Source organism: Tympanuchus pallidicinctus, unplaced genomic scaffold (genome assembly GCF_026119805.1).
Source record: "Tympanuchus pallidicinctus isolate F22 unplaced genomic scaffold, pur_lepc_1.0 scaffold29, whole genome shotgun sequence".
Classification (NCBI taxonomy): domain Eukaryota; kingdom Metazoa; phylum Chordata; class Aves; order Galliformes; family Phasianidae; genus Tympanuchus; species Tympanuchus pallidicinctus.
This window is the reverse complement of record NW_026294746.1, coordinates 1,538,886-2,111,739: the sequence shown is the minus strand read 5'-3', so window position 1 is coordinate 2,111,739 and position 572,854 is coordinate 1,538,886. Positions and strand designations below refer to the sequence as shown.

General features: G+C 42.8%; 17 protein-coding genes and 3 long non-coding RNA genes across 53 annotated transcripts in view; 8 read left to right on the top strand and 12 right to left on the bottom strand.

Annotated features, from left to right (window-relative positions):
* The window catches only part of TMEM240 (transmembrane protein 240), a 6,936-nt gene extending 1,184 nt beyond the window's left edge, over positions 1-5,752 (bottom strand). Inside the window, exons 1-2 of one of the 4 annotated variants that reach the window (XM_052691930.1) lie at positions 5,627-5,752; positions 4,421-4,527 (exon numbers count right to left, since the gene is read on the bottom strand). In XM_052691930.1, coding sequence (XP_052547890.1) covers positions 4,421-4,512 — 92 coding nt within the window. In that variant the 5' untranslated portion in view covers positions 4,513-4,527; positions 5,627-5,752. Of the gene's footprint in view, positions 1-4,420; positions 4,683-4,786; positions 5,395-5,626 lie in introns of those variants that run through there. The other 3 variants (XM_052691929.1, XM_052691927.1, XM_052691926.1) reach the window with 3 other exon arrangements.
* A 2,249-nt stretch (positions 5,753-8,001) lies between these two features.
* Positions 8,002-30,194, bottom strand: SSU72 (SSU72 homolog, RNA polymerase II CTD phosphatase). The gene is made up of 5 exons (XM_052691534.1): positions 30,029-30,194; positions 24,031-24,174; positions 11,093-11,232; positions 10,046-10,164; positions 8,002-9,023 (listed from the first exon to the last, which is right to left on the bottom strand). Exons 1-5 carry the CDS (start codon positions 30,106-30,108, stop codon positions 8,922-8,924), a joined length of 585 nt encoding a protein of 194 aa, XP_052547494.1. The 5' UTR covers positions 30,109-30,194; the 3' UTR covers positions 8,002-8,921.
* Positions 30,195-30,262: 68 nt separating this feature from the next.
* Positions 30,263-30,711, top strand: LOC128084873 (uncharacterized). Its single transcript, XR_008208712.1, has 2 exons — positions 30,263-30,400; positions 30,503-30,711. It is a non-coding gene; the product is annotated as an uncharacterized LOC128084873 (long non-coding RNA).
* A 2,197-nt stretch (positions 30,712-32,908) lies between these two features.
* On the bottom strand, positions 32,909-36,872 carry FNDC10 (fibronectin type III domain containing 10). The gene has a single exon (XM_052691535.1). The coding sequence runs from the start codon at positions 35,487-35,489 to the stop codon at positions 34,848-34,850; it is 642 nt and encodes a 213-aa protein (XP_052547495.1). The 5' UTR covers positions 35,490-36,872; the 3' UTR covers positions 32,909-34,847.
* A 3,168-nt stretch (positions 36,873-40,040) lies between these two features.
* On the bottom strand, positions 40,041-62,594 carry LOC128085017 (Golgi integral membrane protein 4-like). Of its 2 annotated transcripts, none has more exons than XM_052691862.1 (14): positions 61,968-62,592; positions 56,577-56,651; positions 56,040-56,089; positions 55,400-55,453; positions 51,614-51,764; positions 49,301-49,383; positions 46,593-46,748; positions 46,204-46,482; positions 45,399-45,556; positions 43,605-43,807; positions 43,127-43,191; positions 41,958-42,122; positions 41,234-41,302; positions 40,041-40,582 (listed from the first exon to the last, which is right to left on the bottom strand). In XM_052691862.1, the coding sequence occupies exons 1-14, from the start codon at positions 62,152-62,154 to the stop codon at positions 40,472-40,474; spliced, it is 1,806 nt and encodes a 601-aa protein (XP_052547822.1). In that variant the 5' UTR covers positions 62,155-62,592; the 3' UTR covers positions 40,041-40,471. The 2 variants fall into 2 exon arrangements, with proteins under 2 accessions (XP_052547822.1, XP_052547823.1); XM_052691863.1 differs by having other exon boundaries at positions 40,460-40,582; positions 41,221-41,302; positions 61,968-62,594.
* Positions 62,595-70,301: 7,707 nt separating this feature from the next.
* Positions 70,302-101,663, top strand: MIB2 (MIB E3 ubiquitin protein ligase 2). The gene is made up of 19 exons (XM_052691906.1): positions 70,302-70,485; positions 79,057-79,407; positions 79,652-79,823; positions 85,205-85,311; positions 87,842-88,036; positions 88,780-88,922; positions 89,337-89,444; positions 90,493-90,597; positions 91,236-91,398; positions 91,514-91,647; positions 93,233-93,381; positions 93,862-94,018; positions 94,667-94,821; positions 96,079-96,205; positions 96,499-96,729; positions 97,663-97,841; positions 98,240-98,424; positions 99,152-99,217; positions 100,153-101,663. Exons 2-19 carry the CDS (start codon positions 79,161-79,163, stop codon positions 100,392-100,394), a joined length of 2,865 nt encoding a protein of 954 aa, XP_052547866.1. The 5' UTR covers positions 70,302-70,485; positions 79,057-79,160; the 3' UTR covers positions 100,395-101,663.
* A 6,007-nt stretch (positions 101,664-107,670) lies between these two features.
* On the top strand, positions 107,671-117,461 carry MMP23B (matrix metallopeptidase 23B). 2 transcript variants are annotated; one of them, XM_052691893.1, is made up of 8 exons: positions 107,671-108,602; positions 110,464-110,609; positions 110,807-110,946; positions 111,796-111,963; positions 112,949-113,113; positions 113,464-113,574; positions 114,299-114,425; positions 115,131-117,461. In XM_052691893.1, exons 1-8 carry the CDS (start codon positions 108,432-108,434, stop codon positions 115,303-115,305), a joined length of 1,203 nt encoding a protein of 400 aa, XP_052547853.1. In that variant the 5' UTR covers positions 107,671-108,431; the 3' UTR covers positions 115,306-117,461. The 2 variants fall into 2 exon arrangements, with proteins under 2 accessions (XP_052547853.1, XP_052547854.1); XM_052691894.1 differs by having other exon boundaries at positions 108,422-108,602; positions 110,468-110,609.
* Positions 111,395-131,376, bottom strand: LOC128085019 (cyclin-dependent kinase 11B). Of its 7 annotated transcripts, none has more exons than XM_052691873.1 (20): positions 130,788-131,079; positions 130,580-130,695; positions 129,762-129,886; positions 129,026-129,164; positions 128,767-128,897; positions 127,570-127,692; positions 126,469-126,564; positions 126,231-126,365; positions 125,411-125,476; positions 124,767-124,942; positions 124,404-124,494; positions 122,327-122,448; positions 122,016-122,121; positions 121,286-121,407; positions 120,738-120,845; positions 120,218-120,334; positions 119,784-119,932; positions 119,422-119,611; positions 118,803-118,934; positions 111,395-111,952 (listed from the first exon to the last, which is right to left on the bottom strand). In XM_052691873.1, exons 1-19 carry the CDS (start codon positions 130,914-130,916, stop codon positions 118,842-118,844), a joined length of 2,334 nt encoding a protein of 777 aa, XP_052547833.1. In that variant the 5' UTR covers positions 130,917-131,079; the 3' UTR covers positions 111,395-111,952; positions 118,803-118,841. The 7 variants fall into 7 exon arrangements, with proteins under 7 accessions (XP_052547833.1, XP_052547832.1, XP_052547838.1 ...); XM_052691872.1 differs by lacking the exon at positions 111,395-111,952 and adding an exon at positions 115,705-116,343; XM_052691878.1 differs by lacking the exon at positions 111,395-111,952 and adding an exon at positions 131,195-131,376 and having other exon boundaries at positions 118,512-118,934; positions 130,788-130,883.
* Positions 131,377-132,618: 1,242 nt separating this feature from the next.
* Positions 132,619-142,244, bottom strand: SLC35E2B (solute carrier family 35 member E2B). Of its 4 annotated transcripts, none has more exons than XM_052691891.1 (11): positions 142,019-142,244; positions 140,579-140,710; positions 139,969-140,217; positions 138,227-138,753; positions 137,463-137,598; positions 137,174-137,301; positions 136,777-136,897; positions 136,507-136,560; positions 136,054-136,126; positions 135,295-135,440; positions 132,619-134,479 (listed from the first exon to the last, which is right to left on the bottom strand). In XM_052691891.1, the coding sequence occupies exons 4-11, from the start codon at positions 138,549-138,551 to the stop codon at positions 134,233-134,235; spliced, it is 1,230 nt and encodes a 409-aa protein (XP_052547851.1). In that variant the 5' UTR covers positions 138,552-138,753; positions 139,969-140,217; positions 140,579-140,710; positions 142,019-142,244; the 3' UTR covers positions 132,619-134,232. The 4 variants fall into 4 exon arrangements, with proteins under 4 accessions (XP_052547851.1, XP_052547850.1, XP_052547849.1 ...); XM_052691890.1 differs by lacking the exon at positions 142,019-142,244 and adding an exon at positions 141,230-141,345; XM_052691889.1 differs by lacking the exon at positions 142,019-142,244 and adding an exon at positions 141,196-141,307.
* Positions 141,345-149,069, top strand: LOC128085026 (uncharacterized). Of its 2 annotated transcripts, XM_052691898.1 has the most exons (9): positions 141,346-141,477; positions 141,568-141,631; positions 142,571-142,724; positions 144,008-144,153; positions 145,440-145,616; positions 145,852-145,965; positions 146,501-146,587; positions 147,628-147,775; positions 148,198-149,069. In XM_052691898.1, exons 1-9 carry the CDS (start codon positions 141,458-141,460, stop codon positions 148,227-148,229), a joined length of 942 nt encoding a protein of 313 aa, XP_052547858.1. In that variant the 5' UTR covers positions 141,346-141,457; the 3' UTR covers positions 148,230-149,069. The 2 variants fall into 2 exon arrangements, with proteins under 2 accessions (XP_052547859.1, XP_052547858.1); XM_052691899.1 differs by lacking the exon at positions 145,440-145,616 and having other exon boundaries at positions 141,345-141,477.
* A 1,458-nt stretch (positions 149,070-150,527) lies between these two features.
* Positions 150,528-169,993, bottom strand: NADK (NAD kinase). 3 transcript variants are annotated; one of them, XM_052691885.1, is made up of 12 exons: positions 169,842-169,993; positions 165,236-165,449; positions 161,892-161,975; positions 158,852-158,981; positions 158,201-158,309; positions 157,895-157,980; positions 157,502-157,604; positions 156,579-156,730; positions 155,961-156,060; positions 155,178-155,335; positions 154,609-154,691; positions 150,528-153,764 (listed from the first exon to the last, which is right to left on the bottom strand). In XM_052691885.1, the coding sequence occupies exons 2-12, from the start codon at positions 165,406-165,408 to the stop codon at positions 153,617-153,619; spliced, it is 1,326 nt and encodes a 441-aa protein (XP_052547845.1). In that variant the 5' UTR covers positions 165,409-165,449; positions 169,842-169,993; the 3' UTR covers positions 150,528-153,616. The 3 variants fall into 3 exon arrangements, with proteins under 3 accessions (XP_052547845.1, XP_052547847.1, XP_052547848.1); XM_052691887.1 differs by lacking the exons at positions 165,236-165,449; positions 169,842-169,993 and adding an exon at positions 164,353-164,747; XM_052691888.1 differs by lacking the exons at positions 161,892-161,975; positions 165,236-165,449; positions 169,842-169,993 and adding an exon at positions 160,115-160,721.
* An 11,976-nt stretch (positions 169,994-181,969) lies between these two features.
* Positions 181,970-216,357, bottom strand: GNB1 (G protein subunit beta 1). 2 transcript variants are annotated; one of them, XM_052691895.1, is made up of 12 exons: positions 216,049-216,357; positions 201,848-201,899; positions 194,576-194,683; positions 191,900-191,938; positions 190,453-190,559; positions 189,343-189,406; positions 188,598-188,760; positions 187,955-188,021; positions 186,593-186,794; positions 186,008-186,224; positions 184,097-184,204; positions 181,970-183,729 (listed from the first exon to the last, which is right to left on the bottom strand). In XM_052691895.1, the coding sequence occupies exons 3-11, from the start codon at positions 194,630-194,632 to the stop codon at positions 184,098-184,100; spliced, it is 1,023 nt and encodes a 340-aa protein (XP_052547855.1). In that variant the 5' UTR covers positions 194,633-194,683; positions 201,848-201,899; positions 216,049-216,357; the 3' UTR covers positions 181,970-183,729; position 184,097. The 2 variants fall into 2 exon arrangements, with proteins under 2 accessions (XP_052547855.1, XP_052547857.1); XM_052691897.1 differs by having other exon boundaries at positions 183,687-183,702.
* Positions 216,358-231,278: 14,921 nt separating this feature from the next.
* Positions 231,279-237,689, bottom strand: TMEM52 (transmembrane protein 52). Its single transcript, XM_052691904.1, has 5 exons — positions 237,671-237,689; positions 237,383-237,426; positions 236,562-236,606; positions 234,908-235,077; positions 231,279-234,618 (listed from the first exon to the last, which is right to left on the bottom strand). The coding sequence occupies exons 3-5, from the start codon at positions 236,591-236,593 to the stop codon at positions 234,308-234,310; spliced, it is 513 nt and encodes a 170-aa protein (XP_052547864.1). The 5' UTR covers positions 236,594-236,606; positions 237,383-237,426; positions 237,671-237,689; the 3' UTR covers positions 231,279-234,307.
* Positions 237,690-240,507: 2,818 nt separating this feature from the next.
* Positions 240,508-276,249, bottom strand: CFAP74 (cilia and flagella associated protein 74). 5 transcript variants are annotated; one of them, XM_052691864.1, is made up of 38 exons: positions 276,135-276,249; positions 275,152-275,242; positions 273,757-273,903; positions 272,651-272,749; positions 270,734-270,838; positions 270,180-270,353; positions 269,541-269,651; positions 268,275-268,377; positions 267,355-267,512; positions 265,834-266,041; positions 264,728-264,913; positions 263,526-263,699; positions 263,006-263,124; positions 261,752-261,818; positions 261,578-261,667; positions 261,175-261,348; positions 260,837-260,999; positions 259,886-259,998; positions 258,736-258,858; positions 257,529-257,650; positions 255,283-255,411; positions 252,320-252,407; positions 251,217-251,390; positions 250,184-250,317; positions 249,340-249,616; positions 248,791-248,898; positions 248,130-248,284; positions 247,431-247,565; positions 246,916-247,025; positions 246,486-246,541; positions 246,057-246,176; positions 245,608-245,760; positions 245,060-245,189; positions 244,402-244,556; positions 243,293-243,431; positions 242,716-242,843; positions 242,096-242,230; positions 240,508-240,979 (listed from the first exon to the last, which is right to left on the bottom strand). In XM_052691864.1, exons 1-38 carry the CDS (start codon positions 276,247-276,249, stop codon positions 240,872-240,874), a joined length of 5,076 nt encoding a protein of 1,691 aa, XP_052547824.1. In that variant the 3' UTR covers positions 240,508-240,871. The 5 variants fall into 5 exon arrangements, with proteins under 5 accessions (XP_052547824.1, XP_052547829.1, XP_052547825.1 ...); XM_052691869.1 differs by lacking the exon at positions 247,431-247,565; XM_052691865.1 differs by lacking the exon at positions 248,791-248,898.
* Positions 276,198-298,689, top strand: GABRD (gamma-aminobutyric acid type A receptor subunit delta). 4 transcript variants are annotated; one of them, XR_008208773.1, is made up of 10 exons: positions 280,578-280,881; positions 286,515-286,627; positions 287,077-287,144; positions 287,974-288,194; positions 288,477-288,559; positions 290,108-290,245; positions 291,128-291,283; positions 291,876-292,087; positions 292,653-293,283; positions 294,249-298,689. XR_008208773.1 is itself a non-coding variant. In XM_052691884.1 (9 exons), the coding sequence occupies exons 1-9, from the start codon at positions 276,282-276,284 to the stop codon at positions 292,950-292,952; spliced, it is 1,311 nt and encodes a 436-aa protein (XP_052547844.1). In that variant the 5' UTR covers positions 276,198-276,281; the 3' UTR covers positions 292,953-293,555. The 4 variants fall into 4 exon arrangements, 3 of the variants coding, with proteins under 3 accessions (XP_052547844.1, XP_052547842.1, XP_052547843.1); XM_052691884.1 differs by lacking the exons at positions 280,578-280,881; positions 294,249-298,689 and adding an exon at positions 276,198-276,301 and having other exon boundaries at positions 292,653-293,555; XM_052691882.1 differs by lacking the exon at positions 294,249-298,689 and having other exon boundaries at positions 292,653-293,555.
* Positions 298,690-300,791: 2,102 nt separating this feature from the next.
* Positions 300,792-340,458, top strand: PRKCZ (protein kinase C zeta). Of its 3 annotated transcripts, XM_052691879.1 has the most exons (18): positions 300,792-301,220; positions 302,750-302,871; positions 305,279-305,368; positions 305,741-305,791; positions 318,995-319,080; positions 321,684-321,815; positions 322,939-323,020; positions 323,899-323,951; positions 325,594-325,782; positions 327,335-327,432; positions 327,943-328,029; positions 328,442-328,577; positions 328,936-329,023; positions 329,589-329,708; positions 330,285-330,364; positions 330,931-331,020; positions 338,491-338,606; positions 339,955-340,458. In XM_052691879.1, exons 1-18 carry the CDS (start codon positions 301,150-301,152, stop codon positions 340,040-340,042), a joined length of 1,779 nt encoding a protein of 592 aa, XP_052547839.1. In that variant the 5' UTR covers positions 300,792-301,149; the 3' UTR covers positions 340,043-340,458. The 3 variants fall into 3 exon arrangements, with proteins under 3 accessions (XP_052547839.1, XP_052547840.1, XP_052547841.1); XM_052691880.1 differs by lacking the exons at positions 300,792-301,220; positions 302,750-302,871 and adding an exon at positions 303,854-303,940; XM_052691881.1 differs by lacking the exons at positions 300,792-301,220; positions 302,750-302,871; positions 305,279-305,368; positions 305,741-305,791 and adding an exon at positions 309,965-310,123.
* A 1,745-nt stretch (positions 340,459-342,203) lies between these two features.
* On the bottom strand, positions 342,204-346,609 carry FAAP20 (FA core complex associated protein 20). 4 transcript variants are annotated; one of them, XM_052691900.1, is made up of 4 exons: positions 346,454-346,609; positions 344,842-344,989; positions 343,638-344,257; positions 342,204-343,172 (listed from the first exon to the last, which is right to left on the bottom strand). In XM_052691900.1, the coding sequence occupies exons 1-4, from the start codon at positions 346,525-346,527 to the stop codon at positions 343,100-343,102; spliced, it is 915 nt and encodes a 304-aa protein (XP_052547860.1). In that variant the 5' UTR covers positions 346,528-346,609; the 3' UTR covers positions 342,204-343,099. The 4 variants fall into 4 exon arrangements, with proteins under 4 accessions (XP_052547860.1, XP_052547862.1, XP_052547861.1 ...); XM_052691902.1 differs by having other exon boundaries at positions 343,638-344,318; positions 346,454-346,608; XM_052691901.1 differs by lacking the exon at positions 346,454-346,609 and adding an exon at positions 346,116-346,400.
* Positions 346,610-350,281: 3,672 nt separating this feature from the next.
* On the top strand, positions 350,282-354,575 carry LOC128085042 (uncharacterized). Its single transcript, XR_008208779.1, has 4 exons — positions 350,282-350,370; positions 352,550-352,689; positions 353,571-353,665; positions 354,526-354,575. It is a non-coding gene; the product is annotated as an uncharacterized LOC128085042 (long non-coding RNA).
* A 13,186-nt stretch (positions 354,576-367,761) lies between these two features.
* SKI (SKI proto-oncogene) lies at positions 367,762-464,888 on the top strand. 4 transcript variants are annotated; one of them, XM_052691478.1, is made up of 8 exons: positions 367,762-369,676; positions 392,862-392,972; positions 452,066-452,191; positions 452,687-452,802; positions 454,410-454,675; positions 455,591-455,892; positions 458,051-458,281; positions 460,039-464,888. In XM_052691478.1, exons 1-8 carry the CDS (start codon positions 368,765-368,767, stop codon positions 460,225-460,227), a joined length of 2,253 nt encoding a protein of 750 aa, XP_052547438.1. In that variant the 5' UTR covers positions 367,762-368,764; the 3' UTR covers positions 460,228-464,888. The 4 variants fall into 4 exon arrangements, with proteins under 4 accessions (XP_052547438.1, XP_052547439.1, XP_052547440.1 ...); XM_052691479.1 differs by having other exon boundaries at positions 367,766-369,676; positions 454,413-454,675; XM_052691480.1 differs by lacking the exon at positions 392,862-392,972 and having other exon boundaries at positions 367,768-369,676.
* A 107-nt stretch (positions 464,889-464,995) lies between these two features.
* LOC128084856 (uncharacterized) lies at positions 464,996-494,896 on the bottom strand. Its single transcript, XR_008208705.1, has 4 exons — positions 494,757-494,896; positions 477,784-477,933; positions 466,557-466,998; positions 464,996-465,424 (listed from the first exon to the last, which is right to left on the bottom strand). It is a non-coding gene; the product is annotated as an uncharacterized LOC128084856 (long non-coding RNA).
* Between the last annotated feature and the right edge of the window lie 77,958 nt (positions 494,897-572,854).

Here is a 572,854-nt window from a genome sequence, read left to right as displayed (position 1 = left end):
TTTCCATGGCCAGGGGCTCTGAAGCCCTACCGACACTGCTGGGCTCAAAACCAGGAATACAAAGAGCAAAGCACAGCACCCTGCAGCCCAGAGCTCATGTCGCATTGCTGACACAGGCTGCCCTTGCTTGAACTCATCATCTGTAATGCAATAAACAACATTCGGGGCTGCGGCGGTCGCTCCCTGAGTTCAGAGGTCAGCCATGCCTCTGAGGATGCACCAGTTGCATATTTGGGTTGCATATGCAGGTTGATGGAGAGAAAATGTCCAAATAGTGTCACGAGTGATGCTCCGCTCGCAGGATCCCAGTGAAAACAGCCCTTGTCTTCATGAGGGCCAAACAGAGACTCATGTGGGCTCAGTGTGTCCCAAAAAGGGCAAAGCCTGGGAGAGTTGTTGGCACTTTCCTGCTTTGGTTTGGCTTAGCAGTACAGAGTGGAGCCTCTGGGATGGGGTGGGAAAGAGGGGCTGCCCCCTGAAAGCCTTCTGGTGGCAGCTCAAGCCCTTGGGAACATGGCTGAAGAAATTTGGAGGCATCAGCACATCAGTATGGAGAATTATTAATAGAATGCAGAGGTCCTGGGTCCCCACTGCAGCCCTAGGGAACTGGAAATTGGAACGTGGCCTGAATGGCTCTGGGAGCCAGATCCAGGGAGGGAAGGCATCACCTCTGAGCCTCCATGCCAGAGGCCAAGCCTTGTGCCCAGAAACACAGCCACGTGCAGCCACTGGTGGTACCAAGCAGCAAAGAACTTGTGAGGTCCTGTTGGTGAGCACCAAGTCCTGCACCCCTGAAGCAAGCAGGGATTGCATTCACTGCTTTGTCCCCAGCAAGGCAGCACCAGCTGAGATGAGACAGTGGCACAACAGGCTCAAGCACTCCTGCCCCTTCCCAGCCCTGTGATGGGGACAGATCTCCCCCCCCCTTAGCAAACCATGCATGAAGCCCTGAGTGCAGCCGTGATGGAGCAGAGCTGTGGCCAGCACGCCTGGGATGCTCCCTACGGAGCTGCCCAAAGCGCTAATGTCCCTTCCAGTGACCTTGTGAGCCTGCTGGCTGCTGCAGCCCAGCCACAGCACCGGAGCCCTTCAAAAAGCACTGCTGTTTAGGATTTGGGAGAACAAAGCTTATCCTGTGCTGCTGGACAGCCCCAGGATGGGCACTGAGGTGCACCGATCCCAGGGGCTGCAGGAGGCGCAGAGCCTCTGTTCTGCATCTCTGCCTGACCTTGCAGCCTCTCCCCAAACGTGCCAAGCAGCTCAGCTCCTGGCACAGCCATGGCCAGCAAAGCTGGGCTGCAGCAACAGGGATGGCTCCATTGCAATGGTGAAAATGTCTTCCTGGGACCTTCCATGCTATAGCAGCTGCTGGGAGCCCAGGGAAGGCCTGGTGGTCTCCAGCACAGTGAGCATCCCTGGCCTCCCAGTGTGTTCACAGAGGGTATGGAGGCATGGAGGATTAAGGATTTGTTCAGAGTGTTAAAAAAGGAAGAAACGGAGCAAAAATGATGGGTTTTGGTGCTTGGCTTTTGCCACAGCATCTTTGCTTGGGAGGGACAAACTCACCCAAGGTCACCCAGAAGGTCGGTGCCAAGGAGAAGACCACAACCAGAGCTTCTGAGCTCCTCATCCTGTCCCAGGCAGGAAACTCCAGAGCCCCCGGGCTGTTTTGATGGGTCTGTGCTCCATGCAGGTGTCATCTGCTCTCCCCAGCTCACCCAGCCGCCACGGACGCCCTTTGGTGATTTTCCTTTGCATGACATCACCCAGCTCCTGATCTGCTGCCAGCCTGCTGCTTCCAGAGAGGACCCTTTCCTGGCTGGGACAGAGGCACCTGGAGTGGGGCAGTGCTTTGTTTCTGCAGCCCTACACAGCCCTGTGTCTCCTGCAGCAGGGACAGCCCAAGGAGGGGGACCAGAGGGGCTGTGGACAGCCTGGATAACTTCCATATTGGAGCCGGAGGGTGCCAGGGATCCAATCCAGCAGCAACATTCCTGCACTGCCATCAGCAGGAGCTCTCAGACGTAGCTCTCAGCCCTTCTACCTCCTGCAAGAAGGCAGATGCTGAGAGAGGAGCAGCCCACATCTCCAGGTGCCAGGGCCAACCCTGCTGCTCTGCTGATGCTGTCCCTCCATCCACCATCATTACACCAGCTTCCTTCCCACCCAACTGGCAGGACTCTGCCCTCTGCTCCCCCACCAAACAGCCATCAGTGCAATTCAGATATGGCCACCTGTCCCAGAAGAGAAAGGCCATGAAGCAGCCGTGGCAGTCACTGAATGCTTGGCACCACAAAACCTCTCTCTGACCTCCTGTGGCCACAGCTCCCTACTGACAAACAAACCTAAAAAGCACCCAGCATGGCCACATCACACTTCTCCCACTGCACTGCTACCTTGCTTCTGCCATCAAGTGCCAAGAGCTTTGGTCTGAAGCAGCCCTGCATAGTCAGGGTTCAGCAGCCCCTAGCAATGGGCCGCTTTGTTTCCCCAAAATTCTCAACCCTAGCAACTCTCCTTACTCACAGCCAGTGCTCAGGAACATGGAAACCAGAGCAGAGTCTTCAGCTGCAGGAGACAAGAGCTCCACAGGGCAAGCGTTAGCAGAAGGTGTTTTAGGAGACAGCAGGCAGAGCACGCTCCTTTCACCTGCCCTGGGACCTCCATGCAAGGCATGGGCCATCACAGAGAGGCACAGGGGTTGGCACATCCCTTCCCCACCAGCCATGCAACCATGAGACCCCAACGAGGCAACCCAGGACAGGGCAGCCAGGAGCTGAAGCCTGAGCTCTTCCCTTAGTCTTGCACGCTGAACTGCAGGCAGTTCCTCTCTCCAAGGCTCCCTTTTGTTACCAGCACAGTCAGAGCCTTTTGCCAGGACCAGATGCCACCTTTCATAGCTCCAGGGTATGCCCTGCCTGGGCCACAGCTGTGTGCACGGGGCTGAGCCCAGAAAGCAGCTGCAAAGAGCATGAGGCACATTTCATCATCCACCCCTTGAACCAGAGGGAGCGCAGGGCACAAAAACCCTCACTCAGGAGTGAAGGCAGCTTTGTGTTTTGTTGGCAAGATCCATCTCTTGCACGTACCTAAGGCAACCAGTGAACTTCCACCTTTCGCTCCCTGTCATCTTGACAGTTTGGAAGCTGTGCTGTACACTTTCTAAGAAATGACCTGACTCCATCTGAGGACAGAGCCATGGCCCATCCATCTGCAGCCCTGCCCCCTCCTTGGGCTTGGGCAGAAGGAACGCGGCCACTGACACCAGCAGGACCTGGCAGTGTTTAAGTACATTACCAACAGCTGATTTTCACCACCACTGCATGCAGGCATGGCAAGCAAAAACGGATTGAAGAGGCAGAGGACGATTCTTAAACAAGCAAAAAACATCAAGAAGTCTCCAAAAAAATTACCCAAGAGAAAGAATCCCTGACAAATAGAATGAAAGGCGCTATAGACGTTGCTTCCCAACTGGCAGTAGTGAAGTTGTGCCCAAGGAGCCAGGGTGTGGGGTCTGCTCTCAGATCGCTCTGGCCTGGCTCTGCTCAGCCCTGGAGGTACCTCCTTGCTGTTCTGCTACTGGAACCATAGGTCGAAGCAGGGTGGATGGGATGAGCAGTGGCTTTGGATAAGGTTTGCACACCCCAAGGTGTGAAGGTTTGCTCAGCTCCCATCCAGGGCCACCAGAGGAAAGCAGTGGTTGGGAGGACAGAGGAAGTGGACTGGGGTAGCAGTGGCCAGGGCTGCAGGACATGGATCATGGAGAAAAGCAAAATTCACCTCCACAGCCAAAGCTCAGTTCCTCAGCATCACCCATGGAACAAGGAGCTGCATTTGGGGGAACCGAGCGCTGCCCAACAGCCATGGCAGGAAACTGTGCAGCCCTAAACTTGCAAGCAGCAAAGACATCACCCAAAGTCCCCCAGCGCCAGGCCTGTGCTCCGTGCAGCACCATGATGGCTCCGGAGAAAAGCCACTGAGAATTGGAAGCTGACTGACAATCACAGAGCCTCAAAGTGACACCGTCCTCAGCAGCAGCAGCACTCCATCCTGGGTGCAGGGCTGCCCAGACCCCGACCCCTTCCATCCTCACCAGCATCCAGCCTACAACTCCCCCCCCCTTTCTCCCCAGGGAAAGCACACAGCCCAGTGTCTGCGAAGGCAAAACACGGAGTGTTGGAATTCAATCCAAGTTCCTTTCCTCCCCAGGGCTGCCGGATGCCTGCACACACGCATGCACACAAAGGAAAATGGACTTGCAGGCCCACGGCAAACTCTTCTCGCAGAAAAACAAACCTACCCTTCCCCCTCCCCCCCATGTTGATGCTGAGACACGGCCAGAATGCAGACAGGGCCTCCTCCAGCCAGGTGGGGTGGAAGGGGCTGGGTCAGGTGAGCCCGGCGTCGCAGGTTAACTCACCTGCCACAGTTGCAGTGACAAACTCGGTCTTCCCCTCTCAGATGCGGTAGGATGTAATTGTGAAATCTGTCCAGCAACGCATTCATGTCCATCAAGCAAGCTATTGCCTGTAAGAGCCCATAACCAAGGCATCTGGTCAACTCTGGATGATGGAATAAAACATTGACTCCAGTTTGATTGCCAAAGACTGAAGCGGTCATATAGAAGATAATCGCTGGTGTTCCCCGGGGCAGACACACCGTGCACACACACACACCGAGCACACAGGGACGCGCGGGGCCGGGGAAGGGAAAAAGGGGAGGTTGGGGGGGGGGGGGAAGGGGGGGAGGTGGAATGGAGGGGAGGGAAATAAGCAAAATCTCTTACCATAACGATAGAGGCGCCCAGGATCATGAAAATCATGGTGTTTGCATTCATGGACATCAACGGGGAATCGGTAGCGATCGGCTCCGGCCGCCCCCAGCCCGCGATCTGCGAGCGGCGGCCGCGCTATTGCGCAGCGCGGAGCCCGGAGCGCATCGCGCTGCGCTGCGGCGGGGGGCGGTGGGGCGGCGGGGCGCCCCCCGCGCTCACACCCGCACTGCCCCGTGCCGGGCGCCTCGGGCTGCCCGCTGGGGGAGGGTTATGTTGTTATTTTGTAGATAGATATTATTATTATTTTTTTTTTTCCTAAGACGAAGGTGACAGGTAAGGATAAAAATAATATATATATATCTCTTAAAAATGGGATGAATACTCTAAAAAATGCGTTCCCTTCAAGGCTGTCGGCCGATGGAGGTGCGCCACGGCGGCTCCGGGAGCGGGCACACGGCACAGCCCCGCATGCAGCAACTGGAGAGTGAGCCAGCCGAGGCCGGGGGGAGGCTGGGGGAGGAGGAGGCAAGCCACAAAAATCACCCAGTCCGGGGGAGCCTCATTGCATCCTCTCTCCCGACCCTCCCCAAAATCAACCTCTCCCGATCGGCACAAAAAAAAAAAAAAAAAAAAAAAAAAAAAAAATCCACCCAAAAAACAACACGCCTCCCCCCCCCGTCCTCCCCCTCCGCTGTTCCCCCCCTCCCCCCCTCCCGCCCCGGGGCAATGCCCGCAGCCCCTCGGGCTCCGGCTCCGGCTGGGCGGGCTGTGGGGGGCTGCTCCCCGCCGGGCCGGCCGCCCCCTCCCCTGCTCCCTCCCCTCCTTCCCTCCCTCCCATCCGCGGCCCTTTACCTAAGGCGGGGACGCGCTGCTCCGGGAGCGGCTCATCTCGAGCGGCAGCGCTGCAGACCTGCCCTTGCCGGGCTTCCCCCCGCCTGGCAGCCGCACGGTTTTCCCGAGCGGAGCCCCGGCAGCGGCGCTTGGCCGCATTTCCAGTCCCGCACCATCCCCACCCCGCCCTTCCTCCCTCCCGGGTCTTCCCCGCTCCCATCCCGGCCCGAACGCGGTCCCGATGCTCTCCCTGCCGCCCCGCAGCCGCGGGGGTCCCGGCCCGGCCCCGCATCTCCGCATTCCCACCCCGCGCCGATGCGGGTGAGCAGAAACGCCACGAAGTCCCACATCCTAGCATCTCTCGAGCCCACGATCCGAGGGAAGGTCGTGCTCTGGATTCTCGCATGGTTTTACATCGTCGAGCTGTGGGCCACGTTTGGGTTCGTCCTGCAAAAAAATAGCTCGGTGAACAGGTAACAACTTTTGTTTGGCTTGGTCGGTCGTGCCGTTAAACCATGCGATAGGGATGGGCAGCAGCCACAGCACATCACTCAAGGTTATCATCACCTTGTTGGCACTCGGGGCCACCGTTTGCTGCTTCGAGGGTTTGCATTCTTGCATCTTTTGTTTTCCTTCAGCTCCCCAGGCCACGATCAGCCTCCTTATGTAATGACTTGTGTTATATAAACTCCATTCTTCAAGGAACAGTCATTAACCTACTACTGGGCATTGGAAATACTAAAATACTGTCACACAATTAAAATCACTAAACGGTGCCCTCAAATTAGAGCACAGATTGCATTGCAGATGATTTTTTTTTTTTGTAATGAAACCACACATGTGAAGCATTTGCTAAGCCAGGCTCTCCATGCACAGACCCCATTACACCCAGCTTTGCTCCCACCCATGGTACAGAATCTCCCAAGGCTCAGCACCCAACAGTGGGAGATGGGACTCCAGGCATTCCCATTCCTTTCAGTGCTCCCATGCTGGTCCCAGCACTTGTTTTCCCAACACCTTCACCTCAGTTCCCACGTGCAATAGAAATAAAAGTTGGAGCTGGATAGTCTGCCTAGCTGGGCTGTAACTCATTGATCCTCAGCTTGGTGCATCCAGCAACACTGAGGGCTGAGGAAGGGCTGTCCTGCACCACACACAGCCCAACAGCATCACCTGGGTGAAAGAAAAGCAGAATCGACTCATAAAAATGGCTTGGGGTTGGATGGGACCTTAAAGATCATCCAGTTCCGACCCGATGGGAAAGCAGAGCAGAGCTGAAAGCTCTCTTTCAGAGTAGAAATCTCCTATCAACCAAACCAAGAAGCGCATTGTGCCCAGCAGGCACAACCCAAAGAGCTCTGTATAGAATGAGTTCAGCTGAAAATAGAGAACATTTACAGACACAGAAACAAAGAGCGAAGGCTTCAGTCCTGATGCCGCACAGAGAACTCTGCTCCAGACACTCAGCACCATGCTTGCTTGAAATACATCTTTAAAGGGATCAACTGAAGCAGTTCAGTCCCTACAGAACCCTTCTCCTCCCCGGGCTGTATGGATCCCCATGGCAACAAGCTGTGGCATCAGACAACGGAGCAGAAAAGCAGAGGAGGCTGAATGAAATCCTTCTCAGAGCCTCCTGAAACAAACCAGCACAGGACAAACCCATACAAACCCACCCTGCAAACTGTATGGGAGCTGCTGCTTCAACTCCCCATCCCAAAGCATTCTGCTCTCTTCATTCATTTTCTGCAGGATTTTTCCTCTTTCTTTTTTCATAGCTAAGAAAAGCAGCGCAAGTGTTTGAGGGATACAAAACATTCCTGCACCCCGTGCACGATGCTCTGACCCATTTGGGCACTGGCCAGAACGCTGAGTGAGCCAGCAGGTTGTGGCTTTCTCATAGGGTGGCTGAAAGGAATGGGCAGGGATGCCCAGGATCCCTTTGGGATCAACTGACTTTGAGACGAGCAACTTCAAAGAGCAGCATCACCCTAAAAATCAGAGCCAACCCCCAGCATTGGCTTCAGGCACAGGGAAATCAGCATCTTTCCAAAGCACTGAGCCTTCCCTTGAGCTGCCAGAGGGCAGTGAGAAGGCAGGCGTGAAGCCAGGAGCCCAAGCTCCATTTCATGCCACTTCACTTCTGGCACATTTAAGTTGTCTCCACTTCTCAAAGCACTAAAGAGCACACAGACTTCACTTGCTCCAAATCCTTCACGGCTTCCTTTAACAAAACAGCTTTTAAGATCTCCTCTTGCCTTTAAGCAACAGCGATTTACCACTCGCATTGGAAACGTCTATAATTTGGTCTGTCTTCACTTTTAAGCTGGTGCTTTTAATTCCTACCGGTTTGCACAAAGAGCTTTTGCTCTGCTCACATGTACATAGTCAGCATCTGGATTGCAGGCTGTGACAAACACGTTTATTATTGCTGTATGTGCAGAGAATATTTCCATTCAAAGACATTTCAGTTAACAAAGCTTCAAACCATTTCTATTAACAGCGGAGTTTGCAGTTTCTCCCCTTCCTCCTTATAGAAGACATATATACAGTTGGGCCCTGACAGCTACAGTTCCACCCTTATATTTCAGTCTCACATACAGTCATTCAAAAGCAATGAAGACCCGAAAAAGATTTAGTGGAGGTGCCCAAATTCACGTGGAGAAAGCAGTTGGGTTGGGTTCAACACAGGATCAACCACCAAGGGAATGTGCCCAAACACCAGTGCCTCCAAGCCAGGGCCAGAGCAGCTCTTCCAGCTCCCGTCCAGACCTTGCAGAGCACTCACAGCTTGCCTGGCTTCTATTTCAGAAACAGACAGACTTGCAGGTTTTTCATTTTTATTGGATGCTTCCAATCTTATATCTAATAATATACAGATAACTCATTTGTCATCGCTCCATTCATATCTTCACATAGTTCAGCCATTCTGTCACATTAAAATAATAAAAAAAAAAAGAAAGCACAACTGAAATAAAATAAACTTTTAAGCTGGAAAAATACATTATAAACTTATATTCAAGAAATACTCTCTTTATAATTAAAAGCCTACTCGTAACAATTGAAGTAGGATTTAAAGGAAATCTTGATTTTCATTTTTAAATAGGTGGCCTTTGTGCATACTTTGCATATGTACAATTCAACTGGTATCTCTGCCTGCCTGTGACAGAATACCTGAAACCAAAACAACCACTGAAGAGGAGTCTTGAACAAAACAAAACAAATCAATATTCATTTTCCAGGAAAATACAGTATAATCAGAACTTTAAACACATGCTTCTCTCATCTGTATTAAGGCCTAGGAGACAGATGTGCTTTAATAAAAGCAGACAGTATGAAGAAAAGTCCTTCCACTTTTCTCTTCAAATTCCTGTAACAGCTCATCTATTTCATTTTCCATGTCTTCTGTGTGCTGTATCTAAATGAGAAAAAAAAGAACACTAATTAACCAGGCTCCAAGGATACAATGCAGTTAAGAGAATGGTAACGACTCGACGTTTTTGGCTCACTGTGAAACCTAAATCAGCATGCAGCACCCAACTGTGCAGCACTGGGTGCTTTAATGAGATTCCCAACATTCCCAAACCCACACGTGCTCTGCATCGTGTTCATCTGCACAACCTTCCTTCTGCAACCCACTGAGCTGGCACTGAAGGAGCCCTTTGTTGAGTAGGCAACATCCATCCTCACTGGGTAACAAATGGAAGCTTCACAACAGCTACAAGCACTCTGAACAGATGGCTAAAATTTCAAGTCCCTTGGATTCTCTTAGGATTTTTGGATCTGGAAAGGATGCAAGTATTTGAGACCAGAATAGATCACAGAGGCAGGAGTAAAAAAATATATATATATGTGTTGCCACACCAGAATAGGTAACCAGGCTTGCATGTTGTGAAACAGAGCCTTTGTTCTCTTGATAGTTGCATCAACTGTTTCCAGCCTTCTTCCAACAGGCAGGGCCAAGAACATCGAAGGTGGAAGACAGGAGGCACCAGGTTTTCCACATCATACACACAACAGGGTGGCACTATGAAATACACCTACACAGGATGCTTTTCAAGCACACAGTGATTCAGAACGCAGCTCTGCTGTTTAAATCCCACATGTTACAACTGTCTCAGAAACAGACATTTTAGCCATGAACAAATGTTGTGAACATGGGCCCAACGAGTCCAGTGCTCTGAGATGCTGCTTTTTGTGGCAGCTAACACTGGTCTTGAACAAACGCACTGTTCACTTCACAAATCATCAGCTCCATCGCAATTCATCTGCTTGCCCAACAGCTCCAAAAATAACTGCAATGATTTGCTAAGTTAGGTCTCTTGACATAAATTTCACTTCATTTCTGCCATTTGCATCACTTTTAAGGAATACAACCCCCGACCCCTGTGCAGTCAGTCGGGTCACACGAACCCAAGGCAACGAGCCCTCTCTACTTACACACTGGCAGAGCTCACAGATAAGGAAGGCACCCAGCGTTGCCTCCTCATGGTTATCCTGAATGTCCACATTGATCACATGCACTGGCTGACATGTCTCTTGCTCTCTGGAATTTAAGTCTAGTTGAAAACAAAACACACAACAGCAAAATGTTGGGTGGAATGAAATCGAGCTTTACACAGTATTCATAAGAAAATGGTTTATTTAGCTTTTTTTAGATAGGAAAAAAAACAAACAACAAACACGGTCTTATTTCAAAAGAGGCAGATTTGGGAAATCAAAGAATTCAGATTGTGGAAGGCTCCTGACAGTTCAAGTTCCCAGTTTCTCTCCTAACCCTGTGCAGCTCAGCAGTGCCTGCTGAGGCTGCCATTTTGAGGTGCCGCCATTTTGAAGAGCCGCCATTTTGAGATGCTGCCATTTTGAAGAGCCGCCATTTTGAAGAGCCGCCTTTGCGTATCAGGCGCTTCCAAATGGCTCTTTAGATTTCTTCCTGCCACTGGTCAGTTACAAAGAGCATTATCGTAACATGAGAGGTTGGCGAGCGGTTGCTCTTCACCTATGCTCCTACCTCAGAGCACTGCCATAGAACAGCTGCTTTCCATTGGAGACGCTGATCTTAGCTGGAGATCCACCCCTACAATCCCATGTAACTTAAGGCACTTCCCATGTAACTCACCAATCCCTCTCAAACGCTACATTGAAGCACTCAGGACACTAAATTGCTCAGCTTGCAGCAGCACAAATGTTGGGCGCTCTACACTCATTGCAACATGATCAACAAGGACTGAGGAGACAGGCAGCAGTCACTGCGTGTACAATAGGGATGTAGTTGGGTGGCCTTCGAATGTAAAAGGCACCCCAAGCTCCAGTCTGCATCCAGCACTTCCAGTTGCCGCTTCCCTGGCACATGCCATCCATGTGAGCATTTCTCCATGCTGGTGCTCCAGCAAAGCAGATGTTCCCAGGCTTGTGAAGGATGCTGGCAGGGGTTCAAGGGAGACAAGCACTCAAAGTTAACCCCGTTTATCAGCTCAGGGTCCTTACCTTCTACTACTTGATCATAGACTCTTTCTTCACACGTTAGGATCAAATCAAAAACGTCTTTGCAGTTCTGGAACCTCTCCGGTCGTGGCTTGATTCTCTTATTTCTGTCCAACATATGTAAAATCCCATTCTGTGTGTATCTGAAGTTGCTTGAGTTAAGTACCTTTACTTTAAGAAAAGTCACGTTTCTGAGCAAATGATGAATACAAGTTAAAAAGCACGGTATCTTTAAAATACTTCTTTCCCCCCCCCCCTTGATTACAAGTACTAAGATTAATGACCACTAAACAGATTCCTAAAGGTGCAACAGCAAGGATAATTCACACAGCCACTGGGTTTAGGCCACTGTCGGTGTCCTTTGTGCAACAGTAAAGGCAGCTTTAAGAGGCCCTCATTAGATCTTTGTTCTTCGGGACTCCTTTCCTTGGGCAACTGCTCTTACCTGCATAATGCTTAGAGCACAGACTGACTCATTTGTTAATGGAATGTCCTGCAATCGCTTGAGTCACGGCCCACAGCACCACAGCCTTGGGGCTGAAGACACTCCACACTCCTCCTTCAGACAGCATGCACTAATCCCCACACACAGCATCCCCACCTTCTCAGCTCTCTGGGTTATGCAGTTTCATTTGGGGCACACCAGAGCTGACTGTCACACATCTGCTCAGTTCATTGAAACTCTTCAAAGACAAAATGTTACGGGTCCATTATAAATACCAAGGAAGGTCTGAACTAAAGAAATCTGGAAACTGATGCATCTCTTCCTTGCTTTGAAGCACCAGATATTTCCAGCCATCCAAGCACACATTTCTAAATTAAAACAGCATTAAGGATAACAGTTTATGATTTCTTGAGATAACAGAAGGATTCTGCAGAAATATATATATAATATATCCATCATTACTAGTATGTATGCAAGAGATTATCTTGGTTTATTTTCCTTTTAAAAGGTTGCATACTTAATAGGCATCTTCCCCCATCCCCTCACCTCTCCCTCAGAAATCACTCCTGATCTTTTGCAGCAAGAGACTACACACTGTTCACCTTCCTGCAGCCGCCCTCAAGTCCTAGTGCCCAAGGCAGCCAGATCCATAGCTGCTAAGTTGCACACTTCAGGATGTTCTTCAACAGCTTTCAAACAAACAGCCTCCAAAAGCACTAAATCCTCTCAAGTTTTTGAACAGTACTAAAAATTGAAGTCATCCTCGTACCCATGTAAGAGACTGCTTTATATGGAAAAAATGCTCAGCTCTTCTGTATCTACAGCATCCCACTAACTACTTGACTGAAGAAAAAAATCTGCTTTGAATTACAAATTCAATGACGCTTTCTCACAAATACATATCGTCAATTCTCTATCAGGGAACCAACTTCTGCTGCATTTCCTTTCTTCAGGTCACTCCCAAGCCTTCTGCCCTTCTTGTTTCCCAAAAGACTTCATCCTGTATAACTAAGGAATTGTGCTCCATAGCCGCAAGCTAAATCAAACAGCCCTTGTACACCAGCACCCACAGCTTCCTCACAGCACCTCTGTAAGTCTCCTTGGGTCTGTTATGCTTGGAAAAAAACCCCATCAGTGCAACTATTAGAGATGCCTGGTTATGTACAAAGCATGAAAATGAACTGTAACAGCCATTTTCAGGATACTTGCCAACATCTGGCTGCATCGCTCTGCCCACAGTTTGACTGTGCACCCTTCCTGGGTTCTCTAATCCTAATTTCTACATCATGTCATTGGAGGGGGAAAAAAACCAAAACCCCACAACATCCTACACACTTATCTCAGTTCTCTTTTTTTTTTTTTTTTCCTCCATTTCTAGGATAAGATTTTGCTGGCATCTGTCCCCCAGCTTTCCTGAGCATGGAGACAGAATTACGCATATCCAGAAAACCCACACAGCCAAGCTTTCTGCTTCACACAGTCGAGTTTTCCACTGCCAACTTACAGCTACTTGTCCCCCCAAAAGGGTTCAGCTGCCTATATAAGGAGATTGAAATAAGCAGTTAAGGTTGATGACACTTTCATTTTTGGTGGTCTGAAGCCTGTTTTCACCAGAAAAAGAAGGAAAAAAAAAACCCAACTAACAGCACAGCATCATTTCAGCAGGCAGGAGGACCTGATCTGACTGTTTTCAATGCACAATCATAACCCAGCTTCATTCTTGTCATGAGCTCAGGCAAACGTCAGCACATTATGTCTCGTTCACGGTGATTCAAACATCAGTGTTATCTCCCCATCTCTGCATGTGAACAACAACACTGATTCCTCTGTGCAGCCATCTTTGGTAGCAAGTTATTCCAAGCTCCATTTTGGAAGCTAACTATTTTTGGGGAGAAAATAAGATTGTTTTCAGAAATTTTTGTCTATCCATGAAGAACCAAAGGGAGTCAAGGCATTCTCTTCTTCACACCAAACAGCAGAACACAGACTTTCTCTGAAGGGTAGGCAGTACTTGAAAAAAAGAGTTGTTCCTGAATAAGAGATGGTATATTCCCTTAAGAACTACATACTGAGATTAATCCCCCTGATACATCAAAGTGGACTGTCAGCACCTGAGAGAGCAGTACATCATCTGCACTAAAATAACCTAACGCATCAGATCTGACTTCTCATAAGCAAGAAATTCCTTCCCTTCCTAAATATGAAGAGCCATCCACATGCCACACCTAACCCTGTGTCCAAACTCCCATCACTTCCAGCCATCGGTGTTTTATGTCAACTACACCTCCCAAGTAAAACCACAAGAGGACACTAAGAGGAAACAAACCTCAGAAGTAAGACAAGATTGCAAGGAAGTACTGGCTGTAAATTGAGCTTTTTTTAAACCACCAAACAAGCTTATAGAATGTTATGCAAAAAATGCGTTTTATTTGCATTAAATAAAAGCAGATACTTTTGTTAGAGCACAAAACATCGCAAAATACAGGGTACAGAAAGCAACTAGACTGCACAGAAATGATCATGGGTTACGTTTAGATAGCTCCTACTTGAGGTCGACAAAAAAAGCAACAGATTATCAAAGAAAAGAACAGGAGGCTTAGATAAATCCCAAGATCAAAGGCTGAAAGAGGTACACTATGCAACAGAAGACACGTGCAGTGTCTGCCACAGTGCAAGACTGCTGTTGCTTTTCTCAGAGCACTAAGAATTAAGAGTAGCTACCAGCCTTGAAGAGCCTAAATATTACTGGATTTTTTTCCCCCCAGAATCTATGATGATGAAGCCTCCTACTTAACAACTCAGTTTTGAGGTAAAACAAAGCCCCAGTATTTCAATTGAGAAATTCAGAAAAACAGGAAGGACTAAAGCAAAGGTGGATACAGCCATTAAGCTGTTGCTCCGTGGAGCTCAGCGTCCAGCTGGAATAAGAATGCTCCATTAACTCAGCAGGGAAGTTTCAATAGCTCAGCCTCATAGCCTGACATTCAGAGAAGGACAGACAGGAATGATCACCATCTCAGCCCACCTAACTCGCATGTTTATAAGCAATGTCTATCTCAGAACTCTGTAAAATATCACCTGCATACCAAGCAGCACCACGTAAGAAATGCAAACAGCAAAACAAAATTTAATGCCTATTTCTTTACACTAAGATGTTTCAAGACATGATGCTGAGTTTTAAGACTTAAGTTACTCACCACTGTTGCTGAACAGGGCTGAATTTTGTAGTGGCATTCATTGCACGTGAACAATGCATTTTCAGAAGTATTTTCCATACCTTAAAAGGAAGTTCAGAGGAATCCAACCATGCATGTTTTGAAGGTTCCAAGTGAATGTCTACATCCCAGTTCACTGAGGAAAGTCTTCCTTGACAGTCAGTGAAAAAGAACCCAGTGCACTTGCTGCCTAAGCTACCTTGTTTAAATTCTCCATTTAAAAAAAAACAAACATGATCTGAAACATCCCCTTCTTCCCCTTGGTGTGAGGGCAGCCAACAAGGTCGTATCAAGACATCTAGCAGATGACTTAGAAGAGAAAGCCAACACAGTGCCTAAAGTAAAAAATCTTTGGATAAAAACAAAACACAACCCATTGATGACTGACGTATCAATAAGTTTCACTGTTAACTTCTAGAAGAAGCTGATAAAGCAGCCCATCAGTAGCATAACCTGAAAATTTTGGAGTGCGTAATCAGTCACCCAAAACAGACCCAACTATTAAACATAACCAGGTAAATTCCATTTCATAAAACGTACACACACTTCTCAGGAAAAACTCTCTCTGAAGTAATGGCTGACAGCCAAAGCTTCTGCATCTTCCAACAAATCTGACATGTCGATTATTCACTTTCGTGCAGCTGTCATCATACTCAAAAACTGCAATTCTTCAGGAAGAAGAATAGCAGTGGAGCAGAAGTCTCAAACACTAGCTTGAATGGCAGTTGCAGGTCTTTCCCATATCAACTTATTTATTAAAATCTGTGTTAAGAAGGTGGAGCATTATGGTTCACCCTGCTTGGCAAAGTGCTTGCAGAGGGAACGACTACCCAACCTTCTTCCACCTGCAAAATCACTTTCTTTCACGGGGAACAAAAGAGCACCTGCACAACCATTTCTGCTTTCCAGGCAGCAGCGATTATCGCTGCAAGAACTGTCTACATTCTGTATCTGGAACATGCACTGCCTTTCATTTGGCAAGGAAACAGCATTTTTAGTACAGATGAGAGTGTGCTCATAAGCCTTTAGTGGTATTGTGCAACGCACAGTCCAAAAACTGAAACAAATTCTGATTTGGGTTAAATATTTCTGATAATGTTTGTGCCCACATTAACAACTTGCAGAGAAATGAGTAAGCAATGAAAAGCAAGTGACATTTCAAAGGTCAACATTTCTAAGTTGCACAGATAAAATCCCTCTGAGCAAGCTCACAGCAGCTGGTCTGTAACCACTAGCACCAAGCCCAATAACAACGTGCTGGCCATGCTGCTTTCCTCAAGTCTGGCTGAGTCCTGAAGCTGAGGGCTATGTGCCCACACATCTCTGGGAGAACTAAGACCTTACTTTGGCCTGGAGTACCAGACAGCAACTTACCAGCTCTGAACAGATGAAACTGTATCTGAGGTTGAAACTAGCTTTCAAAGGGGAAAAAGAAAGGAAGGATAAAATCCCAAGTGTGAAGGAGAGCTATGACAGACATCGCGAAGGGACTATCAGAACAAGAATATCAAAGGCAGACCTGACTTCAAAGATGTGGCCTGCTTGATGGCACAGTCAAACACCTGATTATGCACAGCATCCAACCAGCATTCCAAGTGGAGTTTGATTTCAATTGCTAGAACCTAAAAAAATGGTCTGTCATCTCAGCAAGGTACCTCCAACTACTGACAGAGCCACGAGGTGACGCGGATGTGGAACAAAGGGATAAAGAAGCCAAAATCAAGACCAGGAGGCAAGCAGGGGGAAAACAGAAGAGGGTGCTTAAGTAACACAGATTGCTTTTGGATGCTCCTCAGGTTTAGAAACTAATGCCAGGCTCCAAAAGATGAGCAGCAAGTGTCATGAGAGGAGCAGGCGGATGCAGGGGGAAAACCCTTGGAAATACCTGCACAGACAAGGTTTGTGAGAGAAATGAGTCGTTCTGGTGAACACCTGAGAGAAGCAGGGCCTGCAGCGACGTTTCTCAGATTGATTTACACGGCTGTACTGCTTTGTGCAGTATAATTCAACGTTTATTTTTGGCTAAATAGAGTGAAGAGCTGGAATTTACACCAGATAAAACAAAAGCATTACCAAATGTACATAAATTAAGCTATCTCATATATTTCATGTATTTGGGAAAGCCAAGACACAACTGATAAAGACAGCAGGACTACTTTTAAGAACAGTATGCTGAGCAAGATATGCAGGATGAGTTCTGCAGCAAGCGTTTGAGCACACTGATACAAGCAGGATACTGAAGTACAGAGGGATGTGCTTAACTGCACACACTAATTTTAGCAGAGCACTCTGCAAGGCAAAATGCTCAAAGAAGTCTGCACCTTTAGCTACAAAGGTGTCTGTAGCTTCTATCATGCCCTGGAACTTTAAAGGTAGAGGAAATTTGTTGTTTACATTTTTAATAAATTTCGTATATTTCCTTTTTTAATGTGGATGGAACCAAAATTAACAGCAGTCTCTTCACAAGCTGAGCTAGGAAATACCAAAAATGGCTTCCTTTGAAATGCCTGAGATTTTATGCAAAGTGTTCTCATCTGAAGATCCTCTGTGAAGAAAAAAGGATTGGAACTCAGCTTATGGTCAGAAGTGTATAGACTCACAAAAACACCTCTCAGCAGATTGTTCAAATCCAGTTTAAACACTGCATCCTCATCCTTACCCTCCAGTTCACTAAGTGTACCAAGGTACTTTGAAAGATGTGTAAGAAAGAAAATGAGCCTTACATTGCACTGCATTCAGGAGAAGTCTGCAGTGGTTTCAGTCACACAGGGATCCAGCAGCTGCTCCGCTGACCCCTGGAATGCCAGTTCAGAACAGCAGCTGACAAGTGCTCACCAGATCCAAATTCAGAAAGAAAAACAAATGAAAACAAAAGAGAAACACATGCATGAAGAGCTTACCTGGAGTGGCATTCGAGTAAGTTACTCTCGAAATAAGGAATCCTCAAGAGTGAGCTACACGGCCTCCCCGAGCGCGACGCAGATGCTCTGCAGAGCTCACTAGTCCTCCTGCGTGTCCATGCTGTGCTTTCTTTCCCCACTAAGCAACACACGGTGGCTTTGTACAGCCTCCAGGAAAGTGGTCCAACATAAATTCTCCATATATTAGGTAGGTTCACTGATCCAGAAATATCATCAATTATTGCTTAATTGTTATGCGTTCTAGAGTTTCAAGTGGCAAGACTTTCTGCAATGAATAAACGGTATTCAAAATAAAGCTGGCAAATGTTTTAGAGGAAAACATTTGTAACTTCTCTTCCAGCAGCTCTCCCCCATCAATACCAGCACAGCCACCATCTCAGTCCATGAATATTTGGGTACCAGTACCATGTTTCTTCACTACTTCATGATGAAGCATAAACAGCATGGCTGGCAAAAACAACTTAGTTACAGACATGTTAAAAATAAAAGAGAACCAAAATTTACTGAGTAAAGTCCCAGATCCTTTCAGTAAGTGATAACTCCAGTAGCAAGACCTGAAACTGATTCTGATGAAATACTGTACAAGAAAAAAAAATCACTGCTGCCTTCCCCACTCTGTGCTGCACCTTTTGTTTTCACTGCAAACTTCCTATAGCAGCTACAATCTGGTTCCAGTTGCTTTGTTAATAAGAAAACCAAGAAACAAAGTGATATGACCTCATTTCAAAGAAAAAGGATCTTATTTCTGGTACTGCTACACTATAATCATCTATTTCCTATATCACCTATTTCTTGAAAAAGCAGACATTAATTCGAGCTCTATTACAACACAAATAAATTCAGAACTTCCTGGGACATCCTCTATTTTATACCCACGTATCATGTAAATTGCACAATTATTTACAGGGTTCAAAACCAAGACCATGCTTGGTTTTCAGGGCGCAAGGGGGATATCAAACCACTGCAGGTATGAAAGAGCATCAACCTCAAGTGCACTGGCTACTTGGCACTGCCTAAGAACCACAAGTTTGCCTCCTATTTCTTCCAGTAGAGGCTGTCCTGCAGACAAGGCTGTGTGAGTCTCCTGACTGAGAGAACAAGGTTGGGCTCTATGATGCTTAACAAACTGAAAGAGGAAAACAAATCAAATAACACAGTAATTAACTAATTCCATCACTTCTTTATCAAGCAGTCAAATAGACATCCATCAGCCAAAATGAATAAGAACATACAGGTTTCCCAGACTTCCAAAGGAGCTCTTGAGTAGTTTGAGCAGTTCAGAGAGGAACCAAGCAGGAAAAATAATACAAAGTAACTGCAGAAAAACAGCCAATTAACTGTAATGCAATTGTCAGCCTCTTCAGAGAAGGAGTTGAATAAAAGAGGAAAATGGTTATCTAATGTCAGAAAAAGGTCACGGAATCATAAAGGTGGGAAAAATCACTACGATCATCTATCTAGACCAATGGTAAAAAAGTGACTGAAGATGAGACAGGACAAGTTACTCCAGGAAGAGTGGGTTTAAACTACGTGAATCTGAATTAGTCAAAGCCACAGATGTACACTGGAAAGGGTAGAAAAGTATCAATTGGGAAAACACAGCCAAGCAGTGAGATTCAAGGTATCCTGTGATACTGAAGCCCCAGAAAATAAAAGTCCAGATTGATTTGCAGTGCAGAAAAAAAATCTGCTTTATGTTTTCAATAAACTTTATCACAAGTCTAACAGCTGTTCTCTTACTTACCAGGCTAGGAAAGTAGAATGAAGCTGCTCCTTACTAACTAGCTTCTCCATACCAGCTTACTCCAGCATTAAGATGCATTGGAGCAAACTGATCATTTCAAGAGCAAGAATTCTCTACAACCTGGCTATACAAGTTGAGTATTCTAAAGGACTAAGGCCAAGGCTGGAACAGACCTACTGACTGCAACTGACTCAGAAAAGGTGGCAATGTAATCCTGGGCCAGTACATACTTACAGATCCTTCGTTCATCAGGTATCTTAAGACACTATTTTTCAATTTTACTTCTCAACTGAAGTAGGCTGAACAGAGAAACACAGCCCATTTATCTGTAAGGTGCTATGAACCTGGACCACTCAGCAATTTACTCCTTGCTCTGAACAGCCCCCAGCAACGCACCCACACTATGCATGCAGGATACAACACTGAGCTCAGCAGTTGTGACTGAGGCCAAATAACTTTCAATAGAGCTGCAATCATCTGCACGAGAAACTTACTGCCTTCTTCCATACTGCTATGAAGGGAGTACAGAGAAAGCCTTCCCAAAAATCTGGCTTCCAGTACTGGATTTCACTACACTCGACTCCAAGAGAGGAATGCAGATTTGTTTTTTTTGCCAGAGATGCCTCATACAGCAACATCTCACTATGACTGCAGTTTTAAAGCACTGCCCTTCATTACCTCTCTGCAGAGAGAAAAATGGTTCCTTGCTATATCCTCACCACTCCTGGATGCTCTCTTCTCAGCTGGACACAGCCCTCTGCCACTGTGCTTATTTCTCTCCACAGGCACTGGAGAACTGAACGTTTTGGGAAAGGCACAGAATCCTACACCTGTACAGTTCCAGAGCAGCACCAATTAGTTCAGTAATACAATTCCACTGGTATTCCTCACAGTCCAGCAGGAAACAGAGATTCCAGTTTTCTTCAGTTGCTCCCTGTGAAAATCTCATGCATACTTGAACCTGCTTCAGATTTTTTTCTGATTTTTCCCCAGTTCTGGAATTGCCTCTGCTTGCTTCAGAGCCCCCACATTCTCCTCCACTGATGTTCTTCTACAATGCACCTTAACAGCTGAGACAGCAAAGAGCAAAGCAGGCAGAAGACTGCAGGATAAAGCAGGGTTAAGGGTCGCTAAGTGGAGTCTACAGTGCTACGAATATTTGCTGGCAAAGCAGTTTGCATATGACAAGAGAAACTGTTTCCACTTGTTATGAATGGGAAGGCTACTATAAACCAAAGAAAACTCAGCAATAGCACAAGAAATACTGTATGGCCACCCCGATCATAGAGTTCAAAGAGAAAAATCTACATCCCATTCACCTGTAATACTAACAGTTTTGAATTTTTGGGTCAGAAAAGAATCCTATCTCTTTGACTGAGAGGCACCAAACCAGCTTTTGTGCTTGATTCCCAACATTTTTTCCAAGTATGTGTTTGGTTTGCTGTTTGTTGTTGTTGTTCTTTCTTTTTTTAAATCCCCTCCTGATTCGGTATTGCATTACAATGGAGAGAACTGGAATTCTATCTACAGTCAGGAAGTTGGTTAAATTAAAAGAGGACATTAGAAAAAAATGGGAAAGAGGAACAGGTCACATCATGCAAGCTGCCTAGAAATCCTAACAATATTAAAATAGGTATATATTAGGAAATAATTGCATTTCTTCTTAGTACTTAGAAAAAGGAAAAAAAAACAGTCAATCATGGAGTTAGTTAACACTAATAAAGGCCCCAGGAGCTACTGCTGCCAAATTTTGATCAAGTTCCCATTTGAATGGTTCCTACCCCTGGGCATAAAAGCAATTGCTGTTGCATGTTTATTTTGGCTTTTGGAAAGTTTCATCCTCTTGCTTCCCCTTGATGGCAAAGCTCATCAATTTTCCTCCATTTTCCTTTTGTCTTTCTAGTCACCATCACAACTATAAGTTCTAAAATCCCTTCACAGAGCTGTAATGGCAAGTAATCACACTGGCCTATCTGAGATGTCCAGTTACACAAGCAAATACAAGGCAGCACAACACTACCCACGCATAAACCAACGCATGTACCCCAGACAACGGTATCTCCTACCGATCAGCAGCAGAACCCTTCACTCTTTTCCCAAAATGAAGAGTATTAAGCATTCAAAAACTACTCAGAACAGCTCTGCACAGCTCTGCTGCAGCCCCCCCTTCCTGGGGTACAGGAAGTTTAAAACCAATGTTCTAAAAATGCAACGGTAGAACGGAACGCTTACTTTAACCGTAAGGTTCAACTGCCACATCTTAAAATGTTCTGGCCTGCTTCCATTCTATCTATATATAAATCAACCACCTACTCAACCGAACACGTATGCCTGGCTCCATTAATCCCTCATCCCCACGCTTCTGAACTCAGCACGTGCCTTGCCTTCTAGGTATGCAAGCTTGTGCTCCAGGTTTGACTCAGTGCTTTTACTCTCTACAGTGTGTTTTTGAGAGTTCTGCTCTCCCTCCTTTCCCCAAGTGACTAGTAAGAGTTCCAGTGATCTTTATTCACTCTTATCCATTCTTACTTTTGTTCTTTTTAAACCTTCCTCTGACTGATGTCCAGCACTGCAGAAGCTCATTCCTGGTTGAGATCAGAGCCTTCTGAAACAAGGGGCCATTTCCTTGTCTGGCCAACGTGCCAAGTTCCCTTGCAGCCACAATTTCACTGAGCATCTGGTGTCCTTAATGCTTTGGATCCCTGCTGGCCTACAGAACTGGAGGAAGGAAATCACTCCCAGATGAGGCAACACACAAATTCGTGCCCCATTATGGGAATATGGGAACAAGCTGGCAGAGACATAGCATTTCAAAACACATGGCAGGTTGGGGAACAGGGTGAACTAAGCTCTAGGAACGACACATTAGTCTTCCCGTATCAATTACGCCCCAAGCCCTTCAGAAGGGCAGGCCCTCCCCACCTACCGCAGCCTATGTGTGCATGCCTCTCAGCCCTATGATCCAGTGAGAACAAAAATCTACTTTAACTGAGAATCCATATGATACTTTCACAAAAAAACTACTCCACAGCTCTACGACAAGAATGTGCCTGGTCTGGGTTATTGTGGAAGTCTTTACCCCCTCAAAACCCACTTTTGGAAGTGCATGTGCTTCCTGCACTGACTGCCTTTGTTCTAAAAGCTTCATATTACAGCATCTGAGAAACGTGCAAAGATACAGAGGGAATTGTTTATGCCCTCTTTCAATGGTTGTTGTTTAAACTTGCTTCCTTTTCTCTTCAGAAAAGTTTTAAATGTAAGGCTGGGGAGCACAGCAATCATCTCCAGCACAGAGCCAAACAAATGTGGCAGCTCCAAAATATGCTGAATAGAGACCAGACTGGTTTTCTTACAGCAGTGCCATATTCAGACATTCAGTGCAGCAGCAGCAAAGAATGCAAGGAGGTGCTGAGAAAAATTATGGCTCAATTCAGGTACTTTTCTTTTGAAACAACTCATTTTTAATCAAGATGTGGCATACCTCTGTAAGATGCGTTTGCAAGATTTCCCTTGTATCAGCAGAGGGATACAAAAAATGCATATTATACACATGATGCATTGAGACTATGTCCTGCATTTGAAAATGATTATTATTCCTGTTACTTGGGAAAAAAAAGACATTTAAGAAAGTATTTCTTGAAAAAAGAGCCACTAAGTATTAGAGAAGCAATATTCCCTGCAATGGACATAATCTGTGTGGAGCACTATGGAGAAAGATATTCCAAGGTATAAACAGTACTCACTGTGCTGTACAGCTTTACCAAACAGCTCAACCTTTTTTAACAGGCATTTCTGAAGGTTCTATTTCTCCAGCAGAAATTCAGTGTGTGGATAGTTTCTCTATGGTAAGTTCCCTCTTTCATATTTAAAAAGTAATTTAAAAAACCCCAAACAGCTCCTTTGTTGAGAGAGGAAAAAAAAAAAAAAAGAGTACTTAGAACAAGTGTCCTGATTGTGCAAAGTAATCACATGGGCTTTCTTCTTGTAAAAAATAATAATAATAAAAAAAAAACCAACAAGTTTTAAAATCAAACTAAGTAGTGTGCATAACCCTGATCTCCTCTGCTCCCCAGGATTAAGTATGTTACTGTGCTTTCCTATGTCCATTCTTTAAAATATACTGTAGGAATCTTTGGTGCATAGATCATATCAAGTAGCTCTTGTTGAGAAGAGTGAGTTCTTTAATGACAAGTATCTTCTCTCCCACAGAAAGTATATTGTAAACCTTACCTGTCAGTTTGAACTAAACACTATTTTAATCTTGAGGCAGCAGCTCTTGGCGTGACCGTTACCAGGAACAGTTCCTGCACTGGGAAACACGACCCACAGTGCTGTGGAGTAATGGACAACCTGTGACAGATGAGTGTGCTTTCCTCCAGGAGGTAAACATGTTAACGTGCTACAAAAGAGCTCTGAATGAGTACATTGTAACTCAATTTAGAAGGGAGCATTAGAGGCCCTTCCAAAAAAACCTCCTACCAACTCAAAACATCTAAGCTTGTCAGTTAAGTAACTACATATTCCTGATGCATAATGCCAAATAATGAACTACACCTTTTGAGGAGAACCATATTGGATTTTTTTTTTTTTTTTTTAAGGCCATGCCATAGGGATACAGTTCTTTGTCTTTCCTAAGCAGATCATTGTACATCTGATCATATGTTGTTTTGAAATCATAAACATTTGGTTTGTCTGGTGCTGGTCCTGGCAGTTTCACGTGAGTTCCTGTTCCAAAGGATCGGACGCTGAATCCTCGTTTGCTGAAAGACAGTGAGGGAGGGGAGGGAAGCATTAATTAGACTGGATGAGTTTTAAACACTGAAGTACAGTCAATAGTCCAAATATATTTCAACATTTACAACTATGTTTACAACGTTCTTGGATTCACAACGCAGCAGAAAAGTGGGCAGAGGCCTGAAGAGAAGCAGCACACACAAAAATCCCATCTCAGTATCACTTGCACAGAACTTGAGTTAACCTACAACTGTTACCCAAAACCTATCTTACTCCAAAATAAAGAATGCTAATAGGAGCAACTCATTAATTTCTAGGCTTTTTTGTGTCTTTTCCTCCCCTCAAAAAACATGCACTAAAACAGAGACACAGGGCCATGAACAGTGACTAAAAGAAACCCCAGACATTCCTACAGGATTACAGCCAGAAGGAACAGAGCCTTCATACAGTTGAAGATCTTTAGCAAAGCCAGCTACACTCAGCTCTGCTACCAACCATCCTTGGAATGATTTGTGATTCAGCTGATAGAAGTCAGTTATCTCCAGACACACCTACCCCAACAAACACCTCTTTTATTCTCTTTCTGAACTTCATCATCTACACATGGAGGAAGATAATCCCATGGGATTGAGGTGTACTGCTTTAGTGTACAGGAAATAAACTCCCAACCCATGGAGGTTTTCCCTCCTCCCTGCTAATTGGTTTTATAGCTGAGAAAAGGGATCCAAGCACATTCCACCACTGTAGCACAGAATCAGTGCAAAAATTCATCAGTTCTTCAAAGCAAAAACAAATCAATAACCAGTGAAAGAAAAAAAAAAAGGGAGGCAGGGTTTCTAAGGTAACTTTGTGGTTATTTACTTACTTAACTCTATAATGCAAGTTTGTTTTTCCAGACACAGTATTGTTCTACTTTACCAGCAGATGTTATCTGCATCATGAGATCCAACACACAAGTCTTGCCTAAGCAAGTTCTTTCTAGTTATTGGAAAGTCTTGGGGGCAGAGACCCAAGACAAGCATTTCCTTGCAGTTACAATCAAGACTTGCACACCATTTCTCAAACAGTGGCCACATTTTGCAGTATTTTTTCTTAGAATTAATGCATACACCGTTTCACCTTTTATTTTTGTGTGTGCTTTCAGATATTTTAGATTGGCAACACATGAACTCTACTCGATTTTGGGCAGTAAGAAATAAACATTAGCAAATGGTAAATATTTACCTACTCTGCTAAAGCTGCTGACTTAGCCATGGTTCTTCTCTATTTTGCCAAACCTCTATTATACCTTAATTGGCTTCCTACAAACATTTCAGTATCTGGTGCATCTCTAAAGTGGACTGAGAAACACACTGTAATTACCTTTCAAAGTGGAACAGCTATTTTGCTGGCTTGCACCTAGAACTCTTGGCTAAGCCAGGCACAGCTTCATTCCATTCTTATGAAGAACTACATATTTAATAGCTAAAATTCAACAGAAAGAGCCAGGAATCTGCCTGTCTTGGAGGTAATGCCATAGTGTTGTGTTTTGTCGGGTTGTTTTTCCCCCAATTAGCCTAAATGCACCTAAGCAAACCACGTTAACATTAAGCAGCACTACAATCTGTTTTCTTGGATAATGGAGATGAGTTGTTCTATACGGCCCAACGGAGAAAATCACATGGCAGAACACTGTCACTACTGGCCAGAAGGCTGCAACTTCTGGCTTTAGACTTCTAAACCAGGTCAAGACCATGGCTTAACCTCTGTCATTTCAAGGATCACACCTAGAATTTCAGTGAATTAACAGACACCAAACACAGAGAAGGGTGTAAAAACCAACTAGGAAATCTGCAGTCTTCTTTCCTCCTAATTTTTCCTTAATATTAAGCTCTGAAATAGGTCTACTTTGGTCACACACATTACGAAGTTCACCTCCAACTGCCAGCAGTGCTCCTGAAGCTCACATCATCTCCTATCAATCAAAGCAAATCTTCATCGAGGCTTCAAGCATCCGAAGCTCAACACTGAGAGGTGGAATGCACACCTCACCTGGAATAACTCCATGCTACGTCACTGGCACTTGCCAGCACACAGCTTTTACATTAGTTATGCATTCAGTGGACTGTTACGACATATTTGGAGCAGGTTTCAACATTCTTCTTGCAACACAGGGGAGGGGAAGACGATGACGCTGCCTGCACTCACACATTACTCAACAGTCTGCTTTTGTTGAGCAGCTGCACAGATCTAGGTTAGGGAATCATCAAGTCTTTATTCTTCTGTTGCTCGGCCTTTTAACAATGATTACCTTCTACAAAACAGCAGTTGGTTTTGCTGTAGCAAAACTACCCAGGAAAAAAAAAGTGAAAAATAATGACTTTATTCAGTTTTACCAGAAGGAGAATAATTAGCAAGGGTCCTCCTCCTAAATCACTTGAAAAATACCTTGTGCCATTCAAGCAATTAAAAGAAATAAAAATCACACCATTACACAGCAGGAATGGAAGCACTGTTAACTGATTTTGATGACAAAAATCTTGAAAACATCAACAACTCGCTGTACTGCAACACCTACTTTACTGATCAGTGATAAGCTGTCAAATTCAAGTGCTGTGTTGAAGCACTTCCTCCCTCTGAAGGATTTAACGAGGCAATTCAAGACTCCTTCAATTAAATGACGCAAGTTCCAATACCCATTTGGCAGCACTTGGCTGCTGACAGGTTTCAGTGCAGGAGTTATGACTGACCTCCTTCACTGCACTGCAAGGGTGTAACTCAAGCTCTTCTACTTGGAAAATGCTGAACCATAAATCACATCACTAACATGAAATTTAAGTTCAGGCTGCTGGGGTTGCAACCTGTAGGAGTTTACTGAGATATTTCACACTCATATCCTTAGGTTCTTAGGGCACTTAGTTCCCAAAAAATAAGAGGACTGAAGTGCATACAAACACCCTACCAGCTTCCACTGCCAGAATAACAAAGAGAAACTGAAGCATGGAGACAGAGACAGGATATCTGTGCCATAAAGCCCTGCAACCACAAAGCTCTGGTAAGAGCACCTGCTATATGCTGAGGAGCCTGAAACGATGATTTCTTTTTCAAGGCCAACTCTGTGCAACCAAATATACACAAATGGAAATGCAGAAGTTGCCTAACAAGGCCTGCTGCTAAGTGTAACCCTTCTACCTTCCTCTTCAGAGTTAGAAGGAGAATCATGGCCTAAGCCTGTGTATTCTGTGGGGGAAAAGAGTCAAGCACAAGTCATATCTGTAAAAGCAAAACTCCCAGGATGAGTAAGAGCTGAACCATGGATTGATTATACACTGAAATCCAGTTTGACAGCTTTTAGGGAAGGATTCCATCTCCCTGCATAGCCCTTACTGTTCTGCCTCTCAGCTCAGTTTCAATGTCTCAACATTAAGCAGTGCTGATGGTAACTGTATTGACTTTAAAGACACCTGCTGAAAGATTAGAACAATAAAGTGTTTAAAAGCTGGTCTGTATTAAAAAAACCAAACAAACAAATAAAAGGAAATACCACCAAGCAAATGGGAGCTTGGGCTGAACCAAGGTTACCCCTGAAACTGGTGGATTACTCAGTGTGACAAAGATACATAAAGACATTTGCCTTTCAAAGGTACAAGCTATAGCACAGAGGTATTTAGTGCAGTAAGGATGAACACAAAATTCAATCTGAGAAGCCAGGGATATGGCAAACCCTCTGGGATGAACCACTGCAGCTGAGCAGAACAGTAAGTTTATATTAAAAAAAAAAAGTAATTCTTATTATATGGAATGGTGCTAAAAAAAGAACAAAGCACAAAGTTAAACTGCTGAGGTGTACAAAGCATGAAGGTTAATTATATTGTTTCGTTGAGCCCAATGAGAGAACAGCAGGACGTGCACACAGTTCTGAGATTGTTTCTGCTGTAAAAGCAAGTGCCAAACTGGTAGGTTCAAGTTCTAGTAAGCATTAGGCAGGCCTTACAGCTCACCTTGCCAACTGATACAGATGTTTTTTCTCTACAGATTGAATGTTGGAATAAGGACAATTACTCAGGTAACTTCTACCCCAAAAATGCGACTGAAAGAAAACACCGTAATTCATGAACACACTGAACTGGAGAAGTTAGTTCTGAATCCTAAATGTCTGCAGCAATGTAGGTCAGACTCACCGACCATGATGAACACCTCAAAAAATATTCTTTGTGGTACATTACCCAGCATAAATATTAATAAAAAAGAACACATAGGATAGTGCTGTGAGACCACGGGCCAACACTGAAGGCTGGACTCCAGACTTTGTTTTCAGCCACCTGTGGTTCTTCTGTATTTCTGTTCTTTCAAGTTTCCCAATTCCTCCACAAATTACCTTGAAGTTACAATAACAAACCTCCTTTGTTTTAAATACTCTTCCCAACTGTTCTTCCTCTTTTAGTCACGTGCTTTCTCAGAAGTGCAGTGCAACACACAGCAGCACTGAGAGACTGCCTTACATGCAAGAGATTGAGTTGGAGCCAATGCAAACTTTTCTTCTGAGGTTTAAAGGCAAATGACTGTTCTCACTGCACGACCAATTGTTTCTTTAGAACAAGATCAGCTGTTCAGCTGTTTTGCCCTTTATGCCTTTCTTGCTAATCCTAATTACATGAGATGTTACTGCTCATGAGCCTCCACAAAATGACGTTTTATTTTTCCTAATTACAATCTTAAAGGAGAAGATGCTTCCAAAAAGCATTTCCCTGCAGTATGTGCCACAAGATTATCAGTCACAACGGAAGGGACTCATTTTTTATGTAAAAACAGAGAGGAATAAAAAGGCTCAATATTAAAAATTAACTCTCCTGCACCTTGAGGACTTAGCTTTTGGTTAATATTCAATTCAGACAATGCAGTTAGAAGATTATCAACAGAAAAACCACCACCCGTTCCCCATTACTCATCAAAACACATTTTGGTCATGTTGTGTTTTCACTGAACTGCTTCAAGTAACACATGATGCAAGCACATACACTAACAGCGTCATATGCTCACAGTAAGATGGCTGTCAGACCAGGTATTTCCATTATTTATTCCTTCCATGGTTGTAAACGTACCACATAACTTACACTTCGTTGCTTGAGTGACTGTGCTAGTAAAAGGCACCTTATGTGAATACTAACTTTACATATCTTTAATAAAGAAAAAAAAGGCCTTAATCGTGTCCCTGTGTTGCACAGGAAAGGTTCAGAAACAGCTTGTGGCAGATCAGGTCTGCCCAACAGTCATCTCTGCCTCCCATCGCCCCCTTTTGAACTCAGCCAACCTGAAAGTCTTCTTCGTGCTAAATAAACAAACTCTTACAAACTCAGACGTCCAACATCCTGAATCAAATACTTCATGCAGTTTTCCTGCACAGGGCAAACACTCCCTTTCAGTATCTACTGTAGCTTCAGACTTCATACATATGGGGGGAGGGGGAATGCAATTAAGCTTCACGATGACGAGATACAGAAGCTGTTCCGTGCCCGTCTGTGCACCAGCTCAAGTTTGGCAGCTCTGGGTCCGACGATCCGCTGGCAGGTGCGGGCCCCATCGCTGGGACTGCTCCAGCGAACCCACCTGGAGGAGGGGCCGGAGAAAAGAGGACACAAACAAGAACGGAGTCCCCAGGCTGTGGGCCAGAGGGCTCTGGCACAGGCCCTCAGCACGGCCTTAAGCCGCAGCCGCTCCTCGCTGTCCCCAGAGCCTGAGGAAGGCCCCGAAGCCCCGATCGGAGGCCCTGATGCGGTGCCGAGGGGTAACCCGCGACTGAAGGCGGCCGACAAGGCTCGGGAGGCCGACGGCGGGGCCCGGCGACAGGCCAGGCCTCGCCGCCCCCGGCCTGAAGGAGGCGTTCGTGCAGGGCCTGGTTACCTGAGGATATTGTGTGCCTCCATGCTGCGGTTCTGGTTGCTCGAGCACACCACGGCCACACGGAGCGGCGAAGAAGGCATGGCGGCGCAGGGAAGAGCCCAGCTCGTTCCCCGCGGCTCCCAAGCCTGCGCTGCCCCGCCGGCGGCTCGTACAAAATGGCGGCCGCGGCGCGGCGGCGGGCGGAGCCGGGACGTGTCAGCAGGGCAGCGCCGCCCCGCAGCGGCCAACCGCGCAGCGGGCGACACCGCCCGCACCATAGAGAGGGGGCGGAGTGCTGTGCCAGAGCGCCGCCAACACCATAGAGAGGGGCTGGGGGTGCGGCGGCAGAGCGCCGCCAGGCACTGAGCTGTGGTCCGGCTGCGTACAGAGCTGGTAAACCAGGGATTAGGAAAGAGTTGCGGGAGTCAGCAACGTGATTGTCAGCATTGAGTTGCTCTGTGTAACGTGTCTCTCTTTTCTTTCTGTCTGATTCAGCTTCGCAGAAACATGGGGGCTCGTGAGTGGCAGCTGTGGCACCTCGGTTTCCACTGTTTCCAGTGTTTGCCTTTGCGGCCTTGAAAACAGGCTCACGAAAGATTTTCCAGCTGGGATGGAGAAACGTGTGGAGGATGTTGAGGTTTCATAACGTCAACCGGTCTTATTTGTAATTAATTTCAAGTCTGTCGTTTTTTGTTTTTTTTTTTTTCCTGAAAAGCAGAGGCTCCGGGCTCGCTTCTTTCCCAGCACTAGGTGGCAGCCCGATGTTGCGATGGATGCGAGGAGCTGGGCCGTGGGACGCAGACCCGCACAACGGGCCGCTGCCCCCTCAGCGCTCAGCTTCAGCCTTTCCTCCTTTCCTCCTTTCCTTTCCTCCTCGCAGTTCCCGCTCCTCCCCCAGCATTTCCCGGCTGAACCGCCCCCCCCTCAGCCCTTCCCCGTCCTTTTCCCATCCCGCCCTTCTCCACACGCCGCTTCCCGCCAAAATCTTTTTTCCTCTCTCTCTCTCCTCACAGCTTCCCCAGGACAAAAAACAAAACACCTTCGTTGAAGGAAGGTAAATCTGTGGTTTCTTTACACCTTTCCTTCTATGCTCAGAGCTCTGGATGGCCTTCAAACGGATACTGCTGAAAGCAATGCCAGCCGGGTTCTGTTTTGCTATTGCTCAGGCTGACTCCAAGAAAATGCACCCGAGCCATTGCTATAGCACTGAGCCTTCAACAGGAAACGTGACACAGTTACCTTGGTTTTTCCAGCTCCCTTCCTACAGCGAAACAGAGCAGCAAGCTGCAGTCTGGTAAGTTCAACTCCGAGTCTCCATGGAAGCAAAACACCAGCTTTCACTTGCACCTTCAAACAAAACCAAGCAGCCCTCCCCTTTTATGTACCACAAAAAGCATCCTAATGGAATTAAACAGATTCTTTGCCCGAGGCTCAGACTGCTCCTTCCAGAAGATTCAAAGCTGGGGTCAGGCTGAGCTTGAGCAGCTTCAATTTAAGCAGCTGTTTTCCTCACATTTAGCACAGGACAAGAAGGAAAAAAAAAAAACCAAAAACCTGTTAACAAGCATATTAACCTTCCATTTTAAATCCTGCTCAAATGGAGATGGCCTGATAGCTGTACTGGAAATTACCAGATAAATACAATAAAATACCAGCTAGGAAAGTACCATATGTATTTTTAATACCCAAGTCCTGTTATAGTAACAACAGGGAGACCGTGTTTGCCCACAGAAGTGGGGTTAGAAGTTATCCCCACGTTTTCCTGGAGCATTGGGGATGTAAGAGCCACAGCAGCTATAAATCAGCGTGCTGCTGCTGCTTTACTGCTGCCTGGACTGGACATTGATTACAGCTCCGTGTGATGCTCTGCATGCTTTGGGAATTGCTGCAAGTACTGGATAAAGCTTTCTTTAACTGTGCAATCAAAGAAGGCAAATTAATTTCGAGTCTATATGCGTGTAATCTTGGCCATTATTGCCAACAAGAAATTTCTACACTCGTGAGTAAAAAAAACCCAAACAACACAATAAACAAGCCTACCAGTTATTAATGAGTTGGCAGACATTTTACTTAATGCCACATAAAATGAAATAGGGAATACTCTGATTATCTGTTCCAGACACCGAGACGTGTCCAATTAAACCTTAATCCCCTGAAAATGAAAGAGAAGCTAGGAGATATTGTTTCCCATAACTCATCTGTAATGCATGGGGAGAAAAACGCTGATAAAAACAATCCTTTAGAGAATCACAGAATTTCTTCCAGCAGGATTTACGTTCTTGTTCTACGTCTTTTGCACTTGCCTGTCTACCCTCTGCCCAGCAGGCTGCTGCAATGCAATCCACAGAGGCAGATGCATCAAGATGTGAGATGACTACAAATAACTTCCCCGCAGGAGATACAAGAGGTGCTGTTTTAGCAGGTAGCTGCAGCCCATCAGTGAGTGGGAGATGTCTTAGGGAAAACAGACACACACAAATCCATCCATTAAATTCGGTCCTCGGTTTCCTTACATCAGCATTACAGCAACGAACAGCGCTGGCTGCACAAAATATCAAGTAGCTTGAATTGGCAAACTGAGAGGGATTTGGGAATGAGGGCAGCTCATGGAGAGGTCGAATAGAGATCACTCATAAAAAACAAAGACACGAGGCTGCCCCGATGAAAGCGTTTTTTGCTCGGTGAGTTTCCATGCATGACTTTGAACAGGAGGTTGAATTAGATGGCCCCCAGGGATTCCTTCTAGCCTGAATTATCCCATGATCCTGCAGTCTAAATCTCCAATAAACAGAAATCAAGTGTTATAACTGTTTTTGTTTCCCCATTTTCCAGCAGGCAGTGCAGTACCGTTACAACCAGGTCTGTTCACTTTGCGAATAAAGCAATTCTTGAACCATTAAATGCCATTTTTTCATTATTCTCTTCATTTATTAAGGTCAATGCCAACGTGGTACAAAGCCCATTCGTTATACAGTTAATTTTCACATCTGGCAAATGAAGACCAAAACGGTCAGGCTGGCTGACAGTGATGTACAAAATCAGTGCCACTCTGTGCAGAACTGGCTACAGAAAAGACTGACCTGAGACCTTGGAGCCAAATTCACTCTGTGTTTAAATTCACTGAGCTAAACCACTAGAAGCAATCAGTCTTAGTGCTCTTAAAATGGGATTGCCTTGTCTTTGAGCAGTCAGCTTCCTTAGGGACAACATAAATAAATAAATAAGTGGCACTGTCCTTCGGTGACAATGAAAGATGCTGTCCTTCCATTGCTGCCGTGCTGGATACAGTCAGGCTGCTTCTATCAAGTACACAGGCAAATAAATAGAGAGCAGTGTGAAATCTCAGCCGCGTGTGAGAAAGCAAACAGAGCAGGGATGACAAACAGGTATTTCTGCCTGGTGAAACACAGACCTTCAGCTTCCTGACCGCTCTCAAGTTTTCGAGGGGATTATGATTAGTGCCAAAACTGCGTTTTATCAGGGGTTGCATATACTTTCTATATTTACTCTCTAACAGCAAGTTTATACTCTGCAAACTATTCCACAAAAGAAAAGCCCGCGGGTGATTCGCCAGTGATGCACATCGACACAAACAGAGCACGCACGGAACCAAAGAATTTGGATTGCAATACCCCATCACAGAAGAGTTTTTCTACTTTTGCTTTCGGTATGTGTAAGTGCTATAAAGTCACCTTCTATCACATACAAACTAAATGAAAACTAAACACAACAGCTGGTAACAGAACTACTTCAGGTCTATATTGAAGTTCAAGTAATGAGCAGCAAAGTTTGCTTTCAGAAACAAAACAACACAGCAGTTTGAGACGAGACCAGCAGCAGAGCTGTGTGAGGACTACAGAAGAGATACACCGATAGAAACGGGACAGGATCTCAACACTAAGGCACAAGAGAATTCATACTTGAGTATGGCTAAAACCTTATTTACTACAGCATTGAGTGAGCAGTTCACAAGGAGTGTTCCTACGCTCTAAACACTCCGCTACGACATCAGTGAGTTTTGTGTCCCTTAGTGCAGCTCCACACAGCGTTCCTAAAACAAACAGGGGTGGGGGGGATTTCAGAGAGCAGCGACTCAAGATCAGTTCATGCTCTGCAACGAGGCGGAATTTTCCTACAAACTGTGTTTTATTTCTTTTTAGTGCAGCTCTCAGGGGGACGATGCTGCTGGGGCACCCTGTGCCACAACCCTGCTGCTCGAGGAGCACGAGGCAGCACCCATGGAAGATCTCAGTGCCTCTGGGTCACACGGCTGTGTGGCTGGCGGCTGCTCTGCGTCTGTCCTCGCAGGTTTCAATGGCGTTCCCCCCTCAGGGAAAAAACAAACAACAAAACCATGCACGCATCTAGAAGCAGAGAGCCATCGAACATCCCGAGCTGGATGGGATCCACGAGGATCGAGTCCAACTCATCCGGAGCAATGAGACTTAAGCACAAGCTTAAAGTAAGCACGTTCTTAAGTGCCTTCTAGCAGCCCCTCGGCCGGATCTGTCGCTTGCTTCTAAAATGGAAAATTTCCTGGCACTTGTGGATTTTTGCCACGATTCATTTTTAATCCACTGAGATCCTACGACTTCAGAAATCAGTATGGCTCAAGCTGAAAAGCCGCCCTATGTGACAAGAGCTCCAAATACACACACAGACAAAAAAAACCCAAACAACCCACAACCCAACTCCTGGAAGTCTGGAAAGGACGAACCCACAGCAACCGAAGCTCCCGACGACGCCCTGAGCAAACCCGCCCCGACCCCGCGCGGCTCCCCGGCCCCGAAGCGGCGGCCGCACGGCGGGGCAGAGCGGCGCCAGGAGGAGCGGAGCGGCGCTAGGCGCGGCGCGGCGCGGCGGGGCTCATCAGGTTCTCGGTGATGTAGGCCACCAGCAGGCAGATGAAGACGAGCATGACGCAGATGGAGCCCCCCACGGCCGTCATGGCTACGACGATGTCCCGCATGGCGGCCGGCTCCACGCGGAACTCCACGCAGTGGGCGGGCGGCGCGGGGCGCGGCGGCGCGTAGCGGGGCTGCAGGCAGAGGCGGTACCGCACGCCGCCGTGCGCCTCGGGCAGCAGGTAGTCGCGGCAGGCGGCGCCCAGCTCCACGCCGTCGCAGGGGAAGCGCGTGTAGGTGCCGTCCCAGGAGCAGTTGAGCGCGAAGCCGCGCAGGCCGTTGCCGGGACGCGGCGGCGCCCACTGCAGCAGCACGCTGCCGTTGCGCAGCACGTTGGCCACCAGCGCGCCGCCCGGGGAGCGGTGGGCGCGGCAGGAGCGCGCCGCGCACTGGAAGCCCAGGGCCGGTCTGCGGAAGCACAGCCGCCCGCTCGCCGAGCCCTCGGGCCGCACCTTGTAGGGGCACCACGGCTCATCCGGCTCCGGCTGCGCCGCGGCCTCGGCGAGCGGAGCCCTCGGGGCGGGCGGCGGCGGCCCGAAGCAGAGCAGGGCGAGCAGGGCCGGCAGCAGGCGGGGCATGCCGGCCGCCGCCGCATGGAGCCGAGCCGCGGTGCCGGCGGAGGGGCTGCGGCCGCCCCGCGCGCCCGTTATAAGCGCGGGCTCCGCAGCCGCTGCGCCGGCCGCCAATGGAGAGGCGGCTCCGGCGTTAACTCTCGCTGGGCTGCGGAGCGCTCGCCGCCGGGCAGCGGCGGGGCCGGGGGGAGCGCGGGCATCTCCAGCCGCCGCGCTCCGGGGGGCGGCAGGGCTCGGAGCTGGGCCGGGAGGCTGCCCCGGCTCGGAGGAAAGAGGAGGGGGGCAGGTTTGGATTTGTTGGCTTTAATTTTTTTTCCTCGGGTTTATTTTTTTAATCGGTTCTGTGTTCCAACTCGGAGATTGCTCAGCAAGGATGGGACACGAGGAAATGATGGCTTCCCCCTCCAGCACGGCACAGCCGCTAGCAGGGATAAATAGTGGGAAGGGGCACACAGCAGGCTGAGGCAGAAGGAAAGGGGCTCTTTGGCTCACCCTGTACAAGCCGTTTCCCAATGGTAGCACAACATCCCCAGCCCAGCCATCACATCGCTGCCAAGACGCTCACTGGGCAACCCAAAACATTCATATTGGAACCATAAACTTGTCTAAATGTAGAAACAAAAGTTCTCCAAGTAATAAAGGAATAAATACATTCTTAAACAGTTTTTATGCAGTCTTTAAACATGATAAAAACTGCATTAAGGCCTCGCTTTCCCACTTTGCAGCTTTCATTCCACACCAGCAACTGGGGGGAGATTTTCTTTGTGTTTTGCTCAGGTTTTATACAGTGTTCTAAGAACTCTCAAATAGCTCAGAAGACAGGAATTTTCACCCACTGAAAAAGCCTGTGGAAAGCCATAAATCCTGCTGGAGGACAGCATGGTTTGTGCTGTTAGTACAGAACGGTGTTTAGAACTCGCCTTTAGTCCTCACCCAATGACCAACCTCAACTATCTAACAACCAGCTGTGACCAACAGCATGGGAAGCGTTCCTTAATGAACAGGTTCTTTAATGAACAGGTAAACAGCTGGCAGCTCATTCAGTCCCCCCTTCCTGCCTCACAGATTCCAGCTTTTTGGAACAGCTCACTCTGCACCTTTAAATCTTCTGGCAAAAGCCTGCAGAATGGGAAGGTGGCTGGGTTGTGCCAGAGAGCAGCCTTTGGCTTTCCATGGATGAGACAAACAGCCTAAGTTGAGCACAGCTGTCCAGCACCTCTGCCTTCCTCCTGCACTGGTACAGTTCTCCTCTGTGAGCTGCTTGGGGTTGTGAAGTCCATAGACTGCTATGCTTTTTTTTTTTTAAAAAAAAAAAAAAGCCAAATTCAACGTTTGTTTTCTGCTACCCTGCCAAAAGTTGTTGGAAATCTCTTGTTAAAATGAAGAGCAGCACAGAAAAAGACAGCGATGGAAAGGACTCCTCGGCAGACACGAGGAGGTGCTGTGCTGCTGAAGGCGCTTCTCAGTGGCTGAGGCCAACTTACCTGGAAGCTCCGGCTGGGATGGGCAGATGAAGACCTGGCAGCTCTGCCTGAGAAGCGTGCGGGTGTTCAGGAGACACACGGAGCCAAACCACGCCAGCTTTGGCTCCCTGAGCCCTGCTAATAGCAGATGGCACTCCAGAGCTATCGCTGTTCCAGTGATCAATTAGATCCGGCACCAGGCTGCGATGGTGCTCGCTCGTGATTTGAAACACATTGAGTTCTTCTGTCGAGAGAGCCAACAGATGGGGCTGGGATTTGGTTTCTAACCAGTCCGTGTTAAAAACAAGTGTCATTCTCTTAAACAATTCACACACACACATATATGTAAGTGGGAAGATGCTCTTGGTTCAGGGAGGCGCAGACAGCTCACTCCTTCGTTATGCAGGCCTTGAGGGCATTTTCTCCTCCAACTACATTGGATGCCTTCAAGAAAACTCTTCATTAAAGCATTAGTCACATTTTAAGCCCTAAAAATGCCATGTAAATGAATAATGAGCCTAACAATTTAACTAATTGATAGGCATATGTTTTCCTAATCTGTGCCTTTATTTGTAAAGGCACAGAATGCACAATCAATTCTCATCATCTGACTAAGGATGTGGCCGAATCACTTTGTCATCATGTGAGCCCTGGAAATGCATTTCTTTACAGAAATCATCTCGATCACGTCGCTGGAATCCAAAGGCAAGTAGAGAGCAAAGCATCAAACAATCAGCAAGTGTGCCAGGTGAACTAGCCCTTATCCTGCACTGCATCCTTTGGCCTCGCACCACATTTCCAGGCAAAAGATCATTTTTTTATGTAAGACCAACAAAAACCATTTGCTTTGGCTTAGTCAGTCTGCCAGCACTGACCTCATGCGAATCCTCCATCTGGTTGTTTGCTTTCTCAGCTGTTCTCAGACCTTCCTCCATGCCTCAGTCTGCAATAGAAGCCAGCCAGGACTTCTCAGACACTGCCTCAACTGTTCACCACTTGGGCAAACACTGTTGTTTGCTTTAAGCAGTGAAGCCCCAGGCAGCGTATCAAAGTCAGTAACAGCCGTGGTGCTTTCTTCACCTTCAGACAGACCTGACACTGCAGGTTGGCTGCTTTTCTGGTTCTCCCCCACCGTGTTCGTTGTCTCCTGTTACAGGAAGCCCTGAACTTGTACTGAAATGGTGGCAACTTGCTAGAGGCCAGGCAAGGAAGCGCTCACCACCCCCAGCTAACAACTCATGCAGCACTGCACCAATTTTAGTCTTGCACACAGCTGTGGCAGGCAGTCCCTAGAGCAGAGCTGCTTTGCTCTCGGCTCAGGGCAGCGAGCAACATATGGTTACTAAAGCATTCTCCTAGCAGGGAGCTTCACATTTAGGATGAGTTACCATAGTTCCCTCGGAGTCAGCTTGGAGGATTACTCATCCCAGACACGCATAAGCAGAGATTTTGCCTCCTAATGTTGCTATCTCCTGCAGCCTCTGACTCAGCACGTGGTCTCCCTTCCATCAGGGTTCTATTTCCAGCACTTGATTCACTTGCAGTGAGGTCTGAACCTCTGCACTGACAGCCACGGGTTAGGAGAAGCACGGAGCAGGGGTGAACGTAGCTCAGCACACAGCTGCACTACGGCTCCCACTGGGGCAGCCTGGGCACTCAGACTTCAAATTCTTACCACAGATTGTGTTGGTCATTGATCCGTTGTGAAACAGTGAGATTCTGCCTGCCCAGCTGAGAACTGGGAGCATTTCTGATGAGGCTGCATCTGCACACATAGCAGCAGTTCCAGCTAATGCATCCTGAAGGTGCTATTTATAGCAGATGGGGGAGGCTGAGCAGCATTGCGTCACATTGCAAGGTTGACAGCATACAGCACTAACAGGGTGTTCATCATTGCAAGTCACTTTGGATATCTCACACCTCATTTCAGCTCTGCAGTGAACTCAGTTACGTGAGCAGCTATGGCACTGGGCTAACAGACCTTCTTCTGGACCCCCTGCACAGCCTCCAGCTGGGATACCAACCCATACAATGAGCATAAAGCCCCTACAGCAGCATTGGTCTTCTCCAATGGTCTGTGAGCTTTCTAAGTGAGGCGTGGGTGCAGAAAAAGCTTAGCAGCCAGGAGCTCTCAGCTCACGTCCTACCAAAAGCCTCATGCCTTCCCATGAGGAGGTCTGTTTTCTCACATGCTTTTGGAACAGAGATGCAAACTGCTGCACTGAGGTTCTCCTAGTGTCACTGCATGGCTACACCCTCCCAGTTTCAGAAAGCAGCAATCAGGTCCTTGAGGTCCCAACAAGATGCTTCCCCAAAGTTCCATCACAGCCAGCAGCACCCCCTGCTGCCCTGACTGCAGCTCTGGGGAAAGGGCAGCAGCTGGAAAAGCAGAGTTCTCCTTGCTTCCATGTAACACAAGCAGAGCCCAAGCACATGAACCACTCCAGATTACCCCAGAGTTTGACTTGCTCAGATTGCACTGGTAAAAAAGCAAGTAATATAAGAACAGAGCAACCAGAAAACCCTGACATGTTCATTTCAAGCTCCATTAGAAGCACTGTAAGAGGAAAAAAACAAAAAAAACATTGCCTGAATGAAAAAGACCAAATTCAGTGGGACATAAATGTTGTTTTCCCAACTGTCTGGAAGTATCACAAAACACTCCTCAAAACAAGGCTTTAAATTCCAATGCAAACAGGGAGCAAAGATCTCTCCTGTGAGCTTTATCATGATGCTCACCCACAAGCTGTTGGCTGCGTGTTGGTGTCCCACTCGGGGGTATCCACACCATCAAAATGCTGTATGAAGCAAAAGGACTGTGCAGGCAAACACAGGGACTGTGCCATCAAGTGCTTCTTCCACCCCAGCAGGGCAGCCACGGAAAAGAGAACTGCAGAAGGGGCGACAGGGAAGGATCCCTGTGCTAGGAGGAGGATCTCCTCCTTCGTATGCACATACACACTGTGTTAGCTGGCATGTGGTACTTTCTGCTGGTGCTCGTGGCCAGCCATCACTCTGACACTGCTCCAGACAATTCCTCTCCACCCTGCCCTGATGGGAGCAAAGGATGTTTTAAAGAAACACTACTGAAAAATATTTTATAAGACAGATTCCTTTGTATTAGCCATCAGTTGATTAACTCCAGGGATCAGCTCAGACACCCTCCTTTTGTAGTCCTGCACCCCTCCCCTGCCCAGCCAGCAAAAAAAACAACCAACTCTCAATCTAGGAGATGGATGAGGAAAACAAGAGGGTCAAGAACTTGATCAATCAACAGGTGCTTCTTTTAGAAGCAGCAGAATAAAGTCATTCAGACAGTCTGAGGGCACTTCCATGCCATGCACCAGAGAGGCGGCAGTGGCCCCACGCACGTAGATATGATGCATACCTGCAAACACCATGCTCAGTGCCTGCCAAGGCAGCCATCTCCTCCTGCCTTTGTTCTGGGCTGTGCACAGTACAGCATCCAGTTCCTGGGAGGAGTTCCTCTCCTCTCATTCCCACTGCATCCATCTTCAGCATCTCTCAGTAGTAGTCATCCTTCTTGCCATCAGCTCCCTGGATGCCTGCATGGTTCTTCTGCTCTTGGACAAGTTCGAGGTCATCATTGTCATCCACCTCACCGCCATGGTCCTCCTGGGTGCAAAGAGAACAGCCAGGAAGGAAAATCAGCAAGGTCCAGCTGGAAAAGAGACCCTAACAGACAGCATCATGCTGCTTCTGAATAAAGCTGTTCTGCCATAGCAGCCCAGCTTGGGAAACCCAGGAAAACAGGGAGGAATTCAGCTCTGCAGGGGACCTTTAGGTAACACTGGCAATGCACCAAAAAGTAGAATTAACAAGCCACGTTCATTTAATGAACACTGAATAAACTAGCACTGCAGTGCAATTTTAACACCTTGGCCTGTTGCATGAGAAGATACCCTACCCCCATCACTCTAAAACTAGCCTAACAAATTCCACCCACGATGTGCAGCAGGCAGCACAGCATCTCTAGGCACCTTTAGGTCCACATAGTGCACAAGCCTGGTTCTTACAAAGGACAAGGAGAGCTCCCCTTCTCTGGGGTCCCTAACACAAGGAAGACACGGAGCTGTTGGAAGCCATAGGTATGTGGGTGGAATCCAGGTTTGTTCTGGAGATTCACCCCATTGAGCAGAAACAAAACTGCAAGCAGTGCTCACATCTGCTTCCCGAAAAGCTGAGTTGTGTTCAACCCCTGGCTACCAGCACACTCAGGTAACAATTTCACTAGAGAAGCAAAGAAGGGAAACCTTGGTGTCATACAATTTCTTGCTCCTGATCTTGATAGTCATCCATTGGGTCCTCCTTGGGCTTGACAGGTCTTCCAGCATCCTGGGAAAAATAGAAGGTCAGACATTGTTAGCTCTCCTCCAATCCACTTCCATTCCCTGCAGGGAGAAGCTCTCTGGCAGTGGTGCTTCAGGTCTGGAAGACACCAGACTGCAGCTCAGAAATCAGGCAGTGAAACAACCCCATGTCCACTTGTGCTTTTCTTCCCACTGTAGAGGTCTTTGTTCTCCTCCTTGATTACATTGGCTTGGATTTATTGTTTTTAACTTCACTATTGATCATGATTTTAGAGCCTGACAGATAAAACACTCCTTTTTAAAACAAGCAATGCTCAGCTGCATGTCAAAACAAGCTAACATTTCCCTGATGCAGAGTCTGGCTTCAGATGGCAAGAAGCACTTTAAAGATAAATAGCTTCCACCTGCAAGCAGGCAAATAAGAAATCAGGACTCCTGCACCTTGTCACTGCTGTCAAGTTTGCTGCATGCCCAGGATCAACAAGGCTTTGACAAACAGAAACAACAGGGCCAGAACAAATTCTGGTACGACCCATTGATCCTTGGGAAAAGGTTTCTCCTGCTTGCCCCATCCTGCAATGGGATTATTAAGTTTCCCTTTGAGTCTTTAAGCTCCCTGCCTCCCCCCATTCACAGCTCAGTCTCTCCCTACCCCCTGCTGCTGCCCTCATGTCAGTCACCTTCAGTGGCTTCTCCTTGGACTCTTCTTTCGCACTGGGTTCCCTGAACTTCTCCAAACCTCCCACCTTCTCTTCAAAGTCAGGTCTCTCCAGCTCAGCTTCCTCAAACTCATCCTCACCCTGGTTATTGGGATCCTGGGCAGGATCTGCAGCATCATCTGGCATCTGGACAAGAAAAGGCTCTTGTGAGTACCAGACAAGATACCTACATGGGATGCAGAGGCCAAGATGAGCCCCCCCCTCACCATCTGGGAAAAGCTGTCAGCCAGAGCTGACACAGATTTCAGGAGGAAGGTCCATCATGACATGATTAAGAGAACAGGAATATCATTCATCCAGAAGAGAGCACTGGTTACTCTTAGCAGTATTCCCCTGCCTTTTCCCCTTTCTCTAGTCCTATCTCATCTTTCATCTGCTCTTTGCAGTTCAGGCTCTCTTCATTTGAGTGGTAATGAAGCTATATAGGAGGCACAGAAGGATCTTGCTGCAGGCTTCGTTTCTCTCTCTAGAGCTGGTTTCTCCTTGGGAGATCAATTCACTGTCAGCACAGAAAGCAAAATAGTTGCAGGGCTGTTTTGCAGCTGACTGCTTTCCCAGAAATATTAACAGTAGGTTCTCTCTTCTGTATTTGACAAGCTTTACAAACACCAAATTCACAAATTTGGATTCAGTGGTTCCCTTCCTATACTTCTCTCGAGCTTCAACCTCCTCCACCTTTCTGCCCATTCAGCTTGAATCCAAAACAGCTGCCCTCCCACCACACCATATGAAAGAGGTACGAGCCATCTAAAAAGTTTGGCACTGTCAGTTCACTGTGCCCATGTCAGTCATCAGCAAATTACCTTCAGTTTTACAGAGAAAATACTCAGCCAGCCATATTATTCCTGCTGCTAAAAGATTTGCATTTGCCTGCTTTTTTTGAAGTGGGGGAACTGAGATGAAGAAGCACATTGAAATCTAAGAAGACAGAGCCAGTGTTGGCTCAGCACTTCACCAGTTATACCTTTAATCAAGCAAATTAATGGTTTTAGCCCCAAAACCCTCCAGAAGCAGACAGAAGTTTGGAGCTACATGTCATAAAGACTTCTGGGAAAGCACCGATTAAAGTGGAACAGTGGATTTTTATTCAGAAGAAGGAATCCTGATAACAGCACGGCAGTATTTCTTACCATAGGCTCCTGAACAACAGTCTCTTTCTGAGAATGCAAGTTCTCCCTCTCAATCATTCCTGCATCTACGAAAAAGAGGGACAGTTATCAGCACAGTCTCTGGATTAAAGACAAAAAGAGAGCAGTGACACAGACTGATCTGCTAATCCTTACAATGCTTACAGGATGCAAGTCATTGTTTCCAGTAAGATTCTCACAGGAGCCTCAGTTCCCAGCTTCCCTCCCTTCTGCATTCAAGTCCTTTGAGCACAGCAGCACACCTCAGCAATATTCTCAGACTGGACTGCTGTACCCCAAAGCCCATTTGGCTCCCCACTGGCTGGGTAGCTGTAATATTTAATTGCTTTACCCAGACAATATCAAGATCTCTGTGGAAGCTACAAGTCTTCCTTCAAACACATGCAGAAAGCTTTTCTAGCTTCCAGCCTTGGCTGGCAATATATTAGTGCTGTACAGCAGAGGATTAGGGAAACCATACCCATTTCAAGCTCTTCGTTATCCATCCTTTCCCTCTCCCCTTCCTGATCACCCATTTGTTTCTCTGGCCCTCTCTTCTGACTGGATGTCTGTGAGCTTCCCTTCTGAGCCTCTTGCCCAGGCCTGGAGTTGAGGTGAAGGCTCTTGGGATAACTGTGCACATCATCCATCTGGGCATTCACTTTGCTGACTATGTCCTTCCAGCTGCAGCAAAGGCACAAAACAAAACAGACCTCACCTCAGCATATGCAGGAGATAACTTCAAAATGCCATTTAAAGACAGCAAACAACACCACGTAATGCACGCAGAAGTCTGTCCTCATGTAACGCCTCAGCTTTAGCAGCTTTTTGAACCCAGCATATTATCACCACACAAACCTGCAGTAAGAAGCCCAGCCTTTAGCTCAGGTTCCCCTGTTACAAAGCCATCAACACGCAGACTGGCCATCCAGAGTCTGTCTGGAATCTGCTGGTCTCAGCCGCCCTGTGCAAGGGTTCTTGGCACCAGCCACATGGCCTCTTCTGTGATTCAGTGTTACTCTTGGCATCCATACCTTCTGAGGAAGCTGGCTTATGCACTCATACCACAAATAACAGTGTAAACAACAGCCTCCAGCTGCTCAATAATTTCTTGATGATAGATCCAGGAAGGAAAAGCATACCATATTCTTTGCCTTTGAGATGTCATTTATCAAAACGTGGCCAATGTTTGCATGTTGTGCTTCACAGAACAGTGACAACATCCTTTCTAGACTTGGAGCAGCCAAAGAGAGGCCACTCGGCTGCCCCAGCTTCAGCATTTGCCCTCAGCTGAAGGCAACACAACATCTGTGCTGTCCCTGTGTGCTTGTGCAGATGCTGCCTACTAAAGCAGTGTGACATCACTCTGAGGAAACTTCTCCAGCCGTCTTCAGAGAACAATCTCTGACCTGAGAAGTCTGCAGGTTAAGTGAACAGAGATACAGGGCAGAGAAGACACTAGTGGAGTCTGGCTGATAGTTTGGAATGAAAACCAGAAGTTTCTCCTACAGATGAAACAGGAATTAAATTTTCTTTCTTTTTTTTTCCCCTCTCAAGTAAACTGAGCAGCTATTACCTGAACACACACAGAGGACAAATAAATCACACAAGGAAGCACTACTTTCAGAGTTGGTTTTTGGATTTTGGCCAGAATTCAATGAATTACAGCCTCAGAAAGACATTTTATTCCTTTTGCAAAGCAGCCTGGTCTTCTGTAAGTACTTCTGAGACAGAAAGCAGTTCCTCCTGTACCTGTTCAGCAAACAGTATGACAGGATCCTGAACCCTGCCTGCACTCCCATAACCTGCAGTAACACAAGAACTGTGGGAGTTGCCCATCTCAATACTGGCAGGACACCATCACACCCTCCTTTGAAAGCCCCTTCCAGGCAGCTGCCCTCCCCACAGCTTCCCTCCACATCTGTCCCAGGAGCAGGTCTGGAGAACACCTTATGCTCTGTGAGTAGGAGGAGAAACAGCCTCAAGGTACAGGGAACTTTAATACTGAGGGTTTTAGCTAGGCTCAGAAAATTCTAACAGGTCCCCAGACATGGTTAAACTGGTTTGCCTTCTCCAGATGAAGCTGAAGTTGATATCAACTACACCATCTCAAGAGCAACTATGCAGGAAAACGGGACAAAAGCCTGCATTTTCTGGGGGATTCTGTCTGTGTCTTCATTTCTGGCGTAAGCTTTTGCTTTTTAATCCCATTCCAAATACAGAAGTCTTAGGATCACAGGTCTTGGAGAGCAGAAGGGGGCTTTGCATCACCAACCTTTGCATTTGCACTGGTTTGCTCCCTGTTGAGTGGTGGTTGTCTGGCACCTGGGTTTTCTCAGCAGCAGAAGGTTGTTTCAGATCAGACAGCAACAATCCAGGAGCTTGGCTTTCCTCATGGCTGCTCACCTGAATGCGCATCACCATGTTCACGTCCTGCAGAGAGGGCACACAAATGCTTTCAGGATGTACCCAAGCTCTTAATCTTACTGTATTCCTGCAGACCTCTCCCCTTGCATTTGGGCCAGCAGATCTTTTTCTAGAGAACAGCAGACTCAGAAGTGGCCCAGAACAAATCGACAGCCCTGTCCAGCCACCCCCTGGTATGAGAGGTCGTTCCCCTTCCACACAGCCAAAAGGAAGTGATTTAAGTCCTATGAGATCTGGACTCCCCTCATCTCAAGTAGCCAAGACAAAAGGAACAGCAAAACCACCTCTTACAAAAAAAAAAATTGCAATTATAATAGCTAATGTCATTGTGATTTAACTATATGTTAATTATCACGTTGTCATTACTGTCCCTTGCTGTGCTCCCTAGCAGGGACCCACACAATTTACAGCAACTCCCAAGCATTCCCATGGCCCTTCACAGCCCTGAATTCACATGTGAACTCTTCCTATTTCAGTGCAGGCCACAGGAAGCAAGCAAGGTTCCCCAGTGAACTGGTTTCCTTTTTGGAGAGAAATGAAAGCTGTTCTTTTTTTATACAGGCTTGTGAAGTGAGACAAACTCAGCAGGCCTGCCCAGTGCACAGACCATAGAGCTCTCAGGGAAAAACAAACCCCAGGTCTGCAGAACATACTGGGCTTCCATTCGGCAGGCTGTTCACAGTTCGGGTGAATCGGATGATGCGAGCATCCCCGTGTCCTACTGGCCAGGCCGGCGGAGCCTCTGGTGGTGAATTGGCATCTTGCAGAGGGGCCGGGTGAGTGAGGGCCACGTTCACCTGGGACCTGAGGCCATCGTTGCTGTTGGAGCTCCGGCCCTGCAGCACAGGACCGTCTGCCTGCTTCCGAACCCCAGAGAGTTGTGATGCCAGCGAGCTCCCGGCAGGGCGATGCTCCGGATTGACTGGAAAAGCCTGCAGAGAAGAAAGGACAAGAGTGAGCTCCAGAGGAAAGGACTGCTCATCCCCCTTTCAAAAGCCCTAGATCATCTGGAGAGGCTCCCAGTTCCCCAGGACCATCACACCTTCTGCCTCGTGAGCTGCAGTTGGCTGTTGCCTGGATCCAGAGGCTGCTCCTTCAGCACCTGGAGCTGCTGCTGCCCCTTCCCTCCTCCTCCTCCTTTGAAGCTTGGCATCTTCTGCAGAGCTTCCTTGAGCTGTCTGAACTCTTCCATCTGGGTCTGAGGGAACAACAAATAAAGAGAAACCTTACATGACAATAACAGGGTTGAACAATTCCTTGCCAAGTTCTGAAGGCCTGTTGTGCAGCTCAGACACACTGCAAAAAAAACAAACAAACAACACAGCCACATGACTGATGATAATCCACAATCATCAATGGAAAACTAAAATTAGTCTTCAGCTTTCCTTCCAGATCTCACAGATATCCTGTATCCCCCTTTGCCAGTCTCGCATCTTATTCTACTGCATATTTTTACCTTAGAAACAGTGACACACAACAGCAATGCTTTCAGCAATGCTATTTACTGCACAAGCTGTTAATGTAATTCCTCCTTTTGCACAGTAAAACCTCATCATGGCTCTTGTAGGCTCCCTCTCCTGTTCTTCTCACGTACATTCACATCAGCTTTTTTTCCTTCTGTAGAGGCACCTCTCTGTAGATATTGTTAGCCCCTCCAAGACGAACACAATTGGCATAATTCCACTTGACAATTCAATTTACTTTGTGAGAAAAAAGAAAAATCAATTCTCTTGGACTCTTCAACAAACACAACCCTTTTTCTCTCTACTGCAGCACACTTCCAGCTCCAACCCTGAAAAGTAGGACTTGGAAAAGCTATTCAGGAAAAGCTCCCCATTCCTACCCCCCTTATTTATAGGGAAGCAAGGGGAGAGAGCTTTTCATGTGCTTGCCAAGGTACCTGGGAGTGGACCAGAATGGGGACTGGGTAGAGCAGGAAAAGGCAGCAAGGGAAGTTTAGCAGGAAATTAATTCCTGAGCAGGCTTTGTTGATTTCAGTTCTTCCCCCTGAAATTTGACCTTAAGGCAAACATTGAAACAAAATAAAAAGTCAATAAAAAGATCCACCAAAGCTAGAATAAAAAGAGTGAGGAAAAGACAAAAAGCAGAGAGCTGTTCAGGGGACGTAGCCATGGTAAGGGACTGCTTCCAGTCAGAACAACCAAATGGGAGCAAACCTGTGTCACAGGAAACTGAGCTGGAAGGCTGCTGGTATCCCATGCCAGCAAGCTGTGCTCCATTATCCTGTGCCACATTTTACCTTTGCACAACAACTGATGTGACAGCTATTGCAGGCTCAGTCCTCTGGGTAGGGCTTGTGGAACACATTTGCATCTCTGATGAACATATGTGGTATCTAGAGTGCAAATTGCTCCTCTGTAAGCCATTCCCTGCCTGAAGAGAGCCAGAGCAACAAGAGAACCTGGCACAGAGGGACCACAAGGACGCATGGCTGTGCTGGGAGAGGCTGCATGCCCGTGGGGCCCTTGATCCCGCATGTGGCACCCAGCCCCACCAAAGGCAATGTGATCCCTTTCACCTTGGTGTTTGAAGCACTGATGAAATGCCAGAAAGAAACGATCAGAAAACGGAACAGAAAACTGTAGGACTTAACAGTAGGCTCCTTATCGAAAAAGATCCAAAGTGTTTTCTGAACTCATTGGATCAAGCCCTACTGCTTCCCAAGGAAGCAGAAATAGCAGAGCAGACAGATGGCTGGAGCATGGCTTTGTAACACAACCGTCTGGTACCTTCAGAGCAAGGAGCTGAGCTCTGTCTCCCACTCCCTGGGCAAATCCTTTTACTCTTTGCTCACTTCCACTTTTGGCAAGTAATGACAGTGAGCTGTTTCTTGCAATCTGCTGTTCCCATTGGTCACAGTGCTGAAGGGGCCGTGCATTAAGGCTGGCAGCAAAGAAGCTGCCATCATGTTCTTCAGTCTGCAAGCACTCAGCTTGGCAGCCTTAATTACCTCCAGTCAAGTTTTCTTAAATACTACTCAGAGTATCTGCAAGTTTGCACACTTGATGTGCTGATTGCTTTCTCTAATGCAGCATGGTAATTTGGATTGGTCCTACCAGCTGTGCCCAATGCAATGGTACTCAGCAGGATTAAGCAGCACTGGGTGGGGCAGAACTTCTGCAGTGTGCTGGAAAGGCTGACACAACCTGCAGAGCACGAGCACAACACCATGCCAGGTGAACTCCATGCTCTTCTAACACTGCTTCCACCTGTGCCCCTGGCCTCCACATACAGAGCCTCACTCCAGCTCTTCCATTATGGAGCTGTGACATCTTATTTACAAAACTCTGATACTTTTCAAGGTCTGATGCTGTACTTCAAAAGCAGACACGGAAGGAGACCCTTCCTGTTTGTACTCCCAACAAGCTTGTTGAGGCACTTCTGCATTGGTGTATCACTCTGCAGTTAATTTTTTTTTACAAGCAGAAGCAATTTGTCATCATTTATGGTGAAAGAATTTGCGATGCAGATAAGTGATAGCAAGCATCCCAAGGTTGAGAATAAGATGGTTCACGCTCATCTATTTTCAGCTACTGGGACAGATTCCAGGTTGGAGAATTTTATTTGTCCAGAAACCCTCTACATGGCTCCTCTAGCACTGTCATAGGCAGCTTCCATGGAGGAATAAAGCTGCTAAGTAGGTTTATTATTTAGAGAGTGTTTCATGGTGCACAAAGGCCCCAGTGTACAGCTGTCCCATGTGGCCCTGGATGCCCCTGTGTCCATTACCTGGGCGTTAAGTAGTTGAGAGTGAACTTCTTGGTGGGCCTTGCGAAGAAGTTTGCTCTCCTCTCTGAGTTTAAAGACTGTATCTGCAAGAGAAGAACACATTTATCTGAGGAGCTGTTTCTGCAATCACAGAGTCTCTTCCTCACCATAAATTCCACTGAAACCTCAGAGCTCCAGAATCCACCCTGCAGATCCAATACAGAGCTTCCCTCCAGCTGCACAGAGAAGCTGAGCCTTGAAAGGCTAGTGTAAGCAAAACAAAACCATGCAGGCCACATACAGAAAGCAAACAGGACAACTTAGTCCCCAGGGATGCTCGTTCCCATCCTGTTAAGTAGCAAGATTGTGCCTTGCAGCTCCCAAACCTGAGTCCTTTCAAGCTCTTTGCATGCTTAGTGCTTCAGTGACAAGACACAATAAACTTCTGTTTCAGTGCCTTGCAGATAATTGTGTACCCTCTAATGAAAAGAAAAACAGCATCAAAAAATGTCAGCCTTATTTTGGAGCCTGAAGCTTTCTCAAAATATCACCATAACTGTGCACACAGTGATTGCTCTGCAAAAAGGCATTGCTGCATCTGCCCTGACAAGCAGGGAAGTTCTCCCCATAACAGGACAGAGCTGTAGGCCAAATCACGTGCTTGACTGCAGCTCAACAGTGGCTGAGCTGTTATTACAGTGGTATCTCTTTCTTAAACATCCATCCTTGGGACAGGACAGTGCCACTGAGGTTGTGTGCTGTGTCCTTCCCTTGTGGTGAAGGCTGTTAACAACAGCAGGAACAAAGAAGGCTCCAGGAGTGCTACTGCTAAGATCTCTGGCCATGGTGTAGACTTCCACCAGCCTTCAAGAGAACCAGAGGCTTCTCTGGTGTAGGAGAGATGAAGCAGTTTCACTGAGCTGATGTCTCAGTCACATCCGGGTCTTCAAAGCATGTTGAGAACCTGGAAATCAAAGCCTTCATGCCAAGATAAGAGGCAGAAATGTGAAGTCTTGCTCTGAATGACATCACCACAGCTTTTTAATCAATGGCTTCAGTAAGACAAAAGTTTCAATTGTGACAATGGGGTTATCTGTTATCTGTAACACAAGCTCAGCAGTGATCAAACCCAATCCTCTGCCTTCAGAACAGGTTGTGCAGGGAAAAGTGGAAAGTGCAAAATGAGAGTGGGGGAGCAGCAGAGGACAGGCTGTGCTGGAGTGTGAAACACAGCATAAATAGATGGCAATTTTTACAAAGTTGAGGAGAAAATAGATCATAATGCAGCAGGAAGGGGGAGATGCAAACAGGATTAAAAAGGCTCCTGTTAGCAACATCAGGAAGCTTCAGCAGGCTTGGCAAGAGCATATGTTAATATCTTGTCAATTAGTAATCAAAAACCACTTCCAGAAGGAGAGACTCAGAAGAATGGGGCACAAACAACCATTGGGTAGGATGGCACAAGAGCATCATCCCACAGCCTGCATCACGTGTGCATCGATAGCTTTGTCAGCAACATGAAAGCTACCCAAACCTCTGAAGCACGAGGTGACCACGAGGAGCTGCTAAACCTGGCTCCACTGCTGAAAACAGCCCCTCATGCTTCCCTGAGGACTTCTGCCTTCTTCCAGCACACCTGGGGCAAAGGTTTCCTTTTCATAACTGAACCTGGCACAAATCCCTCAGTTCCACTCTAACAACTTGGAGCAATGTCCTCTGCTCAGATCTTGCTCGTTCTTATTCTACCTGCCGACAAGGCACGTCTTCCATCACCTCTCCTTGGGACATATTATAAATAGAAAGCATTTATGGAACATAAGGAAAGAAAACGAGGTATTTGCAACGCTGCTAGTTCTGTGTCTGCCACCTCTCAGGAGACTTCCTTGCTCTTTTGTATGCCACAGTCATCTGTACTTTCTTTTATGGGAAAAGTTAGTAGCTTTTGAGCTTGAAGCGCAGAAAAGAGATAGGATGAAATAAACAGCTGCCCATTAAGGCAGGCAGAGAATATAAATATATCTCAGCCTTAAGCTGACCTTCCTGACTAGCTTCTGTCTTCACAATTGCTTTTCTGAGTGTTATTCTTTCCTGTGGCAGAATTCATTTTCTTAGTCCACTGGCAGCTGCTTATTTCAAGGAGAGGTTGAATCCCATGTACAGGTCTCCCATGCCTGTGCTCAGGGCTGGCACTGCATGCTCACTGTCTCACATAGGCTCTCCTACAGTGTTTGAACATCTATTGGGAGACCTGAAGAACAGTCATTGCCCTCTCCCTAGCTCTGACGTTTAGTCTTTTCCCTGCCCAGTGTTTTCTTGGATCTCCATCATACTCACCTTGCAGATTTGTGACTTCACTATCCTTCTCCTGCTGGAGTTGGGCATACTTCTGGCTATGGGCCTCCAGAGTCTTACGATGTTCAAGTTTCAAGCTATTGTGCTGTAGCTGCAGGTCAATCAGCTGCTTCTTGACATCTTCGTGCTGGTTCTGAATACAAAAAGCATCAAAGTCAGTACAACAAAGGAGGAGAAAAGTAATCTAACTGTTGTCAAGTGTTACTTAAGAGCTTGTTTAATGAGTTGCTTGGGGAGAAGAGGCAGAAGAGCCTCTGGTTCCTCCAATAAGGTAACCAAACATGCCAGAAAAAAAGTGTTCTTTTTGTAGTGTAGGAGGGATGTAAAATGCCAAATAAATTGAAGGGAGGTCTCCTCAGAAGCCACTAAAATGGAAGAGAAGCGTGTGAGCAAGTCCACTGCTTCATGGAAGAGAGATGGGGACTCTGGGACACAGCCAAGAACACTCCTACTCCTCCTCAGCACTCAGCTCTGCTGATATCACACCAAATACCACTGAAATGCTGCATAAGTCCCAGGTCCTTTCCAGAGTCCTGGAGATGCTGAAGGGCAGCATTACCTGCAAGGATGAATGTTTCTGTGCAGGTAGCACCATCTATATTGTGTTACAGGAGCTGAGCCACATCTCAGTGCAGATGTGGGCCCATGCTCCTCATGTTAACGTGGGGATCAGACACCAGGATAACAGGACCCTCACAAGACCACAGACCATATTTGAAGCAGGCCAGAACTCATCTGATAACAGCTTTCCAATGCACTTCTGTCTCCTCCTCTCACCTCTGCAGAGCCCAGTAACACAACACACTGAGATATCCTTCTGCTGAGACCCACTGAACCAGAATTCACCTCCTTTCAGGTTCCCATGGTAACCCATACACACTTCCACATGCAGTTTGTCAACACCAATTACATATGCAGATGGATTGGCTCACAGGTGAACCCTGGCCTCTCCACACAGCAGCTCCTCAGAACTCAGGCAGCAATTTCAATTGGCCTTTCCATGAAACAAATGTCTTTCTTCCTTTCTTTCCCTTTTTTTTTTTTTAATTTAGATGCTATCGATGCTGGCATTTATCCCCAGTGAAACAAAGTGTCTGTGTCCTGGGCATTCTCCCCTGGAGCAATTATCCTCAGCTAAAAGAAAAAACTATGCTCCAAAAATAAATGCAACACAGAAGAAAAAGCCTTCAGTAAGGAAGGGATCCAGAGAGAGAACAAAGAGGGTGTTGGGTTCATCAGATCACAGGATCAGGAAGAAAAATAGAGAATTAAAAAAAAAAAAAAAAAAAAAGAAAAAGATTCCTGCTCTTGCTTTCAGAGACTGTGGGTAAAGAGCAGCAAAGGGGAATCAGACCCCTGAAATCATTTGGATGCTAACCATCTCAGAGAAGCACCAGCACTAGCATGTGAGAATTGGTTTTAATACAGAACCCTAAGCAATTCAAGGAATCTTAAGCCTCATCAGCTCAGGTCAATTAATTTCTGGCCCATATTGTGTCTGATACGCATAATGTCTGTCCCCAGACTGCTCACGGCCCAGAAGAAGAGGGAATGAATATTCATCCTCTGATAGCAGCAGGAGACTGAGGAGAGAGAATTGCCTTGGCCGAGGTCACCCAGAGCACCTGGTCCTGGTCCAGCTTGTTAAGCACCCAGAGTATCTTCATTCCCACAAATTGTACTCATGTATGCACATTTCAGGCACCTAAAAATGCTAAGCTAGTTGGTAGCTGCAGGACAGCAGGTCTGGAACATGTTACGTGCCTGCTGTGCAAACACAGAGCCCGTGCACCATCACCTTTCACTGTGACCCTGCACATCACTGCCAGAAATCAGCTCATCTGTGTGAAACAGGGAACCCCTTGTCTCAACTGGATGGACTTTTGCCAGTGAGACTTTGCATCCCACATTCCCAATGGGGTTTGAGAAGATACAGCTGCTGCAATTCAGGCACAGCACCTCTCCACCATGCCTGGGGAAACAAGCACAGATGGGAGGAGAGAGAGAGAATGAAAACCTGAAAACCACACATTTCTGCTACAGTTTAGAAGGCAGCTTTGTGGGCTGCACCATACAAAAATAGGATCAGTGGTTGAATGCTTTGCCCACAAGCAAAGGAAGGGCACACCTCACTGCAAGTTTCCAGGTTCCTGCAGATTCAGGAAGCTCATGTGAACAATTCTTTGTTTAAAGCCACCCTCCTCCTTGCCTGCATATTCCGGGGGTGCTAGGAGGCATTCTGCAGAAAGATGTTAAAAAAAGAAAAAATTCCACCTCCATTCAGGAGGGTGAAAGAAGTTATAAGGAGATGAAATCTGGCCCCAGCAGGCAACTGCTCCAGCTGCTATTTTTGGACAGAGCCAAGCCCCTGAGATCAGTCTGTCTGTTGTAGACATTAATCAGACACAGGTACCTTCACTACAGATCAGAATGACAGCTCAGGAGTCAAGTAAACGTGATCCTTCTTCTCTAAGCAGCAAAAGGCAACTGGAGAGCTATCTGTGTTAGAGCTATCTAACAGAGCTACCTGTGGAGGCAAACCTCCACGTACAGCACAGTGGCCACAAACACAAAAGCCAGATATACTGATGTGGCTTCATGGAATTCTTTAGTCACATCTGGGACATTCACCTTAACAGGGCTAGATGCTTCTATTCAATGCTAAACATCCTCAGTCATCCATTTTCGCTTCCTCAATAATGATCAAGTTGGCAGCACTATTCCTTGTGAAGAGGATAATCTGTGTGGGAAGCATTTTTCACCTATACTCCAAAACCAAATATTATTCACAGCTCCATAGCTAGCTACAAGCTGAGCTGCATGCAGCATTTCCAGGGGAGAGGCTGCAATCCACCAGACCTCAGTCCCAAGGGCCCATCTTTCTTTCAGCAGCTGTAAATGCAGTTACACAAAATAGATGAAAAATTTATTCCAATAAAAGGAAGCAAGAGAAAGGGAGCCAGGATGAAGTGCTCTCACTGTCCCTGTGAGAAAAGCAAGCTGGACCACGCTGCTCATGTTGTAGTTACTGTGAAGACAAAAATGACTGAAGTGTTCCCAGAGTCTGCAGAGCTGGATAATGCCCAGGAGAGCTGTACTTCCCTCCTCTCAGGGCTGGGATCCAAAGGCAGGCAGCTGGGCGTCCAGCTCTGTTCAGTGGTGCACAATGCTGCTGGAAGTCAGCCTGCTCTCTGAGCCCCAGCACTAAGTCACCATTGGGCTGGGAACACTCCAACTTTAGACATCAAGAAAGTCACCAGCAACGAGAGACCACAGTGGCAGTGTGCTAACAAAACCCAACTTGAATGTTATGATACAGTTCAGGTAGAGCACATGATAAGATAAAAAATGCTATGAGCACTCCTACCTGAGCTGCTTATGTTGCCTCAAACATCCTCCTATCCTAAAAAGGCAAGCTGCAGCAAAGAGGCCCATTTTCATGCTAAGGAACACAGAAAAGAACAGCCTGAACAAAACTCCTGCGTGATAAGCTGCACAAAGACTGCCATTGAAATAAGTGTACACCAAGGCTGTAATCTGATGCAAAGTCCAACAGAACAAATAAGAGAACTCCCATCAACCTGAATAGGCAGGAAGGAACGTGAATCAACACCACAGTGCGGCCTCCTCCCTCTGGGCTGGCACTAGCTGCAGGAAGCCCATGGTCTGTCCCAGGCATCTGTGGTAAGGAACAGCCCACACCTGCCTTCCAGGGCACTTTCTAACTTGCAGCACACAGTGAGCATTGGAACCAGACCAAAATCTTACCTTCAGGATCTTGTGCTGGGAACTGAGGGCCCCATATCTGTTCATAGAGTCTTGCTAGGGAAAAATAAATAAGAGTCAATAGTGCCATTAGGTCTCAGAAAAGCCAAAAGCTCAGCAGAGTATGAACAGTACTGAGTACACTGCACATCCTGAACACTCCATTTCAACATTTTCCTGTCAACTTTGCCACTCACAGGCCAGTAGAAATCATTTGTCTAGCCCTGGAAAAGAAAATGGATAGGTTTGCTCATGGCCTTTGTTCTCCATGCTCCCTGCAGTATATATTGAATTCAGCTCCCCCGGGACTCTTCTGTACCATGAAATTCTCTTAGAAGAACTCTTATTGCCTGCAGCGCAGGACTCCCTGCCACACCAACAGCTGACAATCAAGCCTTCCACTGTGCCATCTCACAAGAGAATAAGCACAATAGCTCTGGCACAACAGTCTCTCCCGAAGGTGAAAGAGATCTTCCAACACCAACAGCCTTGCAAAATAAAGTCAGCCAAAGTTTTTCTTGCACTTGTCATGTTATCTTCAAGACAGCAGCCCCAGCCTTATAAGCATGGTAGTACTAAAAAACATTCTTTCACGTGTCCATGCAAATACACATGCATGCCCCGAGGAATAAACTGTACCTACCTTCTCCTTGTTGAGAGCTTCCTGAGCTTCTAATTTGTACACTAAAAAATCTGGAAATGGAAGAGAAGACAATTAAATGAGCAGGGATTTACAAGGACTTGCCTGTGAACGTTTAATCTTGTACATCAGCTTTAGAAGATGCATCAGTCCATAGTGTCCACATACCACTACGTGCAGGGATGCCAACATTGTTAACAAGCCCTTGTAGAGCTCAGCATCTTCTGATCACTTTTAAGAAGTTTACTATTTCCAAGGAAAAAGCAGTCTAATACCAGATATAGCCATCTCTTCTAGAGTGCTCAGACACCACATCGTGGGTGCCATCACTCACAGATTAGACTGAGAATATAGGCAGGGATATGAGAGAACAGAACCCACCCCCCAGCTCACAGGCAATAGACAAGTCAGCTCACTACTGCCTGGTGAGTGTTGAGTAACATACACACACACTGTGCTGAAGGCCTCTGGATGCCACACGTGCATCTGCCCACAGCTGGAAGGTCAGCTGGCTGCTGCTCCACCACTCTGCCAACTTACCTTCCTTTGTCTTCTTGTGCTCCCCTCGCTCCTTCTGCAGGGATCGCTCCAGTCGGGATCTGTGCTCATACACAACTGGGGAAGCAGAAACAGGCAGAGCATGAGCTAAACCCTGACATTTCTTCCCAGACATTATTCTGCAGGTCATGCACACAGGGGCACACCTGGCCCTCAAGTCCTCCCACAGATCAGGCCAGCAAGTGCCCAATCAATTAGATGTGAGCAACAGGCCTCTTTTGCTTCCAATGGGCTTCGCAGCTCTTCCTGTCTCTGCACTCAGGTTTCACTTAGGAACCCAAGCTGTGAGCTGGATGTAGTGGCCAGTGGCTGAACTATGTGTTTATGGGCCAAGTCCAATACTAGGACTAAGATAACCAGAGACTGCCAAGCTTTCTGCTCCACACCAGCAGCATGCAAGAGATGTTTTCTCTCTTTCTCCATTGCAACCATTAACTGGCCCTCAAGGACATGAAGGAAGAGTGTGCCAGCAGCTCTCTCTCCCATTAGATACAAAAGAGCATCTGTGCTCCGCACAGAGGAGCAAGAAGATAGAAGGACGAGACTGCTTTGTGCATTGGCCACATGACAAATGGAAGTGCCAGAGAAACCTCCTGATGGATGATGATTTTAATGCACTCTGATGTCTGAATGGTAACAAAGAGCAACCCTTGAGCCACAGCACTCAGCTGCAACCAGAAGCTGCTCCATCCCCTCTGTGCAGAGACTGCCACATAACAGCGTGGGGCTCCAAGCAATTCAGACACCGGGGCAGTAAAACCTCACCTCCAAAACCAAGGACACTGGGACAAATCACACCATGGGTGCTGCACAGTGAAAATGAACCAATGGGATTGATATCATCACACATGCTAGAAGTCAGGCCAGGACACTTTCATAAATAATACTACAGCTCAACCAGGAACTGCAAAGCCGAAGATCAAACTTAGATCAGAATAGTCCTCCCTACCTTACCACCTGCAGGTCTCACACCTTTGCAGACGCTGAAGGAAAACAAAAACCACCCAAAGAAAAGCATCTTGTTGCCACATCAATCTTTTCTCTCCAGGAAAGGAATTCTAGCCACCCATCTCCTCAGCTTCCACTTCTGCAAACAAGCAACTATGAAGTTCACAACTATTCACTGATAAATGGCAGCCCAGCACCAGTCACGTCTCATAACCATGTGTGGGTTTTAGCCTTCAGACTCCCTGCAAGCGAAGCAAAACCCAGATGTCAGAGTGAGTTGGCTGTTTCTCACTTTAAATAACTGCCAAGCCTTCAGCAAACCTGCCGGCAGAGCAAGGAGAGAGCAGAGACTGATCACAGCACAGCGACAGGAGCGCCAGGCGCACAAATCCAACACGGCATTGAATGAAGTGGTGGAAAGAAACACTCTCCAATATCTTGCACACTGACTTGCCTCTCTCACAGCCTGTGCTCCCACATCACTTCCTTCCAGAACTTTGGGGAGCTGCTGTTCTGAGTGTTCCGTTGGGTCACAAGAGATCCAAGTCCGGTGGCTTTACTAAAGAGACTCACAATGAATGATGTTTTCCTTCCCAGCTGGAAGTGCCTCTTGTGCCCAGAAAGAGAAACTCCAGCTGGTTTAACTCAGTGACTTTTAAGCTAAATCATGACACTGGCTGGGTCCAAGATTGGGATCTTTGCAACACTCTGGTTTACCAGCAACAGATCCGTTGCTATTTACAGTCATCTCCAGCAACAATTGAGAGCCTGAGCAAATTAGGGAAAGGGAAGAGGGATAATTTAAGCCAGGAATAATAAGGGGTTGGGACCTAATGATGTCGGTGATGATAATTCAGTAGTTCAGTTCTTTCCCAAGCCACCTGGAGGCAAAACTCAGCCAGGTAGGGCAGCAGCTGACACACTGAGGGCCCAGTTTCAAAGCACAGCTGAATCCAAATACCTCAGCATCCTACTGTCCCCCGTGGAGCAACCTCAGTACTTCCAGATGGTGACTTTTCCTGGACTGAAATCAAGCATCAGCAGTACAAGACAGACCAGCTGGCTCTTCCTGGAGTACACTTCTTTTAGATACTGCAGGGACGAGGACTTTCTTTCAGGCTTGCCAGCTTGGGCTCATGGTGAGACAAGCTCAGTTCAACCCCAGAGTGAGGAGCCATCCCCCAGACAGGCCATCACACCCAAGCAGTTGCAGTTGCCCCTGAGATAATTTCCAAGGAGCAGAAAAGGAGCTGTTATCTCCCCCACTATATCACCAGGCCTGCACAAACTAGAGAAGTAGGGCTGAGCTTTGCAGAGCTCAGCAGCTGCTGCATAAAGCTGTCTTCCTGCTCACCTCTGTAGTGGGACCCAGCAACAGCTCAGCACGCCAAAATGGCACTTATAGCTTCAGCAGACAGGAAGCCAGGAAGTCTTTAACAATTTGCAATCATAAGAGGGAATGGAGGGTGATTGGTGCCTAAGACTAGGCTGGAATCCAGCCAGAACTCAGCACTAAAGCACTGTCACCTGCTGACAAATGAGCTAAAAATGCAGAACTTGAACTGCTGAAACAATGAAATCCCACACAGCGTCCTGCCTTTGGGGAAGGAGAACAGGCCAGGCCTTCCACAGACATGTTCTCATTTTACGAGATCTCTGAGTGCTGGGTGACTCTGTGAAGGGGTTGTTAGCTCAGCTGTGCTGAGATAAACATCTGCCAGGGAGAGTTTAGGAGACCCATGACAGGAGGAGAGTGATTCCAGCTTCACAGGCAGTTCCAGCTAATCACCTAGAGAAAGCTCTCTTCTCAGTTACTCTCCTTGCTATAGGCACTGAATACTCCTGCCAGCCTCCATCCCATCACATCACAGCCGACAACTGAACTCCAGAATCACCCAGAGTTCTCCATGTCCCAGCACTTCCAGCAGTGCCCAGGACCTGGTAAGCAGCCTCCACGTGGTCTCAGACACATCCTCACCCTCACCCAGCAGGAACACCGGTGATACAGGGACAGAAAAGCCCAGCAGATTGCTCCTTGTTGCCATCTGGACTACACTGAGAAGGGAGGAGGTTTCTTTTTGCATGCTGTGTTTTACGCTACAGCAAGATCAGTAGCTTTGCTCTTATTCTGAGCAGGAGAAGATAAGGCCCATTCCCCAGGGACAGGCATGGCTGGTTCAAGACAGATCCAGATATTCAGCTCTGCTCCTTCCTCCACTCCTTTTCACTTTAGGCTGCCATCAGCCCAACCCATGCCCTTTCCAGCTTTATTTACAGAGGCAGAAGCATTAACTGCACTCAGGTGTATGAATAATAGTAAATACAATAAATAAATAGCACCAAAATCCACCTCATAACAACACATCTTCCTTTAGCAGAGCTGGAAAGATGAATCAGATGCAGAAGACAGTTGAAGCCATGCACCAAGGCAGCGTGGGGCACAAGAGCCCCCAGGGCACAGGCAGCCAGCTCCCAGCCACAGCCAGGCATGCAGTGTGCTCCTACCTGCCAAGCACCTCTCCCACATCATAAAAAAAAAGAATCTTTGACTCTTAAAATTGTTGGACAAGTGGCTTCTGAAAATACAAAGTGTATCCATGGCAACAACTGTATTTAGGAATCGGAGGACTTGCAGAGGGTTAGAAACCCCAGCAACAGGCGACAGCACTGCTATTCAAACATATTTTGAGAGGAAAAATACTATGAGCCTGTCTCAGCAGTTGGCTGCAGCCAACAGAAATGGGGTTCCCTGAGGCTGCTGCTGCTTAAGGAGCCAGCCCCTCTCCAGGGCAAGCAGCAAGAGATGCTGATGTACCAGAAAGGAATGTGGGCCAGCTCCTGCCCTGCTGGTATCTGCATCTCAAACACGGGATGCAGGAGGAGACTGCAGGGGCTGTGCAGCGCATCCAGAGCTGCAGGTGTCTGAATGCTTCATGGCAGAGCAAGAAGAAATGTAAGATAATTGCAGTAAACCCATATACTTGCTGGATTGATTCACAACATTGTCTCCCAAGGAAACATACTTTTGAAAAAACCCAACAAATCCAAAATAACACCAGCACACATCACATCTTCCTTCCTGAATTCACAGGTAGAAATGCACAGCCCTGAGCACAGAAAGCTTATGTTCAGCACTCATTTTGCATCACGACTCTGCACACAAAACCACCTGAAGAGGCTTAACCCAGAGCCCACCTATCTTGAGCCACAAATCTGGGGTATTTCCAACCATGCAGCTGATAGAAACAATGTCACTTTGTGTGTGAACAGAGGCCATAACAGATACCCTGCATTTGATTTTTGTCCCAGGAAGAGCTCTGGATTTAAATGCCATAATCTAATCCTGCTCACTCTGAGAAAAAAAGCCCTAAATGAGTCCCTGACCTCAGGGCACAGGCACCACATGCCAGCAGCATCGCATCCACATAAGAGCTGTGCTGTGAGCACTCCACAACAACCATCCTCCTGCACTACACACAACCACTGGCTACCAAAGAGTGGATTTCTACCCAGCCCCTCTGCAGTGAGTTCAGCAAAGCTATCTCCAGAGCCCAAGCCCAGCAAGAGGTGCTGGCAGTGTCGCTCTGGCATGGGCAGGAAGAATCAAGCATGCAGATCTGCAGAAGAAAAGAGTTCAGCAGTGGAACAGCATAACTCATCCTCAGCCTTCCCTACCGGAACATCTCCACAGCTACAGCATCATTCTCCCACAGGCAGACAGCTCTGAGCAAGGCAGACCAATGGGAATATATACAACATGCTTGCTTTCCAGCAGCTCTCATCAGAGGATTGAGTTTTCCTGCCCTCACTGCTCACCAGCCTGTACCTGGTAAGGGAGCTTGGAGAAGCCCATTCACCACCTGCCCTGTTTTCTGTGGATTTTTTTTTTTTCTTTTTTCAAGCATCCAATCAGCCCCAAACAGACTGACAAGAGCCACAAACCAATCTCTACAGAAGATGGCAATGGGTCTGTTTCCTTCCAAAGGAAACAGATGAGACGATATGATGACAACCTCTACTGATGGACCCCTTTTGCCTCTTCGTTCTCTTTTAGGGTCCAGAGAGCAGTCAGGACTCACAGCCTGCCTACACAGGTCCTGTTTGCATTTTTTCTGCTCCGCATTTAGAATGATGGAGGGTTATCCTTTATGGTCAAAGGGAACTATAGAGAGAAGCAAATGGGTGTGATGCTGCACTCCCCACTCCAGTAAAATGCTGTTCCCATCACTGCTGTTGCAGCAATTCAGCCTCGAGGCCGTTTAACTCCAGGATGCAAAGCTGGGGGGGGGAAGAAACAGGGGAAAGCATCATCTTAGAGCTCTTCAAAGCCAAAAGACAAACCTCACTCCACGAAGGCCCCCCACTCATCGCTGGGCTGTGCTGGAGCAAAGGAAGCTCAGCAGGCGCACGCAGCCGCTCACTCACCTTGGAGCTGGGCAGACAGTGCTTCCTGCTGCTGTTTGTATTTCTGGGCAAGGGCTTCGGCACTCCTCACCTTCTGCTGCAAGTGGTGGTACAGGAAAGCTCCCGAGCCCAGGCACGCCACGGCCAGCAGGCAAAACCCGGTCTGCAGGAGCCCCTTCTGCCTCCTCGAACACATGCCCGTGCCCATGGTGGGGCTGAAGCAAAGCGATGCAGCGCTGCCTCCCTGGCGCTGCTAAAGCATCTGATTCTTTTTTCTCCCTCAAACAGCTCCTTCGCTCCAGAAATCCACAGATCCCTCAGGTTACTCTCTGCAAGATTCGATCCAAGTCTCGCCTTCACTCCTCCCCAGCCCTCGGAGAAGCGGAAGATGCTCCAAAAGCGGTTTACTCCTCATCGCCCGGCGGAGCGCAGCGCAGCCCAACGCCGTTCGAGCCGCGCCGCATCCTTCAGCAGCGAACCTCGGCGGGGTCCGGACCGGGGGGACCCGGCAGAGGGAGACCAGGAGGAGGAGAAGCAGCAGCAGAGAAACTTTTGCTTCCCATGTGCTGCAGAAGGAGGAGGGGAGGGTTGTCCCACCTCCCCCTCTCCAGCACCGACCGGAAAAAATAAGCCGTGGGATGAGGAGCGCTGCTGCTCCCTCCCCTCTGCTTCCCTCCCCGCCTGCGGCTGCCGGGAGGAAGCGGAGGTCCCGAGGCTGGGAGAAAGTCCCGGGGCTGGGAGAGTGCCCCCGCTGCCCCCAAAGCCGGCACGGAGTCCTCGGCCCCTCCCGACCTCTCCCGGCCGCCTGCCGAGCCCACTGCGAGCAGTAAAGCAGACATCCCTGCTCCCACCCAGGAACAACTCAAACCAACTTCTCCCACGTGTTTGCTTTCCCCTCCCCTTTATAAACAAGCCGAGGAGCCCAAAGCCTACGTGGTGGGCACTTGTTGCTATCAGGAGGGACACTGGCATTAGTTAACAAGGGAAACAGCCTTGAAACCTTAAGGTTTTTAAGGGTAGGCTGGCCGGGGCTCTGGGCACCCTGATCTAACACTATGTGTCCCTGCTCATTGCAGGGAAGTTGGACTAGATGACCTTTAAATGTCCCTTCCAACTCAACTGGTTCTATGATTCTACATGGGCTGCTTCCTTCTGGCAGAATCCGACCTGTTTTACCCAGGCAGGTGATGATGCTCAGCTGGACAGGGGCAGGAGAGAACAGCCCTCCTGCACAGCACAGCTGTGTGCTGAGCTCAGCTGAAGCCCCCAGGTTTGTAATGAATCTTGCCTGCACCAGCAGCCCAGCTGCCAAGTTGGCTTGTCCCTTATCTGAGCTCAGAAGGACTCTTCCTCTGGAGTTCTGCCAAGTTCCATGTTTCAGGCATCTGGAGAATAAGCAAAAATCATAACAATTAATGCTTCAGCAGCAATTCCCATCTAAGAGTCAGGAACAGTTTTACAAATGTTAATCAAAGGAGCTTTGTGGTACTGCTGGGAAACAGCAGAATGTCTCCATAATCTGCAGATGGGGATACAGAGGCACAGCATCCTGGAAGGTTATGATTTATCCAAAACAACTATGTTTTTGAAGTTACTCTTCACAAGCTGTATAATCAATGGATAGTAAGATGCTATAATCACAAAAAAGAACAAGAGAGTTAGGTGAAGTAGACTATGATAATAAGGAGAACAAATGGAAGGTTTACCTGTATGCTAGGCTCACCTACAGAAAGCACCAGAAGAAAGGATCTCCAGAAGAGATCCTTCCCCACTGGTAGCCAGCTCTTAAATAGGTCTAGGACAGGTGAATTGCCTTCACCTGTGCTCCTCTGGCTGGCTCATGGCTCACCTCAGGTGATCAATCAGAGCTTCAGGCCGTGACGCAGCAGTTCCCATACACAAGCACTTTCAATGGAATTGATACATCTTTTGAGGTGAGTGCCAGCATGAGGGAAAAACAGCCTACAGGAAAGTGGGAGATTTGGAGAACCGTCCTCACTTGTGCACAGCTTCCAGAATAAAACACACTTTTTACAAAGGGAATTAACTGAGCATTCTGTATTGAAACACTCAAACACAAAATAGCTGAAATTTAGTGCTCAGGCCTTTCTGAAAAGCAGAACTCCTCTAATGTGATGCTCACTCACCCTATGCCTGCCAGATCATTTCACCATGGGATCTTGCTGCTGGTTCAGGTATCCACCTACACTGCACAGCCCCTGTGCATCAGCCAGCCTTCAGTCCAAATGCTCCTCTGCAGAAATCAGGAATGTCCCGTGGGGCTGATGGATGCTTCAGCATCTCCCCAGGCTGTTTGTCAGGAGCTGGAATGTCTTTTGTCTGCATCTTTAGGACTGAGAAGGCAGCCTGGGGAAAGAGGGATTTGAGTCTCAGCTTTGCATCTATTCAGCACATTCTTTTTTTTTTTCTTTTCCTTCCCTGCTCTCATTAATTACTTCCTCATGTGCTGGTTCCTGCCTGAGAAATGCTGGGGATTCTTGAGGTTTTGACAAAGAGGACTCTGGAAAAGGTTAAAATCCTGAATTAGGGAATGCCAATATGAGAACTTCCACTGATAAAGTCACTCCAATCTATCACTTTTAACTATTCTACCATTGTAAGAAACTCAGTTACAGTTTTAGTTCTGTATTTTTGCACCAGATACAGAGCCAGGGAAACTGCAGCCCAGCAGAGAGCAAAAGGGTTTGCTTCTCACTCGTGCTCTGTCAGTGTTTGTGCTGTTTGAGCTGTGCAGCCTGCTGTTGGAGTTCCAGCAGACTGTAAATAGAACCCGTATCCCCAGCAGCCAGAAATCCTTCCTTTTGGTCCTGTTCTTCCACATTACGTATAGAGAGATCTCGGGGCCCACAGCAGCAGTAGCTGTTCTTCTCTGTTCCTCTAGGATGTTTTCTAATTTTCAAGGAAAGCTAAACAAACCCAGCGAGATCAGGGTTTACCAGTAGGTCACCCATCATTTGAGAAGCCAGCTCAGAAGCTCCTTCCTTTCACAGACTGCTACAACACCCCACATTTCTTGAGGTGCACAGCTACTGAGTCTGAGTGTCCTATGAAAGTGCAGAGGAGAAGCACCCTGAGCTGTGAAAACTGACCACAGGTGACAGCGCTCTTGAAATCCGTATCAAAACCTTTTGTGCCTCAGGGATTATCTGATCATCTCCCTTTGCGTCCTCTAATCTGATGATGGCTTTCAAATAATAATCTGAACGAAACAGCACTTCCCATTGGAAAGCTCAAACTGTAGGTACTTGTGAAAAAAAAAAAACAAGCCACTTTTTTCCCCTGGAGAGCAAGCCATGCATATTAACCATCTGTACAGATATTACAGTCCTGGAATGGTCCATCACTTTAATCAGAGCTTTGGATTTCAGAGCAGGCATCTAATTGGCTGCAGGAGTGTTTTCAACCAGGTTATGTAAATGCTGCCAAGAATTGTCTGGAAAAAAATGCCTGTAAGAAATGTACCTTTGTGCTAGGAGGATACAGGGGGGAGGCTTTATTGTTTAGGGAGAGCAGTTTCACAGCTGTATTTATAAACCTACCTGTCAAACTGGCAACATCCACAACCCTTTTTATGCAACTAAGCAACTCTATAACCCTAAATCCTTTATGGGACTTGCAATTGACATCCAGGTAGACACACTCAAAGTATCAGTGCTCAAATATTGGAGGGCATAGGATGAACAGGTGTCCAGTATAAGAAATGAGGGGTACAAACATTTAGCAAATGAGAGCCTTAAATTAAACTGCTCTCAGGAGCAGCCTTCATCTCAGCCTCTCCAACAGTCAAGGGTGGGAAAGCTGAACCATTCCTTCCTTCCTGTAACAAGAAGTGACAGCTTCTAATTCGGATCCATTAGATTGTTCCATAGGGAACCAATGGGGCCATTTCTCATCATGTATTTTTCACACTTTTTGCCTCAGTATGGCATGCTGGCCCAGCTATCTTGGTTACCAAGCCTGCTTGGGGATAAGCTCCTCGAGGCCACGGCCATTCATACCTCAACTCTGGTTTAGTGTATGGAAGAGTTCCACAGCCAACAATCAAGCTGATATTAAACCAGTTACAGAAAGACCTCTAGATATCAGAACTGCTACCTGCCTGCATTTCCAGCTCTACTTGTCTGAGCAGCATAAAGGAATCAAAGTACTATTGCCTGTTTCTTCCCTGCACTAATAACAGAGGCCATATTTGGAGATAAAATCTGCACAAGTGCCTGTTAGTCTCATAGATCCTGTGGCTGTACACACAAACAGCCCATTTGGCATGCAGGCACTCGGCTCTCGCACGAAAATGCATGTTCTAGCCAGCACTGCCTGCAAGCCCAACCTCAAGAAGCAATTATAATCACATAAGCTCTCATTCTTATGTAACACCAAGTAACAAACCTCATGGAAAGCAGCTCTCCAAGCTCTGTTTGTATGATTTAGAAAAGGGAAAAACCCCTTTGGTGCATACAAGTTCAAGGCCCTCTTCTCGAGATGAAGGACTGTTAATGGTGGGTTCAAAAGAGCACTGCTGAGTGCCCAAGGAACACAGCATTGGACAATTAGGATGATACTCAAGCTTTTTACCTCTGAAAGCTTCCAGTTTGCTCCCATCTTTCCTCGCTCCTTGTTCATCTGCCTGCTCAGATGCTCCTGTAGCAAAGATGTAGTGTCCCTTCTGACAAGTTCCCCAGTGTCTGCACCAGCAATAGGATTTCATGGCTTGGTTTGCAGATGAGCAAAACTAATGTCTGCAGTGATCTCTAAACCTGGACCTGCAATGGGCTGCCTGCTTTTGTTAAGGATTGAAAGGGTGTGCTTGCTTTTCACGTGTTTACTTTTAGAAAGTGACAGAATTTTCCGAAAGGGTTTAATTCTCCTGCTGCAAATCTGCCTATTTCATACAAGGACTGTGTACACAGCATACTAAGTACAGCCAGACAAGCATAAAAACCTTGTTCTCCTTGCAGGGAGATTCAGTGCCAAATATTCATCTACAGCCATGCAGAACTTGATCACAGGTACACGAGTAAGTTGCTCAAGTAATTGCAGAAGCAGGAAAAATGGAAGATTAGCTTCCTTCTCTACTCTGTGGCTGAGAAAAGAAGGCAAAATCTTGATTAATCGCTGATGTAATCCCACTGACTTCACTGCAGTCACACTTGGGATCACTTTGGGATATTGAAGGCTATGTTGATGCTGCAGGATGCTGCACTCACAAGCTTTCTCGTGCATTAGCATTCTGATGTGGTAGAAATTCATGGCATAATACAGCACTGAGAATCTTAAGATAATAAGGAGGCAAAGCTGCCTGCTGTCACCATTGCTAGCTAATTATAGCAGCATGGACAGACTTCCATTGCAGAATTCCATATGCCACATTCATCCAGTGTGACAAATAAATGTTAAAAAGAGAAGACATTTCTGATTTTGGAATCCTCCAACTTTAAGGCTAGATTAAGTAACTGAACGACCATTTGCCTGTTTTAATCATGCAGCTTTCCCTCTTGCTTCTAAGTGTGCATCTGCTGAAATGGGTGGGGTGGAAGTCAGGGAAAGGGCTAACTTTCTTAAGGACCCTGTCATGTCCATCAGTTCATAGCAAAAGAACGAAGACACATTCCTTCCATCGTCTTTCAGCCTATATGGGATTAGAACGCTACGTGCTCCTCGGTACTATTTTGCACTTCATTTGTATTTGTGAAAATGACCGTGTAATAGCAAGACAGAATCTGGCACAGATGAGTCCTCATGTTGTCAACAGAAACAAGCAGTGCTGTTCCCAATTTTTGATGGTATTGCTCCTTATTTATGGGTAGAACGGTCCAACACACACAGCGCTAATATTTAATGCATGAATCAAAGTAAGCATGTCCTCTTCTGAACCAAAGAGGCGGCTTTCACCTTCCCTAGACATTCTTTTTAAACAAACGAATGCAGACAAGTTCCACAGTGTGCTGGGAACCCTTCCAATCACTTTTTCAAATACCCACTGCAAAATGTTAAAAACAATATCACTGCCTTGGTCTTCCTTGCCTGAATAATTTATTTAATGGTCAGAGGCCAATTATACTACATTAACTGTTAATTACACTATTTTAAAGCTGGAAAATCTCCACCAAATTCAAGAGTTATCAGATTTACACCCCTGCATGTCACACAGAGCTGGACTTGTGCTTTGCCTGTTATTTATCAGTTGCCTTATTTGCTTTTAGGTTTATTGGATACAGATGGCATCCCAGGATAGACACAGGCCTTTTAACATGTACACCTATTAGCTTTGAAAAGACTCTTGGTTTATTTAAAATCTCCTGTTGTTTAGACTAGTTCCCAAAAGGCCAAGGCTCAGGATTAAAGGAAATCATTCAGTTCTTAGAATCTCAAAGATTCAAACCCTGAAATCTGTATTGACCTGAAGTCATACTTTCTCCAGTAAGAAATGTGGTTTAAAGAAATCAGGATTGCTGTTTTTTAGTGCTAAAAGTTGTTGGCAAGGAACAAAGAGGGATTCCCCTTGGGTGTGGATTCTATTAGGCTGTGCTTCCATTTGCTTCAGAGGAGAGACCTAGATGTGGAATTGGACTTCCTCAGAGTTAATTCCCAAAGCTGAGAGTTGGATGTAGGTCAGTTTATGGCTTGTTCTGAGACTCAGCTGAGTTTGAAATACTGCAGTTCTCACTGAAGAGTGGAAGCCTCACATATCTTTTTTGTTCTATCCAGGTCATTGCCTCTGAAGGCATAAACACAAGGCGTAATCATAACCTGAGCACAGATTTGTAATATGTGAATCAGGGAAAGGTGCCATTTCCAGGCTTTGCTTTTAAGGAGATAATTCTGAGCCAGTCTTTCTGCATGCAAATTCAGATATTAAGCATGCAAAATAGGCAGAACATGGCTGCTGAGGAACGCGTCCTATATATGACCTGAAGACACATCTTGCACAGCCTGTTTTCCCCCCAGCAGCGTGTATTTTGTTCCAAAATCCTGTTCAATCATCTTCAGAAAACATCTCTAGATTTCTGCTGCTGGAATTGCCATCGTGTGGGCAAGGCAGGGCCCAAGACTCACATCACAGGCTCACGTGCACGTCAGCGAGCTGCAAAACGTGGAGTTATTTCCTAATAAAGGCTCGTTAACAGGGCTGAATCCATGCAGCTTGGATAGCCCTGCATGCCTGTAAGGTGAGGTGCCTGGGGCAGAAGCCTGCAGCCTGCGACTCTTTCTGTGTAACAGCGGCATCCAGTGGGCAAAAAGAGATTCCCTGCAACACGATTGGAAAATCGTTCATGAGAAGTTTGGCTTTGGGCAGGTCTTTATAATGGCAGCATCTGGGATGCTGTGGATTTTCCCTCAGATTTTTGGTCTTTTTGGTCTTTATAAGTTGTAAGCAGTGCCTGTTGTGCAGAGCCCTTTGGAGCTGCAGGGCTCTGGGTAGCATTCACGGGTGAGCAGGAAAAGGAATGGTGCTTTATGGTCATGCTGCCCTATTCCTGAGTGCACGCCGTTATCAACAAACTGATGAGTGTCAGTGTGAGAGAGCGTTTCTGCTCCAGGATCAGGAGATCCACGAGAGCACCTGCAGTGATCTTGCAGGAAAAGCCGTTCTGAGCACCTGCAGAGCCAATAGCACGCCAATGGTGGCGCCGAGTCCCCACATCACCCTTAAAGCGAGCTAACTCGCCCTAAAATCTAACACTTAATCGTTTAAATAAACGCAGCTTGGAGCAAATGCTGACACTCACCACAGACCAAAGCGCGTTCCCGCCCCGCGCAGTTCACCTCAGGCGAGGCGTTGGCGCGCACCCCGAGGCTTGGCGGGCCCGGCCCATGCCGCGGGGCTCCGCGCGCGCTGCCTGACGGGATTTGTAGTCAGCGGCGCCTCCCTGTCGCGGAGCAGCGCTCTCGGAGAACTACATATCCCAGCGTGCCCCGCGGCTGTCAGCGCGGCGGGAGAGGCCTGGGCGGGGCGCGCTGGGGGCCCCGGGGGAGCGGGGTAGAAGAGAGCCACCGCTGCAGCACCCGCGGGGTTGGCCTGGCTCTTCGGCCTGGTAAGAGGGGCGCTGGGAGGGAGCTGCCAGACTGGCAGAGGAGTTCCCTCGGCCGCTCCGCCTCCGGGCTTCGGGTTACCTCAGCGAGGTGTGCGGCTACCTCGCGGCCTGGGCGGCGCCGCGGCCCTGAGGAGCGGCGGAGGGGCTGTGCAGGGCCCGGGGCTGCGGGCGCCTGGCTCGGGGAGCGGGCACGGAGCGCCGCGGGGCTGCCAGGCTGCCGGGGAGGCTTGCGGCCCTATGGGAACCGGCAGCGGGTGCCGCGGATGTGGGGCCGGGGTCGGTGCCCGTCCTGGGCTGCCCTCAGGGTGTGCTGCTGCTGCCGCCTGAGCTCCCGTTTTCTTCTCTCCCCAGGCCGGCGGAGCGGGTCGGCGTCCAGCTCCTGCACCGAGAATGAATGCGGGAAGGGGGCACGAACGCGGCCGTCGATTAGGGACAGCGGCTGTCTGAAGGGCTCTCTGCATTTTGCTGTCTCTCCTCTCTGCCAGGTTTGTGGCCGTTAATTTTCTTCCTTTTTCTTGCACTGGGTTGGGGGTAGGTCAGCTCTCAGTGGCTGCTTTTCTTTCTGCTGCGTTCAGCTACGGCTGAGCCTGTCGTGGGATGGCTCTGCCTGCTCCTGCTGATTTTTTGCTGCTTTTCCTCTGGGTGACCAGTGCTAGCTGCCCCACTAATGTCCCACGCTGTGGACGTGACTGTTCCCTACTCTGAAGCAGGTACTGCAGCCGTGTCCTCACTTGCTACAGAGAAAACTGACTGAAACGTTGCAACTGATCCTGCTAGGCATTTTCTATTGCTGGGCCATATGCTGTGTTATGAATGTAACTCAGAACTGAAGCACATGTGGCTTTTTTTTTTTTTTTTTTTTTTACCCTTTGCATGTTTCTATGATATTTGTCATCTTTTCTGAACTGACAAAGACCAGTGACAGCAGAGGACAAACTTAAGGAGATGCTTCAGCTGTATTGTAAGCAATGTGTGCATTTGGTTTGATTTTCTTGCTGACACTCAACTCTAGAATTTGCTTTCTTGAGTAAGAATTAAATGAGGGCCTCGTTTACTGTAAATAATGCACATCTGTGTCATATTGATTGCAGAAATCTAAAAAAAAAAAAAGGTTTCAATAGCATTGGCAGAGCTAGTGAGCTGCATGCCTTTATGGGATTTGCTTTGTGCTCTGAGTTATAGCTGTCTGCTTTTGTGTCTAGTGCAGCTAACTCCTGCTGGGCCAATGACATTTCCCTTCATGAAGTTCTTCCTGAAGGTGGCCAATTAATATGGCAGTAGATGGCGTATCAGGTGACTCGCGTTGTAGTCCCATAGCTCCTGTTGTTGTGTATTTGGAGTGTAAAGGAACTGCTCTGCCTATTTTATTGTTTTGATTCTTATCAAAATTACTGCTCCATTAGTACTGGAGAGCTCTTCTGCTGCAGAAGGGGCTGGGTGTGTGTTTGTACTTCAGACAGGTAAATAACCAAGGCTGGAATGGGGAGAGGCAAAATCTGCTCAAAAGTGGGCAGATTCTGTTCCTTGGGAAACTTACGGAATTTAAATGTTTTTGTTCCCTCCGTAATGAGAGCTGTAGTTTTGTTTGAAATTTCCAGGAATAGAGAGTGAGTCTCCTAGCCTTTAGACCAGCTGTACGTGGGAAGAAGCAGCAGTGGAGTTGTATCTGTGCTATCAGGACGGTAAATAGCTTGATCTTGGACCTTGATCCACATTCTTCCTTATTTTTTTCTTTATTTGTTTTAATTTTTTTTTGCTTGTGTGACTAATATGGGCCAGATTCTGGAGAACAGAATGAGGATATATGTTCTATTGGCTCTGTCACCCATTCCATCCATAACCGTGGCTCCAGTTTCCATTTGTAAAGCTGTCCTGAGCTGAAAGATAACATCTGTGCTCTTAAAATGTGCAGAATTGTAAGGGAATTGGTGTATGTACTGACCCGCAAACCTTTATTGAGTACCAGGAAGGAAAGTAACAGCTTACTAGTCAATTCGTTCTGCTCCTACGCAGCTGATGTCTCTCTAGCCAAAGGCATGTCAGGATAGATTAGACTTAAACCTTTTGATCTGCTTCCAGTGCACAGAAAGGGCGAGTTGTAGGCTGGAAAATGGCAGGAGTGCAATGTTGACTGTTCTGAAAGCCTGAAGGGGAATCTGGAGGTTGGTAGGATGAGATATCAAGGCTCAGCAGAGGTTCAGATGGCTTTATGCTGCAGCTTGCTCTATGCAGGAAGGTTCTTTTCATTTTAAAACGTTGGAGGAAGTTTTGTTCTTAGGTGGTTTGTGATCCTGTTGAATCACCACTGAGGGCTCCTGAATCTAACAAACCTACAAATAATTATATCACAGAATCATAACAATGTGTTTTCTCCAAGTCACTGCTCAGCCCACTATTCAGCTCCATCAACTTGAGCTCAGTGCTTCCTCCTCCTCTTGATTCTTACTCATGCAGTAATGGCAGTGTTCTGGTTGTTAATGACTTTTTAGGGAGAATAACTGCCGTTCTGGACGGATGAGACAGTTGTGTAAGAAGATGAGAGGACTGTGAATTTTTAAGTTATTGAATCCTTGCTTTCATGGTAAAATAGGATTTGGCAGCTGGTGTGAAGGACATACAAACCTAACTGCTCAGCACCACCAGCTCTGGGCCAGATACTCTTGCCTCTGAGAAATATATCAGACCAATGACTGAGTGAGAGCATAAACAAGATGGGAAGAAAGGAGCGATTTCTGGACTTTGGGATATGTTTTTGTGTGGTTCTGCATTTTGAGGTGGTTGAAAATAGGGCTGGGAAGGAGTTTCATGAGGTGACTGAGCCCATGCTTTGCTACAAGGCACGGTTACATCTGAGCCATTCCTAATAGACGAGTTGAGCTTGTTCTGTAAGTAGTGGAGATTTTTCAGTTTCCCTGGATGAGTTGTATTTGGTTTTATGAAATATGCTATTGAGGAAAAAGCGGATTTTGCTCAGCTACTGAGCTTTTCAAGGCTTTAGGCAGCAATCTGCAAGCTGTCAGGTCCAATTAAAGCAAGTGGCTGGAGCTGATATGTTTTTCTCCCTCCTGGAGAGAGCACAGTTCATCAAAAGCCAGAAGGAAATTTCATCAGGCTCATGAGCAATTATCTTATGGGATGTAATAAGAGATGCACTAGATGCCCAGTGTGAACTTTCACTTATAATCACTCCTAATTCTCCAATGAGCAGATGAGCACTGATCCTACCAATTTGAAGCCTGAAGTTTTTGTGTTCAGTGGAGAGAAATTGTTTTGTGGAATTTAGCTGATGGTGACACACAGCTCTGAATGTCAGGCACGCCTGACTTGACAGAAGATCTTCCACCTCTCTGTGGTACACTGCAGCACCTATTGCGGGAAGCAGTGACAGCTGTTGATTTTTGGTTGACCTGTGGTGTCTCCTGGAGATTCTTTTCTCATTTGTAGGGGCTAAAGTAAATATTGACCTACTTGCAACTCTTGTTTCCATCAGTGTAGTATGTTAGTCAACATTGAGCTGATTCATTAAGAATACTGCTGTATATCTGCTGCTGGTGATAGGTGGTGTGGCTCACTCTGTCACTTTCTTTTTCACTCATTATTTCACACTAAGGAAATTGGATCCTTTTGGATTGAGGTGATGCAGATAAGTGCTTGGTTTTCAAGGCAAGGAGTCAAGCTTCCTTAGAAGGATTTGCACAAAATTACTGTTATTGAGCAAAACATTAACAAAGCTGCTGCTGCTTTTAAGCCAGTATCCTTTATCTGGCTGGAAGAATAAACAATAAATTGGCATGATGACCACAGAGAGCATTGCTCTTACAGCAGTGAAAGGAAAGGCAACGTTCTCATCTCACCATAACAGCTAGAATACAATCAGTATGAACTGAATGCAGAGTTCAGCTTAGACAGAAGGATCACCAGGCTGGTGTCTGTAAAGGACAAGTGTGGATTGCAGAGGTGAAATGCAGTCAGTGGGACTGTCCTTAAGCACATTGCCTAGCAAGTTATTTTTAGTGTTTCCTCGCCCTGTGTCCCAGTATTTCAGGATGCACGCTTGCTCTTCCACAAAACAATTACAGTGAAGTTGAAATGACAAGATGTTAATCCTTGAGCAAAGGCATATTAATGACCTGCTTTGTTCTGTTTATGTAATACAGTTAAATATACTTTGGGAGCAGGTGAGGCATGAGGTATGGAAATGGTTTGACCTCACTCGGGCTTTTTCATGGTTGATAGGTTTTAAAAAGCAGCTACCCTATTTTTAATTTTTCTTTCTGCTGAGAATAGCCTTTCAGTAAGGATGGCTTCATTTAGCTGATAGTGATACTTTACCCACGGAAGCATCATCTGCTCTTCTCTTCTGCTCTGTGCCAGCGATGCCATTTTGCAAAACTTGGATTAAACAGCAATGCTGTCAGCGCAAGGAAGAATATCCTGATCTGTGGTGAGCTGTGAAATGAGGTGTTGTCGAGGCCTTGTGGCTTAGCAGTGCGGTATTAAGCTGTGTGCTTCAGCCAGTTCTGCAAACCCTTTTGGTGGGCTAAGCAGGAATTTGATGAATTTAGTCTAGTTCCTGCTGGTTAAATTTGCTATGTAGCAGCTGAGATGGTGCCACGGTTCTAATCCAGAAGATCTGGTGGTGCTGGGGCAGCTCGCAGCTTGTGTCTCCTGAGCTGTGGTCAGGCACTGTGATATTTCTTGGCTCTCTCTGCCCTCTTTGTCTGAGCCACTGAAGATCAGGACTTGGAAACTGCCTTCTCAAAGTGGGGCTGCATTACACTTCAGTAACATACAGAGCAGTGTTGGGTGAGAGAGATGCAGCGTTCACTGCCTTCACCTCCAGCGTTGCCTCTGTTGCCTTAAGCTTTCTTTCATCTCCCAGGATATAAACAAAGCCAAATCCTTTGCAAACTGTATTTCAATTGGAGTGTGCTCACTGTCTTGGCCATCTGTTCACTGCCCTTACCAGTAGGGCTTGAAAAGTAGAAGAACCACTCTGTTACAGTGCAGGAAGAATATGCCTCGTGCTTTCTGTTGGTTCCTGGTAAGATGAGTGTGGTTTCAGCCTGCTCCATTGAAATTCTGCTTAGCTACCAATTTATGCTAGAGCATGGTTGTTCTGAGATCAGCCTATAGCAAAATTAAGCTGAATCAGATGGCTGACTTAAAGAGAAGCATTGCTATCAGGATTGAACCCATCCCTGTTTTTCTTTAGTCTGGTATCACTGATGTTTTTTTTATGACTTGGAAGTGGTTGGCTTTGATCTACTGAACTTTTTCTGTGATCTGCAAAATGTGCTTCCTGCAAACAGGGCAGTTCAACTCCTGCTTGCCGAACTTTGCAGCTCCGCCCCATCCTTTAGTCTCAGTGGATAAACAAGACCTGATCTGACAGTGCTGCTCTTTGTGCGAGTGTGAGCTGTGGAATGAGATCTGGAAAACAATAAACAATGACATGAGGCTGGCTGAGTGCTTTTCCACATCAAGAAGAGGGCCTGGTGCTGTGTTATAAGGCAGTGTTACAACCCAGTGTTTGTAAATTAATAAGGCATTGTAACAGCCATTCTGAAAGCAAAACATCTTTCTAATGTATTACAATTTAGTATTAGCCATTATACCAGAGATATACTTGTGGGTTATTAGGGTTTTATTTGACCCTGTCAGTAGTAGTATGGAAGCTGGTTGGAAACAAGAGACTGAGCTGAGATAGTAAATGTGGCTCTGAAGAAATGGGAGAGAATTAGAACATGTATTTCCATATGGGGCTCAGTATGAACAGACTGTGTAAGAGCAGAACTTTGCAGAAGGTAAAAAGAGAAGACCCAAAGAGAGTGACTTGCAAGTGGTAGAGCTGGGTATTGAACTGGTGTGAATTGAGGTTGTGTCAAATGAAATACCCTGGAAGAATCCAAAGTCTCTGACCAGAGATGGGAGCTGGAGAGCAGGGAGGTGAGGAGCCGGGGGCCAGGGCAGTCATTGCACAGTGCAGCACACCTGGGGCACTGCCACGGCTGCAGCAATGGGGCTGATGGCTGCTGGGCTCACCTGGGAGCTGGGAGGAGATGAAAGCTGTGAGGTGCTCTGTGTGCCCTGCTAAGCCATAAAGGGTCATTCCCACTGTGTTGGGAATAGATCCTTCTGGGCCTGGCCTGCATGCTGCTGTTCTTGCATAGAATCCCAGTGAAATGACTGAAGTTACAGTGTGCATCTCCTGGAGCCCTGTTGTTGAGTTGTCTCCTGAAGAATGGTCAGCACCATTTTGGTTACTTGCTTGTGCTGCAGTACAGTTACCTGGGATTGCTGCTGATGCAGGCAGTGTTGATGTGCTCTGTTCCAGGCTGTCTGTATTACATGTCTGTAAACATTTGGTGAGGTTTGCCCAGTCTGCACTGAGATGACGAAGGATAAAGCAAGTGACTTTTGTCTTGTCATCACAAAAATAACTGCAAGCCACTGAGGCCTGTCATGTGAACAGCATCTTTTCTTCCTGAGAGAGATGAGTTGAGGACCAAAAAGCAAAACACAAACTAAGCATTTGCTAATAAAACTCCCAGCTGCAATCTTGCTGGGACACTTTTGTTCCACTGGTTAAGGCCTTATCAGCACTGACCCAAAAGGGTCATTGTCCTATCAGTGCTCTGTAAATGTTTGCATATCTTTTCTCTGATTGCTGCCACTTGCAGCTATTGATTGTTATGACTCTGTTACACCTGTAATCATTTCAACTCTTTCTGATGCTTTTCAGTGGAGCAGCCCATCAGCATGAACTCACTGTGCTGCTGAGGCTCCTTCTGCCTGCTCTGTTTCACAGAGAGTGAAAGGCCATGGAGACAGCTGAGACACAAGTTCACTTCCAGTTGCTGCAAGCCGATTTGATAAACTCAAGCCCATGGTTAGTGGTTTTTGTTGCTGCTGTTTCACTCTTCTATGAGAACAGAACTCAGGGTGCTGTTATGGGCTTCAAAGCAGGATGTAAAACTCCTTGGATCCGCTTCTAATTAAAATAAGCTTCTTTACCCATCTCTTAGTTGTGCTGAGGATGCAAAAGCTTAAGTTTTCTTACACATTGCATGGTAAAAGGTTATGGGGAAGAGTGGGTCTGTGGCTATGTGGCACAGTGGCTCCATGAGCACAGTGCAAACAGATAGTGAGCTCTGGGCGGTGCTGATGTGCCTGGTTTTGTCAGGCAGAGGACAGACTGTTTTCTCCTGGTTATGTTATTTTATGGTATTTGATGTCCCTGACTGGATGAAATTTATGGATGAAACCTTGGCGCCTGCAGGAGCTGCCCAGGCCCCTGGGGTTCACCAAGGGGAGGATTTCACCCTCAACTGCTGAGCTCTGTGCCTGCTGTTCCCACATACCGTTGGAGCCCTCGTTTGGATGAAATAGGAAATGTTTGTCTTTTTTACCTTTTTTGTTCATCTCAGGTCTGAAGGAAGAAGAGATGGTACAAATCTCATGAGGCTTTAGTTTCATAAAAGCGATGAATACTGGTGTGCTTCAAACTCAGCAATATTGCATCCACCTCCACAAAGGGATTGGAGATGAAAGTGCTGCCCGAGGCGTCTGTTTGTAATGATTAGAACTGAAGATGCCACGAAGTTCACAAGGACATCTGCTTTTGGTGCTGCTTGCGTGAGAGGTGTTGGGATGTCACAGCGATGTGCAGCAGAAAAAGCCTGAAGCTAGAGAGATGCTATGGCTGAACAGAAATCAGGCTCTCTGCATGTTAGAAACTCGATTTTTGCATCAAATTACTCCTCCATACATTTAAAAGGGGATGTTTGGCTGGAGGAAGAGTTTATTTTTAGGCCTCAGTGGTTTCGCTTGCTTTATTGGTAGGCGGTAGTGTTAACTGCATGTCACATGGCACAGAGCTGCAGCTGCGTCTGAGTACATGTCCTAGCAGCTCATCAGCTGCTTGTCAGCCCGGGCTGAGCTGTCTCTGTGCTGTGGCACTTGCTGAGATTGGCTGCACGTTTGGAAGTGGCAAAGTTTGGCTCTTGGCACTCTGTGCTTCTGTTGCTTGCGAGTTTTGATTTTGTCGTTTGCTTTTTTTCATATTTCAGGAAACTGGGGATGTTACACGTGTCTTTGGGTCTTCCTGTCGAGCTAAAAGGTTGTTAGAGCAGATTGTTCCAGAAGTCTGAGCAGCAGCTCTGGCCTTCAATCTTGAAAGCTGTATTCTTCTGTTTTCTTCTAGTGAAGAGATCTGTGAAGCTATAAGCTGGGCTTTGACAATCAATTTGATTGACTTGAAAGTTGTGGATGTGCTGCATCCATGTGCTGTTCACCTCATTTACTGATTGTCATGGCAACAGTAGGAAAGGCTGTCCTGAGCTGCTACTGATCCCCGTCTGCAGTGCACATCTGCTGCCCCCCCTCTTGTTCCTGCTGTAGGTAGCGCTGGTAAATGGCAGCACAGGTGCTCATACCCCTCACACCCAGTGCTCTGCAATGAATCTTTGGCTTTTTATGCAGATGATTCTGTGCCTGAATGGTCTGAGTAGTTTACACATCCTTCCCATGTGTGTTAAAGCTGCAAGGTGCCTGTTAAAATAAAATGCAGATTTTTCTATTCAGCAGGTCAGACCTATTCTGGAGCCTGGGTCATTTGTGGGGCTGGGGGGGGGAATTTCTTGCATTTATGTATTGAATTACTTTTGCAGGGTTGGTGTTAAGTTTACCCTAATACTATGAAGAAGCATGACTTCTGATTTGCTCACCAAATGCAGCTGTCATTTTAAAATCACCAGCTGAACTGCAGTTAATATAAATGGAAGGTAGTCAGATGTATCTCAGTAATGTCATTTCTTTACTCTGCGTTTCTTTTGATGGTGATTACAGCAGGGTGGGGTGGATACTTCAAGGTGGGATTGGAGTTGTTTGCATTTAGGAAGTGGAATCTAGAAAACCTCCTGGCCTGCTAATTGAACTGCTAATGAGTTTGTGTACCGAGGGTAAGACCTGGAATAGCATCTGCTTGCCTTGGTACAGAAGTTGTTGCTGTGATGCATTGGATGACGTCACTTAATTTTGTGTTGTCTTTGTAGGTGTGCTAAAAATGCAGCAGATGATGCTGGGTGCGTTGCTGTTGATGCTGTCCATCTCCAAGGCCCCTTCCATGAAGGAGTTCTGAGGGTTGTTGTGCAGAGCAATGGACTTGGACCCCTATGCCAGCATGCAGGTTGGGATGCGGGTAGTTCGTGGAGTGGACTGGAAGTGGGGCAGCCAGGACAGCGGTGAAGGGAACGTTGGGACTGTGGTTGAGATTGGTCGGACAGGCAGCCCCACCACCCCGGATAAGACTGTGGTCGTGCAGTGGGATCAAGGCAACAGAACCAACTATCGGACTGGGTTTCAAGGAGCTTACGACCTTCTTCTGTATGATAACGCACAAATAGGTAAGTGTGGCACAGAAATGAGCACAAACTCTAGTGCTGTAAAGCCATCTGTAGCAGGTGTGTCACTTGCCTCACGTGCTAGCTGGCATGTGAGCTTTTTGCCACTGTTTGTGGACTGATGTTGAGCAGCAGTGAGATACAGAGCTTTTTTCCCCCTTAAAATATGCTCCTATGGTTCTAACAGCCCTTGTCAGCCTGGTTTCTGTGAAGTTCATGTCGAGTTACATTCCTTTTTGTGTGCTAGGCGTCCGCCATCCCAACATCATCTGTGACTGCTGCAAGAAGCATGGCATACGAGGGATGCGCTGGAAGTGCAAGATGTGCTTCGACTATGACCTGTGCACACAGTGTTACATGAACAACAAGCACGATCTGTCGCATGCCTTTGAGCGCTATGAGACGGCGCACTCGCAGCCGTAAGTGATGCTTTAGGGGGAGGCCCACTGGCTGGGTGGTGTGCTGTCTCTGGAGATAGTCTCTGAGCTTTAAGGCTTCTGTTTATCCACCAGATTAGGCCGTTTCCTGAGCTTGTGTTAATATCACAATCCAGGCAGATCCTATTGGGAAATGAGCGTCATGATTTCCACTGTGTGTTTAGTGGAAATATGAGTATATTTTTGACTCAGTATTATAGCTAACTCTAGGTGGTTGCACAGGGGTGTCTGTTTGCTTCTGCTGTTTGAGTTCTAAACTCAAGAAAATCTGTGAGGTGCTGCAACTTTGGGCTGAACAGTGTTTAGGGATGAACACCTCAGTGTACTATTGTAATTTAAAAAAAATTTTTTTAGAGAGGGAAATTGCTGGGCAAGTTTGCTAGGTGATTTTTTTTTTTCCTCAGAACTCATCCTTTGCTGAAATTATTTCATTTTCTGAGTAACTTGGATGGCAAAAGATGTAAATAAAACTTGAAAAGAAAATTTGCTTTGTATCTGACCTTATCCAGGATGCTGTTTAAATTAGGTAGTATGCTGCTTGCTGTCAGTGTGAGAAGAGAGTGTGGAAGGCTGCCAGTAAACTTGCCAGACCTAGTATTGTCCTGTGTGACTTGTCTGACTTTGCCAGTACACTGCAGCACCGCTCTGGAATATTGGCTGTGAATCATCTAAGCACTGCTGGGCTCTCTGGAGGTGATTTTTCACTAAAACATTGCTGTATGTTAGCAGGAACTATCAGGCAACTAATAAAAATAATTAAGAAAACAATCCCCAAAGCTACAAAACACATGGGGGACACAGTGTGAGCCTGTCAGATGCCAGAATGGGTTCTGGGAGACTTGGTGAAGGGGAGAGTAAAAAGCAGAGGTGGGTGTAACTCTGTTAGGTGACATCTTTCCTGACTTTCTAAGTGGCAGGTGTTGAGTGTAGCTGTGCTGGGGGGCAGAATTGAGAAATCCAGGATGAGGAAGCTTCTGTTTATGGAAAGCTGCAGTTTCAAAGATGAATGAAAGGTGCAGGTTGTTATTCTTGGCAGTCACTAAGCTTTTGGAGAAACTGTTTGGGCAGAAGTGCTCTTTGTTACACATATTTGACTGAGCTGGATGGTGGAACACTGCGCTGTAACTGCAATGCGTGTGGGCTTTGTGCAGGAGCTTTCATACAGGGAGCTCCTCCTAAACCAGTTTTACTCAGAAATTACTCTGTGTGGAAGCAGGAAGGAAGAACACCTTTGTTTTAATGCAGAAACAATTCTGTGATTTGTTGGTCAGGTGTTCATAGATTGCATTAGGAATTGAATGTTCTGGCTTAAAAAAATATGTATATACATGAAACGAACAGCAGTGCTGGTAGGGATGATCACACTTGAGCAATGCTGTGAGGTCTGAGCTGCAAAGACACATTGCCCTAGGCAGTGCAGCATCCTTTTCGAAGAACAAAAATTGCTTGCTTATGAATCACTGAGGCCTCAGTGTTGTGGAGAGACTATTGCTTAGATCATTCATCTCTTGGTTTTTTTTGCTCAATAAAGTAGAAGTGAGAGCCTTTGGCAGCTCCCCAAGGGCTTAAAAAAAAAAAAAGCTGCATATTTAAAAGCAAGGTAACTGCTGTATGAGTTTGGCTTTTCTTGTGGTGTTCTTGTCACCTGCAGTTGTTTGAATGACTCTGAAATACAGCAGAGAGATCTCTTAGATTTCAGTAACCATGATCTTATGGTTACTGAAATGAGGACATGAACAACCTCAAGCACAGTGATAGGAAGGCAAGAACTTTGGCAGAACAGCTGCAGGGATGGCAGTGTGATGGCCTTGTGCACTGAGCTGCTGCCACCTGCACTGTCACTGCCATCCCTACCACATGACACCTGTGCAGCTAAACATAGGCATGACCAACAAGTACCTGTTTGTAGCAGCTCACTAATCCTAGGATGTTAAGAGGCCTTAAGTCCAGACAGACACTGCAGAGCATTGCCAATTAGTTTTCTAAAGAGGTTTTGAAGACACTTTTACCTGAAAGCTATTTTGGGTCTTAAATGACCTACTTTGAACTGCTGGTGGCAGGAATTGGTTTTGTAGATTTTGCCATTTGAATTTCTTTTCCTGACGTCTGCCAATTGCTGGCATTCTTTATTGATCTTATTTGATTTGCAACTTATGACTGTTAATTCTGAGAGTGGCTCTCTTTCTCAATTTAAATGGCTGGATGACTCAATTTCACTGCTTTTTTTAAAAATGATCTTTTATCCACTTGCTGAATTTTATATGCTTAATAATTGGAAGGTAAGTCAGGCTCTGTAAGCAAGATAGCAAAACAAAACTCACCAGGTTTTGTCCTGTCTAGCTCACCACTTGGACTGCTAACTCAGACCCATTAAAAGAGCAAGTGTGTGCACTGAAGGCAGCTTTAGCAGCCCACTCTTCATTCCTTCTATGTTCATTTATAATGAAAGCCTGAGCTAATACTGGAGCTGAGTGACAGCTGTTGGGTATTTCATTACTAGACAGTCAAGGGGATGCATGTTTGTTTACTGTGGCAGCCTCTTCAAGGTGTGTTATTTATGCCGTGTCACAGAGGACAAGAAACTTTGGTGTGTAACATTCAGCTGAATCTGACCATTGCTTGGTCAGTTTGTTTCCTAATCTGTTTTTTAATGTTTAAGTATGATTTTATTTATATGAATTTATTTATAGTCTTATTAATGAATGAGTAGAATTTTAGCTTTAAAAAGAACATGATTTAGCAGATAAACAGAGGCCTCAGACTTGCAGCTAGTTTTGTGCAGACTGTGCCTTGAGGTGGCAATAGGATTGGAAATGGAAAATGGAAATTCTTGGTGAAGACAGTTCTTGAAATAGGTTTGTGTGATCCTGATCCCTCAGACAGCATCCTTGTCTTAGCCTGATTCATGCAGGAGCAGTCGGCACCCGTTTGCCATCTGTCAGAGCATCCTTTATCCTTTGCTGGAAGTGCTTCAGGAAAGCACTGTTAGGGAGGATTAGAGAATCTGCAATTTCCTATGCTGGTGTCAGTTTTACCTGTTGGTTCTGCAGGATCTTTATGCTTTTTTTATACAGTCTAGAGGAAGTGTGGGTGTGCACCCTCTCTTTCTCTGAAGATATGGGATGGTCCAATTAACACAGTACTAATGGCCTGCTACCTCACAAAGTAACCATAAGCTGAGCCTGGTAGGAAGCAGCTACAACTTCTGCAGGGTCTTAAATTGCTACTGCAGATTGAAAGCAGCCTGTTTAAATTTCTGTAAGTGAGTTGTTTAGGTCTTAAACTTCTATCTGTAAAGCCTGGATGATGCCATTTTCCTAGCATAGCTCTCAGTGATGTGGGAGGCTGTGTAAACACCTCAGTGGAAATTGAGCACAGGCAGAGTATCAGCAGGGGGTGGTTCCCAGCGAGCTGAAGAGATGAATAGCTTCATTCTGTACAGAGCACGTTCCCAAGTGTCTTCTGGACTCCACAGTAATTTAATATCATTGGAATTTGTAGGACAGAAATGACTGCAGACTTTGAATGGCTGTAATAATTAAAATTGTTATTAAAGGCAATATTGCAGTCATTAAATTTTGTCCCTTGGGTTTTTCTGCAACACGCTGATAACTTTGGCTCTTGTCCAGCATTTGGAGGAAAACATGCTGAATTTAATTAAAACTTAAGATGTGTTGGCTCAGGGCATCTGGACCTTGTATCATTCTTCTGAGCTGCTGGTCAGCAGCGTGGTTCAAGACACGGTCAGCATTGTAGTGGGACCAGGGGAGGCAGCAGTTATGGTGAGCTGCCTCTAACATTTATGTGGAATTGGGAGTGGAGCTTCTTACATGGAGATGGTGTTGCCCTGCTGTCATTTGTTTTAGAGAGCTTCAGGGTAGCTGGGTTAAAGCTGGGGATCTCTTAGCACAAAAGATAGGCCCTGCTCAGGCAAGCTGAGTAGAAGCAGAGAAAATGGAAGAGTTCTTGTCCCTGTTTCAGGACAGGGATGTAGAGGTATGGCATGATGTGGTCAAAGCTGGTGGCAGAACAGGAACTGCATTGAGCTCTTGTGCACTGGTATTTTCTCTCTTGCTTCCTACTGTCATTTCAAGGCAGTGAAAACAGCATGTTGTACCTCAGCTGTTTCAGTCGTAATACACAAATCCATGCTGGTTTTGAAACCAGTCTGTAGCAATTTATCCCTTCTTAAGGCGCAGACCTGACACAACCATTCAAAAAAATGGTCTTTATCTTCCCCATGTAGAGCTACAGTCTGGACAATGTAAAATAAATTACTGGAAGAACATGTGGATATAATCTCCCTCTTTTTAATTACACTAGGATGCAAAGGGTTGTAAAGCACAGGTAGGAGATATGTTAGCAAGTTAAGAAAGGTAAAAGACTTAGGCTTTTGATGGATAAGTAAACAACGAGTTCAAGCATAAGCTTTTTATCCTTCTGAGTCTCCACCTTCTCTCTGGAGGCATTAGATGGGAAATGAACACAGTATTCTGAGGCCAGCCCTATTCCTGGTAGGCTCCCCCCCTTGCCCTGCAGAGCAGCTGCTGTGGCTGGGAGTTGCTGGGAACCTGTCAGGACGAGATGGAGAGTGAAGGGTATGGATTGCAGCACCTCTGCAGTCACCTAGAAAAGCAGATTGTATCCTAGGAGACCGAACCAAGCAGGTCTGTGAGAGCTTTAGTGACTTGGTATCCTACAAAAAGCTTTCTGCTAAGGAACAGAAACTAGGAACAGCACGCAGAAAGACCAGCAGAGGAGTTGCTGTAACACTATGGGAATTGGAAGCTGCTTTAACAGGACGTCAGACCCCCTGTTTACTATCACGTAGGTAGTTCTGTTTTTTTCCTTAAGATCAGTGTGTATGCTTGAGATGCAGACTGCTGGGTAGATAAAGGTCTTTGTTATCCTGGAAACAAAACAGTCTAGCCATAACACTACTCTAATCTGCTCTGCTTTTCAGAAAGTGAATTAGGCTGTGCAGTCTGCAGCTTAAGTTATGAAATGTGCTGAAGTCCTCGCAACTGAGCTAAGAGACTGCTTGAGCCATTAAAGCTTTCATGCAGTGTACACTCTAGTAACACCCACAGACATTGCCCTAAAGTCACGGTGGGGCTTTCGGGCTGCTGAAACTCAGTTTATTGCTCACTGGTTGTCTTTCTGCTATCGATGCAACAGTACCTAAGAGTTCTGACCTTCCTGGTGAGACCAACTTGTAGCAAAGTCTCCATTATTTTTTTTAATTGCTTTCTTTCATGCTTTACATGTCTTTCAGAACTCAAGCTTTGTTGTAAGCATGGACCAGATCTTGATGAAGTCTAAGTAGTGATAATAAACTTGCTTTGTCTTATTTTGTTTTTCAGAGTCCTAGTGAGTCCTCGACAGAATCTGACTCGCATCACGTTAAAAGGGACTTTCCAGGGGGCTAAAGTAGTCCGTGGCCCAGACTGGGAATGGGGTAACCAGGATGGTAAGCTGCTTTTGAGATGTCCTATAAAAAGACTGTTAGACTTTTTTCCCCTTCTCTTTGTTTGTGCCATATTGCTAATTGAAAATGCGTGTGCTGAGCAGTAGCTCTTAGGGGAACTGTTCAGATGATGCAGGCCTCTGTTCTTTAGTAAATTAAATATTATTTATTGTATTTGTTTAGAAGTGCATCTGTGACATAGACTCTATGCATTCACGCAGGGTGTGGGAGGGAAGTTTTGCTGTTCCCATGTTATAGATGTGAATACTCATGGGATCCATCCTGGAAGATCTTATATAGAACTGTAAATGTACACCATGTTGCAAAGAAATAAAGACCTATCCTCTCCTGAAAAAGCTTCCACTCAGTGGGAATTAGGGTTTGTCTGACTTTGTGTATGGTGTTCCCTTTTCCCTTGGAAGGCTCTGGAATATTCTTATTTGGACACTACAGACTGTTTGTCGTCACTGTTCTGAAGTGTGATGTGGAGCACTAATGAAGAATTTCTGCTGTTGTTGCTGGAGAATGGTTTATATTTTTGTGTGTGAACTGTAACTTTGGGCTGAAAATGCTTGGTATAATGACTGTAACTCACTGATAGCAATTTCTGTGTAGTGCTTTAAGATTATGACAGTTGTACTGTGTGTTTCTGCTCTGAGTTTTGTACATACTGTCCTGTTGACAGCTTCTTTTTTCTCTTGATAATGAAGTTGTAAGTCCAAAGGTTCCGCTATTTATTGCAGCTCTGTGGTTCAGTGGAGGATGTGATTACTTGTGGAGTCTGAGAGCAAAAGAGGCTTATGCTCAGTCCAGCTTATCCATCATTTTGAGATCAGATCAACATTTACATGTCTGAGACTTGTGTTGGTTGCGATGGTCATGACCTGAAAGCAGTGCTGCGTGCAAAACAAGTGAGAGGAAATAGAAGGCCAGGTGCTCAACTGTTCTCCATTGATGCTGCCTCTTCTTTGACCTGTCCCCATCCACATGCTGTTTGCTGCTCAGAACTTAGCTTCCTGATAGCAGAGCAGTTTCCATTTAAGGAAGGAACATATAAGCAGTGATAATACGTGGCCTTGTAAACTCTAACACAGGGTCCTGCTAAGCATTTGTATTTATTACCATGGCCTTGTGTGTCTGTGCTAAAAACAGTAGCATCTAGTTGAGGACTCTGAATGAATGATCTTTTATTTGCATGTGGCTTTTAAATAATTCTGTTGCCTGAAGCTGATTGCTTTTTAGTGTTGACTGCGAAACTTGCCAAATGATGAGAATTTTTGCTCAGCTCTTCTCAAAGTGGACATTTGCAACTCTTCAGTCATTTCAGCCTTTTCCTTGCTGCCATCTGAATCCTAGCATCATGGAAATGGACGCTAGTGCTCTTAAGAAACAGCTGTACAGGGAAGGGGAGATCACAGTAAAGCCCATGAGTTTGTCTGTATTACCCTCTTTAGATCAGTGTGCAGTTAGATGGGGAAGGCAGCTCCTTTGAATGGACTCTGCAGACAATTAGAGGTAATTAGAACCTCACTGTCAACCCAGTGAGACATACAGATGTTGCTGACCCCATTTGGGGGACAGCACTGGACAAGTGCTGGGACTTGCCCAAGTTCACACAGTGCCTTGGCAGCAGAAGGAGGATGTGAATCTGCAAGTTTTGTTTGCCTGTCACTAGATTTGGTGTTGCTAACAAGTTGTCTCTCCTGGTTGAGGGAATGGCCACGTGCCTGGACAGATTTATTCTCTCACTTACCTATCTTCATGTTCTGAACTATTTCAGTGGTATTTTTTTCTGCTGTGCAGGTGAAGAGAAGCACCAGAACAAACTTCCTCCACCTCGCAAGTGCTTCGGAAGGATTAAAGTTTTTGGGCAGATCTTAGAGCATTGTGTTGTTGTTCTGCCACAGTGTGGTGCCACGATTCTGTGCTCCCTAGCTGGGCAGTGTTTCTGTAGGCCAAGAGAACAACATACACTTCTACAGGATTCAGCTTTTCCGTATTTGTATTCAAGAGCAAATGGCTGGCTGGCTTTCAGTGAGCTTCACATGGAGATTCTCGCAGTTGGTCAAACTGAGTAGGTCGAGTTCCTTAATTAAGAAGGTGTGCCTTCTGCAGATCAAGGTGGGACACACCAGGTATGAGGAAGGTGTGTGAGCTGCTGAACGAGTTCTTGTTGGTTGGTTGTCTTGTGAAGAACACTTGGTTGGAGGGCGCTGCTTCAGGCTGCAGGATGCTGCTGCTGATGCAGATCTGTGTGCTTCAGTTCATCATGCAGAACAGGTCAGTGGCAGTGCCCTACAGAAATCCTTCCTGGCAGCAACATCTGTCAGAATTTCATCCTCCCCAGCTACTGACTTTAGGCTTTGGGCTACTGCTCCATGGTGAGAAGTTAAAGAATGGACAGGTTTTCACCTTGCTGTTTTCTTAGGAAAAATGTAATTACATTTTATCTCAGGAAGCATCTCAGAGTCAGGTGTCTTTTGGTCTCTGGGAAAATTCAAGCTGGACACTTTTTTTCTCTTCTTCCCACCAGGTGGTGAAGGTAAAACTGGACGTGTGGTTGATATTCGTGGCTGGGATGTGGAGACTGGACGTAGTGTGGCCAGTGTCACATGGTCTGATGGTACCACAAATGTCTACCGAGTTGGACACAAGGGAAAAGTGGACCTGAAATGCACTGTGGAGGCATCCGGTGGCTTTTACTACAAAGAGCATCTCCCAAAACTAGGTGTGTGGGTGCGGGTCTTCTGTTGAGAAATTGTTACTTGCACTGCCATTTCCTGACAGTAAAACCCTTTTTGCATGGAAAACAGGACGTGAGCTTCTGGTTTTAGGAAACTTCTGCATAGTGTGTGCTTTAGAAAATATGCATTTGTTTTACTTCAGGGTGGTTAGCCAAGTTGTTTGTCCTCTCCATGGTAAGGTCACATAAGACCATCAGATGCCCAGAGCTGTATCCCACAGGGGAGCCCCAAAGGTCTTCTGTCAAGGCAGAGTCATGATAGTGAAGATTCATGAAATTCTTATGGGGATGTCAGCATCTGAGAGCAAAGAATTCGATTCAAATGTCAGCTTTTTCAATTCAAAGAGAAGAGAACTCATTTTGAGCTCTGTGTGAGTGCCCACTGAACAACAGTTTGGGTGACTGCGTTGCTGAGGACAGCCACTGATGTTTAACACAACAGGACAGGCATCATTCAAACACATTCTCTTCTGGGAAGGGAATAAATTGTCTTCTTAGAAGTACCTCATGTTTAATTCATACCATTATCAAGGAAGAACAAAGTCTTTGATCTGTCTACATCGTGCTGCCCCATAGAGTGTACAGTGTGCTCCACAAGTGGAGAAAGGGTTTTACATTACCTTACACCCATTAGACCTTATGTTAATGTGCAAACGATGTTACAAAGGCATGCAAGACAGAGTTTATGACTGCATCTGCACGTATGTGGGTGGTATCATTCTCTTTAGGAAAACCAGCTGAGCTGCAGAGGAAAGAAAGCACAGACAGGCATCCATTCCAGCATGGGGACAAAGTGAAATGCCTGCTGGACATCGACATCTTGCGGGAGATGCAGGAGGGCCATGGGGGCTGGAATCCTAAAATGGCTGAGGTATGCTACAGCTTGCTTTTATTTTCTCAGCACGTTATCAGTCACTGTCTCAGATTGCAGAAGTAACTGCTTGCTAGGAAGCAAGCAGAATATAGAAAGTCCCATGGTTCACAAATAGGAATTCTGTAGTGATAGGACACTGGAATCACTGTTAGATCTGAGCTTACATTCAAACAAAATGATAACAGCTTACTGAATAAATTTGCCAGTTACATTAATGGAGTATGCCTTGCTGGTGTCATACTGCACCATAGCAATCTTTCCCACCTTTATCACTTGCGAAGATGAGGGCAGTTTGTGCTGTATTCTGAAGCGTTTTTACCTTTTGCATTCTTACTGTCCTGCCTGCTTTCCTCACTGTTAAGCAGTGCAGTTTATGTAGGGATTTCCCTCTGTTTTTTTTCCCCTCCAAAGTTCATTGGCCAGACAGGGACTGTGCACAGAATCACGGACAGAGGAGATGTGAGGGTCCAGTTCAACAGTGAAACCCGCTGGACTTTCCATCCTGGAGCTCTGACGAAGGTACGTACTGCTAGGTGAGCTTGGCCAGAGTTAAATACTGCAGGGAATAGCTGTCAGCTTGTCCTGCTGTGTTAGGACACAGTGCATCTCAAGTGTCAAAGAGATATTCTGCTGTAATTTCCTTTGGTGAGAGTGGTAACAATTGATTTATGATAATTCAGCTTTCTGTAGCTACCTTTTTCATCTCAGATGAGCCTTTGTCCACTTCATTTCTATTTGATTTTTTTTTTTTCCCTTATATCTTCAGGTTGTTCTATTTTTTCCATCTTTTTTTCTCTTGCCTCTCTCTAATTGTTCTGGATGACCTGAGTCTTTTAATCTATCTCTTCTAATTTTGTATCTGCATTTCTAAAGCTGATAGGCCTGGCCTTCCCTGAGGGGAATGAGAGTTTGCAATGTGGATTGTTAGAAGCAAGGCTAATAAGTATGAAGGGAGCTTCTGGAAGAATACAAAATTGTGAAAGTCCTGAATGAGGTCACAGTACAAAAAAAAAACAAACATCAAGCAAAAAGCTGTGCTGATAGAAGATCCCATGTTGGACAGTTTCTGCAGAATTAGTCTGTGAGTTCTGACAGTGATCCCTTCTTAGTGAGCAGAGGCAGTGTCTGGGAAAGGATTGCTACAGAAAAGAGACAGCAGAGATTTTCTGTTTTAAACAACAGGTTGAACTTCTGTATTAAAGTCTCCTGTTGTGTCAGGTATGGTGAGGAATGGACCAAGGAAAGTTCCAAGTACTTCATTCTAGTATTATTTATAAATGCTTTGAAGAAGAGAATTGTTCTGTCCCAAAATATTTCCCTACTTCAGTGTGCACTTGGCTTAAAACAGAAATGCTCAAGCCCTTGGACTGTGTTTATTTTGCAGTGATTACAGATTTCTCGGTAGCTGTACTGAGGTTTTGAGATGCCTTATTTTGAAGTGGATGGACTTATAGTTCAGTAGGGATTTCTGGGAGTGGGGGCTGGTATATGTATCATATATATATATATTTATGTATACATATATTTTTTTTGTTTAATCTCCCTTAAGTTTGACTTTTTCTTGCAGCTCAACACCTTTTGGGTTGGTGATGTTGTCCGAGTGATTGATGATATGGAAACAGTGAAGCGATTCCAGCCTGGTCATGGGGAGTGGACAGACGAAATGGCACCTGTGAGTAGGCAGCCCTTCCAGGACAGTCCAGCAACTGCCTCAGTTTTTCTCAGCAGTTAGTAATGGTGACACTGCCCTGCAGTATTCCTGACCTTTCTGGGACAGAAATATTGCTGTTGGCTATTGGCAGTATAATCCTATCAAAAAGCCCAAAGCGGAGTGGGTAGATGGGGAATCTGACAAATGGTTTGGCTATCAATAAGTCAAATAAGAAGTTTCTTCAACCAAAATCCTCCTGAGCCCTTCCTGATTCTTGGGAATGAAGCAGTGCTTGAGTGTGGAAAATTGGTCAGAGCAGACCAGTATGGCTAAAGAACATGGATGTCCTCCAGGAGTAGTTAAAGGCACAGAGGAAACCTTTTCCTAATCCCAGTTTTATCAGTTCTTGGTTTGTTGTTTCATCAGCTTTTCCCAAACATTTGTAAAGTGTCTGGGAAACCCTGTTCAGTTACAGAGAAACTGCTGAGAACCTTGTGGTATCCTTGAAGTGGGAGCTGTCTGTGAGTGTTTGTTTAGTGTTTCTTTTCACACTGCAGGGGTTCTGCCTGCAAAACCTCTCTTAGAAGCATTGCGTTGGTTCTGAGATAAAAAGCATGCTGCATCTTTCCTTTTAAAAATCATTACTCTTTCAATTGCAGACCCTAGGGCACATTGGCAAAGTGATCAAAGTGTATGGGGATGGAGACCTGCGAGTGTCAGTTGGAGACCAGTCCTGGACGTTTAACCCAGCTTGCCTGACAGCCTATCAGAGAGATGAGGAAGCAAATCTCATGACAACAGAGAATGCAAAGGAATCAAAAAGTGAGACAGTGAGAATGGAGATGTCTGGATTGTCAGGGGTTGAGAAATGCAACACGAATATCCACACATACTCTTTGGTGCTGTTAAGCTGTGGCTGTTTCTTATTCCTACCCAGGCACTTTGATTACTGTGCTGGAGAAACTGTTGTCTCAGAAGACAGAATCAGACCATGCAGGGTGTTTGGTTATTTGGGCAGCACTCAACAATGCAGCCAAAGTTCGGGAGCTTCTTCAGAAGTACCCAGACAAGGCAAGTTTTGGAGGCATCCTGAATGTTTACTTTCTGATGTGCTTTAAAATGAGATCATAAAAATTTTGTATTTGTGTGAGGGGAGGAGCAGGAGAAAAATGATAGATTTCTCAGACCTTGTATTAAATTATTCAATACAGTGCTGCAATTTAGGATTAAAAATGTGCATGTTGTATGATGCCAGAGTGTGGTATTAAAGCAGAACTGGAGCTACATCCTTATAACATATTCTCAGGTGTCCTGTATGGATATTGCAGCTGTAGAATTAGTGCTTCATAAATATATATATGGAGACAATAGCAAGATGTCCAGGAATCTGACTCCTGTCTGAGAAGAAAGCAGCAGGTTGTGTGTGACTGAATGCATCTGTCCTTACATGACCTTGCTAAATAGAACTGTTGGAAACAGGAAAGAAAAGCTGCCCAGATTCTGATGCTGTGCATGTCTGTGCAGTGTCCTTATCTGGTGTCTGACTGGAGAAGGGAACTGGACTTGACTTGCTGGAACAATTCATATGCTTGCAGTGTGCCAAACTGTTAGGATCCATTTACTTACACAGCTGCTTTTCCAAGCTGTCTATTGGGAGGTTCCATCTCCATCCTTATTTTTGAGGTTAATGGGAGTTCTGGAGATAGGAGTAGCTGAACACCTGTGATTGTTTTCAGATAAGAAAGTGCCAAGAGTCAGGAATATTTTGTTAATTTCTGTTAAATTTCTATTTTATGTTCTATTTCTATTCTGATATTAATGTATTGTTATTTGTGTAAGAGACATGCAACAAGGAAAGGCTCACTTCATAGTGCAAGTTAGAATTGCTTGCCTAGGGCTTTCCAGTTTCAGTGTTGTCTTTCTTGTGTAAATGTAAGAATAACACAGTGGTCTCTAAAGCCTCCTTGTGGAGCAACTCACCCGTAGTCACCAGTGAATCAAGGGGAGCCTAGCCTGTCCTGCTCTCCTGATTGCTGCATAGAACCAGCTGCAAGGAAAAAGAAAGCTGTTCTGCTTGCCAGTCAGCTGAGGTTCTGCCAGCTCCTTCATCTCTTCTCTTTAGCCTCCTGCTGATCTCAGTAGCTCCCTTTCCTTTTTTTGTCTTGCCTTTCATACAGCCTCTTTTTATTCTTCAGTCCCTTTAATTTTTGAGAAATCTCATTGCAGCACCTCAACACTGATTTACCCTCCAGCACAGTGCCCACTAAAGTACCTGGAGTAACATTAAGCAATGGGGACTTGGCATTTTCAAAGCCAATTTGATCTCCTCGTGCATTTTCCAATTAGAAAAGGAATAGTTGGCTGCAATGTCAAGAAGTATTCCGCTTGCAGGCATAGAGGGATTTGGCATCGGTGCTGCAATCAGAGCCCTGGCTTCCAGCTCTGTTTGCTTATTTCTCCCTTCTTGACTAAATGTGCTATCCTTTTCTCCTTTAAGAATAGTTAGGGAGAAAGTCAGCCTGGTAGTTGATTACATAAAGCAGAGCCACCAGGACACAGATTCTGCTGAGTATTTGAGCACACCACTGTTCTGCAGTGACTGAACTCAAGGCATGGTCTTTCCTTGCTGTTTGCTATGTCTCTGTCTTTCCTGCAGGTTGACAACAAGAACCAGGGCAGAACTGCACTCCAGATTGCCTCCTATCAGGGGCATCTGGATGTTGTGAAGATTTTGCTGCAGGCACATGCCACTGTCAATCTGAGGGATGAAGAAGGGGATACAGCACTGCACTATGCAGCTTTTGGGTAGGAGATCTTTTCTTGCCCTCTTTGATACAAGACTGAAAGGGCTAAAAGAAAGGAAGCTCGTAGATAAACGTGAACCATCTGTGTGCAGTGTGTGAGAGAAGGTGAAGAGGGGAGACTTCTTTACGTCATTAGAAATTGGCACACGAGCTTCAGGACCACAGACACGCTAATTCAATCCACAGCTAAGTCAGTTTCTGTGCTACAAAACTTGTGAGGAATCAAAGCAAGTGATAAGGAGCTTTCAGTGATGTTTTCTGGGGTGTGAGGAAAAGTTGGTTGGGATTAGTTTGGTTTGCCTGTTGTAAGCCAAGAATTTACTATTGAGAGGGGGAGGTACTAGCTGATTTAAATCAGAGTGATTTAAGAGGAGATGGAGTGCTATTAAGAGGATGCAAATGCCAAGAAGGTTTGGCTTGCAAGAAGGGAGGATGTATGTTTGCACAGCATTGACTGTTTTACTCCTTGCCTTTAAATCAGAAACCAAGCTGATGTTGCCCGTGTGCTTATTGCTAAAGGAGCTGGTGCAGACCTGTTAAACAATGCCAAGTGCACAGCTTTGTATGTTGCTGTCAGTCAAGGCTTTACAGAAGTGGTGCAGGCCCTCTGTGAACTCAACTGTGATGTCAACCTCCCAGTAAGTTTCGGGTCCCTTTTGGTGTTCCTTGTGTGATGATGTTTTTTGTTTTGGGGGGAGAAATTGCTGCTTTTCTCTTCCATCATTTGTTGCTTAGAATTTGAAGACAGTTTTCTTTATAATACATTACTGTGTGCTGCACTGGGGAAGCATGCTTCTAAATTCACTGCTCAGAAATTCCAGTTTTGGGTCTATGTCTTTGTCATTTTAAATCTGCTTAGCTCAGACCAGTAGTACTCTCTGCTGTGCTCGCTTCCAGTGAGAGCTCATCTGCTCCTAATGTGTGATGTTGTGATTGTCCTGCTCTCAGGACTGATGAGGTTGTTAGAACTAACGCTGAGGAACTTGAAGGACAGTGGTGGTGAGTTGGATCCAGCCTGTTTTTTAGGGCTTGTTTCTATGCTCTTAGAACTGGACAGTGCTGGATCAGTCCCTCAAAGTCAGGAATATGAACATTTGTCTGCTGAGCTGCTGATATCAAGCCCTGAGAAACTGAGTTCACAAGAACTCTGAAACTGCTCAGCATGACAGTGCTTTTTGGTCTGGAGTTGATGTGACCTGGAAGACTGCATATGTTCCTGTCTTGCACAGTGTGCTTAATTGGACACTTCTAGGTAACCTGTATTCTGTTTTGGTATTCTTTTATAGGATTCTCATGGAGACACCCCCCTGCATTATGCTATCACTGCAGATTACAAAGTCATCATTGAGATTCTCACTGAGGTACCCAACATCGATTTCACTGTCCAGAACTGTCAAGGCTTCAATCTGCTCCACTATTCTGCTCTAAAAGGCAACAAGCTGTAAGTGAATGAACAATGGCATGCGTTCCTGGGAAAAACACACAGATTGGTTAGGCTCTGAGATTAGATGGTGATAAAATCTTGCCAAATGCTTATTGAGACAGCTGTGAACCCTAGCTGGGCAGCACCTAATTGAGGTGGAGGAACTGACTGCCTATCAGGGACTTCATGTAGTGAATTCTTTGATCTAGCAGTAATTCTTTGGATATAAGCAGAAGCTGTGTGCGTGTGGTGCCTGTGGTGGGGGGCAGGTGCCAGTTTTTGTGTACGCTGCCTGCTTTTGCAAAAAAAAGAATGATCACCCAAGAACCTGAGACTTCTCCTTTTCCTCCCTTCTTTACTTTGTAGTTGTTCTGGTAATATGTTAATTCTCTGCAGAAATGGTTTCTTGGCAAAGAAGGGCAAGGCTGAGATCATCTTACTTGCTGCACCCAACCGGAGATATTTTAATTGATACAAGTGCAGTATTCTGTCCATTAAATTCCAGCTTCCTGCACTCCTCTGTTGTGTTTCTTGAAGCTAACTCTGCATAGAGCCTTATAGATATTAAAGGCACATGAAACCAGAAACAGACTTAATGTTTCAAAAGAGTCAGACAAGAAATGAGCATTCCTCACTATTATCAGCATTGAAAGAAGATAACAGCAAGGTGTTTTGTTCTCTGCCCTCTGTGTAATGAGTAAGCTGTATCTCTGAACAGTGAAAAGCAACCCATGTAACTACACAGTTTTTGGCAGACCTCAGAAGAACTGGAAGATCTGTGCAGGTATCTGCAGCTTGGTTTTCTGGCAGTGGCAAACAGTCCAGCAGGCAGTGCCACTTCAATGCAGCAAGCTTCCTGGCAGTGCGTGCAACATCTGAAGGCAGCTGAGAAACCTAATGCTCTGCCTCATTAAAGCTGCTAGCAAAGACCTGTTATAAATAATCATCCAATACCTAAGAAAGACAAAGGCAGAATTTGCCCTGAAAATACGTGCAGGTGTAGCAGCACTAGAAAGGAGTGTGGTTCTCTGTGGTGATTGTGCTGATAAAAATGATCAATATACATATGTATTGTTTTATTCTTGTAACTGTCTGCAACATAGCAGGAGCGTTCTGCATCGCATCTGCTGGCACAGTTTTAACAAGCACAGTGCTGCTCGTTTAAATTTAAAGAACATTCATAACTGCTATCAGAAGAGGCAGGCCTGTTTCTTCTGCATTGTTTTCCTTCTTGATAAAGTACCTTCCATCTCTGGTTTACCTCCAACACTGCAGAGCCATAAAGAAGATTCTAGCAAGGGCTCGACAGTTGGTTGACTCCAAAAAAGAAGATGGCTTCACTGCCCTGCACCTTGCTGCTCTCAATAATCACAAAGAAGTGGCAGAAATTCTCATCAAAGAGGTAAGAAGCAAAACAAAACTGCCAACAAATTCTCTAGCTTTTCCACCCTCAAAATCCCATACTTTCTCCTAAGCAGTGCTGAGTTAATGCTGTGTGTGGTGTGGAGGTGTGTTGGTCATACGGCCAAGGTGCAGGGGCTGATTCACACAGCATTCTCTTGGAGTGCTTACATTTCTGCCCTGAAGATGGAGTTGAGAGTTGGGGCGTCAGCAAGCACACCTGCAGCACTCTTCTTCAGTCAAACTCAGCAGCAGCAACAACTCCTCTTGTTTGATGCAATTCTTCTCTTCAAGGGTCGCTGTGATGTCAATGTCAAGAACAGCCGGAACCAAACACCTCTGCACCTCGCTATCATCCAGGGACATGTAGGGCTGGTGCAGCTGCTGGTCAGTGAAGGCAGCGATGTAAATGCTGAAGATGAGGATGGGGACACAGCCATGCACATTGCCTTGGAACGGCAGCAGCTGATGTCAGTCCTGATGGAGAAGCGTGAAGGGGAGATGGGGTCGTCCCTCTTCTCCAAGGTGAGCTGGGAATAGGAGAAATTCCAGCACCAAGGGCAGGAGAATGCTTGATTGTGGAATGGACACTAAATGGGTGAAGGAAGGCAGTGAAATAGTGCAAAGTCTGTTCTGTTAAGGAGCATAGAAGCAAACAGTCTTGCTTATAAGAGAATAAATCTGTTGAGAGTATGCTCAGATTTGAAGCATGCAGCTTCCCATAGTCATGCACCAATTTTTCCTGTAACATGTTTTTGCTAGCATAGCGTGCTTCTTTCTTTGACATGGGAAAGGTCATGAATCTGCTCACAGAGCCAAGAGTCTTTGGGTTTCATTCGTGTCCCAGAACCACAGAAATTCATTTCTGTCTGATGGCATGGAAAATGAGAGGCTAGCTAACCACAAGCACCCAGTTGCTGCTCTTCATCTGCAGATACGCAAAAGATGAGACATACCAATATATGATGAAAGCTGTGTTGTTGTAAAGCCTGAACTGGACTTAATTACATTGCACCATATTCACGGATATATGAGGAATACTAGGCCATGTCCTTCATGTCAGCAGAAAATGGTTTTTGACTTCAGATGAGTTTGGATTGTGTGCACACAAGCTGTGTTTAAATAGCTGCCAGTTCAGGTTCCGTATGCCAGCTGCCCATCAGCTGATATGTGCTGTTCTTTCAGTATCCACTCTGTAATTCTTGTCTGCTGACTGAAGAAGTGAATACCCCTTACCATGGTTAGTAATGATTAGTGCCAGTTAGGACCAGTTTTATGCCTGCTTGTTCCTGGAACACAAGGTTTGAATCTGCTGTTTATACACTGAAGGATCATCTTGCATTTTGTGAATGCAAAACTGTGCTCTCAGATTGTCAGTGTGATGATTACAGTTTTAAATCTGATACAGCTACGTAACAGATTCCTCCTATTAACAGAGTGTTTCTCAATGCATTTTAGCTGCAGGCTTCTGGCTTTCTTGGAAACATAGAGCTGAATGTTGGAACTGCAATTGCATGTTACTTAGCACAGGAAGGAGCAGATATTAATTATGCAAACCATCGGGGAAAGTCTCCTTTAGACCTTATTACAGATGGAAGGATTGTCCAAATCATCAAAGACTTCTCACAGAAATTCAGGTAAACCATGCCCTCTGGAATAGCTACGGTGTCTAGATACACTGCTGTGGTATCACTGCATGAAGCTGCCATTCCAGGAAGGATGAAGCATCCCTAAAACACTGGCATTAGATGTCAATCTGAGCACTTCTTGTTTCACCTGGAGTTAGTTGCTGGCACTGTAAATGTTAGTCATGCCTGCTTTCTCCATTTCTTTGTAGAAAGATCAGTGCTAATCCCAACAGGAGGCTGAGTTGGTCTCGTTAGTGCAATGAAGATTGACAACTTTGTGCTACCTGAGCATCTGCATCTTTGTCCTCACATGGAATGTTTGCCAGGGATCAATACGATTTTATCAGGTCACTGAAGAAGGGCCTGGAGTATATGGCTCAAATTTGATTACGTGTTTTTGGTTGCAGGGAACAGCAGGTTTCTTCAGACTGCTCAGCCATCACCTGCAGCCTTCGCCGCGTGCATACCACTCCCAATACGATGACCAATCTTAGTGTCTCAAGTGTGGCAGTCCCCACAGAGTGCCTGGTCTGCTCAGAGCTGGCCTTGCTCATCCATTTCTTCCCATGCCAGCACAGTATTGTTTGTGAGGGTAAGTCCGTTCTGCTTTCCTTTCCTGTTCTGCCACATAGCCTCCCTGTCTGGACTCATAAATCAAGGTCTGTCGGGATGCAAAGCTGTATGTGACCTGGAGCAATCCCAGCATGATTTCAGCACTGTCACTGTAGATGGAGTGTCCAAGCTTTCTGTGGTAGGCTCGAAGTGATCTGAGCAGCTGCTGATAGGCAGCCCAGGCATGAGCTTACAGATGCTGTATGTAATTCAGAAGGCAGGTCAGATGTTTCAGTGGTAACTGGTGGTGCTTTCTCCATCAAAACCTCCTGAGAAAGATTTCCCCTTCTCTGGCTGTTGTGACCAATTTGTGTTTCAGATGTTTTAATGGCAGCTTGCTCAAACATAACAGCAAGCTTGTTACCTTGTTAAGGTGCCTTCATTCTGATCACGAGGAGTTTGGTAAGAACTGTATAAGGACTGCATCCTTCCAAAGAACAAAGAGCTGCACTGCACCCATAGCTCAGCAGTTCTGGCAGCACAGAGCATTGGGAAGTTGTGTTGTGTTTGCTACTGCATAGGAAAGACTGAAGCAGTGATAAGGGTGTAGCTCAAAAAAAAAATAAGGCAGTGTCCTCATTTCCATTTCTTAACCATCCAGGGAGTTCTCAGGCCATTTAAAAGCTGATGTTCTCAAGTCTATTTTCTCCCTATTGTTCTTGCACCACTGGGCTTAATTGTAATCACTCCTTCTATCGTTTTGGTAGAATGTTCCAGAAGAATGAAGAAGTGCATCAAATGTCAAGTGACAATAACCAAAAAACTCAAGCAAGGTATGTTTGTTGTGCCTACTGTTCAGTGCAGTGAACTGGGAAAGGTGCTTCACAGCATTTGTTCAGCAGCAGTCAGTGGTTCTCAGTGGGGGGAAAAAAACCAAAAACATAAGAAATAGGGGTAGCTTTTTTTTTTTTTTTTTTTGCAGGAAGAGTGAGGGAGAAAAGGGGATATGGTACCCATAGCATCATTCCAGAGTGGTGAGGAAAGGGACAACTAAATTGAAATGTTGAGCTATCTAATCAAAGAGTAAGGAGCAGAAGATTCAACAGCAGCTATGTTAAGCTGAAACTGGGAGGAGTGTTTCCCAAAGCTGGCAGTTGTTCAGTATCTGGGGTTCTTTCACTTCATCTGGTTAAGAGCCAAGGATCTCTGTAAGGTTCACAGAATTGTGTATGTTGTGTTGACTCTAGGACTCTGCTTTGTGTAGCTGTTGATGTAAGCGATGTCAAATGGTTTCTTGTTTTATACCCTGTGTGTCCTGAAAGACTTAAGAAATCCAGAGTGTAATCAAGGAGATTGAAAGAACATAGTACTGATAGCACAGTGAGGATTCCCAGACTGTATGGCAGAACATCACAACCAGCTTTGAAAGCTTATACTTAAAGGTAACACCAACATATTGCAAAGCAGCAAGGCAGGAAGTATCAGACAGCATGGTTTCTTCTTAGAAAAGAAACATGCAGACTGAAAGAGGGAAAAAAACAAACAAACAAAACAACAGTTGAGCAACAGAACAGAGGAAAGCACCACTGGCCAGTTCATAAAAAGCGTCGTCTTGGGCTTTGTGTTTGCAGAATCTCTGGATAAGGCTCACTGAAGTGACTTTAATCTGAACAAATTTCTCCTCTTTGAGTGACAGTCTGGTTAAGGAGACACTGCATGAGACAGAGCACAATAGCAACTGACTCTTCCTGCTCTCCCTCCCCTGCAGACAGCACCGAGGTGGAGTGCAGCCCAAGCTCTGAGTCCACAGATCAGAGGAAGCTGATGGAGGAGCTGCAGAACCGCTACCGGCAGATGGAGGAGCGCATCACCTGCCCTATTTGCATCGATGACCAAATCAAACTGGTCTTCCAGTGCGGACATGGCTCTTGCCCAGACTGCAGCACAGCTCTTACTGTGTGCCCCATCTGCCGGCAGGCTATCCGGGAGAGGATTCAGATCTTTGTCTAAGGAAACACTTGCTTCCCTTCCCGTTCCCACCTCCTTTACATCCTTTTTGTTTGCATTACAGATGAAAAGCGCTGCTCGGTCTGGCTTCCTGCAAAGCCAGTGTGAAAGAGGGGGGAAACGTGACTTGGGTGAAGGTGGAGGGGAGGGAGCGTCCTCCATTGCAGCGTCATAAGGGTGAGGAGCAGTGCTGGAGGGCAGCCACCTCACCTTGTGCTGCCTGTCCATTGGAAAGACACAAAGTAAAGAACACTGAACTGTCTGAAGGCAGAAGAGGCTTTCAGACCAGAGACTTCCACGTGCAGATGTTTGCAGAGGCCTCCTGCTTCAGTGACTGCATTGTGTCTGCTGCCCTGCAGTGTCAGATTTGCAGCCTTGCGATGCTGTAGAAGGATATATGTGGTACCTCAGCAGGCACAGCAAATGCTTGCACTTTGTGCAAGGAGATACCAGAGGAGATCAGTCGTGGCCATCAGTCCTTGGTGCCTGCCAGTGGTAGGGAGGTCATGTCCTAAGACAGCATGCTCTCTGAACTGGTGCTTCAAGGCTCAACGAGATTTGGACTGACAGACAAATCTGGATGTGATGAGATCTTAGAGACAGTGTGTGTGTGCCTTAGAGATAAAGTAGTGAACACTGATCGGAGAAAACACGTTGTTACAACAAAAACTTCTCTAAGTGACATTCTCCCATATTTTATTATTTGCACAACTGTGTTCAGAGACTCCTGAGCTTTCTAACCATAACGCCAAAGGCAGGTGTTAAATGCTCCAATCGAAGTGTAAAGAAAATAGAGTAATAATTAAGAAATGAGAAGGATTTCATTTTTCTTTGTTTTGCAGCAGAACTTAATAAAATAAAATTATATTTTCCTGAGCATTAAAATGAATGTACAAACAGTAGCTGAAATATGGATCTGGCTGTACTGTGTTTTCCAACTGTGTGACTGAAGAAATATTATCTGGTGAATCTGTCCTGTAAAGTAACTTGGCAGAAGTGGCATCCTGTAGGGCTAGTGTGCCATGTGTGTATGTATACGTCTGTGTGTGTGGTGTATCTCCTTACTGACACAATTATACACAAGTGATGCTGTTTGTTATACCTTGCAAGCACTATTTAAGAAAAAAACCAACACCAATACTGTGTTCCTCTGCTATCTTTTTTCACTCATAAAGAGATGGCAAATATTGGAATGAATGAAATCTTTGTGCAATATATGGTAGCTACAGATATGTCTGTTACTTCATCATGATTTCTTGGTGCTGTGAGAAAGCTTTGTCTCATTGTCTCTGGTTCATATGCTCTTTCTCCAAATACTCATTTATAAGGTGTTGTCATTCATGGTGTTTCTGACATAGAGCTACAAAAATGGTCAGATTTAGCCCTAAGTTGGGCAATGTTTAAGGCCCAAATAAGCTGGAGCTGAATTTCACAATCGGCTTTGGTGAAGTTTTGGTAAAGATCAGAGTTACAGCTGCTCACTGACTTCCTGCCTGGAAGTTGGTGCTGGAGTAACTTCCTCACAATTAAACAAGACCTGAAGTCTTTGCCGTGCTGTGGTGGGGTATCAAGGGAAGAGGAGGGTACCAAGGCTGTTTGCTGCAAGCATGAGACTGAACCATCACTGTAACATAAGAGCTCTGCCACTGTTTGCTACAGATGAATAATTTTCCAGAATGTGTATTGCACACCACGTGCCAAGTATTTTCTGAAATACAGTTCTTTTATAAGCCTCTACTCCACGTCCAAATGTGATTTAATGAAGGTGAAACCAACTGATGCTTTATTGTGTATGTTAAATGCATGTGTGTGTTCTGGCACTTCAGGAGGAGGGCACAGAGGTGGATGCTGTTCAGTGCTTGTTGTGTTATTCTCATCTATTACACTTCAGCTTATTCAGGAAAAAGCAGCAGGGAGCACTTCCTTGGGTTTGTTTTTTTGTTACTTCTTTGGAAAGCTGATGGAGTGTTTATTCCCCTTAAAAGAAAACTATCTTAGAATGGTTCCCCTGTTTGACCACCTTCAGGATAACAAAGCTTTTCCTAATGTGCAGTTTGAGCCTCCTCTGGCACAGCTCTGTAGGAAGACTGCAGATTCTTCCTAAGTTGCACAGCTGTTGCAGTAAATTGAGTTGCTTTCTGAGTCTCTGTATTGCTAAATAAGAGTTTTGCAAAGCACGCTATGCCTGCTGAAAGAATACAGAAATTGTTTGTAAACATAACTTTGAGGTTAGGATTATGTTCTTTTACTTTCCTGTTTTTGCTGTGATTGCTTTTGGTGCCCAAGGAGCAGAAGTTGAGCTGTTAAGCAACATTTTGACCCTTCCCTCCTTCTCACTAGGAAGATGAAATTGCTGCACCGCAACAGAGAAAAAGCAAGAGAGAAGCAGAAGGCAAACAGGTGCCTCCACGTGCCAGGTATGTGTTTTGTAATGGCAGGATCAGCCTGTGGGAGGCTGAGGGTCTGGAGGGCAGGAGGGGATGCTGCTGCTTTGTCTTTCCTTGTAAGCCTGGCTGTGTGTAGGGCCAGGATCAAAGTGATGTGTGGCCAGCTGAGTGCCAAGCTGGGAGAAATGGTTACTGGATTTATTGCTAACTTGTGTAATCTGTACCATAATCCCAGTCTGCAGAATAGTTCTGCTTCAGTACAGGCTTAAATCTGAGGCACAAGAGGAGAGATGTGTAGCAGGCAAGAAAGGAGCCAAGAATCTAGGCTGAGATGATGACAGAAGAGGGAAAGGGGCAAGATGGGAGAAGGCACTGCTGCCTTTTAGCCTCTTGCTACCAGTTGGTGTTGTTACTGGATGCAGGACAGCAATGGGTTGGGAAGAGGTGCGGAGATGGCACAGCAGTAGGTAAATGCTCCTTTAAAAAGTAAAAGGCAAGTAGAGCCATTAGCTATTCAGCACAGATGGCAAATAATTGTGTGTGATGTTTCTTATTAATTGGTCTCTCACAAATAAGACTGAAAGGTCTTTGGGAAATCAGATGTGGAGCTCCGTGTTTCCTGTGGGTCTTGTGCCACCTCCCAAAATGCAGCTCTGTTCCTCGCAGCAGGGCTGCTTTTGAAAGGGAAAGATTTTGCTTCTTTCTGGGATAAAACTTTAAACACGGGGCAGCAGCTGAGACAGGTTTATGCTAAAACTAATGGGCTTTATGTAATCCTCCTAACTGAAATGTCAGCTCGCATTTCTCAACTGACCTACAAAAGCAGGAGATGGTTTTTCTTTCCATTAAATGGGCTCTTCTGGTTGCAATTTTTCTGCAGTATTTATGGTTGCTGTGAATGCTTCTCATGACACTGAAACTGGTAACAGTATTCCTAGGATTACTTGAATCCATTGCAGCATTTGCTGACCAGTTCTGAGAGCTCTGGCTGTGAAAAGTACCAAATTTACAAAACGTTCTCTCACTTTGGGCAGTAGGGGAAAACTGTATGTTACAGTCCAGTACTTCTGACTGTCTCAGAGCAAGGCGTAATGAACGGATGCCCAAGGTTTTCCACCGCAGTGCTGCAGCAGACTGTGCTCAGTGTCTTTTTGCTTTGACTTGCACTCCTGGTGTGGACGCTTTATAGAAAATGTCTACTGGCTTATGCAGTCTTGGCCATTGTTTTCAAATGGACACAGTTTATTTCTTTGCTCTGGTCAGTCTCTAAATGAAGATGCTCTTTCTCGGTCAGTCTCCTGTTATAGAGGAATTTATTTGCTTCCTTTACAATACAAAGGAGTTGATGTGCTTCTCTCCCTCTTTATTCCGTTTTAGTAAAGCCTCAGGAAACACTTTGTAACAAATTTAACCACTTTGTTAGTTTTTTATGCATGCTGCCACTTAATTTTTTCCTGGCAGGTAGTGTGCTAATCCAGCTGGGAGACTGGTATTTGAGTTGGCAGCTGGTCTCATGAGCAGGCTTTTCATGCAGTTGGATTTTCATGGAAAATTGATTCTGTAAACCTGCCATTATTCTGGGCAAAGTAAGGACACGAGCTTGCAGGGAGCAGAAGCCCTTTACCCATTCTTAGGCCTTCTATAATCTGGAGGTTCTGCCCCATTTATCATCACTGCCGTGATACAGCCAAGCAGAGCTGTATTTGCAGCATTTCCTTAGGCATGGGTTTAGTGTGTTCTGAGTGAATACAAACAGCCACTGGGGACAGCTTCCATCTGAGCAGACAGAAGATTTATTCAGTGCAACTGGGTGACTTGGCTAAAACTGGAGCAAACTCTTAGTGCAGCCAGTGCTGGGGAACGCTTCCCATTTCATAAGTATTTTAATATCACCTTATTTTTGCAGTTAAAGGAAGATAGATGTATCCTTGCCATCCCTGAAATGAATTGCCCCTGGGTTATCCTGTCAAGCAGAACAGCGAGGTTTGCAATTGCTGCAGAAAAGAGCTCTGTTGTCCCTCAGAGGCTCCTTGCTGTGGCTGCGGTGGGCGTTAGGATGCCATGGAGGTGCTCTGCACTGCGTAAGGAATTCCACACCCCTCCCAGGGAGCTTCACAGAATGGAAAACTCATGGCATGGTCAGAAGGCTCCTTCTCTGGAAACGTCGTTAATATCTGCAGCACAATGTGAAGCACAGCATCTGAGCCTGGAAGACTGGATTCTCAGGCCTGTCTAGATAAGGAAAATTCCTTGCAGTAGAGCAAGGTTCTCTTTTTGGTCTTCAGTGTTCGTTAGCCTTCCTTTTGCAAAGTCTTCCTTTACCCATGAAATAACACTGCTTTATTTCTTTTTTTCTGGTACAGATGCTCTTTCCTCCTCTTAATGTCAAAACCAAACTCGGTTCTGTGGATTTATAGCCGTTTGGTTTTCTCAAGGCTGTTTGTTTTTAATTTATTTTTCCAATATGCTTTTCAGTCTTTGAGTGTCATTTTCACCCCCATCCAGGTTTTCATAGTATGCCCAGAGCTTTTTCCTCTGTTCCCTTCCCTGTACTGCTTCGGTATTGCAGTGCAGAAGTATCTCTTTCAGACAGAGTTTCTAAAGCACATCCTTTGGAAGCATGGCCAGAACTCCACATTTTACAGACAGCATGAGACTGTGGGAGTGGAGAGAGCTTGTCTAAAGTCAAGAAAATAATCCATCACTCCTTTGATTTTCTTCCCACTAGTCTGTTCTGTTCCCATGTTTTGAGGAAGATGGGTTCATCCACAAATGGATTACAACTGATGAACATAGCCTAGCAAAGGGCAACAAGAGAAATAGCCCAGAACCCAGGGAAGTGATTCTTATTCCTTAATGGACATATGCTATTATCTGTACATCAAGAAAAAATTCTCCTTCATTTCCTTCTTGAAGTCCTGATCACTGCCTGGCCAGGCGTGGGATGCTGAGCTCCTAGCTGGGGTCAGGACCACATCTCTTTGGTAACACGGGGTCAGGCCAGCAGAGGCAATTCTGTGAGCTGCAGCTTCAGATTGACACTTGAGCAAAGTATTCCATTTCCTTTGCCAGCTGGAGCAAGCCCTTGTTTTCAGCTCTTTTGCTATTCAGCAGACCATGGATTTTTCTAGGAATATCAGCTGATTGCAAGGGGCTGCACGATAGGAACAGGGTGAATATCTGGGGACTAGAAGGGCATTCTCATTCTCCTCCTCCCTGGGGAGCGTTGCTTCCTGGTGCAGCAGTCACAGCTCTTTTTAGCGTGTGACCTACTGAAAAAGTACAACTTCTAACTGCCATTCCCACAGGAACCACGCAGGAATTTCTTTTTCCGAGTTGTGAGATGAAGGGATAAATATTTAAGTTCTTTTTAAAATAAGAGCTATACGAGGATTTGCTAATTCTTTTCACATGGGCCACCAAGGAGCCAATATGTGGTAAATCACATTCAGCTGTGTGCATTCCCCCTCCCCTGCCTGTGGCCTGAGTTTGGACCCGTGCCCTGGAGATGAAACACTGCAGCTCTCAGTCCAAGTCACCAGACATGATAAGGTCCTTCTTTCTGTCTTCCCCACCCCTGTGTAGGAGCTCTCTGTTTAGGATGGGGGAAGCTGCTGGGAGCAGTTTGTTCCAATGCTGAATAATACGCACTATTGCAGGAATTAAGATTGAAAAGAGCAAACTGAGACTGCGGTGCCTTAACAAGGGAAGTGTGGTGTGTTGTGCAAATTATCTGCTCCTTTATGTTCCCCAGGGTCTCCTGCTGGCTGCTGTGGGTTTCGTGCAGCATTTGTTCCCTTCTGACAGCCATTTAGAAATAACTTCTTAGTGTGACATTCATTGCATGCAGAGATCTCAAGATAAGTCATCCCCGACTGCATAGAAAATCCCAGCTCTAAAAATGATATCCAGGTCCTTCTCACTGCTTCTGACAGCATGAAGATAAACCAAAGCCAGTTCTGCCCCTTGCCTTCCTCTCTTGTTCCCCATTACACCATATGGATTTCCTCACACTGTAATGTGTTCCACTGCATTTAGACACTGTGCAGAAAATAAAGCCAGGAATGTTTTTTCTGACCAAATATAGTCAGGCTGACAGTTCTTGCCTGTAGTCCAAACCAAATATCCACATTTGAGGACCTGGGACTAGCAAAATTCAGGAGAACTCTGAAGTCACAGCAGTGCTTTTCCGCTCTTGAACAAAAGCAGTCGTTTCGGGGGTCAGGCAGCCTGATAAATCAGAGTATTTTCAGCTATTGGAAGAGCCAAAGGTAAAGCTGCAGTTTGGACTCCCTTTGTGTGGAGCAGCAGTGGCTCCTAGGGAGCATCTGAAAGAGGCTTCAGAAACAGGACTCAAGAATGCACATCTATTACAGTTGTAGCTCCTAACTTCTGGGGGAGATCCAAACTGAGGCATCTACCTTTAAAAAATTCTGCTTCCTTTACAGTGAGACAAAGGAAATTCTTCGGTCCCTCAGGGCACTTGGTTGTGTGAGCTCTCAGTCTGGGTTTTAATCCCCAGGTGTGCCAGTCGTGTTCAGAAGCAGTAAGGCACTGACTGGGCGCTTGAGAGACCTGGCTTCGCATTCCAGCTCTGCAAGATTCCGTGCTTGAACTCAGGGAAGTCATCTTTCCTACACTGTGCTATGGTCTTAACCCATAAGATGCAGATAATAGCAGTATATAATAATAGCAGCATAATAATAATCTGCCCCCACTTCAAGGCAGATGTGAGGCAAAATGCTTGGACACTGGTGAGAGGAGAGGGCATATGGAACAGAACATAAGGTGAGATCACTTTCAATCAGCACTGACTCTTGCTAACCTTATGGAAGGCAGAGGCACTCACTGCGTGCTTCTGCAAGGGTCTGTCTGGGGTGCTGTAGCTGCGGTCCCCCAGATCAGCGTGATTCTGAAACCTGTGCCTGTCTCAGCATCATAACCCCTCGTTAGGTAGCTCCCAGGTACGTAAGGAATTTGCAGGAGTCAACTGCCAAGTTCCATGGATGGGGGAGTTGATGGTTGCTTTTATCTGAGTTTGTAAGCTCCATGACCAAAATTTCCTGACTGCAGAAAGCGTGCCTGCTCTTGCACAGCATCTCATTTTTCATTCTGCTGAGGACAGCCTCTGACAAATGACAGCTCCTCTACCATGAAGCATCCCTGATCAGGCATTCCATGGGCGTGATGCTGGCTTCTGGATTCCTTTCTCTGTCCCCCTCCCCCAATTTTTTCATTACATAAAGCTGACAACTGCAGATTTGTCCTCTGTTGATTATACAGTCAGTTAAAGAGGAGAGTTCATGGCCATCCCAGCTTGTTTCACTTTGCTGCTTTTCCTCTGCCAGCCCAACTTTCAGCTGCAGTAATCTGATACGGTTTGGCAGAGGCCGAGAGAATCTTTGGCACATTGGAAAGGAGCTTAATGTAAAGTCTGCTTTCTTTTTTTTTTTTTCTTCCCCCCCCTTTTTTTTTGAGAGGGAGAGAGCGAGAGCTTTTTGAAACCAGTGATTCTGCACAGCTTTGGCAGTGATTGCAGGACTCCTCAGAAATGCTCCAGATGCATCTGTGAGCAAAAGGATTACCAATGCATTCTGCGAAGGGAATGTCCGAGTATCTGTCTCACCTCCTCTAGAAAGTGTTAAAGAACAACATGGATCAAATAGAACAACTTGCTGCTGACAGAAAGAAGAGCTTTCTCTCAGAGGACAATAAAAAGAGCAATGGCTATAGAACCGTTGTGGGATTCCTATGCATATTCCCCGTGGTGGCTTTGCTGGCTATTGCAGGAGATCCAGCTGGAGCTGCAGTTCAGGAAAGTCAGGTAGGGAAAGGATCTGATTCTCAGGACAGCTTGGGAGGGGAGAGGGGATATCAAATGTGTGTGCATGTGTTCTTTTTACAAGAGTGGTAAATTCAGGAAGCAATCTAATCAATATGTAAGTAACTGTCAAGGCAACCAGATACATTTGTGTATGTTTGAGTCCATTTTTGCAAGGGATCCTAAGGGGTACTGACTCATCTAAGTAAAACTGGATGTGCACACAGCTTGCAGAGATCAGAGCCACAGCTATCCTGAGTACCTCTGCTTTCCCAGCTTGCTGTGATGTGGCATGCATAGATTCTGCTTTCTGTGGCAGCTGAGATTCCTAGGAACTCCATATGCTGGGCTTGTGGTTTAAGATCTCAACTGGGAGTTAATGCTGGACTTACAGAAACTGTTAGATGGCTGTGACTTTCGTTAAGATATACTGGGACAGACTGGAATTCAGGTTGGAACTGGGATGCTTGGAAGCTGATCTTAATTTTCACTTTATCTTCATTTTAGCTTTCAATTTTATAAAAAGAAAAAATATTCGTTTAAATGCTTTCACCCCTTCATGCTGTTTGTGTTTACGGTGATCCTGGCAAGCAGCATCCCTCGCTTGTATCACATATTCAGGGCTCTGTAAGTTGGTGCTAAGTCACAAAGTTACACTTCTGTTTAGTTTTGGAGGGGAACTGCATCAGAGAGAGAGAGAGAATTACATTTATTACAGTCAATGAAGTAAATTAATGGAGGCCTGACTGCACATGGTGAGTAGTTCAGAAGAGGGTTGCTGACTGTATCTGCCTGTGTGTGTCGGTGCTGTTGCAACTGTACAGCTCAGACGTGAGCAGAGGAGACTGGTTTCCTGTTGGAGTCTCCTGTTGGGATGCAGTCCCTCAGCCCTCTACCAGTCAGGACTGCAGTCATGGAGCACTTTGAGCAGCATCTGGCAGCTGTTGCTTCTTCTCCTTGCCATTGGTTTGCTGGGATGCTATTTTGCCTCTCAAAGCTTCAGCTGTTCCATCTGTGAAATGAAGACAACTTGCCTTCTGTAGAATATGCTGTGAGGCTGAGCTAACTCAGACTGGTGTTGCTTTTGTAACACTGCCACTGTACATCCTGCTTCGTGCTTGCCACGGTGCCTCTGGAGCAAAGATGAGCCAGAGACGGTAGGTGTTTTATTGCTGAAAGGGGGAAGCAGAATAGGTAAACTTCCAGAGGACCTTATTGGGTCCCATTCTTTTACCTCTGCTACTCAGGACTAACAGACTGGTATAGTTTGAGTCAGGCGTGTCACCAAATGTGATGGCTTTAAACACACTCCAGGGTTTCCAGAGCTCCAGTTTACTTTGAAGGCATTTCAGATTCACAGTCCAGCTCCATAAAGTGCTCTCAGCACAAAGAGTTGCCTGTTTGACGCATTTGTTCAGTATTTCATTTCTTCTGTGGTTAAGCTGGAGAGCAATAGCAAAGTGAAAAGGAAATGAGAGCTTTTCAGGAAGAGCTGCAGCTCTCGCTGTGGCCAGAAGCTGCCGAGGTCTCATTTCTGCTCTGCGCTCCAGGAGAGGAGTGGCAGCAGTGCCCCATGCTGGAGTTATGCAACAGCTCCAGGGAACCCACAGGCTGATCTCTGATCCAGCACTCAGCAATGCCCCAGGAGCTGCTCACAGTACTGCCCTGCTTTTGCTCCATCTCGATTTTGTTCAGCACACTCAGAGCAGGGATGCTTTGCGAAGTCTTCTGTCCTGGACATCTCTGAGGGAGGACTGGTTGTGCTCCCCTGCCCCCAAATGCCCCATATCGGTTGGTTTGACTGCTACATTCTTCAGTCCTGCAGTCTCCCCCACCTTTTTCAACCTCTTCTTTTTCTTTTAAGGAAGATGCCACATCACCTGGCCTCCGTGAAGTGAGTGCCTCTGCTTTGCACAGCCCAGCCTTTCCACCTCGGCCTCCAGCACGGAGAAAGCGATACACGATCACACCTGGACACTTGAAATGGGACCACTTCAACCTGACCTACAAGTATGGACTTGCATTGACTTTTTCTTGTTTTGTTGAGGGCATGGATATCAATCATGATATTGCCAATCCTTTCGTCAGTGACTGGGTAGCTCTTAAAACCATTTTACAGCGGGTGATAGTCTAATAAAGCCTAGAGAGCATCAGATGATGTTGGGGCAGGGACAGCATTTCCCTGATGTTATTCTGTGTTATTACAGAATCCTGTCCTTCCCAAGAAACCTCATAAATGCCAGGGACACACGCAGGGGACTGGCGGCTGCGTTCCGAATGTGGAGTGAAGTTTCACCATTCAGCTTCAGAGAAGTGCCACGCCACGTACCCAGTGATCTGAAAATAGGTGAGGCTGCTCGGCCTGCTGCACTGCAGGACTGCTGTGTGTGCTAGCTGGCTCCCTTCTGCTGGGTGGCTCAAGCACTGTCTTTTCTCCTCCTCTTCCTTTTGCCCTCCCCCATGACTGTACAGTAGTTACCTCCTGACTTTCTCAAGCCTAGAAATATGTTAGTGCTGAGGTCTTATCTGCTCAGTCTCAAACCCAGATGTAAATTCTTCCTGGGATTTATGGCCTGTGTGCAATAATTATTTCTTGTGCAGATGGCCACAGTATTGAAATAACGAGCAGATTTTCCATTGTTTCGCAATTTGCTCTTCAGTCTGCTGCTTTCAAGCACATGATGTGCCGTCAGGGGCTTCTCCTGCGGCCACTTGTGAGCTCCAGGTGGCCCCATTCCAGTGGCCGCAGTGTGAAGCTGTTGTGATGCTAGCAGAAGGACAGCAAGCAGCTGCAATTCTGTTGCTCTCCGTTTATTTGTGTTTAAAATTGATTGCATTCTGGGGTTAGCATCTCACTGTCCGATGATTATGCTCTGAGGTTATCATCTCAGGGTCCAACTTCACTCCAAAAACACCCCAAAGTTTCCTTGTGATGTTGCAAGAAGTGCTCAGTGTTCCTTTCTGCAAAGTAGATTAGTTTGTGTGCATTGAAGACAGCTCCAAATCTGAGGTCTTTGCAGAGTTGGCTCCAGTTTGCATCACAACCCTTGTTCCATACAATTGTTTTGCACTGATTTTTCCTGTTATGTGTGTAACTTGGAAAACATTTGGGATACAGCAAGAGATGTGTTAGTAAACCACAAGTTTACAGATGTCTGTCCTGCTAGAAAGACTAAATCTGCTTCTCTTTTTGCAGGCTTCTACTCCATCAATCACACAGACTGTCTGGAGTCTCTCATTCACCACTGCTTTGATGGAACAACAGGGGAACTTGCCCATGCCTTCTTCCCACCCAATGGGGAAATCCACTTTGATGACCATGAGTACTGGATATTAGGAAATACTCGGTTCAGCTGGAAGAAAGGTAAGACACGTCTCAGAGGGATCAGTAATAACGCCAGCAGCATTTACATCTTAGTCCCACGTGCCAGTTCTACCACAGATTCTTTCTTCATGGCAGTGTAACTCCATTCATTTACATGGAGATAGTTATGCAGTTGATTTGCATACAGTTCAGCCACCTCTGTAAAGCAGCAATAGCACTTCTGCCTTCAAAAGGCAGGTGAATGTAAGGCTGACTATTAATGCTTGTTAATAATGACTGCTTCTCTTCCCAAAGCTGAACTAGCTCAGCTATTGGCTTAAAGAAATTTGGAAACGAAGTACAACGGAAGTACTGTTCTTCCAAGTCACGTCAGTGAGGTTCAGCAGGACTCTGCAAGAGCCAAAAAACATCCACCAAGGATTCCTATTTAATGTACTGATAAATTAAGCACGTATGCAAGCCACCTCCTTCAGATGCTTTCTTCCCATACGCAGTTGGATTTAACAGAGGCATTGCGCAGTATTCCTATGGCCTATAGTTGTGCAAGATATCAGGGTAGGTGTCAGTAACAGCTCCTCTTGTGAGTCATCCTTCAGTTAAAACCCAGCTCTGCTGGAAGCAGGCTTCAGGGTGCTGCTGACAAACGTCAGTTCAACCCTGTAAGCAAAAGTCAATCAGAGGCTTTTTCAGACTGCAGCAATCTCACTCCCTGTCGTTTCCAGTCCCAGCTCAGGGCTGTGGGAACAAAGCAGCAGCAAGCTGCCCAGAGCGGGCATATTGCTCCATATTTCAATCACTGGTCTTTTGGAGCAGTCTTCTGAGTCTGGCAAGAGCTGCTGTTTGGAATTAGAAGCATGGATAAATAATTTCTTGACCGTTTACACCCAAATAGCTACAGGGAAGTTAAAACTGGCAACCTTTGATAAGACCACACCTTCCAAGTGCTAAAATTCTTCTTCTGGCTTTACACTGGGATTAGCAAATGTACTTCACTGCAGTTAGCTTTTTTCCATTTTTCTTCCAGGTGTCTGGCTTACAGATCTGGTGCACGTAGCAGCTCACGAAATAGGGCATGCCTTAGGACTCATGCACTCCCAAAACCCAAATGCTCTCATGCACATCAATGCTACTTTGACTGGGAAAAAGACCATCTCTCAAGATGAAGTCTGGGGAATTCACAGACTTTACGGTAAGGAAATGAGGGCTGTGCTCTGGGCTCCTCTTGATAAGGAACATTTGCCTGAAGTGCCAGTCAAATCCCACGGAGCTCTTTGTTAGGTACTCAGCATTTGCTGAGATGAGAGCTTGATGCCAGTGAGCCACACTCAGGAGGAATCTTATTCCTTTCTATGCAGGATATAAAGGTGCTCCTGCATGGAAGTAGCACAGTATGTAGCTCCCTGTTCTTCTAGTAATGGCATCCTATTATACTTCCAGTCCTAGGTTCCTTCTCGTCTTCGCACTACCATTTATGTTGAGCAATCTCAACTGGGTGAAATGTCAGTTTGTTTCTCAGAGGATTGTCTCCTTCTGTTTCAGGATGCAAGGACAGACTGTTTATGTGCCCCCTGTGGGCCCGAAAAGGTTTCTGTGAGAAACGTGAGAAGCTGATGAAAAAGCACTGTCCGTTCACCTGTGACTTCTGCTACGGTACCCAACTTTTCTTCTGGGATGTTGGTGGGTCTTGCAGGAGGGAGGAGGTAAAGCTAAGCAGCCTTTGCTGCAGGGATAGGCAGGATCTTAACTCTACACTAGAGGCCAGAGGCTGCAAGTGACTTGGCTGCACCCAGTTCTAAGGAGAAGTGTAGCACAGATATCCTCCTGTACATCTCAGCCAAATCAAAGGCCTGGCACTACAGTAGCTGCTGCAGTGATGGGACAAGAACTAGCCAAATGAAATCTCAGGCACAGCTGGACTCGAGCTGCTCCAAGAAAAGGAGGGATACAGTATGTTAAACACCTTACCTAGCCTCAGTTTTATGCATTCAGGTAAGGGACTGATGCATTATCACCTCAGATTACTGCAGCTGTGGAATTAAGCTTCAGATAAAAGCCTGCTGTCCTGATGCACCAGGTAACTAGTACTTCCCTCTCCAGAACAGAGGTATTTTTACAAAAATTTGCAGCTACAAGTACATGCATTGCAGGAGAATGTTCATAAACTGAACTGTTCCTCCATGCACATGAAGTGTGTTCATATGCAAATAGAACAGTGTTAAATGTGCATCCCAGAGCTGTTCAATTAGAGTCATTTTTTAACAAATAACCTTAAGATTACTTAGATTATAACATAATTCTGTGGAAGTGTTTTGGGATGACTCAAGCTTGATAATGAGATATGTTAACTATTGCACTTTCTTTTTCTGGTGGACAGAATTCCCATTTCCAACAGTTCCTCCTACTCTGCCACCTCCAAGGACAAAAACCAAGACTGTTTCTGAAGGCAGGAATGTCACCTTCCGCTGTGGACAGAAGATCATCCATAAAAAAGGCAAAGTTTAGTAAGTGCTCTGTCATTTATTCCAGTCTTTTAGAATACTCTGCAGCATAAATACCCCAAAGGAGAAAGAATAAGGAAGTATGGCAAAACAAAGTACATGAGAGTGCAGTTCAGCTTTTGGAACATGTGGCTGTCTTTGATTTGGCACTCCTGAGTAGAAGGAGGGGTGGCAGACTAACTGTGGGAAGGGAATGTGCAAATACTGTTTATAACACTGTGAAGCATTTATTTCAGAAGCAGATCTATCAGATGTAAGCTCAGCAGAAGAAAGATAAAATCCAATACACATATATAGCATAAGGATAATTCTTACCTCTGTCAAAGTCCCTGGGCTGTATTCTGCAAAAAAACCTACTGTCTTTACTAAGAATTAACCATGAATTGAATGGATAAAGTTATGAGCATGGATAAAGTTATGAGTTACTTCTAGATGCATCTAAACTTGAGAGAAATATGTCCAAGTCCAGGGGTTAGTTTAGACTCAGGAACCAAATTCCTACTTGTTTTCAGCAAGATTCAGGATAGTACACCATGTTATTACTGCCACCATCCAGGTGAAATCAATGAGGTTAAATCTTACTGTGCAAGTCCGTCCGTGCTGCAGTGCCTGCCTCAAGCACAGCTTAACAGCAAAGAGAAGGACAATGCACGTGCTGCATGTACTGAATATTTTATAGTTTAATTTCTATTATTTTTCTTACGACAGCTGGTATAAAGATAAGGAGCTTCTGGAATACTCATATCCAGGTTACTTATCCTTAAATGAGGATCACATGAGCATCATTGCAAATGCAATTAATGAAGGAACTTACACTTGTATAGTAAAGAAAAAAGAAAGAATCTTGACCACTTATTCCTGGAGGATCAGACTGAGACATTAACAAGGGCTCTGGCATGAGAGCTTCTCTATTTCAAATTCACAATCTGGCTTAAGCATTTTGTATTTAAACGCCAGTAGTGCAAATGAACTCCTAAATCAGCTGCTTCAATACCTCGAGCAAGAGAGACTCTGGGACTTTGTTACTGGATAAAACAACTCTTCCAAATTAGTTTTAAAGGTAAAGAATTCATCAAGCATGTGTTGTACAGAGAATTAAAAAAGAAATTTAAAAAAAAAAATCAAGTGTAAGATTTTGCAGTTAACCTGGATCAGTGGACTGCTGAAAAACGAGAACATAACCCTTCAGCAAACACATGGATGAACAGACTGATGGCTCAGCTATGTTGCAATGGAATCAGAGGTATTGTGGAAAGAGAATGACCAGTAAATGCGCTGTAAGTGGTTTTTTATCTTTTTTATATCACGACATGTAGGTGTATAAGAACGTTAAAAAAAGAATTACTTTTTCTTCTAGTGGGCAGAAGGAAAATATAGGGTCACAACAAACCCAAATTACTCCATTTCACACTTTGACATACTCAGTTCAGCTATGCACAGAATATCTCCCTTCCACCCCCCAACTACTTTCCTGTGGTGTGTATTTATTGTCTGTGTAATCTTAGCCCAGCATACTATCTACTTCCATCTGCAGCTCCTCATAACTCATCCTTTTGGTGTCTGATCAGTAAGCTTCTTGACCCCTTCAACAGAGGTAAGATCATTTCCATCATCACACCCAGTCATTAACAGGCGAGGTGGATGCACCACATCCAGAAGAGAAGCAGCATTTGTTTCCTGGGCAAAGCCCAGTGCACTCAAACATCTATCAGCTGGGAATTCAGATGTGCAGTTACAAACCCTGACAGTCATTGTATTTAATGGGTACCTGAAAGATCCTTATCCAGTATTAAGGCAGCCTACATCATTCTCTGCTTAGGTTCGTCCATTTTTAGTTGCTGTCTTAATCTCTTCAAACACGTTTCTTCCTACCTTAAGCATCTCATGTATTGCAGAATAGGTCAGCATTCTAGGAGGAGCTCTGTACCAGGACAGCAAAAGCACAAGGGAAAAGTAAGAAACTAATAAGAACAGTTTGGTACAATTGCAATAACAGTAATTTTACTGGCAGATATCTAGCATGAACTTAGCACATCTCCATTTAACAGAGCAGTGCAACACCACGTGGATCCAAGCATCTTAAAACAGCTCTGTCTTTTGGATTTGGAGAAACGAAACAAGAACAGTGAGCTGAGCCTTCAATAGCTCTCACAAGGGGATGTCAGCACTTCAACTGCAAGGATGCTCAATCCTAGGGCAGATCCAAAGTTCTTCATTTCACAACTTAACAGTTTTGTATACATACCATTTATGATAACTGACTTTTGTGCTGTTTCTCCAAATCCTGTTTACCTCCACCTGTGCTTGTGGCAGGCACTGTCCTTGCTGGAGATGCAGCTAAGGACCTGCTTTGCCCCACGAATGTCCTGTAAGGAGTCACCTTCCAAAACTGAGCTGACCTCAAGGCCAGTGGAAAAAGAAACCAAGGAAAAAAGTCACAGTTTAAGACAGCAGGCCATGAGACAGCTCTGCACTGCACCCAGTGTTCCATGACACAGATGGCACGGCCCAGCACTGCTGTGCACATCTGTTCTGGCTGCAATTTCAAACCAACAACATCTTCAAGGAACTCAGGAAAAAAAAAAAAGAGAAAGAGGAATTTCTGTAAAGAAGCCAACCAAAAAAAACCTCTCCATCTCCTGCCCAGGACCACGGCATGACAGCTTCCATTTGCTGGAAATTAGTATGGAAAACACCTGACAGATATGGTGATACCCTCAAGGTAAGCAACAAAACTCACTTTCTCTTGGCATACACTTTCATTTTATAAAAATAAAAATTGCAGTAAGCCAACAACAAAATAAATCCCTAACCTACAACAAGGCTGTGATTACCACACACTTATGCACTGGAACCTCCATGTTGTTTAAAAGATGAATCTTTGCAGATTTTCCCTGGTTGAAATCAGTTATTTAAGATGACACAATTTCAAAGTAATTGAGTTCCATAGTGCTGTTCCTGGTGAAACAGTCCTGGAAATGTTTTCACTTTACTTGCCTTTGCATAACTTGTTGTTTGATTAAAAGCAAATAACTCCTATTAGATTCAGAGGTCCAGATTTGTTAGCCCAGGTTGGAACAAATGCTTTCCAACGGGCAATGATGCACCTGTTCCAGTAAATATCTATCATTAGTATTTCAGCTTTTTTGTCCACTTTTCACTTCTCACATCCTTCAGTACAAATAAATAAGCTTCTGATCTTCACCCCTACCCAAACTTTGCTAAAACCATGCGTTGCTACGGTTAGTAAACCAGCAGAAAAACTGTTTCTCCATCAGAGCACCACAACCAGGCCTAATGAGAAAACAGTGCTTCATCAACACACACACAAAAAAACCAGCTCTGAAAATGTACAATTCTGGTAGCTCCCAAGAGCAGGTCCAAGGCCTTCACTCAATGAAAACAAAACCAGCACCACCACCACAAGTCTCTTCCAATGCAGTGGATGCTCATCACTACGCCTGTTAGTGGGACTGGTGCCCAGTTCTGACTGCATGAACACCCCAGTATTTTCCAAATCTTCCTGTTCCCAGAAAAGGATGATAGCATTGTAAATCAGAGACTCAGAAGACACTTATGAGGAAAGACTGGAATAGGGCAATTTACAACCAGTAAAATGAAATGTTGTTATTTTTGTGGAAAAAGGACATTTTTAAAAGAAGGTTCTCTAGAAAATAAAGCTTCAATATTAATTTTTTTTGAATTATAAAACAATATAGTACACTTTTTGCTCCAGTGCCATTGTAAATACATTTATACAACACATCAACCCAGTAGTTCACTCAAAAATGTCAGTGGGTGTTGAGCCCCACCCAGCTTAGCTTTCTCCAAGGTACACAACAGGAGAGAAGCAACTTAAACAATATGATTTCTTGACCAAGCAACTACACTCAGACACAAAGAACTTACTTAAAAAAAAAAGGAAAGTTCTTTTGCTGGACTGACAGCAACTACAACAACATCAGCACAGATGGGGGGAGGAAAGAGAAATTAAACAAAAAAATAAATCCTCACATTTCCACTCTAGAAGACTTAATGCCACCAACATCCACGTTTGCTGCATGTGAGGAAATGACATCCTTCACGCTGTTAAACAATCAAAAATGCATTTTAATTCTACAAATTTACAAGGAGAAAAGAACCAAAAAAAAAAGAAAAAAAAGGGGATCAAGGATTGTACTTCAAGTTTTCCTCTGTCAAATTTTATAACGATCCTTGGCTTTTCCTGTTAATTCCAGTCCTCTAATGGAATGCAGCAGTTAAACTCCACACCCAGAGAAAGTCTTTGAATCTGGGATGACATCTGACTTTACCCCGGTGAAAACCATCTAGTTTCCCTGATGTGAAGAACAGAACTGGGGCACTCAGAAATCCACTCACGTGAACGGTTCTCTTTTTTTCCCCCTCTTCTCACTGAGTTTAAAACTTGAGGCTGAACCCGGGCCCAGCAGCAGATGCTCCTTGATTCGTGGTGGTCAGATGAAAACCGGTGTCTTTCAGATCATCGTCGCCCTGTGGAAAACATACACAGTTCATCTGTCAGTGCCTGTGCACACACATTCACCTCTGCAACACAGAAATCATGCCTAAAACTGATTTTAAAAAAGTAGAAACAAAGAACAAAACAAAACATGAAGGAGCTGTAGGAGATGGTAAGTAAAGACTTGATTTAGTGGCACTGTAGCTGAGTTCAGTGCAGACTGTTATTCGTGCTCTTTCTGTTGGTACTGCAGCAGGCACAATAGCTGTGCAGTGTCAATTCACCTATGCTGAGACATGGAACTGTCAATAAAGAGCTGATAATAATTAAGGCACTTGAGATTGTACCACGTCCTACTTCTAAGCGGCTGTTTTTCGGCCAGCTTTTTCTTCAAAACTGGCAGTCCAATTCCCACACATGAAAGAACACCAGCCTCGTATGTGACAGATTCTTTTCCAAACACTGGAAAAGGAGCAGGTTTGGCTTTGTTTTAGGACAGGGGAAGTCAGTGATGCTCACCAACTGACTGTACCCAAGGCCTCCCTCGGGCGGGCGGGGGCTGGTGCCACGTTTCACCCTTTGTTGTTCACTTTTGGCCGGCCATGTAGGAAACATGGAGGGGTCAATAGGAAGGGGAGTCTCACGGAAATACTCGTGCTTCAAACCATCCTCAGCAGTAATTCTTCTGGCCGGGTAGTACGTCAAAAAGCTGAAAAGAATTCAGGCAGACAATGAATTAGAGGGAAGATAAGAGAGACGGCCGTGCAGAAAGAAGAAAAACGTTAGCCTAAAAGATATAAAATCTTCAGAAATCAGTCATGTTTTACAACAAGTGTAACAAACAACACAATTTCCCAAGGACTGCAGGAGCTGGCACTTACTTGTTCATCAGATCAAAGCCCTGATCAGAGAGGAGTGCTCCAAATCTCTTGCGTAGATTGTTGTAGGGATATTCTGTGAACGTCATCTTCTTTACAGCTGGCAGCTCATTGTAACCAGGCCAGATTTTTTCACTTGGAGTACCCAGATCCTATAGATTAAAATGTCTCCTTAATAAACCCATTCTAGAGTGCAGCCCTTCTGCTTATTCATTATTTAGCTACAGGAATTGATAGAAATCCAGAGAAAACAGACAATATACAATACATTATTTTAGCCTATCATTGATAATGTAAAACAGAAAATCAAAGTAGTGAGCCTTTTATTAAGGTTGAATATCTATCAAAGAGTAACAAGCATTTCTATTTTCTTACTGCTGTAATTTAACTGCCTCTAAAACCAGCCAGTTAGAATGGAAAGGTTTTATAAATGTTACCTTAAAAACTTTGTTAATCTGATCAATTTCTGACTTCCCTGGAAACAGCGGTTTCTGAGTCAGGAGTTCTCCAAAGATGCACCCCACTGACCACATGTCTATCGCTGTTGAATATTCCTGCAAAGAAAGAATATAAAGCCAGTGAAATAATTTAAGGAGGTATTGTAGCGATAGTGCAATGTTTTGGGGATTTTTTTGTGTGGTTCTTGGCAATGGAACTCCCAGAAGCCCAGTGATTTCAGTGACAGAACAGGTGACCAGAAGGGAACATTGACAGAAGGTTCACAGTCCTCTGTTCTGCTCTTTTTGTCAGAAATTTTAGACCCACCCATCCATCCTCTGAGGAAGACGAAACCTTTTTAGATTTGTTATTGGGAAAACTAAAATTGAAGTTTCAGAATTTCCACTGCTAAATCAGCATAAAGAATCAAGCACACTTCTATGAATTGTTCATGAATTATAAGATGAAGTTAGTCTGAAAAGTCAATCCTTTAGCTCCCAGAAGAATAGAGAGGCATACCTTGGCTCCAAGCAACAACTCCGGAGCCCTGTACCAAAGTGTCACCACCACTGGTGTGTAAGGCTTCAGAGGAGATCCATATTCTCGGGCCAATCCAAAATCTCCAACCTGGATGAAAATCAGTTATCAGTAATGTTATCAGCATTGAGCAAACCTATGGACAGCACCAGTACATGCTGGCCATTCTGGCTACTGCTGGCCTCTGGCATTCAAAAAACAGCCACACAGACGTTGATACAGACAAGGTTAATGGCACTGTCATGCATCAGTAGGAAGAGAACACCGTTCTGCCTTCCAATTGTGCCATAAGGAATTCAGCACTCACAGACCATGCTTATTAGTCACATTCTAGTATAAATCTCAAGAGCTGTGGCAAGGCAGTCTCCATCTATTACAACGTTCACTGTCTTACGACTGTATGTTTGAGGAACTTCATGCACTTCAAGATTAATGCAGAACATTCTGCCCAGCTCTTAACATCACTGTCATGCAGTGTAACTGCAATACTAAATTTCTCATAAGCGTGCTGTGTGTCACATAGTTCTTACTTTCAAAATTCCTGAATGACTGAGCAGCAGGTTGGAAGTTTTCAAGTCCCGGTGAAGAATCCAGTTGTCATGAAGATGCTTGACTCCTCGTAGTAACTGGATCATCAAGGTTTTCACTTCACCTGAAGCGATTAAAAAAAAAAGCCAAATACATTTAAAGTAAGAAATCTGCCTTCAGCTGTTGTTATTTCTAATTAGAGAACAAGGACGGAACTGGGGGGGAAAGAATGAGATGTCAAGTTAAAAACACACTAAGGAGTATGGTGTAAAAATGTGTCACAGAACAAAAACAGATCCAAAGAGCTGCCAGCATAGTAAAATGAATCTGGATAGCTGGAATGCACCCAAATAACGCTCAGAAATTAATGCTTCTCAACATAGGAACTGGCCAAAAATAAAACGCAGTGTTCACAGGGAAAACTCCCCTCTCCATTTCACATCTGAACCTCAGTCTCACCCTGAGCATGCCAGCTGGATTCATCAGCCTATCATCACTGTACGTACCAGCACTGCCAGCTGACCTTCCTCTCTTAACCTCTATCAGTAGAATCAAATTGGACAGAGAGAAAGCAGTCGTCTCCCTTCCAAAGAACACTCAGAGGACATTCCAAGGCAATGCACGTCATCATACAAGCCAGTCCACTGATGTCAGTGCAGCCCAAAGGGAATGGGGTCTTTCTAGGTCAGTTTTCCATTTCAGACAAGTAGGGGAGACTGTGGCAAACAGTACCTGGTAGAAATGGTTGCTTCATTGTTTCCATCAGACTCTTGAGATCATGTTCTACGTAGTTCATAACAATATAGATTTTATCCATATTACTACCTACAACGATTTCCTAAAACACAAAAACAAGTGATCAAAACACAGCTTATTTTTGCAAAACATCCAATTTTTAGAGACAAACACCGCCTGTTTATTTTATGGGTGGTATATTAACAAGCTCTGCTAGGAATGCTGATGTTTTTACAAGGCATTTTAAAAGCCAAGAGGCAACATTTCAGGAACAAAAATCTTTGGAAATGGAAGGTTGCTGGTCTTACTCTGACAGTGACGATATTTAGGTGCTGTGCTTTCAGAATAGTATTTATTTCTCTGAGAGAAGTAATGGGGAAGCCTTCCTTTTCCTTCTCCATCTTCAGTCGCTTCAGAGCCACGATTTCATCTGCAAGGAAAAGAGAATTTTTAGCCCATCACACAGCTAATAAAATACATGCCAAGAGGTCTCCCAGTGTACTCCTACTACTTTGATGTATCTGAATGAAAACCATTACTTGAGACATCAGCAGAATCAGTCTGCGTTAACAGAGTGAAAACCAAAGCAGACCAAAAAAATATTGCCAAGTTTAAGGAAAGATAAGAAAACCCACAGTAACAATTCAAAAACTGCATCAGGGGTTTTAGTGTATCCTAACATAACTCACCTGGAAAGACACTACAGATAAAGCTTATTCAACACTGATTTCCTCCCCTGAGTTTGGGAGATGGGATGGAAATGTCTCACACACACTTCACCTTTCCTTAAAGACCCAACTGAAACCCCAAGTGCTACTCAAAGCGTTACCCAAGCCATTTATTTCAATGCATCTGCTTCTGCATGTTACTGTAATGGCCATGTCAGCCTCAGGGCGGGCCTCAAGGAAGATGCAGAAGAGAAAAAGGAGCTGATGGCAGTTATCCAGTAAGTGAGTGATGTCAGAAAAACCACCCCAGAGGAGATCAAAAGGTCACGTAATTCTAAAACAAACAGAAACAGAGAGAACCAGAATTTAACCCCACTGCCAACATCACAGCTTGTCAGCTGGACCTGAGAATAACCACTGTTACTGTCCAAGTCTGCTCTGGAACACAGTTCTTGTCACAGGCTCTCCTCACCATCTGCCACCTCTATTTAAAATTGCAGATATTTAATTTACTGTGCCTCCGCTCCCTGTTGCAGCGACCAGCCTGCTGGACTGTAACACTGGGGGGGAAACTGAGGTCACAGCCAAAAGAACAGATTGTATCTCACATTATTTTTTTCCAAGGGACCAGGAAAGCTGCATTACTGTCACCATTTCTGCTACAGCATCCAACCAAGTATTTCTTCCACTTGAGCATGGACAACGAGAGACCCGCTGTTGGCTCCTGCACTCCTTCTAGGAAATGCAGTCACTTCCACAAGACACGTATCATTACAGACCAGATAAAAATATGAATCCACTTGTGTATATGACATTTCTTCCACAGCAACGTAGTGCTGCATGCCCTCATGGCACACAAACACTGCTTCTATGAATTCTCTCACCAGTGGCTGTGCTTAGAGGGGCACCTAGTGGCACACACTTCAAACCAACCGACCAATCCACGTTAGCTGCAGCAAAGCACAAACCAGAAATAATTGCCTAATGGACCAGCAACTGAAATCAAGTTAAGCAGTTCTACAGTGTCATGACCAATACAGAAATTAATTCTGAACTCAAACAGCTGCGAGCAAAACGCTTATGTCAAAATCCATATCCTATTAAATAGCAGACATTATTCCTGAAAAGGAACAAAGCATTTTAGAGATTCTGTCCATTAGTGTGAGATGCAGAACCACAATTTGCATACAACTGCAGATCTGAACCTATACATGTGACAAAAGCAGAAACTGGCTAGAAGAAAAATTATTTCAGCTTTCCCCTTTGTTAAGGCAGAAGAAGGCTGATACAGAACAGACATCAGTTTTGTACTTAAAATGCAACCTGTGTGACGAGAACCCCAAGCTGTACTTCTCACTCTACCCCAGACCTCCTTCTGCATTTCCTGTGAAGTTACTAAGACGTTTGTTGGAATTTGTAAAGCAACAGAATAGTCTGCAGAAGTGCACAACACACCAGATGCCACATGCATGCACACCACCTGAACATAACTGCTTCCACACAGCAAAATAATTAGGGCAGTACTGCAGAGGGCTGATTCTGCCGTTTCCAGAACATGCAAATAAGAAAGTTTACCAAATCACAGCTTCCAAAATTCAACCAATCCCCATGAGCAACAATAGCTGTCACAGTAACACAGATCCTCAGCGAGACGTTTCTCACACTAGATGCCATTTAGGACATAATACTTATTTAATGCCATGCAGATAATACGAACCAGTCTTTTTGTCTTTTGCTCTGTACACCACGCCGTATGTTCCCTCTTCAATCCTGTTCAAGCACTGAAACTCCTCCACACTGCGACACCCCTGAGAAAACAGTGAGAACATTCACTCCTCAACGCCTGCAGGAGCACTGCAATCGTTTGTTTAACAAGACTTAAGAAAAACCTACTTCACAGGTTTAGTTACAACTAACCAAGAGAAGTACATATTTCACACACAAGTGTGAGCAGTAATGAGTCAACAAGACACATTCAGCCCATCAACTCACGCATAAATGCTACTGCAAACACGTTTCCCATTTTAATGAAACCCATTTGCAGGGAACACTTCCAAGCATCCTTCAAGTGATCCCCTACCTGAAGGGCAGGAAGATATTTAGGAAGCTCCTGTTTCAGTTCAATAGGGGAAGAAGCAGGTGAGTCAGGAACATAGTCTCCTTCCGTCATGGCGTTGGACTGAGGGCTGCCCTCCCCCACCTCTTCTTCCTCAACCTCACTGCCTGCTGAATCGCGATCAAACCTCGACTCTGTAACTTTAAAAGTCAGAATCAGACATGGAAAGAGGGAGTCCTTTGGAACAGAGTTAAGTTCAGCACTGGACAAATAGGGAAGTGAAAAACATCGCTATGAGATAGAAGATATGCAACTTGAAGACCAATGAAAAGCCTGATTTCTCCTCTTGGTGGAGATGAAAACCCCAGGTTAATGTCAGGCACACACAATTTTCAAATGAACACAGCATGTCAGAAAAATAAGTCTTTACACTAAGAGAATAAAAAAAGAAGGGACCTAGTAAGTCTCATTAGACTGGGATCTCATTCCTACATACAGACCCTGGAACAGAGTTCTGATTCTGACATAACAGCTCTAAAATGCACGGTGCCTCACAACCATGGCGAAACTGCACCAACAAATCGATTTTAAACAGATTTAAAATACTTTCAGAACTAGATCTGACTGAAAAACAGAGTCAATTGATATATTCAGTATTTGCATTGTACCAACTGGGATGTGGTTTCCATTCTCTCGTTCTTCCTCTTCACTCATTTCTTCTTCGCTCACCTCTTCTGCAAGACAGAATCAAGTTCAGCTGAATCAACTCAACCCTTCTGTAGTTCCTTGCAATGCAGACCACTATCCACTTTCCTCATTCATCATGCCTTCTGCACCACTGTCCAGTTTAGTGACATCACATCTGCTGCTTCGTTTGGAAAACAAAAGCTTCTTCAAACTCAACAGCACCAGTTGGGAGACCACTGAATGTTTTGTGCTTGGTCATTCTGCTTCATTTTAAAGAAATACACCCAGCCAGAGCAGCCTGTTGTGACTTTTCCTTTACTAAATAATTGTAAGAATGGCTCTGAGAATTTTTAACTAACCCTTTTTTAGAAGTATGATTTGTTCAAATATTTGTAACAAGCGTGATAAAAAAAATCTGGTATTTGCAACTGAAACTATTCAAAATAGCAGAGAGATTTGTATTTCACCACCCCCACGCAGAGTGCTCTCTACAGAGTACTTGTTACTGTGCAACACAGGAATATTTAAACTGTTAGTGTTACACTACTTATGAAGACAAACATGGCTTTCAGTTTTCTAATCCGGCGTCTTAGACAAATAATTGGTATTACCTCTATATAAAAGGATAGAATATGACTTGTACTTGTTTTTTTCTTTATAGTTATCTTGACCTGTGAGGTCTCAGCCTATCCTAGACTAAGAGAAAAGGAAAACATTCAAATAAAACAACACAGAATGAGAAATAAAGTAAAGCCAGAAGACCCCACCGGCCCACGCTGGGACCTGTGTTCTGTTACTCACCTGCTGACTGCTCTGACACCTCCTCAGAATTGCTGCCTGTCTCCTCCTCCTCCTCCTCCTCTTCTTCTCCCTCTTCCTCAGATCCTTCACTGCTCGACTCTTCTTCCTCTTCTTCTGAGCCTGACCCAGACTCCGCTGAGGAACAGTAACACGTGGAACGAGATCAATGACATCTGCTATCTAATAACAGTGTTTCCTCAACAGACATCTGTACAATCTGCTAAATGCATTGAATTACCTGATGAAGACTCAGCTGAGCTTGTTTTTCTCTCACTGTCACTGATGTCTTGCAAGTCTGAAAGAGGGTCTCTTTCCTCTGGTTTTTCTTCTTTCACTGTTGAGACCATAAGAATCAAAACCAAGGTGCCAACTGAATTTCATTTTTATTTTTAAGCCTGAATACCCAGATATCTACATTCTCTAGCTATTAAATAGGTGCTGAATGCTCATATGCATATATATACTCTGAGCAACCATAACATTTCACAGTGTGCTCAAAAGCCAAACAGTTTCCCTGAACTGCAGTGATACCAGATCAACAGCCAAACATGTGCAATGCTGGCTTTTTAATTTAAAACATGACATGTGCCCACACCTCTCTGCAAGAAATGTATTAAAAAAGACAAGTGTAACATGATAACAAACATGACCACAACACAGAGTCCCACTAATGTACACTCACACAGCGCTTGCAATCAGTGTTTCTACTGCAGTCCATCATTGTGAAACAGCATGTGCAAATAAATGTGGATTGATCAGACCATAAGGCCAAAGGATCACTGCCTGCCTCTGCCTGGAATCTCAGCTGATTGCACTGCGCATTACAACAATTTTCACAGCTACACACTTTAACAAAGCAGACACAGAGCTTTTCTTCTTTAACCAATGACATTTTTATGCCAATTGTGCAGGCTCTCCACCACAGTTGGGACCTTCTTTGTACAGAAAGGACCATTTTCTACCTTAGAAAACAAAACTCACTAATTGGAACACTGCCTTAAGCACTGCTCTTCTTCTACAGTACAGCAATTAGTGACACTTAAACTAGATAGTTCCCTGTAAGGTGGCCCTTAAGGTAACTTATTTCCTAAGAACAAATCCAACTGGAGTTAGTACAAACAATCCCTTTTCAATCTGCAAAGGAATAAAACCAGCAATTGCTTTAGTAACAGTGCATGTGCCACCCTTCTCAACAATTCCAGAATTATGCCACCACAGCTGAAGCAGACAACACTTTCTGTATGGTTCCAGGGATGTAAACGTTTAATACTAAAAATTCAACTCTACCCCAGAACAGCTGCTAGCCCCCAGGCAAAGACACTGAGGTGGCAAATGCTACCTGGTTTCCTGCTATCTGCTTGCTCAGGCTTGTCTCTCTGCTGTCGTAATGGGCTGCGACTCCAGGGTCTCATTTTCACTTTGTCTCCATATTCTTCCCTCACTGTTCTATGGTGTGCAGAAACTAGTGAAAACAAAACCAAAACAAAAATCGTTAAATGTCCCTGCCCTAATTAGAATACTTCAGTCTACCACAACCACCTGCTCTGCATATTTTTTCCTTTTTCCTTACAGAACAAATGGTAATGGGGAGGGGCGAAAGCAGAACCTAACTGCGTCTAGGAGAGCAAAGGACTGTGATTTCCCTCATAGCAATGCTATGTGGGTTTGGACCAAACAGTATGGCAGGAAGGTGCTGCCATACTTAGCAAGCAGATGCAAGATGCCCCCTGTGCTACACACAGCACACAACCCAAACCTACAGTGTTAAGGCAAGAGAGAAGTGGACAAACCAGGGAGATGCACGAAGAAGTAAAAACAGCTAAGGGTTAGAAGAAGCTGACAGAACATTCAGAGCAATAAAGAGCTAAAACAGAAGGCTAGATTAATTGAGACCAAAACCAGTGTAAATATCAAGCACAAAAAGGAGCAGTTCAGCATAACTAGAACTAGAAAGAACAGCAACAAGTACAATGACTTCTGCTACCCTCGAGCAATCTTTGTAATTGAGCACAGATGCTGGGTCTGATTTTTACCTCTGACAGCCAGAACAAACAGAAGTCCTTTAAACAACAATGATCTGAACCCAGATGGCAAGAGATCGGCCTTATCCACAGCTGGAGGACTCACACCATCTATCCCCATCCCCATGCCACTTATTTCCCAGAACTTTACTACGCTTATGTTGAGACTTCAGTCTCTACCAGACTGGCTTAGACTCAGCCAAGGAGTGCAACTGCATTCATGACAAACATACACACACAAAGACTACAGCGATGACACAGATCTTGTTTCTGAAGGAAGCCAGGCAAACAAAGACTTACCGACCAGCCCAAAAGCCAGCACACTCCCGGCATCCGACGTTGTTTTATTTCCCTGTGTAGAACTTCAAAGATTTCTTTCCCAGATAGACATCCCACCCCATTTTATTATTTTTATAAGTTCTGGCATTGACCTAAGTGAAAAAGCTTTCTCTACCCCCAATTCCACCACTGCGGCAGATGGCAAATCCAAACATCTTTTAGACACCAATAATCACCTTCTCTTCTGGCTTCCCGCTCCTTACGCCTTTCTTCAGCTCTCCTTTCACGCTCTTTTTGCTCCCTTTGTTCTTTCTGCTGCTCTCTGATTTTTCTCTCTCGTTCTCTCTCAAGTTGCTCCAGGCGATCTCTAGAAAATAATTGGTTATTTTTTGTTAAGCTGCAGTTCAGTACAAACTTAACTTACAAAGTAGAAGAGAACTGTTTTTCTGTAGCTGAGTACAGGGCAATTCAATTTCGTTGCAGAGAACGATGTACCTCTCCCTCCTGGAATGCTCCCTCGCCATTTCTCTCCGTTTCTGCCTTTCCCACTCTCGTCGGGCCTTATCCTGCTCTTCTCTATGCCTCTTCCTACGCTCGTGCTCCCGTTCTTTCTCCTTCACTCTGGCATGTTTCCCTGAACAGGCAAAAATGAATTCTGCAGAGTTACCATTCAAAATATTTTGCACTCCTATTTTCAAATAAGTAGAAAGGACAACACCTATGACAGCATATTCCTATGCTCTCTGTTCTTTCCTTGATGGAAACATCCTGATCTGAAAGGGCATTAAACAAGTAATTGTAAGAGCTCAAACACTTGTGTTAAATCGGAAAGAAGATTGCAAGTAACAGGAAGACAAAGCGGATGTTTCTAAACTTTGTGCTCTCTTAGTTACATGGAAATGGTATTTGTTCTTTTCCGTTCAGCTACAAATACCACAGCTCATCTCCCTGACTCTGTGAGGCTGCAGTGAAGCATCACAGAGTTGCAAGAGTAAAAGCAAACTCTGTGTCCCTGTCCCAGAGAGGCTGCCGTCCTCTCAAGCATCTATCGCTCTTAAAGGGGCACTGGACACAATTAAAGAGGAAAAAAAAAGAAAGCAAATTTCACTTATTTTATCATATCCATCTGATATGTTTTCTCTGGTCTGCAATTCTTATTTCCTCTCTATACAGTGCCCATTCAGTGCAACCTTGAGAAGCTACCGGAAGTGTGAACAAGGTGTAACACCACCTTCTGCTGAATGACTGCGGTGTCTCCGTTTCTCTTTCCTCTTCTCATCTTTTCTATGGTGGGTTTTTTCTTTCCGTGACATTTGCTGTGGTGGTTTTATAGCCAAGGAATCATCTTCTTCTCCTCTACAATAAAGACACAAACTGATAAGCTCAGGGAGGTTAAATGCACCGGCCTCTTCTCCCAGGCAACAAACAGGACCCGAGGAAACGGCCGCAAGGTGAACTAGAGGAGGTTTAGATTAGACATAAGGAAGAATGCTTTCTCTCTGAGTGGTCAGGCACTGGAATGGCTGCACAGGGAGGTGGAGAGTCACTGTCCCTGGTAGTGTTCAAGAGGAGCCTGGATGAGGAGCTGCAAGATGTGGTTTAGTGCTTGTGGTAGCTGTGCTGATGGGAGGATGGTTTTGCACTAGACGATCTTACAGGTTGCTTCCAACCTTGTGATTCTATGATTTAACAGACTGAACACTACTTTCTCTTTTATCCCTTTTGAAAAAAAAAACAAAAACCCAACACTCATTTTCCTATTTTCCACAATACCCCTGAACTAAAGCATTAAGGCTATACTACAAACATCACCGAGTCGGGTGCTAAACCAGTACCTTAACCAAAACATCGTGTTACTGTGCAGTGGCCAAAACGGGCTCAGAATGCACTGTTATGCCTGAACCAAGAGCCTCCTGGCACTTGGCACAGCCAGGAGGGAACCTCAAACATCTCAGAAAGTTCTGCTTTCCCCTGTAGTGCTTCAGAGCACTCAGCACAGGGTTTTTAACCCCCAGGTGCACTCAGGGAGCATCGCACCGCAGGCAGTACCTGTCCTCCATGGAGTCCTCCCTGCGGTACGGTGAATTGCGGATCGTGATCTCCATGCGGTGATCTCTCAGCTCCCCCTCTTCAAGAGAATCCCGCTTTGAATCCCTATCATCCGACTGGGACAGGAACACACAAAGGGCAGGTAAACCAAACCACGCTCGTTCAGGCACGGCAGCACTGAGCAGCGCCGCCCCAGTCTGGCACTCACGTTTTTCATGCGCTTTATCTCTGCTTTCTCTTCTTGCTCCTTCCTTCGTTTCTTTTCCTGAAGGATTTCATCCAAGGTTTTCACTTTCCAAGAATCCTTTTCATCACCCATTGGAGTTCCAAAAACCATTAAAAAAAAAAAAAAAAAAAAAAAAAAGCTCTGGAAAAAAAAAAAAAAGGAAAAAAAAAAGAAAAGAAAAAGAAAAAAAAGAACGAGACGTTACGGAAACGCGGCGCTTCCTGCTTTAATCAACGCGCCGCACCAACTCCTTCCCCGCACACGGATCGCACACGGATCCCCCCGCAGCGCCCCGTCCGGCCCCGCCTCAACCCGACGCCCGCGGCCCCGCACCGCCGCCCGGCCCCGGCCTCCCCCCGCCCCGCACCGCGCCCCGCCGGCCCGCTCACCGCCGCCGCGACCGGACACCGACGGGCAGCGCCGCACAAAGCGTCACTTCCGCCGCCGGCTGATGACGTCACGCGCACTGCGCGGCGGTGCGGAGCCGTTCCCGGTGGTCGCCGTTCGGATCCGCGCCCCGTCGCCGGCACCGCGGCGATCCAACGGCTCGGCCTTAACGGCGTAGGAAAGAGCGCCGACCACAGCGAGCCGGTTTATTATTCGTTCCCGATGCGTGAGTGCAGAGCTGACGGCTGTCACGGCGCGGTGCCGGCAGCTGGAGCCCGACCCGTTCAGCGCTCGGGACTCAACCGCGACCGGAGCTCACGAGCCGCGTTACGAGCGCTACGTAGAGATACGGCGTCGTCCGTCCTTTTCGCCGGGAGCGGCGTTGTTCCAGCAGTGTTAAGCTCCTTCTGTCAACCAGTGCTGCCGGCTGGACATAAGCAGCAAAGCTCTGCCACGCTGTGCTCTGCTTCCCAAAGTGAAGTTTGCTCAGTGCTGAAATAACGCCAGCCTCGGAGGGCTGTGTGTCAAACCTGCAGGAATCCCAGTTATTAGCAGTGCCGTGTTAACGAAGTATTCAGGCACTGTGTGATGTGCCAGGGCAGAGCTGCACATCCATCCACCAAAGCAATGCCACTGCGTTGTGACTGTGGGTGCCCTCCACTGCGTGGATGGTGCCTTGCTCATGAAAACATGAAGTTTGCACTGTTTCCAACGAGGGATGAGAACTAGAGAGCTGGTTTTGAAGTTTCACCTGCTCAGGGCCTGCTTCTTAATCCAGGCAGCCCCAAAGTGGTGTGCAAAGCAGTCTGCTCCTTTTGGATGATGGGTGGGATCTATAGGCTCTGATACAGGTGCTTCTGGGGAGGAATTTTCCAGGACTTCAAACGCAAAAGCATTTAAAAGGCAGACAGCTCAAGCATAAGGCTGTAAGGAATGCTTAGCATGGAACAGAGTGGTCCTTGTTGGTTCAGTAGAAGGAAGAGCTAAGAAGAACGGCTGGAAGAAGAGCCAGATTTGCCCAGTCTGGTAAAAACAGAGACCAAAGAGTCTGCACTGAAAAGTACAGGAGGAAAGCAACAGTGCAAACAACCCCAGCACACCTAAACTGTCACACTGCCACAACAGGTAGGGCTCCAGCTGCTGCTAGTAACCAGGGGCACCTGGTAGGAGTTACAGTTCCCAAGTCCTTCCCAGCTGTGTAGCTCCACAGATGTTCTCCATTAATAGGAAACACAAAGTCTGCCAGCTTCCCAAGACAAAGCTGTGGTGGTGGAGGGCACTGCATGAAGGCTGTTAGGTGACCAGAGAGCCGCTCACATCTCAGCTCTCCCACAAGAGTAAAAACATGCTGCAAAACAACGTTTTGTGCCAAATACACAGATTCTTGAAAAGCATAAAGAAAAACTTGAAAAACAGTTCTCAGATCTCCATTTCACAGACCACAGCTTTTTGTTTTTGTTGTTTTTTTTTTGCAAGCAATATGAGCAGTGACAACGCACCAAAACCACGCAACAGAACAGACATCACACAATGATGAAAAAAATGGACATTTCCCTTCTGCTCAAAGCAAACATCCACAGCCAGGGATAAACCTGAGCTGCTGCTCAAACTGATCCTGAGGCCAGGCTCCCCCACACTGCCTGCCCTGGGGACACATTTGCCTTCCCCAGGAACTCAAGCTCATGGAATACCTCACATGGGAAGCGTGAGCAGGAGCTGAAATGTCCAAAGAACTCCGCATGCAACTTCCTATTAGAAATTGTATTTTACCCTAAAGAACGCTTAAATCCAGGCTCTTAACACCAAGCTACACTCTTTCAAAACAGGAAATTATTAAAAATCAGCTCATTTTGTTAATTTTGTTATCAAAAAGCCCACGTGATGGGTTCTGTAGGTACACGTGCTCGATTTGCAAAAACAAATGAATAAAATTTCAGGTTTCCTTAAAGGGAAGGCAAGAAGTTGGCTTTTAACCTCCAGTCAGCCACGAAATGTAACTTCTCCAAAAAAGGAAGAATTCTCAGATTAGCCTCAGCTCGTGGTCCCCTTCCAGCTTTGTCAGATACCCCCAAGATTCCTCACATAACTGGAAATGTCAGAAATATTTTGTACATAGGGTAATAACCCTGAGTTTCTGAAAGGCAGTGCTTTCATTGCAGTCCTACAAACAATGCTACAAAATAAAAGCTCAATTCCTCATTAAAAAATACATAACAAAATGCAGGAAATTCAGATATTAAAATGGTTTCTGATAGAAATACAGATATCCTGACTTATCACACCAAAATCACAGGTTTTGGTGATAATCTGCAAGCAACTGCAAATATGTACTTCAGCACTGTTTATACAGTACAGCTGTCTGTGCACTTGCATTTCAATACTGTAAATACATAACCAGGATGAAAGATTTCCCTTTTGAGTTTCAGCAAAAAAAAAAAAAAAAAAAAAAGACTATCTACTGCTAGTTTTGTAGTTGGAAATAGTGGCTCATTGTGCTTTGAGACATGGACTCATGTCTGTAATTTACTTTAACGAGGGCTTTACCAAAATAAGCCATTTGCTGAGACATGAGCTGGGGAAGGGAGGGGTTCCTTCTTCCAGCTCTGCAACACAAACAGATAATGGAGGATGCAGCATACAGTAATAACACTTTGAAATTTCATTCCACTGCAAGAAAGCCAAATACAGTGACGGGCCAAAGTTTTCACATTGTTTTCCTGGGCAAGGAGGAAGCAAGAATTTTCCTACAAGACACCAAAGTTCTTTCTCTAATATAGGCTTGTGTGGTTTTTTTTGCAGTCAAGAGATCAAAAAGCCCACGTTCACCACATTAAATAACACCAGGCCCTCTGCTATTTCAGTTTCTCAGAAAAATCAAGGCTTCCTGGGTTCTTGTCATCGTTCTCTTTCTGCTTCAAGTCCCAGGCCTGACTTGCTGTGAACCTCAAAGGAACCACATCAGCATCAACAGTCACAGAAACAGTCACTTCTGGCAGGAGTCCCTTTGAGTTGTACAATGTTGTACGAATAAGTGGTCATATCAATCATATGGTTTCAAATCCTTGGCAATCAGTGGCTCAGTATCTTCAGCTGTACTTGGTGCAGGCTGTGGGGCTGCAGCTGCCAGGCTGTGTATAGTTTCTTGCTGATGCTGCTTTGCCTTGTTGTAAAGCAGAACTCCCACCGTCACTAGAACAGTCCCAATGGCTGAGAGGCTTGTGATTTTGTTACCAAACACAATAATACTTAGCCAGATTGACAGTGCGTGCTTCACAGTACTGGCAACACTGGAAAGGAATTTCAGAAGTTAAGGCCAAAGAAATCTCTCCTGTATGGAGTGTAGGAACACACAATCATGTCCTCATTTAGGAGATCTCTTTTGCTAGCTTTTAAATACCAATCAGATTCCACTTTTCCTAGTTCAGTAATCCTCTAGCCACAGTGCTCGTCTACTGGCACTAATATCTTCAAAGACATTTTACTGTAGACTTAGTAAGTCACCTCAGAGTTTGGTTTCTTTGTTATTTTTAACCATGCATTTGCATGCTATTTGCATTAGCAGTTCATTTTTATCTAAAACAGACACTCAGACAATATCAACACAACACCACCAACATAAGTGCCATTTCTGATGTGCTGTTACTGCTCAGGTTATAGAGTATTCATCACAGCACCAGAATTGTGCAGGAGCCTAACGAAGCTGCCCATAACTGACAACAAAGGAGGAGCCATGTTCAAAAGACACAAGTATTACAGAAAGTGTAGCTTGTCGTGCTGGTGTCACGCCTCAGAAACAGTTGTACAGAGCTGACTGACCATTTTCTGTACTGCAATTAGCTATCTGTAGGTATTGCCTTATTATCACCACAGCAAATGTCAGCACCTGTTCCCAGCTTCAACAGCACGTGCCAAATGCTGCTCTTCTCACACTTTGAGCAACCAGTCCAAAAGCTTTTCATGATGCGGATGTGAAAAAATTTGTTCTAACATTTCACACATTTGTGCATTTACTCATTTCTTTGCACAGTACTCTTACTACTTGGTTTCTAAGCAGAAATATTGAGTGAGAAAAATAAACATAAGCACGGAAATGAAGTTTTACCTGAAAGTCACAGGAGAAATTTTTCCCATCAGGGCATAGGCTGTAACACTTTGCAGGTGGAACAAGACTCCATCTATTAAGAGAAGTACAACTACATCTTGGTTGTAGCTAAAACTCCTTCCACTTTTCCCAATCACTGGAACATCCTAAATGCAAAATAGAGGCTCTTAAGAGTTTAGCTTATAACCAAACCTAAAAACCAACATAGCCTTTATTATTATAACCAGATATTAGTTTTACATTTAAACATCAGCATAACAAGATCTGAAACATAAAGGACATTCACGTCCTCCAAAGTTTCCCCCCAAAAGATGAAGAAGCCCTCTTGGATCTGACTGCATTCAGACTGCCAGTGAGATCTTTCCAAGCACTGATGCAAGGCAATGAAATGTCAGAATGCACATTAGACTTACTTCAGCACAATTTTGCTTTCAGAGAGTTTGTATTCCTGCATGCCACATGAACATTGGCAAAAAGTCAGCAGATTCTTAAGATTCGTAGTTCAAGTCTTTAACTACAATTTTGAATGCATTTATGTAGACAGACAAAGTAATTTCTCTCTAAAACTCTGAAATAAACTCAGGCTTTCTGGGCCAGCTGCCATCTCACATCTCTGCTAAGCTATTGCTTTTACTGTTTCTCCAGGTCATGCAAACAAAAGACAAAGCTCTGGTGATGAAGTGCTTGAAGTAAAATGGGGCGAATTAAAAGCAAAGCTCACAAGTAACATATAAATTTGCACTAGCAAATTCAAATTACCATGAAAAATATCCAAGCTGGAATAAGCATAACCACTGCAGCAGCACTTGTATAGAACTGAAGCTCTGGGGCCCTACAAAAAGACAAACAAAAAATGGTTAAGAGTTCCTTATTTCACAGAGCTGAAGAGAGATGCATCAGATTTACATAAAAACCTCATTGTGGTATTGGTAGACATCAAGAAATGCTAACAAAAAGCAAACTACTAAGCTTTGCAGACAACAAACTCAGCAATCTCTTGCATTCTGTGTTCTGTGTTGGCCAAGCCAAACTGAAGATAAAAGGCCAAAGTTTTCAAGACCCAAACCAGCTGTAAAATCCTGCAGTAAAATTCACATTTACTGAGTTGATGAAGTTCACAGCAGCTTAGTCCAATATAATCACAAATGCATGGTTTTCTTATGCAGCCTAAAGTCAATCCATAATCCAACCTGAAATGTTTTAAATACTTACGAAAATCTGTATTTATCTCCACTGAGTAATTTTTTGGAAAAGACATTCTGCAGACTGGTAAAGAAACAAAAACACAATGTTTAAGCAAACTCACAGCAAAAAGGAATCCATGATCACTTGACTTAGTTTATTGTCTATGGAAATATCAAAATAAAAAACTTGTCATTTTCCTAGTTCCAAAGACAGAAAGAACTACAAGCAATGACTTTACTCAATCTATAAGAAACATAACTCCTTTATTCCACACACAGAACAGCTGCTAGGACTTACCAGTCCATTATATTAGTAGATAAAGCTGCCGAGAAACCTAGAATGTTGAAGCTTATTTCAGTAGCTGTACACAGAGCTAGCCCACCCATAACTGGAATGAGAGAGAGATTAACCAGCAATCCTGCAAATGGAAAGAAATAACAAATTAACTCCAATTACTATACTCCTAATGCCAAACATGAGACAACACAGCTTTAAGTTTTAGTTTCCCCACAACTCCTTTATTTCAAAGGAGAAATAATTTGATCAGATTTACTGTTCTATCAGAATGATTCTTCCAGCTGCTTGAAACTGTCTGCCATACGTCAGTGACATCTCCCTGCCCACAGCCCAACAAGTGACAGCATGACACAAAACAAGTATTTTTAAAAGGAAACATAAATACTGAAGTGCTCACCAGTGTATTCCCCCAATATCATCCGAGACATGATAACAGTAAAAATAGGTGCAGAACTTTTAACTGTCTCTGCAAATGAAACTGCCACATTTTTCAAGCTGACGAGCCCTAAGACCACTGTTGCAAATCTGAAATTGAAAAACACAAGAGATTAAGCAGAAGATACAACAAAGCTTTAACAGCTATGCTCTGTGAAAGCAAGAAAGAGAGGGAAGAGAGCATAAGAACAGTGCTTCTGACCAGAAAAATGCCATGAGCCAAAAGGATAGAACTCCAATTAAAGGTTTACCTCATCAGTCCAACAAACAGCATTATCATGATGAAATTGGGTGGGTAAGAGATGCGTGTTTTGTGCTGGTACAAGCAGCATGGAACAAACATTTTTATACAACCAATAAAGGTGGTTGAAAGCATTTGAACAGCACCTAGAGAGATGGGAAAAAATGTCAGGTGATGATGGGAACGCCACATAATAAGCAGCATGAGAGAATTTTGTAAACAAACTGGTCTGTAGTGACTCTAGGCTTGATGAATTCTCACAGCTCTTTACTTTTGCACCCACCAGCAAGGCAGCAGAATAAATCAGATAACTCAGTCCACAGATAGAATTTTTTAAGTTCTCTTATTAAAACAAATAAGGAAAAATAAGCCCAGTGAATAACAGATGTCACAGAGGGCAGCTTCTGCACTTTTACATAAAAACTGTTAATCAAACAAGTTAATCAGCACTAGAGACTGTCAACAACTGACTCAATTTTATTATATTTTTCAAGAGCCCACACTGCCCTCTGGCACAGAAAAGTGAACATTTAATTACATTTTTTGTTCTCTAAACACTCTCACAGCTCCTGTCCTCCATGTGGATAGATGAGAGGAGAGAAGGCAGGCTGTGATCACACACACAGGTTCTCAGCCCCAAGATCCACCCCCACATCTCCTAACTTGGTCCTTCTGAGGGAGCAAATTGTTCAGCTAAAGGGAACTTTACATGCAAGGATCTGATATAATCAAATATTTTACTGGAACTGAAGCATAAAAGAAAAGCAGGGTTACCTAGCATGCTGGGTTCTCCTTCCAGTAAGGAAAGGATGTATTTGTTAAGAAAAAGAGTGCAAAAGCTGAAGAAAAACCACAAAGTGAGGTAGATGAGAGCATGAGAGTTCCAGATGCCCAAGTCTGACTCGATGACCGTGGTCTCTGTGATAGTTATTTTCAGAACGTTCTCTTCTGGCACACTATCACTCCTAGCAATCACAAATTTTTCACTCCTGTTAGCAAAGAGCGAGCCCAAATTAAATAGTGATTTTCCCTTTGGCTTTTCTTCAAGGAGAGGAGGGTTGGGTTCCTCCGGCGTCTCAGCACTCGTCACAGTCGACATAGTGACACAACACAACTGCCTGTCCTTAACACAAAGCAACACTGACTTCGTAGGGAACAGCACGTGGAGAGAAGAAAAATATCATGTGATCAATCTTTCATCTCCAGTGGTCTCCAAAAGTGTATTTGGTCCTCCAAGTAACATCCTGTATGAAAATCAACTTTAGATGCCTCTTCATGTGCTCTATTCCATTTTTTTTTACCTAAGAATGGAAAAAAAAAAAAAGAGAAAGAAAGAAAACCAAATATAGCAGCACACATCAATCCAGTACTACAAAAATATCACATTCATTCTGAAAGATAAAAAAGACCTCACTACCCTCTCTTTCAGAATGCATTTTGTACTGCTAACTTGACAATGACCTTTACTTTTCTCAAGTTAAACAACCTTTGGCATCATAATGCTAATAATGTGCAAAGAAAGAAAGGGAACCTGAGAAGCTTAACTGCATTATTAAAACATATGATCAGAATTAAGTGCTTTCTATTTTACAGACTGTGTTTTATGAGCAAAAGCAATCAGAATTAATCAGATGATTCTAAAATGATGAGTCATCTTTTGTTCCTAGATAAGGAAGCAGTAGAAGAAATGAGAGCTGACAAATCCAAAAGCACATTTCTTGGATGGGCTGTATGGAAGGCCTTGCACAGTTAAAAAGCAATTACTGGGGGCAGCTGATCACTGAACAGCTTAGTAAAGCTCTCTGAAATAAGACTGTAATACCACAGTGAATCAAAGAATGGCAGCACAGGAAATAATTAATGGCAAGCAAAAATAGCAAGGTTCTAACAAGACCTTATGCACCTGCCCTGATTTTGCTAACATATGAACAGCATCCGTTTTTTTCTTCACGATTTTGTAATGTTTGATACAAAGATGTACTAAGAGTTAAATACATTGTGCCATTCATTCCCATATCCTGCTTTACACTGAAGTTTTCCACTCCTAGTGTAAGCTATTTCTCTTATTACAGCCACATAGGGACCATTTCCACCCCATCACCTTATCCTTTTCCGTTTTAGCAGGAAATCAAGCCAACACATTGAGGTACAATGCTTCTGCAAGCTTGTGCTCAACCATATATTCATGTTTACCCCACGTACAACAAAACCAGCCCACGTGAAATAAATAGGCTGTATGGGGATTTGTTCCAACAACCTGATCTTTGATTTCTCCTCTTCCAAGCTTTCATGAGAAACAAACAACAGAAGAATCACTATACATTCAGAACAGTTCATTACCAAAACTTAGCTTTTTTTTTTCCTATTTACATTGCTCAAGTAAAAACAAAAACAATTAAGCCCAACAAAACCCCCACCCTGGGCAGCACCACATTATCATATTTGATATCCCCAATTCCACTAGTGGAAGCAGAAAAGCAATAAGAAGAATAAAACCACACCTCTGAATTACTGACCTGCTGTCTTACATCAGCTGGAAAGCTTTAAATTGGCTGGAAGAGCTTTCCATCTGGAAGCAATTCAATCCTCCTCCCATAAGAGCAACCAGCAGCTGATGTTTACCAATAGATGAAAACGTGGCAGTAGCTGGTAGACTGTTTCTGTTGGATTACACACAACATGGAATCTTCCAGCTCACAAGAATGAACAGCATGCAGTGCATTTTAAACTCTTCCTTCTATCTTCTCCCATTTTAGACTACATTACTAATGAAAAAAAAAAAAGTGTTGTAGTAAAGGTGAAAAGATAACCTTTGAGAGCATCAAATTTTGACTGATGAGTAGCAGCTAATTGTTTAAAATATCTTCCCTTAGAACTGAAAAACTAAAATTATTTAAAGATAACACATACAGCGACAAGGAAAAATGCAGTAATGTGAGGAAACACAACTTAATGAGAGGAAATATGACCTTTTTCTTTTTTTAAAGCTGCACCTACTATGCCTGGATACAATTTATTGCAAACATGAAAGATAACATTTCCAGCACCACAGATGCTGGGGTGGCACACAGCCACGTGTTTGGATGCAGAACTCCTTGGTGATGCAGCTGCCCTCAGTGCAGGTACCTGTTAGTCAGAAGCTCTCGCTGTGCTGTCAGCAGTGGAGCACATTCTGCCCATCGCTGTTACACGTCACCCAGCAGCTCCCGATAGCGTTCGTTGGACGGGCAGAGCTTGGGGCTTCAGCACGACCAGCATCTGGCAGAAAGACAAGGCGTTAGGAAGGAGGGGTGGGAAGAACCGCGGCTTTGTCTGTGCATTAAGATGGATGTCTTCTTTTGTTGGTATCCACAAAAAAACGCGAGGAGCAGGAACGCTAGAAGCGGCCACTTCTGAAACCGAGCTTAGTCGGGCAGCGAGGAGAGGCCGGGATGCAGACACGCCCACGTGCCCTTGGCAGCTCAGCATCCGAGCGAGCAGCCGACGTTATTTCACTGAACGACAACAAAGCACAAAGGCGTACAGACCGCGAACACCATCTCAGAGCTACTAACGTCTCTCGCGCAAAGAAACGCTCACAAACAGCCGAACGTTTTCCCGCACACCAGCGGCACTCCGCCCGCCCCTCGCGACCCCCGCGGCCGCCCCGAGCAGGGAGCAGCAGCAGCGGCAGCCTCCCGCCTCCCTTCCGCCCGCCCTCATCCCAGAGGGTTCGAAATGAAAGGGAAGGAGGCTGCGCTCACTGCCGGCCGGTCAGCAGCGCTCCGCCCGCCGTACCGAGCCGCCCTCCCGCGTGCGGCACAGCCCGGGCGGCCGCCGCCCAAAGCCGCGGGCGGGAGCGGGCCGAGGGGCGGCCCCGCATAGAGCCCGGCACCCAGCCGTGCCCAGCCGCCCCGCGCCGTGCGGGAAGTGACGTCCCGCCGCCCCGGAAGGGCGGGCGCTGCGCGGCGCGGCTCAGCCGCCGCAGCCATGTAGCTGCCGTTAGCGGAGGGCGGCGCGGCCGGCATGGAGCCCGCCGAGGAGAGGTGAGAGGTAGCGGCGCGGCTGTGGGCGCGGAGCGGCGCGGCTGTGGTTGCGCCCCGCCGTGACGCCGCTTTGCTTCTCTCTCCCTACAGCGGCCCCGCGCTGCCCAACCTCACCCCGCGGCACCGGGAGCTCGTCCCCACGCCCTGCGGCCCCGTGAGTAGCCGGGCGGTTCGTGGCGGTCAGGTCCTTCCCGCAGGAGAAAATGTGTTAATTACAGTCGTTCGGTCAGACCCAGGGCTACCCGCGGTTCCTTCGCGTGTGGTTTGGCTGGAGCTCGTTCCTTGGCTGCTTTTCATAGCTGCTGCCGTGTGTTTATGGCTGCAGATCAAGCCCGGTACTAAACAAGCACTGCCCCCATTGAGTGAAGGCCAGCCTCGCTCCAAAGCAAGCAGCACTTTCTCAATTACTTTCAGTTGGTTTGGTTAAATTAAACCGTGTTATCAATGCGGTGCATGGAAAGACTTTGTGTATAAGGATGTTTTGTATAGCAGCAATGTGACTAATGTAAGATGGTAGCTCAGTAACAGTGCCATAGCTGACCTCTGCCTGCAGGTGACTCTCCAGGGCCATGTGCCACTGCCAAGGGAAATCCAAGTCGTTCTGAGCATGGTGCCATTCACCACCAGTTCATCTCTCTCCAGGATTTAGGCTGCACAGAAAAAAACAGCTCATTCAAATCTTTTGCATGCTTTCAAGTGTGACTGTTTCTCTATGATCTTCTAAAAGTAAAAATCTTAGCGTGGGTCCCCAGGAGGTTACTTGCTGAACGTTACTGCTTTGATAGGTTTATATCTGGGTATTGCAAGACTTGATTCTAGGAGACGAAATTAGAGTGCTGTGAGAAAAGCAGAATACAGTTTTGCAGGGATGAACCCGAAAAATCGAGGCTGAGATCACTCATCAGATGGAGTTGGAGTTCTCACTCCCTCAGCACTTTTGCAGTTTCAGTTCTATTGCAAAATGTTTCTCTTCCCCTTCTCCCAGGGGAACCCTGCCCTGGTTGTCCATCAGCCCATTTGCTTTAATGCATTTCTTAGGGACAGCAAATAGGTCAAACGGCATCACAAGTTTAAACGTTCTCTTCCTTTACAGATCAAGCCTTGTTCAGAGCTGTCATTTCCTGTGAAGATCTACTTCTGCGTGACTATTTTGTCTCTGCTCAGTGTTATAGGGCTGACCATAGAGACACTCGTTCGACAGACTGAGGAAGATTTCACCATTTCTCTTATACAGTTAGTTGGAGTTGGTAAGAAACACACTCACTGTGCTTTAAAACACAGCAGTGCCAAAGTAGGAACTAAGGAATGCAATGAGCACAGAGGGAGAATTGCACACCTGCCACACACCTCTGGTTTAGGTCAGCACAAACAGAGCACTAGAAAGTTAATTCAAGAGGTTGGATTTAATTTGTTAAACCTTCCCTTTTTGAAAACAAAGGGATGTCCTTTATTTGTCTCAGAAATGTTCCTGTGCCATCTCTGCAAACAGTGGTCAGGAAAATGTTTGTTTCCAAATTATTTGTACAGACTTCTGTTTTAGCAGGTGAACTTATAAAACAAGGAAATACTGTCTGACATCTTCAGGTCTTCCTGAGGTCATAAGCACACAAAAAAAAAATCACAAGATCCATTCTTTTATTTGCTGACCATTTTTTTCATCTCAATTACTATAATAATAGCAGAAAAGGAAGTAAACTTACCGTAAAGTTTGTTTGAGCAACTGAAGTTATTATGTTACTTTGAAAACTTTTATGACCCAGGTCCCAGGCTGACATTTTTATCCCATGTGCTGAGTCCAGGAAGTACAACTCTGGGAAAACAGAAAAAAACTGTTACTTTGTCTATGGTAAGAATGAGCTCATGTTTGCAGGAGTGACCTAGATAGGAACAGCCCGTCTTTGTGCAAGGAAAGCCTCTTCCTTATGTGTGTGGTGGTTGCAGAATAGAATACTAAGGTATGTAGCTTGATGTATTTCATAAGAACATCACCTCAGAACTTTCCTGAATCAGTTCCTTTCTGGACTATAGTTTGGTGGGTTAAAGCTTGTGCAGGGGGTCAGAGCCATGAAAACAATCCTGTGGAGGTATGTGTGTGAGCAGTACCTTCCTGACTAGTCACTGGAATTGCTGTCACTGGAAGGATTCTGTAATTTCAGTTCTTTAATAAAATACCGTTACTTAATTTCATTTGCATATACTCAACATATATGTTGAACAGTGTAGTTCTAATCCAATAAAGGATACCACAGCTGCTGGTTAGTTTGGATAGTTGCTATTTTCAAACCATTTCCTCAGAAGTGATTTAAAAGTCCAGTGAATTATTTCATTCTTTGTATGCTACACACAGGAGCACTCACAGCATCTGAAGAATCGGATGCAGGCTCCTTGTTGAGAATGAAGATATGCTTTTGATTAAGGAATCTAAGTTGCACAATCTTGATAATTCCACTTTGTCATCTGGATCACGTGCACTGACAAATAGCACCACTCTGTGCTCACCTGCTAACTGACTTCTCCTTCTCCTTCCCAGTGTTCTGTGTGTACTATGTCACTAGAGGAATCCTGCAGGAGAACCGCCAGGAGCTCATTGTCTTTGTTCTTTCCATCCTGCTAGTGATGTTTCGTTCCATTATCAATTTCACAGTTCTTCCTGCTGAGCAAAAGCCAAAACTCCTGGTTAGTCTCCTGGTTTTAATTAACTTTGCTTTACTCTAAATCTTGGATGTAAAAATCTTAGAAAGGCAAGGCACCTGTGGTAAGGGCACTGGAAACAGAAAATCAGGCCAAATTATTCCTACCACTGAATAACAAAATGCACATCTCCACAATGACAAATTGTACAGTTCTATGGGTTTCTTTATGCAAGTACCTGAAAGTAACATCAGTATCAAATGACATTACTTACACAGAATTACTGCAGAATGTGTTGCCATCGGTTTACTTACTCTGCATCAGATTTTCACCTATGAAATCACTGGCCCAAAGTCACATAAATTCGACTGAATGGAACTGGAATGTCAGGTCTGTATGCAAGGACACAGCCACTAGCAACTCCTAACATCCACAAAAGCAACATTGTGTTTTTAAGAGTGATAACCTGATGCAAGGAAACAAAAAGATAGTGTTAAGGCAGGTACTGCCCATCCAGGTGACTTGTTTGCCTTCCGTAACAAAATGTAAAGAAGGAATGTACCGTGTTACTACTTCAGTAGTTGAACTTTCCCCTGCCGTGCTTCCCTTTCATGTTTGCATACTTATCACAAATGTGAGGAGATTCCTTCTTCCCTGTAGTCATCTACAAATATTTTTTTATAGAAGAGATTACAGTCAAGATTACAGCAACGCAGAATTTTCCTGTTCAACTGCTGATCAATTAACAATTAGTTAAACGTCTTCAGCAGAGTTAATGGTCAATAAGAAACAGGCATTAGAGATGCAAATTACTTTTGAGGTATGTGTCCTAGCTTTCAGTTTATGTATTAAACAAGGATAAACAAGTAAACCAGCAAAATCTGGTCTAGAAGATGCACAGTTAAGGAGATTTTAGTAAAAGTAAGTGATTACTCTTCTGCTTGTAACAGTAACTTCTGCTTCCTGAGCAAAATTACTGAGCCAGAATAAAATAATGCTTACTAGTTTAAACATTCTCATATCAATGTAATTATGAAGGACATCTTACCACTTCAGCTGTCTTTCTCCTTGAGGGTAACGTAGGCCAAAACAACTGATGTGAGTTTACACTTAGTACCAGGTGCTTGCACCAAATGCTTGATCAGGCTACACTTTCTGCCACTTAACGGTGTGCAAACTGTCATGTTCAACTTTTTTATTTTAAATGCTATTAATAAGTAGTTCAGTTCTTCTTACCCTTTTATTCCTTCATTTGTAGTTAGAAGATTTAAAGATAGAACTATCACTGTTTCAGCATGACCAGTCACATGCTTATTTCTCTTTCTCATCAGGCCCGCTTCATTCTCATCCTCTTGGTTGGCTCCTTTGATGTCATCTGTGCCATCATCCTTATTCAGAGTCAAAGCATGATGGCCTTTCGAGTGGGTGGTGCTCTAGAAAGCCTACAGTCACAATACTTCATGCTGAATCTCTGTTTTTCCATGCTGACCTTTGATCTTCAGGCACAGGTATAGAACTCTTCTTCCAGGTTCCATTTTCTCATCCTGTTGAGAATATCTTAGAATTACAGCTAGCTGAACTGAACTGAGGGCTACCTAAAGCAATTCTGTCTGTATCTTACCTGCTAGGTAAGCTTAGCCTGATAATGGTAATTTTCCAGGTGTTTTTTGGTGTCAAGTATTTTGGTGAGATATACAGTCTCACGCTAAAAATGTCAGCAAATCTTTGCCTCTTCTCTTTCAGCTCTGCTTGTGTATTCTGCTGATAAGCCTCCACGAGATCACCCTTCTACATAACATCATTTCAGCAACAGGGATTCTCTGGGCTTGCCTGAAAGTGACCGTTAGCATCATCGCGGTAAGTGTGAAGCCAACAGCTATGCTATCCAGGATAATCAACTTCTGAATCTAGAAGTTCCTGCCCTCGAGCAGCAATCACAAGCTAGCAAGTGACAACTGTCCCTTTCTGCATAATATTGCTAAGTGGAAGGGATCTAGAATGGATCCCAATAGAGAACGAGAACACCAACAATACCAAGGTTTAATATAGATCTGTGTCTGTCCCCTGAGTGTGAAGGTGAACCACCTCAAGCTATCATTACTCCTTTCTGAGGGACATACTTTTATTTTCAGTCCTTGACATCTGTGGAACATACAGACAGGATGACAGTATCTTCAATATTTCTACCTCTATGACAAGGTTAATTGAAATTGTCAACTGTCCTCCAAATTACTGCAAAGATGGATATGCAGACACAGACTGCACAGACCTCAGATCCTTGGGAACAACACCAAAAAGAGGAGTGGTCCTTTACTGGGGCAACTTCTTTAAAGATGAATGAGAACTTTCAGTTTAATGTAAGGATTTGTATATATCTGGTCTTATTTTACAGATTTTAAAAGAACTGAAGCCTCTAGTGTGGATTTTTCTCTGTCAGAACGTACCTGAAGTAGTTTTTCTCATCTACCTGCTTTACACGGTAATCCATCAGACTTCCTTGCTTGATAACTGGGAACAAGGCTGGAAGCCTCTGCTTTGTTACTGGATCCTTGGGTGCAAAACATGGTGTCCCCTTCCTGAGCATACATCCTCATTGTAGCTCATTTTAGAATCAATGAGAGCAGCAGCCATGTCCAGCATCTTTGGAATGTACTTTCCAGACAGGAATCGTGTCAAATTGCTCCTGAACTACTTAGTTAAAGGGAGAGGCTTTGGAACTCACTGCAGCTGGCAAGGTATCTGGAATGATTAGAGAAAGACAAAAGAAAATCTTCCAACACAAGGTACATAGTTCTTCTGAAATACTTCCTCTCCCTCACAGTGGTACCACTGTTTGACCAGCTGCAGGGTCTGAAGTCATATTTTAAAGAATATCTTACATAGTATCCCAGATGCTGATCTACATGTAGGCAAAACAGGAGACACTGTAAGCTCAACAAAGCTCAGTGTTGAGCATTTTTTGGCACTATAATAGTGATAAAGCACTTATCACTGGAGCAGCCCAACAGCTCCCACAACACGTGGGAAAAGAGGCAAGGAAGAAGAAAGGGTAAAGCTGATTATCCATCATGGGAAGGGCCAAATGCTATTAGCAGCCAGTACTTTGTTTCTCATACTTCACTTCCAGACGCTGACAAAAGTCCATTGGCTGCAATCCTTGTGGTTTTATTAAAGGCTGAAGTCAAATCAGGTTCTTCCAATTATGTACAGACCTCTTTGATTTGGAAAAGCACAAAATGACCACACACTGACTTTGGTGGTTACGTTTGTATTGCAGTTAGGAATGAAAACACAGATAAGAATAACATAGCAATTTGAAAATAGCTAGATCTACTTATGGTTTTGCATAGCAATACCTAAGAGTGCCTAGCAAATGAGGGCACTGGCATACATAGTAAAACTCTATCAGATAAAGCTGTAATACAGTCACTTATCACATGACTTCTTCCAGAAACTTAGTGATCGATTGTATTTTATGAGTTCCAGGTTTTTGATTGTTGCATCTTTATTTTCCTACAGGTGATAAAAGAGTGGGGCAGAGGGAATTCTTACACTTTAGAGGCTGCTTTCATTACTGGCTCTTGCATTTCTGTTGCAATAAAATCTGTTTTGTTTTGGGCATTGATTCACGTCTACCGTGGCTTTGGGCAAGGACTAAGAGAAAGAAGTAAGTACTCAAAAAGGTTAACTTAACTAAGAAGTCTGTGGCCTGTTGGACTCACAATGAAGTAGAGAGCTTGCCAGGCCAGGAAAATAGTTAGGAATAGTCATGATAAAAGGCAGGTCTTTATTGCTGCAGCCATCAGCAGCTTGGATCAAATATGTGTGATATCTCCTTGAAGAAAATTGATATTTGTTAAATCCACACAAGAACTGCTGCCATCCAGAAAAACAGATCTGTGGGGAAAAAGTATCCTCTATACTAAATAGATGCAATTCTTCTTTATCATGCAGTGTAAATGTCTAAAATAAGAGGGATAAAGGGACCTAGATAGCCACCAGTCTGAAACTACCTATCTCTTATAAAAGGAGGACATAAATGCAGATGGGCGTTGTTTTTGACTGATCTGCCTCTTCCTTTCTTCCCAGTGTTTTCTTCCTATGGAAGGATCGACTCCTGAGCATCCCCTTTGCATCCTAACTGCAGCTCTTACAGAGTGAAAGCATAGCTGAGAAGTTCTGATCAAGTGCATGCATTTGGAACGTAAGATAATGGCTCTGTTTCACAAAGACAGAAGAAGTTTCTTTGAAAAGCATCTTCACATTTCTTAGATTGTTTCATGCTATGGGATTACAGCAGTGCAGCTGGTAACAGCTTATAAAGCAAAGTATGCTCATGAAAACAAGAATAATCCTCTCACGCTCAGTGGGTTCTGCTGACAGGACACTGCAGCTTTCACTCACGTTCCTGATGTTGCTTTGAGCTGCGGGAGGTTCACAACACACATGTGAGTGGGGCACATCGTTAATATAAATGCTCATTTTGATGATGCTCCAACATAAGAATTTGCACGCCAGTCTTTACTTAGTGAGGCTGGAAGTGGAGAGCCCTGCCTCCATTTCTCAGCTCAGACCTGTCACCGAGCAGAGGTCCTAAGAGCTCCACAGTACATGCTTTCTGTTCTGCAGCTCATGTATGACTTCCACGAGCTGTTTAGACAACAGCTGCATTCTCTGATATCCACTGTGTCTGTGTGACTGCTTATCCCCAACATGATAGCTAGAGCTCTTGTTCCTGCCCTGACTTACCAATACTTCATGATATTTTTTTAAATCTCAGCTCACATCAAATCTACACAAGGTCATTTCACGCCCTCTAACGTATCTAACCACTGTGCCATTTCACAACAACAGGTGACTGTTGTATTAAGTCTCTACTATTGCAATTTAAAAGTTTGGTATTTTACTGATTGCAACCTTTAGCTACTGGTTATGTATTTTTTAATAAAGTTTAAACACAGTTTGGGTATGGGTTATTTTTTCTTAAATTAATGCGATGAGCTCAATGGAAAGCTGCTTTACAAATGAAGATGGAAGAGCTTGAAACTGCGACTCCTGTGTGCTGTGAACCGCACTGGATGAAGTAGCTGAAATAGTCTGTTGTAGCTTTGTAGGGAAATTTGTAGGGAGGATCTCAAGACTTGTATAAAGAGCTGAGACTAGGATGGGAAAAATACTGGCAAAAAACACATTTTATAGGCAGCACAACGGAGACACGAAGAGGTTAATGGTCTATGGTCAGCCTGCACACAGCTGGCACTTTCAAGAGAAAGCACGAGAGTACCAGCTGATGGCTGTGACTTCATTCCACAAGTCCAAATGTGACTATGTATTGTTGCTGAAATGGAGGAAAACAATTAAGCATATTCAGTACTTTTCTAAAATAAGCCAGCATGCAGCAGGTCTTGCCCACAGCAGTAGCAATAAGGGAATACTTATTTTTTGCAGAAGGTCTTTACTTGGCCAAAACTACCTGAAAAAAGAAGGCTTGTACCATGCTTTTTTTTGTCCTCATTGCAAAATAATGGCACTGCTATTTCCCTGCCTCCTGCATAGGCAATAGAGTGCCATTGTCACAGAAATGGTGGCTTATCTTTTTGGCTATAGACTGGAAGAGCTTGTAGCTAGCCAAGCATAAGATGGAAAACTCTTGCTAAAGCACCTCAGATAGCAAATAAATTCCATTTAAAAGCTGCTATATTTACCTGTATATGATATCTCCATACGTTTGTCAATCATTTGGCCTGCATCAGTTGTTGGAATAGGTTACAGATTACATTATGAAATCATGAAAGAACATTTAATCATAATTGTCAGCCATAAGTTTTATGGAAAAAGTGTCTGGAACTTGATCACAGCATGCAAAGGAGAGGACAGAATGGGCATTTAAACTACAATTTCACTCAAGTTCATTATATATCCAGATATCTGAGATTATCTCAGATTATTGCCCATGTCTATTTCCTCACTCACTTTTCTACTTTTGGACCTTCATAAAATTAGTTAATGAAGCCCAATTAGCTGGAGGGAAGATTTTTTATTTTATTTATTTTTTAAACTTGCACAGCAAATCCGGAAGCTTTTATTTTGAAACTTTTGGGAAAAGTCTTGCATCAGACAGACACAATCACAGCAGCCTTACATACGTCTAGAAAACAGAAGCTACTGTGCCATGAGACAATGCACCAAAACCCCACACTGAATATTTGTCTTCCAAGCAAGTAATTGTGTGCACCTAACTTACTGTCCTCAGAAGTCAAAATTCTGTTAAACAAGTTCAACTTTACAAAAAGATTTTATTGAAAGGATTGAAAAATATTTGTTTTCAGCAATATTTAAAACAAGTTTCAAAGCATTAACAATATGTAACAGAATTTTTCCTCTTAAAAATTAAGTACACTCTGCTTTACACCGTACTACATTGGTTTTTAAAGTTTAATAGAGAGTGACTTCGTTGTTGTTCTTGTTTTTTAAACACATCAATTTCCAAGCTTCCATTTTGGCCCTTTGTAGTCTGGAAAGGGTTGATAGGTACAGTGATATTTCCAACCCCTCTATTAGAAATACCATTCATAATCAGCAAAACTCTGTTCTACTGTCACAGTTTAAACCAGTTCAGTAAGCTACTCTTATTGCCAATATTACCAAGTCTGCATTAGAGCTTTTAGCACATTCAGATGTAGTTAGAACACAACACCCACACTTGAAGCACTTAAATAATGCAAAATCCTTGAGTGCTGATCAAACTTTACTAGCCTGCTTGCAAATTGCTGGTTTGCAGATTAAGGGCCTTGAAAAGGGACTTTGTACAGTTAGATAATTTGTAACATATTAACACAATTTCTTTTGTGTTTTTATATGAAGCTAGCATAATTATAATCAAAGGTGTTTTCCTGAAGAAAAAGCAACAGACTGAAGCCATCTCATGACTTACTTTCCTGTGGTCAGTGACTGTAGCTCTACTAGGCTGAGCAGGGATCCAAGTAACATCGTTACCAAGCAGGAAAAGTTGTATAGCAAAACTGCAGAAGCCTCAAAGCCAGCAATTCCATTGCAGTATGTGATAAATTTAAGGACAACTCCAGCAGATCTAATTTAGAGAAAGTAGTTAGCTACGTTTTGTCTGCAGCTCATGAATGTGCACTCTGCAAATTAAAGTTCTGCAGTTTAATCAATGAAAGCTTTACTATTATAAAAGCATAAATAAAAAGTGCTGAATATAGTTTCATCTTCACAAAAAAAATAAGATAGATAAGGCTCATTAATTTTACCTCACCTTTACCAAATGATTTCCACCTTCCTCGTGTGCCTGGTATTCTGCTCATTTGTCATTAAACAATAGACTTTTATAGCCACTATACCCTGTGCCTCCTCTCAGTTATTGCATGATTAAATAAAAGAATAGTTTCAAAGCAAAAAGTTGGATGATTCCACAGCTCAAAAAGTAAACAGCTATTTAATAACTGAATACCCCACCTAGAAAACCCGTAAGCAGCATCAAAACAGTGATAAAACAATTACTGCAGATTCAAGTGAAAGATAAATGTCAAAAGCTAATCTTGACATTCTCCAGGTTATCACAAAATTCTTCTGTTTAGACCAAAGTAAACCAATATTCTATCCTACAAAATTTACAAACTGAATTTATATTAACATCATTTCATTGTGATTTTTCTCATTAACTAAAGGTTGCTCCTCTTTTATGGAAAAGTGCTCTCATCTCGATTAATAAAATTAGACAGACTAGGGCAGCATCCACAACATAAGAGACATTATTTGAACCATCAGAGCACAGCACGTTAGGCAGAGTTTGGGAATCAATACATTTCCCACTACCACTTTGGACCACGTGTACGACATAAAACAACCATGAAAAGTTATCATTGCTTCTCGCTCCACCTTCAAGGAAATCCCACCTCGTTCAGTAAGAAATTCCCTCTCCCACAGTGCAATGACACAGGCTTAAATTCAACTGATCACGTCCATTCCTTCAACGGCCAATGCAGCAACGACGCGAAAATGCTGAAGTTCAGATGTGTGACCATGAGACTGCACCACAGAGAACATAAATGTAAACATTATACGTGGGTTTGAGTTTTTCAGTTAAATTACAGTACAAACCCTTCTTTTTTTTTTTTCCCAAACTAGGTTGCTGTTGTTCTTTTTCATAAAAGCACATACAATAAAATATGTACATAGAGAAGTTAGAAACATTTGAAAGCATCTTAAAAAAGTACATACGAGACTTAGAATATCTTGAGTGTGCTGAAGGCACCATTGTTACTCTGCTGGGAATGTGTCCTCCCATTTATCAGCCTACCAATGCAGTATCCCTGACTGTATTACTGAGCACCCAGAACTGGAAAATACCTGTGGAATTTGAGGGCATTCAGGCCTAGTACAGGACACTGTTGTCTTCAAGACAACAGCAGCACTAGGCAATACAGTATTCCAGATTCCTCTCAAATATCTGGAGCTTTTTTCACTATTATTTTTTATCACTATCATTATACAGTCCCTAATGTTACCATTTGTTCCAGAGCATCAAACAAAAATAAGCACGCTAATGTTTCCCCCCAACAGGAACTGCAGAGCTACAAACAAGAGCTCAGCAAGAAAAGTGAAGATGACTGAAATAATCAACTCAGCCCAAGCTAAATGCTTGTCCATGCTGTTTGTTGGTGATATTTACGCAGTGCTGACAGCAAAGGGTCAAACACTGTTCAGACAAATGGGCACTGTGCGTATGCATGTGTTTGCACATGTGTTATTTACATATATAAATGTGTGGAGTTCTTTTCCCTAGTTCCATCTACTCAAAAAACATTCTTCTTGGACACAAGATAGATATCTATCTTATATAAACCTTTTTTTTCCCCTAGATTTGTCTATTAATAAAAACATTCGTGATAGGAGTTCCTTATTCACAGTTTTTGTCACACTTGCAAGAAAGAAGAAAGTATGTTAAGCACTGTTTTGATGGAGAGGTGTTCTGGGCAAGTTGTATCTAAGCCAGATAAAAGAGTAAAGCACTTCTTTTTTCAAGCCAATTTCTGTAGAGCCTTCATGTGCATAGAATTCTTAACAAATGGAATTACATACATACCAAAGTAAACAGACTATTTTAATGCCTCTTTCCTACTGCCATTTTTCTATTACATATCTACATACAGCCTACCACGTTAGTGGTAAGTTATATGTTACAATCACATCCAAGATGCAGTCCATACCAATCAGAAATAACCCATTTTCCAATTGCTCGTTTAAAGAAAATTCAAACTGGATTACAGCAATCATAACCTCACTTCTTCCATTCTATTCCTGCTGGATAGGAAGTAGCAAAACAATTTCCAACCATCAGCAGATCAGACTGATATAAAGTATAGCACTGCGTATGTGTCTGAGATGGCAACCACACCTGTCAGCAAAAACTTATAAAACAAAACAAATCAAGCATGTAGAAGGGATACTGCCACTTTCCATTCCCAGAGTCATTAGATGTAGACACTCAAAATTCTTCTTCTTCAACAGCAAAGTTATTTTGCTTCTTCCGAACATTCCAGTGTAAACACTCAGCCAAGCTCTCAAACCAGTCGCTCACAGGATCTCGGAAACAGATCGAAGGAAGGGGATAGCAAGAGGTAGTGATGCTAATACTGCAACAACACAGGAATACCTCAGGTCAGTCAGTGGCAACAAAGAGCATTTTAATCTCTCTCTCTCTTATTCACTAGCCAACCTAGTGCTACGTTCAGCAAACTGGGTGAAATCAGAAACCAATTTACATGCACATCTAAACAGAGTGTAAACAAGCAATAAAACAACAGCGTGGACAATAGTTTTTTGATACAGTGAGAACCCACTCCTTGACATCCTGCATGGCCTTCACACACGCAGCACTGAGGCAAGGGAACATTTAAGCCACCGCCTTGGCCTTGAAATTTCAAGTTTCAGCAATATGCAACATGACTATGAAGTCTTGCTTCTAACAAAGGACCAAATGCCAAATGTGATGCTTGAAGCCCCATCAGTCTCTTGATCTGTTCCACAGATCTTTCAATCAATTCAAGACAGTGTCAAACAGGAAGAGAAGAAATATCCCTACCTCTGTCACAGAGGCCTTAAATCACCTCCCTTTGCAACGAGTCACCACGTTTTTCACATAACAATTGCATTCTGCTCACTCAATATTAATAGAACTGCAAATGGCCACTGCCATTCACGAAGCTAACATGGCTTAAACCATACGGCATCGTTCAAAGCCACTGCTTATACCAACACTTGCTAGTTTACATCTTAAGCTAAGATCTTCTAGACAAATCTACAGAAATTTCTGAAGATGTCCATCCTCCTTGCCAAGTATTACATGCTTCAGTCTTACTAATTCATTTGCTTTCAAAGATTTAAAATAACAGAAGAAATTCAACAGTTCTGAGACAAGTGTATGAATCAGTACTTCTTGCACTTCTAAAGAAATGCTACAATCTAGGAAGATCTTACCTGTCTCCATGGCATATCTCCTGTCTCTTCCTTCCATCAAATGAAACCCATGCTGTATTCCTGGCATCCGGGGAGAGCATAATCTGAAAGAGAAAAACTGAACTTCAGCTCCCAAATCTATATTTCTGAGTACAGAATTTACATTAAGTCAACTCCATATTCAGGTTTTACAGGCTTTTTTTTCCCCCTCCTACATGACAGCCTTAACAAAAACAATCAGTGAGTATCTTTATTTACTCAAAATCTGAAATATTTGTTGTTGAAAGTAATTTCATTCAAATTCTATTGGGTTTAAATGCACTTTAGCAAAAATGATCTAGTATTTTCTTTGTCAGAATACAAACATACTTCAAATTTGCAGAAGCTTACACAAAAGAAAGCAAAGTGAAGTCTTCTCCTAGCAGGCATATTATTTTAAGCAAAGACCTATTCTTTCACCCAGACTTGATCTGGTCCAAATGAAAGAACACAGGAGATACACAGCAGTTCCTAAACTCGTCCATTTTGGCCAGGTTTGCACGGTTATTACAGAAGTTTTTAATTTGAAAAGAGAACTAATAAAAGCTAACCTTGAGTTCCACTCCAGCAGGAACAACAATAGGTCTGAAAGACAATGAGTGAGGGCAGATTGGGGTGATCATTATTGCAGGAACATTTGGGTGAATCATAGAAGCTCCTGCAGCAGCTGCGTATGCAGTGCTACCAGTCGGTGTGGAGACAATGACTCCTGTGAAAGAAGCAAAAAGTTCACTTAGTTTAACATCAGAACCAGTGCTGTTATATTGGGAAAAAAAAAATCTAAGAAACACCACTGTTAATGAAAATGAAGCAGAGACAACATCAGCTTGTATTAACCTGCAGCTCTTCTGTGAAGCACACAAATCAGAAACTCTTCTAATCCTGGCCTGGAATGTTTGTCCTATGAGCTCACATAAGTTGCATAAATTTCTAAATCCCAGGTTACACTTTTTTTGGTAACAGAAACATTCATTTGTCTGTAAGAATTACAGGTTAGCAGCTTTTAAGATGAACTTCTCTATTATATCTCTTACAAGATTTCAATCATTCAACAAATTCCAGATATCTTCTGAGCTATTTCTTATTCCTTCATCTAACATTATACCCAAAGAAGTTGCCACTTGCTTTCATGAGTCCACAAACAGAAAGCTTTCAACACTGAATGATTCCTTGATAACTTATGCATTCCACAATGCAAGACCTTCCTATTCTTTGCAACCTCAGTGGACTCAAGCTTGAGATTTAGTTTCCATGTGAAAAAAACAGCATTCAGTAATAATTACAGCAGTCTACAAATGAAGTGAGAAGCAGTTTAGCTCAAGAAGCAAACTCACCATCTCCTTGCACTGTTGTTATCAGGTGTCCATCTAGAAAGACATCTACATTGGAAAGGTAAGAAGAAGGACCACGATCCACCACAACTTCATTTAGGACCTGCCATAACATCAAATATCACCACTGTTGACTTGGGAATGGATTAAATGACAAGCAGAAACATGCTTTCCAGATCTTGGAAAAATTCACCCTGATTTAGTACCTGTCAAATTTTGTTGTCAGTTGAAGGATTTTTATTTATCTAATTATGGGATGTTAAGAATTCAGAGTATTACCAGAAGACAGTTACTAGTAATGTGTGGGGTTTTCCTTTCTGCTTATAAAGTCTTTAAGCTTTTCCGAGCTACATATTTATTTACAAAGTAGAAGTAAAATATCAATGTAGGAAATGACAATATTAGCACTGATGGCTGCAGAAAGTAACGAGGTGCATCATTTTCTCATGACTTAGTGCACGTGCTGTGTACTGTACCAACATGGTGTACGTAGCACATCTCTCCCACACTACTGGGCTACTGTAAGGAAATGGTAAAGTGATGACAAAGCACACATCCAGCAAATTACAGAGCATGTATCAGGGGTTTTTTTTGAGGTTCTGGCTTTTTTGGAACACTGACCTGATATTGCATAATTTGCTTGCCCACTTCTTTCTCTATATTTGTAGGCACGACTCCATTTTCTTCTATGCCATTCTGTACCGTCAGCTTCTCTCTGTGCTCTTTTACCACTTTCACTTTCAGCCTGCTTCGCAGAACAAGAGCTGCATTGCCTAGAATTGAGATACAGGAGAAAGTACACAAGAATGATATGCTACTATAGTAAACAAAAAGGAAATGACTACCAATCTGTATCAAATACCATCCACCTATCCCCTGTGCAATGATCCCAGCATCATTCACAAGAGCACTGTCTATATCTAGGCAAAGCTCGAAACAGATTTTCAGTATTCATGAGCAAAAATCAAATCAAATCTGAATCTTCCTCTCTTCCCTTACAATTTAAAAGAATGTTTAAGTTTCACATGGATATCATCAACATTAGAAAACACTTAGGCTCATGTGATCCTCACTGAGACTGTGGCTTAGTTTAGAGAAAGCAAGGGCATTACAAACACACTGAAAGAAAACATTCCAGTAGTGTGAGAATTTTATATATATTTTTCAGAAATTTACTTTGAATTTAAATCCATCTCCTATCAAAGAAACAAAACATTTCTTCAATTGTTTCAAGTGTTGCCTGACTTTTCACTCTTCAAGCACTGCACTGCTTAGAGGAACAAACTACCAAACACTTCCCAGCTGTCTTCTGTTACTTGCTTACTCCTCCTAGGACAAAGTTATTTCTTATCCATTTTTCTTTACAAAAGAGCACAGAGAGCAGAAATTGAAAGGGGCAACACAATGCTTTTGTTAGTTAAGTGTAAGTTGCTTGTGACTACGGGACTACCTAAATGAGTTGGTTAAGAAAATTAACCAGTCTTGGAAAAAGCTACAGAAAATGTAACAAGAAGAAACACCACACCTTGTCTCCTTAAATTTACCTTCTATAACCTGAGTGACTTGGGACTGAAAATTCTCAAAATTAAATGGAGTAAGAAATCCAAGGGATCCCAGATGAAAAGCCATAACTGGAGGTACACTACCCTATCAATAAAGAAAAGAATTTAAAAGCTACTGAATAAAAGCAATTCATACTTCAACTAATTGCCTGTAAATACTTTGACTATTAACATAACTTCAACTGTTCATAATAAAAACTAATAATTAAATTAAGCAGCTCATACGCGCTGTTTTCAGAAGGTACAGGGTAAAACATGCTTGATTAAAAAAAGGAATCAACAATGAAACAGTTTCTGACAACAACAGAAAAAATTATCTTCAAATATTTTAAAAAAGAAAAGAGGCCTTTAAGCCTATTTCTAAAATAGACCAACCTGGAAGAGCGAAGAAGCATAAAGCAAGGTCCCATCTCCTCCCAGGCATATGATAAAGTCTATTTGATTGGAGATATCATCATAATCTGGAAGATATATTTAAATACAAGTTCTGAATCATGTTCTGTCAAAGGTCAAATTCCAGATGTAAGATATGTGCACCATGCCAAAAAAACACTACAAGTTAAGATTAACAACAGTTTGCAAGAGACAGATTGGTTTCACAACCTTGATCCGGTACCAAGGAGACATTAAGACAAATAAAGGCTATGCCTCAACTTTATTTTCAAGGATTCGTTACCATACCTTCTCGAAAGGTACAAAATTTCTTCTTCACTGGTCCAAAATTATCATCATTTGCAATAGCAGGGTCTTCCAATACTTTTTTTTCTACATACACTATCATGTTGTTTTCCTAAAAGGAGGTAAGATCAGCTTGTTAACAACCTCTTAAGTATCGAAGTATTTGATTCCCTCCATAATTTGAATCAGTTAAAAACACAAAAACACATTATTTTTATTGAAGTGATCTGCATCTTTGGGTTGCAGGAGTTTCTTTCACTATTATTCTTAATACACCACATGTGGCTTAGCTCTAACCAGAAATGTGCAGCATACATAGGCCATCTGATACATAAAAATCAGCTCTGGAACTGGAATTACATGATACAGTAAACATTTCTGCTCACTCGAGGCTCTAAGTATTACATTTGCTGTCCTATGTCTCACAATTCAGATCTGCACACAGTATGAAGGAAACAGCTTTGACTTTCCCTGCAAGTACTGTTCCTCTGAAACAAGTTTTAATACTTCCAGTGCAATCCTGTTTGTGCTGATGATTTGTTTGCACTACGTAGCTCTACAGATTTCACATTTAACAGAATCAATAACTGAAAATAATTTAGATGTAAGATTTCTCATCATGGTTAAAAAAACCCCGAATTTAGATTCTGTTACCTCAGTAAGATACACACAGAGCTCCTTAAAAGGCTGCAGCAGACTGGCATCACGTATTTTTTTAATAACAAGGACACTCTTGGGAGGTTTGTTCCATGTCAACCGCTGGCTTGCTGGATCCTGAATGTGCCTAGAGAAGAGAACAGAATGTAACACAAACCTTCAGGATTGTTAGGTTAAAAACATCATCTTTTTAAATCAGAAAATGTCACTATAAAGGAAAAACAGAGGACAAAGCACTGAGTAACTGAAAGAAGGGGCAGAGATGCACTGCAGCGCCCGTAGATTTACAAAAATTTGTTACTACCTTTTGCTTTGACATCATTTTGGCCAGGTAAAAACATACATCTTATCCCACACACTGCTGAGACAATACAGAGAAGGATATAATTCTAATGATGCCTTCTCCCCTCGTGAAACCAATAAATACTTTCCTCCACCAAGATTTCACTGATTTCAGTATCCAGTCACGGTTTTCCCAGTACAGCCTGAAGTCTGCAGATGCAGAAACAAATTGCAATTTTTAAAAAATAAGAATGAATTCAAAACTACAGTATCCCCAGAAAAGGGCACATATTTCAATAATTAAGACACATATCTGTACTACATCCTCAAGGGAAGCCTCAACACTACAACAAAGTGTACATAACCTCTACTCTAGGAAGTCTGTAGCAGTTCTTCCTATCAGAAAAACTCACTCAGCTTCATGTTGCTCTGTAACACACACCATTATTTAGGAACACACAGATGTATTTTCCTTCTTCATTTGGATCCGCTGCTGAGCTACACAATTTTACTGCTATATTTTGCATACAATGAAATCTCATCCTTTTCCATAAGGTGCAGATATAATCCGTAAAGCAAAGTAGATTAGTATCCATGCTGAACAGCCAAATTTAGAGATTTGGATTTAGTACTTCAAGAGTTAATGCAAAACAGATGATGGTAACGGAGGTGGAATAACCTGCTCATTTTGCTGTTATGAAAAATGTTCACATTCTACATAGAGCAGAAACTGTAGACTAGCATAATTTTGTTCAGAAAACATTTTATAAGATCAAATTCCTCAAATCTAAATACTGCTCAAAGGCAAAAAACACGTGCATGGAAACCACGCCGAAAATACATTTCAGCACAATCAGACTGCCTTGTAAAAGCTGGCAGAGAACTAAAGATTGCAGCACTGCTTTTCACCTAATGAGCCCGGAACTAACAGATTTCCTTCCAACAAAAAGACAATCTGCCTACTTTAGCTGTACTCACCAATTCCATGTAGCTCTAACTGAAAAATTGTTCACAACATGCTTTAAGACCTTCATGTTCGTTTCCAGAAGTCAGGCAAAGACAACAGCTCCAAAAAAAACCAGGCTGTGCTGAGGTTTTTACTGATTCTTAAGAAACTTCTGCCTCAAAAAAAAAAAAAAAAAAAATCCCATCCAGCTAAATCTTCCCAACAGTCACAAGAAAAAGTTGAAGCTTCACATTTAGAAAATTCACTTCAGAAAATTCACAGCCTTCAGACAGCAGAGCTCAACACTGTGACTTAAAGAGACCCTGATTAACTGACGCCCTTACATAAAAAGATTTTCTGTTACATTTCCCTCCAGTGAAGAGTTTAATATTACCAGTGGCTGTAGAAAAGGAAAAAAACAACCAAAAAGGATACGGCTGTTTTTAGAAGCCATAAAACAAACAAACAAAACCTTTAAAGTAGTAAAAACAGTAATTTATAACTCGGTTTTCAAATAGTCCTTTCCTCTGACGACCTGAGGGTGCCCCAACCTCCACAGCTATTTGCACACTGCACAGCCTTGTCCCTGGCAGGCAGTGTGTTCAGTATCGCCTACAGCCTCTGTGCTCAACTGATCTTGACACTGCCATTATATGGTGCAAAGCTGGCTCAGCCCACAGGGAGGAGCATATGCAGCACAATCAGGTGGGTAAACATGCAATGCAGGCTGGGTTTGCAGGTGAACTGCTGCATACGAAGTCGCCAACTTCAGAAGAGGCAGAAAGAAGGAAGTTCAGATCCCCATGTACTGCAAGACTTCCGCCACACCTCTGCAGGAAACACTGCGCCACCACTGCTGTGTTTTGAGAAAATCACTGCGACTTAGGGAAAGATCTAAGCGAAGAAATACTGAATTCAAATACCTTAAGTTTAACTGAAAGCCAAATCAATAAAATAGAAATTTACAAAAGGACACAACTGTTTGCGTATCTGCTGAAAAAAGCCTTATTTCCACTGTAACTTTACCAGCAGAGACTAAAAATCCCTTGCCTTATATTCATACACTGAAAGCATCACAGACGAAATATTAAAATCCAAACCACTCATTCAAACAGAAAGCTTCCCTTGGATGAGACTGCATAGTGCACACAGCCATTCCTCCACCTTTTTTCACATTTTCCATAATAATTTCTGTCCTTCTGTAGCTGAGAAACAATTTTCTTTATGGAATAAAGAAAATGGTACCAGCAGCTTCTCAGCATCATAATTAGATTGCTATATGGGAGTTTGATACGTGGAATTTACTGTCAGCTGTGTTGGAAAGGCTTTGTTATTGTTGCCATTGTTGACCACATTTTAGGAACTGCAGATTATGCAAAATACATGTAAACAAAACCCCAGTACTTCAAACTATTTGCATGCTCTGTTCTATTTATTTTAAATACAAAATGCTTCATTTTTTTTCTTAAAATAGATCCGTTGTGCTGAGAAAAAACTCCATTTGAATCATCAGAACACTGCATGAATTAATAACGTTAAAAGGGCATTCATTCCACTGATTGATGTCTGTTGCCCTGTGAGAAGTATTCCAACTGGCAAAACTACTATAAAACCATAGAGAAATACTGATTATATCCTACCAGCCCTTTCAGCATGCAGATTAAGGCAACGTGCGATCTGAACTGCAAGTCAATTTTTGCAATACAGATCCCAGCACAACAACACTGAGTTGGGACGAGTAGCAGGAAATCAAGCTGATCTTCCTTCACGTGGAATAAGAATAACGGCAGTCGCTTGACAGGTACTTACATAATCGTTTTAGGATTTTGCAGCATACAGGCCTTTGGTCCAAACGTGGTCACTGGGCATGGTCCATGCAAGGAGCGTGTCCTCCTGAAGTTAAGAAATACATAAAGGTGATGGCAGCTAGGGATAATTAGCTCCCCAAGCACCAAAACCAAACCAAACATCTTTGAAAGAGCCGCAGTAGGCAATGAAGGACAAAGTCCATTTCTTAAACTTCCATTGGTGGGTGACTAGCCAATATAATTTTATACACATTAGCTCATACATTTCAAAGCTAAATTTTAACTCCTGTATCTCCCTCCTTGACAGAGACTTTATAATTGAAGCCACACTCGCAGTTCATGCCCTCCTGAGGCAAGCATGCTCTAAACCCAAGCACAGTACCAGTATCTATTTTTCTTGTATTCATTTAAACTTCACTGTGCACAAAGACCACAGCCTCAGATCAAGGTGGTTCTGTGAACTCATGTCAAACATGTCAAAGTTTCTGTTTAGTCACAAATCTCCTTGACATTACAGACCAGAACAGTATGTTGGCCTCTCATGGACACAAAAAAACCCTGTAGATAAATTCCAAATTATAAAAACAAACTATTTTCAAGGTCTCACTACAGCAAAAAGGAAAAATGCTACGTGAGAGATAACCAAAAATATTTTGTCTACACATTTAAGGTAGCACAGAAATTTACAAACAAGAAATCAATCGCTACTGACCAAATTTACCAAAGTCAACTATTAAGAAAGACCAGGCTCATAAGCTCAGCCATTTGAGCAGAGGAGTGCTCGCGAGGTTAATTGAATCCCCTGAAAGGTACAAAGACATCCCAACCTGAGACTAATGCGCTTTTTTAATCAAGAGAAAACAATGCCAGGAAGCACAGCTCAGGCATTTTTGGCTTCTATCGTTCAGAGGCACGCATGAATTCCATCACATAAAGAAACAGACCACATAGCAAGCTGGTGGAGCACACAGCCTGCGCTGCCAGTGGAAGCAGCACGCTGCTAACAGAGTGCGCTCAGCACACCTTGCTTTTATGATAGCACTTTGGGATTGCACAGTAACGTTACCTCTCCCAGTGTATATCAGAAATGCCAACTTGCTAACAAGGAAGTGCACCTTGATCACTCCCTAATGAGTGCCAAGGGGCATGTTTTGCAGTAGTCAGAATATTTTACAGTTTTCTTAAGCGCTGAACCTGAATTAGAAGCTCCAGCAATAGGGGAGAAGAGGAACAAACAGGAAGGTACAAAATGCCTGGTTTTCAAGTAATTTTCAAGTAATTTTCAAGAACCACCTACAAACTATGAGCCTTAGTGCCAATGGTGAAGCAAAGCAGAAATGCCACGACACATCCAAGATCTCGTTTCCAAGAGATCTCAAATTCCAGGGAAAAAGAGAAGACAAAACTTAAAGTTCATCAAATAAATTACAACACAAATCTACAAGATAACACCAAACCTTCTTAGAAACCAATGCCTCAGATCTTTAACAATTTCTTTGAGTATGGAGAAAAATCAGTATTTTTTCATGTATTTAATGACAGTTAATACAGTATTAATCTTTAAAGTGATTAGATCTGTAGGGTCATTTATCCTCAGACTTAAATGCCACCCAGAACACAGGACTGCTGCTGGCTGTAGGATGAGATGATGAGGAGCAAGTCAGAGCTGTTCTGCCTTACCCAGCTCCCTCCTCCTGCAGCAAATCTGTACATGGGAGTAAAACCCATTGCGTCATGTTGAAACGAGTAAATGCTATTAGAATTATTCCATTAAAATCAAGTGGGAAATATGCCTTTCCTGTGCTTAATTGAATTAACACAGGAACTGGTAATTAACCTATTCCTTGCTAGTAATAAATCACTGCTGCTCTGCCTATTATAGTGCATACTGTGCAGTAGCTCAGCCTGGCCTGATGACTCACTTGTGCTATGAAATCCCACACATCAGATTTCTACAGAAAATCAAAAACAGACGACAGATTCAAGTCATAATATTTTTTCCATGTCTAAGAAAACATGTTTGTGTAAGATTTTAATTATGATAATTAACGTTATTTAATGTCCCATAACAAATACATTAAAGTTTTGTTTAACTTACGTTCAAACATTTTTTCCAGACACATACAGCTGTTATTTAAGCATGTTAAAAGTTTACCTTATTTATATTAAAAGAGAAATATGTGAAAATATGCACGTTATTAGAGATATTTAATCTATTTAAGAACAGTTACATGTGAAATTAGGACAGTTAAACAATACTCTGGTAAAATCACCTGCCACATTTTGCTCCACTCCTCCACCACTAACTGCCTTTTTTGTCCTTTTTACCCAGAGGTACTTATTTCATGTCACTCTTTAGCTAAACTCCTGTCCTACAAAGAGGCATCAAATATCCACATCTGAAGATTTAAGCAGAGCAGGAAAAAGACATTCCACAGCAGAATTTTAATGTAAAGACTTACCTATTGGCTGTGACACATAACATAGCAGCTAGAACAGTACAGTCCTTTGTGAATATTTCCCAAATACAATGTATCAGCTGAGCTACTTATGCAAAGCAAGTATTTCTAAGTATTAATCTCTTGAGTGAAAGGCTTTTATTACACCTCCTTTCACCACAAAGCTTCCCCAGGATCTTCAGGTCTCACCCACATCACCGCTGCCTTGCAACAGCAGTCCTGCCAGCAAAGCAGTAACTCTGGAAGAGAATTTCATCTGTTGAGCAACTCCTTTGCGATTCTGTCCATGCTTCAACCTTAAGCTGGATCACAATACAAGTAAGGTAAAGTTCTGCTGCCATCAAGACTCACTGTTAGCACAGCACACCACCCAGCCTTTACAACAGGTCCAAAGATCACCAAATCAAAAGTTCCATCCAAGCTGTCCACATGACGAAGGGCATTGCAAATGCACCAGGAATTTGGCTCAGTGAAAAAATGGGCGTTTCTCAGTGTTGTGATTAGATTTGCAAGCACCTGCTTATTTGTGCTGCCTCATGTTACAATATAACCCTAATTCTCACACAGCCTTCAGTACACAGCACTACGGCTCCAGTCAGAGCATTTACAAAAAACTGCAGGTGTGCCTCTGCTATTTTTTTTGAGACTGCAAGCTCTGCAGATATCAGCTTGGACAGCTGTACCATTTTGATTACAGGTCTGATCTTGGTGTAGCCCCAGCCTTCCCCTTCCTGACTTCCCTTTGGACTAACAACATTTTGAAGTGCATTTTAAGGTTACCTTCAAAGCAAGACTGCAGGTATATAAAACCAAAAGTAAAAACTAAGATCTGGATATTGAAATTTCTTCCATTTTTCTTGCAACTGGGAAGAAACAGAAGCCATACCGGAATTCTTTGGTGCTTCCTAGGGCTGGGGAAGCAGACAAGCTTCGTGACTTGGCTCGCCCCCGGCTCGTACTGCTCCACTCCTCATCATCATGACACGCTGAGCAATGATACGCAGAATCCGAGCTCACATCAGCCTTACTGGTACACAGCTTCTCCCGATTCATCTCCATACTGGAAGTGAAAGAACCTCAGAGAGGGAAAAATTTAATTCCTGTGGAAAAACATCAGGGGAAAAGAGACAGGTAAGGGAGAGAAGAAAAATCCCAGTATTAACAAAGCTAGTGGAGCTCTTAGGCATGAATTGATGCTGTTTGGTGGACACTTCTCAACAAGATCTGGGCAGTTGAGAAGTTCTTTGAGGTCATCACAAGACACTGGAAGGAAAAACAGACCAGAGCTGAAACTCCAGTGCTCCTAGATTTACAAGAGTCTCCACGTAAAACTGTTGAGGACTATTAGTTCAAGACCATCACACTTCCAGCTACATCCAGAAAAACAGATATATGTTAAAGACTAAAGAGGCAGAAGGGCATTAAATATTTGCTAGGAATCAAGATTCAGAAAAGTCTACAAAATCTCCTATTAATCAATGCATATCTCAAAGAAACAACAAAAAATAAACTACATCAAGCTACAAAGGAAAAAAAATGTCACAGTGAAAAAATAATTGAACAGTGTAACTTTAATAAACTTCAGTCCTCCACAGAACTGAGATTAATACCAAGCTGAGAAGAGATAAAACCAAACCAGAGCAGAACACTGAAGATCTCGAACCATCTGTGACAAAGTGGAGAGATGGTCCAAACCAAAGAAAATGAAACCTGATAAGCACCAAATATTTCATCCCACAGCAGTCAGCACAAGGACAGGACAATGAACAGCTGGCAGACTCCAATTCTGCAGGAGTAAAAAGCAACACAACGCATGAATACTTCAGTATTACAAAAGTAATAGGAATCCCTTACTTAAGTTTGCATCGTTATTTGAACTAAGTAGAAAATTTCTCACAATAAAAGTAGAAGGCAACTTCCAGTGTATAAAGAAACACCGAACTGTGAACAAATCCCATCTCAGATGAAGCCTCCAGGAACAGTATGTTCCTCAAATTATTCAAGCCAGGGAAAAACATTGGCTCAGTAGACATTTGCAGATGTTTCTCAACCAGCTTTCGGCACACTGTATCATGTACAGAACAGTTACTGTAACTGTTAAAACAGACTTTGACAACAGAGAACACTCAGAATATTTGTCTGCAAGGTTAACACAAAAGGAGAAACATCAACAATTTAACAAGCACTGTGCTTCACAGTATCTCAACTTCTACGCAACAACAGCATCAAGAAGAGAAGAATCGCTTAGGAATACCGGCTGGTTACTGGATCAGACACAGTAATCACCTAATGGCAGCAGAGCACAGCACAGCTCTCGCAGCAGATCAGGTTCACCCCGAGACAACGTGGTCACCAGGAGCTGCAGTTAGACCCAACCAGTAATAATTGATAAGATCCTGCACTTGTAAAGATATCAGTGTTTGGTTGCTGGTTACACCTTGCTTGGCACCACCAGTGACCACGACTTGGGAAATGCCCCGTTCAACAGTTTTTATTTTAATTACTGAATTTCAGAGATTCAAGATAGAGATGAATGAGCCTTTTCTGATATTTCTTCCCCACAGACAACCAGGATTCTAATGAATACTTTTCACAGTCAAATAATGAACTAGATTCTAATCCTCCTTCTGTTTGTAGCACTCACATTTGCAGTGCACTTGCCATTTCAGGCCTATCAATCCAACACACCTAACAAAAAATCCAGTACCATAATTTGTACTTTTAACTCCCAGGACTATTCTTTATAGCCAGAAATCACTATAGCAAACAGATAACCCTTGTGTTCAGTGCATCTCATCACAGGGACCAAACAGGCTTCTCAAGCATCTTTACATACCCAGACTTCCACAGACATTGCTTCCTTACTGATTAGTAAGGAGTTACAGATCTCAGCAGTCTTTGCCAGCACACTACGCTTTTAGCTAATATAAACCATAACTAGTATGTTTATAGTGAGCCAAAGTTAATCCCTGTGAGTAAATACATTCAATTTCTTAGAACCAACAAAAATGCCAGAGATAATTCCTCATCCATGGCACAGATCTCCCCCACAAGAATAATCTGGATAGGAAAAAAAAAAAAAAAAAACAGCCACTGGAACTGGTAGAGGGGGAGAAAGCAAACAGATACCAACAAGCTATTTATTACCAAAATCAGCAATGAGGTATTTCCAAAAGAAACCCTGTCTGCACAGAATTAACCTAGATAATGATACTCAATAGCTAAGTTTAACTACATCTTTTGTTAGTTCTCAATGCCAGCTTCTCAGCTGTTCCAGAAATACTGAGTGCAAATCAGCAGTGAGCAATCTCTCATCGTCTCTTGCCAATCCCCTACAAATTTACCTCTCAAATTTACTCATACAGCTTCATCTACCTCAGGGATACTCACATAGCTCCATATCCTTGCAGCAAAGTATGTGGAAATTCAAAACCTGTGAAAGAAACTCATGCAAAGTTACTTTTTTTCTGTAACTGCAATTGCTGTGCATCCAGCCTGTGCCGGGATATCATCCTTAACTGAGAGACACAAAAAACAGCAGCGTATTTCAAAAGCCATAAATAAGGTCTGTTTGTTTGAAAAATCTTCATCTGACAGATGCCATCAGTAAAGAAAATAAAACTAGGAGTAAGACGTTGCACAGATCTACTGCTGCATGCAGCCTAAGAACTTGATATTCCTCCCATGTAATGCTTTCTGATTCAGAACGTTTTAAACTGCCTCTTACACCACGTTCTGTTTAATTAACATCCCCTCATAAGACCTTCATTAAATAAGCAATCTGACATAAGGGCAAACCCATCACAGACCAACTCCCAGGACTGGATCCAAAAACACAAAGCACGAGTCAACAAACTAGCAGAGAGGCTGCTCTGCTCAAAGTCATGCCCCAAATTAAGAAAAACAGAAAAGATTTAGGAGTTCAGCATTCTAGAATAAAAGACAATTGCAAGTTAACACTTCAATGTTTAAAATTGTGATATGCAATAGCAAGTTGAGTCACCTCTCTCTCAGTCTCCAGCTGTTTCTTTTTTAATGTCATGTATCTCACAAATGGTCACAAACCACAGCTTCAGAGAGGTTTTGTGAAACCAACTTCAGATGGGAGGAAAGAACAGCAGAACATCCCAGATGTTTTACTGCCCTGTTAGACTATTATTAAGGAATCACACTCCACATCTACTGCAAGAATCCTGGTTAAAAAACAAGTCTGAAGCAATTTTACTAAACCTCCATTCAGATGTAACCCACATCCTGTTGGCCAAGAGCTATGCAGACACATCTTAAACCGTGATCTTCTCTGCTGTTAGATAACAGGCAATAGCACACAAACATGCCTTTCCAAAGAGCTACAAGGAACGTAATACTGCAAATCACTGAGAACTTTCAACCTTTTGTTGAGCTTTGCTGGTCAGCGACTGTTTTGTGAGGAAGTTTCCCTCTGTCAAATGCACGGCCCTAAACCATCACAGCAGAGGGTTACCACAGGGCCCATCCCAACCAAACACTGCTTTTATAGGGCTCCAAGGCTGCAGCAATTCTGCTAGTTTCTTAGGGTTGCATCAGCTGTTGAAAACTCCTAACTATCAACATTTGTGTGATAGCAAGAAAGGACAACGCTGCATCCAAACACCACAGAATCACAGGGTTGGAAGGGACCTCGAGGATGATGAATCTCCAACCCCCTGCCACACTCAGGGCCACCAACCTCCACATTTAAAACCAGCCCAGGCTGCCCAGGGCCCCATTCAACCTGGCCCTGAACACCTCCAGGAACGGGGCATCACCACACTTGCTGTGCCTTGCTACTGATCCCCTCTCTGCTTAATGCTCTAATTCTGTAGATTAGGTTCTATAACGATGATGTTTTACTTCAGAAATCACTCCAATGGAGCTCACATGCATACAAGTCCATCTCTGAGGCACAAACCCTCCCGCCAGGCAGTGAAAGCAGGCAGCACTGCATGGAGCAGACAGCACTTCCATTTTTTCAGTCTCTGACAGAAAAAAATAAACAGCAGTGAAACTACCAAAAAAAAAAAAAAAAAAAAAAAAAAGAAAGAAAGAAAAAAGAAGAGATAGTACGACTGTCACGTGTCTCGCACCCGGGGCAAACAAGTTCGTCTGTTAACTCTTCGTTTTCGGACCCCGCGGCCCCACATACACCTCAGGCTCCAGGCTGCGCCCTCCCACCTGTTACCTTCGGGAAACTCCCGCCTCCTCACCGCTCGCGCTCAAAGCGGGGCGCACCCACCTCGCCCCGCTCGCACAACGCCGGGTTCTCGGGAGTTATCCGTACGCCTATCGCCCGCGGACGGCTTTCCGAGAGCCTCCCCTAAGGAGAACGGGCCCGGCAAGCGGGCGGGATGCGTGCACCGCGGTTCCCGAGCGGCCCGGCCCCGGCACGCAGCCCCGCGGGAGGCCGCGGCCCGCCTGTCCCCGGGGGCTCCCCCCGGCGCGGCCGCCCGTCCGCCTCAGCGCCCCGCACTCACCGCCCGCCCGGCTGCTTGCCCGCCCGCTGCTCCCTCAGAGGCCGAGGCGCCGACCGCGGCGGTGGGGGTGGTAACGGTGGTGGCGGCGGCAACGGCTGCCCCCAAGCACTGAGCGGGGCCGGCGGACCCTGCGCGCCTCCATCGTCCTCTCCCCGCCTCCTCAGCAGAGTCGGCCCCGGGGGCGGGGCGGGGCGGCGCGCATGCGCGGCGCGCGAGTTAGGCTGGGGCCGTGCGCCCGCGCACAGTGAGGGTGTCACCGCGCATGCGCACTAGGAGGCGGCATTGCCGCTGTACGGGGTGGCGAGGGCTTCCAGCGGGCACTTAATTAAATTAACTAAATTTAATTAACTCTGCGGCATTCAGCAAGGCTCGACGGCCTCGGCCGTCCACGGTCGCAGTTCTACAACCGAGCTGAGATCCTAATGCGAGCCGTGTTTCACATGGCACAAAGCTCACACAGATGGGGCAGGGAGAACTAATAACTTTTAGACTTGAAAACTATGTGGAACTGGAGTTACTCTTCACTAGAAGGCTGCTAAAAAAGGACAGAGTGACACTAACTTGTCCAGCAGCCTCCCCTCAGGTGGGGCTCGGCCCCAATGGCACAGACACTGCCACCCCAGCCTCTGCTGCTCACACGTCACCCACACCCATCCAGCACACAGCTGGCACACACTTGTGTCTGTTTCTTACCGCGGTGGTTAAAGATTCCTTCTGACAAAATCCCTGCATAAGAATGCACGTTCCCTTTTGACGCTAGAATCACTCAACCAGAGAGAGAAGCTCCTGAAAAGCAGGAAACCATTTTCCATTGTCCTTAATACAGAACCTGATTTTCAGCAAGGGAGAAATGAAACAAAAATCAACAAGTGATGATTGCAGTATTTACTCTGACCAGTTCCGTCAGCCCCAGCTGATGATCCTGAAGTCATCAGAACTTTGTCACAAACTTTATGCCAACATAAGCAATCCTTCACAGTCGCACACTGATACCTGTCTCTCACTAGAACGTAGATTGCAGCAAACTTAAAGTAAGAACAAATTATGCCCTGTGAGAATGCAGTAATTTGGGATTTTTCCCTCTTCCTTTTTTTTTTTTTTTCATAATGCATGTTTCCAGGAAAGCAGGGAGTTACAGAAGTGATAGTCAGTAAAGGAAGAAGCAATAGTCAGAAGGAAGAACTTGAAAAAGAGGAAGTAGTTGCTAGATAAGGGGAAATCCTACAGCACTTTTTAGGAAGTACGCTATTTTGAGTCAAATTTTCTCTTGACTCCTCCTTCTGAAGCACCTTAAGGGCCCCCTATGCAAGGAGTGGATGAAACAATACACAATTCTATGAAGTCAATATCTTGGAGACTCCAAAGCCTTCAGGTGCTTAAAAGGCATGTTCAAACTGCAAAGGAACAACTGAACGTGGTGCTAGGAAGGAATGCAGCACTAAGATCCATAGAGTCAAGACATTTATCTCAAACGCAGCAGCAGAATATGTTCCACCACACAGAACCGTGCTCAGCCACAGTGCCTTTGTTACCCATGCCTGTCCATACCCAATTAGTGACTCCAAAAGCTAATTGAAGAGTAAGTGAATTGGCTTTGGGGGTGAATTTGTCCAAATAAAGATGAAAGGACAAAAGCACCACGAGAACTGTTTCCCACAAACATACAGACTGAAATGCTTAACAGATAAAGTGGCAGGTTTTTTTCCCCTAAGAAGAGTAGCATCATGCAGGCGCTCAATATTTTGTAAGAGGCACAAACTCCAGACCTGATGAACACTTATCCTCATTAACCAGTGAAGATCAGATAAGAGCCCTAATCAGCTGAGCCTACCCTATTTACAAAAGAGCTACAGTTACAACAGCAGCTCCAAGCTGATCGGGTTCACCAGCAACTATGATAGCTCTACTTGCTGATCTGGATGGATATAAGAGAGAGATTGCTAACATCTCTTCCCTCCTATGCAGACCAAAGTGTCATGAGAAATAGAAGAGTCTTCTGTCACTTCTGAGCATGCTCTCCCTGAGAATGTGATCAGAATAGCACAGTTCACTCTGACAAAGTTGTTCTCACCTCTCAAACCTCAGAAGAAATAAAAAAATGTACCAGAAACGTTAAAATTCTGGTGAAAACAGTGCTGTATGAATGTGACAAATAAGCAGTTATCAATAGTGTGAAATTACGAAGCCATTGATATAAGTATAGAGAAATGCACGCCACAGCTTGGCATTCACTATTCGGGCTGATTACAAACATCTCCAATAGTTACGTAAGTGTCCTCATCCTCATTTTAAAGACTGGGAACTAGATTAATTGAATTGCACAAGGGCTGACAAATCTGTGCCATAGCTGAGATAAGCAATCAGGAATGCTGGCATGTAGCCCCACACTCAATCCACTTGACAATACAGACTGCCTTTGGTAACGCAAGGATAGAACTGAGAGCTGTTGGCAGCCAGTAAAGAAAGCTTAGGTAAAAGGGAGTGGAGAGATGTAGGAGAAATCTGACATGTAAAGAGCATGGCAACAGGGAAACATGCAAACTCTGAGTTGTGAAAGGTCAACATTTCAGCACTGTTGCTGTATACAGAAGTTAACTAGAAAAACAAAAAGACATACATGTTTGTTCTAAGTACACTGGCTCCAGTTAATAGAGATTACTGATTTCTTAAAGCTTTTGAAGACATTTAAGCCTTTTTTTTTTTTTTTTTTTCTTTCTAAAGCATTATTCAGTAGAAAATGTTCTTAAGGAAGTTTAAGGAGAAATTCGATGGCAGAACAAAAGTTATGTGAATGCATTTTGGATGGCCTGCTAACCATGTGACAAACTGACTGGGATGAGTTTGTAGCTAAAAGCATCTCCTCTGTGGAGACACATGTTCACAGTGGGTTGATTTAACCCACCTCTTTGGACTGCCCCTGAAATTTCCTACCAGCACTGAGCTGGCACAGTGTTGAGCAACATCCGAAACTGGAAGCTTTTTACTTAGTCTGATCAGTGAAGACAACTGTCCCATCTTAATAAGCAATGATTTGGCTTGAATTCTACGTGCCATCTGAATTATACCTGGGCTGGAAGTCATCAGTCCTGAGAAAACTGATGCAAAGTCCTTGATTTTGTATTCATCACCATTAAGAACTACCCCAAGCAAAGATTCTTCCACCTCCATATTGTTCTCCATATGAAAATAAAACAATGTAAACAATCATGCAATTCAATCTTGCTCTAGATGAAAACAGACACCCAGGACTTACCTCCTATCACACAAGATATAAAGGAACAAGAACTACAGAGAAAGGCTTGGATTACAACCTGGGGTTTTGGGAGGTGCTTCTGTCTGTCCCTGTGTGACTCAGTGTCTGTTTTTCCGCCTTCAGAGTAAACAGAACTACTTCCTTCTTTTTCAATCTCCTCAAGACTGTAATCTCACTGATACAGGAACTCTCTCTGCACGTGCCTGAGAAGCATTCAGTCCATGTAGAACTGGTGTGTTACCAAGATGTTGTTCCTCTAATACAAACATTTAATTAAAAAAAAAGAGATCTATTTATTACACCACATTTTACCGTTCACAGATCTGGGAAAGGCACAAAAGCTGCTGCAGTGCTAGTTGTCAAATTCCAGGCCCAGCCACTGTTAGATGGGCAGACCAGGCCACCACCTGTCCTACAAGATCCTTCCCAAGTCAAACATCACTTAAACCTTTGCTGAACTAGATTTTCACACTTGATAAAATTAATTCTGCAATTCCAACTGGAAAACTAATGGGAACTCTAGGGAAAAATTCCTCTGGTTTTCCATTAGATACTTTCACCCTGAGTGGTGACATCTAAGCAACATTCCTCCTTGAATGCAAACCACCAGTGCCTGCAACATTTGTAATAAGAACACAGGAGAGAAATCCTACCTCAGTAACTGCAGTATTTCAAGGAAACTGACTTGTTTGTATTACCTAAGCTACCCACTTAACAGAGCCCATCACTAAAGCAAACTGAAAGATTAGAAGTTCAATTTCATCTACCAGTTCACTCTTGAAAGTGGGGTGGTGCTGTTTGTTCTGAGTCCTTTACTTGTCAGGAACTATCCAAGTCAAACAAATAAGATAAACACGGTATGGCAATAATGGAAGAAGTTCATTTGAAGCTTGTGTAGCTGCCCAACCTTTGAGAAGAGTCACAAGCAGAAGGAAAGAAATAGAGTAAGATGATTCCTCTACATTCAGTTCCATTTTGTTGTCACGGATTACCAGTCACACTGACATATGGAGACCATTATGCAAGGCGCAAAGGCAAGACACAAAGCAAAATGGCCAAACCCTTTTCTTGTCACTACCAAAGGTCACCAAGTGAAAGCATTACACTGCAATTTTTTCTTGTCTAGGTACTATACATACAAGAGATGCTATGTGCTGTTTTTTCAAAAGAGAAGGTAACTGAAAGATTGTTATGGTTAGGTTGCTACAACAAAATCTGAACACACACTAACTAAAGTACTTAGCATTCATACAATGCACGGCAAACATGGGCATTCCTTACTGCATTACAGCTGATGCTCATTAATTCTTTACGAATTAAAACAAATGGTTTTCTTAGGTCCATCATCACCCAAGGTATGGATATCTTTTTACTACACATGACTCTCAAGTCTTTTGAAGTGAGCACTGCTTTGTAGCGGCTGGCTTATCAGACCACTTACAGAAGGCATTCCTGTACTACACACAGTTTAAAGGAGAAATAAAAAAGGAAGTCCCTTGAGTTAAATGGTAACTTGTCCTCTTTTTTTCTTGTAATCACTTTTCCTTGTTCCCTTAAGCTCTAGGTTTTGCTGTCCACCTAATAGCACAAGAAATCTATCTAGAGCCCTGGTATTGCTGTGATTTACCCCTCACCCCCAAGAACAGTTGATACAACTGGTGCAACACAGACGCAGGTGAAAAAAGTTTGGTATTCAAAAGCTTCAGTATAAGGTGGGGATTAATTCTGGATAGAAGCCTTACAATGCATCCTTCTGTCCAAAACAGAAATGAAAGCAGGCTAGCCTCTGCCAACTGCTGGATCATTTGCATTAGAATTCTCGACACCCCAGCATTATTAACATTCTTTTCATGTATTCAATTCCCTTCTATTTTGCAGATGCACAGATAACAGATGCATTTGAAAACCTTCCCATTCAAAACCTTTATTCTGCTTCTCAGAAAGGCACAGAGAGGTGAAAGCCGCCTTTTCCCCTCGCACAAAAGGAAAATGTATCTACAAAATACCCCATATTTAAAAACAAAACAAACAGGTGTGCAGGGAGCAGTGAATACTAAATCCCAGTAACCAGAAAGGAAGACGCAGTAAAAACTGCTCACTCTTGTAGTTAAAACACTGAACAAGCAGTGCCTCCTAGTGTTTACGAGATGGAGCAAAGGTCTCTAACATACAAATTAAGCTCAAAAATCTCAAGATTCAAGTTCAAAAGGTGAATTATTAAACTCAGTAACCCTGCTTACACAACCTCTGAGACAGCAGAGTGGTACTCAGACAGAGTGAGTGAGTTTTCTGGGTGTTTTTCCCCAGTTTCCTGGGGTTTATTTTAGGTCAGTCCAGTTCAGAACATGCAGAAGGTCGGCTTTGCTGTACTGTTACATGTTGGCTGTAGAGATGGACAGCACAGAATAAATGGTATCATCTCATTATACACCTGTGCAAGGACTAGCACTTTGTATTCTAGGTTCTACAAGACAGTGCTGTCTGTAACAGCATTATCTGATGGTAGCAGGGATCATGTATTCCCACATCGCTGCAAAACACAGGGCTCTCTAAAAGCATGCAGGGGGGTGCATTTCCTGGGGCAGACCTGCGTGTTCCTCAATGCTGTATTACACGTGTTCCCAGGTTGCTCATCACACCTTGGGTAGGGCATAAAAATATTTCATGAATTTACCTCACTGCAAAGCAAAGGCACGCACGTTCCCACGAGGCAATGCCACGAGTATGACCACATTGCAGTATTTCAAATCATCCCAAGCTGCCCCATGCACAGCACAGCAGCCTCCACAGCGCGGAACAGCAGCTGCCGTTCTGATTCCTTGGGCCACATCCTGACCTTGAGCGCCTTTCTCTCGCAAAGCATTATGGATGGTGAGACAAGTCCCCAGGCTAAGCCAGACATTAGCACCAGATGGCACTATAAACTGAGGTTTGATACTCTGAACCAGCAGACATCAGATTTACACAAAGCCTATTTCATTCTGTTGCTAGACCATCCTAGACGACACCATGGGTTTAGTGAGGATGGCTTTCACGCTCACGGTAGGAAGATATCTTGCAGAAGATGATGTGGAAGGAAATCCACCAGTTGGCCAGACTGTTCCCCAGTCTGTGTTCACTGGAGTGATTTGTGGAATAAGCCTCCTGATCTTCACGTCCAACCTGTGATTTTTTCCCCACATTTCAAGCTAACATTCTGCTAACAACCAGTTACGTGATATTAAATAATAATATTTTTTTTTTTGTGAAGCTACAAAGGGAATCAAGATATAGTTTTACTGGATTCTGCCTGTCAAAGCAATACAATGTGAACTTCATAGCTAAAAAACCCCTCCCCTAAGTCTCTTTGATTGAGAGTCTAATTCCCTTTTATCTGACATTCACTCCCTTTCATAAAATAAATCAGAAAATTTGTGCACATTCAAACATCATATTGAAACCAAAATTTCAATATAAGTGACCAAAAATCGAACTGCTTGGAAATAATTAACCTAGTAGTTAATTATACAGTTATGACTATCTGATCAGAAGTCAGATGTCATACAAGCCTAGGAAAAGCAGTATTTGAGGTTTACATACAGCATAATCCTCAATTTCCAGCAGCTGAAGAGTCTGAATTTGATCACTCATGCAAGCAAAGCCCCTAAATAATGCATGGCACTACCATGAATTAGTTCTTAATGCACATGCTTTCCAGCAGGATCACAAATCTTTTTATTTCAATCTGCTGCAGTTAAGATAATCTTTCTGAAAACAGAGAGGTACAAACTAGAATCGCTTGCAGAATATTTCACCAATGGATCCTAAATAGCAGGAGAGTAATGAAAGCTGCTGGCTTTGTGACATGGAAGGGGGAAGGAAGGAAAGATCTAAGCAACTTTCAGATGCAATGCAGCTGCCAAGTTACATAACCTTTCAGGAAGCCTGGACAACTGCTTTATGGGCTTGTCTTCCACCACAGAGCTGAATTTCCATGCTATAAAGTATTAAAAGTCTCTCAAACACCACCAAGGAAAACAGGGCTACCATCTGAGTTCCTCACCATTTTCTCAGCTCTTTGGCTCTGCTTTATAATTCAGCATCCTCACATACTTCAGACAATTCTTTGATGTTACTTCACAGCATGAATCTGGGACAAGTACCGTAAAGCTGTTCAGAATGGGTTAACTACACATCTGATGCTAGCAGTAGATGGAATATAGAATTATTCAATTAAATAATGCAGTCATTCTTGGAAAAGCTCCCAGATCTCTCATTAGTGCAAACTGGTGCCCATCACTCCCTGAGCTGTCACTCCTTTCATACTTATTATTTATTCAAGAGCTCAGACCCCCACTAGACAAAGAACAGCAGCTATTTAATGGTTACACAGTTCCTATGCACTGCAGAACAGTTGGAATGGCAAGAGGGAGAGTGGAACTGGCATCTCAGTGGGACTCACAGACTAACCTGATGATTTCTCCACTCACATACAAGAAACAAATGTGAAACAGTTAATGCTTAAACACAAAATACAAACCAGAAAATTTTCAATGGCTGGGGAAAATGGATGGCCTTGAGCACCTGCAAATGCCATGAACTTTTTAGTCTCATGTTGGCAGCAGGTGAACTTCATCTGTCTTTCTTCCTTCTGAAGAAAGTGAGATGAAAGATACCGTTTGAGGCTTTTCATTTCCAAGCTTTCCCTACATGATCTGAGTGCAGACTGATAGCCCCAGCTACAGATCATATTTAAAATAACCAGGCAAACTACACTACCTCTCATTACAGGTAGAGAAGCAGAATGTCTAGACCTTGAAGACACCATCAAAACAGGTAAGTGCATCAACAAGATTTGCACTTTCACAGAGAAGGGTCCACAGCTAAAGAACTCTTAATGCCTAAGAGCAGCGACGATTTTATCACTGTGTAAGACTACTTGTTTGTGACTGGTAAAACTTTAGAACCTCTTAGAAACATTTCTGCTAGCTTTCAGAAGGTATATAAAAATGAAAAGTGTATTGGTATATTACCTAAGAAGTACAATCCTGTGTGCAGAGGTAAACTATCTACGCCACTTCTATGTTTTCTAGATGCTATCAGGGTTTTCAGCATTTTCAACGTATGAAGAAAAAATAGCACTAAAACTTTCACTTATAGATTACTTAAGCTTTATATGTCATATAGTGCCTACCACTCACTCTAAATCCTGTCTGGTTCTTCTCACTGGATTATTCATTGGCAAAAAGCAAAAGCACCAGCTTCAGGGAGTCAGATATCAAGCATGATTATTCCTGTTGGTCCTTGTCTCCATTTTCTTTACAGTAGCACAGGAAGTACATCACTAAAAAAAGATAAGGAGCTACAGTCAAAGACAGTGAAAGTTTAGATAAATATATGTAGTTACATATTATCTCTGTATGACTCACTTCAAGTACCAACCAGTATAGAAAAGGATTTGCTGCTGCCTACTTGCTCTTCACTCAACACAGAATCCTTATTTTGCAAAGAGAAACAAAAGTCAAATATTACAGTTCTGTAGTTCTGTGGTTTTTTCCCCCCCTTAAACAAGGACTTGGAACTTAGGAGAGTTCCATCTGATATACAAACAACACACTTCCCAGTTTTCTTTTACAGCAGAAAGATGCTTCATTATGCTGCTAGAAATGGACATCATCTTAGCCCCACCTCAGCAAAAATACCTTGTCAATCACTATTTCTTCATTAGAAACTCCAGATCCCAAAACCTACCTAAAAGCAGAGGAGGAAAGCTGAAAAGAACAAGCACTTGGGAGTAGATCTGTGACAAGGGATGTCAAAAATGTTAAGCAGGTGCTAAGGAGTACACGGGGGAGGCAGGGGGGAAGCAGAAAATTACTGAGGCTCGTCATAATCTCCATCCATTATTTCTGAAATCGCAGTTGAAACCAAAGCTCGCTAGTAGACCCTGCCTGAATTAACATCAGACAATTTTAATTTCTCTACCTCTACCAAATGAACTTTTCACACAGAAAGAACAAAGCACCTATGAAGATAAAAATGAAAAGAGCCAATCTGACAGCATGCAAGCAGCTGTCATTTGGATGCAAGTTTGTCCATCATCAAACATATAGCAAACTTCCACGGGGCAGCACTTTTCAGAGCAGGAGTGACGTGGGAACAGGCCAAGCATCCCAGCTCTAGAACAATGCAACTGATATCATCTTTCTAAACTTCCTCCAGCTCTTCTTCCTCCCTTTCTCTCACAGGTCTGAAGCAGAAAAATTCAACCTATCACACTTCAGGATTATTATTACACCTTGGATTACAATACTTACACAAAATGACCACTGTAGTTCAGATCCAATGACTAGTTTGACATCTAAAGCAAAAGCAACCTTACTGAAGACTATAGAAAGGGGAGAAAAACAGAGCATTGCTACCTGAGAATTACTTACTGCTGTTCAGACTTGTTCATTACTTCATTTTTGTAGTCCCTTCAACCCATATCTGAATTCAGGACTGCACCTACCCTAAAAACAGCATTAACTGAGATACCATACACAATCCTGATTTCTTTCAGACCTAGTTACACAACTCAGCAAGGGTGACAAGTTTTGTTATTCTTTATTTACTCTGTCACTTCCCAGAAACCAGATCAATCTATCTTTAGCTCTTACAGAGCATGATTCAATCAGTAATTTTAAGAGTGATTCACAGCTGATTTTAAACATGCACTCCAAAGCACTTCACAATGGTCAACACTTCAACTGTACAACTCCAATCTACAAGCAACAGTTCCTCAGATCTTTCAAAATGCATCAATTCACTGACAAATTAAAGGCCCACTGGGAACACAGCATTCTGAACTCCAGCTACTGAGACTGCAAAACCTGACATCTCTTCCTCCATTTGACTTCTTGCCCTCAGCTGCCTGAGGTACACAGTTCCATGGATGCCCATTTCTACTGCATCATTCTTTCCAAGCCATGGCCAGACAACTGTGACTTTTCTCTGCATCTATTCATTACCCAAATACTCATTCATTGGTCCTGCTACCTTTGTCACCTAACATGCTTCTCACACCTTGTTAGTTTTACTCTCTATTTCACTGCAAAGCCACCATTCCACATCCCTTTGTGTTTCTTACATATTTTATTCATCCCCTTGTGTGGGCTCCAGAGCCCACAGTGAATAAGGAACTACAGAAGCTGTCACTGAGGCCAGGCAGAGATGAAGCATTTTCAAACACAATCCTCAACTTATAAAACCTTGCTCTAGGAATGTGCCAGCAGCAGCGTGATGCTACTCTTTTGGAACCATATCCCAGGATGATTTTTAAATTAAAATCTTTTCTCTTGAGTTACAGCTCTCTGAATTACTAAGCACAGAAAAAGACATCTAAGCAATACAGTGTAAAGCTTTGTGTTTAACAGATGCATTGCCTGTAATAAAGAAATCTTCACCTGCCAGCATTTCAAATCAATCACATGACATCAGCCTCCTGACACAGGATTGCTACCTCGATATCTTACTGCCAAGCAAAGGCATTACCAAGCAGGTAATAAACAGTAATTTAGTGTATGGATGGAGATTAAGCAAAGTAATACCGTAACATCTGCACTGATTTTATTACAGACTAGACAAACTCACATACAAAACATCAATTGTAACAAGAATATTCCATGTGAGTGGAAAGCCAGCTATACCATCTGAAGTTGGAAGAGACTCTTTGAATTGTAACATTTAAGCATTTCCAGCCATAAGCAACTTACCAGTGTTATACAGTCCCAAAACCCAAAGCTCATAGTTACGACTTGTAGTTAAGTAAAGCCACCAGCATTTCTTCCATACTTAAACTCTAATACTTCTCTATCAGGGCTGTGAATATCCATGTTTGGAATGAAATCAGGACTTCACATTGGAATTTGTCTTCGTTGGTGTGAAATGAATGAAAATCTGTTCTAATTTGAGTCAGATTATCAAAAGAAATTTTACCCACAAAAAAAAAAAAGAAAAAAAAAAAAAAAGGGGGGGGTCTTAAGTGGACCAATATCAAGTTGCTAAACCAACTGCATTTCAGCATCTCTAAAGAGTTGCTGCAGAACTTTACTTCTGTGGGTACAGAAAAAGAGTTTTCTAGATACGGTGCTGTTTTGTCCAGACTTTATTCTTACTGAGCATTAAAATGACAACTACTTACCCTTCTCAATACCTACAGTAAGGACAGCTAACACTGACAATACAGCTTATCTGGCCAGATCCTCACATGGCAGTAACATAAGATGTTCCACTCAATTCTTTTCCTATCAAAGGGCACAAAAGTTTAAGAAGTTACTAACCATTCTGCTCTCTGATTTCCTCCTTCAGGCATTACATTCAATATATATTCCACAGAACATTTTTGTGATGTATACCAATGCAAATCACATCAGCTGTTTTTCTTTGGAATCTGAGCTAAGGGAGTGCCAACTGTTTTAATTAAGCTCTTGAGAAGGCCTAGCAATAAGACCATCCTAAATAATTAAGAATGGAGGAAGAAAAATGCCTGTAGCCACTGAACTCCATACACATACTGTATCAGTAAATTCTGCATTGCCATGTATCACGTTCACATATATATTTTCAAATATTGCTGGCAACTTTTAGATACCATCTGTTAACCAAAAACACGGAGGTTTTAGTTCATCTTGCAACTGTTTTTAGCACTAAAAACACCAAAAACACCGAGTCCTGCATCTTTTTCACATGTATACAATTTAGACCTTTCAAACACAGCACATACATTACCTAATTAAAATACCGAGCAATTAAAGACATGTTTTGACCTCTCAGATTATATTCCATAACTCAAGTTCTTCTGCCAGAAGCAGTTTGGTACGTAGAACAATAAGCTGCAAAACAGATCAGTCAAAACTCATGTCAAACTGCTTTATTACATCTTAAATAACATTACATTTTAATATAGTATCTATCTTGCATCCAGCTTTCTTGAAGTACACTGACTTTAAAATTAAATACAAAAGGTGAAGAGGGATACAGGGTGTGGAAAAAGCTCTACAGAGTAGTTTCATGAAAGAGAGAAAGAAGGAATTCATCTTTTATGCCAAATCCAGGCCTAACGCACAATTACAGCACATTTTTGTACAGAATGTTGCAGAAAAAACAAAATGGAGAAAAGCTACTACTGCTGCTAGGAAGGAGCATTTCTGGATACAGTGAGAAGATAGGAAAGTTTAACAGAACAATCCGCTGTCCAAACACTGCTGCTTTTAACATTTTATTTGAAAAGAAAGCCAGGAAAACCTGCTTGTTACAAAAATGATTCTAATCAGATGCAAAGGACTCATCCTACAAGAGGAACTGGCTGTGAGGAACTGATTTTATAAAGAAGATGGTTTAGGTTCCCTCCTCCCACACCCCAAAATCTTTGACAGCGATTGTTTGAACAGGCTGTTTCTCTTTTCTTTTTGTTTTTTTAAAAAAAAAGTGACTTACCATGCTACTCCAAAACGTGCATAGCTTTTTACTTGAGTTCTTCATAGATTTATGCACAGAGTAGCAACAATAAATGAATACAGCAACAATGGTTACAGTTTTTAAACAGGTTATTTTTTCAAAGAAAAAAACATCTAAGGACTTAGTCCAATATGCACTTTTTAGCATTTCTACAGCATGCGATTCTAAGAGTAAACCCACCCAATATGGCAAACAATCAAAAAAGGTTTTTTTTTTGTTTAACTTAGAAAGTTCAAGATCATTATTTTCAAAACATTGATTTGTACATCATTTCATACACAAAGAATTGACTCAATACCCAAGTGTAGGATAGGTCTCTTTTGAAAACAGAGATTCCTGGTTGTTGAGACTACAGGATAGTGTTAGGATATATAAACTGCCCTTTCAAGTGGACAAAACCAAAACAGATTAAAAAAAAAAAATCAGTGTGGTGAAAAGAGGGGGTAGGAGGGACCAAGGATTGCATTTGTTATCCATAAAACGTGAAAGGATTCTTTAAACAAGCATTCATTACCTTGAACAGCATGTGCTTGGTTACCTTACTGCTTAACGTTATCCTATATATGCCAAGGTTTGTGCAACAATTATCTGTGATACTAGAAAATAAAATAAAAAAAGTAGGGACTAAATTTACATCGTTAACAACCCCCAGATGCTCTGGGCTAGGACTCCCTTGTTTTGCTCAATTAAATACATAAACAAATGTATTTAAAAAGGAAACTTGAAAAAAATCCCGCTACAAACATGACTTTAAAATTTGCAAGTGTGTGAGATAAAGTCCTTAACTTCAACTTGGAAACTACAGTGAAAGCTAACTGTTTCACAATTATGCTCAAGTTTATTTTCTGGTCATGCTTTTATGATAGTGTTTGATTTTTAAATTCTCAAGACAAAAAAAAAAAAGAAATGGTCCCAAAAGGAATGCACTATTTCATTTTGCTTACAACACAGAAATTCTTCTTGGAAAGGTAATTGTGCTCTTCAATTTCAGCAACAGGAGACGGAAAAGATCTTGCCCTTTGAAGTTGGGGAGGATGGGGGGTCCAAGTTAGTATAGTTGGATTGAATATGCTATCATTTTTAATTTTCAATCGTTGGAAACTTCTTCCAGTCACGGAGTCCGCCACTCTTCTAACACACAGAAAGATGGATTAGGAGCTGCACTTAGATTAATTGTAGTCAAGTTTCAAGTTTCGTTCTCACTACCCACTGATGCATTCAGCCATTATCTCACTGGTTTTAAGATTGCCATTTATTTGCCAACCCAGACTCTAAAGACCATACCAGTCATCCCTCCCAGAAAAGTAAGAGCAGTTTACCACAGAAACATTACTGCATACATTAAAGAAACAGCCTTCTAAAAACACACAAACAAGAAAACCCACAAGAAACTGTTTTTCCCCCCAGTGGCTTTCCTAACTTGAATTATATGCTTGCAGCATCAGTAGAAGAGTACTGTTTGGACCCGTGAAAAAGCACTGAGTACCACATAAAGACAGAGTTAATTAGTTTGATGCCTACTTACTTCAGTTCCAGATCTTGAGGAAGCTGTCCCATGATCCTGTTGCCACTGCCATACCATCATCAGTCACACCTAAGCAACTGACACGGTTATCATGACCAGCAAGGACACCTGGAAATAAGAATACGCAACAAACCTGTCACACTGCTCTGATGCTTCCTTATTTCTGCTCAGTAACAGTGAGGCTGCCACACCACAATTACTCAGTCTCTTCCTTCAAGAATTCTCAACACGTATGGTTTCGATTTTTGAATGCTTTTGCTTTCTGAAGCACAAACTTGTGTGGGTTCACAAGGAAGTAATGCAGAAAATGCTTGGCTCCAAAATTCTACTTGTATATTCCTCAAGTCATGACCTTACTGATTCAAGTTGTGATTTCACTGCTTTGAGAATCCTGTCAGCAGTGTCATAGTAATAAGTGCAACCATCGCTGCTAGCATTTCCTCTCCACAGTGATAAACATCCATTTGATTTTACAGAATTTTAACCCACAAAAAAGAAGCTGAAATATGTTCTGAAAACTGAAATGTTCTCCATCTATCTTTAACTGGCGATGTTTACAAGCACTTACAAGACTTCAACACCTACATAGCTTTTGCCAATACGGAGATCTGAATATCAATTATAGTACTATTAAAAAAATAACTGGGACACTAAATAGCAAAGATACAGAAGCCAACATTCTTCTCTGTTACATTTAACTTAACGGAACAACTATTTATGCTCAATCTCTACTCAGCCCACTGCACTGAGCTAAGATATTCCTGACAATATCAGGCAGTACAGAAGTAGAAGTTCTGCTCAGATCACTTCAACAAGCAGTAAACTTAAAGCAGTTTAAGTTCAGCAAACATGCCATGAGCACATGCACTGTATTTTCTATTTAACAAAAAACTACCATGAATTCTAGAAGAAAAAACTGAAATCTGTGTGATAAAACAAAGCTGACAGAGAGAAATCAAGAAATCCAACAAAAATTACTTGGGCATAGTCCAGAATCATGTATTTGTTTAGATCTTTAGTACATCCTCCTCTCAAAGCAACAATTCGCACCAAGTACCTGCAGCTAATCCTTCAGCTCCACGTGCAGAGGAATTCTGCTTGGCTGGTGTTTCCTGTTTGCTTTTAAAACGGACCTAGACATCTTAGGAACACCATACTCAATAGCAGAGTAGGTCATTGCAGAACAGGGGATGAGGACAAAGCATCAAATATTTGTGGCGTAACTCATACTTTTTCCTCCTTTTTTTCCCCCCTAAGAGAAGCCTTGTTCTTAAAGAACTCCAGTTAAATTGACTTAACTTTTGTATAGAAAGAAATCATATTTACTTTCTCAAAAGGTAATCTGCAAAATCGTTTTGTTTCCTGTTTGCTTCTGAAGTCTCTGCTTCAAATAAATTTCATGCAAGATCATTCTTTCACCTTAACAGCCACAGTAATGAGCAGCAGAATCTCTAACAAAGCAGTTACAGTGACTGACGTGGGAACATCTCTCATGATCCTTTTATCAGCACGTGCTGAGGGCTATTTTCCATTAATAGTTTAAAAACAACTTTAAAAGTTTACACATAATAACTAAGCAGTGGATTTTTAAAGAAAAACTTTTTAGAATGATTCCTTTACAAATCAGTGACCAGAAATTGCTGCTTAATTATAATATCATAAAAATCAATGCCACTGTTCAGTGAAATATGAAACATCAGACAGACTGTCAAACGCTGTCAACTTCCAGCTTGCAGTATTTCTATAAGCTACTGTGCCAATACTGATGTCAGGCAACTGTAAGCCCTCCACAGAGGAGGTGGACAGTATGTTGCATTGCTTTCTACAGATCACAAGCAAAACAATTTCTATGTCTAAAAAGACAGCTCCAATCCCCAAAACTCTGCTTTTCATATTTAAAAATATGTTTACCTGCTCTATCAGCTTTCAGCGTATCCCAAACATTGCAGTTGAAGTCATCATAACCAGCTAGGAGGAGACGACCGCTCTTGGAAAATGCTACAGAGGTGATGCCACAGATGATGTTATCATGTGAATAAACCATAAGTTCCTGATCAGCCCGAAGATCAAAAAGCCTGCATGTAGCATCATCCGAGCCTGTGGCAAACGCATTGCCATTGGGGAAGAACTTCAGCAGAGGGCAGAAAAGAATGGGGAAAAAAGAAAAAAGAAGCAAATTAATATAAAGAGTGGCTGATAAAACGGGCAAGTTACTCAAAAGCTGCAAAATACGTTATGCTGTGAAGTCAGAAAAGTTCCAAACATACAAAATGTTTTTCATCTGGCATTCCAGGCATAAAGCCCATTGTCTCAGGAGTATCCAAAAGCTGTACATCTGGAATAGAAGTTCACCCTTGCTCCCAAGCAGGACTTGATGCAGAAAACATTAAGAGAAAGCATTCCATAATATTACAGCATACAGTGCACGCTTAAAAGCTGAGACCAACATAACCAAACAAACTGAAATCCCCTGTCCTTGCTCGCGCTGACACTCACACAGATGGCGTTGATGTCCGACTCATGGCCAGTGAAGGTTTGCCGACACATTCCTTCTCTAACATCCCACAGTTTGGCAGAGGCATCGCAGGCACCGGAAACAAAACACCGAGCATCAGGAGCCAGAGACAAACTCATGACATCTCCAGTGTGCCCAGTAAAGGTAGTTGTCTGCTGACCAGTTTCTATGTCCCAGAGAGCGCTTGAAAGAATAATCAAAAGGTACAATTAAAAACCTATTTACAGTCCTGTCTTCTGTGCCCTTCTTATTGTCCAACACATAAAGCAGCAGTGGTAAATGACAGCAAAATTCAAGTCAGCTTTTCCCACTCTTAAAAACTCACTGAGGATGTGTGACTTTGTAAATTATGTCTAACATTTTAAAATTGCATTGCTTTCCCAACACAGCAAAATCACTGCTACTCTGACAATCAAGGAGTATAAAATGATGAAATAGCACTATCATCCCTTCACTTTTAACTTCCCAATAAAGCAGATCCCTCAGCAGCAGATCTGTACTACGCAAACAGAAGGTCACTGCACTTTGTCATTCTTCTCATAGCTTGGCTGATGCCAGGTGGACAAAGCATTATCCAAACAACTGTCAAGGAATTATGATAACTCCTGAGAACAGCTACATTGTCTCGTATGAGCCTTGTTTTAAGAGATCCTTTTTTTTCTTATAAATTACATTTAGGAACACTTTGATATAAAAACAAAATGTCTACATTCATTAGTTACTCAGAATCAGTGGACAAACAAATGGGTCTTCAAAGAGACTGACACTGTGTAGGAGAACTATTTATTAGACAACCTTTGCTGTAAGAACTGCTGCCTGGGAGATCTGTATTGATTTTAAGCAGCAGATATAATACAAAAACTAATGAAAAGAAGATTGAGGCCTTCTCTCATTCCAAAGCCAGTTTTTATTAAGACATACACCCACATCCACCTCAAGGAAAAAAGCTGTGCCTGCTGTCAGTGTAGAATATTTTCTAGGAGCTTTTCGTATTAAAAACATCTAAATATGACTTTGTAAAGAAAACTGTAATTAATACTGAATACTAAAGTGTTTTGAGAAAAGTCACTTATTTCTGAAAGGCAAATTATACAAAAAAAAGTCTACATATCATTTTATCACAAACAATTAGGTCAATTGAGAACACATGCTTAACTGAACAGCCAAAGGTTAAAGCCTTGAAAGCTCAAGTCTTCCATTACTAGCAAAAATGTGACTTACAAGCAATTACCAACCTTGTTCAAAATTCTGGATGACTACCACCTTTATGAAGAAGTTTATTTCAACAGACTTGAAGCCTAAGAAGTCATTACTAACAATCATGTCAGAGTTTTACTGCTTACCAAGTGGTGTCACCAGAGCTGGTAACAATTTGATTATCATCCAAGAAACGACAGCATGACAAGTATCCTGGAAGCAACACACAAAGCCAAAGAATAAAATCAGAGATCACTCTGCACGCTGCATACTGACTTACACACTTCCTCCTCCTCTTGGAAGATGCAGGAAGAACTACTACAGAAGCCTAAACTACAACAGAATTTTTATAGAGAAACCTCTGAAAATTTAGACAAAAATATTCTGGCTCTTTACTGACCGTGTCTAATTAAACCATTACAATAGCATAAGGATACATCAGTATCACAGCAAACTGATCTAAACACAGAAGAAATTTAGTGAAGTGTCTTAACCAAACCAGGATAGATTCTGCTTTGGGACTACCTTACTGAAGCTAGGGGAAGCTAGAAGCAAGAGGGAAAATTACGGAGCAGCTTTATTTACCATTATTTAGCTCCTAAATTACAAAAAAACCAAACAGAACAAAACATAGTAGAGGGATTCATGCAGAAAAGAGTTGAAACAATTAATTGTCACCCTACAGCAGGCAGTTAAGATGACCTTCCAACAAAACTAAATGCTATATGTTAAAAAAAAAAGATTTCACTGTGTGCCTCCCTAACTCAGGCCCTCTGGCTACGTACTCACCTGTATGCCCAGCTAGCTCACGGCTGACACGTACATTCCCTTCACGAGTTTTCAAGTTATAAATGGAACAGATGTTATCGAGACCACCACAAGCCACGTAGTTTCCAGAAGGCGCATATGCACAAGTCATGACCCAAGACGAACGCAGGGGAATAGCATGCACCTGAAACAAATGCATTCAGCACTTCATCTGCAGAACAACTCAATAATTCAGCATCAGCAGGTTTTCATCTCTCCCCCTTTCTAGCAGCACATCTTTTCATCAAAAGGACAAGAAAATACATAGCTTGCCAGATCAAGTAAACACGGAATTAAAACCTCAGGTTTGCCTTTCCTGAATTCAGCTTAATCAGCAATTTTGAGAAAAAATCAAATTATTTCAGTGCTCTGATTACTAATAGTTTGCAGTAGGTTCAGGAAAACATCGACTTCCACTTACAGGTCAGCAGAACTGCCAATTCCAGGCTTAGATGCTATGTTATGAATGAACTAGCGAGGAAATTGTTACTCTCAGAGCCACTTAAACCCTACTTTGAAGCCCACAGCAAACAAAGACTTAATATTTAACTAACTTCCTCTTTGTCTTCATCTGTTTGCAGTGCACGTTTTCACACACAAAACACTTAAGACAATGCTACATTTCTTACTGGAGAAATCAAGATTTAGGCTTATGTCCACATTGCTTTGGTTGACAGAGAGTACTTCTCTCCTTTGCATTAATTATCAACTTAACAGTTAACCTTACCTTGTTTGTAGTATAGCTGTCCCAAATTATAAGTTTGCCATCCTGGGAGGCACTAACTAGAAGCCTGAAAAGGAAACAAGTGGTAAATTCAGCCATTGAAGGAAGACAAGAAGGAATGTATTCCAATAGAATTGCCTATACTGTCAAAACTAAGGTACCATTTAAGTGCAGCATGTCATTACTCAATTCAAGCTACCAGCACTGAAGAAATTATTTTGGAATCATCCATTTTGAATGTGAAATATTATGGAAATATGTAGTAGATGATCAACGTGTCCACACATTCATAATTCAGAAAATCTCTAGATAGGTAACAAGCTTGAAAACTGAGGCAGAAAACTTGTGTGGAATCAGTGAGTTTGTGTTCTGTACATAGGCTTCAGATTCAATGAGTGACAATCTGCACCGTCTACTTGTTTTCTGTTTTCCTGTTTTTAGAACAGAAATTACAGTTCTAAGTCCCAAAAAACTGAATGGATGTCAGCACTGAAATACAATGGGGAAAAAAACAGAGCAAAGATGTCGCTCATGGAAAGGAGAACTTTAGGAAGAATTTTTTTTTTTTTTTTTTTTAAGTTTAAATCCACACTTTCCACTTAGAAATTGTTAGACACATAAGGCATTAGTTAACTGCTCAGAGCTCTTTTACGTACTTTTAGTATGCTCAAAGGTATATTGGAACACTGCCATAAAGCACCTCTCCTCAGTCTTTTCCTTTTACAAATAATTTCAGAGAAAATAGTTGAACAAGGTACTCAGATTTGTGCCATGACTCTTCCTCTGGCCAAACACAATGCACTCACTGAAGTGCTTTGTTGTCTTGGTGGTGTTTTATTGTTTTTTTTTTTTTTGCTTTTTTTTTTTTTTTTAAACCCAGCTTCTATCTTACAGTTGTCACAATGCACTTTTGCCAAACAGACCAAACCCCATTTTAAAAATAAATTTAGATTCTGATGACAAAACCACACATAGCAGGAAGAAAAGAAGTTACACTGAGTAGTTCCAAGTTCTCTCGGCTGCCTACACTCTTTTTGAACGAGTGGATCCTTGTGGCAGAACAGGAAAATAACAGTTGGATGCACCCAACTTCCCACAGCACAGTGAACCCACCTGGAATCAGTCCCCCAGTGCATTGCATAAATTTTGGCCAGGTGTCCCCGGAGCGTTCTCCTGGTGCGCATCTGAATTCTCCCCACCGGGTCAATATTGGCTGTGATCTGAAACAGGAATGGTACCATCCATTGAATCTTTCACTTCACAGCTCCACAGAACAAAACAAACCATCGTACACAGACATTTCCTTAAGCACCGCAATGCAAACCAAGAAGTCCTACTTCTTTTTTTTTTTTTTTTTTTTTAATATTGACCATTTTCTTTTTTAAATGTCTAAGAATAACTTCATTTGGAGCAGTACTTGCTTTCAAGAAACCATCATTTTGTTAGCTGTTTTTTTTTCCCCTCATAGACAGGAAATGGAGTGCACTATTTCAGCCTTTAGACAATGCCTCCGCTTTTGAAAGATGGATGAATAACTCAGTTCCAGATCCAGATGACCTTCTCTTCCAAATACTGGAAAACTAGAATCATATTATTCCTGTTTTATTTAACTTTTGGAAGATAAAAGCAGTCTCTGGAGTGAGTAAATAGCAACATAAGGAAGTAATTAGTTTAGCTGTCCTTATGCAGCTAAGTTTAATATCAATAATTTCTCCACTCTGAAGAAAAGTACTCGTTAAAAATAAAAACAATAAAAAACCCAGCTCAGCACACATTTCCAGTAATATAAGAACACATCTCAACAAATCCAAAAGTATGCAAGTTTGTTTTATGGATACTGTCTGCATATTTCTCATGTCTCCTTGTTACAGAATTATTTAGCAAGAACATTTGAGCAAGTGTCTGCTTCTTTTCAAAGGCCATCAGCGCTGTGAAAAGAGCACTTCCATGACACAAAAATCCTCATCATGGACACATTCCTTGCTAGTAATACAAAAATTTTTTGCTTTTGCTCCCTCCACATTTATTTATTTATTTATTTGCACGCTTTCATCCTGGAAAATATGCAGCACTGTGCCTAAAAATAAGATCACAAGATCAGTACATTCATATGTACCTACCACATCATCCCCAAGAGGTGACAGAATACAAGTTTCCCTCTCCCAAGTTCACAAAATAAAAACAGGACAGCACAGCAGAGGTATCAACCCAGGTTCTAAAGTATGGGCATCGATGCATAAGTAGGTAAACCTCAGAGGTCTCAGGGTTCTGAGAGTCCCAGTAACACAACTGTGCTGCTACCACATCTGCAGCAAAACATCAACAGCTCCCTTCAGCAGCGATCAGCCCTGAGTGATTTCTTCAAGAAAGTACTGCTCCAGGTTACTGCTCTCAGAAACTCAACATCAGTACCACATATGTTTCTTGAAAAAAACACCTGAAGGCAAAATTAAAAAAATAAATACAAAAAAATCCACTCAGATGTACCTTTTTACAGCACATTTTCTTTCTGTAAAGGGAACATGCTTTTGTAGTTCATGTTAAACTCTTGACTGCTTACCTGAGCCAAGGTGGCATCTGCACACGCTTTCCTAGCATCCTGCAATAGAACAGTTAGAGAACTCAGAAGAAGTTCTGTTCAATCTTGGCATTGTCAAGTTAATCAAGTTGTCACAAAATAATGTTTAGAAAGCATTTTGGTTTGTTATTCAGAAGGGACCCATCGTAACTGCAGCATGAACGTAACATGACAGGCTGCTGTCAAAACACGCTGAGCACTTGAAATTTCCTTGTCATGAAACATCACATCCGGCAAAAGATTCCAGCCGTAATGACAGGCAACTTCCACCACGTTCAGGACAAAGTAAGGCATGAGATGTGTTCATTAATCAAGCTAGTTACATACAAACTATTTTTCAGTTAACAAATTGTCCTACGCTAATACATTGTTTGGACAAAATCACTCAAAGGGACTCAGCTCCTTTAGTTACATGAAGATTTTCATTGCAGAGGTAAGAGAAGTACATGCAACTTCTAGGAGAAAACAAAACTACACCTAGTAGCTGAAAAACATGAAGATATGAAAAAAAAATTCTGACCATACAATTAAGTAGAAAGAACACAGCTTGGAAAACGAAAACATAAGCTAGAGAACTTAACTTTAGCTGTAAGAAATACTGGGTAATAGAACTATCTGCCAAAGGAAATATTTTAAGGCTTATCGTTGAGACTCAGTGGATTTTTTCCACCTTGGAAAACCAAATTTGGAGAATTATCCTGAGCTAGCAAGTAGGGAAAATAACTGGCCAAACCTTTTCAATTCACTCCTGTGAAGCACACACAGTTTACCCGTTATCAGTTAGTAGTACCTGGCTGAGCTTTGCTTAAAAAGCACAGGTAACCACGCAGCCTGTGTGGATGTGTGCGCCCACACGAGAGTGTAGGAGTTCTGGTAACAGAATTTAGTTTAAGATGTAACCAGTGTTCTGCTTAGTCCCTTGGAAAAAAAAAAAATTATACAAGCATTAAATGAAGACTAAAAGCACCAAAAGCCAACTGTCATACTAATAAATCTGTTTATGCTCATTCCAGCACAAACACTACTCTGTAACAGCCGCACTTCACACGCTTTCATGCAGTAGTACACTCTACTTTCTTTTTCTAGGCAGCTTTTATGTCTGAAGGGGCTGGAACAATATATCCAGACTAGCAAGTATCGTAACAGAGCGCACAGAGATTCCTTCTGTGGAGTTAGAGACTGGCAGTGTGCAGTAGTAGAGACAAATCTAAGCTTTACAGTCAGTTTAGGTATTTCCTGTGTGCTGGCTGGCCAGAAAGCTGTGAAAAAAACACAACTTCCTATACATTAAAAATGATAAATAATGCTTCAAACAGAGATGGAACAATGAAGACAAGTACTGTTAACTTAATCTGAGGCAGGCAAACCTTTACTTAGTTTTAACTCCCAGATTAAAAGACCACCTCTTCAGAATGAGGACAGAAGTAGAAAAACTTCACAGTGCCTCTTTTCAGGTCTGTGCAAAATTCAATCATTACCAAGTATGGCTGAATATTTAGAGAACAGGTGATGGAGACTAATGGAAGGAATACACAAGAAGGGATGGTAAAGCAAATGAAATGTAACTTTAGCCAGAGTCTACTAAACAAAATCCCTGTCACAGCCTGCGTTTCACAGAGTTTATCTTGAACATCTTAACTTATCGTGCACAAAAACAACCAATAGGTTTTTGTTTCACTTTCTAGAGGAGGTTTGTTGGCTGTTTTTTTTTAAGCTTACAAGATAGAAGGTTTTTTTGTCTTTAAAAAAAAATACAGGGAGACCAAATTGAATAAGACAGGGGAGTTTCAGCTGTTCTGTTCTGTCTTTGATGTCCTTCCTGCTAAAGCATAAGACCTCTGCAAAGTCCCTGTGAATCTCAGCATCAATGAACATTTAGAATAGGCCTGCATTAAAGTCATTTATAGTCACTGAATTCATCCTGAAAGAACAGATCAAACTGTGTTCTGCACATGTTACATTTCCCTCCACAAGGAATTACAATACTGACTACACTCCAGTTCACGTTGGGCTTCATAATACATTTTTTAAATTAAATCTAAAACAAATGTCATTTGGACTACATTCTATCCTTAAACAAACAGACTGCTCTCCTCCTTTTACTCAGTAACAGAAGAACAGACACGCCATTCATTCAGAACAACATACTGACTCCTATAGTCTTCACCTGAACACTGCCAATTCACAAAACAGTTCACAGATGCAGTTTATGTAAACCTTTAACCACACTCAGGAAGTTTTAATCATCTTCATTCCTTAGCCTGTTCTCTCAGAGTTACTGGAAACTAAACACATGTTTCTGAATTACCCCTTGACTACTTATTCAGTACAAGGTCATTATCTGGAACCAACTTAATGCCCCAAATATGTTCTCAGGCTCCTCAAAACTACACTTGAAAAGAGCAAGTGAAACACACACTGAAAGATAAATGGAAACACTGGCTCAGAAAAACTTCAGTAACCATTCATCTTGATCGAATCCAATCTTATCCATGTTGTGGATTTACTTGAGTAAAGGTGCATATACGTGAACTTCATTACGTTAACTCTGACACTGTGGAAAAAAGCATAATGCATCACATTTCTGTCCATCTTTGCCATCTTCAAGACACACACATCTTTTCTGTAAACTTCAAGACCCACTGGTGAAATACATACTCTGATTTGGTTTTTCAGTTGCTCAGCCTCCTGGCGTAACTGGTCGAGCTCACTCATTTTCCTGTGCTAAAGGTGTCCTCTGCTGCCACCTCTCAAACAACCAGAAATCTGAAAGACAAGCAGTAACAGAAGAATTAGCAGAAGTCATAGATTAAAATTAACTGAGCAGACAATCCGAGACTTGGACTTATTCCTTCTCCTCCAGGTCTCTTTTTTTGCACCTTTTCTTTCATTAGTGTTTTTTGGATTTAGTTTGTTTTTGTTTTTTTTTATAAACTCCAATTTCCCAAGAATGACTCTTCCAGCAATTCATATTAAGGTTAGACAGGAAAGCCAGAACACCTCCACAGGACATAAAATTAGAACTTAAAATATTTAGATACTGCCAGGCAAATGCAAAATGCTGTCAAAAGGCCCTTTATGAACTCTGTCTGAAACACAGCAGTTATGAAAAGTGTGTTCTATTATCTGGACAGAACATTCACAAGTGTTGTTGAGTTTTTTCTGGACAATTGTTAACGTGTCCCCTGAGATTTCCCAGAAAGGATTCCAGCATTGATATATATGTCAGAATAAAATTAACATTTTTTCAACATTAGGTTAAGAAAAGGAGTTCAAACAAGTGCTGCTAAAGCCATGTCTCCACTACAACACCTGGATTTCCAGCCATTAACACATCAATACAGTCACTGCACTCTGTGGCCAAAAATGAAGCCTCAGTGAAACAATTATCACCGAACGCCCTCCACCATTCTGCATACAGCTCCTCAACAAATGGGCTGTTCTCTATTATAATGACATATAGGTATTTGCCATCAAGCATATTGCTCATGATTAGAAGTCTGTTCTAGAAATATGCCGGCATTTCCACGCTGGCATTTTCACTAGCATGAAAGAAGTCGAGGTACAGCTGAATTTAACCAAAGAACTTCTGCATACAATGTAAATGTAAGATGCTAAAGAAACTCATTAACGAAGTTCGCCCTTTGCTGGAGAACAACATATTAGACTCATTTCCAAATACTATGTAAAGCACCTGCAGGTCATTAAAAACACACAGAACACACTACCGGTGGTTGAGAACACTTTATTTGCCAGAACTGACCCTTTATTATTAAATAATGCAAATGCTTTGCTACCAGCTTTACATATTATCTCATTAAGATTTAATCAGCTTATTTATCTTGGCAAGCATGAGGGGTTTGGCTTTGTTTTCCCCAGAGCTCTGAAGCAGCCCTTCCCAGGGGGAAAGACGAGGATAATTTCTGATGGTCTATAGAGCTTTGACACTCTAAAGAGAACAATTCCACATAACCAGACCCAACTCTATGCTCTCTCTTATTGTAATAGCTAGTATTCTAAACTGATGACCTCAAGGAACTTAAGTGTCTCATCTTGTCATGTCATCGCTTACAAGTTTATACCTGGTGTATTTTAAAGAAGGAATTTCACATAGTTTCTGACTCAAAATCTCCACTCATAACTTTAAAGCCCTCTTCTTCAGTGTGAAACCAGGTCTCTTTCTCTCTTCTGGCTCCAGGGTCATCTTTAAGCCCTTTAAGATTGCTTGTTCAGCTTAGCCCAAAATCCAGTTAAGAAAAGACCTGCCCAGACTTTCATTATCCTCTAACCACCTTTCCTTCCTTTCAGTGCTCTTCTCTTTCTCAAGATCTATTGTTCTTTCTACACGTAAGACAAATCACTCCACAGTTGGGTCTCCCTGCAATTTTTAAGCGCAGTCAGCAGTTTCTCCAGCTGCGGTCCGGTCAAACTATGCAGTAGTATGCACTACTCCCCAAGGAATTAAGAAACTCTCAAAAATGTTCTTAAAAATAAACTTCATTAAATTTTCAGATCTTTTAGCTTCTTAATATCTGATTCTATTTCCGCCCTTCTCTAAGTTAATATATAGCCCAATTCCCACTAAGCAAATACCAACCTCTCCAGGCAGAGTACAAGGAACTTCAGATGGTATCGCTTCTATTTCAGAGAAAGAAATTACAATCCAAACCTCAAATGTTCTGCTCAAGGACACAGCAACTCAACGATAGGATTAAGATAAAGATTTAGGACACCGAATTCCAGCTGCAGAGCTACAGGTAATTACACTGAAGATTTACATACAGCTTTATTTAAAAATATAATAGGGTGAATAATCTAATGTCAGTCAACGCAGGTATGTCATTGTGTAGCATACAGCTTAAAATAGTGCCCATTTATTCTTACCAGAACTTGTGTGACACAACAGAATTCTCTTGCATTTAAACGAAGCAGAACTTCTATGTATGGAATAAGAAGAGGCTGAAGGAGTGCGTTCAGAGAAGGGCAACGCAGCCAGTAAGGGGCCTGGAGCACAAGTCTTACAAGGAACACCTGAGGGAACGGGGATTATTCAGCGTGGAGAAGAGGAGGCAGCAGGGAGATCCTATTGCTTGCTATAACTCTCTGAAGGGATACTGTGGTGATCTGGGGGTCGGCCTCTTCAACGTAACTAGTGATAGGACTAAAGGGAACGGCCTCAAGTTGCAGCAGGGGAGATTCAGCTTGGATGTTAGGAGAAATTTCTTCTCCAAAAGGAGTGGTCACACACTGGAACAGGCTGCCCAGGTAGGCAGTGGATTCACCATCCCTGGAGGAGTTCAAGCAACATTTAGATGTTGTAGTGAGGGACATGCTTTGGTGGGAAATAGTGGTGATATGCAGATGGTTGGGCTGGGTGATCACAGAGGTCTTTTCCAACCTTAGCAAGTCCACAATTCTAAGAATACTACCGCTAGAAAAAGTCACATAAAAAATTCAATGCACAGAAACCAAACCTTGTAGTTTCATTCCTGCATGTATGCAAATGATCCAGAGTTTAAATCATACGAGCTCATTTCATGCTTGTGTTTTATAGCTTAAGATAGCTCATACTGGAAGGTGCTGCTGCAAATGACAAAGCCAGATGAAGCAGCACAACTGCATTAAGGTTTTTTGACCAGTGGTAACACAAGCAGCAACACTGATTCAGACATGTAAGAAGCTGCAAGGAAGTCGGTTGTTCTTCGGTTTACAGGGCACCATGGTAACTTCAGCAGAGACATGGCTCCCCTCACACAAGTACCACCCCCAGGAGACTGTCACAAGTCTCGTGCCATAACTCTCTGTTGCCCTGTTACTGAAGAGAAGCTCTATTCCCAACTCTCACATCAAACTGAAAATAGTGCTCTGCTTCAGCACTCTGCTTCAATTTCTTTCCAATTCCCACTTCACAGAAGGTGATAGAAGGGAAGAACAGCCCAAACATCTTCAAAAAGAATTAAAACTATGATCAGAACACAACCTTCAGTCTTTTCATGACTGCTTTTAGCCAGACATATGTATATAACACACAACATACTCTGTTTACTGCATACCTCAGCTCCTTAAACACTTTACTCATGAACTCCTTGCAAAAAGGCAGCCATTCACTTAGGTTTCAGGGACATCTTCCTTTTAATGAATAATCTCAAGATGATTTACCATCCCTACGAAGCCTTTACACCCACACACAAGATAAGTGTCCACTACTGCAGACAGCAGCGAGTCCAAGGAACAGAACTGTAACTATTAAGGCTTCTATGGAACTTGACTATCAATAGCTTGCCAGAACTCATGCTTCAGTATTTGCTGCATGAAAATCAATAGCTAAATGTTTATAACTCTCAGTGTCTTGCCAGCCTGTAATACCATATATACAGAAAAAAACAGAACAAAAATAAATACTTTTACACTTGGTGTTCCAAGTCAGCCCTTCTGCATTTCAAGCAAGTCCAAACTCTGAACCGCATTTCTGACACAGCATCAATGGGAATTGTTTAAACCACATTTCCACATTCCCTTTGTAGTCTTTGTTGCTTGAACATCAACAGGAAGTTCTGATTCCTGTCAACTTGACTGAACTCACTAACACTCAGGAAATGAAAATCCTAATGAAGCCAAGAGCTTCAAAATATAGGAGTGTTCTGAAAGATTTACGGGTCTGTAAAATATATGGGTTAACCAACCAGCTGACTCGGCTGTTTCCCTATTTCTTTTACATCAAGTCTTACGCAATTAATCCTGTGCCAAAAACATGAACCTGTGGGGAAAAAAAAACACCTTTCAGTAGCATCTGAACTTCTCAGCTGCACTGTAAGTAAGCAGAACTTACTGGTACTGCAACCAGCAAACCAAAAACAAAGAAACCAACATCACCGCAACACATCACACACTCTCATCAAGAACAAGAACAGCTAAGGCAAAGAAATTATACTGGACAGGAACTTGAAGTAGCAGAAACTTCAATATATTATATGTAGGCTCATCAGAAGCAAGCACAATTTAATATCATATAATAATACCTTTTTGTTCCTTGGCATGCTAAAAAGGCACTGAAGTACGTTCTAGGTTTCTAGGAAAAACTTCAAGTTTAATAAGGATAATACTTCTATTTCTGGTGTTTTGAAGCAAGTCATTTCATTTCTAAGTCAAAGTCACTAATCAAGCTCCACACTCCTTTCCTCAAATTACCAGCACAGCTGTGATGAAATAGGTAGCAGTCAAGCTCAAGCTTACCTCACTTCCCTGTGAATGTGTTACTGTGCTCCTGAAGGCAGCTTCTCAAGAATAACACGTTCACTTTGCTGAACTCACTCAAGACCTTTCCACAGGCTGATGTGCTTAAGTGCCACTGCTCTAAGCCTAATTCCCCCTAATCTTGTTGACAAGTATACCTTGTAGATAATACTCTTCTTGCTAGGGACAATAATACACCTACTTGCAAGGCAGTTGACTATTCTTCACTACTTCAAATGACCCAGGTCTCTAATCTCTTCTTACCAGTTACTCATAGAAGAATAAAACACTGTTTCCCTCTTTCCCAGCTAAGAAAAACAAGCACTGACAACAGCTAACTTGTTAATCTCCATATGTGATAGTTCTGCAATTAAACCATGTTAGAAGAATTTGTCATGTCACTCATCTTGACTTCCATTTTCATTTCCCTTTGTGCCACAGAAGACAGAGAAGATTTATGTCTAGGCAGACATTTATATATTAAACAACTCTACACAGAATCTTTGAAATATGAATAGAAAGTTTATGAAATCTATAAAACTTCCCAATACTTCCTGCAAATGCAAATGTACTCAGGATCCCAGTAGAGCAACCCTAATTTAAAGATGAAGCTCACAGCCTGGAAAACAGTGAAGGACAACAGTTAAAGTGCTAAGAACTCAAGTCCACCCATTTCAATACTAGATACTGAATATCCCTTCCAATGTTCAAACTCTCTATACAGTGAGGCCTAATTATTTGAACTCTCATTAATAACATCATTTCTGCATGTAGACTAATGCTTACCTATACTGAACTACAACAGACCTCATTCAAACATATCACTGAGCAATTTCAGCACGATTCTCTCATCTGACCAGAGCAATGAGGCAAAATTTAATAAATAATTCATTATTTCATTTTTCCATACAATTCTAGAGAAAAGATAAGAGCCTGCTTCTCTCCTAAACAGCCTGTGAATAACCTCCACAGCTTAAAGGAGAACACACACTTTTCAAGGCTCAGCCAAGTATTTGTAGAATGTTCTATCCCTCGATGGTGAAGTTTTGTTGCTGCTCTCCATAAGTAAAGTAATCCCATCAAGCCACTGGTGATGCTAAGTCAGGCAAACACAGAGAGCTTACATTCTTGTTGTTAAAATAACTCCTGAATGCAGCCATTTCACAAGCAGGTCAGCTAAATCACCTTTCTCCCAAATGAACAGACTATTCCCTATTTGTTCCCTCAATACCTTTCGTGGTAATACACATCATTCCAGTGTGTAAGGAACAGTCAGAAAAAAACAGGCATAATTTGCAAAAACAGGAGTCCAAAATGTACAGCTGTAAGAAAGGCTCCACATTATGCCTACCCAACAGTCTCATAGCAGGTCATCTGATTAAAAGAAGCTGTGCTAATCTATCAGATACTACAAATCCTATTAGTAACATGTACAGCAGCTCATACATTTTCACAATGACAAAGGAATTATACAGAATCCACTGGTAGTTCCAGTGTTTTTATATCATGCTGACTTTGGAAAGCTGCTTTTTCTTGTTACTTAAACAGAAGTGCACACTGATTCTTATTTGACTCTCAATAAGTAAGACTGTTAATTGCCTGCAGGACAAACTTGTGTGCTCTTCCCAAAAACACTTTAAAAAAAGGATTCGAAGGTGCCTCCAGATTGTGAAGCACACATCTACAGACACAAAGAATTTGAGGCCACCGATCACAGGAAGGTATACAGGGACACAACGTGAGAAATGGATGGGATTCTGTGAGAGAACCTTTATTTGAAGCGAAAAAACCATACTAAGACACGTGAGGAATAGCTCAAAGACTTACCTGCTTAATACACCGTGCTGGTTAAAACAGAACAACAGTTTACACAAAAAATAGGACAGAAAATACTGGCAACATCACAGCGATGCTGTCTAAAGCAATGATTTCTCTAGACCTGGAACACTGAGTTCAGTTCCAGCATCTGCACCTCCAAAAAAAAAGGAACACAGATGATATCTAGGGTTGACCAAGGCAAGTAATTGAGAACACCTCAGGAAATGCCTTTAGAGAAAGAGCATGGGGGATAGTTTGCTTTCTGCAAAAATAGCTAGTATATAGTAGGCAGAAATAACAAATTTAACTGAGAAAATGCTTCTCACACAACTAATCACATACTAACTGGCTTCACAAGAGGTAGAAACACTTCAAGTTAGAGCCTGGAAAGTAATAAAGTTTCACTTATCCAAAAAAATATTAGTGACAATTATGATTGCACAGAACATCTACTTAAATAATACCAAAAACACTGAAAGTGCAGCATGACGAGCTCCTCTGTGCACAGGAAACGTGGCCTCGTTTGTCCCAGCATGGCTGGGAAGTAATTTCTCATTCATGAGAATAACTCTCCTAATTTTTTTTTTTTTCCTTTTACTTCCCTGCCCCACTGAGATGAAACAGTTTCATCTATGGTCTCCCTCTGCTTCACGAGTTCCATTTCTGAAGGAAGGCAGGCACTAACATCTATTATTTAGCAAGTTCCCTGACCATTTTTAAATCCTTCCTGTTGACATACGAATCCAAATACTAAAGTAGAAAATCGGTATTTTAGACTTGCATTGACTAACACAACTAAAGCTGGTTAGCCACTTTTTAAAGTTAGCATTAGTTTCTCAAAAACTAGAAAAAAAGGAACTACCTCATTCTTCTACTTACATTTTCTCTCACTACAGTAGAAAGCCAACTTCTGCTGTCAAACATGAAAATTCTGGAAAGAGAAACATCAAAATCAATGTAATTATTAAGAAACAACATAAATTTTGTACCAAATTCAGCAGAAATTCAGCTACCAAAGCATAGACTTCTTTTGCTAACATAATGGGAACAACTGGTTTTTCTTCATGAAGGAGAGGGGCACTGCTTCAACAACATTGCTGACATCACCTGAAGACTTGCTCATCTCAACAAGTTTAACATTTGTTAAGAAAACTCTCGGAGCCCTCAGATCAGTTGTTCTCTCCCTAGCAACACCAAAATCCTGCAGAGCTCATGGTTAGAACAGAACGGTCTCACTCACAAGACTGGAATTTTCTGTGCTATACAGCACCCCTCAAAACATCTCCATTCTCTAAGCCCTGAAATTATTTCTGCTCAATAGTGTTTCTGATGTGCGCTTGCTTTCTAAGTACAGTTCAATATCAAGGTATCTATTTCATCAAAAGAAGTTACATAAACCTCCTACTAACAAGCTCCAGTGAGAGCACACCACTTTTCTTTCTAGAAGGGTTACAACTGATCACCACAGATACTAAGGACGTAAAAGGATTAAAAATGACAAATAACTCACACACTTCCATTCTGGAAAACGGTAATGATCTAACACACAGATGGACTTCACAACAAGTAGAAAAGACTTCAAGAAGTTTTACGACTTCCTATTTCTTTAACAGCACATAGTAATGATTATAATTCACTCCACGGTTTGAAATGCTCCTATTCTGACGTTCTGTGATCTGTCTCTACCTTACAGCACAACCTGGGCTATGAGTGATGCCAATGGACACCTGAATACACACCTTCAAAACCACTGCATCAAAACAGTGAAAGATTGCTCTAAGCATAAAGCAGGAATGTAACAAAGCCAAGCCAACTTAAATCACAACGTCAGCCTGCAGCTTCATATATTTTGAACTGCAGAGCTTAGATGAAATGCGAGTTTATGACTTTAGAGTTCTCTGTTAGCTGGAAAATTTTCAAACTACTTCAGTGTCTGGTATGGAGGTTAAGCTACTTAGGATATGGGTCATCCTCATCCAAGCCCATTTATAGATGAACCGTTTAGTGCTGCGATTATGAAACCACAGTGTAAGCAGTTTTGCTCATTAATGCCACAACACACTTTCGAACATAAAACAATAACTCACACTTAAAAGCCAAATTTCTCCTCCCTCCCCACACCCTTGAGGAAGCAAACACATCTGATATCACCATTATAAGGTCTGGGGAAAAAAAAAGAAACAGCAATGTTCAACATCCAGAGGTTGTGACAGAAAGATGTACCCACAGCGCAGACATCACGAAATGCAGTGAAATTCTGACAGAATTCCTTGAAAAGTCAACAAGTAAAATTACACTGGAATGCTAACCACACACAGAATACACAAGTGCAAAGGCTAGAACACACATCATTATTGCCCTGTGCTGCACCCTCATTAATGCAGGAGAGGTGCTGCAGAATTCTTATGCTTTCTGCAAAAAAGAAGAAGAAAAACAAAACAAAACCAAGTGTTTTAACCAGCCTGCAGGAAGAGTCATGAAGCATAACAGCAAACTTCTCTAGAAACTTCAGTTTGTTTCCAAAAGCAGGTTCCATTTTCAGCCAGGTGTGCTGGAAGCATCCTATGGTGCCTGCAGAATGCAAGCCTGGCACTGAGATAGCTTTGCTTCTGCATTACAGATGGAGCTTGTTTAGGAACAAAAGTAGACAAACCACTTAAGAAAGATTTGAATTGCCACAGTTTTCCATTTTTAGATAAAACGTAGCCTGGTAAAAGCAATATGAAAATTACAGGCCACTACATTCCTTCACAGTACTGGCTCAGCAAAAAATCCTTATTGTAATGAACTCAATACACACTCTGCCTTAATCAGCTCGTATAGCCCTGCTCAGCTGAGAGTTTGAGGTTCTCACCATCAAGAAGGGGGATTTCTAAAACAGGAGAGAACAGGAAGGACCACAGAATACTTGAAGCATGGCTCAAGTGGTTAAACCATGACACCAAAGCACCTGGAAGTCAGCCAGCCCTACCAACGGCTGTACAACCAGCGTCCCCATGCCCACAGCATTCTGCACCAATAAGGCATGGCAGCCCAGACTAAAAATACAAAATTACAGTAACTCTCCGAAGGCAAAAGCACCACCGCTTCCAGGTAAAGCTTCCCTACTACAAGCATGTGCTCTTACTGTTGTTGATCTAAGATGCTTCTGAATTGAATATATTAAGCAGTCATATTGAGGCAAAAACTTAACCTGAAACTTGATCTCAGCTCCAACACCCACCAGACTATAAGTCTCCATGCCTGAAGAACTTCTACAGAAGAAACTATGGTTGTTTTTCCTGAAGGTTGGTGAAAGCAGGAGAGAAGAGGGAAGGATGAAAGAAAACACCCCAGACCTCAATACAGTTACACGTTTAAGAACCACTATCAAGTATTTGCTACTTTGTCCAGTGTAAAACTGAGACGAAAATTAACCTCCTTGGCATTAGGAAGTTCAGAGCAGCACCTTCCACTTTCAACTTTCTGGAAAGCAACAGTCATCTGAAAGGGACAGATCCTACACTCAGCAAGGATGGCTGTATGCAGGCAGACATTTACTAGTTCAAGGTGCAGATGCTGTGTTCCAGCTACCAACCAACACTTAGCACCACACTAGACATCAAGGTACATGGCAGCTATAACATCAGCTGAACCAGGACTGGCAAGTTAGTTACCTTATAAAATTACTTCTAACAATTATTTCTTACAGCCTACAGACTGTTCTGCAGTAATAATCAGCTGTCTAAAAGCCCAAGGGATTACACAGCCTTCCCAAACCACTGCCAGTGACATGGAGTTCCAGCTATGCCACTGGGAAACAGTAATTAGAAGTCTGAAATTTGAAGCAGCGTTTCAGGGCTATTCTGTACATACAGAAATTATCCTCACAGTTTGACTGATCAGTCCTCACTTTCAACCTGAGCAGTTTTATCAGATAGCTAGAAACTCAAAGGAACAATAACACATCTTACAGAATACCCTTCAAGAGATCATTCTTTTAGTTCAGAACTCGGAGTACAAACCCGTATTTCAGAAGTTTAGAAGTTAACCTCATGTGCAAAATCCTGTGTGCCAGAGGCTATTATCACGCAGCAAGGCCACACAGAACATCTACTGAGCAATCACCCATCTCCAACTGGACCTGCTTTGCATAAACCACCAGCTTTTGCTTGCATACCCAGATTTTCTAATACCTGAGGACTCATCGTTCCCTATGTTTGAAAATAAACCTTTACGACAGTTTGCCATTCCCTGAAAATAGAATACTGCTCAGCAGAGAACAGCAATGAAATCACGGCAGGGACACTCAGAACACACAGCTCTGCAGCTCATGGCTGACTCCTTCTGCCCCCAACAGTGAATAAAAGCTGCCTTCATGGAAGACAGCATAGCATCCCTGCTGCCAAAGTACTCACATTTCCTGATGCTAATCCCGTGACCTACATTTAAAAAAAAAATCATACTGATGTAATATTTAAGCATAAAAGTCTGGGCTGTAACAGGTCACTTGATTAATCCTTCCCAAATTCCTCTGCAAGCTATGTGTATTACTAAAAATCTCAACTCTAGGAATAGCAGAGAATTCAATAAAAACAAGGGGACTATTGCAAGCACATCCTTCTTAAGAAAGGTTGAAGTAGTTAAAATATTAATAACTATTTGAACCTCAGGAATTCAAGTCAAAAAACTTTCTAATTGCAACTTTTCTGTCTCATTCACAAAGAAATTCACATTTAAAACACTTCAATGTGAATTTCTTGGTAAATTGCTGGAATAGGAAGTTAAATAATTCTAAGAACAAAAATGACAGTTTTCAATATTTTTTTAACTACGTCAAAAGCCAGTATGTTAGTTTCTACTGTTTTGTTCAATATTATCTGCATGCTATTCTTTCCAAAGAGCAACACATCGATCAGTGAACTGCACCAATTTTACCAAACTGGCCAGCTATCGCAGCTGAGTTCTGACCTGCCTACTTCATAGTTACAAATAACCACTGTAACTGCCACAACAACGTGGTAATTCACTTATGGATTGATACTGAGCCTGAGGAATGGATAAGTAGAGCATCATTGGAATGAAGTTATGCTACACCATGAAGGAAGAAAAGTATTTCAGTGGTCCTTAAAGCAACAAGAAGTATTTTATAGGTATTTTATGCATACAGCAGATAAAAGACAACACAGGGATTAAAATATGGCATGATTTCCTTAATCTTTTTTTTTTTTTTAAACAAAAATAGATTGAGCAATACGTTGTTCCCTAGCCCTGCAATCAACATAATCCATCTTTAGTCAATGTGCAAGCAGTTCCATTAGTTCTCATTGCAATAATTTATACCTCCTAGTGCTCATGGATTTCTCCCAGCAATTGCTGTGTTTTGATATGCACTGCTGATACGAAACCAGTTCAGATAAAGAGCAGGAAGACCAAAAACAAGGTTGATGGACTGGAAAGTAGAGTAACACAGGAGACCTCAGAGCCATCAGGCAGCGGAGGGGTATCTGAGACCAGACAATGCAACAATGCTTAATGTGACATGGAATGTAAACTTCAGTACAACCCAGTGACAGTACCACAAGAAAAAGCACAAAGGTACAACAGGAAATACTTGCTTTCACACTTGGACATTACTCGCTCTACAGCACCGCATTAACCCTCATAAAACCTCTGGCATTACTCTTTGTGTATCAGCTGTATTCCTCCTGACACATATCTGGTGATCAAAGTAAAGACAAAATACTCAAAAAAAAACCAAAACCAAAACACATTTATGTGGAGCCAGCCATCCAATACTACTGTTGTGCAGAACGATGTGGGTTTTTGGGTGGGGGGGATGATGGGGAAGGCATTTTTGAGTTTGTTTTTACAAAAGAAAACACATTAACTGTAACAGGCAACGTATCAATCACTGGGGTCCTTTAAAAACAGAAAAGGAGAGGCCTGTCTGAGGCCAGGCCCTATACAGAATATTAAGGACTGCCTTGCAAACAACAAAGCCGTAGTTGTTTCCAGCTCCAGCTTCCCTCTCCGCTTGCTTCTAAGTTCCGTCATCTTCCGTAAGAGCTGAGCTGCTCATTAACTAGGAGCTGATCTATCACAGTTTTACAGCACAGTGCCTGGCAGTAAACCATTTGCCATCCTGGTTTGCTTCACATGCAAGATTATGAACTGGCAAGGCAGCAGAACAGCGGATGTCTACGCTACCTTTTGCGACAGAGGGCAGCAATACCTGCCTTCCCCAGAGCGATCCCTTCCGACTTTAACTCACAACTGCAAGGATATAAAAGAAAAGAAACAAAAGATACTACTGGATAATTTAGACTGCGAAATCGGAACAAACTGAAGCAAGTTTGGAATTCCCCCAGGTAAGCATCCAGGTAAACACATCGACACTGCTAGCTTCGTGATGCAGCTTAATGCTTTGTGATCAATTCCCAGAGCAGCAAAGAAGTAACACTGCACAACCTAATTTATCATGAATTCTGCCATCTGAGTTAAGGGAAGAAGTCAGACTAAAAGCAAGTACGAGGATTACTGGGCTTCTTCTCATGACTAAAGGACTTTAATTAGATTTCCAAAACGTTCTGAAGAACTCTACCATACTTAAAATACGTCTTTTCTTTACTCCAGGCAATCACAGTAGAAGTCAATGACTATTACAGTTTGAAGATTTCTCTTTGAGTAACGCAGACTGTGGTCTCAATGTATACAATTAAAAATCAGTTCATTTGCTGTACAACTGAAAATTCTGTATTTCTTCATCGTTCATCCACAAAAATCTGACCATCCATTATAGGTTTGGATAAACAAGAAATGCAATTCTAAATCCAAGTTTTCAGGCACAGCAGACCAGTGCGCCACTAACCAGATAGCATCTTAGTCAACCTGCAGCCAAAGTGCAGGACTACACAACCTGGGGCACAATCAAATTACCTCAAGCACCAAGCGAATCGTTCCTGATCTCCATACAGACAACTCCCTCACGACACAGACAGTAACATATCTGCCTGCATCTTCAATGTTCTACCAATTCACAAAGAGCATGCGACAGGAATGCCAAACATATGTTCCAACAAAGAGAGTTCTTTAATTAGTACACTATAATCTTATTTGGAGTACCAAAGGTTGCAGCAGACTATCACGTCTACTTTGTTTTTCTAGACAAACAGAAAAAACCACCACCACCACCACTCTCCAAACACGTTTCTTTGGCTAACTGGAAAAGACAGTTCTAGGAACTGGAGAAATCCAGCAGGATCACAACCAGATTCCACCTCAGCACACACATACAGGCCTGCTTCATTGAGTGGTATTGTTTTATTTACTGAAAACAAAACCTGTGCTGAGTCTTGCATTACGCAGCTGTAAGTCATGACGTTTTACGTGCTACGTAACAGTTGACATAACTTATATTTTGAGATTCAAGTATTGCTGTGTTCAATATCCAGCACATACCTTGAATCATTTGGTGTTAACTCAGATGCATCAGCTCAACAATTAAACTTAAAAGGAGCAGAATTAATTCTATACATGGCAGAACACTCACTGCACTGATTTTCACTATGAAGACTCCACTAGAAATTAATATTATTATACACAGATTAGAAATAAATTTGAAGACTTCATGTTAATGCTATTCACGAAGTGAACATTTCTACTTACCTTTAATAGCAAAATTCACAAAGGCAACCAAGAACCAAAAAAAAGAAAAAAAAAAAAAAACAACCAACAAAAAAAGCACATTCAAACCATCTTCTGTCCATTTTCAACCGTGGGGCTTTGACTTGCATCCCAGCCCTCACTTGCTTCTCTACAACACATAAATACCTACAATAGCCCCAGCAGCTCCACTGAACACAAAGCATTCTGATTTTAAAACAGAACGTACTGGGGCAGCTCAATTCCTCCGCTTTCAGAAGCTGCATTCCCTGCCAGTTACAGAAGGACACCGATATTCAGGCAGCAGGTTGCAAGGCGTGACATCTGGATAGACACAAGCGTACTGCATAATCTCCCAAAACATTTATAGGCTTAACAGCCTGCTCAGCAAAGGAAGCCCAGTAACCGTACCCTGCGTTACCACAGACGTTCCGGTAAGAATGAGAAAGTCATGACAGTACCTTGCACACCGCTAACACCAGGTGCTTCTATTCCAGTTTCTACTCACGTAAAGAATTACAAGTTGTTCTTTCAGAAGAGTTGGAAATTGGTTTCAGAATTTCACAAAAATCAAACAGCTTTCAGCTTACGCTTTGCCCAAGGATGAACAAAGCCTTGTAACAAATGATACATGAGCTGGTAAAACATTGCATCCAAAATCAGTCTGAAAGACTGCATGCAGGAGTCTCCCAACCTCAGATTTTTTGTTTTTACCCTTTTTTCTAGAAGGAAGATTTAAAAAAAGCTGCAAATAGTGTCAGAATCCCATACGTAGCTTTTAATATTGTAATCCATCATATCAAACTACAAAAAATGATCTGATACCTCCAGTTATGGATAATCAATATTTTCTCTTTTTTGGGGAGAGCTGGCAGGCATTGCTGCAATCCCCAGGACGACAGTAAAATGATACTCTCACGTGAGAAAACACAATTAACATTGGCAAGAAGTTTTAAATGAACCTCCCTGTTTCTCTGGCCAGTACAGGAACATGCAGGAAAAAGCCAAAGTTTTTAGCTATCTAAAATTCAATTATTCTTTAAAACACATAAAGGGTATTTTTCTACTACATGGAGAACCTTTAGAAACTGCAATGATTTGGCAGCCTGAAATCCTAACTAATCAAATATAAACACAATTTTAATGAAGCAGTTTCAAGGAAACAACTTATAGCAATGAATAGTATTTCTCATTAAAACAGCAGTTACATTTTTAATCATTCTTTCCCTTCACTTTAGAACTAAAAATTCTAAATACCAACAATGAAAGCAATTTGAAGATGTAGTCATTCTTTACCATCATCACAGCCACAGAGCTACCTCATACCTCACATCCTTGAAGCTCCCCCAGATCACCTTCTTTAGGTCCTCAGACTCACTTCCATCAATACCTTAGGATTCCAAAACTGCCAAGACACAGATCACGTTTTGTCCCTCAATCCCACCAAATCAACAGACACTACAGTTCTTTTCTTTCTAAATCTGAGATAACAGACAAAAACATCATTTTCAACAATCCCCAAGCTAAAAACACTCAGAAAGAAAAGAATTTCAAAGCAAATTTACCTGAATATTCCAGTCAGTATGAAATCTCTGAGCTCTTGGTATCAACCAATACAGATTCAGCCTGCCCACAAGCAAAACAAGGTTCAAGCTTATGAGCACGTTCCCAATGCCAGCTGACCCACAGCAGCATTTATACGCACACTGTAAGACTACACTGACTTGGAGATACAGGGATTACTTCTGACCACCAACACGAAGGGCTGTGCTTATTTGCATAACCTTGCATTTCTCCTAGGGTTGCAGCCATGGATAATTACCACCGCTGGGCTTACAAGGCTAACCTACCTGTTAATCCATAGACAGGTCTTCTGGAAGGAAGGCTATTTTAAACTGGCTACAGTTACTTGCATCCACTTTCACAGGGCTTAAATCTTGCTACATAACTGAAGAATTTGCTCAACAGCTGCTTTCTCAAGCACTTTTCTCCTGTGTCCTCTTCTTTCCCACTCACCTTCCAATGAACTGTAATTTCAATAACCAGTCAGTGTGTAACATTTTGTGGCAGGGTCCTTATTTAATAACTAAATAACCTACGTTTAGGACAGCAATAAAAATCCCAGATAGAATTTAGAGTTACTTCCAAGACACACTACAGCTTACACTTCCATAGCATCCCTGTAGATGTACTTTTGCTTACACTTAATCTTCTGGGCAGTTGCATAGAGTATCCCAGTGATGCTGTGCAAAAGACACAGGTAGTGCACCAGGTCTTGGCTGCATCCAGATGGCAGATGAACATTCTGAAGTCATTACTCTCCAACTGGGCTCAAAGAAGAACCAGCCCTGGGTGCCTAAGACCACACTGGGGAGAGCAAACCTCTTCCTTTCCACCCAGTATGCTCAAGGTTTCAAATGCAGTCTTCCATGCAATCAGAAACATTGCATTGTATTTCAAGAATCTGACATCACAGCACATGCTGTGCCACTTCAGTAAACCTAATAGATAAATACATTCAATACAAATAAATAGATGCACAAGTTATTCATTGTAAAGAACAAAACTTAACAGGCCAACTGTTAAGAAAACATCAATAAAATATCTGATCTTAAAGTCCCCTTCCAAAGTATTTTTTTTAGAATGTGTGACTTCCTTAGAAGGCTTCAGCATCAAAAGATGGTTGAAGTCTTCTGGTGCTTCACTAAGAATGTGATATTCTGCTAGAAAACCTATTCTGGAACGTTGGCATTTTTGTCCTAAGAAGCCTTACTTAGAAACTCATGTTGATTGGGCATTTCAAGTAAAGGTGCTGCTAGCAGTCAGCCCAGTGCTTTTAAAAGCCCCTTAACATTCTGCTGAACTACCAGCTGGCTCAGTTGCCTATGGATTCTGTGTATGTTTCTGTTCAGTGAGAAACAAATCCAGGCACACAGATCCCTAGCACACAGACACCTTGGGAAGAAATAATACATTGAGATCCTGTGCTAAATAGAAGAATAGGGGCTTGGGGGTATTTTTGTTTTTTACGGTGACCTTGACTAATACAAACTACAACATGAGCAGTGGGAAGAAAAAGACATTTTGAATGTACAATGCACTCTTTCCATTCTGAGGTGGCACTTTGAGCAATCAAGAGACTCCCTTAAAAAATTCCATCTTATTTTCAATCATATTTAACATTTAAAATCTCATTCAAGGGTACAGATATTTTTTCCCAACATGAGCAGTAAAACACTGTAAAAAAACAAAACAAAACAAAAAAAACAACAATCCTACATACTGCCACGAACACAGGCATTAGAGACTCCAAAGAAGATTTGCCAAAGCATAATTCAACCACTTGAAAGCAGGATTTCTCTTTTCAACTTAGTGGTAACAAACCAGCGCTAAATGGACTTCTTGAAACAATACGGTCTGCCATATGGCTAAAAGTGGATATTAAAATTGAGAATATCAATTACCAATCCACTAATGCTGAGAGCCAAAATCCACGGACAGTAAGAATTTAATCCAATTCAGTGACTACAGCACGAGCCAAGCCTGACATACAGGAGACAAATCTACTGCTGTTCTCCCAGGCAGCGAGGAGCTCCACTTTCCTACTGCAGCAACTACAGAACTAAATAAATGCAATGCTTTCTCAGTGTTCCTAACTAAAGCAGTAGGCATAAGAATCTGCAAAAGCAGCATCAGTTCCATATGAACTGCATCTCATTTCACACTATGATTGAGAAACCACAACTCCTAAGAAGAAACAGTTAACACTGAGTTGTTTCCCACATGACCAAACCGAAGCCTCCAAGCACCACGACTTCCTGGTATGACGTACTGCAGTGACATCAGCCTGCTTCATTTCAAGAAAAAGCATCCTAAAAACACAAGAAATATATAGCTACTATAATTAAACGATCTCAGAAGTAATTGCATTAATTGAAACATTTTCTTATTCTCAAGATATTAGTTTTAATTGTTCCAGTTTCAAGTTTTAATAGCTGTAGAATGCTTATTGTTGGATGATATTAAGAATACAGCTACACAAAGTTCGACATTACTTCTTCATTAACCTGAAACTAAATTGTATTTGTTACTTACACATACAGATAAATTCTCATTAAGTCTAAATACAACATTTTCAGATTTTCATCTCCTAGGATTTACTGTGGAATCCTGGATTTGCACATTGTCAGAAATGCCATGGCAGGATGCCTGCTATGTACTGACCTAGCAGCTGTGCGAGGACCAAACTTGCATACATGTAATTTATCCTAAGATGAGATCTCACTTCCTTCTACCCTTTCCAATCCCATGCTGAAAGGCCAAAGTACTACTACCAAAAAAACCCACACAGTTTATTTCAAGTACATCAGCACCTTAGAAGTGCCAAGCAATGGAACTACCAGTCTACTGGAGAAGCATTCTGATTAATTTTTCATTCCTGACACACCACAGGAGCAATATGCATTTGGATGATTTCACCTTTCATTATTACCCCCTAACAAACACCACCACAAAGGAAACAACCACACAACCCCCAGCTGCAAAGTGGGCCTTCTTTCTGTATGAAGGACAGCAGAGCTACAGCTGTTCAGTAAAGTAATAAACCACTGGTTTATACATCAAGTCAAAGACAAACACTACTAGGAAGCTTGATGTTACCAAGGGTTTGGAGGTCATCTGAATCCAGGAGACAAAACAGACATTTCTTCTTTTTTCCTACTGGGTTCTGTATTATTTTAAGCCTGAGCCCAGTATATATATTCTTTGGGAAGCCTGGTCTGGTGGTTGGCAACCCTGCACATAGCAGGGGGGCTAAAACTAGATGATCATTCTGGTCCTTTTCAACCTAGGCCATTCTAGGATTCTATACCAAATACTAACCAAGCTATTTTATTTAGGTTGCCAAAGTTAAGAAGCTTGGAAGCATGCTGAAATCTCACCAAAATTATCAACTGCAAAACTATAATTTCATAAAGCTCTATAATATCTTACAATACAGTATCTCAGAGACACAGAATTGTTTTAGTATCTCTATAGCCTTTCTTGCTCTTAAGAATAAAAATAAGAACATACATACAGAAGTATGGCAACAAATTTGGGCCAAAAACAGCCTAAAAAGCCTCCACCCACCACGAGCACTGAGGGAGGTGGGAGATTTCTACGTTGCATGAAGGGAACCGCCTGCAGGAGACCTGGTTGTTACCTGGCCAGCAGGACTCAGCAGCAGCACACTGCCCTGGCAGGAAAGCCTTTGCATACCTGTCTTCTAGGTTTAAAATACCATTTTTTCAGCAACAGGCTTAGGAAAAATAAAGAACATTTTGATGGTATTAAGCAGGCACTGCAAGGTTAAAAACAAACAAACAAACACAACAGAACAACAAAAACCTCAAAATTGTGTCACCTCTTTGTCCACGAACAGCCGATGTGAACATTTCACTAAAACTATTTACTCCTCCCACCCAGTTCCTATCTGGAAAGGCTCACAAAAATGAAAAAAATAAAACAAAAACTCACCGATTTCTTGCAATAATCTCCCAAATGCACCTCCTACCCTCACCCCTCAAAAAAAAGAAGCAAACAAACCGAACGAGAAAGTAAATCTAAATACAATTACGAAATAAGATCGAGTTTGGCCAAGCTGTGGTGAGGAGGAGTTGAAAAATGAGAGCTGCCTTGCTGCAAACGCCATCTTGTTGCAGCTACTGGGCCCAGGCACAGAAAGATCCATTCATTCACGGCGAAAAGAAAATCAAACACACACCCTGGTTAATCGGCAGCCACCAAAACAACCACACTATTATCTTCCCTTCTCTTTCTCCTCTCCTAAGGCACACAGGGGGGAAAAGTCCTTTAAGATGTCATGTTTCAAACAAATTGAGAGCTGAAGAGCGTCTGCGTTTTCTGCATGCCTTTCACACACATCGGCAGCGTTTTGTCTCGATGCACACATCCTTGTGGCTGGCAGATCAGCTTAAAATACGGGATCAGTCTCACGATTAGGGGCAGTAAAACCTTTGATTTTCTGCTCTTCCATCGCCTCTCCCAGCTGAGCCACCAATTCCCCAGAGCTGTCCCCAGGACCCCTCGCATTCAATCCTTTTCTCCTATTTTCTGCTGTGGGGACAATGCATAATAACGTGGCATAAGGATGCCTTATTTTAAACCAGTCCCACCTCTGACTGGAGAATAATACGAAACATCACATTTGTTAATATTCCAGATCTCCTTTGGGAATAACAAATTGACATCTTTTATATCATTCTGATTTCCTTCTGGATAAGATTATTTCTTTAATTAAAACGGCTTTTTTTTTTTTTTTAAACGTACTTCACACCATCAGGAGAATTTCACACAAAGCTGTAGAAATAACAATCCTCTCATTTAAAAACCCTATTAGACGGGTTAAAAAGACGACGAAACAAATAAAGAATCAAAACCACCTCAATAATAATAAACCGGGAGCAGAAACGGCACTCTTAACATCTTCAAGGAGAAAAAGCTCCTTTTTCCTCTCGCAGGAAACACCCTCCATGATCTTCCTGACGGCTGCTAGAGGCACAGCGATATGCAGAGCGGGGGGACGACGACGTGCCAACAAAACGCATCCTCGTTCCCATTTTAACGGGAACAAAACGTTTTCTGCCCGTCCCCTCCCGTCCACCCCCCCCCCAAAGGACCCCACACGCAGGGCTGGAGCCGTCTCACCCCTCGTGTGCCTCACCCTCCTCTCTCCGTCAGCTTTCCACCATTACAGCAGCCACACCACAGCTCCTTTTTCTTCACTCTCTCTCCCAGCGTTCCTCCCTCCGGTTCGATTCCTCTGGAAACTCACCGTTCCCCACCTCCAGCCCCTCTAACACAAGGCGCTACGGCCCTAACGACCATTAAAAATGGAACCCCGCAAAAATCCCAAGCTCCCCTCCCTTGGTGCCACCCCCACCTTCCTTTTTTTTTTTTTTTTTTTTTTTCTCCTTTCTTTCTTTCTTTATTTTTTCCACCTCCTCCTCTCCCGGCTCCAAACACGCTTCTTTTTTAGGGGAGGCTCGAAGGGCGGTTGGGGGGGGGGGGGGGTCGATCCACCCCGCCATGCTGAGGGCGCCACGCCGCCCTTCCCGCCCAGAGCTGAGGAGACGGCAGAAGGGGCGAAGAGGAGAGGGGAGAGAGAGGCGGAAAACGGGAGGAAGGAGGGAAAAGAGAAGTGCGGCAGCAATGGGGAAGAACGGGGGGAGGGGAGCGGGGTGGAAGGGCGCAGCCACGCAGAGGAAGAAGGAACCAGGGATGGAGCGGAGCGCTGAGGGAAGATGGCCTCAGGGTGGGGCCGCGCTGAGGACGGGGGGCTCGGCGAGCCCTGCGGGGGAGAGAGGAACGCCAAAAGGCTGCTGTGCGGCCGTGCCGCCCCGCCCGCCGCCCTTTCTGCCCCCTCACACGGTTACCTGCCCTTCCGGCCGCTGCTCATCAACAGGGCCGCTCCGGCCGTCGCCCGCGGCTCCTGCCCGCGTCCCCGCCGGCCTGAGGTGGGGAAGGGGCGGCGGCGGCGGAGGGGAGGGGGAAGCCGCCCGCGCTGCGCTCCAGAGGCAGCGGCTCGGGCCGGGGCGTAGACTCGGAAGGAGCGACGGAGCGGGGCGGGGGTGCTAGCAGGTCTCGGCTCCTCCTCGTACACTCGGGCCCCGTTCAGCTCCCCGCAGCCATCGGGAAGCGAGAGCCTGGGCGCGGTTAACCTCCCCCCCCCTCCGCCCCGCCCGTGACTGCCCGGCCGGGAAACCCCGGCTCGGCTCGGCTCCCCGCTCCGCCCCGCTGCCGGCCCCCGGCCCCGCCCCGCTCCCCCACGGGCGGTGGCGATTAGGGTTGCTGCGCCCTGGGCCTCGCCGCCTCGACGGCGGCCGCCGCTGCTCGGGCGGGAAAGGCGCGCCTGCGCCTCTGAGGCGCGCGCTGCGATGCGGCGCTCAGTCGGGCAGCGCTCGGTCAGTCGGGCGGCGGCCGCGCGGAAGGCTCTACTGTCAGGAAGGGGCGATTCGAGCGACTGCCGGCCTCCTCCCGCCCGCCTCGCTCTGGTTCCTCCCCGCAGCGCGAACAAAGGGCGCGGGCGGGTTTCGCTTTCTGCCCCTCCGCGCCATGCTGCCGCGCCCAGGCCGCCCCTCACGGCTCCGCGTTTAGGAGCCGGCTTGAGGCAAACGGGGTGTGTAAACGGCGGGAAAACGGAGCAAAAACAGGGCTGTTTTTTGTTGTTTTTTTTTTTTAAGCGGAGAGAACAGGGTTTGAAGGAACGGCAGATACCGTTTTACTGCGGTTAAAAGGACATTGAGTGTAAGAATTGGCGGCTGTTAAGCATAATGGCAGGGGAAGGGGCTCGGAAAGGCGCCTGGGAAGCAGTGAACCCCCGTTGTGTCACAGTATTTCCCTCAGAGATTTCAGAATGTGGTACAGCACATTCAGCTTACAACTTCCTGGTTTTTATTATCTATTATTTATGAATTCATATCAGAAAGGTTTTTTTGCGTGGCTAAAATCCTCAGGGTTTGTTTCTTCCCCGATTTTCATATTCCTCCCACGAACGCCCATCTCTCTGTAAGGCATTGCAGAAAAGAGCAAGTAAAAAAAACCCAAAACCACCACAAAAACAAAACCAAAAAAATCCAATTTCTGTGTTACAGAGCAGACTTCCCCCAGCCTATGCAGGAGAGATGTTCACAAGATGGAATCACAACAGCACTCACGCATTTAAACTTCATTACTTATTGATGGAAAGTGAGTACACATTGCATCTTTTTTTTTTGTTTTTTTTTTCCTATCAAGCACATCTATATCTCTTTTTTCCCCCATATTTGTTTATACTTTGTAAAGTTGAGCAGAGAGGAGATAGCCTTGCTGCCTGAGCAAATTTGAACTTCTACTTGCCATCACGTTTTTGGGGAAGGCGGGTATGATTACCTGTAATTATTGAGAGGTTTGTCAATTAAACTGTAAGGAAGTGAGTGAGCTGTTATTCAGGGTGTCTGTTACGAATAACGGTCCAATCCTGGTGTGATTAAGCCTTTGTTTTATAATAATCAAATGCTGAAGTATGCCGTGTGCTGAGCAAAGGCTCTAGTTCTTTGCCCTGAGATCTACAAAAGAAGAAAAATACTGAAATTAGAATAAAGGGCTCTCCAACTATAGCCCCAAATTGATGCTGTTCTATCACCACAGGAATATAACTTCTAATATATCCCCACAAATAATGGTGCGCACGGTGGCCAAGAATTAGCCCCTCACAACCTGCATACCAGAGGTTCCATAGGTTTTATGTCTATAAATGTTCCTGAGACTGGATAGAGATTGGTTTAGCATTCTGCAAAATATGGATTGAATTTAACTGCTTAGAGAACGAGAAGTTACAGATGCTTTCAAAGTATTCTAGAGATTTCAAAAACAGTTATGCACCACCCTGCTATATTTAAGTTAAAAAAAAATGAAAGAAAGAAAGAAAAGAAGCATAATACATAAAGGATTCTTTAAAAGGCTTTATTTTACCAAGAAAGATTTATACGTCCTAGGAGAATTTGTGGAAATTTCAGGTAAAGCTGCGTGATCCAGAAGAAATCTGTGTAATGAGCAATAATGGAGTTCTGAAGTTCATAACTAAGAGTAAATCACATTTTCTGCCTTTGAGTGGTGACGTGGAAACGTTATTAACTATAACATAATAATGTATTTCTTTCCCCATTGCACATATGTTATCGTACAAACACTACTATTCTCCTTTATAATTCTCCTATATGCTTCTAGTAACGGCACAATTTGAATGCCTGTTTCCCTTTTTAAATTAAAATACATATCCAGATCATATCCTATCCTAGAAATCTAGTGATTTTTGCACTACACTTTTTATGCATTCTCTATCATGTCAGAGCTGAACAAAGTCTCTTGTCCCCAGGTTTGCACTATGCCAACTCTTTAAATCTGTGCAATTTGGGTAAGGAATTGTGAAAGGCCAAATGGGATTATACCTGCTGAGTGACAACTCGTTCTGTCACCACACCTATCCTTTGGTAAAAACACAGCTGTTGCAGTGGTGCCTGCTTCAGACCCAGAGATTTAATTATGTCTCATCTTCATGAAAACTTTGATTGACAACGCAGTTCTGCTACTGGTATGAAGAGAGCTTATGATGATTGGAAATGGTTGCTTACAGGGTGGAGGGTTGTTTGACACAGGGTGAATTTTTTATTTGGTTCTGTGGTTGGTTTCTTTTCCTGTAAATCCGACCAGACTGATCAGTTCTTCATTTTAAAGTTCCAGAAGAGAAACATTGCACAGCACAGTGTTTCATTCTGTTGTCTTCACACAGCCTTGTCCTGGATACCACTGTGCGTGCATTATATACGATTCAAAGTGAAAAAAAGTTTCAAATACTTATCAGTATTATTGAATGTGTGAATTTCTCTTTGGTATCACTTTAGCTACAAGCAGTATTTTTTACCTCTAAAATAAATTTAAAAAAAAGCTAAAATTGGCTGGTAATACATTGATGACCAAATACATGTAATCAGCCAAAGAAATCTGCTTTTTAGTGAATACAGCAAATTAAAATATCCAAAATAGGTGGGAACTGTAACTCACAAGTTCACAAAATAGCTCACTTCTCATAGGAGCTTCCTTACGTGCTAGGACTAGGCCTACTGAAGCAAAAATAGTGGTTTTCATTAAGAAACTTGATTTAGATCTAAAGAAAACCTCCTGTAAGCAGGTTGCTCCATAGTTGCAAACTGTCTTCCAGCTTTTTCTCAATCATTTTTATATTAACCCCTTTACTGAGAGCATGCCAAATTAGGTAAGTCTTTAGGAAGATTCACTACTTTGTATGTTTTTTTCAGTTGTTTCCAACAGAATGACAAAACTACTCATCTGTCATAGTTGGTGTGTCACCAGGACACCTGTTTTTGCAGACTGTTCTGTCATTCTAAACCTGCGTGTTTCAGCACACCACAGCACGCTGGTGAAGCCGTGAAAAATCATTGTTTCAAGCCATTTGTAGATCAGAAAAGAAGTAGTTAAAGTGTTCATCCCAGCACGTATTACTGAGAAACTTTCAGATGGAGAGCAATCGTGCCACACAGTTTCATATTTCTACCAATTCACAGGTTATCTGCTTACAGGATGTCTGCTTAAGGAGCTCCAGTATCTGCATACACATCAAACCTGCTTTCTGGCTTTCAGCCTCCAGGCTCTGCTTTCACTCTTACACGTATGCGACTGCTATCAACTGATAGAAACGAGGGTTACTGAGAGGCTTTAAAACATCAGTGAAATGCAGAGTTAGGAATCTTGACTGTCAAAAACCACCGTGTTTCTTCCCTGATCTAAGATGGTCTTGAAACACATAAGAAGGATGGAGAATTTCCAAGGAATGGGAGTCCTGGGATGTTTCTTACACGCTGTTCTTTTCACATCACAGTCATCAGATCTGTAAAACTCTGTCTTATGCCTGCAGGATGCTGCACCATGAAACGGGCCCAGGCAGCCGTGCGTCCTGCTCAGACATTCTGCTGCAGAGGTAATAACCTTGATTACGTACTTGACAGATTGTGTTAATGAAGTGCTTCAGGAGTCTCAGCTACACTCTGTCAAACATATGGCTCTGCCTTTAACACTAAAGAATTAGAAATAAAGAGCTGGAAGGGATAGCAGAGTTTTGAGTTCAGTAGATCACACGACAAGTAACCATACCGTGTGATGTCCCTTGGAAGATGTGGAAACTCCATCTTAAAGTTAGTTAGTTTCCCTTTGCTAATCAAGTCCTCTTGTAAAGTGATTTGCCTTGCAAATTCTTACTGCATTGTTTAAAAACAGTAAAGTTATGATTTAATAATGCCACAGTGCTTGGAAGAATTCAAACTGGGCATCGATCAGTGTGACAGTTAATAACAATTGCTTTCCCTACACTTCAGCAATAAGAAATCTTGTCCAAAAGCAGAAAGGACAGATATCACGTAGTCCTGAGAGATGTTCTTGTTAAACAAGAAGAGCAAGGATGTAACTCGGTCCCCAAAGTATTACTGAAGTACAAGTTTTATTTGCAAGTGAAATTGCCTTGCGTACTGTTTATAAATGTATTATATTCATGTTTTACTGAATATTTTGTCAGCATTTTTAGGAATTTCTTAGAATCTAACACAATTTTGCATTAAAACAGAATTGTTACTGCATTATTATAATCAGAACATACACATTGTATGAATAAACATACTGCGTGATTCTTAGAACTTCAGACACTTCTGGACTCTGAAAGTATAACCATCACCAATCAGCTATAAATTAGACTTTCTAGAGAAAGGCAAAAACTCAGCACCTATCAAAATTACAGAGCACCTCAGAGGGTATAAAAATACTTGAGAAGTGGTAAATATAGATATTTTTAGCCTACTTCTCCATTTGCTACTTCCTAGGTGAGTGTTTCTAATGGATTTACCCAAAATAACTCAGAAGAGCGCCTCATATTCCAGAATCACGCTATCTCCCATTCCAGGGTATTTTGCCTGCATTTGTGTCCTTTGATTTCAGAACCATGTAAAAAAAAAAAAAAAAAAAAAAAGCAGAGATTCATAGAAAATGAAATGAAGCTGATACAGTGTTTGCACTCACTCTGAAATCCTTTGGGAAAAAGAAAATCCATGTCTGTGAGCTAAGGAGAACAGCTGTGAAGGCCTGCACTATTCCTATAGATTTCATTCTGCTCCATCAGTGTGCATATTTATTATTGTGAATATAATAAACAAATCGATAGCAACAGTATATTCTAATTCTTGACAGAGCCAGAGTAAGTTACACGAGGCAGTACACACTGGTGAACATGTCCCAAAAGGCAGTATATGTTTTCTGGTTTTGTATTAATTCTGGTTGAGGCAGTTTTATTTCCAGCAGAAAACTCTGTTCAGTTCCTGTTGCCCTGTGACCCAATTAAGGTCAATGCTTTATGCATCTCTGACTTCAAGAATCATAAAAAATTATTGCCTACTTCCTGGAGGTGACTGTTACATGTAGCATATCTTTCAGCATTTCCTAAGGCCAAAATATGTCACTACTCTTGTTTTAGACATAGGAAATTGATGCATATCCATGTAAAATTACTTAGCTGCTACTACCCAGCAGTTTGCAGAATAAAGTGAGAATGGTAGTGCTGCTTGAACCTGGATCTAGCATTCCTTGCAGTCAGTGCCATAATTTTATACTGTGATACAATCTTTCAGTGCGATCCAAGTATGTAATTTTGCAACCTATATTTATACTTGTTCTACAAAGTAACAGAATTTGTCATCTGGGAGTAAGCTGTTCTGAATTTTCCTCTGCATTCAGCTTCCAACCTTGAAACATGTACGTGCGTCTCAAGGTTGGTCCAAACCCAGTTGTATACTTCCAAATTCCCTTCTTGTCTCTGCCCCTCTCTCCTTCCCCAGCCCCTTGCTGTTTGAACAAACCTATTTAGAGAGAGCAGAGAGAGCCAGAAGGATGGGGTAGGGTTTTTTGTGCTTGTTCTGTTTTTCATTCATATTCAAGTATGAATTATAAGGGGGTGGGGGGAAGCTAAACTGATATCTTTAAGCTTAGCAAGCCATAACTCAGTTTCTTAGAAGTCCTTTGGAGCTGGAGCATGTCAAAAAGTCTGTAGAGCTGCCCTACCTTGGCAGATGGATATTTTTCAGTATCCTTAATAGCATGAAACAAACATAGCTGGTGTTGCACTGGTTTGAAACACAGCAAATATTGCTAGGAACAAAAGAGACTATAGAAAATAAAACATATAGGATATATGAAAACAATTTTTTCCAAAAGTCTCTTGTCATATAACAAACACAGGCCCTTCAAAACTGAGGAAGATGTTAATTAGTAAGGGCACAGACATTAACAAACAAGTGAAATTGTGTTCCTGTATGGATCCCTCTCCTGCAGCTAAAATAGCCACAAAGGGCATTGTTATTATTCTGTTCAGATCAGGTTCTACAGTGTATCTATAGATATAAGCATACATGCAACCAACTCATCCCTCTGTGTCTTCCTTCACATAAATAATCTTTTCAGTGACATTTCGGTAGCATTAATGCAGATGAAGCAGTTTGAGTAAAAGCTTACAGCCTAGTATTTTCCCCTTTAAAGGGACTTTCCTCAAGGGAATAATTGTCTCATTGGGCAACTAGGAGAAAAACAACTGGTATCCTGGAGATGCTGGGGATTTAGAAACCACATTGAGAATTCAGCCTGGCTACTAAACTTTCCATGAGGTCAGATGCGTCAGATCTGCAGTGAAGTTTGCCTTTGGGAAATACCTTCAAGTACGAAAAAGAATTTGCTTATCTAGCTAACGTGTCAGATTCCTATAGAACATTCTTCTGTCCTTGACATAGCAGTTCCATAAAGTGGGCTCAGGTGTCACAGTGAAGCAGCTTATCAAAGACTGGAATTATTGATCAGGGTGTTGCTTCTTAGAGAGCTCTATACCTTTTTTTCCCATTGCTGCAGCTGCAGTAAAGCATCAGTGCTCCTGCAGACTCCAGAAAACAAAGCTGCATTCATAAGACAAAAATATTTGGAGTAAGGGACTTGTATTGCTGTCTTTGGAGAATCTATGCTTAGCCAAACAAAGCCTATCTGTGATACATGAAAGGGATAAGGCATGCTTAGAATTTCAGTAGTCATTCATTTAATTGCAAGAGATAATAAAATGAGTAGATTCAATAATGGTTACATCCTGTACTTCAAAAGTAAGCATTTATTTGGGAAAGGATGCTGGAATTGAGCAAATTACAGTCTGAAGAAGGAGGTAGGCTTCTATCATCCCTGTCAAGCAAAATTGGCAGCTGAGTTCCGCCAACCACTCAGTAAAAGATAAAAAATGTATGCAATCTTATTGTTTCAGAAACAGCTCCAGAAAAATCTGTGTGGATGTTATATAAGGTGTATAGAGCTTATTTATAGATTGCATGACAATTTGCCTGGCTGGCTGCTTACTGGCCCTAAGAGCTTTATGAACTGAAGATACAAAACAGGCAGGTCAGGAAATCAAGTTAGGAAAGAAGCAGTAAGAGTCACTGGTCATCAGGTCCCAAGGCACGTGGGTTTGGGTGCATGTACTGTGCTACAGCAGTCTTGGGCAGGAAAACAGTGCATGGAAAACACAGAAGGAAAAGTTCATACTGAGTATATCAAACCACAGGCTGAGCAGGCTCAGTGGTGTGTGATTCCAGGAGAAGTCCCTATTGCATTGCATTTCCTCACTCACTGGAGGAGAGAGAATTAGTATGAGAAATTCATGAAGATCACGGGAGGAGATGAAGCGGGGAAGCTAAAGGAGTTAAGTGTTATAATGCAGGACTCGTATCTACTGTGCTATTCAGCTGCTGCTAAGAAAGAAGATTTGAAACAAAGGCTGGCTTTCTTCTATCTCTAAAAAATAACCTCCTTTGTACATGAGTGTGAGCCTAACTTATAAAAAAAAGTAACTTTCTGCTGACCTCTAAATTCTGTTATAGTAAACATCCCAGATCTCAAACCAATCATCCAAACAAGATCCTGATTCTGCAAAACCTTTCCTTGTGAGCACCTGTTAGAGAAAGATGTGCTTATAAAATTCAGGTTTCCAAGCAACAAAACAAAACAAAACACACGTAAAGTGAAACATCTCTCAGGCCACTACCCAGGGGAACTGGTGGAAGCAGTTGCCTTATTAGTAAAGACTGATTTTCTGAAGCCAAGCGATGGTATGCCAAGGGTCCGGGAAAGATTCTGAGTTACTTGAACATACGACATGCCCTTTGTCTTAACACAGCCATTATTTCACTGTGCCTGCCTGAATGCTTGGGCTGGTTGTGAAAACAATCAAACATAGAAGCTCTTAACCTGTAGTACCAGAATAAATCCTGTTAAAGAGAAGAAAGATGGGCACACGCTGCAGCTGTACTGCCCATAAAGTGGGCAACTTCAGTTATTCAGTGCTGGATAAGAAGGAACATGCATAGTTTGTTTCTTCTTTAAAAAGGAAAAAAGTAAAGCAGTAACATGACTTTCTCCTTTCATTCCACCTTCTCCCCAGTATCCATTATTCAGCTAAATACAAAACCCTGTGTTGAAAACCATAGAAGAAAGAAAATCATTTTGAAGTCATGACTTGTACTTCTTAAAGAAATTACTCTTTTGACAACACTTGTAGTAAAGATGAGGGATGTTTTGCTTTTTATATACAACGTAGACCTTTCCACACTATGCATTTCACAAGCACTATCCTAGCCTTTCCTTTGTGCTGTTTACATATATATAACAGCAGAAGAACAATCTCAAGAATTGTTGGTGTTTCCAATTTTGAGGTTAAGCACCAAAGCCTCCAAGTAAGCAAAATCCCACCTGAACTTCAGTGAACCCTGAAGGGTTTAGAGCTAAAAAAAACCAGCAAACAAACCAGGAAAACAGCACTATAGAATGCTGACATATCAATATGGTATCCATCACCTAATGAAAAATACAAAAATAATATATGTTGACAATTTCAAATAAGTGAACTTCCTGCTTTGATTACCAGGTAGTATTTTAAAGAGTAGTTTTATTTTCTTTGATTTTAGTGTTTTAAAATAAGGGATGAAATTGTTTCATTTCTCAGTGTTTGTATCTTGGACTTAATTTCTTAGTCATGTGCATTATGGGCTACCATCACAGCACACCTAATAATAATTTAGCTTGCAAACTGTTTTAAAAGAGCACCCAAAAGGGGGAAAAAAAAAAAAGGACACCTTAAAAAAACAGCTTCAATCAGCAGCAGCTCATACTATTAGAAACCTAAAAAGCAAATGTATTTCACACCATTTCGAATGAGAGTTGATTTTTGCATTTCCATTTGTTGTTATCATTGGGTTAGCTGGTTCCACTTTTTCATCTCCCACAGTTCTATACTGGGGCTTTTAATCCTCACAGGAGTTCCCAAAACAAACAAGATCAAATGACAAATAGGTAAACAAACAACGAATGACACTTTGTGTTTTTGCACTGCCAAAATTAATGTTGGGGTCTAAGCTAAAAGCACGATGTTTACTGATGTGCACTGGTCAGCAAATGCACAGCTAAATAGAATATCACCCTTTGGCATTTGTTAGTGACCATACAGCTGCTTATTAATTATTAATCTGTTACTGTGAGTGTCTGGCTATGACTGAAGCTCAGTAGGTTCTCATACATATGCATGAGTAAGGGGGGGACATGGTATGGATTCTACATGGTCGCTGCTTCCCAAAACAGGCAATTGCATTTGGCACTGAGCTGAGTCCTCTGCTCATGCTTTCAGATTTCAGCTTTCTGCCGGTCTTGTGGAAGGCTGAGCATTGGTAACACATCTCATAAGAAGGCTGTCAGATATGATTTACATGCACTGTTCTACTTTATCTATATGGACTGCATTAGTTTATTTTCAATACCATGCTTGCTTAGCCTGAATAACAGCTGAAGTCAGGCCTGTGTGCTTGCTTCTGCCTGCATACATAAAGCATTTGCAGAACTGGAGAGAGGTCTTAGGAACAGAGATTCAGGCAGGGCTGTGTGGTGGTAAAAGAGCTACAGCTCTTCCTGTCCTCCTCCTCTTGTGTCTGCTAGGAACAGCCTGCGTCCTGGATCACATGATGAGCAATTAGTTGCTCAGGCCTCTCCCCATGCTCTCACTGCAGCTGTGCTGGTGTCTGCTCTCGCTATGCTAGCAAAAGGTACTGAAGCAGGTGCTGCTACTGTTCTTCTCCCCAGCACAATGTTGTGCTCTGGAAATCGGTTGGTGATAGAATAAGCCATGTTTGGTAGAGTTTATTCTATTCTGTAAATGCAGCATGCTGGGCTTTTTTTTTTTTTTTTTTTTTTTTTTAAATACTCAGAAATCATTCTTGTAGGGAATATATACAATGTATAAAGCACTGTAAAGCACGAGTAGCACAGCCTCACATCCCAGAGACAGCTCAATAGGCAGACTTTAGAACGGAAAGCATTGTGAGCTACATCAATGTACTGCTCTACTTGACCTAGCAATGCGTAAGTGCTTCATACCATGGCTGTATTACCTCTGTGATCCTAGCAGGGATCTTCACGTGCACACATACACCACAAGGTAGTGCCAGTTTGTACAGACCTAGCTCAGAGGTTTTTAATATTGCATCACACTTTCTGCATTGTCTTTCTCCTAGCATACTTAACGTGCACTTCCAGAACTCAGCCATAATCCTGTTCGGATTGTTGATGGGGTTTCTTTGTCGTGTCTGCTCTTTTTTGTACATTTTTGGTCTGAGGTTCAGACTGGCTGGGCCCTCAGCCTAGCAAGTTGATTTTAAAGGACACCAAAACTTAGGTAAAATCTAGGAGTTGAGATTAGCCTATTAAAAACAGTAACAGCTTCAGTTTTGACTGAAGGTTTGAAGGTTTGGTTTTCATCGTTTTTCTTCCTCTGTATTTGTGGTATGTTTCTATTACAGCTAAATACCCACTGTCATCACTAAGATTTTCATAGAAGTGGGACTGAAGGGCAAAAGTAGATGCTTTTACCACTCTTCTATATTGTTTCTTTTAAGGATGAGGCCCAGCTTTGTGGGCAGTTACAAAGTGCAAGTCAACCATCAGGAATATTTGTCATTCCTTGTCATTAAGAACCACTTTGTCTTCCATACTGCCTTTCTTCAGCACTGTATATGAAGGTGTTGGGTGTAAATGCAAACCATTCTACAGTCACTCAGTACAGGAAAGGCTCAGATATCTTCCCTGCAGCTCTGCATGTAAAAAGGTAGAGGAAGGAAATCTGGAGAGGAAGCTGAACTTCCTGTGCCAGAGTTTTTATACTGGAGCCGTCCCTGAATTCGAAACAATGCAAAAACAGCATAAAATATGAATCACTAGAACTGCAGACATGCAGTACTGGATTACTTGCCAGAAAGAAAGATCCTTGTGCATCCATGACTGCAAGCATGGATTTGTGTTCTTTGTAAATCCCTACCAGAAACAATCTGACTAGTTCTTGGACTTAGTAGTTGCCTCTTTCTTCTCCCACCCCACCTCCAGCTTTATAAGAAACTCCCTCTTTGTAGTTTCATTTCTCTCAATGTTGTTTCGGATTTGTGAAGCAACTAATTTGGTCTTCTGGATTAATCATGAGCACAAGCTGAGTTACAACAGAAATGGGCACCAAATGGCCAGCTTACAGAATCAATTCTGAGCAGACAATTAGGGGAGGGAAAAAGTAAGAAGAGCTGTGGAAAACAGAACTTTAAACTAAATGGCTATACATACACATTTGCATTTTATAATTACAAAGGGATAAAAGATATCACCAAATGAATCCCATGAGTTCTCAAGTTATCCTAATCTTGAGCCCTATTACTTCATTATTGATTTAATGTTACTTAGCATCTCACTGGTTTTTAATGTGATGGAAAGCACAACAGCAGAGAAGAAGGTTCTAGGCTGTAACAAGTGTGGGCTTGCTGAAATACAGCAGTCATGGGCACAGAAACAAAAGAAAAGAAAAGAAAAGAAGCTACTTACCTTCAGAAGACCTCAGGTATACAGGAGCCTCCACTAGGATCCCCTTATGTACACTGCCAACCCTTAAAGGAGAGCTGGGAAGGGGTGGATCCTGGCTCCAGCCGTTCTGATCACTCATACATTGCATGCACCTGAGCTCCCCTGGGCTGGCCCTGCCTTCCCACCAGGTGCTCCATCACTGGTGCAAGCTTGACTCAGCCTTTTTGCTATGCTGGTTAAAGCACAGAGATTTTGGATTTTAAGTTTCACACATAAAATAGAGAGATGCATTGGAAAAGAGAGAGGTAGGAATCAATAAGAAATTTAGGTTTATTTGTTTATTAATTAGGGCATGGCACCAAGCAATCATTTTCTGGTATTGCTAGCTATAATTCATGTAAGAAAATGAGGCCAATTTTTTTTTTTAAACCAAAAAGCAATCATTTTGCTTGAAAGCTGTGGGAACGAGGGCATGCTCTGATGAAACAGCTTTCTTGTTGACAATGAGAGAATCTAGAGAAAAGAAGTCTTCATTTTCAGAGCTAGAACAGTGTTATTCCTTATGTTCATTTTTAAATCCAGGTGATTTCCTGTATTTCTCTAACGTAATCTCCCACAGGAGGGAATACCTGCATAGCATCTTCTACCCAGAAGCACCATGCAAAGCAATAGGTGGATTGTATTTATTTTCCTGCTTTCAAGCAGCTCATCTATTTCTGATTAATCAGCTCACGTACAAGCATCTCCTCTGCTCCTTTTCTGATTTAGTTTTGCCTGTTTTCTCACCACTGGGGCACAAATCAGCAGCACACTGAGCTGACCACTCTAATTACAAGCCTGTGCTGAACTCTCACTGTATGAGATGATGCAATGTCAGTCTAAGTAGCACAGTGAAAAACATTGCATAGGTAGCATCAGCAGAGCATACAGCCTGCCAGCACAATGTGAGGGGTAAATAGGATGATTAGGAATATCACTCATGTGATGCTTCTCATGGTTTGCTTTATGCAACTGTTTATTCTAGGCCTACATTCAGCACAAATATATTTAATGTCACAGTTAAATTCAGGTGAAATTCGTGAATGATTGAGGATCCAGGCAAATTGGAAAGAAGATGTTATTAAATATTTTGATGATTAAAGGATTGAAGCATCTGACATAAAATGAGAGCATGAGCAAGCTGGGGTTATTTAGCCTCAGGAAGAGAAGACTCAGGAGAGATCTCATCAATGTGTATAAATACCAGATGGGAAAGCTTAAAAATAGGTGGACTTCTCAATAGGTACCCACTGACAGGGCAAGAAGCAGCAGCAAGAAACTGAAATGGAGGAAACTTCACTCAAACATTCAATATGCTGCTTTTACTGTAAGAGTGGTCAGACATTAGAACAGGTTGCTCAGAGAGGTTGTGTAATCTGTCCTTGGATAATTCAAAACCATATTAGACAAGCTCCAGAGCATGTTGACCCTGCTGTGAGCAGTGTTTGACTAGGTGGTGTTCAGAGTCCCTCCTAAACTCAGCTGTTCTGTAATTCCACAATTGCTCTCTATTTGACCAATGGAGAATAAAGGAAAGGACATTTTTTCTTCCAAATATTCTTAATTAAATTCTGTGAGGTCAAGCATCTGAAAAATTGACATGCACATAGGTCAGTTAGGCTCACTGATACCATCTGGTGGAAGAAGGCAGACTGCAGGCTAGGTGGAATAAGATGTGTGGGGACATTCCCCAGAGATGCATCCATCCTTAGGATAAAGGCCTGTCAATCTATCTCCTTCCCCTTCTCCTCGGGCCAAGTCACAGACACTATAGGATGGTGTAACAGAGATCACTGCACCTGCAGGAATTCCTGACCTACGTACTCCACACTCACTGCTTAATGCAGTAAAGCAGCCCTCAGGACAGCAAGATCTGTTTTATTGATTGGGAGCATAGCACATGCTGCATGGTGAACAAATGGTATTCGGAGGGCAGCAAGACAGACAAAGGCAAGTGCAAGGCAGAAAAAGAAATGGCTTTTCTGTCGTACTGCATCCAGACCCTATTGATGCTTTGCTCTGGATGCTGCTGCTTTACCACTTAATACTCTCTGAAGATTCTAATGCATTGATCATAAGAGCCACCATAGATGTACCACTTTACTTATATTGTTAACGAGCTTGGCTATAAAGGGATTTGCAGCCTGAATTTCAGCACAGAGCCAAGGTATAATTTGCTCTGGGCTATAAAGCCTATAAATTATTGAGGCAATTTACTTGCAAGCCTGAATTTTCTTTCTGAGCACAAGGGCTCATGGTGAGCGCATGTGTGTGCGAGAGGAGAAACAAGACTGCAAGCTGCTGCCAGTGATGTAAGCACTGCCTTGCTCCAACAGTGCATCTCCCCATCATGAGCTCTTGCACACAGCCAGCAAATAACAGAAAATAGCTGCCAAAGCAATTATTATGGACAAATGGGAGAAGAATTACATGTTGAACAGTGCCAGATGAGCACCAGATTCAATTCACAATAGATGTGCACTTCAGTTAATTACGGAGAGGAGCTTTTCCCTTAGAGATGTCACAAAGCTTCTGTGGATGTAATCAGAGTTTAGCAGATCTAGTAATGGTGTAAATGCTAGACTGACAAATCAGAATTCTTAAGTCCTCCATCCAGCTGAGCTTGTGGGACCCTCTGTGACCACATTTCCACTGTGGTAGGCACTGTGGGGAGGATTTCCCATTCCAAAGGATACATGCTTTAAACAGATCAACAGGAAAGGTGAAGAAAAAGAGACAGGAGAGAGGAAGTAGCTTTGTGGAGGTCACCCTGCAGGCTTCTAAACACGTCACAATAGCATACACACAGGCAGCTGCAGGTCGATTCCCTTGGCTGGGAATGGAAACCTTCAGCATTGCTGCAGCACTAGTAAACAGTATCCTTTATAATGTCTTGTTTTAAAGCTTCAGAATACTTTAAGAACTGGCTATAAGCTTGATGTACATAGACATCAATTGTCACTGAATTAATTCCCATGCACCCCCTTCTATTTTCTCTTTGATGGCTCTCAGAGAGCCAGACGTTGAGACATATCAAGGCTGTTTGGAAACAAGTGAGAAAGGACATGTGGTTAGACACGTGGTTAAGAGTAATAAAACCAAATGTAAGCTGGGCTCTTTTTCTGCAGCTGAGTTTTATTTTTTTCAAGTCGTGTAGAATGCAATTATAGAAGCAAGAAGTGCTTTCACTGACAAAACCAGGAACCCTGTCAACATACATAAGAACAATTACAGAACATCCTATCCATTGGATCCCCTTTACAACCTCGATAGGGTAGAAACAAAGAACACCACGCCTATGTAGGTTGGGAGCTTTTGAAGGTATCCTGTTTGAACCTCACTAAGTGGCATCAACCATCAACAGAGTTTTGTAGGATCATGAAGTCAGATCTCACACAGAGAGATAAACAGAGCTAGAAAGAACACAAAGCAAAGGTTAAAACGGAAATTTGTATGGAAAGCAGTGGAACAGTAATCTCAATTCTAAACTCCTAGATTTAATTAGTGAGTTTTAAAACATTAATCAAAGCTAAGTTCATTGTAACTTACCTCTCATTAAGGCTAAGAAATCTTACTATCCTTTTACAGGTGCATCACAAAAATGCAGGTTGAATAGAATCTCTCTCAAACCTATTTTTATAGCCATTAACAAGAAATCATCTTTCTCTGCTTTGCCTTTATTTATGATCTTTATATCTGGAGAGATATATTTCATGCAGTTCTCTTGAGCAAATGAAATGGGTTAAGTGGAGCTGCAAATAACACGCAGTTGTCAGGGGAATAATCTGCCTCCTTGCAGACAGGGGCGGGGGGAGCTTTGGTTATCAGCGGTGAGAATTCAGATCGAGGGCTCAGACATCACTACTGAAAACGTGAGGAGCAGACTGAGCTGCTTTTAATCTTTAAATACTAAATGTTTAAAGAAAATCCTGCGTTCCTGTGTGTTGATTGGGTCAAGGAAATAGTTTATTTTGAATTAATGAACCACATTGTCAGGCAAGAGTCTTACAATACCCTCCATGGGTATCTGGTGTTTTGATACTGTGCCTAGCAGCAAATATGAGCAAAGGGAATGGGTCTCCTTGCAGCATGGTAGGTAGTCTGTCAGGAATTTCTGAGAGCTCACATGACAGAAGCATTGTAAAAGCAAAAACATGCAGGGGAAGGAACTCAAACCCTTGTGATTTTATTCCCCTTTTTTCCTCTAGCAAACTCAATCCTTGCACTGCAAAGTAGCCTCTCTGCAGAGGTGGTCGGAGCCCAGGCTCGGAACCTTGCCTCTTGGCGCTACCGCTGAGCAGTTCCCAGTGATCACACACGGCAATTCACTGAAAAGCGAAGGACTGCCCTCTTGTGTCAGCCACCGTTTTTTCATTCACCTCATTTTATATTCTTGTCTACTAACAGCAAGAGTGCTCTGCCTTGTCTCTCTAGCAGTATTAGAGAGTTCAGTCTTTTAGCCCACTGATTGCTGTGCTGAGAAACAAAAAATGGGAAGTTAGAGTAATCCATACATATATTTACCACCGTGACAGACAGTACAGAACACAAGAAATATAGAGATAACATGTTGGCTAACCGCGAGCTAGGCAAAATTTGCTAAAGATCTTTGTGAGATAGAAATGTAATCTCTGTTAAAAATTAATTACATTTATTGTTTTACATACAAGATTTTTGGTTTTGACATTTCCCTCCTAGTCTCTCTCTCTAATTTCATGTCTGCTGAGTCTTTAGTGTGTCCTGGGTTTCCTCATAGCTATAATTAACATAGACACCATGCTACATTTCTTACATTAAGCTTTCAAAACATATTTGTTAGTGTGCACATAATGACTCAGAAGAGGAATTAGCCCTCTTCTGTGGTACAACCAGAAAGACAGATACAAACGTAATGTGGTGGCATAAAGAATTGCCTGTGAAGCCACTGTTAAATCTTGATTTTTACACATGAAAGGGTGACAAGAGGTATCTCATGGTTGCAAGACTGCTTTGAAATTCCCCAGGATTTTCCTGTTTAGTGCAAGCAAATGTTACCACGATGGGAAGAAATGTACTTGGGAGAGATTCGCACTGCAGAAAATAATTATGAACTTGATGCTGATATTTTCAGGCAATATAATTAGCTCTTTGTGGTCAGTTACAAGGTATCACAGTTTCTCCATAAACCTTAAACTGATGCTATGTGTGTTATCTTCTTATTTACTTCAGCCTTTAAAAATAAGGGAAAACTACCATGTAGTTAACTGCTTGTCAAGTTCACACTGATAATCCACCAGGTGAGACGTCACATGAGTTCTCATGATGGTAGTGTCATGTTCTTCTGAAATTATTATATAATTTCTGCATCTAAAACAATTGATATTTCCAATTCCTGCTGTATTTCAAACCCACTGTGCTCAATCAGCAAAGAACATGAATATTGGAACACATTACTAATACTCAACCAAGTATGGAAATCTCCTTGGGACTAATTTGTAGTGCAAGTGGCAGAAAGAAGTAGCAAAAAGATCCCACACGCAAGCCAGCTCATCTTGAAAATAGATTTAAAGAAAAAAACGACTCAAAACCAATCCCTTCAAGTCTTATGACCAACAAAAATAATCTCTCTTATCTGTTCCACTCCTTGTCTGTAGCTGTGAAACATAAAGTAACGCGTTTTCCTCCAAACACTTTCCTGTCCTTGTTTGCAGTCATTCTTCAGTTTAAGAACACATGTCATTATGTAGTGACAAATTTAGCACCCCGGCAGTTTGCTGAGCTAACTGAGTTAAAGTTCTCAAAATAAAAGAAACTGTAGAGAGACAGAGTATCACTGACTCTCTAGTGAGAGTTTGTAGGATTCTACTTTCAACTCCAGTTTGGGAAAGCTCTGTTCAGGAGCAACTTGCTTCTTGTACCGACTGTTTCCATGATGGCAATATCCCCGTGGTCTTCTGCTGGGCACAGGGAGTTGTTTTTTCTTAAACAGGAGATGAAGAAGCATCCATGTCCCACCTTTATAGGCGCTCTTAAACTGCTGCCCTTTATCACGATCTGTTAGGATAATCATCTTTCCATCATAACTTTGTCTTACAAGACCAAATTCTTCTTTTCCTCTTTAACTTTCATAGTCCTTCCATTTCTTTGCTCCCCATCCAAAATGAGCTAGAGCTGAGGCTGTTCTTGTGTTTCATCTTCTGAATTTGGCTGTGTTGCTAGATCTCTGTCAATTATGTCAGGTGAATTCTGGATGGGATTCTGCCCTCCTGACATCACCTGTCCTGGGATGTCGCTGAGTTTCTGGCTGACCAGTGCTACTTCAATGTGTTGTTTACCCATTTGGACGGCTTCATCATAAGAAGGTGGCAAATCCATTGCGTAGGGACTGTAAGCTGGAGGGGATACAGGGCTCCTATCCATACCCACAAATATTGAAGGGATAGGGGCACTCGGAGGGTACTGGAATGAGCTATATGCTGTGAAGAAAAGAAACGAAAGGAAAAAAGATCAACAATTGCATGGAACCCTGATATATAAAGGGCAAATCCCATTCTTCTCCAAGAAATTATAGTTTGCCTTTTGCTTGCAGAATAAATGCACACTACTAAAAGCTAGCACTATAGAATTATCCATGATGGAATCTATACATTCTCAAAAAAAAAAACAAAAACACAACACTGTCAGAAGAACAAATTCTGCACATATTGCCATCAGCTGCTGTTGTAAAGCTCCTGACAGAGCAGGTGTAACCCAGAGGATACCTACAGGTGATGGTGCTGTGAGCGGTGCTGTCGCTGTCGATAGCAACAACAGTCAGATCATAGGGGTGCCGAGGGAAGGGTTGAACTGGAGGCCTCTTCTTCCGGCAGCAGAACTTCTTGCAGCTTGCTGTGATCCCACAGAGCAGGAGCATGAACACAGTCAGCAAGATTAACCTTAGAGAGGGTGGAGAACACCGTAATGTCATCAGTTATGTTTTACTTCTTCCAGAGCCAGCTATAATTGCACAGTAAATGGTTGAAAGACAGGTCAAACCTCCTGGTCCTGGATCCAGAATTACAAAGTTGAATCACAATCAGAACTGGAAGCACTCTGACTACTGGTACCATCCTTTCTGGCTTACAGATTCTGTAACGTTAATGATCTTGGGTTGTATATTCAGCTTATTTGCAATGAAAGCCAAAAGGAAATGCAAGTATAACCTTGCAAAACCACTTTGCCTTGAAAATGCAACAATTGTCTCTAGATATGGTGCAACAAAGTAATATGAGTGGAGGCACACTTAAAATGGACCTAGAGGACCGTTTTTGCTGAGAAAGGAAAACTCTGAACTGAAATGAAGGAACACTGATTTTTGTACAAGATAGAAATTTTGAGGAAGTCCTGCACTCTGCGTCTTCTGGTGCTAAGAATGAGTACCTACAAGTCTGGAATAAAACCTCATTTTCTCTTATTACAGTCAGGAATGGAGGTAGACAGAAGAAACACACAGACCCTCTGAATACAGTGCAGGTGGCCTACAGGTCTTGGCTCTCCTGTGTGTGAGAAGTACACGCTGCCCTGCTGGAACTTTGCAGTGAAACATTCCTGCAGTGCAAGGAGTGTGACCTCATCTCTAGCCAGTGGGTATTGCCTCGCACTACCAGCCTTCACAGACTGCTTCCCTTGGAGGAAGGCTGAAATCGCCTCAGGAGAGGTATCCCAGCACAAGCTCATTAGCTTTCACAATTTTAACTCTGCCTAATTACAGAAGCCTTAAAATATTTTATGCAACCATATGTATTTTTAAACAGTCCTGTATCAGCATGTTCTAAGAACGCAAAGAATAGCAAATTAGCTCACACTGAATGATGATTAAAACTAATCAATTCAGTCTGTTACTATAAAAATTACTGTGTTAAGTGACAGAATACAAGCTGTAAAAATAACATTAGGATACATAGAGTGCATGTTTTAGGAAAGAAACAAACACTTGCGGCAAGACCGTTGCCTCTCACTTACTATTATTCTTTCATTCAGCTTGAGATCAGAATGAAAAATCAACACCATAAGCTCACAGCCTCTTGTCCCATAAAAGGGAGAGCACTGAGGACTGCACTTGAGGCAGTGCCAAGTCCTAACAAGTCCGTTCTGTGCAGCTGCCATTGTGTCCCAAGTTGTTTATTTAGGAAGAACAAACAAGGTCTACAGCTGAACTCTGGTGTACTCGGAATGGAAAGATGACAGACCCCCAGATGAATGCTGTGCTCTGCCTGACACCTTATCTCCTCTGCCATCCCATCTGCCATGCATTCCCCTGGCAGCTTTCCCTGAGCAGCCCTTTCCACCCATCCTGACTGAGAGGAGTGTTCCCTTTACCTTACTGCAACTCCTGCTCACTGTGTGTCGATTTACTGAGTGAGATTAATAATAAACTTACCAGACATACCACAGACTTGTCCAATTAGACATGTTCTGAGGGCATCTGTGAAGAAAGGTGATAATTCACTGATTTTAAAATCCGCACTCAAACGGCCAATACATGGCAGGGAATCAATTTCATGTGATTTCTGAGGTGTGAAAAGGGAAGCAATTAATAGGAATACGGAACAAAAATCCATCAGATCTCATTTCAGAGGACTGCTCTTCATAGCTGCAGCGTTACTCCAGCTAAGAACACGCAAACCCCACTGTAAAAGTGGGGCTCTGGGTGAACAAGTGCTTTCATGGAGAGACAGCTACACACGCTGGATTCCCAAGGCACTACAAAATAGTTCTTTCATGTTACCCTCCGTGAAGCAGCTGTCTGACAATCCCAGCCTAAGACAACTTCCCACTTCCCCCGCTTATTTTTAAATTGCTTTTTCATAGTTGCAGTACAACCAGGAATATCTTACTCAGATCTTCTCGCAGTACAAAAAAAACACAAGATAAGAAGCAGATCAGCTGTAACACATTTCAGACGCGGCAGTACTCCAAGTGGAGACTTGGAATGGATTTGATGCAGAGCGGTGCTTTTGGCCCCGGAGAGGAGCCTGTCGGCTGACTCCCAGCAGCTGACACTTCCGAGTCCTTAGGAAGAAGAGCGCTGTGCAGCTCCGTGCGTGTAGCAAGGGCAGCCAAGTCACGGCCCGGAGCCGGGAGACAAACCGGGCAGCAGCGCATGGCCGCGAGTAAATCTTCCTTCTGCCCCGGTACTGTCACTCGATCAGAAAGGGAACAGACTGGGAAACGGACATTTGAAAAATTTCGATTACTCACTGGTCAGAGTCCTTCCTGCTATCCCCAGAAGAGCAAAGCAGTGCCTACGAAAGGGGGGGGAAAAAAGGGATCAGGAAACCAGACGGACAGCCGCCGTGTCCCGCAGCAGGTGGCGGGCCGAGCGCCGCGGCGCTGCCCAAGGACGAGCGGCTCCGCGCCCAGGCCGCTGCGCTGCGGGGGGAACAACGCACGGATCGCCCCAGTGGAGCCGCCCCACCCCGCCCCGCGCAGCGCTGCGTACGAGCGGCCCCTCGGCACTCCGTCCCGCACCGCCGCCCGGCTCCGTACCGCTGCGAGCCGAGCCGAGCCGCCCGCCGCGGGGAGGAGCCGAGGCGGGGCCGAGCCAGCCGGGCCCCCGCAGCGCCGTGATTTCCTGCGGGGCTCCCCCAGAAGGGCCCCTCCGGGCTCCTCTTACGCGCTCCGGGGTTCCCGGGATGCCGGCGCCGCTCTTGCAGCCGCCGTGGGGCTGTGATTCGGGATGGCCGGGCACAAGGAAAGCCGTGAAGTTGGGAACGTGATACAAAAGGAGCCCGGCTGGAGACTCTTCGAAAGGGTTGATAACTGCAGGACAAGAGGAAACGGTTTGAAGTTGAGGGAGGGAAGGTTTACGTTGGATAAATTCTTTGCTATGAGAGTGGCGAGGTGCTGGAACAGCTGCCCACAGAAGCTGTGGATGCCCCGTCCATCCCTGGAGGTGTTCAAGGCCAGGTTGGACGGGGCCCTGGGCAGCCTAGGCTGGTGTGAAATGTGAGGATTGGTGGCCCTGTGTGTGGCAGGGGGTTGGAGATTCATCATCCTTGAGGTCCCTTCCTACCCTAGCCATTTTATTTTAGGTGGATCACACATACTCAGAGCATTAAGAAGCTCCCCTTGCTTGTTTCGCCATCATCAGGAAGGAAGAAAACATGCATCAAAAGACAACTGTACCCATATGAAGGAAGGAGTATTTCTGCATCAGAGCTGAAGGTGACTTAAAGTTGCCGTGGAAGCAGTGGTACAGCAGAGGTCAGTTGCATGGCAGAAAAGTGTAATGTGAGTGCTGGGGCATAAACCAGGCAGCAGCTGAGCACTGCTCAGCCTTTTTCTCCCTCCTCACCTCTCCCAGTGGGATGCAGGAGAGAACTGGGGAAAAAAAAAGGCAGAGTTGAGATGAAGAGTATATACTAAGAAAAGAAAGAGAGGAGTAACAGCAACAATAACAACATCTATACATATTTACAAATCAAGTGAAGCACAACACAGTTGCTCACTACTCACCAAGTGATGCCCGAGGAGCAGCTGACCCCCAGCCTGTTTCCCTCAGTTTTATAGTTTTTGGCGTGCTGTCATATGGCATGCAATATCCCTTGGGCCAGATGAGGTCAGCTGCCCTGGTTCCGGCTCCTCCCAACTCCTTGTGCCCCTGGCACCTCGTGGGCAGGACAGAACAGGATGCTGAAAAACTGAAATGTCTTTGGCTCTGTGCGGCGCCACTCAGCAACAACTGAATCATCAGTGTGTTATCAACACTGTTTCTTTAGAAGGCAAAACACAATCATACCAGACACTGAAGAAAACCAACTGTCCCAGCTGAAATCAGGACAACTAGCCACTATGCAGATGATCAGAACGAGGGTGGTCATAAGCCTGGGTAAGTAACAAAAAAAAATAACTACAAAAGTTAAAGTCCCTATAAAGCAGGGAAGCTAACTGGGTTGTGAAAGATTTCAACTGGAGAACAAAGGGGAAGAACAACTAAAAGAAGAACATCTTATTGAGAGCTCTGACAGGACTTATAGCATGACAAAATACAGGTGGTTTTTTTTTCCCTGAGATTTTACTGAAACAGGAGGAAATACATCTGGACTCCTGCAGGCAGAAGTTTCTTTTGTAAGAAGCAATAAAGAGCAACAGCAGACCTGATAGCATGGAAGTACCGAGTTGAGCAGCTTTCCCTCTTGCTGGCAGTCACTGGCTTTGCTCTATCAGTTATGTCATGTGCTGTTGACTGAAATATTTTCCTACAGGACCAACCAGGGTCATGGGACTGCAGCTCATTTAGAAAAAGCACCATTCATAAGTGTGGAGCAATCTCTGAAGTCACTGGATAAGAGAACACATACCCATGACACACACTTACTCTCTCACTTTCTATCTTAATGTAGCTTTTAAGGAATATAAAATGGATGTAAATGGCATTCTTTTAAATTCTATTAAACTACAGCTGGATTAGAACCAAGAAGTATATCTACATTTAGATCCAAACTTTTCTGAAAGTTCAAGAGTTCACATCTGGCGATCCAAGAGCAATCCACAGTTGCAACACTCAGTGTAAAAGCATGATGTTCAGGAGTACAGTTAGAGAAAGAGAAAACTTAAGCTTCTGGAAAACTCAGTGTATTTCTGACAACACATTTTTGTATCTTCCTCACAGTGCGGGCCCCATCCCTACTGAAGTCTTGTGAACTTACATTTCTGTTTTGATGTTACATGTGTAGCAGTTCCTGGCAATTTTAACACCCACGTACAGTAATTCTTGCTAACCTGCTTTGGAGGTAAAGTGTTGAACAGAATTATTTGTTTCTTCAAGAGATTTCAAGAGATAAGTTACATGAAGGCTAGAAGTGCCACGTCAAGCTCCTCGTAGTTGGGCAAACATGAGGTGTTTACCATAGTGACATTTACAAGTGATCTAGTTCTGTTTTCTTACTGCTAAGCTAAATGAGCAATTTTAACAACTACACAAGTGACACAGGGTTTTGGAGTAGTGGTCAGGAAGCTTTATCACAGGCTGTGATTCATGAAAGATAATGCAAGACTTAAGGGATTCCTATGCTCCAGATCTTTGCTGACTCCATGGTCTCTTGTTCCCTATCTTGAACTGGTTCTGTACTCTCCCCTGAACCAGATACCACTTCTTGACCCAAGTTAAACCTATGAGGCACTTCAGCTTCCCCAGTAACCAGCAGGAATCTGTTCTTAGTTAGAATTCAAATGAAAAACAATGTTGAAAATAAGATTCCTGGGCAGCCATGATCTGGTGTCTAATCATAGACAGCGATTAGTAGACAGTATGGTCACCATCTCTTCTTGATCATGAAGATTTCACGCTGTATTGTAGAAATGATTGCCCAAACTAGCAGGAGGAGGCTTAAAATAAAGTGCTTTATTCTGGTCTTAGTAGGAAAAACAAAAAAAGAAAACCACTTCAGCCATTCAAATGCATATGAAGTTTGAAGCAGACATTGTTTGAAACTCACCCATTTAGAGGTAAAAGATATTCCTGCCTTTGGGAGACACTGCAATTAACAGACATGTATCTACTTGGTGCCTCTCATTTATTCTTCCCTATACATACTACAATGTTAGCATCACCAGGTCAGTCTAATCCTTTCTGCTTTCCTCCTCCCCTCACATGTTTGCAACAGTTTCAGAATCTTCCCAGGTTCCAACTGAGATCCAGTGATTTCCCAAATATTAAATGTTCACTTTCCACATAGCTTCAGGCCCTCAGCCAGTGGGAGCAGATATAACTGTTGCCACAAAGAGGATTCGGTAAGATTCCTTTATGTCACCTTTTAAGTTCAGGAAGGCTGTCTCAACCAGGGGGGCACTGGCCTACAAAGAAAAAAAAACACACACAAAATCAGCCTATTTCTTTTGTAGATTTGAAAAGATGAGTCAATCAAATTCTAAACTGTTTTTCAGCTCAGGTGTAAGATGCACCCCTTATAGCCATAAGTCACCTCTTTTTCCTCTTGGTTGATTGCTTCCTGTCTTTGCACAACGTTCACACTGCAGTAAACAACGAAGACTAAGTGCTCTATCCACAGAGCACTACGGATGCTGCCACCACATTGCACCCATGACAACTGGGCAAGGCAGCAACAGAGCATGCTGCAGTGAGGGTTAGGAAAGAAGTGAACCCCGTTAGCCATGATTTAGCATTCAGTCTTGTGTAACAACTAGTGGTTGCCAAGAGGAACGATGTCAGCCTTGTATGTCGTGCCAGGATCTTTACTGCCTTCTTTCCAAGCAATGACAGCATCCCTTTAATTTTGGATTAGGCCGCTCATTCTGCCGTCCCACACACTGCTGACAACAAAAATTAGCAGAGTGGATTCTTTCAGTCTCCACAAGTACCCAAGGAGATTAATTTGAAAGGGCAGTTACAGCCTTAGGGCTGTTTTGAAATTGTACTAAGACTGCAATACAAAAAAAGCAGGAGATGCCAGGGAAACAAGGTTCATTAAGCAGTTCATAAAGCAGAAATGAAACAGGTCCCACTGACTTCTAGGAATATACCAAAAGAAAAGGTACCCAGGCTTTAAAAGAAATGTGAAACTGTGGCAGAATGATCCATGGAAACACAGTTGTCTATCAGCAGGACTGCTGGTTTCCTTAGAAAAGGAGCATTAAGAAAGTCACTTCATGGATGCGAACAAAGCAGTATCCTTTGGTGAACAGGAGCAGTATTTTGGCTCTGTACAATGCAGTGGTCTGTAAGAATTTATTTTAAGTCCTCTGAAGTGCCAGTGACTAATGCTTGGTCTCATCACACAGATGAATGGAAGTCAAAGATGAGACAGAAAGCCTTCAAATCATACGTATAGTTACTGGCTTTTGTTCCTGCATCTTAATGTGTCAAAGCAGCTTTTGTATTGATCCTTTAAGTCAGTGAAAACACAGCTGCAGTGCTGGCGGTTTAAGCAGCCATGTGCAACTGTTACTTACATCAAAGTCAGCAGGTGGCACCCAACAAACGCTGATGCGTTTTACATGACCACGATCAACTTTTCCCTTCACAGGTTCAATAGCAAATCCCTTCTTCTGGAGGTGTGACAGGTTATCAAAACTGAACTCCACATTCTGCAAGAAACACAACACGCCTCCATCACAGTCAACTCAATCTCTTTATACATAATAGCCATTTGTTCACTTAATTTGCCAGGATACTACATGGAGCCCCGCTGTTTGCCAAGCTACTTCTGCCATTTGAAACTGAAAACAGCCATCTTGTTCACTGTCACAAGAAATCATAAAACAATGATCCTCATTTTAGTACGAGGCTCAGAACTGCAATTCAGTTCTGTGCTCAAACTGTTGTATTTCAGAATTAGAGAAGTAAATTATTAAAAGTAACTAATTTAACCTGATAATGCTAATGCCTCTTATCAACCCCTGAAAATCCATCTTTTATTTTCTTTCACCAATGTTTTTGTGTAAAGTTTTTTAGAAAAATATGAGAGTCATTTTTAATTTGGAGAACGAGTTCTTGACAGAAGGCACTCATAACCACTTGCTCTCTACCAGTATTTTTAACAGCATCTCATATAAGACTGCATTTTCTTCACCTTCTTAGATGCAAACTGAGCTGTCTGTATAGCTCCAACTTTCAGTTCCGTCGCTGCTGGCAGTAGGGCATTCTCTCCCTCCACGTGCTCCAGAAGCAGGAGAATGGACTTCACTGGTTCTTGCAGCTCTAAAGAAACATGAATCATGTAAACTTTGAGAATAAGTTCAAACCCCTGAAAGCATGTCTATTCCATAGCAGCAGAATCAGGAAAATCCAGTATATGCTAACCACATGAAACAATTTTGTAAATATTTAGTGCATGCCAGAGAAGTGGCAGAAAAATCAATACAGCTTAGTTCTCTGTATTAGTATTAAATTACAGTAGATATTTACAAGGTAAGTTGCAAAGACATATGATCTTCATTAGGATTCAACTGCATTAGAATTCAGATAAAACCTGAAGAGAAAGTTTCAGACAGATTTGGAGGGGGGTTATGAATATAGGTTATACCATAAATCTTTCTTGTTCTCCCTGTGAAAAGGTTATCCTTAGCATACTTTCTCTCAAAAGACAAGGAACGTGCCTATGGCTTACAGCTCACTGTTCTGCAAAAAACGAAGTGGCAGCACACTACCTTCTTTTAGTGCTTTCTTTGATGACAGAGGTGATGTTACAGCCAAGGACTCAATGGGCACATCTAGTGGAATTCCACCTTCCACAAACATGGGATGATCTCTTGCTGCACCTTTAAGCTGGAGAACATGGGCAGTCTTCTATATGGGACAAGAATATTTTGGATACAGGTTACAGCTTAAGCACCAGTGTAACTGGAACACACAACAGCCTCAGTTGCTTAAGAACAGTATCATCTGCTTACCCTCAGTGCCAGGAGGCACCAGACACTAGCACAAGAATTCTGTACTTTCCCCTTGTCTTGTCTGCTCAAGCACTTTTGTTTTAAAGCTTTCATTCTTGGGCCGTGTGCCTCAGAAGGGACTGGAATAACTATTTACACTAAAGCCACTAAAAGAAGCAAAACTTATCTGCTGCCAAACTCAGCTTAAAGTTAGTAAAGTTGAACCAGCCTTTATTCATTTTATTCTGATTTTCTTTTTACCTGCAATTCCAAAATATAATCTACAAAACATGGAAGGAGAGAAACAGTACTTATTTAGTCACTATATTTCCACGCAGTTTGCAGTGCATGCTGATGGTCATTAGTGGTCACCCTTCCTTAACTTTTGGTTAGCCTCTTTTGGACCGTAGCATAAAGCTACCTGCCATGCTGCCAGCTTGTGTGTCCTGATTTGGGCTCCATCTAAGCTCAACTGCTGCTCTACAGATGGAAGCCTCATCCCTCATGCTGAGAGAATGCAGAAGCAGCTTCCTGGTACTTGGTGCACCTGCCAGTTTGCACTGTGCTGCATAGCTCTGCTCCCTTCTACAATTAACTACTACTTGCAGAGAGCCCAGCTGGAGCAGTGCTCAGCAGCATGGCAGCAAGCTAGCTCCCATCACCTCACAGTGCTCATGCTGAGCACAGGACTGAAGTTACAATTGTCATAAATGAGAAACTGAATATTTAAAACCTGGAGAAAGCCAGTGGGCCCCAAGCCTGCCATTTCCTATTTCTATCAGTTAATCTGATAAGGGCAGCGTTTCAGCCTATAAATCCTGTCCACTAGATACAATTATTTACAACCCCTACTAAGATCCGTACTGATAAAATCTTGGTGGCCTTACCTTGCCAAAGAGCACAACCTTGAGACACTCAGAGTAGTACAGACCTTCACGCTCAGGACTGAAAGTAACAGAAAAGTCCTGGCTTTCTCCAGCAAGAATTTCTCCTTCTGTAGGAAGGACACTGAACACGCTTAAACCATTGTAGTTCTGTGATCCTGGTAAATGAAAACCAGGACGTGTGTAAGATAGGAGGACAGTTCAGTTTTAGTTCTACATGTATTTTAAACCCATTTCATTTTTGTTATAAGAAAATGAAATCTGATAAATGGTTCTGCAGCAAAACAGAGCATTACAAATTCTAGATAAGTCCATTTATCAGTTTGATGCATTAATCTCCAGTGGAGCTGAAGAGGCATCATCAAACCCTTCCTATATCCTTCCACATCTTTCTTACAGGGAAGGACATCCCAGAATATGCTCTCTAATTTAAAAACACTCTATGGGCTTATTTAGATTCAAACACTGGTGCCTCCTTCTGAATATCTGCTCAGGCTGCATAGACTTACAGCTACCTACACTGACAGATTCAGTACAGCTCCTGTAGGGGAGACAAAACTGTGCCTTTAATTTCAGCCATGTGAGGCCCCAGGTTTTGACAGAGTTGTATAAGTCTAACATGACAAAGCATTGCTGCTATTAGATACTGTGTGAAAGTTACCAGCAATCTCTGCTCCTTGCAAAGAGGACATAAGAAAGGATGGAATCCTCTGCTGATGTTTCTCCCTTGTGGATGAAAATGAATCCAGATGAATGGAGCACTGCAGGGTCAGCGTGGAAGTGTTCTGTATCTGATAACATGAATTTATACAACAGCATTTTTATGAAGTAAATAGATTTCAGTCCTGTAGGAGCTGTATTTTGTAAACTGGCTGAATTTATGTTGCAGTGTTACTACAGTATTGTATACACTCTACGTACTGGCTAGATCTACAGAAGAGTTGAAACAGGCCCTTTCTCTTCTATAGAAGGTAGCACATCCCTATATATTACATAGGCAGAACCCTGCAGGCAGCACAGAACCAGCTAACACAGTCCTCTCTGCACAGTCCTGTTACCTTCAGCCCAACTCATTCTGCCAGATATGCCTTTAAAGCTCCGCTCTTTTGTCTATAGCTTGTGTTCCACCAGTCTGGGAACTATAGAACTCTTCATCCTACCTATAGAAACTGTTGATATGCTTCCTTGGTTCAGTACTGAGGGTTTTACCTGGAACGTGGACGTCGCCTTCTCTCCGGTTAGGACATAGCCCATATCAAGTACTTCTTCCACAGAGCAAACCATTGATGGCATCACCCCATAACCAGTGATCCGTAGTGGCAAGTTGTTTTTTACAGTCTGGACGTGCAGCATTTCAAAGAACTGCCAAGGAGATGTCTGTATCAGCCCGTTTGCTGAAGGAAACACCCCCACAACCCTCAGCAACACTGCCTGGCTTCCAGGTCAGCCTCCCCACCAGCCACCCCAACCCTCCTGCCCTGCACCCCCAGCGGCTGTTACTACAGAACTTCTGCATTTAGTGCACAACGATCCAGATGTTGAAAAGGGGCTGTGCACAGCCAGAGTTTTCTTATTATACAGACACGCCTAGTCAGCAGAACATATATATGATGTGGCCCTTCATGTCTCCCTCTTTTACCCCACATCTCCTTACTCACCAATTTGTCCTCATTTGGAGTAAAAGAGATGACGATGGTTCTGATTTCACCTGGCTCAAGCATCCTAACTGGTCTGACCAACAGGAAGGGACCACTGGGATTCAGAACTGAGAATCGTAGCTAAACAAGTGCAACTCAAGGAAAAAAGTTTATGAACAAGCAATGGGAAAAGAGAGAAGAGCAGCTTGTAAGCATTGTTCTGGCAAAAAAAAAAAGTGTAAACCATCCATCTCCAAACAAATGTGAGAGATCAATAATGAAGAGAAAAGAAGGATAAATTGGTTAAATATTCTTGGTAATGCACTTCTTGTGTCACCAGATTTCAGAGCGAGACTCGAGGAATCTCCTGCTTGAGTGCTGAACTGTTCCTACAGATAAGGCTCAAAATGAACAGCACCTGAATGACAGATTAACTCTGAAAAAGGATACTTCCAGCTTTTCTGGGGAGATATTTTGTAACGTAGTTTGCTTCAGTATTGTTTGGCCTGTCATGAATGAAAATGAAATTTAAAAGCATGATGAAGCTTACTCCCTACACAATCAATTCATTTCAGTCATGTTTCTACCCATGTCAAACATTCATTCCACTTCCATGGCTAACAAATAGAGTCCATTTAAAGCTTCAAATTTGGACAGTATTGCCCAGCTCCTGATTCCACATTTCAGTATCAAGTTAGCTTTTTCCATGCCTCAGAGGTCCAGATAGGCTCCTGATTTTCCACCTGATTACCTTTCACAGGGCTAATTTCTATACCGACATTCAAAAAAATCCACTAAGTATAAAAAGAAAATGCAAAACTACAGCCAGAAGAAATTAAAGACAGAAAAAAAGGTCAGTGTTTGAATTCAGATTTCATACCTACTGCCACATTACCAAAATCGACCGTGTTTCTTCCATTATCTGAAGTGACCACAACAGATGGTGCTACAGCTGGACAATGCAGCTCCAAATACAAGGTGTTATAAGGGCTGGGGAGACAGTAAAAGGATATTTGTTCTAAAATTATACAGACAAAAAAGCAATTATCAGAAATCTTTTCCTGTTCTGTTCACACAACAGTATCATTAAGCTGGTATTACAAAAGAAAACAATTTCTAGTGGCTGATTTTTGTGCGTGTTGCCTCCACAGAAAGATGGAGGACATCAAGCTATGACATTTTTCACACAATTGTTCTCTGAGCTGCTTTCCTACTTGCATGTTAGATTCTTACCCAACCAGCAGGCTGTGAGCATGCATTTCTACCACTGACCTATGAAGCAATTCTGAAAATAAACCAAAGGAATAAATTAACCTGCCTACCACTTCCCTGCAAACCTTCTGAAATAAGAAGTATTGCAAAGATCTCACTTCAGGTTGTGTGTGTGGGGAGTACCTGAAGCTTAGACTTTCCAAGCCTCTCTTCTCATCAATATCTCCACTTGCAACAAAGCATGGTATGGTGTATTTTTCAAACCTTCCTCTGAAATTCCTTGTCAGGAATGTCTGCGCTGCTATGTAAGCCTCTGAGCTAGAAAAGCCAGGAATAACAATAATCTTAGCAAGTCAGAGAGAAAGGAAGAGAAAAAAAATATCAAAAGATACCCACTGAACAGTTTGCACTTATATTTTCTTTGTTAGACATTCAAAATACAGCATAGCAGTGACACTAAATCACTCAGTACACCAGAATGGACAGCTTCCAGCTGGGCTGAATTCGTACAGCTCAGTCAGACCTGTTTAGAAAAGGTGCACTGTTCAGTCATTTCCACTGGCAGCAAGGTTCAGCTGCGGAGCTGCCCCTTAAAATGATACACTTGCATCCCCAGCCACATCTACCAGGGCAGCCACAGCTCGTGCTTTCTGATAGATTCTTTGAAGTCTTCTATTTCTCTGGTGCATATAAAAGGATTCTTTGCCTCACATGAGAGGTTACAGCTGCGTGGCGTAAAAGCAGTGCTAATTTTGGAAGCAGCATTTGCAATAGAACTGAAGTTATTTCTTCACTACAGTTTGGCTTTTTCTCCACATGTAGGTTCAGCAGATTTATAAAGAAAATTTGTTTAGTTAATAGAAGATGCTTTTGCTGACTTACTCAGACTTTATCTCTTTGGATTCTGGTTGCTCAGATTTATATGAAGAACTCAGGTATTTAGCACTCCCAGTCCTTACAACCTGTCTGGAAGACTGCCGTCTGGAAATGGGAATACTTAATCTTTTTCCCTCTCTCTTTTCATCCGTCTTCCTTTTCTGCAAACACACAGCAAACTTGCACACTAATACCAACCACATACAATGCGATCAAGGCATTCGTTTACAAATATTCAGTCCCTGGCCCAAGGATAATCTGAGAGGCAGCACCCTGCAGGGTATGAAGCAAGGTAACAGAATTGTGGTAACAGATCACAGATGCAGTAGTTGTTACAAACAGTTCTAATAACATTCAGATAAAATGGGCAATTTTAGCTATTGACCTCATAATCAAAGCAAACCACAGTGCTGACATAAGCTAACTGTTAATAAAACCCTATAAAAATGAAAATGTGGTAGTGAAGTAAAATTGATGTGCAGTCTGTTCACTGAGCAATAGGTGCAGCAGTGCCCTCCTGTACAGCAGTGCTGTAAGGCAGGTCTTACAGCAATCAGGAGTTTGGACTTCAACGTGGAAATAATTTTGTGATAAAAATACCATCTAGAGAAACAAATATCTGGAAGTAATAGACCAACAGCACGTGCTGCTTCTTAGCATTCCTTACTTGTATTTCTGCCCCTGTTGCAGCTGCTTCACAAAGCCTCAGAGCTGCCTCTTCTCTGATTAGCTGATCTGACAATGTTGGTCTGAAGGACACTTGAATCAAGCTTTTCTGGGAAAGAGGGAACATACACAAGAATGATAGGCAGAATTCATCCCTCATACATGTGTTATACCTACAGAGCTTGATAGGAGCATATATCTGACAGCAAAACATTTTTTCTCCCATAACGAGACAAACTTAATAAGGTCACTTTCAGCTTTTCTGAAGTCCACTGCATCCCAGTGGGCTGGTATTACATGGCCATCACTTTTGGTATCTAAACTTTCCTCAAATAAGTCATAGTGATAGCACTGGGGAAAGAACACTTGGTGACAGCTCCCACAAACTAGACTTGATGGTTAACCTTAAGTCCAATTATAACTATTTCAGGTGAAGTCTTCCAACTACGGTAATAATTTGTTTTCAACATCATTTGCAAGTGACAGAACTTGCAGGGATGTAGATGATCAAAAGATGTGTTTGAACACTTGACATTCAAAATGAACATACCTTCCCAGGCAACACAGTTCCAACAGAAGGCATGATTGTCACAGGACAGTCTTCTGGCACGTAGAATTCAAATGAAGTGGGTCCAACAGGGGCAATTTCCCCACTGCCAATTCTTGGGACTGCGTGAGTAAAGAGGTTGGCACTCACATGGGAATTCATCACATACAGTGTTGCTGTAGACACATCATTTAGAGCTGTTGCAGCAAACTGAACTAAGGAATGAGACAATTCAAGAGGTGGGTGGACTCCAACTGCTCTGCATGACAACTTGAATTGTCTAAAAATAAACACATGATAAATTGTTTCAGCATAAAATAGTCTCTTCATCAGCCCCAAAAATAGGAAACTGATCTTGTAGTCCCTATTTAAGAAGAATTTCTCAAGCTTACAATGGAAATTTCACATAAAGATGGAAAATAATACTGTTTTTAATGAACCATACTTGAATTCTTCCTCTATGAAGAAATACATCCAGTCTAATCATATTTTTTGTCATCATTATTTTAGTAGCATAGCTTAATGCATGAAGCATTTCTGACAAAAAAAAAAAGCCCTAATAATTAAGAAAAACTTCAGTAATTCTACTGAAAAAGCAAGCAAAACGTTGCAGGCTAACACCTGAAGCAAGCTAGCAGCTTGCAAATGAGACACAGACTAAGGATGAAACTGATGGCAACGAACAACTCTTGTCAGCTGAATCCATACCTGCCTCACAGCTCTATCCTAGCCTCACCTCTTCATAGTGAGGGGGATTTTGTTACTGGACAGGCTTACGTGAATGGTAGAAATTAAGTGTGATTATGACTTCTGAACTACATGTTGCTCAAGCAGTTTCTTCACATACCTATTAAGCTCTGACTTGCAGGTCAGTTCAAAGCTGTACTCTTTTGCCTTGTTGGCTTTAAAGACTACGTGCAATGTCAGACTTTCAAGAGGAAGAAGAACTCCAAATCCATCATTAGGCTGAATTTCAACAAACTTTAAAGTAGCAAGATAAGAAATAGTTGTTAGGATAATAAGTTATCAAATAAAGCTATATTACTTATTTAATTAAATTACTACAATAATAAATTCAGAAAGTTAGATACAAATGTTGTTATTAAATCCACAAATGTCAGGAAACCAAATCAAGAAGCTTTCATTTGAGTTACAGTGCCTAGGATCTGACTGACGTGTGCTTTATTATTCTTATGGTAGCTTGAAAAGCAGAAATTTAAACCCATGAACTCATATTTCAGCAGAATCTCTTCCCTTAGGTTGTTACCATCAATAGTAATCACCTTCCTCCAATGATGCTTATTTATTCTTTTCATGGATAACTGAATGAAGCATGATAAAAATCTCAACTGCTTCCCTCTGCACTTGAAGAGGGGATTCTTGTGTTGTGCAGGTACCATGATGACGAGGACACGAGTTCAGCATCTACATATGTGTATTGTTCTGTGTTTATGAGTCAGTAATGATTCAGGAACGTCTTCCCATCACAGTTTAATCGTGAAACACATCCTGAAAAGTGCAGCTGTATTTTAAAAAAGCCTTTTAAATATTCTAACTACTTGATTTTAATTGCTGAAACAGCAGAGAAAGGGACAACATTTAATAAAAAGTCACATTCCTTCTAGCTCCAACCCCAATATGCCAAGCTGTTCCCTATTACAGTCATCATGCTATTGTGAAGCTTAAACAACTTTCATTTACTCAAGAATTGAGAAGAAAAATCATCCAGTGGCCCCAGCCTTCAGAATTAATCAGGATTAATACTTCCACTGGTTTCCAGAAACCAGTTCTGATTTATTCATTCTTGCACTGAAATACAATTCCTAAATAATTAGATTTATTATAATACAAGAAGAGGTGCATTCAGGATAACAACCTACCTCTGGGAGTCTCAAAAATCCAAACTCCTGTGGCAAGATGGACTTGTTGGTTAGCGTGACATTTGTCCTTACAGCTTCATAGATGGTGCAGTACCCAAAATTGATTTCTGCTGGACTGATTTCCAAGTCAGAAGTAGTAACAATTGCATGGACAGTAAAATTAATTTGTTTAGTCTGAAACAAATCCAAAAGCAAAGGATATAAACCTCTATCCACAGCATCGTGTGGGAAGAATTTAAGTGAAACGTCATCAGAAAAGATAACCACAAAACAAGCTGCTCTACTATATTGTTTGAGAGCCACAAATGGAAACGTAACATATTTACCTTGAACTTCAGCCTCATCGTTCTTCAAAAATAAGCAATAATAAATAGCTCTTTAGGAAGCAAAATTGCCAAAAACCACCCTTTTAGTCATCTGAAATTCTGTATGTTATAATGGAATCACATCTGCATTTCCAGAAAACGTGGATTCTAAGAACACATTACAACAGTAGAAAGAAGAATGAAGAAATTGCACTGTGGAATGCAAGAGCTCTGCTACAGAAGAGACTAGAAGGTAATAAGTGAACACTAATTACAAAGGATTAAGTTGTCTGTGTTGTAAACATGCTGACAAGAAAAAAACATCATGGAATCTATATAATCACTGAGAACAGCTTTTGCTGTTACCATAGGACTTCAGTTGTAAAGCAAGGTTAGTTGTAACACTGCACTGTGATGAAAAGCACAGCAATGACAGCAGAGCAGCAAAATCTCATACAGCAGTAAATGTGGACTTGCTCAATTGCAACAGCCATGGGCACAGAAACAAAGGAAAAGAAGCTGCTTACCTTCCAAAGACCTCAAGCACACAGGATCTCCAGCAAAACCCCCTGACCTCCACTGCCAGCCCTTAAATGAGGGCTGGGAAAGGGTGGATCCTGGCTCCAGCCCTTCCAATCACTCAGTGCATTGCATGCACCTGAGCTCCCCTGGGCTGGCCCTGCCAGGTGCTCCATCACTGCCAGCCATGACTCAGCATTGCTGCTACAGTTAGGTATCACTGAGTGAACATAAGCTAAAATAATAGATCCACAGGACAAAAAACCCACAGCAACTAACATTATCTGCAATCTGTATCATCACTGGCGCTTCCAGAACACCTGTCTCTTCATTAAAACAGCTCCCTGCGTCTTCGGGGAGGGAGTGCCTGAAATTAAAAAAAGTTACATTCAGCTTCATAAAAATATTGTGACCCTTTTCGAGCTAAGGGGATTAATAAACTTTTGATGGATATGTTTCTGAACCAAAGGAAAAAACATATCTGTTACTTAAGGTCTAAAAGTTCATTCTTTACAGCTTTTACTTTTCACATCACATTTATGTTACAGAGTATTCACATACAGAGTTGGTTAAACATCAGCTCCAGTGCTTCCATGATGTTAGCTCTAACTAAAATATTGTAAGCCTTACATATACAAGTATCAGGGAGAATGGCAGAAGAAAATACCATCCAGAAATTACAGTGACCTATGAAATTCTGCCTTTAATCCAAAAAGATAAAATTTCACAAATGAGAAATGTTGTAGAGTTGTCACAGATTTCCTATAGGATGGCACACATCCAGGCAGCCTGCTCTGAGCAGGGGTGCATGGATTGCAGGGATGTCCAGCAATGAGGTTAGAATCAGTGACCGTGTTTATTAATGACAGATTCTTTTTATTTATTTGAAGATGGGATTTGGGGCACGCGGGAATTTAAGGGAGCTATTTACAGAAAACTGCAGCCATTTATGCTTTCTTATAAACACAGTCATTTACAACTCTGAACAATTTCAAGTTTACCTTCTAAGCATAATACCAGGCTTCAGCATCTTTGCTGCAGCCAGAGCACATAATCAACCCATCCTGGCCAGTCGTTTCCTTTTGACATCCATGCTAATTAATTACCAGTAAATTGAGGCAGTACCAGTTGGATCACACAGCACCAAGACATCAATAAGGTGAAACACACTTGGAGACCAGTGGTGTCTGATGATGTACCAGATTAGTCATTTACAAGTAACAGGCGTGTGCTCTGTTGCTGCAGCATCTTGCTATCGTAAGCTTAATTTCAGAGCGTCAAGCCAAGACAATACAAAAGCTAACATTTTTAGCTCTGCTGGTCTATTTATGGTGTCTTACAGCACCAGAGCGAGTTGCTTCCTGTTTTTAGGACTTCACAGTGATAATATTCCTACTACTACTATTGGAATTGCTTGCAATTTTTTAATGTATTATTAAAGGATAGTTAAAAAATAAATAGCACCCACTCACGATCATCATACTGATCTGAGATGTTGCTGGCTTTTATTTTGCAAGCCTGAGATGTGATTGCTAACTTGTTCAAAAATAGAACACAGAGATAAAAATAAAGTAGGAATAAAGTATCAGCTTCCACTTTGTCACAGGACATTAGAATAGCAGAAGGAATTCACGTGTTACAAAATGATCCTGGGGGAAAACATAATAATTGTCACCATAAGTACACAGTTCTAAAGTAGCTGTTGTGCCCTGGGGAAGAGACACTGAAATCCTTTGGACCGTTTTCTGAAAACAGCATCTTCGTGCTTTAAAGCCATTAAGGAAAAGCATGAGAGACCAATCAGATTTAGACTGCCAGCATCTGCAGGACTACTTCCAAATACAAAAAAAAAAGGAGAAGATGCTGTATTTGGGAATGCTGAAAGTCAGCAGATTAGAGAATTTGCCTTCAAATGAGCAGAAAATAGGTCTTTGCTTCTAGCACCCAGATAGTTATGTGAGCACTGTAACATCTGACCATGCATTTCAGTGTGCACGGAATACCTGGGGGAGCTTCCCAAGCCTTCAGTCATCTTATCTGCTCACTTAGCCTCGCTGAATGAGTGTTTCTTTTTACTTGTGTTGCTTTTAATAGAGCTCTTTTTTCTCCTGAGGAAACTGAGCTTAAGTCGATGAGCAGGCATTTACAGAAATGTGTCACTAGCTCAGTACTTAACATCAGCTTGGAGCAAGCTCATCTTCTGTCATACACACTCACCAGTGTGTTAGGCCTTTTAAAATGATCTATATACTGAAACAGCCAGATACTTATTTTGTGTGTCAGAAAAGCCTTAATCTCTTCAAATCTCCTTTCTGAAGCTTCCTCATTTTTCAAAAGGCAGATTAATTTTCTAAATCCAAGCTATGCTTCTATCCACTCAGTAAGTATAACAGTGCGTTGCAGCATCTGAAATTTAGGAATGGAAGAATGTCATGATAGTGGTTATTGTTACAGCGACCTGATAGGATTTGATATGTTGGAAGAAGTGTAAATACTTCTAGTTCCTTGAATGCTAAATAACCTGCTGAGGACTCTGATGCCAATGCTTAGTCTCTCGTTTTGGAATTGGGTCTGATTTACAGAGATGCTGAGCACATCAGTGAAAATCCAAATATATAACTATGAAAAAAATGGCATTCTTTGTTTCTGTGACTGAATTATGTTTATACACAGACATATTGTGAAGTAGAAAAGACAAAACTTGCTGGGATAAGGCTTTTAGCATCCCTGAAGATGTTATATGAATTCCTACATGAAATTCAAAATCATTGTGTTCACATTTTAGGGAAAATGTACCTGGGTAAGATATGTACAGGAAGTCCAGCCGTTCCTACCTTACCTACCAAGACAGGAGTGCTTGTCCAGAAATGATTTAATCACTGATCCGTGAAGTAGCCACCTGCCTAGAGAACTTCTCTTGTGTGTAAGAATAGCTTCCCCACAGAAATGGAAGCAGTCTAGCAGGAGTGCAACTGCTAGGATTTTGACACTGCTGCTGTCACTGCAGGAAAAGCACTTCCTAGTAGGTATGCGATCCAAGTTAATTTCCTCTTTGTGCATCTGGCATCTTTTAAAGAGGGAGAAGGGAGAGTAGGACTGAGCTGACACCAGCAGTGTGAAATCCAGCCTGCTACAGACATCAGGTGAAGGAAGGAAAAAATACTTGATTTGCTCAGATTTTGCACTGACAGCCTCCTACTGATGTTATTTAAATGGCAAAAATATTAATGCTGTTGGGTTACCTGGGCAGAAACTTCAACTGCACACTGAAGGATGACCGAGGTTGAATGTAACCTGTTTTTGGAAGCAGCTTCATGTGTTTGCTCAATTCTTTGCATACTTCAAACTTCAAATGCAGCGTAGTTTTTGCTCTGCAAACAGATCAGATGAGCTCAAGTGGCATCAAGGGCTACTGGTGCTGCCATCTCGGCAACATTTACTCTTGCAGTTTGTTCCTCCCTCCCCTTCTTGCATCTCTGCTCTACATTACAATTATAACTATTGCAAGCTTCCTTTGAAAATGAAGGGCAACTGAAACTGCTACAGCAAAATCACACACTTGCATTCTTTTAAGTTAAGTATAGAAAACAAGATTTTGGAATTACTGTAAGTAAACCCAGCTGTATTTCAGGCAAATGTACACAGCTGATTGGAACATAATTATCAAAGTGCAGCGCAGTGATAAGTCAGGTCAGTGGAAAGTCAAAGCCAAATTATTGTGAAATACCAGCTAATTATTTGCTGCTAAAATACATCCTCTCTATCTGAACCAGTAGAAATGACTCGTGCAGTGTTTGAGGCATCTGACTGGTGCTGACTGCAGCGCAGAGCCTGCTCAAGGAGAAGGCACAGTCCTCTGGTGAGGCAGGAACTCTGTTCAGTAACGACTGGCAGCAGGCAGAATGTAGCAATGAAAAACTTACTCTGCCTTCTGTCTGAGAAGCAGAAAAATGAAGACCAGCAACTGCTGCGTGGGGCCAAGAATATCTAAACACCGTGTGAGCATCTCCCTGTTTTCTGAATTCTGGCCACACTGCAATAGGGTGATAGCCACAAACCATACCCTGCTTTGGAATTTTATGCCTGCGTGTAGAATTGCCAATCAATTTACAAACATTTCTCTCGTCTTTTTCCTTCTCTTGGACTGGTTTACAAGCTGTCAGTCCAGATGGCCTGCTCTAAATCAACAATTGCAGCGTGAGGTGCTGGGAGCTTGGAAGGATTGCTGACTGTTGACAATCTAAGAGAACTACATAGTAGTTCTTTAAGTCAGTGCAGATTATAACTTGCCAGTGAAATTACTTGTCAAAGTGATTTATATCTGAGAGGATTCTGGTGAAATGCTTTCACCCTTTATGCTGCACATCTATGCTTCCCAATCACTGTATTCTATGTGACCAGAAAGAAAAAAGTTAATATTTAGTAATGCTACAGAGCTGGCTGGGAGAGCTCAAGTACCAGAGCTATTTACCTAACTTGAAAACTTTCTGATACAAGCAACAGAAAAACCGTAGTGGCCAGTGGAGGAAGAGATCTGCCAGGCACTGCATCTAACGGAATGATTCCATTTATTTACTTTGGCAGATTTTGAGACAGAACATTCTTGCGCGTGTGATACTTGAAATTTCAGCACTGGTGACTGTGTAACAGAGACAATTTTTCCTAACAAAGGAGGTGGGGGTGATAAATTGAAAACTTGATTTGCCAAGGTGCTAAAGACAGCATAATACATATGAAGTGCTTATAATTTAGGGGAAGTTGATAAAGTTTTCTCAGTTAAGAAATTTTGGCCTAAGCAATTTGACAGCTTCTATATTTGGAGCCCTTTGAAATCTTTAGTTTTCATTAGGATAGTTATTTTTCTTCTATGCTTGTAACTTTTATCCCTGGGTTATCTTCACCAAGTAAAACCCCTTACATAACTTGTGCTTCTCATATCTGTAGGCTGAATTTTTGAGATAACAGCTTTACTCATTTCTTTCCAACTGTGAAGAATCTGTGCAGTCTGTAGTTCTGGTAAGAGGTTTAGAATGGTTGCCTTCTCCAGAACCAGTCTCCCCCACCCTCCCACAAAACCACCCCAATCTTGTTTAAATAGAATCTAAGATATGCAGATTGGTGAAATAGGAATGCTAAGTGTTTCATAATGTTTGCATTAGGTAAAGATATCCAAGGTAGACCTGAAGGCAATTAGTAGAGTAAGAGTTCACATAATAGAACGTTAGAAGGTGTGTATTAACTCATACACTTCACAACTATTGCTGCTCTTGGGAATCCAGGATAGCAGCATACCCAAGTCTAATTTCCACAGTAGTGTAAACTGGGAAGGCTTGTAATCAGGATGTCCTACTGGAACACCAAGGCAAAATAAAAAGAGCAAAACTGTTCTTCAGCCTGCTGTGATACCCAGATGTCTCTGGTACAACAGACCCCGAGGTATCGCCTGGTGACTTAAGATCTCATCAGTCAGCTGTGGAAGGCAGCTCACCTGCTCTGGATGACAACGCAGTCCTGGTAAAGTCTGTCATACATACAGATTTTTAAATCAATGTTGGGATTGGGCACCCAAACTGGCACGTCAATAGAGACTCCAATGGCACTGAAGTACAGCTGTTAATACAAACCAAGAGTATACTTATTTTTGTTAGTCTCAAATTGTTTCTGATCTAAACAGCTATAACCTACAGCTAAAATATGTACTTGTTAAAGGTACCTTAATTAAACAAAGCTATAGAATTTATAAAATAAAACCTAGATCTTACTGTGTACCAGAACAGAAATGAATTATCTTTTAGTTTGGACTCCTTTCCAGAGAATGTGAAGGAATAATGTGCTGCCCAAGAAATTGGAAATAAGTAGTTGAAGAGTTAAGTGAATGTGCAAGCATTCAGAAAGCCAGGAGACTGCAGCATGTTTATACAAAAGGGCAGTGTGGTGCTATATTCCACATAATGACCTCGAGTCTAAATTTCAGCAGCTACATAGCTCAGATTTGGACAAAAATGATCCTTCCCTGCCAGAGCTGAAAGAAAGGGTACCCACAGGAATGTGCAGTATGCATCTGCAGTTTCTTTTGTAGACTATTCCATCTGTAGACTGTGGGGAGAGCCAAGACTGGCCTACTGAGCTTGGAAGATTTTCTTCCTTTTTCTTCCTTTTTCTTTTTTTCTTTTTTTTTTTTAATTTTTTTATTTTTGGCAAGCTTCTGTGAAGTGTTCCCAGGCAGAATTTGGCTTCCAATGAAATGCAGAATTAAAGTCTGCTGAAATGGTAACTGAAGTTGTCATCTGTCCCAGCCTTCACACATCAGTTTCACTACTTCGTGCTAAATAATTCCAGTGCTGATATATCAGAAAGAAAATAAACTGCATGGGTTGGGAACAGAAGAAAAGAATTTCAGGTTTATATACAGGACAATAGATGTTTTCCAGCAGGGTGTCTGATAAACAGCTGTGATATGAGAGAATCTACAGGTTTAACAACCACAGTCCATCAGAAAGAAGGGCCCTGATTTACAAGGCTTCTTACTGTTTATCATAGGTTACCTCATTGTTATTTCTTATGTCTGTAAACCTATTTGTCCTCTGCCCATTTCTCCTGCTTTTAGTGCAGGATTTGCGCTCTTGTAATTCTTGGTAGAAGCAGAAGGAGAGTTTCAACAGTCTTTGAAGCAAGTCTTACACAAAATCACTCACTGGTTTGCAGTCTGTGTTGTCAAACACAATCACAAACTCTGCCCGTACGTCCCCAGGGATGGATGGCATAAATATAACCTGAAGTTTGACTGAGCTGAAGGGTCCAATTTCACCTTCAGTAACCTAAACAGGAAGTAACACATTTTTAATCAGAACCTCTCTTAGTGTGGTTGGCTACAAAAATGTATGGAAGTGAAGCTGTATGTGCTCATAGTGTACAAGCACACCACTATGCCTAATTTCTCACTAGACTGAATGAACTATGACAGGGAAAAATGGATGAGTGGTCTTTACAAGGTTTGTTTTGGGGGAAAAAGCTTGGGATGGTGTGGTTTCACAGGCAGACATGGTCAGAATCTTATTGAGAGAGTTCCTTTTTACTGCAAGACTTTTCTGACAGGTAGATTACGTATTTTACCAAAGAGTTTCCATCATACTGGTGAATAATTCATATTGGTGTAACAAATACACCAAGAAGATGCTTTGTGCTACCATTCAAAGATCTGCACCACTGAATTCAGTGCTCTTTCACACACAGGTAGAAGCCATAAATACTAAGAACTACTCTCTGAACTCTTATCTCTGCATTATTTAATGTGGCACATTCTTCCTGCCCTGCCTTTCGTGTTGTCACTAGATGTTGCATAAAAAAAGGAATGACAGGAGAATAATCAATCTGACAAAAAGGAAAGTGAAATTGTGAGAAATGCAAGTCTCCTCCAGCTCACAGACCCTTTATGGACTGAAGGAAGAGGCAAATATATATTTCATTTTAAGGACATAAACTAAATGGTTTTAAACTAAAAGAGAGGAGATTTAGATTAGATGCTGGAGAAATTTTTCACTCAAAGAGTGGTGAGGTGCTGGAACAGGCTGCCCAGGTTGGATGGGCCCTGGGCAGCCTGACGTTAGGCTGATGTAGTGGTTGGCAACCCTGCCCACAGCAGTGCTGGTGGAACTAGATGATCTTTGAGATGCTTTCCAGCCCAAGACATTCTATGGTTCTTTGATTAACTGTAAAAACAGTGGATTCCACTAGGGTTGAAACTGATTATGTACTTCAACATTTGCCAGCAGAGTGAAAGCAATTCACTTGATGTAGGCGGCTTAGACTACTGAAAATCTTGTAGTATTTCAGGGCATTCATTACCTTTCCCAGCATAATTTCAATTGGTGTTTCTTCAGGTGAGCGTTCCGTTAAATGATGTGCATTGTTTGTGTCTTTATCTGAACTGAGATTGAATGCATCTTGAGCAAGTTGTTCTGAAAGAAAAAAACAACACTAACAGACCCACAAAATGCTGGATGTGTGCATCAAAAAGAGCAGCAAGCAAAAAAAAAGCCTGAAAATGGCTGAGGGTGGAAGAGACCTCTGGAGATGATGTGACCTAAATCCCCCTGCTCATCACACAGCGCTGTGAGCATGCAGGTTTTCAATAGCTCCAGAGGAGGTAACTCCACGACCTCTCTGGTCTGTAAACAGATTTAGAGATAAGTAATTCTATGGAGGCAGGTACAGTGATTCCATTAATCACTTTCACTCCAGAGATTCCAGGGGAAAAAAAAGAACCCACCACCTTGTCCAGAACGTTTGGTTTCCTGCCATGGAAATGATCGATATACACAAGAATATTCAACACGTATTTTGAAGAAGTGTTTCTTCTACAGTATTGGATCTTTTAAAGTACACAGTAAACACTAGGAATGAGAAGGAAGCCTTGTGAGGTTCATCTTTCTGTTTTCTTGTTACTAGAATTAAAGACTATAAAAATAAACCTGTCATGTGGATTTCTCTTTTGAGGGGTGGGAATTTGGTTGCTGAGACAAAAATGATAACATTTTTGCAGTCTCTGTAAGCTAGTTGGTTTCTCTATTCTTCTGAAGCTGAATTGTTGATCACTTATGAGGATCAAGATTCTCTGTTGATTTTGATATAATGGTGCCAGTACATTATTTTTAGTCTTTTTTTTTTTTTGAGCTCTGGAGGACTTGGAGTTGAGGCAGCATACAAAGAGATGTAACACTGCTACTAGCATGATGAACTACTTAATTTGGTTAAGTCTGGGAAGCTTGCACTTGCAGTTTCTCAGAATCAGCTCACCTGTAGAACTTGTCTCAGTCCTCTGCTGCTCCACCTGGGCTACACAGCAGGTTGGTTTTTCACTACCATCAGGACAAATTTGTTCTTTCTTTTCAAGCACAGATGTTACGGAACTATTGTTATCTTTCCTCTCAGGAGCAGAGTTACTGTATGGTTGAGTAACCTAATAAAAATATTTGGGAAAAAGTAATTTCTACTGATCTGATCACTTTGATTGATCACTGAGCTTGTATCCAGCTCCAACTTCATCAAGGAGCTGCAAATGAGATGTGTTTTCTTGTAACTGTTTCACGTTATAAATGGGATTGATTAATTTAGGGTGATGCTGTTGAACCTACTGTTCTGGTAGTAGAAGATCCTGCTGTTGCTCCACATCTACTGCTGTCACCTGCTGATGTCTGAACCTTGAATCTTGTTCCCAAAGCTCCAGTGTTTGTCAGGCTGACAGTTTGTGAAATTGTCTCTCCCACCACTTGAGTGCCAAAGTCAACAAGCACTTTATCTAGTGCCAGCTGTGAGAAGAGAAACCAATAATTACTACTGTCCTAGATAGTCAGTGATGTCCATCAAATGAGTGTGCACTTTTTCAAGAACAGGACTTTTAAGTTCTCAATTCAAAGACAGTGTCCAATAATTGCCAGCTGTGGGCGCTCTCCTGCCTACCTCTTGGTAAATATTTGCAATAACGTTTATGCTGTCTTGCATTTTCTGCTGTTACTCTGACTTTAAACAGTCACTTACAATGCACGTCTTGGCTGTACATTTCAGTGGAACTGAGAAGGATCCTGTTTGGGCCATAAACATGACTTCTCCTTCCAGATTTTCATTTACCTAAAAAACAAACACAATCCCCCCAGCCATGTCATTGGCAAAGATTCAGCCTATTTGACAAAGTTACCACTGAGGTGCACTTACCACAGGCTTAAAGGTTACCCCCACTTCACAGGACATTCCAGCAGACATTTTACCAGGCGGGTCAAACCTGTGTAGAGAAGCAGCATAAAACTCCCAGTTAAAGACGTGTGAATGTATGAAACCCCCTGTTCTGATTCTGGTAGGAACAGCAAAGAATATTTATATATTTTTCCATTTAGCTTAATTTATTTATCTGGAAAGTCAGAATGAGGGACAGATTAAGGAAAAGCCACAGAACCCCGGTGCAACTGTAAAACAACAAAGATTGATTTGTTGAGGTTTTATTCAGAAAGTCTTGTAAGAAAAGGATAGAATTCGTGTTCACAAACAAGGCAACTGGTGGAGCTGTGGCTCAATAACATGGTTAAAATGGAGCGGACCGATCACCTGTTCTAACACCTGGGAAGCAGTCTGCCATTGTCAGTTTTAACCATGGATCTGTAACATCCCACTATCCAAATAGAAACAAAGAGGAAAAAAGAAGGTTGCTGCAAGTGATCAGAGAACGTGCTGCTTGCTGCAGGCTGTATCAAAATCATCTTGAATAGAAAATGCCAGTCACTTCAATGCCTCATTTCATGGTGTCTGTGATGCAAACAAAATGCCCATCAGAAGACAAGAAGTCTCACAGCTGCACTCCAAATGAAATTACTGAGGCACAACTAGAGCCCTATTCTGCCTGACAAAAACAGGCTAGACAAAATACACAACTGAATGTTATTAGCCAGGGGGATACCTAGGAAGCCGGGCCCCACTGTAACACAGAACATGTGCATTAATCACAGTTTTATCAAAACAGAATTAAAAATCAACAAAGATGAAACATTTTCAAACTGAAATGGAGAAGGAAATACTTTTCAGAAAACACGAGCTCAGAATGCAAGTAGGCAAATGAGCTTCAGTACACTGAGCTTCAGAGCAGGTCACTGGCAGTTTCTCCTAAGAAGGGCCTGAAGGAATAGCTCCTATTTCCAGCAATACCTCAAAGAAGCACTGGCACTGTGTGCACGCTGCTTTTCCCATACTAGGGACTGGGCCCTTGCTACACCACTACATAAACCAATGATGTGCAGCTCAGCCTTCAAGTTTCTTTTCTGCTCTAAGACATTTTCTTTCCTCATTATAAAAGAATGCAATACAATAGTTCAGATGTATCTAATGAAAATTGTTTAGTTTTACTATAGAACTGAGTTATGTCTCCTGTTCTGATACAAATGTAAAGCAAGAAACTCATCTACAGATAGTTTTACATACTGAATGCTGATGAAGTCCTTCAGCCATTCACTGATTCCCACTGGTTTGCAGCAGTTAATGCTGTAGGATGCATTTATCAAAACTATCTTCTTTTTGTAGATTTTACCAACATCGAAATCCTTGAAATACCAAACATATCAGGAGGTGTCAATTACAGGAAGCAACATTTACACAAGTAACGACAGAACAAGCAGTTTTGGCACAGCAGTGTACTTTCTGACAGTGTGCTTGTTAATTACAACGCAGGGATAAACTGATAAGCTCACTTTCTTCCTAATGTAAGTATAATATTATAGTCATTTGCAGGCTGGAATCTTTACTGAAAATTTTCCTCCTCTCCTGCTACTTGGGAGCAGAGAGTGAGTGAGGGGTTCTGTGGCCCTTAGCTGTCTGTTAGTGCTAACCCACAGCAGCCAACAAGGATCTTTTCTGTGCCACAGCATTTTGATCAAGACATCAGTATATGAGTCTAGCAGAAACATCCATCATCTTTACAGATCTGTGTGCAGTGACCACTAACCTTGAAATGAACACAACTTGGTTTAGTATAGAAAGTTCGTCCTTGCTGTTCATGACCAGACACTGTTCCCTTATGAAAAATTCTAGTTTGGAATTCCTCCTTCTTTTCCTGTAAAATCTCTGTTTTCGTTGTCCTTGTAGCCAGATGCTTTGTATCCATTTCCTCTTTGGATATCTAACAGGGAACATCAATAAAAAACATGGTGGCAGTAAATCACTGTGATCACAGGATCTCCAGAACAAAGTAGAAATGCCTACGGATATAGAATAGAATCTCAGTCTCTGGCCAACCTTCATTATTCTCCAGATTAAACTCAGCCTCCCAACTTCTATGTGAACAAATCAGTTTGTTCTCTAGCCTACAACATCCAGCATTAGAAGATTCTGTTTTAATGGCAGTGAAGGGGTTATATTCCACTTCTTGAGCAACCATTTAGAGAAAATCAGCTAACTTCACTAACATTTGTTATGGTCCAGTGCTTCTTTCATACAGCACATGATATTTACTGACACACTGCTTTCTGACTGATTCTCAAGTCTGCTTTTAAAGGCCTACATCTGAAAAAAGTAGAGTATGGGAGCATGCTTTGGAATAGTGTGCACGATCTTAGCCATACAATTCCTAGGCACTATTTACTTCTTTACAGATTACAGAATATTTGATAAAAATTATGCTTCACTGTGTCTAGTTTGGGACAAAATAAAGCAATCCACATAAAGCAATCTGTGTTTCCAACACAACAAAAAGTCATGTTCAGCTTTCTCAGGGTTTTGTGTTTTTAACTCCAACAAACAAGTGAACACGATGCGATGTGTCTGCACATATCTCCAAACTACAATTGAAGTTTTGTTTTCTCCTGAAGAGAAAACACTGATGACAGAGTCAAACAACAATTACCCTCTGATATTCTCACATCTGAATCTCTGTATCTATGCAGTAATGACATGTTAACTGCAGAATAGATAATTGGTGATTTTAAGCTGCATTCACAGAACAGCACCTGCCAGTGTCATTTCTTCAGATACGTACAACTACTAGAGAGGGAACCGAAACTTTTCTAATCCATTTAGAGACTTCCATGAATAATTCCAGAACATTATAGACTTCAATGTAACAATAGGACAAATACACATATCCACATCTTTTTTTTTTTTTTTTTTTTTTTTTTTCCTATTTTTAAGAGGAATCATCACAGATTTTACCTTGTGCAAGTCACATTCCTGATTCAATAGTCCTGGGAGCTCTGGTTCTGCTGGGATCTCGTCCCTCTCCTCCTCATCCTCATCACTTTCACAGAGCACATCGTGGGGGACTTTTTCAGAACACTTTCCTACAGAAGCAGTTCTCTCACCAGCTGGGGAACAAACTGATGGAGAGCACCACGACTTCTGTGAGAGAAAATAAATTTGGAAATTTGAAATTACTGGAGGGCAGATGCATGAGCAGTTAACAGTTTCCAAGGATATCTTTTAATACAGAGTGACTGGTCTATAAAGCTGCAAGGCTGAAGATGACAGCTTAAGCCAATCCCTTCTTCAAATGACAACTCAGACAATATTGCAGTAATGAGCATCTATAGGATGATAACTGTACTCCATAGGAGGGTGGGCTTGTGAATAGTGACTGTGTACATTTTTGGGTTTTGTACATTTTTTTGTTATATCTACTGCATGATGACCAAGGACTTTCTTGCTTTGTTATGTTATGACTATTTGCACAAACCTTCTCTCCCTTTCTTTAAATACCTAAGGATTGCAGGCAGACACAGGCTTCCTCAAGGGATTCAGTTCATCCCACCTCTGCTTTCCAGGCAAGTACTGCCTGTAATATTGTGCAGATCAATTAAAACAAAACAAATACATGAAAGAAACCCAAACAAATCTGTTGTCATGAAAACACTGTGGTCTCCATTCTGATATGTTGAAAACATTTCTCTTGTGCTGACAGTCTGATCCGAATCCTTACTTGGGGGTGAAGGTAATTTTAGTGCTCTTGGGGTCAGTTGTGATTCATGTGTCTTACAATGTACATTACAATGTACACTTCTTACAAATACCCTTAAAAATACAAATGGAAACAAAAAAACATCCATACCAAGCAGCAACTGTCCTGAATGAAAGTACCAACCATCAAAAATAGGGAGACTAATGGTCATCAAGAGATCTGACGGGCTGATGGAGGTGTGACTCTCCACTAGCTGCACTATCTGGTGTTTGGCTGCAGCCCGTGCTGTTCAGAGGTACAGCCAAAATTCACTTTCCTACAGCTTCAGTAGAAAATAAACCTAGAGATGTTTCTGTTTGTTTACCTGTGGTGCCCCAGCTGGATGTTTGCAGGTCTTCTCAATGTAGCGCCATGTTTTCTTTCTCCACAGTAAAGAATCTGTACATTTACCACCACTCTTAATTGCCTCAGTACAGGACTGCTGATTTTTCTGCTTGAAAATGGAAGCTTTTTCTTGCAGAATTTTAGATACGATCTCAATTTTTCTTGATTTTTGCTGTTCTCTAAAAGCTCTGTAAGGAGATGTTATAAGAAACGTTAAACCAAGTTGTTCATTAATAACATTACAGTTCATTTTTTGAGCCTTTAAGCTCAACGTCAAGTCTTCAAATTGGGAGCAGCAGTAATTTGTGTCAAGACACAATGGGATTCAGAGGGCAAGTATATTTAGACTAAACATATTCCATTTGAGTGTTTTAGAAGTTGATGACAGTTGGCTATCTGAAATCAAGTAGGTTGTAATAAAGCAAAAAAGGATTAAAGGTAAGGCCACACGTAATGAACATGAAAGGTAATTCTACTCATAGGCAATGTACAAATTAAGTTAGAGGCTTTAATGACTAAAGAGTTAATTTTTTTGCAGGCAATTCATAAAGATTTATTCAGGCTAAAATGTGCTCTGAGAAAACAGAGAGTATCCCTTCATATAAAGGGAGAAAGGTAGAGCCCTGGGGGGTAATTCAGCAGTTCCTCAGGCGCCTGGTGGAGCGGTACTGAAATTAGAAAAGAACTGCTGTGAAAGTGCAGTCGTGTCCCAGCTAACATTAAGACTAACAAACTGCCTCCCTTGTGCCTGCAAAGGGAAACAGTGAGAGGGAGAAGGCAAGCAAGGAGAAAGAAAGAGGCAAAAAGGGTCAACTTCTAAAAGTTAGATATTTCCTGCAGATCTCTACCAACTAGTTATTCTATTAATGGGATTTTTAGAATGCTGTCAGTGATAGCTGTATTATGCAGCTATCAAGGGTGAAGCCTTATTTATCAAAACTGATTGAACCTTTGCTTATCAACTCTTTTAATATTCGCTATAGGTTAGAAGAGCCAGCATGCAGAAACTCATACCTCAACCGCCTTCCATTTAACACCTTGACTCAGATTCATCTTCGTACGTGGTTAGAAACAATAATTAACTCTGCACCAGAGTAGAGATACAGGCACACCTCTGTCCATATCAAAGCAGCAGGAAGGAGACTGCACTGTTGCTGCTGTAACTGCACTGCACAGAGAGTGCTGAGGAAATGCAGGAGCGCTGCTACTTCAAGCATTAGGTTTAGGTTTACTGAATTGCCCTCCTGGGGTGGTTTATCCTCCTTGCTGAAATCAGAACACAGGCTCCAAACTTTGGTTCTCTGAATAATACATAAGCTAGAATTTCAAGTCACTTAAAACTGGCTGTATGAATTTCACACTTCCAGAGTATAAGAATGAGGTCACTCTCTTGAGACAGCACCATATATGTTATGCTTTTGGAATCCAATGAAGAGATCCAAAATACTCCTGCATGAACACCAGTGAGCAATGAGAGCACAATATAAAAACAAATACTTACTCTTTCTCCTTTTCATGCTGCAGCAGACGTTTATGGAGTAAAATTTCCTTGGCAACATTGCCTCCTTCTGCCAGGATAGCCTCCCTCATTGTCATCTCCTGTTTCTTTGCCTCAGAGACCACTGCTTGGTTCCAAGCCTGGAGAGCCTGGAGTTTTTCCTATGGAGCCAAACAAACCACAGCTTCGTATTTGATTCATGCATTAAAGAAAATGGAAGAGGGACTCTGGTCTCCTTATCTAATTTGTGGTAGCTTTACCTGAAATACAGCTCACTGTCTTTAATATACACAACAGTCAAGCAAGTTGTCAGTAGTTTGTGTGTGCTGGAGATGCCGGAAGCTCTGACAATCAGCACTAATTCTTTCCCCTTCTAGTTTTTCTCCAAAATATTCTTCAGTGAAGCAATGTTTACAGAATATTTACAGCTCTCATCAGATCAGTATTAAATTAAAATCATTTCCTCATATTCTACAGAACACAAACGGATGAGGGAAGTAGCTTACCTCAGAAATTCTTACTTTACATTATGTAGACACTTAAGTAACTGCTTTTTTCTATGTGTTTTCTCCACATGAAGTATTTCTCATTTTGACATCTAAATAACTGGAAATACTTCAGCCATATTTTTGGAGGATTGCTTGTAGTGTGCACTGCTTTCAAGAAAGCTACCATGCCATAGCAGCTAGAATGTGCACAAAAAGCTCCTTAAGGAGAAGTGTCAAAAATCTGTCCATACAAATCTAATACCATTATGTCCTGTAGTTAGATTCTCCTCCATTTAAAAAGAGATTTGCTCTACGGAATGGCAGCATCACACACCCATTCTGCAGTGAAAACTGGAATTACTTTCACTAAAAGCTAGCAGTAGCAATCTAACAAGTCAATTTCTTCATTCCCCAGCTCAGCCACAGCAGCAGTACCCTATTGGAAGTTATGCTGTTTTTCAGGGAGAGCACAGCTTGTATCCTTCTCTCCATATGCTCCTGAGTTTTCGCTTCTTCCTTTGCATTCTTCTCATGAATTCTGCAAGCACAGTGAAATCTTTCAGCTTATATCCTGGAAAGCTTTTAGTATTAGAATGTTTAACCAGACAAACAGTAATTGTGTAAAGTCACCTAACATCTCCTGCGTGTCTCTGTTCACAATAATACTGGGTGGATGAGGTAGAACTGAGGTAGAACTTCTACATACAGTACCTCTGATTACATGTGTGCCCACAGCTTCCAACCAGTTTGCTCAACAACTTTCTTTTGTATGTTTTGAACTCAGAAATGCATTTCACATTATTTGTCTAGTTGCTAAAACAAAGTAAGAATTCAGATGTTGATCATGAAATTGATATCTAGACAATGACATATTGAACTTGAGACAAGCAAACCACACTGAAAACAAACGCCAGAAATTCAAAACCTTGAAATATGTTTGAGCATGAATCAAGTCTGTGAGTATCCCAGTTAATATAGTGGTGAACTGAAAAAAAAAGCCAGTAAGATACTGAGCAAAAAAGATCAACTGATTTGGTTCAGTTTGTTAATCTTAATTACTGTTAAGTTTGTACATGTTATCTAAGGAAAAACATAAAACACCATAAAAGCAGTACAATTATTTCAATCACTTTTTCAATTAAGTCCTAACATACAAGTAAAAGTAACAAATGCTCAGTTCCTTGAGTAACAAAATAATTTAATATCACAGTAATTGTATGAACATGGAGTTAGGAAGGCAATACTCATTTTACCACCCACCATAAGAAACAGGAGCACACAGAAATGCCCTCTTGAGTCACTGTCACCAGACAGCAAGAAGGCTGTTTTACTGCATCTCAGAGGTAATGCAGAAAGGCCAGTTTCCAACCTGGAATTCAGCTGTGCTGTCTCACACATATAGGGAAGAGCTGTAAAGGACTATCAGTGCCTACACGTGGTCAGAGCTCCGTGCAGCCCATCAAAGAATGGTCCCTTCAGCTGCAAGGAATCTGAAGACAGGAGGTGGATTTTCTTTTTTCATGCACTTTTGTGCCAAGTAAGATTTGAGAGCTTCAGAGCATTGGCATTGTAGCAGATTTCCAAGTGCAATACCAGGACATAATCTAGCAGAAAAATGATTACTTTTCAAAGAGTACAGAATAGAGCACTGCATACTGAGAATGTACAGTGCTGGGAAATAAAACAGGAGCTAATGATTACCTTGCCATGCTTTTTCTCAGGAAGTAGACTGCTTTTTTGTGGTTCCTTTTGGCATCTTCAAGCATTTTTTTACGCCTTTTTTCGTATCCTTTCTGGGCTTTCTCTTCTTTTCTGTGAAAGACAGGCAAGCCAACAGCACTAAGGAAATGATTATCTGTGGTTTAACTAAGGAAATGATATCGAATGGTGGGGAGGGAGTGTATCTGTATGTCTTGAAATGGGGACAGTATTTTCTCCCCCCCTGTACAGTCTCTTGTCTTCACAAAAGCTACAAACTGATAACCTGGGATCCTTTTTCTCTCCAAGTTTCAATGAGAAGATCCTAAGAATGTCCTGGCACCCAGCAGCAATGCAGACACGTGCACTTAGTCTGACCTGATACATTTAAATTCCTTAGACAAAAAGCATTCACAGTTTTTGTCTTTAGCAAGTTAATCATGTCAGAAATCCTCATCTGAACAGTGACAAGACTGGGGGAAATTCTTACTTTAATTCTATTTCCTCACACAAATATTTCAGAGCCAAAATCCAGCTCGGAAATACAATGCCATGATTACTTCCATTAGCTAATCTTCTCAACACAGGAAATAATGAATTGGCTACAAGTGACAGAGGGAAAGGAAACAGAGCCCCACTTACTTTTTTAAAGACAGCTGATTTTCTTCTGCTTTCAGTGCTGCTATTTTTTCCTTCCGAATCCGCACTTCTGCTTGGTCCTGGTATTGCATCTCTAGCTCCTCCTCATCTTTTTGAAGTTGTTTGTGGAGGATTTCATATTTTCCCTGCTGGGTTTCTATCTGCCACATCTCAAGCCTTTAAAACAAAGTATGAGTTGCTTTCACAACTGAGGCATAAATTAGAAGTATTTATGCTTATTCATTGCTATTGTAGATGGATCTACTCTAGTCCATCCTATTTTCCAATTAAACTGGGATTTAAATTTCATTTATTGGTGCAAAATTAACTCAGGATCTGAGCCACAGCAACCAATTTCCCAAGCAATTAATTGTTGAGGCTAAAAGTTACTCTCAAGATCCTTTGCTTTGCAGTAAACCATAGCAGTCCTCAAATTATGTAGTTCAATATTTACTAACGGTTTCCGCAGAGATTAACTTTGGGATCCATTAAACAGCACAGGAAGAAAATAATACAGACTGACTCCCATCACACAGTTTTCTCATTCCATCACTTACATGTTTTCTTTCAGTGTCAAAGCAATTTTCAGCTCCAAATTCTTCTCACCCTCCAGCTCAGTGCACAGTCGCCTATGCATTGCCTGTAGGCGGAACACGGCTGGGCTGGTACATAAAAAAGAGACAATTAGAAAGAAATTGGAACTAATTAATGTTAAAAAAAATCGAAAACTCCTTCCAAACAAAGTCAGCAACAATAAATAATAGTTTGGGGGGTGAGAGTTATGTGTTAGAATGACATCAATTTATACAGACTCTCTTATTCAGCTCCCTAAGTGTCCGTTTGTTGGTCAGCAGTGCAGCTTTCTATGAACTGCTACAAAGTTGTCAATACTTACACAGGAGTGTTTGCTTTCAAAGCACTGGCAGGTGGCTCCAAGTGATTATTTCTTACACTGATAAAAGAAGCATTAGTAAGTATAAGCAAACCTAGAGGACCTGCATTGATTTCACCTTTAGAATGGCACTACGATACCCCGTGCACTTTGGCTACAGCAGCAGTGTAACAGCGCAGCTCTTTATTTTCCTTGGGCTTCTCTACCCAGGAAAATGACTGCACAGCACACTGCAGAATCAATAGACAACAGATGGAATTTATTCAACATAAATTCCATCTTTGGAAGCGAACATTGGAAGTGGATCTTCTACCTGAAGTTATTACTTGGATTTCACAATTTTTGTAAGGCTTCAATACTGCTTGTGGCAGACAGTATTTTCATTATTGCTATAAAGTGATAAAGATTGAGCTTTGTAAGCCAGGAACTTATCAAGTCTTCACTATTAATTTGCTAAATATAATAGACTGTGAAAATTGCTATTTTCCACATTTCTAGACCTCACAATTTGACTTGTCATAAGTATAAAAACCTCACACAATGCCTTTCTGTCTTTGTTGGTTTTTCTTAATAAGAGTCTCTCTAAGATCCTGAACAGGGAGTCTAATACCTGCCACAGAACTCTGATTAGCATTAAACTCATTTTTGTTTAATCAGTTATTCTACTTTGGCAATTAACCCACCTGGGTTATTCTGTCATCTGCTGATGCACCAAGATTCTTCTTATCGAAGAATAACACAGGTCATAAAATGCAGCTGCAAAGTTTGTTCACAATGCATTGGCTCCTGGTACACAAGCCACCCACTTCTTTCTATTTAAACCAAATGTGAGGAGTACAGTAAATTGCCTCCCACTTCCTCACAAGTGTTTCAGAACAGCTCCTGCATGCAGAGCTGCTCCTGAAAGGCATTGGTGCATTTCACAACATAAAACAATTAATTAAAAAAAAAAAGCATACATATAAATCCTGGTTGTAATTGTTAGGAAAAAAGCATCACCTCCAAAACTGACATGGCACACCGGCGTTGGTTGATCATAATGAACAGAATTTACTGGGGGACTGATAAACATAACTGACAGCAGTGAGCTAGGCTGACTAATAACTTGTTGTTGCTGGATGCTCCTTTAGAAATATGCCTCTTTCCTATCCATTCCTAAGTCTCCACCTCCTTCTGCACTCTGATTTAACTGACAGAACCCCAGGCCTGAAAGCACAGAGGTCAGGGGTGTCCATGCTAACAAACCATTATTTATTTCAAGGGGAAAAGCTGTTGCTGAAAATCCCAAACCACGTGAAAAGCAACTGCAGCGTTAGCATTCACCAAGACAGAAACGAGAGCTTTGCTCTGAGCACGCAGAACAGCACTCCTGTCAGAACAGCCTTCCAAGCTATGGCTGTTCTCAGCTAAGATGTAACTCCATTGGGTTTCATTGACCTTTGAACATCTTCAATGCGTGTGCTGAAAAATTCTGCTCACTGTCAACAACACAGCAAGGTGAAAAAAGCAAACGCATTTATTACACCCAGATAAACACAGTGGATGCCTGTATCTTTGGCACCCAGAAATATTCTCTACCTACACATTGCCAGCCTCCTTCTCCTCCTCTGTCTCAATGTCTACGTTCTCCAGCTGCTTTTCTAGTGTTGCGATCCGCAGCTGGCAGGCACTCAGCTCATCTCTGAAACAAATAAACACATCATTTACATTTTAAGTTCCCTCAACCATGAAACTTTTCCTTCTGAAGGAGAAGATTGTTGGGATTCCTCAAACACCCCACCTCCCCACTGCTTTTTCTCTAAGACTTTACAATGAGGTTCTTGAGAAGCCCATGTTTATTTCGAGTATTTTCTCTAAAAATCCAGAAAAGTAACCATAGTTCAGTCTGACTTCATGTTATCAAAGAAAAAGAAAACAGCATTTTTAACATTATCGCTCTACAGATCCATCTTCTGCTAGAGAAAGTCCTTTTATCTGATGTATGGGAGCTGCTGAACTGATTGATCACCTGGGAGCACAGGTGCAGGCAATTCACCTGTGCTGCTGGAAGGGGTGGAGTCTGGCTGCATCTCTCCTCAACCCATTTAAGAGCTGACTAGCAGGGAGGAAGGGTTTCTTTCTGGAGATCCCTCCTTTGGAACTTTACAGTGAGCCCAGGACAAGGGTGAGCACTCTGTCTATTCCCTTTCTGGTGTAGTATTCTGCTTACTAAACTTTCTTGTTCATTTTGTAATTATAGCATCTGTGTGTTCATGGATTATGCACCTTAGCACAGCAAACTGCTCATAGCAGGTGCATGTTTTGAAGTTTGCAGCTGACTTCACTGACTGCAATGTAACATTTCCATTACAGTTAAGAAAATATTTATAATGAATTTTCCATTTAATTTTTCTAACTGATTGTTGAAGCAGCAGAACTGTGCCAATATAACAGAGAGGAGTTAGTGTCTAATTATTCCAGACCAGCACTCTATTCTTTAGCATTGTTATTAGTGTTTTAGCTTTCCATTTTTATCTGTAATCCTTTACAAGGGACTTGGAATGTATTGGATTCATCAAATCAAGCAAGTGTTAGCATCACATAACTCTCATGACAAATCCATACATGCTATAAACATGTAACAGGTACAGCATCCCAGTATTTGATGGTGCATTTATGGTGATGGCCTTTGTTTCCTTCAACACTGACCTGGTTTTCTGGACCACAAGTTCCTTTTCTTTGGCGATGTAGCTGAGCTCTTTTAGGTTCCTGGGTAAAGCAAATAAGCAAATTCTATCTGCAGACTTCAGAGCCTGACTGCTTGTAATGTTGTCCAGGCAATGTTCCAAACTGTCCCTTTGAATTGAAATAAATGATGAGCATGAAAACACAACAAGAAGTTGAAAAGCTCTGCAAAGTTTGCACAATCATTTATGCATTTGTGAGTGCATTTTGGTTTAACTCATTCCAGCAAAATGCTGTGAATGTGAGCAGTGTAAGTCAGGAAAAAGCAATGGTGATCTGTACAGAAATCTTAAGTACATGCATTTAAGCCAAGATTTTTAGTCTTAAGTATCTAATACTGAGTGTTCGTACTCACATTTATTGCTTCAATATCTCTACCAAATACCTTTGGTTTTAAATGTCTGAGCCTCTTGATCACACCCATGGTTTTCAGGTTTTACTTTTCCTGAACATTACTTTAAAACTGAAGGGAACATTCTAAACTAGTTTAAAACATTGTGTAGAACTGTTCATCTCGAGTGAGCTCTCACTTTTTTGTCTATTTAAACATACAGAGAGAAGAAATCAGAAGATGGGTGGGGGTGTTATTTGGTGATTTTTTTTTTTGTTGGCTTTTTTAATCACTTTGGTGTATTTTGAGTTTCTCTGCTGATAATGGTAACACTGTCAACATTTACTGGCAGCAGGCATATGTGCTATGCAACTTCCCACATACATATGTTAATAAACAGCATTCCAGCTTTTCATCATGCCTTGCAACCCTGTGTCAGGACACTGCAGGGCACAGATCAGCAGTCAAACAGGCCAAACTGTGCTTTCTCATTTGTGAAGAGAGAAGCAGCTACTTAAAGCCCCATTCAAACCACTGAATTATTTTCCATGCATGACCTTTGCTACATGCAAATTTATTTCTCCAGGAATAAATTCACTCTACCACCTACTTGTAAAACCAAAGTAGTACCAGGCTATCATCACACCAGTTCTGTGCTAATCGACTGTATGCAGTGGTACAAAACTCTGTTCAGAAACCTACAATCCAACACTGCTATTATTCCCTTCTTCCAGTAATTCCTGTTGCTCTGTAAGTACAGAGGGATTTGAATGTAACACAGCACATTATCACAGAGCATTGGCTGGCTTTGCTTGGTGTAGCACCACCCAGGCTAATAAATGCTCTTTTGAGGTCTGATAAGCCCATATGAATGTGGTGCAACCACGTGTTGTATGTATGCATATTGCCTAGGGCTCACCTGACAAAAAACGTGTAACTGAGTTAACCAAACCTCCTCTTGAAAAGGCAAATCACCACTACAAAGGAAGTCATTACTGGAGCTGCTAACAAAGCCATGAATTATTTACCTGCTATGTTCAGACTTGTCTCCAGCTTCTTCAGAAGTGACCTCGTTCCCCATCTTGCCACAGTCAGACAAATCTTCCTCAAGCTTGTATTCTAATAGAAATTAAAACTCCAGTTTACTGGAGAGACTTTGAGCTTCAAAATGCAGAGCACTAACTTACCTGCTGCCAAGTCAAAGTATGTGGAGGATCAGAGATTACATTTTATAGCATTACTGCAGTGTTTATTAAAAGTCAGCCACACAAGGCTGCTGCTGTACACCTGGAAACCAAAGCAGGAAAATGCCAACAGCCTGCAGTGTGTTCACATTACACTAACACCCTGCTCTACACCTCATTACTCCAGCCTGCAGTGAGGATGGAATCCTATAAGTATTCATTAAGCATTATTCAATATGAATTATGTATGCATTATTGTGTATTTGAGTAATAAGGAAAATGACAGTAAGAAAATAATCTAAGTACAGCTTTTTAATGCGGAGGTCAGTATTCAGCACTAAATGATGCATGGCAATGTTAAACAGTAGATCAGTTGATTCATGATGTAACTGAGCACGTGTTCTGACACAGAAGTCAGTCACCTGCTCATAGGCAGCTGGTGCCATGGGGGATCCAACATGGGGGTGGAAACCTGTGCCCCCCTGCAGGCACAGAGGCCTTCACCAAAGGTGAGCCCCCCCCTGGCAGCAGCTGCTGAGGTCTGAGAGGCTGAACTGAGTCCCTACAGTCAAACACTGGTTTTCACCATCATTAAGTCTGAGTCAAAATGCTGCACAGATTAAGTAGGGAATTCACTGCTAAAGAAAAAAGAATGGTTTAAGTTTGAAGTAGCTATACCTGTTACAGTGAAATGCTAAGAAGAAAACGACTGGGATCATTTCATTGGTTTGGAATATCACACTGCCCCTAGAACCATACTGTTCCATCATAGACAGGAAGTTAACCCCAGCATTCTGCAAGTTACGGCTGTGGTTTCTCACGTTCACCTTCCTCGTGTTCTTTCAGGTCAGAGCTCTGAGCTGCTGCACCGTTTCCTTCCTCTTCCAGAAATGAGATGAGAGTTGGTTCCTCTCCTCCACCCCCGTGCTCACTGCCTGCCATGCCGGCGGTTCCGTCACAGCAAGCGGGCTGACATGGAGACGGCTGAGAGTCGGTGAGTACACAGAGATCTCCAGGAAGCCTTCAAGTTGGTGCCTGTGTCAGGAGATAAATCGGCAGCGTTCGGTGAGCGCTTAAGGTATATGTAGCGACAGGGTGCAGCCACAAATTGAGCGTTAACTTCCACAGATCTCTTGTGGAGAAGTAAGGACGCTGCCAAAGCGTTTTTGTATGTACAGTAATTGGCTTATTAATAAAAGAAGCCCAGAAGAAAGCATTTTTATCTGGTTAGGGAACGAGAGGTACGCAGTGGAGTGCGAAGTATGGGATATACCGAGCTAAACCAGAGCCACCTTAAAGGCAAAGCGGAGCTGCACGAAGAACAAACCCCCCACACGAGCGGTGTGCCCGGAGCATCCCGAGCGCTGCCGAAGCCCCGCGGCCCGGGACGCGGCGGAAGGACCGACGGAAGGACGTCCGGCTGCTGCCCCGGCAACGGAGCGAACCACGCGGCGCCGGGGGAACGGAGGGACGGCGAGCCGCTGCCGCTGGAGGCGGTCAGCCCGCGTGGGATGCGCCGCGGTGGGTGTGCATGGCTGCTCCACGCTGCTCGGCTCATTTTCAGAGCGACGACATCCCAGGATCAGCCTCAGCAATCAATAAAGACAAGCGTGACCTCTAAGCTTCCTGTGAACGGAACCGGCTTGAGTCAAAAAATGACGGCTAATTGGTACCTTCGTATCAACTGTGAGTGCAGTGCGTGTTGGTGAACCTTTGTCACCAGGGCCAGCGTTCTGCCCTCACGTGCACGTGAGAGAAGCCATCGGCAGTCCCTGTGAAGGTGCCGAGTTACAGTTCCCCAGACAAGCTCCTCTCTCTCGATTCCCATTGCACCCACTGGGAATCTGGATCCACCCCCACTGCAAGCTCCAGGAGGTGTACAGAGGCACTCCCTGATGCCCAGGTCCCGTAGGCACAGTTGTGGGTGATAACGTGTGAGAAGTGAGCACGAATGAATTGAAATCCTACTGCTGAAGTCCCAAACTGAGAGGCGTTTTGGTGAAGTTCTGTAGCACCAACTGGGCACTGGAGTGCTGCTGGAGGGCTGGACGCTGCGTGGCTCCAAGCTGCTCTTCAGGCGGTCGGTTTTTCCTCCCGAACGTTTCCAAGGTGACAGCAGCTCCTCTATGGAGGTTTCTAGCTGTTTGGCAGCAAGACATGCCAATAATGCAATCTTATTTTTTTTCAGTGCGGCTCAGATTATGTAAAACGATTTCTCCATCTCTGCTCTACAACACAGAGCAATGTCTGAGTGTAAATATCAGCAGAATATCGATGGAAGCCTTACTGAGAGTAACTGTAATGCTGTGCTTGTCCAGTCCTTAAATACCAGCCGTGCATCTCAGAGCTGGGGCCGTGGGACATCCATCCAGTGCGAGGAATCATTTCTGTGCAACCTCTGAAAGAAGCTAAATATTCCCACCATATGATTGCTGCGGATATTTCCAAATCTCATTTATAAAAATAGGCATATGTGTGTAATTTGTGTTTCCAGAGACATTTGGCGACGTTGCCACAACAGTCTTCCACGAGCCGTTCATGTGGAATCGTGGGAGAATTCAGCTAATGATCTGTGGGGTGCATTTCTTGCCTGTAAGACTTCGGTATGGCGATGCAAGCTCTTGGCATGGCTGGCAGCAGAGCCAACCATCCCTGTCTGCACGTGGTGTGAAGGAGGCAGCGGCTGTGGCTGCAGCTCTGGGCCACCGTGAGGACGCTGATCCACCTGAGCTCCGTGTGTGAGGGCAGAAGGCAGAAGCACTCCCAGAAAAGCTGTGCCTGCAGCCATAAGGATGGAGGAGTGATGGCGAGTCAACAGAGTGACAAAAGGCTTAAGGAGAAATGGCTGTTGGGGCCTCTTTGTGAGACTATTTGACAGTTCTAAGCCAGTACCTAAAGGAAAGCTTCAATTATTTTCAAGAGGATTAGATGAGAAAGATTGAGGGGAGCTTACTTGTTTTGTTTTGATGCTTTAATAGCAATTTTAATTGTTTTTTAATCTCCCTCTTGAGCAATTTTAATCTGCCATTGACTCTAAAGAGTTTGGGATATTCTGCTATAATTGTAGGAAATTAAATATACGTATCATTATTATTTTATCCTCTTTTTCCTTTGGCTAATAGGAATTACTCCTGTTGAGTGGGGGTGTAAATCCATGTATTTCTCTATATGGCAGACTTTTATGCTGAAATTTCTATTTGACTGCAGAATCAACTGAAAACATGGCCCAGTGACCACGCATTGGTCTTCTGTGTAACAGAGCCGATCTAATTGTGGCCCATTGCATCAAATGTGGTGTGCTTGTTTGAAGGAAGTTCCACGTTTATTTTAGGGTTTTGTGCAAACAGGTCTTAGAACATCTCCATTTCTGAAGCACAGACATGCAGTGGTGGCTAATTGAGTCCTGTGGAAAGAACCCAGGACTTTGTTAAACCACTGCGCTGTGCTGCTGGGAGATTGGCCGTGTAGGTTCCTCTCATCCATCCAAGTCTCAGCATGAGGCCGGCTCACTCAGTGATGCCAGCAACATACATTCCTGGTCAAGTGAATGGGCGTAATCAAAACCCTGATAATACACCTGGATTATCAGAAATTATCCAGAAAATGATCGCAGTCCTGAAGGCAAACACTTTCCCATCACAATGCCACTGGAGGTTTTGTGAGCAGTCACTTTGCTGCCAGAAGCACAGAGCTTTCTCCATGGACCCCAAGTCGATGGGCACTGGAAGAGCAGTTGTGGAGGAACGCAGCAGTGATTTTTCTAGGGGATGCTGTTCTGTTTGCACTTGTTGCAATGGTCAAACTCTTAGCAGTATCTTTCCCTTTAGAGCCTACACTGTTGTGGTTTTCCTATAGGCTCACACAGATATCTACCATACAAAGTGACTCTGCGTGTCCACAAGTCTACGTGTCCATTTTGCTTTTTTAACTGATGTATTCTGGAGGCACAGAAACGTGTGTTCATTTTTTACTGGTAGGTTTGATGACAGCTGTCTAGCCAGAGAAAAGCAGCACCAAGGAATTCTCAGAGAAGGTACACAGCTCACTGAACGTCAGCCTGAGGAGCTGGAGAAAATGTCAACTGAAAATATCCTGAAAGGTGTAAATCTGCTCTGCTTCACAGAGAGACAAAATCTTTCTGTTCTGTATCTCATCCTGTAGGTTCCATTACTGATCTTTTGGTTTCCCTCCTCCAACAAACCAGTTTTAACAAACAGTCCAGCTGTTAGAGCTGACATGTAGGTCTTGTCCTCCTGGTGTGTTGGGGGCAGGTGTGACCTAATGTGGTGTGCAAAGAAAAGTTCTCAAACAAAACCCCAGCTCATTCTTACACATTTCTGATGTGTGTGTGCTGTGTACAACATATAGATGTGCACAGCTGTTCCTCCCAGTCACCTCTGTTGTTGCCCTCAACGAGTCGTGCCTTTGCTGCCATTTAGGTTGATGGTATTCGTCAGTAAGAAAAAGCCAGCCCTACAAAGGGTAAACCAAGCACTTTACAAACCCAGCGGGCATCCTTTCATTTGATTAAAGGATCCACGCGTTCATTTTCGCTTTACAATACAATTTCTTTAAAATGTCTCCTACACAGTGCTTCCTTTGTGGGTTGGTTTTAAAATTGCCATTCTGGACTGAACAGCAGCAAAAAGCAGAGGAGGAGGAGAGAAGAAAAGAGCGAAGATGGAGGAGAAGGTCGCGTCCGACCTTCGGGCTGAACCCGCAGCCCCCGGCAGCGCGGCCGGTGCCGCCCGGTCCCGAAACGCGGCCGGGTTGGGCCGCACAGCGGTGTCAGCTGCCGCCCGCTGAGCTCAGGCGTTCGCTCCGGAGCGCCGAAAGCGCTGAGGCAGAAGTTCGCACAGCCTGGGCTCCGCCGCTTTCGGCGTCGCACCTGCGGTCGGGGACGGCTTTCAAAGAGCGCAGAGATCGCGGCTTCTCCCGTCCCGGGCGCAGCTCCCACCCGCAATCCGCGCAGCTCCGCGGGGAAAGGGCCGGAGCTGCAGCTCAGCGCGGCCGAGGGGGCGGCGGCGGGGGCGGCTCTACCGCAACCTCCATCCCGCGTGCAGCCCGGGCTCCTCGTTCTCCTCCCGGCAGCGATTTGCACGGGACATGCCCGCAGCCTCGGCAGCACTTTTAGTTCTCTTTCTCCCGCGCTGGGTGGGATGGAGCTGTAATTGCAGGGGCTATTTTCGGCAGCCCGCTGAGCGGCCAGGCGGAGGAGGAGCGCGGCGCTGCTGAGCCGATCCCGCTGCCCCCATCCGGATCTCCCGGGCGGGACGGAACCGGCAGGGCGGCCCCGGGCCGGGCGGCACCGAGCGGGACACGGGAGCGCAGCGGAGCGGAGCGACGAGACGGCGGGGGCTGTCAACGCTGCCCGGCGGCGATACGGCGCTGAAACTGAGCCTCAACTTGCCGCAGGAAGGATGGCAACACCGGCGGAGCTTCGGAGCTGCCCAAGGAGCCGGGGAGCCTCGGTTTTGTGCGCCGCGGTCTAATACGTGGGAGTAAAATGGAATTTCTCACCTGGGTTTTTCCTGCCTTGGTCCTGCTGTGCACCCAGCAGCACAGGTGCATCAGGTAATCCCTTCCCATTCCCTCCTTTGCTGCCCCGGGGCTGCGGCGCACAGCGGGAACGGGGCGGCACGGACGGGAGGACGCGGGGCGGCCGAGCAGCGGTTTGTTGGGTTAACGGTGGGGCGTGCTTCGAACGGGACGCTTGGGGAAGAGTTCTGCTGGCGGCACGCGCTCTAAATTACGGGCGATCCTTTTGGCGACGGCTCCGCACCGCGCGGTGCAGCCCCGAGCGCCCCAGCAGCCGTTCGGAGCGCGGCGCGCACAGCGGGGCTGCGGCCGGGACGGCGGTCAGCGCTCCTGCGGGCTCCGGGGGAAGGGATGGGGCTGGTGAGCAGCTCAGGAAAAGTTTGAGGAACGCCGTTTTTTTAAATAATAAATTGCAAAGCTGAATGTTTGCGATTCGCAGTCGCAGTCAGTCAGAAGGTGTTAGCTAGGCAACCAGCTATGTTCTCTATATATTCTCTGATCTGGAGGCTGGATTTGGAAAAAGCTTGCCGGATTATGCAATGAAAGCAGAGGGGGAGTTAAAAAGGACTTGCTGCATGCAAAAACATGCCTACATCACCCAGAGCACGCGTGGCTGTGATATTTAAGGGGTCTTCCCACTTCTGTATCGTAGACATTGTTAATAACTTCAGAGCGGTGTACGAACTAACGATGCAGTCATGGCCTTTGGGATTAATTAGCGAGATCTTATCATTCTCCATTGGGAAGGAAAGGGACCTCACATCAGAGGAAGTGTCAGCTGCCCTTGTCCAGGGCTGACACAGTGGTGCATCCCACGACCTTGGCCATGCCTCCAAACCTCCGTGCAGCCAGCAATGTGGTGCCAGAGGCAGAGAAGATTTCTTATGACCAAAAGGCATGGAGATCTGGCCTGTCATTTCAGTGATCCCAAACTGTCTGAACTCGGACAAGGACTGAGGATTTCTGTTGAAAAGTAGTGTTTGGATATTAAAAAAAAAAAAGAAGCAGTCAGTCTTCTCAGCTTCTGTCTTCGTGATCTGTTTCCAGGCACAGTAACTGCCAGGATATGTGCAACCTGTAATTTTTTAGATAAATTATGCTGAGTTAATTGCCTGTTTCTTGGTTTTCTTCCTGCAGTTCCACAGTGATGTTGTTTGTTAGCAATATACAGACTCATGGCACAGAGCACAGGAAGGCAAAGTCTAGCTTTCGAATTTCGAGCTGTTCAGTTTGCAGTAGTTTTCCAAATATGCCCAAGTGTAAGACATTCAATATTCAAAGAAAGCTGCTCTGTTCAGTACAGCAGTTTTCTGATGATTCAGGGTTTAGCACGGCTATGGCAGAACCTTCTTTAATCCTATAGCAAGTAATCTTGCTTGCAAGTGTCCTTTTGATGAGTTTATTACATGGGATTAAAACAGATTTTTACCTTTGCATCACTAAAATTACTCACATAGGCGGCTTTTGATGCACGAAATAATAATTCTTGGAGGAGCCCAAGCAGCACATTAACTTCCTTATTTTTCCTTATTGGAGTCCCGGCATATGATTTATTGGTTTTACAGGGAGCAGTGCCTTACTGATACCGTGGTTTTATAATAACAGGCTGTGCTATCAAAGATACATTTTTACTGCTCTGATTTTGTTGACTAAGCGTGATTTGATTCATGGTTCTGGTGACAGAGGACGTCCAAAGGCGCGGAATTCCCTGTGCGATGGGCAGCTGCACAGCTGGGAGCACAGAGCAAGAGAAGAGGAATCTCAGAGAATTCTGAACGTGGTGGCACCACATGAGATGTTCCCAAAGGCAGAGCTACCTGTTAAAGGGATGCTGAGGTTTGGCAGAGGAGAGGGGAACGCACACAGCCTGCTTCCTGTGTTTGAGTACCCTGTGAGAGTGCTTAACAGAGCTGCATTTGGAGCAATTCTGTCTTGTGCTTTTTGAATGAGCCTGATTCAACCTCAGTCAGCACATTCTCCTTATGCCAGTGCTGTTTGCAGGTGAACGTTTTTGGAAAAGATTTTGGGTCTGCTTGAGGCGTGACAAGTGGCAAGAAATTTGGCATTTCTGATTGCCAGCTCTGTGGGGAAAGGCTGTTTTATCAGAGCTTGGTATGCTGCAATAATAGAAGCCTCATAATGAATCTCTAATTAAAAATAGGTGTGTCTTTCATATTTAGGATCCTACAATATTAAATGGCTTTTATATGTTTGCATACAGTTGTTCTCCTGCAGGGTAACCTCCTCAGTCTTTTACTTCCAGTCATGGAAATGGAGGAGCTGTATCACGTGAATGCATGCAGAGCAGTCTGTTTTCTGTCGCTTAAAACTCACAGAGTTTTAGCGCTTTGATGGAGCTTTGATGTTCAGAGGTTGCCGTGAATTAAGCCTAATGCCTTTTCAATTACATTTCAAAATACAGAACATATTTACAGCGAGCCTCACTTAGAGTCAGGAATGGCAGATGGGAAGGATACACACGGTGCCCTGGATAATCCTGGAGCTTGACAGAAGCCAGACTGTTTGCTGACCTTGCTGGAGATTCCTTGTCTTTTTCTCAAGAAAGAAGTTTTCTTGAGTGGTGGTGACATCAGGGCCACGTGCCCCAGAAGATTATCTCACAGAAAAGGAGATACACTCCACCCCAGTCCTTACTATCAGCCAAACTGATATTTACATCTTTCAAATCATAAGATCTTTCAGATCATAGTGACTGTGCCACTGTCCCAGGTGGAATCAGTCAGGATAGCAGGCTTAAAGAAGCAGTGGGAGATGCAAAAAGTGATTTTCCTCATCCCACTGCAGTATGTCTTTGCCACAAGGTTACAGCACTGTCCCTGCAAGTGTGATCTGAGATGAGTATCTTGTTGGCCACAAGCAGAGATGCTGCTGAGCTTTCTGCACTGCTGCTAGAGCTACTGGCACTGCTGTGCAAAAGCAGTATTACTAATGTTGTATCTTACTGAGCCATTGTAATGCACTTATTCACACAGAATATACAGGTTGCCTCTTTCCTTTGTTCAGTTTAAGTCCTGATTTTTTCTAGTAAAGTTGATAAATATCTAGCAACCATTTTCAAGCCGTGTTCCAGAAGGCAGTGAAGACAGGCTAATATCTCACTTGCCTGAAGCCTCTAACAAGACACGCTGTCCAAGTTGACTGATGCTTCTCCAGCTCAGTCCAGATGAATAGAATATCTCAGTCCCATAGCAGCTGGGAGATAGATGTCAGCTTCAAAAAGAAGGATTCTAGTATATATGTATTTTGATTCTAAACAGAGAATACTTAGCTTTAAAGGAGATGAGTTTCTCTGCTCGTTTGAGATCTGCTGCTTAGAGCTGCTTTCCCAACCTGTGACAAGGACAATTTTGTTAGGCAAAGAAGAACTTTGCAGTATTTCCAGGTCTACCAGTAGTGATTTCCTCTCTCCTTTGCCTACTATATAAGGAACTAATTTTTTTCTGCTGTTAACAACCAGCTCTGTGGAACTTCTCACAGTGCTGAAACCCCACATTTGTACGGATGAAAATATATTCCCTGCTTGAAATGAGATGTGTCGAAAGAGTTGAGATAACAACCATCTCCCTCAGCTCCAGATCTGAGAATGCCTTCCCGAGTGCCTTCAGTACACATGAGAATGCTGTGCAGCCACCTGGGATCCAGCTCTGCCCTGGTGCAACGTAAAGATAAGTTTGTTGAGCTGTTACATCCCGTGGATTTTACAAGCCAACAGCTCACTTTTACAAATTCCTTTTCTTACTAAAACAAGTTTGACAGCAGCCTACATTAGGACGCAAATTTGCTAATTCCACTATTAGTGGTTTCCTTCCTTTTAATCCTTACTGCTTACGTTACAAAAAGTTAATCCCTTCCAAAGAATATCTTCTAGCTGGACTTCCTTCTTCAGGTAAAAAACATGAACGATATTCAAGGCCATATGTAATCCCCACTGCTTGTGAATGATGAATGAAATTCTCCCACCATCCTTCTTGTCACTTTAAAGCACTGGATCTGGGTAAACACTTCTGTAACTTCTGTAACACTTCTGTGACTCCCACTGGTTTAAGTGCATATAGCTCTACTAAATTCAACAGATTTGTTACACTGATCTGACCTTAAGGCTTTATTAATAATAGAAACCAGATTCTTTTTAATTGTGTCATGGATATTTAAGTAAAACTCCCTCTAGATAGTAATCTGCTTAAAACACTGCAAGCTATGGCCCACAGTTTTTTAACCCAACTCTGTCATTTTAACTTCCTTTTAGCTTTCTGACTCTCCAAAATGCCATTACAAGAGAATACTGACACAGGGTAATTGCTGCACACTGTAAATGCTTTTTGAATAAAAAAGACGAGGCTCCTGGCAGTCCTTAGGATGCCATTACCTCATAGCAAGTGACTGAGCATAGATCAGTTATCTGGGGGTGCACCCGTGTACCTAATGTGAAAAGAAGCATTTATGTGGTTGGTGAGATGTGATACAGAACAGAAGAAACATGACCCCCTCTATTACAAATCTTCAAAGCCTTTGTTTAAATTTTATTCCAAATTATATGGCTCTGATCCTTACTCAGAAGAGCTAGAAGTAATGGCACTGCAGAGCTGAGCGCCCGGACTTTTGGAGAGAAAAAGCACGTGCTTTATTTGGGTCAATGTCACATGAACACTCTAAGAAAATTATGTAAGTACAAGGCAGAATATACTTATGCTGTATTACTCTGCAGTCTTTCGTCGATGTTTAACAAGCTTCTCCTCTGTTACTGGTGACATGGATCTCTCAAATTTACTGCTGGCCTCAGGTGGAGATGCTCAAACAGTGCTCAAACAGCTCTGATTCAGTACCTGCACTCAGATGCCTCTCCCAGCCACTGGCAATTCTTTGCAAACAGTTGTGGCAGACGTTGTCACAGTCCTCTGTTTATCTATTCCTTCTGTGTCGATCACAGCACTGGCAAGAGGGATTATGTGAGCAGGCGCAGATCTGCTGCAAATGAAGCCTGCCAGCTCAGTTTCGAAGAGAATTTGAGCTTGCCTTGTTTGTAAGAGATTATGGAATATCTACAGCATTTCTTAAGACTGCAGGGATGCATTTCAATGGTTCGCTGTTTTCACTTTTGAAATTCCTTTTAGTCCATGTCTGTGCATCACACAGGTATCCACACACCTTCTACTTAGCATTGCTTTTTCACTACCTGAGCGCTTTTCACAGCATCAAAGATGTTCAATCCAAATTCCAGTTCAGAAGTTTTTACACTTTTTCTCATCACATTTGAAAAGATCCATCCTTCCTCAGTCCTTACTTTCTCCACTCAATCCAGCTACCCAGATAGCTGCATTTCATGCAGTATACAAACTATCCTGGTTTTCCTTATGCTTTCCTTGCATTTCTAAAACTCTTCTCTTCAAGAAAAAAAAATACTTTTGAAAGTAACTACTTTTATTGCAGACAGGAGCCACAGGATTTCCTGGAATAGGTTTTGATTTAAACAGAAAAATCTGAAATGCTCTTCTACCATAAACAACACTGCTCTTCTGAAGTGCCTCTCATGCTTACTGGTTTGACTGCCTGTGGTCAGGGAGTAGAAGAGGACAATGTCTCCATTTGCTGTTATTTTCATGTCTGTAAATGTGGGCAAGTTTTAAAAGATTCCAATTCTCTTTACCTAGAGCTATGACTGACATTGGAGATTACATAGGCTCCAACATCGAAATATCCTGGTTACCCAACCTGGATGATCTGATGAAAGGCTACGCACGTAATTTCAGGCCTGGGATTGGAGGTGAGAAACTGAGAGTTATGCCTTTTATTTCTTACGATTATTTTATCCTCTGATGTTTCTCTGAACTTCATCCTCTGATTCAAGAGTTGTGTTAATCTTATACTTGGATTCTGGAAACAGTAGCAAACAATGTGTTTATTTTGCCATTTGAAACACAAATTAGCACTGCAGCCTTCTTGCTGCTACAGTTCTTAAACCACTGATACCTAAATTGAAGTCATTTTGGCTCACATTGTGGCAGTAATTTCTGTTTGCTTGAAGACACAGCGTCTGAAACAAGATGTCATGTTTTCTGGGAGAGATCACATAAGTTTCAGTAGTTGTGACTGAATTTCATTTCCTTTATCACTGATTGATTTTATCACTGATACAAAAGTCAACAGCCTTTGGTCATCTCCATACTCATCTTGCTATGATGTAAATCATGTCATTCAAACTTGTTTTCTCAGGTCCTCCTGTTAACGTTGCTCTTGCAATTGAAGTAGCCAGCATTGACCACATCTCAGAAGTGAACATGGTACGTTGGGTTACACTTAGTTGGGAATGTCTGCAGTGCAGTGACAGCAGGTGCAGAAGGTGAAATAGAGACAGGTGATCCTTTGTGTGTCTGGAGTGGAAAGACTGTCAGAAGATACCACAGAGAACAAACTTTGCATCTTAAGACACAGGCAGATTCTGTTTGGGCAGAAGTTGGCAAGGAAAAGACTCTAGATAGGTGTAAGTCACTGAGACTTCTGCACACTAACAGCCTGATTTTAAGCCTCAGCTCCAACTGCTGTTCACATTCCTTCTCACCACACAAACTTCCCTCGAAAAGCCAAGGGGAGCATTGGTTGTGAGATGTGCCTCCTTTCCACATGAAGACCTTTCAGTAAAGCAATGGAATATAACAACTTAGAAATCTCACAACCAACCATTGTATGAATTAATTGCATTCCTGAAACACAACAGATTGAATTTGAAATCCAGAACTTTCCCTCCATCCTTTCCCATTACTACCAATAAAACTTCACCTGATTTTTTTTTTTTAGTTTTGCTACAAAAATCCTCCAAAACCAAAGGCAGTGCTTCCAGAGATAACTGAACAGCTTTCCCCAGCACAACAGATGCAATTCCCCTGACATGTATCTGTACCACTGACTCTGAGTAATTCTTTGATACCTTGGGACCACCCAAGGTAAAAGCATACGACAAATTAAAACGCACGGACAGTTCTACGGCAGAGGATAAAAATACCTGTGTGCACAGGGGACATTTCTAAACCAATTCAGTTATTTTTGACCAAGTCCTGAGGCTTTACCCTCTTTGTTTAGCGTCTCTTGCTAACTGGGATTTCCCTGTCACAGGAATACACCATGACAGTATTTCTGCACCAGAGCTGGCGGGACGACCGCCTGTCCTACAACCACACCAATGAGACCCTGGGGCTGGACAGCCGCTTTGTGGACAAGCTGTGGTTGCCAGATACTTTCATAGTGAACGCCAAGTCTGCCTGGTTCCATGACGTGACTGTGGAAAACAAACTGATCAGGCTCCAGCCAGATGGAGTCATCTTATACAGCATAAGGTAAGCAGGGCGGGGGGTCACTGTCCTCTGCCATGTGTTCACCTGCTGAACAGACCATAAAAGTAACCGCTCTTTTTTTTTTTTCCCCTGGAAAATTTCTTAAAATAATTATTAATTTAAATCAAAGAAAATGTTTTTCTCTTGTTAATGTTATGTTAGTGTTATGTCTCTTGTAATGTTAAGTTTTCAACACTTTCCATTCAGTCTCTGAATTCCGAGGAAAATGCAAGTCCACAGCTCTGTCTGCACGCCACTAACTGGTGTTCATTTTGCTTTGGACAGGATTACCTCAACAGTGGCATGTGACATGGACCTCTCCAAGTACCCGATGGATGAGCAGGAATGCATGTTGGACTTGGAGAGCTGTAAGGGCTGAGTGCAGCACTTCATCTAACCTGTATTTTGCTTGAAGCCTGCATGTATGGTTCTTAGCTTGAGGGAACTCGCTGGAGTGATTCTGCTTTAATCAGTGAAATGTAATGCGTTTAGAAAGAAAGGGTACAAAACACATCCCTTACTCTATGTGCCAGAGATGGACTCGTTCAGCTCCAGTTTAAAGATGTGGGATTTAATTCAGTGAAGCTGAACAACCTGCAGTCCTGCTGAAAACAAATGCCCAGAACTTTGTGTTTTATGTAAAGCCTAGTGGCACTGTGACAGTCTTTTCATTAGCATTACTGAGGTTTCCATCAAGTCCAGCAAGATGTAAAGAAGCCCATGGGCAAAATTTGGTGTGCTATTTTTGCTTTGTGAAAAATGACTACAAAAACCCCCAAAAACACAGGAAAAAGAAAGATTTCCCTATTTTTAATGAATGTGATTGTGCCTAACCTTTGCATAGCCATCTGTTACACAAAAATCAATCAGAACATTTCAGAGAATGGCTTAAATTCATTTGTGCTCAAAAAGGTGAGTGAAGAATGAATGCATATTTTTGAAACCTAGAGGAGCTCGGGGCTCTAGGTATATGAGTAGTGGTTTCTAAGCAGAAGCACTGCCCCATTGATTTAAGATTCATTTATTCATATATACATTAAGATTCATTTGCCCTATTGATTTAAGATTCTGTTTTTCATTTTTTAGCCCTGACTTTGTTTTCTAGGCAATTAACCACAATACCATTTTATCCTGTCAAAAATAGCAATCTACAGTTTTACTTATGTAATCACCAACTGTAGAGGCAGCAGACACTGAACCAGCAATCAGTTCTTTCCTTCTGCAGGGAATTTTGGTGGTGGTTGAGTTTTTCTAATTGAATTTGAGGATTTTGATGTCAGTGCAACAAACAAGTAAGAAGCAAGACTCCTTAAAGAAACAAGGTGGTTTTGCAGCAAGTTGTGCATTAACAACAACACCAGCAAAGATTGATTTCCTACGGATTTGCATGTTACATAAATTCATTCATGCATCTCCCATCCTTCTCTCCTACCCTGGTACCCTGTGCCTCTTCCAGCTGGCACCCATGCCAAACTACAGCAATTAATAGCCTGATATACATGGTGATTGTGAAGCTAGTGACTTGATTTGAGGATGGACACGGGTCTGTGCTGTGCTGCTGTTCTCTAACTGGAGCAGGTAGCCTCGTTTGAGCACTACAACAGCAGTTATTCTGCTCCTGTGAGCAGGCACATGGGCATTTCTCATGACACTGAAGTGCACTGTGCCATACCACATACTGTTAGTCAGTGCAAATCAACTCGGATTATTCTCCCTGTAGGAAAGCCACCCCTGATGGGATCCTGGAAACACTGATGTTGCCAGGATAGTGAATTATCTGGAGTGAATCACAGCATGTTTGCAATGGGACCAATGAAAATCAGTGTAGCAGAGGAATTACAGCACTTCCCCAGTGAGCCCTCTGGGTTCTTAATTTCTTCCCCATGCTTTGCATTTAATCTGCTTTCTTTTGGCAGATGGTTACTCTTCAGAGGACATCGTCTACCACTGGTCAGAAAACCAGGATGAGATCCATGGGCTGGATAAGCTGCAGCTTGCTCAATTCACAATTACTAACTACCAGTTTACAACAGAACTGATGAACTTCAAATCTGGTAACAGGATCTGTCTTCAATTCAGGGACAGTATCTGTTATTCTTTTCATACAGGAAAATCTATTTCTATAATAGAGAATCCCTCCTCCTCAGTAACTAATTTAAACAATCTGTCAGGTTTCTAACATGAATTTTCTGTAGCTCATGTTTGCAAAAAATGGTAACCTTTTGCTTTCAGGTAGTCACTATAGCATATTATGTTCTTCAGCTCTATATGCTTGAGAAAATACTGTGTGGAATAGTCAGACAGTGCTTGATAAGGTATAACTCAAATTTTCCTGACCTAATTTGCAACTTTGGATAAGGAAAATTTCCATTAGACCTCATGTTACGAGGCTTATGACGTACAGTCAAATCATTCTAATTCCACCCAGTAGAAGTCAGTGGTGTGTACGTACATCACTGGCTTTATTGCAATGTTTGTAAAAGATTGGAGTCATTTTTTTCCTGCTGATTTTTCATCCTCTTTCATGTACTCAGATCCTCATTTATGCTGCACATCTCCTCTAAGCTCTTTTTTGAGTTTGAAATTAACTTGGCCTTTTAAAAAATCTAAATTTAGTATCTGGAGGACTTTCTACAGCAGATGATAAGACAGTACACATTTTGAAGCAATACTGTTATTTGAGAAGACTCATGATTTTATTTTCAGATCTGGCATTGATATGACCTGAGACAAATCATTTGACCTATTCTTAGCTAACTGTGCTGATGAGAACTGCATAAACCCTCATGCAGAGTTTATGAGGACTAATCAAAAAAGATTCATGAAAGCTTGTTGTGATCCCTGGCCAAAAGAATGTTGTTTGAGAACATAAATCTGCATCTCTGTAGGAAATGTTCTTCTGCCTATCAGTTGAGCTGCAGCTCACTTTCTGTCAGCAGGGCAGTTTCCCAGGCTGAGTCTCCACTTCCACCTCCGACGAAATCGAGGTGTTTACATCATTCAGTCCTACGTCCCTTCTATCTTGCTCGTGGCCATGTCCTGGGTGTCCTTCTGGATCAGCCAGTCAGCTGTGCCTGCCAGGGTGTCCTTAGGTAAGACGGACAGAACGGGGATCTAACAGGAAAGGGTATGTTGATGGTGTAACTATGCTCTCTAATGTCTTGTTTTCCATTCAGATGCATTTATGAATACTGTGTTTAAGTGTGCGGAAGAGAGTGTCCTTTAAAATATTTCCTGCCTGCTTTAATTTCTGCCATGCTATCAAAACAGTTACCTCAATAAAGAACACGGGCCACTAAAGATGGCTAAAAGCAATAGCGAAGGTGAGGCAGTCCTATAAAAGAACTGATCTGGAGAAACTGAAACCATGACAAAAAGATGCTCCTAAAGCTTGTTAGTCTGCTTGCCTGAGTAAGGGCTGCAAGTCCAGACCCAAAAGTTTTTGAGTGTAAGTCTTCTGGTTTTAATCCAGAACTAGAAGAAAACCAAAGATAAGATGTTCAAAGCTGCCTTAGTCATGCAAATGTACGTCCTTACAATTTCTTTAAATCCCATTTGGAAAAACAGAAACCATACTATTAAGGGTCTTCTGCTGTGAAAAGTATTCCTCAGTTTCAGATTGGTAAACGCGCTCATGAAGGTGTGTTATGAGACCTAAAGGAGCTTTCTCATACCACGCTGCAGGCATAACCACTGTTCTTACAATGACTACACTGATGGTCAGTGCCCGCTCTTCGCTTCCACGAGCATCTGCCATCAAGGCACTTGATGTTTACTTCTGGATATGCTACGTGTTTGTCTTCGCTGCACTGGTAGAATACGCTTTTGCACATTTCAATGCTGACTACATGAAAAAGCAGAAGAACAAGATCAAAGCGAGAAGGCAGAGTGGAGAGGTCAGTAAGCCAAGTAGTGTGAAAAGATTTGCAAAAGCAATGGCTCTGCATTGCAAAGTTTTCTCCTTATGGAAGTAAATTCTTTTTATAGAAATGCTATTATAGAACAGCCCAGGTTGGAATGGACCTTGAAGGGCCATCAGGTGCAGCTCTTCATGGGAAAACAGAGCCTACATTACATTATCTAACACCCTTTCCAATTCTCTGATACTTTTGTTATTATAGCAAACAATTGAATGTAATTGTCAGTGCTCAGTTAGCACTACGACTGCAACACAGCCTTGCATGATTGGTTGCTGTATTTAAGATGGGAAATAGAGAATAAAGGAGAACAAATAAGAAGAGATGTAAAGTCTGTCTCAAGACTTGTACTTCAGAAACATATTTAGAGCTCAGATGTGGTAGCACAGAAGCTTTCAGAGGCCTTTCTATTGTTTGCCAAAGCAAACAATAAATACCATTTATCACTCTCGCATATATTTCACCATGTCAGCATCACAGATAGTTTGGATGAAGTACAAATTGCTATAAATTGCTGTTATATATTTTCCTCTTTCCTTTGCAGATAAACGTGAAGAATGCCATTGTTCTGTTCTCCCTCTCCATCGCTGGTGTGAACCAGGAGCTGGCCATTTCCAACAGGCACCACCGAATGCCCAGAAGTCTGCCTGGATCATATGGCACAATAGAAATAGAGACTGGAGAGACTAAACGGCAGCAAGAGATGAAACTGGATAAAAAGAGTGGTCTGAAATCCCTCTTTAAGCCCATTGATGCTGACACCATCGATATATATGCCAGAGCAGTGTTCCCAGCAGCCTTTGCAGCAGTCAATGTTATATACTGGGTTGCCTACACTATGTAAAAAGCCCAGAACTTTGTGAAGAGCCAAGAATTGAACAGTACCTACACACTAAACAGTCCTTGCTGAAACTGTACTGTGCCATCTCTTCTCAAAATATTTTCCAGTGACCTTGAGGCATTTCTAGTCAAGAAACTCCTGCAATCAATTCCTACTAAAGCAGCAAGAAAAACAGTTTGTTACCAATCTGATTTGATACATTAAGGACTGTACTCTGCTCAACAATCCCAGCTCCTTTTGTTTCCTCTCTTACCATGAGAAAACATTTCATATGTACATAACAGCAGAAGTTTAAGTCTTGAACTACCATGTTCTTTCTCCACCTGAAGCATTGGTAAGTAATGAAGGTTTAGCCTCTCATGCTCAGAGCATTTCGTTTTTCATAGTGGAACAGCTAATTCCCAGCTTCCACACAAGTGATTTTCTGTGGAATGGTCTAACTTCAATGCAAGTGGCAAAGTTGGCAATTTTAATCACAAAAATCCCATGGTAAAAGTAAAAATAGAAGCGAGTGGGGGTTTATTGAATTTTCCTTTGTCTTAGATAAAGTATTGAAAACATTTCAGTGCTCTTAGTCACAGCATGAAATAAAATACACTACATGGAGTTCTACTGAATTGTTAATAATGACAGCATTACATTTCAGATCTAAGCTAATGAAAGATTTAACACTCGAGCATAGTAACCTTTGGTACTTCAGTGGGCCCCAGCACAGGCAAAAGTGGTTCAGAAACAGGGAAAGCTCAGCCTTTCTGCATTGGATCACTAACAATTTCAGAGGAGCTTGGTAATGAAGGAACTCAAACTCCATTTTCAGGAAGGATTTTAGAATTTCCTATATGAGTTTCAGTGGCAGTCTGCCCTACGTGCCTCTGAAAATCTCCTTGTTGCACCTGGCACGAAATAGCTGAGCGAAGTTCAAAGGTGTCATAAATGGCTTTAAGTCATTCGGTCGCTTTGGATATTTTTGCAGTTTTTATTCTATGGCTGACATAATGTTAGGCTTCTTCACTTCCCTGTTTGACAGTGAAATGTATGAGAACTCAGACACACGCTCAACTCAAGACTGGATCCTCCCACCATGCTCATACAAATAACACTTTGTTCTGTGAGTAACTCCAGGGATCCGGCAAATGAAGGCAGTATTCACAGCAAATACAAGTTTCATAGTTAATCTCTATCAAAAAAGCACAGTAAATAGATTGGGATATAGATTAAAACAACAGAAGTATTTAAGGCACTTTTTGGGATTTTTTTTTTCTTCCTTTTTGGGGGGATTCTGGTGCCTTGAAAGATAAGGTTGTTCCAAACCTAGAGAAAGAAGATGCAACAGAAAATATTACATGAGAGAAGGAGGGAATGAGTGAGGCTAAGGAGATGGCTGAAAGCTGTGGAAGGGAGCATGGGGAGGTGCAAGATGAAATAGGACACAAGATGTAAATGAGAGAAGAGCAGTGCTGGGCTTGGAAGATGGGCATGGCTGATGGAATTGCAAGGAGGAGGAAACAAGCATTGGCTCACGTATCCCTCCCACCTTACCTATCTGTGACACACGGCTCAATTTCATATGACCAGAACTGAAAGAGCATTTTAAGGCAAATTTATGACTTCAAAAGAGATTTGCTCAATATCAGCTAAGTAAGAGAATGCACTGAAGAAAAATTAATGATCCTGAAGTGAGCTATGATATGAACTATGATCCCATCGTAAGTCAGGCTGAGGATCACGTGGATTATTTCTGTTCTACTGGAAACATTTTCAGCCATGTGCTGGAAGGTGCAAACCATCACCCAGCTATGTTTTTTCCAGAAAGTTCTCATCAGTCTGGCCCTGGACTGAGACACCTGGATTTTGCACTAAGTTCTTGCCACTGATGTGAGGATGAACCTTCCTGGAGTCATTTCATTGCATCATCTGCAAGACGGGTATAATTATACTGATTTCTTTACTAAGCCTTTGAGATCTACAGAAGCAAAATCCTTTTGAGAGACACAGAAACTGTCAGGCTCCAACTAGATACGTGCACTCAAAGTGTACAGCAGCTGGTTATTCAGGGTAATTAGTGAGAAAGTGGCTGCATACATTCTAAAGGCAATGTCTAATCTAATTACTTCAGCAGTAAGAGTCTGCAGTTGTGCACCTGACACAAGTCCTTACCCTGAAGTCAACTGAGGTGATCACAGAGGGTTATTGGACAAAATTAGCTGCTTCTCCACCTGGGTGCCAGTCACTGGCTGCACACCCTGCTGGCTTCTTCATAAGGTTTATTCAATGCATTGTTCTGTATTTGTTTGCAGACCTTCAAGCTGCACAGCTATTTGTGACTGATCAAGGTAAAGGGTGGCTACGGTCTTTCCCTCAAAAAAACCCACAAACCTAACAACAAAAACCACCAAAACCACCACCCAGGACAAAACAAAACAAAGAACACCAAAACCAAAACCAGAATGCTAGGCTGTCACATAAAAAAGCATAAAAAAAAAGGAGGGGGAAACCTCAGGATATTTCAGGAAGTCAGAATGTGAGAATACATGTGGCAGCTGTGTCCACTCCAGGAATGAGGTGACTCAGAGGGGAGAACAGGCGTCCCTGCTGCTGCAGTTGCAGAGCAGCACAAGGCAGAACAACTCCATTGTGAAGTTACAGTTTTTGAAATGTGTTTCCACAGCCAGAAATAAAACAGATGCCTTCCAGATTCTTTTACAGGAGGGATGTTAGTACAGGAGTACTGTGTCATTATTGGAATTTTGAATAAAACTGAAGCTTCTGTACATTTGAGATTGTTCCACATTTTTGATTTTTTTTTTCACATTTGAAAACCATTATATATTATTAATATCTGAGGACAATGCCCTAATCAACTCTATTTTTATGGCACACTTAATAAACAGAAATAAATAAGCTAAATCTGATGTCACTGGAAAGCTAGCAAGCTTTGGATGGGTTGTGCTAATATCAGGAAGGAAATACATATATAATATATATATGAGGGCTGTACCTGGAAGAATTTGTATTCCTTTCATCAAAGTAGAGTACTGCTCTAAAATCCTGGTGTGTCTGTGAGAAGGAAAGAGGGATACGTATTAATGTAATCATTCTCAATGTGAAGTGTGAATAAAGCATAGTTTGTACAGAAGTTGTAGCTCCCATAAAATGGACAAAGCAGACATTCCAGCTACTGAACCGAAAGATAAAAGACATTACAAGGAAAATCAAAATAACCTCAGGGATTTCATCCCATAATGAAGTCTTGCCTTTTCAGCACCCAGAGGCTCATAAAACTCTCATTTGGCCTCGACAACAGAAGAGAAAGGACCATTCTGTACTCATGAGTGCTTTCTGTGGGGCTCTTCTGCAGACTACTGAATTTATATTAAAAAATAGCTGTTGCTACCTAAAGAGGTTGAAAAGAAACAAGGCACAAGAAGAACAAGGCGTTGCACCATTAGTTTGAAAGACATGCTTGCAGTGACAGCACTGTTAAAAGGTTAATATACAGATAAGCCTGTCCTGTTTCTGGGCAAGAAGGAAGCATTTATTCAAGGTAAAGTAAAAGCTCTCACATCAGTTCTTAACAGGGTTCCTAATCCAACAGATAATGTAGCGAAACCAATTTAACTCAATGAGGCTTCTGCTGTTGGTACAACAAAGCACTTAATATGAACACTCTCATTTTAAATATTCAGTCATTAACCTAAGAAAGCACTTCACATTAAGAGGAAAACAGCACCCCGTGCGGATCTGCCTGTGCAGCAGAACAGATAACAAATGATTAATGAAAGTTTCGTAGGATATTTATTAAAATAAAAACCTCGGTCTCCCCTGCGCTCTCTTGGTTGTAAGGCTTAAAACACTTGCAAAGGTTGTTTGATGATACAGTAACACTGTGTGCAACGTGTTACAAGCACACCTAGCTAGCTCTTCCTAATAAGACTGAACAATTCTGGCAATGGATGTGTATCTATTTGGAAAAATTTGGCAGCTGAAATGCAAGCCACTGCCTCTTTCTGCTGTTGTAGCTTGTGTCTTAAATGAAAAGACTTTGAAGACCTAAGCTCATGGTTACATAATGCATTAAGGATCTGTCCTCTCCTTATACAAGCTTTATGTCATGGCTATTCCTTTTACTAAGTCATGCACAGTTAAAAACAAATCCGAGCAGACAGCAAAGTGCGCTCTGTCAGAAAACACAGCACCAACAGAGCTGATCAGATGTTACTGGAGTTCCCTGTTCAGCAAAACGGTGGTCCAAAAAAAGAGCTCCAAACGTTCCTGATCTCTCAGGTATCTAAAAACTTCTGGTCGCTGCAGATGTAGGACCAACCAACGCACAGCAGTGACTAATGCTATTGAAGCAAAGACTTCTCTGCCCACAGGTCCAGCCTCCATCTTTTGGTATAAAGCCTGTCATGGATCTCCTACATACCTTCACCTTTTCCTGAGATGAAAAGAGTACTGGAATTACCTTTGCTAGCATAAATATCATGAAGTCCTCAATTTTCATGCACCGGGTAACCAGATGGGGTGAAGAGGACATTTTTCTTTACAATATAATGAATAATTGGCCAGCTGGGAACAGACATGGCTGGAAGCTGCACACAAACACATAGTCCACTGGGTTATGCCAGAATTAGAATTACCACAGTCCTCTAAGATTAAATAAAGATTGAACGATGGAATACAGAGTAATCTGTAAAACATCTGGCACAACACTCCATCCAGGCTGTTCTTCCTTTGTCGCTGTTTCTTTCAGAGTGAGACAAACACACAAGATCTATTTCTGTACATCCTACCATAGTTTTTAGATACCTACGTAGGATTTCCCAGCCCTTATCTTTCCAGGTTATATGTACAACTAATATATATACACATACATGAGCTTGAATATTTGGAAGCCAGAAGGATTCTTCATATATTTTGTACACGATATCACATATCATACTTTTAAAGTGAACTTCTCCTTTACAAAGAACAAACATTTAACAAGTCTGCTACAAGTACGTTTAGATTGCCTCCAGTGGTGTTTCTGGGCACTCTCAGTGAGGGATTCATCAGACACTTTCAGGATGTGGAATACACCGCATTAAGAGCGATCGCCTTTCATTCCAACTGAATGGTGGCTGGACCAACAATGAGAATTCAGAAAAGCTTAATTAGTCTGGCCCAAGAAAAGCAAAACAAAATAAGACTCTAGAAGAACCAAGGTGAAAATTTGATCCCCAGGGTTTGTTTTTTTGATTTAAATTTTTTTTTATCATTTTCTTCCATGCTCTGAATCAACAGTTCCAAGTCTTCAGTGGCAGAAACACTCATTTCCTTTCTTCTACACTTTCACTGTCACCTTCCAGAAGGGGAATTTGTTTCTGAAGGATTAGGATCAGGGTATGCAGTGAGAAAAAAGATTTACAGTACACTGTCTGCTGGTGTTCACACGCAAAAGGGAGACAGGTTAAAAATATGTTTCCACAGAGACGGGCTGTCGAAATATCTTGGAAAAATAAATATAGAAGCATACAGGTTTGGTTTAATTTATTTTAAATGCATGTAGCTTGGTCTACCCATAGAATCCTTCCTGAAACTCCAGGTCAAGATAAGTGAGTTAGCTTCTGGGTGCTTCCATTTTGCATGAAAGAGACAAGTAAGGAGATTGTCTTAAAGCAGCCTTGAAAAATCATTCATTTTGTCTATTTTAAGAGGCTAACCAACAAGTGAGAAAATCAATAAAGAACAACCACAGTGATTTCTGGTGTCAAGCAGGATATATGCCTTCTTCCAGTTTATGTTAAAATATATTGGTGTTTTCCCTAATATTTTTTTAATCCAAACCCAGGGTTATTTAGCCCATACTTGCCCCTACTGGATCCAATGATTCCACTGCCATCAATTTCAACAGAAAATACAGCCTGGCTGTTTCTTTGGAAGAAGAGAGTCAGTAGGCTGGAGGCAGCCTGTTGTCTGTCTGCAGGCGCAGCTGCTTTGATTTGCTAAAGAAGAAATTCTGCGGAGGTGCATTTTGATTCTTGAGTGACACAGAACTGATTACTCACACTTCACGTCTGTGTGAAGATAGCAGCTTTCTGTCCTCTTGTCCTGTTGTTTTGTTCATAGCCTGAAACCATCAGTTCTGATCCCTACTAAATCCCTAAAAGCTCAGAAAGTTGGCGGTCCTAAAATATCTGAAGATTTGAGGCACTAGTTGAAGTAAAAACAGGACAGCAATCTTCTCCTTATATTAAGGTAAAAGTCATACCAAAAGGTACTTCCCCCCCCCGCCAAAAAAAAAGGTTTTTAGGAACTATTTGTCATAACGGTGTCTTAATTCAAACATTTGAAAGGATGAAGGATTGGATTTTTTTACCTTTTTTTTTTTTTTTTTTGTTAATCTCGTACGGCTCACACAAAGACTTTGTACCTGAAAGAACCGATTTCACCAAGGAAAAGACAGAAAAACCCGCAGGTCCTGCAACTCCATCATCAGACCTAAACACCACAGCTGTATCTTTCTGTTGGAATTTGTAAGGAGCCACGGTTAGAAGAACGCTGGAGAGCGCAGCTCCGCGCAGCTCAGCTGCCTTCGGCTGAGCGCTGCCTGGGGGCCTTGCGCCACCTGCTGGAAGCACGCGGGTGTTGCGCGTGTTCCTGTCGGAAACACCGGTGCGATGAGCAAAAGGAGGGGAAATTAAACACAGGACCCGCCGCTCCGGATGTCCTGAACGAACCTGCGCCCGACACGCCTCATTAAAAGTCTGCAAATTAAGGAGGCCCTCCTCTCTCATAATTAATCCTAGGCATGCTCTGTTAAATTAACAGCAATGAAGCACGAAGTGCCAGAGCAGCGAATGGAACCCTGCTTTCTCTGTCGTACTTTCTGAGCCGTCGCTTGCCCGCCGCTCAGCTCAGCCTCCCGCGCTTCCCCTCAGACGGCCGCCCGCCCTTCCCCTCACGCCCCTCACGCTCTGAGCCGCGGCTGCCCGAGCTGCCCGCCGTGCCCCGTGAGGGCGCCCAGGAGGCGCTCATAGCCCTCCCGGCGCGGTGTCGCTCGCACTCATTGCTTCTCACCGGTCTGAGCCCGCCTCCTGCCAAGCGCTGCCGCGGCTCGAAGCGCGGAGGTGCTACAGAGGCACAGTACCCGAGGGGAGCTGGGTGGGACGGCTCCACCGCGAAGAGATCGCCACCTACCGCCTCCTTTGCGCCATACCCGTCACCTCAGCGCAGGGAGGGGTACGCCCGCCGCGTGCTTCTTTGATTGGCTGCAGGTGTTCGGCTCTCGGTTCTATCCTGGCTTTTGATTGGTCGGGAAACCACTACTCTCCCAGGTAATGGTTCCTGGCCTACGATTGGCGGTAGGTAGAAGGTAGCCTTTTGGGGATTGGCTCCAGGTGAGCCGAAGCTCGCTATTGGCTGACAGGTAAAGCGGGAGGCATCCTATTGGCTGTGGGGGTTAGTCCTCTTAGTCCGCCATGTTCGGCGCGGTGGCGCCGTTGCTACTGGAGCCGGCGGGCGGGGGGGCGGCGGGGCGGCTGAGGGGAGCGCGGGGCGAGCTTTGCCGCGCGCCGCTCCGTGAGGCAGCGACTGCCGCCGCGTCCCGGGAGCTGTGAGCCGGGTGGGTGGCGAGGCGTGAAAGTTGGCTCCGAACTTCCTGACGGGACTTTACACAACTTCAGGCCGCGGCGGGGCGAGCCGGGTCCCGGTGGGGCGGGGCGGGCCGCGGCCGGGGGCCCGCAGGGCGCGGGGAGCTCCGAACAACAGGAGGCGGGCGGCAGAGCCCGCCTGGTTGGGCCCCGACAGGGCGGGGCTGTGTGGTAAACAGGTGGGGGTGAGGAGGAAGGGGGGGAGGAGCGTGCGGGAACTCGGGGCGAAGGGGTTGAAGCGGCGGAGAAAACTTATTGGGGCTGTTAGAGCTTTTCTTCGTGCTTTTATCGGGGAAATTGGAAGCGAAGGTGAACCGAAAGCTGTTCCGTGTGTGCGCTGCCTCCTGTCAGAACGGCGTGCGGAGCAGCGGGCTGGGGGAAGAAAAATAGCCTCAAATTGGCGTGAGCGCCGCGCTCGGAGCGTTTCACATCGTTTGCGTGCGGGGCTGCCGCTGTGCTGACCGTGCCTGCTGTGCACAGCTGCGCCATCACCTGCGGAGCTCCGGGACCGAGAGCTTCGTGTGCTGAAAGAGCGTCTGTGAGCTCAGGCGGTGTGCTGAACGCGGACCATGCCCAGCAGGATGGGCTCGAAAGGCAATTTGAACAAAGACATCATCAGGGTAAAGGCGCACTACAGTGGGTGAGTCTGGGTGTTTTCTGTCTGTTGTATCCTCCCAAACTTTGACTCCTGTCTGCGGTCTGATCTGGTAACAGAATAACTCTGGTGTCCTGTAGTTTATGTCTGGTAATTAAGTAGAGTGATTAAAATACCATCCAGATTCCTGCCGTGTGTTGGTTGGAGGAAGGAGCTGATAGATTGGCCTTGAATTGGGGAAAACGTGCGTGAGTGGTGTAAAGTTACTGGAATTATTTAGATAAATATGAAAAGTTAATCTTAATTGCTTCTGATGCTAACAGTGGAGTCAGATGAACCTCTTCAAGCTGCTTGAGGATCTGTTTGTACTAAATTAAACACCTGAAGATTAAGCAAATGTGTATTCCTGTGGTGGATAAACACCAGCAGTAAACTTTTGCATGTTATCTGTTAGTCTGCTTTTTATTTTTGATATCTGCTTCCCCTTATTTCCCTTCCCAGCAGTTTGGGTAATGCAATGGGGTGTTAACACACAGCTGCTTCCGTTATCTCTGCAGTGCTTATTTTGGCAGCTCTGATTTGAGACAGTAAATCAAGTCATGGTCCTTATGGCTTCAGTCACTTGTTGACAGAGTCAGGAAGCCTTACTTATTGCTTCAGCATGAAATTTGGTTTTTCAGACAGATTTAACCTAATTGATTTACTGCCACTATGAGGACCGTGTGAGTTAACGTTGCTTTGATCTGCCTTGTTTTTCTCTAAAGCCAAAGTTTTAAGTCATTTGAGGAGTTAAATGTTTGGTTGAAGTAAATCTTCAGACTTGAAGTGTTTAGCTTGAAATTACAGGCACGTGATAGCAGTAGCCTCAGTAATCTTCTCTGATGTTTTCCTCCTCAAATAAGCAAACGTTGCCACTGTGGTTTTTAATACTGTGGTGTAAGAAAGGGCTTCTAATTAAATGTAATTATGAAAGTAATTTCACTAAACTTAATTGAAAATGAGGTGCTTTCTTGTTGAATTTACTTACCAGGTCAATGCCAAGTAACTCAGCGTTCTGAGTGTAGAATTCTAGAGCAGTGTGGAGATGTGGCCTCTTCCACATCAAGCCCAAAGCTGAACAACTTCAGAAGTAGGTCTGAGTTCATTTGGGTGGCTGCTAAAAGAACTTTATAGAAATTGGTAGTATGTTCAGTTATATAACAACAGGAAGCAATAGTAAATGGTGGTATCACTTAGAAATCCAATAAATCTAAGCACGAGGAAGTTACAGAGAGCACAATGTTCAGTCTGTCTCTGAGGTCCCAGGGCTGCAGGTATGTGTGTTTCTGGGTGTGACCCTTCATACCATCGTGCAGTATAGATGTATACATAGATAGCAGAAGAAGGGAAACGTGTATGCTTCTCATTGCATTCTGTCAATTTATTGTTGCTCATGTATGTTAGTGGCAGCATTTCAGATGAAGAATTCTGATTGTGTAGCGTGGTGTTGCAGATTGAAATCCGTAGATGGGATTGTTGGAACACACAGTGTTATACAGATAAGTCTGACAAGAGTTTGATTTCATGTCATGCAGAGACATCCTGATAACTAACTTGGATGCATCCATAAGCTATGATGAGCTTTGTGATGAAGTGCGTGAGATGTGTAGTCTGCAACAGGAGCAGCCAATTACCCTCAAGTGGATTGATGATGAAGGTACTGTACTGAAATACTACTTGGTAGTTGTCCTTTTTTTGGTGTGTTATGGTACAAACGGAGGCACTGAACGAACTTAAATAAAAGCCATTCATGTTGGGGGGTTGCTTTTATTTAAACTGCTTTATAAAACAGGGTTACGTCCCCTGCTGATTGCATGTAAAATGTGACTCAGTGTCAGGATTGTACTACAACTGGACTCAGTTCTACAAAGTGAAGGCTCTGTTGAACTTGAATATTTTACTATTACATACTTGGATGCTGAATGCCAAGGTACACATGAACTTCAGACATTTGTGGTACTGATGCCATATCCCTCAGAATTCTCCATTCAGCAAGGTGACTTGTATCTTCTGAATTGTTGTGATTTGCCTCTAGAGCGGGCCTTTGAGAAGTCATGCAGTTTTAATAACAGTCTTCTGATATTATCTTTTGAATTTCTTTGTTTTGTGCAAGATGGGTGTTGAAAATTCCCATTATAAGTGATTTTGTTCTGTGGCTGTCCTGGACTGTTAGTATCCCGTTGTAAAGCACAGTCAGAGAATCATGAAGGTTGGAAAAGACCTCTAAGATCATCTACTGACCAAGCATGAAATAAAATGACTTGAATTTGTCAGAAATGAACTGGTTCACCAGTCTGGTGTGAGGAAAAATCTCAGTGTATGTAAGATGACATGTCCAGAAAAAGAAAACCCGGGGGAAAAACTTTGTGTGGGCAGCAATAGTGTAAGCTTTTGTAAGTGTAAGCTTTTAATAGTGTAAGCATGGAGATCAGAAAGTTGTGTAGGAATGATTTGTTGTGCAAGTCTCTGTTGCTTTCTTTCTTCCTGCAGGGGAGGTTGGTGTTGGCAGATCTTGCTCTGGGTTATTCTTGTGTGTAAAGGATTTTATCAGTGTGTTTCTTTTTTTTTTTTAAAAAAAAAAAAGTTGTGGGAAATTTACCTTTTCTTTACCCTTCCTGTAGGCTCTGAAATCTCCTGGTCATGTGAGATGGTTTTCAGTATTTCTCCTTGCTGCACAATGTGGCATTTCTCTACAGCCTTAAGTTAGATAGAGCCTTCTGGTTGCTGTGAGTAGGAGCGGGATGGAAGTGCTTGGCATTGTGTGCCTTTGCTACCTGCTTGCTTTTTTAGTAACTCAGATACCTGCTTATGACTCTCAGGTGTGACGCAGCTGTAACTTTTATGGTTGGATCTCTTAGCCAGTAGGTTGTAAACAGCTGCCTCCTGGTTATACAATTGCACTGGCACTCAGCTTCATCTTAGGACTGACAAAAAAGATACAGACAGCCATACTGATTTCAGTTTGTTTCATTGCTGTGTGCAGCAGTCTCATAAAAACTAACTTGATAAGTGCCCACAGGATATTGCGTGTGTGTAGCTTGTTGAACTGCATGATAGCTAATGCCAGGGAGATTCAGGTAGCACAGAAGATCGGGTTTTGTTGAGGGTGGGTTTTTGCTGGTGCTACTGTTGCAGTATTTGTATTACCTGATCTGTGGGTTGGGTTTTTTTTGGAGGGTGCAGCTGGGGGCTGTGAGCACAAAGAATTTTCTTTACAGGAGAAAAATCTTCCTGCTCGTTCTTGTCACTAAATTGTCACAAACTTGCTTTTGATTAATTACTGTCATCCACAGTTGCTTTTCTTCTTGTAAAGCTTGGTTTGATGCCTTAGTGTCCATTAAGTGCACTCCTGTATGATGGTGTGAATACTTGTGCTTCCATGTATTTTCCTTATGTAAGATGTGGACAAGATACAGTGCTTGAGCTGAGGCTTCAGTGTTCTGTAATGCTTATGTCTCCATTTAGTTTATTTTTTTGTTTTATTAGGCTGTTTAGGTATGCAGTTGAGGCTAATGTGTTGCTGTTGCCTTTCTGAGTGGATTTAAAAGCTTGTTCTGCACTAATGAAGTGTGTGGGTGCAGAAAACATTCATAGGAAAGGCCAGAAGTATGTATTCATAACTTCCACCTGTATTTATTTGTTACAATTCAGTCACAGATTGCTTCTCTAAGTCTAACAAAAGAGTCTCAAATCTGCGTGCACCTTTATAGCCTGAGCTGTGTTGTTCTACCTCAGCTTTGTACACTGCAGTAACGTGACAGGCCGGATAACGAAAGGTAAATTTAACATTTTCAGGGCACTCTGAAGTGATCTTTTTTCCCTCTGCCACATGTTAAGATGTTCAAGCATCGACTCACTTGTATTGGACCAGCACAGTGCGCTTCTGTCTGCTTAGTTGGGGTGAAAATAGGAGCAGAAGAAATGGTTCTTATGTTCTGTATGTGATCAAAGTGCCTGATTAATTTCAAATTACTGACAGAAAAGCAGTCCATGGGCTGGCACTGGCTGAAGTAGCCTACTCTATATTTCAGTCATAAATTTGCATGTCTTGCTTTTCTCCCCAGGTGACCCATGTACCATCTCATCTCAGATGGAATTGGAAGAAGCCTTCCGTTTGTATTGCCAGAACAGAGAGGAAGGGCTGATCATTCATGGTGAGTATTATAGAGTTTGAGACCTTGTATTTATTTGTTGGTAAACATAACAGCTTCAGAAATGTGAGATTAGAACAACTTCTGCCTGTCAAATAGCATTCTTCTGTATGTTCCTGGGGTACCCTGTGCTTTGGTGCTGTAAGGCTGAAGTGTTCTGTTGGCTGTGGGGTTCAAAGCTGGCACAGTGGAGCAGGCTTGGAGTTCTGAAGCCCAGATCTGTAGATGTGGGCAGTGCTTTGTGATTGTGTTTTATGAAGGAATGCTACTTAATGGCTGTCAAAGTTTTGGTTTTGAGTAAATGCTTTCAAAAGTCAGGTGAGATTCTCACTGCTGAGAATCTTTCCACTTAAAGACTTACTGTTTTTTTTCTAGTTTTCCCAAGTATTCCAGAGAAACCCGGCATGCCTTGCCCAGGAGAAGACAGTGAGTACCACAATGCTGTCAAATTGGAGCTTGTATTTTGTCAACTGTACAAAAAAAAAAAAATTTGAAAGCTTTTCATAAGCTGTATTTATGTTCTTGTATTTGTTCAATATGTTAACATTACTAGAGCAATTTTACAGTAGTATCTTAATGTTTCTAAGGATTAACACTGGTTTCCAGTAGCTGGGAGGAAAAGAAGCCAGGATTTAATGTGGTCCTTGCTTTTGCATTTCTTTTGTTTCTTAACTTTTAGGAAAACAAATTGATGTACATAAGAGTGAAATGCAGTATTTTTTATTTTTATTTTTTGCAAAAGGTTTATTTAGTTATTGAAGTCATTCGGAAGGTGGATAAACCTCCAGAGGAAGGAGGTGTATTTCATATGGTCTACTTGTATTTCAGTGACTTAATCTGCACAGGGTTGAAATGATTAAGTAGCTATGTAATCACTTTTTGTTATGGAGGAAATTAATCAGTTTGTTAGTCAACATCTTTGTAAATGCTGAGAGAGGAATGTGCAAAATGGGTGACAGAGTTAACAGGTGATGGTCACTTGGAGTGAAAGCCTTCTGAAGGGCTGGAGGACCTTTGCTGTTCCATGTTTGGAAGATACAAGAGGAGGTAAATAGTCCATCCTGGAACCAGCAGTGCACAGAGCTGACCAGGGTCTGCACTGACAGACCAAGTAAAAATGTGCAGTGCTGTGCTCAGTGGCCATGAATGATATTTTCAGTTAGAGAAGTAATACCAATGTACCAATGATAGTTCTGCTGACAGCTCTTACTGAAATTTAGATGGAGTAAGGTGGAATAAATGCAGAGATATTACATGGTGTGAACTTGTACATTTAAACTGCAGTGATCTAAAGGTTGAGTGTGAAAAACAGACAGATTGAGTAGATGATTAGTATAGATGTCTAATCTAGTAGAAAAAGGTAAATGTGCATTGCAATATCTGCTTTACTTGTTAAGCCAATTAGAGAAAATAACTGTTCTCTGTGCTGAAGAGAAATGTTCAAAAAATTTTTTGTGAAATGTTTCAATCTTACAGAAGGAAAAGAAAGATATCAGTGGCCTTTAGGTTGACCAGGCAAGCGTTTGTTGATGTTTAATACACTATTTTCATCTACCTGGAGTTTCTGTGCATTGTTTAATGCTCTTCTGTGCCTTAACTCAATGGTTTTCTATTAGTTGTGCTCAAGTTTTGACCAAAAGAATGGGTGGCCAGTTTTTGTTATATCACACTCTGCTGAATGCACAGGTGAACGTGACTTAATTTCTGTACTTGCTGCCCATGAGTTAAATTTTAAGTGAGGGCTGTAGTTCTATTTTACTGCATGTTAAGAATGCGTAGGCTTAACCATGCTGGCACTTTCCAATTTAGATTAACAGGTTGGAAGTATGGGAAAATATTTTCAGGTTTAGCTTCATCGTTGTTCTGGAAGGAGTGATTTGAACTCTGTAGGTTTAAATGTTCTCTCAGCATGCTTCCAAGAAAGGAACACTGCTTTATTCTGGGACCTGGAAGTGTTATAGCTTGAACTCTGAGCTGGGAAAGTGTCAATGTGCACAGGAGGACAAACCCTGAATCCCTTCTTTGATCTCCATGGCTAAGAATGGAAGGGAAAAACACTCTGCTATCAAAAAAGAGTAAGCTAACAGGAGAGATCTCTGTACAAATCATGCAGCATAATGAAGTTTGTTGTGATTTAATGTTCTCGTTAGAGATGTGGATATTTAGAAGAAAAGTGGTTTTGATAGTGATTTGTAGATGTTTTTAATTATTGCAAGCCACCAGATGAGCTAGAGAAGCATCAATTAGCATGGCACAGGTGACCTGCATGTTCCATCTGTAGGGTTTTCAGGTCACGTTGAACTGTTGGCTGTTCTCTAGGATGTACTTGGTAAGTGACTTGTGGTCTGGTTTCTCAATTAAGGGATGAATTCAGAGCCTGTTGCTTCTTTGCATCTGTGGGACCTACGTGGAAATCTGTTATTGTGGCCTGGTTGTAAATATTTTCAAACTGTTTTTACAGCAGAGCTGTTAAGCTGTACTGGTGCTAATTTAGAGTATGCTAATGCACTCAGCATTACTGCTTATTACTTACACATGTACAGCGAAGATCTGCTTTGCTCTTGGGCTGTATGGAAATGCTCCTGGTTCAGATGATATTGTTTGTTTAAAGGCCATGCAAGGGAAGTAGATGATCTCAGTAGTACTTTAACTTCTCATGCTCCAGAAGTACACCTAAACAAAATACCTGATTAAAAAATATGACTTTGTGCTCAGCTGTTTGTTCTGTGCTTAATGGGAACTGGGAAGTTAACATGGCTCAGTGTCCTTTGCTTAGAAATGTACAGCATGTTTCAAACTGTTCTTTTATTGGTTTTATCATATAGTTACACTTGTAAGAAATTCCTTTCCAGAGCATCCTGCTTATACTATAGAAGGAGCTTCTAAGTTTGTCTCAAGACACTTCCAGGGGTAACTAAACAGTTAATTAGTCACTGTCCAGAATGGCTTCTACTTAAACTAGCAGTCAGTGAGCACATATTCTGTGTGTTACAGAGCTGCAGATAGTTTGGAGTAAAACTTCTTCTAAGGAGCATTATTGAACTGCTAAGTCATTTTGTTTGTAATATATTGTTCAAACCTGTTTGCATTAGGTTGTGGGGTAACTGCACCTGGTCGTGTTGTGACCTTCTGAATTGCAGATATTGAGTGGAATTGCAGTTGTCTTTCCAGTTGCTTCAGAACAATCCTTTGGAGTAAGAGCGTAGAAATGTCTACTGAGTATTTTGTGTTTATGTTGAAATCTAGTAATAAAATTGCTGGCCGTCCACAAACTTTGTGAAACTGATGTGGCTTTGAGATTGTGCCAGCCTGTAATGCCTGAAATAAACACATGTAATCCATTAATAAAATAAGGAATGCAAATACCACTGAAATTTCAGTCACGTGGTGTAGGAGAAGTTCTTTCTGTGCTGGAAGCTCCTTTTTTATTGTTGTGATGCTGTCTGCAATGTGGAATAACTGCAGATTCTTCAGAGTCAGATTTGTACAGTCTCTGTTTCTTTTGCTCCTGAATTGTTCCCCCCTCCTTGGCTTAGCTCCTCCTATGGATGTACAGCTGCTGCTGTAGAAACAGCACCTACCTTCAGTGAGGCAGGGCATCCCTGGCTGGGAATGGCAGTGCTGCTGGAGGTGGTGGCAGAGCTTCTGCAGTGCCTGCAGCCCTTAGCAGGCACTGGATGCGGCTCAGAGGCGTTCCTGGCAGCTGCTGAGCCTCAGTCCTTGGTCGGTCCTGGAGTTCCCTGATAAAAATGGGGGACTTCTCCACCAGCCTGCTACATCTAAAAATACTTGTGGAGTATAAGCGAGCTATCATTTTGGCATCAGTGTTAAACAGGGCTGTTTCTGAAATGTTTATTTCTTGTCTGTGCTTGTAAGCGAGGGCCGTCCTGATGCACGCATGTTTCTGATTGGCAGCTTTGCTAATTATTGTAGTCTCAGCTTATTTATGCCAACAGATCTTGATGTGATTTATTCCTCTTGGTGCTGCAGCACGTTGTAGAACAAAGCACGTTTAGCTGAACAGTTCCTATTGATTTGTCAGACTTCCCTAACAGCATTGCTGGTTTTATCAGAGAAATACTTGTTTTTGTGACATCAGCTCCTTGACATCCATGCCGTGTTTTAGTCTGTGCCTCAGCTGCTAGCTACAGCCTCCCAAGGGAGCCAGTACCACCCGTGCCTGGATACATGAGGCAGAGATGTGAAAGGGAGAGACGAGGGGAACCAGTCTTCCATTAAATATTTGCTCTTAATGTCCGAGCTGATCCTGCCTATTGTCCTTGGTGTCTAATGGTATTCAAACAGCGGCATCAGTGGAATAAAGGGAAAATGTTTCATTTCATACCTACTGCATTGTAGAGCATAAAGAATTACATGCTGAAGAAGCTAAAGAATAAAACCCAGTGAGTAATGCATGCCTTTTATATAGATTTTACGTGTCATTGTGATTGCTGTTATGAATTCAGGCCATTGATGCAGTGTGTGTGGTGCAGCAGATAATAGAAGTCAGCGTTTCGGTTACGATGTAGTTGCTTTGCCTACCAGCCTCCTTTGCAGCCATAGATTGTGAGAAATGCAGAGATTTCTGCTGCCTCCTGCGCGTAGGGATGTGGTGGAGAGACCTCAGAAACGCTGGTAAAATCGCGGTGAAGAGACTCAGGGGACGTGTTTTAGGAGGAAAAGGACAGAAGAGTGAGTGATGCTGCTGCTGCTGCTGAGGGAGATTAATGAAGGAAATGTATCCAAAAAACCCTGACGGTATGTGATCAGGGCCTGCTTGTTTTAAGATTACTGATTTAAAGATGAATGTTTTTAGAAGCACCGTGTTTTGCGGTCGTTTTGTTGAATTGTATGTAGTGAATTGTCTTAGATGGGTTGCTTAATTGAGGAAATGTTTATTCTGAATTAGGGCTTAGTTGGTCTCTAATGCTACGAGAATAAACTGTGCTAGCACACCTCTGTATTCTTACATCTGAGCAAATTGATGTGTTTATTTAATGTTAAAATGCATCTAGTTTGAGTAACTGAAGTTAACGAATGCGAGGATTGTTTTGCTGTTGATTTCCTTAGAAGAATGCAGGGTAAAGAACCCTTATATCTTTTTATGAAATAGAATAAACGTTTTGAATGTATGAGTACTTCTGGCATTGGTACGACAGTAGATTAGCATTATTATTATCTAATACTTCCATCTGATTTTTGCTGGCCTTTCCTTTTTTGTAATGCTTACATAGCTGTGGATGCCTGTTATGCTCTTTGTTTATCTGCACGGTATTTTAGCATTAGGTATTTCACTTCATTTTTTCCCATGCTACCTTTCTTAAAATTTCATCATAGGGTTGAGAAAAGGTATTGCACTAACCTGGTTATTGTCTCGAGTTATTGTAGGTAAGGATGTTTGTTGTTTTTTGTTTTTTTTGCTTTGTATTCTAATACTACCAAACAGCCCCCAAAAGCTTCCTGCTAGAGTAACGTGGCCTGTAAATATTTTTCTAGTTCATGAGGCAGGTTTTTCCCCTTCATTTGTTACTGTATTGGGAGCAGGGATTAGATTATTCAGAGCACGTGAACCAATTTCATTCCCCAATGAAGAAAGGAACTATAGCGACCACAGAGAGTATTCTGAAGACATAGCTTGGATTGTGCTGGGTAATTAATCAATTTGGGAACTGCTTGTAAACCCCTCCTGGTTTTCAGTAATTGAACTGACAGAGGAGGTTCTGTACTATTTTTAATGTAGGGTATGTAGTTGCTTAGGAATCAAAAATAGCTGTGTCATAGTTTCTCAAGAATACCTGAAATCTCTCCCTCTGTTCTCTTTCTGTGTACTGCTTGATCTTTCATGTGGTGTCTGAAATACATACGTTCAGGTCATGAGACAGGAGAAGTCACTGAACACAGAGTTCTAGCTAAGTGTCTGTTTTGCTTGGAATCTCATCATGTTTCTGGTTCTAAAATAATTCCAGTGTTTTTCTTAGTAACGAAACACCCAGTAGTGGAAAAAGTGCTAGGCCTCCTTTTGGGATATGGAAGTAAGAAATTACACAGCATGCGTCAGCTCGTGGATTTTGGTGTCTTCTGACTTCAAAATATTGGATGTCTTAGGAGATGCTTCTGTACTAAATAACAAACTGTAAACTAAAATATATTAGAGCAAGGCATATGTGAGCAGGTTTTTAAGGTGTTGTGACCAATACCTTACGTTTTTATTTTTTCTCCAACCCCTCTCTGCCTATTGCTCAGATTGCAGTTTGGTCATGTAGGAAAGACATTGCTTAGTTTTGGGAAACTTATCTGTAACGTGCTGCCTAGCTCCATGCCCTGTGCTGCTGCTCGTACTCTGATCCATATGCTTGTTCCCATGAGGTGAGCAGTCTGCTTTGGATGCACAGGCATTCGGGTAACTGAATTGGCTGAAGGTAAGGCTGTTGGAACTGGCAGGCATGGGTGAAACTGTTAAAGCTTTGTTAGGCTGTTCTGTTTCAGTAACTTAAAATAACCATTTTATGTGTAACATCTGAAATAATACGTTCAGTGTTAATAATATGTTGCTGTATTGGGGACTGTTTGTCATAGTTTTCAAAATGAGGTGTTCTGGGCCACAAGTCCCTGCAGAGGCTGGCAGGGCAGCTAGATGGGCTCCTCAGCCTTTGTCTCTGGGAATTCTGAGTTGCTGGATGGATAACCAGGTTTTGTGAGGGGTTTGCCAGTCCTGCTTACTGGCAATGGGGAGCATTCCAGAAGTGAAGCTGTGTATGAGTAACAGTAGTTGTTGGTTCGTCACTGAAGGCTTGCTGTCAGCTCAGGTCTGCGTGGCACGTAGGTCTTCTGAAGCACATAAGGAAAACAGCTAGCTTTGGGCATGCTGCAAGGGCGGCTTCACAGAGAGGGCGTGTGAAAATCTAATAATGCTGTCAGTGCAAGAGTTAAGTACTGAGCAGACTGTGCAGTTCAGTCCTTAAACCACAGGGGGAAGATAATGAAAAATGGATAGTGAAAAATGAAAAATTGGGATGCTGCATATTGACTAGAAAGCAGCTGGTCTGTAATTCTGATGTTGTGTTACTAGTTCTGTAAGCGTTTGTCCTTTGTTAATTAGCAGGGGATATACTTAGAGGGAAACCAGAAAATATTTGAAAGCAAAACCTTGGGTTTAATGTTTAATGTCCACTTTTGTAATAACATTATAATAACTATAACAACACTATGATGTGACTCCTCCGTAATTTAGGTTATCTCTTGCTTTCCTAAGTAAAGCAGGTACAGATCCCCTGTGACTGGTGCAGGATTCCTTATTCTTTAGATGGTCAGCTCTGATAAAAGAACCATTCTTACCCATAGGGACTGTAAAGAAAGGAAGAACTCGGGCAGTGATAAAATTCTCGTAGAGTGCAAAACAGTAGGTTAGGGATTGGACCTGTTCCATTAATTTCAAGGTGCTATTGATGTTATTAAAAGTAGGGCTATGAGTTATCTCAGTGTTGCTCAAGAGTTGTTAAAATAACTGGATTAATGGGGCTTTATAAAGCAGTTCTCTCAGTACACAGAGGTAATGGGGAACACCATAGAGATCAGAAGGGGTTTTGGTGGGAAGCAGAACGTAAGCATTGCAGACCTGTTGTAATTGTATTCCTTGCCTTTGTGGGATGAATGGAGAGCTTCCTTCCAAAAGTAGGAAGACAAATACCATGGTGAATTTGAGAGATTTTAACATGTTTTCTTTGTGTTTAACACTAGCTTTGCATTAACAGAGCAGAGGAGCAGGCGGGTGCATAAGGCTATCTTGTGCACTTCTTTCTCTGTAAGGATGAGAAGCTCTGGGATGGAAGGTTGCTTTCTAGAGTAAAGGTAATCCTCTGCATTATAAAACAATTAAGCTGAAGACTGATTCAGTTAGCTGTTAGCATGTATTCATTTAATTCAGAATATGAAAGGTCCAGTGATTAACTTCTGAAACTACTCATTTTTTATTTAGCTACTGTTACTAAGTATTGATAATAAGATTAGTGACACACTCTAATGCTGCTAGCTCTGAGTTCTTACACATGCATTTCACAAGAATAACATGTTTTATCTGTGTATTGTATGTGGGGGCTTAGAGGGAATGCAGGTACAAGTTGGAGAACCTCTGGGATGAGTCTTACCTGTGGAATGATGGAAATTGAGCACAACTGGAAGATCTCAATTTGTGACATGATGATTTTGGCCGCTCTAATTTCAGCTTGCTTTTTTCCTAATACAAAGCAGAATTAGGTGCTCTGAAATGAAGATGTGTCCAGTCTGTCAGACTAGCAAGAGATAGATATGGAGTGTTGGTCCTGCTGCAAGGCAATAATATCCCCTTGTACTGAGATCTTCTGCACTTCTCTGGATATAGTATTAGCAGATTAAATTGGAAGGAATTCAGAGAAGTGCACTTAACAGTCTGATATATTAGAGAAGATAAATACGCCTTTGTGGAGTAACATCAAAACTGAATTTCTGCTAATACTGGGGTAATGTAAATATTTGGAAGGGAAGTAGAACTGTTTTTCAGAGCAGATCATAAGCTGAAGTAATGAAATCATGCTATGAAGGTAAGCAGCCTGACTCAGTGTGTCTTAGCACTGAGACTATGGGCGTCAAGTTGTTGTTTCAAGGGCGTTGTGGAGCCACCTGATGCGAGCCTTGTGAATTTGAAATAAATGTTAAACCACCAGGTACTGAAATTGAGTTTTCTTTAACAATTCTGCAATTTAAGTGATGACCAAATCAAATAAGTGTGGATGCTTATAACTTGAATGCGAGTCAAGTAATCTGATGGGCACCGGAAGAAAACTTCTTAGTGGTTGTTTGATTAATGCCAAGTCTCACAAGTAAAAAAGAGAATTGTATTCAAATAATGTGGTGATTTCACAGTTGTTCTAGAATTTAGTATGGAAGTAAGTTGATCACCAAACCTGCAGTAGCCTTTCTAACAGTGTCTGGGGAAATCCTACTCTGGACTCAGATTTATCCATTTTGGCGACTTTGTCAATGCATTAAACTATTCTTACAGCAGTCTTTAAGAAATTCAGCTGAACTGTTGAGTGTAATGCAGGTACACTGCCTGCCTAACTGAATATTACCTTCAGCAAGGCACAAGTTCTAATTACCTGTTCTTGTGCATTGCCCATATTGGATGTAAGCAGGCACGTGGCTGTGGCAGCCGTGGTTGTTCTAATTGCACTTGACGTAGTAACCATATTACATTCTTACACACAATGTTAATGCAGACTGGACCATTTAAAATCATCATCTTTGCTATATCTGATTATGGGATTTTTTTTAAGTCCTGTTTTGTTGTTTTTGCTTGCCAGAACCATGCTGAGTATCTCCTGCTCTTGCAGGCCATGGTAATTGCAGGGCTACAATTCCATCACTGTTTCCAAGAAATAATTCTATAAACTGTTTGCTTCCAAATGTTTACATAACTATTTGAGTATCAGTTGATAATTTTCTGTTGCTCAAGAGTTGCAGTTCCTTAGACACCTTCTGTTTGTTGATAGCTAAAGCAGCTATCCTGCTGGTTCTGCTAGCATGCATCATAAGCTTCCACACAAGGTGCTTCTCAGGCCTCATGCTTGATATTTTCGATTGATTGTCCATCTGTTGATCACAGGGAAAGAGAATTCCTGAGGGAAGCTTAAGTATTATTTGAGCATTTTATTTCTTGATGTTGTGTTTCTTTTTGAAGAATGTCATTTTTAATGCCAACAGTGATTTTAATGATGAGGCGGTCCTGATTTTTTTTTTTTTTTTCCAGTAACCATTCAGATGAGCTTTTAAACATTCAGACCAAGAACACACACAAGGCATTAATGGGTGTGGTTGAACTAAAGAGGCACACAACTGCATTAAAAATGATATATTAGTTCTGTTTTTATTGTATGCCAGTGTCCTGTTAAGTCTGACTTATCAGCCACTTCAAGAGGAGCATCTGAAGATGGGCAGCGGAGAGATCGTGCATGAGAAATCAGTATGCATGGAGGGCAGGTTTTGTGCCCAGCAGTGCTGAATTGGGTGTTGGCTGAGCCTTTTGAACTTGCTGTCTGTTGGAAAGGAGATAAAAAGAAGAGGTTTTGTTTCCTAAATACTAGCTAGTTGTAAATAAAATAGATGGCACCTTGTCCATTTCAGTAATGCTTGCAGTTTCTTGAATGGAGAATGCTTCATACTTAGTCTTCACAGCTTCTGAAAAAGAATGTCAGTAGAACATAGCAGCTTAGTGGTAGCAAAAGGAAAGGCCTGTTAACACCATACAATGCATGTCTGTTACGTGCTTTAGAAAGTGGTTTTATTGTTTCAGTGCAACTGTTGGAGAAATATTAAGTAGCAGAGATGTGAGCAACATACATCCAACTCGTTTAGAGTTTGCTTTCACTAAATTTATTCTATCTTTATGCAGAATTATCTCCCTGAGAGTCCATCTGAAATACCAGTATCTGTTTCATAGTTCTGATTTCTGAGTTGGTTTTAAAAGAATGCTCGCTTGTCTGCTCAGCAAAACATTAAAAGAACAAAACAAAAAGTGGGCATTCTCATAGTGTCCAGCTGGCAGGCCATGTAATTGGCCTATAAACAACTTGCATTAATCTCTGAGAAGTGATTTGCAGTGGTAGCAAATTATCTCTGTGCTTATTATGGTAAAAGATTTCATTATAGTTTGCATAAAAGCAGATTTTGGACTCATAAAAAGCATTTATAAAATCCAAATGCAGGGGAAATAAAATGTTTGTGGCTCTCCTATTGCTGTTGGTTGGTACAAGGCACACTTTTCAGACAGCTGATGAATTCTCTTATGCGTTCTGGAAAGTACAAGCTTTGTCAAGCTGCTTTGGATGGGAAAAACTATGTTTTGGGCCTAGGGAAAGGCTGGGCCTGTGTTTTCCATTTCTTTTATCCTGTAATGCTGGAAAAGTGTATTGTCATCTGAAAAATAATTGCACTTTCTTCTGTTTATCTCTGTTTTTCCAAGTTGTATTGCTTAAAAGCAGTGTTCAACCCCCTCCCAGTTTCTGGTATGTCCTGATGGGACCAATCTTGAATGGGGAAGCATCTGCTGTAGCTGAATCAATTTAGAGTGAAGAGCGAACAGCAGACTTCTTAAATCACTCATCAGTTTATATCCACGATTTAAAACATTTTGTTTCTTTCTTCTTTTGACTTGAAGAGGTGGTGAAAAATACATGTAGAGTGCAAACAAAACAGCTATCAAATATATTTACAGGCATTCCTGTTAGTGATGTAGACGTAGAGCTTGATGACAGAGGGAAGAGCTGCTCAGCAGTGACAGTTGTTTCACACTGTTTTCAATGTACAGGCAGTTGGGTGAAGTACTCATTCAGCTGAATTTTTATTTCTTTAATCTGAACTTGAAAATAAGGTCTCTATTCCAAAACTGTGATCTTGGAGGTATGTAAAGTTTGGGATGTAACAGACAGGGAGTGGGAATCGACCCCACACTGAATCAGTGGCCGTCGTCCCAAAGAAATGGGGTGGGGGAGGGCATTGTACTTAAATGAAGCTGTATTAAGTTAGCTGCTGTTAGAGTGCTGCCTCCTAAGAATATGATATGAAATCCTGACTTTGAATTTAATATTTATCATTAATTAGGGAAGTGACTTGCTCCTTTATTTACAGACTTCATCAACACGAGCTGCTCGTTAACTTACCCGTCACTTACTATTCCTCGTGCTGGTGATAAGCTGCTGCTCAGAGCACAGATGTATGAGTTGTCTCCATATGGTGCTTTGTCTAATGAATCCATTAGCTATCCTGGAGAAAATCTTAGAAGTTTTTTCTTCTTGGTGAAAAGTCATCCTATGAATGGTGGGACGGTTTCAGATTGATGTTTGTGTATGGTATATTTTGCAGTTGTATCAGGAAGATTTGTAGCTAATTACAGAGGATAGTAGCATTTCACAAAGCAACATTAAACTTGTTTTGAATTTTGAGTAAAAGGATCTAAAGGTTGTTTTTACCTTGATAGCAAAGACTACAATTGTGTTATTGGATTTTCTGTGGTTTTAACTGTAACCTGAAGTCCAGAGGTTTGGTTATAGAAAGCATGATTGGACCCTAATACACTTAGAGTCACATATAGGGAAGCTTGCTTTCATTGGTCCTAGCAATGACCTAGATAAAAATTACAGCCCACGTTGCCATTTGTAAGGTCTCATAAAAGTGTGCATCTTATTATTATTACCTTCTCAATGGGAGCTGTTTGTGCTTCCAAGGCTGTGTAGTTCTCTATATCATTCCCTATGACACTGGTTTACTTGCTAATGTTTCATGTATGAAGTGGATAAAAAATATCCTGTACAAGCTGCCAGCTGCTTTAAGTTGCATTATAGCTAGTATAAATAGTGTGTTTGAAAAGGCATTCTGCTAGAGCTTTGTATAGGAAAATGTTACTCGTATTACTGAAGATGATTTTAAAGCAGTGCTATCTAAGAAGTATTTTAGCTGCTTATTTTTCTTTGGAAGCTGTATGGTGCTGTGTTACCAGTGAAAACGCTGCAAGATGCATTTCCTGGAAATGTTTAAGGAGATGTTGCGTGTGCCTCACTGTCAAAAATAGGTTTTCAACTTGAGGTTTGCTCATAATGTGTGAACTTATGTATTTGAACCTCTTAATAATTCAGCAGTTAGGATCATGCTATGATAGACTTCCAGTTTGGCTGCTTGTTAGCAAGGCTGCAGTGCCAGCTTTCACGTGACTGCTGAAATTGCTCACAGCTCCCCAGTCCATCTCTTCCCCATGTGTTTCCCTGCCAGGACCCACTGGTGCTGCTGCTCTGGGCAGCTCAGTGCTGCTCGCATTGAGGACCTGTTCTGTGTCGCCGTGCAGCTGTGAGCAGCTCAGCAGGACTGGTGCTGCACAATGAATTTTTCAATACTTTGTACTTAATATCAAACTCTCTAAAGAGCCAGGCAAACATTGCACATGTATATGTGGAAAGTGGCAACAAAATGGAATTGGAGTAGATGCTCAGTGCTGTTTTGCTTGGCTTCTTGAAAGATCTGTCTTAAGCAGTTTAAATTATTTATTGTTGTCATGTTTGGACTGTATTCGAAATAATTGCGGCCCTGCGCTCGAGCCGTTTCCATAATGGAATAAACAGTTTTGGATAGCATTTACTAACCAAGATAAAACTGAGGTCAAGTAAAGCAATGCTGCAGATCTGTGACATCTTCAACTCTTTAGCTGCGCAGTGTTCGTAGCACCAGGCTCCTTCTCATGTGTGTGTCTGAGGTTGCTGTGGTGGGATCCACACGGCAGTTTCCCTGCAGGAAGCTGTTCCTTTAACTGTCACCCGTCCTTCCTCCTCACCTGAGCTTGAACAGCACGCAGGCAGGAAACAAGATTAGGATCATGTGAAGAAAAAGAGACAGAGATGTAAAAAAGGGAGAGGCAGCCTGAGAGCACCTCCTGCAGAAGCTGTCATTTAAGGCTGCCTTAAAAAAAATAAACCGGCAGGGATCTTAGCTGTGCGTTGCTATTTAGAAAAGCAAGATTGTTTTAAGTCACAACTTGCTTACCGTAGCGTGTCTGCTATTGCTGTGCAACCATGCTGCTGCTTTACACCTTCTTAATTTCTTTCTTAGAATCAATCTACCGACGTGGAGCCAGAAGATGGAGGAAGCTGTACCGAGTGAATGGGCATTTGTTTCAAGCCAAACGTTTTAACAGAGTGAGTACTGTTGTATAAAATGTAGGGTTTTGGTAATGCTCTGTGGTAATTGTTTTCTCAGTCCGTGCTCTCTGTATTTGAGTGGTGGAAAAAATAAAAGGAAAAGCAAGATGCTTATTGATGTGGCTTTTCAGTCTGTGCAGCGTTATTCGGGTCAGAAAAATCGGAAGGCTGGGTCTATGAGTCTGATTGGAGGCAATTATTTTTAAAGTCTCTAAAAGCTGTTTCTGTGAATATTTAAACTCGTGGGCTCAATCAACCCATAGAGATTAAGCTGCCTGATTGCTGCGTGAGCTTTTGCCGTCAGTATATATTGTTATTTTTAGGTATTACAGCTCTTGATGTTAGCTTGAACTGTTTTGAATTGGTGGCATTACGTAATCTAATTAAGAGAAAAAAATCTGTGTTGAGCTAAAATACAAGTGCATTAAGAATCTGACTTAATCCACATGAGCTAGTGAATGTAGCTTTAAGGGTGAGGCTCCTCCTTGACTTTTATCCCATTATGTCAAAGTATTGCAGCACATACAAATGTCATGTACACTTTGGGGAACTGGATACAAAACAGAACAGTGAGGTGAGTTAACTGTCTTTTTCAGCAGAACTCTGTGAAATTTGTACTACTGCCTGGATGCTTTTCTTCCTTAGTGTTCTTTATCCCAAATCTGCATTTTAATAGCAGGAAAAAAGGCCCTTCAAAGTCATTATTTTATTGGTGTCTATGTGAAAGACAGGTTATTTATCTGAATTGGAGCAAGTGTTTGTGCACTGTACTGTTCCTATCTTATTTTTGTAATTTGTGGTATGAAACATTCCATAAATTTTATTTGCTTTGTACCTTTGGTACAGAGTTAAAACACTTAATTGTGGATGCATACATGCCATCTTAACAATCTACTGTTACTAATATAAATAATGAACTTTTGTAGAAATTGGGCTAATGATGAATAAACACATGATGAATTGGAAACTGTTAGCATACTTATTTGACTTTGCTATAACCATTCCTGTAGAAATTAAACCTTCTTAAGGCAGAGCACAGCATAAATCGAACTGAAGCTAGTAATAACTAGTTGATGTGAATTTCAACTCATGATTGCCTGTAAATTTCAGTGTCGTATTTCATAGTAACGTGTGCATTTTTGAACTGGATATCAAATTTTAACTGAATTTTCAGGATTGCAGTATGAATTTATGAATTCATTCACTTCTTGCAGTAACTGTTTAAAACTCCCTCAGTTAATTGAAGTAAATGAACACTTTTGAGCGTTTAAGTGATTAGACTACAATATTGTTGATTATCATCTTGCTGAACATGATGTGAAAGCCCACTGTTATTTCTATGGCTGTATGCATTTTGGGCAGGCACGAGGGATCCTTGTATTACTCACAGAATCTGACAGTTGCCCTTTTGTCTTCTTTTTTCCTGCTTGCCTGTATCTAACCGAACGAAATGAGATTTTCTCGTATGCTGTTTCCAAGCTGTAGGAACATTTTATTTAGCCTTCAATATCACTGCTGCCAAACCCATACGAGGGTACTGAGGGCAGTCTGGTGCAGCAGGGTTTTTGAAAGAAGCGGCTGCAGATGTCCAAGGCTTACAGCCCTGGCACTTTCTCTTGTTTGTTTTCCCCTGGACAGCATAGCTTGGATTTCTCCCAGTCAGGGAGTAGCTACATAGCTAAATGGAATGTAATTAAACTTCGTTTTCTACAGCTATTAAGATATGAGAGGCGATAGAGAGAGCAGTTTCTTTTCAAAAAGCATCCAGTCTCTGATCATTATACTACTGGAAAGGATTCGTAGTAGTTTAATGCTTTTGGGCAGGGCACCATGTATGATTCATTAGTCTGAGGATCTGAATAACCACACTAACTGCAGTTTGCTGGGAGGAACAGACTTGTACTGTTCTGTGGCTTTGGGACAGTTGCAGAGTTCTAAGCCTGAAATGGGGAACGAGTGCAGGGCTGCCTGAGCAGGATGGTGGGCAGCGTTGTTGCCCCACTGCAGTAATGACAGGAGAGAGTCTGCAGACAGCAAATAGTAAGCAAGTCACCATTTGGCAACCTGTGTGCTGTGTATAGGGAGATAACTGAAGGTAGGTCACTTTTTGGCTTAAAAGGATCTGTTTGCAATTTGACAGTTTGGGCAAAGTGTATAAAATGACCACAGCACACATACAGTGGAAAAACTACTTAAAGAGGTGCCTTGTTGAAGTCAGCAGCAGAATGTCTGACTTACTACTTTGTTCCTCATTTTGATTTAATTTATTCAGATGCCATTTCCAGACATGGAGAAAAAGGCCATATATTTCAGATATTAAATAATGCAACGTGCAGAGGTTTTAAATCAGACTTGATAGATAAGATTTTTAATTATGTTTTCCAGAGTTTCTACGTATGTTCTGCCTGAGAAGTATATAAATGCAGATGTAGGGCAGTCTTCATATTTTGATTTGTGGAGTCCTGTATCATTTTTTGCCTGTTATGATACTTTTTTACACATCGATTAGGAAGTGAATAGAAGTGGTAGGGTGAGCTCTCTCTGCTAGCCTACAGGAGGGAATTGATAATGGAATTGATAATGTGCATTCTACTTTCTAGAGAGCATACTGTGGCCAGTGCAGTGAAAGGATATGGGGTCTCAGCAGGCAAGGCTACAAGTGTATCAACTGCAAATTGTTGGTCCATAAACGTTGTCACATACTTGTTCCACTGACCTGCAAAAGGCATATGGTGAGTTTGTGTTGAAGTTTGTGTTCTGTCTAGAACTGGTATGTCTTACTGTGCCCTGTTCTGCTAATTCTAGATGTGCATCCGAAGTAATTAAACACTGTGTATGGCTGTAGATTCATAACATTTGGTGTTAATTGATTTTCACTTTCCAAAATGCCCACAGAGGATAAGCCTTTAGATTGTGAGCAGGAAAGTGAGAAAAGAAAACTTGAGATGTGACCAAGTGTGTGAGCAAACTTGATTTTTGACTTTTCCTGTAGACAATATTTCATCTTACAAATAGATAAAGGGCTGTCACTGACAATCCTAGCGTTTGTTTCCCAAAGCCTATGGGAATGTTTTAAGAACTAAGACACTCGCTTAGATCTTGTTGGCACCTCTGTGCTGGGTTTTGCCATCTGTTTCTCCAAGACTTTTTGCTTTTCTAGTGGCATCCCTACCGTCTTTCCAGGTTTTAGATGTTAATCTGTGTCCCTGAAGTTAACCCTTCCATATTCTCAGCAGAGATTTTAACCAGTGCTTTACTTATTTTTTGCATCATTCTTTTTGCTAACTGGAAGCTTAAACCATTATTTTTTTCCTCGCTGGTGTTAGATACAACTTAACTTGACATTATTAGATTACTTGCAGTTTATTTGTAAGTGTTCCTGTATGTGCTGGAGTCATCCTACATGATTCATAATGAGTTGTGGATGAGACCAGTGTCCAAACATAACATAATATCACTTGGTATTGTGATAACTTATCAAGTCATTTGATACCTTTGCATAATGAGTGAAAGAATATGCCTCTGCTCTAAAATGAGTGCACAATATCATTTGGACACGTATTTAATTTGTTACAGTTCCACATAAAAGACTCAGAGAAGACTTGAGAAGAATTAGTTTGAACTTTACAGTACAGTATACTAATTTCACATTTGGGAGGTGAGTGGGCATCTGTTGTAGTTAGAAAGGACAACTGCAGTGTGTTAATATTCTGAAATACTTTCTGGAAATCCAGGTTTTTTTCTTGAAGCTACAAATGTAGGGTTCTTGTTGCAGTTATTTGGCAAGACGTTGTGGCCTAAGAGGATCTGTATGAGCTGATGTTGTTTTCCTGTGTGATTTGTCTGTCTCCAAAGGATTCGGTCATGCCTTCCCAGGAACCTCAGTTAGGTGATAAAAATGATGAAGTTGACCTCCCTTCAGAAGAAAATGATGGAAGTGAGTATTCTTCTGTTAAGATGGAATTCCTGTTCTTCCTCATTTGTGGTATAGTTACAGTATTGTGCTCTGAAAATCTGTGAATGTCTTTGTTGCTTTAAAATCTTTTGTTCATTGGTAACTTTGCCTCCTCTGATATCCCTCACAGGATGAAATCTTTAACCTTGTTATTAGAGGTTGCAATTGTCTTTTCTGTGTTCATGACTGAAGAGTTAAGTAAGCTCTCTAGGTAAAGTTCTCTTCATACTTGCAAGTGTGGTGTGGTAGAGTGCATCTATGGACCGGAGTAGTTGCTACACACAGCCCACTTTCCAGTGTGCCTGTTTTCTCAAAAGGTTACTTGGGGCTGATGAGCTCTAGTTTTGTCCCATGAACTTTGCTCATTAACAAGTTGATTACAATGAGTTTCCTTTAAGCATGTCATCTGATTCATGTTTATCCTCCACTCATGTTTTGAAACCATTCCATAATATGAATTTAAGTGTGAATCTGCTGGCAACAGCAGATCTGACCTACAGTGTTAAGGTAAGTGCACCTCTGAGACTTTCTGAAGGCTTCCTAAATTGTGTGGAATTGGGATTATTCCTCTAGATCAGTGCTTCCGTGGTTTAACCTGTTCTGGGTCTGGGGCTCATTTATCCTGCCTAGTGTTCACTGATGAGTTCCTGGCTGTCTCAGAGTTGGTTATTTGCAGTGCCCTTGGTTAGGAGCTACTGTCAAGACTGGAAGAATAGAGTAGAAAAACATGATCAACTGTCCCACAGTATTTATAGCAAACTGCTAGCCCTTAAATACTGAATTATCTTACAATTTATCACTTTTTGAATTATTCCCAGTAAGGCCTTAATCACACTGCTTCTGTTTGACATGTTTTCCAGTTCCTTACATTCCCTCAAACCGGAAGCATGACAGCATTAAAGATGACTCTGAGGTACGTTGCAAAATGACTTCTGTAATTCAATTCTACGTGTTCTTAATCACACACCTTTTATCAAATAGCAAATTGTATTTTGGCTGTTTTCTCTGCTACCACTTAAATAAGAACTCTGAATTTTCTTTCTGAAAATGATTTTAAAGCACGTTGGATCCTTCTGATTTCTTCTGTATACAGCTCTTGTCATCTGAGTCATGATGTGAGAGAGAGGCTTTATCCCCTGCATTCACGCTGAAACAATACTGGTTCAGCAGACTGGCTGTATGGGTTCTTACAGCATGCAGTGGCTTTGACATTGTTGTCTGCCCTCTCTAATGGATGCACACCCCTTCTCACCCTAGGGCTACCTCTGCAGGCTAACATTAAGAGAGTTGGCTCAATCTGGTAGTACATTACCTATCCAGCTCTCTGGATAAGTAATAATTTACAGAGAGCTCCTGTGGAAATACAAGTGAAGTACCATGTACTTAAGCCATTTTTTTCGGCTTTTGTAGAGGCTCTGACACAATCTCTTCATACTGTTATTCCCTTAAAGGAGTTGAATTCAAAAGGATTTTAAAAATGCTTCTGGCATATTTGAATTAAATGCATTTTACAGAACTGTAGCAGCTGATTTGTTATCCTGCTTCTAAACAAACCTGTACCTTCTTTCCTCTACCTCCACTACAATACTTGTCACTACTATTAATTTACACTTGAGTAGCTCTTGCTCTTGGGTAAGTGACTGCCTTATTTTCCATCATGTGCCTTTAGAATTTGTCTCAAATTCAGAGATGCCAAGACATGAGTTGTTGTTGTCTGTGGTTTCTGCTATGGCAGTGCTCAGGTATACACTGTTTAAATTTTGATGGATGCTCTTCTGAATTACAATGATCTGACTTTCCCGTCTTGCTTTTGAGCTTAACTAAAATAATTTCAGGTGTCTGCAAAGAGGATGTGGTATTCTGGTAGCTTTGTTGAATAGACTCTTTAAGCTCACAGCAATCTCTTCTAATAGCAGTCAATCCTAGATCAAGATTCTTGATATAAATAGTTGGTTCAGCAGAACACTGATCTGTCTGCAAGTACTGTAGCATGAGGTCAGATAAAAATAGGCAATAGAAGTGTGTCAAAGCATTGTGTATCCTGGTGAAATTTGGAAAGTCAAAATGTGTTGTGGATGGGAATCTTTAACTGCTTAATCTGTAGTGTTATATCACATAATTCCAGCAGATAGTTAAGATCAAGTTTATCTTTTAGAATTTAAAAACAGCATTCTTTGTGGCAGAATATTTTCAGCCAGTTCTCACATCTCAGAATATAAAAGATGGTCTTTGCTCAGTGTGAAGTATAAATCAACATAGCCTGAAGTTTAAGGATGACTAAAATGTCACTTCTAAAAGCAATGCCTTCTGTTTTCCAGTAGGGAGTACTTATATGATTCATTGAACAACTAGAGCAAGAACAAGAGAGCAAAACAAACATCAACAAAATATTTCTAAAGAAGTTATTATCAGCCATTCAGATCTGTGTGACAGTGACAACAGCATGTAAACTCAGTGAGCTCTGTCCAGTGGTTAAAGACCTTTTGGCTGTGGTAGATGCTAGAAAGAGAAGATACTTTCATAACAGTTAACTACTTGTTTCTTTTTTTATACAGGATATCAAACCAGTCATTGATGGAATGGATGGAATTAAGATTTCTCAGGGGCTTGGGCTACAGGACTTTGATTTAATCAGAGTTATTGGACGTGGAAGCTATGCCAAAGTTCTTCTAGTTCGGTTAAAAAAGAATGATCAAATCTATGCGATGAAAGTAGTGAAAAAAGAATTGGTCCACGATGATGAGGTAAGCCTGTGACTGCATTCCACTGCGTGTTTTGGAAACGTAGTGCTGTTTGTCAAACACCATTCAAATGAGAAGGCAGCAGAAGGCTTAGAAAACAGTTCTGTCGTAGGAGTTTTACTGGCTTTTGAAGTCACCTGTCACTGTCTGCTTAAAGTGTAGCATCAAGATTCAATTTGAAATGTCTCTCATTTTGATAAAACTCATAAATTTGGTGGAATGCGTGTGAAGAATGTTCAAACAAGTGTGCTAATCCTTGCACTTAGTTCACTTAAAAGAAGATGGAATAGATAGAGCGAATCCCAGCAAAGAAGGAAGGGAGGTTTGAACCACCTGCAGTGCCACAGAGCTGGGATGTGCCATGTTAAGTAAAGGAGTGGGGGATGGGTTCACAGCCCTGCTCAGACAGTGCTCTGAGAGACCTTGCAGAACGATGCCATACGTTGTCAGGCTGCCAGCTTTGGTGGCACTCTGCAGTGTGACATGCTTGTGCAGGAGTGGCAGCACGTATGAAGAGCTGTGTGAGCTGTGATACCAGAAGATATTGGAAGAATATGAATTTTTCTAGGCTTGATCCTGTTAATGTTAGCTTACTAATGTAGCACTGCTGTGTTGTATGAATGTACAAATATGATGAGCTTAGTTTGGGATCTCCAAAAGGAGAAATTATTCGTTAAAACAAGAAATAATCGTGTTTCTTCAAAATGGAATTTGGTGTTCATATCTGGGCCCACATTTACCAGTCTGGAATGTAACTTCTTGAGGAGTGTTTAAACGCAAACCTTTCAGATTTGGTTTTGTTGGTAAATGTTCTTGATTCCCTTTGAGACTTCAGTTACTCAGCCAGACGGGTTGTCCTGGAGTTGAAGTCTTTGTTTCCCTTCATATGGTTCTTCACCAGTTGTTCTTGACAGGAAGGCCTGAATTCTCAGCAGCTGTCTTGGTTATCTTCAGATTGGCTGGAGAGCTGGAAGTACCTGTCAGAAATAGAGAATTCTTATTACTTGCATTCCTTATTTTTGGCAGGGTGCTGCTGAATGTTCATAGAGCAGAGTGTGGTCTGTGTAATGTCCTGTATCTACTGCTAGAACCACTTGTCCATACATTTTAATTTCTTATGATTATAAGAAAAATGATTAAATGCTTTCTTATGGATCTGAATTTTGGTATTTTGGTACAAATGCTTCACTGTTATCAGTGAAATTTTGTTACATTCTTGTATTGCAGTGTGTAGTTAGAACTTCTGTTGATGTATTAAAGGCAGTCTGTGATAATACTGAGAGTGATTTTGGTTGGACAAACTCATCACAGCTTGGTAACTGCATTGAGTGAATTTCAAGTATCAGATGAGCAAATGAAGCTCAGTTATTTAAATACATTGAATAATGGAGCTGAGGTGTTTTCTATTTTCCTCCAGTTTTGGTTTCTTAGCCTTTCTTAAGGACGTGTGAGAACACTGTATACAAGGGAGGTTAGATGTAAACAATTTATTTTCTGGGAGTGTTGGCGGTGGTTATCTGGTAGAAGTTCTGATTGTTCAATTGTTCTATTTCAGGATATTGATTGGGTGCAGACAGAGAAACATGTGTTTGAACAGGCATCCAGCAACCCATTCCTGGTTGGTTTACATTCCTGCTTTCAAACAACGAGTCGGTAAGAAAGATCTGAAATTACAGTCATCATTGGACTAACTGCTTCTCGTAAAGGAAGTGCAACCACTGCCATGGCAGCCAGAAAGCTGTGGAAGGGTTCCATTGCTTCACCAAGGCCAGTTCAGAGGGTGTAACTTAGTGCAGTGTGGAGCAAAATGCAGGGATTTCCTGCCCATAATATTAATCAAACACTGCTGTCTTTCGTACTGTTTCTGGTAGTACCACAGTTTTCACAATAGTGGACAATTAAGTGAAATGTCCTCTTCCTGTTTAGTCTGGCTTTTCTTCATTTTTCTTTGCTTTCAAATAAAGGATGTGCTCCTGCTGATATGGGTCCAACAAGGATTCTTTTGGCTTCTTTCCTAATCTCAAGTAATTGTGGTAACCATAAGAAACATGCAAGTCAGATTCAAGAGTGGAAGTGAAAATGGCTCAAATTGGAAGAATAGCAGTAGTTTTCTTCCTACTGAGAACTCGCTTGGAAGCCATTAATTTTATTGTATACTTTCAGATTATTTCTTGTCATAGAGTATGTAAATGGAGGAGACCTTATGTTTCATATGCAACGGCAGAGAAAACTTCCTGAAGAACATGCAAGGTATTTCACTAATCCAGCTGTCGTGGTTTTCCTTCGGTTATTTCATGTTGTATGAGATTCTTTAGGAAGCTTGTTCTGTAAGAGAATATGAATAGACAAGGGGAAACAGAGGTTATTTGTAAAGATTAGAGTGTTGTGCTATGGTAAGAAATGTCAACTTTTTTAGATGTGATTTTTGATAATTAGCAAACCATTTCCATGGATTTGTATTTACTGCTTCACGTTCAGTTAACATTTCTTTGATATGTTGATAGATGATTAATAGAATTTAAAATTACATTTGCCATTCGTAGAGGAATGGTTTTACAATATGAGTTCGATACCTTTGTGAACAAATGCAGCTTCCTTTCAGTATCCTGTTCACAGAAACAAACTGGTTTTGTACAGTTTTTAAGATTTTTCTCTTTTTCAGGTTTTATGCTGCTGAAATTTGTATTGCTCTGAACTTCCTACATGAAAGAGGCATAATCTACAGAGATTTAAAACTAGACAATGTTCTTTTAGATGCAGAGGGTCATATCAAATTAACAGATTATGGCATGTGCAAGGTAAAATGTTCTTAGATTTCTTTTCTCTTCTCTTCTCTTTGTCACTCAGTAGTGTATTTCTCTGGTTAAGCTTTTAAGTCCAACACTGTACCTAGTGATATCAAGGGGAAACTGACAGAAGTTACCCTTTGCTTAACACCAGTGTTACTGAGCCCAGAATTGGTTGTGAAATAGCATCTCAATGCTGCAAAGCAGCTGAAGCATAGGACCAGATTTGTGACTTCTTCCTTCATGTTTTTTATGCCGATCACTTTGCTGGAGAGGAGTTAACCTTGACTAAGTTCATTTCTAATGTTCAGTTTTCTACCTTCAAAGTAGAGGTAAACTTCTAATTCTTTAAACTGCTTTATGTATGTAGGAAGGACTGGGCCCTGGTGACACTACGAGCACTTTCTGTGGAACACCAAATTACATTGCACCAGAAATCCTAAGGGGCGAAGAATATGGTAAGCTGAGACTGAGCAATTTGGTGTTACAACTGAGCACAAATCCAAGTTAAGAGTCATAGCTTTGTTCAAGTACTGTTGTTACAGGATTTCCTCACTTTTGTGCCATTGTATGTTGAGGAAATTTAAATGCATGTTATATTGTGTAAGTTTGCAAGAGAAAAACAACCTTTTAAGTTCAGAAGTCGTTCATTTTGGCTGGTTTTAAATCCTACTTTCCCTGAACAGTGCAGTGTTACTCAAATCAAGCCTCAACCCTTGATGTACTTGACATCCCAACTGCTATTGTTCCCCAGGCAAGGTTATGGAATGCTGTGACAAAGTTCATTGTTTATGCAGAATCAAAACCATAATCTTAACCACTGTGTTGTTATAAACTGATCTGCTCAGTAGGTTGGGTTGTGTACAGACACACAATCTGTACGGGTTGCTGTCATGATCCAAATTCCTGTCAAGTCTCATCCCTTGATACTGGTCATGTAGAACCAGACCATTAATCTTCACGTTATGAGAGAACCCTGAAATTGGAAAAGCAGCTTAAAATCTACTGTGTAAATATTGGCAGGGTTCAGCGTGGACTGGTGGGCTCTTGGTGTATTGATGTTTGAAATGATGGCAGGAAGGTCTCCGTTTGATATCATTACTGACAATCCAGACATGAACACTGAAGATTACCTCTTCCAAGGTATGGTTTTTTCTTCTATCATTTCTCTTGGGGGAGAGATAATGAAAATCAACAGTTGCAGTAGGATACTTGGAATTGCCTTCTCTTTTCCTTTTCTCATCTCGCAGCTGCTAGCAGGTCTACAGTATATGAAGTATTTTTAAGGTTTCATCCTAGGTATTTATTTTATTGAACTGTGATGAAACAGCCTGGAATTAGGAACCTTTCTACAGATGATAAAAGCATATCAAAGAACAGAAGTGAAGCCAAATAAGATTGCATGGAATTACGAATTATTGCTTAAAAGCAAACTTTTACTTATGCTGAGGACACAAAATGTTTTATTCCCTGTTCGTGCTACAAATAAAAAGATCATGTAGCTAACATTTTTTTCTGAAATCTTGAAGTTTTGCTGCAATAGTCTGTATTACTGTAACTCCTTATGTTCAAAAATGTATGTTAGTTTCCAAAAGTACCAAATGTTCCCATTTTTCAATTGGTAACATATCTGAACAATGTAGTGTTTGTGTTGAAATAATGGTCAATGTAACAAAACAAACAAAACCAACAGTATTACTGTTTTTAAACCTGTAACAGTTATCCTTGAGAAGCCAATCCGGATTCCAAGGTTTCTTTCTGTCAAGGCCTCCCATGTGTTAAAAGGATTTTTAAACAAGGTAAATGACATTCTCTTATTTTTAGCATCTAATATCTGGAAGTCAGCTTCCTGTTGAAAGGAATACGGTTAAGAAGTTAATCTGCTTACTATTAAGAAAATCTGTAAAACCTTGGCATCCTGTATGATTTAAAAAAGACCAACCAAACCACCACCACACAACTTGTTAGTTCTGAAGAACTCCCACATCAGACTTGATTCAAAAGCCTGCCCTTAGTTAGAAGTTGCTACAGACATTTATAAGCTCTTATCTGTAGCACTTAATGTTCACTGAATTAAGTTCATTGAAATCCATAGAACCATCATCATTCAAATGGGGGGGAAAGAATATGAATTATATATTACTAAGTCTAATTAGTATTGTCAGAAGTTGTAAAATACTTGGTTAAATAGAGCTTTTATATGAACTCCAAAGAGAATGAAGGTGCTTTGGTAGCCGTAGCATGTGCATGTTAACAGCTGTTTGTGTAGCAGTGGAGAATGCTGGTGATACAGATGGGGTTGGTGATACAGATGTGGGCTGTAACTGACTCAGTGTGTAACAGCGTGTTTCTGTGCTTTTTGCAGGATCCCAAGGAAAGGCTTGGTTGTCAGCCACAAACAGGGTTTTCTGATATCAAGTCTCACACGTTTTTCCGCAGCATAGACTGGGATCTGGTAAAAATCATTACTTCTGTTTGTGCCTTCAAAAGGAATCTTGTTAGTTTCTTGTTAATTTAGCCAGCAGAGATGCAAGGTGCCTGTGGTTGTACTCTTCTGGTGGTCATTTCACACAGTCCTAACAGAGAAAGGCAGCGTGTATTATTGAGCAGTGCTTAATTTCCCTGGTTAGAAACCTTTCTGCCTCGAAGGGAGGGAAGGTTGCTATTTAACTGAATGAACAAGAGCAGGGAAAGTGCCACAGAACCAGTTAAAGCACAGCCATGGCAGGTGAGATGCTTCACATGCACAAAGCATTTGTGGTCTACTTGTAATACATTATTGAAAAAACAAATTATGTACATTTTAAAATGAGGAGGATTATTCAAGTAGGTAAGAGTGAAGTAACATTTAAGGCAGAGAAGGATTGCATCTTTTTCTTTAAAAAAAAAAAAAGTGTGAAAGTTTTGTAGCTATTTGAAATAATTCTCTGAATATTTCTTCTTGTTTTTCTCTGTATCTGGTGTAATAATGGAAATGTTTAGCTTAGGATGGAGCAGACAACGTGCGTGTCTGTAGGTTTGGATGCATAAATATTTATTGAAGCTAGTTTTGTAAAAGCTTCTGTTACTCAGTAACTGCCTCTGCTTCATAGAAAATCACCATAGGAACTGCGTTGTTGCATTTATTGACACAGCCAAAAAGAAGTCAGGAACTCTTCCTTACCAGCATTACATTTTTAATGCTTTAGTTGAATATTGAGAATATAGGCACGTATTGTTTTCATAGTCCTGGGAAGTCTCCACAAAATACGGAAGCAGGCAAGCAGCAGTGCCTGTAATGATGTGAAAGAGCTTCAGATGAGAGCCATATGAGTGTTGCTTCCAGGCCTGCTGTTCAGGCATTCAGAGAAGACATTCACTGCATTAGGAGCCAGTGTTTTAAAGTACCTGCCGTTCACGGAGCTGTTTGTACCATCATTACAAGGATGTCTACTTCTGTCACAGCCGTGGCTCGTTCTCTGTTCTCCCTTCACCTACGTGCTGTGTTCCATTATGTTAGCTACCCAGTGGTAGCTATCATGCAACTTGACTGCAGTTTGTGTTAGAAAATAAATGCCATGCACTGCAGGGTTTCTGTTTTGCAGAGTTTTTCTGAGAGGTGCAGAAGACTCTTGGATCTGTTGTCTTTGTTTGTATAAATACTTCTTAATTGGAACTATTACTTCTTGATCATGCTGAGTTTACTTAATTTTGGTTTTCTACCTACTTTTTGGTTGAAAGCCTTGGTATTAAATATCTAATTAAAAACACTAATAAACTGGGGTGGATTTCTGTACAATTTTGCAAGATAATTAGGACAGCACTGCTCAGGAGGATCGAAGATGTCAGGAAAAAAGCTAAGCTATGCTTTTAGTATTGGGAAATGTATTTAGGATAACATGTAAAACCTCTGTAAGTGTTGTTTTCAGTCTTGGTCATCTGAGTTGTGTGTGGTTGGTTAGGAACATATTAGATTACTCACTCTGTATGCAGCATGGTATAACAGCATTCGGGGAAGCACCAACACAACCTTTCTAATTGTTTCAGCACAAAGTACCTATTTTTACAGTGTTTATCCATTACATATTGAAGAAGTGCTACAAAGCCATGGCTACTGCTGTGTGCAGAAGCAGTTATGGCTACGTTTTGCACAGCAGTATCAACTCATCGTTCGCATTGTCTTGTCAGATTATGGTGATGGCAGCATGGCTGGCTTTTTTGTTTTGGATATTGTAACAGAATATAAATTTTAGGGTTACAGTGTGGGGGTTGGTGTTACTGAAAATTAGAACAAATTTAGTCTCTGTTCCTCTGACTTGAAGGTTAAGGGCTACTTCAGGTCATTTACTCTGTTCAAGTGTTGCAGTTCATCTGGTGTGTTTCCCTTCCTACTAAATACAGCCTTTGCTTATACTTCTTAATTGCAAGTTTTACCTGTTAGCTGTAGATTTCTAGTTGAGTGTTCATCAGAGTCTCTAGAGATGTGAATCTTAACTGCATTTCAGATGTTTTCATTTGATTGGTGGTGTATCAGGAGCTTTAAGTAGACTAGATGAGTCTCCTGTAATTGCATACAAATGCTGTTCCTCAGGAAGAGAAATACACTGTCCTCCTCTTTCTTCTATTGCTGCATTCTGCATCTGTGTAGGAGTTTTTCCAGTCTTGACTACGCTGTACCAAGTTAGAACAGCAAGCTTAAATGGCTGAATTATTTTTGGATCTCTATTTTTAAATGTGGAGCACTAACTATATTGGTGTTCACTGCTTAACTTGTAATAAGTTATACTTAAGTATTCTGACATTTCTCTCGAATGGCATTTAGAATCATTGAATTTGTAGGCTGCTTATGTTAGTAATTATGGAAAAGGTTGCAAAAATAGGAATGCATTTCTGGTCTCAGTGTAATTCATGTCAGTGTGGCTTCTTGTTGTTTGTGTTGCTTCAAAACGCCTGAAAACCTTCAATTTTTCCTTGTGAAATTGACCTATAAAATATATTGGAATGAGATTCTGGGAGCCAACACACTCTGTGTAAACTTCTGTTTCACATGGGAGAAGGTTGTGTTTGCATTTTGAATTATTTTAAAGTGGCAGTAATTTGTATATGATCTGTGAGGCAAAGAGGAGCCTGAAGTCAGATGGTCGGGAGAGGATTTTGTGGCAGATGTGAAACTTTACTTGATTTCAGAATACAGTGACAATACATTTCAGCTCTCAAGTCCATGTTACTGTTCTTGATATGCAGGCAGCACAGAGGCCTCCTTATGTGCAGTTTCAGTTGATAACCTGTGGACATCATGGGTGTAATAACTCGAGTGAGAAACCTCTTCAAAGAACATTACCGAAACGAATCATAGAACGGATAGGATCAGAGAATGCTATTTAATATAGAATACAACTACTTAAGACTGAACAAGACCTTAAGAGAACCTACAGGCCTTGGTGTAGAAAATAAGAATGCTTCCCTTCCCTCGGTGTGATTCAGCCGTCCATCCAGGTGTGTGAAGAGGCTGGAGCCAGGGAGAAAGCTGGGTGTATCACGGAATATTATTGCAATGAAAACGAAATCTAGTTTTTCAATCTTCATACAGAAATATATATTAAGACAATCTTACTGCTTTCTCATTTAATGCTGTTGTCACTGAGGATGTTGCATGAAAACAAACAGTGCTGTTTGCTTTTCCATTAGCGTCGTTAGTTCTGTTCCAAGGGGAGCTTTGAATGTTGATTTTGTATCTGATGTTTCTCTAGAGGAACGGTGACCTCCAGTGGCCAGCAAAGCTTAACCCAAAGTGTATGTACCACGTAGGCCTTAACAGATCAGAGTAATGATCAAGTCTGGTAGCCTGTCTCTATCAAAGCCGTTACCAGAAGCTTCAGAGGAAGGTAAAAATGGTTCCAACTGCTCATAGCCTACAATGTTTCTCCTAAGGATAAATAACTTCCTTCTAATTCATGTGTTGGTCACTTTTATGCCCTGTAGCATGAGTAGAAACACAGAGCATATAGATGTGTAGCTCAATTAGTGGTTAGGAAGCTGCCTGTAACATAATGCTTTTTACCACAGCTGTTAAGTACTAACTTCTGTGGTGATAAATTCCTTAACAGAATGGGGGAAAGTAATTGGAGTATATTTTCTTTAATTTAAAGAAAAACTACCTCCACAGTCCAGAGAAGGCAGGAATAATTCATTTAGCTGGAACTGAACTCTGAAACAACTAGAAATCTATTTAATCAGCTGCATGCCTGTTAGCATTCTACCCAACAAGAAAATTTTCAGTGATAATGTAATTATGGATCATAATATAGGCTAAATTCTTACCCTGCCACTGGGCATCTTGTCCCCAATTCTGCTCCATCTTGCTCCATCTCAATTACAGGGGGATCCATGCAGGAAGTTCTGTACCTCTCATTTGATACAGCTGAGGTTGTTCTTGTGTATTTTTCCAAAGCACATAACTGGAATGCTGGTCCTGTTTCAAGTTCTGTAATTTCTGCTTAGATGACCCATTAAAGAAACCCAGGGTGAGCGATAAACATAGTGTGTTTCCAGTACTGGAAGTCTGCACTCATTTACCATTTGTTCTTCCAATTAAAATGTAATCCAGTAATGTTAAATGGGAAAGCCACTGTGAAGTGCATCATACGTGGAAAATCTCTACTGTTAGGAGGCTATTTCAGACAACTATGAAAGCACAGACAATGTAGCTATAAATATATATAGCTGAAAGTAGTAATGCCAGCATATGTTGTAAGTACCCACAGAGGATGTTAAGATAGACATGTGCCAACGCTGAAGAATAGCATTATCACAATTTCTTTTGCAATCTTACCCCAGAATCCTTGCTGACACTTCCTTCTGCAGGCAGGTAGTGACTTCAGTCCATTTCTGAATGCAGTTCTGTGATGTGTACACAGAGCCTCTTTGAATTAAAGGAGCTTTGAACAAAAGCAGCATGCCAACTAAGCAAACATTTTGTAGAATTGCCATCTTAGGTGATGATAACTAGAACACCGATAAGATATGGTTATCTGTTATGTTTAACAGTGCTGATTATAGCTAACTTGTAAATTGGCAGTTCAGGAGCAAATAATTTCAGTTTTGTTAACGCTCAGTAATGTCTCTGAAATGTTGCTGCAAGAATTGTTTTTACAAAGTAGAAGAAATTTACTGACATCCATAAATCATTAGTGATGGATGGAGGAGCTTGATTCATGATGTGCTTCACTCAGCACACTGAACTGCCACTCCCATCACTTGCTGTGCCTGGCTTTGTAATTGGCACACTGCTTATCCTTTTGAAGTTGGCTTTCTAATGAAACATTTTCTCACTGTGATATGTGGTTAACAAATGCCACAGTGTGATCATAAAATAAAACCAGAGCATGGGACCTGATGGCAGTATTATTGGTTTGTAATAGAAAGTTGAGAGATTCAAGTGAATATTTAAAAACAGTAAGTTCTGTCTCTCAAGAGTGGCTTCCCAGACGGAGTTCAGCAGTTTACTACCTCTATTTCCTGGCTATAATGAGCTGAGGTGGACACAGAGCGTGGGAGAGAGGTGGAGGAAGGGCTGGGTGTGGAAGAGCTCTGGCAAAGCTGTGGTCAGTGATGCGTGGGGTTTGGGAAGGCCAGAACTTGAGACTTGCTTTTTCCTGAGGCACTGATCTGGGTCAATTTCTGAAATCATTGCAGTAGCTTCCTTAAAGACAGACTAACAGCAGCGTAACCTTTAGAGTATGTAGGAAAACTTGTTTGCATTAATGTGAGCTAATTTGTATGATATCCTTGTACTTGGTGCATTTGATAATTAAGCTCATCAGTTCTCATCATGGCGAATCTGCCTATGAAGATTTTTGCTATCTGTTGTTAATCGGTAGAATCACTTACTTGGAATGACAGGTGCTCTTCATTTTTGTCTTTATTTGCTTAGTTTTCTTATTTTCTTAACGTTTCTGATTAGTGAGGTGTTAGAGATGTGTAGATGTTTCACATTTTAGAAAATGTTACGCTTTTTTATGCATCATTTTTCTCTAGCATAAATACTTTGTTACCTTTGCATTGCATCCCTAAATTATGTATTTGTTTCAGTTTAAGTCATAGCCTCAGCATATCAATAACTGTAGGCATTAGAATTTGGTTGGTTACCTTCCCATGAAATGTGTGTTTGCAGGGCAGAGAAATAACATCACGTGGCATTAATGATGTGACCTCTTTGAAATGCCACGGATGCTTAGAACTGCGTGCTGGAAACATTCACTGCTCTGGCTGTGCGTGCACAACACTCCTCAGTTCACACCGTGTTCTGATGATTTAAGTTCTTGCCTTTGGTGTTAGTTGGTATTGTTTACCTCACTGATTTTCCAGACTGTAATGCTTTGGAATGGCTTGTTTGCTCGTGTGGAGGAGTTGAGCAGTAGTACTGACTTGGCTGCTGCTTGGGCTGTGTCTTATGCAGGAATTAGAACGAGTGTTTGCCACGTGGTAGAGCTGGGAAGAGGGCAGCTAGTGCTGCCTTGGTTACAGCATTTTGTGTTTCAGTGTGAATGGAAACCTATTTAATTTGTTTTTGTCTTTTCTCTTACAAAGCAGTGAGAGCACTTTGTTTTTGTTGCTGTCGTTACTTTAGACTATGCTGTCAGATATCGTCATGATGAATTCTGTCCACAAATATTTGATGTACGATACCTTAAAGAACCGTGCAAGAAGTATACAAATCCATTAGAACTGCTTATAGACAATCCTACAAAAACTTGATTTATTAAAACTTCGGATGCTTCTTACTCTACAGTGCTTCAATGGGGAGACGTTCTGCATTACTTCCACTGTATTACTGTGGTAGTGCTAGTTTGTATTTCAGGCAATATGTGATTAGTTGGCCGGGTCTTGCAGCATCTCACTGTGGTTGGCGACCTGCTCACAAAGCAGGGTAGATGTGTGTGGGCATCCTCCTGCTTTTGGAAGTCAAAACACCCGTCCATGACTTCCCCTTGGAACAAGCTAAGCAAGGGGAAATTCCTGTTTTTAACTGCTGTGGATAGATTTCAACACATCACAACCTGTCAGCAGCTCCTGTGTCACTCAGAGCTGTGATAAGAGCAGTCTTACGACTCTGGGTGATAGCAGGGATTTGCCTTAATAAATAAACTGTAGCTTCTGTTGAGCACACTGCTGCAGCAGCAAATGAGAGAAGGTTCTTAATGATTAGAGCAGCATTATTTGAATCAAGTGGTTTTTTCGCGTGTTTTGGCAGTCCTTGATATGGCAGATAAACAGTGGCTTTGTGTTCTCATAGCAGGAAGGATTGTGTGTAAATACACTTAAAGATGCATTTTAATTGCAAAATGAATTTCTGGGTTGCTTTAGCTATTATGATGGCTCTTGCTTTTAATGAGTAGCCATTGAAGGGGATGTTAGCTGCTTACAGTTCTGTTTTGTGCTGGAGCTAACATTAACCAGTAAGTCTGGATGTCTTGATGTAAATGCCTTTGCAAGAGGCAGCTTTAGAGACACTTATAGGAGGGGGGGAAAATGTGAGAGATTCTGGGAGGCTTCTTGGCTTGAATGGAAAACTTCTGGAATGTGCTGTCAATTTTAAATCTTGAGCCAGATTTACAGAGCAACAGGTTTTTTTCTTAATTTATATGGTGAGAGACTTGAGAAACAGCTTTCTATTATTCAAGTTTGAAGGTAATTTCTGATTATTTCTCCAGTTGTTATCCTTTTGCTGCCCTTTAGATATAATCCAGAAGCATGTACCATTCAGTGTCAGTCTACCAGAAAAAAACTTACTAGCATGTTTGTACCTTCCACCAATATTAAAATGTAGAAATAAGTAACTATAGTTACACATGTACTTTCAAGCCAATTTATGTTATTTTTAGGGAGTTTACAAATTACTAAATATCTGTAACTTTTCTTCCTCTCCCATTGTATTTTTTCCTAGCTGGAAAAGAAGCAAACAACCCCTCCATTCCAGCCTCAGATCACAGATGATTATGGTCTGGACAACTTTGATACGCAGTTCACCAGTGAACCTGTGCAGCTAACCCCAGATGATGAGTAAGCTTTCTTTTTCCCTGAATGCAGTCACACATAAATTTATCTTAAGTTATAAAAGTTGTTTTCTCATAGTGATTTTTAAATATGTACTTAGCTTTAGTACATAGTCAATGTCTTCAAATATTCTACAACTTACCTTACTTTCTGTATATTAGAAAATTGCTCATAATCCCTAAGTTGGTCAGAACACCTCATTAATTTACTGTTGGGCACGTGCTTGCTCAGCAGCAACATTTAGTTCGAACCCAGGCAGTTTGGATCTTAGATTGTCCAAACTCTACTAAAGTAACTGTACACAGTTCGGGGTATTTACAGAAGTGCTAGCAGTTCAAGTTGAAGCTTGACTGATGTCTGGAAGGACGAGGAGAAGCTCTGTGCAGTACAGGGCAAACATCAGAAGAAGCGTTCTTGTAGCTGTCGCTTGTGTGTGAAGCATTATTGCGTGGTGCTGTTTTGTCACAAGTACAGTGAGGCTATTTGCTGCTGGTCTGGCATTTTGGTGCAGATCAAAAGTGAATCAGGAAATGCTGAGCTTTCCCAAAAATGTGAGACAAATAATATTGAAATTGCAGTGCAGCAAGAATTTTTTCAGGAGAGCTTTACTGTGAGACAGCAGGAAAGCTTTGCTTCTACTTCATACACTTGCTTTTTATTTTCAGTATTTTTAATTTCCTCTGCTTGCTTTTTCCTCATTAGGCTAGAAGCCCTGTGCTGTAGACTATACTGCATTTGTTTTCCAAACATCTGCAGCCTGCTGCCTTGTTCACATTTGAAGAAAACCAATTTGTTGTGTTCTAGAGTTGTAACTGGATTCTGCAGAGCTGGTTAATGAAGGTGTGCCCAGATCGATCTGTGGCTCTTTTTGGGTGCCTAATAAAGCCGATTCTGAAGTACTGTTTTTGGAACTGGGCATTTAGTAATGGATTTACTATTCCTAATTTACCAGATACTGCCTGAAGTGCTGCATGCAGTTGTGTGCCATCTGTGCAAGAGGCTGTTGCATGTAGTAACTGTTAGCAGGCACATTCCAGCCTTGTATGCTTCTGTGTGCTTCCCTTCTTCCTTGCTGCTACACAACAAAGCTGAACTCTTGTGAAAGACAGTGGCATTTCAGAGCCTCTTTGTATTAAGGTGCCTGCTGCAATCCTAGGTTGGCCCTGTGAATGGGATGAACCCTGAGTACGAAACACATCTTCAGAGGTGTCCCAACCTTTTGTCCCATTTGTTGATGCTTCTGTATGTCTGTGACACAGCTTCCTGTAGGTATTCTGCTGTTACCTGAGGAAAACAGATACAGCAACACCACTACCTGCAACCAGTAAAATGACATTTGTTTTTTGTTTTTCAGAGATATAATAAAACGAATAGACCAGTCAGAATTTGAAGGATTTGAATATATTAATCCATTGTTGCTGTCAACAGAAGAAACAGTATGAGGGAAAGGCATCTTTGCTGTGGACGATGTGAATGACCTTAAATTTATACTTACCTACAGTATATGCATGCGAGGCTGGGAACTGTAAGATTCTGGATGGAGACCAATGATTTAAAAAAAAAAAATTGCTGCTGAAAATCAAAGAAGAGAATAATGATTTTGGTGGGTGTCTTACCACCACTAAGTTATTCTTAAATTCTGGGCACTGACACAACTGGCTTCATTAATGAAGGAATTTGCATTTTGTGCCTATTTCATGAAGGATTGAAACACTCATTGCATCTCTGGGAAAGGAGTTTCTGGACAAGTTTGAGAACTGCACGCTTTCTACAAACATTTGATGCAATGAGTTCCAGTTGAAGAATATTAGTGTAACATCCTGAAGAATAAAATATATTACGGTGGTGTTGAAGCTTATTTTTGATGCCTTTTTTCACAAGTGGTACCTGTCTAAACGTCTCAGATGTATTTAAAAGGAGTTGTGTTTTATTAGCAATCAAAACATAAGTTTGGGTACAAGATTTAAGTGCCTAAATGGATAAACTGCATTGAAGAGTTGTTACATATTTGGAGCGTTCTTAAACCTGGTAAGTTCTGCTTGTTAATATTCAAGTAATCATTTACATATAAACATGGTTCACAGCTGCAACCTAATGTTCACTTGTTTCTTTGTAGAATTTGACATGTGGAGTGACTCAGCAATATTAATTCCGGGTTAAATTGTACAGTATCAGTTTCCAAATCTGTTGTTTTAAATTCCAAATCTACCAAAATGTATCAATTGAAGAAAACTAAATTTGCACAGGAAGGATTTCTGGAAATATTGAAGCAGTGCCTACACCTACAGTGATATTGTGTACCAGATCTTTGGAAAGTGTTCTCATCAACAGCACGAATACTCAGAAACAGAGAGGAAGCATTAATAATAAAGCATAGCCTTAAAGTTTAAGTAGTGAATCTAGAATAACCATAGCAGTCAGCTTTCCTGATAAAGCACACCTCCTGCTTATGATAAACTGTCTGCTTACGATTGCTCAGTGCATATTAATAAACTAATCATTCTACATAAAAGAATGGGATGTTTTGGTAAAAATGGTTTGCATCCAAGTAGTAACTTCTTCTTAATTGAAGAACAAAGCATAGCCAAGAACTTGGGTACGCAACAGTAACTGTCAAACCCCTTCCTGTAGAAACTGGGGGTGGGCTGGGGGACAGGGAAGGTGGGGAAAGGTGTGTGTTCCATCCAGGTCAGTTACCAGCTTGGAAAAGCTCTGTCACTACGTATGGGAATTGGTGTGCATTGCTATCTGAAATGTCAGACGCTTGTGAGGACTCACCTGCCTCTAAAGTAACAACGTGAGGCACTATTTCTTTTTGCTGGGTTTTTGGTTTGCTATATGGTGTGGGTTGTAAATACAAAACAGGAAATATTGAGAAACCCTGTGCCATGTCATCTCGCCTAATTTGGTGTAAACTGCAGGACAAAATGCAACACTCTCACTTTCTTTGTATTAACATCTGGTTTTCTCAGGGTACAGCATTGCATTAGGTGCTGAACATGACATCTTTTGGATTCACATCCAAGTCATGAGGTGCTAGGATGAGACTGCCAAAACATTGTTTAAAACTTTCAATTAACCATTAACAGTCCACATTTTGTATCCCTTCATTAGCAACAATTATGCAGATGTGTGGTTTAGTTCTATTAATCCCATCCAGATCTAAGTTGTGGGTTTCTCTCAGTTGACTGTAGCTTTTTGTATTAAGCAAGATGTATTTTAATCAGCACTAAATAATTTAACCAGTAAGAAGTACTTGCCTCAAATGCCTGGATTTTAGATACTTTATCTAGAAGACAAAATCTTTTAAATCTGTCATTTTCAAATTATTTTTTCCTTCTCCTTGCCAACTGCTTTGTTTACCCTGAAAACTTTTTGTTTCAGTTCCCCTGGTTAAACAGCTGATCAATAGCTACACTAGCGACTGCAGGCAGCTCATGAAAGGAAACGGGGCAGATGAAGCTGTCCTCTGATGTGCTGAGGCATAGAACTTGAAAGAGTATAAATGTGATTTGTTGGTTTTTGTTTTTTAACCGTGTTCCTGGGTGGCCAGAACATTTTTGGGAGGGAGGGAAGGCAGAACAGAGACGTATCTGCTGAACAAACATTGTAAAGAATACTTGATTTATTTAAAAACTTACAGGCATTTACAATGTTGCTGTGTTGCCAAATAGTTTGCTGGATACAAGTTTGGTTGCTCATGTGCAAGTGTATGAATAATGTTCTGTTCATAATGAAGGGGAAATTTTTTATATAAAGTACTTGTTTTATAAATAAAAGAAAATGAAGGATGTAATGTGTGGTTTAAAAAAATCCTAATATATTGCAAATGGATCTGGTTATGATATATAGTTGTCTTATTTGAAATAGTAAATGAAAATTCTAGCTAATATAATGATTGTAAAACAGTAAATATGTTCTTGTAGTTTTGTATAATTAATTAGTTGGGATCTTTGACCAGTTTTATTTGTGCAGAAGATGGTATACTAATCCATAACAGCTAAGATCATTTATATTCTTGCACATCTATTAAAGACTTTAATGAAAAAGTTAATTGTTATTATTTATCAGTAAACTGAGCTATGTCCAACTTGCACTTTTTAAAGCGACCTTATTGTAAATTAAAAAACCTGCAGAATTATGCCTGTACTTCAATGCTGTAGTCTGTTTATTCAATGGACTTGGCTCGCATCTGAACTGCTGGCTCTTGAGGTCCAGAAGAAAGGTTTGCTGAGACAGAAGTTCAGATACTGGTCTGCTGTGCTCTTTCACGTTCCGTGAAGGCAGCTGCACGTGCTTGTCTCAGCTATTTTGGTTACGTATGGGAGGACTTAAAACCATCCCAAACAACAGGCAGGTGGCACTTGACCTTCTCAGTTCCTGACAGATGATATTTCAGGAAGTTTGAGACAAGGACATGTTTCCTTGACACATCTTTCCTCCTCCTTAGAGAAAGGTTCATACTTGACTTTGTCCCTTTGCTCTTCATTATTCTGGATCTACCACACGATATCGTCTGTGCTTTCAGATAAGCATCTAGCAAGATGGCCATCGATATCCAATTGTGACAGCCTGCAAACAAAAAGAACTTGGTGAGATAGAGCCAAACAACTCCATTTATGCCACTCCTCCCCTCCTCTCAATTCCTGTAAAATCTCGTTGATGAAGCCATTCTTTTGTCTCATTCAGCCTTTCAGAGAAGGACAGCATTTGGCAGACATAGCCTGCGGTGTTCGAGGACCTGTTCAGAGCCGTACTAGCTTTCAGCAACTGCAAAAACCTAAATGCTAGTAAGTGGTGTTATTTCAAGAAAAAACATAACTCACATTGTACAGTAAATTGTAGAGTAGGTGCTAAATTGCTGGAAGGGAGATTTTTTAATAGAGGTAGTTAGAGAGTAATGGAGGGCTGAATTCTGCCATTAAAAAGCCAAGTAAAAATTTTGCCTACTTGATTTTCATAACATCACATAGAATGTAGCCAGAAGTATTGCTTTTTGTATAGATGGAAGACAGCACAGAGAAATAGGAGACTCACGTTTCATTGAAACGAATCAGACACATTGGGCAGCTGTCAAGAGTTGAAGATCCTTCACTCTGATGTCCAGAATTCTCCTTGCAGCTCTCATTTCCAGCCATGCTCCCCAGAGGTTTCCTTTCTGCAGGCGCGCTTCTGGTCTCACCAAATGAAGTACTGCTTTGATGCATTTGTGCTTGAAGCTCTCTTTTCTCTTGTTTTCTGTTCTCCTTGCTGTTCTGCACAGTCCCTCTGCAATGCTGTTGAACGCTTGGAGCTTTTACAGCTCTTTGTGACGATGCCAGGTAGCATGTAGAAGTTTTATGCTGAGTGTCTTTAGATGGCTTGAGATCTGTATCTGCCTTGGAAAAACCTCTCGTGTCTTCCCAGGCCATGTTTTTTGGATCTGTATTAGTTTTACAGCATCTTTGCTCAGATGTAGAAGGTAAACTTTTCAGTTCATCTTCTTGGTCCCATTCTTCATGTAAATGCTCCATCTGTGTTTCTATTAGCTGAGGGGAGCTAAAATCTTCTGGTTTAAAATTCTGTTCCCTGTGAAAGGCTGGAAATGATGTCCAGTGGAAGTCTTTCATTCCAACTTTGAAAACTTCTTGGTTTTGTAGACTCTCTTCCTCAGAGCTCTGTGACATACCCACAATGTCTTCAGAACAAATCCATACACTAAAAACAAAGCTGGACATACTAAAAAGACAGAAAGCTAAACTACATTGGAAGCAATGAGCATCTTATTTACATCTATCTCCAGCACTTGCAAAGCAATTAACAACTTCCTAGAAGTGTCTTAACATTTCTAAATAATTCCCACTGAACACAAATAGGATGTTCTTGTATGTCCCACAGAGAACACTCACCTGCTGTTGTTTAGGGGGAGAAAAAAGATCTGCTTTACAAGTGCAGTGTCTTGTATTTTAAGATTGTATTCAGTAATGGAGCAGTGTAATACCTGATACTGTGTAATTAGTCTATTACCATTTACGTTTTCCCATTCCCTTCCTTTAGGGACGTGCTGGTACTTATGCCTGCACAGAGAACCTCTTTGCAGGAATTGTTCTTAGTTCCCTGCAATGTATGTAGAGTAAAGAGCTGCAAATCATCTATTTAAAAGTCATTTCAGAGCGTTGTCTCTGATACCCTCATTCAGACTGTCAGTACTGTAAGCATGGCACAAAGCGAAGACAAACAGCATACAATGCACTTCCTTTACCTTTCTGAAGAACTCTGGAAAATAGGGCACTGTTTGCCAACTTGTGCATTGTAAATCTTGACTGATGTTCCTCAGTAGCAAGCTCCATGTTTTTTCACACTCATTTAAATCATTTTTTTCAAACCAGGAACTTCTGTCAGTCGATGCTCTGAAAAGCAAGGGAGTTCCAGTAGTGGGGGTGGGGAGAGAGGGAAAAAAAATACATAGCTATTATTCTGCCTCTTAATTCATCTAGCGTAGTGCTGAGGTTTCCTAAAACATTTATGTTCCTAGCTGTTGCTTTAGCAACAGATGTTCTAAAATCAAATGTCCGCTAGCTGATGGTATATTAACCTATTTCAGCCCAACACAATGGCTAAGCAAGCTGACCTCCTCTGTTCCTGGCTAAGCACAAGGTAGGGGTTTTGTGATTGCAGACTGGCATGCCTCTTCCATTTGCACTGCACAGAATTCCCTTTTTACCTATTTACTGTTGATCAAGCAGCACTGTGTGCTGAAGGTAGCATTATATTTGACAATTTTGGCATGTAAAATCACAGAGAGGCACTTAAAAGCTATTTGTCAGTAGGAATAAGTAAACCAATGCAGACTTCTCACAGTTTAAAAGAAGTGAGACTCCCTGTGGAGGAAAAAAGTTCAGCTGTTTATTGTGCCGTTTGTTTATCAAGGGAACCTTTGTCTAGCCTACAGCAAGCTTCTTCTAGAACAAGGAGAAATTATTTTGTCTGTAAGCTCATTTTGCAGTCTACCCTTGTTTTCCAAATCATCCAGTAAAACAATTACATTCTACTTATAACAAATGAGATATAGGCACTTATTTTTGTCTTCATTTCTGAGTGGTACAGTGAAGTGTAGCTGCTGTTTTCTTCTCAAAGACCAAACGTGGTACCTGCTGAGCACGGAATCATTGTGTGCATTGAGGAAGGCAACGCTTCCTGTGTGTGCTCGGCTGCTCCCACGTGGCAATCTGAAATTACTGATTAGCTTTCTAAACAACTCTATCTAATCCTTCCTAGGAAGGCATTAGAAAGGATTAACCATAAAGTAAGCATAATAAGGGTTTTATGCGCGCAGGGTTGTATCGAGCCAATTGGAAGAGGAAGGATTGTCAGTGGGAATTGCGCTCTGCTCTTCTCGCTTCTGGCTGAAGCGTTTTCTGGGCTGGCAGCCCTGAGGCGATGCTGAATGATGAGGACGATTCTCAGGAACACCTGAGGAGGTTTTGGAAGGGCCACCTCTGACCGCAGGACCTCCTTTCCTCCATCCTCCCTTACCCGAGGGCTGGGAAAGAGAAACTCTTCCTGCTCTGAAGAAAGCCAGCTTCATTTTCACGCATCAGCTTTCCTCACCAGTCCCGCGAAGGCAAAGGCAGAAGGCGCAGGGCCCGGCGCGCCGTAAGTTTGGTGCATTTCAAGTTTTAATAAGACCTCGTGTGCTTTATGAAGGGACCTCAAACACAACCGCACAACGTGCTGGAGACGCAACGGCGCCCGAGGCGCTGCCCGCGGCCGCGTGAGGCGGTGCTGCCGCTTCCGCCCTCCGTGAAGGCGAGAAACGCCTCCCCACGCCAGGCCCCTTTCGCGGAGCCCTTCCCCGCCCTGCCCGCACTCACTGGCGCTCCCGGCCGCAGGCTGTTGGCGCCTTCCTGGCCTTGAGGCGCAGCTTGGCAGCTCCTTCCTCAGCCATGGCAGCGGCACGCGCGGGGACGATTGAGGAGGCGGCGCTGCGCGCGCTCGACCGTTGGGCGGAAAAGGCGCCGCCTCAGCGCGGCCGTTGGGCGACTCCGCCCTCAGAGCTGCGCCGGCTGAACGGTGAGGGAGGCGGGCTGAGCGGGGAGGCGTCGCCCCGCCGCGTGATGGGCGCTGCTCGGCCCGTAGCGAGTTAACAGCTCGGGTTGGAAAGCTATCTCCTCAGTAATAAGTTGTGTTTTTGAAGCGTTCTGGTCAACGCGGGGGTTGGAGCGGCCGCCTCCCGCTCTGCGCAGCTGTGAGGGAACGGCTCACAGCAAAACCCTGCGTGGGTCTTTGTGCCCTCAACAAAGTGCTGCGTGCTGCCGTGCGGGGCTGCAGCCAACAGCTGCAAACTTAAGTATTAAAGTAGATTAAGAGTACATCTCAGATCTGATTCCTTCTCCAGAAAAAGCGATGCTGATCAGTTCTTCTGGCAGGACGGTTTTGAGTGTTTTTCTCATCTGCTGCAGCACCCCAGAAGTAACTGTGATGCTTTTTGCTTCTGCCGCCATTTAGAAGCTGCTTCCCTGAGAGAGGAGATGAGGTTCCACCCTGGTTTTCCTTTCCACCCTGGCAGGGCAGGCACTATCAGCATCCCAGGCAGAACCAGGTGAGAAGTGGTTTTAAGAAATGGTTTGAAGTTGATAGAAATGGTTTAAAGTTGAGGGAGGGAAGATTTAGGTTGGATATCAGGGGAAGTTCTTTGCTATGAGAGTGGTGAGGTGCTGGAACAGCTGCCCAGAGAGGCTGTGGATGCCCCGTCCATCCCTGGAGGTGTTCAAGGCCGGGTTGGATGGGGCCCTGGGCAGCCTGGGCTGGTGTGAAATGGGGAGGTTGGTGGCCCTGCGTGTGGCAGGGGGGCTGGAGATTCATCATCCTTGAAGTCCCTTCCAACCCCGGCCATTCTGTGATTCTGTTTGGAGTGCTGAATATGGAGCTTTAGGGCTGCAGGAAGGACCGCAGTGATGGCAGCAGACAGCAAAGAACAGCAGCAGGAAATAAAGAGTAGGTGGAAAGAGGGGCTCAGCCGTGTGAGCGGCTGGAAATGCCGTGACAAGGGCAGTGAGGTCTGATTTTATTTGCTGGCCTTCATTAAGGCTGTGAATGATGTTACACTACTAATAGCCACCGCGTGGCGGCAGCAAACAGCACAGAAATCCTGCTTGAAGAAAATCCGGGGGGCAATGAGAGCTTTTTGGCTGAGCTCGCGTCTGCAGGCGCCTGTGCGTATTCCTGGGTGCATCTACAGGAATGATTGCTCACACCGCAGTTCCTTCCTTTGTTCCTGTGATGTCTGTCAGTGTTTTACCCATCTTGTGACCCCTTGCAATGTAGCTGGGCAATCCTCTCCTCCTAAAGCATGCGTTGCACTCGCAGGTTGGTGCTGTTAGGTATGGTCATCAGAAGTGTTGGCTGTTTTTCATGCTGCAGGTGTTGCTGTGTGGTACTATGACTCGTGCATTAGAACGTTTGCAACAGCTTTGTTACGGGTGAGCTTAAAAATTAATTATTGTGCGGCAAGGATGACAAGTGACAGAATATAATGAAAGGAATAGTGGAAATTACTGGTGTAGCTGATGATTTTTAATTTGTATCTTTCCGGAATTAAAAATGGACTTGCCGTAGCATAAAGGTGAAGAGTGAAAAAGGACCTGCTCCTGGTTCTGCCATGCTGGGTGAGATCATGCTATAGTTTCCTCAACTGGCATGGAAATCCCATTACTTCTCTCTTGACTTTGAGTCTTCCTTAATTCAATAACTGCAGTTGTTTTGTGATCTTACACAAAAGTTCTCATGGAAATGCAAAGACAAGTCTTTATCAGCAGCAGCCTTAACTGGAGTTGAGCCAATGGTCGAAGGATTTGAGCTTTTGGAAGCTAGAATGCTTCTACAGATTATCTTTAGGGATTTCCTTGTAAATGGAGTGCCAGCATGTGCAGTTATCTACTCCCTGTAGAGGCTCATCGAGCTGCACATGCTTAATCTTTACTTACATGTTTCCCGATTCTTGCTGTAAATTGGGCCTCAGTTTTAACTTTTGCTCTCAGGAAGAAGGGGCTATTATAACAAATTCTAATCCTTTTGCAATTCCACAATCATTTAAGCCTGCCAAACAAACCAAGCGATCTTTTCTTGGGCTGAGGGAAAGAGGAGAGTGTAAAACGCAGGTGGCAGCATTTGCTGGGGAAGAACTGGTACATTATCAACTAATCCGCCTTCTGCTATTTCTGATTTCCTACCCAACAGCTGCAACATTGAATGAGAGCTTCTGCATTTGGGAAGAATTAGAAAGCCTGGTAATGCAGGGTCTCTATTACAGATACAACAGCTCACAGACAGGGAGGAGATTTTTGCTGCCGGTGTAGAATTTGGAGTGTCAGGCGTTTGATAGCCTGGACAAATTGTAATTTTCAGCTATTGTTGTGGAGTATTCGACGAAGAAGTGGCACCGTGGTCTCTGCAAGGTTTCTCTCAGGGAATGATATAATTGTATGCATGAGCTACTATCTTGTTAACAAACCACTTTGAGGCTAAAGCCCACACAGTTGTTAAAACTTTTATTTATTTTTTATGACAACTGATGCTGTCAGATAGTTTTGGTCCTTTTAGATATCTTTGGTTCTGTAGCAATAGCTCCAGGATCAGAGGATAACGTTAAGAATAAACAGTGCTTTGCTAGAAAATTGAAAGGTTAGTATGTTGTGATTACTTGTTCTAACTCACACTTGGTTAAGGAGTAGGTGTTGATAAATTTTGTTCTTGTCAAACATGCTGTGACTTCACTCTAGAATGAGCATGTCCGTTCTGCTAAATGCTGTACAGAAAATGTCCCTAAAGATAGCACAGGGAGCTGAAGTACATGTAGTAAAACATCAGTGAGAACTCCTGCAGCGATGGGACTCCAGCATTCTGTCCTCTGCAGCCCAGCAGCAGCAAATGCGGCGCTGGGAAGAGAAACTCAGCCTTATGGGCTCACACAGTACAGACAGCTGTCTGCAGAGAGATGGGAAATTCTGACTACTTTCATTGATGGGACGTATTACAATTCAAGCCACAAAATTAAGAAAGCTGTGAAAGATTTCCTTTAGCACAGGCAGGAGAATAATGATGACGTGCAGTTTCATTCTGAGAAGTGTGAGCCCATTGCCATTTCTTGAGAAAATCAGCTGAATGGAGACAGTTATGTAAGCTCTCCCTAATTTTAGTGCTAGGTGACGTAGCCTCCAATGAAAAGTCACTGGCTTTGGAACCTGCTTCCTCCAGTACCGCACCGGAACTTGAATTTGTTGATGTGCACAGATGAGTGAGCAGCTTATCTTTTCCATTCAGCCTTCCCATTCAAAGAGTAGGAACAGGTTCAGGACCTGTGTGGCTGTACGTACAAAATCCAGCCATGTGACATTTATGTGCCGAGACAGGAAGACCTAAAAAAGAGGGCTGGGGAGAGTGGCATGGCATTTGTGGGTACCAGGTTGCCAAGGAGGCATATTGTATTGAAACAGTTGCCTGGGAAACATTTAAAAATACGTTGAGTGGAAAAACATATGTGATGTGCCCACAAGTGTTCTGTGTGAATGAAATGCCATAGCTGATGATGGCACCAAAAGGCTGTTACTATTACATGAAAAGGTGCTGCGAGTGATGTTTTCTTTTCCTGTTTGTTTGTTTGCTGTTCTCCCTGCGTCCTACTTGAGGGAGGTGTGCTGGAGGAGGATTGCTTTGCTCCTGGCCGATGGACTGAAGTAAACAGAGAGAAAAAGGTGCATACAGTCATCACTGTCATCAGCAACTGGAGATGGTAAGAGTCATTTAGCTTCATTTAGACAACCTAAACCAAATTGTCAAGGAGCCTGCACAATGACCTCAAGGTACAAGTAACAGCAGTATTGAAACTACTGCAGTTCAGTAAAAATAAGTGGCTCTCTGAACATACCACTTTAATTTGTGCTAAGATCGTAATTTGGGCTCGGTTTGCTTAAGGTTCTGAGTAGATCCAATGGAAAACTGTGGATCAGATAAAGTCTTCTGTGTCTCAGTCACGTCCTGGTATCACTCATCATTTTTCTGGCCCACTGTGCGTTTGGTTAAATCAAGTCCTGATGTTTCTAGGCCCTGGGGTTAGTGTGAGAGAGGCGGGGAGAATCTGCCTTTCATCTTCCTCTACAATTTTGCAATGTGACTGAAAACTGTTGGAGAGAATGTTTCAGATCTCAAACAAAGATTAGGTTTGATGGCATGGAGCCCTGGGTTCTGTGGCCCAGCCTAGGATTCTGCTGAGGGAGTTGTATAATCTGCCCACATTTTAAAGGATTTTGGCTCTGAAATTGGATCAAAAATGTCTTGAGGTTTTCACATTTCTCTGTTCTTTGTTTTGTTTTGTTTTGTTTTTTAACGTGTATCTCAATATTGTGGCCTATAGCCATTTGAATTTGTCCTGTTTTCTGTGCATCCTTTGAAATCAATGTACTTAAGGGCTCCACCAAAAAAAAAAAAAATAAATAAATAAAAAAATCCATAAGTAATAGCTGCAGTAATTACAGCAGATCACATGTCTTTTTTATGGGCATGAAACCACAAAGCAGTGGGGCAAAAATGCCAGTACCAGTTAATGTGGCATGTTGGTACTAGAACAGCGTATTAAATCAACTTTAAATAGAATATAATTGAACAGAAAAGCATTTCTTGGTAAAAATAAACGTGGAAAATAGGTTTATGTAATTTGGTGATTATTTTGTATTATTAAGGATAGCTGGTTTAGAAATCCTATTAAATCTGAAGGTATAGTCAAAGCCATTAAGGCAACTATGGATCTTCTCACTGAGAGCATTGTGGTTGTGCTCCAGTGGTGCAGTGCTGTGCTGTGCTCCATTACAGAAAATCCTTGCAAATACTCAGGATGTTCCTTCCTAAATTCCTTCCTTTTTGATACTTATTCTTCTGTCCTTCATTAGTGCTTGACTTGATAGAAATGCAAACTGGGACTAATTTGGAAGACTTGATGGTAACATACAGTAGAGCTATGGTTTCTCTTCTCCAGATGTCATATTGGACTCAGGCTAACCTGAGCTTGGTTTATTTACATAGTTTCAGTTCATTGGGCATAAAACAATCTTGTGACATTGTCAATATGAAAGGTCATTCTGCTCAGATTATATCTTGTTGTAACAGAACTGTGGCACCTTGTCAAAGATGATGTAGATGTTTGCTCCTCCCAGCATCTGTAAATCAAAACCATTTAGACTACTTTAAATAAAAAAACACCAAATGACAATGACAACCCCCCCCCCACACAAAACACTAACAAATAAAGCAGCAAAAAAAATGACGTAGACACGTCACCTCCAAGCAGTATTGCTGTGTAACTGGAGCTTCACGCTGCTGCTCCCTTCATGAGTGAGTTAAAAATTAGTCTGGTTTTGGACTGTACCTGTACCTGTTCATGAAGCAGGCACAAGACTAACACTCCTTTGTAGCAGTGTTTTACTTGCAGATGTTTTTGTCACCATGTCTTTCATCAGCAGCTTTAAATTCACTAGAAAAAAATTACTACTAATAAGGAAAAGTCTTCTCCTAACATCTTGTCTTCCAGTGTACTGATAAACATTAGTGCAAACATGCAGTATCCTTTGCCCCAAAGACGTGCTCTGGCTTTAGTGCCACGCTTCTAATGACATTCACCTAGTTTACCATATGCATTCTTTTATCTTAACTGTTCTCTCTGCATGTTAGGAGATTTATTTCTACCCATAATGTATTTCATGTGTGTTAGTTGTAAATATTGTGCTCGCAAATCATCCTGGGCCATCCAACCCCAAGGATGGAGACAGCTTACAATAGATCTGTCTGCTTCACATTGGGAGACTCTACTAGTTTGCTGTTTTTTCCATCTCCTGGCTCTGGTACTGGCATGTTGCCAGTCTCCTGTCTCACATTAACAAGAATATTATATGTATGAATTTAAAGTGTTTTTCCTTCAGGACTAGAAGAATGTAATGGAGCACACATCTGGCAGCGTGACATCCTTCCTATGGGGTGCAATGTGCCCTCCGAGCACAGAATCATCACTGTGGATTCCTGCTCCAGTCCTGTGGGCACGAGCTGTACTGTGTGCACTCAGGTAGGTCTTAGAGCAGGTTGGGGATGCTTTGTGTCAGGGGTTGCATGCACATGTCCACAGCATGTAATGAAAAACTGGTCAGACTCCCCTCCCTTCAGCAAGACTTCTAAATTAACTACTGCAGAACAGAAGAGTTGAGCATAATCCCAGGACTCCACCTTTTCATTTCACTTCCAGAACCACCTCCATCTGTGTTCACACCTACCGACCCTGCTTTTTTCATATGTGGGATGGAAACTACTTGCCTCATTAAGTGTTTATGGAAGATTTATTTGTTCATAAAGCATATGCCTGAGGACAGATCAATAGTACAGAAGTATCAAATTGCCCCAGAACTCCATAGGATTGTTACTACTCATCATCAATTAGTTTCATCTGGACTCTTCTCCCTTTGTCCTCTTGTGGGAAAGCTCGTCCACTTGGCAGGAACTACAGATAGTTTCTGCTCCTGCTGAATTATTACCTTTTTGCCAATTCTAAGAAGCTAGTACTCTTAAAATTCCTATGTTTGCATAAAACAAGTCTGCATTAAATTGAGTTGTCTGAAGCAACCAATATTCAATAAGCTTCTGCTGTTTTAATTGTTTTGTTTGTAGAAGTCTGAAATGGGCTGAGCTGCAGGTCTAAACTAAACAGAATCTGTTACACCAAAAAAAAAAAAAAACCTCTGAAGAAGTGTATTTCTTTATAGTAGTGCAGCTGAAAACGAACTTACTGTAATTAATGCATACTATACTTACGCCTATAGTTCCTATTTTATTTATGCATATTTAAATGTAAGGACCCTTAATGTGTATCTCACAATACATTCCGAGACAATAACTCTGCATAAACAAGTTTCCCAGAGCAGTCTGTGACCCAGAGCACATGATGTGTTTCAGGAGAGCCAGAAAGGAGCACGGTGTCATCACCTGAGGGGAAACAAAAATCAGAAACGAGGAGGGGAAATTTTGGTGCTTATTTATAGACTCTGTGGGTGAGTATTATTTTCAGCTCCCTTTATATTAATTTCTGCAGAACATGGTAGTAACGTGTGAATATGTGTGAAAGGATCTTGGTAGAGTATCACAATTTCTAGCTCAGTCTGAAGTGATCACTCACTAACAGTCCCTGAAAAATCAGTACACTCATTCGTACCAGGATAAGGTAACAGTACAGATTATGTAGGTGTGTCTGAGAAACATTACACGTGTTTATTCTGAATGAGTTCAGAAAAATCTGTCAGCAAAATAGGGCCAGTCCTCCACGTAGCGGAAGGCAGACTGTTACTGGAGGCAATGCCGTCAGCTCAAAGCTGGCTTTCATTATTTGAGTGCGGAGCTGTTTTTACACTTGTGACGGCATAACCTTCAGCATCTTCTCTATTTAGGACAAGCCAACATGCTTGTAAGTTTTGCAGAAGAAAAAGCTGCCTGTTAATCAGCACTTTATTGTCTCAGTATGCTTAAAATAAGCGTTTTGTCACATTCAAGAAGCAGCATCTTCATTGGTTTGGATTCTGGCACCACGCTCAATGTTGTCAAGTGCTGTCAGTCGTCTTCTTTCTGTAACTTATTTACTGGGGGAGAGAGATTGAAATTGAAATTGAAACCTTCTGGTAACAATTGTCGTAAGATACATATTGGATGTGCTGTAGAAGTATCTCCAATGCTACAAAGAACAACGAGGAGTAACAGCCTCACCTTGTGCCCTAGAGAGGTCCTGCTTAGAGCCTTTGACTACTGTGTAGGACAGGGAACAAAAGCTAAAATTCCCCTATTTCACAGTGAATACAGTGAGCGGAAGGAAAGCAGATACCATCTTATCAAAGGATCTTCTGATTTCCTTTATAAACAGCTAAGAAGAAGCTTTACCACTTCCCTCACTCAGTATTAAGCAAAGGACTTTTGGAAGGACAACAGGTGATATGTCTACCAGAATCCTCTTGGAATGTGTCTTTAGTTTAAGTGGCAATAAAAACAAATAGTGATTTAAAGCCAGATGCTTCTAATTAGTCTACAGTGTTGTATTTTAATCTGACGTGGGCAAAGAAGAGTTTGGTCTTTGATTCAGGAAACCTGCTTTTGCCACTGACCCTGAAGCTGTCCTTGTGGCTGACTTCATGTGAGTCGTTGCACCTCTGTGCCACTCTCACACTTCTCAAACTCATCAGCATTACCTTACACAATAAAGGTAAATTACTTGACAAGATATCACTGCAATTAAATTCAATAATTGACATAAATTTAGAGTCAGATCATTCTGAGTAAGGACCAAGTGCAGTGGACAGGTTAAAGCTATTCTGGTAGCTTATACTATAAATTGTTTTATTGTGCAGCAGCAATTTCAGAAAGTTCTTAGGGCGAAAAATGGACAATTAGTCTTGTTTTGAATATTGCAACTGAGATGAAAATATAGAAATGAGCAATGATTTTCATTATAAAATGTCAGAATGCTATAATGATCCCTAAGAGGAGATACTGCAAGAAATAGACTGGATTAAATTCTTGCAAACGTTCATGGAGTAAAAATACCATTAAAACATTCTAAGAGCCATGTGACCACTGATCAGAAAGTGTAAAAGCAATGCTCTGGAAATGGATGTTTTCCCAAGAAAACTTCCCAGTAAGAACATGGGAGGCTGCACTATTTCTTGTGGTAAAAAATACAAGTTACATTCCAACTTTAAAGAGACAGTGCTACCATAGAACTTGCACACTCAGAACATACTGTGGCTCCATAAGATTATGAAAGAAAATAAGTTTAGGATTTGATCTCTGTTTTTTTCAAGTGTGCACTTAGCACTCCTTTAGTGTGTTTTTCCATGTGGATGATGAAAAATAGATGGAGCAGTTTCACAATTGCTTCCATTTGATTTCTTTCTTGTGATTTGTAAGCACTTGTGGAATTGCTGCTATTGGAAAAAAAATAATGAAATCACTCTCGGGAATGGAGTGCACAACATATTTTGTTGACATTTTGATATGTATGTCAAGTAATCCTTTTCTTGTCCAAGCTTTTGTAAGCTCGCTTTTGGTGAGGACTGTTGTGCTCAGTGCCTAGCAAATGAAATGAGAAACTTTAATTGCTATTTTGAATCGAGTGTGTGCTAGTAGCAATGTAATGGTTGTTTTCTATAGGGTTATTTTTAACTGACCCATAAATAAACACTTACATGGTCTCAGATGTGTTCTGCCTCAATAATGAATGCAATTGGTCCTAATTGTTTTCCTCGGTAGCTCAGTTTCTCTCTCATAGCTCTCAGAGAGAGCTTAGCCTACTGAGTTTGAATATTGCTTATTCCTTTGCTTTTCTTGGTGGTTCTTGGAAGTTTGTCGAAGCACTGAAACACACTGTTAAAACACTGTAGAAGTGAAGTCCTCCTCGTGCTGCCAGAACCAGACCTGCTGTGTGGCCAAAGGATTTGTCATGTCTGACATCCCATCCTTCATTGGTAATAAATGCGCAGACAAAGGGAGTGAGGAAATGGATGGTTCTTGCTGCAGTTCCCTTCCTATGTGGATCACAGCCTTGAGCTCATCAAATATCCTATGTATAAAGACATGATTCTTTTCTCTTACTGAGATAAATATATATATTTATGCTTCATCTATGTACTTCTCTGAAAAAGAGAAAAGAATCATATATTTGCCTATAAATATACAAGAAAGTGCTGTAGGACATGCAGCAGAGAGCTTGCAAGGATTCAGAAAAGGCTGAAATGTTTCTGGCTAGCAAGAGTACCCAGATTTGTCACAGTAACACTGAGAAGCACCGAGAGAACTCTTGGTGGTGGAGGAGGAACTTGGGTTTGGACTGGTGCCTTCTGAAGTGTCTTGAGCTCCTGTGTGAGGCAGCCAGCCATGGCCGATGTCAGACACAGGGCAGTGGGCACTGCATGGCGCACATGGCAGCAACTGCTGTGCTGAAAAACATCAGCAGAAACGTTTGATGACATATAGGCCTCTTCCCAAGATTATTGTGGAACGGAGGAGTGAGTTTTTGAGAGAGGAAGAGAATTGGAAATAAGGCCTGGTTTAAGACATGTAAGAATGCTTGTTCCTGTGGGATTTTTGAGTGTTATGCTACCCCATAAAGGAACTTTAACCCATACTGGCTATCTCTCTCCTCCCCTCCCTGCCACCTCACACCTTTCTTAGTGTAGCTAATAGTGCAAATTACTCACTTCTCCCCACAGAAAATAATCCAATGCCTGGACTTCTAAATACAAGTAATGTTCAAGTGGGAAACAGTTTTCGAGAAAAAAAAACAACCAAACAATAAACCTTCTGGTAGTGGGTGGCACAAAGAGACTTATTTTCCATTCATAGCTTTATCTTTTAAGTGTATTTGATTTAGATTGATTTAACCTGGTGTGGGAATTGAAAGTTTGTGAAACTTCCTGCTCTGAATTGTGGCTTAAGCGAGTTGCTGGATGAATGTGTCTTACCAGTCTTGTATCTTCTTTCTTGCATAATGATCCTTGATACTGATGAGTTTCCATCTCGTGCGTGGGCTGATGAGACAGTGCACTCACAACTGGTTAAAAGTACAGGAAATCTGTGCTTCTATCCAGACCTTCCACGTTTTTCTGAGAGAATTACATTGTTTCTTCCTTTTGACTCACGTTTTTTAATTTTTAATTTTTAATTATTTTCTTCTGTCAGTACACTGCAACGTTTGTACATGCTTTGAAACCCTGTTGGAGGATTGCTGAAATTCTTAGATTGAGGTTAGGCATGATTTTCTCCCTCAGCTGGTAAATAACCCTGATCTTTAGAAGTGGAGATATGCTACCCTGTATATGCCTTTCTGTAGTGCATTTCCACATGGAAGTTATGGGTGGATATAACTATTCAAGTTAACGTTCTAATCCTACAGGGTGCTCAGCCATTGCATTTGATGGAAATGTGGGACACGTGGCACCCTACAGAGTGCAGTTTTATGTAAAGGCTTTAGATTCCTGGCAGATTGTCAGCATGGAGCTCAAATTGATTAACGTAGTGCTGTTACTCTGATTCAGAATATGTTGTGTCCAGAGAGCAAATCTGACTGGAAACTTCAGGATCCAGCTTAGGGAAAAGTGCCAGGATCAAGACAGGATTTTTGTTAGCACTGCCAGTGAGAGTGGCACTGGACTTTGTGGTAGCCTCGAGCTGATATTCTTTGCTTCTGAGCAAACGTCCTATCCATACTCCTGCTGAGATCAAGGTTTGTCTTGATGTTCCAGATAACTCTAATTATTTAGACAAAGAGATAAAATTAGACAAATTAATTGGAGAAATGTGAAAAAAAAAAAAAAGTACAGATGGTTAGAAGCACCTAAAATCCCATGTGGTGCAATGACTGCTAAGTCAGCTAACGATATTTTTATGAATGAGAAATCTAATAAGGAAGGCAAAGCAGTTAAAATTTGCCCTAGAGCAATTGTAAGTTCTACACCTCTTTTTTTGGTTCATAAACACCTCTGTCTCCTGCAAAAACACTTGTGAGTATATTTTTTAATATCGTTTGTTGCTTGACTTCATTGTTCTGCAAATCAGTAAATGAATTCCATTTGCAGATCAGGTTTTTTTTTCCTAGGACAAGGAATATTCATACCAGATTGCTGCTCCTACTTTTGCCTTTAAAATCACACACCCAAAGAACTCTGTCTTGCGGAAATACCCAGCTGTAGCAAAGTGCAGTATGCATGTGGAGAGACCTTGTAGGCCAGACTCTGACACACGTTTTGCTAGCATTAATCCGTTGAGAAGCTGCAGACAGGAGCTGAATAGAATAGCACGTGCTGTCTGTCCCACTTAACTGCTAAATACAGTCAAGGAAGTTGTCAGGTGTACTTCATAGTTCCTTTGTCTCAACTTCAAATTACAGTCATTCTCTTTATTTTGCTATTGCTGATTTATACCAAAACACAGCAGAACAGGCTCTCACATAGTGATTATAGATGAATTATTCCTGGTTGATGCTGATGTAAGACAGAATCATCCCTTTGAAGTCAGATTTTTACCCCAGAGCACGGAGGAAGAGAAGCTGTTCTCTTTAGCTGAGGCAGTTGGTTTTCTTGTTTATGCAGAAGTTCATGGCTTGTTAGCACTCCCAACTGTTGCAAAGTAAGTAATGAAAATAAGAAGTGCAGAGCAGAAAATGTCTAAAAAATCAGAGAAGCCTATGGAGCTGGTGAGAAAATGAGAGGTGACATGAGAACAGGAAGGAAAGGGGAAGGTTATGTCATTAGAGACTGGAATTCAATGTTTTGATGAAACTCCATGGATACAGGAAGAAGCAGGGCGGGTAAAAATAGCCAAATGAAAATGGTATGAGTTCCAAGAATTCAGTCCTCTGAAAAGAAGGAAATAAATGTTCTTGCTTAAAGACAGGCAGAAAAAATTTACATATTCTTATGAGCCATTAGAAAGAATGAAGGAGAAACAAAAGATGTGAAAATTGCTGACTACTGTTTCTCTTTTTTTCCTCCAATGACAATTTGGAACTTTGTGTTGTTACACACAACTCACACAAATTGTGGTTTGGCTCCCAAGGAAGACAGAACCCTTTTTTTGAAGAACTGTCTCACCAGAAGACTTGGAGGCTGTGCACTCTGTGGGGTGGAGCACATGTGTGCACACATGCTTATGGGGACAACATTCACTCACTCCCTGACTGATAGAAAACATGGCCCATCACCGCCTGAGAAAATGGCCACGACATATACAATAGTTTACTTCACAGGATTTAAATTTGCCCAAAGCCAGTGAGCAATTAGGCTTTTGGGTACTGAATTGTATACACTTGTATCCCTCCCACTGAGATTCTTATCTATGAAACAGAAAGCTCTTAAGAAAAAGAAAGTAACAAGTAGGCCAATTGACTTGGATTTTTTGTTGTTGTTGTTAATTTCAGAACAGATGGTAACATATCACAATGGAAGTTTTATAAAAAATTCCATCTTTTAACTTTGAGTGCAGACCTTAAATTTTTCCCTGGTGAAAATCTGGAGCGTGAGTCATTAAGCATGCTATGCTGTATCTGCATGGGATTTTCACTTACTGCATTCAGAAAAGTCAGAAAGCCGTTCCATTACAGCAGATGATTTTTTTTCTTCTCCACCTGGGCAAATGGCCAATTCCATCATCTCAGGCTCAGCACTACGAACAAGGAAGGTACAGTCTGAGGAAGGACTGTAATGCGCAGACAAGGGGAAAGTCCAAGGGCAGGAGTCAATTTCCAGCACTCAAACAATGGTCAGAAGAAGTCGCCTGAGTTAGCATCTCTCCAGTCCAGTCTGAATTCACTAATTGAAAAGTTATGGCCTGCTTTTACAAACCAGAAGTTGTATTGCCTGCAGGGTGTTCAGCACCTACTGCATCTTGCCCCTAAATCATTATTATATAGCGACAGACTAAACTTGATCTTTGCTGGGACTCCATCTGAAATTCAGCACTGATTGCTGTGGGGCAAATAGGCCCAGAGATGCTGAGTGTCATTTTCTGCAGCTCTACTGATCTGACCTTGGAGAGCTAGAGGAGTTCCATCTCTCCAATCTATTGTGCTGCTCGTTGTAGTGAAGTTACAGGACTTTGCTGTGGGGAAAGAAAGGGATTGTTACGTTGAAGCTTCAATATATTTGTAAAATCCTTTTATTCTCTCCAGGGCCCTGACAGCAGTCTCTGGTGCACAGTTGTTAATTTGCAGCATCTTCCAGAGCACTGCGGTGTTTGTTGGCTTTATCAGCCTGCTGTTCCTTGTACTGATCTTTGTAATGCATTTAGATCGAAACTGCCTTGGAAAAGTCAAATCAGGGTCTGAGATTTGCTATTTGGAACTTCCTCTGTGGCATCTAAGGGTCTCTACACCCCTTTTGGATTGGAGATGTTAAGTAAGGCACGAGATGTATTGCCTCTTAGTTACTCCAGTTAATAAGTGTGTTGGAGATGCGGAAAGATGGACGGATGGACGGATGGATTTATCATCTTACAAGGTCTCTGTCAGATTAGTTAATTATTCCCAACCTTTGTGTAGTTACTGACATCTAGAAGTGAGGTGAGTGGCGTCTTTTTGGATGGCCAGAATGATATAGAACACAATTTCCCCTGAAGAAATAGCTTGCATACCTTATATAATGAATGAGCTCATTTTGCCTGTGTTTGCCAGAAACAATAAAAGTTAGAAAATGTCCCAGTAATTAAAATAAAGTGTTACCCAGATTTATGGTGAGAAATGTGAAATGTCAGGCAATTGAGTGCAGCTTTGCACTCACAAATAAGCTTCACATTCGTTAGAACAGGTTGCATTCATTACTAGGAACAGTGTGGGTCCAGTGCTAGCCCCAGAAGGCAATGAATGGTTTCTCCTGCTCAGGGAAAGAAAGCAGAGGGGAGGGAAGGGTGCCAGCTGGCATGTTAGCTGATGGATTTTAGGTCCTAGTGGTAATGCTGCAGCGTGCACGGCACAGGCATGATCATTGCTTCAGCGTGGGCTTTGCATTACACCATGGGTAGCAGGAAGAAGAGAGGGCCATTCTCAGGCCTGCCACATGCGGAAAAGAAAGCTAGCAGAAAGTTTTTGAAAGGGTGTACATGAAAAAGGGAAATCCAAGCAAGGCCAGCCTTTCCTGTTACCCCTCAGTCATTTGTTTTCAAATGCTAATATTGTACCTACAGCCCTATGAACATGAGTTCATTGCTCTCTTAAAACAATCATAAACCCCACTTATTTCAGAGACCATTTCTTTTGTCAAATGCCACACAACACACACAGATCCAACCAAATTCTTGTTGGTAGTATGCACGTAGATGTAGGGAAAATTGAAAGTGTGAGACTGTTGGAAATAGAAGTGAAACTCACTGAAAGTCTCCAGTGCAAGCTCATTTGAACAGTTATCTTGCAAGTCATGCTCAAACACCCAATTGGCTTTCTGCTCTATGCAGCCAGAAGGGGGTAGGTTGCTGAAATGTCCTGCTGTAACACTGAGAACTGCTTGCTGCTTTAACATCTCCTTTCGCAGCCCTTTATACTTCTCTTTTCTGGGATAGCCAACTAAAAAAATGAAGAAATTTGAAATGAAAATGCTTTATGTAAGAACCAGTCTGTCTAGCACCTAAAGAGTGTCTTCCTGAAAAATAGAATGGGGCAACGTTGAGTCACAGACACTTGTGTTGGATTTTCTTCTCACATAAATTTAATCTGTGAATAGTTCTAGGAATATCAGTGGAGGTTTGTTAGAAAAAAGTAGTCATTAAGTTAAATCACTTGATTTGAATTTGATAAAAGATTTGGGTTCTGATTAAAAATCTGCGGGATGGCCTTAAGCCAATTGTACATTATCTCTGTTCCTCAGTTCCACATCTGTAAAATGACAGTATGAATGTTTCTTTTTTATTACATGCTTGTTAGAAAAATCACATTATGCTAATGAGGTGTGCATGGGCTTTAATCACAGGTTCATTCAGAAAGTCCATAAATAAAAGAAATATGGGCTCAACTCTTGAGAATTTGGGGGAGAGGTGTAGAAATTCCAGGTTTTAGGACAGTATGTTCTGAATTACTGAAGTGATGAAGCAAGCACTTATGCCCATAGAGTGCCTAGTGCTGTACGTGTTATTTATAGGAGACTCAGGCCTTGAAAATAAATTGCAGGTTCATGTGTCAGATCAGCAGATAGAAGATCACTTTTCAACAGACGTTAGATATCATAAATTTCAAGCAGACTATGGGGCTCATTCCCCACTATGGTTTTGGATTTTAAGCTGTTGGAAAACACACACCAAGGAACGCAAGAAAACAGACTACAGTCAGAAGCAGTTATGATAACCCTGCTTGCACATAAGGTCGCACAGAGTCTTTCTGAGAAAGGTGCACTTTAGCATATAAACATTATTTGCAAACTACGGATACTGTGACGATGAGAAACGATCTTAAAGATGGAAGAACTTACCAAAAGATAAGCAGATGTTTAGAGTATGCGATAGGCTATTGGGAAGGAAATGTTTGGCCTTAAAGTTGCATGTGGGTTTCAGGTGAGATGGAAATGAAGCATTATTAATTGTACCATTGTGCAAGTTGGTACATGCAGCTGTAGAACCCAGCTCTGTTACCCTTCCACTCATCACAGCAGCTGCAGCAGATCAAATCAGTATTCCCACAGCTTCTCTGCATGATCGAGTGTATGTAGGAGGGCAAGAGAGGGGAGTTAACCTACTTTGTTTCGGTGAAGCTCAAACCTGAGGCTTTGCTAATCAGCAGCTCCTGGAGCACAAGGTTGGCATGCTCGTTTCCTTTGATACCGGCTGTTTGGGGACAGACTCGACGAGGTGCTTTGCATAAGTCTTACGCTGAACTTTGTCTGAAATGTGTTGATTTTTTTTTCCCCAGAGCAGTGACAGTGACTGTGTAACAGTTGAATTAAGTGCTTTTTTACTTTATTTTTTTTTTAATAGGAATAAGGTTTTGTCTTGGTTTTTATATCTCTTTCTCTGTTGGCTGTATATACGTGGTTTGCTGGGTGTGCTGAGAAAGGAAAGATTATGTGTCAATATAAATGATAAAATGCCTGTGCAGTCCTGAGCGACCCAGGGCTGTTCTGTGAAGCTCCTTTGGGAATCCCAAGAGTTCCAGCTTGTGTGTCCTTCTCTGCGTCTGACTTTCCAGTAAATTATTTTTTTTTGTTGGCAGTAGCAACGGGGAGTGAGAAAATTCTAAAAGATGGAGAAATCTTTCATGTGCTTTTAACAACCTCTTCCCTCTCCTGTACTTCCTAGGATGTTTGATGATTGTATGCCCATTAGTCAAACTTCATGAAGAATTAAGTCAGTTCTTAAGTTCAGTAGCCAGACAGCTTTTCTGAATAGCCTGCTGTGCTGTGCTCGTGCTCTCCTGGCCAGGACCAGGGACTTCTGGACAAAAAAAAAAAAAAAAAAGTTAGTTTTGAACTTGAGCTACAAAGCTGAGTCTTATATACTGGAGTCTTATACTGGATTCTCTGCCTAGTGGTGTTAGAAGGTGCTATGAACACGATAAAGCATGATCAGTTAGCTGAACTAAGCCCATAAAATGTAACGTAATTAGCTGTCATCAACTAAAAGAACAGATATTAAACCAATCTGTTCTGCAGAGAGAAGAGAAGCAAGACCCAGGAGAGGAGCAGCATTCTGCATGCAGATCATGGATGCCAAAAGGGAGAAAGGTAAGATCTTTTGTTTTCTTTACTTTGTTCAAAGTACAAACATTCCTACCTTGGGTTACAGAGAGAGACAAAACACTTGTCTTCCTCTGCGGAGTGGCCACTACTTACACATCTATCTATAAACCACCTTCCCCATATACAGTCTCACAATTACCAGTTTCATTTTTACCACTGCTGGACTGGATCTTGCCACTACTTGGAGCACAGTAAAATCTAACAGTAATCTCATGTATGGGGATTGTGCAGACACAGCTTGAACCAGTGATTGAGTACCAGGTGAGAAGGTGTGGCTAACCCAGGGCACACAGGTGCAAGTAATGAACCCTGGATCCACCCCTCCTCACTCTCGTTTAAGGGTTAGCAGCTGAGGGAGTAGGATCTCCATTTAGAGGTTGCCCCTTCTTGGGACTTCACTGACCTTCACAAAGGGTGAGTCGCTTGTTCATGTATCATCTAAACTGTATTCTCATGAATACCTTTATGAATGTGTTTGTGTCTTGGTAGAAAGCAATATCATTGCCCTCCCTTGCGCTGTACGTTGTAAATAAGCTGTCAGAACACAAGTCAAGCCTGTAATCAGTCTGTATGAAGTATAATGTAAGGAGAGAATTTTGCTATGCAGCATTCCAAGGTTTACCTAGAAAATGGTGGGACCTGGTATGTGGTGAATACCATAGAAGTCCCAGCTGTTTCATTAAGCTCAGGCCTGAAAGAGGTTGCATGGTTATTTTTTCCATTAATTAGAAAAAAAAAAAGGGAGAGAAAATCCTGTTTTGATGTGAATCTAATGCTGCCCTTCTCAGACAGTGAATTTTTTCTTGATGTCATTGATTTGTGATTTTTTTTTTTTCTTGTGACTTCTTGATGTTTTAAAATTCTCTTATTTCAGTGCATTTCTAGGAGAAACACAGCAACAAAATGTGGTCTCTTTTTAAAAACTAATGTTTAAACATCTGTTCTTGCTAAAAAGGTAAAAAGCTGATGTGCATTTGTGAAATAATTTTCTGTGAGCTGAATCTGTTGATTTAAAAAAAACAAAACAACAAAACACAAAGTTGAGAAAGACTGCATGAATCTTGGATATTTCTTTGTCAGCAGAGCGTATGAAACCTATTCTGCAGGTTGTGGATAGTTTGGCATTCCCCTGTTCCACTGTAAGGGAAATATCAGTGGAAAGACTCCCCTTTTGTGGAGGCTCTCTGAAGGAGAGGAGGGGAGGAAATAATATCCTAGCTGCATAGAAATGGTCTTACTTTAGTAGCTGTGTGTCACAATTAGAACTAAGTATGTACAACGCAAACATGGAGAAATTAGATACTTGCTGCTTTAATGAATTTGCCATCTAACATAAGCTACAGTAGGAGTTTTGATGCGTCACATTTGTACAAATGCTTTCCTTTTTCACTTTCTTTCCTTCTTCACAACTGGTTCTTCCCAAACAGTTTGTCAACAGCTGCAATTTGCAACGCTGTCCTCTACAGTCCCCAGGTCTTCCTAAGTAGACATCTAAAACCACAGGGGGACTGTGGTGGATTTGTTTAGAAAATACCTCTCATGTGAGCGTGTAAAAAGTATACATAAACATGGTGTGCTGTACTCTGGAAACATGTAGAGGGTGGGACAAGATACTCGTGAGAAGCATTGAGTTCTTCAAAACGAAGGCAATGTGGAGGTGTGGGGGGAAGTGAACTGCCTGTTAAATATGGAAAATGGAGTCTGCTTTTTGTTCTGGGCCTTTGGAATCTGTGGGTGGATTGGAACTGGCAGGCAGGGAGCAAACACCCACCCACCACAGGGCTGTGTGGTTCAGAAGTTTACAAGTGTTTGTGTTCCAGGAGCTGTTGGCCTTGAAGCCAATGGAGAGGGGGAGGAGAAGAGGGAGAGAGTGAGAAAAACAGTGTGGTGTTGGGGCCCTTCTCTGAGATATTTTTTCCTTCTCCTTTCTTCAGCTATAGGGGTTTGGAGCTGAAGCAAGGCAAACAGTTACTGGGGGAAAGATTAATAGGATTTTAAGATGCACAGCACTCATAATCCATCATCGGGGTGGCAGAGGCTTCAGAGAGCATTGCCACCTTAATCCCTGGTGACAGAGCTCATTGCTCCCCCCTTCTGCCCCACTTTGTAGTCCTGCAAAGTCTGGGGTACGAGGAAATACAAGCTTTGCTGTTACTGCTTGGTTTGCAAACTGGTTTCTGTTGCTTTATGGATTTAGGTTCAGAAGCTGCTCCCTTAATCAGTTACCATCTGAGAGCAGCAGACATAGAAACTGAGGCACGCAGGAACTGAGCAACTTGCCCAAGGCAGCAGGAAGTCTGTGGGAGACCTGGGAATGGACCCCAGATGTCCTGAGTTTAGTCTTAACCACCAGACCATCCTTCCTGCCTTTTTGGTAGTCCCCTCTGCTTCAGGAATTCCATTTATGGATCACACCCCCATTAATTAATCACTCATCTGTTGCTTGATTCAGTAACTTACTTGCATTAAAGAGTCATTTGGAGAGGAAAAAAACCAACAACCCAACACCTAAAATGAGCTGCAGTTACTACTGTCCTTTCTTCCTGAAGTGTAAAGGAGTGCAAAAAAACCCAGCACCCAGAACTAAGAGGCTTTCCCATTACTAAGCAGACTTCCTGCAAACAGTAATTTTACTCCTAGCACAACTGGATTCCCTATACTTGATGTTTGGGTCTATCTGCGTGTTTATATTTCAGTGAGTTTAAAACAACAACAAAGACTGAAACAAATCCATGTAGGGCATGAATTAGCTGCTCTGAGTACTTCAGATAGAAACCCTTTTGGATGCCATATCCCTAATGGGGCATCTGTTGCTGTGTGCAAGCACCAACCTGGAGTTCTCTGCACTTGGGGTGTGGAGACACAGCTGATGGTGCGTGGTTCCTCCCTACTCGCTGCTGCTCTGTGATGCTTGCAGCTGGCACTGGGCTCCTGTGTGAGGCAGTGCTGGGCTCGGAGCTGTGACACCTTTTTCCCTTTGAAGGGGACTTCAGGGCACAGGAACACAAATAGTGTCTGAGCTCGGTGCGATCCTTGCCCGCATCGATCCTGGCTGAACCTCAGCCTGTTTGGTTTGGTGAGGTTTTTTGTTTGCTCTTGTAATTGTTTGGAAGACCATGGATTTGCTTCACTTTTTTAGTTTACTGGGGTTTATCTTCATTTATACCACGGTGGTAGAGCTCTTCCATTGGAGAGCAGGCGCTCACTGCATCACGAAGCAAGGCTATGAGCAGTGCTTCAAGTCGCTCTTGCATCAGAAATATCTTAGTTGTGTGTACGTGGAACTGCTTTCCAGCCTTTTCTTTTAGCGTGAGGTTCGTTGGTAACAGAGCTAAGCTGTCGGGCGTGTGTTTTACGTCTGTATTTCAGCGTTAGTCGGAACGCTCCAGCCGTTCTGCTCCCTCGGGCCGTGTAAGAGAGGACGAGCGGGCGCTGGGGCGGCGCTCCGGCTGCGTTCCGCGGGCTGCCAGCAGGGGGCGCCGTTCCCTGCGCGGAACCGCGGCTTCGGCCCGACCGCGGCCCTCCGGGCGCCGCCATTTGGCGCAGCGGTGACCGCCTCACCCGGAGCTGCGCCGGCGGCCCCCGGGTCGCGGCTGGCGGCCCCCGGGAGCCGAGCGCGCCGCCCCCGCGCTGTGGCGGCGGCTCCACGCCCGGTGCTCGCCGCGTGAGCGCGGAGCGCGGCTGGCGCCGGACCCCGCGCTGCGCTGCTTGCACGTGTGGCATCGCCGCTGCTGCGCCTCCGCGTTAAACTCGCTTGCCGCAAGTAGGTTTAGCGGCGGCGGGGCTTAGGTGGTGCTCTCGCGCTTCGCGTGCGCGCTGGATACGCGCGCTGCCGTTTGTTCCCTTTATTTATTTTTTTTAACTGTTGTCCAGAAATAAAACGACGAGAGGAACGAGCCCGCGCGCTCCCGCCCCTCCTTCGCGGCGCGCCGCTCTGTGAACCCAGCAGTTCTCCCTCCCCCCGGCGCGGCCGCCCCAGGCTGAGCTGCGCCTGCCCGTGCAGCAGCCGCGCGGGAGGGGGGAGGCGGCCGCTGTTCCTGGAAGAGCCCGGCCTGGGGAGTTGGTCACATTCTTGGCCGGGATTCAATGACTGAGGCAGACACCAACAAACAGAAGGGGGGAGGAGGAGGAGGAGTGAGGGAGGCTGAGCCAGCCCGCATTAGCTCAGCTCTCAGGCACTCTCAGTCTCTGCTGGAAAGAGGAGCTGGGAGGATGTGCGCGCTGTTACCGCGGCTCCCCACGGCACGCTGAGAGCGAGAGGAAGAAAGGAAGAAAGGGGAGCGCGGCGCCGGGGAGCCCGCCCGGATCGAGCGAAGGGACCGCGCGGGGAAGGCAGCCCGCCCGCAGCCCCGCGCCGCTTTGGAAGTGTCGGAGATTGGGGCCTTTTAATTCTATTCCGCGTTGCTCCTTCCCCGCACCGAGCCGCCTTCCTCCTCCCGCTTTTTACTTTCCTCCCCCGCTCCTTCTTCCTGGTGGATATGGACACGAGCGGGATCGCTGCAGAGAAGCAGCAGCCGCCAGCGCGTATTTAACCCGCGGTGTCCGGAGCGCGGTTCGGACCGGCGTTCCGGGGCTGGCAGTGCGCGCTGCCTGCGGCCGCCGGCTCGGATGAGGACCTCGCTTCGACGTGACTCTGCGCTCCGGCCGGGCGGCGTCGGGGCCGGGCACGGCGAGAGATTGTGACGGAGCGACAGAACGGAAAGGAGAAAGAGACGCGTCCGAGAAGGATTTATTTCCTCGCCGTCTGTGGATTGCTAAACCTGAGTGGGAAGGGGAGAAAACAAGGGTGGGTGGTTGTTTTGTTTAAAAAAAGAAAAAATCCCTTAAGTGGATTTGTACCAGCGTGGAAGATAACTGGGGATTTTTGTTGTTTGTTTTGGGAATAGAAACTAAAAAATGGAGACTGTAAGTAGAAGCAGCTTCCAGCCTCATCCAGGACTGCAGAAGACCTTGGAACAGTTTCATCTGAGCTCTATGAGCTCCCTGGGTGGCCCTGCTGCTTTCTCAGCGCGATGGGCACAGGAGATGTACAAGAAAGACAATGGCAAAGACCCGGCGGAACCTGTGCTGCATCTGCCCCCTATCCAGCCCCCCCCAGTGATGCCTGGTCCATTCTTCATGCCCTCGGACAGATCCACTGAGAGGTGCGAGACCATCCTGGAAGGGGAAACCATCTCCTGCTTCGTGGTGGGTGGGGAGAAGCGCCTTTGCTTGCCCCAGATCCTGAACTCGGTGCTCAGGGACTTCTCCCTGCAGCAGATCAATTCGGTGTGCGATGAGCTACACATTTACTGCTCCAGATGCACCGCTGACCAGCTGGAGATCCTCAAAGTCATGGGCATCTTGCCCTTCTCTGCCCCCTCTTGCGGGCTGATCACTAAAACTGATGCTGAGAGGCTTTGTAATGCCTTGCTTTACGGTGGCACCTATCCTCCCCACTGCAAGAAGGAATTCTCTAGCACGATCGAGCTGGAGCTTACAGAGAAGAGCTTCAAGGTGTACCATGAGTGCTTTGGGAAGTGTAAGGGACTCCTGGTACCAGAGCTTTACAGTAACCCCAGCGCAGCCTGCATCCAGTGCTTGGACTGCAGGCTCATGTACCCGCCTCACAAATTTGTGGTCCACTCTCACAAATCCTTGGAAAACAGGACTTGCCACTGGGGCTTTGACTCTGCAAACTGGAGGTCCTACATCCTCCTCAGCCAGGATTACACTGGGAAAGAGGAGAAAGCTAGGCTGGGCCAGCTCTTAGATGAAATGAAAGAAAAATTTGACTATAACAACAAATACAAGAGGAAAGCCCCCAGGGTAAGTGATGCCTTAAATTCTTATTTTAAGAAGGAGTAGGGGGGAGAGAAAGAGAAGAGGGATTTTCGATGACGTCCATAGATGTACTCAATTTGTTACCAACTGTTTTCCTTTTAGAGTCGTTTAGCAATCTAATCGCATTCTTAATTCTCACCACGTGTGCGTTCATGCAGACGACCAGCGTTCGACATGGCTCCTTTTTTTCCTTTTTCCTCTCGTTGCGTTCTGAGCACAGGAGCTGGAGTTCAGTGATACTATATATATGTTTGTATATCGTGTTGTACACGGAACCTGATCTTTGAAACCCATCACGCTGCCCCATTTCAGCAGGAAGTGATTTGGGGTGCCAGGAGCTTCACTGGAGGTCAAGACGAGGAAGAAAGGAGGGGAAAATAACTCTGATTGCCCCAGACACAAATGCATGCAATTTTCTTTTCGACTGCATGCCTCCAGGGATGGAGGCAGGGGCTGAGCCGTTTAAATGCTTGAGCTGGAATAAAATGTGGCTGCTGAGAAAATTCCTGACAGCGATGCAGGTTACTGGTGTTCAGTGAAGTGCAGAATGGGAGCAGAGAAGTCTCTGCTTTTAGGGGATCCCAGATCCCAGCAAGACAGGCTTTTGTATATCGGATTATGTGTACGTTCAGTGAATGGATCTGAAGGGCCAGCTGCAGCAGCTCGCTGCGTTGTGCCCCGCTGTCCCGAGGCCGGACAGCCCGAGCGTATTTCCAGGTGCCCGGTGTTCTTCTTTCAGCCTGGGCTGCCTGCAGGCCCCGCCATTCCCGCTGTGTGGGCGAAAGGCGCGGTGCCACGGGTGGGCAGCGGGGGGGGGGGGCAGCTTCTGCCCCTTCTCAGCCCCCCGGAGGGAGGTGAAAGCAAACCGGAGCAGTCTGGCCTGCAGGTTTGGGGGCGGATTCTGCCTCCTCCATCAGAGATCTTGGAAGTTTTCTTCGGTTTTGTGTGTCTGGAGCGGAAGGGCAATCACATAAAAAGAAAAGGAACTTCGAAAGCCTTCTGAGAATGTTAGGTGAAATTCTTGGTTAACTTCCCAAATACCTGTTTAGACGTGCAGATACACGGTCAGACTAAATATGGCTTTTATTAAACAACAAAAAGCAAACCAGGGAGGTTTTCAGCCCCCCGCACGCAGTGCAGCAGGCAGTCCAGCTGGCCCGAGGGGCCTGGCCAATCCGTTTGGTTGGGCTCCGCGTTTCTGCCTCTAGGATTCTCTCTCTCCAAGTCCAGTTTCTCCCCTGCTCTTCTGCTTACCCCCGTTTCGGTCCTTGTCCCCTCCCTCTTTCCTCCAGCCGGAGTGTCAGAGCCGCTGTGACAAAGCGGGGCTGTAATGAGCCCCATTATCTCCGTGGCTGGAGGTGGATGTGTTTTTAATGGCTTGTCTATTCTCCGTCAGTCATGTGCTAAGGGGATGCTGGGGAAGATGCGCATGAATGTCTGCGAGAGGAGAAAAGGGCTCCGGCGGCGGAGACGTCTTTCAGCCTGCGCGGTGAATTTTCTTGGGCGTGCTCTGGGAAACTAAATAAAAGAATCCCCACTTTCTTCCTTCTGGGAGGAGATTGTGCGCCTGGGTTGGTCATTTCCACAGTGTGATTTAAATGAACGCTTTTAGAGGTCTGCATTTCTTTTCTTACAAGGCTCTTATGGCACTTTCTGTTGTGTGATTTATCCGGTGCCCCAGGTGAGGACGCGGGTGGAGAACGAGACAAGACTGCAAAGTTTTGGCATTGCCTTACACTTGTGGTGACCCCTTAGCAGTCCTGGCTCAGAACATGGCAAGCACTCTTTTCCGCCTGCCCTCCAACATTTGCTTGCAGCTCTTCTTAGAGAGTGACTTCAGGGTATCTGATAGTACCTAGCAGGAGACGCCAAAAATTAGACAAGAAAATCATAACTGGGTGTTTTTGAAACAATTTTGCAAAAGTGTCGGAATAAAATGTTAAAAGTGTCCTGTGTAGGTTCACTTGGGAGTGGGAAGGACGGTGTGGTTGTGTGTGCTCAGATGACAGGATAGCACACATCCTGTGCAGGACGCCTTTGAGTTTCCAGGCTCTCGAGTTGTCTTCTCGGCTCTTATTCATGTGGCACACTCTTCACGAGGCCCTGACATCACTGGTGGAGTTTTGAACGATTATCCTTCCTTTTTCTGTAGTCTTTTTCCATAGGGTTTAGCCAACGGATATCATATGCTAAGGTCATTTGCGCTAGCAGAGTGTGTGGATAATTACGGCGAGATTTAATCAGGCTGTAAGGTTGGTAGACTGTGGCCAGGGGCAAGTAACACTGGAGTAAAGTTTAGATGCCTAGTAAGGAAATGAAAGGATGATCCTGTGTCTGCCTCTGTGTGTTACTGTTAATCGCTGTCAGTCTCTGTGTGGGTTGTGTGTGTCTGCTGGGCTCTGTGTCTGTCTGTCTCTGTGGATGAAAGGGTGAAGCATATGTGTCTTTGTGGTGGTCTTCCTTTTTGATGTAGATCTCTGTGTTGCTTTGTTCTGCTTTATGCAGAGGTGTCTGTGTGTGTTGTATGCCATAATGCTGTGTCAGATGCTGTCTTCTATGTGCAAGAGGCTTTCTAAAATAATTTTCCCGATTAATTTGTGTATGTTGTACAGTGTTGTGCTTTCCCTGGGTTCTGCCAGTGCGTTGCAGCTTGGGATGCAGCTGCCCTTTGCTGTGGCTGGTTAAGAAGCAGTGAGTTTTTAGACCATTTTGTGTCTTCGTGAGGTTTCTGTGATGAGGTATGTAGGCTTTTGCTAGCACAGCTCTGCCTTTTAAGGGATTGACTTCTAAATGCAGGAGCTGGGCTGGCATGAGCCCCCACTGCAGATTTGGCATACTGGCCAAACTGCCTTTTTTCCTTCCCCAGCCCCCCCTCTGTTGGGTGGTTTTAAAGCACTGCTACAAGGCATAGCTTTGCCTAGATGCTTACTTCCCACCATGTATTTGCATCGAGCAGCCATTGTGCATATCTATCCATCTATTTATCTGTACTGAGAAATAGATACATAGATACATTGTCTCTCAGCATGGTTGGTTGAACCAGATGAGCTTTTTCTGGTCTTGCCGCTTGCAGAAGCAGCTTTAATCTACATCTGTAGTGCAGTGAAGTCAGCAAAGGGTCCTAACCAAAGCTGGGATGAGTTGTGACGAGAGCCCCAGCAGAGGGGAACCATCCGTAGGTGGCTCAGCCACTTTCCTTACCCTCTTTTAAAAATCAGATTGTTATATCCTCCCTGTTAATCCGTGGATAAATGATTTACTTCCCATAAGCTCCTTCACCTTCCTGCCACTTCCTGAAGCTCTTTCTGTTGTGGGCCATATTGTAAGCTCTCAGTTTTCCTTTGTATCCTTTGCTGGGTTTCCACTTTCTCGTGTGCTGATGCGGTTTCTCAGCTGTGATCTCTGCCTGGGCTTTCAGAGTCCCCACGTACCAGCACTACTCTTACTTTTGTGGGTGTCCTCCCTCCCTGCCTGTCACACATTGCGTCTGCCTTTACTGCCATGGAGCACAGCTGTAACGTGCTGGGGGAATTTAGAGAGATTCACAATGTGAGTAACCTGACGGGGTTGCAAAACAGGGTCCTGGAAATGCATCAGCAGTGCCAATGCACTTTTCTTGAGCTCAGCTGCTGGTGCTTGTTGTGTTCACTTGCTGGTACAGATAGGGCCTTGGTACATCTATCATATTCTCTTTCCTCTTTAGTGCAATACATCACTGCTTTTTAACATCAGCATGTCTCCTACAATTGGATTAGTTCAAAAAGCAGGCCTGAAGGCTCTTTGGTTGCTGTTTCCAGTAAAGGAGGGTGCGTTTGGCTCTGTCTCTTTTGAACTTTTTTTTTTAAATATTGAACTGAGCAACGTTTGACAGCGCTTTCATATCTCCTACCTGTGTGCCAGACATCTGTATTTTTAGCAAAACTGTGTATGATCAGACACTCAGAAAATACAAGAGCTTCCCTTGCACATGTGTGAACACACCCACACATGCAGGCACCGCCGTGTTCCCACGGTTCATGTCCCAGCAGCACTTCTATGAAGTAGCTGGAAGCTAGAAGCAACATTCTGATACTGACACACAACCAAGCACGTAAGGCCTCCCACTTCATTTCACAATGCCTCCCAGCCCAGCGCTGCCACAACATGCAGCTTTCTCAGCTGGAGTGAGGTTTAGCCAGGTCAAGTGTGCAGCCAAATCAAAGAACAGAAACTGCTGGAAGTGAAACGGGGGGACTGAGTGAGTTCTAAGGGAGCTGTGGCCTTTTAGTTGCTGTGTGGTGGTTGCTACGCTGCATTTTGTGCCCACTTGAAATGTTGCAGTAGTAAATCTTAAATGCATATCTTTGTGTATTTCAAAGTCCTGCCTTCTAGCAGTAGTAAACTTCTTGAGTTGTTAATGGTATGTATCCCATAGTGTGTAGAGCAGAGGGATTCTGGTATTTTTTTGCAGGTATTGGTGTTCAGACAGCTGGATTTATTCTGTACAAACTGCCTCAACAAATACTGTTAAAAATGTTGCCTGAGAACTGTTGCTTCAGGTGTTTTTCCATGCAGCAAAGAAGTAATTTGTTCACTTGCCTAATGTTTAAGAATTATATTAAGAATTATCCAGTAACAATTTTGAAGACTATAACAAAAATGTTGAAGCTTGCAAGGAGTGATTTAAACTTGGAGTCATTGTACAGCTTAGCAATAGGACTTGAAAAAGGATGCCAACCTTGAGCACAGTCCTGCAGCACTGAGGAGGTGTCACTGTTTGAGCAGACGTCAGCATTTTTCTCCCAAGAGTACAAACAGTTTTACAGATGTTGAGATCGAGCAGGTACGTGCATGTGTGCGAGACAAAGAGTGTGCTGCACATAGCAGTGTAGAGATGTTGAGTCAGCTGTGGCCTCTCTCGCCCCAAAATTAACAGTTTCTTGAGTTCAGTCCTACTGAATTAGGGAGGGAATTATAGAAAATCTCTTCTTTAGAAAATCACTGCCTAAAATATTAGAACGTCTGCTGCTCCTTTCACTGTCTGGGCTGTCTCACTTGCTTCTCCATTGCTGTAGTTTTGGGCTTGGGTGGATGTTCTGCCCAAAACAGTAGCGTGCTTTGAAGATGCATGTAAAAACAGTGTGTTTTTTGGATGTGCTCAGAGCCTGTAACACCTGGTGCGGCTGCCAGGAGATGAACACGGATATCACTGGCTGGAGCTGGCTGACCGATGAGGGTGTGCTTTTATTTGCTGAGATGAGTGTTGACACCAGTGTTGTAAAAGCATCTGGAGGCGTCTGTGCGAGGCTGCTCAGAGCATGTCTAGACAATGCAGCGGGTGAAATCCTGGCAGCTGCTGGTACCTTAAATACACCTCGCTTGGCACTGCTGCGACGGGGAGCTTGGGGGCTGCGTCTGAGTGCTTGAGGCTGAGCAAAGCTTGGGGATTTGAGGAAGGTCTGTCATCTGTTCTGACTGAAAGTTCACGTCAGGTTTGTCTGTTAGCCAGCATGTGTTGCTGAAGGTCAGGGGTTCCCTGTGCTGACTGCAGTGAGCAGTGGGCTGGCTCTGGGGATAGCTGGTGGTTGGAATTCACCCTGCTGGCTCAGCCAGCCCAACTGCTTTGCCATCATACTAGGAATGTGTCTCAATGCAAAGCACTTGGACCCAGAAAGCTTGATTAAATTTAAAAAAACAAAAACAAAGAAACAACCCCACAACACTGAACTCCAGAGTCATTTTTATTTAGAGGGAGCTCTGATGGAAGAGTCGCTACGTCCAACAGGAGGCTCTTGGAAGAACACACAGACAAAGTAACTCAATCCGAGTTGTAGGGAATCTATCAGTAGAATATTATCAATTACTCAGCTGATCTATTTCATCTGAGTGGCCATAGAGCACTTAAATCAAATTGATTTTCACATAAAGGAAGCATTACTTTAAAATGTAGTAATATAACACACTTTTCTTTTAAATTTGTCAATTATAATATATGTGTTAATAATAAATAGGCACCACATTTTTATTTTTAATGCTGTTCTGCTCAATTTCTAACGTAGTCAGTATTTGTCATTCTGGGGAGTGGGAAACAAGCTGTTGTAATGTTTTTTCTTTGCAAAATAATTATGAAGAAGCAGGATTGCTCCGAATGGATGTTCTCCATTCCATTGCTCCCTTATATACACCTTGTCTAGTCTTATGCTTTTCACGTTTCGTTGTCTTCGTTGCCACTGTAGAAATTCATCTCGGGTTGTTCTGGGCTGGTTCTGCAGTTCTCACTACAGCAATCAGCAGCTCAGTAATTGGAACCAGTTCACCCACAAACCGCAGAGAGCTGTCTATGGATCAGGCTCCTTCCTGTGCCTTGCCTGGCAGTGCAGGCAGCCACGGGGTTGAGCAACAGATTCTGAGCCAGGGTACAGTGATGCCAACACAGGGTAGATTTGGTGAGTTTGTGGTGAGACCCAGCATTCATGGCCTGTGCTGAAGGTGATTGTGAGCCTGTAGCTTCGTGCTGCTGTGTTGTTTTGGTGATGCTCTGATCCTGGCCGACTGTACTGAACAGAGCGGTGGTTCCTGAGCTGCAAACTGGTTCCTGGCTTCAGACTGAAAAGGTTTTGTTTGCTGCTCACATGTGTAAGACTGTGCTTTCAAGTTGCTGTAGGTATCTATCAGGTTGGGCTTTTTCTTTTTCCCGTATTTAGGATTCGTCAGTCTTTATTTTTTAGTTTATTTTTTCTACTGCCTTCGAGATCTCTAAAGCTGAAATGAGGGTCAGCTTTATTTTCCTTGATGCAAGTTTGAGGACTATAAACTTGGCCTCAAAATTGCATCAGGTGCAGCTCTTTGAACATGCCTCAGTTTGCCCATATTGGGCAAACGTGCTGGCTGACACAGCGGCCCCTGTGCACTCAACTCAAATTGTTGCTTTGACCTTTGGTTGGGTGAGGTAGCAAAAACAGGTACAAATTCAGGTCCTGATCCTGCCAGCGTTTGGTGCGCAGAGCTCTTCTGGGAGGCAGTGGGAATTCCTGCCTGTGGGTCTTTTATCATTGGCTCCACCTGAGGATTGGTTGCTCTCACTTGTATTTGGGTTGCTCTGAGCACTGGGTGCGTGTTAAAACAACCTGTTGTGCTGCGTGTTGGGATTATTGTTGGCATGAGACGTGTTCTGCTACACTTGCATGTGTCAAGCAGTGTTCTGGCTGTTTAAATAGCTCTGCTTAGAGTCAGGGGTAACGTGCATGTGGGCAGAGATTCTGTGCATGTGTAGAAACTGCAGCATCATTCTGTGGTACTGGAGATAAACAGCAGAGGAGCTGATCGATAACCTGGTTCCTGGCTTTGTTGCTTATTGATTGATATGCAGTTACCTTTGCATATGCTTCATAGAAAATGTGACTTATTTTTTTTAAATCACAACTGTTTCTGCTTTGGCGTGAACATCTTTGAATTGGAAGCACAAGAATTGCTTGGGTTTTAATGATTAAAAGCCAGCAGCAACATAAAAACAAGATGGAGACTGCAGCTTGTCTTAAGTTGTTCTAGGGAAGGTTCAGAGGACGCGTACCCCTGTGCTTTGTTCATCCTCCATTCAGCCAGTGGCATCGTTTTATAGAATAAGGTCATTGACTTGGATTGCTTGTTGGTTTCTCAACCCTTTTCACCAGCCAGTTTGTGTAATGTCTGTCTGAAATGTTGAGTAAGGGCATTGAAATAGCAGACAGGTTATCAAGTGTTAGGAAGTCTGGGTTAAGTATAACAGACAGTTCTGGCTGGTGAAAGGGGAGCAGCTCCTTGAGCTGGGTTACAGCTCAGTCTCTGTGGAAGCAGCAGGCTCTGGGCTTTGCTCTTCCAGCCTTCCCCCTGCTCCTCTGCATGCATATAATCAATTGTGTGGGTGCACCTCTTTTCTAGAGATGTCTTCTTTGTTTCTTAGTGGCACGGAGTTGTCTGTAATAATGTCTCTTTCGAAGGATTACATAAGTTTAAGATGATTTCTCCGCTGGGAGAATTATGCAAGTTTAAACTGAAATGTATTTAGAGAGCTTTTATGTATGTGTTTTCTGACTCACAATGCAGAGGGTGATTTATTTGCATCCTTAATTGGACAACATCTGTTAGGGTTGGAAGAAAAACATTTCCTATCCTTCCAGTGCCATAACCCGCATTTTTTTTGGAGCCCCTTCTGCCTACTGCAAGGTCTGTGCAGGTCTGGCTTACCCAGGTGCAGGCACCAGGCACACAGCTTGGGAGCTTCTGGGGAGGGAGCTGCAGAGTTTTGATGCATATTTGCAAAAAGAAAAAAAAAAAGTTATAGGTGCCAATGATACTGTTAAAATCAGAAACAGTAACACCTGTTTTCTGTCTTTACTTTTCTCCTTTTATAAGAAGATGATGCCTTTGTTACCATTAAACAGAAAACAAGGACAGTAAAACTTCCCAATTCTGATAGCGAAGACGAGAGTCTAAAATATTTCTGTAATGCTGCTCCCAGTGATCTCTGACCATTTAGCAAAAGCTCTGCTGCTGGTTTTCAGCACAGTTAAGCTGTTTTGTAACACTTCATGCAGGAGAAGAAAACAGCTCTGCTCATGTGTGGACATTGACTGTCAGGAGGCCAAAGTAACCTCTTGGCTTAACGTGAGCTTCTGTGTGCGGCTGTGTGACCGGCCCTGCAGCCCCAAATCTGGCACTGACCCCTGCGTGCAGCCCTCATCGCTTTCAGTGGGGAGCTGCACAGATCTGAAGAGCTGCCCATGCAGATCAGATTGCAGGAATGGGATGGGGACGGTCCTTGCTGCCATTATGTAATAGCGGAGTGCTGAGTGTCTTGGACTGAGTGCATAATGCTTGTTGATGCTTTTTTCAGGATGCAGCTAACCAAATTAATTCTGTTGAGTATTAAAGTCTATCGGTTGCACAGGGATCCTGCTGCTTGCTAAAACAGGGACTGTAGTAGTACCAATAACAGGCAGCAAATTACTTCAAATAATTAAAAAAAAAAGCAAAAAAAAAAAAACCCTCTAAATATTAACTTTGGCTAGGTCTACTATTTGATTTGACAAATAAGCAAAAAAGAAACCTCTGGAATAACACAGATAGTTTTTATGTATTTATAGCTGCAGAGTAATAGGACAGAAAACAGCCAATGCTAAGGCTGCAGTGTGGTCTGATTCCAGTAACCTAGAACCTTGGTGTTCTAGATTTCCAATTTACACTGCTGTTATTGAAGAATTCCAAGCTTCTAAAATCCTGTCACTCCACAGTTGATAAACTGAGCGGAGTTGGAAGATAATGGAGTTTCCTGGAAGTTTTAAAATTAATTAATTAATTTACTGAATGGTTCCCCTTTCTGAACTCCCCACTAGCAGTTTCAGTTAATTCAGTGGGAGCGGATTCTCACCCATGCTGGTATGACTTAGCAATACTCTGTTCGCTACATGCGCTCAGAGCGGGGTTGGAGCTGCTGGGAGAGCCTGCAGCATTGTGTCCATTATTGATGTTTCCTTGTTCCCATGTCACTTGCAGTGTTACTTACAGCGTTAACCAACCCGTGTCTTTTAGGTACATTTGGTCTTTTTTTTTTTTTGAATTAACCTAGCCATGATGAGACTTGAATGAATATCATCTGCACACCTGTTTAATATTAAAGATCAGGCATTCAGTGCTTTGTGGCTTTAGCTTGAAATTCAAGTTGCTTTGAGTCATCCCTTTCGTCTTTTGTTTGGGTGGAAAAAAGGAGTGGCAGTAAACGGCCTGCAGCTAAGAAATGAAAGAGTTGAATTAGGTTTTAGAAATGTTAGTCTTGGCATTTGGGACATTTGCATTTGTACAGATTGTCACGCTCCTCTTTATTTTATTTGGAGTATAGAAGTTCAGTGCTCAGGATGAAAAATGTTACATATCTTTTTCCTAGTATTGTGACACATGAATGCTGCACTGGAGGAGTGGGAAAGAGCTGCAGTGTGAGCTGTGCTCTCACACGTTGAGCAGATCACTGTTAGGCCAGCCTGGTCATTGTCCCATCTGTGTTCCCAGCTGAGGGTTCTTTTCTGACAATAACTTCTAATTCTGTGAACAAGAGGATAACCCACATGTTAATTATAAGAAATCAACCAGACCAAAACTGCAAATAAATTCATTTTGGTGTACTTTGTAAAGCTTCCTCAGTTCACGTGTAGCTGTAGGAGAAGCTGTGTTAGTGCTGCCTGGAAGGGACAGAACGCACAGGAGTTATGGCAGGAGCATCTTAACCCTGGTCTCGACACTGAGCAGCGTGCAAGCACTGTTACATCCCTGAGTGCTGTTACTGCAGATGTATTGTAAGCACGTGGGCGACGTTCAACTTCTGCTATTGTACAGAAGATAACATCTAAAGTTACTCTGGTCTAGACCTCGAGGGTCTTTAATCAGCTTATTTGCACGGTGTGCAGTGAGAGTAACACATGACGTCAGTATAGCTGTGTGCTGTGCAAACCATGCCAGGAAGTGATTCAAGTAAATGAAGGAAGCAGGAGCTTCTTCAGAAGACCCTGAGTGTGATGGTGAGTGCTTTGGTCATACTGTGAGGGTCACATTGCACGGAGATTTGCCACGTGAAAATGTAGGAATTTATCCAAGTTGTCCTCATTAACTGGACGAATTTATCAGTGCAGCTTTCTCTTGTTGCAACTTGATTTGATTTCAGTCGATTCACGCGAATCAAACTTCATTTCTTTCTTTGTTTCTGAGAGGGATGCTCATTCATGCTCTCCTTACAGAGCAGCTGGATCTCATCATGACAGATGTGAAAACCCTTACATTTATGTTGCTGTATTTTTTTGTGTGAGAGTTTTTCATGAATTAAGCTCTTGTCCTTACTAGCCTCCCTTCAGACTTGTTACTTGATGTGCAGATGGTTCACATACCACAAAGTGAGCATTGGGTCCCAGGAAAACAGAGAGATGTGTGGACAAACTTCTTAAAAATAAAGTATCTATATTTTTTAAATTTTCTTTAAAAAAATAATGATAATTGCGAAGTAAGAACTGGGTTGCTCCAAATTCCCCCTCCAAAGTCTGCTTCAGTAGCCATGCAGATTGGCTGAACTGGCTTCCCGTCCTTTTGGTTTTGGTGGAGAGGTTTTTGTTTGGCATTTCACAGTCTGGTTTTCTCCTTTGGGCTGTGTTACGGTAGGACCAAAACTGAATTGCTACCATGGAAAGCTTTTAAGAAACTGGGGTGGCAGAGCCGTGTCCTGAAGGAGTGCTTTGCAGGAGTGAATTCGCAGCGAGCAGCTCAGTTGCTCTTCGTGCTGTTTGGGACACATGTCTCACTTTTGGTGGGGTGGAGGGGTTCTGTTTGTTTGTGTTCTTTTTTCCCCCTCCAAGCTCCTTCTGTAGGCTTTCAGCCCGAGTGCATCTTGGGATTTCCCTTTTGCTGAATGAGCTGCTTGTTCAAGAGGGAGGAAGTGAGGTCCCTTCTGGATTAGGAGGGGATGGGGGAGGAGGGCGGGGAGATGTCCTGTTTCATATGCAAAGCGCAATGAACTGGGGGAAAAAAACAACAAAAAACACATGGAAACCTATTTAACAAAACCATCCGTGTCCCGGGCTGCCAGAGGAGTTGCTGGCTTTGTTGGGGAGAAACCTTTTAAAAATGAGATAAAGGTGGAACTTTTTTTTTAATTCCAGCTGAAGGAAAGAAATAAATGTCTCCTTATGGTAGGTCCCTGTGAACGGAGCACGCAATGAACTGAGGTGGTACCAACCTCCACAGCAGTCACGAGCTCACAGATGTCTGTTGTGATGTATGCTTCCCTAAGGTTGGAATTGAGGGATGGCCACCGTTCTTTGGTCCTTCACATCAGTATCAGCTGTGTGTAATTTGATTTCAGTTACGTTTCTCCTACTGAGCCAAATAAATATTTAGCAAAAGAAAAAAGTAACGTAGTTGTTCCAGTGTTACCATAACGTTGCTTCAGTTGGGAGCAGTAAAGTCTGTGCAACAAATGGTGAGTGGAGGGCTGAAGCTGTTTCTTTTTTCTGCATTGATGTTTCTCCATTGAGGATCAGATGAAAAAGTTGCAGTGATGCAAAAAGTATGGAAGGCAGTGATATTTATTGGGCATCCTTGGGGCAGACTTTGGAGGACTGGTTTTGTCCTCTGCACTTTTGGTCATTTGTTAGCAATGCCGATGGCAGATCTTTGCATGTTTTCCTTGACTCTAGTTGATCTTGCAGAAATGAATATTACTGTTAAAATAGCAACTGCTCGGAATTAGTTGCCATGTTTTGATGCTGTTAGTTGAAAACTTCTATTCCTTTCCAAAGTTGACACTGCTTTTTCCTATTACTCTTGGTTTATTTCTTAGCTGTCTTCTGTACAAGGAAGGGCTTGTGTAATGCCCGAGCCATTCCCATTCCTCACTGAATGATATGCAAATCTAGTCAATTAAGCAGGGGGGATTTAATTAGCAGTTTAAGTTCATGTGTGAAGTGTCTTGCTTTAATTACTTAACAGTTTTGTTGCAAATTTGCTAATTTTTTTTCCTCAGAACTATCGAAACTGTGATATTTTTTTTGGTAACATTTTCAAATAGTGAGTATTGCCCAGCATGTCTGACCTTTGTACTGCTGTGTGTGTGTCCCTTCAGTTGTAAGGGTCTTTTCGAAGCTGTGCAGAGAAAGCAAAGCTATGTTTATTGTTTCAGAACAATACTTAAAAAAAAAATAGGATTTTTGTGCTAAAAATTTGGAGTGAAAGGCTGTCTGTTGTTCCTGCTCTTGTAGCTAGATGATACCAGTGTTGTGGTATCTGTCTAACTGCCCCGTGTAGTTGCAGTGCGTTATATCAAATGGTCTCTTTTGTCCAGACAGAACTTGAAACAAGTGGCTTTTCTGCACGGCTGCAGAACGTCAGCACGTTGCTGTGTCAGTGTGGCTGCAGTGATGGAAGTAACTCAGTGTTACAAGAAACAGGTTTGTGACAGTGCAGAACTAGGGCTGGTTTTTGTGCCCCCATCTTTTTATTAGAGGTGCCTGTGCATGTGAGAGGGGCACGTTTACTCAGGCAGTACTGCCAAGGCCATCCCTGCCTTTCTGAGTCACCTGTCGGGGTGGTGGTGTCTTGTGGCCTTGTTTGGCTTCTCAAAACGCGGAGGTGATGGCGGGAATAAGAGGAGAATTGAGAAGAAGATGGATTGATTTCTGTGACTTCCTCCCTTAACATCACGTTAATGCACTTCAGACAGATATGAGTACATGACTGCACTTTCCTCTGGCTCAGCGCAGCAGATGGCCCAGCTGAGGCTCCTGGCGCACTGTAAATTGAGTATAACTGGGTACAGATCTGCTGTTTGGATACCTGCTACCTGTTTTCAAATAACAATTATCCCAGTGATAGCAGATACATCAGAGGTGGATCTGAATTGCAAAGTAAAGTTTATCATCTGTTGTCATTCGGGCATGATGGCTGTGGAGAGCTTCCATGCACAGCCTGTAGGTATTTCTCTCTTCCTTGCTCCCCACCTCCTCTGCCTAGTTGCCATATATCAGGATGCTGCCATGAATGTGCATGAACAAATGGGAATGGTAGCTCATGAGAGGTCTGTAGGATATTTAGCCGTGAAGCACCATGCTGTAATGCAGCATTTGGTTTGGAAGATGCTGGTTTGGTACAGAGAGCTTCCTCTGAGCTCCCAGCTGCAGGATTTTAGATGTTACAGCTATATCATTTCACACGTTGCACTTCACGTGGAAGTCCAGAGAAAAATTTAGAGAAACATCTGTCTTGTCTGTCTTCAAAAGCATCTCTAGGCAGTGGTCAGGTGATAAGTGAAGGAGGTGAAGAAGCTAATGTTATTACATGCAGATCTGCCATTATGGAGCAGCCCCAAGGCTTGTTTCTTGGAGCAGCTGTAGTGTGCAGGCAGCGATCCCGTGGTGCGCTGAAGGACCCGATGCCCATTACGGTCAACTGCAGCTTGTTTCTGTTGTTTGGAAAAGTCACAGCAGGAGTATGCAGGAGATCCAGGATGGAGAGTGCTGGGTGCCAAGGTTTGCTAAATGAGCAATTTCTCATTTGTACATCTGGTGCTGGGAGGCTCCAGCAGCCATTCCTTAGGATGGTAGATAGCGTGGCTTCTGGGGCAGCAGAGTTTTTACTGAACTGGACTCCTGCTGTAGGACTGAACCACTGTGAACTCTGGTACGCTGAAAAGCCTTTCTGTGGTGGACTGAAAGTCTTCCATCTGTTTTGGTGTATAAGAGCAGAACGCTGGCTGCAATTCCTTTTGCTGCTCATTGGCTGCAGTTGTGTGTGTGTGTGTACATGCACAGATGAGAGGCTAGGAAGGAACAAGAACAACATTTGCACTTACAGTCCAATGCATCACAATGCATCACAGGTACTCCTCATGCATTGTTTTAAAGTATTTCTTTATTATTTGCCTTAACTTTGTCACCACACATAGAAATTTTCCTCATTTATCTTCTACTTCTACTACAATCTTTAGTTTCACTGTAGGGTTGATGATCGAGTAGTGGCAACTTCACTTTAAAGCTTTTAAACTGGAAAATGGGGTTTTTACCAACCAAGGCTTTTTGAGAGAGATGGATAAGAAACTGCTGCATTAGTTTTAGTGACGATTTCCTGCATCTCTGCATCTTGGATAGATTTAAATAATTTAACAAATGCACAGATACTGGCTGTAGCAGCGGTGCAGTTAAAATCACTTCAGTCAGCAGCCATCCAGGCTGGGCAAAAGGCTGCAGCATTTGATTGAAGGACCCTGTTTAGAGAGTCACTGTGGTACGGAGTGTTAAGGAACTCACCCCATTAATAATTCTTTTTATAAAAGCAGGAGAGGCATTTCTAAGCCAGTGCTCTGTGTTTCATGCATCTGCTTTTTATGAAGTGCTTTTGTGAAACAAAGCAGTGTTAGAAATGCAGAAAAATGTTACACTTCTGACATGTAGGAGTTCAGTCTTTGCCATATCCTCAATGGGATCTCAGCACTATAATGCAGAGCGCTGCTGCTTTTCAACAAGGAGCCACTCTGCATTTTCTGCAGTCCTGTCCTGGTCCCACTTCCTGATCTCACTGTTAGTGGGCCAAGGAAGCAAAAGTTAACAGCAAACATGGGATCTCCTGGCCTGTTTGGTTTCCAAGCAGAAGCAGAGATGTTGTGATTTAGAAACTTCTTTATACCTGTAAAAATAATGGGATGTATTAATTCCTTATTTCTTTCTGTGCTTTTCCAAGATAGTTTCTGGAGGCGTTTCATTCAAATTTGTTATTAATCTTATTAAGAACCCGTGTTACCGCTGTTCTATTTTTAATAGAATATCTTTCCTGTTTGGCCAGGGCAGCCCTTTTGTTGAACCTCCTTTTGGACTGTGTTCCCATGTGCTGTGAAGGCGCTGACACATGACCTCGTTACACATAGAAAATCCTAAATGTCCTGCCCCTTGCCAAACCTATCACAAAGCTACCCATCACCCCCTTTTCAGGATCCCAGATGGTAAATAGCAGCAGGAGGTGAAAGGGGAGCTTTGTCTCCATTCTGAGTCCTGTTTTAAGTATTCTGTGTCTGTCTGTTTCCCTCTGCTTTTCCCACTCTGCCCATAAATTAGCAAGCCAGCTTTTCTGACAAGGGAAGACAAAATGTCCATAAGCTGCAGTAACATCACCTACTCAAGATAACGTTTTTGAACATTCTTGGTTTTCGTTCTGTCTGGTTGTGATCTCCTCCTTTGGGTAGAGCAGCTCTCTGGCTGCTTGCTGGAGTATTTAGGGAAATGCCGCTTTGACGAGGATCAGGCGGCAGCTCTTAGCTTCTGTCCCAGCTTCTGAAAGGGGCACATCTCACAGTGACGTTTACCTACACCCTGGGTGGCTGGGCTCTGGTGATTTAAAAAAAAAATCCTACAAAGATCTGCCTGTCCTATTGTTTTCCTAAAGCCCAAGTTGTAAGAGAGGCAGCAGTCTGTGCCTGGGGTGCCCTGGGAGCAGCTGGCTTTATGAGCGTGCAGGGGGTCAGCAGTGAAAGGAGGAGGGCCGTGGTGAGGGGATACTGCAGCCCAGAGCCACTGCCTGCAACTCTGTGACTGTTTTCAGAAGCTGGGCTTCACTCCTAGGATTCACTGAGCAGGATATTGTCCCTAAGCACTCTTCCCATGGAGTTCCCCTCGGTGACAACAGTTTCCCCTCGTTTTGTACAGGAAAGCTGGCTTGGGCTTTTGTGCAGGTGGAAGTAGGAGCTGTGCCGGTGTCACTTCAGGAATAGTCCGTTTGTATCGAGGTGATAACATTCAGCTTGGTGTCTGTGCCATTTTTTGGTGTGATAGGTGTGAAGGACGTACAGAGCTGTATCCATTAATCATCTCTCCAATCCAGGGCTGTGGTAGTGTTTCCTATGAGAAGAGGAAACTGACTTTTTTTTTTTTTCTCTCTACTATTTACCTGCAGCTGTACTGTGTAGGTTTGATGGCTTCTGCTAAGAAATGCTGATTTATGCTAGCTGAGCATATGCCTTTGTTTGCTGGGGACAGGTTGGTTTGTTTCCATTAATGAAGGCACTGATTCTCCTCAGCCCCATCCAATTCCAGGAACAACCTGCGATTGCCCGACCTGAGCTCTGACAGCTCGGTGTGATGCTCATCTTTTCTCTGACCTCAGTGCAGCTGGGAAATCAGAGACTGCTGAAATGAAATGCTGAAAGTTTAATTAATTCTATGGATTCCCTGTTTTTTGTGCATCTTTATTTTAAGCTGTTGAATATTAATGTGGAAAGGGGAGTAGGAGTGCAAGGTCTGTTTACTGTCTAGTGCTTGAAAGTGGTTTCTTTTTCTTTTCCAGTTGTTTCATTTTACGTTAGAAATACAGTTGCATTATTCCCAGGTTCCTGCACGTTCTTAAGATGCCAAGTGAGTGTCAGCAGGGAAGCTGATGGGAGGGATTTAAAGCCATAATGCAAGCGTTGTGGCTCTGAAACATAAGAGTGACTCCACTTTGAACATGAATTAATAAACTTTGATATTTAAGTGTCGAGAAAGATTAAGAAGAAGAGAGGGAAGAGCTCCTATGTCTTTTGGCTCTGTTTTCTGGGTAAGAATGCTCTGTTTTCCACATTGTGAGTTAATTAGTACAGTGTTTTTTTCCTCCTCTGGGATCTCCTGTATTTCTTCTGACCTGTAATTCTCTGTATAGTCATCAAGTAGAATAGATCTGATGGGCTTCGTTCTGACACGTTGTGTTTTGACAGCACATTTTGTTCATACTGAGTCAATACTTTTGAAGCTGGATTGCTTGGTCACTTTAATTTGACATATACCTACTTGCTGCCAAAACTCCTTTTGGCTTCTGCCCTAACACCAGCCTACTGTTCTGTCACCTTCTCTGTCTGTCACTGGTGCTTTTATGGCTGCACAATGTGCAACAGCTCACCAGGGAATCAATCTGCCTGAATTAGTCATTCTATAAAGGGGAGTTACAAAAATTAACTGAACAAATGTGCTGTTGAGTGTGCAGAATAAGCCAGTCAAGGTGGGTTGGCGGCTTCGTTCACTGGCGTTGCATTATTTGAGATTGCCAAAGGTATGAAAGTTTCAGATAAAATGATGGTGTACATGTTAGTGCTTTATCCTGAAGTACTGACAGTCCAGGGAACAGACTTGTGATGGTGAGAGCGAGGATGAGATGGAATCAAGCAGTGCTGCTTCAGCCCCAGCTTCTGTCATTTGTGAAACCTTTGTGTAGCGGCTGTAGCTGCTAAAGATTAGGCCAGTATCTTTTCTTTAACACCTTATTAGCTGTTGCTCTAAACCATGAGCTACTGTGAAAGTATTTTTCTTTCCTTCTTTCCTTCTTTCTTCCTTTTCTTTTTTTTTTTTTTTTTTTTTTTTTTTTTAAGGCTTTTGGTGGATGAAGCTCTAAAATGAATAGCAATAGTGTCTCCCTCTTCCTTTTGCCTCCTACTCGCCGCTCACACACACTCAGCCCTGGGGTCTTTTCTTTCTGTGTGGTTGGCAGAACAGAGAAAAAGAGAGAGAGGGAGACTGTCTGGGCCCCTGGTGCTGTCATGAGAAGAATAGTTGTGCTGTTACTGCTAAATCTAAAGGGACAAGCTGGGGTATGTATGCTGCAGCAGCCAGCGGGCTGAATTAGTGGCTTTTAGGCACTGCTAAGAGGCTAATTGAGTCACTGGTACTTGCTGATTAAACCAGCAAATTGAATAACGTATGGATATGTGCATGTTTGTGTTTGGATCTATGCTCTATGAAAAAATAACGTCAGGTTTTCTTTAACCCTTTTGCTCAAGCCACTTAGTAGCTTAAGGAACACCAAAGCAGCTATATAAATATGAGGAGGTCAGTCTTATTTTATTCTTTTCTCCCTGCAATATTTGATGGGAGGGCACTAACACAGTTCCTTTACTGGTTACTGAATTGTTGCAGCTGAAAAAGTGCAGTATTGAGCAAGGCTTTGGTTTAATATGGGGTATTCAGAGTTGAGGTGACAGAAGGGAAAGAACTGAGGCTGTCCTCAAGGGATGTGGGTACAGCAGGTGAAGCCTTTGTCAGAATCTTGGTTGGCATCCATCTCAAACCACTCCACCTTCTTCAGAACTGTGTCAGTGACACAGCTGGTGGTTGCACCACTGCTTCTGGATATCTCAGCAGCAATGCATAAACAGTTGTCCTATATAATGGTGAGGATTATAGCATAGCTAAAGAAAGTGTTTATAGCTGGGTTGTAAGGGGAATACGTAGAGAATCTGCAAAGCTGAGCTAAACTTTAATATACCCTTGCTGTGTATTTTGTAATGCTTTGTCGCTCCTGAAATCTGCCCACAGACTCAGGCCCAGCTTTGCTTTTGCTCACAGTGGTTTTTATAATGATTGTGGCTTGTTTAACTTGAGTAGAATTATTCCTAATTTATAGCACTATAACTGAAGAACAGAATTAGATTCTTGTGTTTTTCTTTGAAGTGTGCAGTGCTCTTAGGGAGGCTGTTGTGCTGAGGGCATATTGCTCTCAGTGATTCTTTTTAATTTTGTTTTTAGCTTTTAAGAAGAATGAGACACCTCTCAATCTAAACCAGAAGGACACGTATGAAAAAATAGTAAGACTCGTAGAGGCGAATGGTGGGTTCAGAACCTTGTGAGTCATTGCAGGGAGATTGACAGTTTGGGAACATGAACGCGGAGGAGTGAGGATGGGATGCTCAGGGGCTGATGAGATAAGGGAATCTATAGAATGTCAGCAGAGGGGTCAGCAGCAGCGTGCATCTCATTCCAGAGTTAAACTCAGGCATTGGGAAATGGCATTCCTTGATGGCAAATACGATCTGACAGTTCTCAGCTAGCTACAGTGTTCTCCTCCTCCTCCTCCACCCTCCCTTCAGCCACATATCAGCGGATGCTTTGGAGATCATGTCTGTTCTTGCCTTCAAAGCAGCAACAAGAAAATATTTAAAGCCACAAGCACACCTTAGAGGTTCTGCAGGGTAAGCCAGGTTAGCAATCAATTTGTGTGCTTGAAAAATTACATCCTTATTTAGGCAACTCAGTTTCCAGGGTGGTCAGTCTGTTTTATCTCCTATTCAGAGATTATTGAGCTTTACTCTGATTTTAGCACGTAACTGTTGTCTTTCTCTCTCTTTCTTCCTTTCTTCTCTCCCATGCATGTGAAAGAATTTCTTTCTGTTCTTGGGCAGGCCTGGACTGGATCCGCTCCTGGAATTAACTACACAGGAGTTCATTCATTCCTCCTCTCAAATTACTTGGTGTTTGCTAGGTATAATTTGTTCATAGGTGGTGGGGAAGGAACTGTCCTCCCCTTGTTATTACCAAGGTGCAAGGAGCTAATACTGCTTTAGTGGGCAGGGCAGGAGACTGAGTCAAGAGAACTGTTTTATAGTCCCAGCTCTTGACACCATTTAGAGGGGTGACCTTGGGCGAGTTACTTCACTTTTCTGTGAAACAGCAGCGTTTACCTCCCTGCCCAGCAGGGCTGTTGAGAGGATTTCTGTGGATTGTTTTACATGCATACAGGATTATGTTGTTATTGCTGAGTGTTGTTTTTTTTATGAATATGTATGAAAGGCACTGGGACGTTACCTCACCTTAGGCCTCACTCAACTCATTGCAAGCTTGCGGTTGCTGTGAATTTATGTAATGGAAGAGATGGAAGAGATTAGGAGCGTTATCCTCAGAAGCTGTTGATGTTCTCAGAAGAGAAAGTGAACCCCATTTCTCCTTCTCTAAGTAGCTCTCTGTTTTTTTTCTGACTTTGTCTTGTTGCTGGCATTTGGGACATGGGGTCTGGAAAGGCTCCCGTCAAACCAGAAGTATTATTTTTCTGTAGGCTCTTTGTGAGATCCTAAAACACAGCTCTTCTTGCGATGGAGAAAGGAGGAAATAATGACAAAATATTGTGCTGTTGTTTTATTTTTGAATCCTGAGCTTGTGGCAAGGGAACCGACCACACTGTGGAGATTGCACAAGTGCGGTCTCCAGGGTGTCACTGGTGGTGTCAAGGAAAACTTCCTCTTTTAATCAGTCCTGTGGTGCAGCTGTGCTGCTGTGGATGAGTGGGCATAGCTGGGAGGCATCCACTTAGGCAAGGAAAGGCCAGGAGAGTGTGAGCCTTGTCTCACTTCGTCTCACTTCATCTTTTACGTGAAATGGGGAAAGGGCAGCACTGCTGAAGAGGGATCATTTTCCTTGGCAGAAACTGAAACATATATATATGACCGTAAGCCTGCCTTACGTGCTCTGCATGCAAACTGTAGGGTTCTGAGGCTGAAAGCGAGCTCAGGGTGACTCAGTATGGCTGTGACCTCAGCTTGTCCTGATGCGCCAGTATGTGGTGCCGCTGCTGCCCAGGCAGGGATGTCCAACCTACTGATGTTCTGAGATGCCATGTAAAGATTGAGTGGGTTATTTCTTAACGTTTTGTGGGTGTTGCTCCTAATCTCTTCCAGTGTTTCACTCTTTAAGTCATCTTGTCTGTTTAAAATTAAATAAATGAAAAAGCTTCCATCTGACTGTTAGAGAACTTCATGTTTGAGTTTACAGTTGTTGAAAAATACACATGTGAGTACAAAGTGCTTTACAGTAAACGTTCCAGCCTTCTAGGTCCTAGGTCTTCTCAGGTGACTTGAGTCAATTGTATGATGACAGCTATCAAGCAGCATCTTCTGTCCCAGTTGCCTAATGACAGCTATCAAGTAGCATCTTCTGTCCCTGCCTGGAGCCAGCAAGCTTAGATTTTAGTCCGTTGAGTTGGCAAGGCAGGTCCAGGTCAGAGAGAAACCTGTCAAAAGCTGTGCTTTAAATCAACGCCTATGCCTCTTTCTCCTATTCTGCCATCCTTTAGTTTTGGGCAAGGTGTTAACAGTTGTTTCTGAAATCTCACCGTATTTCCTGCACACGCTTTGAGTATAATTAAATAAAAAGCAAGCTTGTGACATGAAGAAAGAAACCAGTGTAGGATGGATTAAGCATGAGAGGCAAAAGTTGCTTCCCAGAATCCAGTAACTTCATTTTGAGGTTCAGGGGAGTTTTGCTGTTTGTTTGTGGCTCCATGCGTGCTCCTTTACCCCCAGTGCAGCTGAAATCCAGTCGGGTCCGATGGCTGCAGTGGGGTGACCTGTGCTGAACAGTAGCTGTGGCACAGCCGGTGGGGATTGAGAGGTGGGGTTAGCCTGCTCCTTTGCCTGCCTTGACCCTCACTCTCTTTTTCCTTACTCATGCTCTGCTTTGTATTGCAAGGAGGGATTTGCAAAGTCTTTATGCAAGTAATTCATTTGAAAATGCATCATCAGGAGGGCTCCAGGTTGAGGATTTGTCTAAATCGAAACTTTCTGCGATAATCTATAAGTTTCACACTAGGCAAATGCTGTGTTTCCTTGTTTTAAACACAAGCACACTGATTAGCACTTCCTCTCTGCATTTGTGGCTGACTTTTCACGTTGTCATATTCGTACTTACAGTGAGATATGCGTGTCACTTAGCACCTGATTCTCCTATGCAAAGGTCTTGTCACACAGCTTTCATCGAATGCATCTTTTTGTGAAGTGGGTGCATTCCAACATGCCCATAGCCACCTCATGGCACTTCTCTGTGACCTTTTTGCTGGAGTGACAAAGGGAGTTCCAGCCACCCGAAGCAGTCTGCATTCATCGCTCATAACAATACCTGGGGAGATCTTATCTGGGTTTGATGTTGGAATCCTTATGTTTGAAAACAAGAGGGGAATTTGAGTGTGGGGAATTACTCTATATAAAATGTGTTTTCTTAATTTGTAAAGCATTTGAATAAATGCTGGCATGAATGTGCTGTAAAAGGGTAAGGCTGTGGCAATAAAAGTGCATTTTGCAAATTTCTGCACTGTGAAAGGGCTACTTCTAATGGAATTGAATTGTTTAGTTGAGACAGCTCTCGCTGGAGAAAATTAGAAAAGCTTCATTCCTGTCATAATGAAATTGGGTCATTGTCTTTTTTAACTGGGTCATAGGAGTTTCCAGCATGGGAGGCCTCTTGCCATGTTTGATGAGGGCGAGGTATGGGAGCAGCCTGCTCTGTTAACCCTTGCAGCAGGGCTCAGCTCTGCTCCGTGCCCTGGGTGGGGGAGGAGGGGGGAGCTGCTTCTCCAGGCACCGTGCTGTGTGCGAGCCAGGCTGGGACTGATCTCGTGCTCAACCAGAGCCTGGGCTGCAGGCACCAAGGATGGCAGCAGTGGAGCCTTCGAGCCTCCCAGGTCACCCCTGTGGCTTGGCTTCTGCTGTGGCCAGAGGTCCTCCCGTCCTTCACTGAAGGAAGGGGAAAATGCTGATATATGGAACTAACTACAGTGCTGTGGGGTCTTAATTCACTTACCAATTTCAACCAATCATGCTTGAAAAACATTTTGTTGCTATAGCAGTATGTGAGAGGTGGCTCCCGCCCTCACACCACAGTCTGGGAAGGCTTGCAGAGATACTGAGCTACCCTTCTCGCATTTGGGAAAGAAAGAGTCTTCCCTGTTTGCGCTATGTGAAAAGCAGCAGTGTCTGAAAACCAAAACAAAAAGCCCCACAGCACAACAACTGGCCTCCTTCCATGAGCCGACCCTATTTCCAGCCTGTCCGCCACGGTACCAGGGGCACGGGCTGTTATTGAGAGGCTGCTCTTGTACATAAAGCCTTGTGATTTTTGTTTAGAACCGTGAGTCTCCTAGAGTTCAGCTCCGCCGGAACAAAATGTTCAAGACAATGCTGTGGGATCCAGCTGGAGGTTCAGCGGTACTGCAGCGTCAGCCAGATGGAAATGAGGTGCAGAGGGTTGCAGGGGTGGGTGTGGGGAGTTCCTTCCCTTTAAAGGGAAAGGAAAACAACAGTGATTCTGAAATACATGCGTTCACGTGTGTCTGTAGTGTTAAATGCTAACCATGCTAGGCATGTTCTCATTCAGCTCAGTTGCCAGTAAGATGTCATTTGTGCTTTGTGTGTGGTTGTTACAGTAAATAGGGCAGAGACTGCTCTCAGTGAAAAGCCCGTGTAACTCCGCTGATTTGGGATGTACACTGACATAACTAGAGCATAATTTGCTCATTGCCTGTGATTTTCAAATGACCCCAGTGAGTTTGTGTGTATGGCTGGACATGCCTTACATTGGCCTGGATTTCTGGAAGTGCCAAACTCAGGCATTTCAAAATTACCAATATTCAGAGGTGCAAATAACTTTTTTCAAATTCTTAGGCTTTAGCAGTGATTGCCCACATTTTGTCCTCTGTTGTCTTTTATTTCTGCTGATGTGAATGAGCATGCTTATGAAGAGCTGATTACAGAGCAAGGTGTATCAAGTTTTTTGGCTTCTTTTTATGGAATTGCTTTGTTTTGTGGAATGGCTGTAGTGATGTAATGCATCATCAGTTCAAATAAGGTGGTAAGTGAAACAAAGCTTCCAACTCCTATTTCTGCATGTTGATACGGTTGAAATTTTAGATATCTTTTGGCAAAGCAAAATTTGATATGAGAAAAGTAATATGACATAGAACCTTTGAAGAAAAAAGCTGTAACTTCCATTTAATCTCTGGCAATTGTAAACTCATACCAGTGAGCCTCTGTAGCCCTGTGAGAAACAGGGAGTGTATGTATCGTGATTTCTGTAGCTGAGTAGTGGTGCTGTCAGGAGCACTGAAATGAAAATGGGTGAGAAGGAGGGAGGGGGAAAAAAAGCCCATTTGAGAAATGTCACAGAAGTTGTTCGTATTGTTTGTGTCTGTTTTTCTATTAGTTTTCCATTTGAGCAAGCAAAAGCAGAACTACCTGAATGCACATTCAAAGAGCTAGTTCTGCTTTTGCAGAACTTTTTCTCCTCCCACTCTTTTATTGCCATATTTTGCTCTTTCCTCTTCAAAAGGAGTGGTCAGCAGGTTCAAGTGAAACCTACTTGAAAAGACTGAAATACTTTTTGGCCTGTTCCTGTAAGCATTCTGGATTCAGCAGTAAGTTGTGCAACATTTCCAGAAGTGCTGTGATCTCCTGCATTGTGTTTTGGGAGCATTAGATGCTAATTCAGGTGGGCAGTGGTGCAGCGGCACTCGTTCTTCCTAGGAACATCCTCAGGGAAAGAAAACTTCCTGTAAGGAAGGGAAAACCTTTTATTGTAAGGAGAATGAGGAGAGAAAGCACAGTGACCTTGTCTGGGAAGGATCTGTAAGGAAGAGGAGGTCTCTCTTCTGGAATGTTTATAGATGGTTCTCCAAGGAAGTGAAGACTTAAAGTATCAGAGTTGGCTGTAGTCGCGTGTTGGATGCTGAACTGTTAATTAAATTACAGCGTAGATCCTTGACCAAAGCTTTCAGAAGTCTTCAACAGTCTTTCATCTGTGCCCTCGTATCTTCTGGGAGCAGCTTGCAATTCAAGTCAGATACTGATGGATGTTTAAGGCTCTCAAGCAGTGTGATGTCAGTAGCAGTGAAAAAAACAGACAGCCATTTACTGGTGGCTGGTCAGGGCTGGGAAAGCCCATGCCCTTCCTTTAAAAGTCCCTCTTTTAGAGCTCTCCTAAACATGAAGTTCCCAGACTCATTCACTACTCATCTAGAGAATGAATGTCTCCTTTCTTCTCCTGTGTGTGTTCCCATGGTCTGTGTGATCATAAGTTGCATTGCTGTGCTCCATTTTCCACAGCCCGTGGCTTCCAGGCTTTTGTGTGGCTTCTTCAGAATTTCACAAGTACATCACAAGATGCTATTTTGGGTGGCTGTAGGATAAAGAGCACTTAGGTCTTCAGAATGCCCTTTGCCACATTCCATTAGGACTGTGAGGTACCCAGAGAGCAAACCAAAGTCTCAGCAACTCTTAGTCCAGCACGTTCCATTTTTACACAGATGTGATCAGAAGGTGCTGCTTCATCTTTCTGCAGCATTTATCTGGAGCTGATGCTTGTGGTGGCACCTCTGTGTGTAGGGAGGGTGGCTGGCAGTGCTGCTGTTCCAGGGGCCGGGCTGCAGAAGTACCTGCCTGTGAGCAGCTGAACCCAACCTGCTGGCCTCAGCTTCCCGTTCTGTCATGCTGCATTCCTGCCAGCTCCCACTCCCGCACAAAGCTTATGCAACTGTCTCTGAGGCAGAACAGGGGTCACTTCAGGCGGCTGTTTTGATCTGGTGGTGCCTCCTCTCCTCTCAAACGCTGTCTGGAAGGATTTGTTAGATTCTTTTTTCAAAAGAAGAGGCCAGGCACGCAGGCACTTTCACGCACACACATCATGCTGCCGCGCTGGGATTTAAGGGCAAATGGAAGCCAGGGCTTGACAGGAGGCTGATTAGGAATACAATCCTTTCACAGTGCTTTGCTTTTGCATTTAAAGAGACTTCTGTGTGCTCAGCATTTAGATTTGCTGCCCCAGTGACATCACACGCTGTCAGCACTGCGGCTCCAACAGTACCACCAGCAGTGCTCTGCCTTTCCTTCGTAGCTTGCCCGAGCCTATTGGAATCATTTACATATGTTAAACAGCCATTGTGTGACCCTGTGACAAAGACTTTTATTTTATCTGTGTCAGAGAGGAGTAAACTGAGATAGGGAACGACCTGGTGGCTTGTCTTTGGCCACGCAAGATGTTATCTGGGGACCTTCAGTAAGAACCCCAGCACCCAGGCTGTGCTGTACTCTGGGGGCACGCTCAGCTCTTCCCCTGGCACACAGCCTGGAGCAAGGAGTCCTCGCCTCTTGCCTCGAGTTCTGACCTCTCTATTGTGGCTCCAGACTTGCAAATAAAAGCTGGGTGTCATGACCACCAGCCTCTGTTTTGAGGCAGCAAACTGCAGGGCGAGTGCCCAGAGGGAATGGTGAGTCGATGAGGACGTTGATCTGCCAGCTTCCAGTGACCTGGTGCAGCCTTAAATCAGCTGAGGGTAGTGCTGGGAGCTGGTCTGCAGCTCAGCTCCCTCCTTAGACGCTGCTAGTACTTTGTTTTTGGTAGCTTTGGTCAGTACAGTGCTAGTTAAGGACAGATATTCTCTCTTCCTGCCTCTCCTGTCCCTTTCAGTTTCGGGGTTTTCAGCTTTGGAATACTTCCAGGAGAACATCCAAACAGAGCTTCCCAAAATCACTCTAAATCATCGTCATAGGAAATGTTTCCTGCATGCTGCTGAAGTTATTTAACGGCCACTTCACTCGTGTTTCCCTATCAGGCAATTGTTAGTGTTTTTATGTGTTCTTCGTGTATCTGGAAACTGAACCAAATGTGATGAAAGCAAGCATCCTGGTGATACTGTGACACTGTGGGGTCTTGTGTGGAACACCCAAGATGAGCCACAATGAAAGTGATAGTTGCTAGAAAGAGTACATGGTTTGATGGGATATCACAGGGTATGACCCTGCCTGCATGGAGCTGGCAGTCAGCTCTACTGTCTCTGGGGTTAGAAAGAGGATGAGAAACCTAAGGAAGATTTGAGAAAGAGCCCAAACCAGACCTGTGACAAAAAGATTTTCTCTTCAACTGTATTTCCAGTGCTTCTGGGGCAATTCTGTGCTGGAGACAGCGTAGCTCTCAACTCTCCTTTATATGTCAGTGCTGGCATATTTTTATAACTGTGTATAAATAATGAAGATTACATCTTTATTTCTGTGTGCTAAATTTCTACGGATTCTTCTAAAATTACAATTTTAGTAGAAAATGAAATACACAGATGCTTCAGAGATCCGCTAAGATAAGAGAACCTGAGATAATGCATACTGTTTGCATTATTTAGATTATATATATATACATGTTATTAAAAATTGTGAGAAGAAACATGTTTTTAAGAGGTGTTTTCTGTAGTGCACAACCAGATGCAGCTTCTCTCTCAGCTTTGCTTCTTCTCTTCTTCCTCTCAGTCGTTTCCCAGGTGTAAAAATAGATGTTATGCCATTTTGCTTTGGCGATCCCAGTTAACAAGCATATAAAGGAAGCTTTGTATCTGAGATCTCCTGTCTGTTGGGATGTAGGTTTTTCCCTTAATGGGCCACAAAGTAAGTCATTGCCCTTCCTTAGAAGGCAGTTGGGACTGGTCAGAAGCATATGTAATTTTATGTTACATGTGAACAGCATCAGAACTCTACCCTGCAAGCTCTATTATGGTTCCTTGCCATATAGATTGACACATGAAGTCAACTGGAGTTCTAAGTTGTTTGTGTTTTTTTTTTGAGCAGCTCACACTGTTCATGTAAGTCAGGAACACCTAGACCATAGTTAGGAGCGACTCACCTTAAGACCAGCTTTGTTCCTTAGGGTGCTCCTTAGGGTGCTTTGCCAGGACTGGCATGCAGCTGTAGCCAGTAAGCTATTAAGCAGATAGCATTTCTCCAGAATTTTGTGAACCTAAAAAATTCTGAAGGCTTCATGTGTGACTCGTTTATCTTAAGCAGTGTACAGCTCTGCTTTTGCTTGAAGCAGTCGTTTCTTTCCCCTCTGTGGCACCTTTGATGTGCTGCCTCTGAGCCTGCCTTCATTTTCTCAGTAAGTGCCTGATTTGTGTACTGCTTTGGTGGTGGTTTGTTTGTTTGTTTTTCTTTTACTCGTTTGAGTGGCTGCATATGGACTTTGGAAATGCTGTACTGTCTTGACAGGTGAGAGAGCAAATGCAGCACTAGGAATTCCTCCTTCCCCCAGCACTGCAGCAGGCAGCTGGATCAGGAGCTGCTCGAGTCAGTAGCAGAAGAAAAATAGACCTTAAAGAAAATCCATGTGCCACACTTGGCCTGGTGAGATGTAGGGAAGACTTACACAAAAAGATGAAGCAGGGTCTTGTTTGGTAGCATGGAATCTCTTTATAGAAGTAGAAAACCCAGAAGCCAAACCTCAGTGCAGGAGAAGAAATATAAAAGTTTGGATGGCTATCAAAATAGCTCTGAGCTGCATTCAAAGCAGAGTTACTTGGAAACATAAATTACAGGGGACAATTAAATAGCACTAGATTGACAGATCACAATGTTCTTTCCCATATACAGTATTTATTGTATGGAGGCTCTGTTTAACTCTGGTTCCTCCCTCAAATTTTATTTCAGCTTTGCATGGGAAGAGTAAATGGCATTGCATGTTATGAAGGCTTTCAACATACATGTTCTTTGCAAACTAGAACTTAATGAATGGTGCTTATAGAGAAGACGTCAAAGGAGAAACTGAACCTCTTAGTTTTAGCAAGAATGGAGTGTAAATCAGCTTAGTGTGTCTTGCTGTTCAGGAAGCCTTAATTTCATATTCCTTTCCTCGAGTGCAGAAGGAACTAATTTGACTGGGCAGTGTTTTTTCTAATTTGGACTGGATTCTGGATGTCCCTTTACTTTGCTGAAGAAAAAAATAGGGATGCACGTGTAAATTCCTGACCTCTTTTTAAGACATTGATCCTTTTGGTATCCACATTCCACATGCCCCTCTCTCAGAAGGTTTCCCAGCACATTGTTAATTAATAAAAGACATTCATCTTTTTTTTTTCCCCCCCTCCTGGTGTTAACTTATAAGCAGAATGTTAACATTGCATGTTAAATCAGTAAATAACTTCCTTCATTTTTATAAGCATTTTCTGGTATCTGAGTTTTTGGCACTACTGGAAGAATTCATGTGCTCTTTGTTTAGTGCTGGGATGTCAGTTACATGCATGGAGTAGGAGGGATGTTTCAGCCCTTCTGCTGGCCAGATGCTAGGGGAAAAAAAAACCACAAAATCCTGCATGTAAAAACAAGAATCAGAAAAAACAAGAACAAAAAATAGACATCATAGGAATTTCCTTTTCTATTCTTATATAACAAGTAGTAAGAGCACAGAATGGTCAATATCATGAATCCTTGTCATGGAAATGAATTTAAAAAAACTGTTGTGGGAACAGAATTAGAAACCTTTCCATGCTCTGGAAGCAGGAAAGGGGGAAATACAAAGACAAAGCTGGATTTCCCAAAGAATTCAAGACTAATTTTAAGGCCAACAGATTTTCCTTTCCAGAACAGTGTCCACCTCCAGATGAAGAGATTAGCAGGATTCCCAAGGGAACCATTGGGAAAGCTGTCTTCATGTTCTCTGGTCGTGGTCATTACTGAATATTGGACTACACAGATCATTGAACTGATTTATTTTTGGGACTCATTCATGAGTTATTGGCCGTTTCAATTCTGTTTTGTAAAATATACAGAAATATGTTTGAAGCTGTCTTAAGCATACAAACACAGTGTGTCAGTTTTTGGGGAGAGATTTATTGTTGTTGTTATTTGTTAAAGACTCCGATGTATTCTGTGTTATCTTGAGGATGCCTGCTGCCATCTGGGCTTGTTATTTAGCAGGGTAAGATCAGGGCACAAGGGAAATAGAAGTAGTGAGCACTGCAAGGTCTTCTGGGACAGCGTGTTGGTTGAGAATTATAGCAGGCCAGGATGAAAGCAGACAAGAAAATTAAGGCTTAACTGATGAGCCTGAACAGAAGTGGATAAGAAATTCTACCTGAGTCGAGCGTGGGTGCTCATTTGGCTGTGTAATTGTTGGCTTACTGCTAGCATGGGTGAATCTGCACCGCTGCTTTATGGCCCTGCTGCCCTGGAGAGCTGGAAGCACTGCAGTCCAGCTGAGCGCATGAGGGCGAAATCCAGCCTGATTAAATATAGATAGAAAAAATAAAGGTGCCTTCTGAGCTCCTGCCTGAGCGTTTCCTTGTAAAGTTCACAGAAGTTAAAGATGTGTGTAATTGAGAGAAGAGCGGAGTTGTGGCTTTCTCTGGTTTTGAAAGGCTGAATTCTTTTTGTTTTCTTCCTTTCTCCTCCTTCCCTGCTCATTAAAAAGGCGCTATTTGCGGTCATTAGGAGGCACCCAGAGCAATTAGATCTAACTGACCTTCGTGATAGCTATTCAAGACAGAAGCTAAAACAGGATTGTATTGTAAACAACAACAGAAAGGGGGGCACACTAAACTTTATGGCGTGTTGGTATGTTGGGGGGGAAATTAGAGGATTATGTGGTCAGCATCCCTGTAAATCTTGTTTATCGCTGATGTGGGGGAGGACACCATATCTGAGGGGAATCCTCGGACAGCGAGGTTGTGAACTTTGTGGTTTTATCGGTTAAGATGGCAGAGGGAAGAATGGAAGGAAAAGGGAATGAACTAACTGAGTAAGGCCAAATTCCTCTGCTTTTGGAGTAAACTGCCATGGGCTGGTGCGAGAATGAAAAAACCTCTTATGAACTGGTGTGTAGGGATGCCCCTCCTGAGCATCCATCCAGCCCAGCCGGTGGCTCTGAAATGGCAGCAGATGTTGTTGTGGTGTGCTTGTGAGTTGAGCAAGAAAGAGGAGCTGGGGGAAAAGGAGCCAGAAAGTTAGGGCAGAACAAGATGGCAGCTGATGTGTGGTATCATCCCTGCCTCACTGTGAGCACAGGGCCTGGGGCAGTGGGAGAAGCTGCTCTCCTGGCCGCCTGCTAAAGAGATTGTATACTTTCGGTCCAGTACGAGTCTTACAAATAGCAAACCTGCTCCTGCTTCTAAAGCTGGGCGTGAATTCCTTGCACAATTGAAACCACAGTGATACAAATGGGATCAGCTTTGAGGTTGGAAGGGCTCAGCATCCTCCTGCAGTGGGACGGGCAGAGCAGGGCTCGGCCCCTTGGTTTTATGTGGGGTCAGGCAGTCAGCAGGGTGGGAGGAAGGTTCGCAGGCGGTGAGCCCACCATCTGGCAATCATAAAACAAGTCATCAACGTTTTTTGGAGGAGGATGGTGAGGAAACAAGCTGCAGACGATTGTCATGAGCTCGGGGCCCTAACACAGACACCTTTATGGCTGCTCTCTGTTCTGGTTGGGTGTCTGTAGTAGGGGTCAAAAGTTCAGGCTGTTCCCCCTGCATGTTTTTTCCTTCCAAAAGGTGGGATGTGGGTATTATGGGGAGCCGTACCACGATGGGGATCCTGGGCAGTGCTGGCCCTGTTGGTACCCCATGATATCTGTTGTATGAGGTAGACTGCCTAGCGCAGCCTCAGATGGGGAGCAGAGAAATTAAACACAGCTTAACTGTGCGAGATGCTGCAGTGAGATGCAGCAGCCAGGCAGCCTCCCAGGTAATGAACTGGCAAGTGCAGGCTGTCCAGTTACCTTTTTTCCTGAACACAATTAGTAGCTTATAAAAGGTTGTTACGCCACTGTACCAGACCTTGGAGGAAAGCAACCAGATGAAGATTTCAGGAACTGCTGTTCAGAGCAGCATGCGAGCTGGTCTGAGAAGAACAGAAGCATTGCCAATAGAGCAATGTGTGGGGAGCATTGACAGAAACAAGTGGGATTACGGGCAGGTGATGCAGCAGAGCTGGTGGAGCTGTGAGGTATAATGTAGGAAAGGAAAAGTTGGCACAGCTCTGTGAGGCTGCTCTTCTGCCGACCTGTGTTCTGTGTGAGGTTGTAGCTCCTGCTCAGCTGCTCACCAGTGCTGCACCCACCTCGTGTTAAGGCTGGAACTTCCCGTTTGCCAGATGTGGCAGGGATCACAGATCCGCTTTGTGCATCAAAAGAATGCCGTGACCATTGGGCCTGATTCTTCTTCTCATAATGAAAATGAGGAGTATGAGTAACTGTGAATGTGTGCTGCTACGCCCGAGGCACAATCAGTGGGCAGGCAGAATGAGGTGCAGGGTATTGTAACAACAACAAAAACTTAGAAATGTCTGAAACATTTGAATAAATGCTGTTCTGAAGCAGTCAGACCTGGTTAAAGTGAATCATTCTGTGAACTGTTCTAACCCCCCTCACAACACAGAGCCTCCAGATTAACAAATGTGCTGGAATGCAGAATGCACATCTGGTCTTCGTTACTGCGGCCCGGCTGTAATCACATGGAGAAAGCTACCTTGGGTTTTTATGTAGAAATGTTTGTATTATACAAAACCCCGGTTGCCAAGCGATTTTTATTAAAACGACCAGTTTATGCTCAATGTAGTGTCCTGCTGAGGAGCTCTAAATACCATAAAATCTATGCACAGCGTCACTCCCATTGTTAGAGCTCCGTGGGCCGAGGGTAAGCAGTGTGCTTAGGGGATGGCTTGGCGCTATCTGAGCTTTGTCTGTCTCATGCTTTTCTCATTGGAATGTCCAGTTGTTGCTGCCATCTTGAGAGCTTTGCCTGTCACAGGCTGGATCTGGAAGCTGGAACTGTAAGCACAGTTTTGCCTAAATGCAGCAGATCCGGGTGATGTGGAAATTAAAATATTGCTGCCTAAACTCAGTGCTCATTGGGGGAGGGGGGGGTTTGTACTCCGAACTCAGTAGTGGGGAATCTTTGAAGGCTGAAGGGTTTCTTAATGATGCATGGAAGATTAGAAATGCATACTTAAAAATCCCAATTTACATGACATAATAGTAGAAGTTGCTTTGGAGAATTCTCCGAGGGACTTAAAATCAGTCAGATTTACAATGGGCTTTAAACATGCTTCTCATTAGAATACAGATCTGACCTGACCAGCAGTGCTTTCCAGAATTTGAACCTTAAAGGGGGACTTGGGGTCTAACTTCTAACAGAAGTTTGGCTCGGTGAAATATGGTTAATGAATATAAGTGAAACTTCTTTCACACAACGTGTGTTCATCTAGACATACTGGTAGGAAGGTTGAAGCAGTGATTGGCAAAACTATACTTCTGTTAATGTTTGCAAGAATCAAGAGATGTTTTGGTAGGCGAGGAAAACCTCCACAGCATTTTTCAGAAAATAACACTGCCTTGAGTTAAGGCTGTTATTTTGTGTTTCCAATTAAAAGCTAGATTCTTCTGTACAGTAAAGCCTAAGAACTGGTACCAAAGGTCACAAGACAGGAAGGGGAAGAAGGAGGGCTGGTTTCGTAGCATTGTGTCACTCACAACTGTCTGCCGGAAAACCACAGAAACCTACCTTCATCCACACAGACAGCCAGTCACAACATTCTTGGGTGGCCAAGTGGGTTTTTCCTGTCCAGCAGTTCTGCCTGTCCTCATGCAAAGCACTCTCTTTACTCACCCTGCATTACCAGTGAGGGAACTAGGAGCTGTTACTAAATGTGCGCAAGTTTACATCCTGCTCTGGCATAAACTGTCACGATTTAGCTTGTTTTAAAGGGCTGTCACACACAGAAGCAAGGACTTTGATAACAAGGGCTACAGGTAGTCCATCTGCTTCCAGTGCCATTTCCTTCGTTTCACAATAGAGACGCGATTGCCTGCAGATGAAGGAAAACTGACGCAGTTCCTGTCCATCCTAGCCAGAAGAAACCAAATGTTCTTTTCGGTTCAAAGTGGCAATCTGTGATGGCTTTCCTTGTGTTAATATTTCCTTCAGTGTTAGCACACGAAAGCGTGCCCACCCAGGGAATGAGTTTGATCTTCAGGTGCTGTGCCTGTGGCACCAGAGCGTATGGTTGGTGAGTGGTGCATGGCCTGCACAATGTTGCTGCTTGCTTAGAAGCACGTGTGACTTGCATGCTGACCACGTGGCAAAAGTATCTCTAGTTGAAGAGCGCTGGAATATGGCATGTGAAGTGTCTGGAGGGCAGCACTTGAGTACTGCAGGCACATCTTCAGAAAAATGACCTTGCCCTCCCTGCTGTTACTCAGTTATGCCGTCAGGGAAAATACCTCCCTGATTGTCTGTGGCATCCCAGAACGTCACAGCCCTGCTCTGAGCGTGGCAATGTGCTTTGATTCAGATAGCATTGCAAAACTGTGTTCTTCTTGTTTCAGCAGTGGTTACTCAAGAACTGTTTCGTTAGAGGAGATCAGAGTTTGATTTGGTGTACTGTTTCTTGAGTGCTGAGGAAGGTGCACCAGGTACAGTGTAATACGAAGGCAAACATCCAGTACCTTCATCCAGTACCTTCCTAGCATATCTTTCTGGGGTACTGCATGCAGATCCAGAACTCAACCCTTCTTACTACATCTTAATGGATTTTTCTTATGCAAATTCCTCTGACTGCTTTTGGAGCTTTTAGAAGCGTTGGCATCTGCGGGATCTTGTGGCAGCGAATCCCCAGTTGTATGTGGTATATGAAAAACATCTCCCTTTGTTTCTTCCCCTTTTTCCCATATGTGAGGGAACTTCCAGTACCTTTACCTTAAAAAAAATGCTATCTTTTTTACTGTATTTTCTTTAAAAAATTTTTCCCTGTTTATTGTGCTCATAAAAGCTGCACTGCAGTCTGTGTTTTAGGATGATGGTTGAAATACTTCATCACACTAATTTTAATGCTTTTATGGGATATAAGGAGTGTGAGCAAAGAAAAGGAAGAAAGTGTACTGTGTACTATTAAGTGTAACAGCTTGAGATAACAGGAACTGTGAAGTCTACCTTAAATCAAGTTTCTGGTTTTGTTGTTGTTTGTTTGGCCAAGAGGTGAAAATAGTATTGGTTAGCATCCCAGCTGACACTGAAGCTCAGAGTGGGCTCTGTGTACACGTGAAGCATTCAGCAGTTGGTAGAAGCAGGCCCTGAGATCCTGCACATGTGGGATCCACCATGTGCCTTGTCCACATGGAAGACTTGTATTGCTTGTAATGTAGCTGGTGAATTTTAACTCCTGCCCCTGAGTCAGTGCAGCCATGCTTGGTGTGTGTGTGCAAGCAGACCTGGTAAAGATGGTCTAGTTTACATCTGCCTGTTAGAAACATCTGAAAATTAAATGCAAAATATGTGTCCATTGAGCTGAGTTTGGTTTGAAACTAGTGCAGCTTTTCAGTATAGGAATGACGTCAGTGTTCCTTTCCTCACGCACAGTTTAATTGCTCTCCTTTAAAAAGGAAGTTTATATCTCCAGCTGAGTGTATGCCAGGCTCCTGACACGCATGACAATTGAACTGTCTTTTTCTGCTGGCTATTTAACACCACTATTGGCACACAGAATCACGTAATTTGAATGACTTGGCCTAGCAGGAAGTGGTCGTAAGTGTGACGGTGAAAATACAGCACCATGAAGTTGCCTAGTTAGCATAAAACTGAATTTTGCCCTGATATTCTTAATACAGTGATAAATTAAAGAAATACCCATCTTGTTACTACATCCAATTGCACCAATGCAGTGAGGCGTTACTTTCTCTTCTTTTATACTGAATCTTCTCATTGTATTTACTTTTTTGTGTGTTACTGCAGAACACTGTTAGAGCTTTAGACACACCACTTTTTTTTTTTTGAACACGTTTTCTTGGCATAAATTGCTGTGTTTTCTTGGTCTGTCACATCAAGCAATATCTCTGTCAGTGCCAACTAATTGCTATCAATCAAATGCTGAGCATGAAAGGCTGGTCTGAACGTTTATTAAAGCACGGTAGAAGTATGGGGCACGCAATTTCTTGTAAAATGCAAGGCTAGAATGGTGATCTGTGGGAAATGGGCTGACACATCTACGTTTTGCAGTTAGGAGCTGCTATGCAGGTGGGCAGATGAAGCAGGCGTGAGTGATTTCTGTCAGGATTTAGTGCCTGTCAGTTGGGGGTGAGTGTGAAAGTGGTCAGGAGGAAACGGTTCCTCCTCAATTGCTGCAGGACCATCAGGACCATCTGCTTGCTCACGAGCTCTGCTGGCACAGCCACAGCCGATGGGATGGTGCTGCAGGGCAGAGAGGAGTGCATGTGATAGCCCATGTCAGATAGCTGAAATAGTCCACTCACATTCTACTTGGATAACTTCTGGGGTAATCCAGTCAAGTGTGAATCTTCCCCTGTTAATTGACTTGTTTGTGGGCTGTTCATTTTAGCGTTTGTCTTGGCGTCCAACCTGGTGTTTATATCACATGTATTTTATTAAGAAAATAGCAGCCTGTAGTCTGGCTGTCCGGGCCCGGTTTGGAAACTCAGCACCTCCTACCAGACTGCAAGAACCAGGAGTGGGGAACAGCGGCTGCATGGGGCCAGGTATCCCTTCCCTGCAGAGCTGTGGTGTCTGGTAACTTTGTATGGATGCAGGGCTCAAAAGGTCACAGCTCTTTTGTGTGTGCGTGTTTATTGCCTCCAGTTTAGTTCTCAGGAGTCCCATTTCATGACCACCATCAGTCCTGGCCAGGGCATCAGACAGGTCAGGGGTGTTATCTCTTTCTTTATGGCTCTTGGATGTTTTTTTTAGGAGAAGTAGTCATTCTTTCTCTTTCTTACAAGCCCATTTGAAAGTTCTATAAATAACCCTGGCTATCAGCCTTTTAAACATTTTTATTCTTTAAAGGATGCTGAGTATTTACCTTAACTTTAAAACAAGACAAAAACTTTAAAACCCAAAGCAATTGAGACACTTCACAGCTGCCTGGAATTAACAGCCTGAGTGTAGGGGAAATAGTGGGGTCGAAAATGGGACAAGCAGCAATGCATTATTTTTGCTTCTGTTTTCTAACAAAAGCAGAGGGCTTACACTGCAGTTGCAGTTGTAATTTTTGCCCTCTCTTCTCATAGGGAAACCTCAGTCTCGTTTATTAGAAAAGTTGGCTTTCCTTTTTCATAAAGTTGTGCTTTGAAGATGGCACTGAAAAGCTTTTGCTGAGATGCCGTTTGAAAGCAGTGTCCAGGAGAGGAGAGGCATGTACCGTCCCATCCCTGTAGCGTCCTAGTGTGGTATTTTGGCTTTTCACAGTAACCTGTTTGCTGGAGGAACGTGGCCTCACATCAGTTGACTTCAGACCACAGGGCTTGTCATATGGGCTTTTCTGGGGTTTACCGCTACCAGATGGAGCTTTGTTTTCTGTGTGCTCGAATTTCATATCTCATATAAAGACACTAAGTCAGAAATATTTAAAACATATCTATTTCTTTCCCCAATGCAAATGGGACCAACTTAAAGCTTGTCAGATCTTGACTTCCCTCCTGAAGTCTCCCTTTCCTTTAGGGCTGGGGTGGATGGGCTTGGGCTGAACCCGGGGTGCTGGACTTCAGAACCAGATGAGCTGCTGCCTTACCAGCGTTTGCTGCCAGACTTTGGCATCCTGGCTGCTTTCAAGCTGTTCCCTTTTTGTCACAAAATGCTGGACATGTGCAGAGTGTGCTGAGGGCAGGATGACCTCAGTGGAGCCCTGCTGGTATCTCACCTTCTGAGAAAGCCAGAGATCTTTGGAAGCGGTTTTCAGAAGTGAGGAAGCAAATATCTGTTTGTGGTTGGCCAAACCAAAACCACGTCAAAAGCTGAGAGCACTTCTGTGTATTTTGGTACATCATACAGTCTTCCACAATATCATTCAATCCTTGCGGATGACTTTATTCACGGATTATTTGTATTACTGGAGAAACTGAAAGTCTTCCCCGCTGTGCCAGGTATAACAGATAGATGTTCCCTCTCAGGAGAAGGTTGGTAGGACCAAAGAAAACTGATGGACACATGGGGTGGGTGGAGAAAGGAAAACCTCCCAAGCAATGGTATCTACACTGTAGAACCAACCGAAATGCTCTCCCGTTTCCCTCAGCTTGGCTGCCAGGCTACAGTAGTTCGCAAATAGAAGAAATACCATTGCAAGCACACTGCATTATGTTCTGTGAAATTATAATATTGCAACATTCAGATCACATCAGATCTGCCTGTCAGTGCTTGAACACGGGACAGATCTGATTCCCAGCTGCACTTTCAGAGGAAATTTGAAAAATGAAGGGTCACAGGGAGGGGTCCCTGTGGGCTGCATGACTAGTTACAAGATTATTGGCTTTTTTCATCGTGCTGTATCCAATGACAAGTGCCTTCTCTGTATCTGTGTGCAACTGAAAGCAGAGTGATTTGCATTAGATAGCATAGGCAGAAAAGGACATGCAGATTGTTTTGAAGGAAGTGAAAATTATTCTGTTCATACAAACCGGTGCATTCTAAAATGTCATCAAACAATTTCCAAACCTTCTTTTCCTATAAGCAAGTTTGTGAAAGTGTATTTAGGGGTTAACATTATAGGCTCGAGTGACTTGAAGTTGCAAGAACCCTTGGAATGTGTAAAGAGGGGAAGGATTCCATAGATAAGGCTGAACTGTGAACTCAGGGCACAATCCAGTTTATGCCTTAATCTCCACCAATAAAAGCAGCATCAGCTGTCTGTCTGAGTCAGGACACTGCTCCTCCTGGTAAAGTTGCTCAAATAAAGAAAGTAGGATGTTACACCAGAGAAGATGGCAAAGAAGGTGTGCAGTTTTATTCTTGCTCTTTGAAGCACATAAAGCAGAAATGTTTTAAAAAAATAAATCAAAAAGTGTTCATATGAGGCTGCGTATTTAACTCAGGTTTATGAAACTTAGGAGATTCTTATATAATTTTTACATTCGCTCCTTACTCTGTCACCTCCCTCCATTCCAGTATATTTCAGCATTTACAGTGTTACATTTGGATCTGCAGTTGTGTTAAAAGTGGCCTGGAGAGAATCAAACATTTATTTTTTTAACATCATGTTTGTGCTGAGTGGCATTGGGGAATTTGTTTTCTTCTGGCCAGCAACAGTTTGGCAAAGACAGCGCAGTGCTCGTGCAGCAGGTAAGAAAGCAGGGCAGGTGCCTGCAGCATCCCAACATATCAGGACACCAATCCCATGCAGCTGGGCAGCAGCAAGCTGGGAGCAACCTGCTCTGCACAAGCAGGGATGTGGGGAAGAGCGGCACAGAATGAAAGCGGAGTTCAGACGGAAGTATTTGAACATCAGCATGGAAAAATCTGCCTCAGTCGGGACTCTGTGTTTGATATTTTATCAGCAGAGGCCTATTATTTAGTTTGCACGTTAACTCGCTTTCCTTGCCATGACTGTTGTGGTTGCCTCCTCCCAAGTTTTCTTCTCAAGAAGTTGCCTGTGTGGAAAAACACGGGAATGTGTAGGTTTGTGCAAGTCTTGTTTTCTTGGATTCAAACTTGGATTCTTTAAATGAACAAACAAGACTGATGGTATTCCATGTCTGTTATATGAGAAGTATTTCTTTGACGAGAGTTTAGAAAACAGAAAAAAATATTCTGGATTGGAATGCAGAAATAAGGTGAGACGTTTCCTTGGATCGTAGCTTATATTAAATGTAATGGTCACTGGTTGCATCCTGGGGTGTTTGAAATGTGGAATTACTGGCTATTTGAAAATCTGCAGGAAAAGAAATGAGATTGCGTTAATTTTAAGTCCTGTAACTTTCTTTCATTTCCAAAAGCGCCTTGTGAATTTGGGATGACTACAGGAGACAGCCTGAGAACCCAGCTTTTTAAGAAAGTAAAGGCTGGGCAAACGTTGAAAATCAGAATTTGGTTGAACCTCTCTGTTGCCCCCGGAAATGAAGGCGTGTAAAATCACATACTTTTTTCCTGACCATTTCTAAAGCAGCGTTACAGGCAGAACTGGCTGTTACATGGTTGTTCTGCATGGAACAGTATCTCATGACCTTATTAAGATCAGGAGATTGCTATGTCATTCTAATTCTCATTTACACACTATCTTTCTTTTTTGCATCATTCCAGCTCATTTTCTGACCTAGGACATCTTTTATTTTCTTATGGTCTGAGTATGTTGCGATATTAAGAACTGGGCACGAGCGTGAAGGTCAGAACAATTGCCTTCTATTTCTCTCTGTTGCTGAGTGATGGACTCAAAATCCTTGCCTCTGTGTTAACCTATCTGCAAAAATGGAGATAATGCTGCTATAGGCTTCTGTGAAGCACTTAGAGGGTTATCTTTTTTGATAGGCTGCTTCTTAGAGAAGGATAAAATGACTTGAGTGCTTGTGCCAAAACTAGACTGCACTGAACATTTGGAGAAATTGATTTTAATTTAAATTTTCACTCTTGCTGCTAGTGAAAGCCAGAAGGGAAGAAGTATTTCAAAAAGCAGGCTTCACCAGCTTGCTTCTTTTAGGGCTTCTGGAAAGCAGGGAGTGCAGCAGTTCTTATGAAAGAGGTGCAACCCCTGATTTTAGTGAATAAAGTTGGAGAATTGCCTACAAGTCAGCATTCTTATTTAAACTAAGCCTCAAACCCCACTACTGGTATTTAAGGACAGTCCAATGAGGTGCTAAAAATACTCTGTTCCTCCATCCCTTTTCAATTAGGGATTGCTAATTTGAGCTAAAACTCTTGCTTACGAGATTCCGAATGAAAGGACTTTGAAGTGGAGACAAGACCAGAAAAATACCGGAGTGTTACGCAGCACCTTTATAGGGCAGTGATGGCAGAACTCCTGGGTATAGGTCACTTCTGTTAGTACCAGGTCCTTGCTGGTGCCAAGCAGATGTCGATGGCTGGCTATCCCTGCTTTCCACGGGTCCCAAGCTCCAGAGAAGACTTCTCTGTCATGCTGGAAGTGATGTCCCCAGGCTCCGTGGGCACCGGACGAGTGGGTTCTGCTTTACCAGGGCCTGGTTGCTGCCCAGCCTGCAGCCCATGGCAGCAGCGGCCAAGGTAAGGAGCTCCTGCCTGCTGCGCTGCACCCTGCGCCGTGTCACCTGCTGCTGCTGAGAGCTGCTCGAGGTTTAAAGTTGGGTTTGAGCAGTCAGATCGCCATAAGGCCTTACAAAGGGAAACAAAGGCTGAATACAGTGCTGTAAAGGCGACCACTAAGGAAGCGGCTCGGTATGCCTGGATTTACAGCCTTCTGGGACCATCCCAAATGCACTGCCCAGCTTCTGCCTTCAAAAGAAAAGTGTCCTCTGGCTCTGTTTTCAGCCCAGTGTCTGCCCACCCCCCTCCATCTTTTTTTGAAGCCACCATTTTCTTCATATGCTTATTCTCAAGGATTTTTGTCATTATATCATGCTTCTCAGAAGAGTTGCTTAAAAAAAAAAAAAAAAAAGAGAGAGAGAGAGAAAAAAGCAGCCTCTTGTCAGAGGAATGTGCAAGCAGAGTACATTTAAGAGCCACATTCTGTGCTGCCATGGCAACTGGAGTTTTAAAAATGATACCATCGGTGTTCCAAAATGATGCAACCTACAATGAACATCAGGAATAATTAAGAAAAGTAGAGTGCGCTGTGCTAAGGAGGGGAAACAGTGAGGGGACCATTCCTCTGCTGATAAGGGGAACCGTTCCTCTGGTTATTATTTTTCTCTTCTCTCTCTTGCGAGTGCTGTCTTCTGTTTGGGTTTTTGTGCCTGTGCTGGGGATGCCCTCCTGGCGGTCGAAGGATGTTTGTTAGAACCTGTCATGTTTGGCCCTGCTGGTTCTGTGGGCGGCCTGCTGATGATGCTGCAGGAGCAATTAATTTATTTTTAATAACAGCAGTGCCGGGGTGCAGCTCTGTGCAGGTCGTGTCCCACTGCTGGCCTTCCTGCAGCGGCAGTTCCAACAGTGAGGGATTCCTGCCACAGCCTGGGATCTCTGTCATAAGCAAAGCCGTGCGCTGAGCATCTTAGCATCTCCCCTTGTTGTTCTTCATCCCCAGCTTCCATTATCCCACCAGCAATGCAGAGGCAGCAATAAAAAATGGAAGTCCCGGGGCAGATGATGGTGCATGGAGGAGTCAAGAGGGCTTGAAAATGGCAAAGGTCACAGGTTAAGACCCTTTACTGGGAAGAACAGAAGCAGTCTGAGCTTGTTAATGCAGTGACTGGGATTTTTAGTATTGGGTAGAGAAAGTGAGGAGGCTGGGAAAGGAGAGCAGCCCAGGCTCTCTGTGAAGTCTCAAGAAGCTTAATTGTGAATATTACCGCTAATCCAATGAACTGGATACCTCCTTCTACCTCTTTTTTTTTTTGTTTTTGTTCTTTTTCCCCATGCCAAAAATTAACCTTTCCTGGGTAAACTGTTCAGTCTGTCTAGGAGAATAAGACTGAATCCTGCTGTTTCCAGGAAACCAAACAAGAGACCATATCTGCTAATTAAATTACTAAAACCCAAATAGCCATGAAATTTCCAAACAGGACTGCTTACTCTGGGGAAGATTATTGCATTTCCAGTCTGAGGATAAGCCTGCATTTATCGGGCTGTGTCAGGTGCTCCTAGTGGTACCTCAGGTGTAGTTTCCCACCGACCAGGAACCCTAAACATGGGTTGGTGTCTGCAGGTAAAACGGTGTAACTGCCCCGACTTCCTGGAAAGCTGTCGCTGTCTGGCTGTTTCCTGTTGCACACATATTATGGTTTCTATGCCTTGCAGCCTTGAGAAACATTCTGTATTCTTTCAAGGTTGTCTAATGATGTATTTTAAACAAACAGCAATAAAAAAAAAATAGCCAGAAGCAAACAGTGCAAGGACAGCTCTCCCTGCCTGCCCTGAGGAAGGCACATGGCAGCAGTGCTGCTGCCACCACCATCCCTGCCCAGGCAGCACCCACCCAATGTGTGCTGCTGGGAGTTCCTTCATCTGAACTGGTACACACCGAGTTCATGCCCCAACCACTTCCCAAAAGGCTGGTATTATAAGAATCTGATTTCTTTTTTCTTTTGCTGATGAGACAGATTGAAAGTGTGTTTTATGGGCACACCCTTTCAGGTTTCTGTATCTCCTAGCTTGCATTAATTTTTAATCACTTCCTCCACTTGGCATGCAACAGCACCTCTGAGGACTGGCTGCATTTATTCTCAGGCAAGCACTACTCAGCCTTCTTTATCAAAAAATCTAAGGTGACATGACCTTAAAACTTAAGAAAATGGATTGTAATTTCAGGTACACTGGTATGCATTTGCTCCAGGGGAGCAATAGGAGCTTTGCTGAGATCAGAATCTGCCTGCAAAATGCCTTACAGTGTAGAACAAATTTGAGCTTCTGGATTTTCTGGCCTGTTATGTGCATCTGTTAGCAGAGGATTCGTCGTGCATAATTCCCGAATTGCTGCTCTCTTTTCAGGCAAGAATCCTATTGGTGCAGGGTTTCATTTACTCTATTGTTCTGAAGGTTGAAACTCATCATATTTCAGCAGGCAAAATGAATGCTTAGGAGAATGTGTGTGTCTGTATATGGATGCACATTCAGAATGTCTATATATGAACCCCTCCGTGGTGATTAAGCGTGCCGTTCCATTCCCCAGGTGATGTGCCAGATTGATTCCAGTTAGAACATGTAACTAGAGAGCTAGCATAGAGGAAGGGATGGGCAGTAATGGGAAGTGAGTAGCCTTCTGTGTGAAGGGTGGGCCCACGGCTTTTAGGAAAGCAGCAGGCCCTGCATCTGTAGGATCCAAAGGCTCTGCTTTAATGTTCTGTTTTCAGGTGCTGTGGCAGCAGGTCGCAGTGCTGGAACCTCACTACCAGCGTAGCAGCCTTTGCTGCTGGTCTATAGGCTGAACATTCAGGTCAGAACCCCACAGAAGCTCAAGGTAAAGGTTGGGGTGGAGCACATGCGCGCCTGAATACGCAGAAATGCAGAAGTTGAAAGCCTCTGCCATGCAAATGCGCCTTTAAACCACTGGCAGGGGGTTGCCTGTCCCGAAGGCACAGGAGGAAGTCATGCAGTGCTGGTGAATGGGTTTGCCTTGGCCGCGGTCCCAGCCAGGGAAATTGCGCGACAATTTTAGGGCAAAGGTTCCCCTTGGGTGACATTCTACTGTATTTCAAATGCGCCGTGCGTGCCCCGAGCCCTGCGCGGTGCTCCTCTGCCCTGAGACAAACAAGGCTCAGAGAATTACCGAGCTGCTTGATGGGGATGACCCCGCTTGTCGCTGAATGACAAAGGAGCGGCTGTGCTGGCCGGACAAGAGCATGCTGGCAGCTGTGCGCGACTAACAGATCTCTGGGCAGGCTCGTCACCGAGCGTCGCTTTTGCGTAGCATCTGCACAGGTACCCGGGGCGCCGTCAGTGCCGCTGGACGGAGCCCAGATGCCTACTGAAGGCCACGTGACGCGTGTCTCGCATGCCGGTGTGTCATTCCGGAAAACCACACGCGGATTTACCAGGCCGTGGAGGCCGAGCTGCCTCTCGTTCCCGGGCCTCCCTGCTGCGGCTCTGAGGATGCCTGCGAAATGCGTCAGCCCTGGCGCGGCGGTGAGCCGGGCAGACGGGGCGGCTGCGCGCAGGACGGAACAGCCGCAGTCTGGGCTCCCAGCCTCCTGGCTAGACTGGAGAAACTTCTAATTGAGTTCCTGAGCCTCCCCTCCCCTCCCTGCAGCTCGGCTGAAAAACACCCTGGCTGCCAGCCATGCCCTTTCACAGTGACCTTGCCTGCAAATAGCACGCAGGAATTTTTACAGGCACTGTGTGCACTTGGAAAAAGGGTTGGGGGTGTCGGGAGGGAGCTAGGAAGGGAGCAGTGCTGCTCCTCTGGGATTAAAGGCTCGATCCCGTTGGCTTCTGCCCCCCCACCAAAACTGCCCAGACCTTGAATTGCAGCTTTCATTTCTTCGTGCTTGCTCTTTTTTTATGATGCTCTGGATTAATTTCTCTCTTCTGATTCCACGACAAATTATAAGTCTCTAAAGATTGAGGTAGATGATGGCTTTAAAGGAAATTGTTTAAAACAGGGGAAGGATGATATGCGATATGCCTAGGCTCCTTCTGCATATGATTATTCTTTGGCATACGTGTTAAAATACGTACATGAGATACTGACGGCGAGAGAGTGTATTGACGTGCATGTGCATATATATATGAAGTCCATCTATCCAGTTATGCACCAACATAATGTAAAATGATACTAGCAATGGCTGTCCACTTAGTGTATATACATAAAAAGCAGCAACAGGCATTGGTTAAAAATAGCCCCAAATTCTTCTCTCAGATTACTTAAATTAAACTTAGAACATTTGATGTAAAAAGTTAGGCCCTTAGATTCCGTTTAAGAATAATTAGTTACTGCTTCTGGCCACTGTGATTTGGGCAATAGAGATAACAGGGTTAGGGACACAGGAGCAACACATCATGTTGCATCTGATCCTTGTGGGACATGGAACAAGCCACCTTGGCTTCTACGCCTTCTGCCATCAATATTAAGGCTAAATACAAACTTTTTTTGGGAGGATGAGTGCTGTACGGTGTGACCAACAGAAAGCATAGGCATCCCTTGAGCCTTTGCTGGGGCCTCTGGGAGTGCTGCAGCGGTGTTACTGCCCTTGTGTTTTCATCTGTAGCCTTGAAAGCCAGGCAGAAATGTTCTTGCTGTTCCATCCTGCGGTGTCACAAGCTCTGTTCCTCCTGTAGCTGTGCTGTGCAGGCTCTTGGATTTGAAGGTGTTCAGCACTTTTCAGGATGGCACTTTTCACACATTGCTGTGTGTCAGATGTATCAGGCTCTTTAGACTTGTATTAGGACTGCTTGATACGAAAAGGAAAATTGATTATATAGAAGCAGCTTTAATTAAAACTTGTTTTTCTTGTCTGCTATCCTATGTTTATGTCTGTGGCAACCTGTTCCCTGTAGTCAGCAAGCTTCTTTTCACTGCTTTGAGAAATTCAGCTGTTGCAATCAAAGGTAATTTTGTTTGTGCAAGATACTCATCTCCAAAGGAAGGGCCAAGAGTAGGGGTGAAAGAGAGGACAGTAGGCAGATAACTTAAGTGTTTCTGCTAGGCCTTTCTGACAACCCCTGTAATTCTTTAATGGCTTCCTAATAAAGTTTAACATAATTATGTATGAGAGTTTTTTTGGATCGCTTTTCTGCTCAGTGTCTTGAAGGGTATGAAAAAGAAGCAGTCAGAACCAGAAGAGATGTGTGTATTTCTCAGTGCTGTGTTAATATGATACTGCTGCAGTCTGAGCTCTTCTTATCTTTCATACAGAAAGGGAGTAATGGACTAAATATCATTATGTAAACCCAACTGTAAGATTCATTGATGCACATTATGTTCCTGGCAACCTGTATGTAAGCAACCCAGAGGCTCAGGGTTTTGATACCTAAAGAAAAAGGGATTCTTCTGTTACAGGATAGAATTTGCTTAGTGTGACTTTTTCCGAGACATATGGTGCAGCAGCACCTGTTTTATAAGTATGATCTCAGTGCAGAGAGAGCAGATCATCCAGAATAGAGGAAATTTCATCTCTTTCCCATAGTTCCACCTGGCCACCACCTGCTCCCCCATGGAATTGGCCCCATTCCTGGGGCTCGCCACGCCGACCCTGGGAGGAAGCTGAGGCAGCGAGCACAGAGTGCCGGGGAGGCAGAGGGGCCTGGGAAGAGCAGCTCAGACAGGAGGCAGGCTGTGTCGTGTTGGCTGGCTGTCACCAAGGGGTGTTGACTGGCCTGAGGGCCGTCGGCTGTCGCTCCTCGTCTACCTGGTGCAGCAATCTGAGTAGCTGGGTGTAAAACGGCTGGTAATTCACATCTGAAGAAAGATCCATTGCCATTTGATAACGGACTGGCAGCTCGGAAGTTTCCATCCTTCCAGTCCTGCATCACAGAATGCTGGTGATAACAGCTGGGAGTATCCAAGTGTAGTTGGCAGTGATGTTCACGCACCAGGGATAAACATCCCGACAAAACTGCCGTGTTTATTTCCATGTGGATGTTGCTGCTTGGTAAATTCCAACACATCTGGTTGTCACCACTGAGATTCGCCAATAAAAAGAAGGGTATTTTGCCTCATTTTTCAGAGAACAAATTAAGCGTGGCTGCTCTTGCAAAGAAAATTTGAAAAGTTCACAGATTTTATTCCTCCTCTTCTCCATTCACCCTACTTCCCTTGAGTTTAGCCACCTTTCTTCACTTACTTGGTGTGACCACAAATATTCAACCATGGTTTGCTAACTTAATCCAACCACACTGGTGATCTGGTGAATGCTAGCAGCTTCAGAAGGAAGAGCTGCGTTAACGTAATGAACCTGCATGGATCAGCTTCGTTAATGGAGCGCTTGGCTGAAGCACGTCCTGCTGGGGTCAGTTGGGAATGGTGCCCATGGGTTTCATTAATCAGCAGTGAATTTATGGGTTATGGAATGTCAGGCTCTGAAGCAAGTTCAAAAATTAAGTTGTTCATCATAATTTTTAAGCCTTACATATTGCACAGGTCAATGGTTTACTATGGCAGGTCACCATCATCCCTAGTTTTCCTCTGGGTGAAGTGAAGCACAGGGGAACAGCTGCAGTTTGCTGGTGGAATCAATGCAGCCGGGAATCTGCTTGCTCCTGTTCCAGCCTTGTGCCTCACTTCTCCCTCTGCCACTCATGTGTGCTGAACAGGGCTTGCTGTAGGTTTTGTGTCAGCCCCTGGTTGGTGTTAGAGGATGGACACCTTCTCCTTTATCGTGCAGGGAAGGAGAGAAGAAGGACATCCGGAAAAGAAAGCGACTTACATGTTCTTGGCATGGCTGAGAAAGAGTTTGCTTGAACATACTGCAAGTTGGAGCCAAAAGAGACAGCCAGCTAGCGTGGTGCAGCTCTTGTTGATCTGCAGCATTAATTTAAGCTTCCTTCCATGTTACTGCATTTTCACTTCCTTTTCTAGAAGGATACCAAGCTGTAGATGAATGCTGCTCTTATTGCCTGTGTGCCCCCTGTGCATGCTGCAGCACTGGGGAGAATGTGGGCAAGGGGGAGATAAGTAAATCACCTCTGTTTAATGAGAATAACTTGTTTTTGCTTTGGTTCCGAACATTCCTTTCCTATATTGAAAGCTGTAATGGTTGCCTTGATGTATGGAGGACCATATGAAATTGTCACAGTGGCTTTCCTTATACTCTGAGAGGATTAATGCATGCCCACATGAGACGTCAGAAAAATACATAGGAAGTCTGCCTTATTGAGCTTTCCTATAGTTTGTCCTATGTATATTAAGGCATATGTACACTGGTCAAATACAATTTGTTTGGAACACCGTTGGGTTTAGTGGAGGAAGATGAGGCCAAGATGGCCTTTGTTAGTTGCTCTCCATAATCTAGCTTGTGGCTTTGGCCTCTTGCCTCTGTTGAATTTGTTTTCAAGCATTACAGGTATTAATTAAGAAGGCGATATATATGGGGTTTGGATGATGCATCCATAGAGAAGTGGACTTGTGCAAGCAGGATCCTCAGCAGTCATCTCAAAGTGAGCTGCTTTTGTTGGTTGGTTAGAACCAGCAGCCTTATTGTCTCTTGGCATAGGTGCGTTCTTGGGCTGTGCAGGCACAAGCAGAGCGTGTTCTTACACCCGTGGTCGGGCTCAGCAGAGCTTGCACCATTACAGAAGCCATTTGTTTGCCATCTATTCTTATGGGGCCCTTTTTGTTTACTTTGAAGCTCCTTTATGCTGCCGTAAAGAGATTTAATGCAATTTGAATGCAATTTAGAATGCACTGTGCGGTCCGTCACCAGCTTCCGAGCGCGTAAATGGGAAAATTAACAGCTGTTCTCGAGCGAAGCTGATTTCCTGAGGACCACCTCTCTCCCCCTCTAATGGGACACGGGGATGATTGTGACACGTGCTGGTGAAACACAGCAGTCAGAGCTGACCCTCTGAACCATCCCGAAGTCCAACAGCATTAAAAAGCTCCCGGTGCCGCCTGCCAAGTGCGTGTTATCGTGGTGTCTCCGAGCTGTGTAGCCATTTACAGATAAGGAAAGGTTAGTGCCCTCGGAGCAGTAGGGCGGTGTTTACAAAGGTGCTGGTACCAATTTAGCACGTCATTACGCTGTTTCTGTGCCTCTTATTCGTACCTGGGGGCAGTCCAGCTCCAGGTAGGACATTCCTAGTTGTGTTGGGCAGGCAGGCAGCCTGGCAGGCTGTTGTTGGGGCTGTCGGTGGCCCATTTGCGTGGTGCGTGTCTAACCTGAGGACAGCAGTGTCATGCAGCCCCTCCAGTAGAGGTGGGACTCACGACACAGAAATTGCATTCCTTTGTCCCTTAAATCCTCTGTTAGCCCAACCTACATCTGTGATCTTTCTTATTGGGGTTGTAAACTTCTGGGGACAGAAATTGCTGGTGTGTGCACGTATTTGTAACACTGTGCCTTTGCCTGAGATACGTGAAAACTTCTGCAGTATTAATACAGGAAGAGCAGGATAAATTTAAAGTTTTTAAAGCAAGGTCTTATCTGTGAACTGTGAATTCTTTCTCTCTGCCAAGGAGGAAGAAAGGATATAGATAGCCTCTCACTGCTATGTGATTGCTGAACAAAGAAGGAAGTAATTAGGCCACACCCTTTCTGTGTTCCCTTCCCTGCATGGATGTGGATTTGAGGCTGAGACTTAAAAGAATCTTGAAGGTAGGGGAGGACAGGTTGCCTAGGAAAACAGCCGGAGTGATACTGAGCGCATGCAAGGCATTGTGCACCAACCTCATCTGGCTTTGCTGCTAGCTGAAACAAGAAGTTAAATATGATTCTGTTTCTCTCCTTCCATATTTCTTTTTCCCATTAGCTTTATAGTCGGTTAATGTTTATACAGACTGAGTCACCCATCCCTACCCAGCCACCAAAGAATGCATTTAATTCACAGCTCAAGAAGCAAACTGAATGTTTAAATTGACTCAACCTTTGTGAAGGCTTTATCCGTTCTGGAGGAGAGCGACTAAGTGAAACCAGGGGAAGTCAGCCTGCAGTACCCCAGCTTACAGCTCATGCTGTGGGATCGTTTTCACAAAGAACACTGCATGTTCAGAGCAGATTGGGAGTGGCATCATGAATTCTGGAGCCGGGACAATGGCTGCTTTTTGCAGCGCGCAGAAGTGCAAAATGACTGGGCAGCGTCACAGAACATTTGGGGCTCTTCAGACTGTTTCTAGAAGTGTCAAGCCCTTAGAGTGCTGGGATTTGGATACCTTACAGGGATTTAATTTTCATAAAGTGCTGAATACACACTCTGAAAAACAGGATGCTTGAAACTTGTCATATGAAAAACCTCAGTTGTTGCCTTTCAAAAAATGTTTGCTCTTTGGCCAGTTTTTCAAATGTCATGATGTTGGTATTAAAAAAAGCAATCAAATATGGGCTATATAGCATTAAACCAAGCTTTGTTGTTTTTTTTTTTTCTTTTGTTTTTGATTTCCTATATGTTTGATATGCATTTGGACCACTGAGGGAATTTAATGCAGCTGGATTGAAGGTGTAAGTCGCTAAGCTGTGTGTGGCTGGTTGTGGGAAGCATCCTTGATCTCTTCTCTAGGGACTCCATAGTATCTGGAGAGCCTCCTTTGCAGGATGCAGTGCCATTCCCAGTTCTCTGCCTGCTGTTCCATACCGAACCAATGCTTCAGCAACCGGGTAGCAAAGCAGCAGAGAAAGGGGGTAAATTGTCCCTCTTGATTTGCACGATTTCTGTTCAATATTTTTTGGTAAGCAGCCAGAAATCTCTCCACACTGCCGCTCTTTCTCCCTCCTATGCACACTGTCTCTAGCTTTTCCCTTTCCTTTTGTGCCAAGAATGTGGCAGGGGGAGGGGGAACCGCACAGGAAATGCCTCTTCTTTTCTCTAACGACATTTCCAGCTGCATTTGGATGGGAGAATTCGAGGAGGGGGAAAGCATCAAATCAGTGGAAAGTTGTTCAGCTGCCAAGTCAAACTGGTACATTTTAGCTCTGGAGACAGTAGAGCCTTTTCTCTTGAATTTTGGCCCATTTTGAAAGTTCCGTTTTTGGAAAAGCAGGGGGAAAAGAAGTTAGTGACATCAGTGCTCCTGGTTTTTATTTACATGCAGATTTCTTTGCGGGGCTAAATTATAGCTTGACTTTTAAAGGTTGTAGTTGCAATCAGTTTAGAAAGGCTTAAGAAGGGCGATGCCTTTTTATTTTATAGCAAGGAGTGTCTGCCTGCCTGTCCGTGCTGTGCTTATCTCACCACACACCTCTGTGTCCTGCCGCAGCCTCCTGCTTTCTGCAGGCTGTCCTCTGCTTGGTGGTGCTTTAGTAACCTCTCTGTCACACCTGGTGTGCACACACTGCAGTGCAAAATCAGCCTCTTTTCAAGAAACTTCGTAGCTCGATCAGTGCAAGGATAGCCTTACAATTTACGAGGTGCTGGGAAAGCAGAGGGATTAGTTGTGAAGAAGAGAGATGTAGATAGGACAGAAGATGAAAGGTGTTCTAACCAGATAGTGTGATTTGTCATCTGCATCTGAGCCCAGCGAGGAGGAGGAGTTCTCCCCAGATTGTCCAAGTGTTTCAAGAGGAGCAGGCTCTGCTTGTAGCATGCTAAATTTGGAGTTTATCGCAGTTGTTGGTTCCATGCCCAGCATCCTGAGCTCTTTTGTTCCCTTATGTTCAAATAGAACAGACTTGGGAGAGTATAAAACTGGTGCTGGACCTAATGGAAGCAGCAAGCAAAGACTGAGATCCTCCTGGTGGTAAACGTTCCAGTCTTAGCAGCTCGAGTGCTGTGTGTTTTGCAATTGCTTGCCATATAAAAGGTGTTCCTTGGAGTAAGTTGCAGTGAGACATCAAAGCTCTGCAGCAGCTTACCTTGTGAAAAAAAAAAAAAGAGGTTTTAAAAGGAGGAGGGAGAAAAAAAAAAGCTTGTCATTAGCAGCCTGGTTGTCTGCGTTTAGAAAACCTATTAAAAATGTATCATGCTGAGGAGACAGTCTGCACAGTGTGTAAAAAAGACGGGTTGCAGTAATGCTGTCTGGGTGTTTTGAACCACAGTCTCAGACAAAATACACAGGACAGGGAAGGGTGGGGGGAATAAAATCTTGACACAAGTTGTTTATTGCTGGTGCAGTTGCATTCTGGACTCCAACCAAATGTGTGACTGTGCAAGGGTCACAGAGGAACAGCAGGCAAGAGGGAAAATGGGAGTAGAATGGCAGTGGTGCAGGAGAAGCATCTTCTCTCTCACATGAGGAGGTGATGTATGTGCTGGTGAGGTACAGTGAGGGCTGCAGCTTAGCTCAGCTGGATTGATCCCAGTCACACTCGATGTAGGGTCACTGAGAGGTATCTTTCTAGAAATCATGTGGCAGTACATTGAGGGGAATCCCCACTGTGACTTACCACAAAGAGACCCAGATCTGCAGTTGCTGCCTTTACCTATTATCAGCGTTCCTTCTCGAGCAGCATGGAGGAGCAGATGGGGTCTGGAGGAATGCCAGCTTCCCTGGAGGTCCTCCTGGCCTTCTCCTCTGAGCAAGGAGGGGAAGTGAGTGTTGAAGCTTCCTCCTTTCCAGGGCTGAATCATCATTTGCCCTGAAGGAGCCCACAAAAGCAGGAGTCACCAAACTTGTCTGGAACATGCTGTTTTCGCAGCCTACAGGATAATGTGGTTGGCAGTGAGCAGTCGCAGCCCCTTTCCTTCTCTCCAAAAGACTGGATTCCTTTATCTCTCTGCAAACAAGCCTTCTGCAGTGTACTCTGCTGTCCCTCTCTGCCTTGGGGGTGTCCAAGAGAGGCCAGCCGTTCCTACACCACTGAGGGAGCTCCAAGCTGGCCTCCTGTGGTTGCAGGAATTGTTTTCACTTGGCGTTTCCATGCTCTGTAGCCATGCTGTTTTTCTTACCTGCTATTGCAGAGCAGTAATAGTAGCAGTGGAAGGTTGGGAGTTTGCTTGCTGTGACCTTTTCAAAATCTTTTGATTTTGAAAAGCAAACCAAGCATACTAAAAAGAGTCCTAAACTCTGATAAGTCACCTCTTCCACTTAGTGCTTGGTTGTTCTCCTCTTCTGCCTCAGTCTATTGTATCCGTATTTTTTGTATGAAATGCCAAATAGTAGTGGAGCGGATCAGTACCCAGTAAGGTATCTGTTTACAGTCTCTCCACTCAGAACCTTCATTTTAACATTGGAAACACACTTCTGCTCTTGCAGTGTAAGCTGTTCTTGCTTAGATAAAGGAGAACCATCTAACAGCAGCACATCTGAATTGTTCTTGTGTGTGGTGGGCTGTAGCACTGATTTTAGGAGAGCTGGGTTTTGTTCTTACTTGCAATTTTGCAAGTACTTGCAAACTGCTGTGTCCTCACAAGTCTTCTGCTCCAAACGCAGAGTATTGGCTAACAGTGTCTGTTGTACTTCATGCACTTTGTATGCAAAGTTATACGTGAATGATGTGTGCTGCTATGTTGTGAACTATGACAAACTGCTGCTTATTTAGTGCAGTTCTGTGCACTTTATTCTTTCTATCATATTCAGATTTGTTCTTAATTATTTGTGATGGGTAGTTTCATAATACCATTGTGCTCATTTAATAGATGCATGAAAACATGCCAGACAGGTTCCAGAGTGTCTGCTGTTACACATCAGGATGGAGGCTGAACTTCCCAGTACCGTGCAGTAGTGTGAAGGCAGCGAATCATCCCAGGTTGTTCTGGGCATCCTTGAGCTCTGCTCATAAGCTTTTGTTCAAAGAGTGATGCCCTCTGTGTCACATCCCCTCACCTCTGTTATTATTTGTTAGCTGCAGCCGTTGCTCTAAGCTGTATTAGAAATACATGACCCAAATAGAACAACAGTTTCAGGTCAGTTGGTGATTTACAGTGTTCTTTTTGATACGTAGCTTCAAGAGGCTTGTTGAAGGCAGGGACAGCATGTGTTGTGCTCCATACAGGCTCTGACAGTGGTGCTTCAGAAATGCTTCAAAGGCAACAGAGTGCTGATGTCTGGTGGGATGGACTGTGAAGTTCACCGTGGGCCACTGTGCACTGAAGAGCTAAAATGGAGCTCCAAAAAGAATTGGGTTTCACTCAGTCTTCACAGGCTTCTTCTGTGTTGTCTCTATTTTGGAGTGAGCTGTTATTTTTATTGGCACATGTAGCTTGGTGAAGGTAGGAGAATAGCAAGTGTATGAATTATGTGAAAAGGTGAAATTGTTCTTCTAATTGCAAGATTGATCTTAATCTAAAGATAACTTGAGGCAGTAAAAGCTGCAAAATTAGATACTGTGCTCATGTCAGTGGGTACAATCCACGTAAAAACCTTTGACCTCTCTCATTCAGCTCTCCTTTGTACTCTAAGGGAAAGTGGGAAGGGGAAGGAACAGATAAATATTTACTATAAGAGATAAATATTTACCATGTTTGGGTTGGACCGTGGTGTTGTTTGAGTCCAGCTAGAAGCTTCAGAGCTGTGTGAGCATCTTCAGAGTAAGGGCAGTGCCATCCACAGCAGGCCTCCTTGTTGCCTGTTGGTACAAAAACCTCTGAAGAAATGTCCTGTCTGCAAGAGCAAACATGTCAGCAGTGCTGTGTGAACAGAACTAGGTGAGCAGTGAGTTTTTCTGTGCTAAGAGGGAGTCAGAACGTTCTAGGGAAATTTCCAGGGCTTCCCAAGGCAGTCCCATTTGGGCAGCCTTGCCCTAGCTGAGGGAAAGGACAAGTTAAAGTAATGGGGATTGCTCACAGTGCACAGCAGCGCTCAGCAGCTGCTGCCACTGCTAGTCCTTCTCCAGGAACGTGTTGCTTTTTTAGTGGTAGATGGGAGAAAACCTGGAAGTCCATTGGGCTGCAGGCATTGCTCGTGGAGGCCCTGTGCAGCTGCTCCTCAAGGCGGTCTTGTTTCCTTTTCCTTCTCACTCATGGCCAGGGCAGGTAAGGCCTGGAGGTTGCTCAAAGAGATTGTGGGAGCAAAGCTTTTCATTGCTTTTAGACCAGCAGTCTGCTGGCCTACCATTGCCACTACTGTTCATTCCTCCCTGGAAACCTTTTGGAGTGTTGTTTTTGTATTTATCCCATACCACAGATGCCTTTTTAATAGGGAACAGAATGTATTTATGTCCGTTCTTTTGTGCAAATTCTGTTTGCAAAGAAAAGTGAATGAACCGTTCGGTTTTTACGTGAAGACTTCACTACCCTGTGGTCTGGTTCATGTTGCAGAAGACCCTCAAAGCCCAAAGCAGTGTGGATACCTGATTCCCCTCCTTCTGGAAGCGTTCATTCTCCTGCTAGCTGCAAAAGGCAGACAAAAAGCCAAAAGTTACACCATTTTTGTTGCTAAAAAGCTGTATCTGAGGAGGGCAGAGCATTCTGCTGCTTGCAGGACGGGGCGGATGGGACTGCTGCCTCTGTCCTGAGCAGTTCGGAACAATACCTTCAAGGATCAGATGTGCTTGGCAGCCTCTGGCTATCCTGGACATTTCTTTCCATGTCTCTGTGTTTCTCTTGAGCCTGCCCTGGGCCAGGCTGTGTTTGTGGAGCTGAAGGCTGGCTCGAACTCGCTGTTATGTCGGTTTCTATGGAGGAAAAAAAAACATACGGGTTGCCAGACCTGAAAGAGTATTAAAAAAGGAGAAGAAGAAAGTGTCGGGGGGAGGGATGGGGTGGGGAAGAAATGTGATCCTGTGATCCTAGTGTGCTCAGAGGGTGAAAGCCTGACTCTGCCCCCTCCTCCCAGTGTTGAATTGTTAGGGTGGGTTTTGTCTTCCCAGGCTTGCAAAGCCAGACTGAAATCCACATGTCTTTACCCAAGATGTGCTTTCAGCAGGGTAGTTTCTGATCCCAAAGCCACTGCTATGGTTAGCCAAGACCAGCTGGGGTGTTCTGTGCTGTGGGAAGCAGATGAGGGCTCACCCATGGTAGATCACAGGGAGCTGTGTGCTGTGCTCTGCCAAGCCTCCGGATGGGCTGCACGATTAGAGGGTAGTGGAGCTCGCATTTCGTGTGTGTAGCTCCAGCTTTTCTTAGGCTTTAAGTCCATCAACAAGCTTTGTGCCACTCTTCCAGGAGCGATTTCAAACTGCCGCCCCTCTCCCCCCATCTGCACTTGTTTCCCTCAGCATTGTCAGCTACTTAGATACAGTTTCAGTAGCAACCTCCGGCATCAGATAAAAGCCCCTGCAAGGTTTCTGCTAATGGCAGGGAATGGGCTTTATAGTACTGCTCTCCATCTGCCTGGTTTGGAAGATGTCTCTTGAGATCTTGGCTCTAGGGAGTTCTTGTAGCTTCCTGTAATGTGGCAAAGCACTACATGCATTACATGTTCTGATCAGGATGCAGAAGAAAGCAGAACAAATCACGAAGAAATTATCTGCCCTCAGAATAATACTCTGGACTCCCTTCCCTTGAGATTTGTCACCTTTTAAATATAACGTTTCACAGCTGTGTGTTTGGATGGATTCTGAAACTGCATCTCTGGCCTTACTGAGGCAGAACTTCTCCAGCCGGATGTGCTTCTCCTGTTCTTGTAAATGCTCTCTGTATTCAGGGAGATCCAGCAGGCTGGCAGGATCTGATCCTCCATCTGGTGGCTTTGGGCAGCTGTATGGTGAGAGCTGAGACCCCTGCCTGTTTCACTCATGAAACAGCCTGAAGCAGTATCAGAGCTGCTCGCTCTCTGCCACATCGCACAGGCAGCCTGTAGAGTCATCAGGTGCCATGACAGCACTTGGAAGTGGGACCAGGATCACTGAGGTTTGGGAACTTGTTTTTTGAGCAGACCTTTAGCCAGGTTTCAGGGAAGCCTGGGGGCAGTTGATGGTTTTGTGTAGAAACCAGGCAAAATTTGTGTTTTTTCTTTTCTGTTAAGTTTTGGTTTTATTGCCACCAGAAACAGTCGAAGAGTATACATAAGAAGATATGGCCAAAGCAGAATCCCCCATCACACAGCAGATTATTTGGTTCTTCCTCATCGTGAGGAATTTCCCTCTTTTTAGGACCTAACGGTAACTCTACAAGTGCTGACTCAGAAAAGTTTGGTATCTCTGCCTTTAAGAGAAATCAGTACTTCTGGGGTGTGCAGACCTTCCTGTGCTGATAACTGCGTCACATTCTGGGCTCTTCTTGCTTCCTCATTTTCCATTAGAAATGGAAATCATTAGAATTAGAAATCATGAGAAGTCCAGGAACAAAATCTGTACTGTAAGCACACCTATTTGCATAACATCTTCTCAGAAGGAACTCACAGGTCATGCTTCATTTTGTATGTTGTTTTTACAGCAAAAAGATGCTTTCAAAAAAAAGAAGAAAAAAAAAAAACGTCCACCAGAATGTTGTGTGTTAAAGACAATCTCTAGCTTTTTAGCTGCATAAAAGCTCAGGATTGAAAGAAGTTTGGAAATGAGGATTTTCTCCAGGTAGGGGTTGGATTTAGAAGGAGATCTAAGCTTATAGTAAACAACCACATTTGCCCTTTTATTTTGACAGTTCAGGTGGTGGCTGCAGGGAGGGCAGTTACAAATATCTTAATTGCAACACGGTCTGGAGGGTGAGACTTTTCTGTTGTAATCCTCCTTATTTCATCAGCCTGGCCCTGGGTGAATAGATGAAGGCGTGCAGTTACACAGTGACAGGCAGGCTGCAGAGCTGGTGTGTGTGGGGCTGAGGTGTGGCATCTGAATAGCACCTGACACAGCAAGGAGGCTGTGCAGTTTACCCTTGTATATTACCACAACAAACATGATTATTTGTAATTACTCCACTAATAATGAGTGGCCGGAAAAGTTTGGTAGGGAGGCAGGTAGATGCAGAGAAAAGCAGCGGTGGGTCCAGAGATGGCGGGGATGCAGTGGGCACAAAGCAGTGAGTCCAATGGAGCTTTGCCTCCCCAAAATCTCCTTGGTTCCTCACGCTCCCCTCCATAAACACTGGCCTCAGCTGGCAGCTGAAGCAGGACAAGAGTTTATTTTTATTTCTTGGAATTCGGTAGACCTGAAATCTCTGTTAAATGTTAACTTTCAAGAGACACATGCATCAGCATTCTGAGCCACAGCTGGTACGGAAAACGAAGAGATTATAGAGCACATGAAATGAGCTCGATTTTGTCCTTTCCCAGCATTGTCTCTTCTTGCTTTCCCATGCGTTTCTGTATGACCTAAAGAAGACTGTAGATGACTGTACACCATCTAGTAACTATGGTTTGTTATTTTTAATTTGATCGTAGAAGAAACGGAGCTGGCAGAGATTTAATCCCGTTCCCTCCTTTTCTTTTTTTAAGACTGTTTTCATTTAAATAATTATGGTGGTTGCCATAGGAAAAAAACCAGCAGCTTAGAGAGTCGGTGTGCTAAGTGTTGACTCATAGATTGAGTGCTAAATAGGTGTTTGAGTCTTTACTGAACTGTTATCAAGAATGGCACAAAATGTCTCCCCTGACTCAGTTTGTAAACTGCGTATGGGTACGTAATTAACAAAGAGACCTTGTTAAAAAGATAGTTGTGAAAAAAAACAACAGAACTTCAGCTTAAGCTTAACTACAGCTAACCAACTGGGTTAAACCTCCCATTGCAAAGACCTGAGAGCAGTGCAGACCAGCATCCTTCCTATTGCGTCGGTCGGTTTGTCACTGTTAAGTTTCAGCTAGTCATTGTAATTAGTTTTTTCTTCTCAACGAGAGTTTGGAATTGCTCCAGGTTTGTGTCAAACGAGAGTGCTGGTGAGATAGTTGAAAGAATTGAACTTAATTTGAATCCTCTCCCACTTCTGGGTGCTTGTGGTCACGGATGATCATCTGTGCAAGTGAATAGTCCGATTTTTTTTGCCCAAGTTTCAAACGTTGTTCACTGTGACAGTTCTGTAAATCTGGAATGTCTCCACTGACATCACCTCAGCACTCATTTGTTGGCATTTCTTTCTGTGCTAATAGCAGTGTGACCCTTTCTGATCTTACGTTGTGATTACGGGTGCGTTGCAGGGCAGTAGCATAGCAGTAGTTGAGATAGTTGCTGTGCAGCCTGGTTGTTCCTCAGAATGCTAAATGTGAGTATATAAATGTAAACCATACCAACTGCCTGCACCCAGTGCAGCCATGTAGGTGTGAGAGCAGAGCCACGTTTCACATAGAGCTGTGTGGCGGCTTCATGAGTAACCTCAAGCAGGAAAATTCCATCTAATGAAAGCTTTTCTTGTGTGCAGAGGTGGCATATCCATACAACAGTGTGCATGTAGCAGTCCAGGCATCTTCCACAGAGATTCTTCTACAGATTGGAAGATTGTGCCCTGAACTTTTTCTGTAATAGGTGCATTGTGAAGTAAAATGGTTTGTATTCAGGGAAGAACAGAAGTGATTGGAGAATCAGACTTTTTGGAGGTTGTGTTTTGCTGCTGCTGGTTGTTTTAAAGATGAGTTCCAAAGCACATCAGTTATGTAGTAAAAATAATAACTCCTACTTTGCTTTCTTTCACTTCCCATGTTATCTGTGCATTCCATCATTCCAGCTGTTCACATTGAACTGGGGCAGAAACATTTGTTTCTCCAAAAGTTTGTTTATAATATAAGCGCTTGCAACCTTACTGTAAGTCTGAATAGCAATGGTAAACTATATTGACAGAATATAAATGTGTAACAGCTGTCTCACAGTTAGCACAGGCTCTAGGAATACTGCTTTGAGTGTTTATAGTGCATCCTGAGATCTCAAATAAGGCTCCTCTGGCTGTAAGTATCCTTTTAATTTACACAGATGTTTCTTCATCATCTATTCTTTTCAGGCTGTTGGAATGATCAACAATTTAGTCTAATTGTGCTGGATGTTTGGGTTGTAAGGCTGTTTATTTTGTCTGTATGTCTGGAATATTCACTCTTTCAAGGACTTGACTCGTCTCCACAGACCGCACATGATTTAGAGGGAAACGGGTTGTGTGTTTGCTGCGGCCCTGAGGATGAAGTTACCAAGCTTGGTTTCAGGCAGCCTTCTTCTGTTGCTGGCTGTGCCACGTGGCAGGTTGCTTCACTTATCTACAGGCTGCGTGTGTGAAGTGCTGGTGATGATAATAATTACCTGTTAGGATAATGGCTTGAGATGTGTGGATAATAAAGTGCTATTATTCTACTCAAGGAGAATGATTCCCTTTTTCTGGGGGTGACTGTAGTCAATGGCTACGTGACTCTGTCTTCTGGGTCTGGTTTTCTTAAAGCCCAAATTTGGCAAAATGCTGAACTGAGCAGGGTTTGCCAAGCTGTGATAGTCTTTGTCATTAAATAAATAAACTATAGTGGAAATAATGCAGGAATTCAGGCATTTTATTGGCCCAGCACTTACTGCATGAGCCCCAGAGTTCAAAGTTTATTTGGTGGCAGATCTTGTGCAGAAAAGCCATGAAGTCCTTTCTTGATGGTCATGGGATCGTTTTTCCACTTGCCTGCTGAGTTTATACTGAGTTAACTCAGTACAAGCAGGACCCTAGAATGTTTTATCTGCTCAGGTTGAATCAGTTTTCCACACTAATTAAGTTTGCTTCATGCTTAGTAGATGAATTCTGTATACAGCGCAAATACTGAGAAGTTGCTGTCAGAGGCAAATATTTTACTTTTGTATTTTTTTATGGGCTTTTCGTAGAGCCGGGGAAGGGAATTTGAAGAAGAACTCAGAAAACAACGGAGTAATTATTCACTTTATAGCAAATCCTATGGATCTTTAATGATTCCAGTCAAACAACCCTTCTTCACCTTCCTTGATAATGATAGATAATCAATTTTCCGGGACAACTGATGTGCAATAAAATCCCTGTCAGTGCAGGGAGGCCCAGGGCATGGAGAAGTAGAGAACCTTTAATGACTGCAAGAGCATTATTTAATCCCAGTGTGTTCCTTGGAGAGTTCCTAAGTTTATAGAATTGTCTCAGTCCACAAAACATTAGGTTTGCAATTAACAGCCAGCTTTCACCAAAGAAAGAGCTATTTTAGAGCTATTCAAGTCCGACCGTGTGAGACAACGAGTAAGTTCAGGTATACGTGTGGCTTCTGGTGTTTATAAATAAGGCAGTGGTTTTCTCCATGGAGTTATTTGTGCCTGTAGTGTACATACAGCTGCTTTGGTGGAAATAGGACAGAAGTGAGCAAGATGTACTTTCTTTTTTTAGGGGTACAGTCTGAAAATTCACCCTTAGACACTATGCTTTCGTTCAGTGAGAGTAAATTAGTTGGTTGGAAAAATAATTTGATACACTGCAAACCTCCTTATGTATGCTGTTGGTGAAGCTCCGTGTGAGACGTCTGAAGGTTGGTTTGTCACTGGTGGGATTTGTGGCTCCTGTAACCGTCAGCCAGAGATCCGTGAGGTCCTGCTGCAGTGGAACCCCTGTGTGAGGAGATGTGGTTTCAGGTAAGACTGGAACTGAAGCACTGAACCATGTTGAATAAGACAAAAAAAAAAAAAAAAAAGATTGTTGCTTTATATCTTGTTCCCTTCTGAAGGTGAAGGAGACACAGCAGTGCTTAATTAGGCTATCGCAGTGACTCACTCGGCCTTCTGAGAGGTTTTGCTAATTGCTGTTCTGTCTGTGGCTCGTGCTAGGAAACACTTTGGTGAAAGAAATAGTTAAGCCTGGCTTCTCATCAGTAGATCAGTGATGAGTGTCTCTGTAGCAGAGGTCTGTGGGAGGAAAGGGCAGTGGCAGCCCACGCTGTGCCTGCTTGGCCTGGCCTGTGTGCTGGGGGCAGCGGGGCTGGGGGTGCCCTGGGCCTGCATGGCCAGTTGCTACAGCCCCTGCAGCCCCTACAGCCCCTGCAGCCCCTGCAGCCCCTACAGCCCCTACAGCCCCTACAGCCCCTGCAGCCCCTGCAGCCCCTGCAGCCCCTGCAGCCCCTACAGCCCCTGCAGCCCCTGCAGCCCCTGCAGCCCCTGCAGCCCCTGCAGCCCCTACAGCCCCTACAGCCCCTGCAGCCCCTGCAGCCCCTGCAGCCCCTGCAGCCCCTACAGCCCCTGCAGCCCCTACAGCCCCTGCAGCCCCTGCAGCCCCTGCAGCCCCTGCAGCCCCTACAGCCCCTGCAGCCCCTGCAGCCCCTGCAGCCCCTGCAGCCCCAGCACACGCCCATTGTTCCAGTGGCCTTACAACAAATAGTTACTATGGAAAAGGAAATAATGGAATACTGTAGCTGGGGTTTTCTTCTCCCCTCGCGGATAGCTTATATTTGCAATAGTGTTTTGTCATGAGGTTACCACCACTCCTTTCCTGGGGGATGCAGATCCCAAACTGTAGGAGTGGGGTGGGAGCTCTGCCCAGTGCTTGCTGGGGAGCTGTGGGGTGCGCTGTGCCCCGAGTGCATCTCCGTTTGTAGCTTAGGGCTGGTATTGTACATCTCTGAATTCTTTCATTCCCCATTCTGTTTTATTTGGCTTTTCTTCTAAAGCTGTGAGCAGCAGCACGTCCTACCCTTTCTCAGCTTTCCAAAAGTTGCCTGAATTCCTTTCTTTTTTTCTTTCTTGTTACTTTATCCAACGTTCCCTTCCTTCCTTCCTCCCTTCCCCCCTCAAATTTTGATCCCTCCTTAGCACTTTTCAGCAGAATTGAGCTATAATGTATAATTTACCCTACCATGCTGAACCATGAATCGTTTGCGTGGAAAGAGAGAGAGATGGAGACATTTGAACAAATAAAAGGTTTTATTTTGCATGGAAACTTGGCAGGCTTTCATGTGCCAGCTTCCAGACACAACTAATACTGGGCTTATTTTGCACAGAGAATTACACCTCTTGCTAGAAATGTTAGAACTTCTTTTCCTCCCATTATTTTTTCTAGCTCTTTCCCTTACCACCTTCATAATCGTGTATTTTGCAACAATTAGATCACTTCTGCTAACATTCCTCTTGTTTGTCTTTAAGGAAAATAGCCAGTGGAAATAGCTGATTCCTGTTGCTCCTTTTTGGGTACATGCAAATAGTGATAGTGCTTTGCAATTCCGGCGGAGGATCTCAGAATACTTTGCAAACACGTGTTAATTACAGACTCCTGGTGGGTGGTCTTACGATATTACTGCAGCGAACAGAAAAATAACAAGAATTGGTAATGCCAGTGCTCAGAAGCTGCCTTGCACCCTGTGAGCAATGCTGGGAGGCAGAGGGATGTTGTGGGCCGTGTCACAGCTGGGTGTGCAATATCTGGGTACTGTGCTGCTGTTAGTGCAGGTGTGGGCAGCTGTCCTGAACTGTAACAGTATCACATCTCAGGAATAGTGTTGTAAAGTGAGGTTACTTTCCTGATTCTTAAAGGGCTGTAGTACAAAAATGCAATGTGTTGTGGTTTCAGATCTTTCTGCTTTTCTCTCTTGTTCTCCTGTAAGTCTGAAACGGGTTGGAAATGGGTTGGTTTAAAAGTGTTTTGTGGGCCCCTCATGTATTGGATTTCACCAAAGGTGGGAGAATGTCCAGCCAGTGAGTGATGTGATTTTGGAACTTGTTCAGACATTTTTCTTAGCTGGGATGGGGGGTTCTTGCATTTGAATTCACTCCAGCTTCCAGTGCTGCAGAGTTCCTGCTGCTTTCTTAATGACTTTTCACTCTTACATTTAAAAGCAAAACAAACAAATAGAAACAACAAAAAATCAGCAAAAAATATAGCAGAATCAAAGTATTTCATCTGATTCTATGTTGAAGCTGACTTTGAAAACCTCAGGCCTTTGTGTGCTCCCTCCCCCATACTGACAGGGTGTCAGTGAAGGTCAGAATACTTCCCAGGTGGGGATTTCTGAGGACTGGACCCAGGAAATGCTAAGCCATATTCTGAGGGCTGGGCTGGATGTGAAACCTGCGCTTGATGCCTTGCTGGACTGGGACTTTGTCCAGGTGTAGGAGCTGTGGGCAGCCCTGAGGGAGCTTGGGACAAGTGTGTGTCCCAGAAGAAGCAGATTCTCACCAGCGGTAACAGAAATGACAGCAGAAGCCCTTCTGGTATCTTCACAGAGTGGGGCTTGGAAACCGGCTTAGAATGGAGGCCTGGTTGCGTCCTTAACGCTGGAGCTGCTTTCAAGCAGCTCTGTAATTTGGAATGTGAGTGACGTCAGTTCTTCTGGCCATCTGGTTAGAAAATCTAGTTGTAACTGAAAATATCCAGCCCTTTTTTTCTCCATTGCTAGGTGGTGACTACACACTTATGTAATTTAACAGCTCAAATTCTTTTCCATTCTGGTGATCTCTTCACGAAGTCATAACAGAGTGGATGCTACTGAAAGGATATCAGCAACCTGTGCAGCTTACATTAGCGGTTTGTCAGCTCAAGGGAGCCTCGCTGCAGAGGAGGAGGGTACAAGGCTGGGCTCAGGAGATGCCCGTCGGTGTTGTGGCTGTGCCTTGGGACACGACCTTGGACATGTACATCCCTGTTCTCTGCCTCGGTTTCCCCGCTCACTGTGCAGTCACAGTGGCACTTCCTGTCTTACAGGCGTTGTTAGCAGCCAGTGAGTCATGCTGTGGAGCACTGGGAAAGGCAGAGAGGTACTGTTATAATTATTGCCTGCAGAGTTCTGCTCGTTCCTTGCGTTTTGTTTTTTCCTTTATTTTTGGTTGGTACATCCAAACACTCCACTTTAATGTCATTCTTTCGGTACTTTGAGCCTGCTCCTCCTGCAGCAGTTGTGTGCTATGAAATTGTAACGTTTGTACTCACGAAAAAGATGCATGCAAATGCACTCACTGATGGCATACAAAGCATAAAGGGAGGGAAGCCTCCCAGACACTTTGTGAAGCTTTTTTAATAGAAAAACTCAGAAGAGCTGAAAAACAGTTTGTGATCTGTAAGCACAGCTGTACAACCCTCATATTCTTACAGAACATTCCTTTTTGGTTTACTCAGGTTCCTAGTGAATAAGCTTTACAAGCGGAATAACCACCACACCCCATTTCATTTTTATGTTTAGTGTTTCCTCTCATTCTTGGAGGAATGGAAAAGCGAAGTCTTTTTGTGTCATTGATCCTTAAGGCAGCAGGGAACCAGGAGTCCCTTTATTGCCCCTTGCCCAGCTGGCTGGGCCCCTGCATGCTTGTAGGTGACCGGAGGGCTGATAGTGCCAGGGATGAGTGTGGCAGAGAACTTGCCATGGAGAGGCTGAAGGTTACCTTCTGAGAAAAAAAACATGGAGTTTTTATTTCCTGCATATTCTCTGTTTATTTCCAGGTTGTGCTTACTAGAATCTAACTTGGGTGGGAAGGAACTACTCCATTTTATTATTCCAAAGGATCGTGTGAAGGGAACCGCATTAAAAAACAAGTGATAAATAGAATAGAAAGCAACTTAATCAGTAGAAGTGAGAAATGATCACACTGTTCCACCCCCTCTCCTTTTCTAAAGCAAACAAACCCCATCTCCCCCAGCAGGAGTGTTTCTGAAGGAGTGGTGTGAGCCTGCCCTGCATTGGGTGCCCAACACGATGCTGCAGGGCTGGGGGTCAGCAGCAGCTGCTCCCACGGATCCTCTGGTGGTGAAGGAACCCAGCACTGGATGGAAAGCTGCCCAGAGTTTATTGGGGCTCTACAGCTCCTTCCATACACTGCCCATGTGCCGGCACTCCTGTGCTCTTAACAAATCAGTTTGAAGGCTCCGTTGTCTGTAACAAAACTCTCAGCCCTAAGGAAGGTTGTGGTAGGCAGGAAATGCCTTGTTTGTGTAATTTTTAAAACATTTGCTGCACAGTAATGTTTCTTTTTTTTTCTCCTGGAAGCTTTTCCACTTGTCACACACAGCAGAAAACATGGAATAACGGTTCAGCTGGCCATGGCACCCACTACCACCGAACAATAAATCTTTGTATCGCATCTCTTGTTGTAATGCACCATTTTTGTGCATTAATACTGAGCTGCGACTCCACAGCTTACGTCTATTTTCCTAAAGCACTTCAGTACCGCACTAGAAAGAGTGATTTCATATTAGAGGGAAAAAAGGAGTGGGAATTACTCAGTGGTTAGGTTTAATTGTTCTGATTCCTTACAGCGTTTCATGAGAAAATGTACCGAGGAGATGTGCAATAGAGGGAAATGTGATGGAAAGGTATAATTTGACCACCTACCACTAGCAGCTGAAAAGTAGTTCTAAGGGCTGCATGCCTATCAGGATTAATCACTGTTTCATTATTGAAAATACCTTCTTTTTCCCTCCCTCAGCCCTTTGTGATAGGCTCTGGGCATCAGGAGGTGTTTGTCAGAGGTAAATAGGAGCCACAGTCCGGCTCTGCCTGCAATGCACACAGCAGCACCTTTTGTTCAGAGCAATTTCAGAGCCCTTTGCTGCGGCGGTCGCCTTTGTGGGCACAGAGGCAGAGGAGTGCTGGTGAACCCCCCCGCGTGGGGCAGCACATCCCAGTGTCCCCAGACGCTTTATGGCCCCAGGTCTGGCCATTTACCTCCGGCTGAACTCTGCCGATGGACGTGGCCAAGTGTTTCATTTGGACAAGGAAAAAAAGGAGCATTATTGAAAGAGGCTGACCTTTCCATCACCCTCCTCTGTCGTCATGGTGCTTTTATAGCATTTCTCTCTACCAGCCCCTACCCTTTTCTAAACCACAATAATTCCCCTCCTCCTCACAGGCCGTCCTCCCAGGAGACTTGGTGCTTGCTCTTTATTTCCACAGACACCTGCATTCAGTGTCGTCACCAGCAAGGTTTGAGGACAGCGGCCCTGGGTCCAGCGCCAGCCCTTTAGGAGGAAGACTGAGCCTGGGAGGGCACCAGGGGCTGCTCTGCCTGGTACCTGTGCTGCTGGAGCTTTGTGTTGGAGCAGGGGGCCTGCAGCTTGTGGAGCAGCAGTCTGGTGCCTATCCTCTGATCCAAACCCTGCGTTGGTGGTGGGAAATGGTCCTGCTGAGCCCAGCAATCCTTTTCAGGGCTGGCTGTCAGCTGCCTCGAGGCTGCCAGCACGGCTGCGCTTTGGGGCTGTGGGCAATGGGAGGAGTGAGGCCAGGAGAAGGGCACTTGTTATCCTCAGGGAAAAGCCCAAGCTGAAGAAGATTGCTTCTTCTCCTTAACCAGTATTTGTATTTTCGGCAATGCAGTGGTAACAGTGAAAATTTCAATGTGTTGTATTTAGTTTTTATTTTCTTTACAAAATATTGGTGAAACGTTTCTGCTTGTGGAACTGGTTTACGCCTGGTAAAGGAAAAAGTGCAGTGATAGAGGTGTTCCTGCAGAGTGAGGAGGCACAGATTCATCTCTGTGTGCCTGGAGATGTGAACACAGGATTTTGCCCTTAGCTTCTAATGAGCATCAGAGTCATTAGTACACTGCTGTCATTATAATGGGCTGCAGCTACAGAACTCAATGGGCAGTGCTGCACAGTGCCTCCTCGACTGTTTGAAATGCTTTTATTTAAAACTAAGCATGATGCTGGGGCCGTAAGAAGGGGTTAATTGTGCTCAGTCTCTCAGGTTAAACCTTGGCTGCTTGGACAGCCTTGTCCTTGCCCAGGTTGTATGTCTGCTATTTTTATTTTGCACCTCTGCAAATTTTAATCTTTGTTGTAATCATGCTTAGCAGGTGTGAGGCTTGATTATAAGCCAATAAAAAGAAGAAAGAAGACACGCTGCTGCCAGGTTGTTCCACCAGCCATGGAGCTGGCTTATTGATGAATGTTGGGCTCTCAGCCAGGCTTCCCTGCCTCTGAAGGCTGGGGGGAGAGAGGTGGTGCTTGTGCGGCGCGGGAACGAGCCAGACAGAAAAATTGATTGTTACTTTAATGTGATCTGACGTGAGAGAAAGTGGAAGTAGAGGACAGGAGAACTGCAGCCTCAGCACTGCGCTTGGAAGCGCTGTGACTTTACAGAGCATGCTGGCGTTCCCTTTCTCTCCCAGAGATGGATTTGTAGAGTTCCTTCTAGGGAAGGAGGAGAGGAGGGAGGGGTACGTGTGGTGCAGCTGCACGACAGCCTCGTGCCAGACAGCCCTGCTGGGCTGCGGGGCTGCAACCTTGTGGGGATGCGGTAACGGAGCTGCAGGATGGCTGGAGGCACAGCTGTAGCAGGTACAGTGATGCACGCATGCAGTCAGGGTGGTAAAAGCCTTCAGGACTGTGTGACTTGCCACTTTCACACAAGGACAGCTGAGTTTGTGATCTGCACTTTCGATGCTGTTTCAGGCATTTACAGGTAGCACATTTTGGCAACAATGAGTTGAAAGTAGTACAGAAAATGAATGTGATGTGTGTGAGGTGTGCAGGTGGAGCCTGGGATGTTAACAAATCTTGGCCAGCTGAGAGAAGAGGTCTGGGAGGAAAAATGCTTAAGCATTGTGCTTTTAAGGCGAAGACCAGTATGTAGAGGCTCTGATGCTATTTACACTGATGTGGTTTAATGAAGCACTTGCGTTTACTTGATTTACGTGAAGATATTCAAATAGCATCAGTACCAGAGCCAGGAATAGAGCGCAGTAATCCTGGCCTTTGTAACTATTAGAGAGCTCTTCTTGCCCTGAAGCAGATAAACAGATCATTCTGCAAGCATCAGAAGTAAGGAGGGGTTTCTCTTCCTTCTGTTTTATTTTATCCGTGAGTTGAGCATGTAGTTTCCAACAGCTAGAAATGAACTACAGAAAGAGTAAAGTTGAGGTTTCTCTTGTGGGATTTTTGCCCAGCTTTGATATTAAGAAGGGGAAGAAAGAAGATGTTAGTGTGAATGCTTTTCCACCCATCTTAAAGCTCCACCACTTGCATTCCACATGGGTCCTGACAGCTCCACAGCAGTATTGCTAGCAGCACATGATTTTAGTATCTAATCCTATTAGTCATGACCCAAGTCAGCCTTAAAATGGTTAAAAACACAGAAAGGGAGTGGGAGTAGGGTGTCAAGAATAGCTTGGAAGAAGATGCTATCCCACATACTGGAAGAGAGTTGGTATCTGGAAGGTGTTGCAGCGATACGAGCGAGGACAGACAGAAGCAGCAGGCTTACCACCTAAATGCTGCCTTCCAGCGGAATGCTTTTCAGAGCATCCTTTGTACATTTGGTGCAGGTCTTCCATTAAGATTGGAAGCTGCTGTTGCTCTCCATCTCTGAAAAGAATACCCATCAGTGCTGCCAGTGATTTCTGGTGGTTAGGATTAGGAGCCAGCATCTCACAGCCTTCCTCCTGAGCTCTGGGTTCCCTGGTGGAGTCACTAGGCCTGCTTTTATTGTGTGAAGTGAAGATGGGAACAGGGCTGGTGCACGTGGTGGCACGGCTCGTTGGCTCTTCATACAGGCCATGATTGAGGCTGCTTGAAAGCAAGGCCTGATTTCTGAAATTAGTTGTCATTAGAAAAGTGGTTTTGGCCTTAATGTTTGTGACCGCTGCGTAGAGCTGTGGAAAGGCTGCTTTTACATTTCTTACTCCGTTTCTCACCACTCCAAGCATGCTATCGTGCTGTCTTTGGATGGATGAGAAGAACCGCAGACCTACAACATAGCAAGTGGAAAACTGGAGGAAAGAATGTTGGGAGCACTGACAGGGCTGAGGTAGCTGTGCTGGAAACCTGCAGTGTGTGTGTTGGAGTGGAGTGGGTGTCAGAAAGCCCACCTTCAGGGGTGTCTTGACAGTGTTAGTGCATTCACATTAAGTACAGCCCTTAATCCATTTGCATATTTTGATCTCTGAATGTTTACCCATAGTTCTACACCTTATTCAGAGGAAAGGCAACCCAGAAGGCAGCAAATGGTAAGGTGCTTCTGTTTGCCAGAGACAGATGCAGCATCACTTCTGATTTTGATGGGGAGCGGGGGAAGGCTTAACCTTACAGCTATCCCTTTAAGGTTGTGGTTATAGTGCGGGTTTTAATCGCTACTTTGACCTGATTAAACCCTCAGCCACAGAGAAATCAGCTTACAGAAACATGTCTCCTGTTGAACCTGGGAGCAGCAGCAGGTCAAAAAAACAAGCCAAGCCAAATACCATTAGAAAAAATAAAAGCTTTAGCTCTCACAAATAGCATGGTGATGTTGTAAATCACATAGCACTGCTTTGCAACAGGATATTTCAAGTCTGTTGATGGTGAATATCCAAATGGAATCATGTAACTGTACTGTGGCTTCATCTCCCGCACAAACAGATTAAACCCATCCCGAGCATAAAACATAACCTGGATTTTGTTAGGTTTTTATTCTTGTGCCTTCTGCCTTTTAATATGGGGTCAGGAATCAGGTGTGTGTAGGATGGAGAAAGGGAGGAGGTACTTCCCTGGGAGATGGGGATCAAATGAATTTTTAATCTTCTTTCAATCCATCTGCCCTCTTATTAAATTCTCCATCTTCTTTCAAGACATTATTCAAGTCTGTGCACAGGTCTCTTTACCAGTGTTAAAACACAAGAAGTATCCGACTAACGACGGTGGTGGTACCCAACAAAAATCCTTCGTCTGTGGATCAGCAGTAGAACTGCATGGAGGAGAAAAAAAAAGGGGAGGTGGGTGGGAGAGGGATGAGAGAAAAAATCCTTTAAAACTAGAAACCATTTTCAGGGTAGAGTGAAAATTAAGACTTCCAAGGGACTGGCCCCGTCGTGGGCTGAGTTCTGCCGATGATTGCTGAAGCATTTGGAGCCTCCAAGCCTCACAGTGATACCTGGCCACACAGAGAGCTGGGGGTCTTTTTTTTTTTCTTTAATGAGGAAGTTGTGAGAAGAGGCATGAACAAGGCCAAACCCCAGCTCTGCCTGGAACACAGCGAGCCAGCTATCCTGGCAAGTCAGCAGCTAACAAAAGACATGAGAAAGGCAAGAAGACAGAGGGCCCCAACCTATTGTTTTCCTTCTTCTTTCCAAATAATCATGACTTCCCTGACCTCCTGGCTTGTTCCCTCCAATGAGGATTTCAGGACAGCTGCTACCCTAACAGCTGAGCCAGACATTATTTGCCTGGCTTCCCGCAGTTCCTTCCTCCCACTTCAGCAGCAGCAGCGCGAATGATAAACTTCTCTCCCACAGAATTAATCTGTATTCTTTAATAAAGGTTTGGGATTCTATTCTGTGTTTTAAATAACCTTCCTTCCCCCTTCCTGAAATTTGCTGCTTTATCTCCATTGTGCTAACACTGTGTTCCATTTTCAGAATCTTGTTTCTGTACAGTAATGGCTCAGCCTTTTTCTTACGGAATTTGACTAAACTTGGCCTTGTAGAGAACAGTGTTACCAGGCTGATCTGCACTTTCCAAACTGAGCTTACAGTAGGCAGGATGGTGCATTTATACCAGCAGGTTGTTATTTTCTTCCTTGAGAAGACATGGGGAGGCAAAATGTATCTCCACCAGGCCTTTTTTGCCCACTGTTGCTCGATTTCTGCATGGTGTGTCACATTCTCAGGCCTGCTTTTGCCTTTGAGTTAATAATTCCCATCCCGAGCCTTGCCCTGCTGGGTGGTGACCTTTGTGATACTGCATTGCTCTGCTTCCCGTGCAGGTCTTGGGCTTCGACTGATGTAGGCATATTCCATTAAACCTTGAAGTTAACCTCTTTTGTTTAGGTCTCATCTGAGAAAAATGGAACAGAGGTATCCTTAAGATGAGATAGGTTAAAGATTTGGTGGTGGAATTGGTAAAATGTAGTTTAGTGTCTTGTTGCTTGTGACTGCTTGTGCTGGCACAGCGTGTGATGCTGGGATACATTGTCTGCTTGCATTTCCATTACCGGTCTGTTACCTTTTGCATGAAATCAGATTCAAGAACATTACACAAGAGAGAGTCTTTTAGAGACTCATTTCCTTTGTTTTGTCTTGCTTTGTTTTTCATAGTCGTCATTCTTGGCTCTCTGTAGGAACAGTAACTGTGCATGCATCAAGTGCAGGTAGCTCTCAGTGAGTGCCACAGTCTAGCATGTGGTGTGCATGCATGTTGAGTCATCCAGGAACATTCAGCAGCACTGCAAAGACCAGCAGCACAGGAATTGTTGCCTAGATTTGTCTTTCTGAAAACGACTGGTGGTCCATCTGGTTCCCCATGGGGGATGCAGCCCTGTGTTATCAGGATCCCTTCTGTGCCTGACCCTCCCTTGTTTCAGCCTCGGCCATTAGAAGATCACCCATTCCTGCTCCAGGTGGCTGCACACCATCTCTTTCCCTGAAGTTTTCTCACTGAAGGTCATTGCACACAGGCTGTGTGAGAACAGGCTTGAGCACAGACCCCGTGCGCCTGCTGTTTGTGTTCCCATCACCCAGCTCTGATCATCCTCCTGCCCCAGGGATGGTGCTGTGTTTGCTTTGATAGAGTGAGGGCCTAATTCAGGATTTGCTGTGACCTAAGATTTGAGGGTCAGGCATTTATTGCTGATTTATACCACAACTTTCACCACTAGTGTAGCACAGTTCTGCTCTTCTCAGAATACGGAAGGCCACAACGGGGGCTTATGTGAGGTTTTGCTTCGTTTTGGCTGGGCTGCTATGGTGTCTTTTCATTCTCTGCATTATAGGCTTCATCAGTAAACTACAGCTCACACCTGGGACTGAGGCTTGAAAGTTTCTGACAAAGAAAAGAAAATAAAATCAGAGACTTTGAAGCCATCATGATACCAGGGCTGAATTTCATTTCACTTGATTCCCGTGATGTGTTTGATGGAATGTCAGAGACTTGTGATGGCACAATTCCCCAAGAAGGAAGAAAGGCAGGCTTAGACTGTTGCCTTGGAAATCTTGCTTACTTTGCAATTCGCATGTCAGTTGTGTTGGTGATAAGAAGAGAAAAGCCCATCCCATGGTGCAAGGAAAGGAAAAAAGGGAAATGGGGGAAGGGAGGTCAGTGCTTGTGGCTCCAAACCTTCTCTGAACTCCTTTCCTCGTGTTTCTGGTCTCAGGCTGCAGGCCAGACTCTATGGTGGTTTGTAATTAAACCCTAATTGTGGAGGTTCTGCGGAGTTCTCGTTGCCTACCGGGTCAAACTGAGTCTGGTTTCTATCATGAGATATTTCAGTGCAGTTGCCCCTTGAGGAGGTATGGGAACAGACAGTCCATTCATATTGAACAGATGATGAAGGCTTAAAAAACCGTTTTTGTCTATTAAGCTACGGCTAAGATATTATGAAAACTACTTAATAATGTTCCCTAACATTTATACCACACTATTTTCTTACTTTAATTTTCCAGGCAATTAAAAATAATTGAAAGTTACTGCCAAACCCCCTGAAGATATACTTTTTGTTTCAAATAAGCTTATTTTCATACTTGTGAGGTCACCAGATATTTATTTGACCGTCTTTATAGGGGTCAGACACATTACACACACAGAGAAGGATGTGGAATAGAACTCACATTGTAACACAGAAGTGAGAAGTGAGGGGGAAAAATCAGTGCTGGTTGTGCCTGGTGGGTGTTCGTGTGCATTACCTGGGCACGACAGACAGGACTCACCGTGTGTGTGCCAACCAAGCCCTAAGTTCTGCAGTGCACTTAAGCACTTAAAACTGTGCTTAAAGCCTGATAAGTTTAAATAGATGTGAAGGAGAGGTTGGGTGCTTTGGCAGATCTGGAGGATGACCTGGGGCCAGCAGATGCCCTGGGCAGCCCATGCTGGTGGCGCAGACCCCATTCTGGCATCCCAGCCAGCCTCTGTGGCACTGAGGGAGCAGAGACAAAGCAGGAATTGCAGTGGTAGATAGAGGCCGTACGTAGTCAGACCTCTCTAATCTCCCATCCTATTAATAGTCATAGCAGACACAACCCATGTGGCTGCGCAGTCACGCTGCACTGCAATATTGCTTAGCCAGTTCTCCCCCTAAAGGCTTAAAATCTGTCACGTTACACAAGAGCTGAAAGCCTTCTTGTGGTGCCCCAGATTTTCACCTCCTGTCCATCCCGATCCCCTCCCATTTTCCCCTTCAGATTATCTTTTACTGCCTCCTTTGGTTATACAAAATGAAGTTGTTGAAATACATTGTGACTCTACCTATAAACATCTGCACATACACTAAGGGCATTTCCCTTCAGAGCTCTTACCTGCGGTCAAAAGGTGAGTTTTCTCAGAATTATAAAAATGGGGTCCAATTTGTTGCGTATGGAATGAGGCGATTTGCTAAAGGCTCAGTCTGCCATGTTGGTGAGCGTGGCGACCGCCCTGCTAAAGAGCACGAGTCCTTTCCTATCTGTCCTGCGTGGAAAATGCTCCAACTAAAATGAGCTCTGGATGGACTGCTCACCCTGCGGAGCTGAAGGGCTTCTCCCAGGCAAAGCCGCTCTGGCAGGAGGATGTGCAGCATGGGTTTGCTGGGCAGGGTGAGCTGAAGGGCCGTCTGCTCTCTGCCCTCACCCCTCGACTCCACATCTGGTGCCCGTAGCGCGTGATGCTTATTTCTGAAGGCAGCAAAAGAAGCTTTGGAAGTCTAAGACGGTAATTGGTTGTCTGCCTTTATCCTCAGAGCTCTGGGGAGGTTTCAGAAGTAATAACTGTTACTTAAAGTAGATGAGCTTCTTGTGAATTTCTTTGAATTGTAGAGCACGTTAGTTGTCGGGACTTAAGGAAGCATCTGCCTGTCTGTAGCTTTCAAAACATTTTGTAAGCAAAGAATTAATTTTTTCTATTTTCTATATATATGGGTGGTGAAAATATAGGCCTCAGAAATTGTGTATTTATAGAAATGGCCTGTCTTGATGGAAAAGGCACCAAGAAAAAGACCTCCTTCTTCATGATTTTGAATGTGTTGAGGATCTAACTCACCTAAACCCATTTGCACCTGAGTGTCCTTAACTCTGTGGTTGCTGCTCAGCTCCTTCAGTCAAAAAATGCAGTTGTCTTCATCAGATGCTGCTGGGAGCAGTTCCTGCAGGAACCAGGGAGATAAATGGGGCCTTGCACCGGTTTTTCACCAGCACTATAGGTTTCCATTGCACTTTGTCTCATCCTTAATAGGATTTGGAACTATTAATCCGTGATCAATGAATTGACAGTCTACTTTCACCCATATGCTTAATGCAGGCTGGGGCATCAGAACGGGCAGCTTGGGCTCTGCGTGAACATCACTGCCACTGCCCAGGAGTGTTACAGCTGACTGCAGGTGTTCTTGTGCTCCGTCCCGTGATGTGACACAGGCTGCCTCTTACTCAAAAGTCTGAAGCTTTCCTGAAGCAGCCTCCAACAGATTAAACACAAGTGAAAAATAAACTACTGCAGCCCTTGGGCAGTGCTGCTGTTGTGCAGCCAGAAGAACCCAGGTGTCTCCTACTTCTTATTCTCGTGTATTTCTGGTTCCTGCAACGACACCAAACTGGGTCTGCTGACAGAATGCCTTTTTGGGACGTGGAAGAAGGGCGGGGAGGCAGAGCAGGTTGTCAGTAAAGGCCCTATAAATAACCACAGGGAAGCACAGAGCGCGGTGCAGACGAGCAGGGCTGCGTCTGCTGCGCTCCGCTGGCTCTGCAGCCTTAGAAGTAATTTGTCACGACGTGTCAGACGGCCGGCCCTGGCGCGGGCTGGCAGCAGGCCCTGTCCCCCCGGTGCCACATGCGAGTGCACACGTGCCAGGCGTCTGCAGCAGGGCAGATCTGGGCTTAGTGGGGACGGGGCTGGTGGCTGCTTTTCCGACTGAATTGTCAGAATATGTTGTACAACAAGCGCTGCCCGGTGCTTGGGGCTGTCTGGGAGAAGCTGTGCTGCAAGGACGCTCGATTCTGGCAGGATGGGTCTTTGTACCCAGCGTGTAATATAACAACACGTCCTACCAACGGCCATAAAACCTATGGCACTGGGGATCCGAATTGAGCACCTGGAGTTGGCTGCTGCCCAGGTGCTGCCAGGAGCTTGGTGCTTTCTGTCAGCCCTCTGTGGGGTTTGGCACCGTCTGGTCTGTCGTGCATCAGCTGGTGTTGGAGGGAGAGCAGTGCCTGGTGGGGCCGGTATTAGTGGAAACCTCGGGGGGAATGCTTGCCCTTTTATGTAACATTTGAAATTAAAATGAGATTCTTGGCGGGCAGAGTGGACATGTCTCTGCAGCACAGGAACCGAGGCCTTGGAGAGAGCTTGAAGCTGAAACCTCAGTGCAGTTACAGCAAGAGATGCTGGTTTCATTTCAAAGAAAACACCAAGAGAAAATTTCATCCACAGAGGGCTTTTTAATTTCCAGAACCATGACCCCACAAACAATTCAGCAAGGACTGGGCAAAGCAAAACCTGTTTGTAGAGGAAATTCTGATTTTCCTTGCTGAATCTGATGGCAGAGCTCCCCTCGGCCTCAGTTACGAGAGGGGCCGGACGCGGGGCTCCTTCCAGCTGCCAGCACTGCCTGGTTGTGTGCAGGCACAGCCCTGCTGCGTGCTGCCCTCTGCCAGCCCCTTTCCTCTGCTCCGGGGCGCGCTGCCAGCAGCAGGCAGGGATTGGGGCCCTTTTCCTCTCCAGTCCCGACCTCCTTGCGCCGCTCCCTGCTGCTGGCTCAGCTCAGCTGGGGAAGTGGGAGCTGAAGTTTTTGTTTTGTTTTAAACCACAGGGCAGGGAATTCTTTTCAAGCCATAACTTCTAGTTTCCACTGGAAGGGCAAAACAAGCTCTTAGCCAGTGGAAAAGAGGCTTCCAGTTGCTCCAACCAAGAGCCAAAACCCAAGTACATTGCTTAGCAAATAATCAGCTATCTTTTCAGATGTCTCTTCAAAACAAATAAAAGTAGAAAAGGAAGAGAGAAAATCAGAGCAGTGTTGTTTTCAGTGGACTTAGCTGCAGATTCGGGATGCTGACGCTGTGCTCATACCTGGCATGGGCCTCGACCTCACTCCCTGTGCCTCCATGGAACCCCGCTTCCCAGCTCAAGCACTTGGGGATCAGGAACACTTTGGGAAATACCCATTTTGTTGAGCAGCTGCTGAAGAGAGTCAAAGAGTGGCTGTGGAAAAACTCAGCGATTGTAGATTTGGAAACTTGTAGGGTTGAAGAAACTGGGTGGTTTCACAGCGTTTGAAGGGAAGGAGTGCTCTCTGAAGACACTTCTGTGGTACAGAGGATGTTGTTTTGGTTTTCCTTCCTTCCCCTGCCACTCCGAAAATGTTTCCACCTTTCTACCGCTCAGTTCCATGTGATTGAATTGTCTCTTCTTCCATTTGACTGTCAGGCCTGAGATTTGAATTTCTTTCTCATCAAGCTGTGAGAATGGCGAGAAAGGGAGATGGCTGGTTTTGCAGGGAACTTCTCCTTGGGCCCCGGAGTTAACAGCCCAGGGATACTCAGCTTAATGTCTGATGACAAAAACGGGTTAAGCTGAATTGCCTAGGGCACAGTGAGTCCTACTGCGTGAGTGGGGCAGGCTGTGTGCAGACAGCACAGCAGTGTGGTGCTGGGGCTGAGGGCTGCAGCAGTGCTGCCAGGCCTGCCTTGAGGGGTGGGCTGTGTGCTCAGAGGGCAGCCGGGGTCTGAAACCAGCATGAGTGGTTTGCTGATGCTCCCTTTAGTGAGGTGTGTATCTGTGTGGTTTTTCTTGGGAGAGATGCAGATAAATCCCAAAATGTTGTCTTCTGCATAGAATGAGTAAGTTATCTTTTATCTGAATTTGGTGTAGTACAAAGAAGAATATGCTGAAGTTAGTTTGGTGTGAGAATAACCCAGTTTCCAGTTGTTTACGATGAGCATGCTGTATCTCCACACATTCCTAAGACTCCCTGCCTGTGTCCACAGCACCCTGTCTGACAGCTGGGCAGCTGCGTTCACCTTGTTGCCAGAGCAGTACGAGCTGCCCTGTGCACAAGATCTCCCTTTGGGATGGGCAGCACGAGGTCAGGGGAAGCTGGGCTCCAGGCAGGCTCACACTCTGTGCTGTGCCTGACAGATGTGCTCTGGAGAGAGGTGAGGTGACTGCTGCCTGTGATTGTGTGTCCCCAAATGGAGGGGCAAAGTGGGAGCATGTGCATCACCAGAGCTATGAAAAATGGGATATTGGGAAGCCCTCTGTTCTTTTGACTGGAATATTTTTACTGTCTAGCGTTTTATTCTTGACACATTTTTTGAAGTGGAACAGAATTAGAGTTAGCTTCCTAGGGGAGGCTCAACTGGTAGCAAAACTTGGGGTCCCAAGCCCTTCTTTGCGCGCGCTCTGCCCGTGTCCTCTACTAAACCACCTGTCTTGTCCAGCTCACCCAAAAAGTAACATTAGACTGATAACAGGTGGTAGGTTGGCCCTTCATAATTGGCACAACCTCTGGTGCAGGTGTGTTCATTGCAGCAGGGCCTGCACTGCTCTGGAGGATAGTTGCTGTTTCAGGACTTTGCCTCAATTTCATGTTCCCTTGGGGTAAAATCTGAGCTGAGGTGGTCCAGAGCAGGACAGGAGAAGCACACCAAAGAGCAAGCAGGTAACGGTTCAGCAGAGACTCACAGGGTCAGTGGGAGACCCTGGGCCCTCAGGCACAGACCTGGTGAGCTCAGGCTGTGCCACAAGCAGGGCTGTGGCACCCAGGTGCCAGCAGGGCATTCCGTGTGCTCACCACAAGCGCTGCTCTTTCATTTTTAATGTGTTCTTCGGATGTCTGACACGTTTTGAACCCAAGCAGTCTATCTCTGGGGTTTCTGCACATTGTATCAGACCGGCGTCTGGTCTTGTGGTTTGTGCCCCTAATGAGAAAGCTGCTTGATTTTCACAGCCAGGCGAGCATCAGAGGAGGCAGGAAGCCCCACCCTTCCTCCTGGTGTAACCGAACTCAGCTGTTTGCGTGAACTCCTAGCAGAAGCGATAGCTTGAACAAATGACAGCATCTATCTATAGATTGAGAGCCCAGTTTTTATTTTGCCTATTCTGGGTTTGCAGGCTTTTTTAGCGGTAGGGTTTTCAGTTGAGATGCTTCTGACTTCCACGAGAGGTAGAAATACGAAATTGAGTTCTTCAGCTTCTAGATATTTCCCAAATTCTTTTTCTTGAGAGACTGAAATACAGAGTTCTGTGTATTGGGATAGCTTTTGAGGACATCAAATCAACGGTGAGGATGGACAAACCTTTATAAGGACGCTACGTGGGGACTTCTGATGCGGGAACATCATTTCCAGCCAGTGAGCACAGGAGTCAGCCAGGCTGGGTGGCAGCGAGCCCGTGGTGTTCTGTGTGGTTCCACTGACTTGGCCATTCTGCAGCATTTGGCTGGCACTCAGCTCCTTCCCAGGGGAGCACTGTCCTGTTCTCAGTGGTCTTAGCTTATCCCCTAGTGGATGGCAGCTCGCAGCACAGAGCGGCCCGAAGATGCGGCAGTCGCTGAGTGCAGCAGAGCCAGGAGAGAAGGGCTCAGAGAACACGAGCCAGGCACCCAGCCCAGCCCCTGCAGAGCTGGAAATAAGGTAGGGGAAGGCAGCAGATTGCTTCGGGAGTGTATTTGGTAAATCCACAGGCACCAGCAATCACATCCGTGAACAGCCCAAATCACCAAAGCAAAGCATTTTTTTCTGGGCCCAGCTTTGCCTTCTCTCACCCGCTGAGCTGGCTGTGCCTCCTGGTCAGCCACTTCCACCCTGATAGTGTGTGCCAGGAAGGCAGTCAGAGAGGTACGGGGTCAGAAATGCTTTCTGCTGGTTTCGTGCTTTGTTACTGTATTACTGAATTGAACCAGAAAATTTGATCTGACATGTCCAACGTGGCCCTGGTTGGCTGGAGGCCAAATTAGGCTGCTTAGTATCAGTTTGTCTTAAAAGGGATAACATTGAAGTTCACATGCCCAAGTTTCCCTTTGGAATTTACTTTAAAAATAATAATAAAAATTAGGGAATATTATAAATCTTTCCATATGTTTTTCCCCCTCAAAATGTCATTTGCTTTAGAAAACAACAGTCTGAAAGCTTAAGGAAACGCTTCATATTATATTTCTGGGCCCACTTTCTATCAGTGAGTTTCTTTTCTCTATGGATTTCAGATTGCCAAATAAAAGCCTGGTTAGTAACAAGTCCCCAAGTTGCTTGGAATGGAAGAGAAATCAAGGAAGAAAATAAGGAAATATTTATTCTGGTTTTGCAGGGTTTGGTTTGAAGTTTTTGATGAGCCATTTACAAAAGATGGCAGAAAGTTGTGTGAAGTGCATCCGTGGGATGGGGTGTGCAGCAGGCAGTGCAGTGGGGCAGCGACCCCTCCTGTGACTGAGGCTCCTGGACACCGACCTCCGTGTTTGGAGGAGCAGCAGCATGGATTGCCTGAGCGTTTCATAGCATGTGAAAGCGAGAATTTTGGCACTGCTGAAATGGAACCCAAAGATTGTTTTAAGCGTGAGGTGCAGGATGTGAGATGTGCATAGATAGAACGGGGCAGAGTGGAAAGAAAAGTGTGCGAGGTCATCACAGCAGCTCAGGTGTGACTGAGTCCCATTGGTGAGCTGTGCCACACAGCACCAGTTTGTTAGCAGTGCTGCTGAGCCCTGCGATGGGAGATGAGTGTTGGAGCTGTGTGCCCTGTTGAGCACCTGTCTCCTTTCCCCGTTTTTTCACCTTGTTTTCATCTCTTTGTGGGGAGGGTAAAACCGTTTCTCCCCATGCACACATTTACTGCTTTACTCCTCGCAGCATCCCACGCTGTCAGATCGGTGCTGGCTCCTGGCAACAAAAGGTTAAGCATCCTTCCCACGTCTGCTGCTTTTTTTGTGCTCTGAGCCCTCCTGAACCTCGGATGTCAGCCTCGATTTAAGAGAAAAGAAGGGTGACGGTGGAGAAAGCTGGAGAGGAGGCACGATTTCTTTAAAGATGCAAATGAGATCATTCTAGTTAAATCTCTCCCCTCCAGCCCCTTCTGAACCCGCCTCTCCCTGAGCCGCTGCTTGACGCTCGGTGCGGGGACGAGTCCGGGTCCGGCTCCAACTGGGAGGTGCCGAGGGGCACGAAGGCAGCGGGTGGGGGGAAGGAGGCTCTGTGAGCCCCACCACCTGTTGCCGTTCCCATTCCAAGCCCCCTTCCTCCTCCCCGCCCTCCAGCGCTGCTCCCCTCCCCACGCCGCTCACCATCCCCAGTGGATAGGGCTGGGATCGGCAGTCACTTGCCAAATACCTTTCGAATGCTGTCACTAATTCTGCACAGACAGCATCTCTGAAAGCAAGAAACAGATCTGTTCCAGTGCATTGTCCTGTGATTTCTACAAAAAGCACTCAGAAATGCCTTCTCTCGGTTGGGTTGGATGGGAGGTGCCGGAGTCAACCCTAAGTGAGCCTGAGGCTGTGCTGCAAGAATTCTTTGCAAATCCATCGAAGCTGGCATTTAGCACTGGTACGGGCTAATTTTGTACTTGCGGTTACACATATACACACCCATGTCATTCTACTTCATCTGCTACATATGGAAAGCTGCCCCGAGCTCCAGAGTGCCAGGGAATGTTTTACTAAAACCTCCAGACTTGGTTTGATTATGTTGCTATGCACACTGGGCTATAGAAGCCCTAGGAGTGTGCGTGCTGCCAGATGAACTGGCATGAGCTGGATATTCACACTGCTGCCCTGCTTCCATGCAAGGAGCAGGCTGTTCTCGTACATGTCAAAATTTCCTCCTAATTAAGGTGTGCAGAAGGGATGGAATTGCTCTGGTTTCATGGGCCTGGAAGTCAGCTGGGAGTCTGAATCAGTGCAGTTTAGCAACACTGCTTCAGTTCCTCGTGTATTTGGGTAAAGTCACCATTTTCAGGTGTGAATAACAATTTGGAGAAGCAGTCTCAGAATTCCCAGCTTAAGATGCCTTGAAAAGACTGGTTTTCAGAAAGCGAGATGCTGACCAGTGAGGTCCTAACCTTCTATCACCATCCAATCCTCTCCTTGAAGCATTCTGGGCTCTCAAAATTTTGCCATACAGGTGTGTCTGTAAAAGGAGCATAACTGCTTGTGTACAAAAACTGAATGTTGGGCTGGGAAAATGTAACGCAAAGATGAGCTACTGGTGGTTCTTCAGCATGGCTCTGCCACCTCACTCAGACTGATGGAAACACAGAGCTCAGAACTGCGAGAAGAAAGACGAGAAGATGGAAGAGAAAGCGAGGCAGTGTATTGCTCTTGTGATTTGTAGCCATGGTGCAGAGCAAGGTCCAGAACCTTCTCCCTCCTTGCCGGCAGACGAGTTTGTACTGGCAGGGCTTCAAGCTGGTGTCCCCAGTGCACCAGTTAAACCAGTAGTTACCAATTTTTTTGCAAGCCACTCTGGGACTATAGGAATTTTATTCCTTCACAGTGTTGAAGGAAAGGGGTTTTGCTTGCCAAAGGGCTTTCTTATGCTTGGGGATGATTTATGGGCCAAGCTGAGCCACTTGTGGAAAAGGCAAAGCAGCTCTTGGCAGCACCCCCAGAATCCACTGCAGCTGTGGGGTAGTGAAGTCATCGGCATAACAACCACTGCAAACAGAATAACAAAGTCTGTTCTGTTCTCGTTTAAAATAATCTTTCCAGTTCAGCAACCACATTAAAACTTACCTTTCTGCATACAAAAATAATAAAAGGCAGATACTTCTTTGCAACATGGTGTGAATGTCTCACATTTCTGCCTGTCACTCCTGCACCACCTACGCTTTACCTGGTGTTTTAAATGGAGGAATGAAACCACGTTATGTTGTAATTTGTGCCTGTCCCATGTTTTCACTCCTCTGTTGTTCCTAAGAATTAAAAATGCAGGAAAAAGTGATGTTTCTTACATTCAGATACAAAATTTGCTTTTACTTTATATCTTGTTTCTAAACTGATTGCAGAATTAATAACTGTCTTTGATTTTTTCTCTTTAGGTCCCTTCAGATCCTCCTGCTTCCAAGAAAACCAAAATAGATGACTCTGCTTCCCAATCTCCAGCTTCTACTGAGAAGGAAAAGCAGTCCAGTTGGTTACGGTCCTTATCCAGTTCATCTAATAAGGTGATTGCTGAGTATTTTGTAATCAAAAGAGAAAATTAGCGTGTAACATCCCTCTAATAAAACCAGAAGAGTTAATGTGAGAAAGACCTTGCCCAGGCTTTCTAAATTAATCACATTTCTATCCTTTTCCTAGCAAGCATTGAGCTATGCGGTCCTCCCAATTTCCTTGCCATCTTCCAGTGTTCACTGACCTTGATTGTGCTGATGGAGTAAGCAATTCCTTCATGCCTTTGAGGTACAAGAATCCTGAAACTCAGGAGCCTCATGTGGTCTGTGCAAACCATGGATAAGTTGTTGGCAAAGAAAAAAACGTGGGCTTTCTCATTGGTAGAGTTACCTCTTCCAGTGGAACCCGCTAAGCCAGTAGGCCTTAGCCAGTGGGGGAGCAGCTTTAGAGATAAGAGAACATGTACTTAACCAAATTATTAGTGCCCTGTTGGGAATAATTCTTTTTAAAGATGGTTTGTACTTATTTTTTGTTCTCCTCCTTCCCAGAGCATTGGCTGTGTCCATCCCCGTCAGCGCCTCTCAGCTTTCCGGCCCTGGTCCCCTGCTGTATCAGCAAATGAGAAAGAGCTCTCAAGCCATCTTCCTGCATTGATCCGAGACAGGTAAGGAGCTGAGGGAGGAATGGGGATGGCAACTGTAGAGAGTAATTGGTGAGCAAGTTGCTTTCTGTTAGCTGTATTGCATTGTTTGTTAGTTGTTACCTCACCAGTATTGGAATAAAAAGTATTTGCAGCTGCAGTGTTTTAGTTAGCAGAAAGGAAACAAAAATATTATTGGTGTTGTGTGCACTCATTAATCGTGTTTGTTAAGTAGGCTCCCTTAGGTGAAATGTACCATAAAAATCTGAAATGATGGCTGCTTCCATGAACTTCAGATGATTTTGGGGAGCAGTTATCAGAAGTTCTCAGGCTGTGTAAAGAAAGACTGAGTTCCTCTCTTGGGACAGTTGGTAGGAAGCAGCCAGCCATTTCCAGGTGACTGCTGAAGCACTGCCTGGTCAACAGGCTGCCAGCCCTGCTGTGCCCCTCCTGTGCTGGCAGAAGAGGACGGAGGTGTGAGGACAGCAGCACAGCCTGCCCATGGATGGCACGTGGCTGGGGGAGCTCATGGCAGCATGTTGGGCAGCAGAGCCCGGGGGAAACTCCTGGTGTGAGCCCTGTCAGAAAGCAAGCTGGTGCTGTTAGCTGCTCTTGAGTAGCAGCATGATTGAGCTGCTGCAAGAGTGAGTCACCATCCGTAACAGGAGGGGCTGCTGGTGTCACAGAAAGCATCAGGGCAGTCACACGTTCCCTTGCCAGCCTTCATAGCTTTCAGTCTGAAAACCCTTGGTGCCAGATTTCTGCCTCAGGGTAGTGGTTTCTTCGGAAAGTTTGATGGAAGTTGCCAGGTGTTGTAGTGATGTTGGGGAGAAAAGTTTTGCTGCTGCGATGAACAAGTTTCTCAGATGGTGTGGGGGTTTATTTAAAAAAAATAGGGAAAAAAAAAAGAGGCCTACCATCATATCCTTGCCTTTAAACAGAATTGTTGAAGTAGGCTGGGAGAGAAGGGCTGAGCAAATATCAGAGTAGGCCTTTGGGCACCTCAAGTCTGGAGAAAAAATACTTAGACCTTCAGCAAATTCCCCTGTTTTAATAGGTAACTGAAGATACTTTGTATTGTACATGCTGAGTTGAAGCTGCAAGGCCATCTTTGATGCCTTTCCTGCTACATTCTTTCTATTTAATGTTACAGTATTATTTCTTTAACATAGTTATTTTTTAATGTGGTTTTATGTGCAAGTACTCAGATGCATTCTGTGTCAAGAAAGCAAAGGTGCACAAGGATACACTTCTTGTCTGCTGTGGCCTTTGCAGGGAAGCTGTTTCCAAGCTTACAAAACATTTATGGATAGACAGAAGTAAAGAAGTCCAGTTAGGAAAATCAATAATGCACAAAGACTGTGAGGAAACAGCATCATTTTTAGACTCTGGGAGAGCTTGGTACTCAGAGTACATGATCCCTCCTGACCTGGATGGGAGTTAGCAGTAAAAATCCCCTCCACATTTAATCGAGTACTTAACAAATAGCCAGATTCTTAGCTGGTGTGAATCGGTGGAACTTCACCATCACTCAGTCAGTCTTGCAGTTTCAGTGTAACACATGGATTGGGAAGGCTTTTAAAGTCAGGAATATGACTCTTTTCTCCTTCCTTTTGCCTCCCCCTCTCAAGCAGTTTTTACTCCTACAAAAGCTTTGAGAATGCTGTGGCTCCCAACGTGGCCCTCGCACCTCCTGCCCAACAGAAAGTTGTGAGCAATCCACCCTGTGCCACAGTGGTGTCCCGCAGCAGCGAGCCGCCCAGCAGCGCCGCACAGCCACGGAAAAGGAAACATGCTGCAGAGACCCCGGCTGTCCCAGAGCCAGTGGCCACTGTTACTGCGCCTGAAGAGGATAAGGAATCAGAAGCAGAAATTGAAGTAGAAACCAGGGAGGAATGTAAGTGTGTATCTGCCTTGTTTTATTTGTGCGCTGTTTTCCTCTGGTTAACCTCCAGGAGTTGGCTCACAACGCACAACTCCGTTGCGTTCCAACATGATTCTGGAGGCCTGATACCTCAATGGCACATTAAGATACAGTCTTTGGTACTAATGAAAAGTTTGTAATAGTGAAAAATGAGAATGGAATGTAAATTGAGGGAGTGTTCTCCTGGGGCAGGAACAGAGGTGCATCAGCAAAAAATATCTGAACCACAGGGGTCCACAAACCAAGAGATTTTCATTAAAACAGACAGCCTTTAGTTAAAGCAGGTAAGTGTTGTGCAGAGGTGAACATAATGGATGTGTAGTTCAGAGCAAAGTCTTTGTGGTGTATGAACACGTAACCCACAGCAATGCACACACACTTCTAAGCATGGAATTTTATGTCAGCCAGAGAGTGCAGTTGTAGTTTCAGAACTACATCCATGCAGCTCAACACATAAGGCAGGGATCAGGAGCTGGAATGCTCTTAGACAGTACTGACATCTTGGGCCCCTCAGTGAAGGATGAAGATACTACTGTTGCCTTTCCAATGTATCCTTTAGAGAATCCTGCTGCTGATCTCAGTATGTTCAGTCCATACCTGCTGTGTACAGTTTTGGCAAAGTAAGAGGGTCTGCCCACTGAAAATGTCAGGATCATGTAGATTTGTGATGTAAGACAAAATCACAATTCAAGCAAATAAGTTGGTTCTCTAAGATACCCAGGTTTGCATTTTCATCACACTTCAAAGTATAAAACGAGTATTTTCTTTCTTCCATTTTTTCATTGACTGCTGACTGTCTCCTCTGTAGAAATGGGGCTCAGCATATTTTGAGTTACGTTTGTTTTCTACATTTTTTTAATATTAATTTTAGATGTTTCTATTTTTCAGTCACCTCCTCCTTATCCTCGCTCTCCTCCCCATCCTTTACTTCATCCAGCTCTGCAAAGGACATGAGCTCACCTGGGATGCAAGCCCCAGTCCCAGTCAACAGTTCATATGAGGTTGCAGCACATTCTGACTCTCACAGCAGTGGGTTGGAAGCTGAGCTGGAGCACCTAAGGCAGGCCCTGGACAGTGGCCTAGATACAAAAGAAGCCAAAGAAAAATTCCTCCATGAAGTTGTTAAAATGAGAGTGAAGCAGGAAGAGAAGCTAAATGCTGCCTTGCAAGCCAAACGCAGCCTACATCAGGTAACGTTGAAGAATAGCTTTCTCTTATCGCTGTCTGCAGATGCTCTTCCAGATAGAAACCATTAAGTTGTCTCATGTTAGAAAGAATTGCCTCATTTTTCCCAAATAGCAACAGCCTTTACTGGAGAACGTTTCGTAAATTCAGCTGGGAAACCAAAGTATACAGGAACCATTCTTACTTTTTTTTTTAAGCTTGCCACCTGTTTTTGCTTTAGAGGATAAATCCATGGTTACCAAAATCAACATTTTTCTTTTACTGAAAAAATCTTCTATCCCAGCACAGTTTATTTTATTTTAATTTCACTGAACTAGAAACATCTCTGTCATTTTGGAGCTTTTACTCATAGTTTAAAAGATTTTCAAAAGTCCTGCCATTGCCCAGCTGCTGGAGGGAGGGGTTCTTGGGAGACGCCTGCCCAAGCTCTCATGAAGAACTGAACTGCAGCTCTCCTGCTTCATCCAGTGGAGAAACTCCTTATTTCTGTAAATCCCAGGTGCATCAGGAAGTAGTCAGACAAAAAAAGTTGGAGATAACGTGGCCATTATCAAATCACAGTGGCTGCACAGAATGGTGGGTGAACTTCTATTTTATTGGAGATAGAGCAGAATTAGGACATAGGAATGCAAGAGAGCACCAGATTAGAAGCTTTGCCTGTCCTCTTTGAATATTGTTTGTGGAGCTGGAACCAAGCTAGAAGTGTAATCCATGAGATAGCTGTGGGGTGTCAGCTGTAAAGCAGGGCCCAGGAGACAGAGCACTGGTATCTGTACCATTGGTCAAGAGCAGGTGGATGCAGTCTGGCTTTTCTTTGAGGAACGAAACGGAGGACAGCAGCTCAGGGACATAATTTGTGTGCAACATCACTGCTGTGTTAAAAACTGGAAAAACAAACAACTCAGAGTCGAGATTTTCTACTAGCAAGTAAGAGGAGGTGAAAAAGTCAGATTGTGAAGTGCATAGATAGGATCACAGAGTTGTAATGAAATTTACCCACTCAGATTCTTGCAGAGCTTTGTTACAGCAGAGCTCCCTGTGCTGAATACTTCTTATGTGCAGATGGCTTGTTCTGTGCAAGCTGCAAGCCAGGTCCTGGAGAAGGGAGACTGAGCACTGTCTTTTCCACAGAGCTGCTTTTTTTGTTCTTCATCACTTTGTGCAAAATCAATCACTTCATTCCTTTGCATTTCAGTGAATCTGCTTCATGTTATGCATTTAAAATTAAAAATGTTTAGAAGTATTTAAGTATATATACTTGAAGCTAACTGCTAAACTTGTTAACTACATACACAGTGTATAGTTAAAGTAAAATAGGAGTTATATCAGGTAAGTAAGTGATGAAGCAGCAGAACTGAGCTTTGAGGCATTAAATCCAGCACATGGTAGAAGAACTTATCCTAACCATCCTTTTCCATTTGGGCAGCTGTGGGCTTCCAGTTCCACATACAGAGCAAATACATTTGTGCATGCTTCCAGAGGCAGGGCTGAGCTAACAATGGCCTGGATAGGAAGTGAGATTGTCAGAAGAGTGAATTTCCCATGACCCGACTGCAGTGGTACTTAACAGAAACATGCTGCTGTGAGGGTTGTGTCTGACAGGGAGGAAATGCTGCTTCTGAAAAAAAAAAAGAAAAAAAAAAGTTCCTAATTTAACCATTTGGGAGACTGGCCTTTGGTCAGCCATGTTTTTCAAAGCATGCTGAGGGACTCGTCTTCTAACAACTTTTTGACAACTTCTGAGAGAGGTGGCAGTTCCCAGAGCAAAGCAAAGCACAGTCTGCACTCAGTTGAAGGTTTTAGCCTGGGATTTCCCAAGAGCTGTGACAGAGCAGCCTGCTGGCTGGGAGCCAGGAGAGGTAGGGCTGCACACCGCTTACCAACAGCAGAACAGAGTTCCTTTCCATTAGAAGGAATATTCACAATTTGCTTTTTCTCAGGCTTACCCAAAGTATTCTGGTGGGGGTTGACAAAATGGATCTGCCTATGGATTTCTTCAGCAAGCAATAAGTTTCCTTGTTCAGCTTTGCTGCACACAAAGAACATTCACAAACAGCACATATCACCACGTTGTGCCTCTTTGCTGTCTTCAGTTAAATATGGCATTTGCACTAATTCAGCCTCTGCCCCTCAGTTCTCACGTTTACTGCTGGTGTGTTGTAGGAGCTGGAGTTCCTAAGAGTGGCAAAGAAGGAGAAACTGAGAGAAGCAACAGAGGCAAAGCGCAACTTGAGGAAAGAGATTGAGCGTCTGAGAGCTGAGAATGAGAAGAAAATGAAGGAAGCCAACGAGTCTCGGATACGGCTAAAGAGGGAGCTGGAACAAGCCAGGCAGATCCGGGTTTGCGACAAGGGTTGTGAAGCTGGCAGGCTTCGGGCCAAGTACTCTGCCCAGGTAAGACCTCAACACTGACAGCAAGCAAACCCACTGACTGTGCACTTCTCAGCACTAGATTGTGTCTGTATTTTCTCAGATGCCAACTGGCCTCATTTTGTCTAATTTGATGAAGTCCAGCTCTTATCTATATAATGTCTGTGTCCCTATCGTGTCAATTTACATCCCTGGTCCTAATTCAGGGCTTACTAACTTGCCTGAACTTCAGTTCAGGTGAGTTCTGCCCTGAACTTCACACATTTGTCTGTTAAAAATTACTGTTTACGGGCAACTAAGACAACAAGACTAAGACATTACTTCAGTTCCACTAATACTCTGTTGGCTGTGCCAGTGCTTAGAGATCCATTTCAGTACAGTACACAATAGGCAGTCACTTCAGGATAGTTCCTGGAATGCAGGAACATGCCATTACATGTAAGGTGTATGCTTAAAGCTTTGAATTAAAAATCCTTCCCTGCCCTTTCTTCACTAGATTCTTATATAAGAAATTATTTTACTGTTTATTTAAAGCAACCAAAGTCCAGCAGTGACCCAAGAGCTCAGGCTTCACGTCCTTAAATCACCTTGTTGTGTCTTGCTGTTGCAGGACATGTGGGATGCAAGGCAGTTCACTGTTCAACCTCTGAAATAACCCAGCCCAGCAGGCTAAGCTGAGTTAGAAAGGAAATCCAGGAGGCTGCCCTGAGAAACAGCACTGAAAAGCAATCCACTGCGTGCCCTGCCTTCCCCTTCCTCCAAAAAAAAGAATCCCAGTTCCCCAGTAATACATTTCCTACAGAAGAACATGGTCCCATATTCACAACCCACACCTCACATACAGAGAGCCCCTGGCCTTGATAGAGATTTCAGATGACAGCCTTAAGGCCATTTCCTTGCTGCATCGTAAATAAGAGGCATGAGCCAGGAGTTAGCCACAGAAAGTTTCAGGAAAATGGGGCACACTTGCCTAAATTTAAACTGCTGCACACAGGAGATGTGTACCACGTGCAGCTGCCACACAGTATCATCATACATTCGCTTAACTTGCCTGCACCTGTGCTAATGGTAAAGGGAGTTCTTCTAGATCACATTTACTGTAGCTGTGTTTCTGCTGTGCCTGCTGGTAGGTGCACACACTTTATGAAGGCATTGCTATGCCCAAAGCACAAGATACAAATACTTGATGTGGTTACTTTAAGGAAGAAGGAAAAAGGAAAAGAAAAAGCAATAGAAATCAGAAATTTGTCTAACCCAGGCTCTCAATAACGGGAAGGGGAGTGGTTCACTTGTTACCACTGTGAGACACGTCTAACTGGAGACCAGAAGCAGGAAATGATGTGGGCTTCCTCTCCAGCATCACAGGATGTCTCACTGATAAGAGGTGTCCAGACTAAACATAACCAGATTGAGAACGGCTGCTCTGGGCGTTACCTGCAGCTCACTTCCACTTTAGCAGGAAAAAAAAACCCCAAAAAACCAAGGCAACAAGTGCAGATAAGTAGAATTCCTCACAGGCTGAACAGAGCTTTGAAAATCCACAGGTGCCTCTTTGCAGTTCCCCATGTTTAATGGGAGAAGTTTAACAGGTTCCTATTTGTGAGGGTACTGCAGCTGATACAAAAATACATCAGAAGTATTTAAGAATTTCTAAGCTAAACAGTTTGTGTAATGCACTTGGATAATTGCAGAATAGCGTATGGAAACAAAGTAGGGAAAAAGAGAATTCTTTTCCTTACCTCCACTTTGGTAGTTTCACGTCTGGTTTTTCTTTTCTCCAGATTGAGGACCTACAGGTTAAGCTTCAGCACGCAGAGGCTGACAGGGAGCAGCTCCGAGCTGACCTGATGCATGAGAGGGAGGCTCGAGAACACTTGGAAAAAGTAGTCAAGGAACTTCAGGAACAGCTGTGGCCTAAATCAAGCAGTCAATCCAGCAGTGAAAACACAACGAGCAACATTGAGAATTAAACCACCACGTCGTCTCAGACAGACAGAATGACAAATATGCACAGTAAGGGAGGATGTGTGGGGTACGTGTGTAAGTGCATGTGTGAGTAGTGGTGTCCTGACACACAGATCTATGAATACGGATTCTTATTAGTTGGAAGGCAAATGTTACTCTTTATAACAGAAGCACTGAATTACGCCTCTTTTGTTTTTTTTTTCCAATCCATATAGCACAACATCTTACTGTGCCTATAAAACACAAAGTGTTTATAAACAAAATACTTTTAAGTCCACAGCAAATTTTCTACTGGCAAACTCCAAGCAAGCAGCATCGTCCAACTAGAATCAGAGAAAAAGGCAAGCATGGCAGTGTTTTTATGTTGCCCTTCTGCCTGTCGGAACATTTTGGAATTTAAAAACAAACTTTTCTTATAAGCTATTTAAAGTAATTCATTACACAGACTTGGTATTAAAAAAATTAACAAGATTTTTTATAATGAACCTTTAAAAGCAAAACAAAAACCTTCGATGCACAATTTTTATGACTCATTAAAGGCTTTGGGATTCTTAACGCAGAAGCCCTTTGGTGATGATGCCATTTCATTAGCAGTTTTCCAGCCGTTTAGGAAGCCATCACAGTTTTAATCCTGTCCTGTGGTTGTATGAGAATTTCAGAGTGCTTTTCAAAGTTGATTTTTTCCTTAGAAACAATCACCTTCATTTCCTGTCCTGAACACAAGAAGAAAGGAAGATGCAGGATTGTAAGGGTGTGGGGGGGCAGGAAGAGAAGATGGACGCTTCAGAATTACAAACCCAGCCTTACAGCCTTCAGTGTTTCAAATCACACCATATTTTCTACAGAAATTAATCTCATTAATCTCATTAATCGATGTGTTCAAAAGACGCACTTCATCCAAGAGCACTTCAGCTTTAGGAAAAGAAAGAAGTAAAGGAAGGAAATGGATGATCTGTTAAGTTGGTTGAGAAATAAAGCAGAAGATGTGTTTTGAAGTCATTCTGAAATCTTCGCATCAGCTTTCGGTTCTCTGGAAGACTCATCTTTGTTGCACCATCTTACCATAGAATTCAGTATTTACCTACTTTTATTCTGAACTGTTTGTCAGGATTTCTGTGCCCAAGGAGAGTGCAACATCGCATTACTGGATACTGCAGAACAGAAGAACGACACTTTTGCTGCTGTGAATAAGCCTACATCTTTTTTAAAAGAAAAACTTCTGTTTTTAAAAATAGAAATTACTTTAATTTTGGGATCCAAGCCGCAGCCCCGGAATAAAAATGCAGCATAGCATCACTTTGTCTTACTCTTACTGTCATTGTCGTCGTCGTTAATTTTTTTTAAACTGCACTTTGTCAGAACATTACTCTGCATTTTATTCCAAATTTTGGAAGTTTACAAGTTAAGCATTCTCGATTCTACTCTGCAGATGTTAAAATCATCACCACCATTTCCACCACGCACCGTCATTTCCATGTGTGCAGAAGGGGAACTCAGTGGGTACAGAACGCTACCAAGCACAAAGGGTTTCACAGCTGTGTCTGTCGAGGCTGGGAAGTGCTCAAATTCAGTTGGTGCTTTACTGAATGACAGAGAAGTTATTTTCACCCACACACACTCACCTCTGATACACTCAAGCTCAGTGAAAAGTTGATCTGGGGCTGCAGTTGTGCCTTCCAGCTCATTTTTCCTCTCAGCATCTTCTATAGGCAATGCTGACTTTTTTTTTTTTTTTTTTTTAAACTTTAAGAATAAAAAGAAAAAAAAAAAATTCCTATGCATCATCATACCCAGAAGTTATTCTAAACAAAGAAATGTATTTCCAGTAATCTTTATTTGCTTTTGGACATTAATGCAAACTATGTAAGCTTAAAAATTATTTCCCTGTAGACAGAAAGCGGCTTCCAATCCTAAAATTACAGTATTTACTTACAGTACATTAGAGGGTTTTTTGTTGTTGTTTGTTTTTTGTTGTTGTTTGTTTGTTTTAAACAAGAGCTGTTTGCTTGAAACCATTATAATAACCATTATAGTAACTGTGAGCATTAACAGAGAAGTTCATATATACGTTTTAGGTACAAAAAGAAGAAATATGAAAGGAGTAGAATTACTGGGACAATGTAGAACTGTTGGGAGCAAGAAACAGTGACAGCAAATAAATGACACAAACCTGCCTGGTTGTGCAGGGCTTGGCCCTGTGCGTGGGATGCTGGAGCCTGAGGCTGGATGCAGAACTCCTCTTCTAAAGTGCAATGCAAAAGGATTTTGATTATGCTTAGGCAACGTTGTTGGGTTTTTTTAATGTGGGTTTTTGTTTTGTTTTTTTTTTTGCTTCTTTGTATGTTTTTTTTTTTTTTTTCTCTGCAATTATTAAATCATATGCATGGAATTAAAATCTCTGCCATATGTATATTCATTAATGGGCATTATTACTGTCTTATGTAAAGGGTTTATTTTGTTATGCAGTATGCATAAAAATGTTCTCAGCCTTATGATTTCCAGATCTGTATTATTCACTGATTTCTTCAAGGGAAACTGAACAATTTTAGCTTTAGTTGATCATTGTGCATTTCAGAAGTCTCCCGTTTGCTACGTTTTGCTGCCGTGTCAAGAAATTACACATAGAACACATCTGTTCTCACCCCAATATCAGATTCCTGAAATCTGCCTTTTCAGATACTGTTGTTTTCTGTGACTCACCCACTCATGGGCAGCACAGCCCTCTCCCTTTGCTTTTCCTTCCAGGAGCGGCGCCCACTGACCTGTAGCACATGGCACTATTTATTTCGTGTCTCAGGAAGGATAGTGACTCACTGCCACAACTTCTGTGCATATGATGCTTTTACCCTCCAACATCAATGAATTCTGCTTTTTTTTTTCCTCGAAGAAAAAAAAAAAATTAATAAGAAACATTTTTCTTAGCTGTCAAACCACCATCATCATCTTTGTTTCTCACATAGATCAGATGAGATTTGCAAGAAATCTTTCTAAAATGAATTACATTATGAATTATGTACTATTGTTAGAAAAGCACGGCTTCTTCTTTTGCCATGTCTTACAATGAAGTGTAAAACGTGACTAAATCACAGCATTTGAAGTTAAGACTTATTAGCGTTTGATTCTAGGGAATGGAAACACCCTAGTAAAAAACGTCTGCAAAATCAGGTTTACAAATCATTGTGATTGAATAAGGTGCACAGAGGCTGACAGCAACCCCTTTCCACCAGCAGTTAATTGACAGGGGAGTTTTTACAGGATAGGAACTGTAAATCATTGTGTGTCTTTCCTAAGTATGCTTTTGCAGTGAAATCTTGATACGTTCTGCAGAAATAATTATTTTCTAATTCAGAATTCCTGTGTATGTAATTTATTTTTACAGTAATTCTGTCAGTATGAAGCCATAGAGACACTTTCTAAAAACGTCTCTCCAAGCGGGGGGAGCCTTCAGGGGAAGCCGTGCTGGAGGTGTTGAGGTGAGGGGTTCTGTGTGTAATTTCTGTGTCTGCTGCCCTGCCGTGGGGCAGCTCTCACTCACTGCTCAGTCCGCAGGTGTAGGAACTGTAGAGGCCATTTCTCACTCCATCTGCTCTCTAGTTTCCTTTACGAAGTTAAAAGGGAGAAGAGGTGTTTCACACAGGCTGTTGACTCTCCCTGTAATTAAAAATATATTACTTGTATATTCAGTTTAATCACGCATTGTTTCTATTACTGAAAGAAGACTTAACGAAGGGAAAAAAAAAACCAACAGCAATAACATTCATATCTTTGGAGCAGCTAATAGTATAACATAATATTCTGCTTTTCAAACAGAACTAGCCAATGTAAAAAAAACTTAACAGTAAATTCAACATGTAAATACTTTTTTTCATTTTACACTGTTGTATTATAAGTGTATATGGTGTTTACTTTTTCAAAACTCTTTCTTACCTGGTAGCTGTCTTGTTTTATGAGTTGTGTTTTTAACTAAGAAGAACCTTTGCTGTCTGTTAGGAAAAACAAAACCACAAAAAATCTTTTTGCGAGTTTCAATGTGGGTTTAACCTCCCTCCATCATTTGCATTTTATTTGTCCATGTTTTCACTGTAAAGTATTTTATTACCAAAAGATTGATTTCTCTTTCTGTTCTGCCCTCCCCTCAGAATCAGCCCAGATGTTTTAAGACTTTTTTGTTGGTTTGGTTTTTTTGTTATTGTTTTGGGTTTTTTTTCTTTTATTTCTTTTTTTTTTTTAATGAAAAATCACAGAAATGACATTTTTTCAATTGAAGAAAAATAAATCTATACATTTATAATAGCCAATAGCATTTCAGCACATTTTTGTTATCCTGGTCTCTCCTATGCTGCTGCTAATGACAATATTATGACTTACTCTACTATTCTAGAACTATTTTTATGTAAGTAATGTATGCTTTCTTGTTTATAAATGCCTGATTTAAAAAAAAAATAAGAAAAAAGCTTGGCATATTTATCTATTTCGCTGTGTACCTTGATAGTCCTTTTCCACCCCCTTTTCCACATCCCCTCCCCTCGAAGCAGATAATATTGTAAAATAAAGGACTTTATGAGATTATGTATGAAAATAGCTATGCTTATATACCACAGTGACTGAATGTACAGTGTATAGACGCATTACCTAAAATAAAATTGTTTGTCCAGAAAAAAATAAATAGATATGCAATGGTTTTTGAGTTTTTTCTGCTTGCAGCTGGGCCCTCATTGTTCAGGACAGATGTCAGAGACGTGAGAGGTGTCTGGAAAGGTGTGAGGGATCTGTGTGTGAGAAGTCAGGACTTATCAAAGCAGTCTAATTTAAACACTACAACAGGCAGAAACTCTGCTATGCAAACGCACACACACAACTCGTTCAGATTGTCATTTCCCTTGTGACAGTTTCCCAGGTGACAATATATTTACCTAGAGCAGCAGCAGAGGTAACAGCACCAACACCAAACACTGCCTGGCCTGGGCAGGCACCAGTGCCAGCTGTGCTTCCTTTCCTTGAGCCTCTCAGACCCAGCAGATCAAACAGACATCCCTGGGCAGCAGCAGTGCTAACAGAACGCCAGACTCACCTGGAGATCTGCAGGCTGGAGATGTGCTCTGCCTTGTGCTGAAGGAGAGGTGTGGAAGAGGTGAGGGCTGAGCACGAGCTCTGCGCCCTCAGCAGGTTCCCTGTGGGGCTGCTTGGCTCAGGCTGTTGTAGCTGCGGAGAAACAAACACAAAGCTCGTGACTAACATGGGCCAGATGTCTTCACATGGCATGAGCCACCTCACAAGTCTGATGACAGAACAATTTATTATTATGTGCTAATAATACTATATGTATATTTATTGCATGCGTGCATATAGATCTGGACGAGTCATATTCTGTCAAACAGCAAACTTTTTTAGCCTGCAAGCCAATTCCTTGTGTTCCAGTTTTGAGATCATGCAATGTAGCCATGCATTCATCTGCTACACACCCACACACCCTAAAAAAAAACACAAAACCCCTTCTGCCTATGGGTGGAAGTGGCATTAAATTGTCATAGATGCTGGAGGGAAGCTCGGATTTCCTGCCATGGTTTATCTTTTTTAGCATCCAAAAAAAGAAAAAAAGGCTGACTGCTTTAAACGCTCTCAGGCCCACAAGCAACCAGAGCACCAGCCAGCCCTGCCATGAGGCTCTGAGGCACCACTTAGGCAGGCATTCTCAGGTCTGCACGTGGCAATACTGATAGAAGAAAGGAATTCAATTAGAAATGATGCGCACCTCTTTGCAGGAAAATCCTAACAGTGGATTCAGTACATTTCCTTTGAAGAGGAGACGTGTAAGCGCATAAAAGTTTGTACCAGGTCAAAGAAAAAGAAATACAAGAGGGGAAAAATGCAAAAAGCAGGAGATGGAAACATATGTTAAAGTAATTCTCTCATGGTTTTCTGAGAAATGGCTGCAGAATTTCCACAGCTCTGGTACATTTCTTAATGTGCCCTTGTAAAACAGTGGAAAAGCCAGAGAATGATCAAAGGAAGCTTAAAAAAAAAATGGTACTTCTTATTTCTGACTCATCTGGCCTTGTTTTCTAAGGTGTTGGTTTATTTCCTGTTTCTACCACCTGGACATTAGCAGTGGGCACAACCAGCAGTCACACTCCCAGCTCAATTTCTCAACAGGACACAGCAGAATTCCTTCCTTTAGGAATAGAGTGACAGTCCTCAACCTCATTTACCATTGCACTGCAAATCAGTAAATTAACCTAGACACAGATTGAAAGGATCCTACTACACTGATAAAGAACAGTGTAGCAATAATTCAAAATTATTATGCAAGTAGAGAAGGACAAGACAGAGTTACCTTCCAGAGCAGGAAGCTTCAAGCTCACCCATCGCCCAGCACTGAGACAGAACTGTTGTGATGCAGTCCTGGGTTAGAGCCAGGTTCCCAGCTCAGATAAGGACATCAAACTCAAGACAGTTTTCAAATAAATCTGGGAGTAAATCGTGTTTGTTTCATTTTCTGAAGTTAGCTGAGGCTAACTTGGAAGTCAGGCCTGGCCGCACATACGGCAGTCTCAGATGTCTGCATCCAGCTCCCAGTGCTGTTGGACATTGTCCTTATTCTTGGACTATCCCTACGCAGCTATCCCAAATTCATCTGGCTGCTCTGCACTCCAGGAGCTTTCACTGCACTGACCCACATCACAGGCACCAACGCATGGAGCAGACCCCTGCAGATCGTTCGCCTCCTCCGCAGTTCTGAGTTCACGTCCTTTGGAGGGAGGATGAATACATGGCTGCTGTAGTAGAAGACCATGGAGACACAGGTCAATGTTGGCAAAACCCAAAGTAATACACACAATTACTATCTTTTTTTTATTATTATTTTAAATACTAATTTGCTTACATACAGAAACGAAAATGATTAAGAGAAATCCATAGCTGCTGATTTGCTAGCTGTAACAAGGATGCCAGTTTAACGTCACATCCTAAATGAGGCGTTCAGAAGAGGTTTGTGAGTTGAGACACACAGCTGGGGCCACGCTGAGAACAAGTGCATTTTCCAACACCATCAAGTTAGGTGCCTGTCAGTTTCTTAGCAGGCAGCAAGAAATGGAGGTGTCCAGGATACTCGCTCGCCCATGCAAAGCTTTGCTTTCTCTCCATTTCCTCACCTTTCCTGGACTTCTGTAGTCTTTTCCTTTGGCAACCTGCCTCTGCCCACACAGCTGCAGTTCAAGAGGTACCAGGATAGTTTCATCACTGTATCACTCGAAATATCCACTTGCACACAGTAACCAGAGCAAGGGGACTGCTCTCTAAAATACAGGGCAAAGTCACACGTTCCTAAAGCCACCAATTGCAAACATGGTGCATGTATTCGACGAAAGCACTTGGATGGAGGACAAATGGTAAAAATGGCCATGAAATATCAAAACCAGAAACAAGAGCTCAGCACTGTGTCTCGCTCCTTTCCAACCCTTATTTATACCTAACAGATGGAGCAAAGGGAAAACTCAGCGCACATACAGGGCAGAGGTTTGATAGGGATTTGGGACAGAAATGAAGACAGCTCTTGTTGCTGCCCACGGTGTCCAAACCACACTTTTTATGTGCTCCCATGTTCATCTGCTGAAAAGATATTAAAGAAATACATCTTGGCACATCTGCAAGGAAGGGATAAAACTTGCAGAAGATGATAGGAACCAGGGAAGCAGTAAAAACCCAGGAGTGTCACAGTTAATGATGATATGTGAGTAATCCAGTTATAAAGGCACTGTCAGTGGGAAGAGAGCACAAATATAATAAAACCCAGCTGTGTGACGTACACTCCAGTGGAATTTTTATTAGATGGCTTATGTGCACTTTAAGTATACCTGACTGCAATGCAAATTCTCACAGACTTGTGTTGGGGAGGAAAAAAAGCTTCCACAGATCTCTGTGCTGAACTGATTGAGTTGAATTGTTCTGTACAGTATCCGTGGGTTTTCTTGGCTCATCTTCTTGGATTTACTTTTGTATTTGTTGTCTGCTGAGTCAGCTCCTTAATCTGGAAGCTTGAGAATTTCATGCTCCTAAATAATTCCCCAAAGCCTATTCTGGCCTGGTAGCTCAGTTCTCTGGCCTTTCCATCTCTTATCACTAATGACTACTCTTGTCTCTGTCGTTCGTATGAGCTACAACAACCACCACCATCACACGGGCAGGACAGGAAGAAACCACAGAAAAATTACTGAACTTACAAAGACCAAAGGAAAAATCAGGGTTACTGCTGCAAAGATTTGTTAAAATAAAGAGATAAATAAATAAGATCTGCACACTTCATCTGCTGGATTAACCCAGCAGGTGGCTGAGCTCCACGCAGCCGTTCACTCACTTCCCCTCTTCCCAGTGGGATGGGGGAAAGAATAATTAAAATAAATAAATAAATAAAAGCAGAACTCGTGGGTTGAGATAAAATATTTACTAAGATAAAGGAGGAGGAAAATAGCTAAGACTATCTGGAGAGATGGATGCACAAGCACTTGCTCACCACCCCACAACTGATGCCCAGCTACCCCCGAGCAGCAGAAGAGATGAAGTCCCACCCCCTCCAAAGCTCCTTCCACATGTCAGACACTATGGAACATCCCTTGGGCCACTTCCAGTCAGCCATCCTAACCCTGCACCCTCCCAACCCCGCGGGCTCAAAAAGCAACTAAAAAACCCCACCATCTGCAGCGTGCCCCTGCCCATGAACTCCAGACTTGATGACTTTCTATAGCTCTCAGTCCTGGATTACATTCTACATACCACAAGTGCACTGCCAAAAGGTTCAATAAACAGATCATTTTTAAGCAATAGTTTCATTGCATGCTTAGAAACAGAACTAGTTATTGTACCTCTGCTTGTATCATCATCATAGTTGCCTTCTCTACACTCCATTAGAATAGAACTGGAATGGTACGTTCTGACCTCAAGAAGACACGAGGTTCACATCTGGAAGCGGTGCCGTGAGGTTAAGCGTTCTGTATGTTGAGTTCTGGACTTCTTCTGCACACAGAAGTGCTGCTGATGTTAGGAGGCATGGATGGAACTGCAGGTAAGTGAAAGCGTCCATCCCTCACCTGCCTTGCCCACCATCGAGCTCACTATAAACAGATTCTTTAAGTTCTGACTCTCACAGTGTATAAAGCTGGGATCCCACGCTGCTTAATTCAATTTGGCAGATAACATTGGTGAAAGGCATTGATTTCTTCCCCCACTGCCTCTTTCTCTTCCATCAATTTTCCCAGATAAGAGGCCTGTGGCTCAGACCCTGCTGGTGACGGATGCCTTGTAATTGCTTTCAATGGATTATCACCAGACATCTAGCAGGCATTTACAGTGCTGCAGCTGTAATCAGAAACAGTCTCACCCAGTAGAAGGGCTCTGAGGAACAGACAGCTGTTCCTAGTGCCTCTGCTTTGTCTCTCTGCTCTTATATCAAGCCTAACTTCCTTTATTTACATTTTTATTACAGTAATATCTAGGATGTCCAATTGAAACCAGCATCCAGACAGGCTAAGTGCTATTTAAGTCCAAAGAACCTTTCTCTGCATCTGACAATGTACAGAATGGCTCCAGCTACAAGACAACTATCCTTCCATTTTTCTGGATCAACAAAGTTTTCTGCCTTGCACAATTTAGTGTGAAAAATATAAGGAGGAAGTCTCATATATCCACTTGTTCCAAAATGAAACCTCACATGCTCATAGGCATTCATCCTGCACCAGGAACATGCCAATGAAACCTAGCAAAGATATGCATGTGGCCTTCCTCAGAGGTGAGACTGTACGAAAGGCTCCCATCCCTCCCCCTTTCCTTCAGCAAACTGATCACACTTAGCAGGACAAAACCAACGTCATCCCAGCTCACCTGTTTTCTGTTGCTGTTGGGAGCTATCATTCTCCAAGGTTCCTTCCTCCAACACCAGTTCTACACTAAGGGGTTCCTGTGCTACCTAACAGAAGCTGTGTGTTTTCCTCCTCAAACTAACAGGACTTAGATGTCCTCATTCCCTTTCTTGAGGTGCTTTTTATCAGTGCTTACCCCACACTGTCAGCCCTGGTTTCAATTCAGTCATTCATGCAGGATCATGGTTTAGTCAGTCTATTGAGGACATTTACATAGAAATGGCATCTTGATAGGAAAGATTTTCATGCTGAGTACAAGCAGTACAAGCTTCACACTTCCAGTCCTTAATTCTAACCAAAAATCAATGCTACTTTAAAACAAGATTCATCTAACATGATGTTCCAGCTGAAAACTCCCTCTTCTATCTTTGAGAACACCACGAAATCTTTCTTGGAGCAAATTAAGAGTTACTGTCAGTCTGGTACTTGCATCATCAGTGAGAATCCTTCCCTGCATGCTGCACACCTACGTGTCTCACAAAGCACTGATGGGCCCCATTTTAAGTGATTTCCCACAACTCCAATGAATGCCTCCTCAGAATCTTTCGCCCTGGCTTCTTACACATACAGAAGTTGACTTGCATGTATGTATGTATGTATGTATGTATGTATGTAAAAAGAGTTTTTTAAAAAAGCATCATGAGACACAACAAGAAATAGGAATATCCTTCACAGTTTTTTGCACCTTAGAAAGCAGAGCGAAGGCAGGGGAAGAGGGGACAGTGGATTTGCTGGCTCACATGTACACACGGGCTGTGGGGCTTGTGCAGCTGGGAGATAATGTGCTTTGCAGGTCACTGGCTCCTAAACACCGTGTTATCTCTGTGTAACATACACCTTGTTGTGTCTCTCCGCTTAATTACAGCTGATATGCAGGCTGTAATATTGCTTATCATTAGCTGGAGGATGACAATTACCTTTTAAGATTAAACTATTTTCTTTTTTTCTTCAGCCAAGTCTCTGTATGACACTTCCTTAGCCCAAGAAAAGATTTGCACAAGCAGAACAAATCCATGTACTAATTGGCTATGTGCTCCTCATAATGATGTATAATTTAAGAAGCACGCGTTCTGAACATCACCACCAGTCCTCAACACTGCACAGAGCCTGTATGTAAACCCAGAGGGTCAGCTAGCCAGCTACAATTGCCCAAAAACCTCAGACAGCAATAAGGGCAACAAAGTGCTGTGACCTTCTACACCAAAAAAGCTCCAGCGTGGTGACTGCCAACGGCTGTCACAAAGCTGTCCTTCCCATCACCACCACCTTTCAATGCACTTTCCATGCCAGCAGCTTTGCCCTCTCTTCTTCATTCAACCCTGCATCCTAAGAAGGCTTGGAGGTGTTTTAGACGACTCCTGACCTATAGGCAGAGCAGCAGTTACATGCTTCCTCCTGCATTACAGTGCACTGCACAAATCTGGGACTTACTTCAGCAGGATACTGAGGCATACTTCGTTTGAAAACAGCATTCCATACATACTAATGTGGTTTTTTTGGTTGTTGTTTTTTGTTGTTTTTTGGGGGGGGGAGGGGGAGGGTTGGTTTTTTTTTGCTTTATCAAGGCTTTTGTTTCAAAAATGGACATAGTTCAGAGATGGGGAAGTAGCCTGAGAGAGTGGGCTGTAAAAGGATCAGCTAAAAGCGGTGAGTCTGCTCCAGCTGAACTGTCATTAAATAGTTACACCTTTTCCAAGAAACAGAGAAGTGTTGCTGCACATGAGCTACACTCAAAAATTGCTCACGAATACTCTGCACTAAAATCCACAAGGGCCTGAAAGGAGATTTAACTACTGATTGCCACAATAAAACTTAAAGACTGAATAAGAACTGTTTCCATACCCCTACTAATCATTTATGAGAATCCCTTAGAGCAAAGCCTTCAGCTCCCAAGCATAAATGCCATAACATACAGTTGTGATGACTCAGTGTCAGAGGTCAATGGTTTAAATCTCCTGTCCTGTAGTTTGTCAACTCCTGTTTATCCTATCCAGCACAGCACAAGGCTACAGCATATAAATCTTCCAAAAACGTGTTTTGATCTTTCACCTACAGTAGATTAAAAATAGCCCAGAGCGAAAGCTTTCAGCGTTTTGTCATAGCAATTTCTGTGTCAAAAAATGATGGATAGCTACGTGGAAAAAGGATGAACCATCCCAGAGATGGTGTAACGAAGGAGGCTGAATTATATCCAAGAAGGAAGAGTTTTACTCACAGTGGAAACCCCCACCCAGCTCACCCCACTGGGTCTATGTGCTGCAGCATGGGACACTGCACTACAGCCATGCTGGGAGCTCCCTTTCTCCCTGCACGTGTCTCTTTCAAACCTCAGAGCAGTTCTGGGAGCTCAGGCGAGAGCCCTGAGTTTGTTTTGGATCTCATAGCCTTCTAGCGTGGCTTCAGCAGAAAACCCTTCACATTTCATCGAACAAAACACAAATGTAAGGGTGCTAATTTTCCCACATTTCCATTAATCAATTATTGGTTTAATAAAAGATGCTGTTATCACTGTACATCACGCTCTGCTTGTACCTGTAGATCACCAAAGCCGCAGCTACCAAAGTGAAAAAGATCTCCCAAGTATTTGCAGATGCCTCCCTATTCATTCAGAATGATGCACACTTTCCTAACAGCTTATAAAGAATGTAACATCTGTTTACCAGACACCTTTATGACATCCTACCTCTGTGAGCAGCGTGCTAAGATTTAAGGAATTACCATGCTAAATCTCACACAGGTGCTAAATTAATGGCACCAAGAAACACAGAATTGCTGACAACCTCTTCTTTCTTCCTGGTCCCCATCCTCTGAGGATTCCACAGCAAAACAATCCAGATACTTATTGAATGTAAACCCATCAGTGGGGAAAAAAATAATAATTCTGGCAGCTCTCTAACTCTCATAGATTCTGTGATGCCCAAAACATCCATGCTGAGTCTCAGAAGTCACCTAGGCTGAAAGAGGCGCCTTTCAAACACAACTAACAAACAAAAACAACAACACACACAAGAACAAGAATAAACCAAACTAAACCCAACTAAGTTTTGCACGAAAGCTCTCTAGAAATGCTTGAGAAGCTGCAGGACTGCACATTCTTACCAGCAATACAAGTCCCAGCTCCTGAGTGTCCCAGAAAGCCTGTCCTTTTACTTCAGATTCAACTCAGATCCTGCTTCGTTAGAATCCAAAGAGACACGACGCATCATGATTGGATCTATAGAAGGAAAAGAGCCCATGACCAGCCAACACAAACACCAGGATGCTGGGGGGTTTAACTGAGCACTACAGAATCCTTCTGCCCCTCAGAGCTTTGCTGTTGGATGGATGGAGCACAGGCCCTTCCAGACCCAGACAACAGCGGCACAGATTCCTATCTGGTATTGAAGTTTTCTGGCTGATGTAACCACGTAAGAAACTGTCTGTCATCCAGAAAGCTGCAGTTTCACATACACAGCAGTGAGAGAGAACACATGGATAAAAGGTACAGCTGCTAAACTTCACACCAGAAGCCAATCCAAATGGAGGAAACGCAGGAGCTCCAAGCCAGACACAAAAGCATCATTAAATGCAAGACGAAAGAGAAGAATAAAGTAAAACGTGCTTATCACAATTACACTACAGGTATTTGTATTCTCTGTTATTCATATTTGGTATATTGTTGAGTTGAGTAGAATTTAGAGGATCAGACAGAGTATGAAGTTCAGACGCCGCCTCAAACGATGCATAATCTAGATAGTTACGTCAAACAAAGTGGTTGGATGATGAAAGACAGTGAGATAGTAAGGAACTGATCCTCCCAGTGCCACCTCACACAGTGATGGAAACGTAACCACGCAGTGCCTCCCAGCACTGAAGCAGGCAGCACTTGCTCCGGCCGGCACTCAAATAACAGCAACTCATCTGTGCTCCCCAGATAAATCCCATCTGTGTCAGAGACCAAAGGGCCCTGACAAGTTCTAGATAACGTACAGCAAATAGCCCAAGTGCAAAGGGAGACAATTTCCTCCTCTGGTCACAGAGCCAGACAGTGTCCTCAGCTCCATGCTACGCCATGAGAACAGAGAGGATCTCGGTAACAGGTCAGAGCCCATCTCTGCTCTGCCAGCCTGCACTCAGTCACACGGAGCACCCAGTTATAAGCAGTTTATATGGAGGCAATAAACTATTTGCAGATGTCATAAACATTTTACAGGTCGGGGTACTAAACATGCTAGGGTTAATAATTATTTACTAAAGCAACTATTAATCATTTACAAAACATCTATGAATTGAAATGCTGTATAATGCATCACTATGTGTAATGGCTGTTATCTGGGTGACCACACTGGAGATCGGTCCAAGGATCCCTGCAGCTCAAAGATTAACCACATTTCTAAGGCAGAAATAGCTACAAGCCCCCGAAGGACCTGTGACAGGCTCACACCCTCCATGATTCAAAGAACTGCAGACAATACTGTGAAGTCAGCCAGGACTCCTTACTGAACAACCAAAGCATTAGTTCTTTTTGATTCACTGTCACATGTAACTATAGCCAACCTTCCAGCACTTCTTTTTTTCCCTTCCCCAAAACAATCTGGCTAGCAAATTGGAAGAAAACAGTGAAATCTTCCCCTCCTGGGGCTGAATGTCTGTCACCTCTGCAAGCACACACACAAGGATTGCACTGTTGATGGATAGCTGTCAGCCTCAGTTACATCAGTGATTAGAGAAATATTGAGCAACTCAGGTTGGAGAGCAAGAGAATAGGACCCACTTACTCCTTCCACTAAATACATGCCTTGGTAGCTGATTGCAGTCATATTACCACTGAATGGGGTGCTTCACACGCCTAAGTACGTGCTTAAACCCTTTCCTGAATGAAGACTGTTAACCTGTGGGACAGACTAAACTACAACGTAACCCTGGAAATACAAGAATAGAGTCCAGGGTGCGTCTGTGCAGTTTGATAAGTGCTAATCTGATAAAGTCTCAGCCACACAGACTGCATGCGTCAATGAAGGCAGTGCAGCAGGTGGATACGACATGGATGCTGCTGATCTGCCCGACAACAAATGGAAATTCATTCAGAGAACTTTGTGCTTTTGAGATGAAAGTTGAGGAGGCCTTGGAGGGCAGACACAGAAGATGAAGTTATCAGAACGACAAGCAGACTTAACAACACCACCACCTCTTTATCTTTTAATTGCCAATATAATAAGGTCATAGACCTTCAAAAGATAGACAGATGCCTCACTCTGATTTAAATCATTGGGCAGTAAAGCACCTCTGAAAATCTGGATCCTCGTGGCACTGATTTTAAAGCACAATCAAATTTATTATACAGTACCAGTGTTTCAGATGACACTTTCCTTCTCCAGTCAGCATTATGGCACAGGAGGAACACACACACATCCACTTTCTGTATAGCAATAACCTGCGTCAAACTTGGCCCATCAGATGGCTTACCAACAATAAGGTGAACCACAGGTCTGTGGTGATGCTGATCTCAATCTGCTCCTGCACTGGTGGGTTGCTACCGCAGTCTGGTGGAGAACACCACGTCAGGGCAACCACCTTCCAGCTGCTCTTTGCTGCATCCACAGGTTACGCATTTTTACCTCACGGTAAATGCACGACTGACCTGTGAGATATAAAGCCTCCCGTTTCGAGAGCTGAAGAGAAGGTGATATTGACCACGTCTCCACGTCCCGTTCAGTCAGTAGGTGCTCAGGATACACCTCTGCAGATACCAGGTTCAAGAAGGGCAGTAGCTCAGAGCGGCCCAAAAACAAAGCAGTCTTTGTTCGCACCCCGTGTGCTGAACACCCATGGCTCTCCAGCTGACTCAGAGGCAGCTCAGGGACCCAACGCTTTCGAAACTAATACTCGAGGTCTCTCTAAATTAAGTCATTGATGATTAGTTCTGAAATTTCAAACAAGAATATTTCCCTGTCTCAGGGCACGAGAAAATTTAAAATAACCGTTTCTTCTTCCTGTCTCTTGAACACTTGGTCTGTAATGAAGTCCAAACCCTACAGCAAGGCTGAGTTCTCACCCAGCAAAATAGAGCAAGGGCCAGTTTCATTTCCCCCCAACACCAAAATGCTTAAATTCCCTGCTTAGCAGAAGAATTGTGACTCTGAGCTAGACTCAGTGGTTTCAGTTCGCAGGGGGTTTGTTTCCCACAGCTGCTCTTCAGCCAAGCTGTGAACGAAGCTGAAAATTCATTTGAAAAACCTTCTATGGTTTCTCATGCTTTCACAATTACATTATAGCTCTTTCCTCAACATTTACCACCCCCTGCAGGGAATTCCCCAACACATGGGTAAAATTTACCAGGCAGGCTTATAAAACACTTGACAACTATTTTATCTCAAACAATGCAAAAATTTGGTTACAAATAAATCTGGGAAATTCTCTTTGATGAGCCCTGGATTCTGTTGTGGAAGCACGGATGTTTGATGTCCTGTTCTGTGGGCTGACCTGGAGCCCAATGAAGCAACTGGAAGGGGCTGCATGGATATTAATGGGCTCTGAATTCTGTAGCTGCTAATGCCTCTCCCTTTGCCTGTGACTCAGTAGGAAAATCCCAAGAGCTCAGGTGAGGACAACAGCCTCTCCATGACCAGAAGCTTTTAGTGGCTGGGGACTCTGCACAAAACATCAACTGAGCCAAGCCAAGGGCAAGATTTGCTGTCTATCAGATAAGAACAGGCTTTGCAGGTCTCAGTGCAGGGTCAGACTCAGCTCTTTACCAATTTCATTTGTACCAGTCCTCAACTGATTGCTGAGGCCACAATACTGCACATCAGAGTAACAGTCCCCATGGAAACCAGCAAACTGGCACCTGCTTGATGTCTTGTTTTAAAGGAGCTGCAAAGCTGCTTGCAGTCACAGAGGAAAACCTTCTGCAAGCGTGCAGCTCCCGTCATTATAGCATTTATATCTTCCATGCCTCAATTACACATTTCACATTGCAGCTTTGCCCTATTACTGAGACACTGCACACTCTAAATGCTCAGGTGCTCACCAGAATCACTTGGGCCCATTTACAACCCCTTCTCTGTTGGCTGTTAAAGACGCTGTCAGAAAGTAACACGGAGCCAACGCCTGAATTCCCATCCTGGAACCCAAAGCACTCATTTCTGAGCCCCGTTGACAAATCAACTGAATTTTGAGTTATTTGATGTCTATGTCAGAAGTGCCTGAATTTTACATCAGCCACTATTCCTGGACCCTCAAACAGATAAGAATGAATCTATAGTGTTTCTTTAGTTGGATTACCTCCCCAAACCATACTACTCCGGGGTTGGAACTTCCTACTACATACAAAAGCTGTCCTAAAGTACATCTTTGATCCTTCTTTACAGCCAATACAACATAATGAAAACAGTTCAGAAGTTTGTAACATATTCACACACACTGCTGCATGAAGTTCATGCCCATAAACACCATTTTTAATTGATATATTCTGTCTGATCAAAGGAAATCACTGAACATGGAATCAACTACAGTGACACACACTGGAGAGTAATTTCAAATAAACATCATGTAAACAACTTCCTGGAATGTGCTCAGTGGCACCAGCACGTTCTTTAAAAAGATGACACACAAAAAGGGGTGGGGGAGAGGGGGACAGCCAGATTTTAACTTGGTGTAACAGATACTTACACTAATAAATGAAACGTGTGCGAGAACGCTCCCAAACACATTAAGGGCAGCTGACAGAGAATGGCTCCTGCCTGTATCAGAAAGCTCTCTCACGCGGGGTGCCTGCAGATAAGCTGCTCGTTGGGAATGGTTTCCCACTCCAACCCGTACCTGGGAACAGTTCAGAAAAACATTAGCTGGCATGGGCCAAAGCTCTGCCCAGAAGCATTCCATTGCTTCAGTAGTGTAGTATCGTATTCCACATTTGAAGAACATTCCTGGGAACATTCCCAGGCATCCCTGGTTTTACTAGCATGGACACAGTCTAAGATTTCCAGATGCTTACTAGAATAACGTTTTGCTACTTGGACGTTATCTTCTGAACAAAGGACCCAATGCAAAATAAAAACGAAAGGCTTAATTATGGCAGAAATGAACATTACAGTAACAGTATTGCCAAAAAGAGATTTTTGGTCCAGTTTGGAACACGCACATTTCTCACTTGCCAGAAAGCTGTACGTTCATCAGACAGCTATCTGACACCCTCATTCGATGCACTATTATTCTGGAATGAACAATGACAACCACAGTACTTAAGAAAGACAGCTTGTAGATGAAATGCAAACACCACTGGCAGAAGATTTTAACTCTGGAATTTAAAAGAGATCTTAAAGCGTGAATTAAAACGAACTATGATGAGGAACGTCAAGCGTCTCTGCTAGTGAAAGCACAACCACAGCAATGCTTCCTGCCCACAGCTCTGAGGCTTCTCTTTTCCTCCTTTTCACCTCTTTCATCCTCTTTGTCTCTTTTGATCAGTGCAACAAAGGTGTAATTTTAACACACCGAGACAAACCAATTCCAGCTGCCACGCAGATACACCTTAGGTTTGTAACAAAGTTCCATTAAATCATCATCATAAAAACCATCAGCGATGTTCAGAAATGCAAACAGAATGCGAGGAATCACTAGTAAAGGAAAACAAACATCAGCACCATGCGTTTGGGCTGATCTCATCCTCTTTTCCTGGGACACCATGCTGGCAGTTCCCTGAGGCAGGATATTAGGAGAGACAAACCTTCTGCCTGACCCAGTACAGCGGTTCCTATCTTGATTTAATTTAGTCAGCATAGAGAGCAACATGTGTTAAATGACCTAAAACGAATACCACCATCAGGACAGGTGAACCAGGGCCTGGCACTGTGACAACAGTAGCCTTAGAGGGATTTTAAACTATTGACTGAACAGAATATGGAGCGGAGAAAAAGCTGTGCCAGACGTCACAGGATAAATGCACAGCCATCCCTGCCATATCAAAGTTTGTGCAGCCCCAGTCCAGCTCATTCTCTCTCAGCTCATTCATGTGAGAAAGCACTGCCAACTTCAAGTTATTCAAAATCTTTAGTCAGACTGTGAAACGCTTTCAATTCAGAAAAATAATTTTTTAAATAACTGAAAGATCTTGAGAGTCATTTGGAAGAAGAAAATGAATTTTTCATTTGCTTCCTCTAATTTCCAGTTCCTGGTGTGCTTGCGTTTATAAGGATTTTCTTCTCTAACCTCAGAAGCCATAAGAACTCAGTGCTTGGAGAGGAAAAGCCAAAGGACCCATGTCATGACTCCAGAGATGGGCAGGAAGAAAAATCCCAAGTGTCACAATGTTAAGAATCAGAGTTGGCAAAATACCTCAGATCTGAAGAGGTGAAGAAATATGAATGGCACTAGACGGACTCGAACAGCTGTACATACTTCAGCCCAAGACTTCAAATTTTCTGTCAAAATATTATACTGAAGAACTAACATTCTCCATGGAAAGCAGATATTTTTGGTGAAAATGCTATTTTATCAAAACTCCACTTTCCATTAAACACAGTTTTGACAGAAAATTTTCAGCTATCCTTATTCAGTGTTATGCTCTGTAGTTGAAAACGTTAGCAGCTTTTTTAGGCTGTCTCTACAACTGCAAAGATTTATAGGGTCTTGGCAAAGACGGCTAACAGGAAAAAAGGCTGATCTAACCACCAGTACCTTCATATTACACATGTTCCTGAACATTATTTTCACTTAGGTTTAGTAGTATAGTGACAAAGCACAGCAATGCTACTTCAACAAAGTAGGATTTACCTTCTGTGTTGTTGTTTTTGTTTTTAAATTACTACTCCTAAACAGCACTAACAGGATATCCCTCTTCTCCTAGTAAAGCATTGGGGATCTTCACTTGGTTCAGCATGCGGGGTTCTCACCTGGTCAGACCTGAGACTGCTCAGTAAGCTGACCTGGGGAGCTCTGCAGGTGGAGTTTGCTCCTTCCTCAAATCCTAAAGAAACTTGAGCAGGATGTCTGCTGGCACCGTGCAGTTCTCCCTAGGCTGTGCTCTGAAGGCAGGCTGCTTGCTGCTTGTCTTGCACTACAGGTTTTTTTAGAAAACAACAACAAAATACCACCAAAAAAAACCAAACCAAACCCCCAAAAAACTGAGGTCAGAGGGCACAAAACAGAGGTATTTGGAAAATCAACAGAGGTATTTGGAAAATCAGAAACACACTGTCATAGAAAAGGAGTGAGAAGTCTAGAGAATTTCTATTATATTTCACAAACTCTTAAGATTACCAGAATCTCTTTACAAGATGTTGGGGCTCTGCAGCGTCCATCCCTACCCACTGAAGTTTGCCTAGCCTGGAAAGTACTTAGAAACAAGGTAGATCTCATCAGCAACAAGGCGAAACAGAAGCTGCAGCAATGACCTTCACACAGTGCTCAGATAACACAGGAATGATTAACAGGCAGAGACCTTCCATCCTCAGCACTCCAGGTGGGCCACTTGTGCTGCACAGAAATGAAGTGTTGGGATGTCAGCTTGTGTAAATCAGTGCCTCCAGTGCAGTCAGTGGGCCGCACTCAGAACTGCTGTGAACCAGCAAAACATCATTAGGGTCAGTGGAGTCAGTGTTACAACCACCTGAAAAGCTGACCTGAATTTGGTGCCAATATTAGAGCATGTATTACTCATGTCCCTCCTTCACCTCCATCCTCTACTCAAAGAAACTCACTGGGTCATAATTATTAGCAATAGTAGCAAAGCTCACGTCCAGTCACCGTACGACAACAGACAGCCTATTTTAACCTGGCGATCACTAATGCAACACATTTGCAAGATAAGCACATGCTAGCAAAAGCAAGGCATAAGCCACATACACAACACTTCAGACCTAAGAAAAACCACTACATGTACTCCAGTCAGACTGAATGTAGATCTGAGAAAAGGAATGCCTCCGTATAATGTCACTCTCCAACTAGATTAACTCAAAAATGATGCAGAGGAACAACTGCTTCCAAATCAGATGTGTAGACACGTACACACAGAGACATACATACACTTTTTGCTAATTGTCTCCATGGAACCTCTAAATATCCACTGACATTATTATAAATCCTTCCTTCCTGCAAGCCAGCATTCCCCAGCCCGTTCCATCTCTCACTTCCCCCACAAAAATGACAGACTGACTCTAATCTCCCACCTGCATAAATCTCCTACAGACAACCACAAATATTTTAGCTATGCTGATTTATGGAAGCAAGAGCAAGACTAAACCAGGAGATATATCCTCCATGCACAATGACTGATGGCTTGCTGCAAATCTTTCCATTTAAAGCACTGTCACTTTTGCAGTTCCGTAGAGAGAGAGGAGAGGAATAAAATAACACTCAATAATGCAACTTATGGCAGCTCCTGGGGAAAAAAAGAAAAAAAAAAAGAAAAAAGCATTTGTGCAATCTGATTTCTCCCGTTTTCCTGCATAAAATCCTTGCTTCTAATTGAAGAAATTCTGCTGGAGAAAAGACGTGAAAACAGCTGCAAGATTCCCAAGCTTTCTGCCTCTCCCCCCTCCTCCAGCCATCCCAATTTCTGACTTTGACTGTGGCAGTCTTGATTTACAGCACATGGGAAGATGGCCTCTTAACCATTGCTGTGCTTACTGATGGTTGCCCACTTCAGTATCCATGGACAGAAAGCACAGATGATTTCAGAATTCTAGAAAAGTTAATGGCAAGAACCCTCCTGAATTCAGCAGACTAAGTGCCGAGGACCACAAGGTGCAGGCAGCTCTCCTGGACCTCAGCAAATATTGAGCTAAGGAAATACAAAGCTGGCTTTAGTCTGACAAGACCAGGTCCATTGAACTTCCTCGTGTCACACAAGCAGAAAAGACACAAACTGCCCAAGAGGCCTGTAAGCATTTGGCTCGGTGTCCTCATGCTGTATAAGGGCCCTGAGGAGGCAAGAGGGTTCAGAAGAGATTGAATTCACCTAGCTGCTCCGAGCCAGTCTGCTTTAAGATGTTTCCCTTTAGTGTTTTGCACCAGAACGTCAACAGGGACAAGTCGTGCTGCTGTGGCAACACATTATCAGCCCTCTGCCGAGTGCTGGTATTGCACTTTCAAAGAAGTGGCCTGAGACCTGAAGTTAGAGAGCAAATAACGGGGCTTCTGTGTTCCTGGCTCCAGTGACACCATATTCCTAGCACCATTTCCTCTTCAGCACCTTTGCTGTAGCAGGCTAAGCTCCCCACGTTGCCAGAAGCCCCAGTTTCACCTGCTATCACAAGCATTCAGTGGCAATGTCCAAGCAAACAGCTGCGTGCTTCCTGTTCCATCGTGACTGATGGACTGCTATGGAAGACCTTACAGCCTGACCACTGACCACACTACTTCTAGTGTTTAAGTGATTCACCAACGTTTTGCTGGCAACAAATCATCTATCCTATCACTTCAAGATACTAGCTAAAAAAAAAAAAAAAAAAAAAATTAGAGCAAAAAGAAAAGAGGGATCGTGGAGTTGGTTAAAAAGAAAAGCAATGGATATCTTCTGTCTTTGCAGTGGAAAGCAACACATGCATCTCTGCAATGTGACGGTTATTTCAGGGCCTGTTACATGCTCTGCACGGTCTATTATATAGAAATTGGGACTAAATATCCCCTCCGTCTCTGTGAATAATCACTTCCGTTCTCTGGGTCTTAACTTCCTCAGTCAGTAAAATGGAGAAGATTTTATATCCCCTCCTTAAAAATGCGTGCAATGACAAACCTTTATGTAATAGCTAATTTTGCTATATCGTTAATAAAGGAGGAGACCAGCTGCTGAGGATCTCGGACACATTCCCATCCGTATCAGTGACAAACTTGTACATGCTTCTTTAGGGTTCTCATCCAACACTCAGTACTGAACCTTGGGAATACCTGTTTTCCCAGGAAAATCAGCTTTCTCTCACTATGAGTAAAGATGAAACAAACCAGCAGTAACACTTCGCTTTTACCTTTTTTTTAGCTTAAAAATCCAACCCAAAGACATGAAAGCCAAGTCCTTATTTAAAAGGGAACAAAAATAAAAGGCAGTGGCAGATGCTCCATGAAGGCCCCAGGATGTAACTGCACAGGGATTTTGCTTCTATAGTTTTCCTTTGGGTTGTTTGCTTAAAGTGGACAAACAATGCTATTAAGCAGGATCTGAATTTAAAACAAACAAACAAACAGTGCAAAAAGTATACAAAAGGTAAATTAGGAATTTGAAAGGTTTGGCAGTGGGCTAGAACAATCAACAATACGAGGGCAGCGCTCTTCTATTCCACCCATCTTATGAGCATGCAAAACTTTTCAGTGGGCACGTCAGTCTGACAGCAATTGACTTGGAGAATTCTATTTCAGTTTGTACAGTTTTAAGTACAAAACAGTAATTTCTGAGTTCAATAAGGCAGATGTTGGTGAACTGCACTAGTGCAAATTGTGCGCCTGTATAAGGACATATCAGCTCAATGAGGCTTACAATGATGCTCCCAAGGTGACACTTTGTTCTTTGCATCTTAACATGCACATTGTCTCTGTGGCTGCACTGCGATTGCATAGTTGGGTTAGAAAAAAAGATTGATTCTGCTAACACAAAAATTGAAGGCACAGACTTTGACAAGCACAAATTGTAATTAATGTACTTGCTGTGAAGTAGCTGCTGCCAGGAAAAAATGAATAGGAATCTGGCTTAAATAGCCTAGGAATCAAAGAACAGTTCCAAAGAGGTCTATGTAAAAAGCTGTGTGGTAGGAACTCAAAGGGAAAAACAGAAAGGTCTTAGCCAAACCATGAGACATCAAGGAAATGGGAAAGAGAAAAAAAAAAAGTTTTCTATTGCTTTTGTATTTCTATCTGTGCCCCTTTGGACACCTGGACAATGATTTCAAATGACTGTACTTAACACTAGCAAAGCCTTTGGTGATGTGCAAACCCAAACATGCCAGAACAGTACAAAACAGTTCTACAATAACATTATCACTGTGTCAGAAACAAACACATGAAGTATAGATGTTGTGGTCAAGGTGTAGGAGCCTGCCAGACACAAGATAAAGAATATAATCTCTAAAGCAGTCCTAGTTTAAATTCTGAACATTCTTTAGAATGAATGAGTAACTTTTGCTGGCAATTATTGTATTTCCACCCAAAAGTATGCCTGAGACCAAAAATCGTGCGCACACATGCATGCACAAACAAGGTAAAGGATCCAACGTTTACTGACTTCAAATAAAAATCACTTCCACTGACAGCTGAAGCACGACGCTCTGATTTAGACCCAACATGCAGTATCTGTGTTTTCTGCACGGAAGCTGCTACTGCTCAGACAGAATGAAGCAGGTGATCTCTGTACTCCACATTATGGGGGCAGAATGATATAATACATGAGAGGTACACAGAGCCTTAGCAGTTCATAGGCTTGACCTACTTCAAAGAAAACCAGGCAGGGCAGTGGCAAGTTCATGCTGTGAAGAAATTGTTGCTGCTCCAACCTACCATGCCAGATCGTAGGATGCTGCTGTGAGGTCACCCACGCTGATCCACTATAGAATTCAAAGACACAAAGTGACCTATTTTATGTCTGGTGAGGAAATAAGATGCTAGGAATAGCATCCAGAGGCTTAAGCACCTGGTCACTGACTGCAGGGAAAGCTCAGCACAGACCTCCCCAGCACTACCTGCATGGGTTTGTGTTGGAAACGTGCTGAGCATACAACAGTGCTCACTTTCAACATATCTGTCGTTTTTGTGAGCGATCTGCAGAGCATGGAGAACCAGAGACAAACCACACCAATCTCAGCTCAGAATACTGAAAAGTAACTCCTTAAAGAAGTGCTCTCCAACCAGAAATTAAAACAGGGGTACGCTTATAAAATTAAATAGTGAACAGCTGCCTGAAAGGTTTCTGGAATTTCAGGAGGTCAAGTTCTGAATTAAGAGCCAGGAATTTCAAACTGGAAGCAGCAACTCGCGACAGTTCAATTCTTTCTGTAATCCCTTCACAAATACAGCGGTGTACATTCACGGTTCACTACCAAAAATTATGAACAATTTTTTCACATCAACTCCAAACGACGGCGTCATTTTGGGGGCAAAACCAGCGTGTTCCCTGACAAATGAAGCACACCCTCAAAACACAGCAAGTGTGCCCCAGAACTTCTCCCTGCTTTGTCACTTTGCCATAAACACAAACTCTATTGCTCTATTCTGACCATCAAGCTCGTGGAACAGTAAACACAGCACAGATACTACAGCAATCCCCATCTCAGTTCTCCTTGCTTCCTCCTGAAGGCCTCATGATCTCACTGCTAAATCACTCATCTTGGTTCTGCACACAAATGGGTACACACTACCTAATCCAGTGACATATTTTTCTTTTACTGCTGGGTGCACTTCTCTTGGCATCCAAACACTTTTGGTTTTGCCTTTAAAAACAGCTTGTGAAATGGAAAAGCTGGGAATATTTCCTGTGCAGAGAAAAGGAAAATGTATTTCAAAGCAAGTAACAAAGCTGCCATTCCAAACGCTAAGAGGAAAGGTTCGTGAACGAAAACAGCTTACCATCTTTTGCACTTTTAAGCAAAATTCTGATAAACTGAGGGAACCTGTAACACTGCAGCCTGGATTATTAGCCCTGAACAGGCACCAAGGGCATCACCAATTGACTGTAGGTGCGGATTCTGCATGCCAAGAGAGACAGATTTCATAGTGTCAGCTGAGATGCGTGTGCCGCCTTCTTTTGCTCCAGGCTGCAGAACTGGCATATAAAAGGCAGACTTCAAATCTGAACTTTCCTCGAAACAAAAGGGCTGGATGGTTCACATGAAAAGAAAATACATGAGAAAAGCAAACAAATGTACTCAGTAAGCCAAGTTTCACTGCGAAAAGCAGCATCAATCCATACCTTAAGTAAGCCATGGCCAGCCGACACAGCATGTTAACAAGTGGAGAGGATGAACTACTCTGGAGTGAACTACTTCGGATACTCCACCAAGTTAAATGATACAACACCAGTTAATACAGCACACTTGTAAAATCTTTCATAAGCTTTAGTATTTTACTCACTTGAGAACTCTTGACAGTTGTTAATACACCTTCCAGCCATCCAATTAGGGTAGAGGAATGGCACAACGCTAGTAATTAATTTCAGAATATAAGAGAAAATGATGGTGATTTTTCTTCCCTCTTTTTAAAGAAAACAAGTGCTATAGCTGACATCTACATCATTTCTCTAACAGCGGTACTGGGAAAACACTTGCACGTCAAACAGGCTGAAATCTGTGTAAGACTAAATCCAAAACAGCTCACAGGACTGATGGATAGATATATTTCTTAGATAGTCACAGACAACTGGGAAGGTCTGTTGCAGGTTTTATTTTTGGCTTGGTTAAATGTGATATATAAGATTATCAGCTGTACTACAGAGAGATATAGCAGTAGTACAGAGACAAGATCTGGGCTATTTAATGAAACACCTTCTGTTAAATCTGAGCTACATAAAGAGACCAGATCCTGCAAGCCTCCACAGGCACAAGCTGAGGGCCTGATCAGCACACTGTTGTATCTATCAAAGACAACCAAGCACAAAATTCTCCACATGTTTGGGGAAAAAAAAAACAACAAACCAACCACAAACCAATAAGCAGATGAACATAACTCCAGCAAGACTTAGGAAACCAGGGACCTCCTACCTGTCTTGCCACCAGTATCAGCTCAGAATTCATCTCAAAAAGGACTGACCTCCAGAGCTGCTCAGCACAGCACAGTCTTGCAGTTTAGATGTAAAACCCACTGAAAATGGATCATGGTCATGTGGGAGAGACGGGATGAGCACGGAGCCTTGTAGGCATTTGGAAGCATCTCAGCCATACAGCAGGACAAGACAAGATCTCATGCTGTGTCATTTGCATTTCTGTGGCTTCCGCATTTTTAGCAATCTATTGAAAGGTAACACGGACAAGCAGCTCACACAAATTCACCCAGATAGCTCCTGAGCTCAACCAGTGCCTGTGAGTCCAGCTATTTCTTGCCAATTTTGCCCGTCCCCTTATCCTGAGTTCTGCCTATAAAATAGATTTAATAATAGCTTCACATGCACTGAGGGAGCAAGATGGGCACGCAGAGGTGAAATCAAGTTTGTAAAGCTCTTGAAAATCCTTCAGTTGCAGACACTGAAGAAAAGTAAATATTCAATGTTAGACTCCTGTGACTTTAAATGGACTCCAGATGGTCCAAAAAGCTTTCAGCTGCTTTGGAGGTTTTCTCCCATTGTAACTGGGAAGTTCACACATTCAACTGTCCTTTTTCTTGAACCAAGTTAATTTCTCTTACTACTGCAATCACAAAGCGTGATGTATTGCTTCCATCCAAGTTCTTGGCCAGTGGATTGCGGTCACCACAAAAAATGCAGTCTAATTCTCTGCAAGGTACGCCAACTCCATATAACCTTGTAAATGCCAAGAATGGTGAAAGAACAGGGCCTGAGAAAAGCAGAATATATTATTTCACTGTGCAGATAAATAGCTAACACTGAATTGCTTGCAGCAGGGAAGGAAATCATATCAGACATCTCTCCGTGATCTTGGCTCTTCCTACACAGATCCTCACTTTCCATAATAACTCACATGGAACAGGAATATTGAAACAACTGCTGTGCTTGTCCAGCAAGACAGGCAGCAAAGGGCTTGAGCAAAATGACCACGGGTGCATGGTGCTGATACTACGTGGTAACCTTTACCATTTTCTCTGTTTAGCCAAGATAAACGTCCACACTCACAGTGTAAGGCAAAAAGAGGCTTTCTGAAGAAAGAATTAAGAGATCTGAAGCGAAGATTCAGGTTGTAAAAACGTTGGGCCAATTGGCATCTGCCTGTCCGGTAATTCCTTCTGTCTTTTATCTTCTGAACTGTGTAACAGCGTGTGACTAATATCAGCCCTCCTACTTCTTCAGCCTAGTCATTTTAGCTGGTATTTTAAAGCGTACCACACTATGTGCTGACTTGCCTCCACCCTCTGCTAGCTTTCCTGTTCTAGAGAGAGACAGAGAGAGAATGACTCATGCATCTCTCCTACTATTCAAGCATTCTAAGCAAATTTAAAGGAAAGTTTTAAAAGTGCTCTCTAGATTTGGGAATGTCTAGGTGGGGTTTTCTTTTTTCTGCATGCTTGTTTGTGCAACATCATACGTAGTTTTCCAAGCTTTATGAAACCTGGACATGAAAATTCTGTGTAATTTGAGCTACTTTGAAAGTGTAGGCTACCATTAAGTGCTGGTTTTTCACTAGATGTTTTCATTTGAGCTCAACTCTTGACCTCACACATGCTCTGGGGAAAAGCAAAACTCCTGGATAAAGGCACCTACTGTTGTCCCCGTGACGGCTGCCTTAAGAAATTGAGATGCTGTGTTCCCTCCCATTAGGGATTTGGAGGTGCTTGTTTTTCTGGATCTCAACTACCTAGGAAAGGCCTATGAGGATGAGGCGAGCAAGGACAAAGGAATTTATGCTGGATAGTTTGCTTGAGGGTCTAAGCTTTCTTACATCACGCTTTAAGATCCCTACCTCACTTCAGGTACAGTGGCAACCTCAGCTTTAGGGGAAGACACAAGTGGCTGCAGAACTGCCCTTTTTTGACACAAAACCACACAGCCTGCCTCTAAAGCAACCCAAACATGGATGCCAGCACACTCCGCCAACCTGCCCTGCTGCTTCACTTCCCAGCCCTGCTCTGATGCCAGCAGAGGACCAGGTCAGCGCTGCTGTGCTGCCCAGCAGCTGCTCTGAGCTCCTCTGGGCACTCTGTGGGTGCTCCCTCCTCACCCTGGCACCACCCAGACTTTTCAGAGAAGGAAGTTCCTGCTTTACAGTTGGCTCTGCTGCTCTTAGAACTGAATGCAAATGCAACCGAGATTTCCTTTTTTTTTTTTTAAACGGCTCAGCTACTTTCATACAGCTTTCCCTGCACGATCAGCTTCCAAACACAGCTGCAGCCTTTCTTCCATCCTCACGCCCCTCAGCAGCAGCAAGAAGACATCCTCGTTAGACAAGACAAGCGATGCTGCTTCCGGCGGGAGCGGAGCAGCTCCGGGCAGGAGACCGCCAGCCCAGCCTGGTGTCGGGCCGCTCCCTCAGCGAGATGCCGAGCCTCCTCAGGCGCGAGGCGTTCAGCAGCGCGCTGCCCGGCGGCTCCCGCCAAGGCGAAGCACGGAGGCGGAGCAGCGCCGGGCGCGGAGCTGCCCCTACGCGGGCCCCGGGCTGCCGCCTGCTCCCTGCCGGCAGAGCGGAGGCGAGCCCCCGTGCCCGCTTCGGCTGCGCCCCCTGGCGGGCAGTGCAGGCAGTGCCACAGGCCCGCGGGGCAAAGCCGCCCCTCGCTGAAGAACCCACGGAGCCGCAGCGCTGCCACGCGCGCCCCACCGCCATTTTAAGCAGCTGCGTGTTTCAAAACCAAGCGAATGCAAGATAAAAATTAAAAAAAAAAAAAAAGAGCCGGATCCTAGAAAGCTCGGGTCAGCACTTGCATCGCAGGATGGTGCCCCGAGCAGCGCTCCCAGGCACGCCCCATCTCTGTGCATGGAGGCCGTCCGCTGCCTCGCGGCTTTCCAGGCTTCTTTGCACCCGCGTGCTCAGCACGTGCAGCAAGCTGCGAGAACCTCAGCTGCAGCCCCTGCTCCGAACCTCGGCTGGGGCTGCGCCTGCCGGGCTGAGCCTCGCGGCGCTCCCTCATCACAGCTCAGCCCGCAGCGTCTGTGACTCACCATGAAAACCTCGTTTTCGATTTATTAAAGCTCCGAAAAAATAAAAAAAAAAGGGACACTGAGAAGCAGACAGCATCAGTACTGCCAGCCCGACTCGTCCTCCTCACAGGCCAAACTATTTGTCTGACCCGGGATGTGGTGTTTTATCACTTAGAGATCGCAGGTTGCATTGTGAACCCTTGGCTGGCTGGATAATTTGTCTCTCAGCTCAGAGAGAAATGATGGAAGTCAATTTGACAGCTGTGAGGCTCCCCAAGGATTCCAGACCCGAAGTGCACAGAGCAGTGACAGACATGGCAGCGCTCCGCATATCAATGAGGCTGTGCCTGGGAATAATGCTGAGGCAATACAAATTGCACGTGTTCAGCTGGAAGGTTATCACTATCATTATGGTTATTAATTATTGTTATTATTACTTCTATTATTTAGGCAAAAAAAAAAAAAAAAAAGCCAAAAGCTCCTCTTGGTCTCATAGAAAACAGATGAGTTCCCAGTTCTGACCTACACACTGCCCTCAATTTCGTGCAACAGCAGCAGTGTAAATGGAACTAGAGGGTTAAGAAGATCTGGCACCATAAAAAGCTACAAAGCTTTTTGCTACTTAGAAAAGGAACAGTTGGACTGAGATCAGTGAAGAAACTGCCTGAATTGGGACCCAGCTTTCCCTGTGTCTTGTACTGAGTGCTGCAAGTGAAAACTCACTTGATTTCTCCTCTCACAGTGATGGTCGCTGCCCTGTAGATTGTAAATGATTAGTCAGGACACAGGGCAAGGGAGATGGGAACCAAAATGCAAGAATGAAGTACAGGCAGCTCTCCTGCTGTGCTTTCAGACCAACACCACAAATCTATTGAGTTGGAAATTCCAAACTTTGGGCAGAACTTGGCCCTAAATATCTGTAATCTATTAGCTTAAAATAACAACGTGTAAATCTATTACCTGGGTGCGTGGATGGGTGGCAATAACACTGAGTGCCCTTTTCTGCCACTTGCAAATACATCTGAAAGGCAGTTTAGATCCTTCCCTTATTCCACCTCTCTAGGCATTCCTGGGAAGTCTTGGGCCCAAATATCATTGACATTGAAGTTAAATGCAGCATAAATGAAAAAAAAAATAAAGCCTCTAAGCTTTAGTTTCATATTCATTTTTTTTTTGTCACACAAGAGAATAGAGGTCATTCAAAACAATATACTAGATCTGCTTACATAGCAAATTTATCTCTAAAGAAGTAGATTTACAAGGGAAACCAAAAGCTCAGTGGCAACGCCATCAAATGAGTCAAAAGCAGCACAACTGTGTGACTAAAACTATGGTAACTGTATAGATATAACAGGCAGTCCTGCTTTATTAAATGAAACCTCTAGTGAATCTGTTATCACCATAGTAACGCTGTAGTTATGACATGGAAACATGCTGAACTAGTTTGATATTAACATCTGGTTAGCATCTGCACAGTTTCTTATTCACATTACTAAAATTATAATCCAAGCTGAGCAAAACTTAAGTAAGACTGCAGCTTTAAGGCCAAATTCTAGTCTCGAGTGCATTATATTCAGCACGCAGGTCTATGAGACATACCCTATTTCTGGATTTACAATTAAGGTCTTGGTGAGGTATGTAGAGGCTAGTTTGAGTATCAGTATGCATTGAGGATGTAAATGCTCACACGCTGTGTTGTTGGTAAGAATATCCAGGCAAAAAAAAAATTGCAAAACCATATGATGATTGCAACTGACCTTCCCACAAGTGTTCTCCACAGCAACCCTGGTTTGCAGAGACTGCTTCATACATTTCAAAGCTGCAAGCAGTTTCAAACACAGCTTGTTTTATTCTTATTTATTTTAAGCCACCTGCCACAACATTTTTTCTGTCTTCTTCCTCCCACAGAAAGTGTGGCACTTTATTCACAAAACGGCACTGGCCTGAATACAAAGTTAGGAATTTTGCAGCCTGAGGAAAGTGATAGGTTTAAGGCTCAGAATCTACACACACTCAAGATGAGAAGTAGCTGAGTTATATCACTAGAAAGAGATATTCCTGGATTTTAAAAAATAGAAAAAGGGGGAAAATATTTTGCTTTTGGGCTAATAATAAATTGTGATATACAGGGTAACTTAAACCACAATATTCATATATTAAAGCTTCCTTCCTTCCTCCCCCCACCTCCCTTTTAAGAATGGTTATGCTTCCTTTGCCACTGAGGCCTATGCATTTGAATTCTAGTAACCATACCCTACATTCATGGATAGAAGAGGGGAACTAGTAAATATTCTCCCAGTTATTAAAGTCTTTTTTTTTTTCTTCAGGATTTTGGACATATGTATGCGATGAAACATTGCACACAATTCCATTCTAAACATGCCTATCCTTGCCTGAGCAAAGCCTGTGCTTGGCATAACCCAACAGCAAAGATGGAGGAACACCACGTCTTTAAGAGAAGCCTGCAAACTGAAACACTTACTCTCCTCAATCTGTCTTTAACCAACTGAATCAAGTACCAAGAGTCAGTAGAAATAATCATATAAGTGAAGCCTGTAATATCAAATGAATCATATAAATAACAGGGAAAAGCGTCGTATAATTTTCACCCCAAGAGTTAGATTGCATAGCTGCGTTCTCCATATGTCCTCCTTCTCATAACTAAGTATTATACCATATGAGAAGGCAGCACAACACAGAAACAAGAGTGACAGAACAGAATACAATTTCTAGTAGCAATTTGCTGCCTTAAAAACCACCATATAAGTGAGGTATCTATTTCACTTGCGTGACATAACAAACATATCCTCTACTTAGCCGACTCATGTTTATCTTCCATCATTACTAACAACCTATCTGCTGCTCCTGCTTGATCTCAGTTATCTAATGCGAGCTGTTTAAACATATTTCTGCTTGGCAAACAAGTCTTTTAATGCTTTGATGATTACAGCTGTCTGAGGTTTCATCAGTTACTTGTTGAAGCTAAGAACCCTACCAACATTCAATTGCAATAGAAGACACACGTGCAGCAGCAGCGTAGTCTGGATAATATCATGACAGAATCACGAAAACTAAATGCTATTTCTGCTTTTCATCTGCTGTGACCTTGAGCAAGTCCTTTTTAATGGCCATGTTTGTTTTTCCATTTGTTAAGTAGGGGTTAACATTACTTTATTTGAAGCATTTAATTGAAGGCAGAACTCCGCAAGCATACATATAACAGCTTTACTATTGCAGCTGTAAGACACAGTCCCAAATGCTATAGAACAAAGTTATCTTAACTTCATCTATGGCACGAAGTTGCTAAACAGCCAACAGAAGAATCCCTTCAAAGGCAAGATGCTCAGGGAGGTTTAGCTAATCTTTGGTGAATATCTGATACACAATCTGTTGTAAAGAAGTACAATCCCTGAATTTCCAGACACTTCAAAATTTATTCAGGTTTTTAATTTTTTATTTTTTTATTTTTCATGATCATAAGATGGAAAAATTGCACTACTCAATCAAATACTATGCAGGTCTACAGAGTGGCTAAGGTGAGGCCTCATCCATGACTATATGTCAGAATTCTTGAGCACCCTGAGATTTTTTTTTCTCCTCTAAGGTAAGCCTGGGTCTGAGCATATTTGAGATTAACGGTGCTCAGCTGTCACAGCTTGCCCTACCTTAATGCTTTGGGAAATACATTCAGTTTTTATTTATGTCTGCTAACATGTATGTTTTGGTGGAGCTCATAGGTGGCAAAAGGAGAAAATACTTACAATCCAGAAAATACACAGCCATGAAGCTTTCTGTTCCCTCCAGAGGCGCCTGCGTATCTAACCTAACATGCAAAAGGCTCGTGTAGCCTAAGCCAAGTGCTGTGCTTACAGCAGCTACTGAGAGCAAGGAGCATGCTGGATTCACAGACAAGAAGTCTAGAGAGCACCTTCAGGGCCATTTCATCTGATTCCCTGCATAGTTGGGGTTAAACAGCCCCACTCTGCAGCAACCACCACTGAGGGTTATTCTTCCCAGCTGTGTCAGTACAAACAAGCAAGCCTCAGTGCCACCTGTGTGGGGGAGCAGGTGATGCAATTCTGGCACTAGTTTGGGAAGGGATGAATATCACTTGCATTTTACTTACACTTATTTTCCAAAACCTATAATAAAAAAGCATTATTTTAGCTCATACAATTTCCACAGACTGAAATCTAGTGCAACAGGCCCTGCAATAACATTATGCAAGCAGAGAGAGCAGCAGCCATCACACCTTACAAGTCCAGAATTGGGCATTTTTGTTACTAAAGAACACCATATAGTATTAAAAAGATAGCACAACTGACATCACCACTAAAGGCAGACAAACAGAAATAAAGACAGTTGGGAAATGCATTAAAACTTGCAGTTTTTCTTCTGCTTTTACTCATACACCAGATTTATATGCTTTTCCTCTTTATAATGCCATAAGTATGTTTCTGCAAGTCCCTCCTGCCTCCCATGTAAAGCAGCAGGCTAAAGCAAGTAAAAGACACGATCTCTCCCTTCATTCAGTGATGAGAGACAACTTCAAGAATGCAGCAGCTACACCATTAGAAAGCCAGCATCACAGAAGGGTCAGGCTCAGCACCAAGAAGTTCTCAGGCAACTCAAAAGTTCACCCCAACTCAATCCACCAAGCACACACGACTGCTGAAGGAGGACATGGCTGCAGGGTTACCACAAGGTGAATCAGGGGAGGCCAGCAATCTGCTGGGACTGATCCTCTCTGGCTTACTTTGTGGTAAAACCCCAGTGCCACGTACTCACCGAGCTGCTCTTCAGCAGAGCTCACACACACTGATTACTCCAAGATCTCCCTTATCTGATTTTACATTTGAAACGGGGTGAAGCCCACATCAAGCAATCACATTTCCAAAAGCAAAAAAGGATTCCCCAAACATACCTCGCTCAAGCAAAAAGCAAAGCCACCACAGGACTGATCTCATGCTGCTTCTCCTCTCTGAACTTTGGTGTTGCCTTCTCCACCTTTCAGGAGAAACTGCTGCTTCCAAATGGCAACTTCAGAAGCACCTGTGAGAGAACTTAATTTGAACTAATTAGCTGTTGGTTGTCTGGGACCTGAGGAGTCATAGCAATTACTTCAGTCAAGAAACAACCTGGGGGAGGGCATTGCTTCTCTGCAGAAAAACGAACTAAGCTGATCCCCAAAGGAAAGTTTTTAAAGAGATGGAACTTTTCAAAGCACTGAGTGGAGCCAGCAGTGATCTAAACTAAAGATGAGTTTTAAAGCATGTAATAGAAAATACTTTCATGATCACTTTTATCTTAATAAGCTATTCTGATGTTTGAAATTATTTAGAAAGGTAGTTTTTGCAGCTTATTTCTGTATTTTTTTTTTAAACGTTCAACTTTTGCCTGCATGGCTTTACAGGATTTTGGCTAAGCAGGGATCTTGGGGGTCACCACCCTACAGAGGTTGTTTGGATTTGCATTCAGTGCAGAAAGGCTGTGCTGGGACCTCTGAGATGCTCTAGCAGTAATATGCCGGCTGATGGTAGGATCCCTCTCACCACAGGGTAAATCACAGCAGCACTGGATATGCCTGCTATTTAGAATATAACATTTTGCCTTTTTTTTCTTCTGTCATCTTGATATCATTTTACAGAAGGGTGCAAGTGTCCAAGCATTTTGATGCAAACTATTAAAACACCACCTAATGGTAAACTGATGTGTTCAGCAGTTATTAGGGTTTACATCAGGTTTAGATTACTTCTGTAGCTGTTTTTGCTTTTTCACAGATAAATCCAAATCAGTGAAATCACTACAACCAATGATTTTTTTTTAATGTTATTGTTATTATCATCAGTAAACACATTTCTAACATTAGTATGAATATGCTTACCAACAATAAGTCTTCTTGTTCTAGCTTTTCTGTGATTGCAGAGTAATAGATAAGCCCTAAGCGTTCATTATCAATACAGATAAAGCAGATGCTGCTATTAAGATACATAAGTAAAATGAATAAGAAGACAACAAACAAGCTTGGATAATTTTGGGTAGAAATCTAATTGGGAATTATTCATCTACAAGGAGGAAAAAGGAAAGGCAGTGATGAGATGTGACTGGATAAAGAAAGAATGATGTTTACTAGAAAAGGCTGATTTGGAAAAATAGATGTGTGCTCAAAGGAGAAAGAATTCAATGAAAACTGGAAAAAAAAAACCAACCCCAAACTCTGATGACTTGTAACTATAATTCTCCTTCTTTGAAATAACGATAATTGAAATTAAGTTCTCTATCAACACTACATTTCTTTTGTGATGGAGATAAATCCCTAAAGAACAGTGAGTGTACCATGTCAAGTGTACCATGTTTGGGGTCATAGATGTTTTCCATTATTTTTAAAGGTCTTAACCCTTTAAATGTTCTTCTTGTCACCTCATTAAGCCCTTTATTATGAGTACTACAGAGGTCTGCAGAACTCTGGTCGATGAGAAGGCAAGGAAATTAAAAGCAGAACACAAGCAGCAGCAGCAGGGCGACAGATTCTCCAGGTCCAAAACCAATTCTCAAGGCTTCTCACAACCACATAACAATAAACTGTTTCTGTCATAGTCCTAGAGACTATGACTGAAGACTCTGGTCCAACTTTGATGTTGTCCTGGTTACTGGTAATGTGCACAGTGCAATGCCTGGGGTAAACAGATGAGGAAGTACGAACTGATTCTCTAAGATGCTTGGTTAATCAGGTCCAAAGGGGCTCATCTAGCTGGGGGGTAGTTCAAGAATTTGACTTTGTAGGTAGCTCTGAGAATCTTGCTGGATAAGACCCTAAATGCTTGAAATAAATAAGCGTGGCCATGTTTCATGGGAGACTGCAACAAGAAAATCGTTTGAAGCTTTATCATGACTTCCATCTGCTGGCTAAGCTCCATTAAACTTGACAAAAACTTTTGAAAAAACCCACATTGAGAGTGAAGAACTGTGATGATGAGGAGAAAAAGACAATTTTAACAGCTTGTATATGACTTTCCATAAAATTCCTGTTTTTCCTTTCTGTGTAATTTGATGATAAATTAGGGAGAAGACAATCTAAGATTATTGCATAAAGTAGAAATATGCAGAATATGTTGTATTCTACTCCAAGGAACTTCACAGATCTGTTTCTATGATCTTGGGAAGGAAGCCAAAGAAGATTAGAAATACACAGAAAACTTTGAGCAATTGATCTTACTGGGAGGTTACACTGGTACCTTTTATCCTCCTTGTATCCAGATGTTTCAGAAAATGCCCAGAAGTGAAACACTTGTAGGTTTCTAGGAGATGATGGAGAATCATGCTTCTCCCTCCCTTCCAGGCTGCTGTCAAGCCATCTACCTTGCCTCCAGTACATGCCTGGAAGTTCTCTGTGCTGCTACAGACAGCCCGCCTCAGGCTTCAGATCTCAGATCTTACAAAATGCACACAAGAGTCACTGGAGTTAGCAGCTGAAAAGGAGCATCCTGAGGAAGAAACTGCATGTTGCAGGTCGTGGGTGGCACTGCTGAAACAGAACCTGTTAAGGACTGTGATGCTGCTGGACAATGCTGTGTTTTGGCTCACAGTTTGAAAATCCAGACTTTTAATACTTTGAGTTCAGAGATGTCAGGAGCGGCTGCACTGCAGTGATGGCTAATGGGCTGATGGCATGCCTTGCAGATGGGCTTCAGTTCTGTGCTCAGCAGAAGGCTCAACACTGCTGCTCCAGCACTGAGCTCCAGAAGCTAACTGTGGTTGTCCAGAAGCTAGATGCAGCCCCTATCCTGTAAGGCATTACAGAACACTCCAAGATACTGTATTATCTACAACTGCTAAGAGGCTTGCATTACTCTACCCTATTAACTACAAATCTGATGTGCTTTCCTGAGGCAGCTTTCGATGAAGAAAAATCCTCTGGCAATCCCCACCCCCTTCCAGCAGCCCTAAACATAAAATCTGGAACATGCCACTTTAAAACTAGCCTATTTAGGCCACAGATGCTAAATGAATTCAGCAGACAGACGGAGTAATGGAATGTCAGTGTTCCAGTCTGCTGCCTTGAAGCAATAGGTTTCTTTTTATTATTAATTTCTCCTCTCATTTTCCAATGCTGCCTCTGGGCTCCATGCTTTAGATGCAGTATTCTTGTCAGTCTCGCTAACCCAATTTGGAAATAATTAAATTTTAAAATATTAAAGGGATTATAAATACTTCCCACCCCACTTCCCCCGCCCCATTCCCTCTTATACTGTCCCTATAAAACTGCTGAATTTTGCTTCGGGACTTAAAAAGTGTTGCTGCAGAATCTGATTTGTTACTGCAGTTTCCTTTGCAAAGGCTGGAGAATATCTGAAGGGAAAAAAACCTAACTGTTAATTCCAGTAAAAGGTGCCCAGAAGCCTTACGAGATAAAGAGCTTTCTGCAACCCTGACACCTTGGAACGTGCTCTTATTGCCACTGAAATTAACGTTAAGACTCGAGCTCTTCCTTCCTGTGAGATGTGTTGCTGGCTCCTGGTCAGCTCAGTGCCCATCAGAACCCCGAGGTTCTTTCTGCAAAGCTGCTCTGCAGCCGGTCAGCCCAGCATGTGCTGGTGCCTGAGGTTATTCTTCCCCAGGTGCAGGAACAATTTGCACTCCCCTCTGCTGAGCTTTGTGAGGTCCTCAGCCCAGTTCTGCAGCATGCCTCACTGCCTCTGCCTGGCAGCCACAGCTGCTGCCTGGGGGTGAGCTCTGCCCACCAGCCACTTTATTGATGTTAAACTCTGCTGGCCTGGTTACACCATTTCTGACGCATGTACTTTGCATTTCACTGCTGTGAAGATCGAGACAGGAAAGGGATGTAACTTGCCAGAGATCAAACAGCAAAAAGAGGCAGAACTGCAAAGGGATCGTAAGAGCCTGGCACACAAAACCTGGAACACCCAGTCACTGATGTACCACTGCTTCAACCCACCTCAAGCTGCAGGCACCTGCTTGATCACTGCCTCTTGCTGGTGAAAATAATGGATGTTTTACTTGGTGACTTTATGGTTTAAATAACTAACTATAATAAGGTAAAGCAAACTTTGGCATTCACTGTCAATTTCTTCAAAAGTCTAAAAGAAAAAAAAACAAAAAACCCAATGAGATAACCAAAAGCCAAAATTTTCAACCAAGTTTAGAATCACACCAAAAGTCAGAATCCAGACCTCTCTGTTTTCATTCTAACTTCTATGAAAAATATCTGGATTTTCAAACATTCAAGACCACGTACCTCTCATTGAGATCTATAACTTACATCCTCGTTCTACCCTCTGTTTCTTGATTACAATGCTGTTTTCATGTTGTGCTAACTGATAAAACCTGAAACTTCTGGATGCTGATTATCTGGATGCTGCGGACTCGTAGATTTTTAAGGCTGGGAAGAACAGTGTCTCCTGCATAGCACATCCCCGTTGCATCAAGTAATAGCTTTTAAAGATATATATTTATGAGTCCTGAAATGGAAACTGAATCATTCTGATAATGTGCCTTCAGCTCTAACAATTGGAATCTCTTAAAATACAGTTCTCCAGGTTTAGAAAGGCAAAGTCACATTGTGGGTCTCACAGGAGATAAAGGTTTCCTCACTCTCAGGCATGTCCTCTTGCACGTCCAACATGCTGCTGTTATTTTAAAGCTACATGTGGAGGAAAGCCTACAAAAGGAAAGATGAGACCATTACCAGCTCATCTCTGCCATCTTTGTTGCACATTTCCATCTTGAAAGCATTCTGTTTAGCTTCAGATCTTTCAGGGTCACCAGTGATTGGTTTCAGCAACTGTACTCCAGACCTCGCTGAGACTCAACCAATCTTTCTTGTTTATGGCTCCTATTTCCTGTATATTCTTCTCATTGATTGCATTTCCCAGATCTTGCCATATTTAGATGGACAACAAAAAGAGGAAGAAACAAGAGCAATCCAGTGCATTATGCATTTTGTGTGTAGCACATAAGCTGAGGTTAACCAGAGCGTGAGAATGGCTCTCGAGGAACTTAGACTTCTTTTTGCCTGGAGACGATTGGGTAGAACCCAAATTACCCCAACTTTGTCTCATGATTTGTGTGGAAAAATAACCTGACACAGCTGAGAAAATCACAACCAAGGTCACTGTATCCAGGAGCAAAGAACATCCAACTTGTTTCTCAGTTGTATGACACTGAGAGAAGTAGTTTGGTTTGAGCACCGTAACTCAGAAGAGTAAAGTTCTGTTCCTCATTCTGTGCAAAATCATTGTGTACTCTTGGGCAAGGACCATTATACTGCACTTCTAGAAAAGCCAGGCCCTGGTATACATCCTGTAATACATGGAAATGTTGGCTCCCCATCATTTTGAAGGTCAATGCCTTGGTAAGTCCATTTACCTTCTTTAGAGTAACTTTTGTTTTGTGAGCATACAAAAATATATTCTTGAGATTATCTGAATTTCTCAGTTCTCACAGAATTGGTCAATCTATATTGCTGTTTTTCTAGAATCAGTGTAGTAGCGTGTTCAGATTTTTTTTATTTAATGTAAATCCTCTGTGTTCTCCAGAATCATAACATGAGTTAGAAGCCAAATAAGCCTCAGTGATAGAAGTGAAGAGAGCAGCAGTGGCACATCAAAAGGAGAGTATGACATTACTGTAGGCTCATGCAGTTGTAAAAGTATCAGCTAGTCTGTATCAAAATGAAGGATTTCCTAGGTAGGAGTCCCTGCATAGGCATACAACAGATATCCATTTTTTTCTGCATCAGGCAAAGAAGGGATCCATCATACAGTGAGCTATACTTGGGTTGAAGAAAAGAGCTTTTAAAAGATAGCAAGTGATGCCATACGTTTTCATTATGGAGCATGCTATGCAAAGATCTGGGTAGTCAGCTCCCACCAACCATCTGGAGAGAGAAGTCACTCAGATTTCAGTGCTGAACCTGCTGTGGTAGACAATCAGTGCCAGTGAACCACTCACTCCTCTCCCCCTGTCTGTTTTCCTGCCTTTTGCTGCAATAGAGCCTTAAAATAAAATAATCTGGCTACCACTTTCCAAACACCCGCTTTCAAACAGCTCAGCTTCCATCTGCAGAGTGCACTTCATTCATTGGACATCACAGGCCATTTCCAGGGAAAGAGCTACGCTGAAGGTCTGGCAGAACAGAAATGGCAGAGAGGAAACACACACAGGGGAAAGAAAAAGAAAAAAAAAAGCCTCATCTTTACTAAGCTCCTCATGGCCCTGTGTTAAACCCTAAATTTCTGTTTTATGTCACCCTGATTCCTCCCCAGCGCTTAATGCCTTTTTTGACTCCAGTTAAAAACTTCCTGGGGCTGAGACCTGGGGAACCCAGCAAGCTCCCTGGGTTTGCCTTATGAAAAGTGATTTTATGTGCCAGGAAAGGTTTAGCAGCTTTGAAATAAAAGAAACTTTCAACCATGTTGCCATAAATTGCTTTGTTGCCTGTAGTCAGCAGGAATCAGTCTGAAGACTTCTGGAGCCTGAGGGTATCAATTGCTTTGTTTTTTCCCTCTATCAAATCTATCCTCCAGTGACTCGTGTTACACTGCAGGCTGCTCTGGGATGCTCAGCAGATGCTAAATGGGGCACAAGAGACGTATCAAGCCCCTTGGCATGTATATATTTTTAAATCAAATAGGCAGAGATGGGCAGAAGAATCTGTGGTGGTGAATCAAATGTTCCTAGCCTGTTCTGCTGTATGCAGTCATCCTGCCTCCCTGTAGGACTGGAATGTAACTGAAGTGACTAAAGTCTAAATAGCTTGGGATCAATTGCTATAAGGCTTACTCATGTAAGTACCAGTTCCAGTGGGCTCCCTGGGATGGTTTGTATTATAGCAGGTCATTTCATGGATGAAGACCTATGAGGAATATTTGTAGGTGGGGAATAATCTAATAAGAACAGAATAGAGATTATGTCAATTACAGAAACAATTTGGTGCACATCAGCTGTGAAGAAAAAACAAGTAGGATGAGGAGTGCTGTTTCCACAGTAGCATGAGGATTACTAAACAATGTAATAACACTGGGATGCTCCTGGTTTTTTTCCAGTCATCAAGATAAAAACCTTACCAAATAAAGGGGGCTATACCTACCTAGAGGTTTATCTCTCTCATATAAAAGAAACCTGTTTGTGAAGAAGAAACTGACCTAATTGAAACATAAATAATTAGCAATATGTATGGGTAGCATTTTTGTTGTCAATGATTATCTATAGAGAACATGGTGCAAGCAATCTGAAGCATTCAAAAACCATAAAATATACAAAAAAAAAATTCTATTCTGGCATCTCTGTTGCTGAAGTGTGAGAGCTGCCTAGCGAAGCCCAGTGAAAGCTGGTGCAATGATTACAACACTAATGCAGCAGCTGGGAAAACTGTGTTCACTCTCCTTTGTCAACACAGATTTTCCATATGAGCTCTGCCAACTGATTTAGCTTTCCTGGGTGTCAGATTCCTATCTAAAATGCTGGAAGAACAATGCTCTCCTACTTGATGAGAATAAGGATTAGGGAAATACGCTACAGATTGTGAGACAGCCAGGGACTATAGTGAGAAACACAAAAGACCATGAAACAGACAGGGAGCGTTGCTTGCTTGAGAGCATGCACTGAAGAAATGGCAGGGGAAGGCTATCAGAGTCCAGCACCGTGTGCTCTAATGCCACCAAAGAGAACATGCTTGCTGTAAGAAGTATGAGACACCCAATTACACATATTGGAAGTTCTTTGCAATTGGTTGATATATTTGGTTCTGGAGCTTCAAAATCACAAGAGATCCTATGTATTTCACTGGCAGAAATAATTACTTACTCAACTAGAACTATGCAAATGAACGGAGGGACTAATCATCTCCATAGAACTCCACTGAAGTCGGTGCAGATTTAGGAAGCAGCAACCCTAAGACCCTTAGATAAACAGACTGCTGCTTGGAACAGCTTCATCACTGTTTCTCCTCCACTGCATCAGCTCACCTTGCACACTGGTGTCTCTTTACAGTAAAACCAATTACAGAGAGGCATTCCAAGAGTGATTACGAGATTGTGAGCATCTATCAGAATTTTATGTTCATAACTGCTTATTAATATTTTCCCAGTTATGGAAAATAGGGCACAATGAGCCAAGTGATCCTGGGGAACCACGCACCTGAGAACTAACAAATAATCAAATCAATGACCACAGTGTCAACCTTGCATGTTGCACGTTTCTTTGCCTCCCATGAGCTGCAAACTCAGGGATTCAATCACAGCAGCCTGCAGACCTTGGGGCCTACATGTGGAAACTGAAAGGGACTTTGAGGGCAAGGACCACACAGTGCAGTCTGCCTTGCAGTCCCATTTCTCCTCCTTAGTTGACAGAAGCATCTAGTGCACTTGTGCTCTGAGGTCTATCCTATATAAATATCCCCAGGAAATAAATAAATGCCAGTGCACTTGTGCATTTCCCTCAGATATTCTTCTCCCAGCTGCTGTGCTGACAGCGCTTACCAGGAATCAGACATTTCATTCTGGCTTACTGTTCAGCTGGAGGGAGATGGCAACAAGATGCTTCTGAGGCAGGGAAGGAAGGGGTAACAATTTAATTACCAGAATATTAATCTGTTTATTTCAGATGTGCATGCACACATACAGAGGAAATTAATTCATTTTCACCCAGAAACTGAAGGAGATAGCAGAAGCCTGAGATGTTGTTCAGAGGAAGAGGCTCTGAGAGTTGAGGTGAGAGTTTAGGTTTTAATTCTCATCCAGAGGAGTGCTGAGACTAGTTACCCCTTACGAGAAGTAAAATAGAAGGGCATTGTCTTAGTGATTCAGTTTTGCAGCAATTCTGGCCATGGGCCACCTGACTGTGATTGTTTTGGGTCCCACAGGAGTCTGTGGAGGACAAATGGAGGTAGACTGAGCAACTGTGACTAAGTACTGAGCTTGCAGACCACTACTCTCTCAAAAGCCAACCAGGATTATTGGTGTATCCATTTGTTTGAATCCTCTGTACTGTTCTAATGCTATTAACTAAATGAAACCTATAAAATGGGTTTTATTTAATTATTGTATATCACTGTATGGATTTATGTCAGTCCCCATCCTACCTAGCAGTAACATACAATTTATTGTCCTGAACTGTCCAGAACAAAGCACACAACATCTGCTTAACTGTGTTTACCTGCCTTGTCATCAAGATCTTGGGCTCTGACCCACAGCTCTTCAAATACTATTAAAAACACAATGAATTGAACACGTGTTGCTGAACAGGGACAGAAAGTCAGTGTTCTCTTCCATAGTCTGTCTCTTACATCCTAGGAAAACTATCACCTTGATGCCTTGGTGATCTATCTAGAAGGATTAAAAAAAAAAAAGCTCATTTTTCCTGAGGTTATGAATTTAATTATTGAAATGCAGTGGAATTTTCTGGGTCCTTTGGAGCAGAGGCACTCAGAAGACAAACATGAGGATTACGCATGCAAGAGGAACTGCGTTCCTGTGCCTGTCCTGATCAATTCAGCCCAGTCTTTTAACCTTTGACAGTGACTGTGGACAGATGAGCACAGCTCAAGCTGACTGCCCTGGTTTTTGCTTGGCTTTGTGTCTGCGGATGGGTCTGAGCCAAGGAAAAGCCCAGCCAGCAAGATTTCTGGTGTTACATCCTTACAGTGGGTCACAAACAACCCTGCAATGCACATTGCTTCCTGGCACACACGCACTCCTCTCTCCCTGGAGACCATCTCTGGCAGACGTGGAGTCACATCTCACCAGGTTCTTGTATGCAGCAGACCTGTGCTCAGAATGGCTAGGTTTCAGGGCTGGGTCTCCAATGGGAGGCAGACCTTCTCAATTTAGCTCCCCGTTAATTACTGCCAGGTCATCTGGTTAAATCTCTAATAACAACAGACACACACATTTAATTTCTATTGCAATCTGGATTCTGCTGTCGACATCAAGTTTGCTTGCCAGTGTTTATCACTCCCCCTGGCCCTCAGACTAGGCTGCACTTTAACTGGAATATATTCAGACAATCAGAATCGATGGAGACTTCCCCATAAAACAGGCACCCGTTCTCATTCACAGCTGGGGTCAGCAGCACTTTGTCTTCTGCCACCATCCTGCCTTCCTGCAAAACTTTAAACAAGCCAGTATCAGTTTCACTGCAGTTATGCGTGGTAAATCATGGCTGGGTTTGTGAAGTATTTTTCTGTTCTGCCCATGAAATACACCCAGTATTGTAATGAAATGGTGCAGCACCTCTGTCCAAGTGTGGGAGTTCAGGCCTATTTCAGGTCAAAATTTATGAGCATTACGAAATTCTGTGTGCGAGTTTAGGACAGATATAAAACTGGAAAGGACAGAACAGATCAGAGTTGAAGTATTTCAGAGTAGTTGTGTGGTACCTCATGCTGGAGACAAGATGTGAGAATCAGAACTAGGACAGTTTGGTTGTAAACGACCCCAAGGATCGCTGAGTCCAAACACACTGCTTGGTTAGGATTTGAAGGAACCAGCCCATGTGTCCTGCCTGTACCTCTTGCTGTCCTTGTACCGTGACCAGTCCTCAAACATTCAAATACAGAACTAAGGCTCTTCTTAGTTTCTTTCTGTGCATTGTGTTCCGTGAACTAAAAATATAGGTAGAAAGAACTATTACATGCACTAATATGGCTTCATGGACCCAATATTACGATTTTTGCCAGAAAACCACACTACAATGCCTCAATTGCAGCATAAGACTCTTTTTCTTTCTTTCTTTGTATTTCTTTAATCCCCTTCTCCTCCTACCTGGATCACATCTTTCTGATCTGAGAGCTGACCCCAGCTCAGACTGAATGTATGATACAGCCCTCGGTTGTGGCCCAACTCCCCTCTCCCTGAGCAGAAACCGTGCTGTGTTTACACAGGGATCCACGTGTTTTGCCTAGTGCTAATGAGCTGGCCTGTGTTATCTCTAATGTCATTTTAAAATTAAATTAACCCCAGACTGTGGGTGTGTGTTTGCATGGCGATAGGAGCACGCAGGGAAGGAAGTGCTTTGGGTGCACGCGGGGAACCTGCAGAGCTGCTCCACCAGTCTTGGCTGCTCTGGTTGGCACCACCCCGGGGGGGACTGTGCCCGTGCATCACAAATTTGCTTTTTGGTTCCCCTTCCACCCACCTCCGAGCTGAGCTCTTTGCCAACTCAGCTTCTGTATAAATCAAAGGGAAATATTCTCCCCCTCCTGCTTTTTTTTTTTTCCCCTTCTTTTCCTGAACAGATTGGATGTCATTATGTGCAGCTGAGCTCACTGCGCTCAGGCGGGGGGTGGGGGGACACGACAGGAGGAGAGATGGGAGGAAGAGACGGGTTTAGAAAAACTGCTTACAGTCCATCAGAGGGGGAAAGCAGCCTCCAGCTACAAGGAACCAGCACTTCACACACTGATTTACGAGGGAAACCCAGAGGGCTTTAATATTTAAAAATAAAATAGTGTGTCAGGAAAAGGGAGCTAGAAGGGAAAGGATGTAAACCCTGCTGATGGAGCAATGAGTGGGCATTGCAGGGTGCTAATAGAGGAGCTGGGTGGCAGAACACCTTCTCAAGCTGTCTGGCATCCTGGGAGTGCTCAGGGGGGATTTCTAGAGTGCGTGCAATCTTACAGACATTAGTGTGCAGGCTGCAGTGAATACTCCTGATCGTTATGCAGAAAGGCTTCCAGCTCATCTTTTGCAGAGTGAAAAGCACTCCTCTGCTCCTCCAGCCAAGTTCACCACGCAGTGTAATTTCCCATCATTACTGAGAGGACTGCTAGGTGAGAAAAAGGGAAAAAGGGAGAGAAGGGAAGGAGGGTAAAAAGGGAAGGAGAGAGAAGGGAGGAGAAGTGGGAAGGGGGAAGAGAGGAGGAAAGGAAAGAAGAGAGTGGGAGAGAGAGGAGAGAGAAAGGAGGGAAGGGGGGGAGAGAGAGAGAGAGTGGAGGGGTGCGAGCCAAATGCATGGCATTCAAAAGAAGCAGCTTTCAAAGGCTTTGGCTGGGATGCAGATTTGCAGAATCTCTGGACCCATAATTCCCTGGCATACAAAGCATGCTGGAGGCATCAATGTGCCCAAAAGGGGCTTGCAGAATAAACAGCAGATAAAAAAAAATAAAACAACACAACAATCCTATGAATTAAAAATGAAGGCAAGGGAAACAGCTGTACTTCCAATCTGCAGGTGACCTCATTGTGGAAGCTCGGCCATAGCGAGGCATGCTCGTGTCCAGCAGCTCTGAAATAATAGGTATTGACAATAATAACCAGGAGGAAGAATACATCCCCTATCTATATTAAAGAATACCTAATTGCCCATCTCTCCTGCCAGCTGTATTTTAATCCAGAACTAAATTACTCTGAACGTTGTTATAAACTTTTATGATATGGCATCTCCTAAAACCTCAACTGACTGCTACCTATTGTGCCTAGTAGCAAAAGATAGATTGTTCTCACTCAAGCTAAACCAGCCACAAGGAATGTTATCCACTAAGGTTTGCCCAGGATCCCAGAATCTGTGGCAGAATACTTATCTAAAGGAGTCAAGTTTGCATGTGAGAAACAAGAGACCCCTACCTCATCATTCAGTTCATAGATTTGGCTTCCCAGTTAATAATTATCCCCAGCTAGTATCCTCAGTAGGATACCACTCTGCTAAAGTACAAAGTAGTGGAAACTTCCTATCCTATGACATCAGATAATTAGAAATAATGTAACAGTGAATAAATTATATTGACTCCACTTTGCAAATGGGGAACCCAAGTCAGAGAGCAGCAACATTTCCTTGAGTGGAATTCAAAGGGAGAAGATGGAAACAGGTTTTACACAAGCGTTGAATGTTACCAGAGCAGAATTCTTCTTTCCTCAGTATCACTCATATTCCTAAGCAACTAATAACTGAGGATGTGGTGCAAGGGATGCAGACCTACAACAATGGATTCCCAACTGGTTTTGCCCGCTGGAGATAGGAATGCCTCAAAATGCAGTGCTCAGTAATTGCCATCTTAAACGCATGCTATGCCATGACCTACTCTGGGATGAAATAAAGCAGGTTTTTTGAAGCCTTATTGTTCAATTTTAGAGCAGAACATGACAAGGAATTATAAACCCACATGGGAATATGGAACAAAAGCAGTCATTAAAAATTGTTGGTGAATTGGTAGGTTTTTATCAGAGATAATTCCAGCGCTATTTGAGAAAATCAATTACTACTGCAGTTCTTGTTTGCAGTGCAGAGAATGGAAATGGTTTTGCTATAAAAGAGGCCCTGATTCCTTCAGAAAATGACTGTTCTCACTGGAGAGAAGCTGCAGCTCTGTCACACGGGCATTAAAAATAGTCAGAGATCACGTACCACCAAGCAACAGTAATTTGCTGCTACCAAAATAGTTTACAGTATTTAAAAAAAGCTTAATCTAGAGATAGTTCTCTTGGCAGCACAAATCTTTCCAGTGCCAAAAGAAAAATAATTTGCATTGGTGTCAATGGTAATACTACCATGTTGCCTTAACGCTCCAGGAGATGCAGCCAGCTCAGCACTGCTTTCAGAGAGAAAATCTCTGAAAATAACACGGAGAAGAAAAGAAATTCACATTGCAGTTGCATCAATAACGAATCTGACATCAGCAGGTGATGAATCATTCTTCAGATGAAGAATCTATCTAACAAAACATAACCCTGTTTTGTTGGTGGGCTTTTGTTGTTGCTGATTGTTTTAGAATTTCAATCTCTTGTTAACAGCCCTTGAGGAGTTAAGTTTTCAAGAGTATGGTTGCCTTGATACTATGCTCTCAGCTGTGATCAGCAGTATGTAACAAAAAACACTACTTAAGTGGATATTTTTTTTTAAGTATTCCCCACTGTAAATGTGTAATTAATTAGCTTTCCCCTCCCCCTCTGCTCACACAATCAGACCCTCAGGGACTCTCCCTCCTGTTCCTATCAAAGTCAGACGGTGACTGGGAACTGAATTATTCATCCAGCTGTAGGTGTAGCATCCATTTAAGTGATTTAAAGTTTAAGCACTCTTGCTGCTGTTCAGCAAAGAGAAAAAGTTTAAAGAGAAAAGTAGAGCCCAACAGGAATTTTGGAAGTTCTTTCTTTTCCCAAACCACTTGTTTGACTGCAACATCAGTGCAGGTTTTTGTGAATTGAACCTACTCGAATGAAAAAGGAGGGCTTGCAAAAGCAGCACATAAACAAGAGCACCTGTCACTCATTAAGAAAATACTATGATTACAAGCATTAGTTAAAGCTTTTGTTCCAGTATTTCTAGTTGAATATTCTTTGCTCTGATAGCTAAATTTATGCACACTTTACTGGAAACACATGGCAAGTGAATTTCTTATTGACAATCACAGAAAATCACATTAAGATACCTATTTAGTTCTCATTATCATTGTTATCAGAGAAACTCACGCTAAAAATTATGTTCATCTAGTCAACGAACAAATTAACCATAATTAACAACACTCTGTAGCACTTCTGATTAGATCTGAAAGTACTTCAAAATCTTGAATTTTCTGAACATTTCTGTGCTGTCAGGCAGTGCTATCACTCCTGATGGAAAGCTAGGGCTGCAAAGCACAGTATGTAATTCTAGAAAATGCACTGCATTTTGGGGAAGGTCTCTGTGCTCCTAGCAAGCACTGCAGTGGGAGATTTGGCATTCTGGACACAACCCTGACCTAACTGAAGAATCAAGATGCGTTCTGGTCTGCAGTCTCAGGCTGGCCTACAGCTGAGGAGGACGGTGGGTGTCCTCAATGTAACACAGCCTGGGATGGAAAGAGAAAAGCTGGGTGTGCAAAACTGGAGCCTGACACTGGAGCGAGTGCCACAGTCACTACGTAACCACTAGATCACAAACTAGAGTCTGTGTTAGATGTACTTCCATGCAACGTGATGTGTCAGCTCAAAGCAATTCAAGTAGTGAATACAAATTCTGAAGACTGTGATTGCATGAAGTACCGTGTTGCCAGTACTTAAAATTTTATTAGCAATACCATAATATGTGCTATTTTGCTTGAAGATGCAGCTGCCTGAATGTCATCTGAATACCTCAGCCTTTATTAAAAAGTGTTCTATTTTTAAAGTCATGATTATGCCACTCATGATTCTGAAGTACAGCCTTGTGCCTTTATTAGGATAAGATCGGCAATACTGATTTTTGCCAATGAAATCCCAAAATACCTGAAGTTATTTTAAGAAAAGGAAATAGGATTCCTCCTCTCTTGCATTACAGAGTCCATTGTACACAGGTTGAGGAATGCAGCCCCAGACTGTCGCGGGGGAGGACATACTGAGGCAGCACCAAGAAGAGGCAGAAGCCTTCAGCAGCTCTGTGTGATACTGATTACTTTGGGCTACTCTAAGTTCAGCAATATTCAAGGCTACCTCAGTAAGACCTCTGGGCTCTAGAATGCAGAATGGATCATTCTGGTAGAAGAAAATGGTTGCTGAATGAAGAATGGTTGCCTCTGTTGTTATGAGAACTGGAGATGGCGCAGTGCTGAAACGCCAGCCAGGAGCCAGCAAGGATACAGCACTGATTGCACACACAGCACAGTTCAGTACCTCTCTGCACCACCAAGGCTCAGAAGCCTGCTCTTGCCTTTCAGATGCTACTCTGCGATTGGTTCTACCCACACAAATCTCACTGTGAAGTCTTCTATTGCTGTGACTCTTTTTTGATCTGGATTTGAGTGGCATCATCTTCTTGAGTAGAAGCACCACTTGCTTAGAGCGGAGTTTTCCTGATAGTTTTCTTTCTATGAATTGCTCCATCAAAGGACTGTCATAACAGACTGTTTGCCAATTTAAAATCCAACAGTTTGTCTGGTGTAAGTGTTAAAAATGTTGTCTTGACAGGTTGGTTTTTTTGTTGTTGTTGTGTGGTTTTTTTTCTTGCATTAAGTGATTTTTTTTTTCTCTTTGCTCCTACAGAACGCTAAAGCAACTGAATCATTTTAGTAATTGAACCTGCCTTTCTTTTTCACCCTTATGTATATACACTGCATGTGGAACCACGGTACCTCTCACCACATATTAAAGGCTTTATCCCCCTCTTGCATTAAGAGTTTCAACAGCATAAAAATCAAGAGCAGCTTCACTGAAGCCATACCAGTGTAAAAGCCTGGAGACTGAAATAAGAATCAGGCCTCCAGAATACGCAAAATAGATAATAGAGGTTCACAAGAGAGAATTCTCTCTGCCTACAGCATGGGTACGCATTGGTGTGTGCACGTGTGAGTGAACCCCTATCAGCTCAGCATGTGTGATGGCTGCACTGAGCTGTAGATGTTCTATTTTCAGGTTCTGGGGATGGCTCACGAAGCAGGCGCTGTCTCAGCCCCATGCAGCACGTGCCTTCCCTCTCCCCACCCTGAGCCATGCTGGCTGCCCTCTGCCCTCCTGGCAGGGCTCTGAATGGTGATGCCTTCACGCTTTTTGCAGTGGGCTCTGTGTGTGCTGTTTCTTTTTAAATGATTCATGACTCCCACTTCTCACTTCATCTGCCTTTGTTTTCCTCTGCAGCGCAATGTGTCTGATAGATGGCAAAACGTGCTGTGCTAAAGCCAGCACTGTGAATGGTTGTACATTAATGTCAAGGTAACAACGTCTGCAGCTACAGCACAGTGATGTAAATGGACTTGAGAGGGCTTGGATTCTTCTTCTTTGGCCTTGTAAAATTATACAAAACAGGAACACAAGCAGCCTCCACACTGAATCACTTTTCCTTTGGAGAGTTTTCTTGCTTTTACTAAAGTCCTTCTGAACTCATCTTTAGTAATAGCTCTTCCCAGTCCTTTGCCAAATCCCTACCTCTTGTGACAATAAAATCCATATGTCAACCAGTATTTTTCTTCACCATCTCTCACGCATCTTTACAGAGAATCAGCAACTGTCTTTATGGATGGAAAAACCAAGGCACAGAGCCAAAAAACACCTTGGCTAAAACCATTCAGCAAGCTAGTGTAGAAGCTAAGAATAAAATAACAATTTCTCAGTGTTTAGTCTGATGCTCTATGAATTGGATTGCCTCACACTGAGAAGGTGCTCAATGATCAGCTTTATTTATATATTCACTATTCAGATATGGCATGTTCTCACATCTTTTATTTTCCTATTAATAGCTATAGAACATAGCTATGTTGTGGATCTTCCCCCCCCCCATTTCCTTTGGTACATTTGTTCTATAGCTATTTGTGTGGAAAACAAGCAATTTCTGCTCCACCTGCTCCTAAATACAATGAGAGGGAGAACACTGTGTTACAGCACAGCCACTGCCTTAGCAACAGATTACAGCATCACTGGGAAAGGAATAGAGAAGTGCCCTTTATCTCTCTGAGAAGCTGCAGCAGGCAAGTTCTGCCATTAATTGTATTTCCTGCAACCTCCCCATTAGCTTCAAGCAATCAGTAGTTGTAAAGAATGTAAAAACTGAGAACCAAGTTTACCCCTGGAACTCAGAAAAGACTAAGTGAGGATGGTAAGAGATGGCAAACAGATTGGTTTCCAGATAGAATATCTGGAATATTACCCATATTTGAGCACTCAGTTATGGGGTATGTAAATAATTCACTCTGGCCACTTAACATGTTGGTCTCAAAACGTCTGGTAGGACACCTCTCAGATCAAAGTATAAGAAGGGATGAAACCACAGCCCTCTGCTGTCATTTTACTAGAAGCTCATACATCTGGAATCAAAGACATGAGCCCTCCTCTCCCTTGTGAAAAGATGCATTTCAGTTAAGTGGAACATGTGAGTAACACTTTTGGTTATGCCAGTCAAAACACATTCCCATCATGTGAATCCATCATTGAAGTGACAGGGTAGACTGCACAGGTTATGGGGATCATCTTCAGGAGAGAGGAGGAGGAGAAGTAGAACATGGCCTATAAAGATTGATCTGGCAGCAGTCAGTAAGTTTAAAATGAAAGTATGATCCCCTACGTTTGCTCTCGTTTGTTATAAGGATGGCAATTGTGCTACTTGATTCAAAAGTGAGCAAAAATAGAGAACCATCCCTTCCACTCTGGATTTCAGAACCGTGAACTAACAAACTGGAACAGTAATAACAGTGAGTTATAGAAAAGGTCAGTAGTGCTGAAGAACAAAAAAACTAACAGATTATTTATTTGCATTTTCTGGGGATTAGGTGTTTCATTAAGCTGTCTACCCGTATTAGAGAATTAATCCTATTATCTGTCTAAGGATTTTGATGCCAAAAAGAAAAGGTCTGGGCTCACAGCTTGTCTGGTCATAATGTGAAACAAATTATGAAAGAGGTAAGAGGAAGTATTTTTCTATGCTCTAGTTTTAATGTGAGAACATGAGCTGCATAATACAAAAAACAAAGGCCTTGGGAAATGTGCCTGCAAAACTTCTTTGCAGATGGTAACGATAAACTGAGGATGCAGCCACTTTAGTAAAGTCATACAGCAGTGACAAATGAAAGATTAAGTTGTTATCTAACTTTCAGACCTTTACCCAGTCCATTATGTCACGTTGATTTCTATGTTGATTTCTATTTGATACACTCGCGCAGCACGAAAACATGAAGCATCGCTTGTAAATCTATCACACGAAATCTGGTTTTTTAATAAAATACCTAGAATACATTTCTGTTCATGGGCTGAGAATGGCATTTTGCCTGCTCACAAGGACATTAGGGCTGTCTCACAAGGAGAGAGATGTCACATGGGTAAGGATTTGCATGGGCAGCCTACATAACTCAGCAAGTGCCATCTTTCTGGAGGAAGTCCCTTTTCTGACGCATTGACACCACCTGTCTCTTTACACTTGATGGCATCTGTTGGCATTTTTTATGTGCCAAAGCATTAATATCAAAACAGTAGAGGAAAGGAAGATACCAAGTTCTTGGTTACTTACATATCTTAGACATGACAAACACCAAGGCCATACTGCGTCAGGGGAGGCCACTAGCATCACCTGTGGAAGCAAAACAAATGTATGACTATTTGTCCCCTATATCTCCACCATCTAATGTGCCACTTACAGAAACCTGAGCAGTGGGGGATTTAAATTCTTTGTCATAGTGAAGATGGTTGAAGGAACACAAATTAACTTAAAAATGAAAAAGAATATAATGCCAGGATCAGGTACCAGATGGGTAGTACAGAAATCCTTGACTTGTCCCCAAAAATGGCAAAGCAGACAAGCTTTGCTGACATTGCTCAGTCAACCATGAGCAACCACCAAGAAGAGGCAGATGGTCATTCCACCTCCAAAACTATTTGGTCCTTGGCCTCTGCTGGGAATGCATGTTGAGGTGCCAATTATTAGCACTTTGAATAGTGGCTTTTGTGACCCAGACAGCCACTCATTTCATACTGCATCAAGATCCATAACATTTGTTTCACAAAAAATACAAGACACCAAAAGTTTTGATAAATTTTCAAAATAAATAACTATAACATCATGCAAATACCTTTAAAAAAAGAAACAACAGAAAAGGGTAAGTAGAACAAAGTGACACCATAAGTAATAATTACAGTAAGTAGTTCTAATGAAGAGTCTATATAGTGTTATTTGATTCTCCTTCGCTGTTTTAACAGTAAGTGGAAACAGTTCAGAAACCCCTCGTGCACTTCTAAACAAGGAATAGGATTTTAATGGAATATCAGAGATTTAGACAGGTGTTGCTGTTGTCAGCTGGCCATTCTGAAGCTGTCTTTGCATTTTCTGGTAATCCATATTAAGGATTGATTTCAAATCCCTTTAAGTCCACAGGAGTTTCTGGACTGATGCAGTTGACCTCTGTGAGCCCTGGACATTAATGGCTGTAATAGCCTGAGAAGTCTTCTGTGATTTCTGCAGTCAGTGAAGGCTGACTGCCATTCATGTTTTAACTCAGTTTTATGATTGCAGTGTTATTTAACTGCCATGAGTATCAATGCCCTTTAGCCAAAACTGAAGTCTCCAACTGTTCCACAAACAGGTAAGATTGCTCTCCCCTTTCCCGTTTGTATTTTACAGATACATGGAAGAAAGCAGCCTCCAGTGTTGTCAATATGGTTCCTTTCAAAAGCCACTAAAGTTTGCAAAAAAATTAATGAAAGAATCTGAAACAGACCTCACATTCTGGTGCCACCTGTCAAGCCTGTCCTTGTGTGAAACTGCTGAATAAGTCAACACTCCCCAGTTTTTACTTTGACAGCAAGGCATATTGCAGTGTGCTGTACTTGGGGCTGCACCTTAAATCTCTCTGTGAAATGAAGATGCTATAGAAAGTGGCAGTCCTTTTATTAACTGGTTCCCCGCACACTGAGATCTATGTTGACAATCTATTGATTTATTCACAGGGTTTGACAATTTGCTTTTGACCAATAGCACGCAGAAATCTTGACATTCATTTGCTCAAGAGATCCTGCCTCTTCCTGTGCTGCTGCTACAGATAGGGACGCCCTGAGGGTGACTGTTCTGTGGAAGGATCCATCCTCTTCCAAGCACCAGAGTAACACTGTTGACCTATTAGGCACACTGCAATGCTGAGTGGTGTAAGATTTTCCTTTGCTCGTTCTGGGCATCAACACAGTGACATTGGCATGGTTGGAGAATGTACTACCATGGGGTTAGGAAGCGCATCGTGTTAAAATTCAGAGTGGAACAGAAGTTCAGTAATACAGAGGATGTGCTGACAGAACAAACATTTGCGAGGAGATTTGAGAAGAAAACCTCCCTCATCTGTTCTGAGCTATCAAACCCAGAGTGGTCATTAGCAGTGCAACGGGAAAATCAAGCTACTTCACAAAACAGCATAAATTCATTCTGAACAGGACACCGTAACTTCTGCAAAGAAACAAGGAATGCATTAATTAATAGCTTTAGTCATAGTACTTCTGTTGCTAGAAGATGTTGAGACAAATGAGTAAACAGAAGAGCCTTGGGAATGTCACAGTAATTTAAAGTACATAAACCTTCAAAGCGCTGCCTGTGATAGAGTGATACATTGTCTTATAATTGGGCAATTGCTTTCATTCCATGATATAATTAGCACACAATTATGGTTATGTGAAAAATAGTTCCATCTCCCTCCTTTCCAATTTGTGCCTACTTAATCTAAGTAGAAAATGCATCTTTTTTTGCTACACCACAGTAGGTGTATTTTATCTTTTCTATTCAGCTGCAATAACAGCCTTTTACCTGACCAATGCAATGTTTAAATATTCAAGACAGGAATTGAAATCATGCCATCCGTATAAAATATTTGGTCTCATTATTTTTTTTTCCACAGCCTAAAAATATACATACTGCTGTGACAACAGAAAGTTAGGTGACTCATAGCACAAGCAGTAGTAATCAATGCAGCCAGAACTGCAGCAGAACTGATATGCTGCAAGCACACTGCATGTGCTCTCTGCTTAAGGCTGTGCCATAAAGGCCAGTTTTGGCTACAGCACTTTTTCCTGAGGGCTGCTGTGCAACCAGCAGGGAACAGTGAGGAAATGTGGGGCTCCAGAGGGATGAAATCTCACTAGGGATAGATGGAGACAATATGAACAGATCTTCCACTGAATTGTATCCCAGCTGTTTGGCTACCAGTGACAGTCCTGGTGTTGTCCAATCTTCTTAAGCTGTTAGCATTCATAAAGTGATCATTAGCAACTAGCTGGGAAAAAACGACCCTTTATCCATATGTAGACCCTGCTCCAAGCTACCCTATTTTTCACACTGTGAGAGGGCTGGGACAGGCCTTTGCTAACAGAGAAAGTTTAAATTCTCTGAGAAATATGAGCTTATCATTGTATCTATAGACCTTGATAAAAAATACTATGAATCTTCTAAGGAATTTTGTTTGGTGAGATTTCCAGTTTTGAACACTTAAATGGGTGATCTGTGTCAGAATCCAAATGTACACATGCTATGCCTGACCGAACAAGGATCGTCACCCCATAGTGGTGAACAGACACCTCTGACTTTCTAGAAGTACATCCACTGCTATTTGAAATTCCACAATGGTATAAAAAAAGAAGCATCACAGCAAAGAACAAACCAGATTGACTGAAACCTGTATGATAATGTGGGCTTAAAAATGAACTGGCATAAGAATCACATCGATGTAAATCAGAACGGAAGCGTACAAACACGCTTCTACCCAACTGCATTTCTGCACGCATAGGCAATTCTTTCTGCACAATACATTATCCACAGATATTCCCCAAACTATCTCTTCTCTCTGCAAATACATCTGTGTGTATCAATAGATGCTCCTTTTTTCCCCTTAACAGTTACTTCCCACATGTATTCCTAGAAAGGGGGAAGGCACACGCACAAATTTAAGGGCAGAAAATGCACTGCAGATGGAAAAGAACAACAACAGAAACCTCTTGCATTTTCTCCAGTCACTCCTGTGGGATATATTTATCTATGGGATAAGCTTTACAAACTTAAAGTAAATGAAAAAATATCTATTTTCATAACATTTGGGAGAAAATGCATCTTAATGGCTAGGGAAAATTGCTACAGAAAAATAATAGCAGCTAGTGAGTTGAAGGAACTATATTCTCAGTGACAAGCAACAACAATAGAAGCTAATGCGAGTCATTTGCAGAAGGAAAAGTGAATAGCTGTGGCATATTTGCAAAGAATATATGGCAGTTTACCAAAGGCAAAGCTCCAAGGAATACCAGCTGGGACATGAGAAGGGAGCTATCAAAAGAGGAGGGAGGTATAACAGCATCATGGAATGGTTGGCACCACTTCTTTAAAGCATTTCATTAAATGAGACATAGCTGCTCAGAGACAGTAAATCAAGGTGTTGGTGTCACTTGCTGTGGCTCGTGGCAGGTGGCCAAGGAGTGTACAGAATAGAAGCACATGCATGCATGTGTTTTTAGCATGTTTCCAATTGGCAAATTCACCACCTATTAAATCAAAGCAGTGAATGTAGATGTCACTAGTAACCAGTCTCCTGCTTGATCAGAAACCATTTACTTCTAATACTACTAAAAAGATTCAAGTCTAAGTAGAACAATTCCATTTGTGGAAGATTACATCCTACTGGCTTTGTACTTTGACCTTATCATCTACGACAAGGATGGCCTGTTGTTTTGTGCATCAGCCTTGCATCTTAGCAACACACAAGGCTAAAAAGCTTAGTAAATAAGAAGGCATCCAAAATGCCATAGTAACATGCCATTTATCCCAATGCCTGCAAAAAGTTGATTTCCATGTTTGGAAGTTGCCTCTACAATAAGAAAGGTACAATCTGAATTTCGAGGAAAGATCAATATGGTTATTTCTAGCTGAATACAGATTTTAGCAAAAAAAAAAAATCTGCCTGTGTACATGCTTCATTATTGCAAATAGCACTGAATTGAAATTCCTCAGTATGCTGTTTTCTCATTGAGGTGGTGATTGTAGTTATTAACAATTTAGGATTTGGAAAGGTAGCTGTTGGCCCAGGGACAGCAGCTCCTAGAACTGCAATAGACATAGCGCTCACAGCCACTGCCACAATAGGATTTTATACTCCAGAAGAATTTCTGTCACGTCTTAGGGAACATTAGTGACAATTCTGCCATTCTTCTTTTCCTTTTTTTTTTTTTTTAATTATTTTTTTTAAAGTTTCATTAAGGGGCTCAAAAATTGCAACAACTAACTTGGAAAAGATAAAAAAGAATCCTGTTGCTCTACTTATTGTAATTACAGTGCAGTTCAGTATAATGTGATAATTAGTCTCCTGGAAATCATTCCTCAAGTTCATACTGTGATATAGCATGAAATAAATCTGAGCCAACCATACAGTTCTAATTCCAGTATGCTACAGTCAACTGGTATGTTAATTCAATTAAAATGAGCTTGTTGGTGAGAACAGAAGTTACAGTGGCAGGGGGAAAAAAGGAGGGGGCAAATTCCATAAGTATTAGTAGAATCCACTTCATATTCACATCTAAAACTCCCTGAATTACAGATACAAGATCTTTGTTCAAATTACTGACAAGGTTACCAGCTGGAACTTCACAATTCAATTATTTTATATTGTACCTTCAGGCTCCATTCCAAAGTGACTCTTAAAGAATAATCAGACTTCTTCAACAGGCAATCAAAACGAAATTACTTTTTCTAAGTACAACAAGGTTACAGACTTGGTGCAGTCTATAAGTTACATGCTGCTAATTCTCAGTGCTTTAAGATTCTCCTCTGAATGCCTGTGATGTACAGGCGAGAGATGAATTTCCTCTTTGGTTCCTACCATATCTTGCATAAATAGGCAGAGGCAAACAAGAGCATAGCAGAACAGCTGGAAGTGATGTCTTATATTGTAAATATATGCAAAAGCAGCCCTTGATGGAGTGCACTCCTTATGATTATACAGATGTAATCCATACCTGTAATTCACCAAAAGGTCTTGTAGAAACTGTTCTTTAGCTTTAACTTCCAGATAGTGCAATCACTTCAATAAATACTTGCAATTAAATGAATGTTATTAAAAACTTAAGGCACAATTCTTCAGAGTTTGACTTTGAGCCTTTTCAACTGATGTCTATGGTAAAACTCCCACACAAATGGCTTAAGGGAGCTTCCAGGAGCACACAAATTGCTCTGATTCATAAAACAATTCTAATATAATTTTACGTATTGAAACCATTCTCTCTGTTTCTGAGACAACAGAAAACGGCAAGCGTGCAGACGTACATTCAATTGGTGAGGTTTAGAGGAAATCAGTGAAATGGGAAGAAAAACAAAGTAAAAAACTCAAGCACTTCAAGATTGAAAGGCGATACACTGCTACCAACGCTTGAGTCTGAGCGGGATTAATAATAATCACTTTTAAAATGTCTCTAATTTTGTTTGACACTAAACGAACACTGTATTTCTAACAAAACCAGAAGGATAATGAGAAATTCCTAATTCTATATTATTTTGCTATGAAATCATTATTCTGTGGCCATAAATAGGCTGAACAGTTTTCAGAGACATTGCCTGTCCTCCTACGCAGTGCTTTCCTTCACGCTACCAGCTGACAGAAAGAAACTCATCCTCCTAATACTTCAAATTTTGCAAATCCATTTTCAGTAACGGCACTCATTCTTCCTGATGGTCCACTAGAAATCACATTTACTGAGAATGAAAAATCCACTCCTTCATCCAGCTGGTTGTTTGCAAAGGGATGGATGGGGCTGGTCAAGGAAATGGAGGGTGTGGAAGTCAGCTGCAGGAAGAACATGTAAGTGGGGGCTGCTGGATGGAGTGCTACAGATGAGGAGTGGCTGAGAGGAGACCCCATGGCCACATGATTTCACTGGGGGGAAGAAGAAAGCAGCTGTGCCATCAGTAACGCTTTCTCTCATGGTTCCACAGTGCACCAAATCACTTGCCTGCTTCTTCTGATCGTAATACATCGTTGGTCCAGAAAAGACATCAGTTCTCCTTAAAGACTTCTCTGTTTTTACAGCTATCTCAGGCTTTTATCTTTCGCCACTCAGCTACCTCCAGAAAACCAAAAGTTAACAGCAACAACTTTTGAAATTGTGGATTTTATGCATGCAAGCTGATTTAGCAAGAGAATAGCAACAAATGAGAAATGGCAATTTGCACTCCCAGAGTAAAGCCTGTTATTTCTTATGTTCTTCTACCCTTCTCTCACAAAATGCTTTCAGAAAGAAGGCAGCTGATTCTAGCAACCAAGGCTACACATTTCATAATTCCACTCCATCACTTTTCTGAAAACAAAAATACGTGGGAAGAACATTTCACTGTAACTAATTAGCAGCTTCTGTGTCCTCATCCTTGTTAATTCAAGGGACCTCTCTAAAAGATTCCTCTGGGAGAGTTCCTGCTGTTATAATTTATCCCCTTGTTCAAGCCCAGACATCTACTTTGAAGCTCCGCAAGGAGTAATTCCCATGAACACAAAGGCTGAATATCCAGGTGTTATTTAAGAAATAGCCCTCGTCGTCATTGTGGAATTCAGTGCGTACTCTAAATAATAGGTCAGGGTAGGGAGAGCTGCAAAGAGCTTGAAAGAAATGTTCCCATGGATCTGTTCAGAAGCAGCAATCTCAGTGCTGCTGTGGCTCCACTCCTGTAACCCATCCTGGTGTAATGGTCACACAAACAGCGCTGCTCAGCACCACTGTTCTCAATCCTCTCAGCTTGCCCTTGAGTTCATCACACAGCAGCTCTGTGATTAATAAACACGCAAGAAACATGCACATTTTACTTGTTTATGTACCTCCCAATATGCAAACTTAATTGGTAAACCAGTTTAAAAAAAGAGAACCTTCATTTTCCAAAGAAGGATCTTCACTTCGAACCACTCCATTTTCCCTGACTTTTTGATACGTGCAAAATCCAGTAGACATCCAAGTCCACTTCAGGTAATGAAATGATAACGTTTAAAAGACTTAATAGCTATTTTTTGTTCACTAAGATCAGATCCAAACTGATTCTCAGAAATGAGCACATGGTCCCACAGAACATACTTCTCTAAACCAATATCTCTCCATGCAGTGACAGAAATGATTTTCTTCCCTTTGTATACTTGACAAACTTGCATCCCTTCTGCTCTGGCAGGGCTGGGGCTGCCTTTGCTGTTCCACTCAGTGGCTGCTGCTACAGATCCACCAGGAACGGAGGGTTTTGATAAGATCCAAATAAACTGCGTTGCTGTGGGAGTTCCTCCAAATCAACTATTTGCAAACTTCAAACCTTTTGCAACTCGCCCATCACTAATCCTGGAGATAACACATCACAGAGCCACAGCGGCCTCACACAGATCACACAAATGGGAGAAACATCTGCGACGGTGCACCTAAGTAGGCTTTGTTCACTGCTGCTTTGAACAGTGCTGTGAACACATTACGTAGGAAAGAAGAGCTTAGCCAAAGAAAATTTAAATCTTTGGTAATACAGAGAACTTGTACACGCTCCAAGTCACTAGGGAGCTCTGGGGCCACTGCTGCCTACTTCCAAACAAGCCAAACACTCATTTTTCCTGCAGTTTATCCAGGCTATCACAGTCAGCCCAGCCACCAGATGCTCAGAAATGCTCATTCCTCTCCAAATTAGTTCACCTCATTTCAGAGCCAAACCGTTCACTTGTCTATTTCCCCTTTGGCCTTTGCAGATAATGGGATCTGCTATTAGTCAGTCTGGGGGGAATTCTTGCTCCCAGTATGAAAAAAATCTGTCTGAATTCAGATGGAATTCATTCACCTAAATATAATGGAATTCATCCACCTGAATATACTCCTACCACAGGTTGCCACACTTTTGTTTTAGACTAATAGATCTGAGAGTGCTTTCAGTTGGTTACAGATGAAAGGTGAATCAAAATTTGAGATGCAAAATGCTCAAGTTTGCACTCAAGTACCTCCCAGAAAGAAACAGGACATTTGCCTGTGAGCAGGAGCCTTGGGTGCCTTGCACAGCAGCACTGTGCTGAGAAACACTGCTTCAAGGCCTGGCCAAAGGCACCCCATTTTAAACTTATATATATATATATAGGTTTATTATAATATATATATATACACACACACTTTCTCATACAAATCTGCCCTATGTTTCATGCCCAGCCTCATGCCATGTGCCTCATTTGGTTTATATAACCCTCTGGGGCTGGCTTTAATCTGCACTCCCAGCATCCCCAGGTTAGAAAATGCATATACCAAGGAGAGAGAGGAGATGGAAAAGAATTCAAAGCACAACATGAGTTCATTATTGTGAATCTTACTCAACACCAATATGAGGGCTTATTGAGCTCTGCAGCCCTCACCCCTTCACCTCAGGTGCTGGGATTAATGGGGAACTGTTTTTCCCCTTCTGATTGCGTAAATGAGGAAGCTGTTGACTCGCATGGTACTGGAAAGACATATGTGCTTCATTATCTGGATTCCTTGTATTGTTTCAGCTTGTCGTTGCTGGCTGGGAACACGCAGCCTTGAGCTGTTCCCATTTTTAAAATGCACTTTTTTCTGCCCCAGATTATTGCCAAGTGGAGATTTAAGTACACTATTACTTTTATGGAAGACTATTAAGAGTTATTAGATCCCATTAGAGCAGACTATGCTCTTAAAAAAAATCCTTTATTTTTGAACAACCATTTATATTCATTTAAATCTGACAGAACGTTTGTGTCAATACAAACACTGTTAATTATACCTTAGATCACTGAGAACGTTTCTTGTTTGTTCTTAAAAAATCGTATATCAGGCTCCCCTAAAGACTACGTTTTCCTTACATAGCTTTAAAGCACGGCGGAACCATCAGGGATGCTCAGCATACTGGGGGTTCTGGCATGGTTGGCCTAAGCAGAGCTGGAGAAAAGGCACTGGAAACTTCATCCTAGAAGAATCTGTACCTGTTTTTAATTAGGTTCCAATGAAGTCCTCGGCTCATGGACACTAGCATATCAAGGGGAATCTTTATATCAGTAAAAGCTGGATCACACCCTACGTTACAGTAGGAATATGACCTACCATTATTGGCACATGGCACCTGTTCCTGGTGGTTGGGATTATTTAAACATAGGATGGACGCTTGCTTTAATCCATGCTCTGTTCTAAGCTTGCTTCATGCCTTCACTGTTCTTTACAGTTCAGATCCATTTCACCAAATTTCTGCCACGCTACTTTATCTCAAATCAATTTCATGTAAAAACAAAGGAAACTTCCCAAAAGAATAAAGAATTGTTTGTCCCAATGCTGTGTTTTCTAAAAACCTCTGACTGAACAGCTCTGCCTGTATCCCCTCTCTTACAGCAGCACTTGTTGTAAGCATCATTTGCAGTAGCCCAGACCTGAGGGTTTGATCTGCTAAACCACAGTTTCTATAGCCCACTTTGGGAAGAATGCTGTGTCTTCCTGGAAAGCACTCCTTCCTTCTCTTGCACTTCCCTTCCCTAAGACACTGTGAGATGACTAAATGCTGCCACAGGAGGGAGAAAAACAAACAGGAAAGAATTAAAAGGGTTGGGGTAGGGCTGCAAAGCAAAAGGCATAAATCACTCAGCTCTTCCCTCCCTGAGCTCTCTTGCAGCCAGCACATGCACAACACCTCCCTTCTGGATGAGGCTTTGGCATGAGCAGCAGATCCCATTAATGCTCCATCGCGTTACCACAGCAGAGCAGCGCTTGGCAAGCTGATGCAGGATCCTCCCTCCAGAAAACTTTGAAGGAACAGTGCTGCACGGCTAAACTAGGTAGTGGTGGGGAGGGAGGGAGAAACTGGGAGGGGGAGAAGAAATATCCTGGCCCAAAGAGCTGGATATGTGGGGAATCGTGCTTGAGATGGCTACGCAGAGCATAAAACAAGCCTGGGAGTAGAAGCAATTGTTTTAAAAACACGCGTGCCCCTGGAAGACTACCTGTAGGGAGTTTGTGGAGGAAAGAATGCAGTTCCTATTCTTCCTTTGCTTTGAAAGATTGGCTTAATTAAACAATCAGCCACATGAAAAGGCAAGGGAGCAGAATTCTCACATATGTTGTTTGACTTTTTTTCATTATTATTCTTAAGGCATGCTCTCAGGAAGGCAGCTGGAAGAAGAGTAGCTGTGCCTGAATCATAGCCATCTGAGCTTGGTCCTGCCTTCCTTTGGTCCTTTTGTGCTTGGTTGTGTTTCTTTTTGTTTTAGTTTTTTTTAAGTCCTTATATTTTCTCTGGACTAGGAAAAAGGTGCCTTATTCAAGAACTGTAATTCATTTGAACTTATTTCACTAAACAAAAGCCAACACTTGAATGATGTTAGGATTGTGGATTAGCAGCTTAAACTCACTTAAGAGGTGGAATAGAACTGAATTAGGTAAACTGTACTAACTCCTTCAACTTCTTTCCTAATTAAAAGCCCTTAAAAGTTTGTCCCAGGTGGCAGAACGAGAACTTCAGCAGGCTTCTGAACACAGGCTGGGCTCCTTCCACCCAGCTCCTCTCCAGCAGAATGGGAGAGGAAGAGGAGCTCAGTCTTCATAGACCACTCATCCTTCGCCTGCCCAACTATCTGTCTACATATTTTATTACACAGTATTAGGAGACCACCATACTGAAAAGCCACAGAGGAACTGTAATATTCTTCCAGGCAATTACAAATATATCAGACACAGGGCTGAGACCCATCTCAGTTCTGTTCTGCTGGAGTTCCAGCACAGTGAATCACTCCAACCTTCCCTCGAGGAGGGACAACACAATAGGATCAGCCTCTTCTGCATTGCTCTGAAATCACCTTCCAGAAAATGGACAAAGTAGATAACAAATTACTCTTCTTCTGCCAGGTATTTTCCATTCTGTGTTTTAACTGTTGTTGGTTTTTGGCACTGGTAAACTGTTAATGGTAAATTCAAAAGAAATTGAAAACCTGGCTTCCTGGATTGTAGTTTTTGGCTTTCCTGCAGAATAGGATGAAGCTTGCAAGTCCCTTTTGTTACATGCAGGTAGCTAATTCTACTTCGTTACCAATTATCTTTCCTCAGCCTTTCCATCCCTGTATTGCAAAAGGGTTCAGGTAAGACTCCTGAGATATTTGACTGCTTTAGCATGTTTGGTTTTATGTCTTTGTTACTTTAGATCTTTCTTTGGCAGTTGCATCTACCTACATAATTGCTCTTATTAAAAGGCTTAGTCATGGTCTGAAGTAAGTGTAACCCACTGTTATCTGTGCACTCAAGTGAATTTCAGCGCAGAAAATTGGGGTATCATCTAAATATCTAGAGCAAGATAAAACAATCTATATTGAAATTCCAAAACAAAAAAAAAAATTACAGGCTCTGAAGCAGGCCTACCACCGATTTCAGCTGTCCCTAAACGTGTATCAGGAAGATTTTAAACAGCTTTGAACCTCAGACTTTTCACCTTTAAAATTCCAGCCCTGTGATGAATACGTGTGAGCTGAAAGAAGCACCATCTGGACCGGCCAGCGCTGCAGGAGTGGCAGTTCTCTGAAACTGGAACAAATCTTGGAATTACAGTGGTTCTTCTTTTTCCAGGGAAAGGAAAGGAGTAGAAATGGAAAAATATCAGTGAGAAAAACCAAACAGGGCCCAAAATTCAGAGCTGAGGAAGTCTGCAATGGAGAATCTAGTTGAGACAGCTGTGCTGAGGGTGACCTAACCTGGGGCTGACCAAGTAACTTCCATGATGTCATATTTTGCTATGATGGGCCATTAAATTAAGTCGCTGGTCCAGACCTTCCTCCTGACACCCATTAAATCTACAGCTTTGGAGCTGGAGTTGTCAAGGTAGCACTGCATCAGGCACCAGGGGAATCCACACACGCCGTTACAGAAGATTGCTGTTTGCATAGGATCTCTCTGCTCTTTTCTTGGTTATATATTCAGGATATATTTTGTAAGCATAGTCTACGATTATATTACAAGCAAAGGAAATGTTTATTACCTGTCCCACTGCATCTAGTGCTTAACACCAGATGAAACTAAAAAAATTGGTTTCTGAGCTTGGGCCAATAGTTCTCCTCTATGGTCGTGCAGGAAGTATCCCTCAATTTCAAAAGTACAGAGAAAAAAATAGTTAATTCTACAGTTCTTATGTTATAAAAAGGAGGATTCATTCATATGTATAGCAGCCATAAGAACTTGCAAATATTTTTTTTCAACCTAAAGGATTTCATAGTCACCTGTTCCACATTTCCATAGTAGACAACAGACCTTACATAGCACTGTGATCCAATCTGCTTCTTTTTTTTTTTTTTTTGCAGCAGGTAATTGCAGGATGCTTTTAGGGATACCTCATAACACCAGACACAACACTGACCCGCCTACTTCATAGAAACTGTCATCAAAAAATGTTACCAATCAAGAGAGTCAGTGATGCAATTATCTTTTTAAACAAATCCAAAACAGTGGAACAAACACACAGTATTTTTGATTATCCTCAGTCAATTTTTCTTTGGAGGATTCTCTGAGCATCTCCTTCCCCTCATTCAAGTTATCAGACTCTCATTTCTAGACCTCAAGAGAACACCTACATGCTCCCTTCTGCTTCCTCCTTCCCACAACCTGAAGCTAAAGGTGAAGCATTGCCTCTGCCATCACTCTCAAAGTCTCAGTGGCACATCCAACAATGCCGCTCTATGGCTGGACAGGTAGAGAGATGTTCTTGCAATACTCATTCCTCTTGACAAAGGTTAATTATTGTGACATAATTAATGAAATAAATATTGACTAGCACCTAAGAGACTGGCTAGTGGTGCTTCTCACTTCCACCAGGAGCCTTGAAGTGCAGGACAGAATCCAGGAAAGATTTTCTGGAAAACGAAGAGAGACCCAATAAAGTCTCTAAGCCCAGGCAAGTCAATAAACTGTCACAGTTGCCCGGAAGGAATTGGCTTGAGTTAGATAAACTCACAAAGGCCCTGAAAAAACAGAACTTTTTTTTTTTTTTTTAATGGCAGAGATTAATTTTCTGACTTCAAAGTAGTATTAATGCAGAACTTGGCTAAGGTTTCCTGTGCAAGCAGTTTCCCTCCGAGCAATGATTTCAGAATCCGCCTTGTTTTAAGGCTGGCATTTGCTGCAGCTGCAGACCTGGAGTATTTTCGATCCCCTCTGAGTGCTGGAACACTATCCAACAATTAAACCGCAACCCAAAAACAATCAAACATCTGTTTGGAGGCAGGCTGCTCAGTGACTGACGTTCTCATGCCAGCATAAACATGAAAGCTGCTGAGTGATTCCTGTCTTTTGTGTACATATGTATACATACGCACTGCTTGTGTATTTTTTGTTCCCGCATGCAGAATATGTAAATATGCTTAAGAGCATTTTTATTGCAATATATGGGTGTACTTGTATAGCTTATTTGTGGAAGTATTTTCATTGGCATGAACACACAGATTTGAATGTCAGCTTGAGATGTGGTTATTTTGAGCTGGGGGTGGTTTTGCAGGAGGCAAAAGTGAACATGGACTGAGTCTGGAACCAGGTATGTGTTTATGCAGTGCTGCACGTGTTGCTGTCTGTTCATTTACAGATATCAGCTTGATTTCATGTAGGCAAAAAGTATTATGGCTGCACATAGCTTTGTGGAGAGGCAAAGGATTGTGAAGTGTTTGCATGTGCGTGTGCACATGGAAGTGGCTGCAGCAAGGTGTTTGTGCTTCCTGAGGGACAGCAGTTCTATACCTGACCTCCACGCCCTGCCTTTGAACTGATCAGATGCTTGGGCTGTAGCAGTCAATGTCCCTTATTTTAAGCCCCAAAAAGAGACAGGCTGCCGGAAGCAGTTTAGCATTGCGTTCAAAAGAGCAGTGAGGTCTGGTCCTGATGAAATCTCAGTCTCCTAAAAATACTGATTTCAAGAATTACTCTCATGGGAACACAACAGGGTATTGGAGGATGACTTGTCTCAAGGAAACAAGGATGAATGCTGCCATTAGTTCTGTCTGTCTAGAGAGCAAATGCTCTCCTTCCTAAAAGCACTTTTCAGGCTCCACGCAGGTAGCTCCTTTTGTCCTATTTTATTTATAGATTTCAAATAATGATGGCCTGGGTAAAGCAGTATGCAAATGATATTCATTCCCAACAGGAACTCCCTCTGTGTAAAACCAAGACCAGCTTTCAGAAAATATAATTGTTCCCAATCCAAGCCAAATGACAGCTTGCGCTGCTCCCACCGGCTCTCCCTGAACCCCCAAGATCCACAGACTGCTGCTTGCCATTTGTGGTGTCTTTATATACCTACCAATATGTGAGTCACCACAGCAGGTGCTAGCCATAGCCTGCTCGCCTGAAAACATCAGTATCAAAAGTGACAGAATCTGGGCCACCCACTGCCTGTGTTTCTGGAGCATCCCTCTGTCTAGGAGGGAACAGCTGGAGATTTTTGCCTTAGAGCATTTATCAAATATCCTGTTGCTGGAGAATAAGAACACGCCATCACAGGAAAGAAAGATTTGATGATCTTCCCACTGTGAGCCCCACAGCTTAACTTATTGCTGTAGTCTCCTAATCTTTTGCACCAGTCTTATTTTTCTTTTCAGCAGTTTAAGCTGAAAAAGTTTACGAGATAATAGATTTGCCTCAGCAACCATAGGAGGTTCTATTCCTTAGTAGTTAAGGCAGAATAAAGCACAGAGCACAATAGAAAAGCACAGAGAAATGTGTTTTCCTGCCATGCCTGCTGCCCAGGTGTACTTCCACTTGAACTCTTGCAAACACCAGATCACAGCATTGATTAGCATGCTTTAGCAGATCTGGCACCGATGACATGAGATGCAGGCAGGCTGAGCCCTTCCCCCTGCCCTCATGCTGGCCATGTCAGTGCTATTCTAGGATGAGCTACTGGAACTCAGCAATGCAAAGATCACATAGCACAGCGTTCAAACTCTCATCCATTTCTGATACTTCTCACAATACTCATTTCTTCATCATAAATCTGCGTCCTCTTTTTTTGCATGCAGAAGTCTTCCATTCTGACTACAAGAATCAGCACAAAGAAAATGCAATGGATGCTATTCTTCAGCATGGCTTCTCAAAAGTCACGTCAGTGGTCTGCACGGTCTGTGAGCTACTGAGTGAACAGATAATGACTCTTAATCCTACGTAACATTCATGGAAAATACTTTTAATAGTGGTTTAATAATGATTGGTGGGGTTATAGAAGGCAGTCCACTGGAAATGGCAGGCAGTAAGAAATTTTTCTTAGAGGTTAGGATCCACTTAACACATATCAATTACATCCCTGACTTCCTAAAGCATTGCCTAGGAATAGCTAAGCTCCTCTTTTAATGCTGTATGTGTGGCAGAACTGGTTCTACGGAAAGCACAGGATAAAGAATGAACTACTGCGGAGTTTATTCGGGACCTATTCAATTTACACACATTGGCATGCTGTCTTGTATTTGTTGTTGTGGTTTATGCATTTTTCATTAGAGTAAAGGAGGATCTTAGGTGCCAAAATGTTAACCATCACTGCTGCTAATATTATTTAGATTTGCCCTGGGTTCATATTAGAAAACATGCAGAAAATTTGCAAGTACAGAAAGTCTTCTCATTCATGGATTTCTTCCAGCTCTGCTCATCCCTTTTGCGCTTTCCAATCCTGTACTAATTTATAAGCACTGATGAAAATCAAATCCTTCCTAGTTCCTGCTCCTTTGGTACCACTAACTGTGGCCCTGCTAATCTGTCCTCTAATGCTTGTAGCATATGAATATCTCAGAATCACTGTTGCTTTGCAGGCTTCTATGCTAAATTTAAAACACAGCAAATATGATGTGTGCTCTCTACAGTTCCATACAAAGACTCTATAGTAACTCAGGAACAGCCACCACCTGACTCCAGTACTTCAGCTGCCATGTCATCATTAACCTGAACCCATTTTTATCCACAAAATCAATTGAAAGCAGCTACTCAGCATGATTTATGAGAGTCTTTGGGACAGAAGCTGATCACGTGTAAGCAAGTCTTCACAGTAATCTCTAAGAAACACTCTGAATTTCTACTCTGACAATCTTTTAATTCTCTTCTTAGGAGTTGGAAAGTTTCACCTGGTAGAATTGGGAGAAGGTGTGACGTTCTTAAGGCACACATTACACGAGCTGTGTCAGTTCAGAGCAGTCTGCAAGCACACTGAACACTGCAATGTTCACTCCCAAATTTTCCCAACACAGGACCCCTCAACAGGCCATAACACAATGATTATGACAAAGGCATTTAATCAACATTAGCAGCTGCTCAATTTCTAACTCTTGTTTTCCCACAAACTCCATCTCCAGGAAAATAAAGAGTGCAACTCAAGGAAGCTCTCAGCTGTTCTCCACTTTGTGAATTTCCAAAGCAGATGTAAAATAACTTCTGGCCTCTTTCATGTTCCTATCTTGTTGGCCTGTAATTTCTGACTGTAAGACCTTGGAACTTTGAACTGTTTCTTTCAAATGTATTCTTTATTCATTACAGGAGTTTTAAGTAATATTCAGAGCTCTTTTACTTTGTGGATTAGCACATACACCTGCGCTGTAATTAGTCCAACTCTGAGAAAACCCAAAGCTAACTTTTGGTTCATTACTGTGCCAACCGATAAGCATCACATGTGCTACCAGCCATTTGCTTATAGGAACTCCCCAGTTTGTGCCTACATTCCCAAACACCTCTGATTCATCCTTTCCACATCATATAACCATTTTCTTTTTTAGTCAGTAAACTGGATCAAAGCCCTGTTATTTTTGAGCAAAATTTGTATTAAAGAGCACACGAGACTCTGAGAAGGTGGAGGTTATTGAGACCTAGAAACATGTTTGCCACGCCAGGGCTCATCTAGGCTGACAACAGCAGCTTCCTGTGCTCTGTCCTGAGGGGATAAGGGGCTGCTAAACCCTCACATCTGCCACCCCAGTGCACAGCTGTGAGTGGCTCAGGGAGAACCATCCCTGCTTGCCCAGCTGCCCTTCTACTCACTGTCACTCAGCAAGTAACTATTTCACAGGCCTCGTGGAAAACAATGGGAGCTTTCAGGAATGAAATAAAATCTTCACTCTGATAGGAAGGCAGCTGTGAGACACATGAAAGCTTCTGCTTGCTGACAAGGAAGGTGGATGCAGAATGAGGAGCATGCATGGAAACAGAACATAAAAAGAAAAACAACGATCGAGAAAGCAAGCTGATTTTCACTGTTTGCTTTGACATCCCCAAAGAGGACCCCATGTTTTACAAACCTGAAGAATCATTGCTCCCACTGCTGATATTCAGCCACCTTTGGGGCAGAAGGCTGCAGCCTTTAACAGCACTCACTTGTTCTATAAACCAGTTTATCACAGACTCCCCTCATATCTTTTAGGATGCTTTATAACCCTGGGGGAAAAGTATCACCTGTTAAAGAGCAATTACCTCTGCATTTCCCTTTAGGGCTGTTTTCTCATCTATGAACTGATGAGGTCCAACACTACTTTAGCTTGCTAATTATTCTAACTTCAGGATGCTAGTGCTGCTGATTAGGAAACGCACTGCACCCAGAAAATAGATGAATTTATTTCCTAAGGGTAATGTAATGCTGCATACTTGCAGTGTACCACTACAGCACTGAGAAGTTAGGAAAATTAACCCATGTGTAATTTGACCAGATGCCTTCCAATAGCTAACAGGCCACACTAAAGGTTTATTCCATCTAATGACAAATCTGAATTCACATCTTTATATTGTCCTCCTGTCTCCTATCAACTCAATTCCCAGCTCCTGTACTCTTCATGAGGCACTTCTCTATCTTTTCTCCTCCTTCTGTGTTGCTCACATTGGACAATAAATAAGTCTGCTTAATACAAACATGCTTGCTCTGAGTAGTTACTTATAGGAAAAATAATACACGTTTGTAAGCTTCTTTATCTTCCCCTTCTTCTACATTTCAGTTTTGATTTGCTCTTATGTTTGGAAGTTTTTTTACCCTTGAATAACACTCCTGAAAATGCTTCTCATTGGTGCTAGCACAGTATGAACCCTTGCATTTCCCCTGGCGTTACTCTGCAGGTGGGGAACAAGGTTTTACTGCTGATGATAGAGAGGAGTTCTTTATTTTACAAGTAAGGATTCAGGCTTCCAGCTCAGAAGCTCAAGAGCTGAATCACATTGATGACCCAGGGGAGGAGCTGTGATACAGGATCCCATCACTGATTTCCACACTGCCATCTCGTCATCAAGTAGCTGAACCCCTAACCCATGTGAGTACTTCACCATGCTAGAGCTCCTCACAGAACAGAAAACAATGATCACTTGTTAAACTTCGTTTGAAAGACGAAGAAAAAAAAATATTACAATGATTTCAACCGTTGTGCTGTCAGCTGAAGGTTCCATGCTGCCAGAAACACTCAAATAAACGTATTCCTGTTTGCAAATCATTTTCTGCCTCAAAAACTTTTGTATCTTATGCTGTGGATTTTTTGTCGAGTGAAAAGAAATAAACTTGGTATTAAAAAAGTGGTGGTATTTGAGTATTTTATTTGATTGTGTTTGTATTGAGAAAGAGGCCTATTTGGTAATACACAACTGCTTTAAAACTGACAACTTCACCACGATACAAACAGAACAGTTTGGGGGAAACAAAGTATGAATAATATCTGCAGACCACCTAACTACTTAGTGAGAAAAAATGCAATTTCACTAAAGAATGATAAGTTAGTTAATAATAGATAAAGGCTTATGAAACAAAAGGGAATAAAATTCATATATATCTATTAATTACTAGGTAGCTTGACTGTGCTGCTGCTAGCAAAAGTGCAGCTGCATCATTACTGGAAAATGGAACAGGCTATGTATACAAATAGGGCTGGAGTTCAAGCATGCCTGCCCAAATCCTCTCTGCTACTCCATTTAGTGCATTCTTTCTTATCATTCAAAGGGCTGCATTAAAATCTGCTGAGCTTCAGTGTGTTCTGGATCAGGGTTAATGCACGTCTGAATCCTCTGAGCTGGAAAGCTACTACTTAAAGCCAGTTTTGAGCATTAGCAGATTATTTAAAAATGCCTTTGGATGAAGATGTAACAGCTCAGATGGTGTGATAAAAAAAAAAATAATATATATCTAAGAAAGCTGCTGAGAGCTCAATAGAACTCATAGAATGTTTCCTCCACTTGGACTCCATCAGCAAGTAAACTGCTATCAGTTCATCTCTTGCCTTCATTTACAAATGCAGAGGATTCAGATCTCACTCTCACTGTGGGGTCTCTGTTAGGACACCTCTCCAAGTTATGCTTAAATCTGGCTCTCATTCCTTTGTCTCCCAAAATTATTCAGGCTATTGTCACTACATGATTTGTCTTCATGACTTGCAGAGGATGAGTGCTGAGATGGGATTTGGACAGAAGGATAATACTGAGAGGTGAAACCAGGAAGACCTACACATTTCTCAAAGGGCCACAGTCAGATTTCTTTATTTCCAGAATCTTGCTTCACATTGTTTCTTAGCAAGAGATAAAGCAAATTCTCTTACAAGAACAAAACTTTTTCCTGTAAAACTGCAAACTTCCCAAAGTGCATCAACTCCAGAATTCTTTAGCCTAATTCACAGAGAAAACTCAGCCTTCCCAAGACCATGACTTTTTGCCTTGCTTGCACTTTGCTCCTTTGGGCTTGATTGCTGTGCTAATTAACAAGACATTGGTCAGGTTTTAACACAGATTTTTTTATTACTATTATTTTGCTTTCAGCTTCTTGAAAGGTTTCCAAGAATACCAGGCAAGGAAATGAAATCTGCATCCCAAGGAAACAATCCCTTTCCAAAATTGTTAATCTTTCCTTATGACATGTTTTGGAATACAAATGCATCCAGAGGGGGTTTATTCAGCAATATGCTGTGCTCATGTAAGTGCTCAAATTGGGGGTTTATTACAGTGGTACATATGTTAACAATAACTCAAACTTTTACTCACCCTGCTTCACCACCACAGCTGCTCTTGGTTTTTCTTACAGCCCCACCCAGTGACACTTGGAACGCAAGCAGAAACACGTATGTATTACAGGGAGTGATGTTCTACATTGTTATTAGAGAACTGGGCTTCCTTCAGCATGCAACATTACCATAACAAACCCATGACTACACACTTTAACTGTCACTACATTGCCTCCATGTATGCTGGAATCAGCAGAATTAGAAACCAGGTCTGGTTGCTACATATCAGCACTGATGAATTTTTGCATTACAGCAACTGAAGGCGACTGCAGAGCTTTGGCTGTGCCAGACTCAATCCATTCCTAGGTCTGCTCCCCCAGCACATCAGTGAGGCTATTTAAGGGCCATATGTAAACGAATGTATGAAGAAGTGAAGAAAAAAAGACAATATTAAACTCAGTAAGTGAGTTTATTTCTTTTTAAGTGAAGATTTTTTGGAAAAAAATAATAGATAATAATAGATAATAATAATAGCAGATAAAAAATATGGAGGGGTATACTATGCATCATAGGGCATGCAGTGAGAAACACTGCTGGTAGTTTTAGGTAAACTCAATTTTGGTTACTCAGGTTAGGACGAGTTATGTCAAAAATTGCATGCATCTTAATGTCTCTTGAGACAAAGATACAGAAAGTAAGCACTCTAATCAGAAGTCAGTTTTTAAAACATACAATTGGTTCTTATTTTGAGACAAGTAGTAACAAAACTTTTTTTATTTCTTTTTAATCAAAACATTGCTTAGAAGCCACAAGTCTCAGATCGAGAATCAAATGTGAAACGTTAAGCATTCACTAAGAGCTGGCTTGGGCAGCATAAATACTACACTTATTTCTCTTTTATTCTCTCAGCCCAAAAGCAAAACACATTTTAAGGCAGAATCTCAACTGGTTGCTGATAACTGAGTCCCAGGCAGCTCAATAGAAACTTCTAAAACTTCCAATTTCCAAGACAACCAATGATCTAAGTGAAGTAAGAGGAAAGAAAACATGCCATGAAAGACAAAAAGCCTTCAAACAAACCCTTAAATAACAGGCTCCTGGATGTGCATGAAATCTGAATTTGCAAAAGAATTCAGAATTATTTCATTTGGGAGAAAGAGCAGTATTTTGCTGAATATTTGTGACCTTAATAATAGACATTAATCTGTGCCACTTCAAAACCTTAGAAAGAATAGCTGGTAAGTGAACACCTTGCTAACGAAAATCAGAGGATGCATCATCCTAATAATGTATGGGGATAACCTGAGGATCTATTTTTTTCACAATAGAAGCTGTCTCTTGAGAACAAAAGGTTAAAGACAACACAGAAGCAATAGTGACATCCCAACTATGCTCCTTGCTGATAGCACAGCACGTGCTTCCATCAAACTATATGCAGGTCTCTAAAAAGATACTCTTTCACAAATCAAATAATTAAAGTTCAAGTGAAGTTAAAAATATTAAACTAATAGTGTGCAAATGCTCTTCATTCAAAACAAAACAAAACCCAACCATAACCTGGAGGTTTCACAAAACAGAACATCCCCCAAACAGCGCAATTATCCTAATGAATATGCCTGTAGAATAAATGGCTGCTCAGTAGGAGCAACTAGTGAAGTGTATTATTGTAAAAAAGGTGTTTTGCAAGTATGGCTGTAACTTATTCTGCAGGTATACAGAAGGGCTGTGACTGTGCTCTGCCAAGCTGCTGTCCAGGCAAATTACGCACGCACTGTGCGCTGGCTGCTGGAGATGGCCAGCTCCACAGGATGCATTGGCAGGCAGAAGCTGAGCAAATTCCCTTTTGCACAAACCCACATACAATGGGAGAGAGATTAACTGACAGCAACAGTGCTTCACACAAGAAGACTTCCACCTATAAATCATTACTGCTGCAAAATGATCAGTGACAGACGATGAGGTTTTCAATGAAATCCAATGGAAGAATCTATCTGCCTTGCCCAGATTCCTACACACTAAATACCCTTCTTAGTTAAATCTGTACCTTGGCACAATCTCTGGCTGGTGCTTTGCAGTAAGTCTTGGGATCACCTGATCCATGGGCCCATGTGAGTTTCACCACCACGTGTACTACAGCAAAAGGCAAAGCAGCTATCAACATACAGTGGGCAGACTACATTGGCAGTGTCAGCTATGAGTGCTGTGACAGAAGTAGGAACCACCCCTTCCAGGGAAGGAATTCTGAATATCAGCCTGAAGTTACAAACAGATTTTGCTGACTAAGATATGAAACAAGCCCATTTTAAGTAGTTCCAGAGTGATCTGCGTAAAGCACGCAGTCTAATAACATCTGATGAGCTGCAAAAGCAGCCAATGGCTGCAAAAGCCCAGAGAGTCCCAGCACTGGATGAAATATTTGCAAACAAGAGCAGTGCTTAGGGTAGAGAATTCTCTAGGAGTACAAGGGCAGCTCGTATTGCTAGCAGCAAGTAATAGTAAAATGGGAGTTCTTTTTGTTTGCTAAAAAGATCTTGTAGCAAAAAATACATTGAAAAATGAGAAATAGCTTGCAGTGATGAACTTTGGTAAATGCAACCTTTCTACAAGGGAATACCAAAGCAGATTTTAAACATTTGGCAGTTTCTCAGAAGCGGGGGGAAGATTAACTATGTGAGTGAAAAATCAGGCCAAGAAACTTAAAACAGCTTTTCAAAATTAAGGAAAGCCAAGGAGGAACTGAGTCTAAAAGGCATTTGGAAAGAAACATTAAGATCATTTCACTTATACGAGATTGATCACTGAATCACAAGGGTTCTGAATTTCTTGTGCAAGTGGGTAGGAGTCAAAGTTTAGAGGGAGAGCAGCAGAGCACCAACCTCACCAAGACGGTGCCAAGCAATGGCACACAGCAACCACAGTGAGCAGCTGGACTCCCAGGTGCCACGGCTAAAGCTGTCTGCAGAGATGGCTCATAGGAAGGTCACCAAAAACAAACACCTGACTGACATGCCCAGTCTCCTCAAAATCTGTGCTCCAGTTCCCAGTGCTTCAGCAACCTCTGAACACCAGCACTGCAGGCCTGGATGCAGCACGCTGCATCTCTGCTGCTGCATTCGTGTTGATGAAAACTGCAGAATGTTCCTTTTTATGCACTCATCTTCTAATATCAATAGCACCCTGCTGATAAGAAATACAACTTAATGGCTGGGTATTACTTGCTTTAGAGCAGAATATTATGTTGGGCAGTTTCCCACTGGAATATAACTCAGTGTTTTCAATGTGACTGTGCATACCTTGCTTTTTGTAGGCTGTTATAATTGTAAATGTATTTTAAAAGCACACGCACATAAACGTGAAGGAGGAAATGAGACCAATAGATTTTCAAGGTACTAGTAATAGGATTAGTTATACAATGTACTGGCTTAAAAAAAAAAATCATCTCACAAAAATCCCACACAAAACCAGTCTGTATCTCAAAACTTCACTGCTACCCTAAAGGGGAAGAAAAGGCACTGCAGGAAAAAGTGAGAGGCAGCAGCTGTCCTTAAAGGCAAATGACCTCAAGGGACTCAAACTGCAATGCCAGCATCACCTCTTGCAATACAGCAGAAGGGAAAAACTCTCCTTACGCTTTATTTGTATCACTGTGTATGCATTTTCAATTGATTTTTATCAAGACCATTATATTCTACTCCTAGAATAAGGCAAGAAACAGCGCAGATCACCAGCTCAGTACAGAAGTACAGAACCCCACAAACAGCACGGCTGCACCAAAAGTTACCAAGAAAGATGAAAATTTGGGTGAGAAAAAAAGAAGACCTTAAAAATACAGTTTTAAGGGAGAGAAGCAGTTGCTGAGGTCTTCTCTAGTTGAGATGATTCCAATAAAGCTGTTCCTTCCTTATCAGTGAAACACAATTATTTACCTTTCAGATCTTTCTCTCATCCTTACATGCCAAGTACAAAACTGGAAAAACTGGGACAAAATTGTGTCTAAGGCAGCAAAAATTCTCTGTATGGAAAGAACACAGAACGGAGGATAAACAAAGGTTGCTAGTAAAACCTGGAACTTGCTGTGTTCAGCTAATCCTTCTAAGGAATTCTGAGTTCTTCTGTGGAGTCAGAGCAGTGATTGCAGAAATTACAGGCACACTTCTTCATGAAATAAAAAAAAGAGGGAGAAGGGAAGCAAAGCCAAGAGCCTCTGACTTTTTTTTCTGGCTGATCTCAAACTGCAGGAATTCCCCAATCAAAAGAATGCTCTCCTCTAGCTAAGGAAATTATGTTGATTAGAAAAAAAATGTTCCAGATGTTAACCCAAAGCAGTTTGAAGAAGGGGAGAAGGAGAAGGCATGCGAGGTGACCCCAGCCAGGGCAGGAAGCACAGCGAGAGCTCCATACCCACTGCCTTGGGACACAGCCAGGGCTCAGCAGCTCTCACACTCACGGATATTCTCCTCGTCCCCCAGGCAGATATAGGAGCTTTTCCAGTTTAACCTCAACACTTCTCTGCATCCTTTGACATGCGTTATTTAGAAAAGATACAGAAATCAGAATAAAAGTTACAGTGAAAACGGTTTTGATTTTTAAAATCCAGAAGCAGAACAACTTATTTCTCCTTGCTATTTCCATGCACTTTGTTCCTCACATCCCCTTTAGGCTGGGTCTCGGTCACAGACACTGAGCTATCTCAAAAAGCATAAAGAGGGTTAAAAGAAAAGTTCTTGCCGAGCAGACACTGCAGTTACAGTGAAGACAAATGTTTTCATTTTTTTGTGAGGTCGTTTAACTATTTGTGGGCTTTGAAAAACAGCCAAAGTAAACCAGATGCTCATTGCTCAGGGTTCAGCTACTGCGGCAAATTAGGGAAAGCTCTTCTATTAGTCAAATTTGTACTTTCCTACCAATCAGAATAATGCTACTTACATTAAATGTTTAGGAAAATAAAAGGGAAAAAAAGAAGTTAAAGCACTGTCACTCCTTCCCGTATCAAGAAAAGGTAGTCACCATCTGAGTAAGGCTGCAAGATCAGTGCCTAGAAAGTGATTTTTCTCAATCAAGCTTTTTTTTTTTCCCTAAAGAATGACTCAGCTGGAAATACAGGAACACCACTGCCTGGCTCCATTATCCTGCAAGCTTGAGCGTGGCTGAACTATGATAATATCTGATATGAATGACAGAACATGGCCAGTCCTGTCTACATCCAGAGTGGCACATGCCCTAAACCCAGCTCTCCTCCTGGAGAACACATCCTACACCACAGCACACCGCTTACATTACATGAAATGCAGTTGCTGCTGAGCAACAGCACAGGTCTGGATTTATCAAAGAATTTTCTCCTTCCCTTTCTGTCTATGTGCAGTTTCACAGACAAAATGCCGGTCATGGTCTCACGTCACTGACTGCACCACAGAGATCAGGCTCCTGCACATCACCAGTTAATCACATTCTTGAGGGCTTCTTTGGAAAATGAAGTACCTCCAGTTTGCGCTCATTGCTTCTCCAAAGCATAAGCTGCGCTTTCTTCCTATCTGAAAAACTCTGACAGATGAGCCCTATATTCACATAAGTGATGCACATAGCATTAGCATACCCTATGGAGAAGGCATTTCTGCCCTACTCACAGAATATGTGAAAATTAACATATGGCTGCAGACTGAAACAAGAGAATCATAGGCCCGTTTTCTCCCAAACCCAGCTCCTCCATGCCTTACAGAAATCTGCTGCATTGGAGTCTTTTCACACAGTCTGCTTGGTACCAACCGACCTCTGCACAGCCAGCGTGTGTTGCTTCACACAAAGGCGGGGAGGTGTTTCAATATTCAACATTTGAATAAGGGGCAACGATCAACTGTTAGTCTGTACTCACACAACCAATTGTGAAATCTTTCATCTTGCATTTAAGCAGCAGAGGGGAATGCAGAGATTACATTTTCAAGTGCTATGAAGTTACTAAATGATGGTCATCAGTGTGCTTGCTTCCTGTACCTTCGCAGTGCCTTACTGAGCAAGGAGACTTTGCTGTCCTTTTATCCTCTGACAATACTTTCACACTGCAAGCTGAGGCACAAACAGATAAAACTACTTACTTAACCTATTAGGACAGATAAAAATCCACGTTTGGTGCTTAACCAGTTCAGCTGCCATTTCAGCTCTGGTACCCTCAATGATGTTTGTGAAAGAACCATAGACCAAGAACTATTCCTAAAAGCAATTTGTAAAGCACAGAAATCATGAGATGAGGATGCAAGAACCAATGAAATTTACTGCATAAGTTCTTAGGTGCCATTTAACAAAACCAGAAGACTTAGGCTTGGTCTCAAAACTCAAATAATTTACTGAACAAAAATGCCAATTGCTGTTATTGTTATTAGTTGCATTACAGGAATAACAGATGAAATCTGGTCCTGACAAAAGACTCAGAAAACAGACAAGTGGAATGGACTTGCTGGGAATCAATGGAAAGACTTGCAGTCCTTTCAAGAGGACTGTCCAGAATGAAGTTAACAACTCATTGGAGAACATGCAGGAAGCAGTTCTGAACTGGCAGAAGAGATGGACAGGATGACCTAATAGAGGGTTTTTTTTCCTCCATCTGATTTCTGTGAGTCTATAATTCCATCTCAAAACGTGACCAGAAGAGCTGACCATCACACCTGCAGTCCCTTATAAAGTTACTGACTCTACTCACTAAAGAGATAAACTTAGGGGGAAAACATCAGATATGTTTTAGAAACTGAGTGTGTGCTTAAAGTTTGGGATAAGAATATTTCTTAAAAGCAATAAAAGGGAGTGAAGACAACAAAAGCAAAGATTGCTCTTGGTTTAAAAGCCATGTGGAGATGTGACCAGATACTATGCAGAAAGATGGCTTATTAAATAAGATTTATCACTGCTATAAAGCCATAAATAGAGGTTTTGAAAATCTGTATTTTTTTTTTAGCATATAAAAGATAATGTTTCTTTCCAAAGCAGAATTCGTTTCCAAAGTTTCAGAACTTTGCTGCTCCTGCAGGTGTCCTTGTGTAATGTATTTTCTGAAGTGTTTTTTAAATTAAAAATAATAAAAACTCTAATGGTGGTTTCTTGGCTATGGAAATCAGAACAGTTATGAAAGAGCAATAAAGCAGCCTCTCTCTTGTAGCTGCCAGCAACTCCAGGAACATGTTTGCTGGAACTCTGACCCCTTACATACAAAACACTAAAACAACTGCAACTTGATACTATTAACTGGTATTAGATTCATAGTTTGTGAGGCCAACTGGCTTTTATGATATATTTCTTGGTACTTGCATGCTAATGGACACACTCCAAACTTTTCAAAAATATATTCCAGATAGGTTCACTGTTAGCTCATTTTTTAAAACAGGGTCTTTAGCAACTGCTTGTCCAAACTGCCTGTACAGAATGAAAAACAAAGAGACAGCATTTCTATGGCTGCACACCCTAGAAGCTTGCTGTCGGTATATGGCCCTCTCAGAATACATTAACAATGGCAATATTTGAAGTGTTATGGATAAAGCTTTCATTGCACTTCTCAGAAATCCCCATACCACAGCTGTAACATTTTCCAATCCTTCACTTCCCAGCTTAATATTAAAAAGCATACACAAACCTCATTCTAGAGCAGAGGGCCTTCAGGTATAGCCAGTTCTATAAGTCTTTTTTTTTACTTTTTTTTTTTTTTTTTTTTTTTAAACCTAAGTGTGATGGAAAAGGGAGGGGGGGGAACACAGCTCATAACAACAGCTGGGGCATAAGGATGATGGTTAGATATTATGAAACTCCTAACAGCATAATCCTCATGCAATACTTCCACTGACGTTGCAGGGAGGATGGCTAGCTGAAGATCCCACTATCCAAAGGGGTAAAGAATCGCACAATGAATGTTTGCTACTACTTAACCAGAGATTCAGTAACAGAGGAAACTGATTGGCTTTTAGTAGCAATTCAGCTATACTTGCACTGGTTGGGAAAACTCAGCCCAGCTCTTAATTAAGAGGTGTTTAAGCCGTACCAGCACAGGCAAGCAGCGCGGTTAGCAACATCAACAGCAAAACTACAGTGAACTTTCCAAGGTGGAAATGACACATTTGCTCTGCTTCTGCTCTTAAAACAATATCCAGAACTGTCACTCAGCATTATGTAAGAAAACGTGCATCACCCAACGCTGAGCACTCCTGAAATCACAAATTCACATCCAATTCAGACAGTTCCAGTGAAAAGATTTATACTGCAGTTGCTTCCTGCGCTTTCAGCTTTGTCAGACTAAGTCCAAAGAGTTGAAAAACGTTGATTTGACTTCTGTATTTCTATAAACATCTAAAGTTTCATTTGAGCTTTGTTTATTTTGAAAGAAATTGAAGGGAAGCCAAGGAATTTAGTAAAACAATGATCTGAACATAATGTGTGAAACAACACCAAATTCTTTGACAAATAAGAAAGAGTAATTTATCTCACTGCCATACACATCATGTTCTTCCAGCATCAGAAGGAGAAATGGGCAAAACTACTGCTTGGAGATTGTTACTGCAGGTACCCTCTTGCCATAGCGCATGATGGCAAAGCTCCTAACAAGGCCAAATCTAAGCATTTATTTCCATATGGAATTCATCTGTTCATGCATCTTATTTTCCTGCACTAAACCCTCTGCTATTGTCACAAAGTGTAAAAGCTCCTCTCACTGAGGGCACATTTTCTATGAAGAAACATCAGAAGAAGAAACATCTTTGAAAATTTCACTCAGCTACAAGACGAGGGCTAATAAATGCTTCACAACTTTCTAAATCTGTACTGCTCTGGCCTCAGCACCGTTTTTTCAGATTTAGCTCTTAATTATCTCAGCCATTTCCTTCAGCAAGGTCCCCAGGAGTCACATGCAGCTCCATTTGCCATTCTGCCCAACTCTATGTATGTATTTGTAACATCAAGAGAGCCAAGATGCTACACACATACTGCTCCTATAGGAGTGCAACAATCTCTTCAGCCTTCACATATCACCCAGGCTTTGCTTGGAGCAACTGAAAGCCTGGGAGGAAGGCTTTTATATTTAAAGTAATTATTATGCTGAAATTCAGGGAATTGTTTCACACACAACCTCCCCTCACAGTAATGGAAGAAGGTTCCTTGCAACTTTGGGTCATGCTTACTGACAAGTCAGTCCAGACAAGACTTATTTACAACCCCTGATAATGGACTTTGGAATCAAAAGTGATGCAACAGAGAGAAGAGTGTACAGAAAAATACAATTTTCAATGCTATCCCACAAATCAACACAAAGGGTTAAGTTTACACCACTGTTCACCAGGACTCGAAGAGGACAGAATCATTCCATGTCTGCTATCCAGCAAGCACATTCTGTGACAAATTCATGTGCAAAGAACAGGACCCTCTCCTGGCGTGGCTGCCTGTAATGCAGTATCATGCATTATGTGGCAGACTGTTTTTAAACACGTTATGGGGGTGATTAACCAAATGTTTCCATAACAAACATTTATAGAATTTCCTACACAGGTTGTTGCACTGACATAACTGACAGAAAATCCACATCTGCCATTCTTACAAATGACAGAGGAAAATTTAGACAATAAGAGATTTGGCAATTTTTTTTTTTTTTTAATCCAGGTCAGATATTCTAAATTTCAGTTCTGGTCTGTGTGCATCATTGAGGTCTCCTAAGGTTAGGGATAGCCTGTGAACCAGAAGGTTGAAGAGACAGACCAAACTCATTCATATCATGGAAATGCAGGAGTTCAGAAGTGCTTAGGGTTTATCAGAAAATCACTGTATCTATGGCAAAAACTTCCATCGGGGAGAAATCCAAAGATGGGTTACTTTAGGCCCATTTATCACGTAAGTCAGCAGATCAGACTCTTTGACCATGATCAAAATAAAACCTCCCAGAACAGGATCTCCCCTGGCACCGTGGCCAACGATGGCACTATTTATAGAGCTTGTAACGAAGCCCACACCTTGCCATGGCAACCACAGCACCCCTGCCTTATAGAAAAGCACTAACCAGTGGCAAACTGTGCCTCTGGAACAATTTGTCTCCCAGTTTCCAAGCAAACACTGGCCATTACGGTACATTATTTATTGCTTGTCTCTGATACGTATTTGTCTCTGATTTTTCTTTTATTCATAGAATCTGAAATTAAGCAGAAAACAAAGGATGACAGCTTGCATTTGGCAAGCCAAGAATCCCAATCTTAACTCATATTTGAAAATGACACTTAAGAAAGTTATCCGTGCTAGAAGCCTACTGAATGAGAGGCTGCTATTTTCCAACTTCAGTGCTATAGCCTCATCTCTACTGATGTTGGCTGCACCATGCCCATACAACCAGCTGCAGTGCTTATCTTTAGTTACTTTCCTGTTCGTTCCCATTGTTTGCTTGTTTTAAAATGCTCTTTAGAGCATGACAATACATGAGTATCTGTGTAACTTGTGTGTTAACAACGTTTCAGTTCTTTCTCCTGCTTTACACGGAGTCTTAAAGTATTCAGTGCAAGAATGATCCATTCTGCACAGCTCCCAAGCTATGGAGAAACTCTCAACTTCAAATTACTTCGTCTCTATGAAGACTGTACTCAGCAGAAGAGTCAAAAAAAAATCAAATTAAAAAAATGTATCTTGAAATAGCACTAACAGATAGCAGTTGCTTTGCACCAGCAACTCTGGGATATTAGTCTCCAGCAAAGTCCTTCTGCTTACATGAAAACAGAATCCAAACTATCACTAAAATCATACGTCCACAATTTTCAAAACAGGACTTTTGCAGAGTTTTGCCACACAACACTTTTGTACATGAAGGCCAAGCACTAAATATTCTCCTCTTGCAGAACTCTGTCAGCCCCTGCTACTCTCAAACTTAGTGTTCAAACAACACACAGCAGCATGCAGTTTCCACTGGAAAAAAACAAAAACAAACCAAACAGCACCAACCCACAGAAACACTAAAAAATACCAAGACAGCTCATTTATCCTCACATTATGACAGTCTGAAATCTTGGACGCTAAGTACAGTCCACATAATCCTCAGAGATGATCCAACAAATATCACTGGGGAAAGAATGATCAGGACTTTCTGTTCGTTTTACTGAGCTGCTGTGTGCGCTGCAGCAGGAAGAGGGCTAACGATCCCGCTGGGTTCAGTGACACATCCAGAAATGAGAATTCTGCACCGACATCAGAAGAAAGAGAATCCCACTTCTAAAAAAGACAGTGTGTGTAGCTCACTTTCCCAAGAGACGTGATGTTAGAGCATGTGGTTGTTCAGATTTAGCTAACCTAGAAAAGGATTACTGTTAAAACTTGATTTAGCAAATCGAAAGTGCAAGATTGATTCTTCGTACCGAGAGCTGCCATGACATCAATAGCAAACCCAGCTCATTATTCTGGAATTTAAAACAAATTCACAAATGGTCATTTAACGAGGCCTACTGGCACAGAGACGGCATACTCCAGGCTTCCTGTTCATTAAGAAGCGTATTTCAGAGGACAAATGAGAAAATCTGGAAAGTCCAGAGCAGGATAAAGCCTGATTACTGAGTTTGATTTAACTTCTGGTCAGTACATAGCAGTTGATCATATATTTGATAATGGACACAATACATCTTCTTTCTGACTAATAAAGAAATAGGCAGGCGTGTATTTACCTACAGAGAAGGCAGCAAGCAATGCCATGGAGCCCACAGATCTACAACACTAGTAGATAAATCAGTTCTTCCACAGCAAGGGACTTTCTATTAAGGTCAAATAATAGCATGCAGTAATAGTTAGAATCAGAAAGATCTCATGAAAGCGAGATGCAAAAGAACAGAACTACCATTCAGTCACATTGCAAGGATCTAAAAACGTCAAAGTTCCTGGATGCTACTGCCAAGGCAGCATCCTTTGCATTACTTTACTCTGCAACCCCTTGCTTTACTTTAATCTCATTTCTGTTTCCCCATCCACAGAGGTACAAAACTGTCCTTACAGGGAGGAAATTCAAAGGCTAATAACCACACAGAGAGGAGTTATCACAGGGTTACCAAGAACTTCCAAAGATCATGTTTTAACATTCTCAGTTTTGTTTTCTTTTCCTGGAAAAATTCAGTTCAAAGGCAGGTGAGAGCATCTGGCCCAAGAATGGACACATCATGGACCTAAAGCACATAGCAGCATGAAGGAAATGAGGGAAAATTGGGGAGAAGGCATTTTTAATGGTGAAAGAGTAAAGCAAAACCTCCTCCAGACATTTCAGTACATAAACAGGGAGAAGCGAAAGGAAAAAAGTCATAACAAAAAGCAAAACAAAGTATGGAAAGTACTGCACAAATCCAGTGCCAAAACCTGTTACATCTGCTAATAGAAAGCTGTAATCGAGTAGACAGCATGACAACTTGTGCTACCACTTAGGAGCATCATCCATTAGCATATGAAACAACCTCTCAAGACAATATACAGATAAAATAGCAGAGATACCTCAGCGGTGATTTAAACAATGATTTAGGGTAATATAACATTTTAATAATAGCTACCATATCTCTAGGATCCTCTCTCTCAAAAGATCTCAGGTAATAATAAAAATAATAGGCCAAGTCCCACATGTATGCACACACATCTCCCTTTAATGCCCATGAGCAGCATTAATAGTCCCTATGTGCCTGCTGATAGATGTAAAACTGGATGAGCATCAATGTATGCACAGCTCCCATGAAAAGCTGCCCTGACTGAGACCGACAAACAGGCAACCAACCCTCTGCAAAGCAACAGAGAAAGTTCAGCTGAGGACTCATTAAAATAGTCCTGAAATTGATAACATCCACACCTATGAGTTTAAAATCTTCCGGAAAATAATGACAGCTTTCAAAACACTGGAACAGGTGAGAACACAGCCACTGTTCTGCTTCAGCAGACAGGCCAAACTCAGACAACAGCAGGGCACTCACACACTGCACACAGCCACAGGTGGAGCCCCTGAAATTTGAGGTAGATTCTACAGAATGGAAATAATGTTAAAGGAGCACCCAGTCTGACCTTCCTGTGTGGATCTTCAGTGAGACCTGGATTTCAGGCTGCTGCTATTAACACAAGTTCTCAATCATCAGATAAGCAGCACTGACCCTCTAACGTGAGCATCTGAAATGTTTCTAATCACAGGTTTCATATTTATTTTTGGTTTTTTGAGCGAATGTAAAGGCTGTCATAATGGTAAGCAGACATAGAAAGAAAGTAGGATCCCACAGACTAAGATAGATACGTTTTAAAGGCTCAAAGAGAGACTGAATAGAATGCATGAATGAATTACTACAGTTCTTTGAGTAATCAATTCCAATCACTACTAATAATACAACTTTCCCTTCAAAGAATTACTTTCACCTTATAAAGTCAAATCCTGTAACCCCTTTAATCTTTAATAGAGCCTGCAACAATTACTAGAAGGCACTAGAAGGATCTACAAATTAGAAGCCCTGGGTGATTATCTTTTTTTCCAACAGACTCTTTTGACTATCATAAATAATAGTAAAATTACCATAAAAATTAATAATACCGCACTTAAAGAAAATCATTATGTAAAGGTTTATGAATTTTGCAGCCATTAATAGACATAAGTTAACGAGCCATAGGCTTTCCAGAATGTGATATCGGATATTTTTCCACCAGTGAAACTTTCAGAGTTCCAAATCCTTCAGAGGTCACTGACTTCAAAACCAGAACTTTCTTTACTGTGTAATGCTAACATGGGTACAAACAAAACAGAAAAGCATCACACAATGCCATCTGAATAATCCTACAAGATAGGGAGATCCTCCTTGTCAGTAATTTGAGATGAATAAATACAGAATTAGAGTTTAAGATGAACAAGATGCATTTTGAACACTGCATATTTTACATCCACGTGCATGGAGATTCTCAGCTTTAAGCTGGGGAGGAATGGCAGAACCATTTTCACATGGGGTAGCAGAGCTGAAGTGCAAACTTCCAAAATCAGGGCTGCAAACATCAAATAAGGGAGAAATTAACCATACCCCTTAAAGAATACCTCCTATTTTTTGTTTGTTATTTTGTAAAGAATCTCCTCTTTGACCACAGGACACTATTCCGTTCCATTATTCTTATCCATGTATGTATATGATGGTTAAAGCTCACAGGAGCACAAATATCAAGGAAGCATGACCCTTATAATAAATTATTTTTTGGTTTTTGAAGAAATCGCAAAGCCTGTTAATATCCTTTTAATATATCAATACAAATATATCAAATATATATATATATATATATATATATATATATACACACACATATATACACATAATGCCTTTTCAGGAAATGCTTATCTAGTGCTGCTTGGTCAGTAATTACCAGTTCCAGGACTTAAACAAATAGGTGCAGCTTTGCTGACATAATTCAATGATATTGTTTGGCGTGAATTGAGGGTCTGCCTTCAGGAGATGACATAATATTTTCAGATAGCAAATTGCACTACTTCTCCTGTTTCTCTGGGTGTAACACAATGGAAAGCACAGCAATGACAGCAGAGCAGTAAGGTCCAAAGCTGCAGCAAGACAGAATTTGCTCAAATACAACAGCCCTGGGCACAGAAATAAAAGAAAAGAAGCTGCTTACCTTTGGAAGGTCTCAGGTATGCAGGGATCTCCACCAAGACCCCCCTGCCTCCACTGCCAACCCTTAAATGAGGGCTGGGAAGGGGTGGATCCTGGCTCCAGCCCTTCTGATCACTCAGTACATTGCATGCACCTGAGCTCCCTTGGGCTGGCCCTGCCTTCCCACCAGGTGCTCCATCACTGGTGCAAGCTTGACTCAGCATTTCTGCTACACTGGGGCATGGATACATGCCTTTATTTACACCTCATGTTATTTATATTTATGCTAATAACAAACTTCAAGGAATGCTTCCTTCCATACACGACTTGATTTTTTGGTGCTAAGAGTAGGAAAAATAGGCTTCCACAATCATGTTTATAGCCATAGGCAAGATGAATAACAGTTCTGGAGAATGCCAGAAACAAGTGAATTCTAATTAAAATTGTACCTAAACTTGCAGGAACACGACACACCAGACAGTTACTCAAGATACTGAAGATATATGTTTCAAAATAAATAGTTTTAGGATGATTGGACTGGCTTATTACTAATCTTAGAAGTGATTTAACAATTGACATAATATTCATGATCAATACATCCATGCCTGAAATTACACTATAAACCAGTTTCTACAGCATTTCAGTTGATGAACGTGATAATATAGAAAGGAAAAAAAAAAAACTCTTTCCCTTGCAATGCCTTAGAATTCTTTATGAGGTGCTGATCCTTTTATAGCTTGTATTCTTTGGATGTCACCTAAGGAGTAGAATAAGATTATTGCTACTCATAATAATGCTTATGTATATGTTGGTATTAGCTTGTTATTATTAGCTCAGAAGACAGTTCAGGACTCTTCCTCCTCCTGAAATGTTTGCTGTGTTAGCTTTCATGTGATATGTTTGGCCACTATCAAAACAATACCATAGTAAAGTTCAGATCCTTTATGCTCTTTTTAATCAGCCATGTTGCCTTGTTTGTCTGAATAGGTCAGATATCACCCACATGTACGAAACTAAAAGACATAAATACTTGTGACAAAAAATTGTACATTAAAAATCATAAAAATAATTATAAAAAGCACCTCCTGAATCAGTCACATATACTGCATACTGCACTGTGTTACAAAGCCATTTGAGAATGGCATACAATTAAACATGAAATAACCCGTATGACCTAGATACATCATTCCATTTGAGATGGTCACCTCATCTTAAATGTACTTACACATTCAAACTTCACACCTACAATTTCAACGATAAAAAAAGTTTAAAAGATAAAAATTGCTTCACATTAAATGGGAGAAAAAATAGCGTCAGATACATCCCAAGAGTCAAGTTAAAGATTCAGAAGTCAGGGCTAGGAGGGAAAAGGAAGATAAATAATTTAGCACTAAGAATAACTAAAGCCTGTCAGTCTGCCAGCTTTAAGAGAAATAAAAGGGTTTACAAGGATCCTAGGAGTTCTTACAGAACCTCTGGGGTTTTGAAAAAATAAATCCGGAACAAGAAAAGAGTTCAAAAGTTTTGCACATAAGTAGATTTTAAAGGCACTGATTATACCGAGAGAATATGGTGTGTGAAGATTCCTTAGCTCAGAATTAGGCTCTTCTCTGGTGTCACATTTCCCTCCTGTATCTTCACGTAATGCACCAGCAGCAGGGCAGCCTTCCTGTCAGAGCCCAGGGCAGGTGCACTGACAGGAGGCTGGAACACATCAGCATCATTTCACATAACCCTATGCTTGCATTCGGCACACAGCCACTGCACAAGATACACGTAGTTGTTTCTTTACAGATGAGCCACACATTCACATTTAAATACAAAGAAAGAATTCTGACTGCCTTTGGGCTGAATAATTTTTGCATCTTGGGATGTCAGCGTTCACAGCAAATAAAAAGCTTAATACGCCTTGGCCACTACTTCTTCCTTCTGGGAGGGGGAAGCTTAGCATGGTTTTCTTCTGCTTTAAGTGTACTTTTTGTTCCTATTGCTTTTTGCCATAACACTTCATAGTGAGGTCCTTTGAACTGCACAAAAATAGGAGTTAAACAGCAAAGCCTGCACCCACGTGAAATATTTTAATTTTATATCATTACTTTTTACATCAAATGAGGATGTAACCTTGTACTTCATTGCTCATACAATGTTAACTGTAGGAGAATCACAGAAAGGAACCAAGTTCATTTAAGTCATAAAGCAATTTTGAATTGCATTGATTACAGTGATCAGTCTATCACTTTAATGTCATCTCAGCTAGCATTTATTAAAAAGACATACATCTGACAACCCATTGATCCTTAACGCTGCAGCTGAGCTAAAAAGTCTACTTGCAAAGGAAAATTACTTCTTTAATTAGAAATGGAGTATCATTTTCTTTTTTCTTTGTTAGAACTTCAGCAGCCATGGATCAAATATATCACAGGAGGGGCTGTAGAATCTGCCATCAAGTTTGATTTAAGTCTTCACAGTTAATCATTCAAAATTGCACAAACGAGCTCTTGAGCTGGGAAAGAAAACAGGCACGCTGCACCTGTATGAAGGCACCCCAGCTCACAGCTCCGTAAGAGGGGCTCCAAAAAGTGAATGCTTTATATCTTGGTGGCTCTGTGGTACTGCTGTGAGGTATTTAATTGTTTTCACACCATTTGTACCGTACTTGTCCGTAAAGCTTTGAATAATATTGCCTTCATCTGAGCAAGCTATTAATTCCCTTAAAACAATAGACAAAAATTTGCATTCCTGTTCCAACTTTCCCCAGGGTACAATTTAAAACTTCCAGGTGATGGATCTTACTGCTTTCTTGTAACCTCTTTGTGGCACTGTAAAGCATCACATGATGATGATGGCTGCTACAGCCCTTCAGTAGGTACTTCCAGCCTGTATGCGAGGAACAGGAGTCTCACTATCCAGAACTACTGCTCTAAATATGGGGTGCAGTTGCTGTACAGAAAGAATGACTTCTATGAAAAAGTTAATGGATGGAATTCATAACTGCTCCAATTCCAGAACACGGCGTAGGATGATGCTAATATCATCTAATAATATCAGGATCAAAGATGAGTGGAATAAAAATTCTGATTTTAGATGCTCTTTATCTGCAGGTGTGAATGTATAATGAATTCTCACCACTGGTTCCCTATTATAAATCCAATGATTTGGTACTCTATCACAGCATTTCCTATGATTTTCTTTAGGCACAGCCTTCTTGGAATATATGTCAAAACAGCAGGGTTCCAAAACGTTCTTCTAAATGGTCTGCTCTGCAAGACAGCTTCTAAGTGTGACCCAAATAAACCTTATCACCACTCTTCAAATACAAACATGAAAGAAACAACCCTCAAACAATTTACTTCAGTCGGCATTTCTTTATTTCTTTTATACTACTTGACATTGATGCTGAACAATTTATTCCAAGACAAAGCACATTTAAAACCCAGGTTAAATGAAAGACACTTTATAGGATAGGCTTGTACCAAGCCTGCTTCTCAGTGCTGCTTTCTTAAACAGAGTCGTTGCATCATTTGATGTCATCTCAGTTATCACATTAGCTTTAATCAACTCAATTGCTCTACTTGCACATTTCTTGTGCAGAACTGTCTAAATTAGATGGCAGAGTTTTTTCAGCAGACAAACCCATCCTCAGGCAGATCACAAGGGTCAGGATTTAACAAGATTCAAGAAGGGAATAAGGCCAGACTGTTCTATATATTAATGCAACATTAGATCATTTTACTGGCACAGAGGGGAATTTGATGACAATTTACAGGGATGATTCAGTGTTTAATTGGGAAATATTCACGTGAAAAAGCCACATTGAAAATGTGGAGGTGATCACTGTATGTCTTCAAGAAACAGCTCTGACTTAAGGTAGGCTCCAGTTTCAACATAGTTTTTTGTCATAGCACAACGTGCCTCGCTGCAAACACTGAAGATTAGCAGCATGCATAATGGAAGCTTGCCGAGGTGTATATAAAAGTGAAGGAAAAGTCAGCATAAAGAGAGTTAATGGAGGTTTGTTCCCTCCTCAGTCTAGGAACTCTTCCATATGCTGTGTTCTATTTATTATTTCTGCATTGCCTCAGTAGGGAAATATTCACACTGAGCCACAGGGATTAAAGACTGAAGCTCTAGAGAAGTCAGATCACATCCGTCACATCCAGCTGTTTTCAATTCCAACACCTCACACCTGCTTTTATTTATTATTCCTTGGCTAGACAAGACAGGGCTCATTTTTCAAGCCTTAAAAGCTTTCTTAAGAAACAAAAGACACAAATCAATCTATTTCTTTTCCTTTGCATACCTGCAGTAGGGCACTAAATTGACAAGGGAACCAAGGAGGGGCACAGGGAGGAGCTGCTCTAACAAGCCTGGACAGCCCATTGCAGCCCCACAGACAGGACAAGTGCTACAGCTACTTGCTGCAAGCAGACTCTTCAGCCCATTTGCTACTGCAAATTTTAATTACTTTGTTTTTTAATTTACAGTGGAGTTGGAGTGAACAGATCATGTGGCAGGGATCTCTTCTGGTCACTTCTGCTTGTTTCAAGCCTCCATTCCATGGAGCTCTGCATACAAATCACCTTTCTGTTCCCCATTAAGAGGTCACACTGCTCAGCACTCAGTTGTCCTTTCTAATCATTTAATTTTATCAGAGATGGACTCGTAAGTCACTCTTTTTGCAATCTTCTCTAGTGTCACTGGCTAATCTAACATCAGGATCTTACTGATTAACCACTCAGTAGCAATTATTCAACCCCATTTAAGGTACGAACAAGACGCACCAGACAACCGCGTGCTTTCTGCACAAAAACTCTCACTCTTCCATTTGCAGTTGTTCTTCTCGCAGAGCATAAGATCACAGAGTATGTCTCCCTCCCTGGACACTCAGCAGCCATCTGGGTGAGTCCTTGGCAAGTGGCTCAGCTGGGGGATCTGGTAGTCCCATTCCAACTACAACCATTCTGAGATTTCAAGTTCTCGCACAAAAGCTAGCGCTGAAATGCATTTTGTTATTACAAATGACGATACTTCATTAGCAGATGAATACATTTAGCTTTCAAAGGCATCTCTGCCCTACTGCTCTTTAAAAAAAAAAACAAAAAACAACAGAAGAACGCTTCAAAACAAGAACCACCAGCCTAAATTCAGAACTGAACTAATTCATTGAAATCTGGAGAGCAAGTAATAAAACACACCTATAGAAGTCATCGTTGATGTGCTGTAAATGCTATCCAGTTTTTTGCAAGAATAATGTACACTTACTAGACAGACATCAAGGCAATTGCCCATGATACAATGTTAAAAAAATAGATTGTATGGTTTGCAGTAGCATCAAATCTCTATTCAAGTGTAAAAAAAATTAATTGACTCCATCTGTATTGGCCTAATGACTGATTAAATGACTAATCACGGAAGTCTTAATTAAAATCATTTTTCTGTACAGCAGAAGATGGAGGGAGGAAGGCATTCATTAATGTGTTATAATGTATGTCAGATTCCATTTGTGCCATTTACTAACAGCCATCAAATGAGTAATTACACACAAGGTCATTCTGTAAACTTTCTGCATACATCAGGCTGATTGGATTAAGGATGGTGCTTGGCTAGGTTCTGCATGTGGCTGCATTTTTTCATCACAAAATAGGTAATTAATATTGCTCAGAATAAGTAATAAAGGAAGTTGACATTTCCTCTTCCATCTTCTCACCAGCCAATCCAATCTAAGATTAATACACGACTTTCATATCTCGTTGGGTAAAGCCCCATTCCTCACACACTAAATCCAGCCCATCCTGCTCAGCTCACTGATGTTCTTCATGAATCCACAAGAACTCCATCACACTCCAGAGTTCTGTGAGGAATTTCTCCTGCATCAATCAAATGACTGGGTGAATTAAGGAATCCTCCATGTGAAAGGAAGATATCAGTATAAAACTACAAGATTATATTAAATTTATTTCCCGCCCACCTGACTACACTGATGCTTAGAGAAGTTTGCTATGAAAAGATACCAAGCTGCTTCTACGTCAACATCTGAGACCAATCTATGTATTTTAAAAAGTAATGAAAAAGTAATGAGTCCTAAGCACCAGGTAGAACAACTTCCTACTTGCTTGCAACTTGCACCCAGGATCTACACATTTTAATGGAAATGCACATAAAATGCATCTGCAAAGTATAAATTGCAACAGAAATACTTGGCTTACTGCTACCCTGAGGTTTCTAGCAAGTCTTCAGCACAGCTACAGTATTCTGCCCTATCACGAGCTGATAACAAGTTATATATCTCAAATGACAATACACTATCTTGTGTATAAAGCAAATGTTTTTATAAAGCTAAAACAAAATACATCTTAGAAGTTGGTAGACCTGTTATCAACAAACATCCAGTTCTGAAAACATTCCTTTCCTTCAAAATCCTGAAACAAAGTGCACCACTGACATGAGTTACAGCTGCAGAATTAGGCCCCAAACAAGTTCTTCTAAAGCAATTCTACCAGCTCTGAGCACTGAATAAGTTTCTTAAACTTCTGCTGCCTGTTTTTTCCCCCTCATGCGCTATTCTGGCCAATAATCCTGACAGCAGTCTTTGCACTGACACCGAAAACGGACATCCTTCTGTGAATGTGCTGTATTGCTTTAAAGCAACACCCTCCTGATTAACAATGCAGACAGAGAACTTAGAGACAAAAAAAAAAAAAAACCAACAACCAAACATGAAGTCATGACTTCAGAACCTGAAGATATTTTTATGAAGTAATTCAATGCAATCTGCACTACTCTGCCAATGCAAATGCAAACTGCTGCATGACTGCCTAAATTACAGGGTGGTGTGCTGTTCTTAATCTCCATAGAAATGTAGGAGTTCCTGTTTCAATCATTTCTATTGTTTGAAATATACCAGAAGATAATGAAGTGACTGCCACTGTAGGCAGAGACTGACTTGTAGGTGAAGCTAATTAATGACAATTTATGACAGTGTAGATTTGAACGAATTACTGGATAGTGGTGAAGACCAGCGTGTGGACAGCTGCAAGTACATGAAATGACCTGTCTGAAATTCCAGTGTCATCTTCTTCCTGTATGTATTGATTATGTAGCTTATTCGAGATCTTTAATTATATGAATATTTAAAATAAAGCAAATCATTTCAAGTGCCTTGAGTGGACTCCCTCCTTGCACACACATACGGTATGGAAGTACACTTGACTGAAAGACAGCCTTCTTTCTTTCTCTCTCCTTAACATCTCACAAAGAAGTTTTATTTCTTCAAGTGCTCGGAAAAAATGCTGAAGCATCTTTGGCCCAAAGGCAGACAATGGGAGCTCTGGGAGACAGGGAAATTCGTACCTCCCAAGGGCACTTAGCAGCAAAATGAAACAACCTTGCCTTAAGAGGCTGGAACACAGCTCAAAGCAAAGGGGGAAACAACAACAAAACGGAGCATGTTGAACTCCTCAGTCACGTTGGGAAAATGAGACTGGTGAGAGTTTTCAAATTGCTGCAAACAGTTTGGTGCTTCAGTCTTTGTTTATTAAGCAGTGCACATTGTCCTCCATCTCTACATCGGCAGCATTTCTCACACTGCTTCAAGTAAAACAAACCAAACAGTCTCGTACACTGCAGACTGTGAATCACAGCAGGACCAGCCCTGCTTAGGTGCCAAAATAACTACACCTGTGTGTGACTAACAGCAAATCCCACCATAATTACTTTACACTTTGCTATTGGATTAACTGGTAAAAATACTGGAGATTGCTCATTGTTACAGAACTGCTCATCAGCATTTCAGAAAGCCTGCAAGCTTCTGTACAGCGAGTAAACTAAAGCAAACACCAGAAAAAGTTGTCAATAAACAGGTTATAGAAAATGTCCTCTTCACTAAAACCTAAATAATGCTCAAGGTAAATAGTGCCAAAGGTAAATAATACCTTCCTCTTGCTGACGATATCTGCCATCCACTTCAGAGGCCATCTCCACACTCTTTTAGTTAGTTAAGAAATGCAAATTCAGTATTCCCCATTCTTCTGTTTGTTTTGTACACTGAGCATAATTTCTGCATGAATGTCCAACTGTTTCCATCCTCTTTGTGTCACACAAACCTCATTTACCAGTCATTCTTCTTCATATGAAAAGATCTATAATGAGGAGTCTTTCTGTCATTGCCCTACTCCTCTGAGTCAGGAATTTTCATTTCCCCCTAATACTTGCTGCAGTAGCTGCAATTTCATTTATTGTTGTCTCATACCACAGCCTTAATGCAAGAACATCTGTGGCTGGATCATGGAAAAGATTCAGTATCGCTTTCAGAGTTGCATCTCAATTAAATGGTTATGAGAAAACATACTTGGGATTTATGTTTTCAAATGACTCTCATAAAAAGGACGGTTTATTCACTGTACTTGAAGTGACAGTTTATTTTTAAGTATTTAAATATTTTTCCAGTTAGTCACCTAGCAAAAATATCTGTATGAGAGCACCGAACATAAGTAGGTCTACTTCCACGTGCATCCTTCTGAGAAAACAACTGAAAGTGTTTTAATGCTAAATGTTAAAGAATTAATGTTGTCTAAAAGAGTATTCGTAACTCACATATTAGCAACACCATGAAAAAATTGCTTTTTTTTTTTTTTTATGAAATAATGCTGTTTAGAATTTTTTTTTTTTTTTTTTTTTTTTTTTTTTTTTTTTTTTTTTTTTTTTTTTACTTCTGCCTTTATTTTAACACACATATGAAACAATTTACCAAAATTAGCTTTGGTGCAGCTCCAGGAATCAGTTGTATCAGGAGGGATGATCTTAACCCAAGAAAGCTGTAGATGTCGTGTTTGCTTTGTCAAAAGCTAGAGAATCTGCAGCTTGGCATTTGTAAGCTCTCTTCCACTGAAGGCAGCCTTCACTGCCCAAGGGCCTCCTGCTATGACCACCAAATGTCTCCACACCGAATGACAGAGATGTTGCTTCTGCAAGCCAGCTGAGGTTATAAAGCAGTAAAAGATGAACTGGCATAAAATATGAAAGGCAGCGGAACGCTAGAGTGGTCAGCTGAGAAAAAGGCATCGCTTCTCTACACAAATCACACCAACAAGGAGCGGTGTACAGAGAAAAACTGCTTTCAGCAGACAGCATTCTCCAGCTGAGCAGGAGCAATAGTGACTCACACATACCTGCTGTCTCCCATTTTCTCCTCTGAGACTCATCTTCTCAGCTTTCTCAGCAGATATCCTGCCACTTGGCTTCTTGCCTTCTTTTTACAGAAAAAATACCTACATATTTCTATAGTGCTTAAGGAAAGTGCCAAAAACGGTGTAATTTATGATGTGCTAGTGTTTTCCTTTGCATTCATAAGTTAACTACAAATGCAAAATCATCAGCACTTGAACACTGGAGTTTTAATTTACATATATTAGCATTCTCTCATGATTTCCTATTATTTATTTCTGTAAACAGAATTGGATCCTGGTCACCAAACTTGGTATTCCCTATACCAAACCCTGCCAAACGAATCACGAAAAGATGTAGAAGTGAGAACGTACAACTCAATAGATAAAATGATCTCAAACCAGAAGTTGCTTCAAACTGTTTAAATCTGAAGCATTTCTGTTCTTATATGTGAAAAATTAAAACCTTATTGACAGTAAACAGTTATTTTACCTACACCTAAATTTTTAGAACGACATCCCATATTTTCTCAGTGCAGACAATACTATCCATTTTTTTGCTGTATTTATTCTCTGGGCAATGAATGAGAATCCCATCATTGCATCACTATACCTTAAATTCATTGGTAACTCTTCCTTAGAAATTGCGTGGCACAAACTTTTTAAATTTTAAGAGCCACAGATAGGCCTACAAAACATGCAGTGAATCATCTAATCCCTCCCTATTACACTACACAAACCAAGTAATTCAGTCTCCTTCACAGGAACATTAAAAAGAATTCTTCATGCAAATCTTTACCTGAAATAATCTCAAAACGAGCAGCCGTTCCAAGAAAGGTGTTTAGAATCAATGGCTTCAAGGTGCCTGACAGAATCCCAAGTTACTCACCCCAGAAACACTATTTTTAATAAACATCTGTAACATGCCTGGTGTTCCACATTACTGGTAGTACAGCACTAAGGCTCAGATGCAAACATAGTGCACGCCACACAGCCCACAACCTACCAAGGGTTATCAATTCCAGTTGCACATGCTTTCAAAGTAAAGCTAAAGGAACTACACCAGAGAATCGCTCACTAAATACCCCCTTCTTGTCACTTTTAATTACAGTGATTTAGGCTGCCAGCAAGACAAAGATCACACGCCACCTTTGAGGAGTCGGTGCCAGCAGGATGACTACTTTCACAACAGCCATTGAAGATAGGGCAGCTTGACCTCTGTGCGAGTGAAGAATCAATTAATTATCTTTATACCATCATTTCAATTACAGCACACTGATCACCTGTGTAGGACATCAAACTAGAAGTTGTGTGTGGGGAGGGTGAGGTCAGGAAGATAAAACTCAGTGAAGATGAGACGGCAGTATCCCTGTATTGCAGATGTGATATTTATTAATACAATACAAATAGTTATTAGCAGACTAAATGCTGCAATATCTTCATTTAAGTGAACTTCTTAAAAAAGTTATTGGTCCTATGAGTAATGGATGTGTCTCATTTAAAGGTGACCAGATACACTGCATTAGTCTTTAGTATTAAAGTCAATTCACCGAAGAGCTTTGCTCGTTAGCACAAAAGGGAGGAGCAAAGACTTATTCAGCAGAAAGCAAAATAAATTTAACTTATGTTAAATCAATTTGTAATAACTCAGGTTAGAGAGGATCATTTCAATACTATTCCAATTAAAATTGCTCATGACACAGAAGATTCCCCAGTGGCTCAATCAGCTCTCACTTGAAAGGGCTTCACCACCTGGAATTGTGCATGTAGTGTTATAGAAGATCGTTGAAGGTGAGAATCCATACCTTGCTTGTTGACACTACTCAACTAATTTGGTTCTTCTACAGCAAAAAGCCTGCCCAGTGAGCTGGTGATGTTCCAAAACAAGTATCCTATTAATTCAGTCCCTCTGTTATTTAAATGCACACACACGCACATCCCCTAAAACAATAGTTTATCTCAGTGCAGCTTTAAAAATACAGCCAACGTTAAAAAAATGGTGTTAAAATAATAACAATAATAAACCACATGCAACTGGACTGCCAGATTTTCCATAGGGGAAACACACTGCATGTTTCCAACAGCAAAACCCAAATATCCCTAATGTAAAACACAGGCAATGTATTTAACAAATGGCTTGCCTTCACTGCTGCTTGAAATACATGAAATCACAAAGACAGATTAAAATCAACTGTTAACTGAAAAAAAAATATCTGTTCTATCTGTACCTACAGTAATCAGCAGTAACAAGCAAGCAGAGAAGGAACTCTTCTCCAATCAGCTACTCACCATTGAAGTTTTCAGTCAATTAAATCTGACCATTCACTACAAAATGTGAAATACAAAGCTGTCGATAATTTAACCTGCGTAGATGTTTTGCTAGAATTCACAATTGCACATTTTTAAGCTTCAAAAAAAGATAAATTATTTCAAGACGTACCCAGCATTTTAAAAAGTATCCCTAGGCCTTCAGCAGCTAGGTGCAGATGAACAGTTACCAAAAAATGCCTGCAGAAATACCTTAATGTGAGCCCCCTGAGGTAACCACTGCATTACCACAACTAGAGACTCCAGCAGTCACACAGCTGCATCTCCACCATGAAGTTCTACCACAAGTAAGAACAGAGCCCAGCCCTTCCTGCATCCCCAAACCTGTTCTGCTGAGAAAGTCACGCTCCCAGACAGGACCCTGGGGCTCAAGCTTCCAGCAGTGATTTCTCACTACATTGGTCACTCTCTCCGAATGGTCAGAACACCTTTTTAATTTGACCGTTCCCAATCCATACTGAATTAAGTTGTTTTTAACCGAAAGAAACAAGAAATGTCAAATAGCAGAAACCAGAAAATGCTTTTATGTTTGACCCTAAATTTACCTTCCTAAGTTTACTTCAGCTCACGGAAGATTTTTCTCGTGAGAACCACTCTCATCCATATTAAAGCGCTCTATGGAAACAAAGCCTTCACTCAGAGGGAGGGTTCATCAAACCTACTAAAATTATAATCATTTAATAAAAGTAATGACTACTCTGTATTTAAAATATTTTCCCAGGCAGCACTTTAGCACATTGTGTATTCCAAACAAAGTGTTATTGCATAATCAACTCTGCATTATGGAGATTTTTTTTTACGAAGAACATAATGAAGATTCTAGTAAAATATGGAATATTGTTTTCTTATGGCTAGAAAACACAGATTTTTCCACGAAGGCTACAGGACAGAATTCCATTGGCTAAAACATAGCTCAGAGGATGCTTAAAGACAAAGTGATGCCATTATTTCATCCCACAAAAGTAAGACTGGAGGAAGTATTGTCCCAAATCACCCAGACGACCTGGGCTCGCACACAAAGCTTTTCTTCCTTCATTTCCACATCATATTTACTGGATTACAATGCTGCACCAAACAACCATACTTTCCAAAAATTGCTAGACAAGATTGCTTATAAACATCCAGAAACAATGGGGCTAAGAGACATCTTTATGAGCTCACAATAGCTGCTGAACACAATCTGACAGCAAAGACTGCTTTAAAACTAAGAGTACATAAAAATATCCAAAGATGAGAGAGAAAAAAATTCTTCCTTTTATTATTATTAAAACAATGCAAGTTTGTCTTCAAATACGGGATTTTTAGGAGTTCTTAAATCCAATTTGCAAAGAATTGTGAGACACATTCTGAAGCCAAACAATAACAGTTCTGCAATTATCAGCACCTGCATTACGATTCAATGGATTTAAATTACCAAGGGGCCATGGCAGATACCCTACTGACAACAATTAGCATTAAAATGTTCTACAGTCTAAAGCTGTGGGTGGGAATTACAAAAGGTTAACAGACTAAATATAAAAATCTTTTTGAATATGAAATCATTGTGCTTTGTTATCAAAATATGGGTACTGTAATTTAACCAAAATAGGGTTTAGAGGATCTGGCAATCTTCCATATGTGTAAGCTTGGCTTTTCTTCTAAGCAAAACACAGAGCAGCCAATCTGAAAGTTCAAAACAAACCGAAGACTCAAAGAAAGAATTTTGTATTAATACTTTTTTTAATTTACTTAAGCTGAATACCTAAATGAACGCTAATCAGTGATCCCTTTTATGCGGTCAGATCCAAAATCTCACATTAATTTTACTGTGCAAATCAGAGAGAAATATTTCAGTAGACAAAGTAAAGAATGGTAGAAGTTCCTGAATTCAGCTGAACTCTGAATAACAAACAGCTTTCTCAAAAGATCCCAACAGGACACATTTTCAGAAGTGGCTTTTACTCCTGTGTAGCTGCCCAGGGAAATTAAAGATCTGGGGGGGTTTGGATTTTTTTGTAACGTTTGGGTTCACAGCTTTTTTGTTAATATTTATTCAGCCTGAAGATAGAAGCAGAAGAGATGAAAATGAAATTAAACAGTTCGTTAACTGTACTAAAGACCAAGATGCTGAAGTTGGTGAAGAAGAGACATTGGCAAGAAGTGACTGCATTAGGAAAACAAATTTGGGAACAGTCAGAATTTTATCTCTGTTGTCTTTTTCTGCTTTTCTGTTTTCGTTGACAAGACAAATGGCCATGCAGGAACTCTGGATCCAGATAAACTCAAAGAAAGAACTGTTATGAAATTTTCCATTCCTTTACCACCCAAAAATTTATCTTTTTTTTTTTTTACTTTCTCAAATTAACCAGGTCTGAGAATGACATAATTACAGGGAAACGTATCACAGGCTTCAGAAGGAGCAGTAAAGCAAAGCAGATAAGAGACTTGTACAGTTAGATCTAACTTCAAATTGATGCCTCATTAAATTGAGTTAACATAGATGTGCTTGACACATGCTGAGACCCCTTTTATCACAATTAGTGCAACATCCCCCAGCACTCCTTGCAAGTCTAATGGAATCAGCATGTTTAGGACTAGCCCAGGGTTTCTAATTGCAAAATCAGCAAACATTTTAATCATCACTTTGCTGCCCTGTTGTTGTGAAATGAAATGGCAGATGTGTATTAGAAATTACAGACAGGACAGTCACATAGCTGCTATTTCAACATGTCACTGTCAGTACAGTCAGACCCATAAGATCTGATTATTTAAACACACATTCACACAAATTATCAAAGTCTTAAAAACTACTGAATCTTAATTCCTTTTTGTGAAGTTTCACGTGTTTACAAGTTTAGAAGATGATGGCTTTGCTTTATTGAACAGAATTTTTTTTCCTGAAGAAAACAGTCAACTGAGGGTCCCACCTTCAGCTTTCTTCTCCCTGCCTTCCATTTGTTACAGCATGCCTCAGAGCAGGTTTCATTTGCTGGACTTGTTCCCTCTCCTCAAAGCTAATAAATATTTATGGATGGTGGTGATAGTTTTTGTGCCTGTTCCTGTTTTTTAGGACAGTGATCATTTTGACACCTGGAAATAACAGTTTTTCCAGCAGAGTGAAAGGTCCATATGAAATAAGACCAGAAAGCAAACAAAAAAAGCTACAAAACACACCTAGGAAGGACAGCATTAAGGAAGGACCTGTGGAGGGCTGACAGAAGTTGGTTCTGGTGTCAGATTATGTGCAGTTCTGCAGCAGAGCACGGTGAAGTCGCTTTCTGCTAAGTCTGCTCCTGTCAAGGTGTTGCTCCACGTTCTCCCTTCCAAGCTTATTTTTTCTTCCCATCTTTTGCATGAAGTACAGCTCTAATTTGTCAAGATTACTATGCTCATGCAACAAATAAAGACTCAAAATAAACAGAATAACTTCTACAGGTACCTGTAAGAGAGCTTCTGATGCCAAAGTTTTTTGGTTTTTGTTTTAAAATGTTCACATAAAACCTTGGCAACACAACAGAGATCTGGGATAAGCATTAGTGATACTTCATTCTAGCTGCTATAGAGGCAGCTGAGGAAACATTCAACTTTTTTTTTTTTAGAGCTGCATTAAAATCATCTTTTCATTATTGAGTAGTAGAACTGAAGCACATATTTAGAAAGCAGATTCCAAGTACAGTAATTATTACAGGGATGAGTTACCAGGGAATTTGAGATAAAATAGTCAAAGTGACAATAAATACCTTCTAAAAAAGCAGAAACTGTTAGTTGAAACAGGTCAGATAGAACAAAACTGAACAAAAAAATGGAGAAACCAAGTTATGTCTGCAGTTCCCCCTGCTCTCCCCGCCCATGAGAACATACGAAATACCAGATTTCAGATAATCCAGTTCCTTTGGAATCTTTATCAGTGCATTCAGGAAGGAGAGCTGGGCCAGCTTTTTTTTTTAGCAGATTATCTGTAGTGAAAAATAACAAGTCTTTGATGATCCTCAGGCTACCTCTATTGATCACGTGAAGAGTTTCAGTACTAAGAGCTGAAGCATCATTGTATTTAAGTTATCATAACCCTCCTTGAAGAAAATTAATGCTCCCATCAGTGCTAAAAAAGTTTTTTTTACATGCATTCTCACTGAAAACACTGACATGCACACAACCAGCCACTGCATGTAACAACATGCAGCTTTATCCTCAGCCTCTTGCATGCTCCAGTGAAACCAGTCACTCTTCCACTGCCACTTTCATGCAGGTCTCAGTGCGTGAGCTCCTGTAAAAGACAATTTCTCACCACACCACCTTGTTATTATCATTGTTTTTAAACCACTGCTGAATCTAAAACTTCATTTAATCAAATTGAGCACAGCAAACAGTAGGATAAGCCCTACTCACTGAACCCCGAGCACTCGTAGAATGGAGATACTTAAGAGTAGATTTGAATTCTGTTGTCCAAGCAGCCTTGTGAGCTACTAGTCATCATCAGGGATCACAAACATGCATGCAAAGGACAATCCCAAACAAACCTGACCTGCCTACAACATTTCTGTTTGTTGGTTCTTTTCTGACACTTAGGGATCCCTAAGGCATTGAAACAACTGCTTTTGTGGTACCCCTTCACCTGACAAATCTGTTACTACAAGTATGTAAAGTAACAGCAATACTTCTGAACATCAGTTGGAGGGTGAAAAAGTACTGATTCCAGAGCATTTCTGGTTTTAGGCCTCATTTAATCCTTGCTAAATTAATTGAGACTGTAGGAATTGCTGCTTGAGCCCTCTTGACCTTACTGCACAGCAGTATGTTCTGCTTGATTAAAAATAACTGAAAATAAACCCAAAGAGGGGTAGTTTTCTCCTATGAAGTGGAGTAAATTTCATGACATGCATTGTTTTTTTAATTATTATCAGAAAACCAGCATTCTGTGTTAAATCACTTAAGAACCATCCATTCTTATTACAAAGGCAGTTTCCTATATTTTCAAGTTATTTTAATGTTATGTAAAGATACCTTTTTTCCAGTTCATTCAAAGGTAGAAGTTAACCAACCCATTACCTTTACACATCACACTGGCTGCTTGCAGCAGTCCTTCCTCCCCACAGGAGGTCAGACCCAGGTCCTGGAGCTGTGTTACCCTTCAGGATTGGTAAATCAATCAGTGCAAATTCAGAATGCCTAACGACAAAAGATCTCAGTTCCCAGTTTCCAGATGCAGCAACTGTCAAAAGACAGCTTATAACCTCAAATCCACTGTGAAATAAAATAGCTCTGATGGTTTTGTTTGTGCTGGTAGGCTTTAAAATCTTAAGTCCAAATATAATAAGTTTACAGGTAGGCATACACCAGAAAACAGGCATTAGCCATAATATTATGAGCTCCCTCTCCAACAACATATGCCCACCATTAGGCTTTGCCTAACTGAGCACTCTCCTGATGTAACTGCTGCAAGATTGAAAGCAATCCTGTTCAAGGGAAAGTCATGAATTCAACAACTAAACAGTTCAATTCTATGGATAAAAATCACTGAAGGTTTTCACTGATGAAATTGTTGAAAAACTGCAAGCTAGCAAACATGTGAACAAACTGCTGCCCATGGTATCTAGAATGCCTGCTCCCTGGGAGGGTTAATGTCTTGCAAAGACAGTGCAAACACCATCTGTACTTGGCTTGGACAATCACGACATGAAAGCTGACCTGTCTTCCCGGAAGGATGGAAAGATATACATTCATTACTTCTAATGAAGGCAGTTTCTTCTTTTTCTCCTACTCAAATTGTGAAGAAAAACAGACATTTTTCACTCTTCCAGATACTGCATTGTAAATAATATTTCCATTGTTTGCTTTTGCAAAGCCAAGCTACCATTCTGCCTGAAATACGTATCCAGACATTTGTTTTAAACTGAAGAACTGTGAATAACCTTGGCTTCCATAAAAACACACTTTTAAAAGGTTAAAAAACTATTAAGTTTTAATTATAAACAGGAATATCGTGCTATCTTAACACGGAATGTAAATGATTGCATTGCTGAGAAAAGGGAAAATTAAGTCTTCTAACTATCCACTGAACAGGAATGGAACAAATTTCCTCTTCAGATCTGAAGAGAATGCTGCCATGATTGTGTAGAGAGTTCTTCAAGACCCATTCAGTTCCTTATTGTTCTGCTTACAGTGCCAGAGAAAAGGCCTGTTAAAGTTAACATCTGCTAACTAATCACAAAACAGACCATCACAACATTTTATAGGGTTTGAACATAGCTATGAATTTTGATTACTACCAACTTTGACTGGATTAAAGCAGCACTGCAGCGCGAGCCTTCTGCAACCCACAGCAGCTCCTTCACAGGAAATCCTTCTAAGAACAAACATTTTCACTGTGTTCTGAAAGTATGAGTCTAACATTACAAGTAAACCTAATATTAAAGATGGGAATAAGACTAATGATATCCTTCTGATTATTATTATTTTTTGCATTAAGTACTTAATTTTTAGAATGCTACTATCCCACAAGTAAACATTTTGACAAGCAAACATTCTCTAGCTAAGCCACTGCACTCTTCCACTCCATACATTTTGGTGCTTGACACCAAGGGAATGTGCATATATGCTTTATTTCAAGTTTTTCAGAGCATGTCCTTCTACGTGATGCATTCATATCTGAGTACCTTCAGCTGCACTGAAGCTTTAACTACTGTTTCATACACAAACCCCTCATACATAAGTCAAATGGATTGGAAAGCGTCTCTAGTAAGTCACTGAGTCCATAGCTTTGCATTATAAGATTCATTGCTGCTCTATGCCTCACAAATTACAACCTGCCAAGAAATTCATTATTTCCAATAACACTTTGGACTAGGATTCCTCTTGTACAAGCTGCTCACATACCAAGTTGTTTCTCTTGCTATCCTTCCAACTTCCCAACTCCAGAACACCTTCACTTTAAAACGGAAAGCTCACATTATTAAAAAAACACTCCCTCATCACAACAATAAAAAGCCATTACAAGAACATTTGATACCTCGCTGCAGTTCTGCACGTACTCTGAATGAACAGCTCTCTCCCTTCAGCAGAGGTCTCACTCAAACAGCCATCTCCCCCTTGCTCCACAGAGCTACACGTTCTAGGAGGAACACTCAGAGGATACCAGGCACTACAGTCAGATGATATGAATCAAAAGAAGGACAACCAAAGCATTATGTCAAAGTCTTGTTAATAACTGGAGAGCATAATGAATGTACTTACCAGCAGCGCAGCCATTGATCCACAGTCCATCACAGATGTCACTGGAACAATGAATTATAGTGCCCTGTCCATTGAACATGTCATTTCTCCATTGCCCCTTTAAACAGAAATACACATGGATTTTAAATTTTGACTACAACACAGCTACATTATAAAGAAGGGATTATTTCAGCAGATTTTCAATAGCCAAGTGGGTGGCCCTCAAGGCTCTTTATAAATAGCCTTCCAACATTTTTGTGAGAAGTTGAATGGGAGACCACACAACTACCAAGGATTATGTGGCACTGCTCTAAAAGGAGATGGGGGGAAGAATCAAACACTTCTTGCCTAACGTTTGTTACTGTGGGATACTATTATGTGAGGTCCTGCAGTTCATATATTACATGGCACTAAATTACATGGCAAGAAAGAATAACTGCTTTGTCACAAGCAGAACTCTGCATTATTTTGCTTGTAAAGATTGTGAAAAGTGAAAAAGTGTACCAAACAATTCCAAAAAAGCTTCACTGATTTAAACCTGCACTGCATTTGACCCAAGATGCAGCCTTTCTACAAAATGCAAGTTTGAAGATTCCTAAGGCTGCAAAGCCAAATACCAATAAAAAGCTATGGTGTGACCAAGTTAAGGTTCCTAACAACCTAAACTGCTACGTGCAATCATTCAATCTTGTACAGTATCAGGGTGAACAGTTATTCAGCAGATCCTTTTTTACCCAACGTGGTGTGATTCCAAGGTGAATTTATAGCCACATTTTCACTAAGACAGCAGCTGCCCTGTCAGCAAATGGACAAAGCACAGACAAAGGTCCAGGTATAGGAAGAACAACTCAATCACAGATGTCAGTTGTTCTGAGTGGCTGTGTGATTGCTGAATGGCATTCAGTACAGTTCCTCCACTGTTAGTAATGACAATAATAATTTAAAATCTAAGGACATCCTTCTATTAAGTTGGATTTCTGGCCTCTTGTGTGATAACAGCAGACATACAAAATAAAGAGCTACCATAACTCTGAAATCTGTGTGAACCCAATCAGAATTCCAGTTTGTGGCTGAAGTTCCCAACACTCTGTTTGCAGCCTTAGCAATCAGGGATTTAAGCTGAAAAATGAAAGCACAGCAAAGTAGTTCTTTGGAAATGCACTTGTGATGCTATTTGCATTGGTCTGTTCCTTCTACCACTACTTAAAGCAAGCATCTACAGCAGGTATCCCAACGACAGCAGTTGGTAACTGATGTACAGAAGCTTGGCATTTTAACAATCTTCTCTGCCTGGTAAAAGAGACTCTAAATGGCTGTCAGCTAGTTACAGTCATGAGTGCACATAACTGGGAAGAGGGGAAAAAAAGCTCACTGTAACTGGAACTAAATGAGGTACTGAAGTCATATGGGTTTTCATCTTGCATCACTGTACAAAAACATACAGTAGGGTTCAGCTGTGCACTGCTTCCTCTGGGGAATAAAAAGGCAGCAGGGGAATAACACACCTTTCTCAGCTGTCCCTTATCTCTACCTGTAAAGGCATTCTGCTTTCAATCAATTCCTGTGATTGCCTACTATTAATGTCACCCATTCTCTTAAGCAATTAAGCTAGCTCTTACTTAGATTTGCCTTTGTCTCTCTCTGGCACATTTCCTTGTCTAATCCTTTTTTCCAGATGGCATAAGGATGAGAGATAAGTGTTGCTAAAAGTTGCTTAGCAATGCAACACATGCAAGGTTTGGAAATGCTGACGTCCACATAAGCACTATCTATACATCACACATTTCTGCAGAGAAACAAAGGCGTGAACAACCAGAGTGACATGGAGGCCTCCAGAAAAAGAGCTACCAGCACACAAACAGGAGAGTAGGAAACGGAGAACAAGGTTTCAGTGATGGGCTGCATTATGCTGGGGGTTTTGTTGTTTAAAACAACCCTACAATGAGAAATTCTACTTTAAACAAAACAAAAACCTTTGAGTTTTAGTGTTTTCTGTGTTCCCTCATTCTGACCTACAGTATGCTGGACAAATACGCTGCAATCCACTGATTGAGCCCAAAACAGGCAAAGAAGTTATTGAGGAATAATATGTGATGAGAGCAAAGTTATCAGATATTAGATATTGAAGAAAGAAATTCCCCAAACCTAAGGTTCAGTAATAAGGAATTCATTCTGAAAAAACACCCCGTATAACCGTGTAGTGGTTCTAGACTCAAAATTCCTTTAAATGTTTTGAGTAATAAATAAGAAGCAGTTCGTCAACGACAGCTGCACAAGGTCATCATTAATTAAGCTCTGCACCAGCCCTCTTGATCAGATTAGCATGACACATTTCACATCACAAAACTGAGATGTTAGGAATTTGTTCACCATCGGTTTCAACTTTGAAAGAGCTAGATCTAAGGAAACAGCTAAGGAGTAACTAAATGTTGGAAATGCACGCGTGGTTTTACTTGGAATAGTCTCTCCTTAAGCAAGATTTGCAAACTGTAACTGATTTGGTAGATATACATCATCATTATTCTAAGAATTGAAAATATTAACGTTTGTTACACCCAGCATTGTATAGCAGAACAAGTTGTCCAAGGAATCTCTGTGAATAAAAAGAAAAGGGACACTGAACACTTTATTCCAGGAAGCAATTTCCAGGTCATTGATGTGGCTTCCATTTCTCAGTTAGTGGCTATTACATATTTTATTATGATTGTTTGTATTTCAAACTCGACTTGCCCATCTTTAGTAGCCTATGATTTCCATATCATCTAATTCAGGCTTTTATCAATCACTTCCATTATCAGGGCTGCAGCCCTTCAGCAGACTTGCAGGGCTCTGATCAGAAATCCCACCATAAATGTACTTCACAGAGTCCAGTGATGACTGCACCATGCTCAGCTTTGTAACAAGTTTGTGTTAATTGGGTGCAGCCTCAGCTGACAGCAGGTCAGACCGTACAGCCAAACCTACCCTATTTGTCCCCATCACTACTATGCAGTGTAATTCTGACCAATTTAAATTCCAGGCACTTAAATAATTTGCACAGTGTCTGTGACTCTGGCTCTTCTAAAGAGATACCAAAGCTCACATGGATTCTAGGGCAGAAAAAAACTGAAAGCCTGCAGGTGAAGAAGCCCATAAGGCTAGCCACCTGTTTAGTGTTGTTAACAGGTGTATCAAACAGCAGGCCTTCCTCTGGGAAAGAAGACAAACTAAACACAGCCAAAACACACAAAGAAGCAGCAACAGGGACAGAATGGAACACAGCATCTGCTTACCGGGATGGATGCAGCAGCCAGAAATGAGAAATCACAGAAAGGAAACACTTTTGAGGAAAATCTCTCTCTCTCTCTCTCTATATTTTAACCTCAGCAACCTCTGCAAACTTGGTTTACATTTTATTGTTTCCCTTTATTTTCCATGCAGATGCACGCATGCAAAGGCACTACAAACAGCCAGGCAATGCAGATCATTGCTGGTGCTGATGGTTTGTTTTTAAGTCAGGTTATTTTGGCTGGCTTTAATTTAGGTCCCCCATTGACCAGTTAGAGCTCCTACATTGGCTCTCATAACATTTTTCCTTTAAGTGAAATTAGTTTAAAGATTAAGCAGTGCATAAGTCTGAGATGTTGTTATTATTGGCCTGTCTGTAAACAGTAATAACTATTGCTTGTTTACCGGACATATCAACATGTTATTATGCTATTAATAGCATCCATTTATTAATAATTTACCTCTCCAAAAAGATAAAAATCTCACAATAATAGTTAAAACTGGAGAGGAAAAACAGATAAATTCAACACCCATGCCATGACAAGCATATTCTATACCACAAAAGAACGCTAAAATATCCCAGGGCTTTAAAGATTTGGTCACATTCTTTCTGTTCCAAGAAAATTACTTCAGTATGTCCAAGGTACTGTTTCAGTTTAGAAAAAGTGGGGTTTTTTCTTTCCTAGAATTCCTACATTTACACAGTTCTCAGGCATGGAAACGTTTGCACAAAGCACGGAAGCACTGAATGATCAGCAAGAAAACCTGACGCTCACCAAGACCTCTAACTGTACAAAACAGCTTCTAAGATCTCACCTGTAGAGGTTTGTGGACAAAGCAGGATGGGAATTTCCCAAGTCTTTGAGTCTCCCTTGGTACCCTACTTTCTAAAGGCACCAAACCAAGCCTCTAACATTTCCATTGTGACTGTTTGCACCTGTAACTATATAACAGGATGGGAAGTGTAGCAGTACAGAAACAACTTCCTAGGCTACAGCAAGTGACCGTATGCTCATCACACAGCAACTATGAGCACAGCAATAAGGGAAAAAAAGCTGCTTACTTTCAAAAGGCCTCAGGCACACAGGCATCCACCAAGAGACCCTCACCTCCACTGCCAGCCCTTAAATGAGGACTGGGAAGGGGTGGATCCTGGCTCCAGCCCTTCTGATCACTCAGTACATTGCATGCACCTGAGCTCCCCTGGGCTGGCCCTGCCTTCCCACCAGGTGCTCCATCACTGGTGCAAGCTGTGACTCAGCATTTCTACTGCATCCCCATGCTGCCCATAACAGCTCCTCTCATGAGTTGTCACATTTTTGCTGTTTACCTCCATATTTTGAAAACTCACGTTCTGCTGCAACCATGCCTTGGTTTTTGTTGGTTTTGACAATGACCTATCAATGACCACATCAATCTGTCAGGAAAGTAAGTCAGTGTACACACACTCGAGGACTGACCTATCTTACATTTTGTGTCATTTCTTCATTAAGAGATCATTAAAGCAAATTGCCTCTACTGCATCAGAACTGACTGGTAATTGTGAAAATAAGCAGTCTGATAACTTTATGTATTTTAAGTTCAAGTTTTAAGTGATTACTATCCTTGAAGTATATTATTGTTGGCATTCCTATGCCTTGTGTTTAAATACATGTTGCAAATGAATACCTGAAACACGAATGCATACTTGCATCAAAAAGCTGCCTTGAGCTTGTTTTCTGTATACACACCAAACAAACCATCAGGATGACGTTATCAGTACCCCCAATGACTTCTATTTTTTTGTTTGTTTTCTGTTTTGCAAAAGCCTCATTTCGCTTTGAAGCACGCACCCTCTTCAAAACGGAGCCCAGCGCCGCCCGGCAGCAGAGGCAGCGCAGCTCCTAAAGCAGCGCCGGCCCGAGGCAGGGCCGCCTTCGGCCTCAAAGCGCGAACTGCAGCGCCACCCAGCGGCACAAAGCGGCACTGCACACAGCTGCACCGAGCATCGCCGGCTCGCGTTTTTGCTGCACGATTTTAGCTGGGATTGTTTCATCACATGCACAGCAGCGCTTGTGCTTATTTTTTTTTATGCCATCCGTATCTTTGCCTAAGGAATATTTCTGATCTTGTTCTATTCGTTTTAATCCCAAACTTTCCTGCGTATGTGTGTTAGAGATTTTTAAACTCGAAGGTTAGAGGAATA

Bases quoted from the DNA above. Each gene is read 5' to 3' on its own strand.
- SSU72 (XM_052691534.1), bottom strand. From the start codon at position 30,108: ATGCCTTCTTCGCCGCTCCGTGTGGCCGTGGTGTGCTCGAGCAACCAG. The intron at 24,175-30,028 runs GTAACCAGGCCC...ACTGTCTTTCAG, and splicing joins GAGGCACACAATATCCTCAG to CAAACGAGGATTCAGCGTCC. The intron at 11,233-24,030 runs GTATCCCTATGG...AAGCAACTTCAG, and splicing joins CTTAGGAAAGACAAAGAACT to ATACACACAGAATGGGATTT.
- FNDC10 (XM_052691535.1), bottom strand. From the start codon at position 35,489: ATGCCCCGCCTGCTGCCGGCCCTGCTCGCCCTGCTCTGCTTCGGGCCG.
- LOC128085017 (XM_052691862.1), bottom strand. From the start codon at position 62,154: ATGGGCACGGGCATGTGTTCGAGGAGGCAGAAGGGGCTCCTGCAGACC. The intron at 56,652-61,967 runs GTGAGTGAGCGG...CTGCTTCCCCAG, and splicing joins ACTGTCTGCCCAGCTCCAAG to TTGTGTATGAGCACAGATCC. The intron at 41,303-41,957 runs GTGACTGACATG...TATTTTTCCCAG, and splicing joins CCAAGGAGAAGCCACTGAAG to GATGCTGGAAGACCTGTCAA.
- MIB2 (XM_052691906.1), top strand. From the start codon at position 79,161: ATGGACTTGGACCCCTATGCCAGCATGCAGGTTGGGATGCGGGTAGTT. The intron at 79,824-85,204 runs GTAAGTGATGCT...TTTGTTTTTCAG, and splicing joins GAGACGGCGCACTCGCAGCC to AGTCCTAGTGAGTCCTCGAC. The intron at 93,382-93,861 runs GTAGGAGATCTT...CCTTTAAATCAG, and splicing joins CTGCACTATGCAGCTTTTGG to AAACCAAGCTGATGTTGCCC.
- MMP23B (XM_052691893.1), top strand. From the start codon at position 108,432: ATGGATCAAATAGAACAACTTGCTGCTGACAGAAAGAAGAGCTTTCTC. The intron at 110,947-111,795 runs GTGAGGCTGCTC...CTCTTTTTGCAG, and splicing joins ACCCAGTGATCTGAAAATAG to GCTTCTACTCCATCAATCAC. The intron at 114,426-115,130 runs GTAAGTGCTCTG...TTCTTACGACAG, and splicing joins CATAAAAAAGGCAAAGTTTA to CTGGTATAAAGATAAGGAGC.
- LOC128085019 (XM_052691873.1), bottom strand. From the start codon at position 130,916: ATGGTTTTTGGAACTCCAATGGGTGATGAAAAGGATTCTTGGAAAGTG. The intron at 128,898-129,025 runs GTACATCGTTCT...ATTATTTTCTAG, and splicing joins GAGCATTCCAGGAGGGAGAG to AGATCGCCTGGAGCAACTTG. The intron at 122,122-122,326 runs GTAAGACCAGCA...TTTGTGTTTTAG, and splicing joins TAAATATCGTCACTGTCAGA to GAAATCGTTGTAGGTAGTAA.
- SLC35E2B (XM_052691891.1), bottom strand. From the start codon at position 138,551: ATGTCGACTGTGACGAGTGCTGAGACGCCGGAGGAACCCAACCCTCCT. The intron at 137,302-137,462 runs GTAAACCTTTAA...TTTCAATTTCAG, and splicing joins CTGTTTGTTGGACTGATGAG to ATTTGCAACAGTGGTCTTAG. The intron at 136,561-136,776 runs GTAAGTCCTAGC...TTTCTTTACCAG, and splicing joins TCTACTAATATAATGGACTG to TCTGCAGAATGTCTTTTCCA.
- LOC128085026 (XM_052691898.1), top strand. From the start codon at position 141,458: ATGGAGCCCGCCGAGGAGAG. The intron at 145,617-145,851 runs GTATAGAACTCT...CTTCTCTTTCAG, and splicing joins CCTTTGATCTTCAGGCACAG to CTCTGCTTGTGTATTCTGCT. The intron at 147,776-148,197 runs GTAAGTACTCAA...CTTTCTTCCCAG, and splicing joins GCAAGGACTAAGAGAAAGAA to TGTTTTCTTCCTATGGAAGG.
- NADK (XM_052691885.1), bottom strand. From the start codon at position 165,408: ATGGAGATGAATCGGGAGAAGCTGTGTACCAGTAAGGCTGATGTGAGC. The intron at 156,061-156,578 runs GTCAGTGTTCCA...ATGTTATGGCAG, and splicing joins AGCAAATTATGCAATATCAG to GTCCTAAATGAAGTTGTGGT. The intron at 153,765-154,608 runs GTAAGATCTTCC...GTGTTGTTGCAG, and splicing joins GAGATATGCCATGGAGACAG to TATTAGCATCACTACCTCTT.
- GNB1 (XM_052691895.1), bottom strand. From the start codon at position 194,632: ATGAGTGAGCTCGACCAGTTACGCCAGGAGGCTGAGCAACTGAAAAAC. The intron at 188,761-189,342 runs GTAAGGTTAACT...CATTTGTTTCAG, and splicing joins ACAGCTATACTACAAACAAG to GTGCATGCTATTCCCCTGCG. The intron at 186,795-187,954 runs GTAAGCAGTAAA...TATTCTTTCAAG, and splicing joins AGCTCTGGTGACACCACTTG to CGCTCTCTGGGACATAGAAA.
- TMEM52 (XM_052691904.1), bottom strand. From the start codon at position 236,593: ATGTCTAATTGGACAAGTCTGTGGTATGTCTG. The intron at 235,078-236,561 runs GTAAGTTTATTA...ACCCTCTCTAAG, and splicing joins ACAAGTCTGTGGTATGTCTG to GTTAATCTTGCTGACTGTGT. The intron at 234,619-234,907 runs GTAGGTATCCTC...TTTTCTTCACAG, and splicing joins CGCTCACAGCACCATCACCT to CATATAGCTCATTCCAGTAC.
- CFAP74 (XM_052691864.1), bottom strand. From the start codon at position 276,249: ATGGCAGGCAGTGAGCACGGGGGTGGAGGAGAGGAACCAACTCTCATC. The intron at 263,125-263,525 runs GTTAGTGGTCAC...TGGTATTTCAAG, and splicing joins CAAGTTGTGTTCATTTCAAG to GATTTCGATGTTGGTAAAAT. The intron at 248,285-248,790 runs GTAAGGAATGCT...GTGTGTTTGCAG, and splicing joins CAACAGGGGCAGAAATACAA to AAAAGGAAGACGGATGAAAA.
- GABRD (XM_052691882.1), top strand. From the start codon at position 280,814: ATGGAATTTCTCACCTGGGTTTTTCCTGCCTTGGTCCTGCTGTGCACC. The intron at 288,195-288,476 runs GTAAGCAGGGCG...TGCTTTGGACAG, and splicing joins GTCATCTTATACAGCATAAG to GATTACCTCAACAGTGGCAT. The intron at 290,246-291,127 runs GTAACAGGATCT...ACTTTCTGTCAG, and splicing joins ACTGATGAACTTCAAATCTG to CAGGGCAGTTTCCCAGGCTG.
- PRKCZ (XM_052691879.1), top strand. From the start codon at position 301,150: ATGCCCAGCAGGATGGGCTCGAAAGGCAATTTGAACAAAGACATCATC. The intron at 328,030-328,441 runs GTATTTCACTAA...TCTCTTTTTCAG, and splicing joins CTTCCTGAAGAACATGCAAG to GTTTTATGCTGCTGAAATTT. The intron at 331,021-338,490 runs GTAAAAATCATT...ATTTTTTCCTAG, and splicing joins GCAGCATAGACTGGGATCTG to CTGGAAAAGAAGCAAACAAC.
- FAAP20 (XM_052691900.1), bottom strand. From the start codon at position 346,527: ATGGCTGAGGAAGGAGCTGCCAAGCTGCGCCTCAAGGCCAGGAAGGCG. The intron at 344,990-346,453 runs GTGAGTGCGGGC...CTTGCTTTTCAG, and splicing joins GCCTGCGGCCGGGAGCGCCA to AGCATCGACTGACAGAAGTT. The intron at 343,173-343,637 runs GTGAGTCTCCTA...TTTTGTTTGCAG, and splicing joins CTGATTCGTTTCAATGAAAC to GCTGTCACAATTGGATATCG.
- SKI (XM_052691478.1), top strand. From the start codon at position 368,765: ATGGAGACTGTAAGTAGAAGCAGCTTCCAGCCTCATCCAGGACTGCAG. The intron at 369,677-392,861 runs GTAAGTGATGCC...ATTTTTGTTTAG, and splicing joins ACAAGAGGAAAGCCCCCAGG to AACCGTGAGTCTCCTAGAGT. The intron at 452,192-452,686 runs GTGATTGCTGAG...CCTCCTTCCCAG, and splicing joins TATCCAGTTCATCTAATAAG to AGCATTGGCTGTGTCCATCC.